This window comes from Strix aluco, chromosome 9 (assembly GCF_031877795.1).
Source record: "Strix aluco isolate bStrAlu1 chromosome 9, bStrAlu1.hap1, whole genome shotgun sequence".
Taxonomy (NCBI): Eukaryota; Metazoa; Chordata; class Aves; order Strigiformes; family Strigidae; genus Strix; species Strix aluco.
Genome location: NC_133939.1, coordinates 30,007,576 through 30,584,291, shown reverse-complemented (window position 1 = coordinate 30,584,291; position 576,716 = coordinate 30,007,576). Strand labels below are relative to the sequence as shown.

General features: G+C 43.9%; 11 protein-coding genes and 2 long non-coding RNA genes across 31 annotated transcripts; 5 read left to right on the top strand and 8 right to left on the bottom strand.

The window, feature by feature from the left end:
- The first annotated feature begins 50,040 nt into the window (after positions 1-50,040).
- On the top strand, positions 50,041-109,772 carry MME (membrane metalloendopeptidase). Of its 4 annotated transcripts, none has more exons than XM_074834405.1 (23): positions 50,041-50,156; positions 62,680-62,849; positions 64,280-64,315; positions 71,671-71,832; positions 73,451-73,531; positions 74,281-74,376; positions 74,482-74,600; positions 75,600-75,665; positions 78,970-79,104; positions 81,477-81,578; positions 84,567-84,703; positions 84,803-84,896; positions 87,801-87,929; positions 88,849-88,947; positions 90,819-90,899; positions 91,829-91,932; positions 94,399-94,457; positions 99,032-99,151; positions 99,749-99,882; positions 101,665-101,730; positions 104,866-104,961; positions 105,374-105,450; positions 108,334-109,772. In XM_074834405.1, the coding sequence occupies exons 2-23, from the start codon at positions 62,690-62,692 to the stop codon at positions 108,431-108,433; spliced, it is 2,253 nt and encodes a 750-aa protein (XP_074690506.1). In that variant the 5' UTR covers positions 50,041-50,156; positions 62,680-62,689; the 3' UTR covers positions 108,434-109,772. The 4 variants fall into 4 exon arrangements, with proteins under 4 accessions (XP_074690506.1, XP_074690508.1, XP_074690509.1 ...); XM_074834407.1 differs by lacking the exon at positions 50,041-50,156 and adding an exon at positions 59,746-59,873; XM_074834408.1 differs by lacking the exon at positions 50,041-50,156 and adding an exon at positions 60,319-60,345.
- Positions 109,773-124,201: 14,429 nt separating this feature from the next.
- On the bottom strand, positions 124,202-129,344 carry STRIT1 (small transmembrane regulator of ion transport 1). Its single transcript, XM_074834620.1, has 3 exons — positions 129,292-129,344; positions 124,836-124,935; positions 124,202-124,745 (listed from the first exon to the last, which is right to left on the bottom strand). The coding sequence occupies exons 1-2, from the start codon at positions 129,302-129,304 to the stop codon at positions 124,841-124,843; spliced, it is 108 nt and encodes a 35-aa protein (XP_074690721.1). The 5' UTR covers positions 129,305-129,344; the 3' UTR covers positions 124,202-124,745; positions 124,836-124,840.
- A 34,459-nt stretch (positions 129,345-163,803) lies between these two features.
- PLCH1 (phospholipase C eta 1) lies at positions 163,804-222,018 on the bottom strand. 4 transcript variants are annotated; one of them, XM_074834402.1, is made up of 24 exons: positions 212,153-212,283; positions 208,478-208,624; positions 207,188-207,431; positions 204,733-204,862; positions 201,757-201,927; positions 195,068-195,161; positions 192,170-192,373; positions 190,526-190,646; positions 188,816-188,987; positions 185,830-185,937; positions 183,603-183,764; positions 180,799-180,870; positions 177,915-178,009; positions 177,113-177,210; positions 176,210-176,389; positions 176,011-176,118; positions 174,930-175,054; positions 174,433-174,517; positions 173,526-173,672; positions 173,051-173,130; positions 170,972-171,031; positions 170,127-170,487; positions 167,374-167,402; positions 166,906-167,071 (listed from the first exon to the last, which is right to left on the bottom strand). In XM_074834402.1, exons 1-23 carry the CDS (start codon positions 212,232-212,234, stop codon positions 167,392-167,394), a joined length of 3,057 nt encoding a protein of 1,018 aa, XP_074690503.1. In that variant the 5' UTR covers positions 212,235-212,283; the 3' UTR covers positions 166,906-167,071; positions 167,374-167,391. The 4 variants fall into 4 exon arrangements, with proteins under 4 accessions (XP_074690501.1, XP_074690500.1, XP_074690502.1 ...); XM_074834400.1 differs by lacking the exons at positions 167,374-167,402; positions 212,153-212,283 and adding an exon at positions 221,610-222,018 and having other exon boundaries at positions 163,804-167,071; XM_074834399.1 differs by lacking the exon at positions 167,374-167,402 and having other exon boundaries at positions 163,804-167,071.
- Positions 222,019-250,253: 28,235 nt separating this feature from the next.
- On the bottom strand, positions 250,254-255,017 carry C9H3orf33 (chromosome 9 C3orf33 homolog). 2 transcript variants are annotated; one of them, XM_074834397.1, is made up of 5 exons: positions 254,920-255,017; positions 254,739-254,798; positions 252,899-253,052; positions 251,938-252,098; positions 250,254-251,501 (listed from the first exon to the last, which is right to left on the bottom strand). In XM_074834397.1, exons 1-5 carry the CDS (start codon positions 254,998-255,000, stop codon positions 251,229-251,231), a joined length of 729 nt encoding a protein of 242 aa, XP_074690498.1. In that variant the 5' UTR covers positions 255,001-255,017; the 3' UTR covers positions 250,254-251,228. The 2 variants fall into 2 exon arrangements, with proteins under 2 accessions (XP_074690498.1, XP_074690499.1); XM_074834398.1 differs by lacking the exon at positions 254,739-254,798 and having other exon boundaries at positions 254,920-255,008.
- A 2,835-nt stretch (positions 255,018-257,852) lies between these two features.
- SLC33A1 (solute carrier family 33 member 1) lies at positions 257,853-269,024 on the bottom strand. 2 transcript variants are annotated; one of them, XM_074834395.1, is made up of 6 exons: positions 268,157-269,024; positions 263,958-264,148; positions 263,123-263,307; positions 262,043-262,160; positions 260,972-261,187; positions 257,853-259,276 (listed from the first exon to the last, which is right to left on the bottom strand). In XM_074834395.1, the coding sequence occupies exons 1-6, from the start codon at positions 268,905-268,907 to the stop codon at positions 259,109-259,111; spliced, it is 1,629 nt and encodes a 542-aa protein (XP_074690496.1). In that variant the 5' UTR covers positions 268,908-269,024; the 3' UTR covers positions 257,853-259,108. The 2 variants fall into 2 exon arrangements, with proteins under 2 accessions (XP_074690496.1, XP_074690497.1); XM_074834396.1 differs by lacking the exons at positions 262,043-262,160; positions 263,958-264,148.
- A 1,191-nt stretch (positions 269,025-270,215) lies between these two features.
- On the top strand, positions 270,216-301,538 carry GMPS (guanine monophosphate synthase). The gene is made up of 16 exons (XM_074834393.1): positions 270,216-270,370; positions 276,058-276,239; positions 279,823-279,937; positions 281,502-281,599; positions 282,631-282,734; positions 284,848-285,041; positions 285,338-285,503; positions 287,050-287,201; positions 287,856-288,029; positions 289,627-289,732; positions 290,761-290,876; positions 291,819-291,944; positions 293,055-293,170; positions 294,862-294,992; positions 296,570-296,742; positions 298,275-301,538. The coding sequence occupies exons 1-16, from the start codon at positions 270,344-270,346 to the stop codon at positions 298,374-298,376; spliced, it is 2,082 nt and encodes a 693-aa protein (XP_074690494.1). The 5' UTR covers positions 270,216-270,343; the 3' UTR covers positions 298,377-301,538.
- Positions 301,539-302,733: 1,195 nt separating this feature from the next.
- KCNAB1 (potassium voltage-gated channel subfamily A regulatory beta subunit 1) lies at positions 302,734-383,681 on the top strand. 4 transcript variants are annotated; one of them, XM_074834389.1, is made up of 15 exons: positions 302,734-302,760; positions 311,614-312,533; positions 357,901-357,944; positions 363,995-364,032; positions 365,483-365,562; positions 366,416-366,460; positions 367,648-367,692; positions 368,503-368,546; positions 371,939-372,025; positions 376,937-377,022; positions 377,480-377,600; positions 378,236-378,330; positions 379,781-379,901; positions 381,438-381,526; positions 382,181-383,681. In XM_074834389.1, exons 2-15 carry the CDS (start codon positions 312,262-312,264, stop codon positions 382,268-382,270), a joined length of 1,257 nt encoding a protein of 418 aa, XP_074690490.1. In that variant the 5' UTR covers positions 302,734-302,760; positions 311,614-312,261; the 3' UTR covers positions 382,271-383,681. The 4 variants fall into 4 exon arrangements, with proteins under 4 accessions (XP_074690490.1, XP_074690489.1, XP_074690491.1 ...); XM_074834388.1 differs by lacking the exon at positions 302,734-302,760 and having other exon boundaries at positions 311,466-312,533; XM_074834390.1 differs by lacking the exons at positions 302,734-302,760; positions 311,614-312,533 and adding an exon at positions 315,579-315,975.
- A 2,991-nt stretch (positions 383,682-386,672) lies between these two features.
- SSR3 (signal sequence receptor subunit 3) lies at positions 386,673-390,336 on the bottom strand. Its single transcript, XM_074834392.1, has 5 exons — positions 390,120-390,336; positions 389,386-389,512; positions 388,875-388,973; positions 387,901-388,032; positions 386,673-387,201 (listed from the first exon to the last, which is right to left on the bottom strand). The coding sequence occupies exons 1-5, from the start codon at positions 390,256-390,258 to the stop codon at positions 387,135-387,137; spliced, it is 564 nt and encodes a 187-aa protein (XP_074690493.1). The 5' UTR covers positions 390,259-390,336; the 3' UTR covers positions 386,673-387,134.
- A 12,440-nt stretch (positions 390,337-402,776) lies between these two features.
- LOC141927271 (uncharacterized) lies at positions 402,777-408,419 on the bottom strand. The gene is made up of 2 exons (XR_012624348.1): positions 407,695-408,419; positions 402,777-407,146 (listed from the first exon to the last, which is right to left on the bottom strand). It is a non-coding gene; the product is annotated as an uncharacterized LOC141927271 (long non-coding RNA).
- Positions 408,420-408,721: 302 nt separating this feature from the next.
- Positions 408,722-433,513, top strand: TIPARP (TCDD inducible poly(ADP-ribose) polymerase). Its single transcript, XM_074834387.1, has 6 exons — positions 408,722-409,121; positions 411,228-412,228; positions 425,554-425,722; positions 427,216-427,397; positions 431,310-431,585; positions 432,779-433,513. The coding sequence occupies exons 2-6, from the start codon at positions 411,291-411,293 to the stop codon at positions 433,224-433,226; spliced, it is 2,013 nt and encodes a 670-aa protein (XP_074690488.1). The 5' UTR covers positions 408,722-409,121; positions 411,228-411,290; the 3' UTR covers positions 433,227-433,513.
- Positions 433,274-530,278, top strand: LEKR1 (leucine, glutamate and lysine rich 1). 5 transcript variants are annotated; one of them, XM_074834384.1, is made up of 13 exons: positions 433,274-433,408; positions 434,177-434,242; positions 481,184-481,398; positions 492,934-493,053; positions 493,701-493,876; positions 497,543-497,728; positions 515,275-515,356; positions 517,255-517,332; positions 517,600-517,803; positions 519,644-519,737; positions 525,441-525,593; positions 526,583-526,882; positions 529,573-530,278. In XM_074834384.1, the coding sequence occupies exons 3-13, from the start codon at positions 481,184-481,186 to the stop codon at positions 529,978-529,980; spliced, it is 2,016 nt and encodes a 671-aa protein (XP_074690485.1). In that variant the 5' UTR covers positions 433,274-433,408; positions 434,177-434,242; the 3' UTR covers positions 529,981-530,278. The 5 variants fall into 5 exon arrangements, with proteins under 5 accessions (XP_074690485.1, XP_074690483.1, XP_074690482.1 ...); XM_074834382.1 differs by lacking the exons at positions 433,274-433,408; positions 434,177-434,242 and adding an exon at positions 470,103-470,349 and having other exon boundaries at positions 519,674-519,737; XM_074834381.1 differs by lacking the exons at positions 433,274-433,408; positions 434,177-434,242 and adding an exon at positions 470,103-470,349.
- LOC141927272 (uncharacterized) lies at positions 457,572-465,566 on the bottom strand. Its single transcript, XR_012624349.1, has 3 exons — positions 464,807-465,566; positions 460,784-460,950; positions 457,572-458,315 (listed from the first exon to the last, which is right to left on the bottom strand). It is a non-coding gene; the product is annotated as an uncharacterized LOC141927272 (long non-coding RNA).
- Positions 530,279-555,002: 24,724 nt separating the features above from the next.
- On the bottom strand, positions 555,003-568,160 carry CCNL1 (cyclin L1). 4 transcript variants are annotated; one of them, XM_074834378.1, is made up of 11 exons: positions 567,754-568,128; positions 567,456-567,530; positions 567,117-567,226; positions 560,699-560,819; positions 560,234-560,298; positions 558,797-558,896; positions 558,554-558,658; positions 558,134-558,275; positions 556,392-556,503; positions 556,135-556,233; positions 555,003-555,808 (listed from the first exon to the last, which is right to left on the bottom strand). In XM_074834378.1, the coding sequence occupies exons 1-11, from the start codon at positions 568,018-568,020 to the stop codon at positions 555,460-555,462; spliced, it is 1,545 nt and encodes a 514-aa protein (XP_074690479.1). In that variant the 5' UTR covers positions 568,021-568,128; the 3' UTR covers positions 555,003-555,459. The 4 variants fall into 4 exon arrangements, 2 of the variants coding, with proteins under 2 accessions (XP_074690479.1, XP_074690481.1); XR_012624346.1 differs by lacking the exons at positions 555,003-555,808; positions 556,135-556,233; positions 556,392-556,503; positions 558,134-558,275 and adding an exon at positions 559,997-560,010 and having other exon boundaries at positions 558,641-558,658; positions 567,754-568,160; XR_012624347.1 differs by lacking the exons at positions 555,003-555,808; positions 556,135-556,233; positions 556,392-556,503; positions 558,134-558,275; positions 558,554-558,658 and having other exon boundaries at positions 560,146-560,298; positions 567,754-568,159.
- Positions 568,161-576,716: the final 8,556 nt, after the last annotated feature.

Genomic DNA, 576,716 nt, shown 5'->3' with positions numbered 1-576,716 from the left:
TTCTTGTATCTAAGAGAAAAGCAGATGTAAGGCCTCCTAAACACCTTCATTGTTTTGGCGTTGTCCTGAGCACGAATACTCCCATTTACTAACACAGAAATTCCATTCAGAAAAGTACAGCTAGAAGGATGTCTCTGGGGTTTTGCAGTACCTGGCTTTGCATAGTGCTGGTTGCTGGCTGACATTAACAATTATTTACACTAATAAATATTTATTTTAAATAAATTCCTTAATTTGCAGTTTATGGTAAGTTGTTTTTGGCAAAAAAACAAACCAAACCAAACCAAAAGAATAGCACTGTTCTGACTTTGTATTGCTAGGAAAAAAAAATTACTCAGGTGCTTTGTGGTTCTACTGTAAGAAAGCGACTCACACTGGCACCTTTCTGCCAAAGGGAGTCAGTCCTGGAAACTTTCTGCCAATAGCCTGATGTGTGAGAGGAGAGGGAGCTGCAGGGCAGACCAAACTGGCCACCTCTAACAACTGCTAAATGGGATGGATGTTCCAGCTCGTCTGACAGGGAGATGCCAAGAGAGCCCTTCATGCCCTGCCCTGCATCTGCACGCAGTGCTGAGATGCTAGTCTACGTGCTGTGAGGCATCTTCACTGCTTCCAGTGTCGGAGGCACTTAGAATATCACATCTTCAGTCAGAAATGTACCTCCCAGCACGGGATTTACTGCACTGTTCAGTAGCTGGTGCTTCGAACTATTCTGAGATGTTTTTCTTCAAAGAATGATAGTGCTTTTTTTCGAGAAGCATGTTCTTCAGATCTTCTGCAACCAAAACTAGGCTCAGCAGTCTCCATCTATTAACAAACACTCAGTTTTCAGCCGGTAGAGTTTGATAAAATTATGTGAAGCTCATCAGCTTGTTCTGAACATAATCTTTAAAAGCATTAAGGAAAAATTCAGCTGTTCATTCCCAAAAGCCATCTTTTGAAAGCAGGCGTTATCCTCACTTGGGAAAACATAGCTGCAAAGGCTTATACTGGATTTACACTTAAGGCTGCAGGAATATGACCTCCCACTAGAAAACACAAGTGATGCCAGTCTGCGTTAGCATCACGGTGCTCTTTTTCTGCGGGGTGAGCAAAACACAGTTGCAGAGTTGGTATTAATTTTGTGATAAGGAGACAAAAGGTATCATTTCCTACATCAGCTGAGTGTTAACAGCTGCTCCTCTACAGAGTTCTTATTTGTCAATTTTATGCCTCAGTTTCTTCATTCTGGAATGGCACGTAACAATTCGAGAAGCTTCCAAAAAGAGTGGTTACAAAATCCACGAATCTACTGCTTGCTTTATTCAGTGGGTAGGGATTGTCATGCAAACTGCAGGAAGGGTAGCAACTGAGAAGAAAGGGAGATGTCTTATTTTTTATGCTGAATAATCAGTAGCATCCCCCCATGGTTTCCTATTTATGCCTTTGTCCAATTTGATTTTTTATCCACCATAATGTTTGAACAATAGAAGTCAATGTGGACCTATATATACCACAGAGATAAAAGTTTCCACGGATTAATTTTTGACATTTCTCACACAATCCGCCATTTACTCCAGAGAAGAAATCTAAGAAATATAATTTACATTATGTGCAGTTAGCTGATGAAATGAGAGGCCATTCCACTTTTTAGTACTGAATAGAACACATATCAGTAAAAGCCACACTATTACCCACTTCCTTGCTTCCCTCAAATGCCATGGGCAATGAATCACTGTTGATCTAAAAATAGCATTTATCTTGAATAAAACATAGGAATCCAGCTGCTTATTTACATGCAAACTCCATATTTTTCAGTTTCTGTTTGAATAAAAATGATATGCTGGCAGGAGCGATCTAATAAACAACTGTGTAGGACCTGAAACAAAGGAACCTTCCCAAACCCTCAAATCTTGGCCCTTCAGTAACCATAGGGACACCCGGGTCTCCAGCCTTGGTAACATGACAGTACCAGCTGCAGTCCTAGGTGCATTTCCCAGTTTAACTCACAGTTTCTTGAGCATCTTTTGTCTTCTAGTTGGGTCTTACAAGGGAGAGACTCTCTGTTCACTACCCACTTCTTGCAGGGTGAAATCCTTGCTGTTCCTGACAGTCATGCATTGCTTTTATGCAGACTATGTAAGGGTAAGCAGAAATGTCCTTTCTTTTTCTTCTAAAATCAAGCCATAATCTGTTGCAAATTAGGTAGGTTCATCAGCTCGTGACACTTAATGCTATTTTATATACACATATGCACTTCCCTGCAACTTTGGTTTTGGCTATTTGTATATTGTGGATACACAGTTCAACCATAGTAAAAAGTTTGTAGTGGCATGAATGATTTAGGTGAGCTGAGGGGAAAAGAGCCAAACCTACACATAAAAGATCTGAGGTTTTGGACACAATTGGTTTCAATGCATCACTGCAACGTTATTTAATTCTATCTTTGACCCATTAATTTTATTAAAAAGAATAAACTAAAATCATATTGTGCAGAATTCTGCCTGTTTTGAATCCAATTTTAGAAGTTGTGGACCATCTGGAGGAATAAAACATGAATTTAGGTCCTTGAGTTTAAGAGAAACAATATGCCTTCTGTGTTCAGCAGCACAGCTAGAAAGAGTCAAGCAAGCAGTGTCCCCCAGTGTTCAGGAACGCAAAAACAAGGTGCAGAACAGTCACAGCAGCTCAAGCAGCAGTCTCAGACTGAAGGTACACCATTCTTACCGTCCAGAATCAGACGGCGTTGGCTTCAACAGGAAAACAAGGCTTGGGACAGCAAGGGCAGCAAATGGGATGTGCTAGTGCCACTCAGAATGAAGACAACAAATGGCAGAGCTGTCATGAGAATGCCTGTACTGCTACCAAGGAAAACACAGACAATATGGCCACAGCCACAGTTTCTGTAAAGAAACATTTCAGGCTCAGTTTACTAAATGATAAGCATTAAACACTTTCTCTCACCTCTGTCAAGTCACACCTTTCTGCTGCACTCACAAGAGACCTCACAGCACCTTAACAAGCATGAACTTTCTGCCCTGTTAACGACAAGGACATAGCACATGACAAGGGTATTTGTGGTCCTCTCCTCCATCATAACTCATTTAGAAAGCCTCAGAACTGACTAAAGCTCAAAATCAGTACCCAGAATAAGCTGACTGTTCTACAATACGACAACATGAATGAATTTTCATTATGCATTCTCATTCTCAAATCTGTCCTAACATCTGTATTTTGTTCGGGTTTCAAATGTGATTGTTCAAACAGAATTAGAGAGGAATGTACTGTGTATGAAAGGAGGTTCTGGTATGATAAAAGAAAGAAAATCAAAGCTTTACAGTGTCTCTTATGACACTATTTAAGAATTTTAACTTTCATTCTACTCATATGCACCTTATTTGTTGCTTTTTATAACTGGTTCAGGGATGCATAGCTAACTTATAGCTCTCTTCTCATTTTCATTTGTGTAAAATTTCACTGACTTCAGACAGCAGGGTTGATTTCATACTCTGAAAAGAAAGCCCCGTCTATTTCCAAGTAAAGTTTAAAACAGAGAAATTAAAGAAACATTAATCTTCATCACTTAGTTACCTCTCTGCCAAAAAGCTGGAGATCATGTGAGGGTTAGTGAGATAGAAGCATATTTTACTTCTGCTTTGTTCAGTCATGATATATCGAGTTTCATTTTTCTTGACAATACTGAGCAGTTTTGTTCTATTTTTATCTTCTCAAACATAGGATAATGTCCCTAAAAGCAGAGTGAGAACATCAAAACAACTTTTGTAGCCAGAGTTCAGTCATTGGAATCAAGGAACCCAACCTTTGTAAAAAGCTCCTCAGTACAGGCAGTAATGCCAGAAAATGGCTTTTAGACTTGCTATCTTGCAACAGTAACGCACAAAGCAATCAATTAGAAACCTGTATCCTGTCAAGAGATATAATGCTGTTAAAAGACTTCAGGGAAGTGGAGCCAAGATGCCTGAAACCAAAGAAAGGTTTCCTCTCAGGAAACACTTTGAGATAGTCTTGAATCAATTATAACAGAATGTGAAAGAGGCAATGAGATTTTTCAAAATGGGGAAATCCTTATTCCTTAGATCAACTGAATTTACTTAGGAAATAGAAAAAAGAGGCAAAAATTAAGGATGGAAGGAAGCATTTGGCAAGTTGCCACTAGGAATACTGAAGAATTTTCCTTTATGAAGTGTAACCTTAAACTACTCTGGATTTGCTCTGAAGCTATTACTCGTCTACAGGTTTTGGCACTAGAGAGCTATCTTTTCCAGCACAGCGAGAAGGGACACGGGTGAATGGTGTACATTCAGGAGAGTGGCTGAGGTGGGAGAAGATGAACAACTGGCCATTTTTCAATTTATTTCAATTTCTTTCTTAGTTTAGTAGCTGGTGAACATCAGGTTATTGCAACATATGTCCTTTTCTTTACACATTGCCAGGACTACTGGCAGAGAATATGGGCTCATTTTCCAACTTGCTTTTGTTTTTTTCACCTCTCTTAATTACTGGTAAATTTATACTGCTGATACAACTTTTCCACTCTAAATGTCTCCGAGTTTTGACTTAGCTGCTTTCAGCAGAAAGCCTGGCACCAGAAGTATGTTAGATAACTGCATGTACATAAGAAAATAAATAGATATGACTCACAAAACAAAACAGATCTTGCTCACATGCCCTGCACTAAAAAAGCCAAGTACTGCTCATAGTCACCCCTTCACAGGGGTGACAAAAACCCCAATTAAGGTCTTATACCACCACTGGGTACAATGGTGGTACATTCATTTTCATAATTAAATGGCAAAATTGGGCTGAACAGATCCAGCTAAGTAAGAGAAGAGTGAGAGTTAGGTGCATTTCTTTGCTAGAAACAGCTTTTTCTTAAGTAAAATCCTCCAGCCACCACTGAGGTCTGAAGCTGGTAACTACCCTGGAAAACAAACACTGCTAATAGTCATGTTAACAAAATGTTCCTAATTGAGGCATGTTAATTTTCCAAGTGCAGACTTCCAGTTGACAATGGTCATCTGACATCCTGAATGCAGTTTAATCTCTCCAGTTAAAAAATCCTTTCACGTGATACAGCTGAAACAAATGGAACAACTGTCTGTGAAATCATGTGAATGCCACAAAGCCTAGATGTATGTTCAATAAAGAAGCTTTTCTTCAAAGGGCTGGAGGGTAGGAATGACTTTGAAAAATGACAAGTAGCAATTGGGCTAAAAAAGCTGCTCAGCTCAACTGATTGGCCTAAACACACTGCTATTTCCACACAAACAAATAAAGGGCTATGGATAAAAGCGACTTTCATATTGCACGTGTAAGTTGTTGACAGGAAAGTATAGAAACCCCTTCTCTCAGCAGCAGTGTAAAAGCAGCACGTGATGGATTAGCTGGAGAAATGGTGAAAGTGATGTTCATAGAGCTATAGGCATGCCCCCTCTCCAGCTTAGTTCAGTAACTAATTAACTAACACATTCATTAGACTGACATAGCAACTAGATTTTTTCTCCTGTTGCTTAACAAATCATATTACTGCAGTGAATCAGGTACACTCATTTTCAGACTAAACCACTCACTGTTAATTTTCATCCTTTTAAATTCAATGGAATTACTTAAGTGCTTCCTCTGGAATTAGTACTAGTCATCAGTATGGCTAATGTCAGGTGGTTTGACTGATATTACCACATACTTCTTGTCTTATGTTTGGCTTCATATAATGAAATAAAAATGACATTTTGACACACTATGAGGTAAAATGCCTTCTTTCTCAGTGTCTGCTCACTTTAAGTATTTCCTCTGTGTATTTTCCAGAGTGGATGTTTGATCGTGTTTTTCCTGCAGATTTTCCTGCTGTTTAACAGTGAATACTCAACTGGCACACCACAAAAGTAGAGCAGCAATCACAGCAAAGACTAACAATGCTTTAAAGGACTGCTAATAAATACACCTAGCATGAAAAAACTGCTTTGAATTGGAAGAAATTCACCCAAGTACTGGTCAGTTCCTGTGGGTTTCTGACAGCCATTTTTTTCAGATATAATGCCACCAGTATTCATGACAGGACACAGAGAAAAGGCCTGGCAGCAGAATATTTTTTCTCATATACTGCCAGCAGTCATAATCCTTGTTATGTCAGTGATAAGACAAAAAGTATAATCTTTGTCACAGAGGAAGAGTATACAAGTATTTGTCACAAAATCATATCATCATTTAAATCTATGCATGTGAAAGAGAGGAAATTTAAAATCTATAGTGAATATAATTTCTGTAAAAAATTAAGTTCATACTATGACTTAGAGCAGAAAAACACAAGCAAACAGAAAAAAAAAAAAGCTACAATAAACCCAAAAAGTTTCATTAATAAATGTATATATTCCTTATAATTGGTACTGACTTGAGCTTAAAATGTTCAAGGGTGAAACTTATTGTGCAAGTTATTTTTGAGGGCTCAGAGATGTTTAAATAAATGCCCCTAACTATCAACGTTAAGGGCCATTTTAAGAATAACTAGGATTTTCTGCATAAGGGGAAAATGTTCCTGGAAACAAGATCCCCACTCTGTCCACGATTACTATTATTAATCACATCCAGATTCTTTATGTGCTTAACGTCAAGCACATGACAAAATCAAGCAGCACCTAGCTTCTTTGTCAGGCCAAGCAGAATGCCCAGTACCTTTCAGCATGAAGTCCTCAAAGGTTTTACAGTTCTCCTGAGAGTACAGATTAGGCTCTGTGCTCCGTGGAAAAGGAAGAATGGTAATTATAGGCAATTTTAACCTTAGCCACACACTGAGTGAGCAAATGAGCAAAACTTCACTGGTTACTTCTGCAGTACGAGGGAGTAAAACTAGGGAAGTGCGTTCATGAAAATGTAAGAAAACAGAAAGTACAAAAAGCATTCAAGATTTTTGTCCTGATGTTAATACAATTAAAATTCCATTTTAAGTTATTTTTAAAATTCCAAAGCACTGTAGTACTGTACTAATTAACAATGAAGAGTGTGAACTCTTAGGTTCTGGTTCAGCAAGTCACATAAGCAAGCTCCTGAAAGCAACCTGTGTAAGTCCATGTGTCTGCGAATGAGCTCTATGTACATTTGTGGAATCAATGTCACAACTTCCAAACTTTTTGTTATTCAACTGCATTTGGATTGGATAGATGGAAATTATGGATGCTTCTTATCACTAGAGGGAGCTACTTTACCATATTAATACACTAATAGCCAAATGCAAACACTTGATAGAAAAAATGGGATGATCTTTGCACAAATTGCAAGTCACACTGTCTGGTTCACACGGTCCACCAGAGCTGGGGTTAACTCGCAGGTCCAAGGATAAAGTTTATGTTCACTGACTTTGAAAAGAGGCTTTAGGAAGGTAAATGCTGTGGTTGGGTTTTTTTTACATCTCATGTCTTTCCTGTTCAGCAGTGAGCAATGTACCATGGCTGGCTGTCCTTATGTGCTACAGATCAGTCTTATGTGTGCTGTGCGCAGATATCGCAGGGGACAGCATATAATGACAAAACATAAAGAAATTGGCCAGTTATTTATTGCTAAACATATAAAACTACATCTTCCTAATTATTCTCATTTTCTGTAGCTCACACTTTTGGGTCAGCTTTCTCCATTCCCTCTTGTACACAAACCCCATACCTAAATTCAGATCCCTCTGCATCTCTACTGCGGCAAAGTCAAAGCAGCTAAGGGTGAATCATTGTTTTTCTACAGGCAATAATGAAATGCTTTGGTGGTTTCCATCACAGCACACAGGACGAGAAGCAAAACAAATACACAAGTTACATTCAGCAAGACTGTCAGCTGCTGCTTTATTAAAGATTCTTTAACAGGGTGTAGTTTCTTTGCCCAATAAGATGCTTCTGTGACCTCCAAACACATAACTGAGTGGCAAAAGAATAGAACTTTTATACTTATTTCTCAACCTGTAGCCTAAGGCCTGGTCCCAGCTGTTCTGATGTGGGTTTCCCCGGAGGTCAGCGTGAGTTTGTCATCACCATATGGGGTTTACTCGTCTTCCCTGAGACACTGGTGACATTCAGACAGTCACTGAACTTTACCCCCAACTCTCACTCCTGTACTTGAATTTTCAAAGCAACAAAAATCAAGCTTATACAAGGTTGGTGTAGGGTGAACAATGGATCGAATTCCTCTGAGTCTTGTTATACAAAGTCAGGTAGCAGGGAAAACCAGTCAGCATGCAATGGGAAGATTAGGGACCACACATACTGCTTTTCTGGATGCTGAGGAGCCTAACCCTAGCCATTTTTTATCTCGTTATAACAAGGATGAGTAACTGGAAGATGCAATGCCTATATGCTCCCTTTCAGTTACTTTTATCAGTAAAAATGTGACACTCAACATGTTCTCTGCATCCACAGATAAGCAGATCATTTATTCAAGATCCAGCTCACCCAAGAAAATCAAGGGGAAAGGCTGAGTTACTTCCTATCCCCTACATCTTAGAGGTATCACATCTTAGAATTGATACACTTTTTGTGACCTATTTACACACTGAAGGTTATCTTGAGTTTTACCTTATTTATGAAACAGACTGGCAGACTAGCTCTGCCTATGGCTGCATGACCTGGTGGCAAAGGGCTGGGGAACCTACGAAATCCGGTTTTGTTTGTATCGCAACACGTAACTTCTAGAAGTGTAGCAAGCCTCTGTCTGGTGCTTGGCCCTTCTATGTTTAGATCAGTGAACCACTCTCCCTAATCCTGCCAACAGTACATACATATACTTCAGGGATCTGTGGAGTTAAAACATTTTTTCTCAGTTCTGCTGCTGCTACCGAATTGGCTTGAGTGGGTTTGCAGGGCTGTCAGAGGAGAATTTAGCTGAAGGCATGTTTTCTTTTGTTTCATTGTGGCATTCGTACTGCTCACCCCATAGCAAGAGCAAAACAAAACCAACTTGTGAAGTAAATTCTTTAAAAATCATCTCTGCCAAATCAGAGATGTCTGCATTGTGCAAGTTCTGAAGGCAGTTGGGGGAGTTTAGCAATATAAAAAAGTATTTGTTTTAAATGCACTCCCCTTTGTTTCAAGAGAACAATGTCAGTAAGGATCTCTCTTCCCTCCCCCTCCCCAAAGGCTCTGACAAGGGAAAGCAGCTTCTCATCCCTTTGGGGCTCTGCAGGAGAGCAGAGATGCCCAGGGGATGTATGTCTCAAATAAAGGTGTCCCAGAGATGTCCCTGAGCCCTCTTACGTCTTTCAGTTCCTAAAGCAAAGTACAACTGCCACAACTTCTAGATGGACCCCCCTCTCTTGGGAACCCAGAACAGAGGGTGGTTTGTGGCAAAATCCAGTATAAACAAGAACTGAAATAAGCCTGGATAGTAAAAGAATTTTGTTTTGAATCAGCATTTTCTGTGTATTTTTTGTTTGTTTCTCTTGGTGTGTTTTCATTCTTCTGGAATACTAGAAGGGAAAGGTAATTTTCTGGGCCTTTCTCAGCAACACACCGATCTTTGTCTGATGGAGTCACTTCTACCTTTTGGCATGATATCCACTCTTTACTAGCATGTGTTTTCCTCATCTTTTTAGAGAAGCTTCATGCTACAGGCATAAACCTTAAGCCTGAGCTGAACCTCTTGTGAGAATGGGAAGAACAGAGAATGATAGCTTTTAAACCTGGATTTGCATATTTCCTGACCTTAAGGCTCTCCAGCATCTCACTGAGCTTCCTCTAGCTGTCTTTGTGCTCTTCTGAGTCCTGAGGAGGAATAAACACAACACTCTGGACATCCCTGCTCCCCCCTTCTGTCATGGTGCAATAAGGAAACCTCTCGGTGAGGTGGGATTAACACATGGGACACATAAAATACTTGGATCCAGGTTGGATCTGGGGTCACAATTATTGCTCTTCGAAACTTACATTTTTTTAGGTTGGCAAATTGTTGATGGCAGCAGATAATAAATGTTAAGCATAAAATCATAACAGCATGGAAATGGTGCCTAAAAGCAAAAGGTTTTTGGCTTGGATGCCCCCAAACTTTTATTCAGAGATTCAGTCTTGTCTGACAGGTTAATCTACTGACATGATCTCTATCAAAATATTTTTAACAGGTGTTTGCCCCATGTCACCTTTTCCTCACCAGAAGAGGACACGCCATCACCTTAACATTCTTCCTAACTAAAACATCAGTTGCAAATTGTGAAAGTTAAAGCATGCAACTGCAACACAGAAGGCTAAAGGCAGATCAAATATCTCACCTCTCCACACCACCTTCAATAGAGCAGAGCTTCTCCTGCCTCTTCTGTGATTACACAGGTAATTACTGATAATCCTGTTTGTGCCTCCATGTTCCCTACTGAACATCAGCTGCAGTTAATCCTATACATCACACATAAGTCTGCTGAACAGGCTGCTGTCTTTGTACCTGAGGAGATTTCCACGCAACCACCAACATTGAGAGAATTTTTTGACATGGGTAAATATGAATTAAATACTTTTTCATACGGGAAGAAATCTGGATATTCTTACACTTTGTTAGTCATGCAGGTAACACCTGACAACCTCTATGAGGCCTTACATTCCATAACATACAGTAGTTTCTTATTGCATGGAAGGAACTGAATGCTGTCAGGAAGGACTCAGCATAAGCAGCAGCACAGAAACAATGGTCTTAATAAGGAGGAAGAAACACTCTTCTTTTAAAATATCCCCTGACCTCTGGAGAGATGAAGTACTTGCCACTGTGATTCCATCAGCATTTTTCTTGTCTAATCTCAACTTCATGAGCTTACATAGGCTTTCTAAATGATGCAGTGTTTATTATTTTTAACAAGGAAAGGAATCTTATGGTCTCTCATCTACCATGTTACTTTTTTTACACTTCGTTATGGAAACAAGCAATTGTTTATAATAAAATCTTGGAAATTTCTGCATGTGCTTTAACCTAGCCATAAAAGAATGCTAAAGCACTGACAAGGACTTGAAGAGATTTAAACGGATGATAGAAGATTCAAAGACTCTGAATCTTTGATCTCAAATTATATTCTAAGCCATGTTATTAAATTAAGTCTAACATAAATGCCAAATATATGAAATGCTTTAATTGGATCAACGTGAATATATATGAAAAACATCTCCTAGAACTTTTTTTAAACTGTGTGTTCTATCGGAAACAAATAAAAGTCACCCAGATTGTAACTCAATAATTCTTCCTCATCTGCAGTAATCAATAAATACTCAGTAAAGTTATCTAAATTCTCTGTAGACCATCAGTGGTTCATAGGAACTTCCAGGTGGTCTGTGGAGTTGTTCTTGTCAGGTATTTGTCAGTCTTCAGCCCGTGTTTGCTGTAAAAATCACAATCTCTAAGAGCTTTCAGGATTTTTTTGGAACACTTAAGATCTCCCTGCTTGACTGCTCCTAGTCCTTCTCTCTTGTGTATTTCTCACCTGGGAATTTAATTACAGTAAAATTTGCTGTTGCAGGAGAACAGCTACGTTGCACAGAATAGTATCACTATGTACAGATGGGAGCAGCTGGGGCTGAGAACAACAACAGGAGGACTCAGTGCTAATAAGCATAAATCCTGGAAGAAGAAATAAATAGCACAGACAGAATGTGTGGGAGAGAATGCTGCACGCCCATCATTTCAGGCAGGAGCCAGCCTATTTTACTCCTTCTCTTTAAGGTCATGATCCATTGGAACTTAATCCTATATTGCCACCAGAAAGAGAAAAAGACAAAAAGCAGGAAAGTGCCACTTAAGGAGAGAAATATGTATCCAAACCCCCTTCCCATTCTTGCCAGAACAGGAGGGACTGTAGCATAGAGGTTGCAGATAGCTTATGATCAGCACAGTCATAGCATTGTAGTGAATTTTCCCTAGAGGGAAAATCTTGCAAAAAAGAACTCTCAGGTGAATTTCCATGTGGAAATCAATTCAGATGTAAGGTGGCCATGTCCAGAGGAGTGGCTGCTTCCCACCTCCTTCTTCACCACACAGCGTACAATAAATATATCCCTGCTCTTTCCTCGGCACACACTTGGGGGCTCCTCAGGTATACATACACTCACCCCTGCTGAATATAGCAGAAAGCAAAAGTGTAAGCAATTTTCAAAGCTGCTAAACTGAATTACATTATCGTGAAATTTAAACAAAGCAAGTCTGCTAAGAATGGCTTTCAACTATAACGCTAGTTCAAACTTAGACATTTTCCAGCACTTCACCCATACAAACATCACTGCTGCCAACTGCCTCAAAAAAAAGATGAAAAAAACTCTTAGCCTGTCAGAGGGATAAGGACAAACCTCTCATGCTCTCCAACAGCCCCAGTTACTCCTGGACTGCACAAACATATTCTCCAAATTGTCCACAACTTTCCAAAGGTGAAAGGAGATAACGCAAGCAGAAAGAAAGAGCAAACAGGGTTACACACTACTGAAAGTGTGTTTACCTCTGTATTTATCCAGAGATCTATAATGGCATGTAAAGGCAGAATGTAAATGGAAAGGAGAATGCAGTAAGAAGGACGGAGCACGTGGGAGTCAGGAGGCGGGAGAAAGATGAACACAGATGAGTGACACTGCTGGAGAGACCGTTATGGGAAACGGAGGAGAAGAAAAACAGTTAACAGACGGACGGTGAGAGAGGTGGGAAGAGGTGGCTGCAGCATGTAACTAGTGAAGGGACAAATGGAACATCCCATTGCCAAACGTCACGAGTTATAACAGACACCTTACGCTATGATCTGTGGTACCCTCCAGGATGAAACCCCACCCCTGCAGAGCGAGGAGCTAGCAAGCAGAGATGGCTGCTGATCTGTGCATCTCTGCTAGTGGATGGTGACGAGCTCACTGCTGCTGCTGGGGGCTCTTTGATGCTCTAGCTGGACAGTTTCCTTGCATTCATTCACACAGCCCTTATAGGTACCTGCAGGAGGTCCTAATGACTAGGTGATCATTATAAGCCCTCTCTTCCACAGACATTTTCTGTATCAGCCAGAAAGTAAGATTGAACTCTCTTTTTGACTTCTCCAAAATCCAGAGTCTACCTGTCTTTCATCTGAGTTTCAAGCGCTAGTATGTGAGGAATAACAGTAATGTAAGATGAGTGGTCAGTATTCCCTGAAATACCTTCATACTTTTTCATAGTGTCTTAAGAGTTACATGGACTTGTGTAGTTCGTTTTAAACATAACACATCTTCAGCTGTGGTGCATGCACACATTATATCCTGAGTAATTTTTATGACGGATTATCACTCGTTTTTTCTCACCAAATTCTGTGGGAGACTGACTGAATCAGACATGAATAAGAACTGAATCAAAACCTCAGGACCTGGTTCACTGGAGACTTAAAATGCAGAAGTAGCATCCCTGAGTTCACTTCTGGAGTTAAAAAAAAATATCTAAAATTAAACATTAATGTTTTCAGTGGAAGTTCACACGACTGACTCACTTGAGTAAGTCTTCTCATCCTCCGGTATCCAAACTGGAGAAACTGTGGTGACTGCAGCCTACATGGAGACAGTTCCCCTGAATCTGAAACAGCACTATTAGCCCTGTAAGCACAGCATCTTCAAATTCAGTGTGAATTGCAAAATCACCGGAGTCCCCAGACAGCCTGCCCAGTTCACTGCAGTCATCCCTACTAGCCATAGCAAGGTCTACACTGTATCCATATATGTTTACATTAGTTGGAATCACAGGAATATTCTCAATTACCTATCTTTTAATCTCATATTTGATAGCTCTGGAAAATCTATTTGAAAACAACAGCCCCCATAGCACGCTACAAAGAATCTCTGGATTTCCAGAACTCTGGCTTTCAAGACTGCATGTAACCCCAGCTCACCTGAGAAAATGTCCTCAGGTTTTGGCCATCTTTCATCAAAGAGAATTTACTCTGATTGCCACTTCCCTGTAACTCTACAGGAATACCAATTAGTATGTTACAAGTTCAAATACACAACTTCCATTTGCAGCAACATTAATGAAGATCTATGGTTCTGTATCTTTCCCATCACTGGATATCAAAACTTCTGTAAGCAAGAGAAAGTTTTATAATCCTCATCAATAGATCAGGAAACTGCTTCTCAGAATGATGATGAGGTCAGCACAGCAGATGCAAACAGAAACTGTAAGCTTGCAAGCAAGGACTGGATGCAAAACTTCTGAAGTGCCATAGCTATTCAGTAATGCTCACTGCCGTTACCATCCAAAATTTCTAAGGGGTAGTAGTTCCATTTGGGACAGCTGGATGTGCATTTCTATACAGGTGATAGGGAGGACAAGAAAGGATTGTTAGAAACTTCTTTTATCTTCACCCACCCGTGAACATTTTGACTACAGGAGGTTATTTTCCAATAGGGAGTAATAGCAGTGCCAGTCAGCGTTGCTGCATTTTGAGTCGCCACTTTACAAAGACAGGAAAAATGCTGATGACAATTGTGTGTTATTTTCTGTTCTCTCATATTCTGATCAGCTTCAAACGGGGACAGGCAGGAGCCTAGATGACCTTAGCTGCCCCCTAGACTACACTGCAGAGAGATCATATCTCACAGCTATTTTTCTGGTGGGATTCCAGCTAAGTACATCAAGGTCTACCCCACCTACAAACATATGCAAACTTACACTCTAACATGCCCTTCTGATTCCCTTTCTGTGCAGACAGTGACTTAAAAGGAAACCCTCTGGCTCAGTGTTACACAGACAAGGTCAGAATTACACCGTGTACTTCTTTCTGCACCTGGCAGCTTTGCAGGAATGAGAGCCAAGGAACTCGTGCAGACAGCTCTAGCAGCAGCTATCCATACCGTGAATGTCTCCGCACAAGGGTCCGACTTAGAAGGCACCTCAAACTGTAATTTGACCCATTCATATGTGTGGCCTAAGTGAGTACTGACTGTGATTAAATATTCCATGCTGCTGCAAACTAATTCTACTTCAAACAGAGATTTCTTCAAGAATGTGTACATATGTGGGAGTTGCAGTGTAGGAGAATGTACGCGGATTTGAAAACAGGATGACTTGACTTTACTTTTAATTCCAGCTCATCACAACTTGCCAGAAATCACTGCCCCTTAACAGCTGTTTCAGAGCCCTGATAAAAAAGAGCTGGCAATTTCAAGGCAGCCAATGTTGACAGTGCTAACTGCCAATGTTATGGGCACGACCCCCGCTGGCAGTTGCAGAGGATGCTCAAAAATCTTGTCTGTGGAAGTAGAGGCTACTGAATTTTTCACTCAAATACTAAACAAAATAATTTCAGCTCATTTTGATCTTAGCCTGTTTGAGGAAGTTTTGAGTAAAAGCTAAATAAAGCCTTAAGGGCTATGAACAGAAAGTCCACACAGACTCACAATTCAGAGACATGTTGACTGAATTGTGAGAGAAATACTCACCAAAGCTCCTCACCGTGTAAATTCTAGTCTCCAGTGCTGAGAAATCGGCCTTTATTAGCATCAAATTCTCTCCACCGTTTTCTAGAAGGGAAAAAAAAACGTAAAAGTTTGGGAATAATAAAGTTGCAGTGAGCTCTGATAGTGCAAGTGCTTCTCCATCAAGCCTTCTTTTAAATGCTTCTAATAATGGGATGCATAAACTCACATCTCTTAAGTTACGGAGGTAATTTGCACCCACTTAGAGCTCCATTTGAAGAGGTATAAAAATAGCCTGGTAACAGGAATCTGGCCCATTCCTTTTAATGATTATTAGAAATTTAACTAGAACAATTATTTTAGTTTCACTAATAACATGAAAGTCAGGCAGAAATGTGCCTTTGAACGTTCTGTGACAATCTCTTTTGCTGTTAAGAGATATGAACATGGTTCCTGCAGAAGTTCTTTCTGTTCACTCGTCAATACCACGCCTGTCCTCTTCAGCTGACCCTTTCAAAAGAATGGAATGATTTTGGAAGAAAGCAAAATCTCCCAAGATTGTTCCAGGACATCTCAAGACTCAAGTTCACTGAACTGTCCATTTCAATTACATGCTTGATGATAGAATCTGCGTCTCTGCTATCAGTATTTCACAACGATGTCAGCACACATTCTCTATGTTTGCTGCTATAGTAAATCTGGCTGTACACTGGCCCATAAACACAGAATATTATGGAAGCAGTAATACAGCATTCAGAAGAAAGGGAACTGAGTAACAGTCTTCAGCACAAATAGGTCATTTGTATACATCAATACTAATTAGGTTACTGGATCACAGAAGTAGTACTGATGCCTTTCACTTCTGTATTGCTTCCAACTAATGTCCCAGAATTTTGATTTCTGGAATAATCAAGTTTCTATTTAGGGAAAATTTCCTTTACCTATGGTACAGCTATTTTGTCAAGTTTCTGCCAGACACATTTATTTTCATTACAGACTGGTGGATATTTTGCCTCTAATTGTACACATATTACATTTGATGATATATACGTCATTTAAAAGAGAAGCTACAGTCTGTTCCGTGATTTGTAGTATCTTCTGGAGGAAACGGTTATCATCAACTTAGAGCATTTCAGCTCTTTGTAAACTTTCAGCTGAACTGATTTTTTCATGCAACGTTCCAACTCCTGTGCAACATCGCAGCCTATTATGTTTTCCATATTTAATAGTAAGACTTCTTCCCTGTTTAATACTTTTTGTGAGAATATATGCAAGGAATTTTTCCTAAATATTGAACATTTAATCACAGAATTAGAGAGATTGTAAACCTTTGTTGTGCTATACAGTAGCTTTTCAATATTTGCATCAATTTACTTAAAGATTTTTCTGGAGAAAGCTAGGAAGAATTTGTATTATGTTAAAACCCAAATGAAGCATTAATTTTTCATTTCAAAGATTTTGCAGAATGCAACGCAGACAGATAAATATCGTTGCAAAATTGAATGAGCAGTGTCTGTTATGGCCACCGATGAGGCCATCATGACATTTTGCTTGTAAATACTTGTTTTATTTATGATACAAATGCTGCAAAAATATACATGTTCATTAAAATCTTGTATATGAACAAGTTCAAACCTTTCATAAAGAAATGCCTCGGGGACAACAGATCTTTTCTCTAGGAATTCCTTCACATCCCTTTTGCAATACGCTGGAACACCACTAGAATATTCTGGCAGGGGGAATGTTGCTCCCTCTGTGAAATTCACTCCAAAATTTCTGTGACAGCTAATTGTGGAAAGTAAGCAGAGAAGATGAGCTGAGATTGTTTGAATAGATTCAAGTGAGTAGGAAAATGAAAGGGTTTGAAGCCAAACCATTTGGATCATCCCTCTCTGCAGTTACTGCTGTCATAGTCCACATGGCAGCTACAACTTAATTTCTTTCAGCTTGATTTTTATCCTTCTGTCTATCAAATTCAACAGTCAGTACCATAATTGCATCCTAACTTCCCCTACAATCCATGGAAATCACACGGTCTCAAATTCTTTTAAAAGAAACGGCATGAAATTAAAACCTTCCACAATCTTTGATTATTATTTTCAGTAAGAGTGCAACACCTCCCTAAGCAAATGTGCATACTGGGGAAATTACATTCATACAAGCTGAGTTATAGCACTGTAGTTTTACTCACACCTTTTACCATGCCCTGAAATTTCCTTTTTTCCTCTCCTCATGCCTGTATTTTTTGATGTCCCTCTGAAAGATGTCTTCTCTTCGGGGTACATCTGTAAAAAAGTTAACAAATAATTGTGAAAATAATAAGAGTGAATACTGTACTTCAGTGATAGATAATTTACTTCTCTCTGCCAAACTATCTGTACTTCAAGAGCACCATCAACGTATCCTACAATAGGAAGTCAGCAAAGAAAACCCATCAGGAGAAAGGAACGTCAGAATTAAGTGTTTGCATGTAGGTTGCTGTTTGTCTAGAAAGCAGAAATGCAGGACTGTCCTCTGCATAAAGCAGCACTTAAAAACATGATAATGCAACTGCAAGGACTCACAGGAATCCAACACTAAATAAGTTAAGACCTCAAATAAAAAATTTAAGCAACATCTGCGCTACAGAAGAATGCAGATGGTGGTTAATCACAATTCTGGGCTAACTGGCAGGGCAGTTATGTCACAGCCAAGACCCTTGAGCCCGCTGTGCTGTTTGCTGAATCTGCTGTGTGTGGCAGGACCGGTAATACTTTGATTAAGGAGCATTCACAAGTGTTACTTTCAACCATAAGACTATTGCTGGTGGGCATCCACAAGGAACACAGTTCACCTTCACAGTTTTGTGAACACATCTCTGATTTTAAAATGTACTGTCGTGGAGACGATTGGTTTAGTGGTTCTATCACAATCTCACTTCAGAAAAGTGGGTACACATTGCAGAGAGGCCACACGACTTCCAGTGCGATCTTGCTGTCACCAGTACCTAAGCTAGCTCAGTTACACTCATATTTCATGAAGTCACAGTACAGGTACCCCTTGGATCATATGCAGACATACAGGACAAGGGAAAAGAAGAAAACTTCTCCCTTGGCACTCCTCGTCAAAAGCCTCCACCCCAAGGATCCATGGACTTAGTCTGGGGCAGCTTATGGATCCTGGCAGATGACTGAATGTCCTCCTGGGAAGAGCTACTGGCTCAGCTGGCTCCTTGTGGGAAGCATCTGAACCTCCCCACACCTAACTATTCAAGGCATGCTGAGTAATTTCCTTTGTTTACAATGAACAGATCTTTATTACTTCTAAGCAAAGGGCTGCTGGTGTTTGCCCAGGAGGTTGCCCTTACAGAGTACTTCATCCCGGGCAGCTCTGGCTGGCGTCACAGGGCCAACTGTGGCCACTGCACCTCCGCCAGTCACCCCACCATGACTGGCAGTGCGGCGGGGTGCTGCACATCTTAAAGGAACATGATGTTACCCGAAGTCAAATTCATGGGAGAAGGCACAGGTTTCTCCTTAATCTTATGCATATTTTCGTGAATAAATCATTCCTATGTACTTTCTTCAGGTTCAGGCTGTCAGTCATGATACAATGGCAGTGCGTCAAATTAATCACAACCTTTCTTATCAACTGCTTCTTTGGGGGCTTCCACAGTCAGCATCCCTGTTCCTGTTGTTCCATTCTCAGCTCTCCTAGGACTTCTGCCTTCACTTGTTTACATCTGACATTACATTCTGAAATTTCAGTCAGTTAATCAAGAACCAAGCCTTCATGGAAAAAGAAATAAATAAAAAAGCTTTGCTTCAACTCCAAAATTACCCAATACACAGTGGATGTGCACACCTGTTTCCCCGACCTAAAACTAGAAGCAAATCCTTTCATGTTAGTGGACCCTTCTAAGTGTAAAATAAAGGTAGTAAGGGAATCAAACTTCATTTTAGCCCAGTGAAAACAAATCTAAATCAAGAATTTCAGTTATTGAAAAGTATATGGGACAGTGTTGCATTACATGATCACTGCTGCAATGCTTGTTTTATAAAAATGAAAAATAATTTCATCAAAATCCATTCTTCATAAATATGAGATAACTAAGGCCCATCAAACCAATTTATTATCTTAAAATACCTCATTGTGTGATATAAACTAGTGGAAATATGGGGGTTTTATTGCAGGATACAAAAACCATTCCTAAATTTTTTTACTTTTATTTTTTCTTTGTTCAGGGGTACATCAAATGCATCAGCTTCACCAGCCACAATTCAATAAAATGGAAGTTGGAAGCATTATGCAAATCAAGATTCATTTTCTTGGCAATGGCATAGGAGCAAATGTCCTGTCTGGACTTCTATAAGTATGTGATAATAATTTATATACCATTTATTGTCATATGATTGCCATGAGATCTTATTCTAGAACCTAGTTCTGTGTTGTATGCTGTGCATCGCTCTAATATACATAAACCATCTGGTTTAATAAATGCACTTCTGCAGTAGATCATATCTGTGCCTTTCAGAGAAAGATCCCTTTTCTGATGTGGAGGGGGAACCCCCCAAAGCAGACTGCCAGGCAGCAATTAATCCAAAAGAATTCCATCATATATTTAGCAAACAATCCAGAAAGAAAACCTGCCCAGATTTAACTTTAATTTCTGCTTATGTAGGTATAGATATAAAACGGGAGATGGCATTGGAGGAAAATCTAAACTGCTATCAAAGCAAAAAATCCCATTTCTTATTGTCATGCAACATCTATTAGGTTTTGATAGAGATTTAATGCTTTTTAACATGAATGATTCTCATTCAGCAAATCTAAAACTCCCAGTATTTTACAACCAAATGTTCCTAACTGGGCTGCTGTATTACAGGAGCAAGAAGAGTTGCTCTGTCATTAGGCTGTAACGCACTTTAGAGGCTTTTTTTGGTGGAGGGATGCAAAGATGCATCTCATTTCATTCACCCTGAGCTTTAGATCCAAATTCAGCTAAAAGCTTACAGCTACAGTCAGTCAATTACTCAATCTAAAAATCACATCACTTCTGCAAAAAATCTGGTTGGTTGCACAGTATATATATAAATTTTATATATTTTATATATACATAAAATCTTTCATTGGAGCCCACTTAAGGTTGAGCTCAAGAACAGAAAAAGATTTATGAAGCTTCACAAAACTTTTATCAAGTGTGAGCTAAACACTGAGTTTTTGATAAAGTCTGAAAATAAGTCAGTGGAATATGACTTCAAGTCCTACTGTGTGCACTCTGGAAAGTCTGAGATATTATTCCACAAGATTTAGAAAGTTGGACACTACCCACATCTCTGGGATTTAAATGCATTAACAGAATTTTCTGAGAAAGCTTTTACAGAGCTCTCCATATTGCAATCAGCTATTTCCATTAGTCTTTCATTTCTATAGGAGCCAAGCACATCCAGTTAAAAGAAAAACAAAAAAGAGTGAAAGCCATTACTAAATTATTCTCATTTTTAGTAATGTTGTAACAAGAATCCTTCAATATGCAGTTCATATTGGATTTGTGGAGAAAATGTAACACTAAGCAGGGCCCAGCTTTAGGCCCTGAACTCCCAACGCAAGCGCAGTTTGGATGTGAACTGACTGGCCAAACCAAGCTGTGCAAATGCACAGAGTAATTAAGGACAGTTTCTATTAGTCTCTCTCTAAGGGAAAATTTCCCTTCCACACTTGTCACTCACCTTGACATTCTGTACAGGGAATTCACGTCACCTGTAACTTTTTGAGATCTAAAAGGTAAATCTTATAAAAATAATCTCAATTCAAAATAAATATTATGATGCAGTTTATATTTGGAAGGATCAAATGCCAGTTTTATACCTACAGATAAAAGATGTAAGAAAACATTACGATGGAAGCGAGGGACAGAACAGAGGATGTTCCTCCCACTGATCCTAACCTCAAATGCAGTGGTGAAGTTGGTGGCGCTGTGCTGAAGAATCAAACAGAAAACTACTGCCTCTCCCGTTCTACTTAAGCAGTCAAATGGAGTAAAATATCAAGAATGACTGAAAGTGTCTTCTCAGGTCACTGTGTCTGGGTAGTATGAGACACAGAAATGTTTTGCAGGACACTAGAGGTGGGACTGTCAATATATTCTGTTTTCTATGGCAAATTTATTTGGGGATTTTTTTCCTCAAGAAAATTCAGGCCTTGATGTTTCACCTCTTCCAGGTACAAAACTACTACTGATTTCAATAGAAGAGAGCTAGTGAGAGCCCAAAGTTAGAATTTTGTAAAAAAAGGTAAAAAAGGAAAAAGAAAACATTAGATTTAATACCTGCTGAGCAATCTCTTTTAGCTTTTGGTCAAAGGCCTGCAATAGGTACAGACATCCATGAGGACAAACACATCACTTGATAGACATGTGAGGTGGAGGGAAGCTGCAAACCTGTTATTTAATGGTAGTGGAGTATTTCACTCATAAGGGCTCAAGTTCTCTATTTATAGTTCAAAAAAAATAGAAGCAAGCATAATGTGATGCCTCCTGAACTGCCTGCCAATGACATCAACAATTACCCAGAACAGCTGGGTAGATCGTCCATCAGTCCGCACTTTGATTTTTCCCCTTCAGACCCCAAACACACTCAGGACAGTGTTTCTTTGTACCTGAAGGAATGAACTAAAGCAGAAGTGCTGCAAACTGTTGGTCAAAATAAAACAGCCCACAGCACTCTTATAAAGTCAAACTTTTCGAAGTAGGTCTTACGTTGTAGCAGAGAGAAATGGCAAACACACTGTTAATTACCCAGAAAACCTTCCATTCTTTCTCAAGCTGAACACCTCATACCTTCTTCCTGTACAGTGTGCAGCTCTGTACAGAAAAATATCCAAATGAAGAAACTAAGGAAAATAATAGTCTAAGATAATTGTGCTCACCTCTACGATGGTTTTTTAAGTGTAGTATGATGCAGCTAACCACTCCTGCCCTTTAAAATGGTCAAGAACTATAAGCTGTGAAAACTGCCTGACAAATTTCCTTCTTTCCTTTCTAGGTTTTTTTAGTAAAATGATCCTTAAAACCCACAGTGAAACATTGCTGTTTGCCAAATTTCAAATATGTATGAAGAAAATTCTTAAATGTCCAGTTCATGCAAGTGCATATATTCCCTTTAAGTCCTTGGGTATAAAAATAATTTTGCTTTACCAGTATATGAAACGTTTATTTAAGCATTTTAAAATAGACTCCGGTGGTAACAAAATTACGGTCTTTGCCTTACTTTATTTTCAGGAGTGCATAAGAGCTTTCCCTCTGCAACACAAAAGAGCTGAAGTCCAGCTCCTTCATAAGCTGAGAAGTCCATAGTATGTGTAACTACCAGAGGATTAGGAACAAGATTTGATGCTTCATCCAGACTGCCCTTATCAAAGGGCTGATTCAAAGATGTCTGAAACTCTGTTTCGAGTCTTTAATGGAGTTCAGATCAGATGCCAAAAATCCCCACAAACAAACAAACCAACCAACAAACAACAGAAGAATGAGGCATGCACAGATGCTATAAATACTTCCTGCACTGAGCAGTCCCTGTGCAGGTAGTAGCATTTGCAGGACTCGGTCCAAACCTGTATGCCCACAAGGAAAATGACACAAGCTCACAAACCCCTCTCCATTTCAACCACCAGCGTGCTACTGCTTGGTAAGATGTCTTCTGAGACAACACGTGTGTCACATAGTGCATTATGCAACAGAGAAATTAAACATTCAGAGGCTCCTTTTCTAGACTGGCTGTGTCTCTTATTTGTGTAGCGGCAACAATCCCCTGGGATTCTCTCAGAAAAGTAAATGGGTTAAACCGATGAGGTATTTTTAATGTGTGTTGACAAAGGTCCAGAATGAATGTACAGTTACATCAGTTAAATTGGGGACTACTCTGCTCATCCCCAGTACAAATGTCTTCCTCTTTTATTATTTAAAGCTTCTATTTTTTTAACATTTTATTATGTAGAAAGAAGTAGTACATCAAGTGCTAATTCACTGGGAAAACATTTCTGCATTTTCTGCAAAATCACACCGGAGAAGCCATGGAAAATGTATTTGTTTCATTTTCACACTTCCTTTACACTTAATTTGTACACAGTCTTTTTCCTTTTCTTTCCCTACTTTCATTGTAGGGTGCAAGGAAAGAGGAAAGGAAAAATGACTTTTTATCCCCTTGATTACTGAAACCATTAGAGGAAGACCCTGTCTGAGGATCCAGACTAAGATATCAAACTCACTACCTGTTTATGCCTCTTTCTACCCAGCTATGAACTTGAAATAAAAGACACCTCACAGGTAACCATGGGCTGCACAGGAGATGAGCATTACTAGGAACTAGCACTGCTGACACCATCTGCCTTGTTAGACACTAACACAAGATTTCTGGATTCGTGTTGCATATATGGCCCTCAAAGATGAGGCTACCCTACCCAGATCTATGAGCAGGAAAGGAAAAGTTTCCAATGATTCACAGGAGTGACTGAAAACCAGCTTCCTCCTTGTGTTTCTCTGAGCTATAGACAGAAAGCAACACTGGCTTTGCTGCCTTCTGCTAATAAAAATGACAACACCCTTCCACCTTTTTACTTGTATTTGCCATATGTCAGAGTTTATGATGTTTTGACATTTCTTGCCAGGACGTGTCCTCTTGATCTCACCAAGGGCAATGCAACTCCACAGACAGATAGGAGCGAGGTACATGGGGCACTCTGGCTACAGCAGCATGACAAGTTGCTCCAAGGCAAGCTGGGCTGTCGTCTTCTTAGTTTATGTTAAACTTTTTATTTTGCTAAACTAGAGTGGACTAATTTAGCTATGTTGCAGTAACCTTTCATTTAAATCTTAGCCAGTTCTGAGTTTATTTTTAACTACGGATCACTGAGGCAGTAAATTATGAATCCTACCCAGAGTGTCAGAATATGTGTAAGACTATTCACAGAGCCTTTCGTTTCAATATGTAATTGTCAATATATGCAAGCAGATATTGTTAGAAATGGCTTTGCTCTTGAAACACCACCTTCTAATGACTGAAGTCATGGAAGTGCAGATAACAGCGTCTCCAGTAAAGCAGCAAGGTCTTGTTAAAGAAATCAATAGCAACTTGAAAAGCCATTTGGACAGAGTATTCATTTATGTCAGTGATAAAAATCAGTGGCACCCTTTTCAATCCCTGTGTTTTTAGTCCCCACAGTGACAAGCAGAGAAGTACAACCTAGAAGAAAAACTCCAATTGTGATCCTCCTCAGTGATAAGCTGCCTATCGGCACCCAAGAGTACAAGGTCACATGGATTTTGTATCTGGTACAGGAAGATAACAAAGTCATGCCTTACCAGTCTCACTGAGGAACTCAAGTGTTTTCTTAAGGTCAAAAGATGCTTAAAGGATCTGTAATGTTTTCAGACATCTAACAAACCCCCTTTTCAAAAACTTCTCAAAATGACATTTCACATCCCACTGTCACGTAGCACTTCAACTATGTTACTCTTTCACTACAGATCTGTCTACCTATTTTCCTTCACTCCAAACTGCAACTGCATTTCAAATTAATTGGGAGGCAACTGTTGTAACTTAGTCTGCCAACAGCATTACGCGTGTGGTGCAAAGGGATTTTGAGTTTGACCACAGAACCTGGGCGTAAGGAGGAATTCCATTTCAGTGACCTCAGTGGTTTTAAATTGTGACACCCAACACTGCCCAAAAACTCTGTCAGGAATACACAGACACAGTGTAATGATCATGGAAAATGAAATGTAGGAAAAAGAGTCATATGTTCTAGAAGCATTGCCAAAATACAATGGAGCCCAACGTAACTTCCAGCATCTTTCTGTAATCATGACAATTTCTTGAGGAGTGGGAAGAGGCAGAGAAAAAGAACCCAAATAGGCCTGATATCCCCTCTTCATACAGCACAAACAGTAACATTTTTATTTTTCTCAGTGATAGTACCATTTATAACAACAGCTTCGCAGATGTAACTTAGAGTCTCCTTCCTCTACAGCACAAAAGGGCCCTGACTGGTTCATTAGAACAATGACACAGGCAAGCCTCTCTGGCTTCCCCAACTCATCGATATTCATCTGGTTTGGTGCATTGCCTCCTTCTGCCCTAGCCCACCTTCTAGTCTTTGCTCAAGCCTGGCATGTCTCACACATCTTGCTCTAATAAAGTGATCTCAGCTGACTTGTCTAAAGACAACACTGATCAGACTCAGTTTGTCTCCTGGCAAGCTGCTCTGAAGTCATTTCTCATGCTAAACTGACACTAATACGGTCTAACAACTCTTTTGCCCAGGAAGGTATGACGTTATTCCAGTTCTGCTCCCTCTCGAAGAGAAAGGTGAGGAATGGCGTGGGCTTAAGGCATTAGACTGTGATTAAAAAGTTCAGAAGTGTTTGACTTCCCACATGATAAGACTTTGTCCAAACAATCTTCTTTGAACTTCAGATTCCTTTACTGTGTAATGGGATTTATTATTTGGGGTCATGATTAAGATAAAATTATAAATAAATTAGAACCAAAAGATATTGTTGTCCATCTCTACTTATGAACCTAAATAGTAAAAAAGAAAATTTTTCTGTCAGTGTTCCTTCTTGTAGCCTCCACAACTCCAAATTTCCAAGCAGAAACACCCTAAAATAAAGTCCCTCTCATCAACCACTTTCACCCTACTTGTTGTGCCAGTTTGGCTTGGTTTTGTTTCCATTACTAATCAGAACTCTTTGAATTCCCACTCAAACTAACCTACCCTACCAGATCCTCACTAAGCTACAAAAAAGAAGAGAGAGATTAAAAGAAAAAAGGCAGAACCTCTATTTGCATACTTCACCAGGGATTGAGTGTTCAGGTAAATGATGGAACATTTTTGCCCATACAAAGATGACGCATTGGCCGTTATGTTAGAACGATAAACAGGCACTGCTCCTGCCTGTGTGTCTGTGTAGACACTCATTGGAGCAGCAACTGGGGCAGGTCCCAAGTAACTCTGTGTGTGTATGTGTAAATACGTACGTAGGTGAGAGAGTGTGAAAGGGTGAGTGCAAAGCTCTTCCCAACACAGCCCAGCCCTTCCTTGATCCACTTAAGCTTCACAGCATCACAATGTTTGGTGCTCCTTTTCCCCACCAACTTCTCCAGATAATCTGTGAATTTATTTTCCTTTTTGTACCCAATCTCACCTGGAACACTGTCAGCATCCCTTCTCCAGCCAGACACTAGTCGTATTTTCTTCTTCCCCAAGTTCTTGAATTCCTGTCACTCCCTCTATCTCGTAAGGACAGAGGCTGCAGTGCCTAACTTTTCAACCTCTTCAGAGGATTTCCAAGTCCTGCCTTCCTTCACACACACACTCAGAACACACACACACACTTCTATCAGGGGAAAAAAAAAAAAAACAAACAACAACAAACCAACAAAAAACAGAAAAAGGAAAAAAGTCAGTACAAGTACACAGCTAAAACTCATACTCAGAACTGAATGATGCAGTATAATAAAACTGATAGTTCTCCTGAAATACGAAATCAATGCAAACTACAGCTCTAATATTACCAGAAGATGTGGCATCACGATTCAAATACTAGCTGTTACATTCAGCTTTGAAGAAAACTTTTCAGTTTCTGAATTTGAACAGTCATTCTGTTGGTGCTTCAGAGTTGTGGAGCCTGTAAGGGCTCTTCTTCTTGAGAACGTGTCTCTTACAGTACCTAAATTACTTTGGATTTCAACAGGATGCTTCACTAGGCAAGGGAAGACTACACAAACCCAAACTGTCCTTTACATCAAATCTTCCTGTACTGTCCACTCCTGAACTCTCTCTACAGGGAATTTCCTTCAACTAATTGAGGGCAGAATTCAGCACTGACTATTTTTGATCAGATAGTGACTGCGACACCAGGCTTTTCTATCAAGCCTGTGAGCAATCTGCACACATGTACGCAGGATTCACAAACACCCAGGCCTGCTGGGTATGCTAGCTAAACTGCATGTGACCTCCCTCTTTCAAGTCAATTCTAAAATAATCAGGTATAACTTCTAATGAAGAACAGCACTTTGGGGGCTTTTTAGGGAGACACAAATCCTTATAGCAACTGGGCTCAAAGATGGTTGCTGGAAGCTGGCCCTGACCTCTGAAATTAACTTCCCAAGATTCTCCTGGTACTCCCAGCAACCAAAGGATCTTGGGATGTTTCCAGTATCTTTAACCAAACAGGCAAACAGCTTAAGAAGCAAACTGACACTCGCAAGTAGAGTAGGTAGATGGCTGATCCCGAGGGAAATTTTTCTGCCTTTCATCATACATTGTATTGTTTCCTTATTCTCCACCACCATTGATGATAATTAAGACTTGACTGTGCCAAGAACTGGGTTTTTATTGCCTTTGCTTAGTTGATTCTTTTTAGAAGAAGAAATGGCAGGTTAGAAAATAACAGCACATAAGAAAGCAGAAAACCCCACCGTGTGAGTGTTGTGCTCCAGAGTAGAGCACAGCCCTCATTCCTAACATGGGAATGTGAACAGCGAAAGCACAACTAAACCAGTTACATTTGTGTAAGATGTCTGTCCAGCAATACTCCCTCCACTCTTCTTGGGGAATCAGCAGAAATTGCTCAACCAGCTGGGAAGAAGAATCAAACAGTAAAAAGATTTGTTGACACTTTGTCTGAAGCATCATTCGTGCTACTGATTGTTTTCCATTTAAACAACAAATGGGAAAGTAGAAGAGATTTCTCGTTTTCCAAAGTTACAAAAAAAAGAATAGACCTTTATGACCTTTGCAAAAGACTTTCCCCTTTCATGGTAACATAAAAGCTAAACATAAAAGCTAAAATTGCTACTACTGGTTTAGGCAGTGACGTCTCAGACAAGACTACTGAAGGCTGACCTGCCTCAAATTCTGGAATGATGCTAAAAGCTGTCAAAAAGATGCAGTGAAGATATATCTTTATTATAAAGAAACATATTGCACGCTTGCAATGACTGACAGCAAATAGAAGAGTTGGATGGCTGCTGAAGTTGCTAAAAGACATGAGGAGGTGGAATAGTTTTACTTTATCATCAATCTTATTTAGAATTTATTGTTCCTGTTCATTTCAAGCTGATGTTACAATCTCTGGTTCCTCAGTATATTCTTTGCTTGTTTCAGTACAGACTTATGTTTGTGAAGCCAGAAGTGTTTCCTTTTAAGAGCACCCATTTCCATTTCCTGTACTGCTGAACTGGAGCTCAGGTTAGTATGTATTTTTATGTTTAAAAAAAGCATTCCTAGACATCAAGCTAGGCGCTGACTGCTGCTGAAAACACCTGAAAGTGCTAGGTTCCCACTAAAAATAATAAATTGGGAATTAGTTCTGTATCACTTTTCCCTGTGTCCTTCACTGGGAAGTTTGCTGTTCTTCCCAGATGAAATTTGGCAGAGAGGGAAGAAGCAGCGTGACATTGCAAAGCTTGTTTTACTGCAAAATACAGCCCACCTAGGTATTAAAACACAAAATTATAGATTTAATTCTGATCAGAAGGTCAATTCTTCCAGGTAAAAATTTCCTGGTGAAAGAATGCATCACAGTCTTGTAGTACAAATAGCCTGAACATAAACAGGTTTTACTGTTATTGCTTTAGATAAAATCTTTTTCCCCTTCCAAAGGTTTATATCATTTCACACTTACAGGAAAAAATCCCAAAAGTTTTTCAAATGAGATTCAGCCACAGCTGCTCTATCATAAATCTAGAAAATTAAAATGTGCAGTGAGACAGTTTGGCTAAACAACATCTTAATTTCCTTCACATGAACCAGCTTGTATAAACATTAACAACAGCAGGGTTGGGGAACTTTTTCAGAATATGTAAATGGATAGAAAGAGACAGCAAAGGCAAGAGGAAATGTAGCAATAAAGGAGGCTGAAAGAGAAAGGCTACAGGAGTACACAGGGGAGCTAATAATGAGAATTAACAGACAAACAAATTCTCTGTAGCCAGAGCGCACTGGAGAGAGGGAGGGAGTATATTCCGCTCAGCCAGATAAAGTAAGATCACTGGTTGACGATACTGAGAAAAACCCACAAGATAACAATGGAATTGGAAGAAAGATAGGTGCATAAGCTGGCATCATCTGTGTAACAGAGAGAAATTTAAATTTTAAAATCCAAGAAAAAAAAGTTACAGTGATTGCCTTGCAGTCTTTCAAAAATCAATGACTACACTGTTGAAAGACTATTCTCTCTCTCAAAGGGCCACTCCTGAATTCTGATTGAATTCTTCCATTTCTGACTATATATTTTTTCCTGTAAGACACATATAGGCATCATGCCCGCCAACTGTGGATACCAGGTGTAAGTGACTTTTCAATGCAGATTTTAGCAGGCACATCAGTGAACTTTCTATGAACAGCAGAGTCAGGATTAATACTAAAACCAAATGTAACATATAAGCACACAGCATGCAAACTATTTCCTACTCTTGTACAACTAGCTAAACTGGCAACTAGCCATTCCTAATAAAATTATCTAATACAGGAAAAAAAAAAGAACCAAGAATCCTACAGGTCTTACCTCTCACTCAATTAATCAGAGGCACATAATTAAGATACTGTGGTTTGTTACAGCAAAAAAAAAAAAACACGTCACTCCTGATGGAAAACATGTTTTCTCCTGACACCAGCAACGAGATGGCAACTAAAGAGGAATCGTCAAAGGAAACGTCAAAGGAAACTGGCAAGAGTTTTCCTTCCTCCAGCTAATGTGGATATTTATTAGGTCTGCATTGGCAATACTATCCAGTAATCAAGGTAACCACATTCAGGCAAGGAAGAAACATAAAAATGAAGCAATCCCAAGTCTTAGGAAACTAACTCGATGACCTTACCCATGTATCAGTGACATGGAGTCCCAGGCAGAAGGTGTTAGGTGCTGCTCCAAGCAATACCAGTGAGGCAGGTACCCCCCCCTCCACCTATGTGAGGTGCAAAGACAATCAGGGAGGAAAATCCTTTAGCTTTATACCCAGGTAACTAAGCGCAATTTCCAGTGGCATCAGTCACACACAACTAATCCTAATGGATGAGTGCACCTTGAAAAATCAGGTCCAAATTCCATATTCAGAGCTGTTCAATAATCAGCACAAACTGCATCTTTTCTCTCTGCAGTTTTGTCACACAGAAGATTGTTTCCTACAGAACAGCATTAGCCAGACACACAGCTAGCACGTGTCTTCACGCAGCAGGTGTCACAGTGCAACCACAGGTATGCCAGTCTTTCAGGTTGCTTAGTGGTAGCGTTGTCCCACAAAGCACAGCCCTACAGAGCTGGAAGGGGAGAGCCCTCTTCTCTGTAGAGCCCTGTTTAGAACAGCCACAGTTCTCTTGGTAATCTCCTGACCAAATAGCAAAATTGAGACTATTTCACAGCTACCCAAACTGGAAGGCTCTGGGACTCATTGCTTTCCAGCTGCAGTGACAATTTGAAGGGACAGTTTCTTGGAGCCTTGGAAGAGTCAGTTTTATTTTAGCAATCTGCACAAAATTCTGTCTTGTCAGATCAAATACATTGATTATATCAGCTTGTGCAAGTATAATTTCAGGATTGTTCCTGTCCTTGATTTTAGATCTGGCACTTATATTCAAGTACAGCCATAATTGGTGCCTGTAGCTGGAAGCTTAAAAGTCAGATGTGTGTGCTTTCCTTCTCCACAACGTCTCAAAAGCTTGGGAACTGAATGTCTCTCTCCAAGGGTGCCTGCTGAAACACAATCCACATGACAGCATCATTTTATAGGCCTCTACCTTTCTCTAGTTATTTCATAAAATTGCCTGCCAAGTTCAACTTTCAGGATATAACTAGGAACACAACACATACTGATGATACGCTCTGCTTTCCATATTGCAGTACTCAGACCACACTCACCTACTGGCAAGGCACAACAGTGGGGCGTCTGCATTAAATTATGAATTCCATGGCCTACATATGAGCCACCTTTGTCTGCCAACACTGAAAAACACTGCTCCACTGTGAACAACAAGGGTGATTAAATACTAACATACTCTATGGTCAGTTTGGCCACGTTATTATTTCTCAGTGGCATATGCTATCAGGAAAAATAGGATGTGTGGGTTTACACTAAGTACTTTCTTCTCCAAACTCTTGCTACTCAGCAGCCAAGTCCCACCAGAGTCATTTCCATGCTGGTCAAGGGCAGCAGGAAAAGGCCAAAGTGCAGATACCTTGAGTACGAGCTATGATTCATCTGATGGGCGAGTAGAAAGAAGTCTAAACATGCCGAATTCTGTTACTAAGAAAGCTGCAGTTTAGCTTGGCAAACTGCACTGGATGACAGTAACTATAATAGTAATAACAATAATAAACAAAGTTGAGAGCAGAGAGAAATGGCTTAGCTTCAATCATGTAATTACAGTGCAGGACACCCCCAGAGATAATGTGACCCCAGCCGAGACAGATCTATGTCTCCGGCTTTGCTTTTCTCCCAGGTAAGCCTCACTGAGACACGTCTGCAGTTCATGTTCTTTTTTTCCTCACATAGCTCTTTCAGGTTCCTCTTATACACCTGATACATCACCATTCAATTTGCAATACCAACTGAAAAACACCAGGAACTGTCCTTCCGCTCATAGCTATATTCTGTGCTGAACCCAGTTCCAAACAGCGTATTAATTCTTATGCTCCCATTTCTACATTTGCAAAATTAACTAAAATCAGCCTTGAACACTCTATTATATTAGCTTTTCTGGCCATACTTTGAGATATGAGTTAGGACAGACTATGCCTGTATTTTAAGAAAAGCCAAGAAACCACAAACACCTATGCTAGTTTGGAGATTGACTGCCCTCCAGACTGAAAATCCCTGGGACCGCTCTGTCTGTTAGAAATGTTTGGTTACATTCTCAGACCAAACGTGCTTGATTCAGGAACAGCATCATTGGTTCAATGCATTTCATCTGCCCTTGCTGCAGTTTTCTCTCCCTATTTTTTCTTAGAAGTAGTCCAAGATGATCCAGCGAGATCTGGTGGTAGCTTGAGTTCAGTCTGGCCATAAAGGCACTATTGCACCTTTGGGCTTTTTTTACAGTCCCAAAGCATAAATACAGTCTAATTCCTGACTTTCCCACTGTCTCTACTACTACCCCACAGCAAACATGAGCTGCAGAGAGTCAAACTGATCTATAGGCATTCCTAAGGAAAGCTGGTTTAAGATAAAACAAAACAAAAGACTCCCTCCTTTTAAAACAGAAGCACAAGGCCCCAAGCTAAAACATGCACACAATTAATTTGATTTATGCATGGAAATGTGGTGAGCACATGAAAATTCAGCACATTTCTGCGCAGCCTTGGGCTTCTGACTTTATGGAAACCCACCCAATATATTAAGTCTATTTTTCCTTTGAAAAACAAAAAACCTCCACCATCAACTAAATTGCACAAATTGAATGAATATGACTGTCCCATACTAGCTGAAAAAATGAATTACTTATCTTTTAAAAAAAACCCCTAGCACTGCAGCGTTCATACCCATTTTATTAATATAAATGTCTTTTCATCACAAAAAAGGAAAAAGACAATGGAAGAATCTCTTCTGTTGAGGTACAAATTAAACACCAAGTCACCAAGCAAAAGTTAATAATCCAAACAGGGTTCTACTTTTCAGACTAAAATGAGTATGAATAGCAATCTATATTCAGTGAGAAAATATCACTCCCAGGCTGAATTCAATCCAAAAGACCTATTAGTAGGGTGGTTCTTTAAATGAACAACATAAACTTTCTGATCGAACGAGATTTCTAATCATGAGAATCTAGGAAAGCCTTTTTCCTTAGGGGTCAGTCACCGTAACTTCCCACAGTTGTGCCTCAGGGCCTTCTTTGTGGGAATACTGGTTCTGTCAAACAAACAATTGCTCTTTTAAAAAGCAGAGATAAAACTTTCTGAACTGAAAGAGTGGGAAGATTAAGACAAACTCCTGCAACCAGTAGGATTTTTGAAGCATTCAAGTTCATTCTGTTACCTCTTCTGATTCAAAAAGTTTTATCACCAGCTTTGGCGGGAGCCAGGTTATGCCAGTGCCAACTACTTTCAGAACTATAAACCCCAAGAAGGTTCACTCACAGAACCCATCAGTCCACTGTTCATTTTATTGATGAATCATTTATCAAAACAAACAGTTCTGTAAAAACGTTTCATCTACATAACTGTTGTTGATTTTATTTTATACCTCATTCACCAATTTTCAATTTTCATATATAATAAGGTTTAAGAAAATATCTGTTTTACAAATTCAGACAGTGGCATTACAGAATGCAGCCCGCACCACATATTTGTTGAAATGACTGTTAACGCTGATGTGTATTATTGTATAAGTGTATTGCAGCGATCAAACCTTTATCCCTGCTATGATGGTCTTCACTGAGACCAAACCACAAAGAATAGATGAATCTGAAGATCATCGGAATTAGTTCCCCACAAACAAGAACATCAGTAAGATTCAAATCAAACACTAATGTTAAAGAAAATATATAAATTAGAGCAGGATGAAATAGTAATATTGAATTAGCAGCAAGCTTCTTGGGGTTATTTAATATATTCAGTGAAATGCATAAATTATGATATAATATCATTTTACTGAAATATAATTCTGTCAGCTGGACACAATAAAAAGTTCTCGATGCTTTGTTAGAAGGGTATAAAACCTGTCTTTGGTGACAGTTCAGGGCAGGGAAACATATACTGGCATGTTACAGTTGTGAACACATTCACTAAAGATGAAACTTTTGATAAAAACATCCATCGTACATTCATTAGGACAGCTGTAAGGCGGTGTTGCCTCATCAGTGCTTTGCTGGCCACTGCAGCTCAGACCGTGACCTTCAGCCATTGGTCTCATTCCACGTCGAACTGTTTCCCAAGTCCCTCACAGGTCACGACAGGGCACGTACCGTTGTGTGGTCCACAGGCCGATGCCAGTTACATCCCCGTGTGTTCATGCTGAGGTGAGAAAAGTAAGTCCAGGCCCATGAGAGGGGCCGGGCCTGATGCCCCCCCTGCTGTGCATTCCTAGGACACTTTGCCCGCCCCAGAACCAAGGCTGGGCACCACCGCTCCACACAACAACCTGGCCACTGCGCTTGTTCGGTACCGACACATGAACAAAGAGGACATGCTATGCCTTCTTCAGTGTTTTAACAGAGAAGCAACAGAAGACCTGATAAAGACTTAGGTTTCAAATACTAAAAGCACAAAAATACCACGGTGAACCTATACTTCAATGCAAACTTGATTAAAATGCTGCCACTGGGAAATGCTACAAGAAATCTTTCAGAATTGCAATATTCCGGGTGCCTGAAGCACTATTCCAGCTAGATTAGGGCAAACAAACATAAAGTATGTGCGCTGTATAAACTCAACATTTCCTCTCTCATTTATGGAGCATCGAGCCCTCTGACTGTTCCGACATCTGCATTAAGCATGAGTGTGCAGAGCTACCCGTTCATGGCTATGCACATTTTGAAGCACCTAGAAAAAGGGCAAAGTGTTTGCTTCCCCCTTCTGAAGGATCGCCCTGGTGAGCAACGCTTTGACACAAGCTGCAGCTGTTCTATCTGGTGCAAACGGAAGGAATAAGGTTTCATTTATTGCTCAACAAAAGATGTTCTGTTGTGACTGTACGTTTGGGGTCTATGATACTCCTGCTGCCAAACACCTGCATCTATTCAGACACATGTGCAAAAGAATCATATTCTGTGATTCATATGTTGTCAGATACCAACCACAACTAGGTAACTAGTGAAAACTGACTGAGAACTCTGCTTCAACATCACGTTCTAGCATTCTTCACACATTGTACAGCAAGGCAGAATGAGTAACAAAAAGCAATCCATTCAGCTTAATATTAAGGCAATTCTGCATTAGCAAATACATTGCAGAATGTATTGGGGGCAATTCAGGCACTTTATTCAGTTTTGCTTTTTCTTTCATATTTTTTCACATCAGTTCTGACTTGATTGCTTTTATCTGACTAGAGAGATTTGCCCCTTGGTTCTACTTGGTCTATTTTATTTATTTTATGATCATAGATTATATAATCTATGTATGTATTTTAAGACGTAAGATTTCATCTGACCTGTTCTGTTTAGATTGAAGTTATCTTATCAGCTAAAAAAGTAATCAAAGAATTTCCAAAGAGCAGTGCTGTCCCCTACACCTGGCAGAGTAGCCAGGTATAATTACCAGTTTACTTACGATGCCAGAAGAGCTAACGAAAAAATTTCAGCATTGCCTTCTCAAGGTCTTATATACAAAGACATTTTCTTCCATTACAGCAATAGAGATTAAGCACGGAAGTGAACCTGTATCTTAAACTATGCTTTCCTGTAAAACTGTTGGAATAGCAGTTACGCTGCAGGTGATCATGTCCTTCAGCTTTTTAAATCCCAGTTGAGCTCTTCCATGGCAGTGACACCAAACACGGCTGTCCTTAAAACACCTAAGAAGTAGAACTGAGGTAGAACAGTTGACGCAACGAACAATTCTTCCAATACATTTTAGTGCAACCTTGGAGCAGCGGTCATTAGCTGCAGCATGGTGGCCTACATAGGCCCATGAGGGCTAGCCAGCTGTAACAAAACTGAGAGGCTGAGATTTTCTTCACAGCAAGAAGCCACAGCCAGTGAAACTGATACCACTGAGATTTGTTAAGAGCTACCCCAACTCCATCATTCTTTTTCTATGGCATGTCAAATTAGAAAATAATGTGAACAAGAAACGTAACTAGTTTAGGTTAGCCCTAAAAGAACTCTCTTCCAAAGGCATTGGCAGAGCCATTTCATCACTGCCATAAAGCAAATTTGTACAAGCAATCCCAGGGCTCTTAATCTAGATTTATGACTTACTGTTACCAATTCCTTAAAACATCTACAATTATCTGAGTATCTGGATTAAAGTCAATTGTGTGGGAATGAATGCAAGTCCGTCAACTTCAGCAAATCCATGTCCACCTTGCACTAATCCTGAATTTGATTCAAAATGAGTAATTAGCACTTGTATCAGGCTACATAGCATATGGTACAGTTTCAGCTATATTTTGGAAAACTGAATGACTCAGTTATATTCTCTGCTGATTTCTTTCAACTCTTGAAAGTTTTCTTGGTTCTCCTCACAGAAGCTGAATTTATACATCTTTTCCACAGAACACGCGGGCTGATGGCCGTCTTGACTTTGCACTAACATTTTATTTAGAAGGCACAGTCCACTACCAAGTAACTCTCAAACAAGCTTGCTCTTAGCAGTCCAGACACATGGCACCTGCTGCCCAAGGTGTGTTGCTGAGCTTTTAATCTCTGTACATCTATCTCTATTCTGTTACAATAGCTGTTCATGCTGAGATTGTCTTCTCAAAATGGTTTTATTCTCCATGAAAATCTAAATCTGTGGACCAACTAGAAAATGAAAGTGGCACACAATAAAATATGCTGGTTTTAAGCTGAAGACATATGAACCAGAACATTCCTTGCAAACAGCAGCAATTGACAGGATGCAATTTAAGACACTAACTTTTTTTAACACTAGCTAATTATACTTAACACTGATCATGACAAGTACAGGAGAACTGTATCTTGGAAAGGTGAGTTCCATGAACGATTACAACCATGTTAGATTTGAATTTTTAGAGTTCTAAGGATCACTGAGAAATATAAAAAGGAATTAAAGACCTTAAATTAACATCACTAGAGATAGCATTTTCCCTGACTCAAAGCCCAGACAATATATGACCAAAACATACAAGTGGTCCAGCATTTAATGTTGATGCTGTGAGGCTTCAAATAAATACATAACATGGAGGGGAAATCTACATACATTGGGGGGGAAAAAGGAACATAGTATCTTTAAAAAGTATTACCAGCTGCCTGAATGGTTTATTATTAATTTTGCATGCACACTGATCCAAAGTGCATGACAAATTTAATTCATTACCTCATATGACCTGCCACCAAAGTATTGCTACCTATTATGTACACATAGAAACCACTAATACTATTGATGATGTGTAACTCTAGGTAGAAGTTTATTCACAGGGTTTTGTGCAACATGCAAATGCCTTCCTTGTGTAAGCATTAACAAAACAGCTAATACATTAATACTGTACAGTAAATGGGGCAGGTGGGCCATTTATGAAGACTCAAGCATGAAAAACAAGACTTACCAGAAAAAGAAGTGACAAAGGTATGTGAAGAATAGGTCTTTTGGGAAGACTGTTGAGGTGAGATAACAACCAATCATCAAGAAAAGGTAAGAAGAGAAGAACTTTATTTCTGAAGATGACAACAGTACCCAGTGCCACCAGACAAAAGCACACAAATGAAACCAGCTCAAAGCCAGCCCTTTCTGAACACTACAGTGAACTGGGCAACCAGACTGAACCACTTACTAACAGACTGGGTGGTGGTGGTTTTTTAAAAAAAACTAAATAAATAACAAAAATCACACTTCAAGTAACCGTACACATGCCAACTGGGTTTTAGCTTTCATAACAGATCCTCCAGTTGAACTGCTGAAATGTCTTGTTGAATCTAGGTGTCAATTCACATCCCAGGGCCAGCATCTCACAGACAGAGCGCCTAACTAAAACCACAGTGTCTTGCACATAGATGAAATCGGACTATCTGAACAGATTATGGCTTATAAAACTGACACATAACACTTGGGCAAACCAAGACTCTAAACATAGTCTGGTACTAAACCACACGAGCCTGATGCATGGTAATTTAGTACTGGTTAGAGAAAATAAAACCGACCCCAAGCTGTGGAAATGAGGTCTGTAATTGTCTGGCTCAGACTTTATAATCTCACCAAGATAAAGCCTCAGTTAGTAAGAGTCAGACACTCACGCAACTGGAATTCTGGTCCATGATAATATGTCATCCATTGTATTAATAACGGGACACGGGTTGAAGTGCTGAACCTCCAGCAATGAAAGCCTGAGGAATTACAGTGCAAGTCAAATGGCTGAGAACCACTAACCAGAGCTGTCAGAACTACAGGAGGAACAGTGCAGTTAGGAAGACACAGCTGGAGTATACGCATAGTCTCCCAGCTTGGGGGGGGGGGGGTGGTGGTGGAGGGGTGAGAAAAAATACATTCATTTTTAAATACAAGTACTTCTTCAGCTCATTTAGCAGTCACCTAGTATACAAACAACATATATGGGTATTTCATGCTTATAATTGACTAAAAAAATGAAAGCTACTTCTGACAAGCTATCAGATGACCTTGTCAGCACTTAAAACATGCTAAATATGATACAGACTAGTAAAGAAATAGAAAAGCAACATCCTCCCTATTACAAAGACACAACAGCAATCAAGTTAGATCTTCTCTCTGAGCTCTGTTTCAGACACTCTCATTTCAGTTTTGCTCAAGATCACCCTTGTACTGCACCTCAAGCACTGACAAATTCAAACTATTCTGAACAAAACTGAGAGCTGAACATTAAAAGTCTGCAGACATTTGTGTTTTAGATTTCAGAGTGTTCAATCTTAACAGCTTCCACTGCAGCATATATGGGAGAGCTGGAGCAGAAAAAGACAGCCTCTAAGAAAAGGCTTTATGCGACAAGTGCATTCATTTCCATTCAGAAACCAGTAGGGAGTTAAATCTTCACTTTGCCAATAAACTCTGAACTCCTCATTATCTGAGCAAGGAAGGGTGATAACACAGCCTGCCTTACTGCAGTCCAGGTGAGAGGCGAGAAAGCCGTGATCACGACAGGAAGGACTCATCTCTGGCACAACCTCTGTTGTGCATCCAAAAGCTCTATCAGTCACAATCTGACTCAAAAACTTTTGTGAACTTTTCAACTATGATAAAGATTTTACAGCTGTCTACATTATCAGTAGCCACTGACTTAAAATCAACAGTCCTTCAAAGCAGTCAACAGTCCAATCTCTGCAAAAGAGCTGGCAATTTCTGCCAAGAAGGCACTCGGTTCCTTCCTGCACTATGAACTACAGTTCTCTAAAGGGACCAGAAAGAAAAGAGCTTTCATTTGCTCTGCGTACTGCCCAGCTTCCTTAGTCACGCGGTTTGTCTGAAACCAATGTACTATTTGCAGAATAATCTTTAGAATATGAACTCCTCTCAACAACTGAGCAGGGCAGTTAAGATTGCTAACTGGGGCACCTACTTCTAATGACACAAATCAACCAATCCAAATATCACTGATACAGGACTAGGAGAAGCAGAGGATTAATAACTGCAACTACATCTTGTCCTCTGTGGTAGGGAAAACATAGGGTATATGGCAGCCAAAAATTGTAGCCTGGGTCCTTCTCCCAGGAACCACAAAATGCCACACAAATATCCATCTCAAAATTCAAGTTGCTGTGTCTTTTTGTCTGGCTTTCATGTGATGCAGTCGTAGTGGTAATATCAGGTTTGACCACCAGATATTGAGAAAAGGGGGTTTACCATTTACGCGAACTATGTACAATATGCAGGACAGTTATAAACAAGCTGCTGTGGTATCTTCAGTATAAACGCCAAACAAACAAAATAATAAACACCACAAACTGTAGCAGCTGGGAGTGGAAGAGTTATTCTGCAACACCCCAAAGAACATGAGGTACTGAAGGGGCAATGAGGTCATACTCCTTACACTAGAATGTGCTCTGGGAAAAAAAAGAAAAAAAAAGTCAGAAAAGCAGCTAGATAAAAATCTCAGAAAGCCTGAACAAATTAGAAATGATCTTGTATGGCTGAATAAACACTTAGACAAAAGCCATCCCAGTAGAGATGCTCCACAGAAACTTCAGCACTGGCTCCTCTCTCAGCCTTGTGATGTTAGGAGATCACACAGCCACAAGAATCATTCCAGAACTTCAGTGCTGCCTCAGCACTATCTTTTGGTTTTTTTTTTTTTTAAAGAGTTATTCCTTGTACTGGAAGAGTTTTAAATTGCTTGGCCGCTCCCCCTGGTTTGACAGAATTCAAGTATCTGCAAAACAACTTCCTGCAATCCTAGACCCAATGTCATCAGCTTTATGTAGTGGAATTTGTCAGATGGAAACAGAATACTGCAGAAACACAAAATAGAGCTCTGTATCACAACGAATAAAGCTCCTGATGAAGTTCTCTGAAGGAGAATTCTATATTTGGTCTGTCTGGAGCCATAGTGACCTGTACTTGTCATCTCAAGGGTAAGCTGTCTGCCATGCTCCAGGTAGAGAGGTAATCTGAAAAATGATGGAAGGGTATCAGAAGAAATTTTTATTTTCTGGAACAGCACAAAGTATATCTCATTTGGTTTAAGACTTCAAATTGTTTCTTAAGCCTGACATTGATTTTTCTGAAAGCTTTGCATTCCACACTAGTAGTCAAGAGTATCTGCACAACCGTGGTTTTTACTCTGTGACTTCCTCAGGCCTCTGATGCTCAATAGTTTATTCAGATTTTCATACGCTCACCATATTATGCCATTGTGACAATGAAAAAGATCAATGCTCTGATCTTTCGTTAAGATTGACATGAAAAAGTTTTAAATCCACTTTGAGGAGTTACTAAAAATCAGTTCAGGTTAATAATGGCCAAAAGATCTCATTATTTGGGGCTTACTTGTTATTATTTACCCTCCTGTCAACATGGTTTATATTTAATCCTTGGAGACAGTTTGGAACTCCTACATTTTTAAACACATTCTACCCCTTGATGTGAATTTGCGATTGCTCATTTGTATTCCTACAGATACTGGAGCCAACACATACACTGTAACAAAGGTGACTGAGAATGTACCCCAGGAAGACAGAAGCATTTTGTTTTCTTCAGGAGATGTTTGCCTGAGTGCTGCGGATGCCTGACAGCTTTTTATTTTCTGTGTGGCTTGAAGCCTGTTATCAGAGCAAACACAGTCCTACACGCTTTGGATTTGTTTTCTGTGTGCACTGTAATGCACTAGTATTTTGTTTAACTTCTGTATAATTCAATATTTCTTTCCTTCCTGCACCGTGTCCTAAAATAACACTTTTTATTCCCAATCCCCAACTGTCATTCTGGGGGAAAATGGGTATGGAAAATTATTATGTTGAGAAGATATATTTAAATGGTTGCCAAAAGTGCACAATTTTAAAATAGTAAGGGCAAAAGCAAAGTACTGTGGCTTTTGGCCAGAAGAAATTTTCACTCCAAAAATCTTATTTCATCTACACAATAACTTCCCCAAAGAAATAATGCTGTTCTTGTTTAGGGGATGGGATGGATCTCTTCTGAACACTGGCACAAAATTTAAAATTAACTGACATGAAGCATAATTTAGCTTGAGTTCTCTTCTCCTGAACTATGAGGAATAACAATTAACTTCAGATGGAAACATGAAATCTAAATTACAGTTGCTAAACCTAAGAACAGCAAAGAGAAGATTCTATTATAATAAGATATATTCAAATTACATACACAGCGTCTTTAATTTAGGAGAGTGGGCTTGTTAGGAATGGCAGAGATGTGGATAGATTATGAAGTTTAGTATTTCTTTCTATTCCTCAAACTTTATCATGAGCAACACAAGATTGTACTCTGTTTTCTCTCAAAGTTTATATACAGAAAATCTTAAACAGCTTCTCAACTGTATATGCATCTGTCCTATAGATATAACTTATCCCACGTTCCACTGGGCCTATTTTCCATCCTAAATCTTTCAAAAATTACTCACGGATCTCCTGGAGAGGAGATCAGGAACTGTGCTTGAAACTTCAACAGAGTAACACCTGATAATACAAGTATCTTGGCAAATGGGCCTATAGCTATGAGAAAATATGACTGGCTTTTTATTTGCAATCTGGAGAGTACTACTCACTTACAGAGTGTGGATCAGTGAGAGCCAGATGCCAATACATCAATGCACTGACACAAAACACTTGAGACAAAGCAGTCAGTCTGTTAAGTGAAACTACTTGCAAAACGTCTTTTCATTAGAAAACTCTTATACATTCTTATCCTGAGTGTAATTACTACCTGACATATGGTTTCCCTAAAGTTCAGTTTACTTTCCCACCCACCTGCCCTAATGTGGTCAAGTTAGAACTGAAAGTGCTAAAAAAAACAGGTTGAAACACAGCCTTTTGGCTAGGTTTTCCTGATTTAAAGGTTTTACTCAACTGACAGAAACTAACGGGAAAATTTCCTAGACATATTCCCCCCACGCAGTCTCTGTAAATTCCCCCAAAACCTCAGATCAAAGCAAATTACATTTAACTGGCTAGATGTTATCTTCCAGCATACCCTGAGATCTAGCTCCAACAACCCAACCCTCCCCCTTGAGAGCACACCATCCTTCTCTCTTTTATGAAGACTGAAGTTTAAGTACATTCAGATGTACCTGTTTCATCTCAGGAGGCACAGCTGACATTCTAAACTCTCCCAAACCTCCTGCTGCTCTGCTGCACAGCAGGATTAACTTCTACAGTCATCACCAGGACAGCACAGCTGAGAAAACTTCCCAAACTATAATGAACTGGCCTATACCCCATCACATTTCTTCTTTGTAGGAGACATTAAGCAGTGAATTACCTTGAAAAGTTATTAGTGTAGCTATATCAGGACATCATCATTCTACATTTGCTGGTTTAGCTGCATGGCAGTGTCCAGCTGCAGCCTTCATTTCTACAAAAGGAGTTCCAAAAGTACACCATTTTCTTTGTTAAGTACATCAGAAGTACCAAATAGTTAAGTGAGTAGTGCTGAGAATGAGATTTGAAGTCATTTTATCTATTAAAAAAAATCTCAGTTTACTGATACTGTTAAAGGGGTCCGTATTATGCACATAGCCAAAAGGGAAGAAAAAGTGTTACTTATTGCCTATGTGAGATAGTACTGAAACACTGGATGGCATTCAAACATGTGTAAGCATAACCTTAGAAGGAGAAAGAATGGAAACACTCAAGTTAGATTTCCAAATCAGCCACTGTTTTGCTTTCTTCAGTTTCTTGAAGTTCCACCTTTATGATGAGCAATTTCACTCTATTTAACAACAATAAAGGGTTTTGAAAAGTATTCTCTTCATCTGGTGGAAGCTGCAATACAGAAATCACAGTTTACATATTTATCTTAAAATATGTGAAACAGAAAAGCAGTTCCCAGTATTCCCTTCACCTTACTGGGGAAGACTGTAACCTGCGAGACCGGAGTCACACTTTCTCACCCCTTTTCTCCATGTAAACCTTGGCTTTTTGTTTTTAAACCACAGGAGAGCTTGTTTCCTAAACAAAAGGAAATGCGCATAGGGAAATGTGGTAAACGAACATCAAGAAGTGATTAAGCAGATCCAAAGCCCAGACTCAAGAGAGACAGGTGGGAGCCACCCTGTGCATGCAGGATCTCTGATGAACGACCAAGCACAACCAGGACAGAGAACCAGTCCAGCTTTCAGAAGTGGAAGGACCCTGCCTTCTGCCCAGCTCCCTGAGAGCTGCAGACACCAGCATCTCTTTAATGCTGAGCAGAACAATAGTGAAGGGCACTGGAGAGAAGGAAAACTGTAATATTTGTGTGCTGGTACTGCACTGTGAGGGGTCTCAAACTGTGCTTTTTTGCAGGTAACAGATCTACTTCACCATCATAGTGCAAGGACAGACTCAAGACAGTATTTTAACAGTCATGTTTAGAGCATGCAGAAAAAAAAAAAATCACTAAAATGCCATCTCATTAATTCATCAATGGACTTCATATAAATAAGAGCTAATTCCTCAGTTTGTAGTAGTTGACTTAAGACTCAGCTTTTAAGTCTTGGACTTTTGGTTGGGGAGCTGCATGGCACACCTCCTGTCCCAAACCACGCTTCCTGCTTAAAAATCTATTAGAATTTTATTCTGAGATCAAGTTCTCACATTTTTGAACACAACTATGCCAGACATGCTTTGAAGATACGCCTTTAATGGGCTTTATTCCAGACATGCTTTGAAGATGCGCCATTAATGGGCTTGGGGCTGCTTCCCAGTCTTCATTCTTCCAATACTAAGTGACTTAGAATTTTACCACACAAGGATGTCCTTTAACAGACAGTCATATTATTGTGGCAGTGCTCCATGTTTTAGAGCATCCCTTTAATCACAGGCATTGCTCTTGGACCATTTCAAATAGCTTCCATTTATATTCAGACAATGATATTTCACTACTCCCACATATATGGCCAACTCACATTCAGTTATAATATATCATTTCAGCAGGTCACATGGGAAATGGAGTAAACTAAATCAAAATCCCTAGTAAGAATGGTAGCTGATTGATAAAGAACCAGTATGTTCATAGGGCCCTAATTAAACCCATTTAATGGTGCATTAAGGGGGAGGAAAGAATTTATAAGATAGACTAGATTATTTTCCAAAAGCATGTAAATAATTTATGAATTCAAGTTCTAATGGAAAGCAGGTGGCTCCAGCTCTAGAAAATAGAAATGTTCATTGAACATACCCTGTCAGGTAACCACAGAAAATTCTTCTTTAGAAAATACAAAATCCAGAAATGTTGATTTTTTTTAGCAGAGGATAATTCTAGCATGTTAAATTGGATCATCCTAAATGGCACCCAGAAACAAATGGTAGAAATACATGCTATGTTAGAAACTTCTACAAGATTTCAAACATTCTTGCACTGCTGCTTTCTACTGTAAAAGAGCAAACAGCCCAAGTGAGAATAACTTGGAAAAATGCAGTAGTATTGCAAAAATGCTCACATGCAGAGATAGACTCAGGCAGGTTTTCAGGCCTGTGTCATGTTGACTATGAAAGAAACCTATTGAAATCCACTGTGAACAATATTTTCAAACTTAGAAATTTTGTTTTCAGTACTTCTAGGCACTCAATTTCCAGTGACTTTGAGGACACCTCTGCCCACACGCCACTTAGATGTCTGGCAACTTAGCTTGTCTTTCTGTGTCCTGCGTTTACTATACAGTGCCCTTGCAGAATTTCACAAAAGCTAGAATGGAGACAAGCTTTTTCTGGCAAGAGTAAAATATTAGCATTTCAAAACAAAGGATAACAATGACTGTATTTCCAAAAATGAACAAGCTTCCATTTGCTTCCATCTTATATCTTACCTTGGCTGTCACTCAGGAAGGCTATTAGTATTTAAAAGGGAAAAGTGCCAGGAGCTCCTTTTAACATGGTATTTTTAAGTTATTTCTGAGAGATCATCTGATCAGCCCTAGGGAAGTCATGATTTCACAGCAGGGTATTAATGCAGTTTTCCATTAAAGCAGATACATACAAACAAAGCAGGTCACAGCTTACCAAAATGAATAGGACAATTACATTTGTAACTAAAGCATACATTATGACTGACATGCTCCGTGTGATTTTTTTCAGCCGCAATAAATGCAATAAACATATTCCTTAACTTTCTTTTAGCAAAACCTATTCACGGAAAGCCAGTGGTGTCATCTCCTCAGGTGTTTCTTAATTTAATCAAGCTGTTGTTCTTACACCAGCAACTGAACTCTTTAAATTTAGCAAGTGATCCAGCAAGGTAAGCTTTTACAACTTCACAACTTCAGAATGAACTTCTTCAGAACTTCTGACACTTCAGAACTTCTAAATCTTTTGATTTTCAGCTGCAATCGTGTGTGGGACAAGCACAGCTCAAAGAAGAGGAATGACAACACTGAACTACACCTGTTCCTGAGCCTTACCAACATTAGAGAAAAATTACATATCCACATATCTCTATTCCCCTGTTTGTGGTCTTCTAAGCTTTCTGTGTATCTCAGCTCAAACAAATGAACTTCAGGTGCATCCTTATTTTAATAGAGCCTGATACAGAAGACTAATTATGCTGGGAAACCTTACTGTGCTTCTCCACCACAAGATGAGAAGAAAATTAAAAACAAAGTATCACTTGTCAATATCTTTAAAATAACTAATGTTTTAAACTCAGAATTCATCTTAAAAAAGCTATGAAAATCTTAACTGGATAGCAACTGATTCAAGTTTCTAATCTCCTAAAATTCTGCAAGCAGAAATGGTTAATTTTTAAATCCCAAACAAATTTGGATTACTCCCTCTAATCCCCATTAAATCATATGAAAGATAATGAAAAACTATTTTGTTTTAATCATTATTAGCAAAAATATCTGAGAAATCTTAGCCTTTAATCTCCACATAACTGAAATATTAAGATGACTCTATCAGTAATGATTTTGCTACACCTGTCAAAAATCATGAGTCTTCTCAGCTTTAAATATGCTGGCAACAGAGAAGCTGTAGCCAATGTCACCATTATTACAGGGTGTTTCAATGTTTATCTGAATGCTAGCAAGTGAGTACAAACTCATCAGAAAAAAAAAAAAAAACACAACAAAACCAAACCCCAAACCAGATCACATTAACACACATATAAGTATTGTCTCACACATTTTATATATTAATCTCATTCTACCTGGTTGATCCTATAAAAGATACAGTATATTTTCATTTATCATCCCAGCAGAATCAAATACCTTTAACAGTCAGCTTTGTGAGAAACCAATATCCACATCAGACAAAGTCTAAAAAAAAAAAAAACCCAAACCCCACTAGTAAGATAAAAGGAAAAATACCTTTACTTTATCACTACCATCCCACATTAACTAAGACAGTTATCCAAGATAACTAACATTAAGCTACCCAAGATACAGCAGGGTGTTTCACAGCATATGGTAGAGAAAACCTGGGAAAAGGTGGGAATAAATGTTTACCAACATTCTTGTGATTTTTATTTTAGCTCAGTCATCTCCATCAGAGCAGAATATTATTTACATAGTAAAAGCAAATTCCTACCTGTAAACAAAAACTAATGATCAGGGCAATAATGTAGGCTGAGGACAAGTAATTTTTGTCTCAGGTGGAAACAAATGTAACTTATAAACATTAGAGCATCCAGTCAGTGAAAAACCATGAATAATGTCACATGGCATATCACATAGTTTGAACTGTTCTTCCCAAACATAAAGTAACAGCTGTAAATGATGCATAAGCAAATAAAATATTTACCTAAAACTGTCAAGAAAAGGTTGAATAAAATATAAGGTAAAAGAAACCTCTCTATGAAGAAATTATAAACTGTAAATGGAAGCAGCTAAAATCTCACAATGTAAAAAGTTTATTTATGCTACATTTGAAGTTTAAAAATGCATAGGGCAAGGCTAACTCAGTGTAAATACACACCAGGCAACCCCACTGTACTAGGTTCTGAGGATGGTCAAGATCAGATGAATACAGAAATGCTGTAAATTCATTTTCTCTCTCTAAGCTAAATACACCTTACTACAACACACAGTCTGACAAGCTGAGACAGAAACAGGAGAGTCACAACTCAGAGGTACTGCTCTGTAAAACAAGAAGTCTGAACTATGCCATTCAAGTGAAAGATGCATTTTTTCACTAATGGGTACTAAAAAAAACCAAGTAAGCACCAAACAAATACACTGCCTATGTTGAAAGATTAACACAGCTCTTGCCCTCCATGGTCTTCCCCCTGGTTTTACTATCGCTAGCAATGCTTCAAGTTCCATTGGGAACAAATTCACAGTTAAGCTCCCGTTCCTTTGCTGCCTGGGAGAGGTTGCAGAGGACGTTCCCAAAGGGCAAATGTGGATTTCTACTTAGAGAGCTTTTCAAAGTTTGTGCTTGGTTGGGATCATCCACAGAAAGAATGGACTGCTGGACAGACACACCATCCCTCTACCAAATAGGAGGAAGACTAGCTAGAGGAAAATAGTTCTGAAACTGCAGAAGGATTCAGAATGCTATAAAACCATATACGCAGAATAAGGAGAAACAAAGCGAAACAAGCTAGCTACGCACTTAGTGAGGACTTGCATTAGTTTGTAACCATTACTTTGCACCATTTGCTCATATAAATCAAGAACAGCTTTGACAGAAAGACTTCTTTAAAGTATGAAAATAAGGAAAAGAATTATATTAGTCCTGAGCATTTCTGAATATTTTTCGGAGGAAGTATTGCTGGAGTGAAGTTCAAATTGTAATTATAACAATATCCTAAACCAAGAAAAATTTAAAGGCTTATGAAAACATGTGGAAATTACATCAACACACTATTGTATTTCATAAGAATTTTTCACAAAATAGATACTACAATTTCCAGCCCTCAGAAATGAAGAATGGATGTCACAATTTTCACACAAAGAAATTTAAACAAATGTATTTTCTAGATCTTCACACATGGTGAGGAGGCGGCAAGAATTGCCATGCACCCAAAGTAAGTAAGAACTGTTATCCCCTGTAAAAATAACTGTCAGAATGTGCTCTTATTAATGTTTGGTTTTCTCTGACCACAGGACCTCTGCTTGGCAAATGCCATCATCACCACCACCAGTGAAGAAACAAGAGACCTAAACCAGCTATTTCTCCATATCCACACCGTAAGCCTGTGATGGCCCCCAAAATAACGCAAAAGCATCTGCACAACTTTCTCTGTGTGTTCCTGTCTCCCAGCCTGGCGTGATTCCAGTTACCAAGCTTGCGCTGCAAAGCGGGGGCTGTGGCAGAACTGGACTCAAGACTTTCCTGAACTCCTTCAACACGGTTACAAGCCTCACTGGGGTTCCTAGGGCCTTGCCATGGCGCAGCACTGAGAGCCACACTGCCATTACCAACTCACTAGTTTCGCTCATGCTACGCCGGGTATCTTTCATCATCATATATAGCACTTCAGATTTGCTGTTCGCTGTTTCTTCTTGGATAGGAAGGGAATACATTTAACTGGTCAACAAACAAACCAGAAGTCTTTTTTCATTTTAACATGGCATTCCCTGGGGTTATCTCCCTGAGAGGGAGAGAATAACAACACACTTCTGGAACGGGCTTGGTGCTTCAGCCAGATTCTCTCTTCTCGCTTCCGCCTGAGTCACTCTCTGATCCCCCAGGCTCCTCCACAGCTGGGTGTCAGATTATTTTGGCTGGGAGTTGTACTTGCACAGTTGGTACCACCTGCTGTAAATTCTTCAGTCCTTGTTATCTCTGCAGCAGCTCTTGGCCTTTCAAAAGCTAATTCAGTGAAGAAAGAGGAAGGGACAGTTTGTGCTTGATGTTTAAACTGCAAATTTGTTTTCCAGATATTCTTCAGATTGATAGTTTTGATTATATTTTAAGAACTCACAGCGTGACACAATGAACTATCCACTCCTCCTGCTGTTGCTATCATTTAAAGGAGGCCAAACTCTGCACTGTTAAGTGGGATGATCAGTGGTATAAATCCAATGTAATGCCACAGACTGCAATGGAATGACTTTACCCGCAGGTGACAGAGCTACTCTGAGGTTGTGTCAATAAGAGAATAAAAGTTCACTGTGCCTCTTTACACAGATAAAACCCAAGCTATTAGGCACAAGGCAAACCTCTTGTATTTTTCTGTTTATCCCACTACTCACAGCAGTCAACAGTTTTAGAAACACGTGTTTTCAGTACTGAGGATGCCATCAGTCAAGCAATGGGGGAGGTAATAGAGACAGTAGTTACAGAAACAGCTGAATTTCTATTCTTATATTTAAACAAGACTTAAACTCACTGTAGCTGCAAGACCTGCACATTCCAAAGGAATGAACCCATTTACACATCAACAAGTGCATTCGGATTGCTGCAGTCAGGAGATACAGGTATGAACCCCAACTGGTCTGAGAGATGCTGATATACATTACAGCTAAAAGAAATTCTGAATTTGAGCCAAGAGCCACATTTCCCAAGTCAAACCCACTGCTAATCCAAAAGCAGATCTGAACAAGTCAAATTTAAAGAAAGTTCTACACTCATTTTGCTGTACAGGTAAGATGACTCATTTTTATTGCTGTGGGGTCTTCTTACAGGGTAGTCATTGAACAAAAAGAAGGCGGCTAATTATGTTTTGGGTATCTTTAACCTGGAATAAAAAATAGCAGGTTTGTGCTACTATGAGAAAACTGACCATTTGTTTTCTGCCTTTCCTTTCCCTTACCCTCCACCCTGTCCAAGATAAAAAGCTTAATCCAAAGCACTGAGATGTGGAGTAGGGAGAATAAAGTATTTTTAGGTTATACGTATTTTGCCCTTCCTCTCTGGAAAGTAAACAACAGCAGGTCATACTTGTTCCCAATTATGAGTAAGAATAAACTAGGACTTTGTAACAAAATAACCTGGCATTTAACAGACACTATCTGATCTCCCAAAAAGATACAGAAAGAACCTTATAAAAGGCAAACAGGTAGGATGGAGGAAAGCAAATACTTCATGACTTTTTAAAAATACAATTATGTATTCAAAGATCAGAAAGTAGCAGTAGCCATATATACCTACAGTATGATGTGTATGTAGTGCCTGGTTAATGTGTATTTTAATATTCATGTCTTATCAAACATGCAAATATAAACTCTCAGAGAAAACACACATCATATGGTTTAAGCCAGCCATGTGTTAGCAAGATAATTTTGAAAACCTATTTCTGCACTTTAAATTATAAAATCTTTGAAACTTTCCTTTTCTCTGCAAAATAAGCATTTTTCTACTTTTCATCTCTCAGTTTTATGTGTAGGGACGCCCCAGTTCAAAATCTTTTCCTGACTAAATAGGTGGTGTCTTTAAAACTTCTTAAGGAATTTAATAGGTCTGGAAACTCTTAGTAGGCTACTAAATCCCCCTATAAATCCTGGCAAGTTCCCAGACTGCCCATTCTCACAGGGATACATGGCCTAATTACAAATCCATTAAACACTGTGAGTTCAAGGGTCTGCTTTAACCATGAAATTATTTGATCCGCCTTACACTAATAGCTTCAGTGAAACAGAGGAGAGTAAAAAAGGACAAAGCCAATAGGAAAATAAAGTGAAAATAGGGTCAGAGAGTAGACAAACTAAAAACATGAGAAAAGTAACAAGCAATCGAAAAAGACTGAGCAGTAAGGGAAATAACCCTCTGAGATAAAGGGGAAAAGCAAATACTGCTTGCATTGTATAGGCTATCCCTTAGCCAAGTGTAAGCAGAGTAAGAAAAGCTGTTATGATGTCGATGTCATGCCACCTCTCAAGGTAAGAGAGGTGTGGGACCAGCCCTGCCTGCTGTACAGCAGGGGCTGCAGCCAGTCGCTGCAGGCAAGCGGGTGTCACTGCAGAACTCCACGTGGCACAGGCCCGATGAAGCCTTTTAAGCCGAATGTAGAGCAGGTATTTGCTCTTATTACACATGCTTAATTTTATGTATGCTCAGACACCTGCAACTGTGCTTATGCGACCAAACACCACACACAAGCACCGAACTAAACAGCCCGATTCCTCAGGGCAGAAAGATGTCCTAGGTCTTGAACTCATCGTCAAAGTTACTACAAGCTTTGCCATAGGCTCAAGTGAAGGATGGGCAAGTCCTCACTGAGACAATCAATAGGGATTTATTTCCCCATTTTCAAATTCACACATACAGAAGCTTCGCCCTTGCATACATTAAGGTAAACTATTATAAACCATTAGGAAAAACTATTCTTTTTCTCTCCCAGGTCTACTATTTGGTGAGACCTAAGAAGGATGGTTTGGAATAGGACAACTCTCACTATGTTCTGACATTTCAGAGTCAGGGCTCTTTTTCCTCTACATTTTCTATACAGTACTCACATTATGCAAGTCTTGTACTTTGCCATTCGGGATTAAGAAAAGACCAAAAAGAGACATTTAAGTCATGGACTTTGTTCAAATTATCTCATTGTCCAGGGACATGGAGCTAGCTAATCTGTGACATTGAAACAGAACTTATTTTTCTTGCAGACTATTTGCTTATGTCATTTGTATGGCGAAAAGAAACTCCAATCTAGGGTGCAAGCAGCAAGAAAAAACAGAAAAATGTGATTACTGATTTGCCACTATGCCAGGCAAGGTGGTATTACTGTTTTATTAAGATGTGGCTGATTGTTTTCCAGTGACCTAGACATTACTTATGAATATTTTTAATCTGTCATCCTAGACATTTCTTTCCTCTCATTTTGAATACCTTCCAGCCTTAATAATCTTCTTGATTGTAACTGTACTCAACACTCACAGCAAACACGGCCTTTAGTGTTTAGCATGTTTATTAGGCTTGCAGTACGTCAATGGCTTCTTGTTTTAACAGAATATGACAATGAAAAGAATCACACCCTTCGGCATGGTATAACCTGATTAGCGGCTGTACCAGCCTTGACATTTTTCCAACCTACTGAGAAAACACATACTTTAAGGATCTGTTCTTCAAAGAGTTTGTATCTCCCGATGATAAAGGCCTCCTCATCTATCAACAATCTAATGTGGTCAACACACGACACAGTTGTGCAGTATTGCAGCAGAATGCTATCTTATACAGAACTCCCCCACAGCACTGCAATGCCTTACTAGTTATATTGAGTTAATAAATAACAATAATTCAAAGTATTGTTGGACAGGATGCTTAGATTTGTGCATGTGAGATAAAGACATAGAAGGCAGGCACAGAAATACAAAAAGAGTCATCACTTTCATCCACTGAAATAATTAATCTTTTTTTCTCTTGCTTCTTTGCTGTACTTTTAATTTTCACACTAAGATACCTAGGAGGAGATATGCACCGTATTTTTCATTAAGTATCGATGACATTCATTACAAGCCTCTAGAGAAAGCAATGAGGTCCATGTTTTTTCCCAGGTGCTGTGGCTCTATGAACTCAGCACCATCTGGTCTCCAAACACATCCAGATAACTATCACACTAGAAGAAAAGGGGACCTTGAAGAGGCAACTCATGAGAGCTCTTCTGAGCGCAAGTTGGCACGTTCAGTTCTGAAAGAGCATTTACACTGTACACTGTTCTCAGACACGCTATACTCAAGCGCCCACATAAAACTTTACGCAGCATCACTCAAAATTTCTAATACCAAGTGCAAGGCAAGTTATTGCCCGGTAACTTCAGACCACTCTCAGAACCTGTTCTGTTACGATGAAAAAAAATAGTCCATCTTTCTCAAGTACCACGGGTAAGTTTTCTTCACCATCAGCGCATTTAGCTACAGCTTTATAACTTGGCTCTGAAACACAAGTTTCAGCCAGCGCCAAGCCAGTATCTGGGTAAGTTATTCTGTGACAACAGAGGCATTTTGGCAGGCACATACCTTTGTGAAGTAGTATCAGGGCTTGGAGAGAGGACTTTGGATGGACAGCAATAATTACAGATCTTTCACACAAGTCCTGAAAGTGCCACCTTCCTGGCACCATGGCTGAAGCCTGTCTCACTGTCCAGGGAAAGCGAGGCATATTTTTCCTAGAGCAAGTTGCCTGTGCTGTCTGGAGGCTGCTCCAGATCTGGGGCTAGGTAGCAAGGCATATGACAAGTCAGTTGATAGTACATAGCTGCTTGTCTTTTGCCATCTCTTTCTCCATTCCATTCCATTCCTCAGCCACTGGGTGCTCTTTAATGGAATGGATCATCTCAGAGACACTCTTTTTTCCACAGAAGTTCTGCAAAGCATGACTTTTAATCTACACTTAATTAATGCTGCCATGACCTCCAGAAAACACCTACCTTCTATCTTAAGTTTCTGAACTATTAATACAAAGAACTGAAATTTGCAATGACTGGTTAATGCATTACCACACCATACTTATTGTACCCTCGCTCACATGACAGAGAAGTCAGAAACACAAACTAAAAGAGAGACAGGACAAGCACGCTGATGGACACAGAGAGCCAGTTTTACTCCTTGCATTAGTGTTTGCACCAACACCAATGCCTCTGGGGACTACGCAACACACTCAGTTTGAACCTTGGAGGAATCCAAAATAGCCCTGTTTTGTATTTCAGTAGAAGTAATTATTTCCCCAAATCTGCTCAAATTCATGTACCCTCCATCAACAACAGGACAGGCCCTTTCATAAACTCACCGCGTGGCTTCTACTCTGAAGGCCTCTGCAGAGCTGAGGAAGGCGGGTCAAATAACAATTCCTGGTCAGCTGAGTCATCTGTGAACTATCAAATGGATCCAAAAACCTGTGCTCCTTTATTTATTGGTAACTTTAATTATCTTGTACAGACACACCTGGCATTGCAATTCAGCTTCAAACGGTGCTGCAGTCCAATGTATTATTAACCTTAATCTCATTATTTAGTTGAATCTAGCTGCTATCATTGAGCCAGGAGAAACATGCGTAATTTATTTTTATTTTAAAACACGTAATTCAAAATATTCTCCACATTCATGGTCCCCATGGATCTCCCTGCCCATGGTTCTCTCTTTGGTCAGTGCTGTTACTGACTCTCCGGCATTTCCTGTAAAAAAGCAACCCCAAAACACATCCCACGTTATCATCTGACTGCCACCACCCAGGCCCCTTTCCTGGCATATTGCTCCACTTCCCAACCACAAGGCTCACTGGCAACCCCAAGCTCTGCAATAAAGGCAAATAGGAAATGACTAGCCCCAGGGCCTAAGAATAATAAAGGTGATGACAATGCTAACAAAACACAAGCAAAGTTAAGGCTTTTGTGATGACATAAGCAACTTCTCCAAAAGAGAAATACATACATTTAAATGTGAACTGCGTTGTCAGCAAAAAGCACAAATGGAGATGTATGGCTGATGGTCTTCCTAATGGCACTAACGATGCCTGCTGAGGCACCACCCGCCACAGCCCCACAGAAGCTCGCACGAAGGGCTCCCTGAGGCGCACAAGGCCTGGGCTGCACCGGGCCGGGCCGCCCTTCTGCTGAGGGATGAACTGCGGCCTCCCGCCCCCTCACCGGAACAACAGGTCCCAGCGGAGCTTGGGCACTCCTCCGAAGGAACGGAATACACGACTGGCGCAACAATTATCGTGTCCGCTGCGGGGGCCCGGCCCCTCCCCGGCGGCGCCAAGCCCGCCCTCAGCCTCCGCCTCAGCCGCCGCTTCCCGCCTCAGCCGCCGCCCCACAGGCGCCCCCTGGCGGCTCCGCCCCACCCGCCGCACGCTTTCCAGAAGGTTCCTGCTCAGCGCGGGCTCCCCGCTTCACGGGCTGAGGTGGGCCGCGGCCTCTCCTCACAGCTGCCGAGCAACCCTCCTCTTAATCTCACCAAATATGTGACGTGGGCAGCAGAATGACACAGTTCCCCTCCGATGAGCCTCACCTGCTAGTTCTAGGGCAAGAACCGTGCCTTGTGGTGGCACACAACCGGGTGAGGGGGGTCTGAGGGCTGCCCGAGGCGAGGCTGTGGGGAGCGCAGCCGCGCTTTGGCGCCCAAGTGCAAACAGCTACTTGGAAACATGGTGTGGTGCTGACTCCTCATGTTTTGCATAGCTGTAGTAGTTTCTGCTGCAGTTATTGGTGGAGTAAAGGCCTTTCTGTGCTTGTGCTCATTTTTTTGCAACGCTGTGGTTTTAAAGTTAACTGTAAAAGTGTAACTAAGCTTTGCACAGTCATATTTGCACGGTGCAGAAAACCTTGTGGTTAATTCATCCAAATTCTGCCTCTTCCCTTTTGCTTCAGTGTTCACATTATTACCAACTTTTCTTCTGTTTGCATGTGTCTCATGCAGTTTTACCTCACTTCAATTTTAACCTGTTTCTTCGACAAAACCCACCATTTTCCCAGTAATGCTCACAACTATGATTGCCAGCATAGCTGCAGAGAAATTCAGGACCCCAAAAAGCCTGTTAGCCTGTGTTAACCAAAGCATTGTGTGTGGCTTTTAGGCATGCTCAAAAACAGCCAAAAAAAAAAAAAAAAAAGCAGCTTTTCAGCCAAGCATTTTATCAGGCTTGCAAACACCTGCAAATCAGTTACACTAGCCTGTCGACTAACAAAGACAAAGCTTTGTAATAGAATACAATTAGACCTGAATAATTTAGGCACTGAAGCAAATTATTTTGAGACCTAGGCTGTTTACTTTCCTGAATGAGAAATTACCCAGACTTGGATTCATCATAAACCTACTGAGAAAAAGTACCCAAATGAGTAAACACTCGGTGTGTTAGACTTTACCATCTAAATTCTCTCACAGCCCAACTGCACTGAACACACATGGGGCCAGGGAGGGAAGGCAGGAGATTTTCCATTTTCTTCTTCTGCCTATGACATAGGACCTGACAGGGAGAAGAGATCAGGATTAAGATGAGCGGTCAAAATCACACAGGCAGCGTTAATGTTGGCAGCTGTTTGTTTCTTGAACGTTGACTTTGTTACTTTGGGAAAGTGAGCTTTCCCAAAAGGAAATACAACAAGTACCATCAACGTTGTTTCATAGCAATGTAAATGAGTCTGGATTTCCTAAATGTCATCCAGAGGTCATATGGAGAATAAGGTCTTACTGTTGTCAGTTTGGCCCAACTGGAGAAAACAATATTGAATGGGTTATTGGCTTTTCTTCACTTGATGAAGAATTCAAGTTGAGCTATTGTGACGCAGTTTGTTTTTCTGAAGGCTGGACAGTGTATCCATTTTTGTATGTTGTTCTCAACTACCTGCGGGCACAGTATTTGGAGCAGCATGCTTTCCTAGCCACTGATTTTTAAGAGATAGTATTCCTATCCCCTCTCAGATTAGTATTGAGCAGAAACCTTTATTTCTCAAGGATACTGATTTAATGACAGTGTGCTCTTTCATTAACTCTTTTTTTTCATTCTCTGACTCTCTAAATCTTATGCTGAGTTTTATTTGGTTCTATAAATCTACCATGTATTTGTTTCAACCTGGTGGTTGTCCATCAGAAGTCCAGAGAACTGTCAGCAGTAGTGCCAGATCCCATTAAATTTACCCCTAAAGGATGAACCTGCAGACTCTTAATCCTGCTGTCTTTCTCACTGACAGCCGTAAGATTACTTGAGCGTAAGACCACTCAGGAAGGTTATAAGGACAAACTATTTATTGTAATCTCTAAATGTGAGGGTTTCATTCTTTTTTTTTTTTTTTTTTCAAATCTGGGGTGAACTTTCTGCTGTCAGTTTGCTTTTTTGTTTCTTATCTCAGCTTTGTGCTATTACAGGACCGGAAGGATGAAGGTAAGAGGAAAGCAAATACTTAGCGTTTGACAGGAATCAGTACAAGCTGTAATCTGCTGTTTGGTTCATCTTGGCATTGGGTGTACACCCTTGCAATCTGTAGGGCATTTCCAGTACTAGAATGAAGCTATAGTTCTCTTATTATCCCTAAAATGATAAGGCATAAAAATGGCCAAATTACACTACTGATCTCATCTAGGAATTTCTAGAAGTTGTTCAAAGGTCAGTGAAAGAAGGAACTTCATGTGTGTGCCACCTACCGAGACACTGTGTTAGCTGAGGCGCTGGGGTGGGTGGCGGGAGGGCAGCGGCGTGTCCCCGTCACGCCGTGCGCGGGGACTGTGGAAGCGGAGCGCGGGGGGCGGTGGGCAGCAGGACAGCCGTCCTGCAGCACTGGCGGGGCTGTGCTGGCCGAAGGCTGTTTCGGCTACAGCGTAGGCCTAGTACGGGGTGTTGTCTCCTACAAACCTGGCTTCTCCGCCTGTCCACGGGAGCAGCGATAATAGGACTTTGCTTATTCTTAGGTAGGATGTTACACTACTGACTTGACAGGAGTTTTCCCTAAGGAATCAGCATTTGACTCACAGATCCTGTAGCTTGCATAGCTACAAAAGTCTAATCCTGCTTCCCAAGCACAAGGTTCTGCAAGAGTGGAAGCCCTCACGCTGCCTGTCAGGCGTGTTAGTCCTCTTTGGACTATTTACAGATTTCCAGTGGAGTTTCTCCCTTTTCTCTCTCTTTGGGGTGAACTAGGCAGTTACAATTTTTTGGTTCACCTAAAATTTTTGAAAGAAATCCTTCTTTGCCATTTTAGTTCAGTCTGTTCACACACATCACTCTACTTTTCAAGCTTTGTTGTAGCTGAGGCTGTACAATGGGCATCTGGTTACATCACATGTATTTTTAATGACTCCTCTATTCTTAAGTTGCTTGATGAGATTCTCTGTTGTTTGTGTCGGGGTGTCTTTAGGCACCGGGTAATGTCAGGACTGACCTGCAGGAGGAGATGGCTTGTTCTAGTAACTGGAACAGAACTCTGCAAGAATTAATGCAGGAAAGGTTGAAAGTGAGATCTTGATATTAACTTGAACGCTGATTCTGGAAAGGATATCATCAGCATTTCCCCCACTCCTGCCTGTAAGAAAATTCAGTATTTTTGTTCTCTAGACTTTCTGAAATGTTTTTCTTGCCTATTTTTGGTACTTCTGTTGCCTTTTCCCTTCAGTGAATAAAATCTCATTTGTTCTTGTTCCTTCTTCAGATGTGCATTTTGCAGAAGTGCTTCATTTTTACAGCGACTGCTCAGTTAACACCTTATCAGCCTCCCCTCTTCATTGCATCTGCTCTGCAGATCATTTGCTGTGCAGTTCTGTAAAGAAGTCAGCATTCAGTTCCCACCTTTCTTAGGGAGGAGGAAGGTTGCCCCCCTCAAGCTGCAGATATTTTAGTGTGTGTAGCTGGTAATAAAAGGTTTCAGAAATTGCAGCTGCCATTTCTGCCTCAGAGGTGATAAAGGTGGTTTTAGGAAGGCAGCAAAAGTGAGTGCGATGTCTGGTTTGAGCGAGAGGAGTGGCAGCAACTCATAGTGCTGCTTCTGATGTTTGCTGATTTATTCGTAAAAATGAAACTTAATGAAAATTAAACTTAGTAAGAACGAAACAAATATCTTTTGATATTTGGTTGGCTGGGAAATCTTACGACAGAGCTCGGAGCTGCCTCTCCCTGCAAGAAGTCACAGCTGTCTCCCTCCCGAGAAGGAATCACTCGGTGCCTGAGGATGTAAGACCTTGCAGAGCTTTATGCGACTGCAGGAATTCCACAAAGGCGAGGAGCCCGCACGGGAGCTCCCAGCCTCGCAGACAGGCAGCCGCTAACCTTCCCCGTGCCACATTGCCCTTCTCTGGAACCGGCTGGGGACAAGTGGGGAGCCGGGGTGTGGAGGGTGGGGTGGGGGGGAGGCAGGTGCAGGCTGCCCTCGCCCCCCAGCTCGGCTGGCGCTTCGCTACGGCCTCGGCGCCTTCCGACCCGGGAGGGAAGGGGGCAGCCCCGGCCCGGGAGGGAAGGGAAGGGGGCAGCCCCTTCGGACACAGCGCTCCCCCGCACCGCCGCTCCTTCTCCCCCCTCTACCTCCGCGGAGGCTCGGCGAGGTGCGGAGCGCGGGTGGCCGCTCTCGGGGCGGAGGGGGGGGCTTGTTTGTTTGTTTCCTGCCCCATCCCATTTTTATGATCGCGAAGAGGAAGAAGCCTTCAGGTCACCCGCAGAACTGCTCGGCCGGCAGCCCGCGGACGAGGGCTCCTCTGACTGCCGGCGAGCGGGGAGCGCCCCGGGCGTTGATGTCCCGGCGATGCCGGCGCCCCGCGTCCCCGCCGCTGCCCGCGGGCGGGCCGGGCGCTGAGCCCCGCCGGCGGCCGCCCGGCGCCCCGCCAGCCTAGAGCCTGCGCGCCGCCTTCCCTCGGGCCCCGCGGGGCACCCCGCGCCGCCTCCGCCCGGCGCCGCTCGGGGATGTACGTGGCGGCCCCGCGGCCGGACCCCTCCGAGCGCCAGCCGGTGAGTACAGGGAGCGGGGGGCGAGCGGGACGCACGGACGGGTCCGCGCGGGGATTTCTGCCCCGTCCCTAAGTGAGGAGCCGCCCCAGCCTGCGCGCTCCGGGCACCGGGGAAGTTGGGTCTCGGGGGGCGGCGTGCCCCGGGGCTCGGCCGTGGCTCCCCGCACCGGCACGGCGGGGGCTGCACTGCCCGGCGCTCACCCCGCGGCGGCCCCGGCCCCGGCCCCGGCCCCGGTCCCGGCGGCCCCTCCCCGCCCAGGGGGGCCCCGGCGCCACCCAGTGTTCTTGGGACGTGCTGCATCTTCTGTGGGGACCACGCTGAGAAGCGAGTCAGCCGCGAGCCGGTCTTTAACATACCCCTCCCAAAAAGCTAATGCCACCTCCACCAGGATGGGTCAAGCAGTGTCAGCCGTCTCTTGTGTCTGAGCTTTAGTAGGCAGAGTCGAGGGGCTCACAGAAGCACTAAGAGAAACGTAAGAAAACCATAAAACCCAGGCTTATAGCTGCTTAAATGACACTTTTGCTGTGCTTGCACGTCAAGAAGCTTTTACCTGGCGTTCGTTAAGGCAGATGGGATGAGTTCTCTAAATAACTAGAAGTAAAAATTAGCCAGTGGGATGCCTTGAAACATGAGGAACGCTCCTGCAGGAACAGAAAGATTGTCTCACTTGGAAAAACTTAGCCGACTCTAAGGAACAGATTTGCACATGAAAGGTATAGTGTTTCTTGCTGCTCTAATGAACGGTGCTTTCAGTGCGCTAAAGACCCCATCGGAAGATAAGCATCATTGCTTAAACAGGGCTCCAGGTATTCAGAGGACTCTGGGGACTGGTCGGTATTTAGTCAATATAAATAACATTTTTTTCTGCTGAATATGACTGGAAGTGAGAAGGGTAGAAGGGTTAATTTCCTTTTCTATTATCTATGAATTTATAGCTCACAGTTAATGCAGGGCGAATTTCTCCACATAGCTTTCTTTAACGTGGTTCAGTGGGATTTCAGTCCTCTGTCTCAGAAGTCGCTTGCTGATTTGACCAAAAACCTACTTTTCAAAGAAAAAGAGCAGCTCATGGTTGTAATAGTCCCTATGGATTTGGAAAGACAGAGGCTGGGCAGACCTTGCAGGATTGCAGCCTCCTGAGCAATAAGCAACCTGTGATTCTGGCACTGCCAGCCACTTCAGGCACCTTGATGTCCAGGGAGTAGTGACAGAAGGGGAGATGAGACACACTGAAATAAAACATTCTCTCCTTCACTTAGAGAAACAGTGTGATGGTGTCCAAGGGTCCACTGAGACAGGTATTGTGTAAACACGTGGAACACAAAATCTCTGTTTACTCAGGTCCATAATACTGAGTTATTTGACATCTTTATTAATAAACATACACACTTTAGTGGCAAGTTTTTGCAGTGGAGGAGTTGGCATTCTGGGTGAGGTGGACATCAAACAGAGGAGGAGATTGCTGGAAACTAAGGAACAGGAATCAGGAAGAAACAGAAGGTCCAGAGGAAAAGCAAAGACTGGATTCTGAAAGATTGTAGCAGCTTGAAGAGACAAAGATGAATACAAGCCAGCAATACAGTTAAACCAGTTTAAAATAATTAAGTTTAAGTCTTAGACTTGAATGGATGCAGAAACTGGGAAGGGTTCCTCTACTGCTGTTACACCCACTTCCAGAGTGTGGGGAAAAAAGGGTGTGATGAGTACAAGAGGACTCGAATGCCCTGACCTGCACCACTGGTTGACCTTGTGAGGGGTCTGGTGAATGCAGGAGTTTCCATTATTTATCCCAGTGGAACTCTCATATTCTTCCCCACTGAATGGAAAGGGCGTGTACTCTATCTGTGGAGGTAAAGATCCCCAGGAAATGCTGTGAAGAGAAACTGTTGAGTTTTCATTGTGAAATGCTGAGAAATACATTGCTGTAGGTAGAGGAATTTGAATCTCTGTCAGCAGAGGAAAGTCTGGCCCGAAATACATGGCAGCAGATGAAGAGAGCAAAGACCTGTAGGACAGCAGTACTGCAAAAGGTGGCCAGGTGATCTCTGAAAAGCCACAGAAATACAATTGTAAAATCTCCTATTGCATACACATTCCACGAGTGAACGTGAGTCCATTCGCGCTCCCACCAGTTTTGCATGGATGTGTTGTAGTTACTTCTAATTTATAGTGTTCTAACCTCAAAAGAGAGGACTCGGTCACACTTCTTTAAAAATTACTGTGAAGACTCACTGTTTTCAGTGTGAATTTAACAGGCTCCCAGCAGAGCCTGATTTTTTTTTCTTTTTTTCTATTTTTAGAGACAGCTGTAAAGCTGTAGTCAAGAATTGCTTACATAATATTTTAAGAAATGACAGCGAAGCACAATGGCATATTTTGACCTTTGGCATCAGATAAGTAATTGGCAGATTAGGTTAATTTTTATTCAAGCAGAGAGACTTGCTTTTTGCTTGCTTGTGAACTCCTGTACCATCATACAAGATTAAACCACGCGGGTACATTTTAAAAACAGGTTTTGGTTTACTGGCCTCCCTTTTGTATTTGGTGGCTTCTTCCTGTGAAAGAAGCCCACTCTTCTGTTCTCTGTAAATGACAAGTAGTGCATGGTACGTACTTGTGTGTGTGTGTGTATACGTGCACGTGCATGAGAAAAGGAGAATTTTTAATTTCATGACAGACATTCTAGTAGTGTTACAAATAATTTGAAAACTCACCCAAAGAAAACATCTTTGTACTGTGCAGCTGAGGAGCCACTTTCAAGACCTCAGTGTAAGTCCTCCAGTGAATCTTCCCTTTTCCTTTTCAGACGCTGGGTTATGGGCAAGTCAGAAAGCCAGATGGATATAACTGAAATGAATACTCCAAAACCAAAGAAGAAACTGCGATGGAGTGGCCTGGAAATAGGGCTCGCTGTTGTAGTGATTCTGCTAGCTATTGTGGCCATCACAATGATAGTTCTGTATGCAACATATGACGGTGAGTGCACTTAAACTGTCTCTGAATGTACAAATACTTATGAATATAAAAGTATTTTAAGGAATTCTGAAAAAATATTTTAATAAGTAGAATCCAGTTGTTTGTATATAGTAAAAAAGAAAAAATTGAAATTGTACTATATTAAAATGTTGCACTAGAAAAAACTGTGTTGCATGGTATATATAGCTGCACTACATAAAACATTAAGAAAATAAAATAATGAGGTCAGCTCAGAATTATTTGCCTGATAATAGAAAATTTTACCTCACCCAATGTATAAAATTAGATGACTAATAGCTGCTACATCATAACCATATTTCATATGTATGTCACTAGACGATATGACACAATTATCTGAAATGTAAAGCTGCATCCACACTTCTTATTGCTGGGCACCAACACAAAACTGCTTTTTTCCAACAGGGACTCTATAAATTAATTTGTTCATGCAAAGTTGTGGTAAACACAAAACATCTGCTTGTTCTGCCTTAGCAGTACTTCTGTTTGTAATTAATGCTTCAGTAAGCAAAAAACTACAAAGTACAACACTGCTGAAGAAAACCAAGCTACAGTGCTTCCTCCATATTCCTGTATATCTATGAAAATCCTAGTTTTTCATTTTACAGGCTGTTGCAGCAAGGACTCTTAGTGAGTGTACTCATATTAAGATTCAGCAGCCATACCAAAATATTTGAAAATAATTCCATTCATGGTAAATAGCCTGATAATTTTTGGAAAATATAATATAGAGAAGCTAAAATTTCCATTTGGGGTCAGACTAGAATGTTTCCTTACGCTGGAAATGAAATGCTTTGTTTCATTTTAAAGTACTTAATAATTTTGTTTAAACTTTTAATTATAGTCTAGTTCAATTATGGAATGGAAAAATGCCATTCTGAAATGAAAAATAAAAAAATGTTTTACTTCTGAAGTTTCAGAAGGAAACAATTTCATGTTCCTGAGACTTGTATTTTGTTTAGAAGACTTCAGAGTGAATGTCTCAGAATTTCCAATTAATTCCTCCAAGATCTTTTAGTCATTGAAGGGTATTGCTAAATTCAAACTGACTTTGCAACTGCCTTCAGTCCATGTGCTATTTTTTTCTCAATTTCTTCCTTGTTATGAAAATTATATTTTGCCCACCTCTAATTGACTGACAGGACATTTTCCTCTGATGACTACAAAAATTCCACATGATGAGTGACTAGCACTGAATGACCCTAAAGGGATGAACGTGATGGTAACTTCTTAGAGCCTCATCCTATAAATATGAATTTACTGAGTGTGAAGTGTCCATTCATCTTTATCCCACTGTATGCTGCAATTAAATGCAATTCTAAAGTGACTGTCAATGAAAATAATATTTACAGTAGCTGTTATTATATTGACATTCAGTAAAGAATTAAGAATATGATTGTATCCTCTTTTAGATGGGGTTTGCAAGACATCAGACTGTATAAAATCAGGTAAGAATGAAAATGTATACCTTTTAAATGAATTTATATGTTTTTAAACAAAATTACCACCATGTAATGTTGCCATCTAACTGCAGACAAGTATGGCACATTGAGGCATGGGATCTGCTAACCCAAATGATCTTCTTAGCATATTTCTTCTACAAATGTAAAATCTTGTGATGTGATATTGTCAGATCTTACAAAGTCATCAGGGTCTGGCTAGTTTAAGACTTAGAAACAGACTCTCCAAAGAATGCCTCCAACTTCAGAAAATGCTTTAAGTGAGTCAGAAGATTGCTCTTCCCCACATGTCAGAATTCAATTCTCCCAAGTCAGAATTCAAGCAGAGGCTATGTCTCTGGGGGTGCATAAAAAGAAAGGCTTGATCACTGATAGCCATTAAAGGTGCCATTCTGCTGTTGAGGAGATGCAATATTAATCTTCACGTCCAGAAACAATTCCAAATTTTATAGGGTGACAAGCTAACTTTATCCTTCATAAAAACTGCATAAAAACCTTTTCATTTACAACCTTGTCTGAACTCTGCTAGAAGGCTACTAAAATGCATCAGAGAACTGCTGAGTTCCAGACTATATATCCTCTCGTAGTAGGTGAAGTGGTAGTTATCCATGCTCTCCCTTTCCCCTCACTTCTGGTTCTCTTACCCTCTCTGCTTTCTTCTCCAGATCAATTAATGCTGGTTTCCCTTTTTTTGCCTAATTTACTTCTAAATGTCCTCATTCTCTTTATAACACTTGCTCCACCTCATTAATACAGACTGATCCTAGGCTCGGTAGCAGCCTCTCTCTCTCATTTCTCAAAAGAAAGGTGTACTTAGCTGGCTGTGCCAACATACATTTCAAAGGGGCTCCATGCCAGATCTGCCCTGCTTTCCCCTTTCACACCATTTTCCGTGGTCAAACAGTTGACAGTTGCAGCAGTCTTTTCCAGGCCAGGAGGAGAGCCTTACATTGCCAGTCTATAATCACCTTGGTATACCTGTACACCCCTATAGCAGCTCTCTTTTGATTATGTGTTTTTTTGGGAAGCTTCTGAAGATGGGACCCCTGAAATCACTCTCTTTCTGGCAGGCATTCCTCTTTTGCTTTCTCCACCCCTGTAGAATAACTTGGCCACACAGTTCACAAAGGCTGTGGCCCAGTCACAAAGGGTGGCAAGAAATCTGAAATGGAAGCTCAGGACATGGATCGTTTCCCAGAACCCACACCGTGACCTTGCAGCTTACCAAGCAAACATCTTGCATTTTGTTCAACCTTGGTAACCTCCCATTGAAAAGCACCATAAACATTCTAATATCTGTGTGTTATCTTCATGTCAAGTGGAACTCGTAACTTCTACGTAGATTCTGAACATCATGACTGGCCCCTCTGGAAGTTAAGAGAAAAGACAGCCCTAGGAGAAGCCAGAGAGCCAGTACGTCAGTAGGAGACATAGGAAAGGTGGTGAGGAGTCATAAAGGATTTGACAGTCAACATGCAAGAAAAATATATGTGCTTGCAAGCAAAAGTGTATGTAATTTAAGTACAGTTGTTAAGGAATCTGAGGTACATAGCACCCCATGGGAGGCTTCCAAAAGGTTTTGATTCATAGGCCCCATTTAGATTTGCAGACATGCCACAAGCAGCATAGAAAGGTCATTATATTGGTTTCCTTACTTCCATGGGAATGCTCTTTTTAGGTGTCATTTTAGTAGCCAAAGTAGCAAGGGTAGTTGCCCCCATACCTCAGTCCTGCTGGAGTCATCCACTGGTGAAGCCCCAGTGCAGTCCACTGTCCCAGTAACTGCAGATTGTCATCAGCACAGTCCAAGTACCTTACAAGATTTATTTCAGGTGGTCATCACTGTCTTGTAGTTACACTTCCGAGGGGTTTTTCTGCCACCAGGAAAGCTCATGCTGTGGTTTGAAAAATGATCAAACTAGTTATGTAACTAACTATGTAGTTATTTTTTTTAATCTCTGAAGATGCTTATTTTCAGCTAAATATTTATGCGTATCTGTTAAAAAGAAGTTCAGATAGGCTACGTAATGATGAATGGACTCAGAAAGGAAAAGCAGTAGAAGGTTTGGAGAAATAAGGCATAATGTAAACTGAAGATCTAGCAAGAAGAGGCTAAATGAATTAAGCAGAGTAGTTTTACTTTTATGCTTCCGTTAAGAGATTTAACAGCATGCAAATATTTAAGGGAATAAATAAACATTCTTACTGAATGTTAAAGTCTCAATGCAGAAATAAAGTTGTAAAAGGATTACAGTAAGGACATTGATGGGGAAGAATGTCAGGCTTACAAAATAACATAACAGGGTGAAGAAGGTGCATTTTTTAAAAATATAAATTGCCTCAATTCAACAGAGATAATCATGAAATATAAAATGAGAAAAAAGGGTAGATAGACTAAAATGTCCCCAAAAAAGAAATGTACAGTGTGATTCTAATGTCATAATCTCTTTTCATTTTTCACTAAATATGGCTTTATTTTATTCACACATTTATCTCATTTACTCACAATCATTTGCCCCGTATTCTACAAATTGTCTAGTTCAAACATGGAAAGAATAAGCCCTAAAGCAATGGTGAGAAGTCAGTCTCAAAACATGTAAAATGCCAGGGCAGTGCTATAATTGTATTCTGTGGAAGTGTTTTCTACTGACAGAAAAATGAGCTACGGCACATCACAGAGCTTTTCTGTAATCCACATTCTGCTGTCCCTATATAGGACACGAAAATGGATCCACTGCAGACAGGGGAACTACTCTTGTGAGTAACTACTACTGTGCGTGCAAGAACTGCACACTCCAGCCTGGAACACATAAAATTTACAACTGGGCAAAAGATAGCTTTTGTATTTTACCAGGTAAAATACATATCGTACTGTAAGAGTCCTGGGAGGCAACCAGGGTATCTGATTAAATTATAATCTTTATAATTAAGTTTTAGCTGTGGGGGTATACCTCAAATAAGATCTACACAGATGCAAAAGCAATGGTGTCAAACTGAACACTTACTTCTGACCATATTACAATCTATAGCATTAGCAGGTGTTTCTACCTGGCAATGGGCAATTCCCAGAGCAGCTACAAATCTGGTTGGTCTCTTAGACTGTTGTAGCAAGGAAATCTTGCAATGCAGGAGGCAGTTAGGATCAGGGAGCCCCACACGCACTTTGGATGCGCTAGCCGCTACAGAACTGTCAGCTCCAAATGCCACATCTGTCTGTAAATGCTGTCGAATGGAGAGCTCTAAGCAAAGTTGGGAATGACCAGTTTGAATTTTAACTGGGTGTTTATTAACTGAGCCAGGATTTCCATGTCCCACCATTTAAGGTAGAAATTGCTATAGAAGTGTTGGGCTTTCTCCACACTTACATGGCCATTAAATGAAATATAGTCAGATTATGCAAAGGGGAGGCAAGTGTTGGTAAGGACATAATTACCTAGAAGACTTGCTCGATGAGGTGGTCACTACTGTGAGTGGGCTCTTGGCTCCAGAAGCAGAATGCTGTGAGTCAGGAGCCCAGAATGGTTAGCTGGCATCTGCTCAGGCCTTCGGTGCTCCAAGAGCTTCAAAATTAGTTCAAAGAGTTTGTCGGAATTATATAATTTAATAACAAAATACATTAATAATAAAAAGATGCAATGTAAAGTGCTTAAACCACAGAAATAAACTGTATTATTGCTGTCTAATAATAATCTTACTGGGATGAACCTACAAGTTTAATATTACTTCAAATCAGGATTTCATAACAGTTCATCTTTAGTTTGGCTGCTTCTTTCAGACCATGTAGGATAACATACAGGAGAAGTTAGATAGATACAGATAGAAAGCAAGAAGTATTAACTTTGGAAAATTTATTGTGGTCTTTCAAGAAATGTAATTAGGAATAGACATTAAGTGAAATGGTAATGCCTTACACCAGAACTGACCAATACTGTGGCAGGTTTTTGCAATGAATTTCAATATTTTGCAATAGTTACAAGCCACTAACAAAGAATAAAGTGAAGATACAGACAGAATTTATAGCACATTTAATAGAGGACCTTCAAATAAATGACCAGAAGAAAAAAATGTAATGACAATTCAATTGGTTATACACAGGGTAAAATATCAGTAACTGCATAATAATGTTATCAAGGTTTGTGAAATCCACTGCAGTGTAGCAGGTGAAGATACCATGTATTTTGGTCATTTGAGCATTTTTCGAATAAGCTGACATACTCTCTGCTAACGTTCCTGAGCTCAGACAGTACAGGCTGATGAGAATAGGGAATTTTGATCTCTCTCATATCAATTTCGCCTAGGTAAGCATATTGTGTTTCTCCTATATCCTCCCCAGGTCACTGGTTGTTCTGTCAGCTTATATTACTTTATTTGTAAGCTATTAAAGCAACAACTGGCAATCAGGAACACAACAATAAAATTAATCATTAAAAGTAATTGAGATAAGACTCTACATTCTTCAGTGACAGAAAATTGAATAAACAAGTGAGAATATGAACAAACCCAAACTGATTCATCAAAACAATACTGAGGACTAGTGAAAAGTGTATCATGGAATATCTGTATTTGTAGATATATGAATTAACCTGTATTAGAATTAAAATAGCAAAATATTCATCAGTCTCACACTTCTTATTTCCAGAGCAAAAATGTCTCAGTGTGTACAGCCATGAACTTACCATAAAGCTTCTTTGGGCACAAGTATCAACTTATAAATAACTTAGAGCATGGTTAGGATTCTGTCCAGCCTGATTGGTGTCACTGACTTGGAAGGGGCAATTCATGTGTCATTATTCTTCTCAGTTTGGTTGCTAAAAAAAAAAAATCACATTTCATTGATTTTCATATATCCATGGTATCAGCCAAATAACAAATGGTCATCTTGGGGTTCAGATGTGCAAGTTACACTCTTGAGGAGAGTATTCTTCAGGATAATACTTAATACATGTATTTTGCATCAAGCCCTAAGTGAAAGGTTACAGTTCCCATGACTGAGCTCTGTTATGTTTGCAGGATTTAAACCTCAAGTTTTGATAAAAGTTGATTAGCTAATATTGGCTAGCCTGGAGTTTACACCAGAAAAGTTATGATAGATGATTATTTTTGTGTGACAGCAGTAGGCAAGGAAGATTAAAGAGATGCTAATTACAAATACAGCAACCTGATTCCACAGTTAAAGCAAGGTTTGATATTACATAGACTGTTAATAATTTCTCAGATTTACACAAGATGTGGGTTTCTCCTGGGTTTTGGTTGTTTTGTTGGTTTTTTTTTCAAAAGTGACAAGACAGTGGCTAAGAGCCATCTTTTCTTAGTGTCAGAGGATTTCTCTATCCTACCGTTACTTTTTGGCAGGGCTGGCACACTGCTCTGAATGAGCCGGCTGTGGTATCCGGTCCTGGCTACTAAAGTCTTTGTGGCTGGACTAACACATGCCAAGATAATCCACGGGACAGTGTTACCCTTCAGGTGCTGCTCCAGCCTAGCAGAGAGATTCACAAGGATACCCTTAAAACAGGAGATGTTAGTAATAATTAGCAATCTTCCTCTTTCACAGCAAGTTGATGGAGCTAGGACAGGAATAAAGTGCACCATTCAAAACATTCCTCTTCCACTAAATGAAATAGGACAAACCAGATGGAAACAAGTACCAGAGTTGACACAATCACAGAATAGTTGGGGTTGGAAGTGAGCTCTGAAGATCACAGAGTCCCAACAGCCCTGCTTAAAGCAGGGTCAGCTAGAGAAAGTTGCTCAAGATCTTTCCAGTCAGGTTTTGATTATCTCCCAGATGGAGACTTCACAACTTCCTTGGCAACCCATTCCACTGTTTGACCACCCTTACAGTAAGAAGTTTTTTCTTAAGGTCAAAAGGATATTTTTTTTTCCTATTTCTGTATGTGCCCATTGCCTCTTGTCCAAGTTTACGGGCAGAGGGGAAATCTCTTGCCCTAACAGACTTGACAGTAGGACTAGATGCTTGGCTTTGTCAAGAATGGGTAAAAAGCAAGTGTCAAACTTAGTAAAAACATGACTGAATTTCACAATCTCTGGCTGTTGGCATGATCCTGTATCCTTTCAAATTGAAGACAGCCTGCCACTGACTTTAGAAGGAAAAGAATCAGGTGCTAGGCATTGTACCTATTTCCGCAGTGGATTTTATGCTACTGAAGCAGTCTAAAATTGAAAATGTGTGTGTTCGTGGATTTTTCCATCTTACAAGCACTAGAACATTGTAAAACCATCAGATGTTGACCTCAAATATAACACTGTTAAGCCAACTGAAGGTCCCAAGGAAAACGAGGAGAGGGGAGGAGGCAAGTCAACAATAAATACTGTAGCCTGTCTATCCATCTCTCATTTCCACCAGCATAACAGACATGGAAAATATTGAAAGTACTGGAGAAATAACTATAAATATTTGACTCACCCATTGGGAGGAATGAACAGTTGAAATCACAAGCCTCATCATTTACTAAAAATAATGTCTGAAAAATGGGAAGGATATTCAGTATCCTGGGAAATTCAGAGGTATCGCTAGCTCTTGTTTGACTCCTAGCATCTCTCCTTCCTGTGAGACTTTGTGCTAGAACACTAGTGGTGAAAGCAGTCTAGGTGGAAGAGGAATACAAAAAAAGAAAAAGCACAGAAGGTTTATGAACAGTAGCTGGGAAACGGTTATCAAGGCATCAGATTTTACTAGAGAATCCCATGTCACGATCAGTCAGTGACCAGATAGTCTTTGACAAGCCACTACAGGAGGGTCAATAGGGATAGCAAGAGGCAGTATCAGTTCTAGAATTAAACGTGGAATAGGTCTAAAAAAAATCAGTGTAGATTCAGGAAAGCATTAATAGGAAAGCTTTCTTGACAAGAACTTAAACAGTACAACAAAGTCATTATTTTATTGAAAGACTGGATTCAGCTGAGCCTCTATCATACTTAATTACTTAAATTACATTACAGTGGACACTTAACCTCTGATATGTCTTGTGCTTTTAATTTCTCTTTTCACCACATTTCAATACAAAGAAGTGTAAGTCAGGAAATGAAACACCTTACATTTTATTTAAATCCAAGCAAGCACTCACAGGGAGTAGGAACATTAGTGAGTTTACCTATCAGTAAACACAGGCAACAGAAAAGTGTATAAGTTATGGGCAGTAAAGAAACAGTAATTCATTGTTCACTGACTAGTACTTTGTTTGTTCTAGAACATTCAACTAGGCTTGAGCCTATTCTAAACTAAAGGAAATATATTTATGACTTCCCTCTTCAGAGCAAACAAATACATTCATTTATTTTCTCTAAAGATTCTGTATGCCTTGATTTGTCCCATATTACAGCAGCCCGAATCCTTGAGAACATGGACACCACTGCAGAGCCTTGTAATGATTTTTACCAATATGCCTGTGGAGGATGGCTTAAGAGGAACGTCATTCCAGAAACCAGCTCCCGTTATAGTAACTTTGACATTTTAAGAGACGAACTAGAAGTTGTTTTAAAAGGTCAGTGGCGTTTATGTTTGTGGACTATATAAAGTTTCTTCTCTGGCTGACATGTTATCCTAATAAGATGCGGTTGTCTAGCAAAGCTTAAAATACTACCAGATATTTCAGTTTCTTTGTGTTCGGTTCAGGAGAAATCTACCACAAACTGTTTGCTTGGAGAGTGCTGTGGAAGGTATGCTGTTGTGTCTGACACTGGAGTGGAGCTGACCAGACCTGACCTTTCTGGTATCTGGACTCTGTGTGCTCATCTGCATATTATAACTGAAATCCATATCATTACCCTCATGCACTAACAATAGCAGCCAAGCTAGGTGAAGAAGGGAGGTCTGCCCGTGGGCCACTCAGCTGAAATGCTGGAAGTTGGTTGCTCTCTGGCAGCCCTATGTCCTGCATATCTGTATTTCATCAGCTAAATCCCAGAGCAGGCAAGCAATTTTCTAACTAGTCACATCATAAAACTTAAAAATATTCCTTTTTCCACAAAATGTAATGGTGTCAAATTGTCCTTTTTCAGGCGAAAATAACAGAGTCAAAGAAGTCAGTTTATACTCATGAAACATTCTCCAAACCACTCTCTCCAGACTCAATATGCTCTTTTTGCTTTGCATATCTCCTGGTTTTGCCAGGTTTGCAGTTTATGGATGCCACGGGCTCCTTAGGCTTCAGTTTCTGTGGAGCAAAGCAATTGTAAAGTAGTAACTGGAGCAACTGTAAAGTAGTGGCAAGAGTGGGCTGCCCCACAAGCAAAGGCAAGCCAGGAGCTGACTGTGACTCGGAGCAGGCAGGGACAGGGACCTCACAGACAAGGGGCTCAGCCCCCAGGACCCACACCAGAAGAGCAGAGCAGGTCCAGCAACAGCAACCAGGTTGAGCCAACAGCCTCATGGTCACCAGACAAGTCCATAATCATGTGGCAGGGCTGCAGGCAAGGCAGGCAGGCAAGGCCAGGCTCAGCAAGGTACAAGGCCAGGTTCAGCATCCCTACAAGAGTGTGGGCAAGGACCATGGGCAAGAGGCTGGCCTGGGCTGCTGCTCCTGAGCCAACAGGCATAGGCTGCACAAGTGGAGGCACCAGATGAGCCTTCTCATGGCTCTTTCTTACCATTTAGCTGTTTTCACAGCAGTATGATCCATGGTCACACAGCTGTGCTGTACCAAAGCAGACCTTGAGCACAAACAGCTGAACTGGCTGCAGAGAAGAGATTGCCGGTTAGAATTACAGGAAAAGATGGTTACAGGCTGGTCAGTGCAGTTAGAGCCTGCTGGTACACTCAAGGCCCTGACAGCAATTCTCTTCACGCAGTAGCTTGGTCACCTAAAAACTGTCCCTGAAAAATCAGAGCATTTGTATTTTGTCAAGAGTGATCCACAGAGGATCTACGTGACTCCTTTACACTCAACATGCCAACACAGACAGATGTAATTGCAAGCCATATAATCTCCAGAGCTTTTTCCCCTCAGCTTTTGAAAAGCAAAGCTTCCCTGGAATTTAAGATGGACATGGAGTACTTAGTGTCCACCCTCTGGTCCTCAGAATGGTATCCACTATAGTTCCTTCAGTATCTTTCAAAAAAAGATCAGGTATTAAGAACTATTTGCTGTCTGTGTGTTTCAGATGTCCTCGACACACCAAGCAGTAATGATATAACAGCAGTGCAGAAGGCAAAAACTCTGTACAGATCGTGCATAAATGAAAGTAAGTGTCTCCTGAATTTATTGCATATAGGATATATAAATATCCAAAGAATCCCATCTTCACAGTCAGATATACCTATATCCTCCTACTTTCTGTGCATAATTTTTCAGAAATTCTTTGTGAAAACTAAAATGTATCCATTCTATAGAGACAAATAAGAATGTCAATAGTAAAATTAGCATTGTATCTCCTCTTTTACTAGCTTTGATATTTTAGGTGAGATTGCACTAATCTTCAATTACTAGTTTGCTGCAGATATTTAAACTCAAATCATTTCAGTTAAATGTGAGTTAACTTATTTTCTGGAAATTATGAGGGATGAGGTGAAAAATAACTGGCATACCAGGCTTCTAGAAAGATGGGGAGATCACTTATTTCAAGAATTTGAGCTAGATGCTGCCACTAGAATGAGGAGCAGTAAGACAGTTAGCAGTGCCTCCTGAATCACGTTTTTATAGTTTCTATAATGTTATTAGTACTTCTCAAAACTATTATTTCAAGCTATCTGCAGAGTGAAAATACAATAATTCTTCAATGTCATGATCACAAGGATTTGCATATGATGTTTGCAGTCATGACTGAAATGTTTTCAAATTAAATGTTAAAGCACAGTCATACATCAGAGCATACTCCTATTGTGGAGATGCTGAAAACTTACTTCTCAGCTTCATTATTCTGAACTCATTATAATAGTATAACATTTGTGTGTTTTAAAATGTCACGGTAACTCATTTTATTTTTTCCAAAAGCTACCATTGATAGCAGAGGTGGAAGGCCTTTAATCAGCTTATTGCCAAATGTATCTGACTGGCCTGTAGCAACAACTAACTGGGATTCTTCCTATGGTAAGATAATCTGTGTTTATTTCCTTTACAGTTAAAATTTCTAAATTATTGTACTTTTCATTGCTTACTAAACATAGAGACTGAGTATACCTTTCATTTGCTTAGGTACTGCTTGGACAGCTGAGACAGCTATTGCACAGCTGAACTCCAGATATGGAAAAAAAGTCCTTATTAACTTTTTTGTTGGCACAGATGATAAAAATTCCACAGCACATATCATTCATGTAAGTCCTCCTTGTTGATCATAAAAGCACAACAAAATAACTAGAAGCATAGACATAAATGTTAACCAGGAGAAACATTAGTGATTTGAATTCTACCAGAGTAAGTTGTAGATGAATTTGTGAATCTATGTAGTTTTCAAACTTAAATTATCAGTTTCACTATGCACTGTTGGTTCTCAAAGTTAACATCTTTGTTCTCTGCACTCATACGCTGTTACTCTCAGTGAGATGAGAATAACAGAGACATACAGACACAATTTATGTGTACACCGGACAGAAGACAGACATGACCTACTTATATATGTATGCAAGCAAATAAGTAAACATGATTCCTTACCATGTACTCAGGCAGAAAGCTCTGTCACCGAAAACCTGGGCTGCGCTCCCAATGGCAGGAAGCCCACAAAGGGGGTTGTGTTTTCACAAGGTGCCGAAGTGCTAACGGGACCTGCAGGCACTGGCACAGATACGGAAGGGGCCAAGGACATTTGAATAAGGAGTTATGTCCAGAGTGCCCTGCCTGCAAACATAAGATGATCTCTGAAAATGGAAAATCCAGAGGAAGACAGTATTACATAGGGTGAATCTGCACCAGTGACTCCTGAGACACAGCAGTTGGGAGAGCAAAGGTCTAATCTCTCTTGTCAATGGGTAGATAGACCTCTGACTGCTTTGTGTGTATGAATTTCAAAGATGCAGTAACTGCCTTGCTTGTCTGTGGACTGTTTTGTCTTCTGTGCATCCACTGTTTTCACACTGGTTATGCATAGCATGTGTCATTCAGCAACAGAAAAAAAAAAAGACCTAAAAGAAAGGCAAAAAGTATAAGGAGAGTGAAAAGAATTAATGGAGGGCAAGAGGATGAGAGAGAAACTCCCCTTTGGCCAGAAGAGAATTTGGCAAGAGTGAAGCATCAGCGACCTGTAATTGACAAAAGAATAGTACAGTGCTGTGCCATTTTGTCCTTAAGCACTTTTTAATTTTTATTTGAATTTACAGATTGATCAGCCTGGGCTTGGCCTGCCTTCTCGTGACTACTATGAATGCACTGGTGCATACAAAGAGGTAAGGTGAAGCTGACAGATCACTGGCTACATTTTAGAAGTTTTAGCCTGTATTTTCAAGGCAGACGTATCCTCAAGACTGAGGATAGGCAAAGAGCAGGAACAGTCCTTCCCCAAAGAGATTCCAGTACAGCCCCTGGGAAACAGCACTGGGAGAACTGGGGAAACTGGAATAGAAAGGTAATAGTGATGAGCATTTAGACAGGGTTGATCTGCAGGTGAGAATAGTATGTGTGACAGACTGGAGAAAGAATTTCTAACATGGGTGAGTGTGCAAGAAGGCAGGAGAGCCAAAAGGGAAATGAAGAGGATCAGAGAAACAAGATCAAGGGCAAGTAGAAATAAGGGAAGAACGGGAGGGAGTGTAACAAGTGTGCTGAAGATGAGGTGTTACAATATTACGCCATAGATGTTACCGACTCAGTTTGATGCCCCTGGCAGCACTAGGAGCCGAGGGGGTTTTGTCTAGGCTCCCTGCCACTACGTACCAATTGTCTCTGCACTGGCTGGGAAGAAGGCACATTCCTCTGGCATCGCTACACCCCGGGCATCCCAACCTGCCTCCCTTCTAGTCCATTCCTCTTGGAATCACTGAGCATACAGGTAGAAGAAAAGTAGTAGCATTTCCACACAATTTCTGTATGATTATGCAAGTCAGAAGAGGAACAGCTACTTGCCTTTTTAGGACCTCTTGGAAGGAAATAACCATGAAACAATCTAGCTTTGTTACACAGCTTCTGCCAGGCTTCACAGCTGAATCAAGAGGTACCTCACAACTGTCAAAGTTGTATTAAGACAGAATATGAATGCTTATGGATCGCCTGTTCTGTCACTACAAAAAGGATGCCATTTCTGAACTATGATTGACTGGATCAATTGGCAAGTGCTGCAGGTGTCAGCGGAGTCCAGGTGGACTAGTCATATCACCAGTAGGCTTAGAAAGAAAGAAAGAACCATTAAGAACCAAAGACAGTTTTCTGCATGAAAGATCTGAGATCACAGTCTCCTAAGTCAATGGCTGAATGAAACTGCAGCAGCTAAAGTATGTTGATACCACAGAAATTGCTTCATGTATTCTCATGTAGTTTTTAATTCAGGTTTAGTTGTTATTCATACACATGTGCATTAACCTGTTAGCACTGACTCTGTGTATCCCTCATTGCTAATCTTGGGTGTGCTTTAGGTACTTGAGAGCTGAAGTGTACGTATTTGCTGAAGTGATGTAGCTGAAACTGCTACCACAGTAACCTTTAATTAGCCAGTTTTCTTCGGCGTAACTAAATGCAGAAGCGATGAGAAAGCATGCAAAACATCTGGGATTTTTAGGTATTTTGCTGACATGCTAACAGTTAATACTCTAATACTGATTATATTTAATTACAGATCATATGCTAGTAAAGACAATCATTACCATATTAACTGTTCAGTTATGTTATTATCACATGTGTTACGGCCTCTAGAAGCTGGCTGATGTATCACAATTTGCTCCCTTCCTTGTTAGTACACCAACTGCAGCACTGAAAGACAATTCCTGGTCTAGTCTCTGACCTACCTGAAAGTATCATACTACTTTCCACTGCTGGAATGTAGAGAAGAGAGTATTTTTAAGTAAAGAGAGAATTCTCACTGAAAGGCAGACTCATAATATTCTTACAAGCATGAACACTTCAAGTGAGAGGTGTTCCTCCTTTCAGTCCCTGCTCTCTGACAGCAGCCTCTTCTTGGCTCTGTTTCCTGCTGTGTCATTCCACTCTTGGAGCTGTACGTAGCAAACAAGGTACCTGCCTCCTGCACTTTAGCCTCTGCCTTTATCAGGACTTCCCACCACAAAGCTACAAGTGGAATCTGTGAACGAGATATTTTAAAAATCTTTTTGTCTTGTAAAATATATGACTCCTCTGCTCATACAGGAGTTATTCTGACATTTAGGTTCCCACTAAAATATCTGAGAGTATTTATACAGTCCATCTGAAATTAGCTGACAGTTCTTTGCTACCTGACCATACAATGATCTGCACTTTAGGCCAAAAATAAAGTCCATTGATTGGTACCTGAAGATCTCTGTTGACTTCCTGGTGTGGAGTAATATCTGTACTGAATTTTTATAAATTGTATTTGGATATTTTACATATACAGGCTTGGTATGCACTCTCTTTTGTGACTTCTTGTAGCTAGCAGTGGTTTCATGGGCTTTTCTCTTCCTGGTAAAATGATCTATCTTGATTAAAAATAACACTGAGAGCTCAGTGCTTCAAGATGCTGTGAGCCACCTGCCTTTTTGCAGTCGGGTGTGGGTCCTTTTGATGAGGTGCTGGGAGCTTTCCAGCACAGCCAGGCTGTTCCAGTACAGCCCTGCTGTCAGGTGGGGCAGGCTGGCCAGGGAGGGACTTACACAATGGCTGGAGAAAGGGAGCTAAAGGGGTGCGTCCTGATGCCTTAGGAGCTGAACATACCAAAATACTTCTATTGATAACAGGGATGACATGCACGTCTTATTAATCCTAGGTTTTATCACTGTTTTAGTAGATCATGCTATTTTGCATAAAACAGATTTATTATTAGATAGCTAATCTAATATTAATGTATTTTATTTGCATTTAAAAAGCATATTGAAAACAGCATTTCTGTTCACAGAAAAATGAGTGTGGCTTAAAGAGGAATTAGAATAATACTAAGTCCCATAAAATACAATGAGATCTGTAGATATTTGACAGTGTAACATTTAAGAGAATATACTTCCATATTTCCATTCTTATCCTTGGTGAATTCTGATATGGTAAATTTTATACTATGTTGTCTATAGTGTGTCTAGATATACTAAATTTAGGTACAGCACCGTGATTTCTAAATGTTCCAATGTTCTACACTGCTTCTGGGAGTAATTTTCCCACAATGCTAATTCAACACAGTCCATCAGCATTTCTCTCAGTTTTATGTTTCTGGGAACACTGCTCTTTGGAAGCGGTATTTTTGGAAGTTGTAATTAAAGTGAGCTAGAAAAAACATGGGTGATGGTTTAAATATGGACGTACAAATGTCTCATTTTAAATAATGAAAACACAGTGCAGTAGTTGAGACTGTTTAGCTTTGAACAAATTATGCAGCAATTTTCCATGAGGGAATTTTCAAAGTTAATTTCTATTTGTGATCTAACAGTATCTCAGAATAAATGACTATTAAACTATTTAAGAAAGGGATGAAGAACTGTGTAGTTCGTAAAAATGAGGATGAAATCTTAAAGATAATCAAGGTATGCTGTACTTTGAAGAGTTTTGTCTTTAAAATGTTTGTATTTTTTCCTGCAGGCGTGTTCTGCCTATGTTGATTTCATGATTTCTGTAGCTAAACTAATCCTACAAGAAAGAAACATTTCTTTCAATGAGAGCAGTATTTCTGAACAAATGAAAAGAGTTATGGACCTGGAGAAAGAGATTGCCAACGTAAGAAAAACATTTTTAAAGTATCCTTTATATAACTGACTTTTTTGGTAATACCTAAGAAAGCTAACTGTAAGCTGAGTTGTTAAATTACTTGCTAATGTTATTTTACAGGACCAAAAGCTGACCAAAAATGTGTGGGGCCTGGAACACCTAAGAGGAACACATAATAAGACAGACACACCTTCTAACGAGCAAGGGAAAATATTTGAGTTAGCTGTTTTCCAAATAGCAAAATGTTTTATCCTAATCTGTTCACAGAAGCCCTTCAGGAGAAGAAAGGGAGAGCAAGAGAGAAGCAGACTTGGTTTCTGTTTAGTCTGGTTTAGGAAGTGGGTTTTGGGAGATGCTTTCAGGCCTCCTCTCCCTTTGTCCTGTTCCCCATGGGCTGTTAGGTTATCAGAGCAGTAGATTCCCAACCCTCGGCCTGCCACGCTACACAGAGTAATGTTTGTCCTGCACAAGCTGCTCCGCAGTGCTCATTGTTCCAAGTGCATTTTTAATCACTGTTCTTCATTAAGTATGGCTTGGAGAAATAGCTAGAATTTGAACTTGCATGGAGAAAACAAATGGAAATTCAAGCATTCACGAGCCAAAACATGGCTTATGATTATTAAACATTTCAGAAGGACCTGAAGCTGAGGATGACCGTAAAACAAGCTAAATACAAATTTTCTAGCTTCAGCTGTTTCTCAAGTTACACTGATAATAAGGGCATGTGTTTGGCAGAGGAAGACCTTTCCCCCCCGATTTGTATAAACTAAAACCATCTGATTTTGATTTTCTTCACATTTTCCTGAGAAACACACCTCTGGGCTTAGATCAGAGACGGAAAATTATTACAAGAAAAGGAATTCATTGGAGAAAGATTTAAAGGGAGGTACAAAAAGAAACCACAACTGAAACGTCTCTACAGCAGTTGCTGCTGGTAGAGAGCACAGCTGGTGGTGGGTAAGCTGCTATTGCCGTGGGTTTTGACCTCTTGCATCAAAACCAGCACCAGCTTGAATGTTACTGGAAGAGAGCTGGCATTGTGCTCTTGGGAATTTGTTAAAGAAAACACAGAAGAAAATACTGAATGCACAATAGATTAGGAAAGTGGAAGCGGAAATCTTTTTTAAAAAATGATAGAGAGATAAAATCAGACTTGCATGACTGATTTTGCAAAACAGTTTAAATGGGTAAAAACTACTCTTCTCACTCCTGAACGACTCATTTAAGAGTACACTAGGCAGTAGTGATGTAGGTTCTCCCATGAATTACTCTCACGGATCACAAGATCACTCTTTTCCCATAGTCATTTGTGTACCTGCATTTTCTCTCTTTGCCACCAAAAAAAGTGGAAGTTAAAAGGGGGGGGGGAGTATGAGGGGAGCAAGCACTGATCCTGTCACAAGGTACTTCTGCATGAGAACAAAGGTATGAAAGAGGTCACAAGAATGCACTTCAGAAACTTGCAGAAGCATCCTAGCAAGGGACACACTGGTGTTTGAGGAAAAGAGCAGAAAGATATCCAGGACAATATTCAGAGACCAAGGGAGCAGTTCCCATGAGGTGCTGGTTTTGTCTCCTCTCAGTCTGCATTGTCCCCATGCCATTCCAGAGACCTCCCTGCTGACATTTGCTGTCTAGAGACGCCGGTGATTAACTTGCCTCATAAAGCACCACCACAGACACAGGTCTCTGGCAGTCAGGCAGTTTTATTGTCTGTAAGAAATGGCCCTAATACAGTCGTGCCATTCAGGTGTTAATGTATGCACATTTTTAACACCCTGGTGCAAAACCACATTGCCTAGCCTAATACAAAGCTTATTTGAGTTATGAGTTATGACTCCCTTTCTATACAGCAGTTCCAGAAAGAACCGTTTGTTGCCAGACAGACAGCACGTGCATCCTGATCAGGACGCTCACACTGCATTCCCACCATAGCACATCGCCCTATACTCAATAAATACATCTCCTTTATTCCCTTCTCCCAGGATTTTGCTTCTTGCATCATCTCACGAATATCATGAGCACATTCGTGTGTTGAGTGTATCTATTGGTAGCAACATCTGCTTAGTGCTTTGAGTGGTATGGGTCTGTGTTCCAACCAGCGTTCCTGCACAGCCTGAGCTGCGGATGCTCTAACACCAAACAAATCCAAAAAGTAAAGCTCCATTTTACCCTCAGAAATTCAGCTCATTCAATCTGTCCTTTTATATGTTTTTTATCTATAAAATGCTGTCCATATTTACATGTAAGTACTTTACAGTTAATGCAAACTTATATTTTAAGCCAGAATTACTAATTTTCTTTCTTTTTACTTCCACTTGTCAAATTCCTGTGAACTGACTCAATGTAGTTAATAATTTTCTCATTATTAACTTTGGTAGGCAACAACAAAATCTGAAGACAGAAATGATCCACTTTTGCTGTACAATAAAATGACCTTGGCACAACTCCAAAACAACTTCTCACTGGAAATCGATCATAAGGTGAGTGATCAATAATCTGGTATTTTAACCTCTAATTTATGACTGATGAGATTAAACAATGAAGCCTGACTTTTTTCTTTTAAAGACATTTCTTTCTTGAGCTTAGACATATTTGAAATTGAACAGGATACCTGAGGTACACACTATATTACCTAAACATCTGATGACATTAAACTATATGTAGAAGACTGTGCTTTGGTACCCACTGCTTCTCCTAACTTGAAGGCAGATCTCGCCCTCTGTTTCAACATAAAGAGGTGGAAAAGGACAAGGGAAAAAAAATCACGTCTTGGACTTCCCTCATCAGGATGGTAAATCTTGCAAAACTTGCACATACATAACCCTTGCTGCAAACCAGGAGAGTATCCTTTGCAGAGTACAAATAAGTTTCCTTCCTAACTACCTAATTGCTAATTACCACAGCAGCTCCAGAGAGCCCAGGACAAAAGTTAAGACTGTAGCCACCAATTGATTCAAATACATTGTAGCATGACTATTCAGGCCCTCTCCGTTTATCCAGAGCTGCAGATTCAGAAAAAAAAGTCATTTTTCCAGCACGCCCTCAGTAAGATGGGCTCCCAAAGCAAGCAGAAAGGAGCCCAGGCAGTCATGGCTACGAATCAGGAAAATTCTCCCCATTCCTCCCACTGTAGCTCCCCCAGGATGTTTCAGCTCTGCCTTTTCCCTCACCCTGAGCCACGTGCCATTTGTGCAGCATGACCTTTAATTCAGGGCACCACAAAGTCCTGCTACAGAATAGCCAAAGATTTGGTAACATCGGTGTGCCTCCTCAGTAACATCAGCTCTTACTAGACATGGATGGTTTTTATCATAAATGACTCCCACCCCAGTACCTTGCCCCACAGGCAGGCAGGTTAGCACTGCGAGTGCACTCACTGGCAGGAGTGTATTATTGAGTCTTTTGAGGTCAGCAAGGTACTCTGAAATCTTATTATTCTTACCACAGTTTCATAATCACTGCTATTTTTATTGACTTTAAGTTCTTCAACTTTAAATTCTATGACAGTTTACTTCTGCCTAGCTTAATTTGTTTCATAATTTCCCTTCTCCCGCAGGTCTTAGTTGAACAGCTACCATTACAGTCGTAATGTCAGAAACTAGCTTCTCTTGTCACAGAATGGTATTGCCCTGGTTATTTTTAGTTCCTGGGGAGTGCTGCAGATCAGCAATAATCATCTGCTCTAAATTTATCCAAAAATGCTCAAAAGACACATGATGGGAGTTGGTAGCGTTGTAATGGTCTAAGGATAGAACAGCAATTATTCCTCAGATTAGCTTGAAGTTTGCTGCTTCTCTTTCAAACCTGAAGTGATTCTATTCCTGAAAGCTTATCTGCTTTCCTCAGCCACATTAATTTGTCTGATGAAAGACATTACCTCTTCCAGTAAAACTTTCCTCTCAAAAGATACAGACTGGGAAAAATCACCAATACTTTTCAAAGCAATAGATGTAACAAAAATTTTAAAAATCGATGGAAAAAAAAAGTACAAAGATTATTTGCTTTTCTTAAATGTAACGCCTTCATTTTCATTACTAAACTGTACCTACCCAGTGTGGTAAAAGCACTGAATGGCTCTAAGAGATTTAATGATCATTTTCATCTTCTGCTCTGAATCATTTTCTCAGTCAAGCAGTGATCCACAGCAGCCATGGATTAGGAAACTTGGGCCAACGTGGAGAATTTGAAGCAGTGTATGTAGAGTTAGCTGTAACATCAGTGTCATTTACTAAAGAAGTGAATGGAGGAATTGGAGGAATATGTCACACTGTACAGTCTACAGTGTTCCGAGCTGAAGGAGCGCTCTCAGCTAGTATCGTACAGAGGAGGACAAGTAACACACTTCATGCTTGTGAAAATACTTCACCTGACAAGAGCTGCAGGTGTGAACTTGCTGGCTAGGGGAATGCGGGGCTTACAACCTCCCATTAGTACTACTCTGTTGCTCCGGGTTCTGAGATGGCGGAACAGCGACGCAGCTGCACGCGGCCCGGCCGCTTCGCCAGACCCTGCGGCTGAGCGGTGGCCGAGGCTGCGGCTCTGCTTGCAATAGGCCAGAGCAGACTCGGTGTCTCCCGTCAGTCCTTTCCCCATCTGCTGTCTGAGGCACGCGATATTTCTAACCAAAGACTTATCAAAGGGAAACTCTTACCAGCAAACTAGTAAGAGTTTCCAGTTCAGAGTGCCCACTCACTAAAATTAATGCTCTCTTCAGGCTAGACAGACACTACAGAATGAAAACTTAACAGAAAATACGTTCATAGGTACTGGGTCATGCAAGTTATATGGGCCCCTCATGAAAGAAAATGGGAATTTAGGACTAGAGAGACAGAAAACGAACAAGAACTCTAACCTTTGTCTGAGACTTGTCTGTCACAGCACGCTGCAGACTGGCCTGCTGTCAAATCGGCTGCTTCTCCAGTATCTGGTACTGTGGCATGCAGAGGAAAATTCATTATAGATAGTGGATTTAGTGTCTCTGTTTTAAAGCCTATTAAAATAAATCCTTTTATGGACTTCAGTGTACTTCAGAACAAGTCCTTACTTATGCTTCAGCATGGATTGCCAAGTATACCATAAATCTTATCACCCCATAGGTACAGAGACATGCTGTACTGAAAATCAGGTTTTTAGCCAAATACAGCAAAAAGGCAACTGAAATTTTACTTAATATACTGTTTCTGCTTTTCCAGGCTAAAAGGAAGAGGTCATAACACTTTAAATTGTGTTAGTCTGAAATCAAAACAATGTCTCGACCTTTTCTGCTAAATACCACCCTATTCTAATAGGATTTTAGAGCACAGAGGATATAAATTATCTCAGATATGACTCCACTTACGAGTAGTGCAGCTATTAGGAAAACTAAAGGCAGAGCATTTGTGTTATGCAAACATACTTAAACTGGAAAAAACAGCTAAATACTGTTCCTTTATGATTTAACCATATAATAATGCATATTGATTTTCCAGGTATTCAACTGGTCAAAATTCATCAATGATATAATGTCAACTGTACAAATTAATGTTGAGAACACCGAACATGTCATTGTTTATGATCCAGAATACCTTATCAGGCTGAAGTCTATTCTTAATAAATACACTCCCAGGTAGGTATGTTAGGTATTTTTGTAATTTGCATTTTATTTCCAATAAACGTAAAAAGCCTAAAAACGTTACCAGCTTATTATTGTTTTTTTGTTAAACAGAGACCTTCAGAATTACATGACCTGGCGATTTGTAATGGATCTTGTCAACAGCCTAAGCCGTAACTACAAGGACACAAGGAATGCTTTTCGTAAGGTGCAGAAATTAATCCCTTTTTAAGTTGTAAAGATGATTTATATGAATTTTTTAATGTACTCGTAGTATATAAAAATTTAATGTATTTTGAATTTTGCCCAGAAAAGCTAGATGTGTTTGCTGAAGCTTCTGGAGTGTACACGTAATTTATATGATATATGCTTGATAGCTGGAGTGGATTTGACAAGACTGTTCTGATACTTGGTCTCCGTGGTTTTCTGAACCTAAATTAATCCCCATTTTGATAACAGAACAGTCCCATTTATTTGCAAATGATTACTCTACAGTTCTATTTGATTTGGTACAAGCTCTTCAGCATCCACAGTAATACATTCAAAGTCAAACATTATGGGCCCGATCTTGATTTTGAAACATTTGATCCTGTAGATATTTTAGTGCTTTTAAGGAAATGCTGAGCAATTTCACAAACAGCTTGGAGAAGTCCTTTGTATTTCCACAGTAGAACTTCATACTTTTAAAGTTTGCTCAGCTCCATTAAAAAAGGTTAATGCCATTTTGTTATATCTGTTAGTGACTTAAGAAATACTTTAACACACATATGGAGCTTTTTAAGGAGATTGTGTTTGGTCAGTTTTATCTATCTGAACAGGGCAGTGTTATTTGTTGATTATTTGGCTTTTTCTCCTAGTCTTTAAAGTTTGAAATTATTGTAATATAAAGCTTCATATTTGCTTAGTCTGCATCATCAGGGAATACTACGTTTTGCACTCTATAAACTAAAGTCATCCCCCACGACATCTTAGGACTTCACTGAAGAATTTTCATTTAGAAAAATGTCAAAGTTTGAAAGAACAACAGAAAAAGATTTTACCATAGTCTATGTATAAAAACATACAATTGTCTACTAATTAATAACACATGATACAGTATAGCTGGAGCTTCTCACACTAAATGCAGTGGAAATAAATTAGCGTTTGTCTTGTTAAGTTTGCTTTCAGACATAAATGTGAGGACAGTTATGGCATTCCACAAATCTCCCATACCATTTTTTTTTCTGGGTTGTGTGGCTAATTGGTCACTTATTCATTCAAAACTTTGCTTTAAATACAGATTGCTCAAAATGTGCTACAGAAAGTGCCAGAGTCCTAGCAGAAAGATCACTGGATCTGCAACCACTTCCTTAAGGAATCAGCAAACAGATCTCAGCAGATGACTAGACTGCATGTGCAGACAGGCCTATACGTGTTCCTGAGGGGCTGTGCTGCCGCTCTAGATCACTCATGTTTCGTTCTCCATCTCAAGGTCAAATTGTCAGTTTTCCCTGTAACATTTCTTCAAAATTGTGCCCTTCCACCAGATCAACTGTCAGGAAGCCCAGGTGTGGGGGTGCACAGCTACTGCAACTGTATCCTCAGGATACAATTACTCCCACCAAAAAAATGCATCAGTATCTTTCTTCCAAGATTTCTTTAAACAGAAAAAAACTGTGTTCCCTATGACGTTGTAGTTGAGAATTTATGCCCCATGAGATCAGGTGTAATTTCAGATACAACAGCACTGTATGTGTACGAATCCACAGTAATGCATTTTAATTGCATGTTATTTTTACTAATAAGCAGGTAAGTTTCTGTTGCTATAGAAAGCACCTCTTTGGTTTTCTTGTGCACCTCTAGTGACACTAGGCTTACTTAAAAAGAGAAGGGCAATCCTGGCCTGATGCAGGTCCCCCATGGGCTCAAGTAGCCTCTACCCAAGGGGACAATGATTGGCTAGGGTAAGCTTGAACAGCACAAAGGGATCTAACAGAATCTTCATTGCATAGTCATTCTAAGTTAGTTATTATTTTAATTAAGTTCAGTACTGCTAATGTTCATTACTAGTTTTGCTTTAAGTTCTGGGGAAGAGGGGTTGTATTTACTTTTCCTATATAAGCTTTTGCCATGTAAGCAGATGACTACTGATGCCGCCTGTTTGTGTGCAGAGAGGATCTAGGGGAGAAACAGATGAAGGACGGGCAGATTTTCTAGTCTATTCAGTTATTTGTCAGTAATGAGTCACAGAAAGCTCCAGAATCACTCTTCAGGCTCTTCAGGGAGACCTGCAGTAGACCCCTCTGTGCTGTGCTGTACTGGTAACATTTTCAAAACACCATTCCTGTGTCCCTAATGCTTTAGGGTGAAAAGAAACATTTTCCTAGTAATGCAGTTCAAGGTGTAGCAGTTACAGAGCTTTTAACACCAAAAGTCATTGATCTGTACCTCTGAAGAGATGTGTAACTGCTTCATTATGGAATATAAACTTCATTATAGAGTGTGATTTCAGAGAGTTGCCCTGTGGTAACACTGTCTGCTGTATTCCTTGTGTTCAGGCGTCACACCATTATATTATCCACTCAGCTTTATCACATATTTATGCATTACCATGACAAAATCCTTGCATACCTTGTAGCAACATCACACAGAGTAGGTGAGCTTCCAGTTTGCGAGCTCCCAGAGGTGGGAGGCTCTGACAGAAGCTGCTGGTTGGGTAGAAAACACAATCTTACCACTGCAGAAATCAACTTGCTGCATAATCACCATAGCCCTGTCAGAGCTGGAACTGCAATACAGATCCCTGTTAACAGCGAAAGCTTTGTGTCAGGGTAGTCCTCTTTAACCTCTCCCATCCTTAGCTTTTAGAGTAGTTTAGAGTTTCTCTCTACCTTTCATGTTTTGCAAGGATAAAGAATATTGCTAATGATTCTTGTATTTCCTCAGCCTGTGACAGCTGTTCCCATTACAGAGCGAGTCCACCTAACTGCCCTAAACACAGATGTGAATTAAATGCAGGTATTTCAGGGCGACTGGGCTCCTCTGAAACACGCATCTGCCAGGCACTCGCCATTCTCCTTCACTTTACTCGGGCCCTGGTGTCACTGTTTTACCTAATGTTTATGTTTCGCAGGCACTTTACGGCACAACATCAGAAACTGCTGTTTGGCGTCGCTGCGCAAACTATGTCAATGGCAACATGGAGAATGCGGTGGGACGGCTGTATGTAGAGGAAGCGTTTGCTGGAGACAGTAAACACGTGGTAAAGCTTTTAGCAAACTCAGCCCGTGTGCCATCTAAGCGTCACTTAACTGTCACTTACCACGCAGTTCTTTACACAGCTTTGATTACACTTTTTATTAACCTTTTCTATATAGCAGGTCACTGTCTAAAAACCCTGATGTTTTAGGGTACGCTGAGGAGCAACAAGCACGTAGGTGCTAGGAGAGTCATTCCTTTGCACCTAAGTCTGTGGGCATTACTGGCCTTGCTCCGGCCTGCCTTCCAGCAGGTGACCAGTGGGAAATAACGTCTGAAACACAAAGATGACATGTGGGCACCTGGAGGGAGAGAGGCGCCTGCCTGCTCTACCCCTTCCGTGAGCCAGCCTCCAGCCTCTCACCACTGATATGTCGCGACGGACCATGCGAGCCAGCACACACACCCAAGGAGTGGCACTTACCGACAGGAACCGTCGCTGCTGGTTCTTCCAGACTGACACTAGTTCACATCCTGCCAATGTGGGGTGCAGGGACAATCGTCTGTTGCTGTTTGTCTTCAGTCACACACAAAATTGCTGAAAATTAACGCGAAATTAAGCCTTAGTTAACGCCTATCACTCCTACTGTAATCCAGGCTTAAGATACACCATTTTTTTTGTGGTTGACATATACACCATAATTTGATCAGATGCACAACATCCAACGGATGGTCATCTGTCAGATTTTTTGTAACCTGAATAACTTAATTACATTGCCCCATGACTCATGGCCATTCCCTTTCCTCCCACAGACAGGCTAAATGTTCGACTTAACTTGAGCTCCAGGTTTTGAGTGTGGTGCATAAACAGCATACACTCAAGCAGCTGGTGCAGGGGAACCAAGTCTGTAATAAACAAACTATGAGTGTGGAAAAATGGATCATTTTATGTGGATTTTTAACATTCTGATGTTTTTTCCAAGGTTGAGGAAATGATTGCAGATATACGTGATGTTTTTATAAAAACTTTAGATGAACTTACCTGGATGGATGCAGAAACCAAAAAGAAAGCAGAACAAAAAGTAAGTTAAATCTTGTGTTGTGTATTTCTATAAAAATCAGTATGTCAATTGTTTTTCCTGAAAAAAAAAAAAAGCAGTAACATCTATCACTATTTTATATATACAAAACAACATATATCTGTGTTCATATCAGCACAGCAGCTTACAGACTTCCTGTAGGAGATCCAGGTTACATGGGAAGGGGCCTCTGTGGGGATAAGCACACAAAATAGGAAGAATATATGCACAAGGTTAAGACCTTCCAGGCAAATTGGTGATTAAGGGGCTAGATAATGAATATCTACAAGGAAGTAATACTGAAAATGAGAAGGAATGATTTGTGGTGCTTTGACCACCTCTTAGGAGAATAGGACAAGAGCCACAGGCTGGACAGTTCTGGAGTTCTCTTTTCCGGGAAGACGTAGCTTCAGACAGTCCATGTAATTCTGGAGTAACAGAAATCAACTGTAGAGAGCCCTGAACGGGGAGTGAAGCAACTGAAAGAACTATTTATTACATCTCTATTTTGTTAAATGGTAGAGATAATAAAAAATCTTCAATTTTGTATTTTTGATGGCAATTTTAAAATAAAATTTAATATTAGAAAAGCTTGGAAAATATCATGGGTTTATTAATTATAAAGTAGGACCTAGATTTCCCTCCAGAATCTTGGTTAGAAAAAACCATTTAAAATAACTATCCAAATATTACTGGTTTATCAAACAATTCTAGACTATATAGCCTGCAAAAAGCTACAAATGCAACAGATCTCTGAGACAGTCACGGCATCCAGTGGGCTTATACCGATTCTGGTGTGCTCAGACAGCACAGATATGGTTGTATGAACTGGTGCTGATGTACTTTCCTAGTGCTGTTTCTGTAGCTACACATACTGATCAGATCCAACCACACAGGAACTTCACACCAGGAATGGCAGTGTAAGGCAGGTAGTAAACTGAAAATCCCAAAAGATTCTGTACTGTGATGAGACACAGACAGTGTATGTACAAAGTCTATGCGATACTTCCACTGTTATGAACAATTTATCTGCCAAAATGACATGCAAACTGTCTGAAAAGTTAGGATCAGAAACCCACACCCACTTCCATGTGTTGCTTATAATGTTCAGTTGTTTGTGGGAATAGCCTACGTCACAAAATTATTTGTATAAATAATGTGATTTTACTGCTAAATTTATTAAGATGCATATATATGGAAATGGTAAAAAGAATTGCTAATGGTTTGTTCTGTGGGTTTTTTTTAATTACTCCTGACATTGCCATCAAATACAAATCAATATTTGGCTATCAGAAGAAACTGAGTAAGGGTTGGTTTAAAACCTTTGTTCAGGACTTAAATTGTCAAAATTTGGGAACATTTAAAAAAACAGTATTTTACTCCAATGTAGAAGTGGGAGCTAGTTAAGAAATATGGATACAGCCCCAAACTCAAGTCAAAATGTACACACTACTGGAAATTTGTAAATGTGTTTTCCTATAATGTACTGAAGTTAAAAACCAACCAGTTAAGAATTTTATTTCTGTTTCAGATGCTGTAAAATATGTCAAATGTTTCAGGCTTTCTACTATTTGTTTAAACCAGCCTTTCAACTCAAAAGCATAGTTGAAGTATGTTTGGCTGCCTTGTGCACATTTCTGCAAGTTTACTTACAAAGGAAGGAACAGAACATACTTTCTAGAATTTTCCATTTTATAATTAACCATAAATTTTACAGTGCTTTTGATTAATTAGAAAAGTGTAAATAAAAACTATATATAATGAACATCCTGGGGTTTCTGCAGTTGCTTCCATACTGCATTCATTAGATAATTTATGATTGATTTAAAAATATGGCTGGATTTGCTATGCATATCAAATTACCTTGTCCCTAGGCAACAGCAATTAGAGAGAGGATTGGTTATCCAGATGAGATCGTGACTGACGACAATAAGCTGAACAGTGAGTACCAGGAGGTGAGTATCCACAACGGGTGATATAATCAGAAATGGGTCTTAAGAGAAAAAATTGTGAATTTGCCTTCATAGCCAAGACGAACCAGATGCATCTGCAGAGAAGAACTCAGTCCTGTGCTCAGCTGCACAGGTGCAAATAAGGGTGCGTTGAAAGCCAGGGTAGTACAGCTGATCTAGTGCAGATGGTGGTATTTGGTGGTATTTCAAGGGAATGTACAAATTCTAGAGGAATTATGCTGGAATAAAACATGGAGCCAATGGTGTTCAGTATTTCTAAATCTGCTACGGATTGGCGTACCACTGGTTAAGTGGATGCAGGTACCCATAGCTTCCTAACTGTGCCTCTTTATCCATGGGTTGGAATTAGTCCCTGAAGTGTGGCACTGGACAGCCAGTGTAATTTAAACTGCATCTGAGCTTCTTCACTGCACAACGTTACCCCAGTATTCTTTTACCCTGTAGGTTCATTTGTAGGACCAACTCCATTAATGTATTGAGTATGTTCAGGCAGAACATGTCTTAGAAGTCTAAGTTTTAATTTTGAAAAATAGAGACATATAACCAAAGTATGTGTTTTAAAACACCATTTGAGCCTTATTCATGTGTTCTTTCTGGGGTGGAATTGCAGCTTACCAAGCTGGCACCTCGCAGAGGTTAGGGTCAAAACCAACAAATGCTGAACTCCACTCAAAATATATATAAAAAGAGGGAATAAAGACCTCTGGAAAAAATTATACAGCTGCTAACATATATCCAGCTACAATATCAACTCTGTGATGTAGCAGAGCACTGCAAATCAAGTTCTAATTGTAGATCAAAAAATGCATTGCTTAGCTCATCATGCTGAAGACTAGATTTTCCAGATCCATGTGTTTTCTATTGCAAATCAGTAACACCACCACTAAGTACTTTTCCCTCTTTCTTTTTAGCTGAACTACAAAGAAGAAGAATACTTTGAAAACATTATTCAAAATTTAGTATTTACCCAGAAGAAAAGGTTGAAAAAGCTTAGAGAAAAGGTGGACAAAGAGGAGTAAGTATTTAAAAATACTGTGTATAGTCTTTCACCCATTTTCCACTGGAGGAAGTACTTGGAGGGTAGTCAGTGATGATTTAATGACCTTCCTTCTGCACTTCTTCCTCCATGAAGAGGGCAGGTGAGAGGGCATTGCTCGTTTCTCAAAGGCTGGACCTACATTAGCAAGTAGGGCAAAGAAATTGGGAGATGGTGTAGAAGGTTAAGTGTTCTGGAGTAGGTCTAGTCTGGTCTCAGCTCCCAGAGTGGATTCCTGGAGAGCAGCTTTTTAATTAAGTTCATCTGAAAGATAAATTTCATCCCTGAGAATTTCATTTCTCTTGCTCAGAGACTGCATGAGAAAAGAGAAAGCATGATTAAATGAGGATGAGCAGGAATTTACTTCAGAAATGTACTCCTGCTCTAAATTAAAATATTAATGTGGAATGCAGATGTACCAAAAGACTGATGTGGCACATTCCCTAGCAGTACTGGCTACTCCTGTCTCAGCTCTGACCCATTTAGAAGTTAATTTAAACCAAAGCAGAAAAATCACTGTGGTCACCATAGGCCTCGCTAACTTTGCAAGACTGTTCATTTGAATAAGGGCTGCCGAGCTGCATTTACATTGAGGAGAGGATAAGAGAACTAGCTTTGTACAGTCTGAAAAAGAAAGGACTAAGGACAGCTCTTAGTGCTGACTTCAACTACCTAATGGGAGGCAATACAGAGAAGCCTGATTCTTGGAGATGCACAGTGATAGGACAGGTGGGAAGAGACACAAGCTGGAACATGCAAAATTCTGACTAGATGTTAGGAAAAACTTTTCAGCATGTGGGTGGTCAAACAAGATGCAGAGAGGTCGTGAGATCTCCCTATCTCCATCCTTGGAGGTACTCAAATCGTCAACGGACAAGCCTCTAAGCAACTGATCTGGTTAGCTTCACATGGGCCGTGTGACTTCTGGAGGTCCTTTTTACCTACATTATTCCATGATTCTGCGTTTCTATTTTTAATTACTTTATCATTTTCATAATGTTGTTCCAGACTAATCAAAAACTGTTCAGAGTCTTTCTAATCAGTCATCTTGCATCTTCAAACTCTCACGTCTATTCATCAGAAGGTGAATATATACTTCACACCTCTGGTATGACCACCATGAATTTCCCAAATACTATGTCATAGCTTTTCAGAACTATAGTCATTATTGTGGATAAATAGTTCCAACTGTTGCTTTTGCTGTTCTGTATTTACATATCATTAACCAAAAATTTATGCTCTACCTAACAGCCATCTCAACTCCGCTCTATTTTAACTTCAAGCTGTGTTTGGGTTTGGCTGGTTCAGTTCCTTCAGCTTGATTTAACACAACTCCTATTTTGTTCTCACAGGTGTGTATTAGTTAGGAGTGAGTACCATAAGTTTAATTGCATTTAGAGATTACCTAAAGCGAGCCTGGAAGTATCAACCACAATTGATTATCCTCTGACAGTTATGATTTATTCTGCAAATTAATTTTCACTTAATCAAGCAATAGCCACTGTTAGAATACTTTGCTTTGCTTATGATTGGCATATGCAATACAGTTACCAAATCGCTCATTTACCATAGAAATTAATTTCACCTAGAGAGCACGGACCCAGGAAATACAACTTCAGTTGTGTAAGGCCCACCTATTTTATTTTGTAGCACTGTTATCTCATTTTCTCTGACAACTTTTGTGAAATATTATTGAACGTGTACAGTAATGACCCCCATCAAAACACTAGCCCTGGTTGTCATTCTAGGAATTTTATCAGGTGATCTCTGAGGAAAGCTAATAAAATTGTAAACTAGGAAAAAAGAGTTAAAACTCATTATTTCCATGGACCCAAAAGTAACGCTGAGAGCTTTCATCAAGGAAAGTAGGTATTATTTAAATTAAACCACAGGACTGTGAATCAAGCCATGCCTCTGCCACAAGAGCTCATGATGACCTTTGCACGCACCTTCATTCCTCGAGAAATTGTGTTAAGGAAAAAATTGTAATAGTCTCAAATGTGATACTCATAATGTTCTGCTATTCGAGACAGCTGGATATATGATAATGAGAAGTGACCCAGAAATCCTTTTAAGTGAGCAGTCTTAAAAAAAGTTCCATTATCCCCAGATGTTTAAGATACCATCATAACCTCAGGTTCTGTGTTTCAGTTTCTTTATAGGGGAAATTTTCCTTATAATGCTGCAGTATGAGTAGAAATAGAAACAAAAACTAAGTATCATTGTTAATCAGTTTGGATAACAAAGGGAAAGAGCTACCGAAGCGATTAAGGGACTGGAGTGTCTGCCATATGATGAGAGGCTGAGCGCACTGGGGCATTGGACTTTATCTCCAACCTCGATTACTCTGTACTTCTGTTATTCATTTTCTAGGTTTGTTCCAGTAATCATTAACTCTGCCATTAAGAACTGAAATTCTAATATTTATTCTTTTGTTGTTACTAGGTGGATAAGTGGAGCTGCTGTTGTCAATGCTTTTTATTCAGCAAGTAGAAATCAAATAGGTAAGGTTTACCAACTTTCTAACTGATACAGATTTAACAGCCAAATTATTTATATATGTATGTGTATTTTTAAAATCAAGAAGTGAAACAATCTTAATATTACGGGCATTGCAGAAGCGCTACAGTGCAGCAAAATCAGAGGTTTCATTCACAATGTTTTCATCTCCTCATGTTCTGAACTGCCTTTGTGCAGAACCAGGACAGAGGCTTGGGATTCAGCCATGAAAACAACAGCAGTGTGGAGTGGCTAAAAGTTTAATCACCAAGCAAATTTGGTGGCCCCAGCCTTTTGGGTTTTAAGGGGTGAACAGGGAGTACAGGACCAATTTTACCTGAAGGAAACACTGACTAAAAGAAAATCGTGGAGCTTCCTGCCATTCAGTGCATATGGCTTCCATTCCTTATAGCCCCCTCACAAGCCCTTTGCAGAAGCCTCTTCAGTACAGCTTTGGGAAGGATGCTGTTTCATCCTGCTGGCTAATGAATACACCAGTCACTGAGCAAACTGCTCAGAATCCCGTAACATTTCACGTGATAGGCCAGAATCGCAGAGCCCCACCCTTGTTCTCATGAAGCACTACGCTTTGCCTTCCTTAAGGAGAATTACAGAGTGAGACCAGCCTAAAACAAGTGTTGTATTATCAAGGCAACAAATGTTGCATTTGATGATAAAATAATGCTGAAATAATAGTGCAAAACCCAGCTTATTCTCAGCTTCCGTTTCCTCATTTCCACACGTTCCCACACGCAGCTGTAAGATCGATGCTCAGAAGACAGACTGCAGCCATCAGCCTCCCCTAAGCTGTGCTGAGCCAGCGCATGCCCCGTGGCACGGGCCCAGGAGCTCAGGGGGCCGCTGCTCCAGGAGCGTACGGTCACTGGGCCAGGGCTGCCTCAAGTCCCAGGCAGACAGAAACCCTACACGGCTCTGTCACCACCTTCTTCACGTAAAAATAATCATGGCAATTGGAACAAAGCATTAGGGGCTCACTGAAACCAGCACTTCCCAAAAGACAAAGTTTACTCAGAAAATCTCTCACCAGCTATCTTATCTATAGCACTTCAGGACCTAATTATGAACCACAGCACGAGAGCTCCATACTAGTATTACTTTAAGTACTGCCATTTAAATTGCAAGGCTTAAGTGTTAGCTATCTTAAATGCAAAGTCCTAACATACATTCTCTTACACATGACTTAAGAAAAGCTTAAGGAATTTTGAGTCATCCTTAATTGCTGTTCTTAAGATTTAAAGTCTGAAAGATGACTTCCAGCTCCCTGTCTGACATGTCATTTAATTCTGCTTGGTTTGTGTTGGAAGAATGAAAATGGAAACCTGGTAGATTAAACCAAGGACAAAAATACAATTTAAAAAGTAAGAGAAAAGTTCAGTACAATGAAATAGTTTTCATAATGCTTTTGAGTATAAACATTTCTAATGTCAGCCTACCCAAACCCACCGATGGTTAAAAATAACTTAAAAGAGAAAGCATTAAAATGCTTTTAAAGAAATAAAAAAACCCAATCCATTACAGCTAAAGATTAGAACTGCATGGAAGCACTGAGGTTTCTCATCATCTGAACCGTACCAGCTCTCTTCACAGTGGTTCGGCCTTTCAAGGGTCACAAAACATTTTACATTAATTACACCTCTCAATATTCATCATACCTGTTCTGCAAATATTGCTATTATCCACATTTCATAAATTGCCATGTCCTTTCTAAGCCATTAGTGAGGTGCTATGATCCACATGTAACTTCTGAAAACAAGTCTCTGTTCATGTAAGTCTTGTTCTGCGAGTGCAGGTTTAAAGGAATAGCATCAGGTCTGTAATGGGAGAAATGAACAAACTAAGCCAAGCTTTCCAAAAGGATTTTTTCTTTTTAATTATCTGTCCCCACTGAAGAATTGAAGAAGATAAAAAAAGTCCCACAGTCCTAGATTTTCAGATTTTACTGAGTCAGGTGATCTGTTAAGCAGACTTCTGCAAATATGATCCTGACTTCTACTAGTCGCCAGTGCCGTTGCAATAACTTGCACTTCTGGAATCCCAGAGCGTACTGGTTTGGGCACAGTGGGCCCACAGCAGTGTCAGCCCCCACATTGTGCAGGCAAGAATGAGGCAGCCATGGAGAAAACTCCTGGTATTGGTGCAGTCAAACAGGACAAGAGAAAACAGCTCACTGCAAACGGTGCTGTTTGTGTAGGAATTCAGCAGATACAATACTCACCTATATTTAGGTTTCATGTCCCAGTCAAAACTTTGGTGGTGTTTGCCAAGGTTCATGAACTTTTCTGGTTAACCCAAACTGTTCTGGCTTTGCAGTGGGCTCTAAAGGTAAAACATGAAATAGCATTGTGAGATCCACGACAGACTTCACAGAGACAAAACTCTGCTGACTTAACTGGCCTGTGCTGCTTGGGTAGGGATGGCAAGACAGTTTGGCAGGTGGTAAAGCTAAAGGAGCACTGAGCTCATTACTGAACATTTAGCACAAAAATCTGCCCAGGCGGCTTTGTTTAAAATAGCTTTGCTCAGTAATTCACAGAAAAGGAATCATGATTTTGAAGACTGAAACTAGTGACTGGCAGTTAATATGAGCTACAAATTCTTACCTCATCCTTTAGCTATGGCATGCCACAGGATAATTAAAGCAGTCTGATCTTTAGAGTGATGTCTGAATTATGCTTTTACAAAAAAAAAAAAAAAATCCCTCTAAAGAGGAGTTCTGTGCCTGATGTGTAGGAAATTTAGAGCTCTATTATTACAGTTTAATACGGTCTGGTCTTCACTGTTCCAGCAGCAACACTGATCATAAGAAAGCCACTCAACCTCAAAAAAATCAGCTGAGCTGCTGCTAGAAATGTCTCCCACCACGTGTACTTTAGGTACCAGCTTCCTCCGAGCCCTGGGCACCTACACAGCATTGCCCTTGGGGAGACTCTGCAGCACAGCCTGTCCTGGTAAAGGCAGTGCTGTTCTCAGCCACGTCCCAGGAGAAAAGCAGCGTGTTTTCTTTCGTCCAGGGCTGCCCAGACCGGAGGGAAATACTTTCAGCCTTTACCTGCCTTGGCTGTTCACAAAGCTGAGAAGTGCACTCTGCCCTCTAGACCCCAAAGCATCTGCGCTTCTCTTCTTTAGATCTTTACTTGAAATGTCTCCCACTGAGGGAGGAGCACCTGTCCACTTCAGACCTGTATGATGTAACAAAAGTCATGGAATAAGGTGTTTTCAGAAAGGTGGAGTTAAAAATAAATAAAATCTATGAATTGTGGCATTTTACTCTAAAAATGGATGAGGTGACAGGGTGTTAAACTGAACTGAAAGTCCTGGGGAACTGTCTGCCTCCAGGGAGGGAAGATGGTCCTGTGGTGTCAAGCAGTAAGGCTGAGCTCCAGGCGAGTTCCAGCTGTAAGGTCACAGGCCACGGGCACCGGGCGCATCATTCCTGCTGGCAGCGATGGCCAGAGCAGCGCCCCGGTGCTCTGCGCTCCAGGGATCGCTCTGTGCTGCCAGCCAGAAAACAGCCCGTCACCCAGTAAGGCATTTCCACTGTCTACTATCAACACTTCCTGATAACAGCATCAAAGCATTTGGATATTTAATTCCATATCAAGCTAACAGTGTAACAGAATTACTGTGACAGTAGGCAGCACTTCGCACACAACAGCAGGAAGAGGTTTTTCCCTAACCCGTTTAAGTATTTTTCAATTTTCCCATGGTTCTTTCTCCTCTTGAAAGAAACTGCTCGAACTGTGCTGGATTTATGCTGAAATGCAAGAAGTGTCTGTTTTCTTTCTTCTGTTGTGTGAAAAATGTCATCCAATTCCTCATTTCTGTTCAAGTTTTGTAGCTACATCTCATTTACAGTGAGAATTAATACTTTATATTGCTGCAACAGGGCAAAGCATAGGGAAAAGGCCTACATGAGATATAAAGTGTAACTGAGTATTTTATAGAACTTTTTTTAATTCTTCATTTATAAAAAGATCACAATTGCAACACAATTTCTTTTTTACTAATTTGTTTCTTAAAAGCCTAGAAAAACAAGCACAGAAGTGGGTGAAAAGAACTGCTTTGTTCCAGTTCATTCATCACCAGCTTGGCCTATTTTTATTGATTTCAGTGGAAGTTACTGATATTTTCAGTGGAAGAATAAATTCCTCTCTCTGAGATTGAGTTGTGGTGGGGACAATGATCAAATAAGTTATAGTTCTAGGGGAACACCCTCCCCACTTCCCATGATGTTGCGAGGTTTATTTAACAACAATACAGGGCTCTGAGAATGCGAAGCACTGTAATTTGGAAAAGTAAACTGCTTTTTTGCAAAGTAAAATAGAAAGACAAAGTAAAAGCTGATTGTGATTTTGCAAGTGTCTGAAGAGGGGCGTGGTCCTGCTGATCTGCTCCTACTGTCCTACAGCCATGACCTTGTGTCCATTCACTTACTGTGGAAGGTAAATCTGAAGGAACAGCAGGACACTGGTTGAAGCCCATAAAAATGGCCTGTTCACACTGCTCACACTGGATAATGAGGCAGGGCCTTAATTATCTTATGGGGTTTTTTTTGCAGTCTTCCCTGCTGGCATTTTGCAGCCCCCGTTCTTCAGCGCATCCCAGCCCAAATCTCTGAATTACGGCGGCATAGGCATGGTCATCGGTCACGAAATCACACACGGATTTGATGACAATGGTAAGACACTGAGCTTCTAGGTACAAAACTTACAATGCACAGAATGTTTTACATGCTTTAGTGCTTAATCATTCCAGAGAGCCAATAAAAGTAAGTTTCCATATGTAAGACTAAATCTGGATGTCTGAGGCTTTACAGCATTTTTCCCCCTGATGATTCCCAAAAGCATGATGCAAAAAATCTTGCAGACACTCCTGTAGCTGCTAGGCTGCAGCAACAGCCCCTGGACGGGGGTCTGCGGCACACAAGGGCTTTTAATAGGCTATCAGACCTGCTGCCCAGCCACACCGTTCCCTTCTAGACCCACCCTATGATTAATCCAGCACAGAATCACTGGTCAGAACCACACTAGGCTTCCTAAAAGAGCCTTAATCCTGTTTTCTGATTCAGCCTGAATTAATTTGTTTTTCTCCTCTGCTGAAATACAGCCCTCTTAGCCAAAAAAACAAAGACAAGAAAAAAAGAAGAGCATCATCTGTATGACTGCCTCATTACAGTGATTTTTTTGCATGAGTGACTATACTCATTTGCTACTTTTCTTACTGTATCAAAACCCTCCCTTCCTGTATATGTAATTCAGTTAACATATTGTTACAGGCAGAAATTTTAATGAGAATGGAGACCTTGTAGACTGGTGGACTGAAGAATCAGCACGCAATTTTAAGGAGCTATCCCAGTGTATGGTGTACCAGTACGGAAACTTTTCATGGGACCTAGCAGGTGGACAGCATGTATGTCGTATTTATTTGTAACTACCAATGTTATTTTTAATGAGGAAGCACAAAATCTTACATCCTAAACATGCAAACTCTTAGTTACATGAACACTGTCTTGGCTTATGGCAAACACTGTCACCTCTACCCACAGAAAAAAAAAAGGTCTTAAAATTAGAGATAGTGGTAAAAACTCCCCACATACACTGACTGTTCCGAAAGAGGCAGGATTTCTGTTCTGAATGAGTGGCAGTCCTAGAAGCCTTTGTGGGCCCTAAAAAGCTCATTTTTAATTCCATGAAGGAACGGGAAAAAAAATTTGGACGTTTGAACCTTATTTCCCCAAAGCTTGATGTGCAAATAATATACATCCCCATCAAAACAAATCGTGCCCACTGCTTTTCTTCACTCAAAAGTTTCCTGCTCTTTCCCCCAGAGAGACATCTGGACTACAGAGCTAAAAGGTCTGAGAAGAATCAGGGTGCAGCAGGAGAGGAAAAGAAGACAGGCAGATTTAGGAGAGGCAGGCAGCGTAAATGTGACTGCATTTGGAGCATTGGGCACAGTTAAAATGACAGGACATTCAGTGTAGGGTCTGTGTCTGGAAGCTCTGATTTCATGAGAACAGTTAGTGGGGTCAGAGCTGTTGTGTGTCCTAAGAACAACAGTCCATTAACTCGCAGAAGCAGGTGACTGATACTATAATCACTCACACTGAGCAGGAGGCCAGTCCTTTCCCTGTTCAATGGAAGCTGCAAAACTGCCGCTGGCCAGAGACAGCCCCGTGTGCGGGGCACAGCACTTCACTGCGTGTCGCTGCAGGGGCGCACGAAGGCTCCGCTTACGCACCTGCCCCGTCTCCAGCACACAGCCCAGCTCGAATCACCCACAGAGAGTTTAGTCACCTTCACGGTGCTCCCACACGGTGATTTTACTGCCCGGGCTGACTCTGACTACTACTGTCTGGTTTTCGAGACGCTAACAATGTATTCTGTCATATGGAATAGGGCAAAGAGAAAACTTCCAGCCCTGAGGTTTTCCTAATCTGGGTGTTAAACAGTTGGGGCTCATGGAAAGGCCATTAAAAATAGAGAAGAATATTCAACATATTTTTCCACCATATTTTTAACACATTAAATTCGATCTGATGATGATTCTAAGTTTTGCAGCTTTGAATAGCACAGCCTAATATCTTGGGCTAAAGTCGAAAATGCATGTTTTTTAAAATAAAATTACAGATTCTCCATTACCAAAGCTTCAGCATCTTTACTGATACTTCACTGACTTAATGAATACTATACCAGCTACACAGATATGTATCTTACTACCCAAGAGCCACCTAACTTGTCTAATATACAGGAAAATACTTTTTAGCAGATTTGCTGATGTCTGTTAACTAACAATTCCAACAATTTGGAGTTTGGACCGTAACCTGTTTTGTAGACCATACAGACAGATTCCACCCACTTCCTCTAACTGGAACTGTAGTAAGAAGCTGTGGGTTAAAGACGTGGAGCAAACAGGAAGCATGAATGAAAATACGCATCAGAAAATCTGGCTAAAAGAGATCCAAGAGCCTAGAAAGCTGTAAGGGAAGGAAGAGGATCAGGGAAAACAACAGTATCCACATGGATTTTGAGACAAGGGAGGCAGACTTTTCAGAGGCATTAACATAATCTGCTAAAACTTCAGATTTTAAGGGAATTCTCACCTTTAAAAAGCAAAAAACGCACAGAGTTTGACATTACAGGTCCTGGATAAGCTCTTCTTTTCAGAAAACTCTGCCTTTCTGTTTTACAGCTGAGTGGAATCAACACACTAGGAGAAAACATTGCTGATAATGGGGGTGTGAGACAAGCATATAAGGTAAGAAGTATCCATTTTTCTATTTTAGTTGAAACCATCATAGATTAAGAAAATTAATTTCAGAGCCTTTGAAGAAAAAGCATCATTTTTGTGTTAGGGACAGGACCATACCTACTGTGTCACCAAGGTGTGGGTTAGAACTATTGACCAGCTGTTGTATTTCTTTCATTCTATTAATTATTTCCTGATACATATTATCTGTTCCTAGTGCGCTCTTTTTCAGCTGACTTCTTTTTTTTTTTTTTTTTTAATTTTTTTCTGTTGTGAATAGGGAATTTGTAGAATGAAAACATTTAATGAATCACACTTGGACCATCACCTAACTAAACTGATGACAGTGAGCAGCTGCCTGCCTCTTTCATCACCAGCTTTTTTACGACAGGAAGGAGGGACAGAATGACTTTTCTCTAAGCTCTACCCCTAAACAGTCTCTGCCTACATGGAACACTATTCATTGTTCAAAAAACCACTCAAAAATATCGTCTTGTACAAGCAACTTGGGTCCCCTGTACAGGTATCCAAAGACGCCCGTGACACCTGGACTCCCTGCGCTAAGCCCTCCAAGGGAGCTGGTTTGCTTTTTGCCTTTCCTTTCATGCTTTTCCTGAAACAGGTACTTAACCCCTTAGATTGGCCAACAATGAAAGTTAAAGCAGCATTTTTTTGCTGCTTTGCGAATGGGGGGTGAGGAGCAAGTCAGCTTCTCTATGAGCTTCTCTTGCTCCTTGCAATCCTGATGGCTGCAAGCCTTAGTAACGGGAACCTCCCTCTCCTTCCCTCGACACCTTGTTCTGCGGCAAAACCTTCAACGCTGACAACTGGAGTGCTGTCACTGCGCAGCGAGTCCCAGCCCGCAGGGGCCAACTCGCGCTGCTCCAAGCTCTCATCACAGCTTCTGCAAAGCAAGCCATCAGCAACACTTACCGCCCCACAAATACACGTTTGAGGGCAAATACAATTATTAATGAGAGCGCGAAGAATTATTTGGAAGCCTAAAAGGCATCAGTATGGCACATGAGATTAGTCTGATCAATTACTGGAACGTTTATGCATTTAAAAAAAACCCAGTACAAACCCACGAAAGGGGATACTCTTTCTGTAAGGAATGGGAGTAGCCAGAGAAAAATTAAAAGGTCAGAAGTCTTACAAAAAAGGAATTAGATATTTATAATTATTATGACATCATTTAAATAGTAAAAAAAGGTCCAAAAGGAATCCTGAGAGGTCATCTAGGCCACCCCCCACCGCCTCCTGGCAGGTAGAATCAACCAGTTCTGCATCATTCCAACATACCGTAAGAGAAGTTCTGCCACCTCCTTGCTGCAGTTCGAGTGCCATCACGTCTTTGCTTTCCCCAGTGGAAACAGAGAGCAATCTGCTCCTTTCTTTTCTGTGACCTTTTACGTATTTGAAGACCGTTACATACTTGAAGGCCCAGACTTCTCTTCTTTAGACTAAACAAACCCAATTCTTTCAATCTTTCCTCATAGGTCATGTTTGCTAGACCTCTGCTCATTCTTGCTGCTTTCTTCTGGACTCTCTCCAGTTGGTCCACATCTTTCTTGAAGCACAGTGCCCAAAACTGGACAGAGTGCTCCAGCTGAGACCTGGCCGGTGCCAAGTAGAGTGGAAGGATTACTTCATGGCTCTTACATAAGACGCTCCTGTTTATACATCCCAGCATGACACTCGCCTTTTTCTGCAGTCCTGGGGCACTGCTGGCTCTTGTTCAGCCTGTTCTCCACTGAAACTCCCGGAGCCTCTTCGGGAACCCTGTTAACCACTCACCCTGCAGCTCGCCCTTGTGCGGCTGATCAGCTTCACTCTGCGGTCGCTTGGCACTGACTTCAGTTACAACATTTCTCCAATCCACCAGCTTCGTTCTATCAGTAACGATGTACTGACAGCACACTGGTTGACACGTGGTCTTCATAAGAAACGTGAAAGCAGCTGTTCTTACTACAGAAGGGTTTTTAAGTCTTCTGCAATTTGCTTAAAAATAAGAAAAAAAACAGAATGAAAAAAAAATCTAGTTTTCATAACGCAACGTTAATTTTATCAGTTATTCAATGTCTTCTCCCCGCAGAATCAGTTTTGTGCGAGTAAAACTGGGTCCTGGAACCCTGTGTTGCGTACAGGGAAAGCATATCTTACCCTAAGTGTGGTATTTTAGACTCTGACCCAATAGTTGGCCAAAAAATATGAAATAAATTTATGTAATAAACATTCAAGAGAAAAGCAAACTGTAAACAGGACAGCAGATACACCTGTTCTGTCGAATCAGAGTGAAGAATGATTTTTTGCCACAGCTGAAGCTTTTTACACCAGATCTCTCAAGTCTAAGGGAATGAAGAAGGGGAAGAGGGAAAGGTAGACAAATGGGGGAGGACTGAATCTTCTGATCACATCTTGATCGTCTTGGGGAGCATTTGTGTGAGCAGAGGCGGGCCCGAGTGTGCTGGTGCCTCACTGCACTCACCCCTCAGCTGATGTCAGAGAATCAATCTCACAGGCGTTTCCATTACAGAATGCATTCTACCTTTTTAACACACAACCACCTTGGTTTGTGCAGTCATTAATTAACTTGTGAAAGGATTTGCTAGGTAACAGTCCAGTGGAATTTAATATATTAATTATAAAGCTTGCTGAAGAATAGTACTAACTCTCTGTAGCTACTGTATTTCAGAACGCAGTGGTCCTCCTTTGCATTCTTAGTTTCTTCCCCTGTAAAAAGATGCATAGCTATGCAAAAGTCTTGTTATCTGCGTGTATCCATCTCACTGAAATTATTCCACTAGCCTCGACTTCTTTTCACTACGAAAAAATGCCTTGTTTAAGCCTTTTTCTCTCACCATTTATTCCAATATAATTCAGACAGCTTCACTAAACCTGGTGTAAAACAGTACTGCAAGGCCCGTTCAATGCAAAAACTCTCTTGTTTCAGTCAGGCCCCTGGTACCACAGTACTAAGAAACAGCCCTGTCGTCTTCTGCTTAAAGGTGGCACGTGGTAAGATGGATGGCCAAGGCAGTCCATGATTAATTAGGTCAAAGAATCCATGTTCCTCCTTGCCATCATTTCATTCTGACTGTCTGGGCTGGAATTTGTAACATTTCTGCTCAATTCATTCTACAGGCCTATGAAAACTTTGTGAAAAAGCATGGAAAAGAAAAACTTCTTCCAGGTCTTGAAATGAACCATAAACAGCTGTTTTTTCTGAACTTCGCACAGGTATTCTATACTTCTTGACTCAAGGCTTTGAAAACCACTTGAAGTTACAGTTTAACAGTAAATCAGAAAGAGCAGGCTGACTCGCACAGTTTTACTCAGAGCTGGCAGAGTTGCTAAGCTGAGCAGCGTTCACTACAAAGTAGTGAAAAGAAAGTCTTGTTAGGTAATTTTTATCTTCCCTAAATAAATGAATTCAGCCACGAGTAAGTCTGGTAGACAGTTTCCTGTGCCCAAGTGCCTTTGTCTGAAGACGACAGTATACTTCTTTTTTTAACAAAACATATATTCTTTTCTCGATGTTCTAATGTGAAATTTATTCTCATGACATTAAGTATTTTGTAGTGAAATGATGGCAGGTCTCTTCCTGGACAACCTTATGGCTAACAAAGGCTTTTCTTCATTACATGTGTAGGTATGGTGCGGAACATACAGACCAGAATACGCTGTGAACTCCATCAAAACTGACGTGCACAGCCCCGGCAGATTCAGGTCAGCATGTATAATAACCTTCAGTGCAGTAATTCCTGAGCAAGCCATAGCTTTTAGCTATAGAATTTAAACAACTCTACACAAAAGGTGAAGTTGCACTTCCCAGGGTAGATTTAGGCACGTACGCATGCACAGGCAGAGCCCACCGAAGACGGGTAAGAGAGAGGAAGCAGGACTGTCCCTCTAGACTGGGGGCTGCCAGCAGCAGGCACAGCCCTTCCCAGGAGGCTCCCCAGGCAGAACAGGGCCGCGGGGCCGTTGTCCTCGCCCTTGAGAGCACGCAGCTCAGTGCTGTCTCTACTCTGGAGAAGCTTTGCGCTGTCGTCATCACAGGACCCCCCATCACCTGGCCGTTACCACGCTGCGGGATTTTCACTAGTCCCCTGGCTCCTACAAAGCTCCTGACAGGGCTCCCATAAAGACGGAAGGCAAAGGATGGAATTCCATCCTCTGCTAAAGTCACAGGTAAAACCTCCAGCTAATCTGTAGAGCGCAAGGCTTCTACTCATCCAAGCATGGAGAACTCATCTTTTAAACAGCAATACTGAGGAGAGAGGAATGACCTTCTGTGGAGAGCCTCTGCCCTCTAGCACTAGCAAGATGCTCCCAAGGCCTGTGGCCCAGCACTGGGGCTCCGCTCTGCCCCAGGCCTTACACAAGCTCACTGCCTGCTCCCTCTTGCAAGAGTCACAGAAGGGAAGTTCAGGTGGAGGAGCACTGCCCCGCAGGCAGCGACGAGCCCATATGCTGCAGTGCAATAAATGTGTATTTTCTGCCTTGTGTACTCAGTCAGCCTGCCCAAGAAAAGGTGGGCTTGAATGGAGCAGAGTCATGCAGGAAACCTGGCTGTTCTGGAGGAAGGCTTTGGGCCAGACCTTCTTTTCTTTTTAACTGAAGGCAGACCAACTTCCTCATCAGTAGCGTAACAAGAGTTTTGCTCTAATAAGTCTGTTTGGTCAAATGCCTTGAGACCAAGTAGTAATGTAGACACCACGTCACCGTTAGCTTTGAAGGGCCATGCCACCTCCGGGATTCATGGGCACAATAGCCCATTTCTCTCCTGATCCAATCCCCTACATGAATTCCAGTGTCTTTCAATGGCTTTTCACCAAAGACTTATTTTGTTTATCCCACATACTCAAGTATTTAGTGAAAGCAGTGGCTGTTCCCTCAGCTGCTCCCTGGTGGTGTGTGTACTGTCCACAGCACTCTGCCGGGGGCGGTTTGTGCAGTGACTCCAGGCAGCAGCCGGGTGTGGTGACAGTGCTGGTGAGGCTCTGCACCAGTTCGGAACCATGACACCTCTTTGCACATCAAATTTGTGCGAGTCACGAGTCCTCTGAATTCACTAGTTCAAGCACCTTCATGTAATGGTATTTGTGTATATCTTGGGTATACGACATCCCATATTGTGCTGGTTTTACATTGGTATGAAAGGCTATAAACTTTATATGGAATTACACAAGTATTCATGAGAAACCAGGCTAATGTTTTTAGAATGTGAAGTAATTTTCAGGATTAGGCCCCCCTAAGAGCTCTAAAATCAAAAGCATTTCAGTCCACAAGACATACCCACAAAATTACCACCTAATGGCAGACTATTAAAACGTCACAAAGGCTCCCAATGTGCCTTTTTTTTTTTTTTTTTAATTATTTCAGGGGGTGGAGTGGGTTTTTTTGTTGTTTGTTTGTTTTATCACCTGCTATACTGACTGCAGGCCGTTCCTCCTTACAGGTAGGACAGGCAACTCTTCATAACAATTGTTAATTGCGTAGTACAATTTAAGTTTATGGAAATGAAGTAAATGAAGCAGGATTCTGATCCCTCCGCTGGTTTATCTGTTTGTTAATAACAAATCTAAGTAGGGTTTTATTACACCCAAAATGCTTTTTGCTCTGTTTCTGGCAAAATCCCATGTTAGCAGTTCTGGTCGTCCAGAGCAGCGAAGCAGTGCTGGATCCCTGAAACGCATGACTCTGTCATCCCTTGTCTGTGCTCCCTTGCCTGCTCCCCCCACCAGTTTGCAAGTAACTGGTCTCACTCTGGTCTCAAAGAGCCAGTCAAATCGTTGCCCATGTCAGCTGCTGGCCTTCCCCTCAACCCCTGTGGAGACTTCCTGCTTCTGTTGAATTTAATGATTCAGTGATTATTCTGTGAATAACCACAAATTACTGAAAGAAACAGTTCTTAAAAAATTCCCTGTCCACAATCAACGTGCCTCAGTGTCTGTATTTGACACCTGTAGGTGTTTGCGTCCTGTATTTCCATTCCCAAAGGAGCGAGCAACTCCTGAGAGATCCAGTCACACATGTTCACAGTTACACATTTAAAAACTGCTCTGGCTGAAATGGCCTCACATCCCCTGGAAAGCTGCTCTTTGTACGAGTCTTTTTTTCCAGGAAGCTCATTCAGTGGAGAGTGCCCGGAGAAGCAGTATGATCTCAGCTAAAATTGGATCGGTGTAAAAATCTAAATGAGCATTCACTGAGAAGTTATACCACAGCCCTCTACCTCAGGGTCTTGTTTTCCCTTTACCAAGAAACCTTCAGCAAAACAGAGTGAAACGATTCTCAGTGAAAACTAACAACAAGCAATAAGCCTGTTCCTAGTGAAATAAATGGAAATTTTGCAGGAGCCGGTAACAAAGGAGGGATGGGTCCTGTATTTCAAGGGGTTGCAGTGGGGACTGTGCAAACAGAAAAGGGAAAATACAGCCACTACTGGAGGCGAAAGGGAAGCAACAGTCCGAGTTCAGAAATACAGGCGTTTCCCACAGTATTTTGAGGTGACGCAAAAAAAAGAAGTTACAAAATGCGGGTCATCTTGTTTGTTTTAAGCAAAGGCAAACACCAATGACAAGATGCTGTTGTTTTGTTTTAAAGGGTCATCGGATCATTGCAAAACTCCCCGGAGTTTTCCGAAGCCTTTTCATGCACTAAGACAAACTACATGGATCCTGCGAAAAAGTGCCGCGTTTGGTGACAGAACTGTAAACCTTGTGTCTTGAGAAGCTTTCCAGAAAAGGAGAAATTTTGAACTAATTTTGAGATGGGGAGGAGGGAAGAAAACTGAGAGGAATATGCTAGAGTAGTCACTGTAATTCTTAGTAAACAAGCAAAAACCAAAAAAAAAAAAAAAAAAAAAATCACTCATCAGAATATCAAATGAAGACTAATGCCACTGCAGCAATCGGCTGCTCCAGCTGCTCGGCTGCTTCTCCTGTCACTGCACCCGGTAGAATCTAAATCACTTGAGAATGTACAGTAACATTTCACTTGTAGTTAACCCTGTTCCCCGCGGGCCAGTGGCTTTTTGGATTTATTTTAAAATGTCAAAGTATAACACGTTATCTCCCACTGGTCGGTGAGTGCGTATTTCTGATCAAGCAGTGGAAGGAAATATTAAGTAACACGGAGTTTCAGACACCGTAACATGATAATGAGACAACAGTTTGTATCCTAAGTGTCAGACTTTGTACCCTCTGCTGTTACGATCAATCTGTTCTACCAAATGTTTTCATTTTTACTTGAAACCGTTTATACGAGAGGAGTCCAAAGACCTGCTGTAATTAAGTTAAGTAACTTCTCACTAATAATTCCAGTGTGTATTATCTGAAGTCACTATTTACAACAGTTTATTTACTGCTTTCCAGCCAAACTGAAATTGTAGGTAATTTATTAATGTTTGAACATATAATCTGTAAGATTGCAATCGAAGACCCTTTCACAGTTTTCTAAGCTTTTTCTTGCTTTCTCTAAAGTTGGTCTTTTTTAAAGTTTCTAGTAATGTATAAATCATAGTTTTTATATTTAAATCTGAGCTACACTTTTGACTTGAAGTATTGTAATATATTTTATCAGTGGCTGCATAGAACTGGGAATTTTGACTAAAGCATGGTATCAGGCAATAAGACAAAAATCTACAAAACCGAGCTCTCCAACGGAGTAATGCCAATATCCAAGTTTTCAGGCTGACTTTCTCCATGTTTCGGGTCTGATCCTGCACGTAATTTGTACATGTTCTGATCGATGTCAGTCCTCACATCACTAAAGCTGCACAGCTGATGGCAAGAATCGGGAGGAGCTTTAAGTAAGAAGGTAAAAGGCTTTAAATCTGCAGTGATATGTCTGAAACATCCTCATGCAGATTGCAAAGGAACTTACTGCTTTGTATATCAAAGCAAACAGATTTCCAAAAATAAGTACCAGATACCTCAGATGACTGCTACAATAGGTATATTTAAAAACCTATGTTCCTTTTAGCTTTCTGGTTTGTCATCTGATAAAAACCTTTTGATAATAAACTGAAATTATGAGCCAAATGCAATGTGTGTTCTTGATAGGAAATGTAAAAGTACAGAAAAAAAAAATATTCTCTGCAAATAAATTTCTGTAGTCGCCCCTGAGCGCCACAGCCCAACATCTGTAACAACAGACAAAACGACAATTCGAAGCGTTTTGTTCTAGTTCAAAGGCAGATGTCAACAGGTTAGTCAGTATCTAAGGAAATCACACCAGAATTGCCTGCAGAAAACTTCCTCTTCCAGGACTTTTCCCCCAGAATATGATCAAGAGCAGGAAGGAAATTCCTTCTCATAACTTCCAGCTGGAAGAGCAATGCTTAAAGCAAGAGCAGGCGCGGGAGGAGGAGGTGGGCTCGTGGGAGGAGGAGGAGGTGGGCTCGCGGGAGGCTGGGGGTGTGGGGGGCAGTGAGAAGCTGCAGGGCCCTGGCACCCAACACGGCGCCTTGGCCAGTCCCTGCCTCTGCATCAGCCCAAGGGGGAGCAAAGAGCGAAAAAACAGTAGAAGATAGAGAAAAGCGCTAGAAAAAGCCAAAAAGTTGTGTTAACGGGGTTTTTCTCTTTCTGCTGGGCCCCTTTCTTCACTCCTCTCCATCTATTTGTCAGAGATCTTTTTATACTCTTTATCATTAACCTCGTCTCCAAATGAAACTCCATCTTTTATGAATTCAGGCCCATAAGTCTATGAAACAGGAAGTATCGTTATCCCCATTTTACAGCTAAACATGGTAACACTCGTCAAGGATAGGACAGAAATTCAGAAGGTAACTAAATAAATCAGTGGATCATTAAATACAGAATAAGTAGCATTAAATGTAACAGCCAGTAAATACACAATCACTAATAATTGGTGAATAAAATAACAAAAAACCCAAACCATGAGTAAGTCAGTGCAGGTAGATCAGCTGTGATGTCTGTTCGGGCGTGTATCAGGAGGCTTTTCTGACACACCTCGTGTGTCATCTGCCTGCTGGACAGACAGACAACCCAAAGAGTGTTTCTACTGCTGGCGATACAGATCCCTCCTGGCGATTTCCCACAGCAGGCATCCTACACAGTGAAGGGGTTTTTTTCACTCCTGAGCAACCCCCACACACAAAAATAGCTGCATCTTGAGTCACGCCAGCTCCTGGTGGCGCAGGGACGGGGAATGCTTGTATTCCACCGAGGGTACGGTCATTTCTGTCACCGTCACAGTAAGAAAGAAAGCTACCCCTGGGGAAAGTACCCCGCAATGCTCTGGCAGAGCAGCAGCAGGTACTCTAAGGAAACAAAACCCAGACACACTTGACAGCTGGCTTTAGACATGTCATCGAACGCAGCTTTTACATTCATGAACAATAAGACTCTTCCCAAAACCCCCATTTCAACACTGCTCTCCCTCCCATCCATTTTCTTACAGACGATCCAGCTGTAACAACGAGACTGGAAAGAAGCATGTGAAATACAAACTAAATAACACATATGAGCAGAAGAAAGGAAAAGTTCCACTGGTCACTGCTGACTGCACAAAGGGCAGAAAGAGCCTCCTTTCCTTCAGTGGAAGCAAGGGAAGGGACATCTAGAAAACAACCTACAAACACTCCGTGATTTGATATGAGAAAGGTTTAAAGATAAAGGACCTGGGCAACGTTGAAACCGAAACAGTCAAACTGTTTGCAAAAGTCACGTTTATGTGTGTGCATCCAGCTGTATCGCTTCCAAAAACACCCCGAGAGAAAACAAAGAAATCATCTGCAGTACAGATCTGAATGTCAGTGCCTCCCAATGCCAACCCGGGGTGGGGGAGGTACATCACCCACGTCCTCCCACGGATCTAGTCTCCTCCCAAAGCCACTTGGCACATCAGCCAGGGGCGGGGAAGCCTCGTATTAGCATTTCACAGAAAACTCGAGTGTAAAATACAGGTCTTGGAAACCAAACTCTAACCAGTGGCAACTAGGATTTCCTCACTCATGCAAAGGTGAAATTCAGGTGTTCATAACAGAAACACAGCACTAATTATTCAGATGGGAGATATCGGACATTAAACAGTGACAAGCAGAATATACCTTCCATCACAGCGTGCAAACTAATTAGGACCAGCAAGGATTTTCCTTCTAAGAGTGTTAATGTCAGGGAGTATTTATAGACACGCCATGGGAAGGATGTACCAAAGGCCTCAAACTCAACAAACGAGTGAAGGACGCATCACTCAGTGCAGCGTTCTTGTTACTGCTGCTTCAGTTCCGCATTTAAACACTCCAACAGATTTCACAGGAGGAGTTCAAGTTGTGTGCAAATACTTTCTAGCATTCCTGTGAGGTTGGCAGGAGGCACCTGTAAATTCAGTAAATCGCCACATTTACTGCTGAAAGTTATAAAAAACAGTCAACATGGTCTCACTAACAGAACCGCTGTGCTGCTAAAGTGTTTGCATTGTCTGTAAATTTTACCTGCCTTGGCTACACTGCCTAAGAAAATGTGTTTCTGTTTTACTGAAAAGATGTTTAGAATCAAGTTGGCATGAACATCAGAGTTATGAAGAATTTATGACAATATGTAGAAAAAATATTAACTAGTGCTCTATGATGTGTGCATCTGTGTGTGTTTCTTAATGTTCAAAACCAGAGAGTCAAATAAAGTGAAAAAGAGAAAAAAACATCAGTATTACCTCAAGGAATTTCTGGAAGGCAAGGAATTTCCGGAAGAAGAGAGTATTCCATACCTAAAAGCAAGAAAAATACGTTAATACCTGATGAGTATTTAAATTGATCTTGATTTATGGATGAATAGCCATCAGAGAAAAAAAGGGGTGAAACAAAAATATCTTGAGTTAATTATATAAAATCACTGCTGTTCACTCTCATGCTGGCTTTGCAGAGCCATTTCCAGCGTTTGCCTGCCCGCAGGCTGCTGCACGTCCAGCAGGATTTACAGCTGCTGGGCGCGGGGCTGGCGGCGGTCGCCTAAGGAGCGTTAGTCCCTTGCCCCAAAAGCTTGGCCAGGCTGCCGTTGCCAACTCCTGCCCACCCTTCTAAAAACTCTGAAGTGCTGTGGAGAGCATCAGAACGTGGAGGGAAAAGCTGGAGGGAGCATGATCTCTTTCTCCTGACACATTTCACATTTTTTCATTTTGGCTGAAATGCCAGTTCAGTTTTTTGCTTTATCACAGTATTCTTGTTAATGCCAGTGAAATGTACAGAAAAAAAAAAAAAAAACATTTACAAGTATGAAAAAATATTGTTATTTAACAGGTTTCTCTGATCTACTTCAGTGCAAGAAAGACCAGAGTTAAACTCAAAAATAAGTGTAATAAAAAGTGAGACTGGGATACAGCAGGATCCAGTGGGCAAACAGCTGCATTTGTTCATACTTCTGGGAAAGAAAACCCACTTAGTTTTACCTAAAAAAAATATTATTATTATAGTTGTTTATAATACTTATAGTTCCATAAAATCTAAGAGTCAGTTACTAGAGTTCTACAGATGCCTTTTGATTGCTTCAGTTGACTTGACCTTCCATAGCAGCATTGTGACAAAACGTTAGGGACTACATAAAATACTTAAATATCGACATCGGCCAATTAATTGACAGTGCATTAACACAACAGCTACTACCCACACAACCCTCACTAAATAATTCATCCAAGTAATGCTGAGATGCTGTGATTCACAAAGAGCTTTGCTTCTGTTGCTGAGGGGATGGGCCCATGCGCTCGCCACTGCCAGAGGCAGGTCCCCAGGAGCCCGGCCAGGCTGCACCACCCCGAGAGGTGCCGGGCGACCCCCGAGCCACTGGCCAACGCCTGGACTTGGGAGCCCATCGAAAAGCTCCAATGGTGAAGATGCTACCAATAACAACTCTTAGGGACTTTTTCTTCTGGACAAGTGACACCTTAAGTGCTACTTCTTCTTAATCAGGTGCTACTTATTTTCCTACGTATGCTGCATTTACTTCTTTTTTCTTTTTGAACATACCCCTTTTAGATATTGAATTGTAGGCCTTTAAATTAACTCCAAAATATAAAAGACCTGAATTCTCTCAATCTTTTGTAACATCCAGTGGAAAATCACAATACAGCAAGAAATAAAAAAGATGTGGCACATACTGTATCTGGGGGAGCCCTAATGGATTCACATCTTCTGCAACTTTTTACCCAAATGGCTAATGAGTAATAATTGCTCAAGAAAGGATATTCCCCAATATTGTGCTTAATGACAAAGAAAATGGCAGCAGGCTTAAGAGGAAACCTGAAGGGATTCAAGGCCACGTCCTACAGGCTGTGTTGGAACCGAAGCGGAGATACTGTGGCACTCAGCCCGTCCCTCAGTCGCTCGGAGAGGCTGTGAGCTGCACTCCAGCCCCTGCCTGCACCCCAACCAGGGGCAGAACGGGCATGAAGGCAGTACCGCGCAGCTGAAGCCCACCCCGGTACCTGAGTTCCTTTCCTCAAAGAGCACAGCTGCTTAATCGTGGTCAGTAAAGTATTTTGTTCCTTCCAGACTCTAGCACCGCCACATCCTAAACTAGTTCACAGTTTAAGTGAGGATCCGTTCTGATTCAAAGCCTACCACACCCTGGTTAATTCTCACAGGTGTCCTGGTTTAACCAGGATAGGGTTAAGTTTCCCCAGCAGTGGGGGGGGAGCTCTAGCCGGGTTATTCAGATACCAAGTGGATGTCACATCCTGGCAGGTCACATTCTTCCTGGCACAGGAGCGCGGTGCACTCGTGGTTTTGTACATTGTGCTTCTCACTGCTGTATTTGGTAGCTATTTTGCTCTGTTCATTGCTATCGCTATTGCTGTTATTGTTATTGTTGTTGTTGGTTGTGTTGCTATTGCACTGTTGTATTAAACCTTTCCTTATTTCAGTCTTGGGGCTTTGTATTTCACTCCCTTTGTGGGGGAGGGGCAGCGGCCGCGTGGTCTCAGACCCCGTCAGGGGCTAAACCACCACAACTGGGATGGAGCATCTTAACGTTAGTCCTTCACCTTAAAAATCATCCTTCACTCATGGTGAATTCAGATGAAAGCAAGCAGATAACCAAAAAAACCCACAGGACATAGGATGAAAGGTTTGTCAGACACAAATGTCCAGAAATGAAACTACGGCTCCACTGTCATGGAACTGAGATGAACTTTTACCCCACTGCACAGTTCAGCTGCTGACCCAGAGGATGCTCCTGTCTTCCCAGCACAACAGCAACCTCTGCACTGCCCTCCAGGAGAAGCCCAGCACCTCGGAGCTCTTTCCCCCGGATTTATTCAGAGTCCAAATGCCTTGTTCTTCTTTCCCCCTCCTCCAGGACTTCTTACTTTTTAACTCAACACGGGGAAAGTTTTGATGTTCCTGTAACATATCACAGCATTTGTTAATTTTCCTGTGGATATGCCCCAGTGCTTTTCTTACTCAACCAGCTGCTGACAGACTAAGTACAGCATTCATTTTCCTGGCTAAACCATTGAGGAATTCCTAGTCCATAACAAGGCAAAAATCCTTCCAGCTGCTTTGGGATGTGTTCTCACCAAGCAAAGCCCCTCCATACACTAAACATTATTACTTTATATCCACACAGAGATGGACAATTGCATTTCACAGAGACATGCACAGGAGCGCATGTGGGCAACCACTGGTGTTCCACTGAAATCAGTGGGTCGTTTTATTGCTCTGTCACACTTATGGGTCTCACCGACTTTCTAAGAAAGGCAATGAAGAAGACTGCTACAGGAATACAGCCCACTTACAGTGCTACAGTACAAAAGAAGTACAGAAAAAAAAAATTAATAAATTCTGAAGCTGCAATATTCATAGAAGGAGATTAAACTAATTATCTCAAAAGTTATCTGAGAATTAAATCCTCCCACTAACCTCAAAAAAAGTCAAAAAATTTATTTTTTCAGGAGGCACTGGAATAAATTCTCCTCCAGAAGAATCAGTCACACTGCGAGTGAGCATAGCAGAATCTGGAATTACTTTATGTAATACAACCAGCTTTACACTACTGGAGCAACGCTCCACAGAACAGAAAGCCGTCAGTTTAGCAATCAAATGGAAGTAACAACAATGATCATAAAAAAAAAATATACTGGGTTTTGACAGCAGGCAGATTTTTCCCCAATTATTCAGATTCCACATCTTGATGCCTCCTTTGGTCTGCATTAACTCAAGCTCATCTCAGCACATCACACACCGAGATACCAGGACCAAATATGGGAGGAAGTGATTGTAGTGACTCAAGACAGAAAAATAAAGATTTCCTCATAAAATCAGTGTTTAATAGAAGTGAGTCCTGCTGAGCTCAGCCCAGCCTCTCGGAGTCAGCAATGAGCAGAAGGCTGGGTCTGTGCCCTGGAGTCCTACTCACCTCCTCTTTTATGAGATGAGGGCCATTCCCTCGCTCAGCCCCGCCAGCCCCTGCATTGCCTGGGACTTCGCTGTGTGGTGACAAACGTTTCACACCCTTCACACCAAACACAATTACCTCTGGTAAGGGAAATGCTTCCTGTACCCAGGAAAGGAATACTCACACTGACTGCCAAACAACGCAACCCCCTCAGAGCCTTTACAGGTACCATCCAAAACACAGCAGATCTATCATACATTTGGGACAAAATTTCTCCTGCTGAGTTCAGACTTCCCATTCACAGTTTCTGTTTTATGCTGCTCTCCTGGAGACAACAGCACCATTTAGTACGTTCTCCACCATCCACGCAGACCCTCACCTAGCAACTGGATATTACACTAATAGGAACAACAGAAAACAAGAAAATAGTTTGGAATAATCCTTTGTGAGATTACATGCTTAAGGCTACTAGGTAGACCACATTTTCTAAGGCTTCCTTCCTTATATGGGGATTTCACTGATTAAGTTTTAAAATTATCTGAGAAGACTTTGATCTATTTTCACTTGATTGCTACCAAACGGCCCGTATCTATTCCAAGTCTTGTATCTCAACCATGATACACCAGCAGAACACTAAATAAGTATAATTTTGCTATTGTTCTCCTCACTACAACAGCAGACATGCAATAGAGCATCTGCTTTCATTTATTTATAGACAAGCATTGCTATATATATTCACGTTGGAGAAGACACGGTCAAAGATGCAGGTATGGTGCACACAGGAAATCGTGTGATATGGTTTCTGTTGGACCTTAGAAGTCAGAATTTGATCCAGAGTTGAACCAGGTCCCGAGGAAGATGCTCCTCCTGCACAGATCACCTTCTGGTAGTTACACACTGCATCAAAAACAGGTTTGTCAATTATATCCTTCATCCAGAATTGTTTAGATATTCTGGTACTGTGTAAGTTAGAGCCTTGACTGACATTGGCAACTTGATTTAGTATTTTACAAGAAGCTAATGTAGAAGCAAAGACAGTTGTCCTGCTGTCTTGAGACCTCCTACACTAGACTGGACTTTCTTACGGACTGGGCTTCATGCCCACATGAATTACGTGCCTGTAGCCCAGCTACGAGGTGATGAAGTGAGGCAAAGTCATTAATCACCATGATGAGGTACGGTAACCTAGACAAAATGGATGGCAGAAATCATAACTCACAACTGCTGTTAGGGAAGAGCTTGTGTCAGTGAGGAAGCCAGCAGCAACTCCCAGGCTCTTCCCTAAACAAACCAGTTGTCTGATGCATCTTCAACCAGATGCAACTACAGAAGGCTACAGATGCACCAAAATGTTTTCACCTGTTTACAAGAAACACTTCCTGCCTTTGTTGAGGACAGCTTTCAGGACTGGATGCAGTAGAACGGTCTTTGTCAGCCCCACGTTCCTAATTGTAGTTAACTGTTGTTCTGCAGGAGGGATCTCATCCAAGTACTGGGCTTCTCTGGTGACCTTCTCCCTTCATCACCCAGAATAAGATTCTTATACAGAGCCCTAGTAGGTACCATCATTAAATCAATAAGCTATTAAATCAGTTTTAGATAGTTCAGCTTGAGGAACATAGTATTGGTAACTGTTCATCCGGTTAAGGCTATCTCCAATGACCACAGATATCTTGATATACAAGGGGTTACAATCATTAATTAAATCATCCAACTTTATAAGTAAAAGAGAAAAGGCTATCACAGGTGTGAACCCTCTTTGCCCTCCAGCCTGTCATTACACCTCAACTCCCAGCACTGGCACTGAAACAGCCGCTGGCTGCACGCCCTTGCCTAGCACCAGGCTCTGGAGGCTGCGATCTGGGGGGCCTCGTGGCACTGCTGCAGTAAAAATATTAAATGCTGATGCATTTTAATCAACATGCTGTCACTGCAAAGAGGCACAAGCTGATCTCTCTGCGAATGACTGAGGAGCCATAACCCTCTTTCTAGACAAAGGGAACAGAGCGAGTACCTTGGAGAGATGGTTGGAGATGCAGAGTGGGTTGGCCCCACCCTGGCCCTCATAGGGGCCCTTCATCCTGCTTGCTCACTGCACCCAGCTCCTGCATGAACGTCAAGAGCAAGAGACCGCTGTGAAGTCTGACCTACTGATGACTACCCGCAGTATGAAGCACCCAGTTTGGGCTCTGCCCACTAAACACCCAGTCTGGGCTCTGTCCTCTAAACACCCAGTTTGAGCTATCCCCACTCAACACCAGTCTGGGCTATGCCCATGCAGCTGCACACAGAGGCCAGCCCCTCTGCCCAGGATCAGAGCCAGGATGGATGGATTCCTCTCCAGCTCCTACAGCTGGTGAAGCACAATAACATCCTGCACATCAATTGACCTAAACAGGCCACTGATTCCCCAGGGGCAGTTTAAATGTCAGTAAACAAAAACTGCCACAAACAAAATGCAATCTTGCTTCATTAGTTGGAGTATTTGCTTTGAACAGAAACAAGCCTCGCACGACAAGGGAAAAACTTAAGAGTATTCTCACACAGGAACCAATAATCTCTGCAGCTTTATACAAGAAAAGTAGTTTTAAAAGCAAATGTAATTAATCATGTGCTACTAAGCCTGGTAAAGGAACACGGCTGCAAAGCCTCTGCTGCACTGTCAAATGGGAGCCAGGAATGGGCCTGCAGACTTCGGCAGGATCGGAGTTAGGCCTGGATTTCTACACACAGGAAGAAATACCATTACTGTTGTACTTGGAGGTATTTCAGTTTCGTGCCCCACTCCTGCTGCAGACAGGGTTAAGGACCCAGCTGCATTCAGCTTTTACACAAAACAGTGTCGCTCTTACCTGTGGCAGGCCCGTCTCTGCTGCAGTTAAAGGCAAAACCAGGCCTTGGGTGGCCTGAGCCAGCACACCAGGGGCCCGTGGTGGGTTCAGGGCTGAGGCCTACGCCAGGCCTTGCTGAAACGCATCCCAGAGGCAGCTTTAAGGCAAAGATGGGTGGGTGCCTGCCCCAGAGCAAGGTGCTGCAGCTGCATCCCAGGCTGCTCCTGCAGCACTGACCCCCACCTCGGCCCTGCCACCGGCCCTTCCCCAGCCAGCCCTGCTTGCACCTGGGGCCACAGGACTACCCCACCAGGCTCCAGCCCCTTCCAGAAGGTTCTGCCTCATCTCCAGGCTGTCTCCCTGGGGGGCAGGGAGGGCAGGCAGCCGTCCCCTCATTCAGCAGTGCAGAGGGACGCTGGTCCCAGTGTGCGCACACCCAGGAAGCCCCCCCAGATCCTGGAGGGGGACAGCCATATTGGACAGGAGCAGGCAGGGCTGCCTCTGCCTTTTCCACTTTCACCAAGAGAAGATGAAGAGCAAGGAGCATCCTCCATTAACACTGCTGGGGAAAGGGGTCCTGTCTTTACTCAGGGGGTTAGGCCAGGGCCCACAGTTACTGACACACTTCAACCCAGCTAAGCTGGGCCTAGAGCAAGCAGTTGTAGAAGCAAGTTGCTGATATGGAGCAGGTTGGTGGGCTGGTGTTAGCCCCCAGGGCAGAAGGGACACAAGAGATGGCCAAACTGCCCTGGAGCCACTGTCTTTGGTTTAGCGAGCAGGAAGGTAGTCTTAAGTTAAATTCTGGTCTACAGGCAGGCTGTCTCACAACGGCTCCACTCTGTACACAGTGGAGAAGAACACAGTTACGCTCTTGTGTATATTAATATCCTTAAACTGGATTACAAACATTAAAAGAATATAAACAAGAGACTGGAACAGTTACCAGGAAGCCACATGCAGCATCCCGGGACAGATGGACAGAGACTCATCCCTAATCGACTCATTCAGTGGGTAAGAGGGAAAGCCAAGCAGAGGCCATGGTGCAAACTTGGCAACCATTCTCTGGAGCAACAGGAACCCAAATGTTCCCACTTAGCTTTTGTAAATAAAAAGATGAATAATAAATTAATGAGTAAAAATCATCTTAGATCACAGAAAACATCATCCTATTTGGAAGGAAACGATAGAAATGAAAAAGGGGACCACCCTAAATGTGGGCAAGCCACCTTTGCTCATGGTGAACTGGCTCTCAGGTGATGCACTACAGCTCCTTAGACCTCAGTGGCATTATACTGTAAGGAAGCAGAGTCCTCTCCAGCACCACAACAAGGCAAATGTTCTATGTACTGGCACAGAGACAAAAAAACGGAAGCTATCACCACACTGTAATAGCAATGCACCCCAATTTTGGAAGAAATCTGAATGTGTATGTTTTCTTCTCCTCCTAAATCACTAGCATCTCTCCATTTGAGAGAAAAAACTTAGCACCCAGACACGCATTTTATTTTTCAAGAAGAAAAAACACCAAACCTTTTGTTACCCAATACACCGCTGCAAGCTTCAGCAGTGAGTGCATTGTAGTGTCATTGTGAAGACACCTGAGTGGTTGTCCTGAAGGTGGTTGCAAAAGGCCACTTTGCAGAGTGGTCAGTGGACTTTAAACAGTATGTGGGATGCCTTTTTCTTGGAATAATCCTCTTTTCATTACTCTACAGAACTGGCAGGAACTTCTTTTCCTCAGTATATAGCAAGTCAGCTTAACAATATTGAAGCCAAGGTAGAAAGTTATTTTGTTTTGCTCTGCCAAATCAGATTTTTTCTGCTCTCAAAAATCAGGTGAAGCCAAAACACATTGCCATGTTTATATTTTAGCTCTGTAACATTTTCATTTGAAACATTTGATTTCAAATGTTGTTCACACCTGAAAAAGCCACTTGGGTCAGCTGGACCTTTCAGAACTCTCTTCCTGAGAGGTGGCTGTGGGAGAGCTGCTGCTGGCTCAATGCAAACCAGACACCGCTGACAGGCTGTGCGGGGGAAGAAACTCCTCATTTGCTTTGTCCGCTCGCAAAAGGAAGAACGAGCTCGCAAGGCAAGACAGGCTGGGACTTCGTATAATGGCAAACAATTTCTCAGCACAGGGTTTTCTGGGAGATTTTAAAAAAAACACTAGAGAACTGAACTAACATGTGCACCTACCTCTGTCTTCAGGGAGCCTCCCTGGTGTCTAGAGTTCGGACAGTCAGAGCTAGTATCAGTCTGGATGGTCTCACTCTTGGAAAATGAGGCATTGGTCCTTGAAATGAGATAATGAGGGAACTGCTTGAAGCATGTGCTTAAACTGGCCTCTTCGCTTACATAGTCTACGTGTACAGGTGAGTTAGAGTGGATGTTCTCATCTGGAAGTGACTAGAAAGCAGTGGGTGATGCTGGAGGTCCTCGCATGGAAGCAGCAGCTGCTGCAGAGATCGGGAATCTCCAGCTCTCCAAGAGACTGCATGGTTTATCCCCTCTCTTTCAGGACATTTGATGAAACAGGATTGCCCCTTTGCCTTCTGCTCATCCACAGGCAAAGTAACTTGGTGTTAAGACAATTCCCAAAACTGAACATCACGCTTCAGTGCTTCTGCTAATAGCTGCTGGAATTGCAAAGGAATTTTCATGGTTGCACTACAGTCAAATATATTTCTTTTTTGTTTGCATTCCTAAAGGAACAGATACTGACCACAGATGGAGACAGGATGTCTGATGGATGTGCCTTCCTCATGTTCTCACAATTATACAAATTGCATGAGCAGGAGTGAAAAAAATAGTTTCTTTCTCTAACCCCATCAAGGGTCATAAAGATTTTTTTCACATTCCCTTAAACATACATCTTGCTAGGATCTTCAAGGCACTCCTACCACAATCAGTTCTCTATTTTAATTGGGGATTGAATTATTAATGATTTAGTCTTCTGAGAACCAAAATTTTTTAGTATAAAAATCTTCAAGCTCCAAAGCTCAAAGCTGTCTGTGAAATTGCAGTGGCTCAGATTACTTCATGATTGTTTCTGATTTAAATGACCAGGTTCACTGGAAGGTCTCAATGCACATTTATCTAGCAGATGAATATAATTATCTCCAATTATAATTAAAAAAGGCAAAACTCTTAGTACAAGATAATCAGGAGGCCACAGTGAGTCTGAGCCACAATTGTAGACACGCTATGCTGTACAACAGGCCTCCCAACAGTAAATAAGTCTGATGTTTTCTTTTTGAAGGACATAAATGTTTCTGTTTCATAACAATAGATTCCAAGAAATTTTACCCATAATAAGGCTAAAAATACTTCCCTGGGTCTCATAAGAAATTAACTCTTGCCCATTTCTAAAAAGTTTGAAGTTCCTTAGCTGGTAGCAGCTATTTGAAAGGTTTGATATTCAGTGATGTGTCATGTAAGGCCACGTTTCTAAAGGAAGGTGTAAAGAGTTCCACACCAAGGCTGACTCTGGCAACTCTACAGTACCTTCAGCTGGTGGCAAGGCAAACAGTTCACTAGATGTTTTGGGATGTCACGCAACACCTACCAGCACCTGTGTGGTACAGCCTCTCTCACCTAAAGGCCTCTGCTCCTCCCAGCCTCTGCCCTCGTTGGATCAGTCAGTCTGAACCGCCTCGGTAGCTGCACGTGAGCAGGCTGACAGTAAAGCATGAAACCCAGGAAATTCAGAGGATCTGTCCCTTCGATCAAACTAAAGAAATGGTTCTCTCATGCCTCTTCCTCCTTTTAATGACTCAGGAAACACCCAGGAGGTTTTAAGGAGGTATGAAGGTAAAGCATTAAGTATGTGATGGAAGGCTCAGCCCTTTCTGCTACACAGCCCACAGCTGGACGGTGATGACCGACACGTGATGGATTCATTTGAGCCGCAGCCTCCGCGCTCAGTCCCGCTGCTCTAGTAGCACGGCTGCCTCTCCTCCCACAGCTTTACCCACACACCTTGCGCGTGATCTGCAGCTCACTTCCTATTCTACATCATACAGACCCTTCCTGATGCCGCAACCAGTATTAAAATGTTCTCCTTGTACGCCAAAAAGCCGAACGTTGGAAGCAGTACTTGCCATCAGTCGTTTCTGGCTCTTCTCTGCAAACAGTCCCAGAGAATTTCAGAGTCATGGAGGCTCGTGGATGAAGAGATGTCAGATAGTTGCCCTCAGGCACCAAGGCAGGATCACCTGTACTCCTGCAGCATGCCTGAGGGATGTTTGTCCATCTGTTCACAAAGGCCTCCAGTAATCAACAATATTGATTCTTATGCCTAAAAATTTCTTCCAGTATTTCTGTGCCTTTACCACAAGGACAGTCTGAATCTTTCTTGCTAGCTCTTCATCACTTCTCGCCCCGTGTATCACCGAGACTATTCCCTTCCTCTTTCAAAAAGTTGATATATTTAAGACTGACATTTTCTTCAGTCTGCTCTTTTCTAGGCTGAACCACTCCGGTGTGCTCATCTTCTCGCTGGTTAGATGTTAGAAACCTCAGTTCCCTCTTGCTGCTCTCCCCTGAGCTCCTTCCCATCAGCCCACAGCTGGTTCCTCTGGTGCCAGGCTGGGGGCCCTGCCTGGTGCTGGGAGAGCAGGGGGTCATTTCATGCATCTCGGGCCATTTTTCTGGTGTCTGTCCCAGGACAACATCTTGCTTTTCACACCAACATTATGACACTACCGACCTGAATGCACGTTGTGATACAAGGCAGTTCCCAAGCTCTTTTCTGAAAATTGCTATCCAGCCAGCAGTTCCCTGTCCCGTATCTGGGCTTTTTAACAGTTCCTGTGAGGTGTAGAAATTGAATTTTCACCTATTGCATTGTGGTTTTTTTCATTTTGAATTCTAGCTTTGTTCTCCTGTCTCCCGGGATGGCGCTTTGTGCGGCGCCAGCAGCGGGGGGCTGCCGGCGTGCCAGAAAACAGGGCTGGAACTCCACACGGTCTCGATCCAGTTCAGTGCCCACCGGGTCCAGCAGCATTTCATTTGACAAGAACTGGATTGGTTGCCAACGGAAAAATACAAAATTGGGCCACAAACATCATGTAAACAGAAGAGACCAGCAGTTAATTTGGTATTTATCTACATACTATTAAATAAAAACCAAATGTTTTAGAATTTAGAAAGTCTAAGACATACATTTTAAGATGCATTGCTTCCAGGTCACTTTCCCTGCCTACCTTTAATTTTCTAAAGAATTTTTTTGATTTATGTATTAGTATGTTTGTATGACTGTTTGCTTTTTTGAAAGATGAAGTTAATGTAGGTTCAGAAAATTTATTTAGACACTAACGCTTCAGATCTTGGGGCAGGGAGAGTGTACCACCACAATATTTTACATTTAATAATTTATTTTTTACTAAAAAAAAACTTTAAAAAAAGTCTTAACTCAAAACTTTCCAAGATATATTGAGATACTTCTTCCCCATCTCCCCACATCTCACAACCGAGCTTAACTCACTTTTTTGTCCACCACTGCATCACTAACTCTGGGAATACTGTTTCCAAAACTGCTTAAATTCAAGCTGGCGACAACAAAGTAGGCTGCAGAACAGGCAGGTATCTGACCTGCCACTGGACTCCAGGAACTACTCGCTCAATTACAAACCATTTAAAAACTGGGAAATTGGTTTGATGATTCTTCTTAATGCTCTAATCAGCATTTCAAACCTTTGTTGTGGATAAAAAGCATACACCATGTTTGCAGTGTTGATATTAAAATAACTCATTTTATACATATTGTATTCATTAGAAATTTCAATTTAACTTCCAGGTTCTTCTACTCAACATAACTGTAAATTCTTCTGTCCTGTAAAATGAAGAAAATTACATTTTAAGAGGCGTGCAGTGCAAACCAAGGAAAGCACAGATAGTGTATGACACTGTACAAGTCACTTACTTCTATCAAGAGAAGACAATGTAAACCATTAGTGCACAACCCACGATCCAGCCAACTGCGAGGAGGATAGGTACAACGAGACGTGAAAGTGGGACTTGGGCTGAAAGAGAAAAGATGGGCTTTTTCACAAAGGCCACGTTGCTTTGATGCTGAGTTGACTAAAATGAAACACACCAAACCCACCATTATCACAGAGCAAAGAGATACCTGTGAGCTTGGGCCACATTATCTACGATTGCTATTTTTAACACGGAGTCACCATACCTTGGCAGGGCTTCTAATGAGAATACGTAGCCAAAGCCCAAAGCAATTTCCACGCTACGGTCTCTGCAATCAGATAGGTACAAGGCTTAGCACTTCCAAAAGCAGCAGGGAACAGGGAGGAGACAAGCACGGTTCTGTCCTCAGGCTCCAGAGGTCAGCAGGGGAACATCTGCACTGGACTTTACAGATATCTGACCCGGCAAATTCCAGGTTCGATCCCTGACATGACAGCACCTTCTACAAGTCTCACGAGGTTGGCAACAGCAGATCAAAACCGCAGTGATTATTTAAGATGGCACCCATTTAAGATCAGTGTGCCGGGGGCCGCAATGCAGGGATGCTGTACGAGTTCCCACAGCCCAGAGGGATCTTTGCCAGCGGCGAGTGTCAGGGATTCAGAGCTCATCTCTGTGCTTTCCGTGCACGGGGCACGACTCTGCCCTCTCCTACCCTGCCGCTACAGCGATAGGGGATAGCTAAGGTTGCTGTCATTATCCACTGCAAGGGTGTCCCCCACTTTCAAGTAAGAAAATAACATAAGAGTTTCCAGTGTGAATGTACCACCTGCCTGGCTGAGTCGGGGCAGGCACAAACGCGCGATGTCTTGCCTGTATTGCCCACTGGTACCAGAACAAGCTAAAAATGACTTGGAGACGTGTCGTCCAATGCAGGAGCATGCAGAAAGCAGGACTAGCACTCTATATAAATATGTGTCTGTACAGCATAAGAATTTCAAAGACCCTCCTATCAGTTTCCTGCAAATAGCAGAAGCTCACCAGAAAGCAGCGTATCAACCTTTGAGATCATATTACTTACCAATATATTACAACATTTTAAAGTACATCTTTATGCAGTTAAAAGATTTCCAGGTTTTTGAAGGGATTAATAAATAATGAAAACTATTCACAACACCTTGCACAGTTTAGATCAAGCAGACAGACTTTGGGGGGATGCTCAATAATTTAAGGTTTTTCACATTCCTCTTTAAAGCTATGCACAACACAAACATGTCTCACTGTGATACTGCATGGTGTTTCTACCAGAGGGAAAAAGAGGATGTAGAGATAGAAAATATGCATGTGCTGCCATAAAAATATAAAACAGATAAGCAATCATGCAGCAAAAAGACAAAATCCTGCTCTGAAACTGGTGTCCTTTTGCCACAGGGGAGTTCCTTACCTGTTTCATTTAAAGACTCTTATTCCTTTGACACTTTGTAAGGCAAAGCTACTGCTGTTGGGAATCATTTCTCTTTACTTGCCATTTTTACTAAAGGTCCTATTACAAATAAAGGGCTGGATCCTGCTGGGGCACGTGGAAGAGTTCTGACAGAGCTGAGTGGCCGTTGTGCCTGCTGAATCTGATGTTTTGGTGTCTGAGATCTAGTTTAAATGCAGTCAGAGTGGAGAGGCAGGCACGGCCCAGGGGGTCAGCAGGAACGCTCTGCCCAGCATTTGTCATGAGGCAGCAAGCAGCTGGCTCCGAGGGATAGAGTTTCTTGGGAGCACTTGTGTTTCATAGTTTAAGAACAGAAATGACCGTGAGATCATTTGCTCTGATCTCCTCTATGTCACAGTATAGATACTCCAAACCTTGAGTTAGAGCAAAGAAACTGCTTGGAAGACACTATTTTATGCCCTGAGCAGGAGAGGCTGAGGTGTGAGATACAAGGCTCAGCCGGGTGAGATGTCTGAGCAGGTAAGCCCTTCCTAAGGCCTCAGAAGAAGGTGTCCCAATATTTGGTCCGAGGGAAAAACTATCCCAAGTCTACACCTGAGAATCGGTGTCACCCTTGCCAAGGAGCAACTGCATCGTCCGCTTCCCAGCGTGAGGGGGAGATGGGCTGGGGAGGGACTAGCAGGGAGGAACAGAATACTTGTAAGCAACTCTGCTTTGGAAAGAAAGAAAATCTTTACTGACACCTGCAGGTAACCAGATAAAACCCTAAAACATGAGGTTTCATTGTAACCACCACTTAAATGACTGCACATGAAAGCAGAATACTGAGGGAAATGGGGGTTATTGTAGTCACAAGTATTGCTTTCAAACAGAGCAAGGAAACAAACCCTGGCTTCTGGGGTTTGAGCCAGAGCCTGCTGGAATAAAAAGGCCAATTCTGGATGGCAGCAAGAATAAATAAAGGAATCTTACTGTGACCTGTGTATGTAAGCTGGCGTTCTAGCTACAAATTACTTTCTTCTTCCCCTATTATAGTAATTTTTCTCTACTTCAAACATAACTTTATCTCAAAATAAACAGAGAGAGGCTGCTCAGAGCAGCAAATGCCCAGCACTTTTGCTGTGCTACAGCAGGGTTCCTCTGTGCATGATAAACAGTGATAAAAGGAAGCTTTGCACTTCTGCAGGTCAGAAGCCCTGGGAATTGCCCACCACAGGATGCCCAAGTACCACAGCGAAGCCACGAATCCCTCAACTACAGGATACAGCAGCACAGGCTTCCAAGCTAAATACAGCCCAAATACACTGATAAGCTTCATCTGATCACTATAGTCTTTTTTTCTGGGGTTTACCTCTTATATCCAGAACCATAAAAGCTGGCTTGGTTTTGCTGTCTACAGTTGGTCAAAACTCCTACCAGTCACCATGAGAAAAATGATGCCTGTGGTCTCACTGAGCTGCCTACACCCCTGAAATGTCTGGGCCCAACTGCACTGACAAGGGCACCCCAAGATACCAGGTGGAAAAACGCCCACTTATTTTAAGCAGGCAGAGGCTTGGCAGGGAAAGAAGGGAATGTTTCCCTGCCCCAGCCTGTCAAGCTCAAACTTGCAGTCTTACGTTCCCTACTCTAAAACACCTTGGAATTTCACAGAAGCTTTCTTTGAATTTTATCTCATATATGCTACACATGCACACACACAACTAAATTGCTAACCTGTCACTGGGATGCCAGTTTGACCACCACACTGGTCAGTCAGACTAGGAGGGCACGTGTGGGCTTGCCCAGAGAATGCGGCTCCCAGCTGCCAGCCCCAACAGGCAAGTTATTCCGAGTTCCTGACATGCTGCCAGTAGAGGCTGTGTCACTCCAAAATCTAACTGAACCCCAGAACCGATGCGGACAGGCTGTTGTGTGGATGGCATTTGCCAGCTTCATCTTTAAAAACCATGTGAACTCTGCAGTTATTCGTTTCAGTGAGGCTGCCCCACCATTTCTCATGGGGGGGCCGGGCTGGAGGCAGGGGTGGGCAGCAGGCAGGGCAGGCTGCCTGACACTGCGCTCCCGCTGCCACCCCCGGGCTGGGGCTGGGGCCAGCTGTGTCAGTATGGCCACATTGTCTTTTTTTTTAAAAAAACCCTAACAAAACACAAATAACAATACATATCCTACCAATGCAAAATATGGTTAAGTACTAATTCCTGGGGGAATACCAGTATCAGTATCATTTCTGTGGATATCAATGAAAACTGTAAGAAACAGCACTCAGTATCCTGTTGTATCTGAGCTTAGCAGAATTCTACTATCTTAGATATCAGTGCTAATGGTGCAAAAAAAGGGAAATAGAAGTCTTTAAGAAACTTTTACTATAGCTATGAAGATGTATAAAAAAGTTCCTTTTACAAGGAAAAGTACTCCCTGAGTAACTGTGTACACAGCTAACACCATATTTAAACTTATAGTCGCTTCACCATCCCAACCTATTGCAGTGAAGTAAATAGAAAATGACAATGAATATAAAATGCTTTTTATAAAATGCCTTTTCTCCTTGGAGAAAGTAGAAATGTACTCATAATGAAAAGGTCGTTATTAAAATTTTATTTTGCTCTGCCACTTGGGTATTGTGGTGTTAAAATCTAAATTATTGTATGTTCACCTAGTATTACACTCAGATTTCAGCTGTGCAGACAGTGTATTTAAAACACTGTCAAACACAACTCATTTTACACAGTTCCATTTAATTATGTTAGTCAACTTAGCATTACAACTACAAAAAAACCTAAAGAAAACAAAACTGGTAGTATTCAGAAATCTGGGAGGAACCCCAAGCTACTTTAAACTCATTGCTGTTACTAGAATTAACTTTTAAACTGATCACACTTTCTTACTGAAAAGTAAAATACATAGCGTATCATACAAGAACAAAAATAGCTGAGTATTTTCACATTACGCTGCTCAGATTTATGAATTTTAAGAATACACTGCTACATTCACATTTAACTGTGCGTCTTACCTGGTTCTGCCATCCCCCCCTCTGCTAGTTTTATTGGCAAGTTTTAAGGTTTGCCTCTGCGCTTGTTCTTGTGCGCCTTTAAATAGAGCAATATTTGGAACATGCTGCAGCTGCCTGGCGGACTGATGCCAGTTTTTGGCTATATGCATTCAATTGTCTAAAAAGGCAGGAGTTCAAGGGATTCAAGGTTACCTCTTCCTATTCCTGCAACTGCACATGTTTCAGAGAAAACTGAATACAGAGGGATCATTTTTCAATGAGGGAGAGAAACAAGGGTGAAAACAGCTTTATGGTCTGTTTACAGCCATGAAACCTGCATGGTAAGCTCCTGTAATATTTATGTGCATCCACATATTTAGAGCATACAGGGATGCAGTTCATTCTCATCTCCCATGTCTTCTCTCAGCCCTCTCCTACCAAAAAACCAAGCCAAGTCCTGTTCAGTAATACTTGTAGATGTATTTCTGTAGTTATTACTTACTCGCCAAGCACCACCAGGTACCTTGCACTCCACAAAGCACAGAGGTACGTTTAGCATCTTCCCACTCAAAGGTTACAGTGTGCAGTCACAGGTTTTCACTACTCAAGTGGGTAGCAGGTAACAAAATTCAAAGGAGGAACATTCCTAAAATAATCTGAGAATTATTTTGTCCTGAATAGGATAAATCATTCCAAACTGCACTCTCTAATTCAGAAGAGAGAAAACATGAAGACGGGTGCCAGATCTGAGCCAAAAGGACAAACTGCACACTAGTTTGTATCGCATAAAAGGAGAGCTCCGTATAAAGATCCCCTGGCCACAGTTTTTGACCAATAAGCATCAGAAACCCAGTCAAAGTTCATTAGGGAAATGAAGTCCTGTACAGAAGATTCAGAGGGACACACCAGTGCACCACACATTAGCAAAGAGCCCCTAACCAAACGCGTCTTTTCTGGGACAGGAGGACATTTTCTCTAACGTTCAGCAAGCTCAGACATAATCCCATTTTAGAGCTGTGCCTAGACGCTAAATGAAACAGGGATTCTTCCTGTGTGTTTCTGAAATGGAAAAGGACACAAATTGCTGTTCAAAAGCCATTCCATATAACAGGTGCACAGGATGTTTGGGAGAGATCTAATCTGGATGTTTGTGTAGTTAGGAGGAATGGGTTGTGGGCTCCTAGAAGACAAAACAGTGCTCAGAAACACGTTATGCAGACCTTCTAAAAGAGATTATCCCTTTCTTATGTGCTTGTTGATTAAAGATTAAATATTTCACATAAAAAAATAAATCACCTTTCTTCAGAGCTGCTTCTTTTCTTACAATGGCTGTGGAGATCACGTCTTCCTTGGAACTATTATATCAGACAGCCTGAAGAAAAGGAATTAAGCCAAAGTTAGATTCTAGAGCACCAGGTGGAAAAAATACTGGCTTTTCATACCAATACGATCTAACTTGTTCTAAAGCAGGTTCATAACTCAAATATTTAATTTTTAAAGGTCTAGAACTGGATATAACGGAAATGCAATCACCGTCCCTACCAAGGAAGGGCCTGTTCCCAAACCCAGGCGCTGCTTTCCAGGGATCCCTTCTCAGGCCCTGCCCTCCCTGTGACCGCAGAGGCAGAGCAGGAAGATGCAGACACATCTCCAGTGCTACACCTACAAAACAGCTGGGAGACACAGCCTTCAAAATACCCACAGGAAATGCAATTAAATGTCTGGTTATTTTTACAGAAATATTATTTTTTTGTCCTAGATGCAAGAATGGAAACTGTGGGCCCCAGGCTACACATGACTTGTGTCCATCTGCAGAGTACTTTCATCTGGAATGAACAAAAAAAAAAAAAAAAGAATGGCAGCGGAATATTTTAAATACAATTATTTGTATGGCTGTGATCAGTATCTTAGAAACCACGCTAACATACACAACGTGATTGAGCAGCATTCAACCCTGGCAAAACTTTACTGAAGACAGTTGTTTTACATCAGCGATGAGTTTAGCTTTGTATAGATTGGTTTCACTGCATACTATAAACAGTCCCCGTTTTTTGGTCTTTTGAGTTTGGCATGAATTCTAAGATGACGATTACAGAAAAATAACCGAATCCAAGTCATGTCACCTAAGGAAGTTTACATCAACTTCTGCACTCAATATCTTGACCAACCTGTTCCTCCATCAGTTTGTGCTCAGCCTCTTCGGTTCTGTTTCTGTTTGTACGATGAGGTACTTCGAAACAGGTACTTTGTGGCATCATTTCCAGTTCTGCAGATGCAACAGAAACATCGAGCTTTACTGTCTGCCCACTAACATCGCTGAAGGATCAGACTCCCACTTCCTCTAGTAGGAGCACAGGGCATAAAGGACTTTTGGGGGGACCTGAAACTCCAATTAACAGCAATCATGTGATAACATCTTTTCCATAAATTTTATCATAATCATAAAACCAGCAGAATTTCTGAGACCTGCTACACTTTGCAGAATTTCCCAGTGATTGTGACAGCTCTGGCAGCATCTTCAGACCTGCACTTACTTCCCAGTAAAGGCTCAGTGAGTCCCCTCAAAGGATCACGTTCATCTGCCCAGGGAAACCAGTCAAAGGACTTGCACTGGTTTCTAGAGATCACTTTGATCAAATGGGCATGCTAATATAATAACTGAAACAGCAAGTTCTCTGAGTACTGAGGTTTTCTGGCACTGGATATGCTAGTATGTCCCCACTGCTGGCTTTTGCCAATCCTCTGCATTCTCAGGCAAGACAGTTCTTAAAAAATGCTTGCCTTTCCCCAAGCACCACGTAAGGAAAGTGATTTCATTACTGCTTATCCAAAATGGGTATACTCTTAAAATAAACCCTGGAGCTATATAACAGTTTATTATGTCGTGCACAGTTCAGCGTATCACATCATTTTGAGACACAAGAATAAAATGCAAGCTTTACATTCTTTGCCTAGCTTTGCTATAAAGCAGACTTTTTTAGGACAAGATCCAATTTATTGTAAAAAGAAATCTGATTCAGTTCTCTGTGTAATATTGGGAAAAAGCACTGAATTATTGAAAAACATACCTCTCTGATACAGTAACTTCATTGGCTGCATAGCTGTTCCCGTAAGAATCCTATCAGGTTTGGTTCTGCTAATTATATATATACATCTGATCTAATGGAAATAATTTCTACCAGGAACCACGGACTCCTAACAGGACAATCTGACCTTCACAGATTGGGACCTTTCCAGGCCTAGTTGCCTTAAGCAAGGACAGAAGAGTCACTGCTGTTCACAACAGTTTTGCTAACTACTGCCCTGATTTAGCTGCAAGCACAGTAAGTATTGTTCTGCAAGTCTAAAGCATGAGGTTGAGGATATAAAAGTTGTAACTGCAGCAAATAATAGTGTAACAATATAGACATTATTTTAAACAACACATCTTCTGTTTGGAACGAAGGAATGAACTGCAGACATAAATCCTACAATAGATCTCAGTCCAACAGCCAAAAAAAAGCAGGGGGACAGTTTCAAAATATAAAAAACAAGGAGAGTACACAATGCTTAAGAAAAAACTCAAGGGAATGATTCATGGCAAAAAGCATCTACTTCTTTGCCTGTGGAAGAACAATACACAAGAAAAACAATTCCCTCATTTTTATTTGTGTTTCAAATTACATTATAATTTTTGTATGTTTTTTTCCCCTCTGTGCTTGTGCTGGGATGATGAAATACTCAATATTCAGAGTTAGACTTGCATGGTTAGTTGTTGTCAGAAATGAGATCTCTTTTTTAGCCTTCAGTTCACTGAGGTACTCAAACAGATTTGTCTCACTTAGAACAGCCCTTTGAGCAGGCTTGAAGTCCCTTGACTTCAAGTCCCATTAACTGCTCAAAGCTAGGAATGCACTTTAAATGCTTCAAATGCCTTCAGTACATTAAGTGAATTAGGGCCAAAATTAGGAGGAGGAACTGAGTAAGCCAGCAGGGCTGCAAGTCCTTCCGGAAGAGAAAGCAATTTTAAGGGGAAAAACAGTACTGATGTTTTAGAAAATCTTAAATTCTCTTCAGATCCATGTGGACTTCACCAAAAGAAAAAAAAAAATAAATAAACAACCACCCAGCAGAGGCTGCTGTTGGATTCATTGGCTGGCAGTTATGAATGCTGTCGTTTAGGAGCTCCTGCTTGACTGTTTCTGGGCCAACGCTTTGGCAAAGGGTTGGAAGAAAGCATCCCTAGCTGCGCTCAAAAGGATCCCACCTCATGTTTCAGAGTGCATTATTCCACTGATGGCTATCTTTTGCCTATTCCTTCAGTCACACAGAGGAGTTGTATGAGCCTGCCAGCCCCTGAGAGACCCTGGTCTGAGGGGTTTAACTGCTGCTGCACCAGGACTGACCCGGGGGGCTGTTGGTGCTGCCGTGTCAGCACCTTTGCCACACCAAACGTAGGACCCGCAGCATCGGCCCTCGAGCACGGAGGGCACCCACGGCTGAGTGCTCATGCAAAGGTAACGGGCAAGGGGGCTATTAAAGCCAGAGTCCAATCCTAAAGAAAACTAGAAAAATCAAACTCTAGCAGAAATGTGTTTGTATGGCTCTTTAACAGCTAGACTGGTTACACAGGAGCTTTCCAGCGGGCTAACCTAACGCTGCCAGATACTTTGCCACGACACGTTGTTGGCAATTTGTTCTCCTGTAACAATAACGTGCACAGATCTAACATCAGAAACTAGAGCATCTCCGCAGCCCTCAACCCACCCGCTGTCCTGTGCCTGCACACAGAGGGTATCAGGGTAAGCAGAAATACAGGCTGTGCTTGTTCGGAGATCACAGAGCCGCAGACAAACGTCTCAGCTTTGTGAGCTTCGGGTTTCCCCTCCCCGAGTCGGTGCTGCTTTCTTAGACAATGTGTTAGGGAAAGATTTAGCTATAAACAACTGCGTGTCACCTTGCTAAGAGGCAAACTCTTCCCCTTTAGTACCAGAGAGAGGATTTTTCCGCAGCACAGTCCCCTCTGAGGAATGATGGGAACACAACAGAGAAAGCAAATATCAACGGCTTGGTAACTCCACCACAGATGCATTTGCCGTGCTCCTGCTGCTGGGTTTGAGTGAGTTCGTGTCTGACATTTGGGAAGCAACCATCAGAACACCTCATCAAAATACCACACATTTTGCAAAGAAAGTTGGCGATATTTATTGTTTAAATAGCTAATATGTTTAGAGTACATTCTGATCTTCATAATTTCACCAGTACCCAGATACCAACTATTAGAATGCCAAATTAATATTTTTGTTAGCCATACTTCTAACATCTGAAAGTCTACATGCAGCCTTCCGTAGATTGGCAAAGAATTTGTAAGACTGAAAGCTTTTCTATATGAATCATATAAATAACTGTAGGCTACGCAGCTTTATATTAAAGGGACATATCAACTCTTCACAAAAGGAATGTTCCAAGTAATAAAATCCTTACGGCTTTGTAATATTGGTACTAATTCTTTAAAAATCACATTTCTTCCTTTCAATTGAGCTTCTTCCTTTAAAAAAAAAAAAAACAACTGATTTACTAGCAAATAAAAGCCATGTTTATATGCCTTGAATTGTTTTATTGCTTTCCCATACTCTCTTGTGACCTGCAGACTAACATGTGGGAAAGTATCAGATTATTGCATTCACAAAATAGATATATGTGTGGAAAATTTGTCTAATGAGATTAATTTTATTAGTCACACCAATCTTAGCATTTGAAAGCTCCCTTAAAAATTGCTAGACATTGCTTCCGCTCATATTTACATCACAAAAATAAAGACTGATTGTTGATTTATTTGATAACTATGCAACTGAAGACCTGAAATTTACATTTATTACGCTACTAAATATTTAATTCCACACACTACTTCCTAGGGCGAGGGGTATATGCGTCACTTCTCTTGGCAGAGCACTTCAGCTGAATGCTGAGATACCTAATAAAAAACCCACTGTAAATATAATGGAGAAGCGGCACTATCAGGGTACACATCTACATGCAAAATGTCATTTCTGGATTAGTTCCCCACTGGTGTCTAAAAATAATGTCGATAACGATGGGGGGTTTGTCTTTGTATAGTTTCATTTCAATGGCTGCTGAGTGACTGGTAAATACCTTTCTAGCTGGCACAGGGATAATTGCTGTGAATAAATCTGCCTTGACAAATAATTTATGAGAAACAGTCTCAGCTGGATTTTAGTTCTGAGCTTTGGAGGACTGGAAGGCTGCACTACGAAATGACAGCATGCGAGGCAACGCCACATCTCAGACTTTAGTGGCCGAAGCCTCAACGTGCACCGTAGCCTGACCAGGATTTCCAGCCTGTTCCGCGCAGCCTGTCGAGCCCACGGACCACTGCTGGTCCCACGGACCGCTGCCGGCCCCACAGGGATGGCAGCACGTGAACAAAGAGCCAGCGACACTTAACCGCAGGTATCTGGAGACAGAAAGCAGCTCTGGAGCCCCGACTGACCAGGCGCTGCGTATCTCTGCCTACCACTGAACTGAAGGGCGTGCAGGATACTAAACACCTCCCAGGAACAGCTCAGCAACCAAAGCTGCCCAGCTCAGGGTCAGCAATAGGACAAGTTTCACATTTTCTTATAAAAACTTCACTGAAGTTCTTCCTCTCCAGTGATTATTATTCAGGAAGGAAACCCAACCCATCACACACCATAAATCACCACGGGATTTATGACTTGGGAAATGTCAGCTTTCTGGAGGATGCATTTTATGATTTATACATTAGTGTAACCTGTTGGTGTGGCTTTTACTCTGACAGCTGAAGAAAAATTGGCATTTTCCTCATAATTTAAAGGTGTTTAATGTGTTGCTCAGATGTGCACCGAATCTTAACTTCTTGATGAAGCTGCTAAGCCCAAGTTAAAATTCCAGATTTATCATGCTACCTTTTACAATGTGATTTTTCTGCTGTCACAAAACCATCAAGTTAACTATTCCACACTATTTCTTTGGGTAACAAACTGTAACCTGTATTACACCCTGTTAACAGCAAAAAGTTTAAGGACAAGGCCTTGGTGGAGGTGTGGGGAGGAGTGTTCAGCAGTGGCCAGGCAGCAAAGCCATAACCTTTTGCCACTGCTCCATTCTGCTGGCAAAAAGCTGAGAGGAGTCGCCAGCCGCCCCCAATGCAAGGGCAGCCCCCGTAGTGTTCTACAGCAGTTGTGGCCATGACCTAGCTTCAAGCAGCCAACTTGTGTTCCAGCCCCTACGTTCTCTAGCCTCCCACTGACACTGGCCTGCAAAGCTTCCTCTGGCTCCAGATCTGCTGGAGGTAGGCTACCAGGCAAAAAGAAGAGAATGCCATTTTCAATATTTTTTGGATAATTTTTTTGAATTCCCATCCTAAAGACCAGTAATTAATGGATAGTTGCAAGGACAGAGCAGTAATGAAGAACCCTATGTCTGACCTGCTTGGAGAAAGTGCTGTCCAGGCCAGCCCGGCTCCAGCCACCTCCCCTGCGCCCAGGGGTGAAACCAGGCACACACAACAGTTTTGGGGGGCCTCCCCCCCCCCCTCAACACTGCCTGCAGCACAAGGGCAGAGAAGGAGGGAAGTGAACGGAATGAGCCACTGCCTGAGCTGCTCCCAGCTGATTTCTCCTCCTTTTGCCCAGTAGCTATGCTCCCCTCTTTCCCTGGCTTGTAAAGGGACTGTTCTTGCAGGTAAAGTTTCAAGTTTAGTGCTCAGGGTACATTTTTACCATTTCAGACTCAAATGGGCAGGAAAAGCTTCTTTTGGAGGGTAGATGAGGTGGGAAAGCAGCAGTGCCAGGAGCACACAGGATGCTCCAATGAGGGGTACCTATAGCAGCCCCGTAACTGGGGATCATCATTGTCAAGTGCTTGGGTTTTACCACGATGCCCCAGCTGCACCCAGAGATAGAAACAGATGAATATTAAATTACTCTTTGCGTTGTTCCCTTGTTCTAACTCCTGAAAAACAAATAACTGAACTGCTCAGCTGTGATGTCTGTTCCAGTTCTTGGTTTAGCCCTGAATTTCCTGGTTGAAAACAACTTCCTAGACTGAAGATACTGCATTCAAAAACAAATGCTGGCTTGTATGATTTCAGCTCATGTGCTGAGAAAAGTCATACACAGGCTGAAAACAGTTTTATTTGATCTTGCTGTGTCCTCTGAAAGAACATTGGATGATGCCAGCAAGGAATACAATGGCAAAGCACAAACCAGCTAAAGAAAAAAGGATATATTCATTAACATAAACTGTGACTTTCTAAAATGCTGTGTTTATCTAAGATTTAAATAATTTATTTCTTGATTCGATCATTCCAATTAAACACTGGTTAAAGATGGAGCAAGATGATTTCAAAGTCCTCTTTAAAACAAAATGAAGGATTTCTTCATAATCTTTTATTTTACATTCCCCTTGAATTAGAAAACTACAACACAAGTATAAGCCAGTCCTGGAATTTGAGCCTTAAAGCTACCCACCCTAAACTGCACTTTCCCAGCAGAGATACCCACAGATATCTTGCTCTTATCCATAGAGATGAGGATTCCCTTTCCCTAAAAACTGGAAAAAGCCACCCTGAATAAGGTTGGCAGTTAGTGAAAAGGGACAAAATTCAGGACCAGAACAACTTCTGATAAAGCAAAAACCCAATAAGGTCAGCAGAGATACACTGAGCTGAACCAGCTGAGGCTGAGCTGTAAGGAAACAGCACACAGAGTGTGGAGAGCTCTGCACACTGCAAACTTACCCCTCTGAACGTCAGCTGAATCCACGTGATCTCGGCACAGGGGCGACTGGTGCAGCGTCCCACGGCGCTTTGGGGACAACTAGTCAAGTCACTGGCTCCCTCCTTTCCCAGGTGACTCTGGTGTAAGTCTGCCTGGATTCTGCACCTTGCTATGACCCCTCCTTTTGCAGTCCATCTGCTTGTGGGAGAACGTAAGATGGATCTTTGTTCCTTTCCTTTTCTATAACTTCTATTTTCCTTTTTAAACAAATCCTCTGTGCTGGGAAAATAATGCATTTTAAAAATTACCAGAACAAACCAATTCAAAAAAGCTTTTCAAGCCTTGAAAAGCCATTAAAACCTTACCAAGTTTTATCCAACCAGAAACAGAAGTTCTCAGAAACATTCAAAAATTAACACTTCCCTACACAGATTAGAAAAAAAGTAACTTATTTGTAAGAACCCAGCCAACTTTACTAGATATACATATATTGTAAGCATCAAATGCTTAAAGAACAGGTAGTGTGAAGAACAGCAGCTCCTACCCTTGTGTTGCAGTACCCTCTTGCGACAGACGGTGCAACTTCAGATTTACAGGGAACCCGGAGGATGCTCCACTGCATCAGCCAACCGAGGCACTGGAGCTCTAGCCACAGAAAAAGGTGTGGGGTTTTTTTAAGAAACTAAATATACTGTACTTAAAACTTTTCTCAGGAAGGATGTATTTAGTGTTTTGGGGCTTTGAAACAGCCGTTTCCTCACTCTGGGGTGTCTTTGCCCCTGTTCAAATGAATTCTGCTACAGTTACAGGACACGAAGCAGAGCACCCGAACCTCCCTGTCCTCAGCCTGGGGCACCTGAGTGCACAAGCCAAGGATGCTCAAAAATGCCTGACCACTGGCTTTCTGGCTACTGCTCAGATCACCTGAGTAATTGGGAGCATTATCTACAGGTAGAAACACAGATTTTGGTGTTTGTTTGACTTTAATCCTCCCATGTCGTTCTCATTTCTGTAGGTTCTTTACTGAGAAGATATTTTGCCCCAGACTGAGCTCCCAGAATCTGCTGGTTTTTACTTTCTGCACCCCAGGAGCCAGTTCTGTTACTGAATCGCAAAAGCAGGGGGCAGCGCTGGCTAATTAGCCTCCTCCTCTTTTCCAGAGCAGCCACAGATCGCACACACTGACTAAATCTGGCCACTGCAACAGGCTCAGGCTGTTTCCTAAGCAGAAGCCACACACCCGCCTACATCATCTCACCTCACGTTGTCCATGCTACACAAATTCGTGTTATTTGTTACTGAACCAACTGACTGAATTGTTGGGATCCCAGTAAGTCATCCAACTTCTCCAGGACTTCAGGAGTCAGGTGCCACTACCCCAAATCTCTCCTGCAATCAGCCTGGGCACTCCCACTCGGGGCTGGGGTGGGTGGTTGCCAGCAGATGGCAACCCCTTCCTGCAGTCCCAGCCAGCCAGGCCAGCCCTTTGGGAAAAATAAACCTGAATGATTAAAAAAACCCACCATATTTCTATAGTGAACTATATTACACATTATTTACATAGGAGAAATATTATTTCATCCTGAATTTTCAGACACAAACCTCTCTTCTTCAGATACAGAGGGAGAATAAAGAACCAATTCTCCCTTCCTCTCTCACCCACCTATACACACACATGTACAGTTTTAACAAAGTTTTGTTTCTTAAACACTTGAGGAATGGTTCCTTTTCCATTCCCTCAATGATAAGTCAATCACAGATATCAGAAAACTATTTAAAATAATCACCACATGAGGAAAGATCCCACTTTAATCAACATTTGGAAGACAGCTCTTCCTGCAACAGCCCTGCCCTGGGAAATGTTTCTATGACCTATATTTTCTGCTAACCACTTCTCTTAACCCCTCCTTGTTTTTATGGAACAAATAACAAAGGACAGAACTCACCTGTCTTTCCTCAAAGAATCAGTGTGTTTTGCAACACACCCCAGATGACAAAGGATATCACAAGTAAAATTTCGCCAGAATTGGTGTTATTATTTTGCTATTTTTACTTTGTTCCACCCATTGATATACAATCAAGTAAATATTCATGATGCTAACAAAAATGGCAGCAGTGGCACAGACTAGGGAAGCGGAGTAATTTGGCTTTACCTTGCCAGTGAAGGCAGATGGGCTGATAAAATCCTTATCCAAAATATAAAAAGGTCAATGGTCCTTTTTGTGAGGCCTGCCTTACAGAAGCTCACCACTTTAATTACTTGTTAAAAGTTAACTGCTGCAAAACACAGCAATTCTTAGTTCAGTAAAAGGCTTTCCTCAGATTCAGTTTATTTTTGTTTATAGTAACCTGCAATAGGCTGTCTTTAAACCTCATAAAGACCATGTTATCTTTTGTAATGGCTTTAATGCTTTAAAATCATACTGTATGTAAAAGGGCACACAGATAAGCCCAAAGGCTAGGACAAAAAGGAAAAGAAGATTTTTATAGGGAGATAATCTCTAAAAATAGCCTTTTAACAAGTTATCGTGACATTTAAATTTAAAGCAAAATCCACGCTGTATTCATCACGCATAAGAAAACAACCCTTCTGAGGGTATAGATAGATGATATATATATATATAGAGAGAGAGCCCATACTAGATTATGATATTGACAGATAACAAGAAGTTCATGTTTGGCGAGCATACCTCAGAATTACTAGTTTACTTTTATCTGAATACCAATGCCTTTGCTAGTTCAGCAGGTGCTCTGAACCAGTTAATTTTTCTAATTAAAAGATTACAAAATCACCAAACATGTTAAAGTCAAAATATTTCCTGTGTTACATCAACAGTTAGAAGCATCACCAACTGCCAGCAATAGTTTAGAACACACTAAAGCCCCAAATGAAGCACTAATTCATTTACTTTTCCTCTTCAGAGGAACTGATGCCGTTGATAATTTATTCAAGCAGCTCTGTGAATACTAGTATTATCATCTATCCTGCAAATAAATTATTCATGCAAAACAAGAACTGTGAAGTTCCAATGCTTGTTTTCATATGAGCATATGCATGGGAACAAAATAGAGGAAATAGTTTAATTTCAAAATATTTTGAATTTTTCAGACATGAAAGTCCCTAATTGGACTTGATTTTTTTTCTTCTGGTAGCTCTTTCTGAACAAGCAATGCAAAGTTAAATGCTGTCAAATGCCAAAGGGTGTTTTCTTTGGCATGAATGCTAATTAAATTAGCAGCACAGGTAATTACATTGACTTTAAATTCCGTATGTATTATGTGAGATTCAAACGGAGGCAATTAATGTCTCATTTTTTCAGTGTCATGTGGTTTTTATCTTTCTGGATTGATATGTTAACATATATTTCTTAATTGTATGAAGTTATTAAATTAATGATCTCTAATGCACCGATCATCCCCTCGGTCACGCTTCCTGTGGCTCCTTTGCCCTGAGCCGCTGACTGCAAAGGCCATGGTGCCAGGTTCTCCTGCACCTCCTGACGACCGCTGGCCACATCCCCCCCAGAACCGTGCGCCGGACAGCCCGCGGTGGGGTGGGGAGAGCAGGCATGTCAGTGCAGGAGTGGTGTGTGCACTTTTAAAATAAGCTCCGGTGAATTAAACACAATCCCAGAGAATTCCCATTAAAACAGTGTCCTTCACACACAGCTTGAACCTATCTTTGGATCATTGCTTCTGTGGCTCCTTCCAGGTGCTAAGAACTGCCACAAACCATGTCACCCTCTTGTCCTCGCCAGCACAACTCCACAGCAGCAGCACTTAGGAAAGAACAATTTTTGCCAAAAACCCCATATGCTGCAGATGGAATCGTCTCCTTGGGGAAAGAGCAAGGGCAGCACAAACCATAACAGCATATCATGACCTCAAATGTGGCAATGAAAAAAACCTACTTAAAATAGAATCAAATAGTCTTAAAAGCCCATTCTTTGGCCTTTGTCCTGTGCCTGACAACTGTCTGCATGCCAACTGTAGAGAGAGGGGGGCTTTTGTGACACCAGCTCATCTCAAACCAGCCACATGTCATCATGTGGAAACAATTTCCAGTCACCCTTTGCCCAGACTGTGTTTGTGGCTGCAACAGGTGAGAAGCACTATTCTTTTACTCATTGCCAGGGCCACTGTGGCACAAGGCCTCCTGACCATTCTGGGGGGCTAATGACTGACAATGTGGCATGCTTCAGGGTTGTACACAATACTTGGTGACATACAGGGTATTTTTAGTTGATCTATTTTTAATTTAACTTCTGTAGCGCACTTATTGCTGCAAAATCCCTGAATTTCATTCCCTATTGCAGTGCTGCCACCTCTCACTCCCGTCACTTCAGGGATACTACTCCAAAAGCGTGAAGTTATGTATATATAATATATATGTATATACAAGTCACTAAGAGTTTTGGCCTCTTTATGCTATGCCCTAGACTGAAATTGGAGCGATGACATAAAAAAACCTTCACAACTGAGACACCCAAAAATATTATCCTATAAAATGTCACGCCGGCTGCGCTGGCCCCAGGGCTCGGTGGCTGGAGCAGTTGCAAGGCAAGCTGCGGCAGGGCGGCACGGCTCATCCGTGTTCCGCTCCATCCCGTGACACCACCACAGGGCACCAGTAACACCCAGTTCCCCTTCTTGAAGCGCTGTTGAAATGTCAGCGTCAGGGATGATTTATGTACCTGTACACTTGTAAGCCAGCCCAGCCTCATTCCCCAGAGGGTGAACAACGCTTCGGGAGGCAGCAGCCGAGGCTTATGTCACACTGAGGTTGCGGCATGAAGTGTGAGACCACCTCCGAGCTGAATGGCAACTTTCTGGAGAGCACCCAAGAAACTGAGCCCTGGAACTGCACGTGGTTCCCTCCCCAGAGTAGTCGATAGACTTTAAAATGTCAGTAAGTGAACTTTCTCCTATTCAAATAAAAAAGCTGGGACAATTCTCTCCAGGCTAGTGAAGAATACAGATAGAAGGAGCTATTTTTGGAGTTCTTGATTAACTTTCATGAACAGTATAGGCTTTAAACCACAACTATTTCTATTCACACTGGCAAATCATTTACTTGTTTCCTTTTCTGGCCAGGAGGAAGAGCTCTCCCCCTGATCATCCAGGTATCTCCCCCAAGCTCATCACAACAGCATCTGACAGCAGGAATATCCAACCACCGGATAACAGTCTTTTGGCATCCCTACCAATTACAACTCCCAGACACGTGAAAGCAAATGACCCCATCAAATAAACAGCCTCATCTTTAAATACTGCACCTGGAAATGCATTTTTAAATTCAGCATGAGAAAGTATTAACAAATTCCCAGCATTGCACTTATCCCTTATTTAAAAGGCTTAAGATATTATATCCCATTCTCCTTGTATAAACCAATTCAAGTTATATAATGTACGTGGATTTGCTTTGACCCAGTTCCAGATGGCAATGTATTATTAAGCCAAGGCTGTACAATTGCAATTTAGTAGAAAACAGGTCAGGATTTTATTACATGTCAAAACTCTCAAACTGTTCTGAGTATTTCAAATTAAAAAGGCAAGTAGGAAATAACCCTTGTGTTGGCATGATCCTATTGCGTTACTTTGCTCATGAATTTATATTGGGTGAATATTTTACCGGTTCTTTTGCTACTTCTCAACAGCCATACCTGCAGTTTGTTATGACAAATCGTGGGACAAACCAGGGCTGGGACTGCACAGACACAGGAGGAGGGGGGCACCGGCAGCCCCTGCTCTCCCCACCAAGTAGAAGAGTTTCAGCCCGGATCACGTGATGAGAAGACAGTTGCAGGTGAGGAGGAGCAGAAATGCAAAGAAGAGACACAGAGCAAGACCCTACAGGCAATGGGCTCAAAGGCTTGCTGGTACTGACCTCATCTCTGGGCAGGATACTGAAGTCTGACTGTCAGGCGGATGTACGGTTCTCAAAGTTCATTAAAAAAAAAAGAGAGATCTCTGGAACAAACCAGGCTTCCTTCCAGCAATCGGAGGAACACCTGAAAAGTTGCCTTTTCACTCTCTATCAACATCTCCTTTGAACCAAAAAGCATGCAGAAAGTCAGACTGCTAATTTCTCCTGCCAACTCAGGGCCAGGCCTCAAGAAACCCATTATATCCATTGATTTCCAGTCTCATCCTTCTCAGCATCAGTGCCGCCTGTGAACTGTGTTAGTGGGCTGCTTGTTTGGACAGATTTCGTTTGCCTTATGCTATTACACTGCTCAGCCTCTTCCTGGACTATATTAGTCCTCTCTATACTATTTTTCTAGCTTAGTTAGTGCTGTTAACTAATTTGCTGTTAACAGTTGGTTCCAAGTTCATTGAAGGAGACACCAGAACTACAGAGTCCTTTTGACACTCCACTGCTAATTTTAACATACATCAAACAATGTCTACTAAGCCATGTTAGTCACTGAAATCAATCAGCATATTGGTGCTTCTCCGATTTTGTCTTTTGGGGAAAACATCATCATAATGACATAGATCTTAAACTACATACAGATGGTAAATTATGGGACTGTCTTTCATCAAACAATATATCCCAAAACTATATCTGGTAGCTGATATTTATGTTCTCATATGCATATCCATTAGTTTCACTGCTTTGGGAGCCACCTAAGAGCTATTAATGCTGTTAACAGCAAGATGTAGGATCATTCCCTGGGATGGTTCTTCGTACTCCACCACGTTATGCTGTGGGGCATAATACACACGGCACAAGCTGGCTCTCGCGTGCCAGGCTCCTTGGACCAAATGCTCATCGCACACAGATAAAATCAGTAAGGTCATGTTCAGAGATCAGACTGCAATGGGAAGAGAAGTCCAGCTAGACCACTTACAAAATGAAAAGTCTTTTATGTGTCTGATTCATACTCCCTCACACAAAGAGTATCTTAAATACATAGGAGTATGTAACAGCATAAGGAGTTAAATAGAATATAAGCACCTACTGTTTCTGAACTATCCCTTATCATCCTATTTTATTTATGTGTATTGATTTCATAAACAGTAGCTGCTCCAGAAAAAAAAAAAAGAAAAAAAAAAACAACAAACAAAACCAGATCATTTCCTTTCTTATTAATTTTCTTTCCCAACTTGACTTCTGAATTCTTTTTAATAGCCTGGTTTTGAGTGATCCCTCTACAATTTTTGATACATCCTGCACCTGTGAATGCTCCCCTACAACATTTGCAGTATTGCTTTTTTTAAGGAGAAAAACAAGACTTTTTTTTTTTTTTTCTCAACACACTGCAAGGCTGATCACCTAAGCTTAAAAAAAATAACAAAAGCATACAAAACCTGGAATGCTGTCATTCCTGGTTCCAGTAGGCAGTGGAATGCATTACAGAAAGTACCACATTATCTCACACTATCTAACAAGGTAAGATGCCGAAGACCGTATACCTGTTTCAAGCAAGCTGACAGCATCACTGCAGCTAATTCTCATATCTTCCCCCAAAAGCTCCACGACGAGCCCAGGGCTCTGTGTCAGGGGCGGGTAAGGGAAATTACTGCTGTGTCACATTTTAGGGGAATGCAGACATTGAGCTGCTCTGATACAGAAACCACCTGCAGGCACATTTCTGTCCAAAACAGGAGGAAAGACAAGGCTGTTCAGAATCAAAAGGGGTCCTGAGTACATACTGTTTTGGGCTGAGTTCTGTGGGAAGGAAGGAAAACAAAGCTCAGCAGGGGACAGAGGCAGATGCAGAGAAAAGCAGCAGCCAGAGGAGCAGGCATGCTTGGCCCTGCAGGACAGGACCCTGCAGGAGATGGGCTGGATGGAAGGGTGATGAGTAGGAACTGTTTGCCACTTTGTGCATTCTGGTTAACAGAGAAATGGCGCTGCACCGAAGAGGCATCAGTACACCCCCTAAGATCACTGATTTTTATTTGTCAGCTGAATAGCCTGCTAGACCTGCTGACCCCAGTTTTGTCTAGCTGCCCAGCTGAAAAAGGAGGCGTGACTGTCCTAAGCAGGAGTGAAAGAGCGTCAGCCCACACCCAGCCACTTCTCAGGACAGGGTGAGAAGAGCTTTTCCACATGGTTTGTGTCCTCTCAGCAATGAGATGCGACCCTGGATCCCTGCACTGAGTTTATGTCAGGCAGGAAAAAGTACAAAATACCTCAAGGCAGCAAAAGAAGGGGTTTAGTAGCTCTGTCAACATTATCTTAAAGAGTAGAGTTGACCTGGGACAAGGCTGCTGCAGTGAAGCAGACAGCTCCCCACAGAGAAGACGAGGTGGTAGCGCTGCATGTCTTTGTTCAGCAGCAATGAACCACACCAGAAGCTGTACAATCAGGCTACTTCCAGTGCAATATCCCACCTTATTTTCAAGTACTGCCAGTGGTTCCTTGGCTTTATAAAAAAGTATTCACAGAACTTTCCCCTCTGCAATTAAAATGCTTGTAGACTAAGTGTGGCTCAAGCCTATCTAAACAGTTGTCATTTATTAACTTTGGTTTTGTGGCAGTAGCACTACTGCTACAATGAATTAGTCATTTATTTATTCCTGACATTTATTATGCTGTCATAAAATTCAGTATTCTGTATAATACAGAGAAAATAAAACGATTCTCCCATAGCTACTGAAACTTCACATGCAACAATCCTCATGAGTTGATTATTGTGTAGGCTGAAACCTTTCAGAACTGCAGCACTACTGTTGATCATTTCCAGATAACTTAAAAAATCCTATTAAAATTCATCCATATTCATCATATTCGCTATTTGTGTCTCCCGTTATATGAAAACTCATTGCATCACAAATTAATGGACTTTCATTGCCACAAGTGCCTTTCTGGAGCATCTCTGCAGACATTGCTACAGCAGCGAACTGATCCCTCAGCCCTCCCAAGCTAGTTAAGGATTGTTGCCACAAACAGGGCGTTGTAAACAATCTTTCTACACACAAGTCAGACTTGCACATTCCTGCATTTTTTTACGCATCATCAAATCACCTTCTTAAGGAAAAATACTGCATGAACTCAGTAAAACGTGCTTTGCTACGTAGCCACTCATTTCCTGGCTAGCACAGGGGAAGGTGCTGCCGCATTTCCAGTGAAGCACAGTCTGAGGAGTGAGCCAGTTGCTGGACGAATTAAGCCAAGGACTAGGGGCAGCAATTCTCCCACGGGCTCTCCTTACGGGACAGATTCTAATGCTGTTTCACAGGGACTGTTGGCTCCATATCCAGGAAACATTTCTTCTTCAGTTGGTTTTCCCTCAGCATCCCACCTGGCTCCTGCCCCAACTTTCCTCCAGAGAGGGAAGCATGGGACTGCCGGAGGTGAGTGTTCCTGCTGGGCCCTCCATCCAGAGCAGCTCAGCTCCCTCAAGGACTAACCCTGGGGACTAAAGTTACTGACTGCACAGATCCCCTGTTGTTGGGAGGACTCATCAGCAACTCCCTTCACTGTTTCACAAGGGCAAGATTGAAACTGTGCTTTCAGTTTGAATTTAAAAAAAAAAATTTTTTTCTCTGCTGTCATATCCCAAGATTAAACATGCTACAACCCCCTAATGCAAATACTGAGGCAATAAAATTACCCTCCCTGATTCAGTAATACTTGAACAGGTATGGAGGGAATCAAGGACTACGACAAAGTTGCTGGTCATCCAGCAAAACTAAAGCAGAACCGTACATAGTACATTTGGCAAAATTCTTAACTTGAGATGCATTGATCCTCAACAAAGTCAGGCTTCGCTGCATTAATCCAAAGCTCTTGCCTTCAAACGGGGCTTGGCATGCTGCACTCCTATCACAAGAGTAGCATTTAATCACAGGAAGTTAGATGATACAGACTTTTCTACCTCTATCCAACAGTTCACAGTTTCAAATACACATGACAAGACATTTTCCACCTCTTCCCACCTCCTCAGTTACTGTCACTTCCAGGTGCAGGTGCTCCTGCCTTTGTTTTAGAAAGAAGTGGGTGCCTGTCTGGCAAGAGCGTTGCCATACCTGCTGATTTTATTGGCACACACCTTCCACACCCAGAGCAGTGGCTGTGGGAGAGGGGCTTTTGAGAGTTAGCCTTTGTTTTCAAATGCAGATTCATTCGTGTTTATTCCACTGAATTTTAATCTGAAGTATAATATTCCACATATGCCACTCTGATTCTTTTTTCCAGTTTCCAGAAAGTTAAAAGATTTGACAAGGGGCCAAGAGAGACAGAAATGTCTGAGCTAGTTCCAACTGCACCTAGAGAGCTTCTGCTTTGCTTTATGAAGCTCCTGGTTGCCATAGTTATAAAAAAGTTGAAAAATAATGATCAAGTGTTACCTTAAATGCTCCCATCCAGAATGAAAAAAAAAAAAAAAATGCTCAGAAACTGCAAGTGTGACAGCCCACTGGAGCGTGACTCTGCTTCTGTCGGCTCCTGTGGGCTGACTCCATCCCTGTCTGGCTTCGGTGATGCTGGGCACTGCCACCTCACTCTGGGCAGAGCTGGGATGTGGCACATCTCTGCTGCAGATTACCCACATGCATGCATGCCCTGATCTTACTAGGGTTTAACAGACACCGTTCGCTTCCTTTGGCTGCCTCACAGCACACAGCTGGCAGCTTCGACTTCACACCTCCCCCAGCGCCGTCAGCATGGCCCATGGGAATCCTGCCCAGGCAGCGCTGCCACCCCTGCAGCCCCTGCTGTCCTTCCTCAAACCACCAACCTGGCAGCTGGGCCCTCCCTGCAGGCAGCCACCAACACTGCCCCTGGCACCCCCAGAGCCAGGCAGCCCCCACACTTGTTTTCTGCTTTGGGTGCAGGAAAGAGGGGGGGGGAAAGTGACATAAGCTAAGGGACCAGTTTCAAAGCTCCCATAAAGCCCTCCGTCAAATCCAGAACCGGAGGCTCTGATCTGCTAATTAGGCTGATCAAACAGAAGGTAAAATATATGCCATGGAAAGCTAAAGCCACCCTGCAGCTTTCTCCAAGAGATAAAATTTTGGTTTCACTTGTAAAAGGGCAAAGAACAAAGTCTCTAACTCAGACCTAAAAAAACCCCACCAAAAAACCAAACAGCAAACCACCTGAACATTTCAGAGACACCCCCATTGTGCCCCACAAGTGTTTGCTCTCTCAGCTGTCCTGGAGCAGCGGGAGCTGCGAAGAAGCACGGACGGGGTGAGCCTCCCATGGCTGACCATAACTCCCAAGGACACGGGCACACCTGGTCTGACACAAGGCTCATCTGTACTATTGTCCATTCAACCCCTTTTTGGCTCTTTCTGTCTGCACCCCAGGGTGTGAAGACAGGAGAGAGATGTGCTTCACCCCACGTGGAAGGGGAACTGCCACCACAAATCTCCTACCAGAAGCCAGTAGCTTCACAGGTACCGCCAAGGAGAGTACACTTGGTCTCTGGCTCTTCAGGATGAGAGCTGAATGCTTTGGCAGATCATTTTTGTTCTCCTACTAGCAACACTAATTGCTGATGAACAGGTGTATTAAGTCTTGACAACATAATAAATTCACCAGCGCAAAGGGACATACGCCAGGGCTGCCACATGAGAGGCCATATGGATTGGCCAGCGTCAAAAAAAAAAAAAAAAAAAAAAAAAGAAAAAGCCCTCAGATGTGGTCTTTTCCAGCAGGATGTTTGCTGGCTGAAGGGGAAATTTGACTGGAAAACAGCTTGCTGTATTATTTTTCTAAAATCAAATAGAAGTTGTTCAGTAACTGTTGGGTTTGTTTTGTTTTTTAGCTCAGTAGCCTGTTTCACAACAAAAGTATTACAAAACAGTTTCTACAACTTTTCCTCTATAGTGTGGAAGGAGAGGAACCACGACATAGATGATGGAGGAGAAACTCTGAACCAATTTCGACACCAGAGAATAGGTGACTTCACTAAATCTTCCAAACTTGCCACCCCTAAGTATCTCCAAATAGATCTATTAAACACACGACGGTTTGAACAAGTCCCATGGACAAAAAAGGATCCATTTCAGTTTAGAGTACCTAAGAGTATTATTCAGACTTGCACTGACAGGCAAGTAAAAATCCCAAACTGCAAAAGGCACCAGAATGACAATATAGTTGCTGACAGAAGTCTGTTCTGCAAATACATGACAGTCCCTGCCAGCGTCTGCAGCAAAGACATTAGACAGCTGACATAAATTTGCTGTGCAGAAGTCACAAAGCTGGATCTATCCCTAATGTCTGAGCAAGCAACTTATTAAACTTTAATGAGTGTATGGTTGGCAGCTATTCAGTTATTCTGCCCAGTTCCATAAAGGCGTTGGTGCTGCTCAGGAGCAGGTTAAAACCCCGAACAGTTTCTGTCCACATCCTACCACGCTTCTGCTGTCGCTTCATCCCATTCCACGGCCGGTCCTTTCAGCACGGCCTCTGAGTTCCTGAGCAGCTCAGCTGTACCCCAGAAGCAAGCAGGCAGGTTTGACAGCGATGGGAGATGACTTCACCACTGTGGAAGAGAGCAGCAACAGGATTCATTGTTTACTGAACAGTTTTAGAATTAGTCAAACCATCAATTATTTATTGATTGATGACGACTGAAGTACGATAACCAGTTTAAACTTCCCAATTTTTTTCCCAGAGGACTCTCCTCCACAGAAGGATCAGGAACACAACCCCTTACCAGCTCACAATTTTCACACCCCCCAGCAGAATCCAATGGCAATCTTTTGGTTTTGTTGAAGAGACCATTCAATAAACTGTTCTCTTGCCCAATAACTTTTCTTCAACCTCTTAAGTGGAATAGGATAAACAATGATAGAATATTATTTGGGACATACATTTATCCTTTGAAGTTTTTCTAGCATTTGTTGATTTTTCCATACCACTGCTTCCAAGAAAGGTATTCCAACTACACCAGCAGTGATTTTTATGGTAAATGATCAGGTTAATTTATCTATTTTTGAAAAAAAAGTTTAAATTGATACCTTCTTAAATACTTGTCTTCCACAGCTTTTCCCAGCAATGTTCTCTCTTCTGCGTCCTCTCCACATCATTCTGTGATGAACCAAGCTGTGGATAACATTTGATCTATGCAGACTACAAGAAATCATGTTTGCGTTGGGCCAGATAGCCAGATTTTTCTCAACTACACACAACATAACAAAACCTGGCTGCTCTCAGCCAGACAGTCAATTATCTAAATTGAGTTCTAACTATTTATTAACAGATCTTCTATTCATCTTTCATTCTCAGTTTCAGATTTCTCCAAAATCTTTCCCCATGTGTGAGACGAGGTGATTTGTATGTACAGGCTGTGCAACTGAACAGATGGATCTGACAGCAATGGCATATTCTTCCACAAAAAATGACAGGATAATAAGTGGAGAGCTTGTTAAACTTGGCTACCGTTAATGTAACTGCTTGTTTACTAATATTTCACAGCAAGTCAGACTTACTGACAGTGCTTTAACTTGCCAGCTGCTGAATGTATTGGCAGCTGCTTTTTCTTAGGCTTAAAGAAATAAAGAAGAAAAAGGAAACAACTTGACTTTCTGAAAGTAGTCCTGCTTTTTTTTTTTTTTAAATATTTCAACTGTCATTGATCAAAATTTGCAATCAAATATATACAGAGAAGCAATTCACAGCAAAATCTCAAGACCAAACAATCTTTAAGTTAAAAACCAGGTTAACTTTTTTCTCAGGAAGAAAATCATCAACTGTTTCAGTATGTATTTCTTTTCAACAGGAGACTAGACCACTATTTAGAAAAGAGTAGCACTACCACATCCAAAAATAGAGGGATTTGAGAGGGCCTGGAATCTGATAAACACCACAGTTGAAGGTGTTACTCCCAACTTGTGCCTTCTCTGTTTTTCAGAGGAACTGTGTTCAAGGTAGTCCAGAAGGAGTTTTAAAACATCTTGGAATATTCTCCCTGGTTTTTTATTGGAACGGCATAAGTGAACACAAATCCTTTTGCATTCTTTGGTGATTCTATGCCTAGGCTGAACCTTGCTATCATTTCTCCATTATCACCCATTTGTTGTTATCACCCATTTTCCATTAACAACAGCCCTTTGCTGTTATTATCTGTGCAAGAATATTCCAGCCTTTCCCCTGCTCTAGACCCCCCCCCACTCACACCATCATCAACACACACACACACACAACGCAGGTGTAAGAACAGTCGCTGATCTGAATGCAGTAGAGCTGTGGCTGCAAAACAGGATTTTTTGTCTGCAATTTAACGAGATAGTGGGGGTCTTAGAAGTGTATTGAGACAATATATTGCCACAGAAGAATGAAGAGGAGGATGTAACCTGTTCTTTTGCACTCTTTGCGCAAGTGTTGCAGCACGTAACTCCTGCCCTCAAAGATCCAATTCCAGCCTTAAAAGTTCAGTTCACATTCAGAGGAAGCCATAAAGGCTTTAATGGACTTACACACTGAGTAATCCTGCTTAGTTCAGTGTAATGTGATAAAAAATATCAAGCATGCTTTCTGTTAGGATTTTTTTTTTTATGTCTAAGTATCAGTCTGTTGTACTCTTGTCATGATACAAACCTATTGCTCTTTCAGCATAACCTGCTTTGGTAAGAATCAGCCTTAAACTCACGGGAGTTTAGCAGCGAGCACACATCATCCTCCCTTTCCTCCTCCAGCAATACCTGGAGCAGAATTATATGAATCTAGCTGGTATTACCAACATCCTGACCACATGCCACCACACTGGTTTTGGTGCCTTGGCTCTGGAAGACAAAAAGATAGGATTTGTCTGGTCTTATTCCTGCTGCATAGGTGATGGGATGCACGCCTTTTACTAAATGAAAGGTTGGTCTCATTTTATTCACCTGACAAGAACAAACACCTCCTGCTGCCCCCTTCTACAGTCATAAGGGAGGAGGAGATTGTTGGAGATCTCGCCAACACCTATCCAGAATATGACAAGGAACCTCGGAAGCCGATGGAGCCTGGGGCTGTCAGTCTGATATGAAACTGGCCTCCTCGACAGCATTTTCCACACATGCAGCTCCTGAGTTACTGAACTACTCAGAATTACACAGCAAAGTCTTGTTTGGCAGAAACTATAAATCTTTCTAGAACATATATCCATTCAGCAACTGCAGCCCTGGACTGAGTGTTGAGCCTGGCAAGGATTTAATAGATCAGAAATCCAGAACTGCCATGCTTACAGCATTGTTTTCTACAAGTCATACCAGCACTTTCTCCACATTTCTTTCACTTTAAAACAAATGACAATGTACTTGATGTGTATGACCAGTGACTAAGAATTTTCATCTAATTTATACTGTTATATAGCTCAAACAAAATACATGAAGTTATTTCTTGTTTAAAGCTTCGCATTCAGAAGCAGAAGTCAGCCACTGCTTGTATTTATTCATCCTGCTAAGCATTTAGCATCTCTATTAAGTGCAACAGAAGGTGCTGCCAAAACTGTCGAAGAGATAGAAACCATTTCATCTGGCACTGGACTGAATCCCTCTGCATGACTCCTAGCAAAGACCTACAGCAGAGAAGGGCTTGCATCCTACTGGCCTGATAATGTATGAACTTGAATTACTGGCAAAAGAAACACACACTTTCACATCTTTTGAGTGAAAAAAGAAGTGCTTTCCAGCAAGGAAATAAAAGGGACAATTTACTGGACATGTGTGCATCAGGCCTTTTCCCTTCACTCCTGCTGTCAAGTCTAGCAGCATTCCTGCTGCAAAGCTGGCTCAGTGCTGTGCTTGGCACGGAGAGACTGAGCGTGGAGACCAAAGGCAAAGGCTGAGGATTTCTCTTTCAAATTAAAAACTATATTAATGAGTAAATCTTGGTTGATTTCATGACAGTGCATATTGGCTCTAGGGAAATCCAGAAAGACGAATTCCTCCACAACTTTCTCTCACACTGCTGTGGATGGAGAAGGATCCCATCCAACAAAGGTCTCATGGCTCCAGTGTTCCCACAACCTGAATGTGGGAGAATTCAGTGCAGCAGTTTTAACTCTCAATTGCCTGGCTTTGCTTACGTGGCCCTGAGACATTTTTGTGTTTGTCCCCTTTACCCTCTGAAGGATGCTAGCAGCTTTATCCCCCAGCCCTCAGACTGGGGTTTTTATTCCATCAGCAGATTCCCTGCATTCGCTTCCACCTTTCTAGTCGAGGACAAGACCTCTGGAGACCAGCAGACGCTTTCTGGTGGCATCACATTTCTTCATCTGGTGAGGTAACATGACAACAGGTTCTCTCTGCTCATGCTTCAAATACCCTCAAACACTGTGCGCTTTGTGTGTGTGTGCAGGACTCGGAGAGCCAGCACTGCGACTACCAGCTTTAGAAAACTAATGAGTACCCAATTAAAAACAGTCACCCCCTGCCCCCTGCACATACCGCCAGAGATGGAGAGTCTCCTCCAGGGGGCAATACGCATCCAAGTGTGCTGAACCTTTACCCGCTGATTACACAGATCACACCAGAAAATCGTAATGATTATCTTCCAGGATTAGGAATGCAGCTGATTAACGCGAAACTCTCATTTTACCCAAATGCTATGCATGACTAGGTTCTCACTCAAGCTATAGGAAAAAGTTGAAGTGCAGGTCAGTATCGCTATTTATTTAAATTCAAAACAGCACATGCATATATTTTAAATATTTAACATATTAGTCCCAAGACAAAATAAATACAAGGGTATAACTACCATCTTCCTTACTCAGCATCACCTCTATTTTTAAATAAGATATGGAAAAGTACAAGAAATCTGAAATATGTTTTACATAACGCTTCCATCTCTAGCATTGGCCTTTTTTGAACAGCTTTAAACGGACTGACTCTGCGTAAAGTAGTTGAGAAACAGACTCCCATCCTAGCATACACCTGGGGAAACTCCATCAGCTTCAGTAGATACACCCTGGGTCCACACTGACTTAAAGAACCCAAATTTAGCACCTGATTGTATTCCCTCGTTCTGCTGAACTCTGCCCTGCAAGAGGATCCACTTGGATGCAACTAAACTTTCATTTTATTGAAAAAAGTACTAGTAGTGCTGAAAATAAAAAAGTCAAATTAACATGACTTGCAGACACTCTCCAACTCTCTATATTGTTTTCTCAGCAGTGTTAATTTTCAGCACTTCTCCACTGAATTTAAAAGTATCACTTTAGACTAATACATCTTCAATTGAAATAAGATTTTGACTATAAATATTTAAGATGTGAAGCACTAAATTAAAAGGAAGAATCCACTTTTAAAAGCCTGTAAGTCAAATGACTGCTTGAAAACTAAGCATGAATTAATCATCTGCTTCAAGACATCTGTTTCCCTTAAAAATGTGCCTCCTTAAGGCTATTATTCCTTAAAACGGGATCACATATATATACTGTCTGACTTTACTGACAAATTTAAGTCTATATCCAGATGTACTTAAATTATCCATCCAACTAATGCCATTACAGAAATTGCATGAATCAGGAACAACAGAGCTTCAGGGAAATAACTGTCACACAAAGGCAACAGAGCAGATCTAATTCTGTGGTTTATCTCTAGCACTGATCATAACAGGGAAACAACACAAAGTCCTTGGCAATGCTGCACGAATGTTCTGAGGTGGGGGTTTTCCTCCTGAAACCTTCCGCTCTCCTGTACCGCCGCACAGTGCAAGTAGGAATCCACAAGCTGCCCTTGACCGTCCACAGCCTCCAGGAAGCATGTCATGGAGCACCGAGATGTTCCAGGCCCCCACACTGACCTAGACCCAAAGTTCTGGGCTGTTACAACACCAGAATTCCCACTTGTAATGTCATTTTGTACACAGCCACGTTCCCTGCCTGCCAGGATTAATCTTACCGTTTTGAATATGAAATAACTATTTCCATGTCATTCTGAAGTCTGAAACGGAAGCTCACATTGCTTTCAAATGCGCCCACCAGGAAAAACAGGATTTATCTTTAATTGCAAGTGCTCAGCAAAGCAACTTGTAAAAATTTAGTCAGTTCAGAATCTCAGAGTCCCTTAGACCACTTTCATCATTCCTTACCCGTGTCCTCGCTGTACACACACACACACACATGTAAACCAAAGCAGCAAAGGCAGGCATTAAATCAAAGTAACCCCACCTGCAGAAGAGGCTGACCGTACCCTTCAGGCTGGATCTGGACCCTGGAAATACTGTTGGGACTCCAGCAGTGATTGAGTCAAGTCATACACAAAGACAAGTCTCTGCTGCAAAAGGTTTACATATTAAAAACCCAACTGTTCCTTAAGCAAAGGATTTAATAAAGCCACCGCAATAGCTGCAGCTGCCCTCCCTCCCACGACCCCTTCTTATAAGTATAAATACATACTGTACATCTGACCTGAAAGTATCTGCGAAGGGACAGCAAGCGAAGGTGAGGTAATTCAGCTGGAAGCTGTACCTGGACTGCAAATTCTCCCATTTGGTCCACAGCTACAGCAGATACTAAATTCACATGCTAAAAACCATATTTCAACTTCCATGGCTTTTTACACACACACAAAAAAAAAAAAATCCGTGCTCAACTAGGCCCGTGTAGGCACTGCCCATTTTCATTTATTTCTGTCTCAATCAACACGGGACTTTAAAAGATAATCTCTGATAGAAACTCAATTTATTTGTCCTTCTGCATGCCTAAGCAGATCTGTAATCAGTGTAATCACTTTGCCACACTGTCTCATACGTGTGGACCAAGGGCCCTGAACATTGTCTTCCCTGTTGCAAATAGGGACAGCATTAAAATCTTGTCAAAATAAATCCAAATGAGCATCAGTCCGAGAATAAAACCAATCCAGCATGCTTCTGGGGGGAATTCTGGCTGTTCTTCCTACAGCTTTCACTTTTTTTAGAAAAATGAAATGTTTTATTCTTTTACAACTTAATCTTACTTAAAATGAGAATGGAAAACCAGTGAAGAAAGCTCTCTGACCAAAACATTTTAGCATACAAAATCTATTTGTTACTAGGAGGATTTATGATCCCGTAAGCAGTACAATTTGCACAGACGTCCCTTCAGAGAGAGATCAGGAAGAGCAACGTGAAGTGCTTTTTGGGAAAGGGTGAAGTAGGTACCATAGCCCAGGGAGCTGACCTGCCATTTGAGCCCCAGGGCCACCTTGAGCTGGACTCTGGCACATGTAAGGACACCTCCTCGGCTTCCGGTGTGCCCGCCGCACGCCCCGCTTCCCCCCCAGCCGCAGGGCACGCTCAGGGAAGCGGGTGCCCAGAAGCACAGCAGCAAGCCTCAGCACCCCGCGGGACCAGCTCGGGGCGATCACAGCGATGAGCGTGCGTGGACACCAACAACCCCTCACCCTTCTGCCAGGGGACGGCAACAAAACCAGCCTTGGGCTCGTTGGCATCCACAAGTCACCTCACACCTGCCCCTCACAGCAGGAAACTCCACAGCAGCTGATACAAAAACTGCAGTGCAGAAAAACTAAGGGTTTGTTGGGTTTGTGGATTTTTTTGAACTACTTTGGAAACGCTGAGGCTCCTCTGGACAGCAGGAACCCCACCTCAAGCACTGGGGACTTATCATCCTCTCAGAGCTGTACAGGAGGACTTCACAAAGCATGATCTTGAAAACACAGAATTAAAACATTACTCCAGAACAATAAGCATGATTTACCACCTCATCCAACCAACCACATCCATCACATCACACTCCCTTATACTGCTGAAATGCAGCATTACTGGCCAAAACAAAGCAAATGCTTTTAAAAGTACTGTTCAAGATATTTACTTCTGTTTCCCACGTGTTCCAGCACCTAAAGCGAACGCCTCCCCCGTCCCATTGCCCACACATAAATCACTCCTCGGGCTACTGCTTCACTTCTTGTTTGAGCCATCAGTGGTGAATCCGACTGGGCAAAATACAAACACCTCCTCAGCCTATTAGGATGAATAGAAGAAACAGAAAAAACTTCCCAGCAGATCTTTTCACCTCTTTGCAGCCTGTTTCTGTCAGAACATGGGCTCCTCTGCCAAGAGCGAAGAATGTGAAACTGGATCCCTAACACCAGGAGTACTTTGTCCTGCTGTTAAAAAGCAGGGGCAGTAGATATTCCAGTAAACAATCACATAAAGGTAGCTAGAGACTCTTTCAGCTTCTGAATTAAAAAAAAAAAATAATTTCTTAAAAGTAATATTCCAGTCTCATTTTTGCTGCTATTAGGTGCTCTCTGCAGATTCTTGAACAGATTAATTTATGCGTTCTTTCACAAATTAGAAAAGTAATTTAGGCCTGCTAAGCGAGGATGTGAACCATGAGCCTTTACTAGGCAAAAATAATTGCTTATTCCCCTCTTCTGATTTCTCCTGCTAGGCAATAAATGCATGCATTAGATGAGAAAGGGTAAAAACACCTTCAGCATTCACAACATATTTTGGCTTTTAAAAATGCTTGGCAAGACATACTGGAATAGTACAGATCCTTAGTGAAGAAAAATTGTTTCTTCCAGCTAATTTACATGCAGTTAGGATGGAAGACAGCTTGAAAAGGAAGTTTGAGGGGCAAATAATCCATTTTCAACTGCTATTGAAGGTATAGGAAACCAAATACTACAGAAGTTAGGAATCTGCTAAAAAGCTTTTTTTTTTCTTTCAAGAGGAAGAATTGGAATTAATACCTTTGTTTGGTTTTGTGTTCTGTTACTTCACAAACAAGCTTCTGAAATAACAGTATGAAATAATCAAAGAGTTGTCATTTGCATCACTCTGAGTGCACTGCCTTTTCGTTTTCATAAAGGTCATTCACTCTTTTGCAGAAGAGATAAGCATCACCCCTTTAGCAAATGCACAATCCTAACATGGTCAAAGTTTCCAACAGCACTTGGTCACTCATGCAACTTATTTACAGCCCCTCCTTCACTGTGCAAAAGAGATCTTGGCCCTGGCCATTGGATTATTTAGGAACAGACATACACAAAAGCTTGCTGTTATTTGTAAAAGTTCCCAGCAATCAATTATTCTGTTTGGAATTAGGGAAAATGACAGGAAAAATAGCAAACAAAAACCTATTCAAATCAACAGGCACTTGTATCCAAGAGTTTAAAAATAACTGAGGAAGATGCCCCAATATTTAATTTCTGAATTTTCAACTGTTCAGAAAGTTGCACAAGGCTGAAATAAAACTAGTATGTACCAATATTTAAAAGAGTAAATGCAACAAGAGAGATAACTCTTGTCTAAAGACCGATATAAAAATTGGCCAAAGTAACGAAAGTAATTTTAAAAGCAAAAATTAAGGAGATATTTATTTAGAAGAGGAGGTTAACGTAATTAATACCAAACAAAATTGGATTAAAGAAACTAGGATTTACTGGACATCTTGGTTTTTATGAATTAGAACAGTTCAGTCCATGCAGGCAAGAGTGATGATGATGATGTGTGTTTAGTCTTTCATAAAGCATTTAATCAGGTGCTTCATGATATTTTCATCAAGAGTCTTGAATGATACCTGACCATTACACTTGCCAGAACTAACTGGCCCTCCCAGTGGAGCTACAGACAGGGAAGCAGTGGGGAGCAAGAGCATTTGTACTGGGGTTCTGTGAGACTCAGACAGTGGCCCTGTGCTGTACCAACGACCTGAAAAAAATGTGTTCAACTGGTAATGATTAATGTATGCAGAAGACACAAAAAGTTGAAGAATGGGAAATGATAAATAGTACATCTCTGAGCTGGACAGCAAGGTAAGATGGTAGCAAGGAAAAATATATCTCAATGAATCTCAGAAGGAGAAAAATACAAATTGTATTTACAAAAGTAGAATTCCACCCTCTAAAGAATTAAAAAAATAGTTGCGAGACACGATAGATAACCACCAAACAGATTCTTCACTGCAATATTGCAGCCAAAAAGATGAAATGCCATCACATTAGAAATAAAACCACAATCTGGTACAAATCATGTTATCTCCATGCTTTCCACTGACATAACTGCTCCTGACATGCTGCAACTGGTGCCTACAGTTCTTGAACAGTGCTGGAAACTTGATAACCTTCACAGGAGACCTCCAGGAATGAATAACACATTTTAAAAAGAGAGACTTTGGAGGTTTGATCCATGTAGGATGCCAAAGAGAAGGCTGTCACTTCATGTTTGTGAGACAGAAACTTGCATGGTAAGAGCCCTTTCAACTGAGGAGTCAGATAAAACATAATTTCATGCTGGAAAATGAAGCTAGACAAACATCAACCAGAAATACTTGTTTTTAAGCACTGAAAGTAATCAGCATTGGAATAAGTTGAAGATTGCATCAGATTCTGCACCAAAAAAGCCTTCACTAGATGGATTTTCAAAAAGCTGCAACCTTGTTCATACATGGTTTAATTAATTTTGGGGAAGGACTGAAAAATGAATGGCCTTATGAATGTCTGAACTGCAGATTGCTCGTCTGTTCTATCCATATATCTAAAAATCCTGGCTCTATATAACGTTTCTTGTAATCTATGTACCAGATGCTCACAGAGGTTTAAAGACCGCAATGAGCTCAGAAAGTGCTTAATTTCTTGATACAGTGTCCCTTCACTTTATTATCAGTACACGAGGCTATCGAAGCAAGCGTTCTCAGTTTTCCAAAGCTGCCCCATTCCCACAGCTATCCAGCACCACGTTCTAGCGTTGCTGCATAAAGCACATTACCTCCAGGTTAGACCTCCTCCGACACCACAATCATTTCTGCGGCACCTATTCAGAACGAGACAAACTGCTTTCTATAACTCTGCGAGCATTGCCACCTGAGACCACGACTATGTGGCATCCCCCCAGTCCTGGGCTCGCATTGCTAATACCCCCCAGTGGTGCCGCATCCTCCTCCAGACACGGGAGGACCAGCAGTGTGTTTTCAGACAGGCCAGGCCACTTTTACAATAGGAACATCACCGCTGGAGTGGCTGGATTGGCAGCATATAAAGTAAGACATGGCAGCAGGCTCGTAAAAGCATCCCAGCGAGGCTGCTCGCTTCCTTCTGGAAGTTGGCAGCTAGAGAATGAGGGTGATCCCCAGGCTGCTGCCCAGCCTCAGCACTTAGCCCATCCACCCTCACACCACTGGTGCACACCCGGCAGTGTCAGCGATTCCCAGAGCCACGCATGGACCAATGTGCCATTATTTTCAAGTTTACGTCAAGGGTCAGAACTTCACAGAAAAAGTGGGTGGTATTTAACCAAAACACGCTGCTTTACATGACAAAAAGTTTATGTCTAATAAGGCAAATTTATCCCTAGTATAGCTCCACTGATCAGACCTTTTAGTCGTACCAGAGATGTGTTTGGAAATTAGAAATGAGATGCCACCTGCAACAGACCGGTATTAAACACTAATTACAGTTCTCATCATCATAGGAATGTACTTTCGTTTATATCCCTGCTACCCCATGAAAGAAAATGAAGCTCACTCGGTTAAACTAAAACATGAAGATAAAACAGAAATCTTGAATGGATATAAAATCCATTGGAAGTGAGACTATAATCTGGTACAGAATGCAGTACATCTCCTTTAAAATAATGGGTTTGCTCCAAGTGACTTCACTGGGGAGTGATGTCTGACCATGTTCAATTTGTCTTAACCTCCCAATTCGCACACAAAAAAGTACCAGTTTCAGATAAACCATGTCTTTAACTTTCTGTTCCATCTTTTGTCCTTACCCTACGTTTCTACTATTTGTAAATTCCAGCTTCAGAAGCAATATGGATAGTTTTAAGCAAACATTAAATTGTTGTTTATACACACTCTCATCCGAAAAAGAAACAGAAATTTAACTCAAGGTTTCAAACATCTTCGACATCTGCTTATAGAACGGTTCCTAATTCCGTGAAGGCCTTAAGCAGGTACTTAACAGTAAGCACAGGAACAGCCTCAGTGGCTTTGGGGGTGAGACATACTGGCTGACCTGGTAGACAAGGGGATACAGGACTGCACCTGGCCTGGACCCTACGCCAGCTGGCCGGAACACAGAAGACAGGGCAGTCCTAGGGAGCATTCTTCACCTGCCTATCCTGCAAGGGTAGCATGGACTCTGCTCCTCTGGGTCTCAAATTCTTTCTTCCAAAGTCTGAACACTCTCCATTTCTAGTAAATTAAGAGAGAGATGGTCAAATAGTTATGCTGTAAAGATACCTGGTGCACCTGCTTTAACACAAAATACTAAATTATTCCCAACATATTATATGTACAAAATAATATCACTGACTTCTTAGCACTTTGTTTACTACTAATCTTTTTTTCTTTTATAATTATGAACATAAAAGCAAGAGACAACATCTCTGACTTTGGCTTAGACCACTCTCCAATTCAAACATTTTACACAGAACATTTGCTTCCAATATTCAAAATACTTCATCACATCATCAAGCTTCTCTGTGTGGATGTAGGTGGTAAGTCAGGGATCTTCGTGCTCTCATAGTCACCACTTGGGATTTCATGCATTCTCCATGCACTGAAGACATACATTTAAGGACCAAATCCATTTCTGAATACAACCTATTAAAATTAAAGTTCTGCAGAATGGAAACTCTCTTATAATATCACCTTTGCAAACAGACATAAAAATAGTCTTTCTTATTAGTTTTCCATGCCCAGGCCCACAGACTGCCCTGCAGATTACTCAAGAACAGAAATTAATGGCAATTGGTATACGTACTGTCTGCCTTCTCACCTGTGCTAGATCCCAACAAGGCCTTTTGTTAAAAGGCCTCTTGAATACTCTGACTCAAGTTCTTCCAGGCTCAGAGTATTCCGCACTGAGAAGTCAGAAGGCTTTGGCACACCCTAATACTACACCACCAAAAAGAAACTTGTGCAAACCAAATATAATTTGAATCTCGGTGAGACAGAAAAACAACCCTAAGCCCAGTGAGGCAGGAGAAGCTACCGAGCCAGATCTTCCTGTGGCTTGAGTCTACACTAGAGAAATCCTGCCCTGTTTCACTATTCCAATTTCACTTTCATGCAAAGAACTGTCCCCATCTGACTTGACTTCTGAAATTAAGAGGAAAGTACAAGAGATTAAGTCATGACAGACCACTGTAATAATCTATTCTGACCTCCTGCACACACCATACAATTTTTCTAAATTAATTCCAATTAAAGCTAGAAATGACCTTCAAGTCAAGATTAGTTTTTTTGGCTGCTGCGATGGAGATCATATCATTTGCTGAATTACAAGGCACTTTCAATAGCAGTTATTTCTAAAGAACGTACAGGTTCTACTAATACAAATAAATGTATCTGGATACAGCCTGCACACATTCACTCCTTCACGTGGAAACCATCTCTAAACTGCCCCAGCAGACAAGCTACAGGCAAGTCACAAGTTGAAGCCACCTCTCTCCCCGACAGTACTGGCCCAAGTTCTGACACTCCAAGGCACAGAGCTTCTGAACTTCTCTGAAGTTAGAGATGGCTTCTACGGCACCTTCCAAACTACACCACAAGTACCGAGAGAGAAATTCAAAGCTTAAGGGATTAATCCAGTATCTGGTTCTGTTCCTCCATGGAAAAATGCATTTTATTCAGAAAATACATTGTTCTCTCCCAGGTGATCGAAACAACAGCCAGTTGCATCTGTTAGACCCTTAATGGAACAAAACGGGAATATGCAGGCAGTTAGACATACTCAATAAACACATCTTCCTATCCAGAAAAGAGAAGAGGCTCAGCTGCAGATTCCTAGCTAAGAACCATTACCATCACATCAAATGACATAATTTTTTCCCTTTCTGAAACCTTATTGCAAGCTCATGGCAATCCAGATGTCTGCAATCGCTAACTACTGTTAGCTGAAGCATAACTGTATTTGCTACAGTTTCAGTAAACATGTAACCAAGTGCTTAAAAATCTATTTTAATGATGTTTTCAAGAATAATAATACTCTGCATTACAAAAGAAAGAGGTCTTTTACATATAAGAAAAAACTTACAGCGAAGGCAAAGAATATCTTAAAACCAAAATAAAGCTATGTTGTTCCCTACAGGGAAGCTTCAGGTATTTGAGATTACTCACTCAATTCACTTTTAGCATTCATAGAAAAAGATAAAGATGGACAAACAAAATCGTTACTCTACCATGTCAGCTTTAAATATTCCACTGACTGTCAACAATTTAGCAATAAAATTACAAATATACAGAAAACAGATCTGCTACTGTACTGAAGCTACACACGCAACCAAGAGCAAAAATACATAACAAAATATGCAGAAATTAAGTGTTTTCCATTCATAAATGCAGAATTACTCCCACACTCTGTCCTGAAATGAACATTCAACACAGCGACCAAAAAGGAAGACAACTGTCATTATACTTCATAGAGCAGGCAGAAGACAAACCTAGACATTACTCACAGATTTGGACTAACCCTAATTCTACAAATTGTTTGCTGTAGAATCATAATTCATAGATGGAAGCATGTAAAATTAACAATTACGTACAAGTCAGAGCGAAAACAGTGATGCTAATGAAGGGTCCCATTCCAAGACTGCTGCTCGTCGGGCAGCATGAGTCCCAGTTCAGCAGCCTAATCCCAAGGACATGACCAATAACAGAAAGCACTATGCTTAGTTGAATTTGCATGAAAGACCAAAAGCCATCACTAAAAATCTTCTTCCGAACAGCAGGATAGGCCATCAGGAAAAGAGAATACTATTGCATTCATTGCAATGTTAGGCTTTTGAGCACAGATGTGCTCGACTTAAAAACGACATACATTACAAATACAAAATGCTACAATGCTTACTGCATGCAAACAGTCCCCAGACGACTTCACTTCATAATTTCTAAATCAAAGTAATACATACGTAAGGGTGGAGCATGGTTTCTATGTACATGAGCTGACAGGAAAGGGCACATTAAATCATGACTGAATCACTAGCATGAAATTGCATTTCTAAATAATTTAAACCCTCAAAACAGTATTTCTTGCTAAAAATCCTTCATTTCAATGAAATAGCTTGTAAACATTGAAGATGTACATTTATACAATCTACAGTCTCAGCAGAAAATAAATTTCAGGCTTATCATCACTACTGGGTTCCAGCTGCAGAACAGAATCGTGTGCGTACAGCTGGTCACCACAGCCGTAGTGCAAAGCCGCGCACGCGCCCTCTGGTATTCCTCGACCCTCGGCGTCCTCCCCAGGGAAGCCGTTCAGGTACCTGGCTATGTACGAGCCCGTTGAGTGCCTGTTGATAACATGAGGAGATGCTGAAGGCTTGTTCCGAAGGACAACCCCTGCTATGCTACTCGTGTTAGAGGATTTCTGCTTGCTGGCAGCCTCCTGCCTCTCCTTGGCCCGGCTGGCTATATTTCGTACTCTGCTCTGGCTTCTGGATGAGAGTTTCCTGACCAGTGCTCTTGGGCAGTCTTCATCAATCTGCCTGGAGTAGAGCGTTTGGCAGCTGTCCTCCTGGTCCAGGGACACCAGCTTCCGCAGCTGTTCCGTCAGAGCATCTGTAGAATGGGGTCTCATATTCTTCATAGCAGCAAGTTTCTTGTCTCTCATGCCTGATGAGATAAAGCTCCTACTTATGTATTGATACTTACTTTCAAAATTGCAGGAAATATCCTCTGATGTCAAGTCACCAAGACTCTTGGATTTGCAAGGGCTAGTCTGCTTGATGGCTGACCGAGGTGGGAAAGCCAAAGCGTTTTTGAGCACCGGTGAGTGTATGTTGAGCTGGGATCTCTCAGAGGTACACATTACATTTTTCTGCTTATCTGAATGATGATGATGATACAAAAAGCCAACGTTTTCACACATTGGAAAAGGGAGCTGACTCCCTGCAGTCCTGAAATTATCCGGGCAGTTCAGGGCAGCAGCACAGAGCTCAACAGTTGTACTGTTCCCAGAGGTCCTCTCACCACCAGGCCCAGTGTCCTGTTTTTGCCTCAGTTTCAAAGGGGAAGCCAACTGGCTCATGTCTTCCCTTTTGTACTCACATGTAGTTACCAAGAGATCTTGAGAATCCCCATCTACTTCTACAAGACTGCTGCTTTCTGAATTTTCACCAGCGAGAGGGTCAACTAGTGTCTCCTCAAAGATGAGGCTATTGGAAGCAAAAGAACTGGCCCACTCGGGGGTTTCCCAGCTTGTTCCAGATTTTGTTCCACATTTTCTTTTGGGATTTGCATTTAGCAAAGAGAGAGATGAAGGACAAGGAGAGCTGGGCAAGTTATTTTCTATACTGTTTAACTTTTTCTTGCAAACTAATTCACTGTGGGTCTTACACTCAGAAGCTGGTGTAAGAGTTGCCTCATGGATAATTGTGTACACAGAGTACTCTGCAGTCTCCGGGCTGGAGAACACGGTAATATCTGGAGTTGAGAATAAAGGGGACTTGATGGATTTTGTGGTAGCAAAATTGTGCTTACAGGGACTGTTAAGATCCGCAGTAAGCATGTGTGGGCGCGTAGCCAGCACACTGAAGGTCTGGCTGCTAGCGCCATGAAGGCTCGAGACTGTGGTAAGATCAGTTGGGTCATCTGTGACATCAAGCTGTCCGATCAGAGCTGAGACAGCGCTATCCATTTCGCTCTCATTTGCTAAAGAAACTTCATCTATAAGGCGAGAAATGTCACTGTCTTCTATGGTTAAAGTGGAGTGCAGATCAGGAACATCAGAGCAAAGGGTAGGAGAAGTATCTGTCAAAGAAAGAGGTGCTGCAGTGCTTTTCATGATGATGTCATATTTGTGATTTTCCATCTCTACTTTTTCAGAAAGAGAAGCCCCCACAAGAGTTATTTTCTCCTCCTTAGACTCTCCTGTGTCATCTTCCTTTTTACTGTCTGCATAGTTTTTGTCATTTGTTTTTTCTGTGGAAATTTCAAAATCAGAGCCCTGCATTAGAGGGACCGTTTCAACAGGAAGATTATTTTCCTGATAGCCTATGAGGTGATTTGGTTCAGCTACACCACTTGCAAAAACTAAACTGTCAGGTTGCTCCTGTGGAGATGGTACTAAAGAGTCAACTGTAGTCTCCTTCTGGTCATTCTTCTTAAATTGAGATGCCAAATTTGAAGTATTTGTTGTTTTCTCAGAACATGTAAAACCAGATTCTTTCAAGTTTGTTTCCTTCTCATTTGCATTGTCATCACTGTTGGCTAAATTAAATAAGAAACATATTAGTTGCATACAATATTGTGTTCTGTTTATTAACAACTATTTTGTCCTTAGACAAGACAAATGGAGAACGCAAAATTAGGTACAGTTGTGACAGAACTTAATTATGGGGTTGTGCAGGTTTAGTACAAATTATCTGTGTGATATGAATAAATGGAAAAATACAACTGCAGGCACTTCATTGAAACTTCCTTTGAATGTCTATTACATCAAACACGTGATGTAATACTGGTTGCAAATAATGTTAATGAGGTACCATATCAGAGCTTGCACGTGGTATTACCTTTAGCTGTGTTCCTAGTCAGATTTGTACTATAAAGAAGCATGGCAATAAAGACAGAACAAAACAGCTCTGTTAAAAAACATAATACTTTGCAACAAGAGGCATGCTTAAAAGAGCTGAGTAAAAAGCATCAAGTAGATGGACTCCAGACTGTATTTCACATGTAGTTATTGTAAAATGTTACAATTTAAGGATTTCATTTTTGATCTTCTACAAGCATACTGCATTCATGAGAGCAAGATTTTGAATTCCATGAAAAATATGCATTAGATACTGCCTCCACCAGGTCTTCTTACTTGTCTTTATATGCCAAATCTGAGCTCCATGGCGCTCTCTTTCAGAGCTTTTAATTAAGCAGGGACTCTAACAGTAAGCCTAGCATGATACATACTGTTTCTAACATTTGCTAGAAATCAGGTACCCGAGGAAGAAACAAGAGAAGCCCTGATCATTCATTAACAGTGACTGACACCCGTACAGTAAGAGCTATTTTTAATGCACATGGCATTAAAGGCTGATCTCCAAAATGTGAAAAATTCCCCAAGCTTTCCAGTGTTCCTACATAAGGATGGAAGAGATGTACATTTCTTTGATTTGTAGGTATTTTTTTTTCCTATAAAGAACAGCAGAGAAAATGGCCTTGGCATAATTCCAATTGAGGCAGCAAAGATATGCTCAGCTGTAGTATTTTAGCAAGAAAGATCTCTGCTGGACAGCCAGGCCTTTCCATTCTTGATGGCATCCTGTAATAACGAACGCTTCAGCTGACCAGGACCTCTGGGATGGTGAAGTCACTTCTCAGTCTAAAACATTCAGGCCGAACGTACTTTCTGGGAATACCCCAGCCTGTTCCTGTACGTGCACAAGGCTGCATTGTACCTCTTCTTACCATGATTCAAAGTAAGTGCTTCCACAAAAAAAAAAAAAGGGCGCAGGTTGCTTTTCTTTATGTCCACCACTAAGCTACAGATGGCCCTGCAGCAGAGAAGGGAGAAGGTTCCTCGGGGGCAGAAGAGGACTCCACCTGGAATTCCACCTTCTTCATGTCTCATTTCTTTCTATCTAAGGCAGAGTCCTCCTCCATGGGGGTTAGGAGCAAGCCTCAGAGGGACGGACAGGATCTAGTCCTCTCAGAGTTAGGAGGGGCAGGATTCATTCCCTGTCACAGCTTTTTAGGTCCTCTCACCAGAGCCTGTGTTTTCTGCAAAGGTTATTTTGCTGTAAAAGCAACTGTGACCTCCAAAAAGTGTGGAAGTTTCTTCTGAAAGAATTTTGTGGCTTTGTCTGTAGCATCTTTAGGAAGAAATATCTAAGAAATTATTACATCTGTTGCAAAGAATGGCTGAGCTGTATCATCTTCACAGGCTTATCTAGAGCATCTTTCAATTTAAAATACAGCATTTCAGAGTTAACTTCCTTTACGAGGAATATTCTTTTTCCTGTCTACAGTTTCTTCTCAGGGTGGTAGAAAATGAATTGGCTTGATTTTGCTTGCTGTTTCTCCTAAGTAAGTTCTTTTTCAAGGTGATGTGCAGATTATTTGTTCCTTCAAAGCCACTGTTATGGGCAAGGAGAACAAAGGTGGCTTAACACCATGTTCTTATCTGTGCCTGGCAGTTCTCCTATTTTAGGGTGGTTGCTGGCAACTGCTGCTCCATAGCTGACGATACTCAGAGCAGAGCAGCATTTCTGTCACCCCCCGGCCAAGAGAGGGTCTCGGTGTGCTCTCTGATTCTCACCAAGGGAGACCGAGGGTGCTTCCGGCTGCGCGGCGCCAGCCGAGGCAGAGCCCTGCGCGACTTGACTTGCCGTGGGAACGCTGCGCTGTCACAACTGACCAGCAGCTGAGGGTCTGGCTTGCCCTGCAGCCCCGTGGGGACGGCCTAGGGGAGTGTGAACGCTCACCCCAAACAAACCAGAAACAGCCCCAAAAAGCAGTATAGACACCCTAGACTAGGGACGAGCTCAGGGTGGAGACAGCAGGTGTAATGAATGACAGCCATTGTGTTCAAAGCTTCCTAGACTTATAGAAATATTCCAGTAAATCAGATATGATGCAGGTCAAACACACTAACTTTGCTGTAGTCGTGGGAATAACTGGATTTCAAAACCAGGACTATTATTGCCTAATACACTTAGAAAAAAGCTATTTTAAGAATTGTATTGTGTACCAGTAACATAAGACTACGATTTTATCCTAACATATGCTTTCCATGTAAATTAATGAAATTAAGTAACCTAGGTAATGGGAGAACAACAAGGCTGTTGGATACAGTTTGACCTACTTTTACCCCTTTTACATCTATTTGAAAATCTGCATTAGTCTTTACCCACACTATTTCTAAAAACATATGCTGCATGCTGTTCTTCCCCTTTGAAAATGGGGAGAGAAAAGCTACCACGCCAGCAGCACTCTTTCCGTAAGTAAAAGGACAGCAGCAAAACAGAAATTGATGAAGCATAATCAAAGGTTGGTTCTTAAACTATGAAATTTGGCAAGTGTCCTTTTAAGAGCACTTCCAGAAATTATTGTAATTCATTTTCTTACTTTGGAGAGTAGACAGCTTTCCAGGGTCTCACTTACCAAGCAGTTTAAGGAGCTGTTAAAATATTTCAATCTTAATCATATGTAATTTTGCCCAGTAACTCTTGTTTGAGTGGAATAAAACTACTTGCATGAGGCCCGCATATCCAAGCCTTTTAATAGACTATTTCAACTTACTACATCAAAACTAATTTTGGAAGCATCTTACCAGATGCATTTTCTTTTCCTTTGGCATCTTGGGCAGTTTCATCTTCTGGGCACGTCGGTCCTACAAGAAGGTATTTGTCCACGGGCATAGAAGCAGGACGGGCTTGCAAACTCCGGCTTGTTCGCCTTACAACTCCTTCTTTGTCCTTCAAGTCTACTGGTTCAGATGCACTGTCTTTAATTTCAGTAGCTTCTGGAAAACCCATTTTACTTTTCTTTCTACCTTTTGCTGGGGCACTGGCTGTGCGCCGGAGAATTCGATCACCAATAGATCGCTTCCGAACATAGGGCCCACTGGTTTCAGCAGAGTTGTGCTTCGGGTTCTTGTTAAACAACCCTCTGAGTCCTATCAGCTGCTTATTCTGAAAGGAAAAATAACCACCACAGTTTTGAGTGAGTTCAGACTATTATATCATGAGTACAATGAAAAGGGCTGCTTTCAGACTATTTATGAATGATGAAGACAAAGTTAAAAATGCAGCAAAGCAAAAAATTCACACCAAGCAATTCACATCTACTCTGACCAAGGAACTATCAACATAGGTCTCCATGAATTCATGCATGTCTGTATTTCTCCTCATTAGGATGGCAGCCTGACACAATTACAAGAGAAGTTTTCTCAAAGTCTCCTAATCAGAGATGACAAGACTGCAAGGAGTGTACTGCAGTGACAGGCTACACATTAACTTGGAGTTTTATGCATGGGCTTCATCAAAGCAATATTCAAATGTTTCAGAGTCTGAATGAAGAATGATGTAAGTTTGGTAGTTGCAGATCATGCGATTAGGAACCATTTGAAAAAAATCTGTGCCCAGTAAGTGCAAATTGCATGCTAATGAGGTCTACCTTTGTGGCTCCTAGAAAGTGCAATATTGTGTAACTGGGATTGAGGATTAAAGGGCTCCACTGAAAGGCAAAAAAATGCAAATACATTTGGCTAATGTTTTCAAGACTGTGACACAAGCAAATACGGTAATAGTACATCAGCTGTAAATATAACACCCTCTACAGCAAATAATTTAAAACTGTTTATTAGTCTAACGTCAGTCTCTCTCAAACTTGTCCAGATAGCCTCACTTGTAAGGATGCAAATGTGCATTCTGCCTTTGTTTATACATTAGAAACAATAATATAGCCCATCATTAAGGCAAGCATTAGATGAATAGACTAAGCAATACAGACATCAAGTCTCAATGGGTCTTCCCCCCACCCCCTTCTTTTGTCTTCCTACAAAGCTACTCTTTACTGGTTTTCTTGGGCATATTTCTTCTTTGATGAGCACATGAGCCAAGAGCAATAGCCAAACACTGCAGACTATCACCAAAACTGTGTGTGATTTCACACACGTACTCAGATGTGTACAGATCCAGGAATATATTGCACGGGCATTCCAAGCTGTTCACTACTGCTTTTCTTTTTACGCTGATTTAGGAGTAATCAAGTCCACCTTGAATACTAAAAGCTTCTCTTTGTGCAGAGAATGTGCACAGGTCTGGCACGGCCAGTGCCGTTCCCTCCACCGCCTTGCCGCTGTCCTCCCTGGCGGGAGGAACACTGGGGAGGCAAGAGCAGACGAGCACACAGAAACACCGGGCCCTGAGCCCAGACAGGGACGCCAAGAGTCAGACAGACATCTGAGCGATTTACAGAGCCGTCACTAGATCAGGCGGTGATCTAACGGGATCAGTAAGGATAAAGGCCGCGGAGTTAAGCGAGGATCTGGACTACACCAAATCTCAGCCCCTAGGCCCTGTCTATGTTATTTTCTATCTCTGTTCCACGGAGCTTTCTTTCGGTGCTCGCACAACTGTGGTTTTATGTATCTGACACGACATTCTCTGCATCCACTCTCTGAAGGGAGAAGGACTGAGGGCTGACTATTCTTTTCAACCTATACCCTTCATAAAGGTGGGGGGTTTTGTTTGTGGGGTTTTTTGTGTATATGTTTTTTCTTTTTTTTTTTAAATCATTACAAATGGCTATTTTATTTTAGCGTCCTGTTGAATATGGCCTTAATTTCTTTGTGCTAGTTATCTCCAGTGACCTCTTGTGAACTGCTCGTGAAGGCAGTTGAAGCAGAAACACAGAGAAAAAGTACTGTGCTTTTACTTCCGTTTTAAAAACATTTTAAAATTAGTAATCTTGCAGAAAAGCAAGATGTATGCACTAAAACTCAAAAGATTTAAAGCTTAGATTAGCTGCTAAAAATAGCTTGTCAAATACCATGTTCTGGTGCAGTTACAGTTCTCAAGATTTACTTCTAAAGTAAAGTTAATTTAACACACTGAAGAGATATACTTACTGTATCTAGAGGTGATAATTATTAGGTGCTAACAGTAAGAACATTCCTAAGTACATGCATGCTAAGACTAGAGTGACAGTAGGTTATCCTTCCCCTGCTGATCACCTGCAAGGAACCCCCCCACACTTTGAGCTGCACCCTTCTGCTTCCCGAGCGCAGCACGTCTGCGCTGCTACTGGGGTTCCTCCGCTGGAGAGAGCCAAGGGTTTGACTGGACAGGGGTGTGCTGTGAACGGGTGCCCTGGCTCAGTGCTCCTCAGAGAAAATTCTACGAATAAGGAATTGCATTTTGCTTCCTCGAGCGTGCTGATGCATAGCAGTGTACGAGGATACCTACGCAGATACCAGTATAAATGAAGACATCAAGTTGAGGGCAACAGAGAATCAGACATTGTGCTTTTTCACTGCTGTATGATCTGAATAATTTGTTTAAACTTTATTACTGATCAGTGCCAGAGAGAGCTAGGCACTGCTAATCCATTGTACAAAATGCCACGAACCTACACTGTAAGAATCATTTAGAAACCACATAAATCCTAAGGTTCTGCAGCATATTTAAATACATTTCTATCAGAAGAATTAAAATAAAGTCATAAGAGATGTAAATTTCCAGATATACCTACCTTTCCATAGATCTCATTAATAGTTATATGAACAAATATGGATGCCTCTGTCATTCCTTCTAAATACACATGACGATAACCTAATAAAACAAAAATATTGCACCACAAATAATCAACAGTTTGCAGTTTATGCACAACTGGCAACGACTGTCTATAAAAGGGAAATATATGCAGTAAACCACCTTATGGCTCTAGTAAAACTTATCTTATGTTCTCACAGGTTTTCCAAGCCCCCCCAGTACAAATTATTATAAAGAAGGAAGTAGTAGTAATTTCCAAAAGCAGACAGCCAAACTCCTTCGGGTAATGGTGAATACACCACCCTAAGATACCAGGAGAATTGTCCAAGCTCATACATGAACTCTCAGAGATATAAGCATATATCTTATGCTGATAACCTCATCTTAAACTTTAAGTTCAAAGGTGTTTGTTCTTCAGCTAGATTTCTAAGTCAAGGAAAACAAGTGGGACTAACCAGGCACAAGACTGCTAAAGGCCAGAGTTCTTTGTCCAACGAAGTCTCGCCCGATAGGATCGTGGTCCCAAACAAGAAATCGCACCAAAGCTATTTCAGGCATGTGGATGGTAAAAGTGAGAGTTTCCTCCCAAACAGGATTAAACCCTGTAAAACAAACAGCACAGAAATTTTGGAAAACCAGAACACAGCAAGCACTAGCCTCAATTTTCATGATGCATAGCAAGAGGCATAAGAAACAAGCAGACCAAATGCACAAATGAAAACTCATTAATTATTGCTCATCTAGACCTAGGCGCTCCCAGGCTCCATCATGTAAGTAATTAAAAGTGAAAGATCTGTCTCAGACTGCTTTTACAAACAAAATTGTTCTGGCTGGGTAGCTGGCAGGGATACCAAGTCAAGTTGTTGTTTTGGAGAACTATGGCAGGCTAAAGATAGACCAAAACAAACTGGAACTACCTTTTTTCCCCACGGTTTTGCAACTGCCTGTGAGAACTGATGGGCACTTCTCCTGCTGCAGCAGGCTACCCCACTGTTACTCATCTCCTTCCCATGAAGGCTGAAGTGGCAGTGAAACTGCCTAGGACATGGTTTGTTTTCATTGCATTTGAAGTTATATGTGTATTTTATATACACTAATATATACATATATATTTGGAACTCTGCATAAAGCAGATTTAAGAACAATCCAAGAGAAAGACATTGTGGTGAACAGCTCTTGTCCTTCACCTCAGACATGTCTCTCTCCCCACACCAGAAATTCTGTCTAGAAAGCACAATTCATTTGATAAAATACAATTGTTTGATTTCATCAGATAAGCAGCTCTGCAATTTAGGAAGTAATAACAGATACTGAAACATTTATAATTACTCTAAGAAGAGGAAATCAGCTAGATTTTCTTACCATTGTCGTCAACCACCCTGGTCTGATCTTTACAGCAGTCAACAGGTAACCCAATCATTTCCACCTCAACAAAGGGATCTATTATCTATTTTTTAAAAACAAAGTATTTTAAATGCAAGCTAATATTACAAGTGAAGGTCAATTTTTAAGAAAATTCATGAAGTGTTAATTAAAATTCATATGAGAATGCAAAAACCTTTGATTCACGTGATTTTTCAAGCAGCACAATCATGGCTTCATGAAGTGTAAGTTGATGTACAGTTTGTAGCCTCAAGAGCTATGACCAGCTATGACTAATTTTCAAAAAAGTGACGTTACCCTCAACATATGAAACAAATCAGTTCTTAAACATCATGTGTAGGACACAGACACTGTAGGAAAATGTAGTACTGACCAAAAGTTTGACAATATCTGAAATTTATTGGTGTATTTAATTATGCTGCCATGTCACTCCAGGACCTCTTGTGGAAGCATTTGTTGGTATCAGAGTATCTTACCTCTCCTCTGTCTCCCAACATCGAGTCAGGAGGCTTAGGTAGCTGCTGTCCACTGATGATTTTCAGAATAAGCTGTTTTTTAGGACTGGCAGGAAGTGGATCAGCAGAGTAGGGGTTGAATGTGCCTAAAAGATGGCAAGGAATGAGAAATGTGAGGAAAAAGCTACACAGAATAAATATTGTCCCCCCAAGATGCATCCATACAGCTGAAATGCAGTCATAAGCAAGTAACAGAGAGTATGGAACAGCTGTTCATTAATTTTAAAATTCCATTCCACTTTCTTACAACATTTTCTGAGCTGAGCAGCGCTTGTTTATATGATTACAAGATAGAAAGGACCCCTCTAATAATAGAGTTTTGCGAGACACCTGTGAAAAAAAAAAACCAAACAACCTTCTTCTGTAGCTTCAAAAAGCCTCATAGTTATAACCCAGATCAGCACTCTGACCTTGTGCCTTGCACAGCTGCCCAGATGTTCAGGAGAACAAGCAGCTACGGTGGCATGAGCTGCTTCCTGCAGCAGCAAGGCCGGCTTCAAGTACCCAAACTTCCACTACCATTTCTCAAGTACCTGTCAACAATGCCACTGCTTCTTTTGGCCACATTAAGAAAATTAGAGATACAGGGGCACAATCAGATCCCAAATTCCAAAATATGGAAGGATTGTCATTGCATAACACTGAAAAACCACAGCTCCTGTTCTAACAGCGCTTTGAGGACTGAACCAAATCCTTTTAAAGGGAACAAAATAATTCCACTGACTTGCTCGAGAGCTGGACCAAGTCCTGGATACTGGGCCACTGCTTATTTTTTTCTACTTTCTTGCAGTTGGCTATCCTAGGCACACTTTCTCTTTTTTTAAACACATATTAATAAGATGGAGCCCTCAAAATACATCTATAACAGCAGCAAGAGATTGCATACTAGTACTTACACAGTCTAAGAGTTATGAATGTATGGAAATATGAAAGGTTCTATACATGTTCTTACTTCCCTTTCTTGTGTCTTCACAACTCCCCCATGGAGACACTTTCTGAAAGGCTTGGTGCTTACAGTAATAAATGTATAGTGGGACATTACCTTTGCACATCTGCTGAGGTTTGAGGACATAACCACAGTTGCCGTTTACCCTAAATTTTGCTTCATTTAATTGCATCACACGTCCCTCAGACTGGTAGTTTAGTGCCACTGTTAAAAAGAGAAAGCTCAGGTGTCATTGATGAAGATAATATTTACTTAGCACACACAAGAACTGGGAAGTTTTTCACGCAACACCTACCTAACTGGCAGCCAACATTCCAGTAAGGTAAAGGATTGAAATTGCTGGAGTCGATCCGATAGGCTGATGGATAAACCCTTGTAAGCTGTTTCTGGTTGTAAAGCATAAACTGTTCAGCCTTCTGCTGCACTGCTTGGTGGGCTCTTGTTTCACTGAATGACAGCACGTTCCCTGTTGACCCTGTGTGTATTGATAAATCAACAAAGTTAAAAAGCAAACTCGGGAGACAGGGACCTCAGTTACACTGGTATTAATCAAGTGGAACATGAGATTTAGTCCAAAGTTACAACGATAGATTGTCTTGTCATACACAAGTCACGTACATTGTATAACTGAAGGGCACCAGTTTCCCCCCTTCCAGGAGGGTCTTTTGTTCTACCCTCAAGTTCCCAGACTCAAAAGGAAAGCCGAGCAAGAGCTCAAGCTAACTGCTAGGCCTTTTCTCCCACAGAACCCCAGACATGACGGCTATGAAGAATCTGTGGAGAATCTGCTAACAGCAGCATGATCAAAACTATCTTACTGAAGAGCTTACAGCCAGGGGAAATTTCTCTCTCATACAAATTTCTGAAAACTCATCCTTTCTCTAAAGAATCCACATAATCTTTTCCAATTCCTAAACCTTCCCTCTGAGCAATTTATCCCCTCAGGCAGACCTCCTCTGATCAGCTAAATAACTTTGATCAGTTAAATAAAAGCAAGAGGTACCTAGGTTAGGTTAGGTTAATGGTTGGACTAGATGATCTTCAAGGTCTTTTCCAACCTAGATGATTCTGTGATTCTGTGTACTCTGCTTTTAAAACATCTTTGAAAAACAAGGGAAACCTTGAGAACGCAGACATGTTTCCTATCCAAACAGAAAAGTGAAAAAGGCAAGCGTAAGTCTTGTGCTGGCAGCCTTACCGTCATCTACGATATCCTGGGCTGCCACAGAGTTCGTGTACACCACTAGGTCAGACAGAGCTCGGCACAGCTTCACCGTTTTCCTTCGACGAGCCAGTCTGCTGAGTTATATTTAATATATAAAACAGATAAGGAATTTTTCAATATTTAAAGCATATTTCAATCCCCCTGTCTGTTCTTGTCATCAATAAGGAAATAAACAGCTGTGAACAGCGAACCGCGTGTCGCAAACCTCCTTACAGAGGGCTCCAAGATGACTGTTCCCCTTGTACCTCTATAGTCACACTACACAAACAAAATTTTTCACTTAAAACATAATGAAATAGCTACACCGTGGCTCTTCTCAGCAAAAACAAGGCAGACAGCTTCGAGATATATCTGAAAATGGAGCATTTCAGTGACAACAAATGCATTCTCAATGGCACTTTTTTGATTGCTTTTTCTTTACATTCTCGCATGTAATAAAGTTGGCTGGGCTGTGATGTACCCTTATTTAGCCTAAAGAGTTTTCTTTGAGCACTATTTACAGCATGTAAAATGCAGATTGGCATTTTTCCATTAGAAGAGTATTACTATCACACTTCTCAGTTTAAGGGTAATTGCTATTTGCAACCTATGAAAACCTACATTATTAAAATACCGGGCTACAGCAGCCACAGCAAAATACACCCCAACAGCAGTGTCATAAATGACCTGCTCTTAAGAGCAGGCTTCCCTGAGGCAATGACACAGAAATATTGATAGTACTAAACATGCCTCGAGGTTTAACTGCGCTGTAAAACAACGGTGATTCATAGCTCACCTGTGGAGCTGCCCCATTTCCTTCCCAGAAGAGTTCTGCTGGCTTTCTTCATCATCTGATGCACTATGGTATTTGGATGCTGCCTTCACCGCTTTCTGTTGGGGAAGAACCAAGTACAGCTGTGTCAGTTTATGGGGTGGTTCTGCAAACTCACGTTACTGTCATTAATGGCAAGTGGTGGGTGAGCTGCAGCGGGTTTACAGCTCAAGACCAGTGTCCTACAAGGACACAGAATGGCCCCTGGGGGGGGTGGCAGCAGAAAACCCTGGGTGCCACGTCAAGTTTTTCCATGCATGTGGAGAAGGAAAGGCGACACAAAGCATCTGTGCCCTGATCTCACTCAAAGCAAGGATCCAAGCCTGCAGCCACCAAGCAGGTTTATCTGCTGGCAAGCAGATAAAGCCAAGCCTGAAGAAAATGGTTTCTGCAAACTGACCGGTCCATTGCAGGCCACTGCGCATTCTGCAGTTTCTCTCCCTCCTCCCTCCTGACGTGAGAGGACAACACTGCTGCACTGTCTCCAGTACACTGGGCACTGGTCCTGCTGGAATTCTAACGGATCATAGCGTATTTAACAAACAGTAAGGCACAGTAGGATCGAAACATACAATGCATTGCTTCCACCTACCTCTGCTGCCCTCCGGTTTAGAAAATTTAACAAATTCATTTGTGAAGTTGAGAACAGAGTCTGGGCAAAATTTTCAAACATCATCTTTCTGCTGCCTTTGAGCCACACATACAAGCATTCAAGTTCTCCTAAATTATTACAGTATACAGCTATGATAAAAAGATTAAAATCTAAAATGCACCTTTTTTTCATAAACACCTATTATTTAATACAGTTTCCAATTTCAACATTACATCTTTTGTAACACTATGGCTTCAAGTGAGACTTTTCTTCAGTCCCTTCTCATCAAGAGTAATTAACAATATAACTGAGAGCTCCTTATCCTTTTGCTCACATGGCTAATTGAACACAGCTTTCTTTTTTCCTGCTGTGATACACCACTAATGTACATAATTTAGTCTGCTGTGTTTAGTGCTGAAATAAATTTGACTATATTGGAAATAATTTCCATGGTTCAGTTTTGGAACCTGAAGGTCTGCGCTGTGGATGTTTCCCACATTAACTTGCAGGAATCGCCGGCCTTAGTGTCTTTGTCTCTCCACTGGAAGTTTTTAGAGTTTATACACGAATACATTTCGCACAAGAGCTAGCTGAAAACATCACAAGTCAATAACCCTGGGTGGATAATTCTGTACCTGAAAAAATATCAACAGTAACCATCCTTCCCAGGCATTCCTTTAGCTGGAAAGGCATAAGGGGGAAGTTACTGGACTGTTGCCTCAGTCTACAATATAATCATTGTTTTAAAAAAGAGGCAAAAAATCTAGATATACTCTTTTCAGCAGAGATGAAACAAATGGGCTTTCCAACCTGCTATGTCCATTAGGATAACTAGTTGAAGGAAGTAAATTATCAGCATACTTTCCAGCCCTCAGTGTAACCAGCAGTTTTTAGTGGCAGACTTTTGTCTGTGCCATCTCATTCCACAGCACTTGTTTTCCCATCAGCAAGCACAGGTCACAACACAAAGTGTCCACTGTCGTACACAACAGCTACTTGCAGATCTCAACACATACTGAGCGAATAACGTGCACTTAGCTAGAGCAGCTGCAGGAAATATGATCACTTTAAACTGATGTAAGCTTATAAGCAAAGTGTAAATAGGAGTCCTGATATTGTCCGCCTAGAGAATTTCTGATGGCTCCTAGCTGGATTCAGCTGGTGGCTGATTAAGTTCTATGAAGTATTTCATAATTGCTGTTTTTCCTAAATTGCTGCTCAGATTATCAATTAGAGCGTGCGCCCTGCTTGGCTGCAGCTTTGACCACGGAGAGCACTGAAGAGGAATGCGGGTGTCTAGCGGGCTGGGGCAGAGGAAGCCGCTGGTGGCCCAGTGACTCGGCTGCAGGCCTGCTGCCTGCCCCTCTCACAACGAACCTATCTGCTGATTTACTTACTTGGTATCTGCTAATTGACTCTGGGAGGAACGAAGCTTTCAGCTGATTCAGCTTATGCTGAGGCTACATGTTCAATAAACCCAAGCCTCGAGGCACCGTGGGAGTGTGGGAATCGGGGAGGTGGGTGACAGGAACACACTTGTCAGGATACAGGAGTGGCAGGAGACACGGGCACACTGTCCCTTCTGGTGGCTGCTATCTGTCCAGCTGTAAAATGAAACCTCACGCTCATTTGAATTATATCAGCTCTTGCTTGGTTCAATAGAGCCGCCACAGTGAAGACCCAGTGAAGCAGACAATTTGACCTAGCAGCTACACAAACGTATAAAAACTATATGCAAAACCATGAAGAGATCAGAAAAGAACACATTTTTACAAAGCAGGAGCCCAGAGCCAGTACTCAGTCATGGCAGTCCCTTAAAGCAAGTGGAAAGACAGTAACAGCACACTCTGCACGGCACTGCTCAGGGTGCGAAACCGTAACACTGGACCCCGAATCAAACAAACGTTGTCAGCTATGGGGACAGAGGTCTGGAAAACAAGAATATGCCAAGGCATTTGTCTACACTGCTCTTCTGCTGCAAGTTTGGTCAGAAAAATCAGCAATTCCACATCACTAGTAAAGTGATCTTTTTGGTCAGGCAAGAGGTTTTTTTGAGTTTGTGTGACCATCTTTAAAGGGTTCTCCATACTGCTGGCTGCTAATATTCTTCTGAACAGCAATATATGGAGTGTAATCACACAGTCTTTCCTCGCTGCCCACACACACACCATGCTTGCACAGGCAGTAAAACATACCCAGTGCTTCCAGAATGCTGCCAGACCTGGAACAATAAACTGAGTCTCTTGTTTTACTTACTTTGTGTTTACCGAAGTTGCCCATTAATGATCGACTATGAGACTTTTTCCCACTTTCTTTTGTGTCCAGGTTCTGTGTAGAGAAAGTGCAATAAGAAGTGTAACTAGATACGCTCAGAAGTATCTTTAAAGAGCCTGTTACAGACTCTGAAAGATACAGTTTCAACCTATCTTAAGTTCTTGTACATCACCCTGATTCACTATTAGAAAAGTACAGTGATTGCAAGTGAGAAGAAAAGTGAGTTAAAGTCTAAACACAACATATTGATCTGTGAACACAAACTGAAATCCAAAAAATCTCATTACAGGACTCTTCCAATTTCTTTATATACTTGATAGCTTAGCAATCCTCTAACTGTAAGGAAAAACAGTAACATTAACACTCAAGACAACAACCAACCACGTAGAAAGAACGGTCTAGCAAAACCAGGCAAGCAACAAAACACAACGTTTGAAAGTGTACTTGAAAACAGCCACAAACGAAAAGGGGGGTGGGTACAAAAAAGTAAAAATCTCCTAACAGATAAATGTGGACTCTTCACAGGCAGCCTGAAGTCGAAGTTTCACATTTACAGCCATGTCCCTAGTCATCAGTTTAAAAATTCCTGGCAGCATCTAGCTGCTTCTGTCAGAAAAGCACATCCCTTCATCTTCTAAAGAGCAAAACAAAGACCTAAAGGTGCTGAAGAAAATTCCCCCAGCATTTCAGCATGTCCTATGAACTCCAGTTCAATGCTGAGCTGGAATTCAGTTCTGGCTATCATAACAATAAGGGCACTAGATGGTTTCTTCAGGTCCAGGAAAGTCAGTAAGTTCCGTATCTACATTCAAAGACTTGTTTCTAGCTCAAGCCAAAAGTCTCTGTAAAACACAGAAGGAAATCTCGGCATATAAAATACCTTTCTCCTGCAGATAAGAGTCAGAGTTGATAGTTTCAACAGCAAATCCAAACTAGTATCAGGCCTAACAGTACCAGATATATTGCCTTCCTTCCTCATGCCCCCAAAACCCACTTGATAATTACTGGAGATTAGTACATAAACTTGCATTGTGAATGTTTTTTTTTTTTTTAAATATCAAATCTTTGGGAAAACGAAAGGCACAGTTACATCAGTAACAAAGTAAAGCTAAATGAGATTTGACCAGCAAAGAGGTAGAAAAATTTCTCAACAGATCCTTTTCTGGTACATGGATTACACAGTAGCTACTAAAAAAGAGCTTAACACCACCACCAAAGCTAGCTAATGAGTTACAGAATTACCAAACCATTACAACGTTTAACCACTTAGTTTTCTCCCATCTAGGTCAACAGTTGCTATAAATTAATCTTCCAGCTGTTTTAACTTGATATTACTAATTGTTCAGCTCAGTATTGCTTTAAGACCCTTGAAAACAACAGTCACACACAATCAACCTTCACACAGGACTGTCGCAGCAAGGGAAGAGATCTCTAAATGTCCCTTAATAATTTAAAATAAGTCAATTAGAAAATTCTGTTCCTTAATATTATTACCTGAAAGATGTTTGAATAACGCACTTGCATTACTGAAGTATTTGCAGTATCCTGGTCACATCAATGATGTGTAATGGGTAATCTCAGGCATCATATCCAGCACAAACACCTTAGGGAAATCTGCATTCTTTAAAGAAAACTCCTTACCCCCTCAAATGCTGTCTAGGGGCCAATCATTTTCCAGATACCAGGAGACGTACCAAATGGAACTATTCTAACACAAAACAATACTGAAATGGCTCGTATCTGATCATCTGCACTAACAAGGGGAGTTTGCTCTCTGAAATCCCGCCTTTCTGACCTCTCGAAGGCCAAAAGGAGCAGGCAAGCTGACTGTTCTCACACTGCAAAGCCACCGTCTGAAAATAACCCTCCTCTGTCAGGTCAGGTGGCTTTGTCCTCTGCATTTGTACAGCCTCTGCCCACCACAGCACAGCTCTCACCAGAGGTCTCAAGCACCAGCACAAGCCGAGTATGTTTTCTGTAGGCAGGTCTGGCCTCAGGCAAAGGTCTCATGGGTCCAGCCTCAGAGAAAGAGATCGACAAGAACTACATAAACACTACAGAGTGGGAAGACACGCAGAAAGCAAAGCTACATGTACTTGACCTTTAAGGCTATACCAGTCGCAGAGGAAGCAGAGCCCCCACAGAACAATGTACTGTATTTAACATACTGGGGTTTGCATCCAGTTGAGGTGAAAGCATGGTAACCGTGGATTCAAGCTCTTAACTGTTTACTGATGTACTCAAAACTCCCATTCATTTTATTGCTTTACAAAAATAGTTTGATATCAAAAGGGAACAGAAACATACCACTCTTGATCTAAAGAAGTCTGAAAAAACAGTCATGAAAAAACAGAACCTTGCTTAGGGCAGTAAAAGCAGAGCCCTGTGTTTTGGGGCTGTACAAAACAGCCATCAGCGTTACAGGCAGACAACGCTTTCAGGTATCACAGCCAGTCTCGACAGGACTACGGCCATAGAAAAAGGATCTTTCCCCAGTAACCTAGACACAAACCAAATTGTTTGACACGCTCTTGCAATATTGGTACTTCCAAGTTTTACAAGGTACAAACCAGACTAGAACACATTGAAACAACATACTCTTCACATTTGACCATTCAAATTCTCCCTTGGATATTTTCCTGAAACAGTTCCAAGTTTTCGTTTTGGATAAAACAAACTCTCAGAAGTTGTTCATAAGTTATCAACTTTCTCATCTGAAAAGTGTGCAATACGCATTGCACTGTCTAATATTCAACAGAGCATGCAAAGGGGGAAAACCCACATACCTGCTTCAGGTTAACATTTAAACCCTCGTGAGTCGCCTTTAGCAGGGCTCTCACAGTGAAGCTGTCGGTATCTTCTTTGTCCCTGATTTGGGATTCTTTTATCAGAGATTCCAGTTTTGTTCTTATAAAAGATTCCACCTGGTGCTCAGTTGCACCATTACTCTGAAAGACATTTAAGAAATCCAGTTAAAGCAGATTATTACATCCATCACTTCTGGGACAGCCTGAGGGAGCATTACACACGCTTCAGGCCACACAGCACTCCCAACATTTCCCTTCTCTGTGCAAGAAAAAGCTTCCTGCATAACCCTGCCTGATTTTGCCTTTTCTATTGGTGGCTGAGGAGAAAAAGGAAAATGGAAATGGCAGTAAGAATTCTCAGCTAATGCACTTCCACACTTCCTCCAAAATACCAGACAGCCTAAGCATCATCAGATTCCTGCTCCAAACAGTAAGAAAGAGGAAGCAATTACTGTTAACAAGAGCCACACAGACTATACAGACACAAACCAGTCTCCTACATAATGTGCTTAAAATAGCGAACCCCACAGAACAGTGTGCACCGAGCATTCCTCTGTCCATGCGGTGCGAGACCTCTCCTGAGGCAGGAGATGAAGCAACTGTTCCATCCTAACATGTTCCATTTCTAGCCCCAAAAGACACACTGTGTTTTGCATTGGCTTTAAGGTCTTTCTGCTAAAGAAAACATCATCTCATCAGAAGTGCTCAAGCCATGTCAGTAAAGCACAAGCGGACTACAGACTGTTCCTGTTGAACAGCATAACAATGAATCAGGCACTACATCGGTTTCAGAACTGGTTGAGCAATCTTACCTCACCTTACTATACCCATAATTAGTTATGTCCATTCAATACATACTTTTTCCCTGAACTTAAACCTGCAGAAGTTTGTACCTGTAATTAAACCCAATCACATTCCTAAAGATTTATGGGATTGGGAGTTTTCAAGCTTCCCCATAAATTAATTAATACCAAATATTCCCAATTCTGTAGTAAACACTAACGGCAATACAGCATTCTGAGTCACTGAGCAAGTTGAGTTTATCCTATGCTTCAAGAGCTCCCTGCAAGGCTGTGCTTCTGTATTGGACTGTCTCATGGAACATATGGGTTGAATGACATCCAAGTGCAATCTAACCTTTAAATAATTAAGAAATGAGTTAATCATGATTTTGTCCAGTAGCATAGAGGGGGTTTGTTTATCTAAGGGGGGGATCAAATCAGCCCTTCTGTGTGGGGTACACGAACCCCTCAAGAGATGTTGCTGACACCAGCATTTCAGGAGCATCAGGGGAGGGGAGGAACCAGCATGAACATCTACTTCCTCTGAACCTGTTCAGATGGGGACTTCTGTTACCTGTAAAGCAAATCCCAAAGTATCCTGAAAAACCTTCAATTGCCAACAGCAAGCAGAAATGATACAGACAAATTATGTAAACCAAAACCAGTTAATGAGAACTACAGATAGGTGTTTCTGTGTGGCATCAAGGCAAACTCACCAGGCTACATTCAAAAGTAGAGATAAGCATTAGACTTGCTAAACATTAAACTGAATTTGATCTATTCTTTCTGCATCTCCCTAGATAGTATTTTCTTTGTTCCAAAGTTTTAACTGGTGAAGCAAGGCTGCCTCCTGACTAGAAAAAAAACCACCCACTGCATAATGTGTATTAGCACTGCACACCGGTTTCAGTTTCTATTTAAAAAAAGTGTTAATAAAATTAACAGCAGAAAAATAAATGAGAAATTAAGAAATAAAGGGAACAAAGCAATCTTCAGTATCAAAAAATAAGAGACAGAAGGATTAAAAATAATGTTTCACACCTCAAATTTTTTTCATTTGTACTTCTCCTTTCCTAATTTTCATCTAACAACTGTGTAGGAATTCCATCATGCCACTGTTTTGAGTGCTACATATTTGTAGCTGAAAAAAGCCTAGTGTGCTTATAGTGCTGGCATCAGTATTTTCAGTCTAGTGCACCTCAAGTACTTAAAAGCTGTTATTTATATGATTTAGAAGACAAAGCGTGTGTTTCCAAACAATGTCATTCCGTATCTAAATGTGGAATTATTTAACTTCTGTATCTTAAGGACCTGACTTAGAAATCAAAGCTCAAAACCCTAATCTGCTAACAACTGCAAGGAGGGTTACACATGTGAGACATGGAGAGATGTACCAGTTTTGGGAAGTGTCTATATGCACATACATAGCAGGGCTTTAATTTGCAGTCGTCTTCAATTTCATCAGCGCTATCCTCTTCTGAAACTTCTCCTTCCTCAGCATCTGCTCCAAGACTGCATGGCAACTTTTTACCCTAAAACAAGGGAAAAAATATTCACAATAAATGCACACATGGTCAGTGTTATTTAGTGCAAAGATCAAAATAGTCCATTCCTCAACTATTCCTTATATAAATTGTGACCAGAGTTTAGAATTCGTTTTCAGAGAGTCTCATGCAAACTGGTTCAAGGACCCAGATTATCACAGGTGATAATTTAAGTATTTCTGGAAGAGTTTGTTACCAAAAGGTCTTTGCAAGCTCTTTCAAAAAAAAGCATACCACCTCCCATCTCTGGAGCAAGCCAGCAAGTGTCCAAAAGATTTTTTTTTTTTTTTTCTTTTTTTGAGTTGACTCTCAGATATCTCAGGCTTACCCCTAGCAAGCAGACTGTTGTATATTTAAAAAAAAACCCTCTAAAAATCAGAAGCTGAGATTGTGTTATAGGCTATTCATCAGAATGGAAAATGCAGACACAAAAGAACTCACTGCAAGCAGCCATCAGCATGAAGGAAGCAGCAAAGCCTATTTAAATATTGCATGCTCATGCAAGAGTGTAGTCAGCAATCCAAAATTGCTAATCCAGTACTGTGAATGTCATATACCTACATTAGAAAGGAACTATTTAATTCCATGTCTAGTTTCCAACATCTGATTAGAGTGATGAGCATCAAACAGAGGTTATTGGCTACTTCTGGTAAAAAAAAAAAAAATAACAAAAAAGAGGCTCTGACAGATTAATTATCCTTTTTAGAGCATTCATCTTTAATCCTGCTGTATGACCACTTCCAGTGAAGACCAATCACAGAACCTTAGAAATGTTGCTTGTGGGACCTCTGAAGGTCTCTGGGCCAATCCCCCACCAACGGGGGATCACCACCAGCTCGAGGTGAGCTCGCAAGCCGAGTCTTGCGAACTTCCAAGAGACTCCCCCAGCCTCACGGGCAGCCTCTTTCCACTCTGCGCTGCCCTCAGCTCAGAAAGCTTTTCCTGCCATCCAATCTGCACCTCCCAAGCTGTATCTCGTGGCCAGTGCCTCTTGCGTTACCATCTGCTACTTAATAAGTCACCTATTAAACTTCTGTATTATTCCTTCTGTGTCTTCCTCACTGACTGCAGAAATGTTTGCAGTCTACCTGCTTCATCAGTGACAGAGGTAGACAAGAATTACAGCCAGATTTCTGCAGAAATGGATTGATTTATAGACTGCATTTTGAAATTAATAATGCTGCCCTGCTAATGAGTGGATCAAATTCACTTCATGCTGGTACCTTTATACTGGCTTAAATCCCTGAGTATTATTAGAATTACTCTTTATAATACACTAGCAAGATGAAAATTATGCCATTACTTGAAATTGTTTGGCTAATGAATCAATACTGCCTTTCAAAGGAAAATGTATAAAACAGAGCAAAAATAATAGCAAAAAGACGAGAATTGCTTCTCAACAAGATGCTGATTTCTAAATATGATTTTATCTTTTCCAACAGGGCTGCTTAAATTGAGCGGGAGATGGGAGACAGGGCTTTGTGAAAAGATACTGTGATGCTTAAAATACTATTCCTCACTCTGAAAACATTAGCTCAGCTCCACACCATTCTGTAATGGCTCACAGGGTCTCAGCACTGTGAGCTGAAGAATCAAACTGCAGTTACGAACTCAAATGTGCTAGGAAGGCCAGCTCAAAAGCTGATGTTAGAACAGCACAGTACCAAACCTCTCTTCCTTTTGTGCATTGAGATAGTATTTCAAGTCAGGTTTGCTGGGTTTTGTCGCATGACTGATATTACATATAATTTTGTTTGACTCCCTAGAACACCGACACTACATGCTTGCACAGTTCATTAACTACCAGTTACACAAGAAAACTGATTCAGTGAAACTTAAAATCCAGTTGAACACTCAATAGGTTTTTCTAATTGAGTCAGCTCTGTACTATATATTGAAATACATTCAAACTAACATCAAACCAAAATTGTGAATCCTTGTAGCCAGCTTGATACAGAGGATAGGGGGGAAAAAATAGTATCTCAAGAGCTCACAGCGAAGTAATTGCCCCCATGTGTCAAAGTAAATTAGACAATCTAATAAGCCCCAACGCTATTAATCATCCCCTCAAAGGTCTGCCTTGCATTTCTTTATTATATCCATCTTAGTCTTCAAAATTCCTTTCAGACCAAATCCGTTTATACTGAGAGGCTCAAACAATTAATCTTGCATACAACACTAACTTCAGTGCTCCAGGGCCTCCTCCCTCGCCGCTCCTTATAGCCACCTTCTGAAGGGCTCTTCTTTCATAAACACAGCTGATGAACCATGAAAAGAGTTTCATTTCATGAACTACTGCTCATAGCAGGGTGAGGGGGAAATGCAAGAAATTTTCAGATGCTTTTGTATTACTCCAAAATACTTTGTCCAAGGAGGGACTGTAGGATACCATTTAGATCCTACAGGGATATGAATCATACAGAACAATATCCACTAATAGCAAATTAGACAAATTTCAAAAAAAAGAAAATATCAGGTTCAGAGAACAGTGACACAGTTCCTTCTATTCATAATGATGCATTTCATGTAATTTTTCTGCTCTCCTGTGTTGGTGCTAAGGTTTAAAAATAAGCACCTGACTTTAAAACTCTCTGAGAAGATGCTTAAGAAATAGAAAGAATTTTCTTTCACTGCTATTGACATCACCTCCCTGTTGAAACACTCACAGAAGTACTCTGGGACACTCGCCAAGTCCAAGGTAAACTGTGTTTCCATGTCTCAGAAAAGCTCTGAATTTTAACTCGCTGCATCAGTACTATTCCACATGGTACTGCCGAACTGGTTCTCCAAAGCCAAAGAAAATCTACAATAAATATCATATGCTGACTTTTGTTACATTTTGAACATGCCGCCAGTAGCAAGTTACCTTCACTAGGATTTTCCCTTTCAAATTTTGAGGGCTAGGAAGCTGCCTGGAATCTCCAGTGATTACAGATGACAAGTCCAGTTTGTCACCAAATATTTCCTTCAAGTACTGAGCGATCTTCTTTTGCTGTTGAATACTGCAGTGGTTTTCAATAGACAGTATCACTGGAAACCTAGAAACAAAACGCCGACATTGTCATAACGGTTTTAAGAGAGGGGACCTGCACCGCTGACCACAAACTGGTTTAAACAGTTTGTGTGGTATTTGTTTAAGCCTCTGCATTGTCAGTAATCCTCACTCACTTTGGGAAAAAGGACTTTCCACGTGAACTCCCAAACCCTCGCTCTGTCAGAATCCCTCAGATAGTCCCCGCAGGCGATTCTGCCCTCTCCCTCCAACCCTGCCCACCAGCACACAGGGTGACAAAGCTTGGAACCAATGATCACCAAGTGCGAGGCATGGAGAAACCTGCAGTAAAGCTCATCCGCAACACAACGCCTTTCTGCTCTACCTAACTGAGCAGAAGGTACATGAAGTTTTTGCAAGCCACATATGAAGTCTTCACAGGCTGTAAGTGACCTGCAAGCTGCTCCTGGAGAAAAGTGTTTAGAAATCAACAGATTGAAAGGAATTGCTAACTCCTCGCTGGTCATCTTCCAAGGACTGATAGCTGCATGAATGACTTGCCTTTGTCTTAATAACTGCAGCTACAGTGAGTCACACCAAACCTCTGAAGATGCCCAGACTCTGGAGAAGGAGAAACATTTGGCAATACTTTCCAGAATACTCTCCCAAGCTCCAGGAATTTGCAGCTTCAGTTTCCTGAACTAAAGACATTGTTTCTGCATATAACAGCCTATTTCTTCCATACATTTGCCCCATTGTTTTCTAAACTCTTGGCAGCCCCAGAATCCTATGGCAAGGAACCCCACATGCCAACTAACTACACACCAAGTGAAGAACCACCTCCTGCAGTTTTGAAATCACCACCTCCATATCTAATCAATAACACCAAACTTCTGGGCTCATGTTTTTTGTTTGGTTTTAGTGTTTTGGTTTTTTTCATATGGCCATTATTGGGTCACTTTTTTTTTTTAAAGAGAAGTAAGCATTTTCCCTTTATTCTTTTTAAACTACTCAAAATTCTACACACCTGCTCATGATTTGAGACTGATATATATATATGGTTAAACTCCACGATTTTCATAATAAACTGTTATATAGTACCATGGCAAACAAAATAGAATCCGAACATTACCCTACATCTCAGTATTTCCTCATACTACATAATGAGACAGCTTTTCAATTTTCCTACTGAAATAAAGTATTTCCCTTAGGTAGAGAATGTTATAGTACTGATTTTTAAGGATAATTTCCCTGTGGATATGAGCAGGGAGTTCTGTTCAGACAAAGAACCAAAATAATCTGTAGATATCCAACAGTCTGAGACCGTTCAAAACATCACTGAATTCATAATGCCTGAAAAGTCTTTCTACCTCAGGTTGAACTTCCTAACCTGATTGATGGAAAGAGCTCATGCAGTTGAACAATAAACATCACAGGCAATAAAGAGGGGAATAGAATCAACTTTATAATTTCTCAACATGTTTAAAGGAATATACAAACTTCCTGATGTTGAATGTCGATTTTGGCATGGGATTAACTACACAACACAGACAGGTATAGCTTCAAAACTGACCCTACACTTACTCATTTTTGATGAAGGCGTATTTATTGATAGTTTCTGCCACATCACGGAAGAGTATTTTAGAAGTAAGAGTATAGCCATGGTGCACTACTGGCTCTCCATCTGGACCATCCCAGCAATCCACTATAAAGACAAAAAAGCTATACATTAAGAGATGCCCATGATCTTCTGCATTTCTGCTGATCTTGCTTGCCAGCAGAACTCATGTACACTACTCAACCACACAGGTGTCAACAAGTTTCATTTAATCTGTTATGACCTACCAATTTAGTTAAGACTAACAAAACAGTCTCTTCCTATATCAAATGTGAAATCTGCAACCTAAAACTGTTTTTTCCCCCCTTATATTAAACTGTGTTTTTTCTCCTCATATATAAAACTACAATGGCGTAATAGGTCAAATAATGTTTACAGCTGTCTCTTGGGAAAGCAGCTTCTGCTTCTGAAGACAAACAATTTAAAAACAACTTAGTCCTTTTCCACTCCCAGTTAAACTTGAAGTTTTATAACTGACCATAGTAAGAGTAGCATCAAATCCATCACATTCAGGACGGACTAGGACAGTAATACTTTTCCTACTATATTACTGTACCCTGGATTTACACCAAACTTGTCACTACTGTTGCCTCTACAGGAAGTTAAAAATTCCACAAAGAGAAAGCTACAGAGCTATTACCAGGCTGTACAGGATCTATAATGGATTTGAGGTCAAGTGAAATAACATACTATTGTGCGTTCTAGGGAACTTTCCCACAGAAGGGAAAGTACAGTGATAGACCACCCAATTTTCCCAGATTCACTTTAATTAATTTTTAAATTCAAATTAATAATTTTTTTTCCAGAGATGAGTTTTGCAATACTAGTCATAAAAAATTGAATTTAAATTTGTCAAAAGACTTTATTCCACCCAGAATCTTGAGAAATACTAATGTTTTGTTATTATTTTAATCAGGCAGAACTTAAACAAGAAGCCAACAGGACCTCCAGGCTATCAAACAGCATCTTGTTTTCTTCCACCAGCATCCAGCCAATGAAACAGCACATCACCTCTACTGCAGCAGACCAAACCCAAGTTGTCAGCTCTAAGGTGGTGACAGAAATAGATACACAGCTGTGCTGACAGAAGGCACTATTTGCTCACCTGTCCTCCTCCTACAGGCACTTTTCATCTTCCCTTTGCATCCGCAGGAGGAACTGCATACGCAAACACCCGCTTTCCCATTCAGCTTATGAAAGAAAAAGGTCTCTGTGGGCTCAGTTCACTCTGAACAACGTGGCTTAGGCAGTGCTCCTGCAAAGTGGTAACCTCCAGCATGGGAAACCACAGAGTGGAACAACGAGATGCCTGCCCACTGCCTTACTGGGGCTTGGGCAACAAAAAATGCTTCACACAAGTGTGGGGCAAGGGAAAACTTGCACTGTCTGCAAAAAGCATAACACCACAGCAGCAGGCAGGAGAAAACAGGGGTGTCTGTGATGTCTGAGAAGGCCATTCTCAACAGAAAAATTTAGACTGCTAGAAAACAGGGGTTTGCTGCCAAAGTTAATCAGACAGTGAAGCATTAATGCTTTGAGTTCACCACTGACTTTGTGGTTAAAAGAAATATCACACTTGTCACAACCAGCAAGTTGCACTAAAAATATACCTTCAATACATCGACAACCATCTTGCAGCACTCGTGCATACATCTCCACTCTGGACTGGGACAGCAGTTGGTCTCCTGTCAGGTACGTATTGTGGGATGAAGCAATGAAGTAGTTACAAAGGGGTTGATCCATATCCTGATGCACTTCGCAATGCAGTGGATTAAATATATCGCAAGCAGGACTGCGCATGAAGTTGGTGAAACCTTTGAACAAAGAGAAACAGTTTTGCCATGGGTGCAGTCCGTATTATCAAGCAAATGATTTGCGCTCTAACATTTGTTTTTTGTTTATGCTTGTCAGTGCTAACTCATGTCTCAGGCAACTAAATCACATAGCAGGGATTAATCTTCCTGTACCCCATGTTTTCAGCATATTAACTGCTGTCTGCAACTTGCCTGATTCTTTGCAAACTGAAGAGGCTGCACACACTCAGTCCACTGCTGGCACACACACAGGTATTTCTTTTTGAAGCCTATGGAAGTTCTGACACCTTTGAGAAGAATACATTCCCAAGATCCAACCCTTATCCTCAGACAATTTTCAAGCAGCTCTGAACCCGAAAAGCAAATATAATCTAGAAAGACACATTTATGACTGCCAAAAAAAAAATAATCAACAAGCATTTGCAAAACATGGCATTGAGCTAAGCCTCTTCAGAAATTAACAACCAACAGTAAAAAAAGAAAGCAGGATTCTAAGAGAAGCATAAAAGTAACAAATACTAGCTATATAAGACGGCTGAAAAACCCCTCAGATCAATACAGCCACTGTCCAACCTCTTTTCAGATCAGATATTTCATTCAGACCCTCGAAAGGGGCAGGTGACAAAAATGCACATGTAAAAATTCTCTCAAGCCCTGAAGAACCTCCCCACACCAAATCCAGCACACGGACAAGTGTACTCAACCTGCCTTCTGCAGTTCAGACAAAACCACTCTGCTAATAAGCAGAACAGAAGAAGGTGCTATTGGTTCTGTTAGCATTGGTGGAAGAAAATATCCTTCCTCACAATTATTCAGTGAGAGAAAAATGATCTCTTCATCTAGATGCTACTGCAAACAGACAGTATGGAGCTAAACCATGAGCCATTACTGTTACAAAAACTGTTTTTTCCTCCTTCTCAAACTGGTATCCCCTACCCCTCTCTGATTTTTGTTAAAGCATCAGTTTAACTGAGAAATGGGGTCAGATGCTTCAGCAGCAGCAGTCCACATTTCCTGGGATGATGAACTGGTCCTTGGAGGGCAAGTGACCTGCTTAGAGGAACAAAGCTGGCCGGGTGGGAGGCAGCGAACCTCAGCCTCGTGTTCAGCAGGATGCAAAGGATTTGACACGTGCACCATGTTTCCCTCAGTGGAGCCTTGTGATGGTAACAGGTAAGAGCTGGCCTGTTCTGCTCCATCACAAGTCTTGTGAAGAAGAGGAAGCAGAGGAAATCCCTCAAATAATGGGCAGAAGAGATGTAGGATATGAAGCCTGCAAGAGTACAGGTTTGGGATTCTGCGGATCTGCCAGGACTTTGTGCTGCTGTTGATGCCCCACAGGGCACAAGCTGAGAAGTAATCTTCAGAAGGCAGCAACAGTGTCAAGAACAAAAGAACACCACACTCCTACCAAAGCTGAGAAAGATCTGTCAATTTGTACAGATCACAGGACAGAAATGGGAGCCAGACTGACATCCTGACTTGGAAGCAAATGCTTTTTTCTCCCAAGTTTATTGCTGACACTTCAGCTTTGCCCCAGTGCCACTCCTTTCCCATAAAGAAGCACCACCCTGACAGCAGATACCGTGTAGACAGGGTAGCAGCCACCTGAAGGGCCGTACTGCAGCCTGGAGAGCCTGGGGCCCATACTAGCCAATTCACCAAGCCAGCCAATGCCACTCTGCTTTTCAGTTTTCACTGTGCTGCAAGTTTCTCCGAGGAGATGGTACTTGGCTTATATCCCCGTAAACCAGATCAGCATTGAACAGAGAAAGTTTTAAAAATACCTCCTCTGAGAATGAGAAATATAAAATATTTCAAAAGCATAGTGCAAACAATACCAACCCTGAAAGCAACTCGAACCTAAAAGAAGCAGCACTAAGGTTAAGGAGAACAGAAATGCTTTCGGAAGTATTTTTTTTTTAAGTGTCTTAGCTTGTTCATTTTGCTTTCCTTATTTCAGTTTAAGTGTAGTGCTCTGAGTCACACCAGAAGCTTGCTGAAGATCTGGGAGGCCCTACCCAGGATTTAAGTACCATGTAGAAGAAGATTTCCCCTTCCCCCCTCCACCCCACATCACCATGTAACTTATGCTGCTTCACAAAAGCTATCTTCTGGGCAAATTAACACGCCATGGCATTTAATTTATTTTGTTCCAATTCAGATTTTGATTTGATACTAAGACAGGTTCTGAATAAATATATCATTCAGTATTGCTTCAGCAAACAAGATGTATTAAAACCCAAAGAAAATGCAACTATCCATATTTTATTTAACATAAGCATAAATCTGTGGATTGTACAGGAGCAATTCTAGATCTACAGAGACAACAGAACAAAAACTTTGCTTTTATTACTCCAGTTAGAATAGGCTACAGTATAACATGCACAGTATAGAATGCTTTATGTTTGTGTTTTATAAATACACAATTAGCAGTAAATTCATGCAAGCCTAAGGCATTCCCATTACTGTATGGTGGCTATGATGGATCGCTGTACAACACCAGCTAATTCACCCCACCTACTCTCACCTCTCCCATGTCTCAAAAACGCACCTACACTACTGCCTGCTGAACTTCTATGCAACTTCCTATCGCAGTCAAATGGTATAAGCTACACCAATACACTGTGAAAGCTTTTTTTAGTCCACTACAGTATATCAGGACAAAACTAACTGCAAAATCAGAAACGTTACCTTCAATCCCAAGAACATTTTGCTTCTTGTTTTCTTCTGATACCTCAAACTTCTGTATGATGTCAAGACAATATTCTGGCGTCACATTATTCACCTGCACAAAAACAACAGTATTGGTGCACTTATTTTTAATACCATATCACCAGCATGTCAAAAGCTACTTTAGGCTTCTGGGTCCAGTTGAAAAACCTTATGATCCAGCCCTAAGTTCAGTCAAATGCAACTAGGACAGTCAGTAACACCACTGTAAAAGGTTTGGTTTGATTTTTGTCAGTGCTGCACAAGCCTCACAGCTCTTACCTTTCAGGAGAAAAATAGGAGTGAGAGGTAGCGATCACTTAAAAGCTGTGTCATTTTAGTTTAAAGATGAAAATCAGCTGTTAAGCACACTTAATAATAGTTGTACTGGGCAATACTGCTGAAATGAGAACTACGAAGTTATATTCTTTAATATAATCTACTTAAACATGCAAAAACATTTGGCAGGATTTGATTTCATTTTCATGCATTTTCCACTCCTGTGATTTCATTACTTCCAAGAGAGTTCACTATAATATACAGGCTATGAGATAAATAATTACATTCTTAAATGAAAAACAACAGTTCTTCTGAAACAAATAAGTTTTGTCATTAGCTTCAACTAGCCCACAAGTGAAGTCCTATCTGACTAGTGGGGCCAGAGTATCACCATACACTTACATTTCTTTTAAAATTAAACAGAAGAAGTATCTTCCATCACTTTTCTCACTCCCGCCCCCCTTAAGCTGTAGAGAAGCAAAGTGAGAACTACCATTAGGTGCATTTAATTTCCTCCACTAATATCATCACAGGACAACGATGACACTAAAACCTCTGCAGCTTATTTGTACCCTTATTCTGTTTACTGTTCATACTCCGCATCCTTTGCCAAAGTCAGCTCAAATGCCCTGACATGTGGAGCAGTCTGGAAGCAAAGGAACACGCAGTCCCCTCTCTTTGATAGCGTGTCATCTCTGTTAGCATGCCTGCTTCAGGCAAAGGCAGGAGTGAGGGCTCATCATGCAGATTACACAATATTTATTGTTTAAATCCAGAAATGGTTCCTCTGTGAACTGTTCTCTTGTTAATGGACTTCTCTTTCAGACGGCAAACCCAATTCCATTTACTCTGCTCTCTCTGTACCCTTCAATGAATTTGAGCTTTCCGTTATTTCCTGCAGCTCAGTATTCCCTACATCAGGATTCAGCTATATGGAAATCTAGAAGTAGGTTGCCTCTCTTGATCTGGTCTTCTCTAAGGGCCTGATCCTGCCAAAAGTGCCAGGCTCCTCCTAAGAAATGTGGGTCCCATGACTGACCATATCTCATAACACCTAAAAGGCTACAGCCTAAGTATGAAAAATTACCAGAGAAGGGGAAAAACTAGTCATGGCAGCATTAGAAGTTACAGTAACAGAAGGCAAGTGAGCAGTTCAACTCATACGGTGACTCGAGCTGAAAAACTTGGGAGATATTTTCCAGCCTTCCTCCCCTTCAACCTTCCCTCTGTTTTTCCTCTTGCACAGGAAAAGTGTGGCTCAGCTCACTGCTTCTCCAAACATTTTATTTATATCTCCTAGCTAAGCCAACAATCATGAGACGCCTGGAGGAATTACACAGGATAATAGGAAAGAGAACAATTCAGTAGTAAAAATAACCGATTATCCTAGCTCAAGTAGATGTTGCTGTTTGATTGAAAACACTATTCAGAGCAGGCCTTTCTTCAGCACAAGCTGGCTAGAATTTACTTTTTCATTATCCCACATGGCTCCTTGATGGCTGAGTGGCAGGGTACTTGTGTGCTCTAGGAAGGAAAACGTCTTATCTAGTCCAAAGCCACACCTGCTTGGGAAAAGTTCGCTGATTTGTGCTTTTGAACTGTAGCTTGAGAGATGACGACTTAGGTTTCAAGTATTCCACTAAAAATTATTATCAAATAGTAATGATCATTATTGATGACTGAATATTTAGATGCATGGGTTATCAAAGGTGGTCAATAGTGGAGCTTCCAAAAATCTCTTGGATACATGGCCACCTTCTATATTCCTGGTTAAAAGCTTTAATTTTGATGCAGGTATGTTCTTTAAGAGTATCAGCCTTTGAATAACCAATAAGACCTTGGTTTTTAAGTAAATGAATTTTCCTAAAATAAGATCCTACAAAAAAAGCAACATTACCCCTAATCTTCAGTATAGAAGTATGAGAAAGAGGGAAATCCCTTTTGATTTCATCAATCTCATTGGAAGCAGGTCAGACAGACCTACTGCCACAACTCTAATGCCACCTGAAGCTGCAGAGCACTGCAATGCCAGGTAATGGGAGAGCCCTCTTCTCTCAAAGGCCCACAAGCTAAAAATGCCAATTGTTCTCATTTCCCATTCTCATGGGAAAGGAAATAAGAGAAAGGAATGTAAAGTAGAAGAGAAGTTAGGAAAAAAAAAGAAGTTAGAAAAGAAGTGCAATGTTAATGACAGGTGTTCCTAGACAGGATGCCAACCCACCAGCCTGTCAAGTGATCTGATGGTTTAGGCTTTAGTTGATCACAGTTAAACATTCTATAAGAAAAATCAAAATGTAAGTAATCAAAGCAAAGACAGTCTTCCAATTTCAGAGCAAGATGCTGATACAAGGTGTCATGACCTATCGAGTCACCACATTAATCAGTTAGACTGATGATCCTTTTGGGTAGGCATGAGAGAGGGAGGAAGGCATGAGCTTGCTTTGCAGTGGAGAGCCTGCGTTGCCGCAATAGCGGTTTTTGTGGGAAGCAGCAAGGGCTAATCAGGCACGGTGGTCTGGTATTGTCTTCCTTCCCAGATATCAACAAGCTCCACAGTCTCTTCTCTTTTCAAAGTCCATGTACCAACACTGATATTCTTATAATTTCCTACTCCTTTTAGGATACTGGTTCCTGATGTCCTTCAGTACTGTTTCAGATCACAGCCTAACACGTACCGACATGCTCTGGCATATACTGTCTCATTATATCCCTTTAAAACTTCTTCCAAAAGAGCAGGTATAATTGCTTCAAAACATTCATTTTCTAAAAGTGAACTTAATCCTCTCTTCTTAACACTTTTTGTCACGTTTTCACTATTCACCACATCCCTAGTTGTTCCTCTGATACTGTGTAATTAGTGTAGACAAGTAATAAGAGTAAACTCATTCTCTCAGGTGGGCTTAACTCAAAATGCACTGGCCCACACTGAATAATTAGGGAAAAGCTTTACATAATTATATGTGCATGTTCTGAGGGTGTAATTGTTATAAAATTACTTCCTCTTCAGTTCAATTAAAATGAGGGGGGGCAGCAATTTTTGCCACCAGTTTCATTTAAGGCTGCACATGGCAGCAGTCTTTTTAACCACAGAAGATACTAGTTTGGTACCAATACGGTGGCGTGGCATTAACATTTCCATCTGGTTCCTGTCACTCGGGAGCACGACAGGGAGCATTATACAATATGCAGCACTTCCCCAGAGCGTGCAGAGAAGGCTGCTGCAGGCGAGATCGCAGCGGGCTGTCCTTCTTCTCAGGACGGATGAAAACTGTATTGCAAAGTAACTGATCCATGGTAAGGCAGCAGGTGGCAAGCAGGCACACGGGAAACCTCACCCTCAGAAAAGCAAAACTCAACATCCCAGGTTTGTAAGAGCAAAGCAGCCTTGTAACTGCATAAAACCATCAGCACAAGAGTCAAAAAGGTCTCTGCTATGACTGAAATAAAAGCACTTGATGTGATACAGATCCACCAGAGAGGAGGAGGGAAGGACAGACAGCAATCGGACAACAGCCCCAGGCTGGCTGACCTCCCCCAGACACAGGGCAGCGTCGCTGTGGGGCTCCACGACCAGGGCAGAATGAGGCCAATTCACTCGAAAATGCAGGTCCAGGATGGCTAGCAACAGCAAAGCTGCTCTTTAAGAGGGAAGGCAATGTTTGTAGACCCTATTTCACCCAAGCCCCACTACTCCAAGGCAAGTATGATACAAGCTCTCAGCCCAAAGAGCCAGGAGATCCTGCCGTGGAAACAGTCTGTCACAGAGCAGGAGATCAGTTTCTGGGGAGAACCAACTCAGACAATGGTTATGGTTTATTAAGAAAGGACACTCCCAAAGGGACAACACTCAGGCATGCAGATGTGGGTGGACATCCGGGGATGTCCCCCCTCACCACCACTTGGTCTAAGAGAACTGCAGGACCAGGAGTCATTCCAGGAAACCAGCCTACTTTCTGTTCTTCTGACATCTGAAGCCATATAATTGCAATTTCAATAGCAACGAGCTGAGTTTAACTGCACCTAAGTGGAAATAATCTGTTTCTGAAGCTCTGGGCTGAAGGCAACAGGGAGCTCCTAAAAAAAGAAGCCAGCTTAGCAAGTTAACAAAAAAAAAAAAAAAATCAAACCCCTTTTGTTCTATCCTCAGGCTGCAGAATATGTGAAAGTCTTGCCAAAAGAGTAGCAGATGGAGTTGGACAGACTGCCCACAGATTTCCAAGCAGCCAGACAAGAGCAAAAAACAAAATGCTGTTTAGTTGAAGGCACTTCAGAACTCCATTATGATTTGAACCATTATCAGCTTTTGAAGATAATCTTGCCTTACCCGAGGCCATTGTTATCACGTCTGTGTTCTGAAAACATTAAAGGGTAAATCTGTTAACACTGGGAAGTGGGAAGACCAGAGGGAAGAGGCAAAGAAAGTGCAAGGTGCTTTTAAACTACACTGCCGAGAGGTTTATCTCCAGGAGATCATGCTTTCACTCTTCTTATTGTTTGTTTTGGGAATAATGTTGAGCAGGGCATTTATAGCAGATAGCCCTGTTCACATTCAGCATTTTCAGTAGGGTGCAGACAGAGAAGAGGATGCAGTATGCCAGCCTTGACAGTCAACTTTTTTTTCCTGCTGCATCAGTAGTTTCATAATGTCCTTGTGCACCCACAAAGACAGCTTTTCTGCCTCTTTCACATGTTTTTTTCCTGCTCCAGGTCCCCGAGCGCCCTCTCATACCACTGCTCTTCAGCTCTTCCTGGGCACTTCAGCATCTCCATGAACACGTCCTCCCCGGAGCATTTCTTTGCTTTCTCATCAGTGTCAACCTTGCTGCTGCTGCTGTCAAGGGTGCTCCACTGAAGGGCACCCAAGAGGAAGGCAATGATTAAAAAGGAAACAAAGGAAAAAGCAGTGAGCTCAAAAAAATTTGGGCAATAGCAAAAGGGAAAAAAATAAAAACATTTTGTGCTTTAAAGTTGTAATTAGCAGAATTGCCAAAACCAGATTGTTTGCAGAAGTCTGTGTGTTGAGGCTATCACAGCAAGATCAGCGACGTGACAGTGCTCCATGTTTCAAGGAGGGGGAAGGAAGAACTGGGGAGTCACACGTGCCAGGGAATTGCCATGGGGGCCAACAGGGAGAAATTCAGCAACAAAATAGCACAGATTGTTGACATTTTACGCTAGGGATAACTCAGAAAGCAGTCATCACAGGCAGGACCCCAGAATGGCACAGGAGATTATCCAGTGATTGCAGGCGAAACAGCATCCACACCCAGGCAGCTGAAGTAGGTTGGGATGTTAGTATTAATTTTCACGAGGTTGTTTCAGACCAACACTCTGCAAGGACCCACGGGGTGAGCAAAGAACCCAGGACCAATTGCCAGAAGCAAACAAAGAGTCCTAGAGATCACAAGGTTCCTTCTGTGCTCCTCACTGTCCAGTGTATAGGTTCCCTCCATGGGTTCCACAGACAGTTTTTGTAGTAATCCAGTCTCTTTCAAGACAGGCATGAAAATCTCCACTGGAGCAACATATATAGGAACGGTAGATATTATTTGTTCCACAAGTTTGTTCACAAGCACACTGGGGGAAAAAAATCTCTGATCTTGGCCCAACTTTGCTTCTTGAGTTACTAATGCTTCTTTTTGCTTTTAAATTCCTCATCAGTGTGTCTGTTCCTGTGAAGCTCATCTCTCTCAATTGCTTCTCTCTGAGGAGCTTCAGATAGAAGTGCGACCTCCAGACATGAAATTTTCTTGGTGCAAGTCCCACACATCTGTGAGGAATGCCTGGAAAACAGACCTTCCTGAAGAAAAACTGGGAAAGGCAGCAGAAGGGGGGAAAAAAAAGGATAGAATCCTGGACATCTTGCCGTCGGCCAGGTTGGTGCAATATCTGTCTTTGTATTGTATCACAAAAGTGTAATCTTCCCTTAAAATTTAACAGAGATTTAGGCCACATTTATGAGGTGGTTCTTTGTCAATATTTAAAATGCTGTGTTAATAATGAAAGCAGCAGTGCTCATTATTACTGCTACAACTGATACTGGGGAACTCCTGGGATATGTAACAGTACTGTAGGATTCAACTCTGCTTACAGGAAAGGATATGCGAACACAAAGATTCATCTTAACGTGTTACTGCTTTAAGCCATGCACAGACAAACCATTCGCAGATAATCAGAAATAAGTTTGCTCTTCTTATTTTGTCACGTTTCTAGCTTTAAAACATACCACGTATCATTCTGATTATATCTGCCAAGATCTTCACCTTTAGATTTCATTTTTGTTACATCTGTGCTTTACCCCCTGCCCCAAGCTAAACTTTTCCATAAAATTCTTTCCCTCTGCTTGAATGTACTTACATGTAAATATATATGGATGCACAGTATTCCCATACCTTTTGTTCCACCTTTAGAAACTGAGCAAGTTCTTCAACAGTGAGGTGATCCTTCTTGTCACTGTAGCTTAAGAGCAGTAAATAGAGATCTCGACGTAGGGACATCATCTTGTAAAACACTGAAAATTCTTCAAAATTTAGAGTTCCTTGGTTCTCATCTGTGTCTGCTTCCTAAGAGGTAAAGACACTCAGGTAAGCATGCTAAACAGGTGAATTCAGGGAACAAAGCAGAACAGGATTTATGTACACAAACAGAAATTCAATAAATTCTAGTCTACAAGATTCTGTTCAGACTCAAATCCTAGTAGACTAAAGTAACTGCAAAATGATAATACCATCTATTGGATTTTTTGGTGAAAAGTTACTACATTAAAGGCCCAGGTTCCCTATGAAAGTCTCAATTCTGTCTTTAGTTTTGAATTTGTCTCCCATGTAAAGAGACTCAACCTGGGCTTTATTCTGATCTGTTACTCTCCTGTATGCCCTGCAGTTACCCCGGATTAAACATCGCAAGGTACATAACAATTTCACCCCGTGGCTTCCCCTAATAACAGGGTCTGACATTCTAAAACATCCAGAACAATATCACAGTCTTAAATGTATGTTAATTCAAACCGCAACGCTCTCAGCCCCCTGTCAGCACTCTGTAGAGGGGACAAGTCTGCAGCAGCAATAAGACTCCACACCAAAATATATGCCCAATAGCCCCAGTCTTGATGGCAGTTTTTGTTTATCCTCAGAGGTAAGAAGAGAAGAAAACAGTACTTAACGCATGTTAATACAAGCTTTTCACTGTGAACATCTGCCTAAGAGGATTGTTTTGAAAATCCAAAGCAAAGAATATATTCTGGAGAACTGCTGTCAAACATTATGTAGGTCTCCACGAAAAATGAACTTCAGGGAAGCTACAACTCTTGCCAAGTTAGATGGGGGAGGCAGCTAATGGAGACAAAGTGAAATAAATGTTTAGAAATGTGTTATTGTTCCCATGAATAATGTCCTTTGTTCATAGCTGTATATAATGTTTTTTCTCTGTAGTTACAGGCCCCTTTGCCATTCCCAAGTCATTCTGTTAAAAATGGTGCTTCTTTCTGTTCAGGTCAGAACACCGGCTGTGCAGAGTCCTTTTAACACAGACTTGGCTTCGAACCTGCTGGCTTGTCTCTACAGTGGTACATCAAATACCTTCCCCGGATGGAGGACGTCCCCACCCTGCTATCACTTCCTCCTTCTCAAGAAAGCTCTTCCAGTTGGCGCCCAACCTCACTTGTGTAGGGAGGAGCTAGTCTAATAGGAGATGCAATGAACACATCTCTGGCCTGCTTTGCTTTCCAAGGACCCACTTTTACCTTCCCTTCACAGAAAACACTCCACTTAACTCTGAAGCATGTCTTAGATCAGGAACCCATCTTTCCACCAGTGATGCCTTGTACACAGACAAAACCGGAGCAGCAGCCCCATACTCTATTCCCAGATGCAGGCCTTGGAGTGCTTCCTGAGCCTGGCCTCCCCCGTGGAGCCAGAGGGGCTCCTCCAGGCCAGGGGCTGCTCGTGCCCCGTCTGACACCAATGCCAGGTCACGCAGACAGCACCACCCGAGCAGATCAGGTGCAAGAACAGCATAGAGCAGCTATATAGGGGTGAGGATTTGTCTCAGAGTTACTCTGCTACTCCCTTGATCCTGCATTAAGTCCTGGAAGTCCACTGGACTCCTGGCACAAAGCCCTGCTAGTGGGGTAAGGCCTTTCGGATTGAGCCCTGAATGCCTGACAGCATACAAAACTTCAACTTTCCTTTGTATTCAACCTTAATAACTTTAACCATGCCTGTGGGGTCTAGGGTATTAGCTCAGGTACAGGCTGGCAGCAACTGCAGCAACATAAAAATTAGTAAAACAGCTTATTTTTAACCAAAAGTTGCCTCTGATTATACAAAGACCGATGGTTGCTAGAGCACCCTACTTCATTCCTAGACAGTTTCAAAGTGCAGACAGAACTACATTTTTTTTTTTCCTCAGTACATGGCTCCACAACTCTCTGACCCTCCTTCAGCAGTCAATACCACCAGCAACACCCAAGGATCTCAGGGAGCTGCATTTCATTACACCTTGTTAGTGCTACTGTCATCTGAGCAATAAAATCAGATCACAGGAAGCAAGCTGAGAAGAAAATAACGCCCAGATATCTGGTGGCAAATGGGATTTTAAATCATTTTATATCTAACTACATACTTGTGGGAACAAGTACAACCTGAATTAGTCTCCACAACACAACCCCACCAGTTTCCACACTTCTCAAATCGTTGGGGAGTAACTCAATACTCCATAGATGCATCTCTAATACGGATTTTATGCCAGACAAACAAAGCACTTTTGACCACAGAAGATTCTTCAACTTTCCCATGTTTTATAGCAAACCAGCTTTTGGCTGGTACTGTTTCTGAAGAGTTAAGAAAATGTTATTTTGGTCTCTATTATGTCCTTGGCTTATCTTTCCTTTCCTACAGTAAACACCAGGGCTGGTGGAAAATGGTAACTGTTTTCAGACAACAGAAGTGAAAAATTGATTCTAGCTAAGTAAGAGGAAGTTGTTTAAAAAGAAATGAATTACTTTCATAAAGCTAGTTTCTATTAAATAATTTTCCGTAAAGGAAATGAAAGAAGATTTCAATAGAAACAGGGTAACTTCATCGTCCATCAATGCCAGCATAGAACAATTCAGTTCAGAGAGATGAAAACAATAACACATATGAAAAAGCGGTATTAATAAACTGTCTTCTATGTAGTTCACATCATTAAAACAATGTTCTGATGCATCTCTGTCTACAGAAAGTTAAGACTTGGAAAAAGTCTGTGAGGTGCTGGAAAGCACGGAGTTTTAAGTCCCAGCTTGCAGATCCTATTCTGGATCTGTCCAGAAATAGACCACAACTGGCACTCTCCTATCACAACAACGCTGTGTGTTAGAGGCCACCAACCTGAAACATCTGCCGGACCTTCCTGCGGGGCAGGTTCACGTTTAGTTTGTGCATCAGCTGGTGGATCTCTTCAATATTCAGTAGGCCATCCCCATTCTTGTCAGCCTCCTCAAAGGTCTGTTTGACCCAGCTACAAACGTGTCAAGGAAAGGTACAAGATGGTGATTTCCTCACAGAAAAGGGATGCAGAGCCACCAGGCAGGTGAAGGGACAAGACTTGAACTCAGGAGAACAAGACCCTGCCCCAGGTCTTCTGGGCAGGAGGATAATCCTCCCTAGCAGAGGACCTTAACATCTTCCAAGGAGAATAACTGAGTGTTATTCAATCCAGCCTTCACAAACGTGTCTTCTTCAAGTCAGCCTCTGGGCAAAACATCTCAATTAAGTCTCCTCGCAGCCTGCATTAGAGTTACTGGGATACACTGAAATAAAATCATTGCTGGCAAAGGTCTGGTGCTGTCTACATGGTTCTCCCCACGCTGATGCAGAATCAAAGCATTTCTACTACTGTACACTTTCTGGTACAATTTGCTCTTGCACCTCCTACCTGGTGCAACTAAGACTGTTATATCTGAGGGCTACTAATTTCACGCCTCAACTCAAAGGAATCAAGCTCAATGATATCAGGGATGATGTTAACTTAGTGCAAGAGGAGGAATAAGGAAGACTCTGTGAAATCAGCTCAAGTACATTATCATCAGCCTGTTGTTTTCATAAGAACCTCATTAAAAATTAACCACTCTTGTTCTTCCATGCTCTCTCCTCCAAGACTGTCACACAGTTCTTTCATCGTATATCTGTAACTCTTCCATTTCTGGACAGCTTCTTTGCCCACTACTTTCTCTCCGATATCTCTGCCCTCAGCTCATGCCACACCTTCCACAGGGCAACAACAACTCCACAGAATCTTAAGTTGCACAGAGAAAACAGATAGAGCAAATATCTGAGCACTTTCTCCTCTCACAGGGACAAAATGACATCAAATAAAGCTAGCAGCTGTCAAATTCAAAAAACAAGAGGCAATTCTTCACACAGCACATGGCTCATGTCTAACATAACCTTTTCTGGGATGTTCTGCAGGTTTACACGGGTTTGAGGTGACACTGAACCAGTTTTTTCTCCCCTGCCCTTGCTAGAGTTTCATTCAAATGCTTAAAGGCAGTGCTGGTTTATGACAATTATTTACAGCTAGGTTAACAATACCAGCCCCTCTGTGCTCACATTTCTGCTACAAGCTTCTCCTCTGAGAACGTACTCTGAGTTTTCAAGTATTGCTGGGCTTGCTGTGGTATCTTCTTCCACATCTCCCTTCATTCTGGATGAAATTCTCCACTTTCTAACCAGTACCTTTTACCCCCTCTCTGCAGATATACCCCTTTGCAGCTTTTGCTAAGTTCTTTAGCTGGAACTGGTACACAGTCATTTTGTCTGCAGCCTCCCAGCTGCCACATTTGATAACACAAACAAGACCTGAAGTGATGTTTCACCAGTAGAGAACATACAGCAGATATGTGCAGCTCAGAAAAGTCGTGGATAAATATAGCAAGCTGAGTATGTGTGCAACAGAGCATGCAATATATCCCCAAATGGATCTGTGCCTATCTTGTATCAGAATTGAACACTGAAAATATAAATTAAAAATACCTAAAGTATGTATATCCTCCAGAAGTATTTAAAAGTGATCACTGCAGATTTCCGTGTGAGAGAAAAGACAGGTTACAATTTTTAATCAAGATGGGCTTGTTTTGGTTTAGGGGCAAGAGCATTCTTTGTATTTAACATACTAGTGAGCACTGTTGTGAAAGAAAGCACAGCAAGAAAATATTGAATGGACATGATCTTTACAAGAAGTTAATTCTGGTTATTAGGCTACAAAAAACGCTTTCAGGAGCTTTAAAAATCTGTGCTCCTGACAATCAGAGGAGGCTGAGAAGTACACACAGGTATCTGACATACACCAACCAAGAGACACTGAGAGGGCCAGGAGTAACTGGTCAGTTTACTGAAAGACTCCCCAAAATGTCAGGGTTTCACCTGTGCAGAGGCTAACAAATTCAAGTTTTCAACCAGTAGTATCTTGAAAACAGTGTCTTCTGAAGGACCTTGCGATTTGCATCAGCAGAATAAAAGCAGAGTTGGGCAAACAGAAGATGACAGAAATTCTGAAATCATGCTGGGGTTCGTATTTATTGAGATAACTAGGAATGACTGGTTTGACCCTTCAATAAGAATTTCACTAACAAAATGCAAGCCTCATCCCTGACTTCAATGCAGTTTAGTCCAGTCCCTAAGGCTGATGTTTTACTGCACAGAGAAGTGTCCGTGTCAAACCCATTCCTCAAGTTTCCAGTGCAAGAGTTTTGGTGACTCAAGGGGAGGTGAAAGGACACCCTCTGCTGAAGTCAAACCAGAAATGCTGAATCAGAAGCTGGAGCTCAGGCTCACAAAAGGATACTGATCGTGTGTTCTCTGTCGCTTAGCAAGTGAGTCCTCATCACTTATTCCAGCCATCAAATATTTCAGCCCTGTGATCCAGGTACGAGCTTCCTCTGGGTTGGACGTAATCAAATCCAGTGACTCCAGGTGGCTGCCGTGGTAAATAGTAAAGCAACAGCTCGGGTCAAAGTTCCCCTCAGCATGGCGGTGGAAGATTTCAGACTGCCGGCCTTCGGTGACTTTGTAAATGGAATCAATGACAACTGTGGGGAAAAGGGAAACCAAAGTTGACACGCTTGGATATCCACCCGACCTCTTTCTGCTTTTAGCAATTCTGAATTATTCAAGCTAAGCATCATTCCATGTTTTTTAATATTACAGCTTCGCATCCAAAAGCGCTTTTTGGTGTCTAGGTTTATCCTTGCTCTGGCCAGTGTGTTGGTTTTGCAGCACACAGCACAGCTGCCAGGAAGGCAGGGCAGCGCGGCTACAGCCAGCTTACAGCAAAGTTCCGCACGCTCCCCGCTACCTCAGAGGGGTACACAGCTACCCAAAAGGGAACCAAGGAGACAGATACCAAGCATCTTCCAGCAATCAGGGGAATGCTGTGTAGCTCCAAAGGGACTGCTCCCACCACAGCCGTGCTTTCTACAGCAGGAGGAGAGGGGTACCCATTGCTGCATGAGGGTGACACAGCACCAAACAGCTACGCTGTTCAGCACCGCAGCTCTCAGCCACCCCACACTGCCCCTAAACCATCCGCTGTCACTATCTGTAGCTTTCCCAACTGCTTGGTTTTAATCTTATGCCTCTGTGACAGTTCTTTGAATGTCTACTTATTTTATTCAGTAAACCACTAATTTGAATTTCCAATTTAAAACAGTGCAGCAGGAACAGTTTCACTGAGAAATAATGCTACACAGTAACTTCAAAATGTAATAACGCCCAAGGAAAATTATCACAGTTAAGATTAAGAAACCTCAGTCAAAACTCTTCTAGGTTCTGTATATAAATTTGTGATGTATACATTGAAAAGAGTTCAGCATAGTTTGTTATCAAGTCCCTTTTCAGTCTGCTCGTAATTCATATAAACTTATGGAATATGCTGACATCTGACTGACCGACACTCCCCTTCCTTTCATAATCCTGAATTTTTAGTAGGTGGTTAAACTCTACTCACACTCTTGAAAACCTTCATGTATCACATCACATTTAAAATAAGCATCAAAAAGCATTTATTTAACTGATCCCACTAAATCACATTCTAATACTGAACTGCCCCAGAAATTAAAAGAAATACCAAGTTTACTTTTTGCTTTTTCACTTTTTCTGGACGGTCTCCATCGGATGCAGGTCCTGTGCTCATCCAGGTAGAAGAGACGAACTAACCCTTTGGTTCCACTCTTCAGCTTAACCATCTGAGTCCCAGACTGCATAACACTCATGCATCTTTCAACTGTGAAGCAGAACAGAATCAATTAATAATGGAATTAGCAGGCCATTTTTTTGAAAGTTACTTACTGGCTTTCCAACATCTGCCAAGCATATAAAATCTTTGACTTGCACCTTTAATGACAGAAACTAGTTATTGCTGTGAGAGACATACTATTATTTCTTCTTCACTACTAGCTTCTCCACATAGAAAAATTAAAAAAAAAAAAATCATCTGTCAAAACACCTTTACAACAAAGGAGGCAAAGAAAACTTTACCATATGTTGAAGAAAAATATTTTATAGCTGTTCTGTGCTTATCTCATTTAAATATTTTTATGTTATTATACACAGTACTATAATTTTAAATCCCAGCACTCTGCAAATTTTGAATGGTGAGGTTATCATTCAAACTCCACATTCCTTTGGGCTTGGTAATCCTTTAGCTTTATCTTGTGCTTTCAACACTGTTAGAACTGCTAACAGAATTATAAATACACAATCCCTCCTCCCTGCCACACACATTTACACCTTCTCCATCCTGCTACCAAATTTCAAGCACATACTGTGATGACTTCCTTTTATCCACCCATCACCATCCGGGAGGATAAGGCTTTGTTTCTCTGTTTTGACTAAAATACACCCATCTCTTCCATTTCATCTCACATCTTCCCTCCTACAGTTTTCCAAACACTAGGATCAAGATAACATTTCCTCTTGATCTCAGTATATATCCATGCTCTTAAATTACCTTCTCTTTTTATCCATTCACAGCCTCTCCTCACTTGATATCACTCCAAATTCACCTCCCAGATGATTTGTTTACACTCTGGCTGGCTCCCAAATACTATCTGGGTCTGTCTTTATTTCTTCTTATCACCCTTCTCTTCACCACTTGTCTCTTCAGTGCTCCTCTTGGTATCACAACAAAGACTAATACACCCTCCCACTCCTCTCTGCCCGAGCTAGGATTTATTTTCTCAGCTCCTGCACAAGCAGCAGTGGACTCAGTGCCAGCTGAAGCACCACAGTGCTCCCACACGCCAAAGCAAGTCAGTGGTGGCCCTGCTCAGTTCGTCTCAGCAGCAGAAGCATGGCCAGAACACATCTTCCAGCCAAGCCATGCGACCCCGAGGCCAGCAGTGAATGAGAACAGCCTGCTGCTCCTTCCAAAGTGCCTCTGGGTCAGACGCAGTCAGAGCAGCCTCCTAAACATCAAACAGGGGACGAACGGTGATCCTAGCTGGACCAACTTCCCCCGGCTCCCTCACAAAAAGGCCTTTTTGTTGGCAAACCAAACTCCACATCAAATCACTGCATCAGAAGCGGTGTGTTTGCTGAGTTCTCTTCTTTCTCAGAAGAATGAGAGGACTCAGATTGAGCTGAACAGAGCCAAACTCTTCCAAAAGCACCACAGATGCGCATGAGTGCAACAAATCTGTCCTTTATTATGTCCACAAATATATGGCCCTCCCTGAATCATCACACACACACCAAATGAACAGGTGGGTTTGGAAGTGCTTTAAGATGAGCCAGAAAAGCGACATAAATCAGGCTAGAAATAGCTGTTATACAGTATCCACAGGTTGACTATGGCAGTTTTAACTTGTATCTATCCGAAGATGCACAAGGTACCAGGAAGACAAGTCCTTACACCATGAGGGGTGGAAAACTCAGAACCTTAAAGAAGGAAGATTAACTGAAGCAAAAATAAGTCTCTAAAACTTAAATATACATACACGCACACCTTCTCTTGGCAGACTGAGCCTTTCGCTTTGGCACTGCGTTTAGATGAAGTTTGCCTTGCATTCATACCTAACAAACAAACAAGAATTGTCCTCCAGCACAGAAGTAAGGCTCTCCATTGGAAAAGGCTGTACCACTGCGTGTGGATACGCAAATTTGAACCACTACCCTAAACTGGCATACAAATCACATGCACGTTTTTATTTCACTATTTGATTGCAACAGGGTTTTAGCTCGAGAAGATGTTTAGCAACAAACTACTCAGCACAGAAAATCTGTTTCTTTGCACCTAAGGCTATCAGTTATTAATAGAAGTCTTACCAAAATTCTCACATAAGTCTTTCTATTATCATCAGCTCAGTTGTCACAGAAAACAAACTGTTTCCACTAAGATGTTGTTGAGGACAGCTAGCAAAAGGCAGAAGAAAGAGGACTACTATTTTTTTTTTAATGTAAGAAAAGCAGAAAATGGGCCACACTGATAATTACAGCCAAAAGAATCACAGGGAAAAAAACCCAACCAAAACCAAACATAAAAGGCAATCCAGTTTCTTCACCATTCCAATTGCCCAAACATTTCTACATCACATTTGTAATTGTTATAGATGCATTTAACATACACATTTTCAGATAGAATTCAGAATCAAAGTTATACAGAATAGGTTTTAAAACACTTTTTTCACAAATAGAGAAAAGTGGAAGAAATCCAGTTCCTGGCAAATATCTCAACAATCTCCATTTCTCAAATGCCATCTGCAGTAAGTCTAGTGCCCAAGCAAGCACGATCTTTTCCACTTGCACTTTTCCAGTTCCAAGAAAATACCATCAGAACACAAACATTTAAAGAAGAATAGTAAATGTCTAAGAGTTCATTGCATCATCCCTACAGCGTAGGTGTTAATAACAAAAAGAATCCACTCTAAAGAACAGACTACGGTAATAGAAATGCCACACCATTCATAGGCCCATTGGATTTCAATTCTGCAAACCATTTACAAAACACACTATCCTCCCCTTGAAGCTAATTCTAAAAATATAAGCACACAAAGAAAAAAAGTCTTTTTCAAATCTATTCCAAATATGCTAATTCCAGTCTCTAGCCAGACATTCACAAGAGACACTCCACATTAGCATCTGAATAAGGTGAAGTTATTGAACAGAGGCAGTTCAGAATAAAGCTCCAGAAGAGCAGTTCAAGAATGCTTTCACTAAGGAATAGGAAAACTGGTTCCAGAAAACATCTAATCCTCCAGATAAACCACGAATACTGAGTAAACGAATCGGCTCCTCGATGCAAATGTCTATTAAAATTTGAGGAAGCAAAACATTACATGGTATTTTTCTAACGCTAGGACTAGCTGTGTATTTTTTGTCCAAAGTCTGAAAATGAACTACGTTAAACTAGAATACAAGGTAGTTTGTGTGTTACAAGAATAAAGAAAGTTAAATCAATCCGGAAATTCAAATAACATACAGTGCTTAGGCATTGTATATTTAAAGCTTTACTTCCAGATGAAAAAAGAAAAATCTACCAACTACAGTCAATTCTGTTTCCAGAGTTATGCAAACTTATTCTTGACAGCCTAAAATCATCCTCACAGACATGCTATAGTTTAATTGGTTTTAATAATACTGAAATACCAGCCTATTTCTTCCTCCCAAGACAAAGATTTAAAGCAAACCAGACCTGAACTCAGAGAGCATTTTTTAATTTTTAGTTCAAGCGATGGTAATCATCCTTAGCAGTACACACAGCTCCTTTTCAGGAGGAGCTGCTTCTCTATCGAACGGTAAACCAGATACAAACCCATCTGTGCCAGCTGGACTTTCTCTGAAGTGGCCACACTCCCCAGCACATGGTAGACCTCTGAAGCCAGGAGGAAAGCCATCCGAGCCCCCGGTAAATCCAGATGTTACTTGAAATCTTGCACATTAGGCAGATGCTATTTATTCTACCTGACAACACTGCTCCTCGCTGCTGAATAAATCAAGCTGCTGCCTGGGAACACTAAGCTGGAACTCTGACCGCTAACCATACGCGGCCTTACGTTCAAAAAGCACTCTAATCCGCCCCAAATCAGCCAACCCTACCTTCCTTCCAGCTCTGCTCTAATCTATCCCCATGTGCAATCAGGTCTTTAATAACCAGGGAATGGCTTAGCACAGCACTCTGCAAGAATCTCTCGCAAAAAGTTAGAGCTCCGTTCACATGTTTAACAGCCGTTCCCTGGACGAGCTCCGTTTTTCAATAGTTTGCAATTAATTTGGTTTAATTCTCAACAGTCGTAGTTATGATATGCACATCTGCTTGCTGTTGTGCTTTACCACAAAGCCTTTAAGGCTTGAAGGACCCTTCAGTTGATACTAGAAGGGAAATATTTAAGGAATTAAAACATTATACCTGGCAGCACTTTCACACTTCGACATCCAGGGCACATGACAGCAGTAAAACAAACATCCACTCCCCGTAAAACGTGTTCATCCAAGATTAAATAAATACACTGGTGGCTCTGCAGCGGGAGCCAGCCAGCAGGAGCAGCCCCGGCACCCAAAGGACACCGGCGGGGAGGCTCACCAGGCACCAGCTACCCCATCGCCCACACCCTGCACTGAGGTTTTGTGAGTGACCCCAATTCCTGAGCACTTGGTCTTGCTGTGCCCTTAGCCCTGGTTAGCTTCCCCAAGCCTTCATCTGTCATGTAAGCCTAAAAGTCAGCAACAGCAGTACGGGTTTGAGATTTTTTTGCTGCTGTATTTTGGGGTTTAGTTATTTAAGAAAACACTAGTACCTAGCCGTGAGTAGCAAAACTCTATTGTTGAGAGCCTACAGAAAAAAATCTGATGGAATACAGGTTTTTGGGTGAACAGAGGTTTACTTCACTTTTTTAGCCAGTTTCAGTGGGATTTCATTTTAGAAACATTCTTTTTTCCACCATTGTCTTCATAGAACCATTACTTGCAAAGAGATGATGTTAACTATTTGAATAAAAAATTTTGGTAACTACTTGGAAAAAAAAAAGGTCCCCCACGTTTTACTCTGGGGGTGCTGTGCAAAGTTTCAACTAAATAACTTCCATGCTTGTCCAATGTTTACTGACAGCAGCCTGGTGCCACCGTGGCCCCCAGCTCACCCTGAGCATAACCTCACCAGCATTTCTGTCAACTCCCATGAGACAGCACAAGCCATCAGACAATGTACACAGGTCTTTAAACAATGACTTATTAATTCAATTTCAGGACAGCCAGTAAAACCTATTTTTGCAAGGGGCAGCGTGTGCAACTGCTACATGCAAACAGCTCAAGTGCTCACAGCAAACCCTTACTAAATTAATACAGTTGGCCCTTAACAAAACAAATACAGTAGAACGTGAATATATTTAACAGCTTTAGGAACAGTGTCCTACAACTGAGTATTACACCACTGATGTTGTGAGACAGATTTTTTTTTTTTTTTTAAATCAAAGATCAAAACTAATTTTTTTACTGTTGCCCACAAAACCAGTTCTTATTTTTTCCTCTGCTATACTACCATATGTTAATAAATCAGTATTTCAAAGTGCAACCAAAAGAAAAAAAGGTTTGGTCTCATGTCTTGTTTTGATGGACTTAATGTTACAGCCATCTGACAAAACAAAAAGATTAAGTAAGGTATAAAGAGCATTACCAAACAATGAGAAGCATAATTATGAAAGAGGATATAAACTGTGTTTCTAAATTATATGCAGCAAACTGCATTAAGCCAACATTAAGCTTGAGGAGATAAAAGAAACCCATAAAACGCAGAAGTTGCTTTTTCAACTGCAACATCAGCTCTTCCCCCCTACATTCAGTATTTTTGGTTTTACTATATAGCCTGCAAGTATATTGTTTGTGCTATCTTCAGAGAGAGAAGAGCCAAAAGACACCCCCCCCCCACCATCACCACCAGGTGCTGCTCCCACCCACACGAGCTCCAGGACTCCTGTGACTGATCATACTGCAGCACCCCAAGAACCAGAGCAGGATCCTACGCTTCACTGAGGGCAACTGCTCTTACACTACAGAAAGCATGGTTTATCTTACTTTATTTAAACCCCCAAATGCCACTAGAGTAATTCTCTCAAGCGTTCAGATTTCAAAAACCCAAAATTCCAGAAACTGAACTCTAAGTGAGGCTGTTATGCAAAAAAGCAGATGGTTGGTAGTTGACAAAGGAGTCACAGCATGCTCCCATCCCTGGAATCACATACCTGGATCCAGCTTGGAGTCCATTTCTTACTGATATAGAAGCACATTCCCAGAAAGAGGCACTGAATGTGTCAAGAAGAAAGCACACACACCCCTGAACTAGAGAACGGTATGCACTTAAACTATCATGATCCAAGTACTGAAGATACTCAGGACGTAACCACAAAAACAAAAACCACCACCAAAAAACCTGCAACATTCTCAGTTGTCCAAACTCTTCTCATTACCCTATTTTGTGTCATTTATTTGTTATGAGTATGCTCTAAATTTGCCTTTACATTAATGCCATTAAGAGCCATTTACTCCCTAACTCCATCCCCCAGAGAGCACATTTTCTCTAAATCCTATGGAACAGCACCAATGTCCAGCACACCTCACAGCTTATCACTGATGTCATCAAATTGCTGAGTGCCGTTTTGTTATGCAACAGTCAAAAAGCCCAGGAGAGCAGAGACCACAGATGCAGGTCTGGGGGAATCCACGGCCCCAGTCAGGACCATTTTTAACACCCACATCTCATATTGTATGCCAGGTTTTAATTTGCTTTGCAGCAACTCTTCCAAACTTTCTCAGTTTTACATTCGGCTTCATGGATTTCATCATAATCTCTGTGAAGTCCACAGACATGATATGGACAATCTCTCACACTTTTGCAAATCTCCAGAAATCCTCAAGGAAGTCACACACACCAGCAGAGACACCAAAGGCTGGTGCTAGTCCTTGCAAGGCCCAGCTGAAAAGCACACAGGTATTTCATTTCAGCCTTCCAGAAGGTAGAGAATCAAAATGAGTAACCAGCCAAACACAACCTGTGACCACTCAAAACAATTGCAGATGGCTTACAATCAATGGAAATCGTAAAATCTGAAAAATATCTCATGCTTATAAATTCACTAAATAATATCCAAACAAAAAGAGGGGTGAAGCTTAAAAACAAAACACATACTACCCAGAAGGAATAAAAAATAAAACCCACACCAAAATCTATCAGTATAAACTCTTTATAGGTCTGGGAGCTGTCTGGTGTTGTCTCTTTTCCTTTAAAAAAAAAAAAAAAAAAAACAAACCAAATGAAAAGCAAAAACAAAAATTTGGGAGTAGTAGCTCCCAGAAGTTACGTTTGAGTGTCACATATTTCATAGTAACTGCTGTTTCAGCCTGCCATATTGAGATTGCTGGTTTAATGCTTCTAGGGTGATCAGTTTAACTCATCTTATTTTCACATGACAAGTGAAAGGGTTTTGCTGATCCCTGACAATAATTAGTTATTATTGCCTTGGAAGCACCCAGAGTCCTTTTCCAGAGTGAGGCCCCCTCCCTCTTTTGCACTTAAAGAGACCAGAAAGGAACCAGAAGCATCAAAACAAAGACCTGGCACTACAATATAATCCCAGAAGAGTTTTAATGATCCTTAATCATACGCTTTGTTCCTTCAGCGAGACCATCTTTTACAGAGTAGTGTGCAATGCAGAAAATTACTTGCTAGGGCAGTGCCTCATTTACAGGGCCTATGATCCCCTTTTTGAGATCAGCACTTCAGTACAGCAGCTGAAGTCCCAGACACAATGAATAATGCATGTTTTCCACCTCTGCTGAAGGATACCTTCCTTCTGCTAGCTCAACAGACTTCTAATTATTGTCTTTAAGAAATCAGCCCAGGTTTCAATCAAACAGCACTCTGGGAAGCACTGATGATTGTTCAGCAGGTGCAGCTTCTTTGCAGTCCCCCTGGACACGTACAGTGCTGAAGCATCCTGAGGTCCTGAGCAGTCACAAGGCTTCAGGACCTCAGCAAAAAGTCTTGTCCACAAAGAAGCACCTTCAACAGGCCCCTGCCTGCCAGCACAGAGCCAAGAGACCAATGGTGTGACAGCTTACGGGGGAATGTTACTGCTACTGCTTCCTGAAACACAATAAATATCTCTGAGATCTCTTCTTTTTTCTTCAGAAACAGACTGCAAAGCTGTTCATTTTGAGAGCTCTGGTGCCACTGCAACCCAGCATGACTGAGGACTATGAGACATTAAGACTATGGAATTGGTCCTTGATCAACACTGAAAAGCACAATCATTTAAACACAGACATGGCCAACTGCCAAGACACATTGTCACATCAACAGAGTGAACAAAGGACATAGGTTTATTAAGAAACACAGTTAACAAGTTTGCATATCCTAATCCTCATTATTGCGCAAGGATCCCTCAGCGGGAAGGGCACAGCAATTGATGACAACGCTACAGAGCGACTGGCAGCAGCAGCAGACAGGAAGAAACAGAGGAGGATCATTTCCACACCACCTGCCCATAGGATGAGCGGACAGGCCTGTACATGCCACTGCGACAGCCTCACCAGGAGGTTTCAGGACAAGCAAAGACCAGCAACGCATTTGGGCTCTTGGGCAGCATTCTCATGCTGCCATAACCATTCACAAGAAGTACGAGACATCATTGGGTGGGTCTGTGGCCATGTCTCTGAAGGGGACCCTAGGGTCTCCCCTCGGCTAGGCAAGCTTTTGCTCAGGTACCAGAAAGGATGGTGATAACTCACTCGAGGGATCTTAGCAGAGTCACCTGTGCACGCTCCTCTGCAGCAGCGAGGAGGGCAGGGGCTCCTCCGAGGCCTCACAGATAAAGAACAGTCTGAAAGGCAGCCCAGGAGCTGCACCTCTGCAGGCAGAGGTCACAGGGGAACACTGTAAGCCACAAGCTCTTTCTGTTCCAAAATCCCATGTCTGCTCTCTAAAAACCAGTAAGTACATCAAGAAGGACCATATGCCCAAGAATCAAGCATGTTTTTTTCTAAGCCTGCCTTTGTTGTATAGCTTTAAATGTCATCCCTGTTCCTTGATCCTTTATGTACTACCCAGGACTTCAATGAAATACAATTCCCACCACAACATATTGAGCCGGGTCAGATCCCCTCATCCCACCCCCAAAAAAATATACCATTCCTTTATATCTTACCCTCCACCTTAAGTTCTCCAACAAAACAAATAGAGAAAAACCCCACCAGAACACTCTTCAGAAAGCTTCCTCCCATCCCCACACGGGAGACGTGCAGAGGATAAACTGCCCCAGTTTCAGTTTGAGCAGTGAATTCTGAAATCTGCAAATTTACCAGCAAATAGCAACATGTCAGAGCCATCTTGGCACCCGTGCAGCACCACAGCCTGGTGAGGGGAATAAATCACAGGGCACAAGAGCAGCTGTAGCTGCAAGACGAAGTGGGTGGAAGAGGGATCCAGTCCCCAGGACCTGGAGGACGCTCGTCACACTGGGCTGTGACAGCGGCGTTGTTTCCCCTTCAGGCTGCCAAATAAATCCACATCTGCAGCTCCATTAGAGAGTAGGAGGGGAAAAAGCAGAGTAGAACGGAAGGCAGAGTTAATTAACCTTTGAAAGTATTGAATGAAGACTACAGTGCAACTGATTATATGAACTAATTTATTCACACTCCTCGGAAACAGTCATTTTGCTAAAGAAACACATCTATCTATACTATTCTCAAATTACCTCAGTGCAAGTCACCAACAGTGAGTCATCTGTGGACAAACAATGAATTGGCAGTCTCAAACACCAAAGTAATTTTATTACCAAAAATAATGATGTTTTGTGCATCTGAGTTTCATGCTAATCAATGTTTCCACTGGTAACATGTGAAAATGCCTCTGAACTAGTTATCTGTTGTACTGCTGAGGAGAACAGGCACAAACTTCCTCACCTACAGCTGGTTTCCTGTCAGTTGGACAAAAAAAAAGTCACCTTATGGTTTCCCATAACTTTAATTTCAGTCATCCAAGAAGCACACACCAGCGCAAAATGCTGCCTGCATACTAACAGGCTGTCCTCTAAGACACGAGCTTCTTAAGGGACCACTTCAAAATGTACGGGAAAGAGGAAAAATAAGCACATACATCTCCTCGTGCAGGTAAACTCAGTGCTGGAAAAAGCTGTGAACTTTTCTTTCAGCAAACTCTGTTCACCAACCCCTGGTTTCACCAAGCTACTGCATATCACAACACTGACACCATCAACGTTGATCCCAGTATAATATTTGACCATTTCAGTCTTCATCCGAGCAGTGAAAGAGTTACTTTAACAATTTTAAGTTTATGCCACCTAGTTTCAGAAAGGCATAGTTCCTCAGCAAACTCTAAGAACCTTTTCAATTTCACACAATGATGGTGTTCTGTGCATTTATTGAAACAAGAGTATATTTGATTCATAAGCACAAAAAAAAAAAAAGAATACAAAGTAGTTAACAAGCATATAACCTGGTTACTAGTTGGTCTCCTGCACCCTTGGCTCTGCAGAAGCAGGAGAGATACGTCTCATGGAGCTGTCAGCATTCAGCATCCAGCTCCAGAGTCCCCCAAAACCCCAGTGGTGCCACAGAAGGGACCTGGCACTCCAGTGCCACACCGCAGTGACGCTCCTTCCAGGCTGGCAGGTGAGGCATTGCACTTCACGCAGGGTAACATCCTCAGAACAGACCGAACAACCCAGAGGCTTTACACCTTTCAAAGCTGCCATGTGTATATGCTAATTTACTGTGAGTGCACATAATGCTGTGATAAATTTAAGCTATTATTGGAATTAAACCTGTGGAAGACCAGGTTCTTCACAGGAGGTTGATGCCTTCAATATCCACTCAGAACAGTATGTCCTTCTGAGCGAATTCCTTTATATATCCCTTACCATGCTAGAGTCTATACTTAATATTGATTTTACAGGTGGTTGGATAGATGTAAAGATACAAGAGTCCCAAAGAAGCACTAATAATGACCTTAAAAGCTGCTGCAACAGTCCCTGTAAATGAAGCATGATGTAGTTCATGGCTGCTTCTCTGCTAAGCTCTGCCCACTGCAGCCCCACCATTCTCCTAGAGCAGTGACAACAAAGTAACCACAAAGTACCACAACCCGGCAGCCAAGGACCCAGACCCACAACCGAGGGAAGCCTGTACCACTCCTCCGTGCCAGCGCCCTGCTGCCAACACCCCTCTGAGCGCGAGTGCGTGTCCCGCTCGCAGCGCTTAGCAGTCGCGTAGGAACTTACGGCCAAACCGCTGGCATGCATGGAGCCGCTGCTTCCCGCAAGCGCTCATTGGGGAGCCAAGTCGGGGGGTCGGCTGCGGCAGCACGCGCGGCACCCACTTGCTCAGTCACCCCTTTATCCAGGCGCTATCATACGAGCATTCGTAGGTGCATAAATTGTGCGAGGGGTGTGATCCTGCTGTTATCAGTATCGGTGCCGGCGGGCTAAAGAGATCACCAGCCTGAATAAGGGGGAGATCAGGTACTCTGCCTTCTTCCACCACCCGAGCCCGTGAATATATTCATGCCTATGAAATGCAACATCCAAAGGCTGTGTTTGTGCCATGTCACCCCTCATGCGTGCGGTGGGCACCCCCGAGCCCAGCCGTGACCCCACACGCACTCCTGCAACACCACTGAAGCAGCCAAACCTGCACGCAAAGCACACCAAGGTCTACGTGTTGCTTCTCCATCCTTCAACCGCCTCCACCAGACAGAGAAATGGCTGTGCTAACTGAAAAAGATTAACAGAAATTTGGCAGTTGCTGCTGTATCGGGCTAAGGAAAAGGGACTGCAAAATGACCTCAAACAGAATTTCACCATCAGCTGAGTACTTCGGTATGAAACGTGTATATCTACATGTACACGCACATTTACATGAGCTTCAGAAATTCAACCTGATGCTTTTCTTCTAGGACCGTTCCAAAAGCCCCCTTCAAATAAGCTAGCTCTCATAAATTATTAAATGGGAATGTATCCATTACCTTCTGCATCTCAGAGAGCAGATGGAGTAACACCTGGTCTCCTTTACCTAACCATATGCATCAAACCTTAATGCAGAGTTTTGTGTAACCGAAACCTCCAAAATAAAAATACAGTGCTTGGAACTGTAGCATGCTAACTCCAACATAGGAGAGCCTTCCCTGAGAGGATATACAAAAAACCGACTTTTAAAATAGTCTCTATTTCTTATACAATAGCTATGTCTATTTCCAGTAACTTTCCCTAGTTAAAAAATATTTATAAAATAAATTCATCCATGCTAAATACAGAGAAAAAAAAAAAAAAATCAGTACATATCAACCCCCAATGCTGGCCTTCAATTTTTTTAACATGCTTTATAGTGGGCAACATGATATTTCAAAGAATGATCCATGACTTTTGGTGGCTTTATTTTAGATTGGTTTTAAATTATAGATAATCTTGTTAGAAAACGACTGCTGAACTACCTGATTTTGACAAGCTTTTGCTAAATGTATTTTGTAAGTTTTTTCTTTAAAAGCACATAACCCAACATCATGAAGGATGAGCAAAATACAAAAATAAACTTTATCTACCATGATTTCTCCTTCTCTGTACAGCATTTGCTCTATATCCACTTAGAGGCTTAATTACCACTTTCCGTCCAGCACTGACTTAAATTGAACAAAGCCAGACATTGTAAACTACAAGTTACTGAAGAAAGTTATTCAAGATGTCTTCCTTTTTTGTATCATCCTCCTACAAACCTTGAGAAGACACCTCTTTCTCATCCAATGCTGTTTGATCAGAATTTTACACATCATTTGTCTATGTGTTATACTATTCATAAGTGCTACTAGGAAAAAAAAAACCCAAACACAACAGAAACTCTTTTCAACAGAAAGCTATGCCACAGCAAAATGACAAATAGATGAAAAGGTCAAGAATGCTTTTTTTTATTACAAATGTATTTGCCTTTAATTTAACACACAAGTGCAGTTTATCTGTATCATAGCAGCAGTATCTCTCATACAATCCACATGTTTTTATGGAGAGCTGTACTTTCAAGTCAATGCAAAAATACCAAGATTTCCTCTTAAATATTCAGAAATATATATATACACATATTTTTCATACTAATAATGTCCACATAAATATTGTATGTAACTTACCAATCATAACAATAAAGTTACCTGATTTTTCTCTAAGCACTTCCAGAAATGTTATGAGCTCTTCCTACAGTAATTCCAAACTCCTTACCTTTTTCTGGACTTAAATTTTTATATACTTCAAGGTCTGCCATTAAATTTGTAACTCATGCATTATTGGCAAGTAGAATGGGAAGCCTCAATTTAATCTTCAAGTCTCCAGAGCTAAAACATTTGGAAAGCAATCCTTGGAAGTACAGGAGAGCATTGCCAGCACTGCTCTTGACGAGGAACGACATCATCTTCGCGAGCCATAACACAAAGACAGGAAAGCACAAATCCAGAGACAATACTAGGCAACTTTCTTCAAAATCGAGCAGCACAGCCTGAAAGGGAAGCTGGAAGCATCTGCTCTGTGCTGCTGCTGCTGCAGGGATGCAGGAGCAGCGACTACTTTTGGTGTGAGACATGCATGCACAGCACAGCACAGCACAGCACAGCGATTAAGATGCTCCAGGCATTAAGCGTGTGTAACGCCCGGGAAGAAAAGCTCTACAGGCAAGCGCAAGGAAATCCTGCTGGCACCTCGGGAGGCTGGTCAGGAATGGATTACCACTCTTTAGTTCAAGAACGGGAGAGTGACGCAGGCTGAATGCAGAAGAGAAAAACCAGCCTCACTCCAAACTAACTCCCAGAGTCTGCAGCCACAGGATTCTGCGAGGCGGAAGGAGCGAACCTCCATGGACCGTGTTCCTTTTCCCCAGGTTTTGTGCCCCCTCCTCCTGCCTCTGTCACTAACTTGAAGGGGAACAACCATTCTGCAGGATCAGGTCAGTTAGAGCACAAAGCACGCAAATGCTTTAGTCTGTGCATCACTGAGCATTTGATTTTGTAAGAAAAAGTAGCCTCCTGTGAGATGCTGAGCACTAACTCTCCCAGTAGCTATAAAAAAAAAAATCACCATGCTACTGGCTAAATACTGTGCTTAAGTCAACTCAGTGCTACTGAAATCAGTAGGGTTATAGTCAGTGTGGAACAATAGGCAGAAACATTCAGACTTGCATAAATCGCACTTACTTATGATGGAGCCCAAGGGGACACAGTGCTGGAAAGCGTAGCAAGAACAAAGTAGGCTCCATGTATTATGCTTTGCATCTTTGATTTACTGCGTTTCCTAATTGTTTCACTATTCAACTGGCTTTTACACAGTCACATTTACATCTGTACACCAAAGGAATCCCCAACTGTACTCTCAAAGATTGTGACAGCAATCAAAGAGGACAGAATTTGTCTAGCGCATGCTAGGAAAAAGTTACACGATCGTGTGACTGACAGAAGGGAAAACACAAGAAAAACAAACCCAAAAAACCCCATAGTCCTACATGCCTGTAGAACTTGAGTGAGATGGGAGACAAGATGTAAGTGGAGTTGACACTTCCATTTACTAAAAAATCATTACTTTTAGCTGTTGCTAACACAAACAGTAAGACTGCGCAGTTGCCACATCACAATAGATCGCAGCACACCGAGATTTATGTTGACTATATCTAACAGCCTATAAAATGCAACAACTCCCCAAACCCACTGTAGGATCTCAAAGTTTCTGCTTCTAATCACCCTTTCAGCTGAGGATGGCAGGACAGGGCAGAAGCCATGCTCTGTGGAGAGAAGCGTCACTCCTTCACAGCTCTAACGAGGACATGGAACAGCCACGCCACTACCCCACCACTGCTTCACACCTCAGTCCACAAGATTAATGGATGAAGGCATCCCTCTGAAGCCTCCAGTTATCAATACATTTACATTCAAATGAATTGGGGTGTTACAGTTGCAATTCAACAACAAAAAATAAATTGTCACCACACTATAGTTTAATTATTGATATATCAGATTGCATCTGATAATGTGTTAAGCGCAAATACTCCACACCCCTATCATTCTATTAATTATGAGTGGAGCTGTACACAAGCATCTTTAACACCAAAGCTGCTCTGTAAGAAACTTTGCCCAATCTTAGTACATTTTGTCTTCAAAATAAAGTTCATTTAAAAAACAGAAGTGTTTTTTTAAATAACAGAAATGTTATATGGCTTTAGAAATAAGAGCATGCTATATAGCTTAGCAAGAACATTACAGCAAACAAATGAAGACTTCTATGTAGTTCAGGACACATATGCCAAATGGTATGAAACTACTTGTGGGTTTATTCAACTACCAAAAAAAAAAAAATAAAAATCACCATGACAACTCTTCACTGACAAGCCAGGTTTTGTATTCAATCCCTAGCCCTGTCAGTCAGAGCCAAATCTGAAACTGGTGTGTCCTTGAAGACATACTACATTAGAATTTGACTGTCTGCAAAGGGAAAAGTCAAAAGGCAACTAGTTCACTTTATACTCCTGACACTGCACCTACATCTTATTTAAGTGGTGGCCGAGTAACCCTCACATCTCCCAGTTTGCTTCACTTTCCCATACATCCCCTGTTCTCAGGGGGATCACAAGGCCGCTGCTGGGAGTGCTCTGTGGAGTCACAGCACCTGAAGTTCCACCCAAGTCTCTACATTGATGGTGACAAGCAAGCTTTCCAAATATAAAATCACTATTCTGCCACCTATATTTGATTAACATCAATGATCACCATAAGACAACAGCACGTATTTTCAACGGCCACTGTTTCATAGGTATCGCACAATCCCAGGATAAGGTTTGGCAGGAAAGGTAACAGACTCACTTGTATGCCTGTTTTTTCCTACTGACATTTTCTGCCCCATAAGCCCTTCCTTGGCAGATCTCTGCCAATGCCCTCCAAGAATCACATGAACCATCATCCTCCATGTCTCATCTCACCAATAGCTTTTGACAATCTCAGCCACAAAAGCACTAAAATTTATTAAAAATACGTTCATTCACTCAAAAATCCATCTCCCTCAGGCTCATACTGTTTTCCAGTCATCTCAATTCACTGTTCAAAAAAAACCATTCTGTCATTAAACCACTGGAATTATTTTCAGGTAAGAGAGCAAGTACCTCCAGGTACAAAGCCAACAGTAATCAAAGCAATATCCCTGTAATTTCATTAAAAAGAGGGATTTAAAGCTTTCCTGTAATATCTGCAAACTGTAATTCTTCTATGCACATAGCTAAACATACGTTTTAATTTAAAATACACTGTAGTTCAGCTCACAGCTTCTGGCCGAGATGAGGGACAAAACGGTGCTGGCTTGTCTTGGGTTGCCAAATCAACAAATATTTTTAACTCCCTGGAAGAAGAGATACATTAAACCGACCACTGAGGCACTCCCAGCTCATCCGTGCGAGGGAACAGCCCACGGGATAACCAGCAGGTATTCCCACAGCAAAATGGATGACCAACAGGACAGACAGACAGCTGTGGGAGTTGCTATGCTCAGGCTTCTCCTCCCCAGGCACCTCCAGTCTGTTGGGCCACAAAACCAGCTAAAAACTCCCTCAAAAAGCACAGAAGATGCATGTACACCATGTAAACCTCAACCAGTAGTAACTCTAGGGTGAAACTCCTGCCTTGTGCTCGCTGCTATGGGTTGGGTGGGATGTGGAGAGGCCATGCGGGGCTGTACCCACCAGAGCGCCCACAGAGGCCCCTGTCAAGAGCCAACAGCCCCGCACTCAGCAGGGCGAGTGGCCGCGGTCAAGGGGTCTGCTGGGTCTGCTGCCCGTGCCCCGAGCGAGACACGGGAGATCCCCTTCCCTCCCCGCAGCCCGGCAGCGCCTGAACCTGCCCGTGGTACTGGGCAGCTGCCGCATGCCCATCCACAACTAAAGAAAATTTATTACCAAAAGCATCAGGTTTTGACAAATCACCAAAAATGGAAGCCCAGTTTTTTAACACTAAAAACCATACCTCATGAGGCTTAGATTACTGGACAGAAGAGACAAAACAGTGCAAGTTCTACTGCAAAATATTCATTTTCCAGTAAATGAGAATATGGTTTAACTAATAGTTTTGCAATTACAGCATCAGAAGAATATTAATTTTCTGGCTCATTGGTTTTTCCTTTTTCACTGTCAAAATAGCTGGAAACTGGTACAAAGACTAATTCTCCTAAAGAGCAAGAAAAGCTGATTAGGGAACTTCTACCTCTCACAGTAAATAGATAATGAAATAAAGAAGGTAACAACATCTTCAGATTCATCATCCAAATTTAATCTTAGACCTAAACTGCAATACAACCTCCCCGAGAAAAGTCAGCTAGCAATGAATAAAACTTTATATTAGTTGCACAAAACACCTTTTTATCAGATTAAAGCTTTTAGCAACTCTACTCGTTTGTCATTAATGAAGACACGGTTCTTTGGGAAGCTGACAAACATACAAAGACAGAAGAGGAAAACCACTTGGCATTAGAACTCAACCACCAGCTTGAGACAGATCCCACATGTCAAACTCCTCCTTTCACCAAAGGATGCACCTAGTGACAGACAGAGGGTTCTTAAAGGTAGTTACACATTCAATGCAGCACCGAGACACCGTGTCTTCAGGCATTTTAAGCAATTTTTTAATCTATGTGAACTTTAATAAATTCTTTGATGCCCTTCTTGCATATACATTTTCAGTTACGTCTGGCTGTCTCAAGGAAAGACTTGTGGGTATTTCACTACATAAATCAGAACATAAACCAAAATATAAAGTACTGCACTATTAACTTGTCCTGCTTTCCCAGGCATGATTATAAAACTTAAATTGAAGCTATTAAGATATGAGCCTGAATTCTGCAGTCTACATCTGGCATCTTTAGCACTGTAGCCTCAAGCAGAGGGCTTGCATGAGGCTTCAGCACAGTTAATTATAAAGCACTGCCCATCAGCAAACATCAAGCCTAATGTATACGTGCAATTTAGCAAAGATTTAATATTGTTCCCCCAAAACTCTTGTGCTCTAATAACCAACACAGACCATTTTACTGTATAAAAAGTAAGATGTAATGCATTTTATGCTCCCATTCATTGGGCACAAAAGTTCAAGATCACTGAAGCAAAGAAATCCTACAAGAACTTGCACAAAAGCTCAGCTTCTTGGACCGAAATGAATGGAAAAACACTGCAATAACACCTGCCGTAAGCAAGCTCTTGTGAAGCTGTCCAAAACTGGTTGTGTAACAGCAGTAAGTGTTCATCTAATAAAGGTGGTGCATAGTGGCATCCATTACATTTGGGAAATCTTTTGAGATGATCTCTCAAAATAAGCAATCGCCTTGGACTCTCTCCCCCCCTCAACTTGGGATGTATATAAGTAGGCAATTTGGAAGAACCTTTTGAAGGATGAGCTGGATATTCCTGAAACAAGGGGCTAAGAGCACAGGCAGGAACCCCACTCAGCAGTCAGCAATTGCCCCTGCAAGCTCGCTGGTGGCTGGGACAGACAGCTCACCACACACAGTCAGGTGGCAAAATAATTACTGAAAAATATTGCTTGCTTACTGCCAGCAGAAGACAAATGTTTGATCTGTCTGTCTCAAAGTGCCACCTGAAGTAAGTGGAAGCACTGATACCCACAGCAGCGCTGCACCAAAGCTGCACTGCACTGGCTCAGGACCTCAATATTGAAGCCTAGAACAAAGTTCCCATTCCTGCTGCTTCCCCTTTCCCAGGGGCAGAAGAAAGTGCTACCAGCACCAGGTTCTCCACCCACTTCCTCAGTAAGACGTTAGAAGGCAGACACTCAAAGCTACCAAAATGCCCAACACGACTTAAGTGCCTGTATCTACCTTATTGGCTTGGCGCTCAGTTCAGTACAGCCAGTCAACAGTCTTTTAGAGAGGTGAAGTAACCGAGCAACCCAGCCTGCTCCATCCGCTACAGCCTGAACGCCGCCAGGTTGCATGAAATCACTGCTGCCCTTCAAGCAGAAGGTTTACACCAACCAACAGAAATGTTGGAGTTAATTCCCACAGATGGTCACAAGCGTGCATGCATTCCAAAAAACTTCAGGAAAAAAAAACCCTTATCAGATGTAAATAAGTGTCATTATCTAGATACAGCTTCTGGTTGGGGAAGTTTGTACGTTGCAGGCAGTGGGAGCATGTGCCACAGGAAGGGTTGTTACGTACACGCTGGGGTTGTTTCGCCTTTACACCCTTAGCCCCAAACATCTGCTAGCAAAGTAGATGGATGTTTGGTCTGACAACACAGCCCTCCCTACATTGTTATTGCCAGCAAACAAACAAAATATGATTCACGTTTACAGCTTAAAAACCCCGAGAAAATTTTAAAAATCTTTTTCCAGTCCTAGAGGCATGATGTACTTTCTATTTTGGCACTGTTTGCAACAGGAAGGAAAAGAAAGTGGGTTCATTGAGTCCTCAAGGCTATTCCGAACATTATAATTCCTTATCTGCTCTATTCTACAGAAACTGCTAAAATAGCTTAAACCCAGATCTGTCTTCAGTTTGTTATTCTCTGTGTGCACACACAGTGCTATATCTCGCTGTTACTGAAGAAAACTGACATTTTTGCTTCTAGGCAGATAAGACTCCCTAGAGTACAAGACACAGCAGAAACCTCCACTTCTGTAACCAAATATTTCAGACATAAACAGATAAGAATTTTAATATCCTCCAAATGCAACTATTAGCAGCTTCTCCTAATAAAATCATAAAATTATGAGAAATTTATAGGCAATTAGGCAATTTCGATGCCTACAGTGCTTCTGCATTACACATATGAATGTTCAGTCATTACTCAAAGACAACCCATTAAAGCCCTGTGGAAAGGCACGCAGTTGTATATCAATAGTTTTTCTTGCCTAGCCACATGCAAGTGTCTCGAAGCAGCATTAGAATGTGGCAGAGAGCAGCCTGATCTGCGCACAGCAGCATTTTCCAGACAGGAATGGGAACACTGCTGTTTGTGTTTGCTATTTGCTGTACACATGAACTGAATCAGGACCACTTAAATAGTTCTCCAGCCTTATAGTCTCATTAGTCAATATATTGCTTGCTACTAATTATAGCTTCAGAGCAAGAGCACACATAGAATGCTTTAACAATTTTCCCAAAACTTACCCATCTCCACCTCAAAGTACATTTTCTCCTGTGTCTATTTATATACTTGTGGACAATTTTCAATTTGCTCTTGTGCCAACTTTCCCCATCAGTTCAAATAAGCCTTTTCTTCCCTGAGCCTTCCCTTCACAGTGCATTTATAGTCAGCAGTCACATCCCCTCTCAGTCTTTGATTTTCCAAGCTAAACAAACCAGATTCATCTTGTCTCCGCTTCTCTCGCCCCTTTCTCTGCCTGTTCCCAAGCTCCCCCTGCTCCAATACTGCTGACCAGAACTGCATGAGGCTGGGCGTCCCAGACTAACCCCTTCATTTTACTCCACAACACTCAGAATTGCATCTGCCTTCACCTAATGCATCACACGAGGGAGATGCTGTCCTCGGGTTGCCATATCTTGTATGCTTTGTCCTCCACCACTGCCTCGCCTGCAGCTGGAACAAGAGCCTTCACTGCTTCTCTTCCAAGTGAGGCTCTTTGACATGCCCGCAGAGGCACTATGCACTCCAGCAGGTCACACCTGCAGTGCTGCAGTCTCATTTGGGTGTTTCTGCTCAAAGTTGGGGTTTTTTTTCCCCCTTAGGTTGGGTTTTTTTGGTTGGTTGGTGTTGGGGTGGTTTTTTTGGTTCTTTTTTTTTTTTTTCTTTTTTAGGCAAAACAAGATGTTTAAACTACTCCAAATAAACACAGAGCTTCAGCATTCTTATTCATGCAGTCCACAAGAGTTTCTTGCATTTAAACACCTCAGCTGGAGGTGAACAAACAGAAAACCATCTATTTAGGTTCTTAAAGCAATGCAGGTCCCAGAAGGGTGGGAAGGAAGTGCCAAAAATGAACGCAGTCAAGCAGCAAAGTTCATACTGCGTGCCTCTGTAGATGCTTCCAGTTTGGAAGTCTCTATGGAGAAAGATGTTTCTATGCTTTTTAAGAACACCAACTGATGCAATAGGAGATTTTTATCTGTCTGGCTTGCACCTGAGGTGCAACAGTTCTTCCAGATTACAGGTTCAATTACAGATAATAACCGTGCCACTGTAACGTGACCTTCCAGACAAGCCTGATACAACTGACTTAGTCCATCGCTCTGAATGAAAGGATACAGTTTAGATAATATGAGCAAGACTGAATTAACACGACATCCTAACAACAGTGGTCAAGTCCCTACTGACACAGGTCTGGAAAGAGGTGGAGAGGCCAGAAGATAAAATTAGAAACCAAGAGAGAGAATTAATTACAGTTATGGAGATGCATTTAAACAAAAGGTTTGTATTTCTGAGAGAATTTGATAACTGGCATAAGTACCGACTCTAAGTATGAACAGGTACTTTCAGAACTGCTGAGACAAAATCAGCTATTTGCTAAACATGTCTCAGCTTCTTTCTGTTTAATGATTGCAGAATATTAGCATTCATAAATGTAGAAAAATAAGCTAATCAACAGCTCTGCATGCCTACTCCCTGAAGAGCCATGCTCTCAATGTCAGAATATGAAACTATAATAGCAATAACTACCAAAAAAAAAAAATCATTAAAACAGTGTAAATTAGAATTAAGGTAAGAGACACAAGAGCTGGACGCATACAACCCAAACACTGAAATGTCAGCAAATCACGAGGGGTTGGATCACAGTACCTTCCCTGCTAACAGACTGTACCCTTCCCACCTAGAGTTCACATTAGATTTTCTTTCCTAATTTCCCAGTGGTGTAAAAAAGTTTTAAACAAGTACATTTCCTTACATCTGCTGGAGAAAATACAGTCTCGGACCCAGGTAAGTCCCCATGTAGTTGTTTGGCATTCACTTAGTCATGCAAAGCCCAAAGTTCATGGTTCAGACCTGCCCGGTCTCTCAGAGAGGCAAGAAGGATGGGTCACTCTGAACCGCAGGGCTGATGTCAGGAACGGGGGCGAGCACCCAGCCCGCTCAGCCCGCCCACCCCATGGCCCTTTGGCAGGACCTGCAGGATCAGAAGGCTCACTGCCAAAAATCCTTAACAAGCTCCATCAACCCTTGTATCTCTATCAGCACATCCCATAGGAAACCAACTTCTCTCAGGAGTCGGGAGCAACATGCTAATTCCTGGGGACATGCACAGGTCTCCTTACATCACGCAGTTGAGGGCTACCACCTCTGTCACTGTCTGGCAGGGACTTCAGCTCCCTCCATATATTCAGAGTGAAAGTAATTGCCACTGCAGTGCCTTGCTTAGGTAGAGACAAATGGGAAGCCCTGAAGGCTTCTGTCAGGAAAAAATAATTAACCCTGTCTGGTCATGAATGAAAGACGAATAAATTAAGCCATAGAATCTTTCTGGTCTAGGATTTCAGCTAATTTCATCTTCTACTTTAGATGATTATCACTTTGCAGACTCATCCCTCAATAGTTGTTCATGGATTACTGGACTTCGTGCTAAGGGATCATTATCCAGCCTTCACACCATTAGCAGGATAAAGACATCATGCTGCTCCATGATAAAATACCACCTCAAGTTACAGAGCATTGACCAGACTTTTCTTTCACTTGATCTGGAATAGCAAAACTGCAACTAGACATCCAAAACGTAGCTGCTCCAGTTATAGACTCATGGTAGAGAGCAGGCTGTCGCCTGAGGGAAGTGTGATTAACGGGCATTTAGCAAAACACTCCAAGGTGCTCAACTCAGTGAAGAGGGACCTGGGCAAAGACATCTGGGAGACAACTCTCTCCTTTCACAATGTCAGAGAGAACTCAGAAGGAACATGATCCCACCAAAATCAGTGGGACCACATGAGTGGCCTGATAAATCCCAGGAATGGAGCTCAGTTTGAGAAGCAGAACAGTTGTGCCTGGAGATGACAGGTTCACCAATGACAGATCTGTGAATCACCTTCCCTGTACCACATGTCCCAAATGTAGCACACAGATGAATTAGTATGACAATGCCACTGTCAGACTGACTTACAGAGATGTTATTAACACTCTTCTGGTGTCCCACCTAGAACAGCAGTGCCTATGGGCAAGGAAAAAAGCAGTATAGGGGAAAATGGTATTATCTCTGAATAGGCTTTTGTTAAGATGCTCAAATTGACAAATGATTAATTCTCTCACTAAACCATTAGCTTCATCGATGGTGACATAACCATGGTGTCAAAAATGCAGATACAGTTTGGTTTACAGTGGGTTGCATCGTAGTTCTGTGAGCTTCAAACTTCCCCAGCTTCCTGACAAACACAGTGAAAATGGAGATGTAGGTTCTCTAGGGGGGAAAAAAGTTACCTTTGCTTTTGAAAAAGATGAGTATTTCTATCTTTAATTTATAGCCATTCCATGCTGCTGTTATTAATACTGCCATAAATCTGTCCTGAAGTGACAGTTTCTAATGACTGACCTCAAAGGGAATAAGGAATACAGAATCTGGGCCTCTCAGAAACAGCATTAGGAAGTCACTCCCCCAGCAGGACAGGCTGGGGTCCAGCTCTCTTACTGGACTAGACCTGGAGGAGTCTGTTCCAGGCAGGGACAGCTCCTGAATCCTGGTGCTCCCTCACCCACCGCCAGAGCACGGGCTGGGCTACACACTGCTCCTTACCCTGGGCCCAGGGGTGAAGCTACCCAGCAAAGGGAGGGAAACCTGCGTGGGGAATGCACACGCTCTCTTGTTCAGTTGCTTTATCAGGTTTTAATCATACAGAAGAAGTCTTGAAGAGGAAGAAATATCTTCAGAGTGTTTCCTGACTTTGCTGTTGGAAGGATACTTCAACAGCTCAATGATCACAGCACATAATCTATAACGGCAAAAGACTAAGATATGAGGGGTCACTAGGGCACTAATTAGGGATCACTATTAGGCATCTATTTTGCACAAACGTCTGATCAATACTTGGAAGTCAAGCTCTTCCTGACACTTTGAGTTTCTCCTCCCTAGGAGCACGAAAGATGCACACCTGCAGACTGTGCTGGAGCAGTTCTAGAAACGCCTCAGGAGGAATTTTTTAAGTGCAAGGCAGTGCCAGGCCATGTGCACACAATCCATTTCACTCCAAACTACAATCGCCATCTACACCCGGATCAACGCCGCCCACCGCCGCTCTGCCCTTCTCCGAGCTTTCAGGGTTTAGGCCGAGCCTGAGCTCAGCTTCCCGCCCGAGCCTCCCGCAGAGGGGTCGGGTGGAGACGCGTTCCCTGTCCCAGCGGCGGGACGGAGGGGGAAGGCTCCCTGCGGGACCCCGCGCTGTGCGCGGAGCAGGGACCCCGCGGCCGCTCCGGCGGGGCCGAGCGCCGGCAGCACGGGGGAGATGGGGGGGGGCGGCGGCGGTCCCGGAGCGCCCCCGCGCGGCACCGCCGGCAGCCAACCCGTGTCCGTGTGTCCCCCCGCCGCTGCCACCACCCGTGCCCGTGTGTCCCCCGCGCCGCCGCCAGCCAGCCCGTGTCCGTGTGTCCCTCCCGTCACCACCGCCACCCATGTCTCTGTGTCCCGCCCTGCGAAGCCAGGCTTGCACAGGCCCGATGGCTAATTGCCCCCAGAGCAGCACTGCCAACCCGTGTGCCGCTCCGAAATGTTGGTGGTGCCTGATAGTAGGAGGAAGCAGAAGAAGCCAAAAATATAAAATAACTTGTAACTCACCATGAAATACACCGTTGTCCACTAAGAAGTGCCTGCAGTACTGCAGACAGCTTTTCTTATCCAGGCTCCAGTAACTCATTGTAAGAGGACTCACTGCTCACCATCAAAGGCAGCGACCCTGCAAGGTAGAACAGAGGATAATTAGGAGTTAATTTACAGGAGACACATAACTACAGCAAGCACTCTAAGGGTATTTGTGTCCTTCATGCAAAATAGTTCAGTAGCTCCACACAGGGTACTACAAGCAGCGCAGCCCTTCTCTCTCCCAAGAGGCCCACCCCCAAGGTCACTCGGCCTGAGCTGGACCGGCACCATCAGTGACGCTCACGACCGCCAAGACCGAGGCTGCTGGAGCAAGCCCACCCTACCCAGCTGCCGCCGCACCCACGATGGACGCCTGTTGCTACAGCCAACGCCCCCACAGCCCCTGCAGGCTACTGCAGGGCTGTGGTGGTGATCAATTTAATCCATTTAATGATGCTGCCCCATATTTAACAAGCTACAGACACATCAGACAACACTACAAAACTCTAAATTCTCCCCAAGTGAAGGTTATTTTTAAAAAAAAAAAAAATTGACTCAAAGGTAATTACCTCCTGATTTTGAGACCCCAGAGTAGCGTTTTGTGGACACAGAGCCCCTTGAGCAGCCCTGCCCTTGGCAGATGTTCACCCATGGGAGCTCAGGCTGAACTCTCCTGGGGACAGGCAGGTTGAACAGCACCTCTGAGGAGGCGAAGTTATATCAGCCATGCAAAATTTGTGGCCTCCAGCCCTAAGGGATCCCAACTTTGCTTGGGGAAGAGCTGCTCTCAACTCAGAGCACCAGTGCTACCCTGCGCTGAAGCACAGCATAGATTGTCCAGCTGCTTTAGCACCTTTCGTGCTTCCCTTGCCTCTGTTCCACCCCCATGACACAGCTTATCACCAATGGGACCAAACTCAACGAGTGGGAGCAAATGCCACCAGCCAAGGACACCCCCGAGCACCCAGGGGCTGGAACACTCGCCCGTGATGGCTGCCTGAACCAAGTCTCTTCACAGCCATGCTGGCCCCCGCAAGGCTGAGGCTCCCAGTGCTGCCACAGGATGAGTTTTGCCTCCAAGGCCAGCAGCATCAGAGACAAGCCCATCAAAACATTCACAGGTAATTTGCCGCAGATGCTATCACCAATAAGTGCTGGGAGTGGAGAGCAGGCTTTTTGGACACAGGCCCCAGAGCTCCGCTAGGCCAAGCCCCCGACCGCCAATTTTTCTTGGATCCAGCCAACAGTATTTATAAACCAGTTAAAATGGAAATGCATGGCAAGCTAGCGCAACACAAAGGCCAGCCAAGTGAGGGGAATGTGAGTGGCTGAAGCCAATCACTGACAGTGAGGTGAGAAACAACCCCCCTTCAACCCCAGGAGGGTTTCCATCACAGCCACTCGCTGTTCCACTGCCGCAATCAGGGACAATGGGAACAATTATTTTCAGAGACCTAAACAGTAGAAGTTAACTCATTAATAAGCTGGTGGTTATAACTCAAGACAAGGCTGTATTTGTTTGAGTCATTTCATTGAACCTCCATTCAATGAATTTCAGCCTATTGTTTTGCAAGTTGGACCTTGCAAAAACCCATCCCACCCAGCAGGACTTATTATGCACAGTTATGGTTACAGCTGAACAAACCAGCATTTCATATTTCTTTGATATTTGTTGCTGGAAAAGAAAAAAACCACAAAAACAAAAAACCCATGGACTCCTTGATCTCCTGCTCTGACACCAAATCCTTTCACTGGATCCTCCCTCTCCCTTTGCTGTTTCACCAAGTTCAAGACTCCCGTTTCAGCAATCCAGATACCCCTTCCTGTTACAAGCCCGCTTTGGTCTCCCATTTTATCTCCCTCCCACCTTCACTCCGGTCAACCCAGCTGCCTTCTCGCCCACACTTGGCACAAACAGCTCCAACTGTCTTGATCCAAGCAAGCCACTAGGCAGGATATAAGGACACTGCTGTTCGTGCCTCCTCATAAAACTACTGCCAGGGGGGCTTAGTAATAAATCCCCCACAAATGAAATACCACAGCACACTGTAAATGCTCGGACTGCAGCTCTGATGCAGAAGACAGATCCATTTTGCTCAAGTGATTTCAAAACAAAAAGGAAAACAAGTAATCTTAAAGTCATAGCCAACAGGACTCGTATTATCCTTAGTGACCAATTTAGCTACAATCACTTCCTGGGACCCAACCACTATGCTCAGCTATAGGGGAACAGAAGAACCTGGAGAACATTTCCCCTCCCCACACATGGGTGGGATGAAAGCTGCCTCCTGCAGTTGTGAAGGTGAAGCAGCTGCTCCTGAAGAGCCCAGAAATATTTGCCATTTCTGGTCCACCTGGAAACCACCCCAGCTCCACCTCTACTGCAGTCCCCTGCAGTGGCTGAGCAGACCTCCTCTCCCCCACCACTGCTGTGGGTCCCCAGGCACCCCTCAAGCTGGTTCACCTCACAAACCCAGAAGAAAAGCAGGCTGTTCCTGGAGGGCTAGCAAGCTGAACGAGCTCAGAGAGGGTTCAACAGCACCGGCACTGTGAAGGGGTAGGGGTATCCTGCGACTTGGAGGCAGGGTAGAGGGGAGCCAGCCTCCCCCTCTCCCACCAGCGAGCTGTGGAATCAGATGGGCTCTCACAGACACCCAGCATGCGGTGCTCCCCTCTGCAAGGCACCAAGGTTTTTCGTGCAGGAGAAGCAGCTAGCATGGGCTGAAGTCAAAAACTTGGTGAAAAAGTTTATTGGAGACTGATAGGCAAATACTAACCTGATCTCTACAATGTTTCTGTTGCAGGTTTGTAAGGAGGCAGCTGTTGTTGCAGATGTGGGATTTGCCTCTCTGCTGCTGCCTCTGTGGGAAGGAGAGATGGGCTGAATGATCCGCTGCAGGTGTGAGCCAAAACTGCCTGTTTCTGTTTTGCTCTATCTAAACACCATCACAGTCTCCATTACAGTATGTGTTTTGGGTATGGCCCATGTATTGTTTACACTAAAGGCATATTTTACTAAAATTTGGAACGCTAAGCAGTAATAACCACTACCTCTGCCAGACTTCATCTTCTACATTTCTTGGACTTTTGCCCTTGCCAGCCATGAGCTTTCATTAGAGCTTGCCATAACTAGGGCCACTCTTCTAGCATTAATTAGTAAGGCACAAGCTGTTAGTCACTTTTAAAGCGTAGGAATAATTCTACCATCATAGTCCAGCCTACTGCCAGGCTTTTTGCTTTAGGCTATAAAAATACAAGTGGCACGATGTTTTAATTAAGAAAACTATATCAAATATTCAGCAGTAAGAATTTACAGAAAATAAAAAGATCTTCTCTCCTGCTCAGCTCCCACACAGAACTCCTATCAGGGGGAGGTTTACAGGGACAAATGTTGCTATCAATATATGTATGCAGTGCCTCTGAAAGAAACCCTTTGGCCCCCTCCCCTCCCTTTCATGGCTCATGCCAATACAATACCCTGTTGTCCTTGCACAAAGGGTTCTCCCACACCATGGTGGCCCCTTCAAACAAAGTTTCTCCCTGGCACGTCAGGGATGAAGGCAGAATCCCAAAGTGGCTGCGTCAGCTGACACAAACATCCTGTAAGAAAACCCTCCTAAGAAACCCCAGCGGTTATTTGGATGGCCCTCAAAGTTATTTGCTTTCTCCATTACAGAGCTCTGGGAGAGACCTGCCAAGATCATGCCTTACTGTATTGTACAACAAAAAGGCAAACAAAAAACCAACCAATCACACACTTTGGGCCAAATACCATCATTTCAAATGAACACACACTTAGGAACTTAACTGTACACAAATGTGCACCATTTCAACAACAATAACATAGTAGAAAAAGAAAATCCTATTTATGTCATAAATCAGAATGTTATACAGGCTATACCTCTGTAACATATTTTATAACCTATATGAGTAAGAAGTGTCAGTAAGCATATAATTATGTTTAAATAGGAAAGGACTGTACCACCAGAACTATTTTGGCAAAGATATAAATCTGCGCTCAAAGTTAGTTTGTGTAGTTGCTTGATCATGCAAATAATTCAGAAAGAGAGTTGAAAACACTCTAACTTTGCTGCTCTGCAGGTTTCTCGACTTAGGGGTATCACCCTTTCACAACAAGCAAATTCCTGCAGGTTCAGCCCCGAGCCTGGCACATTCATGCCAAGAGGTAAAGCAATCGGTGCTTCACTACCTGAGCAAGATGTTACTCCAGTGAGTCAAGAATCCATCTCCTTCTATGTGGATAAAGTTATTAACATGTAAGTTGAGCAAGGGAGTCCGTTATGCGGTCTGCAGAAACGCAGGAACTTGAAGGAACTGTATCTTCTATTTTAGCTGATTAATTTCCATTAACTATGTCAACTGCGTTAGTTTAGTACTTTGAGTACTGTGTTCTGCAAGAGACGTCCTTCCAAACAGAAGAGCTATGATTAGTTCTACTGAACTTACTTTACAAAAGAGTTATTAACAGCAGCAAACTGATTCTGCTCAAAGAAGTCTGATACAAAAAATAAGTTAAACTTACATATTCATGTGTGTATGCATGCACATACATGTATCTGCGTAGATATAGATGGATAAGATGAACAAATATGATTTTTTTTGTTATCAAGATAGTGGGTAAACTCACACTGAAAGTTTTGTTATATGCATGCTTTATGACACTATTTGATTATGAAAGTTGTAGAGATGAACATACAAGATACCTCCAAATTTAGGAGAGGATGCATACGCTCTTCCTAGGTCACAATAGATGCTGGTTATTACAAGAAGCTTAACAGCAAGACCCTAACACCTGACACCTCCTGCTCTCGCTGCACTCTGTGCTTTCCCTCTCGCACAGACAAGCCCCATGTTTCAGCAAGTTGGGCAGGGGAGCAGGACGCTCGTTTCAGGGAATCACGATGCATTACACCAGCAGCTGGAGGGTAAGCACCACTTGGGCAAAACATGTTCTCAGGCTGATGGTTATGGTTAGCACTAAACTAGAAAGTAGCAGCATAATCTAAATATTATTCTGCAATATTTAACCTGGAAACTGTGCAGGTCCCAAATGTGAAGAGGGTATTAAGCACACACGTCCATTTAGCACCAGACAAGAACTCCTGTGAGTCCTGCGCACAGCTCTCTTGAGAGCGCTCAGACAGATTAAATGGTAGTTAAGTAAGCCCTATGCAGGGTGAAGAGATTGCTAACCTCACCTTTTGTCAGCTGAAAGTTGAAGTATTAAGTCAATCAGATGCTATGAATCGGTCCTAGCAACAGGACAGATACTGCTGCTCACCAGCACTTCCCTCTGACAAAACCACAGCTCCAGATTCAGAGCTCCCTGTTCCAGTATCTACCCAGGGAACACATTTTGAAAGTATGATTTATAAAAAATTTATTCCTTTCCTTAGCACAAAATGGTGTATGGTAAAAACAAAAATTTTGTAAGAAGTTCTACTAAAGTTAAAAAAAAAAAAGCACGTGCCTGGCAATTCTGCCTTCAACAGACAAGAAAGTCTAGAAAACACTGAATATTCAGAGGGCTCTAGATTTTGAAAGCTTGCACCTATTTCAGATAGCTGTTAATTATAAGTTTTACAGTGAAAAATACTTCAGATATACTGGACGCTACAATTGACATAAGGAAAAAGTATAATAAAGAAAAAAAAATGTTAGAAATGAGAAGAGCAATAGAGAGTCAAGCAAAGGACACACTAAGTGTGTGATTGGAAATAATACTGTATTAGCTCCAGATACAGCCAGCGAGCACTCTTACAAGCGTTAGACACATATGTATGGGAGGGCGGAAAGACCATCTGGCCAGAACTAAGTAGCAGGAATATACTATCCAGAGAGAAACATTGGTCTTTAATCTGGCAGCTGTGATTGCGGTGGGGGCACTCGGAGCTCTGCGGACTGCCATCACGTGCATCCAGTGAGCTTCCAGTTATTGCAAACAGCAAAACCAAACACCAAACCACAGTACAAATACTACTTTGAACCTTCCTTGAAGAATACTGAGATAGTATTCAAAAGCCAAGCAATTTAGCTTCACTACAGATCCGTGTATGTTATTAGAACAGAGGTAGGTTAACTGATTTACCTTAAGTTTTAGAGTAAGCAAAAGATTCACTTGCACACCTCAGGAACAGGATGAGCGCTGTCCAGATGGGACCGTTGATCTTTTTGTACAACCTCTTTGTTCAATAAAGAAACATTCCAGATAGAGCTCTACATCATTTCTAAAGGTGCCATCAGCACTCAGCAGCTTGGCAGTGGAAATCAGAGAAAACGAGACACCCTAGACCATGCTCTCAACAGTCCAAGGGCTCAGCCCTTTGTTACACTAATATTATGAAGTAAGACACTGAAGTCCTTTCAGTTCTGTTCAAACCACAACATACAGCCAGGAAAATGTATGCTCTCACCAACTTTCTTTCCCTGAAGCACATTAAAGCATGCTGAAGGATTTCTCCTAGGTTAGTTTATCAGTAGCCATCAATGGAAACTTCTTTCCAGGTTTTATACATTAGAAAAAGAGCTACTGTTTCCAGTCCATGTTTTCACTTTCTAAAGAAAGTCTCAGCAAATCTTCTAATGGAACAACCTTCAAGCTTTCAGACACCAGCTGCTGCACAACATGGGCTGTATTTTTTTTTTAAAAACAGTATCCACAAAACAAAATAGCCATCGGATGAAAAGCTTAGCCATAGTTAGACCTGAAAACCGAATCTGAAGGGATTATAAAATCCTAATATGACAATATTTCATGGGGCATCCACCCATCTGCAGTCTTGGACTTCTTATTTCACTAAGCCACTAACAGTCGCCCAAATATTGCTAAGCATTTAAGCTGGTCTGAATTCATGCAGATTTAGATTTAACTGTCATACAAACCCAGGCTCTAATGGTTCCACACATCATCTGTGCAAATCTCCATTTTAATCAGCATCAAATATCAACATTCATTTAAAATAACCTGCATAAACGTTGCTAAAGTTACACGTACAGGAGCCATGCAGGATAAGGAAGGCACATTAGCTGCATCAGATGGAAGATCCATACTGCTGACACAAAAACACATTTTTGCCCACAAATTGATGTCGCTCTCAAGTTAAAAACCAAAATTTCACCTACCTATGGTGTGAACTATTTCATAAATGTACAGATACTTTCTGGAAGTTAAACTATCTTTTATAAACAAAAAAAAAGCTTAAAAAATCCCCCCAAAGTTACACTCCCTTTTCAACAGCAAGTACTTATCCACAAATATCACCAGCATGAAAAAAAAATATTGGTAATACTTGGCAATAGAAAGGAAAAACATCCAGTATCAGATCCTCTTCTTATTTCTCTAGGAACTAGTCTGGAGGAATAAAATAAGAGATTTTGGTTTGATTTCTTTTTCTGCCAGATCAGTTCCCTAACCTAATGTGCCATGAGGCCACCAGAACAGCTGTGCTGGCACAGCGCTGGCAGTAAAGGCATCAGAGGGTGCAAGCCAGCATGGTAGCAAAGAAAAATTTCCCCTGGATTTCACCGGGAGCAATCGGAAACTCTTAGAAGTCAGAGTTGTCTATTCAAAGGGAAAAGGTCCCAAGAGTTTGGATTTGGGATACAGATGTTGCCCTTACATGCTCTTTATAGATGAGGTTTCCTGAAAAATGCAGGTCATTTTATTTTTTTAACCTGGTGTTTCGGCTATTCCCCCATTAGAGCATTAAACACTAACCTTAGTCATGCATCGTTCACCAGATGAAGACAGACTCTGATGTCAGTTTGCTTGTTTAAGTGTCTGAAAAAGCTGCTTCTAAGTCTCTGTTCATTTTACAGCAGCTAACCATCTACATCAGCAAGCCAGAAACAGCATTATCATCACCAACATCACTACTGCCATGCCAGACCACAGCTCTCTTCCTTGTCCCCTGCACCAGTTCGGTCCCTTTCCCCAGTACCAATGGTCTGCTGGAGAGCCTCAGGAAACCATAGTCAGCTTCACCTGGCCAGCGCCAAGGAGCAAAGGGCAGGCAGCGGCGGCTGCGCATTTCCCTCCGAACGGCACTGGTGGGAAGGGAGGTTCAGCCTGACCCTAACCGCAGCTAACTGGGACCACGCTACAGGACTGATGCCCCCAATCCGCTCCACAAACTGCCCTCCCACTTTCCAGGAGCAGAGCGGGCAGGCTTTGCTGCACAGCACCGTACGCGGTGTCTGGCCGACAAGTTCCCCGGTGCCCATTCCTGCCCCGCGCAGCCCAGCCAGCACAGGCAGGAGGCCAGCCGAGCTGTGTTAGCCTGGAGAGTGGACAACTTCCCTCTCCGTCCTATCCCCAGCTAACAAACAGCAAACCTGCATCTTCCCGTGGCTGTTCATTCTGATGGAGCTTTTGTTTCAAGTCATTTCTCGGCGCTTTCTGGGAAGTCATGAAAAGCATGTGTCAGCACAACTTGCTGCTGAGGAAGGCATTAGAAAGGATTTGAACTGACTCCCCATGGCAACAGACCCTGAAAGGGAATTAGCATTTGCCCCCCATTCCTCAAGAAGCCTAAATGGAATTTGTTTTTCTCCTGTTTAAGGAATTATTTCCAGGAGGACAGCATGCTGCTGCCTCTATCGCTCAGCAGGCACAGCCTCAGAAGACACCCACCTTGCACACCGTGTGTTCAGTGTAACAGTTACCCCACCAGACACAGAACTGATAAACATGAATAAGTGTACATGAATGTTTTCCTTACACAGCTTTCTGGTACTCCGCACACCTTTCCGCTGCTTTTGCCAGCTCTCTGCACACCAAGTCACTAATCCAAATCATTTTTTTGGTTTTGCCGCACAAAAATTTTCAAACTCTGCATGTTGAATGCAAATATCTTTCTACACTGGAGACTTTAATCTACAGAGAGAACTCACTTCACATTGGCAATGCTGGTTTTTTTATGCATCATCAACAACACATCTTCAGATCCTATTATACTCTTTGAGATTTTTACATCTTCTCCAATTTCTTCTATGAACATCACAACTCACTTCAAAGTAAGCAGAGCAACACACAGCGAGCCCACAACTGTCAGTTCCAAGAGCCATCCACCCCAGTATGAATGGTCCCAAAATCAGGGGAACTGATTAATCTCAAAGGCGGTTTGTGAACTCCCAGAGATTCCTAGCTCATGCCTCAATTCTCCAGGTAAAAACTGGAATAAGGGGGAAAAAAATAAACCAACTTTACCTCCCATATTCTGGAGATGATAAATTTCCCCAGACTCCAATGAATTACACTACTGCATGCAGTCAAGAAAATCAACTCCCATTCACACCACTCAGTCCGGCAGTGCCGATGCTGACTGGGGTGAACTCTTGAGTGTCAGCAAAAGCTGAGCGCTGGTCTCCCAAGAACACATCCAGCACAGCTTTTAGCTGAAGCTCTGCCTAAGCACCACCTCACCTCATGCACCTCCGCCTGGAGTGTGAAACATGAAAGGTGAGTGAAGGGAGTAGATTCGCAGAGAGATTCAACACACTGAGAAATTCACTGAACAGCTGCTAATAACACATCTTTTAGACTTCTGAAAATACCTGGCACAGACTTTAAGACTTCTTCCCAACAGCAAAACAATGCTTTAAAGACATGAAGTCATGATAATGAACATGAAGTGTAAACTTACTTTGTTCTTACCTATGATAATTTTAGATAATCATAATTCTCTTTCTAGAAATTAAAATTAACATTTCTCTCCTGTAGGTCATTTCACAGCTTTAAGAAGGTCTTTTTCTTCCTCAACAGAAACACACCCTGTAAAAGGCAGGCAGTACGCAGCGCACCAGATCACACCTGAGAGCAGCCATCTCTCACTAGGAGTAAATATTCAGTAATTTGGACAAGTCATTTTCAGACACAATATATGAGACCCTATTAATATATGAGACTCTATTCCGCACAATGGGCAACACTGCCATTTCAGTAGCTGAAACAGCTGAACTTACAGCTATTGCTCTAACCTATGAAATCCTGGATATTGCTCAGCTGTAGCAAAGAATAATTCAAACAATGTGATAAAATGCAAAGATAAAAATGAGAAGCCTGGAAAGGACTCGTGCCAACGCAGCCAGCCATGCGCAGGGGTGATCTGCATCTTGTATGGTATTTGGCTGCTTGCTGACTGCTAGGCAGTGCCCCAAAGAGCAGGCATTTCATCCACCACCCCCCTTTGTGTGTGTCATCAGTTGACACAGTTGGTAATCACCAATATTCTTCCATTTTTTCTTGTGGGGACACTGCCAAGTTTGCTGCCAACCAATGTGTCAGTCACTCGCAGCTGGAACTACAACCAGGCAAAGAATATGGGAAGCACACTGCGACGAGGCTCAGCAACGCCCGTTTCAGCCCCGTGCAGTTACAGTCGACACGTCATCCCGCACTCCATCTCAGTGACACGCTTGGTCATGCTCGGTGTGCACGGGTACGTGAGCTTTGTGTCAGCTCCAGTAAGTGAAGTCTGTAATGGGGCATGGACTGCTTTACACAGCAGCTTGTCTCCACTTGAAATTTCTTGCAAGCAACTTTGAGTTATTTCAAGTTGAAGAGACTCACATGGACATCTCTTGCCGAGAACGATACACTGCTTTAACGCACGTGGCCAAACGCCCTTGAAGCAGTTTTGCACTGGTCAGTGGTGGACCTGGGCCGCCGCAGGGGTACGCTGCACCCCCAGCATCATGTCCCCCACTGCTTCTAGCACTGCAACGGGCGTCTGCTCCCAAATCCCTGTCAGCAGCTCTGCTCACCTCTCCCCTCCGCTCCTCTGCAGTCTCCCTGTCCTTGCGGGAACCTTCCTACATGCCTATCTGCAGCAGCAGATACTTCCTCACCTTCTGCATCTCCCAGCCTGCCTTTCCATCTCTCAAACACGTGCTCCACCTCACTCCCAGCTACGGGTACAACTAAATAATCCTTCTGTAATGCCAGATGACCAGTAAAAGGCTCTGTAAATCAGGAAAGCAGAAGGCAAGCTCAGATCTCTGGAGTAATGATAATGCCCTCAGTGTCCATGGAGACTGGAACAAGAAAGCCACCTTTGTTACAGAAAACAATTCCAGTTGCCTAAAATAAACAAGAAAGGAAAGATAAAACCCAAAACAAAGAGCACACACACCTTAGATAGGTCTGCACTAACATTGGCCAACCCCCAGCAGTACTCCAGTGGAAGCACCTTCTGCTTACAGCCGTGGAAGCAAAGACAGATTTATCCCTGGAGTCCGGACCCCGTGGTCCAAACCAACAAGTCCCTGGCGCGTTGCTCAGCCCCGCTCCACCACCCCGGGAACCGCACTTTGCTGCTTAGTGGCTTTAACACCCCTCCTGTACCACAGCCACGACGACTGCCCAGAACATGCTCTGCATCCTACTATTCCAAGGGAAAAATGCCAAAATAACTGTGTTTCTAAAGTCCCTTCACTTCAACACATTCAAGTAAATTTGAGGCACTAATTAAAAAAGTTTCTGTAAGACCCTACGAGGCAATTAGGCATGGCAATCTTACCTCCTCCCAAGACACAGGCAGAAAAAACTATCCTATTGAAGATAATACAGGAGGTATCGAACAGACCTCTGCTTTCACGATCTGGAGTGTTTGTGGTATTTTTTTAACATTCAGACTTCTTTAAACTTGTTAAAAAAAAACCTAAGCAAACAAACAAAAAAATCCACCACATCACCCTGTGTAGCTGTGGCCCTAATTTTGCCATCTAGGTTATCAATTTAAATTGAATTGGATCTTGGGTGACACCTTACAGAAGGAAAATCCTTATTCAGATTTCATTAAAGGAAGACCATTCTATTTGTAGAAAGATTATTTTGTAGAGCCAACAGAAATACACAGTTTCAGCGTTAGAGTGTTTCCCAGAAGTAAGGGGAAGCGAAATACTGAATAGAGGACTAATTTTCTGCATTTTGATGCTTATCATAGAACTGTTTTACTGCCACGGATATTTCTTGACAGTGTTTTAAATTACAGATCGACTCAGGCAAAACTGGGATCTGTTAATAGCGGGTGGCCTCTCCCTTGCTTTTACGGAGTGAAAATTTTATTCTCCTTTACAAATACTGGTCATTTTGATCAAAATCATCATGGGACACCCGCCTCAAAGGGTGAAAGGACAGAAGCATTAAATCAATTCCCTAGGCAACCTCCCAAGCTGAGCCAGTATTGTTAAAATAATGAGTTGTGCACCACTCGATCCAAAACCACCAGCTGATCCCCATTTTTATAGACAATAGGTAGCATGAAAGCAGAAAGCGTTTGCAACCAGTCAGATCATTTTTCATAAGTCACACATCTTCAACTGATAACACATAACATTTTTTCTGTAACAGCCTACTGGCATTTTTAAACCTAGAAAAAGCATCCTTCAGAGTTTTTAAAAAAAAAAAAAATAGAAAGAAAAGTAGTGTTCTCAAACTTATTCCAAGGAGTTAACATTTAAAGAAACAGGATGACTTTTTAACAGTGCACATGCACTTTGCTGTCTCTCACCTCCCAAAAAGTCTGCATTTTCTTTCCATATACCACACTACCTTTAACTTAGGTGTCTCGTTACAGGGTTGAACCCTGTCTATCTTTTCAATAATGTTATGTGCAGGTATTCCTTCAAATTTCAGAACAACAGACACTCAAATTTTGTTTCGCTTCCTCTAAGTTTTGTAACATACAGGCCAGAAGACTCAAGGACAAGTAAATCAGGGGAGTCCACTGAAAACAGGCAAACATTGTGCTTTATAACTTGGGAGTTAAAGCACACTTTAAACAAAGAGCCTATGACTAGTTCATCAGATAAGGCTTATACCTTTCTCCCTGGAATTTAATAACACTTCTTCTAAAAACACTTTTCGGTCAGCCAGAGTTGAAGTTCCCAGAATTACACAGCTGCTTAATTCCAACAAAACATGCATAGAGTATAATTCCCAGCTCACTGTACTTTTTCCTTGAAAAAATGGCTTATGGAGTAGATTATCAATCCTCAAACGAGGTATTTTTAGGAAGGAGTCAAACCAGCAAGAGGCTTGACTCTTCTCAACTCGACCAAGCATGTTCCGTAAGCGCTGCACCCTGCAACACCCTTCGGGTGATGCCCTCCCCTCCTCTCCGCGGGGTCAGGATTTTACGTCAAGCCTCATTTAACACGGTCTGGCCTAAGCCATACCAAGCGACTCTGGTTTTACCTCATCGCCAAACCGGGTGCTGCAATCGTTCCGACACAACCCCTAAAGCAGAGCTTCCCGCGCCACACGGCAGCAGTAGTTTTACCCCCAAGAGAGGGGGCAAAGAGCCCAAAAGACGACTGAAAGTTTATCCGGCGTGATTCATTATTTAACCAACAGAACAAACACGGCCAGCGCAACGGCAGGAGCAGCCCCTTGGGACTCCGGCCCACACCAGCTACACCCGGAGCACCGAGGAAGAGCCCCCGGTGCCGGCAGTTCTGCGGGCGCCGGCCTTGCCCTCGGGGACCCCCTCCAAGGATGCCCTGGGTCGGGCCCGCCTCTGTGGCTCCAGGGAAAGGACAGGTGGTGGTTTTTTTTATAAAGTGAGTGTAACAGGTACACAGCGTCTCACCGACCAGAACAACATTTTGTCGGGGGGGGGGGAAGTTACATCTTGTAAGCCCTCATCTTAACTTTCGGCTGCAAACACCGGGAAAACCCAGCACTAACTCCCCAACCAAAGCGCAGCGGAGGTTCCCAAAGGGGCGGGCAGTCCGTGCCCTCCCGGGGACACCCCAGCCCCGCCGCAGGGAACCTCCGCACCCACCCGCACCTCAGGGGCCAGGGGCTCGGGGCGCCCCGGCAGAGGAGCGTCCCCGCCCGGGGCCATCCCGCCCGCACTCACCGTACAGCACCGGGTTCAGCTCGCTCCCGTCCCGCACCGCCGCCGCCGCCGCCACAACCTGCTCTCCCGTTCAAACGCACGGCGCTGCCGCCCGGCCCGCCCCGGCCCGGCCCGCCCTCCGGCGCGGAGCGCAGGGGAAACCCGGTGCGGCGCCGTGCCCGGAGCGGAGCGCGCTGCCGCCCGCCCGCCCGCCGAGCGGCGGCTGAGGCCGGCGATCCAGCCCCGGTGTTGCGGCGGCCCCGCGCCCGCTCCCATTCAACCTGCTCCATTGTGTGTCCGCTCCGAGCCGGCGGGGCGCCGCGCCACCCCTCGCCGCTGCCCGGGCCGCCCTCAGCGCCGCCCGCCCCGCCTCACGCCTGCGGCGGGGCGAGGGGCCCTCAGCCCCCCGCTGCCCCGTCAGAGTCTCCTCACGGAGGGCTCACAGCGCTCCCCGAGCCGGGGCTGGGGGCAGCGGTCCGGCGGGGACTGAGGGCGCGGGGCGGCCCCTCAGGGCTCAGCTTCGCCCCGCCGGCGGCGGGCGCCATGGAGACGCGCGGGACGGCGGCAACCGCCGCACCTGCCGCGGGGCGGCACCGCCCGCGCTCCCTCACAGCCTTTCCTCATCGTCCTCCCTCACAGCCCCCCCTCACTGTCCTCCCTCATGGCCCTTCCTAACTGCACTCCCTTACCATCCTCCCTCACAGCCCTTCTTCACTGTGCTCCCTGTCCTCCCTCACAGCCTTTCTTCACAGCCCTTCCTCACCTTGTGCCCTCACGGTGTTCCCTCACAGCCCGCCCTTCCCGCCCTTCCTCACCGCGCTTCCTCCCAGGCTCTGCTGGCGGGATGCCAGAGCAGCCCTGGAGCCGCAGAGAATGCTGAGGGACCTCCCCCCCCCCCCGGCCTGTTTTTATCCCCTTTAAAAATCTGCAGTGAACTTCAAGGGCTGTTCACCTGCAAACCTAATGGCAGGGAAGCGATAACCGGTACTTACTCAGCTCTGATGTCCCTGACATAGGGTGTACTGGCAGCCACCAAAAGCTCTGGGCTTCCTCCTGGCAGCAGAGAACGCGGCCCTGGTGCAGGAGGTGAACTCTCAAAATCTGCTTTCAGAATTGTAACTTTTTATACCTGATGGTCCCGTGGGTGACTGAGGAGAGTTTTATAGGGTGTGAGCTCCCTCAGACCAGGAAAAGAGCGGGAATATTGCAATGAACAGGAGAGGTCACCTGAGGAAGGTGACTGCTGTCTCCCGCCCCACCCTGGGAAGCCGCCCCAGGCGCTTAACGGGGCCTCGCTGCTGCCTTTGTCAGGGAAGGAGGCGAGAGCGCCGTGCCCACCGCTGTCGGGTTTACGACAACCATTTGCTTTACATGCCGCACCAGCAATAAAAAGCCTGTGCAATGCCGAAGACATTTTTCTTAGTGAGCCGTTTGGAGGCCTCTCCTCTTACTCCCTATGATCTTTTTAAGATGTCGTATTGCTCACAGCATATTCACAGTTGCAGGGGCAAAGGCACACGAGCTAAACAGTTTAATTATTGTCCTTATTCCTAATCACACAAGAACCGCATCCTCTGCTTGGGAATACTCTGACGTGCATTGCTGCTGTGGCTAAAAGGATGGGATAGTGCTCCTCAGAGGCAGCATAGGGTGTTTTTATACAATGGAGAAAAGTGCAGCTTCTCCCCCAGCCTCCCACCCCGTTCCTCGACTTGGTCCTGCAGAGCTATTTGTTTCTACTCCTGTTACGGCTTTTTCAATAGACAGGCCTCCCACGGAGACAAGATCTGCAACCTCTCAAGCCTTGCACAGATGGAAAGCACAGCTTTGAACTGAGCCCTGCTTTTTTTGAGGGGGCAGGGTGTGTTGTTGGTTTTTTTTAGACAGATAAGCCCTGGATGATAAGGAAAAGAGCATTAACAAACAATTACAGGAGTTGACTCTCGTGAAATCATTTATCACTGCAATCCCAAATCCCACACCACTAGGTTACTCTCTGTGAGACCAGCCTTGTCCGTTACAGCACTGATCCCGTACACAAAGCTGCTTCCTTGGGTTTGTATTCTAACCAAGAACTGCTTGTCTTGTGCAACAAACACAAAAAGAGATCAGAGGTCTGAACTCAAAGATTTAGACACACTTCTCCGTAGTTCCTTCCAAAATTATTTGTTAGACTGCCTCACTGCCACCAATACAGGGAACTTTAAAAATTTAGTTCAGATCAAGGGGATATAAATGACATAAATGATAAAGCAGCTGTATTGCCACCTTTTACAAATCCTTCATAAGCCACAACCTAACAGAAAGGATACAGCAATTTGCTGTAATTTAGAAAAATCTCTAGGGCTTTTCTGAACTCCAGCAAGGGTAAAAAGGGCTAAGAGGCAAGCTGTGAGGGAACAAACTTGGTTCACATTTGCCCACACCTCACCTCTCCTTGCTAGAAAAGTAGCATGCAGTTTCCTGATATCTTTGAGCTTTACAGTGAATTTTAATGATAAATCCTATGAATCATTTACAAAACAGAAGCGCAAAGTCCAGGTAGAATTGTATTTAACTATTACAGAAAAAAAACCTGTCATAACTGTACAATTATGCCCAGTTTGGAACAGCTCTTTCTACTTACCAGACATAGGAACAGGAACACCTCTAATTCCCCCTGAGAAGTGGATTATTGCTGAGACTGAATTTGTAGTTTGGGGTTAAAAGTCAACTTTGAGTTTTGCTTTGGAGGATGCTACAGCCGCTCCCGAATCCCTGACCACCTGTATGACTTTCATGTCCAGGTACCACGGCAGTGCTTGGCCCAGCCCTTCCGTGTATAATGCACAAAACCAGATGCTTCGCTTCTTTTTAAACTTCGTTTTTTTTAAACAGGCAGACACCTGGTTCCCAGCTCACATGAAGATCTGCCTCTGCCCACAGAGCTGCTTCCCACCCCCCACATTGGTTTCCAACACTGAGCTGCATGGCTAGCTGCTCACCATGCTTTGCAAAAACCAGCCTCACCCCTGAAAGTAAAGAAGCACTAACATTTATTCTTACCCAAGGAAAAGCTGCTTTTTTTTAGGATCTCAGGATTCACAATTTTGCTCTGAAGCCAGCAGAGAAAATGATGACATTGCAACTAATTGTCAGACAAGAAATGCTCAGCAATTAAGATTTTTTTGTACCACACTCTTCCCCCTGGTATTTCATTGTCAAGGAATCACACAAAAAGAAAGAAAAACTGTAAAATACTTCACTTTAAATATTGGCACTGTGGGAGATTAAACAAAGCTCAAGTGCTTGGTATATAAAACATGTAGTAACAATGAACATAAATTCAATCTTTATTCTGAGAATATTTACAAAATAAATAATAATACCCTCTCATATTTAACACGTTTCAAAACTGAAACAAGAATTTAAGTTCTTAGTACAGTATGATCCACCTTTTCAAATATCATGTTAATTTTCATCTAATTTTAGATATTATAGAACCATCAAACAGCATTAAGTTTTCCCTCTTCAAGTGAATGTTGTCTTTTAGAAATTTGGATTACTGACATAGTGATTTATATTCTTTGATATACCAAGTGATTTTTTTTTTCCCCTGAGAAACTTTAGTTGTTTTGACTTACCAGCTTTTTAAGATCAGCTGTAACAAATTACCTTTTATATCGGTAACAATGCAACTCATTATTCAAGAAGAAAGATTTTTAAAACACAAATTGTACAGAAAAGTAGTATAAGAACAAAATTCAAACAGAACACTCGTGTAAACACACCACAAGCTTTGTAAAGGTCTGAGAGGGAGTTTTCTAACCCACATGGGCTACGCAGTCATGACACGTAATAGAGACACATTTAAGGCCCTACCCTGTAACTAACACTCTGCACCTCTTAAAAACTGGACTCGACTGCTTTCACTGGTTGGTTAACACAGCTGTGTAGGTAATAAGCAGGTGACAAACTTGACAACTAATTTAGGATATTATTGTGGAAAAGTTCAGCTTCAGAACATTTTAATTTGTGGTTTGCATACTACTACTAAAGTTCAATCCCACATGGATTATAATATGGCATTAGGAAACTTCACAGGTTTTCTGTTCAATACAGGGATCCTCAGAAATCATGGCATTGTTTTTTATCATGAACTTCTACTTTATATCAAGCACATCACTTGGGGAGCTGGCATTCCTCCAAGCAAGTCTCCCTTTCTACCTTGAAATAGAGCTTCTTAACCAGCTCGCAAACTGTTTCAGTGTCCGTACAAATTTATTGTTGCTTATACGATCTCTAATTCTTTCAGAGTAGCTTTCTCCTTTCCATATTCCTTTATTTTTCTTCAAGGCCCTTAACTCTGCTCGAAGCAGCCTTTTATGAAGCTTCCAGTACAGGCGGGAATCATGATGCAGTCCTTCAATACGCGCTGTTCTGCCAAGTCCTTGTCTCAAGATCTCTTCATTTAAGCATACGCTGAGAAATCGACCCTATAAGAAGGCACAATAAATATGATACTCACTTCACCTTTAAAACACATTTTTATTTATTTTTTTGTGTGAACTCCCTCTGAGATACAAGCTTTACTTATGGCTAAATCGACGCTCTGGCAGAAAGAGTTAAAAGTTAAGAGGAATCCAGCTGACAATACTAATGCAACACATTTGTGAGAGAACATTTGCTGGACTAAATATTAGGCTAATCAGGACTACACAATACAGCCTAGTACTATCTGACAGAGAAATATGCTCGTGTCACGAATCAGTCTGCAAAAATACCGGTCTTGAACTCAGATTTACAAACATAACATTTAAAATTTGTATCAGGATGGATAAATTATAACATTTCTTAAATGTAGTGAGATGATTGTGGTCATGCAATTCAGTTAAACTGCAGATAAAAGTAATTTTTTGTCATGATATTTACCTTATTTACTAAAACAAGGCACTCAAGTGCCAAGTCGTCCCTCCCAAGCAGCTGGAACCACACCATTTGCCTGGGTTTCAACTCCTGCTGTAACCAGGCCATGCCGCTGGGAGCCAGCTCCACCCCAGCAAGCCTTACCAGCAGAAGACCTTTTGATTGCCCTGGTTGCAGACAGAGAAAACTTTGTTACTGAATGCAGCAAAGGAAATTCATGCTTTGCACAGCCTCTCCGCTGTTGGTAATGAATTCACTCACATGGTCTTAAAAAAAAAAGGAAAAGAATCCATGTTAGTTCCCCAAAGCACTACTCATTTGCAAGTAAGAATTTGGTTGCACCTCTCCTTCAATAAAAAAAAATAATTCAAGATAGTGTAAGTGGTTTAAGCTAGTTTATTTTGCATACAAATAGAACTGCTTGTGTTATCAGCCACTCTCATTTTATCCGAAGGGGCAGAAACAATAGGCAAGAAGCACCAGCCCCTGCAGGTATTTGTGAACAGAGCACCAGCACCTGCAGGTATTCGCAAAGTCGGAGTGTGACTGCAGGGTTGATGGACAACTGCAAAGCCACAGAAAAACTGTCCGAAACCAGTAAGGATGGGTTTGTGTATGTGGCTGCCAGATCCTCATCCCTAAATAAACGCGTAATCCCCATAGAGGCTTTTTGCCAGGAAGGAGCTGAGCTATGCAAGCGAATGAACTGCCTGCATGCTAGCTTTCGCTGCCAGAAAAAATCAGGATAATGATGCTAATTAATACAAATAGTGTATTGGCAAGCTCTCTCCCCAGGTCTTCTCGCAGTCCTTTTTTCCCTAGTTCCCTACCTGTAAAGTATGAAAAGACCAAAAGACTTGTACCCTAAACTTTCCTCTCAAGCTTGCCACTGCCAATTCTCTGTGCAGACACACCAAGAACAGCACCGTTTCATTCCTACCCTTGTTCTTCACCTACTCGTACTTACATTTTCTCTGTATCGATGTAATGAAAGGGATGCTAATGGGAATGTGTTCAACTTCCAGGCCTTTCTCCGTGATGTGATGTAATGTCCCCCGCAATTTCACATTCTTTTCTACAAACTCCACAGGTATATCCAAAGCACTTGTAAACTTTGTTGTCTGTTGATGGAAAGAAGAGTAAGACAGTTAAAAAAAAAAAAAAAAAAACAAAACAAAGAAATCCAAAGTTGAGCAGTTACAATCACATTAAAGTGACAACTTCTTAAAACAGTTTGGCAAATTACAGATCTACTTTTAGACAGCATGGGCAAGTGTATATATATATATTTAACAGTACTCAGCTGCAGAAGCCATTATGTGCCAGCCTTTGCAGACACTTGGGGATGTTCCCTGTTTTACAGGGCTTGCAGTCTGAAGGGTGGGTGTGAAAGCAAGGTTTAAAAAAAGAACAAAGTGACATTTTTTGAGCAGTGCAGATTGAAGTTCACTTGATTCACGGCAAAAAGAGTGTTTTAGAAGTGGCCTGGATGGTGCTAGAATAGGGGTGAGAGGAAGCCACAGGAGCAAAGAACAGACACACTGAAAACAAAGGTGGAGCAGAGAGGGCAGAAACAACACGGGCTTTGATAAGGGAGTAAAAATGGAGAGGGACAAAAGCAGGTGTACACCTTGGAACAGATCACAAGAAGATTAAATGTGATACCACAGCCCTTGATTAACGGGAGGATTCAAAGGGGCAGTTACATGATCACACAGGAAAACAAAGCTTAGCAAAGACTTGGCCAGCAGCACGCACCTGGTTTAGGGGGTGGAGGGAGAAGGAGTGGCACTGGGGATTTAAGACATTAATGGGGATTTAAGACACGCAGAATTTAAGACACTGGGGTTGTGAGGTCTCACTGGAAGAAGCCTGTTGTAGAACACTGACTAACACCGCGGTGAAAAGGGTTCATCTGCTGATGTACAGCTGCTGGGATGCACCAGCCCTTGGGGGAAATAAAAAAAGCAAAACACTACGACTAAACTCAAAGACTTTTCTCCTGTATGTTATTTATTCAGTAAACCTCCCCATTTGTGGTCCGCATGGTCTCCCGCTAGGAATACAGAAATTCAGGACCTCGCAGACTGAGGGCCTGAAGGTTTTTACAAGCAGAAGTTGTTCATGTCTGATCGCATCTGCACTGGGAGTTCCAACAGCCTGGTTAACACACGCACAAACCCTTGGTTTAAAAGAAAAATAATAAAAAAACAGAAATAAAAAAGTAATTTTGGCACATTTGTAGTTCAGGCTTTCCGGTAAGATTCTGAAGTAAAAACTGTACACAAATGTTCTCTCATAGCAAACTGCATTTAGAACTGTACAGACTGAAGATCAGAGTAATTATTATTTTTTAAACATCTGGAAGAAACAGGGAGGGGTCTCTCCCCACCCACCGCTTTGCCGGGGACTGGCAGCGAAGCGCTGGCACATGCCCTGACCGGATCATTTCAGGAAGTGCAGGAAGATTTCAGTCCAAAATATTCAAAAAGCGGCTTCTGTTCTGTATGGAGAAAAGATGCGAGGAAACCGCCTCGATTTCTGCTCGTTTGGCCTCGGGGGACGAGTCCGCGCAGCCCGCCCACAGAGCTGAAGGGCCGGGAAGCTGCAGCCGAGATGAACAACCAGCTCAAGCGTCAGAAAACACCGAAAAAAAAAAAAAAAGGGGGCGAGGAAGGTGCCTCAGTTCTGGCCGCCGAGATACCGCTTGCGAAGGGAAACCGGCGTCTCCCACCGCGCCGTGGGCCCGTCACCTCCCCGCCGGCCCGGGAGGGAGCCCCGGAACCCCCCAGGTCCCCCGCACTCACCATCCGGACGCTGCGGGCCAGCACCAGCGCCCCGGCCACCGCCATGCCGGCGCTCAGGCTCTGCGGGCAGAGGAGAGCGGGGCTCAGCCGGGCCGGGCCGGGCCGGGCCGGGCCGAGCCGGGGCTCCCTCAGCCCCGCTCCCCCCCGCCCCTCGTGTGTGTGTCCCCCCCGTCCCCGTTACCCGCAGGAGGCTGAGATGCGCGTCCGCCCACTCGGAGAGGCGGGCCAGGCCCTCGGCCGCCCCGCTCCGCCGCTCCGCCATGGCCGCCCGCCGCGCCCGCCGCGCCCGCAGCGCCGCCCGCCGGCCGGGAGCGCGGGGAGCCGGGGCGGGGGGGACAACCGGGGGAAGCGGCTTTTAGGCTGCAATAATAAACTTTCCCAGGCTCCCACGCTCGGGCGGTTTCACCGTAAGGCCCTGGCAGCCCCCGCGCCGAGCTCGGTCCGGTTTGTGTTTAAACCGAGCGGGGGAGGCCCCGAACCCCTCACACACCCGCTCCCATCCCCTGAACCGCGCCCCGGGACTGGGCCCTGCCGCACCTGGGGGCGCTGAATTAAGAGAAAAAACGACTTCGGAGCAGTCCGGTGTTCAGCGTTGTTGTTTATTCTTCTCCCTTAATTCAAAACTAACAAATATTCGTCATTCATTACCAAAGGGCTCAACCCAACCCCTGCCCTCAGCCGAATTGCAAGCGATGCACCTGAATGGTCTGTCAGAAAACATGTGCTGTAAGAACATAATCAGACAACCATATAAAACTGGATTTATGTTTACACAAGTCTTCCACTTCAACCCAGTTCTGGGTTCCTACATGAACAGGCTGAGATGACAGTGATAACGGTCACAACTCAAGATTTCAGGGAAAGGACAGATTTAGTTGGGAATTTATAATCCAAGGCAACAAAACCCATACTTGAATCAAAACTTTTAATCTAAGGTTCAAACTAAACCAATTTGTAAATTACTGGCTCTGAGGTAAGTCGGAGAAGTAAATATTACCCCTGTAATTTTTTTCATACAAGCCGTAGAGTTGTTAGTTTTAATCTTAAAATGTTCTCAGTAAATAAAGTAAGTAATGAATATAGAAATAGTGCAAAATCTTGTTTTCAGCAAAATTGTAACCTGCAGCCAAATAATTTGGATGCAAACTGCCAACTTTGCTACAGTTTGTATGTTGGGTAAAACGTTAAATAAATAGCATCATCTCACTGGGGGGTCAAGGCAGACAATATCGCTGCCTCCAAAACCTCAGTGGCTCCATTCCCCGCTGCGGGGAGGTGCTCTGCCTTGCTGCCGTGGACTCCCCTGGTTCAGTGACAGAACTCTCCTCTCTCCCTTATTTTATCAGATCAAAAGTCACCTGAACACCAGCTCGTCCTGGTGTCTCATCCTGTGAAACCACCCTGAGAACACCCGGAAGACAAGGAAACAACAGCTTTACAGAAGGTGGAGAACTGTTGACAACCGGCACTGGCAGACTCCTGGGGTGGGTAACCAAGCCGAACGGAGGAGCGGGTGGTGTGGAGCGAGACCCACAGGTCAGCGCAGGCAGGGCTGGCACACTCGCTCGCGGGGGCACGTGGGAGGCCAGGCACAGTGGCAGCCCCCGTGCAATCCCACTTCGCACACCGGCCAGACCTTACATACCCTCTTTTTTCCTGGGTGCTGGGATTACAGGATTGAGGTTTGGAGTACAGGTAGGTGCCTTGTAAGGAAGTCTTGGGAAACTGCAAGTTACGCCACCCCACCGGCGGGTGCGGGTGCCAATGACCTTCAGGGGAGAGCTGTCCACCTCTCCTCTGTGTCCAACCCTTCCCTTCCCCCGGGACCCCACTCACTTCACAATGATCCTGCTCAGGAATTTAAACCAGAACAAACCCTTTACCTACCAAAATCCAATTTCTGCCGTTTCCCTTCCACTAGAGATAACACACACCTGATGCGCTGGGCCCACGCAGGGATCTACAGTGGTACCTGGTACCACCCACCTCCTCCAGTTCCCATTTCAGTAACAGACTCCCAAGGAATCTCTTTAAACATTTTTATGTTAAAGATGTTTAAATACAATAATTTTAATCTTTAAAAAAAATAAATTATTTCACTTTAAGATAGGCTTGGGAGAAAAAAAAGTAGCAAGACCAAAAGTTTACTGGGTCATTTCAGCAATTTGCTAATCAGTGGGTATGACCACAACATTTCTGACTTGTGTTACAAAATAGCAACACAGATTAAAAACACCTAATCCAGCAGTTGTTTCTCTAGTGTGAAAGAGGAGATAGTTAATACAGGTCACATTTCATATATATTCCTACCGATTTGCAGTTTATGTCTAATTTGGATGTTCTCAGGATCATCTGTCATACTGATAAGCAATCCTCCAGCCATCTTTATTAATACCAAGATTTCACTGGCACCTTCAGAAATAATGAAACAACACTGAAAGGTAAAAAGCCAACTCTGAAACATCTATGGATTTCATTTCCCATTTCCTGAAAGCCAGAAAAAATAAAAAAAAATCTCTAGGTCAGGACAAGATGCAATTAAAGGAAGTGGCTCGTTGTTCCAGTAAAGACCGGAAACTCAAGTGGCTCCTGCAGAGCTAATCCAGGGGGGTTGATCTGAGATGTATCCACCTCTGACTACAAACCAGTGAGACATCCTTTTTGTGCTTACGCAGAGGTGAAATTGGAAGATTTTTAGTTTGGGCAGTAAAACCAACGTGGTTTCATTTAGCCTGACTGATTCTGCTGCACTTGAAACAAATGGAGAGAAGGTGCTGTGGGGGGAGCGCAGCCCCCAGCCGGGGAGAGCCGCAGCTCGGGAGTCGGTTGTGGAGGAGGGAGAGGGGAAGGGACAGAGGAGCAGGTGTCAGCACTCAGGGAAGCACCTGGTCATGCTGTCCTCATCTGCACACCTTCGGACTCCTCATGCCACGCATGTGGCATTTGTGCACACCCCCCATGTCCCCTCCAAAACTCAGCATTGATTTGCTTTTTTCCTGAAACAGACAGCAATAAAAGATCCACAAGCCCCTCCAGAGTTTGGAACCCCAAGCTCCAGGTGCAAAACTTAAATATTGACAAGGCAAGAACCACAGAATGGAAAAGAAAATCATGTACCTTTCAAAGGTATTTTTAATAGTTGTCTTTTTTGATAATGATGTACCATATACATCCAACAACGTCCAAGTGCCCTCTCTCGGCATACGGTGTGTTTGCTGGACACCACTAAGGCACTCAGGAAGGGAAGTAATTTTTGATAAATGCAACGGGAATGTTTCCACTACACAGCATCAGTAATAAATTTCTGTAGCAGCTCTACCACAGGATGTAGCTTGTTTGATTTCTGTGATAGCAAGTCGTACAGCAACTCGCTGGGAATTTGGCAAGTTTGTCATCACTGAATCACTCCCAAAGGCACTGATCACCTTTTCTTACCCCTAGCTGGGAAAAGTCACATTTTTCTCACTGAGTTTGAAACTGAATGTTTGAATTTTAGTGACTGAGAGGAACCAACACTATCAATTCATTCCCTCAGAGCACCAACCCCTTCCGAAGGCCTGCGTGCCCGCCCACTGGAAGCCCACCTGCTGTGTGCTAGCTGCTACACTAGCCAGGTTGCCTCTTCAGGACTTGGGGTGTAGAGTATTGTGCGTTACTCAAGTCCTACCTTACAGCATTTTTCGTCAAGAAAGTACCTTGAATGTAAATCAAAATGCTTTGAAACAGCAGAAATAAATTAAACAAAGGTAATTTGTTTATAAAAATATTTTCTTATAAATCTTTAAAGCTTATAAAAGCCAGAAAATACACTTAAAAGAATCTCTGAAACATTTCATCCTTTGAAGTGTGGTTACAGTTCAGAAAGCAAGACGGAACAAAGCCCACAGACATCTTACGTTTCTCTTCCCATAAGGAATTCCACAGTACAACATGCTTAACCTACAAGTCAAAAGGCCTTTGACACCCTTCCCCAGGTCACCTCCCTGCATCAGATCATTTCTGTTTGAAAAGAAAGAGCTGGAGCTTGGCTGGCCATGCTGCTGTTTTGACAGACACGGCACCAGCAGCTTTCCATAGCTCCTGTATGGAAATTCAGATGTGGGTTACACCAGCAGCCATAACTCTGAAGCTAGAGCTGGGGATATGTATGGAGTACGTAGGTGCTATTTTTTAACAATTACTTTCTGAACTTACGTTTTCATCTTGGGAGAGCAAGTGGTATCACATACAAACATACCACCGTCTCAGCCACCCTTGTTTTCAGTGATGTGGCATTTAAAAATACATATTTTCCTGTTTATTAATTATGGGATAAGTCTCTGTAATAAAACTAAAACGACCTTGCTAGTCCATCCGGTGTTTAAACTGCATCAATTGGTCCTCTTGCACTTCCAGGAAGACTGTCCTTCGTCCTGCAGCTTTTTAAGTTGTGGCCCAAGTCGGAACCACCAGCCAAATCCCAGAATGACACAGATGACAGATTCCACATAGTAACCATCCAGGGTAGTCACACAGGAACCGCCAGCTTTTGTGCAGAGCTGAAATCGAGAAGCAGAAGCTGATGCATTAAGTATTCTCTGGGAGATGCAGAAACACAAACCTTTAGAAATTAGGCATTAGATATCCACTGTTTTTTACTTGCTCTTGGTTATGACTAAATATAGTTGTTTACTCTCCCTTGTTTCTTATGGGGTTAGTAAGAGAGGCTTTCGAGTTTACTGTCCATACAAAAAGTAACAAAACCGTTATAAAACATTTGGGAAATGGAGCATATCGGCCCGAGGGGCTAACTCTAGAAAACAGAAACTGTCCAGCTGTCTCACACTGGCCTGGAGGTGCAATCACTGTTCTTAACCCCATGAAGAAAGGCTTTTTTTTTTTTCTTAGCCATCCAAACTGCTTCTTTAGGAATTATAATTTAATCTTTAGGAATTAGGAATTGCATCTCACCACACTGAATCTGCAAATGGACAGTACAAAATGCTGCATATTTCTGGGAAGAACACGCCCAGGATGTTTTTTAATTGCAGAACTGGAAGTCAAAACCTCCAGCATTTAAAGGGTAAGTGTAAAGGCCGCGATGGTTTCTGCTGTGGTTCAGCTTCCAATACTGCTATAATCCCAAAATAGATCAATACTTTGAGTTGAGGTTCTGCCAGCATTTTCATTATTCTGAGACACATCAAGATCAGATTAGGAATAAGAAGGGACTGGTGATGGAATGTTACCAATGGGGAGGATGTGAAAAAAGATCAGAGGAGTGAGGTTAAAGGAGGAAGGGCTTAAGTTCAGTAGAGGCCCAGGCACAGGGAACCTAATTAGTGGCAAACCAAGGAGAGACAGGCTGAAAAGCACACGCTGCAGAAGCAGTTTCCCCTCTGCAACCAGGAAAAACTGCAACTCCAGTTCAGACAAGTCATGTTTGACTCCCGGAATACTTTGTTTATTTAGAGAACCTCCACATCCCAAAGAGTCCTGGCATTCAGAAGTGAAATAAATCTCAGTCATGAGTAAGGAAAAAAGAAAAACCCAACAAAACCCCCCAAACATTTCCAGCCTTCCAAGCAGTCGCGTTAAAACTTCTCATTTGCTCATGAGGAGGCGAATTTGAAACTCTGCTTCACAGGCAGTTTCGCATCCTGCTGTCTGATCTGTGCACAGCACGTTCTTTGTTCTCCTCCCCAGGACTGGGAAGGCAGCCAGTCCCACCACGCGGCTTCATGCAGAAAATGAAGATCAAAGGCAGAGAGCACAGTAACGTCACAGGAGAAGGTATCAAGGTATCTGGATAGGAAGCCTCCAGAAAAACAAAAGGAACAAAAAACCTACCACAAAACTTCAGGGACTTGGGGGACAGCCAGCCTGCCAAGAACAGAGTGCCTAATCCCACAACTGAATTTAGCAAGGTTTACCCTCAAAAATATAACTACAGCCTCCTTGTACCACAGAGAATGGGGCACCAACCTAGTGCTTCTACCACCAGCTTTTCATCCCAGCCCAGAAAGAAATGGACAACTACTCTGCAACCACAAATCTTTGGCAAGATGTTAGTTATTACGAGTGTACAGATAAAAACAGACTCAATTTTATCACAGGAAAATTAGCTCAATCAGTGGGAGTTTTTAAGCATAAACTATGCACTACAAAGGTTTTCAAAGGCAAAAAAAATACTAAGAGAAGCAATTTCATTGAGAAATAATTGAACAGAGGCCTTGACAGCCTCCAAAACTTACTTCTGCAGCGACTGTAGTTGCACAGGTCTGTTCCTGGGCCCCCGCGCACTCTTTCACCGTGAGCGGGTCCACAAGCCAGAGTGCCACGGTGGAAGGCCAGTTCCCTCCCAGATTTGACACGGTATTTAGGAGCGTCATGTAGGTCCCTCCAATCAGCGGATCGCTGACTTTGGCATTGAAAGCCATTATTGCAACATACATGCTATACAGCGTGATCTATAGAAGAGGCGAGAAAGCCCACAGGACAGTAAGGTCTCCCCACTTACAGACAACAGCAACTAAAAACATTGACATAAAACTGTTCTAAGAGACTGCTTGAAGGCAGCAACATTGAAAAATAATCTCAACAGCTTAAAACTGCACAAGAGAGAAAAGTACTTCTGCAGTCTGATTCTCTACAAACACCAAGAAGTAGCCTTGCCACTTGGCTCACATCATGCTGAGATGGGCCCAGCCTCACATGCACAGGAATGATGTGGGTTATCAGACTGAAGTATAATAAGGGCAGCTAAAATAGCACATAAAAAGAACACTTTTGCATATAAAATCAATTCTCAAGGCATTGCATACATTTTAGTTCTGATCCAAAGCCTTGTAGCAGGCATTTGGTTTCCAGGCCTTTGGATCAGATCCATTGTGACGTTCCTCCAAAATCAATAGTCTTTTTTCTAGGACCAGGATCACCTAACTTTATAGATCTGCACAATAAGCACAATCATCATCATGCCTATGAAACTCAGGCAGAATGCTGGGATTTCTCCAACTCCACCATGTTTCTGAGACACTGGGTTTGGGGAACAAAACAAAAAATAATCTGGGAAACAAAAGCAGATCTGTCAACTAAAAGTAACTCCACAGAAGATGTCCAGTGGAGCACGTGGAAGAGGGGAGAAATAATACTGGCAAGAGTATCAGAAGTAAATACAGCCATAGAGAACACAGGTCAGGCTTAGAGGAATTCTAGTGTAACTGTGGAGAAAAGTAGATAGTGGCATTTATAGTCCTCTTGCTGGTTGATAGGAACCCCCCCATCTCCGTGCCCCTCCCCTTCCCACACACAGTGTATGTTACCTGGTGTAAAGCATAACTCAACAATACTACAACATAGTAGTAAACAGGAAATCCTCCTTCATGTTTCACTTGAGGAGTCCACCACACCAAAAAAGCAAATTCCAGACCGAGCAGTAGTCTGGAAGAGTAAGAAAGAGAATTTGTAATTCAAGTAATTCTTCCCAAGTGTTTTCTTCATACAAAGCAACTATCGACTGTTTATACATATAGAATACATTAAAATAGTTTATATCTAAATAGTTACAACTATTTCTATCTTAGAATTAGATATTAAATATTTGATGAGCACTGAAATCATAAACATTTTATACCTAAACAATTCTGTCTTCCATATAAACACAGTTCACTGCCAGATCTCCTATACTAGCTTTCTCCCTTGCCCCTTCACACAGAAATTTATTTTTACAGAAAGCAACACACCAGATATCCAACCAAATTCAGATGGAGCAAGATTTACTTTTTTTTTCCCCTGAAAACATACATAGTTTTATGAGAACATGTTAAAGTAGCAGCTACATGTAACAGATATGTTGCTTGATTTACTGCGTAACAGCATGAGGTACTTTGCTGGATTCATCGGCTTTACAATTCCATAAGCAAACTCCTGTATGAAGCACTAAACACAGAAATGAGATGTCTCCCAGTCTGCACCAGCCTGACTCTGCTTCTTTCACTCTCCATTCCCTCAGCAAAGCACTCGTGCAGCAGATGCACCCAATGACCCATCAGGGCGTTCCTCCACGCTCGCACTGGGAAGCGCACGTAACGTCACACATGCAGTCCCAGGCCTACTCAGAGCGACTTGTCAATAAGGAACCGTTGACACGGCATAAGAGCAGGAGAGCACTGCCCTAATGCTGCTGTACATGCTGCTTAAAACCACCTCACGTTCTGCTTTCTTACATGTGATACCACATGAACCACATTCAAGCATCGAGACACAGAGAATTCAACTCAACTGTGAGAATTCTAACCTACTTTCTTGTATCTGGAGGTCAGAGAGTTACACAAGAAATCCTACACTTGATCTGAGTATGCAAATTGCTACGCTTCTATAAAATGAGATTTGTTTGTTTTTACCTGAAGGGCATAGCTTTGTAAAACGTGTTCAGTGGCTTGGGGCCTGCTGTGTATTTGCTGATAATCAGCGGCAATATTATCTGTAAAGGAACCATTGGAACTGCCAGAAGAGCTAAGTGCTCTTTCGGGACTCCCTCTTCCACCAACTTGAGTCCTGTCACAGCATCTGCTGCTGAAAATCCAACCTGCAACAGGAGTTCAACAAAATAAACTGAGGAAAGCAGCGAGTTTACTGGAGAAATCCAGTTCACTCAGTATTAAGTACATTGAGAAATGTGATCGAGTACGAGTCACTTCTGTCTCCGATTTGATTTCCAAGTAAGTTCTGCAACACATTCACACACCCTTATCGCCATCAGCGCCAAGGCTATACCAAGAACATGAAATGTAGCAATGACATTCATGCCCCTGCCTTAATTGCTGTTGGTGTCCACAGTGGCCTACAACAAGCCACAGAAACCTAGTTTGTACAGAGTTGCAGATTCTGGGAATAGTATTTAGGTTAAAAGAAACATTTTCTGTCCTTTTAACCGCAGACTACACAAACAGCCCAACTGTTTAAAAATGTTTAAAACCAAATTGCTACAATACTAGATTGCAATCAAACTTCTCTTTAATGCTTGTGTGAACACTCACAAAAGCTCAAGCAAATGATTTTTGTACAACCCTGTTTAGTGTGATGATACAAGCAATTGTTTCAAATTTCATGTGAAAATTCAGAACTCTGATGACAACCACTAGCAAAACTAAGAATTAAGTTACATCACCAGGACTCAGCAGCCTTCCAGACACTGATATCACCAGCATCTAACAATTGATATGTTTATTTACTTACTTTTGCTGTGAGAATCAAGAGACAGAAAGTAAGAACTGCCGGCATCTTGATTATTGAGAATAGCAGCCTGTATGTATCAGTGATGCCTTTAGTTTCCTCTTTTGTTGGAGTTAGTTCCTTGTTTTCCTTCTTCAAAAGGGCAACCAGTGTAGTGGTAATTAAAAAGACAGCTCCCCAGAAAAACAGGAAATCTGGAGGGGAAAAAATAAAATAAAATAAAAAAATCCTTCTAGCAGCCATCATCAACACTTCATTAACAATTCACCGAGTAGCTAAAATGTAGTTATTTTGCAAAAATATAAACCTAATAATAAAAAAATTGAATAAAAACATTACTTATTGACCCTCCTAAAAACAAGCAACAAAAGGAAACCAAACACATAGCTACCTACAGGCACTGACACTGCTCCTCCTCGCCCCTCACTCTATTACCACATGTTTGCTCGAGGTCTGAGACAGAAGAGCAGCAGCAAACTGGGCCCCTTCCCTTGTGTTCTGTGTGTTATTATCACAGTGAGCATGTTGGAGGAGAAACAGAAATGAAAGTTTTGAAGGATTACACATACAACCACTAAAAGCTGATAGAGGAAAAGCCACATTTAATATCACAAAATGAGGAAAAAACTTCAGAGGGAGAAGTTATTGGCAACTCTGCAGTTGATTTACTGGATGTAACCACTCTGTGCCTCAATTCTATACTCCCTATACAACATCTATCTACCACCTGAAGGAAACAGAGATTTATGAGTGTAAAGACGGCCTGATGAAAGTTCTTATGGTTGTAAAGAGCCACTCAAATATGTCTGTTTTAAGCGGATATTATACTTGCTAACTTAAGTGCTCTAATTTAAGCAGATATAATATTTGCTAAATCGTGGATTTGAAGGCAGCAATAGTAAAAACACACCAGTATTTTACGACAAGTACTTTTTGAGTCAGTGAATGGATTAATCTAAGATAATCCTATCCTCTACCTTTATGAAAGAGGCAAGAAAGAACCCAGTAGCATGCAGAGGGTAAGGCAGAAGTAGCCTTTTATCTTCCTGGTCACGAGCAACTCCAGAAGCCTCACGGCGACTTGAAAGTAAGCAGAAAGGGCTGGTGAAAGGGCAAAGACAGTGCAAAGGTTTAGTCAATTATTAGCTGCTTCTTAGGCACAGGAAGAGAACAAGCACAACAAGCATGGAAGAAAATGTGGAAAGACTCCTTTAGACATATCCTACCATCCTCAGTGTAAAGAAAAAAAGGCATTTCAAACCATTTTCTGCTGCTTCCATAGCAGCTACTTTCCCCTTTTCTAAAGTAAAGAAGATCTTGTAACCAACACTGTCAGATTGCTCTCCCCTCTGTTAAAAAAAGGTACCCTGAACATATATTTTCTAAGTAAAAGATGAATTTTCAGAGAGCCAAGCTATCACAGCTACTATCTACAAAAGACATTCAGGAGTGGTACTCTAATAATAGCACTGAGCGTTATCACCGCAGCGAGAGACCTACAGCGCGAGGATGGGAACAGAAATAGCTCTGAGCATCATTGCATGAATACTCTTGATCGAGTCGCCCCTGAGCAGCTCCAGTGCAGTGGCGCAATGGCTGGATTAGCAACAAAACAACACAAAAAGCCATATTATATAATAGTGCAGATTAAAAAAATGGGTTTGGAGTGGTAGGCAGTTTACTCAAAAATACTGTATTTGAAAGGAAGTGTATCTTGAAGTCCACTAACAGGCTGCAAGCAAAAGAACTTTAAAATTGTAGTTCACACAAGGAATTTCTAACACAAAGTTTCCAGTGCCAGCACTGCTGGCTCCCCCCATCCCTATTTTATCTCTGCCTCTACACTGTTCCTAACAAAATAAACCACTGTGCTGGGGCAAAGCAAACTTTTGAACTAGATCAGGGCCTGACCAGGCTGGAAAATAACCCCCACCAAGGTGTGCAGAGGGTACAGGTGTTCCGTCGTAACAGCTTTTAGTAATTGCACAGCTATACATCTCCTCCCAGCAACAAGGGTGCTCCAGTCACTGGCCCAGGTAAGTCTGGGCCGCCTCACAGGGGCAACTTCTTCCTGCACTTGTGCTTCACCTCTCTTCCTTCATGCTGGAACAGGCATGGCAGAGGGGACAGGAATCAACAAACACAGCCAGTAAGCTTCCCCACCCTCCCTCCCTTAAAAAAAAAAAAAAAAAAATGATTTGAACAGCAGCATGCTAAACTCATATAGATGCTAGCACAACCAATAAGCCCAGTGAAATGCATTTCTCATTTTCTTCTCTAGAGCTTTCGCCTGAAAAACATAACACATCATTTGTTTTGATGAATGGTTTTACATTTGTTCCTGTTATTTCCCGAAGTTAATGAGAACGACAAATGCTGCTGTTCCTCAACAACTTGAAGCTGACCTGGGATCATGAAGCGTTGACTTGGTCTTTCCCTCGCATTGGCACACAGCTGACGATGAAAGCGTTCAGAGATCTGAACTGGCACAAAACTATTCACCTTTTCAAACTGTAAAGTTTTCTGCTGCTTTAACTGCCCGAACCGGCTCATCACGAGCCCCGTTACAACCAGTGCTAGGTCCAGAGAGCCACCCTCCTTGTTTCAGTGAGTGGGATTACAGTGCTGCTGCTCTGCAGCTGCTGTGGGAGAAACGTGGACACAGCAAATTGTGGCACACAGTCACATGAAGAAGGGAAAAAGAAATTTCTTGCAGCCAGTTTTACCACCCAAAAAAACCATATCCTGCAACTATAGTGTCAGAGTTACTTGTTTTTCTTACTCCACCCAGATTAGTACTCCAGGACAAGTTAAACCGGTTGCATTGGTGTGTTTTGGTTTGGGGATATTTTGTTTTATTCCAAAGACAGGACTCATGTAATAGTAACAAATCCATTTACACAAACAGCACTGAGAAAAAACCAAAACAACAGAAAACCTGGACAGTGGAGGTAAGTATAGACAAACCAACTCTAAACTACACTAGTGATTTGCCAGTTGCATCAGCAGTAAAAGACGTCAGTGTGTGGCTGCAGCAAGAGGGAATGGATGAACTGCAGGGCAAGGGAAAACAAAGGACAGCAGTAAACCAGTGGGGTTACTCTGAGGCTATGCTTGTTGACATATAAACCAGACACAGGGTTATCTACAGGAAGGAAAGAGGAAGACTAGTTAGCAATCGCGACAGCTGCACAGACAAAATTAAGTACAGCAGTCTTGGAAACTGAGAGCTGGATTTATCAATAAGATAGGCGCAGGGCAGAAAGCGAAAACTTGCCTTTATACAACAGCTGAACTCAGTTTTGCCATACCTTTTCTCTTACATAATACAGGCAGAGCAATCAATGTAAGAGAGGGAAAAGAAATTAAAACTGTGAGGATTTACCCTTCGTTGCTAGCCATGGTCACCTGGAGACTGCAACCAGAAGTGGTGCCAGTTTTTCCTGTCCTCCCATAAGCTGAGCTGGCTAAAAAACCTTGCAACCAAAACATGTGCGTTTCAAGCAACTCCGAGGTAATACGCCTAACATCAACCACCACATGTAACCTTTCCAAAAAAAAAAACCCCAACCAAACAACCCAAAAACCACCAAATAGAAGACATCCCTACACTAACAGCTAGTTATGGTTGGATTAGCAGACTCCATTTAATTCAATAAAGCAAAAAGAAAACACCCCTTAATTTACTAAAATAAGACCTTCCTTCGGAAATTGGCTACGTGGTCAACCCTAAACACTCGTCTTTTGTACTTCTGCGAACAATACCATCTTGGAAGAGCCAATTTTTTTTTTAATTTCCTCTCTCCTTCCTCCCAAGAGATGTTCTTAAAAGGCCTCATTAAGAAGAGGCAAAGCTTTTGATTTGTTTGGGTTTTTTTAAACAATAATTTATCCCACAGTCATTAAACTAGGGAGGGGGAGAAAAATGCTCTCTAAAGTGCTTAGGTCAGCCAAGATAATGACAAGGCAGGTTTCCCACGCCCTCAGGCCCAGAGAAGCCTGGAAGTCCAGTGCACGTAGGAGTGGACTCCACCAGCCTTCAGCCAGGCTGTGCTTTCTCATGGGCTGGGGACAAAGCAAAGCTGCTTGATTCACCGCACCAAACCACCACTTGCTCTGAACGGAGCTTTGGTCCAGGCTCCTAGAAGAAGCATCCCCATCACAGCATCAGTACACACAGGCCGGCCACAGCCAGGCAGTACCTGAGAGGGTAACAATCCCTCGGGGCTGGGGCTGGAACCGCAGGTACTTGTTGCAGAAGGAGGCTGACTCGAGGGCCAGGAAGAGAACGTTGCCCAGAAAGTAGCCGGCTGTCTGGCCCACGGAGTTGCAAGTGGAGGCATAGCCCACGTTCTCCCTGGACAACATGGTGAGGGCCCAGCCGTCCACCGCAATGTCCTGCGTTGCCGCCAGGAACTCGAAGAGGAAGAAAGTCACAGTGAGGGCCACCACGTCGGGGCCCCGGCCCTCCCCGTCGCCCAGCAGCATGTCCACCTGGGTGGACATGTAGATCATGAAGAGCCCCAGGACGTACTGCGTGGGCACCAGCCAGGACTTGCGGCGGCCGAAACCCCGCAGGTAGACGGCGTCCACCAAGGGGGCCCAGAGCAGCTTGAGGCTGAAGGGCCAGAAAACGAAGCTGAAGAAGGCCTGGTCAGTGTAGCTGGCGCTCTTGCTCTGCAGAATGAGGGGGACGCTGCCCGCCAGCCCCAGCGGGATGCCCTGCAGCACGTACAGCACCAGCAGCAGCAGGATACTGCCCAGCTCCGCCCGGCACCCCCGCGCCCCCCGCGCCCCCGCCTCCGGCAGCAGCGCCTCGGCCTCACCGCCCGGCAGCCCGTCCCCGCAGAGCGCCAGGGCGGGCGGCGCCTCACTCCTCACGTCCAGGCAGTGCTGCTGGCTGCCGGCCCGGCGCTGCCGGCCGCCCTCCTTAGCCGCGATCGCGGGCGACATATCTGTCGGCGGCGGCCCGGGGACTCGCGCTCCTCCCCACAGGCTGAGGCGGGAGCGGGCGCTGCCGCTGAGGAGACGCCGCGAGCCGAGCCGGCCCGGCCGCCGCCGCCACCCGCCTCCGCCCCGCCCCTTCCGGTCACGTGAGCGCCCGTGGCAGGCGTGGCTGCATCTCATTGGTCCGCCGCGGAGTGACGTCAGGTAGCCGCCCCGCCCCGCCCCATCCCTGAGGGACCGACCCCGCCGGGCGGGTCATGGCGGCGGCGGCGGGAGTCCCGCGGCGCTGCGGGAGGCGGCTCCAGGGCCCTCCGGTGCTCGCCAGCGCTGGGACAGCGAAGCAGCTACCTCTGGGCGGGGAGAGGGGAGCTGCCCGGCCTCCCCGAGCCGCTCCCGGCCCCACGGCGGCTGGGGGTGCCCGGGCGGGCTGATCCCGGGGCTTCCAAACCTTAATCAAAGTGTGAAGTTCCTTCATAAAAATTAAGTTTCCTTAACAAAAATTAAGTTCCTTTTTTTCCCCCTCTTTGGGTCTCCTGTACTAACAGAAATACAAATCAGTAAGGACCAAGGTAAGCGAATATTACTTTTTTTTTCCCCCTGTTCTTTTACCCATTCATTTTACAGTTACACGATAATTAAAGCAACAAGCACACTTTGTGCGTCTCGCTTTTCTTCCATTTTTAATACTTGAAGTATTCTATTTTTTTTAATTCCTGAAAGACCCATCACAGCCATAACACAGTTAAAACATTTAGAGCAAAATGAACACACCGATATTACCCTCAGCACAAAATTGCTTGGAATGTGACGGTGGAACCAGATACCGGTTTGTAATTCCACGTGTAACTCGAATTCTTACGCTTATTTTCCTCTATGCAAGAAGAGTAATAAAGCTCGGAGAAGGGTGTCAAAAATACTTCGGGAACGTTACAGGCAGCCTTTCATTGAGGGAGCTGTTTTCCTTAGTGTCTTTTAAGAAATTCCACCCGAGCAGAAATAGGAGATGCACTTTATACCGTACCATTCTGACGCACAGAAAAACTTATTGTAAAGCCTTAGTTTCTGCCTTCAAAACGGGCAGAAATGAGCCCCGGGAGCTCCCCGTCGCGCTCCGGGGGCATCCCTGGTGTTAAACCCGCTCGGGGCCAGGCGCGGTAGCCCCGGGGGAGGCCGGGCCGCGGCCGCTGTCTTCACCCCCATCCTCGCCGTTATTCCACCCAGCACAACACACGCACACAGAGTCCCTAAATCCCGATTTCTGACCCCAAGGCACCCGGCTCCGCCCCTTCCGCCGGAGCGCGGGGCCGGGCCGGGCCGGCTCCTCCTCCCCGCGGCGGAGGCGCAGCCGGGCGGCATTAGCTCATCGCGGCGGCGGCTCCTCACGGCCCTTTCTTCCCGCTCCCCGCCTCGGGGCCGCTCCCCGCCGGTCGGAGGCAGCTCCCATGGCCCTCTGCAACGGAGACGCTAAGGTTAGTGCTACTGCGGCCCGGCCCGGGACGCTGCCCGCTGCCTGCCCGGGCCTGGTGGGGGCTTTGTGCTGCCGGGCCCGGCCCGGCCCGGCTCGGCTCGGCCCGGCCTGGCCGGCGGGCACATGGCGGGGCCTGGCCTTCCCCCACCGCCGCCTCCCGGGGGCTGCGGGCGGCCCTGCGGCGCGGAGCAGGCCTGGGGGGCCGCGGCGGCGGCTGTGGGGAGCGCGGGGGGCCGGTGCCAGTGGCGGCAGCCCCCGGCTCTCCGCGCCGCTCTGCCCGCTCAGTCGCCACAGCGGTTGCTCTGAGGGAACGAATTCATCGCCCCGTCGGGATTTTGATCGGATTTGGGTTAAACGTTGGCTTACGGCGTGGCCGGGTCCGTTCAGCGCCTTGCGCGGCCTGCACTGCCTCTGGGGCCAAACCCAAACGGGGGGCTCCGCGGGGGTACGGCTAGCACCTTTCCCAGCAGCTAGCCACACCGATCGGGTTCGTGTCCCAACGAGAACGGTCGCTCCTTAAGCCAGCTGGAGTGAAAAGGGGGTTTGCTGAATCGCAGCTGTCCCTGGCCTGGTGACCCCGGGGTCACGCGGCTCCCTTAGCGTTGCCCCGTGGCCAGTTTGCAGCAATAGTGGTAAAAAAGACGCGTGTCGATGTAGTTCTTGTGTGCCAGAGCGACTCGCGTGCCTTTGTGAAGTTGGAACTTTTTTCTTAATGCAGCTTCTGGACCAGAACCTGCAAGTTGTCTCAAGCTGCTTTTGTAGTAGGATAAAAGCCTTGTCCTACTCCTTTTTATCTAGCTCAGAAGCAAGCGTGGTTTTGAGGGGGTTTTTTAAGTGCTCGGTTGGTCCCTACTTAAGTTTTATGACGTGCTTTTCCCTGGCCGTCGACACAATCCCCTTTCCTGGCCGGGGCTGATCTCGAGGGCTCCTCTTCCCTGGGGTGGTGGCACCCAGAGCTAGCCGTGCCGTGCGAAGCTCCTCTTCCTCGCGCTGTGCTCTCGCAGGAAGCGGGTGACGAGAGCGGTTTCCGCAGGGGCCCGGGTCCCAGCAGCCATTGGAAATCCGCATGCAACTTATGTAAATTTAAGTTTGAGATAACGGGTTGGGGGCTCCTGTATCAGTCTCGGGGACTGCCTGAGTTTGAAGGAGTTACTTTCTTCTTACACTTTGAAAAAATATGAGTAACTGCTTAATTTTAATACCACAGGGAAACAATTAAACTCTTGTAAAACCTGTGCTGGCTTGAAAGCGCCAGATCAAGGCTCCTGGTTTAGGCTTGTCCTAAGTTATTAGTGTGGGTGAAAGCTCAGGGCTGAGGGCTCGGACAGAGGGGCCGCTGCTGCAGACCGGGCTCTGCCAGGTGCTTTGTGGAGCTCCAGAAGATGACTGTTCTCTATGTTAATGTGTTTTATAAATTGCGCTAATGAAAATCCTGCGAGCGTGTGGGTGTGTGAAATGCTGAAAAATTCCCTGATTCTGCAGAAAGTGGGCTGTTAGGAACCTGCAAACTTAGTTTCAAGCACTACGTAGGTACACTGAGGAATAAGATATGCAGTGTCCTTAGCTGGTAAGGCAAGCCTGATGGCAGGTTTTGTACCACAGCTCATTATAGAACTCATAATCTTTTTCTTTTTTTTTTTTTTTTTTTTTTTTTTGACACAAAAAAACCCCCAGTAGCGATGGAAGATTTTTTCTTCCGGTGTTACCAAGTGGTGGAGCTGAAATGGTGGCTCGAAGCTGACCCTTGCCAGTGCAGTTGGAGGTGGCAATACAGTTGAGGTGGCGCTTGGGACTGTGGTTCCAGGTCTCGGGTCCGGGAAGCAGCGGGCAAACAACAGTTTGGAGATACAGCGTTTTGACAGTGTGATCGCTTTAGTTGTTTCATCAGTCGTAGAGAACAGTAGGAATCTTTCACATGTGATGTGGTTTTCAGGGTGACTTGTGATCTAAATTAGCTAGGGATAGGCTTTTTCCTCTCCATTTTTCTCTTGGCATACACAAGTTCCATTCTGTTTTTAGTCCCATTCTCGGGACGGAGCTCTGTCTGCTCTGCCCTAGCCCCTGAACCGCCTTGGACAGCTGTCAAACCAGCTTCCACAGAAGTTCTCAAAAATAGCAAGTTCTCCAGATTTTTGTGAAAACGGACCAGGAGAAGACAAGGAACTCTAGCTATACCCCTACTGAGAGGAAAAAGAGCTTTTATTAGAAACTGGAGGAACCCCACTAGGAAGAGGTGCTGGCTCCATAAACCCTGTCCCTGCAGCAGCCGGGCTGCCTGGTATCCTCTTCATCTTTCTCCTGGCAAGCTTATGGTATACAACCACATGAGCTGAACTGCCATGTTGGCTGCACATAAACAGCATCTGTTCCTTTTTTGATTTTATTAAATGAAGTTTCCCATGTTAAATTTGGGTTCAAAATCTCTAGCCTTGGAACTGTGCCTTTAAATAAATAAAGTCAGATCCTGTACCGACTTACCGCCTTTCTCCTTCCTCTTTTTCCATGCGATTTATGGTAGCATTCCTGTTGGGCTCTCTTTAGAGCTGAACCTCCCTACAGGTCTACTTTAGCTCAAAAATGAAGTACAAAAACTCCTCTGACACCGTCCATGTGGTGATAGTCGCCTGCGTTAACTCCCGGGATGGGGCTTGTTTGGGTGTATGCTGGGGATGTGCTGCAAGGTTGTCTATGGGAGAGGAGGACAGTGGCAGTGCCCAGTGTAGTGTTGGGATAATTATTTCCGCCTGTAGTTTAGCCTAAACCTGTGTCTAAGGGAGCAGCCAGTTATTAGGCCACCAGTTGAATGATTTTTTTTTTTCTTTCTTTTTTTTTTTTCTGGTGAGGTGCATGTTGCCTTGCTCATTTTACATGTTCCTCGTAAGGAGATCTGTGTTGCTCGATGACTGCAGTGCTTTTACTGGATTTTAGCCCAAATGCCCTTAGCATCATCTGAGGAAAAACCTTCTGAGCTGTGATTAGATGCTGGCTTTTGAGATTTTGGGAGGGTATTAATGGACTCCCAGCAAAACTCTGCTTGAAGCCTTAAACAGCCATTTTTCAGGGCCACATAAACGACTAAGAAGTAATTCTAACGCTGATCAGCCACCTCTGAAAGCGTTCCTCCGGTCGTTGCGTAAGATGGTGCTATGCTTCCCGAGAGTAGAGAAGCAGGGATGGTTCAGTGAAGGGGTTTGCCAGCTGGGGCCGAGTGCTCACGTCTGGGCGACTGCACCGCAGAGGCTCGTCCGGTTCGTTCCTGTGACGAAGGGGTGTGTATCTCTGTCCTGCTTTTGCTGAGGAGAACGGAGGAAGGTGCGGGTTCGTTTGAGACACAGACCTACTTATGCTGCCTTATGCAACGTTTCTCAAGCTACTCTCCATGCAACTTTGAGCTCTTTTTGTTTTCACACGCGTGTCTCCCCCAGAGCTGTTGCTTGGGCCCAGCTGACTACACCTGGCTGCTCCAAGCAGCTTGGTGCCTTCAGGGTCGGGCGCTGAGAACAAGATTTATTTTCTAGCTGGAGATGTAAACGCTCGGCCCTCGGCCCAGCTGAGCTGATGCCAACAATAACTTGGATTTAGTCCTTTTTTATTGTAAAATGTAAAAGCTGCCTTCGCAGAGTTGTACTACTTCCTTCTCACTCATTCTGCAGGTTCTGAGGAGTGGTCTGCAGGTTGGGAGACACGAGGGTACGTGTGGGTGGCACTGCTGGCAGGTGGGACCCATCTGTGTGAGGGCTGGCTGTGCACCAGGGGCTCTGAAGGGCACTCTTACATCCCACCCTGTCTTTTGTGGGGGGAAGTGGACAATTTCAGACACCAAGCCAAGAGGGCTGCAGAGCTCTGTCCCTTCATGGTACAAGCTACAGCACGTGCTCTGAAACGGACTTTTAGTAAGAAATACTGCAAGGAATAGTGTTTGCCACAAGATGGGATCAGGAGAGAGACTAAGGATGTCAGTCTTTCTCGTAAGAACTGCTAATTTAGAAATTTCTAGGTGAAAATGCCCAGAATTATTCTAAAAGTGATTCCCTCCTTTCCACGAGAAGGGAAGGCGATTCTGGTGACCTCTCTCCATCTGACCCCAAGAGGTTTGGAGGGGTGTTTGCTGCTGAAGTCTGCTGTCCTCCAACACGTGCCCTTTTCGTTGTGTAACCCAAGACAAAAAAGTCATTAAGAGCTTCCCATCAGGCACACTCAGCTACCAGCTGAAGGAAGGAAATTAAGTAACTAGCTCTAACCTAAATATAGGCTTTTGAGGGATTTAGCAGTATTTTTTTGGTTTATGTCCTTTAATTTAGATAAAACCTTTTCCAGCTAGTGTAAACTTTAGAAGTTCCCAGTGTGCTTGTCTTCCTTGACTAATTTAAAGACAGTTATCTGAGGTGTCTCTTGGTAGCTGAGGAAGAAAGCTCAAATGCAGCCGTTGCTGTGTGTTTCTTGGTGAGAACGTGTCCCAGCAGGACGATGCTCTCCTCCAGAATGACCTGTGGTTGATGTGGGGGTGATTATCTGACCCGCACGGAAATACCATGGCATGCTGCAGGCTGCCCCAGCTTCCTTCAGAGCCTGAGCAGTGCTGGTGGAGCCTCCTGTGAGCCCTGGGTTGAAGGATGTGTTGCCTGGTACAAACACGCAGAACAACTCCAACATGCCATAATTAAAACTTGAAACGGTCGTATAAGCTTCGGGATGTGTTTTGAGGCAGTGTTTGCTGAAGGGAAAACCTTCCCAGTTTTTCCTTCATCAAACTACATTGGCAAGGAAACAGTGTAAGCTTTAAGTTAAGGGAAAAACACCCCCAAAGTAAGCAATTTTTTTAAGCAGCAGAATTTTTTCTGCATGAATTTCTTGGTGTCTTACAGTGTGTTCACATTCTTCCTTGAAGATCCTCTGATAAGGACACTTCCATGGAATAGCTGCTTCTTTTCACAGTTTCTTTTTAAAAAAGCAGAAACTTGTCCTCGTGTTTTCTAGTCCTCTTTCAGATTTAGCTGAAGTTGGCCAACCAATTCAAATGTGACGGGGTCAAAGAGAACCATTGCTTTGTTCTGATGTGCAATCTGCTTGAATGCTGCATTCAAAAGTTGTTTTTTTGTTTTTTGTTTTTTTAAAATCATTTAGCAGAGACATTTGTTCTCAATTTCTCCTTTTTATTCTCTCCAGGAGGTGATGTCAAGTGAAAGTTCAGCATATGAGGCAGTGTGATGGGGAAAAACATTTTTCTTCTGATTTTGCACTGTCCTGTTTTGCTTGAGAAAAAGGCACATGATCTTAATTATGGGGTGTGCTGGGTTTTATATGGAGCTGTAAAATGGAAACAGCTGGAGTGGAGAACAGGACATATGGTTTCTTATTTATGGAAAGCTCCGCCTTCATTAGCTTATTAGCATATTTTTTTTCCCCCTAATTTGTACCACATTTGGTTTTGGGGATGGGGATGTCATGTTTGTGTAGCTTGGGAGGGATGTGCTGTGTTAATGCATAGACCCTTTATCTTGCTGGTCCTTGTAAACTTGAGAATGTTTTTTAGAAGTTTCTTGGCTAGTCTTTATCGTTTTAATCATAAATTAACATATAGGCAACCTTAGCAAGCTTTGCAGATGTTACTTGTTTAAGAGATCTGGCTTTAAAGCCTGCAGTCTGCAGTGTGTCACCATGAAGCGCTGATGTGTGTGCCGTTCGCAGCCGGAGAACGCCGGAGGAGAGCTCAAGGATGGGCAGCACCACTACGAGGGAGCCGTTGTCATACTCGATGCCGGGGCGCAGTACGGGAAGGTCATCGATCGCCGGGTGCGCGAGCTCTTTGTCCAGTCCGAGATCTTCCCCTTGGAGACACCAGCCTTTGCCATCAGAGAACAAGGCTTTCGGTAGGTCGTTCCCTGCGATCCCTCTGCCTGTACGTTCTGCTTGTTCTCTCGGTGTAACAGTCTCGGTGGGTGTTGGCAGCGGTGGTTATTGCCTCGTTTTTATGTGCAATCGCTTTCATTGTAATGATGTTCATGATTGCATCTTTAGCTTCTCTGCAGCAACACCTGAGTTTTGCTGGGGACGCTCACGCAGCAGTGTTAATTTTGTGTATTTGTTTCTCAGTGCCTTAATGTCATTTTAATCATTTCCATTTGTAAGTATACTTTAAGAGGTTCCATTTTAAATATGTATCTGCAAAAAATTTAGATGATCTTGCTGTTTTACCTGTTAAACTAGGGTAGCTGTTAATCAAGAAGACAAGTCTTGTGACTTTCTTAGTTTGATTTTAAAAAAAAATAAAATTTAAATAACTAACTTGGATACTGAAGCTATTGTGGTAAATCATGCCAAACTGTTTCTGGGAAGCAACTAAAAAAACTCACTGAAACTACCACTCTATTGTTTGTAGCAAGAAAAGGTCTCTCAATTATTTAGTACTTTGTACATTTCCTTTCCTTGTTTTATTAGGCTTACCAGGGTATGCTTTTCTTTTGTGGGGGGAAAATAAACACCCTGAAGTCTACAAATTGTCAAAGATCTTACTTGTCAGTTGAGTACAGATCCAGAAATACGCTGCATGTGAGCTGCTTGGTTGTGCCTGACAACAGATAAGACAGCTCTTTGCTGTGAAATTGCATTTCTCTAATCAATGTTAATTAGTGAACCAGTAAACGGTATATTTTAGTAAGTCAAATAGGAACTTATTGATCTCTTCCAAAAACACAGAGAACAGAAAACCCAGGAACTGCTGGATCTGTCAGGTGGCTGTTGCATGAAGAATTTCTCTTTCAGAAATGTTCTGAAAAATACCTTCTCTTGTCAGATCTTGTTTATAATTCTCTAACAGTCAAGCCTTTAAAAGATGGACATATCTAACTACTGGTTTAAAAAGAATTCCTGCATCTCCTGTGTGTTGGATTTGAGGTGTGGGTCATAGTACTAATGATGTTTTGTCTCAGACCTGGGCTGTATTGATGCAGGTTTGTAGTGGGAAGACCTTTTCTCCCTTTCTTTTGACAACTGAACATTTTTCAGTCTCGTGATTAGATCTGTTGGACTTGTCATTCCAAATAATTGCTGTCTAAAATGTGGCAACACCTCTTCATTCACAAGGTCACTTCTCAAGGTTAAGGGAGTGGTTTCAGGTTATTGGTTACCCAGACGGATCAATAAGGTTTGTGTCCACAGCCTCGGTCAATCATTTGCATCCAGGAAAGCTCAACAAATACTGACGTCAGCTGTTGGGTGCTTTTAATCAGTGACCAGGGGTTCGTGGCTTTACTGCAAGATTTTCATATATATTCCACATCATGGGAATAGTCAGGTTTTCATGTTGCAGCTCGTGTATGGATGGGCTGAGGCGCTGCGCTTTGGTCTGTGCTAAGGCTTGAGACAGGCAGCAAGATTGAACACTTTGCTAAACTTTATTTAGATGTTGAGTTTAAAGAGCCAGCTCCTCGATTTTCATCATTTCAGAACAATCTCTAGAGACAAATTCCATCTAAATATGACAGACATTAGCAGTTTCCACAAGATCCTGGGCCTGGGCCGAGGAGGTGCCACAGTCGGGGTCTGCGCTGGTCTTAGGCTGAATTCTGGCACTGTCTGAGCTTGGGTGCGAGTCCTGAGGTTGGGGTATCAATATGTGCATTTTACTCTTGGTATTTTTATGTGGTTCCCGATGTGCCTTTAATCAATTGCAAATAGGCTTTCCAAAGCTGGGTCAGGTTGGTTTGGAAGTGGTTTAAGGTAAACCAGAAAAATGTATATTCATACCAACGCAAGAAGGTATGTAAGAAATTACAAGCTATTGCAGTAAAACTTTCAAAATCTACATCCCATGCTGGTTTTAATGTCTCCTGGACAGTTGAGAAGATGCAGGTTCCTCTTTCACCCTTGGCTCATAATTTTTATCTTTAATACTTGGACACATTTGGTTAACCTTTCTGTATTCTGCGGAATCTTAATTAGTATGGGAAAAAAAAGCTTTTTAAGACTCTACTGTTTGAATAGGACAGTGTATAACTGTATTGACTTCTTGTAAGAAGTTTCAATTTGTAGGTGTGGCTATACGTCATTTAATTAATATTAAATAGTGTTCTGTACGTATGGCACCTACACAAATGTTGCTGTACGTGGGGTTATAGAAGCAGTATTACCACCAGGCGTTAAGGGTTTTCGGGCTCTTTCTATCAGTAGCTCTAGTCTGAGTTTGGGAAATTCATCAGGTCTCTGACTTGAACACAAGTGCCTGTACATGTACAGCGGGTACTAGTTGGCAAGATTGTTTGGTGTAAACTACACCCGCATCAGCCGTATGCTTATTCCAAAGCTCACTTGTCCATCCTGACTGCAAAGAAATAAATGCTGTCTCTTCCAGCTCGCAAGGTGCGGCACTTTGGCTCCGAGGGGAGCCCCCACCCAGCCCTCTGCCTCGTCCCCTGCGTTGGAATGAGGAGCCGGGGCTGGGGGAGGTGGAGGTGGGCTGCAGGGAGGGCTAGCTGTGCCCCAGGAGGGGCAAGCACCCTGCCTGACTGCACTTGAGAGGTGATCTTTGGTATGTGGGCTTGTGACCCCACGATTATTTCTGCTGGTGATCAAGGTGGTATAAGCACACTGCTCGTTTCTGCTGCTTAAAAATAGACAAATTCTATTTTGTCAGTACTTGCATGACAACCGTTCTAAATAATGCTAGAAGAAAGCTTTATTAAACGCATTTAATCTGTGTGTGCAACTTCTCTCTCGTCCCATTTTGCATTTCTCGCTTTGAGTAACAGAGTTGATGCTCTTTGTGGAATAAACAGGACGCGAGTCCAAGGTCTGGTACACCTGTGTTCGATCCTGGGTCGAGGCCAAAAAGCATTGCTCAACTGGCTGGTACTTCCGTAGTTCACGATTTTGCAAATCATCATGGTTTGCAAAGGTCTCTCTTCCCTTTTGAAAAGATGTAATTTTCTGTTATAATGTCAAGTATTAGTTTCAAACCGTAAATGTTCACATGTATTGGACTTGTAATTCGCAACCTGTGGCTAATACCATCGCACTTTGTAATCAGGGGGGATTAAGGGACATTTTCTCAGCAGCTCCAGATATTTTGGAGTCTTTTTTTCTGAATGCAACTCCCCTCCAGATGGCACCGACATCATGAAGTGTATATATATATATATCTTAATGCTAATACTCTGCATTTGATCCTAGCCATCTTGCTTCTCTTGTAGTTGACACTTGGCTATGAGGAATTTAAAGTACAGTTACTGTTTAACATGGTTTATATTTGACTTTGTTTAAACTGATGAAATACCTCTCTGGTTTTGACAGCCGTAGCATAGCAAAATTAAGCTATATGTTAGGGTATCTGTTAAAATTTATATTAGGATATATAGAGTTTAAGAGTATTATGAGACAATGTCTATGTTTAAAGCAAATAGATTTAAGAGTAAGCAATACATTTGAGTTAATGTTTTCTTTATCTTTTGTCTGCAGAGCTATCATTATATCTGGAGGACCAAACTCTGTGTATGCAGAAGATGCACCATGGTTCGACCCAGCAATATTTACAATAGGAAAACCAGTTCTTGGAATCTGCTACGGCATGCAGGTGCAGTTGAGAGAGATGTTTATCTGCAGCTGTCTCCTAGGCCTTATTTCTGATACTAACTGAAGATGAACTACTAAAGGACCTGCTTTTCAAATATAAGCAGTATGCCATGTATGCAAAAAATATTTTAAAAGTGCTAATTGGTACACTGAGCAATACTGTGTATTCTTCTCTTGGCTCTGCCATACCAGTAGCATAAATGGTTTCTCTTTGCTTAACTGCTGTGAATTGAGTTCCACGCTGCCTTTTTTTGTCACCATAAATGTAACCTGGCAGTCATTAACTAATCCTCTCTAGTTGGTATTGGAAAATGTGCCCCTCATGTAAACAAGTGAAATAGTTTTTCCCTTTGGTTTTCAAGTGTGGAATGTTTCTAGTGTAGTTCTTAAGAGTGCTTAAACCCTCTTGCCAACAAAACGCTCATTTGCCTTAGGACTGAGTGGTGATCCTGCAGTGATCTAGTAGATCTGAGCTGAGTGAAGAAACAAACTTCCAAGGAGACAAGGAATGGATTAGATACATGACTTCTGCTTGTGCATCGTATTTTTTTCCAGGGTTAGTTAGTTATTAGGCCTCCAAAGGTGCTGAATAATGGCTGGGAAAACTTCAGAAAGGCAGGTGATTAACAGAAACAATATTGGCACTCCCCATTCTAAAGGGAAATGTGTGTTATATTAAAATATGCCTTAAAATGCCGAGCAAATTGAAAACCACGCTAGTTAGCCTCAAGCAGGGGAGTTCCTTAAGGCTGACTTTACGGAAATGAATCAAGTGTGTGTATTAATGCACTACTACTTCATTAAGAAAGATTGAAATCAGTCAAGCACAGTAAGTATAATGTCAAACTAGGTCTAATATGAAGCCTTAAATCTCTGCAAATTAAAGTAGCTGGAAGGTGAAACTCTAAAAATATTTGTAAAGTTGCCAGTTATATTTGCAAGGAAGTCTTTATTTTGAGACTTTTGAAATCTAAGATGCAGATATAGAACTCTGAACACCAAGGTGAGATTTTAGAAAGAAAAGACCTGGCTGAGAATTGTACTACTCTGATACAGCAAGGGTTATTAAGAGTCACAAAAATAACACTAAGGGAATAGACTCAAGTTTTTAACTGGTTCTCCAGAGCAGAGGAGCCAGATTTTGGGAAGTTTAGGCCTATTGGAGGGCCCTTAACTAAAGAATAGATAAATCAGATTTTTGTTCAGCACCTTAACTGTTTTTATCATAACTGGCCTCAGATACTCAGCTGATTTGCAGAGGCAGCCATTTATAAGTGCAAGTAGATGTACACTATTGAATATGCATTATTTTGCATATTATTTTGTTGTGTGCAGCAGCAGTCCCCAGCTATGCTGGCAGAAGGGAGCAAACCCAATACAGAGCAATGATTTCTGAAGAGACTTCTTACAATTTTGTAAAATGACGTATTAAATGAGTATAATCATGAAAAACTATGTTGGTATGTGTTGGAGGGCTAGAGCTATTGTCAGTCATAGGCAGACTGAGGTATAAAGTGGTACAAGATTGTGTGGTGCTTTTTCATGTAGTGTTTTTGTTTTGACAGATGATGAATAAGGTATTTGGAGGTACGGTGCACAAGAAGAGTGTTCGAGAGGATGGAGTGTTCAACATTACTCTGGATAACACATGTTCACTGTTCAGGTGCATAGACATTTTAAGTTATCAAAACAATGTTGGAAATACCAGCCTGGAAATTGGTGTCTGCATGAGGGGAAGCTTATTTTAAAGAAAATAGTGAAATTGCACCCATGCTTATCTGATAATTTCTCATAGAACTTCTACAGCTGTGTTCCTGAGTAAGCAAGTCACTCATTTAAGCAAATACTTAGGCATAACTTCTCAACTTGAGTCTAGAAATGCAGATGTATTTGCTTGGAATACCATGTAAACCACTTATTTCAAAGTAGAACATCTTCACTGAGACACCATAAAGTGTGCCACAACATGAGAACCTTTGTGTTAAGCTCTTCTGTCTTCTGCTGTGCAGTGCATTACTCTTGTATTGGTTGGCACCCATCCAGTTTTTGAAAGGTAATAGAAAGTATGAAACCATTCATCTTCTACCTTCCTTTAAAATTGCTTTGTGATTTTTTTTTTTTTTTTTTTTTTTTTTTTATAAAACCAGAAGTAGATTTCTTGGTAGTTTGTCAATGTCTCTCAAGTTCCTTTTAACAGTTCTAACAGTTTGCTCATACCTGGCATTACAGTTTTATTAACTTTCCACTGTAGGGCTACTGCAGAACTTTATACCCTGCCTAAAGTCTGAGGTTCCCAAATTGCCTTGAGAACACTTAATTTTGACCAAGAAAACTCCACTTCATTGAAATAAAAGGCAGGACTCCAAGTATCCCAATTGACTCTAGATGGCTCTACATGTCAAAGAGGGGATTATTTAATATTGGCATGGTTATTAAAAAACCCGCCACCCTTCTAAATTAAGATAAATTACCTCTTGCACGAAGGGTGTGTTGTACAAGAACTTACACAGCTTCCAATGGAGACATCTCCGAGTTGGAGAGCTCTGTTTCTGGGAAGGAAATCCTGCATATATTTCAAACAGGCCTGGTCAACTGAGATGTGCTTTTATGGGGATCCTTACAGGCTCTTGGAAATGCAGGTAGTTAGGTCTTTGTTCTTTTTTTAATTGATTCTAGTTTTTAATCTTTGTTTAGGGGCCTTCAGAAGGAAGAGCTTGTGCTCCTCACTCACGGAGATAGCGTGGATAAAGTAGCTGATGGATTCAAAGTGGTTGCACAGTCTGGGAACATTATAGCAGGTATTTATTTTATACTGAAATTGTCTTATGATAGTATTCATTAGAGGAAAAAATATGGCAGACAGAACCAAATGGGAACAGACTATCCTGTTCTTTAATTGCCAAGTGAGTGAATTGTTTTTAACAATTTCTGGTATGTGTTTGCTTGCATGTTGTGCTGTCTTGATAATAGAGAGACAAATAGACATGAAAGTGAATGGTCTTGGTTTTAAATTGGTGGTTTAAGGAAAATTTAACTTTATTTTTATGGTTTATGTTATTTCAAAGTATGTATGTGTTGTTTCTCTTTGAAATAAACTACTGTGTGCCCTTAAGCCAGGGGAGTGGAAGATGTGTGCAGTATAAGTGGTGTTTGTTTGGTTTTTCCACAGTACAAGTCAAAGAATCACAGAATCCCAGGTTGGAAGGGACCTCAAGGATCATCTGGTCCAACCTTTCTTGGCAACAGCCTGGTCTAGACAAGCTGGCCCAGCCCCTTGTCCAGCTGAATCTTAAAAGTGTCTGATGTTGGGGAACCCACCACTGCCCTGGGGAGATTATTCCAGTGGCTGATTGTTTTCAGCGTGAAAAATTTTCCTCTTGTGTCCCATCGGAATCTCCCCAGGAGACTTGTACCCATCACCCCATATCTTTCCCTGTGATTCCTTGTACAAAGGGACTCTCCATCTTCTCTGTAGCCACCCTTCAAACACTGGCACATGGCGATAAGGTCTCCCCTCAGCCTTCTCTTCTCGAGGCTGAACAAACCCCCTTCTCTCAGCCTTTCCTCACATGGTGCCCAGGCCTTTGATCATCTTTGTGGCCCTTCTCTGGGCCCTCTCCAGCCTGGCCACATTTTTGTGTAGCAGGGACCAAAACTGAACACAGTCAAACACTGTTTAATTATTAAAGCTTGATTAACTTGCTATTGTATTTAGTATTATTGCATGAATGTTCAACTGAGCAAAAATAATGTTGGTACTGAAAGCAGTGTTTCAAATACTACGCACAGACAGTCACAGAAAAATGTAGGAGCTTAGAATTTGGTTTTTGAAAGCTACTCAAATTATTGAATGTCAAACAGCTTCTTGGAGTCTCTTTCCTAGGAGATGTGAGACCTGGAGAGGTCTTAAGTTGGCCGAGCCACTTAGTAAGATCTCAGATCATTCACCTGGTTTATTTTAAATATTTCGTTTAAAAAAAAGAACAAAAGCTTAAGATACTGCTTTTAAATCAGACAGATAACTAATTTGAGAAAAACTGACCTTTTAACAGACTTAAAGATGTTTTGTTACAGAAAGATTCTTTGCAAACTACTGTTAAGATTAGACGGAGCATTTGTTATATTCTGGCTTGCCTTTGAAGCCACCGACAACTCATGCCTACAAAAAAAATAAATTTTTTTGCTGTGTAAAGTTTGCTGCATCCATTGTGCAAGCTCCACCAGAGCTCTGATATCTTTAATCCCACTTTATGGAGGGATTAGAAACAGAGTTGTACCTTTCCTGTCTGGAACACTTTCCTGTGCCGTTTCCCGTGGGCTCTTACAAAAGCCTGAGGCTCCTTGTGCGTAAGCAAGCGAAGAAATGCTGGTAAGGCGGTAGCCAGGCTTCCAGCAGCGGAAAAAATACAGTGATACAGCGTAGCTGGGGGTCTGGCGCAGGTCAGTGGAATTAGGCAGTTTCCCTGCTGTTTTGTTAATCCCAGCCTGACCAACGCTTACTTGGTGCAAGTGCAGTGCTGGATCTACTCAGAGGAACCCTCCTGAGACCGCTGAGGAGGAGAGCAGTGGTGCTACACGTGCACAGCTTACCCAGCACAGCCCTTCCAATGGGGGTTGTAGGAGGTATCCTGTGGGGAGAAAAAAATTCATGTCATTGACTTCCTCTTTTCACAAGGGTTTTCCTAGGATGTCTGAGTGTTTTCCCTGGTTTCTGAAGGATTACGTGTTCTGGATATGTAGCAGTACCCTCGTTCCTAATCTTAACCAGAATCTTTAGTTTTGATTGGTTATTTGTGCCAAAATGTGGCAGAATAAATCACTCAAGCAGTGTATACGTGACTTTCTTGGGTATGTGTTTCACTTCCAATTTTTATTTTTTTTTGCCATGCTCATTTCTTTGCACCAATGAAGGCATAGCAAATGAATCTAAAAAACTGTATGGAGCACAGTTCCACCCTGAAGTTAGCCTCACAGTGAATGGAAAAATGATCCTGAAGAATTTTCTCTATGATATTGCGGGATGCAGTGGTACCTTTACAGTGGAAAACAGAGAACTTCAGTGCATTCAAGATATCAAAGAGAAAGTGGGCTCATCAAAAGTCCTGGTAAGTAGATTGAATTGAAGCTGAAAGATTATTTGCAAAAGCTTGACAAAAGCACTGACACTTAGAGTTACTCAAGTTAATTTGAAAAATGCAGAATTGCCATGATTTGTGTAATACATTAAACAGGTTTTAGAAATTCTGCACAATTGGGTCAATACGTTCTTTGACTTCTTGTTTTCTTCCAAATCATTGAGTATAAGTCTGTTCTGGTCCTCATAGTTGAACTATTTGTTAACACTTTCCCTGTAGACAGCTGACCAGATTTTGTTTTTTTCCTTTTTTTTTCTCATCCTTAGGTTTTACTCAGTGGTGGTGTGGACTCAACAGTGTGTACTGCTCTCCTGAACCGAGCTTTAAATCGAGATCAGGTCATAGCTGTACACATAGATAATGGTTTTATGCGCAAAAGAGAGAGTCAGTCTGTGGAGGAGGCACTCAAAAAACTTGGGATTCAAGTTAAAGGTACCATAATTTTGTTCAATATGCCCGATACTGCTAATGTGTCCAGCCTCTCCTAAAATGGACGTTCAGTGTTTTGTTTCATTGATTTGAATGATCTTCGCAGTTCTCAGACTTTACATACCCAAGCATGGTTGCTAATTTGGAACCACCCAGGCCTTTTCACAAAAATTCAAACCTAAAATATTAAGCCTTACTTACTTGATTGGAGCATACACTGAACTGACCCATCTCATCAGTTGTTGAGATCTGCTATCTGCTGTTGGGGCGCAGCGAAGCAGTGGAGAAGTGCCTGTCACCTTTCTGCTGATGGCTGAGCAATCCTTTTCAGCTGCTGCAAAACTCATCTGATTGCAGTTTTCTTCAGTAGCTTGGTTAACAGTCCTCCATCGGGGCTTTATTTCTTGTCCTGGATCTCTTTCTTTTTAAACTGTGAGCTCGTTTGGGTGATTGAATGCTATTACAGTGAAAATTACTTGTTCAAGGCATTTTTTTCACTCTTCTGGCTTCTAAATAGATGTGTTTTAGTTGTTTTTGGAGTAACTTGTTGAGAAGCAGTACATGATGAGAGAGCAGAAGGTACCTTGTCATGGCTGATGAGAAGGTTTAGAGTTTTTCTGTACCTGAAGTGCGAGTTGCTCAGAGAAGACAAATTATGTATGTTTGAGTTATGCAAACAGTGAGAGCTGCTTTGTACTGCCCGGCTGATTTCTTTCATGAGCAATAGCTGCCTGTTCCTGGGGCTGTGCGTAAGTACTGCTGCCAAGTGTCTCTCTCTCGTGTTTTGGTCAGGAGGCATGGCACTAGGTGAGCAATCCCTCCCACCAGCCCGGCAGCAGGACACAGCGCAGGGAGCTCGCACACTCGCGTCTTGCACGTTGGGCTGCAACATTCTGATGCAGCAAAGTCTAACTTCTGTTCCTCACACGTGTTTTGTTTTTTTTTTTTTTAATTTTGTTTTTACTTTTTTCAGAGGAAAATCTAGGTCTTATTTTTGCACTCTGTAGACCAATAAACTTGGGCTCTGGCTGGCTGCCAGAGTACAAATTGAGGGAATCCCTTTGCTGGAAATGCTCCTTCTGTAGGTCATGGCATTCAGTGCTGGTAAAAAATGCCAGAGTCTCCTAGCTGATCTCTGCCTTGAGAGCCTCTCTAAATTAAGAGGCATAATGCACCATGAGTAAGTAGTGCATCATTTAATTTTGGTTGCAGAAAGGCCTTGGGGAAATACCATCCTGTAAACTATTTAAATAAAGCAAGTAAATTATAGTCTAAGAGGGGAAGCAAGAACTCAACTTTCACATGGTTGCCTGGCCTCATAATATGAAAAAAATTGGCCTCTAGAGTAGGTTAATAAGAGAAATAAAATGCTTTTGTTACAGTTAATTCTTGAGGTATTGAACAGCCCTGTTTAATGCAGTTCATAGTCAAAGCACTGGAGTGATCTTTATTTTCTTTTTTTAAAGCAGTAGAGTGAAACTTATATTTTTGCAACCTTGCATAAAAATCTTTACCAGCTTTGCCAAAGAATTCCTGTAATTTCATGCAGTGGTGAATGCAGCTCATTCATTCTATAATGGGACAACAACTCTGCCCATCTCGGATGAGGACAGAACTCCACGCAAAAGAATTAGCAAGACCCTAAATATGACTACAAGTCCTGAAGAAAAAAGAAAAATTATTGGTGACACCTTTGTTAAGGTAATGTTTATAATTATTTGTTGGCTAGTGTTTTGTTTTTTTGCTGTTTTTGGGGTTACTTTTTTTAATGATACAATTTCTAGGTAAATCTTCTACGTCAGGCTGTTACGTTCTAACGTGCTGTGCACTCAGTGGCATCAGTGGTCTTCAGTTGTGGATGACATAAGAAGCCATTGGCACATTATCCTACACCTAAAACTTTTGGCACTCACTCAGTGGTCACAGCATGGTTCACAAGCGTTGTACAAGGTCCACCAGCATGTTTAGATGTACTGATTGGCTGTTCATAAACTTCCACGTAATCTTTTTTCACCAAATCCGTGGGTAACATGAATTGGGGCATGCTTCTGGTGCTTTGCTGAAGATGACCCATTTTCCATCTGTCAGCAGTCAGTGTTGGTGATGAAGGGAGAATGTAACATTTAACAGGCAGCAGTGTTCCTGTAGTCTGAAGATGTCTTTTTCCATTTTCTGTTCAACGAAATATGGGGTTATAGGACTATTTCAGCAGTGGGCCAGTGTCATAATTAGTCTTCCTATTTGTTTGTGCTTTTGTAGCTCAGTAGCATTCGTTGGGCAATCCATTATCTTCCTTTAGACCTTTGACAACCAAAAAGTAAATCGGAACACTTCTTTTTTCTCTCCATCTTATAGATTGCCAATGAAGTTATTGGAGAAATGAATCTGAAACCTGAAGAGGTTTTTCTTGCTCAGGGTACCCTCAGACCTGATCTCATTGAAAGTGCTTCCCTTGTTGCAAGTGGTAAAGCTGAAGTCATCAAAACTCATCATAATGACACGGAGCTGATTCGAAAGTTAAGAGAAGAGGTAAATGAAAATGAGGATACTGGTGTATCCTTCTGGTTCTCACAGGTGTGAAGCCGAGTATCAAAAATGCACAACTTCTGTGTTTTGCTGGTATAACTGTCCCATGTTGATGGGACCCTATTCTGATGAGGCCCTTCAGGTTCTATTGTAATATGTTGCAATTATTACATTTCTTTCTAGTTGCTGCATTCCCAAAGTAGTCAAAATTGTTTGAGTATTGTCCAGCAGTGGATACTGAGGAAGATGTCAACCCATTGAGCGTGGATTCATTCAGTGTGAACAGTGATGGTCTCAGCTGCACATTGAAAGCTGTTTCCTCACTCTCTTCCTTTTTAATCCTCAAAACAAACCTGCATCCTAGTAAGGAAGCAGAGCAATGCCACGTGCCTTTAGTGGGAGAGGAGTTTAAGACTTCTCAGACAACTTTATTCTGGTTCAGCTGGAGTTTGTGGTGAAATGGGTCATTTATTCCTTCTGTCGTATCTTGTTCTGAACACTAGTCAGTGGGTAACCTTTAGGTACTGATAGTCCATTTCTGGCACATTATGGTTTCAGGCAAGAGCGGTGGCAGTGCTTTAGTGAAAAAATAATCAGCTCCTGTTGAGAGAGGGCCAGAATTCTTCTCTTGAACCTCTAGTAATGTTCAGCACTGCAAGCATAATATTCTCCTCTCTGTTGAGAGAGTGTGAGAATAATACATTTAAATGGATTGAAATCTAGGGTTAATTCTTTCAGGTGCCTACAGGGATGAGTTCTTTCTGTTCTTACACAGCTTCTGCATCACATTACTAGTAACCTGATCAGCTGTCTGCCAGCAGTACGCTGGTGGCACACAATCTGTTTGCCAGTTGTCAATTTAAGAACCCACAAATCTATCTGAAATGGCCCGACATGGACATCTGTGGATGACGGCCAGGAGGTTGAAGATGATACGAACACAGGAAGTTGAACTGTCTAAAGATAAGGAGCCCAAGTCCTGTCCCTTTGATTACGCTCCCAATCACTCTGTTCAGTCCAAAGTCCAGAAAAGCTTTTTGAATACCTTTCTCCTGCAGAGCTCTTAACTATTAGCATATGAAGTAAATGTAGCAGACTGCCCTGTTCTGCCTTTTCTGATACTAGAATGGTTAAGTTCTCCAACTGTATTATAAGAAGGAATCAGCACGAGACATCACATAACTCTGTTGGAAGGTGCTCAGTTATTAGTAAGTGCCCAACTGTAGGAGAGAAAATAAGTTACTGACCCACACCTCTAATACTGTAGAAAGTATTTTCAAGGCTTCTGGATGGGTTTGAACATCTAGGGAAGAGAAGAAAGATCTGAATTACTGAAGACAAAGCAGGCATGACCTACAGCTATATCTACACTGATTGTGCCATTGATATTTCTGGCACAAACTTAAACTTCCTTGTCCTGCAAGGACAAACCTCTGTCCTGCAACTGTTTTTACAAAGCCCACAATCACATGTACTTTCTTTCCAGCATTTATGCAAGTGTTGGCAGGCGATGCTGTGAAAAGCAGGCCAGTTTGACTGCCATAACCCGAACATTTGAGGCTTTTTGTTTGAGTGTGTAAGTTGCTTTTTCTTCTTTAAGGGTAAAGTAATAGAACCACTGAAAGACTTTCACAAAGATGAAGTGCGAGTGCTAGGGAGAGAACTTGGTCTTCCTGAAGAGCTGGTTTCAAGGCATCCCTTCCCAGGTATGAGAGTCGGTCTGTGCTACTTAGTGAGGGGCCATGGATCACATCAGTATTAATTAGAATATACCTAACCTGTAGAGTAAATTAATGCTGGAGCATAAAACTTACCTCTAAACAGGAAAAAAAAGATGGATTTATTAGTTTTTACTTAAGCAGGGTCTTCTTTCAGGAAAAGAGCATTTAAGAGCAGCTTTATTATGTATTGTGATTAAAGAAAAGTTTTATAATTGAGTTTGCTTTTAGCTGCAGTTGTTTCTTTTTAGTTGCATAAGAATTATCAGTGAAGTACAGCTGAATGCTGCCTGAGCTGTCAAATATATCTTACTTGAAATAATGGTCTATATCCGCCTGCCTTTCTAAGGGGCATTTGCTGTTCTGAAAATGATTGTGTGGGGAATAACAACAATTCTCCACCAGAAAACATCGAAGTTACATATCGGACAGCAAAGTCCACGTCCTTTTAAGAGGGGAATGTTTTTCTGTCCCTGTGTTGTAGAAGTTGTCCTGCAGGGTGTGTAGTAGTCCCTAGCAGAGTGTGGAGGCTGTTGTGCTGATGCGCCAGCATCACATGAAAAGCAAGAAGCTGTCTTCAGACATTTCCAGGAAATTACATGTGTTTTTGTATCGAGTAGCTAAAAGGTCAGAGAGCTGGCAGGGGTCTTTAGAAACAGTGGAGACTCAACTCTCTGATCCCTGTTGCCTAGTGAAGGGAAGGAGGAGGTTCCCGTTTGCTCTGGCTTTGCCATCTACCACACTTCATCACCACTAATTGCTGGTTTAAACAGCCAGCCCATTTAAGGTGTAGGTAAAAAAAACGCTTAAATGTACCAAACAGAAATACTGTTCTGGAAAAAACAACTTGTGTATTTTTTATCTTGTAGGGTGTTAAGACAATTGAAGTATAGGTACAATGGCAAAGCATACTGTCCTCAGTGATTGACCTGCTGTTCCAGATGCTGTCATGTTTTCAGATGAAAGTCAGCTTTCCTGTTCTTTAGTATAATTTTTTTTTCAACTCTGCATTGCAGGTCCTGGTCTAGCAATCAGAGTGATATGTGCTGAAGAGCCTTATGTGTGCAAAGACTTTCCTGAAACAAACAACATTTTGAAAATAGTTGCGGATTTTTCTGCAAGTGTTAAGAAGGTAACAAAATTGTGAAATTCTAACATGCATAAAAGTAGTGTGATTGTTCTGTAGTGGCCTGCCATGGGGTTTAAGCTGACAAAATTTTAAAACCACTTTTTTGTGCTCTTCAAAGAGTAATGCATTTCAGTACAATTCACTTGAAGCCATTCAGTATAGTACAGTAGAATTTTTCACACTATGACTGGTGCAAATGTTAGTTTTTGAAAAATGGGAGTTTATCTACTTTTCAACCAGTACATAGATTTTGTCTTAATTAAACTTTGTGCAGCTGAGGATTTCTGGAGATTTTTTCCTCCCTGAAATAATTGTAACTTTCTAGAGTTGCATGCCCTAACAATGACTAAATGTCTAAATTAAAGTGCCGGAGCAAGGAATTAGTGCTTGCCAGGTATCCTGAAGAGAAACATGAAGGTTTTAATCAATGATGTTTAAGTTCTCAATCTCTTAACTGTTATGACCTTCATGATTACTGTAAACTCACTTGAACTAAACTGCAGGGGGCTAGAAAGTTGTTAGCAGAGGCCTGTTCTAAATCCCAAGTTCAAAATGACTTCTAAAACATGGAAGGGGAGTACTTCCTTGAAAACTTGTTGAATTGTGGTGTGGAGTAATAGGATATTGCTTTGTTCTGTATCTGAAATAAACAACAAAAAAAAGAAAAGTATAGCTTTGTGAGAGAGAGAATGAGCATAGGAAAAGAGCTTCACCTATGGCCTTTGAGAGCTTCACCTTGAACTACATGCAGTCCAATCAAAACTGCTGTTGCTAAAATTTAGTTGTTAAATGGAAAATATTTTTAAATAGTTCCAAGGGGTTAATGTGGACTAAATTTAAGCGAACAGCTACTTATACAATGCTAATCAAATTATTATTTAAGCTCTGTTTGAGTGCTTGGGGCCTTTATTTAATTAAAATTTATTTTTCTGCGTCATTGCACAGCCACATACTTTGCTGCAGAGGGTCAAAGCGTGTACAAGTGAAGAAGACCAGGAGAAGCTGATGCAGATTACAAGCCTACATTCACTGAATGCCTTCTTGTTACCAATCAAAACTGTGGGAGTGCAGGTACGTGGATTCATTCCAGGGATGTTCTGAAAGCTGCTTCCTACCAGTGTGGCAGGCTGCAGCGAAGCATAATAATTGCTGCTTTAAGATTGAAAATAAAGGGCTTGACTCAAGAACATAATCTTCAAATGACTGATATCTGATGTTGTTGTCATTTGTCAGTGCTGGTGTAGTGCAAAGGTGTCAAGACATCTGAATAGACATTTGAGCAAGTGCCAGGTATTGTATTTGAGGATATCGTTAAGGTTGGATAATGCTGGTCACTTATAAAGACAGTTTCTTCGTGACTTCATAGTCTTGTAGACCTCTGCTGTAATCCTGTTGCCTGCTTTAAGGCTCAGGAGTCCTACACCGTTGGTCAAAAAGCCCCCCTGCTTCCTACATTTGCACATGCTTGCTGCTCTTTCCTGTGCTGTATCCTCATCCTTGTCAGGAAAGGCAGCAGAGCAGTGCAGGCTGTTCAGGATACGGGAGCATTTGAATCCGTGCAGGGGGATAGTGTTTTCTTTCCTTTCACTCCTTTGCTAATGTCACTGGAATTTTTGTGGGCTGTCCTTTGTATTTGGTTTGTATTTCTGTCACCAAAGCTGAGCTGGCATTCTCATGGACTTGTGAGCAGTAACTTGGAAGATTTCTTTACTGAGTAGTCATAGCTGTAAAGTACCTTTCTTTGCTTTATCAGTATTGAGTTACATCTTTTGTTATCCACTGCTTAATCCTGTGTGTCTCTTCTGTAACTCCCTGCAGTCAGCTTTTCTTACTATTTTAAATAGCAATAATCATGAGCAGATTTCTACGCTCCATCACAGGCTTTCTTCAGATGGTGCTGTCAGAATAACAATACACAGCCAATCCCTATGCTCAGGTCACCTTACATGAATCTTTCCATCCTGAACATTTTGTACACTCTTGTTAGCTCACAACACAAATACAATTCTGTATTTTCTCATTCACTTGGTATCTCTCAGCGTATTGATTTCACCAGCTGAGTGTCTGCTAACTGTTGACACAAAGTATGGTCCTGTAATCTAGAGGATGAACGGGAAAGTATTGTGAACTATTTTGGCAGCAAACTTCATGTCCATTTATTTACCTTTTTTTAATTTATAGGGTGACTGCCGTTCATATAGCTATGTTTGTGGGATCTCTAGTAAAGATGCTCCTCACTGGGAGTCTCTTATGTTTCTTGCCAGGCTCATACCACGCATGTGCCACAACATAAACAGGTAAGTATTTTGGACTATCTTTATTTCTAATGATCCTCTTAATATATATGGAATTTTAGCTTGCACAAGCATTCTCCTGTTTAATCTATGGTAGAATTTTTTTATATGTTGGACGAGTGTATCATACAGAGGTTACAAATGCACAATAAATCAAAACATAGGTTTATTTCTGGAATTACTAGCTTGAAAAAGAAATTGATAGCCTATCTACTAATTTTTTTAAGCACTTGGTTAGACAACATTCAGTGTACTTTATGCAAAATCTTTTTTGAAAGATTCCAAGCCTGCTGATGAGTTCTGGTGTACTTCTGATGAGTTCTGCAGTACTTCTTTGCTTTGTGTCAAAAACGGAATTTACATGGGACTGTCAGTTCTAGTGGCGCATAGGAAAGCTCCAAAGCTGGGCAGTTTAATCTTAATTGAGCTCTCTTGTGAGTATGCATTTTCTAGCTACTCGATTCCGTAACTCTTCTAGAAGCTGAAGTTGCTTAGATATTAAATCAGTTCTGCATAATGCATATCCTCCTTGCCTGGCTGCAGACTTCCTGATGAAACTGCTTCTAATTGCTTATAGCAAAACTTAATTTTGTCACATAAGTGACACCTACTTAAAGATCTTGAATTGCAAGGTACTTCTTTAAACTAAACGCAGAGGGAACAAAAGAAGGCAGAAAACCAGGACTGCATGTGCAATTTCAAAGTATGTGCTGGATTTACAGCATTGGTGTCGTCTTTAAGCTCTTTTGGATTTAATACTACTCTCCTGAATATACCACATCTCTGGGGGTTCTGCTGTACCAGGGTGTGTTTTCAGAATCTTTCATTGCTGTTTCTAGGGACACTGAAGTTGGCAGTTTGAGGAGTGGTGCACTGAAATAGTTGGTCTTCTGCCCAGTTATGCTTGCAGGCTTTATATTGCAAACAAAAATACAGAGTGTAAAGATTGCCTCTTTTTCTGCTTTGGGTTTTAGACAAGTATTCTTGGTTTGTATCTACAAACTCAGATAACTTGTGTGAATATGTTGTAGTAAATCCTTGTATGAGGCCAGTCAGAAAATATTACGCTTTGCTTTTTGTTCTGCAACATATAAAACGTGAGTGAAATTAAAAAGATAAAGCTGGGGTGACTGTTTTGAATTCAGAAGACATTTTATTACAAATGTAGTTATGTAGATTTTTAAATAGCGGTGTCAGTGCCCTGTGCTGAAAACACAGCTATTCCTTTAACAATAAGGTTTACTATTTAATGCTATCTTTGGTGGTTTCCTATTAGGAGAGAAGATAGAAATTGTAAGCACTTATTAAGTAGCTTTCTTAGAATAATCTTAACTTTTACTGACATCAAAGTAAAATTGAAAAAAACACCCTTTGTGATACTGCTGAGTTAGTATTTCTGGGTTTTTTTCTAAGGATTATTCTCTTAAGTAATACTGGGGCTATTGCTAGTCTCTAGCAAACCAAAGTAAATTCGTATGTCTGATTTCCAAAGCTAGTGTGCATGCCGTGTTTATAGAATATTCGCACAAACTTCTGTTAAGCTCTAGTTAGCAGCTAAGGAGCAAAATCAAATCTTATGCTTTTTTCCCCTGTTCTGTTTTCTCACAGCAATGTTAAAGATGCAGTCTTTAGGGAATCCGTTTTATTCTATGTTAGCAAGATGTTTTGGCTTACATTTCCATCCTGTTTTCCAGAGTTGTGTACGTGTTCGGTCCACCGGTCAAAGAACCTCCTACAGACGTCACCCCCACTTTCCTGACAACAGGAGTCCTCAGCACTTTACGTCAAGCTGATTTTGAGGCTCACAATATTCTCAGGGAGTCTGGTAGGTATTTTGCCTCGGCCCAGGGATTAGACTTTTGTGTCAAGATTCCTGCAAACCTGACTGGGGATAGTTAGAGTGGTACTGTCAAAATCTACAAGCTTCTCAAATATCTGCAAAAAAAGTGATAAATTAATGGGATGAAAGGCAAGAGCCGTTTCTGCAAGTTGTAGAAGCTGGTAGCTAAAGGATGGCAATTGCTGGCCTTTCTGATAGCAGAATTCATTTTAGGGGATTTTTTGGGATTGTGGCTTGCCTCTGACACATCACAAAGCTTGGAGGTGTGGTGCTTCACTGCAGTGCAAACTTCTGCAAAAAGTACTGTTAGCCAGCTGAAAGTCAACCGAATTACTTCTCTTTGCTGATGATCTCAGTCATCAGTATTTACCTGAAGTAAATAAACTGTGTAAAGAAACTTGGCATAGTTTCTAAATCATGGTTTTTTTGTGGAAAGAAGGGAGCCTAAATGCTAAGTTTCATGACCATTAGGTCATGGTGCTCACTACCTGGGATGGCTTCATAGTTCTTAAAGTAAAAACTGTATTTGAAAACCCAATGACTTCAGGCTAGCAGATGGTAATACTTCAAACCCTCAACATCCAGGGAGCTTTTGGTACCCTGTGATATGGCACATATCTAGGAATATAGTAGTTCTGAGGTTCAGTTATTTTTATTTTTTTACTTAATTACATTTGAAGATGCGATACATGTGGGAAGCAGTTCATCAGGCTTGTCTGTATTTTGTATAGATCAAATTACAAAGGATATCTCTTTTTGAAAATACATGCTCTGTTTGCAAAGCTGTCTTACCATAATTTATATAAAAATAGCCTCAAAAGGCTGAGGATAACACTTACAATTGTGTTTGTAAAACTGTAGATGTGTCTCGCTAACTTTTGGTGACACTCGGCTTTGTGTGAATGAATCACTCCCAAAAATAAGACTTGAGTTACTTAGTGAAAAAGACTCTTTGTACCAGTAGCTCAAGCGGGTGCAAGCAGAGAGTGAGAGCCTGCATCGGTGTTAGACTGGCTCTGCAGGCTGCCACACACCTGAACCTCAAACCTTTAGATCATTTAAACACTGAAATGAGGGGATCTGTGTATTGGCTTTCAGAAGGTCATATTAAAAAAAAAAAAAGTGAGATGATTGTCTGGAGTTACCTATCAACCACCAGCAACAGGGATAGTTAAGAGCTTTCTCTTAAATATGTCAGAGATACTTGTGAATGGCTCTTTATTGGGCTTGATACGGGAACAGATAAAACCCCACGGTTACGTTATGTGGGAAGGAAAGTAGATCTTAAATTGCATTCACAGTGAATTACAGGGATAACAGAGCCCAGCTGGTTGTGTTCTGCATGCCTGCAAATGCTGAAGATCATCTCAGGTGGCAGTTTGCATAGTTTTAGTGTATGCACTGCTGAGATCTTCTGGGGTGTGGTAGCAGTAGTGGAGATCCCAGACGATGTAAATGTGGCTCCTAATATGTAGTTTGAAGTACATGTGGGAGATGCTGTAAAATTTCTATCACCTGTCTTTAAACCAAATTAATGCCTTTTGTACTACTGTTTTCTGAAGGTTATGCCGGAAAAATTAGCCAGATGCCAATAATACTGACACCGTTGCATTTTGATCGGGACCCCCTACAGAAACAACCTTCCTGTCAAAGATCTGTGGTTATTCGAACTTTTATTACAAGTGATTTTATGACTGGTATTGCAGCGACTCCTGGTAATGAGGTGCCGGAAGAGGTAATATGGGTTTTCAAGTTCCTTTTCAACATGAGCTAGTATTGTAGATGACTCATTTTGACTTTCTTCCCTTGATCACTTGCCTTGACTTTGATTTTGTTGCGACTTTCTTGTCTCTTTCATTATATTCATTAGGAAGAATATGATGGTGTTTTGGGAAAAATCTGTAAGAAAATGAGAAGCTGGCCAATGGGTATGGCAAACTTAAAGGCTTTCCAGTAGAGCTGAGCCAAAACACCATCAATTAAAAAAGAAAGAATACCCCAACCATTCCTGAGATTTTGAAATTAATTTTTTGTATTAGTAATTGGGAATGTCCTGACTTATAGATTTGCTCTTGATTGCCACTTCTGATTGTACTGGAACCTGTTGTTTAACTTCTCAAAGTGTGCTGTACTAAAAGCATTTAGGAGTTGAGTTCAGGCATATTCTTCTGGGAAACTTTATCTGTGTCCAGTTTCAAGTACTTGTCTCCCTGGGAATGCAGTGTAAATGAAGAACAGGATTGACTTTTTTTTAAACATACTTTAAAAGCATATAGACATTGTTTAGTAATTGTGTGTAACTGAAATCTTCTACTTTAAGGCAGCCTCTAGCCATTTAAAAAGAAAGGATTCAGTGTTAAGTTACCATGTAAACTATTCCGTTATATAAAATGACGATTCATTTGACTGTGAAGTTTGTGTTTAAAAACAAACTTAAAAACAACCATAAAACCCACACCCAAACAAAAACCCCCCACATTATTCAAAATGTAAAATGGTCGCTTAAAGCTAGGTGGTAATGTGGTAACAAAATAGTAGAGTGTGGAAAAGACCTGTATTTATGGGGAAAATAGCTGATGAAAAGTTTTCTGTGTTTTTCCATGGAGAGCAATGCATTGTTTAATTTATGCTGGCACTATAAAACAGAATGTCATCTAAGTGGCAGTGTTGCTAACTGTGGGATTTTTAAGGAACCTGAACTTCTAAGGATCAGCAAATTCTCATTTGGAATACTTTTGCTAGCGTGAACTGATTGTGAACTCTGGAAAATAACTCTCAATGGAAACTCTTTTCTTCGGGTGCCTCTTTCTGTTTTTTGTTTGTTTTTTTTTTCTCTTACCTTTAGAGCTCCTTTTTTTGTTTTGAAAGGGGTTTTGCTCAGACTGTTGCTTTGGGTTTGATGGTTCAGCTGGAGATGATGGTCTGAGAAAAGTCTGAAAATGATCGATAGTAACACATAACCACGTGTGCTCCTGCTGAACTTTCAAGAAATAGTTTTGAAGCTGAAGAGCTGCTGCCTTGAGGGAAGTGTGCTGTGATCGACACCCTGGTTTATTATCAGTGCCAAAAATCAGCAAGTTCCATGAAGCTAGAGGTTTTGAGTTGATTTTATTTCTTAATTGGTGGTAATACGCTATAGGCTCTTTCTCTCTTGTGTAATTAGTGTTAACAAAGTTTTCCTTTTTTAAGGTTTTCTTGGGTAGTTTTCATCAGGTCTGTTATACATGCTTTCTTCTGATGTGTTCTATTTTTTTCTCTCTACAATAGGTTGTGTTAAAAATGGTGGCGGAGATTAAGAAGATTCCTGGCATTTCTCGGGTGATGTATGACTTGACATCAAAGCCACCAGGAACTACGGAGTGGGAGTAATTAACTTTTTTTCTATTAAAGTACTGTGTGCAGTCTAAATCATATCAGAAACCATTCCCAGTGTTGACATGCAGTACTGTGAAAGAGTGACTGGAGCTGCTACATCGCATCAGATTCCTCTCCTGGAGCATAAACCTGCAGTTAAGAGCTGTGCTGGGGATGACTAAGTGGGGCTGAGGATTTGTACGGGTAAATAATCATGGCAGTGTTGCCGGTGCGCAGACAGATTCCTATTGCTTTTGCCTTTGTCTTACCGATTCTTCCTGTTTCCATGTGTTTTATTGTTAACTGTAAATGTCTCTTTGTTTTTGTACACTGTGTGAGAAGAGACAGTTTATTTACTTCTACCAAAAGCATTGTTACAGCCTAAAAATGTAAAATGAATTCTTTGTGACCAACTGCTTTTGAACGGATTTATTATAAATAAATATTTTGCCAAATGGAGTAGTGGGTACTGTTGAGCTGTGGAATTACCGTGTATCTGTTGTAGACTGTTTAGCCTGTTCTATATTGTTTGACGTGTCAGCCCATGGCAATAACGTTGAGCTCCAAAAGAGCAATGCTAAAATATTGCGAAATTACCTCTGTCTGTCTCTTCTGTACTCGCTCCCTCTTGCATCGCTCGGTAGCTGTGCGTGTTGGTAACAGGTGTGTATCCACCAGCTCATCTTTAGTATACACTTACTGCATGTCTGCATATGTCAAATTCCAGGCAGTGAGGTGTCTCTGTGTGCTTCTGGGGACTCTGACAGAAGCGTAAAAATGGGAGAGCAGTGTGGAAAGCTGTGGCACCGGGGCTACTGGGTCTGTAAACCCTGTTTCTGTCCTCCGACGCTTGCGCAACAGTCCACAGCCTGCTGCTGATGTGCTTTCCTGATACTTGATGACAGTTTATTTTCTATGCGTTTGCTTTTACAGGAATATTTTTTTTTGTATGTATTGTACTTAGCTTGATCTTTACGATCATTATAGTTGTTAGTGTGGAGTCATGGTATTGGAGGTGACTTACCCAATCCATGTAGATCCCTTCGTCATTCATATTCTGCTGTTTATGTAGTTACGTAAGCAATAATTTGAGAGATGGTTACTTTGGACACCTGTACTTTTCCTGATGTATTGAGGCAAAGCTATTTCCATCCACCTGAGAATTTTGAGCATGTCCTGTGATTGCTGTCTGTGGAAGTAACAGTTAAATTCTGACCTGAGCAGCGTGCTGGGTGCCTGCTGGGTACCTCCATCGGTGGAACCCCAATGTGTATTCAGGCTCATCCCTCTTATCCCTTTGTTTTAATTTAAGCAGCTGCATTTCATTCAGCTGCCAGATTACCATAGTATTATGGGGTAAAATACTTGGTTTAAACTGTTCAATAACGAGTATTTCATGGCTGTAGCTACTTATATTTCCATTTGCATAGATTTGTGAACTGGAATAACTGTTGAAAGTGTTTGTTCTATGTTCTCTTGATTGCACACATTTTCCTGTTGTTCTTACATTTCCTGCCTACACATTATGGTAATTTAGTTTAATTTCTGCTTATAGGAAATGGCTAACTTGTGTAAATTTATTCTTTTGCCTGTGTCATTGAGTGGTGGTTTTTCACTCGGGGGAGGAGATGGTGTGTTACAGCTCACTGACCCCTCTGAGGGCAGGGGCGTGGGGGAACACTGCCTCCCCCTCGCAGCCCCGCTCCCGGCAGCTTTTTTAGTGATCTTAATCGATATCTCGGTTGCACCCTTTATAGAATGGGGGGAGTAATTCTCACCCACATCTGCCATACCCTCTTTGAGCCCTTTGGATGAGCTTTTTGTGATGTAAGTGAAGTATTAGCAATACAAATGTTCTTTTGTTACTGGACTGTGATCTGTAAGAGCTGTTGGTCAGAAACACTGTAAATCGGTGTTTGCTGTGGCAGAATCTGTTATAGCATGGGTTCTGTTGAAAACAAATTTTCTTTGTAGCTTATCTCAAAAGAAAGCTCCCTAATGAATTGATGGCCTTAGAGTACATTTTAACTTTTTGTTAGAAGAAGCTGAGGATAGTTGTTTTCATTACTGTCTTGGTGTCTCAGCTGTAAAGGGTGCAATGACAAGAAATGAATCTTTTTGGTGTGACGCAGAAATCCTTCAGCCTTTTAAAGCTACGGCAGTTGTTGCTTATTGTAAGTAGGCTCGCTCTTGCTGCTGCTGCTGCCACCACTTTGTGTTGCCTTGACAGCAAACAGGCAAAAGAGGAGGAATTAGTAAAATGTAATGCAAAGACTATAGAGCACCTCTTAAACCCAAACCTTTCTCAGTTTTGACTGAGACACTTAGTTGGTCTCCGTGTAAATAAATCTGCAGTGTATAGTCCCATAGTTATGGTGTAACTCACAAGAAGACTTGGGTGGCGCCAGTGGTGCCCGTTGGCTGGGGGTTACAGTAACTGTTGTACCTCTGGACCACAAACTTGCCACCTACCTGGACAGAAATCTTTTCTTCACTGCATGCTGCACACTTTGGAAGTCCTTCTTGGAGTTGTATCTTAACTACAGGCGTGATGTATACCTGTGTGCTGCGTGTGTACTACAGTTTGACATCCACTTTTACCATCTTTTAATCACCTGGGTTGCTATCATGTCTAATGAAATGGAGCTCGATAGCAATTCCTGTGCTCTTTAGGAACATACTTTGGTTTGGGATTTTTTTTTTTAAAGCCAGAAGATTGAGTATTGAAAATTTTAGGCATAAACTATTGCACTATAAGCAAAATGTCTTATTGAAATGAAATTTGTATCCTTAGCTCTCTTTCCCCTGTTTGACACCTGTGCCATGCATTGTAGACGTGGTGGGTTGTTCTTAGGAAGGTTGGTGTTATCATCCCAGCGGTTCTTGAGCGTTTTTATGGAATCCATGTGTATCAGACAGCCAGAAGTGGAGAGAAACATAATACTCTGTTCACATTTCTTAAAAAATTATATTTAGCACCTAGTTTACAAACTAATAACTGTAGCTGCCCTGTACAATTGTTCACCTCGAGTCTTCAGTAAAACATGTCAGCAGTTAGAGGAATTTGTATTGGGGGCATTCCCCATCATTCTCAATTTTTAACATTTTTCTGCTTGTGAAATGATAAAGTACTGTGAGCCTTAATTTTTATCCACAAATAAAAATATTATGTTTGAACATCGGTGTGGCTTATTTTTTAGGGCTTACACATAGAAACTACATTATAAAGGGACTGTCTGGTTTGGGTTGAAAAAGCTGTTTTGTGGCAGTCGTGCTTTCTGGCTGCAGATCTTCCTGGGGTGGGGATATGTCCCTGCTGGGGCAGGGCTGTCCCTCGCCATGTCACAGCACGGGACACCCCGCTGCAGAGTCACGGGCTACTCTGATATTTACCCCATGTGTGCTTTTGTACCGTGATACGCTATGGCAAATGTAACTTCTTCCTAAAAGGGTGTATAGAGCCTTTTCTAGGTTGATTTAATTAAAACCGAGCCTCTTCTCGTTTAATTACCCTAACCTGGTGATGGCCACACAGACTAGGACGGGCTGCTCTGTCCCTTGGGGTGCCGGTGGTGGGTCTGCAGCATCCTCACGGGAAACTCCTCCAGCACCTCATTGCGTTGGGGTTGCAGTTGGGTGGTGGCAGAGCTCTGCTGCTGGCATTTAATTGTTTTTACCGGTAGGTCACAATTTCCAGTCCAAATGCAAATTTTCTCTTTAAAAAGGCAGCTGAGATTGTACTTCAGAACAAAACTTCGCGTGCGGTCGTAAGCTGCCATCGTCTGCAGGAGAGAATGTGAGTGGGCACTGGTCATTTATCTTGCTTAAAGGTTCTTTCTTGCAGTGCACAAGCTACACTCTGTAATCAAAGGGAAACTGCTGTGATTTTGGTATAAATGATTTGGCCTCCAGTGCTGCTGTGATTTCAGTGTAAATGATTTGACTTCGAGCGTGGAGGTTCAGGCTCCGTGGGCAGAGCCTGTGCTTGGGCTGTGCTGGGGGTTTGATCGAGCCCCTGCTTATGATCTGCTCCCTGATCTGTGATGTAAATATAAACCCTTATCCCCCAGAGAGTGTGGTAGCAAGTTGTTCTCACCCAGATGCCCCGGCAGTATTTCTGAGTGGTGGCAGCCCTCTGCTCCCTCTCCTGCTGTGCCTGGGCAGCTGGAGCTGCAGCAGTCGCCCCACGCTTGGGACCCACATACCTCACAGAGACTGCAGGGTTTGCTTTTTTTGGAGGGAATGTCTTCCTGTAGGGAGTCTGCAAAACAAATGTCTCATTTTGCATGTTTTTCCTCCATAGCTCAGGAGTGATGGAGACTGGGCCAAAACCTTCTGTGCATTTTCCAGCCTTCCAGGAGAATGTTAAAGGATTTCACAGAGTGGCAGCGGGTCCAAGGTAAGGGGGGGGGTGTGTGCAAGCCTTGACTGAGCATCTCCCCAAAGTGGGATCTGGGGGTGCAGCTGGGGTGGTTTTGAGTGAGGCAAGGGCCATGCAGTTGGGCTTGCTGGGCAGCCCGGGGCTCTGGCTGGCAGGGAGCAGGGATGCTCCTCGGGTCTCTGCCCCCAGAACATCCCCCCAGCTCTGAGTGCAGCCCCACATCCACCCAGAGAGTGTGAGGTGCTTGGGGTCCGCGTTGCAGGAACAAACAAGTTGGTGGGAGCAACCCTGCACAGTGTGAAACCAGCAGGGGAAAGAACAGGTGCAAAAATGAAGCCAGAATGTTTTTCACAAGATGGTAATTTTCTGCTAAAGCTTTTTCAGAAAATTCACAATTTGAAAAGGAATTTGTATTACTGGATTTCTTTCTGTTGCAGATTTGGAGCAAGTTTGTTTACCTTTTCAGCACATTGTTCCTGTAATCCTGCACACTGCAGCATGGAACCCTCTATGTCATGTTGGAGTTTCCCCTGGTTTCATTTCCTTGGTTAAAAATACTTAAATCAGTTTTCTATTGATGTTGATTCAGTTAAGGTACTTTAAATAGCAGAGCACCTATTTCGGGGGCTGCTGCTCTTGCCCTGTGCTGGCTTTATCCAAAGGCATCCTTATTCTATCTCTTTTGCTTCACCTTAGTCCAGTGACAATCTTTCTAATAGAATAAAAAAACTTCTAGCTTAAGACGTTTCTACTGCATTTTACAGTGAACACAGCTCCAAAGCAAGGTTTATAACTCTGAATTTGGGGCTGGCTCAGTGGCTGTGCGGTGCCGGCTGCGCTCGCTGTGGGGCTGCTCTTGCTCTGGCGTATTTCCTCGCCCAATTAGAAGCAGATTGCGAAGAGGCTGTTGTGCAATGATGTAATAGCTCTTTGCAGCTGACTTTAATGAGATTTGGGCCATTAACTCATTTGGCTGACTTGTAAATCATAGAATGGTTTGGGTTGGAAGGGACCTTAAAGCTCATCTAGTTCCAACCCCCCTGCCCCGGGCAGGGACACCTTCCTCTAGCCCAGGTTGACCAAAGCCCCGTCCAACCTGGCCTTGAACCCTTCCAGGGAGGTGGAAAAAAAATGTGAAGAAAGCCATGAGTAAAGTGGGATCGTGAAGCTCAGTGTCACAGCTAGACCATTTCCATGTCTCTACCTAAAGATCAGACCAAGTCTCTTGCGACTCTTCCTTCTCAGATTTAATTTCCCGTTGAATTACTTGCATCTTATCACAGAGGAGAACTTGAGGCAAAATGCTGTAGCTGTCCCAAGGATAACTGCTTCTGTGGAAGTGCAGTGCCAGGAGGTGAACTGCATCTCATCAAGGGGAGTGGATTATTTCTGTTTCTTTAATTGCCTGAACATGAGCTGCAGAAAACTGAACCAGTGCCGTAACTTAATTACTTTACAAAATGGAATAGCTTTAACGTTTTTTTGAATGAATTGGCTGGCTTTTGCACTATTGATTCCTTCACCGTTTTGCTCGTGCTGGTTGTGAAGATCGCAAAGGCAGTCAAAGGTGACATCCTGAACTCAGAAAGGTCAGGCAAGTGAAAAAACACCCAGACAAACCCACCCCAAAGTGGGGTGCATAACCGCACGCAGAAATGTCGATTTTGTTCCTGTAAGCATCACAGAGGAACCAGGTGTCCAGTGGGAATTCTGTTAGTGAGGGAATTAATGGTAGTGAGGGGATAAAAACCCCAGCAACAACCCCCTCGGTGCCACAGGGCTCACTGGGACTGTCGTCCCCGCCCCGGCTCTGGGTGTGGGGGCAATCTGCCCGCTCCTTTGGAGAGCTGCAGTGCCGGCAGAGCCGCCGAGGCTCCGCTGGGGAGCCCAGACATGGAGCAGCTGGGATGGGATATTTCTCTTGCCCTAATCCTATCGCTGCTTGTCTCTAGAGAAGCAAATCCCAGCAGCGGTGGGCGACGGGGCTGGAACGGGAGGTCCTTACCAGGGTCCGCACTTCCCACGTCCCCAGCCTCGCTGCCAGCAGCTTCAGAGGAAGGGTTGTAGGTTTTTAGCACGAGGGAGCGGGGAATGATACAAATAATTCCATTTCCAGCGGTTGGTTTAGCTGTGGGGAGGCAGGGCACGATTTTGGTGCTTCCCACATCACCATCGCAAGCCGTGACTACGTGGGGCTCTGCCAGCGCCCTCGCTTCGGGCTTGTTAGCGGCACGTTGTGCCCCGTCACTCCCACTGATTCCTTTTTTATGGATGTAAGTGATTTAAATGTGTGCTCCAGAGCACCCTTAGAGCTGGGATATTTTTCTTGTTGATCATTCCCCAGAGTGGTTTGGGATACAAAGGCCAATATAAAGCTGCTTGCAGGATTTCTTCCTTTTTTAATGTTTATTTTTAGGGTGAAAAAAACATGGAAAAATGTTCTGGGGTAAGTGTAAGCTTCGTGGACAGCCTGAGTTTGGATCGTGTGTTAATTACAGAGAAATGTTAATTAAAGGGAAACAGTTTCTGCTCCTTGCAGGGTCTGGTAGCAGGTGACAGAGCTGTTGGGGCTGTGCCTGGTGTGGGATTGGGGACTGTCCCTCACATCCACGTCCCATGGGCTGCCCCGGGCCGAGCCCCTGGCCCTGCGGCTCCCTGGGGGGTTCAGACTCACCCTCTTTGCAGAAAAGGCTGTTTGCCCAACAGATTTCTGCACACACTTTCCTTAATGAAGAAGAAATAATTCAATGCTGCCATGCATAATTTAGTGCTCTCTGACGTGGGCTTGCGGGGACCGTGACCCAGCCATGGTCACCAGAGTCCTGGCACCGTTATTTCCCCAGTGGAAACCTGTGATGCTGCAGGGGAAAGGGAGGCTCAATGTGTTTCTGTGCCGTGACCTCCTGGTCCTGCAGCTCTGCCCCAGGTGGTGCTTGGCTCTTCTTCATGGCAGGTTTTACGCCCAGGACTTACGTTCTTGTGCAGCTTTTATCCTTTAAGGTGTACCCAAGTGATTCAGTGCTGCAGTTTGCTCCATGGGTTAATTTTGTTATTGTTTGTGATGTCACTTCTAAGTGCTCAGCTTATCTTTTCATGTCTACTCTGGCTGGGGCTTGCCCAGCTGTCCCAGTTTCTTGGCTTGGAGGTGGGATGCTACTCAGGACATTGGGAATGCAGCGGGAATCAGTGGATTTTTAGAGGGAAAAAAAATGAGGTTTCCTTGATGATTGCTGCCCCGTGAGGGCTGTGAAGAGATGTCCTGTGGAGCTCCAGCCAGTCTCGGCAGCAGAGCTCAGCGGTGGAGCAGGACTGAAGCAAACGCTGTACCTGTGCACGAAGGAGCTCCGCTCTGCGCTGGATCTTGCAGGGGAGCGGGGGGAATGTCCCTGCTGTGCAGAGCGGGGTGGCTGCCGAGCGGGGACCCAGTGCCACACGCAGCCGGGTTTGAAGGTGGCTGAGTCAGGGTTTGGATTCAGGACGATCTTTTGTGCTTTGCGGAGCCGGCGGTTTATTTTTAGTCGCTTCTGTAGCGCCGATTGCCATGGTAACGCAACGGCATCGCACAGGTTCTCCGATGGGTGTGCGGGTTGTGCTGCTCCGGCAGCACCGCACCAGGAGGAGCAGGCGTGGGGACAGGGCTCCTGGCCACGGTTTTTGGGGGGCAGGTGACAGCTCGATGTCTCACATCTGGTCCATCCCATGGATTAGGCTTACAGGCCGAGCTGGGGCTCGCTGCCACCCCCAGCTAGGGCTCTGCACCTCTGGAAACCAAACAACAATCCTGCAAGCACACAAACCCATCCGGGAAGAATTTTAAATGCATCCTTGGAGCATTAAAGCTGCTCAGCAGGGAATGAACCGCTCAAAACCTCGTTGACTAAAGCGGATCAGCCTTTTTGTCTGAAATTTATGCAGAAAAGTAAAGAACAAGGTGGGTGGTTCTGCACCTTTTCATACTGTTTGAAAGCAGATGCTGAACAATCGGGGGATCGTCAGGCTGCAAAGGCTGGTGCACGTGTCCAAGAGCAGAGCCAGGCACGACCTCCCTCGCCTGCCTGCCCTGGGCAGCTGCTCGCCTCCAGAAAGGTCTGAACACCCAAATTCCCCTTGACCTTGGAAAATCTTCCCTTTCCTAATCATGGATTGTTTGATCACTAGTTGCTCTCGGTGCAATTCAGGGCAAACCCAGAAAAGCTGCTTGTCAGTGATCTCACTGAAAACTCAGCAAGGAGAAAAAAACATGTTCATGAACATACTCAGGAGTTTTTCTTTTTGCTTGGGTGTGATAGGAGTGGTATTTGGCTCCAAGATTACAGCTAAAAATTATTTGAGAAGATAAAAGGCTGAAGAAAGCCCACTTCCACTTCAGTTTTTCACTTTCAGCAGATTAACTCACTTGAAGCTGAATGCGATCCTGTGCTCCGAGCTCCCTTACACCCTTCAAGGAGGCAGCTGGGAGCTTTCCAAGGGGCTGCCTTTGGGATTTATGGAGCGTGCTGGAACATGCAAGTGTTCCACCTCCATTTCATGAAGAAATACAGCACTTTTTACCCTCTGCCACTTTTAATCGCAGTGGGCTTTCAATCAGATGTAATAAATCTGGAAGGAACAGCACACTGGCAATACAGCAGCAAATTGCAAGTGGCTGTAGTTGCCCACGGGCTGGCTGAGACACCGTCCCCGGGTGAGAGGGGGCACAGTGACAGCCAGGGCGGGCTTTTGTGCTCCCTGCCGGGGGAGGGCTGGATATGTGGAAATAAAACACTGATTTCTGGTGTATTGGATGTTGAGATTTCTCTTTAAAAGCTGAAATATATCGATATATCTCACTCTTGGTTATCCAACGCTCCTCGTGGGCAAAAGGCTGGAGGGGGAGTGTGTGCTGCAACGCTGCTGGCTTATAAATGTATTTCACACTACTGTTGGGCGCTCCTGTGCTGATTATTTAGTTGTGGGATTTTTTTGGGGGGGGGCGGTGTTGACCAGCAGAGGAGGATAAGCTGCAGAGCTAGCATAGGTGAGGAACCAGAGTGCTGAGGGGGGAGCCAAGGAACAGTTTTAAAAACTAAATGAAGCCTGCTGCAGATATATAGCAGTTCTTAAACATCATTTTGGACCCGTTCTTTGTTTCCCAGGTCATGCTTGCTTGCTGTGAAGAGAAGAATGAATGGAGGGAGGGCTGCTCCTCCATCCCACGAGAGCCGACGGGACGCCAGATCCCTTTCCAGCTTATTCCAAGAAAATGAAAACAGCAGGGAACACCCGACCTGCCGCAGTGAATTTTTTGGAGAGCTTGCCTGTATTTGGAAGCACGCTGAAGGGGCCGATTTGGGATCCTTCCCCTCGTGTTGAGGGCTGCTGGTACTGAGCACGGCGTGGGGGCTGCTGCCATGCGCTCCCAGAAGCGGAGAAACGTGAAGGTGGATCAGGAGGGGAGCTCAGAGGTGCCCCTCGGGCTCCCGTGGCAGGGAGTTGAGGCTCTCCCGGCACCCTCCTGTGCATAAGTCACTACATTTAAATGCTGTCAGAGCAGGGTGAACCACTTAAAACCAATTAAGTACCTTAATGGATCTTTCCCTGATGGGGTTTCAATTACCTTAAGTAGAAGACAGTACGGAGCAGGAGTGCCGTTAGCCTAAAGGCAATCGTTTAGACTCTTGCTAATTGGATCATGCATTTGAAAATTACTGTGCTCCTACGGGATGAAATCTATATGGTTACTTAGATATCACTTACAGATATTTTCCGACTCAATCTGTACCTGTGGAAGATTTGCATTTTTCTGCTTGAAAACTTCTAAATGGGACGTTCCTGCTGCTAATTTATCCTCCTTGAGATGAGCAATATCTGTGTATGCAAATAGATTTCAGACGTGTGTATACATAGCTGAAAAAATTTGGGCAACACTTATTAAGAGGCTCATATGGAATCTGAAAAGCTGGGATGGATTTTAAGATAACTTTAAAAGAGGGTGAACTTTAAAGGAGTTTTAGTGGATCAGAATTTGCATCCTGTGTTCCTTTAGTTTGGAATCGGGCAAAATAAATTTGTTGTGAAGAAGATCAGGACAGAATTTCCTTGCGTAATGTTGTGAGGCACTTGTTGACCAGCGCACAGATTTAACTGAAGTGCACATCCTGATAGAAAACTGCTTAGGAGATTTTAAAAAAACTTAAAAAAAAACCTTTAAAAATGCACACTGTGTGAGGTGTACTAATTCATCATGGGATCCCGATGATTTTCTGAGCAGAAAACACCTACTGGAGGCTTTAGAAACGCTTCTCTTATTTACATCTGAAAAATAGGAGGTTTGATAATAAAACGGTGTTTGAGCCAGAGGAAAATGTATTAAACCCATTTAATGGGTGGCGAGGTGGGGTATTACGGGAATATTCTGGTGACATGAGCAATATTGTTTGTTTTTTTTAATGGCTGTTCTGTACCTCTGCACTGCTTGTTACTGCTGTAACCTCCCTCCGTTCCACACAGCTCGGGATTGTGCGTTTAATACAGATAAGTGCAGGGGCACGTCGCTGGGCGGCGGAGAGATTAACCCACCCGTGTGGGCTGGGGGGCTGCTGGGGCAAAGAGGGGCTCGGCAGGAACCCAGCTGAGCCCCGGGGCCACTGGCCAGGACCTGCCGGGCTGGGGGGGAGCAGGAGAATGGCACGGAGGGGGTTTCTGTATCATGTGTCCAACTCCAGGGACAGCAGCTGGAATAAGAATCAAATTTTATAAAGTGGTTTAAGAAATTTTTCAAAGCCTGGAGTATTAATAATAAGTTTTAAGTTTTAATAAGTTGCAAGCGCGGAGCTCATAAGCATGTTTTTATACATTTATACAGTGTATAAATAAGTTAGAAGTAATTATAATCAGAACAGCTTATTACTTTAACCAACGATTGTCTAGAAAAAGCAATCTAAAAGGACGGCGGTGCCCCCAGCCCTAAGCAGGGATCAGTTTGAAGCTTCACTCGCTCGAGCACTGCACCCCGGTCCTGCACCCCCAGCCCCCACAGTGGGTGTGGGGTGAGGCATCCCCCCGGGTGCTGCCTTCTCCCCTCTTTCCCTGCTCCAGAGAGGGGGAGCTCACAGAAAACGGGTTAGTGAGGAATCACCAGCCCTGATCCGGAAAATGACTCGTCTTGGCCTGGCAGTGTTCATGAGTGGGCTGTTGGGTGTTAGTACCGAAGCGGATGAGGGTTTCTGAGCGAGATGCTGCAGGGCCAGGGGCTCGTCCTCCCCCAGGAGAAGCCCCCCTGAGCAAGGCTGGCTGGCCGTGCTCTGGTCACCCTCACCCGGCGAGCTGGCCAGGAAGACGAGTATTTCAATACAGCCGCAGAAATGCTGTATCAATATTTAAAGCCAGCTAGCTAGCTTTGCTTTCAGGAAAGCAATCTTTCTGCATTTTTTATAAGGTGAGCCAGGGTCTCCTTACCTGCCAGAAGATATAATCCTCCAAGAGACAATATCTGATAGCTTACCTACCTAAATGAGACATTACGGGAACATCTCCCCTCACAATAGCCTGCTGTATGACCAACAATGCTCCATTTAGAGAGGAACTAATTGTCAGCATCTGCTTTTAATTTAGTTTACTTTTAAGGTGACTGATACCTTGTAAGGTCTTTGGGAACAACAGGGTGTTTCTGTGGTTAAGGAAATGTTAAACATGGAAGGCTGAGTAAGCACAATGGGCCTTTTATACAACTGTTTAAGAACTTTATTTTGCTTTTGTTAGCCAACTTCCAAGTGAAAGAACTTGCAGAGTCTTATAAGGCTTGAGACTACGTATCTGTAAAATAAGTGTGTGTTACTTCAGCTGCTCAGGGTTGATTTAAAGGCTTCTGGAGTTGCTGGAAACCTTTTCCTTTTTGGGAAGTGCTAGAAAGCTTAATGACAAATGAGGTAACATTTTAGGAAAGGCACAGAACTAGAATTTGGTAACAAGTCAAATTTGGATAATTTTTCTAGAGTTTTGCAAAATTTCCAAAGAACATTTTAGTGCCATCTCTGCTAAATAGGTCAGATAACACTAGTTTCTGTGGAAGGTACATTTTACAGGGCTTCTTTCCAAAGGGAATGGAACTGCTTTCTTAAAAAGCACCTAAAAAGGGCTAAACTGGCAGAGGCTGCCTGGGTGGCCAGAGGGACCCTGGTCCCAAAGGGGCGACGGGAGCTGGGCTGGTCCCAAAGGGGCGACGGGAGCTGGGCTGGTCCCAACTGGCTGAGAGGGACCCAGCAGCAGCCTGGGAGTGCCTGGATGGGAGAGGGGAAGGTGGTGGATCCAAACCCCCCTGGGAAGGGGCAGGTGGTAATAAGGCCACAGCTTTGGAGCTTTGAGCTGGACCTTGGGAAAAGGTTTTCCAGCTTCCCAGAGGGCTGGGGAGTCTCCAGCCTTGGAGGTCCGTAAGACTTGGGTGAGAAAACTCATCTAGGGCTGGTGACAGACCCGCTGTGAGAGGGAGATGGGGCCAAAGACCTCCAGAACTCCCTTTTCCCTGATCCCATGAAGCTCTTTGTCCAGCCCTGATCCCTCTGCAACTGCTTGCAGGTTGCCTTTCCCAGTGAGACGGACGTGTCCTCTGTGCAGGGCACAGGGGGGTGGTTACTCTTCTTTTTGATGCAATGGTTTTAAAATCCTGCTTTCCTCTTTGCCTGCCTCTCTCTCCAAACAAGGACATGTTTGTGCTTCTAAAGTGGCTGCTGTGATTAGTGCTGTAATCTCCATATCAGCTTTTACATTTCAAACCAGAGAGGGAAATTAATTCAGTTCCTGGATCCGTTCCTTTCATACATTTTTCCCCAAAACACCATTTGCTCAGCAAACAAATGAACGGGGAAAAGCCATAACTTTGTTCTCTTCTTAAAGGTGATCAAATCCCCCAATTTTTACAAATTCCTCGGAGAATGGAAGTTCTGCTGGATGGGGAGACCTGAAGAGCTGGAGCACTGCATGTGGGAGGAGGAGGAGGGTGAGGAGGAGGGATGGACTGGCCGGCTCAGCTCTAACACAGCTGGGTTGGTGAAGACACCGATGCTCCAGGGCCGCATCCGTCAGGAATCGCGCTGCAATTTGCTGGGCTGAGCCCATGTGGCTGTGGGTTTGCCATCAAGGGGAGCACACGCGTGACTTAGCTGGCTGGAGCCCTCCAATGTTTACACCTTTAGTGAGCTGGACCCTTTTTTCCACTACTATCCATCTAAATACCTTGTTTTGTACAAGTCCAGTTTAGGTGCGCAGCTTCGCAGGTGTTTATATGTTGTTTTTTAAGAACTGTCCTCCTAATTCGTTGCAAACCGAAGCCTGCTGGCAAGCGGAAGCTGCTACGGATGTTTCCATGAGAAGGTTGCAGCTCTTCTTTCTGGTTAAGCTCCGCAGACACATATCTAATTACAGCTTTGTGGCCGGGATAGGGTTATAGAGGGAGGGAAGCGCGTGCTGAAAATCAGTTTAAATGATTTGAGGGCAGCGAGTTAGTGCTGGGGGTGCTGCCTTCACACCGAGACCGGACACAAAATGCTGGCGGCACGCACAGGGACCGTGGGGAGTAAAAATGCCGAGGAAACGCTGAAGCTGAGGAAGCAGTCGGTGCTTTCCCTGGGGACCAGGGAGAGAACCCTGAAGAGCTCCTCGGAAAGCGGGAAGGAGGGCCGGGTGCGGGCCGGCCAGCCGCAGCAGCGTGCCCGACGGCTGGCTCTGCTGCGGGAGCTGGAGATGAACTGGTACCTGCGGGTCTGCGAGCTCTCCCACGAGTACACCATCGCCTACACCACCGGCATGCCCCACAGGTACGTACCCCACTCTCACAGTAGCAATCTGTACTCCAGGAAATGCTGGCGGTGGTGGTGATAATAGAGAGCTTTTAGGCTTTACAAGTCTGACTTTTCTGATGATTCGGTTTTTTGGTTTTTTTTTTTTTTTTCCTGCACCACAATGGATGTACATTAGAGCTGAAAATTCTACAAACTTGTTTCTTAGTTTCCGTACCTTCTTCGGTATAAACTACCTGTGGTTATCCAGCCTTATTTCTCATGAGTTGTTTTGTCCAAATGGCTGTAGTTTTGTTTGAATTCAGTTGAAAAGTTGCTGCTGTTGTGCAGGGGCTGTGTGCGTGACAGGAGAAAAGGGCAGGAAAGCCTTTGCTGGGTGCTGCTGGCCACGGGTGCCCCTTCCCTCCCCGGACCCAGGCAGTGGTGAACAAGCCACTTGTGAGGGGAAACCTGCAGCTGCTGAATTTCTAATTCCAGTGATCTTAAGTGTTGCAGCCTCCAGAATCTGATCTTACTCCTTAAAAAAAAAAAAAAATAAAGGGATCTCAGTATTAGTGGAAATTAGACGTGCGACTCTCTAATCTCCTGCACCCACTAAGACCCTTAATGAAATAGAAACCTAAATATGAATTGCCTGGCGTTGCTGTCTCTGTCCCGCTGTCCCCAAACAGCAGCAGCGTGGGGACAGGGCGGCCACAGTTGCTCAGGGTGGTTTCGGGGGCTGGTGGAGGGAGGACGTGGGTTTTGTTCGCCTCAAGGGACAGGGCTGCTTGCTGAAGGGGGCTTCAGCATTCTGCCCAGCTCTACACAAATGCATCAGTAACAGAGGGGATTTCAGCTGGGAAGTTGGGCAAAATCTTCCCTAATCCTAGACAGAAGGGGGATGCCTGAAGTGCCTGGCAATAACTGAGATCTTACAGGCATGCAGGGATTAGAAATTAATAAAAATGTCATTAGAATAAAAATTAGAAACAGGATAACTGAAAGAAAAACAAGATAAAACTATGAGAGGAGGAGCAAGTAGTTATTAAGTGCAGAAATGTCTAATGAGCCCAGTGAAGGAAATATGAGGGGGTCTGTAGACTAAGACTGAGCAATTTCTTGGGCACAGTGCTCATGGGCCACAGCAGCCCCTGCTCAGGCACCCATGGTCTCAAACAATGCTATAAGAGCGAAATGCTGGGGAATAACTTCTGAGAAAACTAAGTTTCTAATGGTGCTGCTGCATACAAGCCCCTAAAACTCCAAACCAGTGAAACTCTTACGTCTAAAAAATTCAGAAGAGCTCGTGGAGATATTTATTTGCTGTTAGTTCACCTTGCGTTAGAGATGAGGAGAGAGCTGGATCTGACAGGAGGTAAAACAGAAGGGGGATTTATTTTAGGAGACATGAAGAGTGAACATAAGAAGTCAGGAGTCCCAGCTGTAGACCGTGCTCAGCTAAAGCGTGTTGCTGCAGACTTGTCCGTGGCATCTGCCGCAGAGATCACAGCTACAGCCTTCGGTGTGATGCTGCTGCAAGGAAAAAACATGGTTCCTACGAGGCAGGCATGGCTGCAGCCACTGGCACATTTCCCTCCATATTGCAGAGAGCAGAGTTTGAAGGCATCGCCTGCACCCCACCGTTGGTGCTGCGGTTTGGTCACCACTGTGAGAACAGGGTCCCCGTCTTCAGGCAGCTCTATGGTGGGGACCACGGGGCTGAGGGGGCCGGGGCGGGGGAGGACAGGACCCCTTCCACTGCCCCAGCCTGGGACGTCGGGGACATGAAAGTCCATTAGTGCTGTCATGGCCTCAGTACAACAGTTACAGAGAAAGAATAACTGGGTAATCCAAATGTCCATGCCAAACGCCCCTCGGTGACATTGAATTATAATCTTTTAAAATATGTTCTAGGTTTGGGATCAGTCTTTGTTTATCTGCTTTGAAAGATTTAAGGATTAGTTGGGTTCATGATACATCCATCACTTGATTATTTAACTTATTTTTCCAATGTATTTGAGATTGAAATGACAGTCAGAAAATGGCTTGAGTTTTTAGAATAGAAGAGCCTCAGAAATCTACCTCCATGGTGTGTGTCATACATTGTCATGATTTCTTTGCTGTGGGCTGGTGCTGGATGCTGGAAGGTTGTTGTGGTCCTCCTGGATGTTAGCTTGACTGGAGGGTGCTGGATGCCCTCGGGTGCTGACTTTGGTGACGCAGTGAAACCTGTGCTGTTTCTCCCATCACCCCTCAGGGATGAAGATCCTGAGAACCAGAAACTTTTTGCTTGCTATTTAGTGGTGAAATAACTGTTGGTTTGGTACGTTTATTTTTAGGCATAGTGCTCAGACACATACCTGTGTCCTTGCCTGCTGCCCCGTGCCAAGAGGCAGCCAGTCCTGTGGAGCAGGAGGTTTTGTAGTGGCTGGTGGCATCTCAGGGGCTTTGCCCATCCACGCACGGGCTCCTGCAGGAGCACACAGCCTCCTGAAAACTGGTGCTTATTCCCTGTCCCGGCTCCGATGCCCGTAGCTCATTCCTTTCTCAAGTATTTCCCTTGTCTGTTTGGTTTTATGTTATTTTTTAATTCTTGGTGTTTGCCTGCTCCATAGCCTGTGTTTTCTTATTAATTGCCAAAGCCCCAGGAGGCTGCAGGTACTGGGCAAGTTCACAGACCAGGTAACCTGAGCTGTGAGACTTCACAAAGAACTATGAGAAAACAAAATGTTTTAATGACTTGCATAAGAGATGCTTACAGTATTCATCTGCCCAACCCTAGGCCTGAAATAAACCCTGTGAGAATATTTGTTTTACATTTATTGGCCTTGGATTGCATCCCAAACAAATATTTCTCATTATCTAAATATAAGACCTGGGAAACAGGGTCGGTTCTCTATTCCCACTGGCAGTCCTTACCCCTTGGAGTACTTGACCATTATAGGTTTCATCAGATGAACAAGATTGCTGATCTTGGCCAGAACCCATCCTGGGCATCAATTAAAATGAGCCAGTTACGATAATATAAAGAATGGCTGGGAGCAAAATACTGCTCCACAGTCCTGTGGTCCTCATGGGCAACACAACCCAGCTTAAACCGTCTTATACTGGTGGGCGTGTGATGGCACTGGGCTCTGCTCTCGACAGACTGTTGGGTGGAAGCTCCTGAAGACCCCACACTCCGTCATCTGCTGGGCATCGAGGGGGGTCTCTTTGCAGCTCCGCCGTGGACCATGCATTTGTACAAGCCCTCCTGCGCAGATATCCCACCCCACAAGCCCAGCCTGCAGAAGCCGAGCGAAGGGCTCCTCCTGAAAGGCAAAAAGCAAAGCGCAGCCCCCAGAGCCCGCCCGCTGGCCGAGGGCTGGCCGGGGAAGCCCAGCCGAGCCGCCGAGCTGAAGCAGCTGGAGAAGTTCCTGCACCTCCATGGGCTGTCGCTGCAAGAGACCGTCCGAGCCAAGACGGGGATGAAGTACAGGTACCACTGCGCGTCGCTTGCTGGGGTACTCGGTGGCTGGCTGTTTGGTGGCAAACAGCTAAAACTATGCGAAACTTGACTGAGCGACCTGTGCGCACCTTCAGGCAGGCTTACAAAATCTGAACGCCTTCTCTGGTTTAGTAGATTTTCTTCTCTAACTTTCTGAGCAGGGTAAGAATCAGCACAACTTTGAGCAATGGTAACTGCGTGTGACCTAGTCTCTTAAAACTTTGATTTTTCGCTTAAATTTTTAGCTTTTTAAGCTAAACTAAGTTTAGCTTAGTTGTTTGTTTCCATCTACTGAACTGCCTCTTTCAAATTTGGGTAGAAGTATTTACTCTTTCTGGTGTTTTAATGAAAACTCATTTATTTATATGCATTAAAGGGATAATTGCTGGACAGCGAAATGAAAACATGGAGGACAGAGGTGTTCTGACTGTGGCTGGTGCTTTGATGCAATGTCTGTCCTCACTCTGCCCTAAAACTGGAGCAAACGGACTGAAAGCCTGAGAACCAGCATCTGGCTGGGTTCAGGCTGGAAAATAGATGTTTTGTGCATTAGAAAGAGTGTGCAAAGGAGAGGGACCTCCTCCATGCAGGGAGCTGGGACAGCCTGGGGACAGAGGGTGTAGGCTGTGGGACCACGGGTGAGGAAGACATACGTGTGCTCAGTCTGTCAGTTGTCATTTTGTTTTGTTTCAAAAGAGGTCCATTTTAAAAGGATGACAACCCATATGGCAAGTAGATACATTCTCTGTGCTTCTAATAAAAGAAAATTTTCTTCAAAACATTTGCTTTCCCTAGAGATTGACTTTTGCCCATGGCCAGTCTGAGCTTAAAATTGAAATAAGACAACATGTTTACTATTTTTATGGAAACAGCACAGTTGTGTCACAGCTTTAGCTGCTGACTGGGGAAATTTGTCGTTGTTTGGAGACACTGTCCAGGGGGGAGTGAGAGTGTGAAAGAAGTGTTTTGGAGCCAGCAGCAGGAGAAACAGCGAAGGGCTTTGTACCTCTGCTCTGCTGGCGCCGAGGGAATCCTTGGGGCAAGTTGGGGTTACACAGCCTTGAAAGCTGATGTAAATAAGTAGAGAACTGAGCCCTCAGTGTTCAACTGATGAAAAGGGAAAATGTCCAAAGGCAGTGGAACGGCATCCTGGGGAAGCTGTGCTCCGAGCGGAGCTCTGATAGAAGTAATCCCTGGTGTCCCTCTGTGTTAGCAGGAGCGACGCGGTCCCTGAGTGAGATATTCTAACTGGACTTTTTGGATCTGGAAGCTTGCCTCCCTTCTAAGGAGAAATTCTTTTGCTCCACTTCTGCTGAGTCAAAAACACGTTGGCCAAAACTCAACAGCAATGTTCATCTCTATTTGCTGCTGCACAGAAAACGTGCCCAGGCTGGAGGAGAAAACCTGCAAAGAGGTTGGGGACAAAACTTCTCTAGGGATGGATACCCAATCCCTAAACTTGCTGGAAACAGTTTTTAAGTCACAGAAAAATTTAATTAATGAGATATCCTGGGACTGTCCAGGGGGAGTTGGTGTTGGCCTTGAGGCTTTACCCAGTGCCACGGACTGTGGATGCACGCTCAACTCTAGCACGGGCTCCATGTCAGTCGCTTCATGCACCTCTCTGTTTCTTGGCTTATAAAATGGAGTGGTCTTCATTCATCGGAGCCTTTAGTCATGATTAAAATAAAGCACATGCTTAATTTCTATTGAAGCTGATGGATTCAAGCATATGATTAATTTTAAGGATGTGCATTTTTCACAGTTGACAGAAACAGCTGTAAAATATTGCATTTCCCATCTATCGTACCCCGGAGAAGGGAGACTTCTGCAGGAGAGGGCTGTGCAGAGGGCTCTGCTGATTTTCTCTGGTTTTCCAGCAGTCATCACTTGCTGCGTTCTGTAGATTTTTGCTCTTCTAGCTTTAGAAGTACAGAGGCTCTTCTAGTTTTATTGTGAGCTTGAACATTTTCTTTCCCAGCTTGGTTTGTTTCACCTTCCAGACATGTCTTCAGATATCTATAGGTCTAGTCTAAAGACAGCCCAATAAAAGCCTCTTTTTTTTTAAGACTATTTAATTACGTGTGGAAAGTAATGAACTGTTAACAAGAAACACTTACTAAATACGCATAAGCTGGTTTATTTGTAGGATGATTAGTTCTTTTTCCTTTCATTGCTTTAGCAATAACAGCTTAGTTCAGCCTATTACTGAATAACTGGAAGTGCAGCAGCACATGAGCTTTGTTTCTGATGACAATAGTATTTCTGTCAGACGAAACGCCATTTGCAAAGCCAATTTGGTGTCTCATTATCCAACGGGGTGTTTGTTGCACGGCTTCCTTCCATACACGCTTTGCTGGGGTTTGAGATCTTAAAGACTGGATTATGGGGCTGGGTTTGTCTTCACGGCTGGGAAGCTGTGACTGTAAAACTTCTCAACATTCTGCTCATGGGTGGCTGAAATAGCGTCTCTGCGCTCGGGCAGCTGCAGTTTGAGAGCCCGAAGGGGAAATGTTATATGTATACGTTTGCAAAAGCACCCAGGCAACTTTTGCAAAACATGCTGCTGGCAAATGTTACAGGTGGAAAGTATTTATGGAGGTCATGGACTTCAGAGGCGCTGCTGGATTAACCCACGCAGCAGCCTTCGGAGCTGGGGGTGTGGTTTTCTTTTTGTATTTGATCTACTTTATATTTAGTTGAGGTTTGGTTCAGGGAGGGCGAGTTCTTCCTGCAGCACACAAGCAAACTCACTTCGTTTGGAGCAAGCCCTCCCCAGGCTGTCCCGCAGGAAACCTTCGGGAGCTCCTGCATCCTGAGAAAGCACTGGGATGCTCTGCCCCATTTCTGTTGCTTTTGTAGGTTAAGCTAATTAAAAACTTGAAATTTAGGGGTGCCATGCTGAAGCTCTTGTACAAAGACTGGCCAGCAGATAGCCCTTTGCAGGATGTTTTCTCTTCTGATTGCAATGGGAAATGTCACCAGTGCAGAGCGAGCGCTCGGCCGGTGCAGCAAGGAGTTGGGCACGGCGACCCCGGGGAGGAGAGGGCACCTGCACGTCATCAGAGACAAACTGATGGTAAAACTCATCCTCACTCATTTTTTTCTTTTGCCTCAAATCACTTATGGTCTTGTCTGATATGCGAGGAGGAGGACGAGGTGGTGGCTTGTGCTGGTGCAAGGCAGGTGAAGGTGCTGGTGATAAAAATAGTGCTGTGACCAGATAGCCGATATCTCTTAATTCTGAAAAATAAAAGTACTTACTGTGGCTAAATACAGCAAGAGGAAATACCAGAGAGCTCTAGGGACAAACTGATGGCCAAAGGGCTGTGATTTGTATGTCTAATTTGGTGTGTGTCTTGTGTTGGTACAAGTCTGTGTCAGGAAAAGCAATAAGGGAGTGAAATATGCAGTCTGCAGTGCCAGAATGAATGTCATTCTTCACCTACATCGTTACTTACTGTCTAAGTATTACTAAAGATCAAACATGTTACATTTACTGGAAAGGTTCTCCAGTTTGGTAACCTTGCCAGACAACTATGGCACTTGGGTAACAGGATCCGATCCTGAAATAGCACAAGGCTTTTGGTGACTACTAGGATTTTGTGGTGGTCACTGAAGGCACTGACCAACACAGGCAAAAAGATAAAATACTCCTGCAGAAAAACTATTGCTGAAAAGTCCCCCGCATCCCTCTTTACATAGACAAAAAAGCAAACACCATTTTAGAAAATGTAACATGCATAACAGTAAAATACTGTTTTTTATATAAATTTCTGGGAGCTGACGTTTCAAATCCTGCAGTCTGTACGGGCCATCCCATTTCAAAGGCATACAGTAAGCTGGGCTAGAGAAAGCAGAGAGCTCCGAGTGATGTGATTGTCCCTGCACCGGGTGATTAAACAGGCTTTCAGCTTAGGAAAAAAGATGATTGACAGGGATTACAGCAGATGTGTGTAAAATCAGGATCCGCCTGTAGCAAGTTACTTGCTGTCTCCCACAACAGAGGGGGGGAATGCAAATGAAATTTCTGGACAACAGGTTTAAAACACAGGAAATGCTTTCTCTGCAGCTTGTAATGAAATTGGGAAACTTGCTGCCATGGAATAGTTTGGATGCTGAAAGTAGGAACATGTTCAAAACGTTGTTAGGTATCAGGCAAGGCCATCAAAGGCTTTTAAACGCAAAGGGGTGGATTTAGCCTCTGTCACAGCAAATTTTTAAATGGCAGATGGCAGAAAGCTGAAACGCTATGCCAGGAAAGGTATTACTGCGGTTTTGTTCGGTTCCTTTATAATCTTTTCCCAGGGCATCGTCTGGGCTGCGTGGCTGCTCTGCAGGGCTGCTTGGCTCTGCGCCGGTATGGTCGTGCGTGCGCTGTGCAACAGGGTGCGGGGGTGAGCAGGCAGATCGCACTCCTCAGCCCTTACCCCTTCTTCAGGGGTCGTGTTTATACCCCTGCAGGGCTACCACAGGGGAAGGGAATTTGGGAACCATCACTCGGCCATAGCTGCTTTTCCAGGCTCCCTTGGTGAGGCTCATTTCATGCACTGAAGCTTTAAAATATCTAATCTTTAGATGCCAAAATATATGAAAGCGCTTGATGGGGTCCTATAATCCTGCGCTGTAATCCCGTCCTAATCTGCTCAGTTCAGAGCAGAGTTGCATTATATTTATTGGGATATAGCTTACAGCATTAATGTGTTCCCTATTTCTTGTGCAGATTGATCTATAGAGCCGCATCCAGCTGTGTCCTTTTTTTAATAGCCCGCATAATTTTTTCATAAGTGCGCTGGTTTTTTTCTTTTTTCAGTCTGGTCAAACTATACTGCCTGCTATCTAGTGCAATGGTGATGGCAGATATTCCCATGTCTATCCTTTTCCCAAATGATACCAGTTTCCACTTGCTCCTTGGTTTTTGTGTTATTTTTGTAGGGTTCCTGCCCACACCATGCATGAATGGGGGAGGACAGGATGAAAACAGGGGATGTGTGTGGGTTGGGATGTGGCCAGGGTATCCGTATGCGTGTATGGTGTTTGTAGCGTGGCATTTCCTCCCTGAAGTAAGAAATTCCATCTTTCTGCTTGGGAAGAACGGTACCTACAGCCCATGAGCCCCATTTCCCTGTCTGGGTTTCAGCAGGAGGAGCTCTTTAGCTGCTCCTTTGATGCTGGCTCCCAGCTCCTGCTGCTTTCTGCTCGCTCTCATCGTGCCCGTCCACACGTGAGCACACACACGCGTGCACACACGCTTCCTTTTGCCATGTAAGGTCCTCAACAGCCATGAGAAAGTCGTGTAAAAGCTCAGATCCCCCCTGCCAGTACTCCCAGGGTTACTCACACCTTTCGGTAGGAAGCTCCCCATGCCGTAGGTGGAAGACAAAGCAAATTTTTGTCCTCCCAGTTCACCACCCCAGCAATAAATCCCCACTAACCCTTCGCTGCGTGCAGCGTAGCAGCTCCTGCCGGGGTCGAGCAGGGATTTGCTTGCTTGCTCCTGCTTTTCACGCACCTTCTGCTCCTGTCAAACTCCAGCTTGAGAGGCTGCCCTGCCAGATGCTGAATAAATCGCCAGCTCTGTGGGCAAGGTGCTGCCTGCTGAGCCCGCTCTCCGCTCCCCGCCGCGGCATCAGCAGCGCAGAACTGATCCAGTATCTCTCCAGGGAGCTGACTTGGAAGTTTGGTATATTTATGGGTATATTTATATACAGGTTTGAAGTCTGCAGTCTGTCTGCGTGCCCTGGGATAAAACTCAGTCCATTCTGTCTTGGTTAAAACAGGTTTTATCCAGGAGTCTTTGGGCTGACTTTGGGATCTGCTGAGATTGGGACCTCGCCGTATGTTGCCCTGACACAAACTGCTGAATAGTGGATCTGGGGGGGGCTGAGTTTAGGAAAATACCAGCTAAACCTCCACAGTTGTCAGGGTCACTGGTTTGTTTCAAAGCTCCATCCTTCAGGAAATGATCATAAAACCAGGCTCTGGCAAGGCTTCGAAGAGGTTAGCTTCAGTGCCAGGCTGAGAGCAGGTCTCTGTATCGCTGACCGTGGTGTGTGCCCCGGCAACGCTGACTCAGCGCTTGGCATCGCGGATGGCCACGGCTCAGGTGGAATAAAAATGAATTTTGGTCTTCGATACAAATCCAACCACTGATGCAATCGCAACTCTTTTGCTTTGCTTAATTGAAGTAAATCACCAAACGCAATGGCAGCTGCTCTCCCTCCCTGTAGTTACTCCTCCTGCCCCATGTCCATCCCTCCCAGCACAGGTCTCCCAGTATGAACAGAAAATGCTCTTTTTCAGCCCCGGCAGTGCAGGGCTATGGCCCAGTCTGTGCTTAGAGAGCTCCCTTGATTTTCTTTCTCGGGTATTAATCCTAGTTTGTACACCAACAATTATTAATAGTGAGTTTTCATTGCATTCTGAATTTGCAGCACTTGAAAGCTTGGGGTAATGTAGAGGAAACTTTCCTGGAAATGCAGTACTTTGTCCAGTCTAACAGATTCCAAAGGCAAAACATTTAGAATAAAAAGTGCCCTTTTGAGACCTGGGGATATCAGGAAGAATTTAGCAGAATCAGAGTAAGTGTCTGAGAGGAGGCAAAGCTGCAACATGATTCCAATCAAGCCCAATTTTAACAGAGACCTGTCAAGCGCAGGGACCCCTCATCGTCGGATTGCAGTTTTCTCCTCTTGCTCAGAATTATTCCAGCGTCAGGAGACAGTTGCCAGGTCAAGGAAGTGGATGAAGATTTTGGGTATTGTTGATGCCAGCCCTGAAGGAGAGGGTGCTGGCTCTGGGAGTGCCTCTGTGGGGCTGCCCCACAGCACAGCCCCAACCTGTGGCCGCTTCCCAGAACCGACTGCAGAAAATAACATGGGAATAATAAATCTAACACGGGGCAGAGCTGGAGCATGTACCCCACTGCGGCGCTAGGGTGGGGGATCTCCTGGGATTCTGCTCTTAGTGTTTCTCAATGTACTTTCATAAGGGATCTTACCCCTGTGCTCGGCACTGGTGAGGCCACCCCTCAATGACTGGGTTCAGTTTTGGGCCCCTCACTCCAAAAAGGCCATTGAATGACTCGAGCGTGTCCAGAGAAGGGCAACGGAGCTGGTGCAGGGTCTGGAGCACAGGTCTGATGGGGAGCGGCTGAGGGAACTGGGGGGGTTTAGTCTGGAGAAGAGGAGGCTGAGGGGAGACCTCATGGCCCTCTACAACTCCCTGAAAGGAGGGTGCAGAGAGGGGGGATGAGTCTCTTGAACCAAGGAACAAGCGCCAGGACAAGAGGGAATGGCCTCAAGCTGTGCCAGGGCAGGGTCAGACTGGCTCTTAGGAAGTATTTCTTTGCAGAAGGGGTTGTTGGGCGTTGGAATGGGCTGCCCAGGGCAGGGGGGGAGTCCCCATCCCTGGAGGGGTTGAAGAGTCGGGTTGACCCAGCGCTGAGGGATCTGGTGGAGTTGAGAACGGTCAGTGTGAGGTTCATGGTTGGACTGGAGGATCTTCAAGGGCTTTTCCAACCTGGATGATTCTGTGATTCTGTGAAATTCCAGGTGTAACTGCAGTATTTCAGGCTGCTGCTTCCATCACTGACCCTCCTCTCCTCTGGGCAGCCTGTCATGCTGGTGCGAGTATGAAAGGGTTAGGGGTGCTCTGGGAGCACCAGCATCACCCCTGTGTACTCAGCAAGCGGGGGAGTGCAGCAGGGCGATTCTTTGCACCGGTCTTTGAATCCAAAAGTGCTTTTTTTTTTTTTTTTTTTACAGTTTAAGCAAACCAAAATGATCAGTTGAAACGTATTTTTATTATGCTGTGTTTTTCCCCATACTGAGGTGATCACCTTTCTACTTCTGCATCTCTCCATCAGGTAGAGGCCCTCAAGGTGGCCGGATTCCCCCCAGCTCTGCTGTGTGCTTCTGCCCGGGGAGCCTGCCTTGAAAGGCAGCTTTTTCCACAGCTAAACTGCCTGCTGCAGACCTGCTACTGCCTGATAAGCCTTTTTTTCTTGTTTTCAGTGTGCATTTTCATAGTCGCTCGGCTTCAGCCCCGTGCCAGAAAGACTCCAGAAGACAACACAGCATTTCCGTAATTCCAGTAGCACGGTTGCTATTTTTTCCTGGGGTGTTTGTGAGATACACGAGGGTGTTTAGTGTGTCCAAATAGGCATGATGAGGTTGTCAGAGGGGAGCTGCTCACAGCTGTCCAGCCGCAGGCGGGGTAAGCATCTCCCCCTGCCAGCCCTCGGTTGCCCATCCCAGCTGGGGTGATGAAATGCACATTTTTCTCTGCAGAAAAAGACACCCCGTAGATTGCAAGAGTAATTATTCTTTTCCCCTGAGGACCTGATGAGTGGGTTATGCATTTGGCAGTAAGTAACGATCCTCTTGCAAATCCTTTTGTTAATTAAATGGGCACCGTTCCAATATGAAAGTGGCTGTTCGATACCATTTGGGATGCACTCTTGGAGATCAGGGACTACTTGCCTGGCCAGCACTGGCCCTGGGAAGTACAGCGGATCCTTGGCTTGGCAGTGCTTGGAGGTCACCTGAAGACTTGACAACACCTTGCATTTAATTTACTAAAATGACATTATGCTGCTTTGAGGTATGTCACGCTCCTGCCTTGGGTGCAAAAAAACCAAAGCTAAGAAGCCTTTGCAGAGGGCTCTGGAAGTGAAAAGAACAATATTTTTCCCCTTTGTCCCAAGGGATTGGAGGGAAAATTAGGGAGCTAAAGCATTCCCCTAGTCCCTGGCTTTTCCTGGCAGCAGTGTGCTCTGCCTGCACCCCTGAGCAAGCACAAAAGGGGCACAAAGTCTGCTCCGGCAAGACCTCCTGGTGGGAGAAGTCACCCTGTTCAGGTAAAAAACAAATTCCAGGAGTCCTGAAATGCTGATTTTTTAGCTAGTGATGTAGGCTAGTAACTAAGTCGGGGAGGAAGTGCTGACGCAACGGTTTTTGCTGTATCGCATTCCCCAAAGAGGAGTCTGGCAGTGTGAAAAGGCAATGATGAAATTAATTGGACTGAAGATAATTTCTTAGTAATCTGCTACATTTCAGCAAATGACATTGTTCTGGGTGATGTGATAATTCTCTTCAATGACTAATTCCAGCAGATGCCTCTCATTATTTTGAGACTGCTGGTCAGTGTGAAGAGTTTTCTCTCCAAGGCGGGGAGTGAGGTCTTGTGCCAGTTTTGCTGGATGGAGCTGATGGGATTCTTACCCCATGCCACTCACTTCAATAATTAGAAATGTTGTTGCAGCTGAGAGAATCTCAGGAGAAGAATTAAAATTACTTTTTATAAAATACTATTTGGGAAGGTGATATTTTAATAGTGCTTGTTGTTCAATATTGGTTTATATAAGATAATCACTGATGGAGACACTCAGCTTTCATTTAGTTTGCTCACAAAAGAGCGCAGATCCCCACGCCAACCGGAGAAGGACGCAGCTTGAGTGAAAGCTGAGGACTCCTGGGTGAGTGGGACGTTGGACAAAGGAGCATCCATTGGAAGAAAGTTTTGCAAACAATGCAGTCTGCCATAGCTCATCTTTATCCTGACCCTCTGCCAGCTCATCTCAAAGAATCAGAAGTTATTTTATGATAATTAGTCATCCATCTGCTATAGTGTGTCCCAGAAAAGGGCAGAATGGAGCTGTGTGTTATTCAGCATCCAAGACCGAGACCTTAGCAACATATTTCTTCATACAAGTTAATTTAGAGTTTTAAGCTGTTACAAGAAATGCTTGGGTGATATTTGCCGTGTCTGGATAACAAAGCAATATACATAATTGCCTAAGATCTACTATTCAACAAGCACAGCCAGGTTGGAAGAACATAGCTTGGGCTGAGCTTTATTTGGAGCTCTATTTGGAATACATTCATCAATCAGGTTATGCAAGGCACCTGGGAAAAATCTGCATTTTCTGCATGCAAGTCTAGAATATGAGTATGGCAAAATGGAAAACCACTTGTTTGCTGTAAGCTGCCAGCCTCAGTGCGTTCCTCTAACTCTTAACCTTCTTTAACTATTTTATAGTTTTACAGTAGAAAAACGTGGTTGTAGTTGAAAACACGTAGGTGTTATTTAACGGCTCCTGCAGGGAGGTTGGCCTGTGGCCGGCCCACAGGCTGTGCTCGAGGCAGGTGTCCCAACGTTGCTTCCCTCAGTGCCCCCAGCCCGGGTTCTGCCCCACCACACAGGGAGAGGGTGTGTGGGGCCCCTCGAAACCCCCTGAAATACCACAGAAGTGAGAAAAGCATTGAGCAACCGGCGATCACGTGCTGTCTGGTGTCCCTGAGCCTGGCACAGCAACCCTGAATGCTGCGGGGTGGATGGCTCAGTAACCAGGATACCTGTGTCAGGGGCTCCAGCCCCACCGGGGCAGGGGAAAAAAAAAAGAAAATCTCTTGTACTGTGCAGTGGAGCTTTGTGCAGCTCTAAGTGTTTTAATCATGTTTAATCCTGTTCAGTGTATTACAATACATTAAAATAATGGTCATTGGAGCCCATCTTGTAAGCCACAGGCTTTCAGTCATGTGAGAAATGAAATAGATAACATGGGAAAATTAAATTACCTGGTTTGGAGCGGGGGGTAGCGCAGATAATAGAGTGATAGGGAATGTGCTGGTGGATGTTTCCATCTGCAGGGATGAGTGACTGGGTAACTGAATTGGGTGCCTAGTTGGTTACATCCTCTTTGTAAGACACAGAAAGCTCTGGGTCTCGGTTTTAGTATTGATTCTTTCACATTATATAAAGCGACAATTTATTTAATATTGCACAGAGCTGGCTAACTGTTGCAAAGCTCTTTGGTAGCAGGCAGCTCCCTCGGTGCCCGGGGTGCTGTTGGCTTTCAGTGGGGATCCTGGTGCGGCTGATGAGCATCCGTGGGGCTGGCGAGGGGGCACCTCGGGCACCCAGGGGTGATTGAAAATTAGATGGGAGTTTGTTCACAAGTTCCCCGTGAGTGGATCTCAATATGATGTACAGATTGCATACATTATATAGAAATGCATGCAAAATAAAAAAAAAAAAAAAAGAGGAGGGCTCCAAAACACTGTGGGTTTATGAAGTTGTAAAAGGAGAATTTTGCTGCTTATTTTTAAAACCCCTTTTCTACAGGGTGACCTGGTGCAGCCATAGCTGAGGGTCTCTGCTCCAGGGGCTCAGCTCCCGCTCAGGCAGAGCAGAAACCCTCGGCAGCGCTGCCCGCAGGGAAGCCATCTCACACATTTATCACCCTGCTGGCATCTGGCTCAATTCTAATTAGAATTAAGCAAAGCTAGTGTATTTTTCATGCCAGTTTTGATTCGTTTATCGTTTTATCATATCCTGAACGTTTAGCATTTTATCATACCCTGTAATGCAAACATGAGGACTCCAGAAGAACAGGGCAGCCTCCCCGGGGGCTGGGACGATGCTGCCTCATTAATACCCCAGTCTTAACACATTGGCCCTGTCAGCAGAGCCAGCAGCCCGGCTCCGTTTGCCCACGCTGCCCCATTCCCAGTTTCAGTCCCTTCTGGGAGGATGGAGCCCTCGGAGCCTGGCGGGCGTGTGCAGGGCTGGAGCTGATAACAGATCTCGAGGGCTATCAGAGGCAGCCTGGGCTGGGTGCTGCAACCAGCCTGGCTGAAAACCTGCCAGAAAGACGCTTTCTAACTAAAAAACATTTAATGGCAATTTTGATCAGTCTTCCTCAAGTGCAATTACAAATGCAAATTAAGTTTTTCATGTGAAACCAGTGAAAATACGACTGTTTGCTAGATAAGCGCAGTGCTTTTGTTCTGCAGCTCATTTCCTTGCCAAGCTTCCAGGGTTGTTATCAAAAAGAAATGTTCCTCGTGGGTTTAGATATACCCAAAAGAGCTACAAATAGCTGCGGGGTTTGTTGCTGCTGCTTCAGACAGGACCCACTCCTCAGCTGAGCTTGTGAGCATCCTGCTGCAGCAAGGCCTGGGCTGTTAATTGAAATTAATACCACGGAAGCCCTTTTGGGAGCTGCAGCCTAACGCCAGCTTGCTCCTGGGCTCTTCTCCCTGCTCTCCTGGGCGGCAGCGCTCGGTATCTCGCCAGTGTCCGTATCAGCCCAATTTGTGGAGATGTAACGGAACTGCTGCAATCATAAGTAATTAGCCCAGCAGGAAACCTGTTTTCAAACAGCTATTGAGATGGAGTGAAATGGCTGAGAGATGCGCATGGGCTGTATTTATAATCAGAGCTTTTATGGCCCAATGAAACTTTTATTGGGACATAACGCAGAATTTCCCTGAGTGCGTCCTGCTGGGCTGCGGAAGAATTATCACATGGAAGTCTGAAAATCAAGGATTTGTGGCAGTATATTAAGATAATTCTCGTGAAGGCCAGTCTTGGAGACTACTGCCTAAAACGTCTGTGCTGGATTTTGGAAAGGCAGCTGTGGACAGACTGCAGTGGCTGTAACGAGGTCTGATCTGTTAGATAAAATAAAGAAGGGCATTTTTCAGGTGAAAAAGCTCCAAGGGCAGAACTCTGCATTCCCCAGGCCCTTCTTCTGGAGCACGATCCTGCCGTCACGGCACTGCCAGCTGTATTTTTAATGTTTCCGTGCAGCTTTCTGAAGTTTGGTTGATCCAATTACATGGCATGCAAAGTCTTGCTGAGCACCTGTCGAAATGTCCAACATGGTTAAAAGTCTATCATGAACGCTGTAATCATGTTTTTAATGTGTCTCTAGCCTGGAAGAGGTGACTTCTTCTGTCCTGCTGCATCTCGCCAGTCCCTGGCATTGCTCTGGCCGCGGGTGCAGATGGCAGGTCCCTTCCCCCTAGGCAAGGTGTCTGTGGCATCGGGAAAATGGTTCATTTAATATTGCATGTAATTATGTGGTGGTGATGCAGTGGCAATTGTTTGCATAATGAGCAACGATAACCATAAACTTCTTAGGTGTAGCATTGCGCTGGTACGGGGAACAAAAGCCATTTGAGCTGCGTCCCCCTCTGAGAGCTCTGCGTGCCTCCCCACTGTGCCTTGAGGAGCAGCCGCGAGGCTGGTGGGGACGTCAAAATATGCTGGCCCAAGGGGTGCCCTGGAAGGGATGGGACCAGCAAACAGCTGCTCTGTGCCACGGAGAAAATACCTTTTACCTGCCAGGAGCTGCCGCGGAGTGTGGGCGCACAGCCCCTGGCAGGCAGGTGTGTGGGTGCTCGGGCCCCCAGGGCTCCTCCAGATTCACATCTTGGGTGCCTTGCTTAGTGGCACCCAGTGTCCCCAGCTCACAGGAGGTCCCCAGAACCCAGTGGGGACAGCAGCCTGCCCACAGGACTTGGCAAAGTCCCTCCATGAGCACTGAGAGAAGTTTGTGGCTGCACAAGTGTAACCTGGTGTGAGCAGCCGGTGCTCTCGGTGAGGCCCTCAGGTGTGCTGGAAAGCATTGTTATCCATCCCCCCCTGCTATGTGATATATATATCATATATATCCACCCCCACTATATCATATATATTTACTGTGAGGGTGGTGAGGCCCTGGCACAGGTTGCCCAGAGAAGCTGTGGCTGCCCCCTCCCTGGAAGGGTTCAAGGCCAGGTTGGACGGGGCTTTGGGCAACCTGGGCTAGTAGAAGGTGTCCCTGCCCATGGTGGGGGGTGGGACTGGATGGGCTTTGAGGCCTCTTCCAACCCAAATCATTCTATGGTTCTATGATTCTGTGATATATGCAGGCACAACCTAAACAAAAAATAGCTAAACTGAAAATAATTTTATGCATTGCTGAAAAGGAAGGCTTCTAGCAAAGCCACTTTGCAGAGGGGCTCATCTGACATTAGTGCTGACAGGGGCTGCGTTCGCTGCTCTATTAAGTTGCTGTCTTCTCTCAGCATTGAAGAATTTCAGTTAAAGACCTTAAACCAGCTGAGATGGCATCATTATTGGTGACCTGGATTGCTGGGTAGCATGCAGGGGTGCGCGTTTATGTAACTGGCTGCATGTGGTTGGTGTCCAGGTCTCCTCCATACCATAACCTGCAGCCACACACCATGGTGGGTCTTCCCTGGTGCATAAACCTCTGACTGAAATAAGGTGAAAACGTCCCCTAATTACATTGTGATTCAAAGTAACTGGCTTGGTTGATGTGGGGCAGGTGGTGGACATTGTCTACCTGGATTTCCCCACAGCCTTCTCCTAGAGAAACTGGTTGTTATGGTCTAGACAAGTGTCTATTGCAAGCACAGCCGGCTGCTGAGGTCTGGGCAAGAAGGGCATGAAATTAAGACCTGCCATCATAAAAGATTGACAGAGCCTGCCACAATTCATATGCAGCTTATTGGTATTACTGAAAATACAGGTTTAGCTGGCAATCAGATTAAATTTAATGAAATTAATAAGATGCTAGTTGATATTTGTCCTGTGAAATGCTCTGCTTTGGTAGAATGGCATGGCAGAGTATTTAGTGTAAATAGCCTATGACTGCAGCCATTGAGAAGCAAAGTCTCAAGCCAGACTTGACATAATATTTCAAAGTTGCTTCTCTATAAGGTGAAATTTGAAAAAAAAAAAAAAAAAAGGAAAGAAGAAAGCAGTGTGTTTAGCTTGAGCCGTGCCAGAGGGTCGGGTCTGCATCAGCTTGAAATGTTTCATCCAACCCAGACTGAAGGACCTCGTTATATTTTTATATTTTGGGCTGCAGAAGCATCTTTTTCCTGCTCGTTACAGCAAGAGCCCTGCCTGCGGGGAGCTCCAGAGAAGGGCTTGTCCATCATCCGCTCAGCTGCACAGCCCCAGCTCCCCTCTGTGCCTCCGCAGGGACCAGAGTGGGTCTGAATAAAGTATTTTTTCCTTTTTGGAGATTTCCATTGTGCTCGCTGCAGCGACGCTCATCATCCTGCCCCTGCAAGGTCCTGGGCAAAGAAACAGCCTGTCCAGAGCATTGAAACGTGTATTTGTGTAGGAGCTGTAGAACATCTCCTGGCTTCTGCGCTTGCCTAGAGCATCCTGCTTCTCTGTGTTTGGCTCTTGCCTTTATTTTGAACCCTGGGATAGATGCAGTGGCTCCTGGGGCTGGGGCTAACGGGGATCACGGGAAAGGCAAAGCCAGTGCGGTTGTGAGCATCTGTGTTAAAACAGATTTGCCTGATGAAGCATTTTGAGCAAGTTATTTAATGAGGGATTGTCATCTTCCTCAGGGGGGATATGCATATGTGTGTTTTGGCAAAGAGCTGCTTCGGTAGCAGTTTGGTGGCACTGAAGCGGCAGGGGGAGCCTGGCCAGAGGCTCAGGGCTGAGCCTCAGCTGCCACCGCGCCCCAGCACCGTCCTCCACCTAGGCTTTCACGTACCTCTTGTTTGATAAGCTCGGGATTTTCACTATACAAAATGATGTTATTCTAACGTTTTAGTCTAGAAGTGATTATCTTGTTCAGGGAAATGAAATAAATCCCATATTTAAATACATATTTCTTTGGCAGGGGCTGTAACCCCTCCAAAGCTAAGCGGCTTGAGTTAATATGCTCTGCAGGATGTGCCAGCGCAGAACGTGACTGTCCCTTTCTGTCCCCTCCCTGGCCCTCCCCTGCATGGGCAGCCGTGACCAGGACCTGGGTGACAGTGACCGGGGCACATCCCCAGGACCAAGTCACACCATTTGTCAGTGCCAGCAGAGCCAGCTGCTGGCTGCAGCCGGAAAGCTCCAGACACGTATGGAACAAGATGTAAAAATACATCTTCTTGAAAGATCTGTGCCCAGCATGAGGATGCTGCATGTCCATCAGAATGGGAAATAGTAATATATAATAAATAGTAATATAATTGATATAAATAATATTAATATTAATATCAATATAATTAATATAAATAAAATATTAATATAATAGGTGTCTGGAAACTCTCAAAGCTAAATCTTGTGCCAAGGGGTCCGACTGCCCCAACCCCGCGCCCGAAGGCGAGTCCAGGGGAGCCGCTCGCGGCTGGCAGTTTATGGGTCCGCTGTGTGATTAACTGTTAATCATCTTTTGGAAAATATCATAAAGTAACGTTGACAGAATGCTTTCGGCCCTCAAAGAAATGCGCTGTATAAGCATTAATGAGCCATTAGATAAACGAACTGCAAAGAGATCGTCAAGCTATTCACCCTGTCACCCTTGGCCTTGGCTGGCTGTTGGCTGCCCACCCAGCTGCTCTCACAGCCCCTCCTCAGCAAGATGGGGTAGGGGGGGGTTTAGAAAACCATGGTGTGCCCCCGCTGCAGGGGAGGAAATCAAAGGTTTGTCATCCCGAGTTCAAAACGGGTCGTCATCGCCACACCGGCACCTCCAGATCCTCTCATCTTGCCACCACGTGCCTCAGGTGGGAGGGAGCCTGGCAGGTCCCCGGCGAGGCGGGGGGGTCTCCAGCCTCAGAGTAATTCCCACCCCATGGGGACAGGGTCCTGGGCAGCCTGGGCAAGAGGTGGGCAAGAGGACCCCCAGAGGTACCCCCCTGCTCCCCCCAACCCTCCTGGGAGCAGGTTTATGAGGGGGGGGATGTGGGGAACCCCCGTGGACTGTTTCCCCACTGGGGAAGGGATGGCAAGTGACCTGCAGCCCCAACCCTCACCAGCCCTCCTGCTCTGCGCTGTCACCCGTGCACACCCCACGGGCACCCTCTCCCGTGGGTCCGCAACCACTGCTCACCACCCCCCACCCCCCATGTCCCCCCTCCAAGGGCCACTCTGCCGAGTGGCAGTGATGAGCAGGGGTCCTGGGGGTGACCCCAAATTGTCCCCATCCCCACCTCGTCCTCCCACTGCTGCGGTGAGTAGCTCAGCAGCCCAGGGGTCCCCGGGCTGCCCCTGCCCCCCCAAAGCCAGCACCCTGGCACAGGGCAGTGGGGCTCCCTGCTTCGACTGCAGCCCCGGCTGCAGCAAGGGACATGGGGATGGTTTGCTTCAAAGATTTTTTGCGCTGCGGCTTATTCAGTTGGCGATGCTGGGGGGCAGAAGGGATTAACCCTGGCACTGCTGCAAGTGTGGGTCTGCAGGCTGCGGCTCTGGGTGCCAGAAACCAGGATTAATGTGTTAACTCACTGACACACTGTAACAGCGGGATTTTTCTCCCCCTCCCCCTTCTTTTCTTAATTTTTTTTTCATAATTAGCCCATTTTAACACCAAATTGTTCCCCGCTATAAGAGGTCCTCTGCTTGCTGAGCGATGCCGGCAGCTATTTTTACGGGAGGCATCTGCCCGAAGCGCCTGCCTTCCCTCTGAGCACAAAGGAGGCCCGTTCCCACGCTTCCCGCAAGCTCCTGACGGGGGGATCCCGGCAGCCGCTGCAGAGCACCCCCCCGCCGCCAACCTCTCCCCACCCTGGGTGGGCTGCGATGGGTGGGATGTAGCGGGCTGCTGCGTCTGGGCAACGGAGAAGCGATGGAGATCGCTGGTCCTTAGAGAGTGGCTGGTGAGTCGATGGTTCCTCAGGCGGCAAGGCTGCCTGTTCAGCAGTTCGTGGTCCAGCGGGCGCGGGAGCCAGCGCTTGCAGCATGCCTGCATTGATTTAAAACCAGCAAGCAAGCCCGCATCAAGGCAGAGCGGCGGCTGCTGCTGCCGGATCATCATGAAGGAACAGCTTTATGTCTCTGAAAGCACCTGACTGGATGGATGCTTTTGTCTGAGCGGCAGCAAATATTGCAAGGGGAGAGCTGAGAGCGAGCTGAAACCTGCTCTTGCGATTGCTTTGTCAAGTTCGGGGCTTCTCTCCTGCCGGCATCGCAGGGACGCAGCCCGGCTCTCTCGGAGACCCCCGCTGCCTCGGCTACTTCTGTGAGTTCAAGGTCGGCGGGTTTCCTGGGCGGCGTTGGGGACCGAGCCCCGCGCTGCTGGGCAGCCCGCAGCCGGCGTCGGGGCGGCCGGGGGCTCTGGACGGTGACTAAAGGGGTACTGAGGGCGCGATGCAAGTGTCCATCGCCTGCACAGAGCACAACTTGAAGAGTCGAAATGGTGAAGACAGACTCATCAGCAAGCAGAACACCACTACCCCGAACGTAGTGAATGCAGCCCGGGCAAAATTTCGGACAGTGGCTATTATTGCTCGCAGTTTGGGGACATTTACCCCTCAGCACCACATTTCATTAAAAGAATCCACCGCAAAGCAAACGGGCATGAAATATAGGTATGGTCACAGTATCGTTCTTTGTTACGTTGCAGTGTAATAGCTCTTTACTTTGCCTCTAAAGAATTGCCTGCCTGGATGCATCTGATTTTGCAGAGGAGCTCCCTGCTAAGGTTATTAATAGATTTTTAAACTTGTGCATAACTGAATAGCCTTGGGGTGTTAACGTTTTTGCAGGCATATGTATTTGTGATTTTATACAAAAACACTTGCCTGGGTAGATTATATACAACATGGTGAATGTATGACAGTGGTGTTAAGATGGTTTCTATTAAGTGCTCAATATAACTTATATTTGTACTAACGAGAAGAAAAATCAATTAGCAAAGCATGTTTGAGGCCGGACAGGGAAAGTTCCTTTGCAGTATGTTGTATGGAGTGAAAAGAAGTGTCTGCTGTGGGTACCATTTCATCCTGGTCATCTCTCCCTGACTTTTCACCTGGTTCACTGAGTAAAGATGAGATCAAAGACAGTTTGAGGTGAAATGCAGAAAAAAAATCGTGGGCATTCTTATAATATGCCTCATGCATCTTATAGATATTAATTCCTCCTAACCTAGGCAGGAAAAATAATGAACAGCTGTGACTTCAGTTTGAAGTGCTCAGTGTGGGCAGCTGATAAGCTCCTCTGTCATGCCTTCAGCTGAAAATGAGGATTTCTCTGACTTTGGCAGTTGGTTTTTACCTGTCCAGGATGTCCCTTGTGGCAGCTTGTGGGTGACATTATTGGGACTGGGAGAAGGGACTGGCCTGGGGATGCTCTGCCCCCCTTGCTCGAGGCAGAGTGGCCGCCTCCACCAGCAGCCCTGTGCAGAGCAGCCCGGTGGCCGGCATGAGGGGTTCTCCTTGGCCAAGGCGTGGGGAGGGTGGCCAGGGGCACAGAGAGCTGGGCAACTTTAGCCGTGCTTGTTCCCAGCCCACCGAATGACGGCGGATGCTCCTGCGTAGCCAGCCGTGCCCGCGAGGACGCAGTTTGGCAGCTCCCCTGGTTTTACGGTCCGTGGGACTGATGCAAAGCCAAGCTGGCTTTAGCGCCGTTCCACAAAATTCAAGCGTGCGTGCAGCCCAGGGCTTGGTTTAGGCAAGCCTGGTGTGAAAATTTCAATATTAACTCTCCAGGAACTGCATAGACGGGGCATATGGAAGCAGAGTGAATGGGATGCTCAGCTGTGATTTGCTGTGAGTTGCTTCAGTGGTTGATAAATACCACGGAGGCTTTGCCCAAGTGGAAGCCCGGCCTTTCCAACTGCTCGTTCCCATCGTTCAGCTGTGACCAACTTTTAGCAGGAGGTTGGGCGCTCCTGCCACTTGCTCCCCAGCACGGTGTTGGCAGCTCCCATCGCAAGCCTGTGGTGGGAGATGAAATGTTGATTTAATATCTCCTGGAACCAGGTCCCAGCTGGACGGAGTGCTGGGGGACAGCATGGGGGGCAGGATCAGTGCTCTGGGGTGGGTCCTGGGTGCTGCAGATGGGGCAGGGTTTGGGCGATGGTGGCGGGTCCTGCCCAAAGAGAGGCAGCTCTCAAAATCAGTAGAAATTGTCCTTCAATCAGATGCCCGGTGGGGTAGGGACTGGTGGAGTGTTTCCAACCACGAGCTCCCTGTGACCCCTCGCCCCTCCTGCAGCCCTGCCCAAGCCATTGCACCTCCCTGCCTCAGTTTCCCCCGTAAGCACATCTGTGGGAGTCGGGTCTTTGATCATGTCATTCAGAGACATGATCTGTTACCAAGCTGGGGCTTCTGCTCGTTAGGCTTACGGACACTGTGTACTAATTGTCAGCAGTTATCTCTGCTGATTTCCCACGGGCTCCCAGCGCTATCAGTGCACCGACATGCCAGGTAATTGCAATTCTTTGCTGCCCACATGACACAAACGCTTCTGCAGCCTCTAAAGTTGGGCCTTTGTAAATCTTTTCTGGCTTACCTCTAGATGAGGTTTTGGTTCCAAGGGCTGAATTCTCCCACTGGTGCTCAGCACAGCCCTGTTGGCTCCCCTGGCTTTGGCTGCCCGAGACCTGGGGAATTGCATCAGGAATAGCATCTCGTTGGTGACAAGGCTGATGTTGTATCTTTATGACTAATCCCTGTTTCTGCTCCCAGATCTCACTATATCTAGAGCTGATTTCTCCCCCAGGAGAAGAAGTGGAGGGGAATTTGGAGGAAGAGCTGACTAAACCTCCAGGCTCAGCTGCGATGCTGCTGAATTGAGATAACCTATAGTTAGGGAAGATGCCTACCAACGGTGATGGAGCTGGTATTTTGTGTTCATCTCTGGGGCTGGTTCCTTAGTCCGAGGGAAATCCAGCACCTGGAGAAGCCAAAGGCTTCTCCCAACGGCTGCAACAATAACCCTGTAAAGTACTCAGCTCCCTTACATTTGAACCTGAAGTCCTTCCCAGTTCATTTTCTGCTTGAATTATGTCCCTGATGATAAGCTGTACAGCGTGTGCTGCTTAAAATTAGGTGCTAGCTAAGATGCCCCTTGTTTTACACCAAAAATACTGATACCTGCTCCCCCCTGAGACCCTGTGGCTCCCGCCCTGCTCCCAGGATGCTTCCCCACCCTGGCACTGCCTCCCCCAGCTGCCAGGCGCTCCTGATGCCAGTGGGATTATGTGAAAGGGAGAGACAGTGACTACGCCTGTGACAGGGGTGGGGGCGGGAGAGGAGCCAGCTCGGGGGCTTTTCATCAAACGACATGTTTCTGGACCCGTTCCAGCTCAGAGACCGAATTGGAATATGAGAGACAAAGTTTACAGGAATAAATATGTTCATTGGGGAACATCTGCAAATATTAGGACTCAGGTGTGTTCCCGCGGCGTTTGCGTGAGCAAACCTCTGCTTTGCATTTGCTAAATCTCATTTTGCATCTTCCCTGTCAGACTGTGGCATCAGCCGGACGGGACCTCCCCAGACATCCCCTCCTGCGTGCAGAGGGCAAATGGGGAGAGGGGCTGTTCCCTTTTATCCCTTCTAATACTCCAGTTTGGTCCCATTGGTGAGCCTGCCCAGAGGCTTGAGGAGAATATTTGGGATCACTTCAAGTCTTTCCTTAAAACCGACGTGGTTGCAGTGCTTGCCTTGGAAAATTGCAATCTGCCGCACCGCTGCTGGAAACAAAGGATGTATTTTTGCATCCCTCCCATGCGCAGCACGGGAGGAGGGCTGGCAGGTGGGTCTTCACCTGCTTTGGACCATCAGAAGGTCATGGCCTAGGTTCTTCTCCCTCCTAATTTGCTGTATTTTTTAAAAATTTATTGTCAGCCCAGTTCAAGCTGTCAGTAAGGTGGATCCAGCCCTGGTCCTGGTGCACGGGGCTCTTTGGCATGTGCAACATCCCAAACAGCTTCTCAAACAGATTTGTACCAGACTCCCCATGCCCATCCTGGCAGACTTGCCACCACGTCTGCGACAGGACAGAGCCTCTCCCTGGAGCATCCCGACTCCCCGCGAGCCTGGTCCATGCCCAGGACGTGGCAGGGAGCTCAGCCCTGCGGGGCTCGGGGCTCAGCTCCGGCTGCGGCTGCTGCGCTGCCGATTTGGGGCCGTCAGCAGTTCAAAAATAGCCCTTTATGAGAGCTCTGCCCACACAGGGGCACGAGGGACCCAATTTACAAGGCTCAATTATCTATTTGCGTTCATAAATAATAGATGGTGGCAGCTTTGACCATTAACTCCAGTGTGAGCCTAAACAAAAAATTTTTAACTGCAAAGGCAAACTGATGGACTTAAAGGTGCGTGGTCACCCTTCAGCCAGTGCGGAGCCTGGGACAGGGTGCGGAGAGGCCGGGCACCATCCCCCAGAGGGGAAACCCATCCCTCCCCCCTGATGCGGGATGCCCAGCCCTGTTTCACGAGCCACTCATGGCCACCCTGCCCATGCCACCACAACGCTGGGGCTCCTGCCCATGCTGCGGAGGTCTCTGAGGATGGGCGTGAGTGATGGTGCCATCAGGGAAATGGTGTTTGCTGCAGTCATTGAACACTGGGTGCGCAAGGGTTGCGTGTCACATTTTGCAAGGTCTAGAGCAGCTTTAGCAACCAAAGACCTTTCCCAGCCACATGGGAGGTGCTGAGCTCTCCCCAGTGCCAGTGCCGCAGTGTTCAGCTGCCCGCTCAGCACCGGCCGCTGCTTGGGAGTGCAAAGCACCGTTGTGAACCCTGGCATGAGGGGTCTGGAGGAGACCAAGGTGGCTGGACACACGGGGCAGCTGCCTGTCTGCTCCCTTCTCCCAGAGCAATGGGTACATCTCAAAATTGTGGGTGCCTCACAGCAAGTCTGGAGCAGGGTGGTCTGGTCAATTCTCAAATGGGATTTTTTCTGGCTCGCTGCCTGGGTGCTGCTGCTTGCCAGGCTGCGGGCTGTGGGACCTTCCAGCGTCCCCAGTGGCACCGAGGCCACATTCCAGCGGAGGTCATCACATCCCGCTGGCTAAAAATTCATCAGCGCTTCGCCGAAGGCGTTTTTCTTCACTCTGTGCCTGAAATTGTGGGTTATTGTCGAAGCGCATTAATAAAGAGCTGCTAATGCATCGCATGGCAGCGGTGGCTGTGCTTCGGCGGTGGGATGGCTCTCCCCCCTCCTGGAAAGGCGGCCGTGGCCTTGACTTAACCAGGGTCAGAGCAGCGCTCCGTTGGCTCTGCACACCAATTACAGACATCAAAAGGCACAATAAAAATCCTACGGCACAAAGAATTCCTCATCCCACTTTTCTGCCTAAATAAATATCTGCTGGCAAACGTAATTAAAGTATGTAAGAAGTATAAAAAAATCCTGTGGTTAACTCAAACCTTCCCAGTGCCGTGAGCTGGCGGGTCCCAGCCTGAAGGGGAGCAATGTTCTGGAGCACCTTCCCGCCCCAGGTCGTTGGGGTGGGGAGAAGAGCAAACCTGCTCCTGGGAAACATCCTGCAGCCGTTCCCCTGCCCGGTGAGGTTCCCAGAGGAGGAGGAACTGCTGCCTGGGGGGGATGGAGCCCCTCAAACACCCGGAGCCATGTCTGAGATGTGCAATTACCATCAGGAAAATGACTTTTGCCTCTGATCGCCAGCGGTTTCTTCCACTCTTTTGAACATACCCGGGGTGACCTGTGGGCTAGAGGCAAAGATGGCAATTCTTTTTAAAGTGCAAATTTCTTATGTAGAAGCATGGTATTATTAGCGCTGGAACTGCGTTGTAAAGCACGCTCTGTACGCAGATCCTGTGCAACACGCCTGGCTCTGCAGCCCGTGTAAGTGTGGGCTTACAGGAGTCAAAAGGTCCAGGTTGGCAAAAATACACGGGGCAGTCTGGGCTGCAAGATTAGTTTGGAAACAGAAGATAAACCTCTTCTTCTTTTCGAAGTGAAAACAGGTATTTCTTTGCAGTATTTCAGGACTTGTGTCTTCTTTTTCCTTGCATCATACTACAAGCATTAACCATAATAACTGCCTCATATATTTAGGAATCCATGGTTTATTTAAGTGTTGCTGCAATTACGAGTAGTTTTAAGCACTCACATGCAAATGGCACTATTATTTTGATATAAAATGACATATTATTTCAGTAGCTCTCCACATCAGTTTGATTTTTATGGCTCATCATCTGATCTTCAATTTATTGCTGTAAATTAAGAGCAATCCAGTGAACAGAATGGATTTACACTGAATTCACAATGCATTTTCCCCCAGGACTGTGGCTTATAATGGCTACAAAGAAGGGAGGAATAACTCGGAGAAGGGGGGGAAGGAACCGGTTGAGTAAACAAAATCTGTGCTGATTTGTGCTGCTCTCAAATTCCTAATGGCTCTCCAGGAGTTTGTAACTGCTAAGTAAGGCTGTGGGTTCGGTGTGGTCTGGATTTTTCTCATCTCATTACAGTGATGCAAAAGCCGTGTTTAACATTGTGATGTTAAACCCAGCTTAGACAAAGTCAGATTTAGGTTTGATTGCACATTTACTTACCATGTAAACTCGAAAAACATGGTAGTGCCCAAGGTATACTTGCTCCCTGGCTTTCGCGGCTTCAGTAAATGGAGACTTTGCAGATGTCTGGGCTGAGTGTAAGCACTGAAAATGTACCTCCTCTTCCAGGTTTCAGACAGACCAAAGTCTGTTTTTTTTGAGGTAGACTACAAGGGTGTTGCCAGCGTGGCTGAGGAGAGGCCAGTGTGTCTAATTCCCATCTCCCCATGCGTGGCTTTGCCTCTGGAGGAGTGATGCCCACCGCCGCAGTGTCTGTGGGCTCTGCCCCGCTCCCCCCGCATGCGGCGAAGGGATTTCTTCTGCTCAGGGTTTCTCCTTCTCCCCTCTCTCCCCTGGAGACCCAACCAGGCCTAGAACCATCTACACCAACTTTAGTTAATTGAAAAATGGATTTTTAGTGTTATTTCCAAGTGTTCTAATATTCTTCCTAAAACCATTTCTAATTCATTAGGGCCTTTGAAAACATCTGTCCACCAGCTTAATTATATATGTTCCAGTGAGGTCTCGCTCAGGGAGAAACACACAACCGGTGGGAGCGGCGCTGGCTGGTGTGTTAGCGTGGAGTGGAGACTGTTATACAGGGGACGGGTGTCAGCGTTGGGCATCGTCTCTGCCCAGTTATGTTGCGATAGTTCCCACCTCCCCGGTGAGTGTGGCACACAAGCTGCTTCTCATCCCCCAGCACGGTGTCCTGGACCCCGTGGAGCAAGGTTTGGGGATGCCAGATTGCCTGTCCCGCCGTCTGCGTCCTGCTGGGGACAGGGACACTGGGGGGCACTGGAGGGGTACAGCCACAAGCCAGCACTTAGTCTGCCATTGATTCCCGCCTCCCCATTTTAATCCTGAGAGCGAGCGATGAGCTAAGGAGAACCAGACTGAACTCAAGGACAAATGGTGTTTTAAAGAGCACGTTTTCCATGTCAGCTTTGTTAAGCAGAAGCAAAATGATGGTATTTTAAGGAAGCTCTTAAATAATGCAGTCGCATTCCGGTGATGAGCTGCGCAGCCTCTCCAAGCTCGGCAGAGGCACAGGGCAGTGGTGCAAGGGCATGGGAGCAGCCTGGGTGGCTGTTCCTGTCACTGGTGGGCGGCTGTCATGGCACCGCTGCTCCCTGTGCCACCTGGGCCCGGGGTCCCCTCTCCCAGGGCAGTGGGAGTTGGTGGCTGTGCCCCCCGGCTGAGGCAGCGTGGGGCAGCTCCCTGGCTTGTGGCAGTGGCTGAGGCAGGGTCCTGCTAGAAGTCACCCCACTCTGCTCTGCTCATCCCGAACCGTTCCCCGCAGTGAGACATTTTCCTTTTAAAATCTGCATGACAACGTTAATCTAATGCTTAAATGGATGGAAGAAAAGATGTAATGCAGAAACACTGCTAATTTAATTACTTGTGAAGCGCACAGTTTAAGTATTTAAAATGTATTATTTTAGCGTGGCTGCTTTGGCAAAATCCAATTTGAATTTTGAGCACGCTTATTTTTATTTTAGCTTAACATTATAAACCGCCATCTGTAGCACATGTTTGTTAAGAAATTAATTGTCAGTAAGAAAAAGAAAATGCTCTGCATGAGACGCGGTGTGAGCCCAGAGGTTAAAGCTGGGGTGACGTTTTCCCTGCTACAATTCAGCAGACAGCTTCCCTTTGCCTGGGGTGCAGCGTGTGCTGGGCACTGTGGCAGGAGAGGGACAGCTCCATGGAGATGTTCCTACAGCTCCTGCTCCAGCAAAACTTCCATTCATCTTGGTATTTGGAAAAGACCCAACAAACAGAGGTCTGGTGGCACGTGGTGGTGGGTAGATGTAACGTTGGTGGACGGATCTTGCTAATGCAAAGAGGGGTTTGGCTACCATGTCCCTTACTCTGTTGTTCAGGTGGCCCAGGAGATGCTTCCCACCACGGGAGCGAGAGCAGTGTTTGGTGGGAGCCTCTGGAGTGGTTCGGAGCTGTTTTCTCCTCCACAAACCCATTTTAAAAGTTGATCACTCTGCGGGGGATACAACATCGTCCCTTTGGCAAACCGAGACTTGCTCCTCATGGTACCTGGATGTGTTAGAAACGTTTCTGAAACCGGTTTTGAAGCAGTGTAAAACCTCCCGGCAGGCAGGTGGGAGTGGGGAGCGGTGCCTGGTGTCCGAGATGCCTTACCTGGGCTGGCTGGGTGCTCGACCAGGGCTCTGCAGGCACCATGCTGAAGAGTTTTGGGAGCTGTTTTCTGGCAAAACTGCATGGAGAGCAAACAGAAATAATCAGTGGGATACAGGGCTCGAGAAGCAGTAAGCTTATTAAAAAATAAGGCCCTGAAGCTCCTGGAGGCCCTTTGTATGTGGCATCCCAACAAGGTCCTCATGACTTGCCTCTAGCAGCTCCCAGAGAGGAGCTGGCACATGGCTGATGGCTGGTTTTTGCTTACAGCATGTAAGAGTGGTGTGAGAGTCCATTGCAGGGCCTTAACTGCAGCTGAAACGCAGATGGACGCAGTGCATCTGGAGAACCTCAGGTTCAGTAAATGAGACGCCCTTCTCGCACAAGAAGGGCGTGAGAGGGCGGATAGCTGGGCTGAGGCTGTTAGGATGGCCCGCACCTACACCCGGCTCGCACGCTGCCTGCGAAGGGGTTGTGTAAGTCATCATAAAAAAATGTGCCCTGTATGTAAACAAGCTGCTTCAGAAATATTTTGGGTACAAAGTTATAAAACTTTTATGGCATACCTATATTTTCCTGTTGGCATTACATTTGCCAAAAAACCTGAGCACTGCCTGGTCACAGCTTCAGCCGCGCTGGCTGCGAAACTGCTGCAACTGATTTCAGAAGCACTTAAAAATCTGTCGAAAATGTCCTTTCTTTCTAAAAGGGTAAAAGTTCCACAGAGTAATTAAAACAAAAATTCAGTTATTTTTCACAGTGGTCTCCCTGCCTCAGCCTGATTATTTTTAGAATAGTTCATGCAAACGGCTTTTACCTAAATATTTATGCAAGAATAAATTGCCCCTCCAAAATGAAAGGGGCTGCCCTTCCCGGGCCGACCCTGCTGCGGACACTCCTGGGTATGGCTGCGTCAAGCGCCCAGTGTTTGTCCAGGGCTGCTCAGAGTCCTTCCCCTTCGTTAATCTTGTGATTTTGTCAGAAATAGCCTCTCCCACCTGTGGAGAAAATATGTATTTTCCAGTTCCAGCTTATTCAACCACTTTAGCTTAATGACTAATGCTTTCCAAGGTGGGGTAACGGATGGGGAAGGAGAATCCAGTGACGGGGTTTTAAATTTTTTATTGTGCCTCTTTCAGTCTGAAGTAGTACCAGAATGAGAGAAAATGGCATCTATTATTTAGAACCCTATGGGACGTGTTGACTAGTGACAGCCTAGTCAGCGCCCTACGCACAGGTATGATTTCATTCCTGATTCCCTATGTGGACAAAGTGGCATTGCCGTGGTCAGTGTAACAGGGTTAGGAACTCCTTCCAGGTTTGCTGGGACACTGAGGTCTGTAGCGCCGCGGGGCTGGGCACCACTCAAGGGTGATGGGGAAGTGGTGGGTTACCCGTGCACGGGTGTGATGGAGAGCTGCCCGATCTCTCTTATTTCTGGAAATAACTTGATTCATTCAAATCCTTTAGGGATTGCAAGATTCATTTGGATGAGCTGTTGGGGGATGTGGTGTAGGGGAGAACTTGTAGAGTAGGGCTGATGGTTGGACTCGATGATCCCAAGGGTCTTTTCCAACCTGAATGACTGAATGATTCTGTGATTCTGTGATTATTTTTTTTTTACAAGGATAACATAATTCCCTTAGACATTGGAAATTCTGTACTTTAAAAGCATTGACTGCAGAACGACAAATATTTTTCCTTTTGCTCTCTTTTACCCTCGGATCCCATGGCTGATGAGACACGGCGGGGGCAGGAGAGCCGTGGGCTGCGCATCGTTCCGGGATGCGGTTGCTGGAATCGGGGCCCTCACAGGTGGAGTTATTCCCTTGGGAACGCCAGGGCCAAAGCTTCCCCCCCCACCCCCCGCTTCATCGTCTCCCACCCCGCGCTCTCTGCCAGGACACCTCTGGGAATAGAGATGCACAGCTGATGCCGTCTCAACCGTTTCTGTGCCGGCTGTGTGTGTCCCTGGGGGACCGGCTGCAGCCCGGTGTGGCTCCAGTGCCAGCACCCAGCCCCCCCGGCAGATTCCTGGCTCGCCGGGAGCATGGCCGGGAGGGAGGGAGCAGGGCAGGAGCGTCGCCTGCGGGAGCCTCGTTCATGGCACGGATCCCACGCGGGGAGGCTGAGCACGCCGGCACGTCTGCCAGAGCCACGCGCGGCAGCCCCTGCGCTTGGCCGCGGCCCATCTATTTTGCCTTATCTACATTTTAATGCGTCATCTGCAACTTTTTGGAGGATGCAGCCAAAAAAAAACATTTCTGGGGAATTTCAGCTGAAGCGACCACCTACGCACCCGTTGGCCCTACGAGTACGGGAGATGAGTTGGAAGGTGTGAAGAGAGCCAAGAAAGGGGGGGCCAGATGTCATTTAGGCACCTGCTTGTCCCCTCACACCGTCCATGCCTGGGCTGGCTGTGCCTCCTGCCACCGAGCTGGGGTTTCCATCGCCCAGGACCCACCTCCTGGCTTCGCTGCTGTTGTTTTTCAGCCGATCAATACTGTCCTGTTTTGCCTCTGCAGTTATTCTGCTAGCAGCAGAATTTTTTTTTTCCTATTTTATATCATTGACCTAATATTTAACATCACTGCTGCAGTGATGAGGACAGTCATCAGCTCCCCCAAAACCCGTTTTACTGCGGTGGGGAGCACAGGGCAGCTGCGTTGCTGCAGAAACATGGATGGGAAGGAAGATGCTCAGGGGAGCACCTGGGACTGTGTCATCCATCCACTTCCACTCTGAAATAGCTTAGAGAAGCAGTGTTCCTCCTAGTGCACCTTCACCATGCTATTGTGGACACGCATGATTAAAATAAAATTCTATTTTATTTCTATAACATCTTAGGCAGAAGAGATTACAAAGCAGTTTTCAAAGAAGCAAACATAAGCACAGTCAAACACTGCAAGTGTAAGATCAAATATTAAGAATGCACGTGGTCAACCAAGGGAATAAATCTGTGTTTTCAGCTCACTCAAGTATCTGTTGGGCCAGCTACACTGGTTCAGCTTCTGCTACAGCTTTGCATGTTCATCTACGCTTCTTGTCATTTGAAAAGAATGTTAAAAATTTCCTGAGATTTGATGCTTTGCATGGAAGTCAGTACTTCAACAGAACCAGGAGTATCTCCGTCTTTGCTCCAGTTTTACGGCTCGGAGCTGTCCTCGCCTCCTGCCCATGCACGGAGCCTTTGCTTGGACACGGTGCCTTGGTCTGAGCATCCAAAGGTCCCATGGCCACGGGCTGTTGGGCATGGGGACAGCCAGGCACAGCCGAGCACTGTGTGTCTGCCTCAGCCGGGGTGTCTCTGCTGGATGGTGGGTGAACCCCAAAACCACCCTGTCCCCCTTGGCTGCTGCCGGGATGCACAAGTGCTGCCAGGAGCTTCCGTGCTGCTCCGACATGCCTGTACGGAGCAGCTTAAGTGGTCTTTGAACTCGTATTAAGGTAAAACAATTTCCATTTAGAAACAGGGAATATTTATGAGAGACAAACAGGAAGGTAGCTTGTATTAGAGTAAGGAAAGGTACTCGGTAGGACTTTGGTTAAAAGTCACCATTCTTGCTTTCCAAGGACTAAGGTTTTAAACCCCATCCTGCAATAAACCATCTTTGAGGTAGAACACGACGATGCAGACTTGACAGGCGGTTGAAAGCATCAGCAGAAAGCAGCCACCGTGGCTGTTGAGGCATCGCGCTGATTTTTGTAGCATTACCCTAAATGAAGTGGGGTGCAGTGATCTGTACCTGCCCCTAACCGAAGCTTGCCCCAGCTGTGCAGGTGTCCCAGAGGCACACAGACTTCCCTCACTTCCTTATCTCTGCGCGTGCAAATGGGTCTGAAATACATAAAAGAGCGGAAAGCTGTGATTCTGCATCACTGCAATTACTGCTAATACGGGTGGTAATTTAGTGGAAACTGCTGTGCATGTTGTGAAGTGTTTTGTTCACAAAATGGGAGACAGAAACCATTATTTTTCTCTCTTCCCACCCACACCACTTAGAGACAACCTCCTGCCATTGGAGCTTGCTGAGGGGCAGCTACTCATTGTCTAAAATCTGTAGGTCTTTTTGAGCTGATGAAGCAAAATGAAATCCAGCCTTCAAAACAGGAAACCACCCAAGTTAATTAAAGAAGAGAATTAACACCTCCATGTTGCCTCACCCTTGGTTCACAGCGAGGCTAAGCTGCACTGGGGGCTGTTGCAGCCCAGTGAATCGTGAGAAATAAATAGCATTTACATGGCTCTGAGATGTTAGGAAGAGCCGAGCATCTTCCCCTGGGGAGGCAGGGAGATTGGGAGCCCAAGCAGATGTTGACAGGTCCCCCTAGAAACCTGTGAGGAGATGTGGAGATGTTGTATTTCCCGAGTGCTCAGAAATATGGAGTGTCTTTGCTCTCCATGAGTATCCATCTGCTCTCCAGTTCGGCATCGCTGGGCTAAGGAGATGTCTGTGTTTGAGTCTTGGGGGAAGTTCAGAGGAGCAAAAGCCCTGCAGATGTGGTCGGTGCTGGAGGGGTAGGTCTTGCTGATATCACAGCTCTGGGAGCACCCGAGAGAAATATCACCCCAAACGTGGACTGTTTTGCACCAGGAAGGCTCAGGAAAGGCTCGGTGATGGTGGAGGGGAGAGCTCGGCCGGGTGGGAGAGGCATGACCCCTCTTCTGCCTGTCCCTGACCCATCGTGCTCATTTGCACAGGTCCTGGGGACCTCGCAGACCAGGCCCTTCCCCCCAGGACGGGGATGGAGGGTCCCATCCCACCTTGCTGGGGACAAGCGGGGAAATTCAGGGAGCCACAGCTGCCCCTTGTCGCCCATTTTAAGGCAGGGAATGGGGTCGGAGTCTGCAATTACCACCAGCTCACTTTGCTCCGGGGATGCAGGGTGGGTCTCTCTGGCGTTTGAACGGGGAGAGAAGCAGCAGGGTGTGATCAGGAGGATTCATCATCACAGGAAGCAGCCGAAGCGGTGAGGGCTTCGTACGGTACGAAGCAAGCAGAGGCGCCAAGGCCAAGCACGGCTCCGAAGCCCAGTATTACACTTTGTTGTTCCCCACTCTGCAGGTCACAGGCGAAGGACGTCGGATGTGCTGCAGCGGCAGAGGGCAATTGGAAAGGGTCTCCACTTTCATCGGGTTTTTGTTGTTACTTGAAAAGGCCTCTTTTTTTCACAGAACAAATTACATATTTTATTCATTTTCTGTGCAGAAAGGAACAGTTCTGGAGCACTAATGGGGATGTTTCTAAGCAACGTTGTTTTCCCACCGCCAGCTTCAGGAACAGTGACTTCTTTTTTTTACATTTTTGTAGCAATAAGCCAAACTATCTGCAGTTTATATGCAAGAAAACAGTGTCATGATTCCCCCAGTTTTGCCTAATCAAGTGGGTGCGGGGCTGTATCACCACCTTGGGGCTCTCCCCACACCCATGAGGGTGTGTGCAGGCATGCGATGGGGGCTGCGCCATGCTCGGGGTGCCCCAACCCTCCTTTCTGCAGCAGAGGTGGAGGACGTACGTCCATGAGGACACCCGAAGATGGCAATGCTTCTCCCAGGGGCTGGCTTTGTGCTCTTCCCGATTCCCCCTGCTCTGTTCAGAGCCCCCCTCTCCCCTCCCACCTCCTTCCCCCCACCTTTAGCTCTCGGCATGTTTTTCACAGGCTGGAATACTAGAAATGCCTGGGGAGCACTGGGTTTTGCCTCCCACACACACCTCCTTCATGCCGAGGCCGTCGGCGTGACGGTGTGGGCACAGGGTGCGAGCAATGCCCCCATGGACCCGGGACCCCCACCCACCATCCCTCCCTGGTAGCCCCCAGGGACTTGTGAAACGGGCTCCTGGGGGGGTCACCTGCCACCAGCGCTGCTTCGATAGGACCGACCCGCGCAGGACCTGTACCCTCGGTTTCATATTTCTGGTAGAGGTTGGTTTCTGTGGGCAAAACCACTAACACAAGGCAATTAAACTGGGGCTGGAACAAGCAAAAACCAGCATTATCTGGTTTCTGTAGAGCTCTTCTAAGCCTGATGATTCTTCTGTGGGTGTGGAGTCGAAAATGTTTTAGTCATTGTATGTGTTGCAGAGATTTTATTTAAAACTTATGTTTTTCCTTAGAAAAAACTCTCACTCTTTCTCACTCTCATTCCTGATAGATAGATAGGTAGGTACGTAGGTAGATGGATAGATAGAAGTATGGGTAGAAGGATGGATAGACAGACACATGGCTAGATAGAAGGATGGATAGAAGGATGGATAGACAGGCAGATGGATAGACAGGCAGATAGGGTGGTTATCCTGTTCCCATTGTACAGATGGGAATACTGGAAGTAGATAAACTTAAAGCAGGTTTGCTCAGCGCACCTCAGACTGAAGCAAAGCCACTCGGCAGCTTTGTCTTCCAAGCAGCCCGACCATCACTTACTGCTTTAAACCTTAAACTCTTTGGTTTTAGCCTCCACCAAACATGAGGTTGTTTTGGAGATATTTCCAGGCTGCCTGGATGCAGGTGGTGGGGACTGTCAGCACCCAGAACTGGTTCTGGCTGGGATCAGCTGGGATCACAATGCAGCAGGTAAACTCAGCCTGGTGTCAGACACTGGGTGAGGTTTATCCTGCACGTGGAGCCACCTCCTCTTCTGCAAACCAGAGGAGACCCGGTGGGGTTAAGAAGGCAGAGGCACTCTGAACAGTGAAGGACAGCAGCAAAACAGACCTCCCACCTCTATAACCAGGATGTATTTCCTTATAATTGCTTTGTTCCTTAATGATAGGAGGGACCACTTGTGGGTTAATGGGTTGATTAAGCAGCACAGGTGGCTCAGAACATAAATCCCTGCCGGGAGGGTGCTGGGAGCTGGCTCTGCCCCATGCAAAAGGCTTGTGATAGGCCTCAAGTTGCTGCTCTTCCAGCCCTGCGTGCAATGGGATGCGTCTGGTACCTCGGTGATGGTGTGGTGGAGCTGGGGGATTCATGGTGTGGGTTGTCTTCAAGATGGGAATTATTTTTCCTCACTGTTTGTTAAAGTGCAAGAGGAAACAGGTTTGTTCTGCACCAGGGCTGGGTACTGAGGTAGTCCTCTCTCCTGTTGGGGGAGCTGGGCCTGTGTGTGTTTTTGGGGACCCCCCCTTGCTAGATGTGGCTCTGGAGGGATGGTGAAGGTACCTTCTAGTGATGACCAAGGGGTGTTCAGCACTGCCTGAGCATGAGCAGTGAGCTCAGCAGCTACTCATGGTTCCTTCCAGCCTGGTGTTACAGCTGCCTCTGGTGCTGCAGTGTTTGCTGCCCTTGATGGGCTGTCTTACCAATCCCCCTCCACTAGAATTAATTAAAAGTGAGTCATTATAATTGCTTTATGCCCTATGCCACAGGAGACAAACACTATTCCTGCCATATGGCATGGGCTGCTTTGAAGGCACATTTTCTCCCCTGTCTTCTCCCCCTTTTCTTTTAATTAAAGAAACTGCCAGGTCTGAAAGTCCCCCAGACCTGGCTGGGTGCCTCTGTGCCATGCCACTGCCTGCACGGTGCTGGTGGCACAGCCAGCTGTGGCCTGTGGTGATGCTTTGCTGCTGGGGATGAGAGGATGTGGGTGTCTGTGTGTGGTTTTGGGGGGACCCTCTATCCCAAAGCCTGTGGGAGGTACCTGGCACTGATGCAAATGCAGAGGCTGAGTTAGGCACTTAATTAAAGCCCCCTCCTGCAGCTGCCTGGGTGCATGCAGCCTGGTTTGGGGTGGGTTCAGCTGCTGTCCATCCTGGGGGAGGCCGAGGTTCTTGGCCACAAAATGGGGACCTTCTCCTCTGCTGACACTCGGGTGCCTGGCTCAGGGGGTGTGAGGTCTGGGGGTGTTGTGAGGGGTGCAGGATGTGTTGCCTCATCAGCGGCTAGTCATAAAAATGTCATGGTGGTGGGTTTTTACCAAATCCTCTCTCTGGATACCTTCTGCTAGAGCCAAGTCTTGACCCCTCCTTGGGCCCTGCTGCTCCCCAGCCTGGCAGCGAGACTTTGCTGCCAGGGCAGTCATCTCAGCCTCACGATCCTGTCCGTACCCTGGCTTAGAAAAGCAGGCAGGAGGGCACAGGGCAGGTCTGTGAGAGCTCAGCAAGCCCACACAGCCCTGCTGCATGCCCTCCTCGCTGCCAGGCTGGGGGAAGAGCCAAGTTTTAGGAGAGATGTGACCAGGGCAGGGTAGGATGAGCCTGGAGCAGGGATCTCCCAGGAGGCTGGGCAGGGGGATCCCAGGGAGCCGTGAGAAACGAGGGGAAAGATGGAGAACAGCGAGGCTGTGGGGTCTCTGGAGAGGATGAGGCTTGGCTCTGGCAGAAGGGATCTAGTGGGGGCTCTTCTGGGCACCGCTGGTGTAAGGCAAGGGCTGTGTGCTCTTCACTTACGTGCAATTTCACTTGAAAAGGTTTTTCTCAGCTCGGGTGAGGCAAGCTCTTAAGGACCATGGGATTATAATTGGCCACCCCCCATGTACCCTGTGAGTTAATTGGGGCAGCAGCATCACAGGGGAAGACTGATCTTTTCAGTAAGAAATGGGTTTAGTGTTACTTAAAAAGCTGGCTTAAGCAGAGATCTGGAAGAGGCTTGCAAATAGCTCTTCCAGCAAAAAGGCTTTGTTAATGGTGTAATGGAGTGGAATTGAGGAAATAAAAAGCTTTGATTAAATACTGCAGAAACTTCTGCATAGGAAGATACAGTGGAGCATGTCTGAAAGGAGGAGCTGGTGGCTCTGGTGAGCGGGACAGTCACTGCAAACGCCCAGGAAGGGCTGTCCCTGAGGCTGAGGAATGGCACTGTCCAGCCTGGCCTGCACCCAATCTGCCAGGTTGGGTTTTGCAAGATGACCCTAGCTGTTATGGGTTAGAAAATGGGAAAAACCCTGCCATCAGGCTGTTGTGGCTTTGTCCTTTGTGTCCCTCTTCACTCTCAGCCTGAGGCACTGTGTGCCTGTCTCTACAAGCTCAGGAAGAGCCTGTGGAACCCCAACCTGTAGCCAGTTCCAAGTTTATTTTTATAGATATTTCATATTATTAACAGTTACTTGTATTATGCTGTTATATGCAGATTTATGTTGATGAAGTGATGCCCATGCATGCCCTGGGACAGTTAGGAAGATTGCAGGGTAGCTTGAGTAAGGCTTTTAAAAGCAAAACCAGCAATGAGGGGAAGAGTTTCCAGCTGACTCGTAAATCTTTCTGCATCATTACAGGAATGATTTCAGACTTGCAGGTAACCAGCAATGCTCTAAGATGTTATCCCCATCAAATATCCTTCCTGGGAAGGAGTTAAATGGGTTTAGGATTGCTGCGCAATCAAATTATCCTCGTTTTTCATTGCCAAATATTAATCTTAATTTTAAGCCTTGGGTTCTTGTTTTTAGATTATGTCTGAAATACTAATTTTAATCTTCCTACATGGCCACATCACAAGGAAAAATCCCCTGTGAATGGATTTTGCCCTCCTTTGCTCCTGAGATTCTTGAAATACTCTAATTTTTTCCCTGCCTTTTTACTGTCAGGCTTTATCCCAGGTGCCTCTCGTTACTCTCATCACCCCTCTGTGTTTCTGCAGGACACATTAATCCCCTCTTTTTCCCTTTCTGCTGCTTTCTGACTTCCTGATGCTGAACCAAAGAGCTCTCGAAAGTCAAAAGTTGCCACCTTGGCCTTTCTTATGCATGTTAAACCCTGGGTCCTCAGACATGTAACAAGCTCTTCTTACCCATCATTCAAATCTGATATATCTCTAGCAAGTATTTTCCTTGGTTGTGCCCATAACTTTGCTCACAGCCAAGTGGCTAACAAGCAAAATGCTCCCCCTGCCCCAGATTTGGGGACCTAAAGGGTTTTGCAGGACTGGAACTGGGCTGTGTTCATGGTGGCTGGTCTCCATGTCCCTGCACTGGCTGGTGTCAGTCCGTGAGCACCCATCTCATTTAGCCTCTTGTTCTAGCAAAATAATTAACTCGGGTTTATTCAGCAACGCAGCAGGTCCAGAACCAATCTTTTCTGAGTATTATTTCTTCTGTGTTTAAAAACTAACCTGTGTGATGGGGTTTTGGTTGTGTTTTTTCTCTCCACTTATAAATGAGCATCTGAGGTGGGACACAGGGAGCCATGTTTGGTCCCCAGCCTGGGCTGGAGCCACCAGTAGGGAGAGGTGCTGGAAACAAGGGAGATGGGAATGAGTCACAGAAGCGAATCTGAGTGCGCTTTTGTGCCTTTGAGCCACAGGGACCTGAGAAGTGCTGCCTAGGCAGAGGCTCTGCTGTTTGCTGCAGCCTGGGAAAAGGCGTGAGCAGTTCTGCGAAGATTTTCCTGTTCTCTGTGCAGCTGAAATAACCCTTCACCTCTGGAGCTGATGTCTGCTCAGCTGGGGTGCTGCTTGCCAGACCACCAGGCAAAAAACCCGAGCTCATCCTGGTCAAAAACCCTACAACACTGGGGACTGCGGCTCTGAGGATGAGGAAGGAGCAGGCATGGATGTGGTGCATGTGAAACTCCCCTCACTAGCAAGAGGAAGTGAGACCTTCATTTTTCTGGGTGAAGGCCTGTCAAGAGGAAGAGGGGTTGGTAACCAGCCCTGTGGCTGTGCTGTCTGTTTGGGTCCTGCTGCTTGAGTTGCTCCTTTCCAGCAGGAATGTGCTGTTCCCTGCCAGCCACGGGCTCCCAGCCCCGGCAGGCGCTGGGATAATGTCCCTTTCCCAGCCTTTTCCCCACTGGGGATGTTAGCACATGCTGCTGGTTCTTCGCACAGTGTTGGCTGGTGTTCAATGGATGCTGGCGTCTCGGGGCGGTGCTGCCCGTCAAACACCGCCGAGAATTGGCGCTTCCTCGGGAAATGGATGAGCCCTCCGCTTGGAAAAGCCTAGTCAAGGGAAATGTCGTCCCTCCCCACACGCTGTTTTGGTACCTCGGTGTATTTTTAACAACATCCCCGAGTTACAAGCTGTGTTTTCAGTGAATCAGGCATTAATCTCCTGTGCTCGTTAACCCAGCGCAATCTGGCGAAGCTGCCGGTGTTGCGGGGATGGTTGTGTTCGCCCAAACTCCCGGCTGTGCAGGCAGGAGAAGTGTCACCTTTGGTTTATGACAGGAAAAAAGAGCTTTGTTAAACCAGTGTGCCAGGCTGGGCTCATGGACTTCACATCCCCTCATCTTTTGCTGTCCCCTGCCCTGTTTGGTCCCAGGGACAGGGCAGTTCTGCCATGGTATGCTTGCCTGCCCCAATCCTGCTCCCTGGAGAAGGGAACTGGAAAGATTTAAAGTTAAACTTAAAATACACGTCTTAGAGCTACAGACAACAGAAACAGTGTGGCATGTCCCTTCCCTTCACAAAATGTACTGCCCTATGGCCTTTAATGTGATGAGCATGGCTATAAATGTCCTTTATAAAAGGTTTTGGTGACCCAGGTGCTTTCAGTGAGGTTTGCACAGCTCCTGCCATGGGCACCGAGTGGGGCTGCCAGCAAAACCCCTCATCTTTTGTGTAGTGGGGGCTACCTGTGAGCCCATCTCATCCTGTCCCCTCAGGTCAGGCACAGGAGCATTCGGCTTCAGGCTTTGCTTTTAAAACAGTTCAGGGGTGAGGTGTTGAATGCCTTTGGGTCTTGCTTGTGGTGTAAGTCTGGGGTAAGGAAAAGAAGCTGGTTTTAGATCAGCAACTAGAAGCAGTTAGGAAGGTGCCATGGCAGGCTGCAGCCGGAGAGTCGGGTCCTGGATTGGATAAGCTGGTTACAACAGCAGATAAAACCCTTGGTGCTTCTCTGTGCATGGTGGGGTTGGGCAGTGATTTATGGGGAGCGGTGCAATTGCTCCAGTTCTGCAAAGTGCAAGGGAAGCTGAATATCAGCGAGGGGAGAAGTAAGATAGCTGTGCTAATGAAAAAAAAAAAGTATGTATGTGTAAGAGCTGATTTTTAATCAGCTGCTTCTAGGTTACGCAAAGTGATACTGAGAGATTGGAGGCTCCTGCAATGTCCCTTTTAATGGCTACTTCATCACTCAGCAGTGCTGACTTCCAATTTGAAAAGGGTTTTTTATTTTTTCTCCTCCTGAAAGAGTGATTAAATAGTGCCAGCAGAACCCCCAGGAGCAGTGGTGGTGACAGCTGCCTGGGCAGGTGAGCTCAGGGCTCGGAGATGGAGTGGCACACTCGGGACTCTAACAGCCTCGAGCGGCACTGCTGGGGTCAGGTACCACCACTTGTGGGTGCTGACTGATGATTGCTAACAAAAAAATGCACAAAAACACCATCTTCTCCTTTCCTTGGGAAGTCAAGTGCTGCCGGTGGGATGTGGCTTTGCCCAGCCACTGTGTCCCATGCGGAGAGCCTCGCTGAGTCAGGCCTGAGAGAGGCAGTGGGCGAGATGGCCCTTGGGTTGTGGGGTGATGGCCTCCAGACAGCGCTGGCCAGATGCTTCAGCATCCCACAGGGAGAGCACCTGAGTGTCAGCTCAGCAATTCATCCAATTATTTTGTATAAAAAGATCATTTCTGGCCTTGAAAATATTGCTGAGAGCTTCCACCACCGGCCCAGAAAACACCGAGCTGTCCATGACCGCTCAGGAGCGCAATGGCAGAACCCCCCCCACTTTCTCAGCTGATCCCCCCGCCATCCTGTGCTGTCCCTCCAGAGCCCCTGCACCCAGCGCACGGGGGGGGGGGGTTGTTCCCTGTGGAAGGGAGCTGCAGCCATTCAGCTGTGCTTTGCCCAGGGGGGATGCTCAGCCCGTGCGTGGCGGGAGCAGCTGATGCCAACCAGGCACCTTGGGCACAATCAGAGCCGGGGTTTGCTCGCTGTGTTGTCCCGATCGCTCCAGCACGGCCCTCCTCGGCGGTTTGTGTGGGCTGCTGCCGGATCAGCTCTGGTTAATTGTCTCAGACTGGGGAATTAGTGCAACAGAAGCACAAAGGGCTTTTACTGGCCAGTTACTTAGAAACCAACCATTGATTTTACTTGGCAATTTTGCAGCTTCTGGGCATGTCTCTGTGTGTGTGTGTATATATATGTGTGTGTGTGTAATATATCTACACATACACCTGCAAGCTGCAGAACAGATATATATAGATATATATAATTTTTTTTTTGGCTTGGTGGTTTTTTGTTCTGTTGTTTTGCTTTTTAGGGGGGTAGAAGAGAACCAAGTCTTGAGAAGTGTTACTCTTTCAGACAAATGACTGCTCTGCCGTAGGACCAGCAATCAAACTGGTGGCTGTGGCCTTTTAAGCAGCCCAGGGAAGTAAGTCACCCCGAGCGGGCCGAGTTTTCAACTGGTTTTGTGGCTTCAAGTGTTGGTGTGGCCGCTTTGCTTTCATGCTGCCCACCCGTTAATTAGAGCGTGCAGTTGAGTCCCGCAGGCAAGTGGAGGGCTGGAAATGATGGAGTAGCTGGGGGCTGCGACCCGGTGCTGCTTTCCAGGCTGGACCATGGGCTCAGGTAACCTCATCCCGAGCAGCTTCTGAGCTTATTTTGCAAGAGGGACCTTGTGCTGCGAAGACTCGGTATTTTCAGTGCTCTTGACTTATAGACATAAATTTTTTTCGAGTACCCAGGTCACATGTATGCTAAGTAAATGGCAGAGACAGCTTTGGAAATTCAAACACATGATTTCTGTCCAGTTTTGTCAGTGGGCCAGGCTCTGCAAAGAGCTGGTTATGGCTCTTCCAGAGCAAAACCTGGCGTGTGTGTGTGCTTTACTCTCTGTGTCCCCAGTGTGCAGAGGGATGAGCCCTGATGTAGCTTTGTGGCACAGGGGGACAGGGGACCTGTGGGGAGGGAGGGCAGGACAGCCAGCTGGTACCTGGTCTGAGACCCCAAGACAGATGCCACTGCTGGGGGAAGCAACGTCCCCTAGAAATGCATCCAAATACCAGAGGGTTTCACTCCGACTATATGTATATCTGTATGCATTTATATATGCATATGTATAAAGGGTATGTATATGGATTTATATATATAAACAGATATATGTGTGTGTATATATATTTATATCTCTGTAGAGAGCAGGGTACATCTCTGTGGCCAAGCTGTGCCCTTGAAGACATGTCCCTGACCAGAGCCAGACTTTGAAAGGCAAAGAACAGCTCAGCAAGAAGAAATAGGACTTAAAAAACCCCCTCTTCTACAAAATAAGCATAAACTGTTTGGAAAGGCACGGTAGTACTTGACTTCTCCAAAGAGCTTTATGCAGTGGGTGGGCTGTCTCCAGAAGTAACGTGGAAATCCCAGTCCCGTGAGCTGGAGCTCCTCTTGCCTGCCTGTGGCTCTGTCTGGAGCACGCAGGCAGCTGCTGGGTATTTGCCTTTGAACTTTTTAAGGGTTATGCTTTGTGCTGGTGAGCAGGGGAGGATTGGCATCATTTGTGCTATTCTGTGCAGTGTTGGGTTTTGGTATGTAGGGGTCCAGCTATGCTTTTGCTCAAAAAAAAAAAAGGGGGGAAAAAAAAGAGAGGAAAAAAAAAAATCAGGTCAGTGCCTGTCCAAACTGTGCCGTGAGCCCGGGGGCTTGTGGTGTTGGAAATACAGCTCCAGCTTCTCAAATAGCTACTCAAGGGCAAATTCTTTTCAGCTATGTTAAATTTGGGGTACAGCAGTGGTGTTGGGGGGCCCTGGGGAGGGCTGGGAGGGGAGGCACCCCTGCACCCCAGGCTGCCTGCTGCAGTAGGGCTGGCTCTCCTGACCTCCCTGGCGATGCCTTCAGTTGCTCTCTGATGTGGGAAATTGGGCTGTATGAGTGACTACCTGAAATGGCTACAAAATCAAGCGTGTAAAAAGAGAAAGAGCTGAACGAGCAAGGCATGACCTGCGCTAATGTCGGCGGTTCTGTCCTACCCCTTTCACTATCCCCTGCCTGTGGATGAGCAGAGCTTTTTATTTATTTTATTTGGCTTTAAATAATTCATCAGGAGCAGCAAAAAGTGCAGTGACTGTTTGCGGCGCTCTGCAGTGGGAGGTAGATAGATGGTCCCTAAATTATACCTTGATCTGGCAAAAAAATTGCACAGATCCAGCTGGAACGTAAAGGTTAAAGCAGGAGGGTATAATTAAAAGGGTATTTTGTACTGCAGTGATAGGTTTAAGTTCGGGTAGGGGTTTAATGTATGGCACATTTCAAGGCCTCATGGCTAATTATCTTGTCTTCAGCCTGGCTCTGGGAGGTGGGGAGAAGGGTAATAAATTTATCTTGTGGATGCTGAAAAGCAGTTGGTGTTGGGGATGAAGGTGCTGCCTCCCTTTGGGCTGGGAAGTCATGAGCTTCTGCATTCAGGGGGGGAATCCATAAGCTCGGGAGCCTCAGTGATGGATGTGAATGTTTTTATGAGTGTGAGAGTGAATAAAACCAAAAAAGTGAAGCTGAATAAGGTGAATATTTAATCGATGAATAGTAACTGATGGTGAAAGCGAGGGAAATGCAGGTGCCTTATTCATGGGCTACCAAATGACATCAGGTGTGTGTTACATCTGAATGTATTTGGGTTTGTTCCCAGCCCTGCAGCGCATCCACCCTTCTTCAAACCAGTCAGCCAGTGTCTCAGCTGAGGGGGGGTCTACCCCTTTTGGAGGAAAACCGATGATTTGGACAAAAGCAGGGACTCATCTTCTTTGGCTGTTGGTTTCCCAAGGGCTGAAGTTGTGTGTCCCTTGAGGGCTTAACAGTATTCTCTAATTGTTTTCTTTTCCTTCTAGAAACCTTGGAAAATCCGGACTGAGAGTCTCGTGCCTCGGGCTGGGTGAGTAACCTCTGTGGCCACCGCACGTGGCTCTGGAGTAGTGGTAGTGGCTCTTGTATTTGAGTAAAAAAAGTGTGCTTTCTTGGAGCCCCAGCCGGCGCTCGCTCGTGCAGATGGCTCACGACAGAAGCCCTTACGTGTATTAATAACAGCTCTGTGCATCAGTCGTGGCGCTTGCCTGCAGCAGGAGGCGATGCTTTCCACCCATAGCGCCTGACTGGAACGGTACAAGTGTTTATGGCATAAAATGCTTCTAATATGACCCGATCCCCGCGAGGGACAGCCTGCAGAGACCACATCCGAGATGTCTGTGAATGCCCCCAAGAGCTTTTAGTGTCAGAGCTCCAGTGCTGGGGGATGGCACTCTGCCTGGGCTGCGGGCAGATTTTTATTTTGTTTTATCCAGTGTGTGTACCTTGTTATTTCTGCTCCATGCTGATTTGAAAACTGAAGACTACCTTATCAATATTTTATCTTATCAATATTTTATCCAAAAGGGCATCTATAAGCACTGCGGCACATACGTGCTGGCCCCGCAGCGATGCTGCGGTTCAATACGCTGCTGCTGGCCTTCAGCTGCCGGTAAGAGCGTGTGCGATGGGCTGGACAACTCCTGACGGCTTTACTCAGGCGAGTAATTTCTTTGACAGTGGTTGAACCGCTTGTGTGAAGAATGCTTAAAAGTACATATATATCTATATATATTAAAAAAAACCCCAAACAAACACCAAGTGCTGTGGAAAGGAGGAGGCTGTTTTTCTCGCTGCAAGCACTTTCCCGTGGTGCAAGGCTGGAGCATCAGGAGCGTGGAGCTGCCAGGGGTGGATGCTCTGCTCTGCTGGGGCCTCTCCAACCCCGTGTTAAAGGGGGTTCTGTGTTTCCCTGGGGGTCAGAGGTGCTGGCACGGGGAAGTGGAGGCACCGATATGTCTTTAGGGAAGTAGTTGGGTGTGCGGGGCTCCCATGCTGCTGCCTCAGGAGCAAATGGGTGAAGGCAGGAGCAGGCAAGGACCTGGACTCTGCCTGCATTTGGTGCCTGCTGTGGCTACGGACATCCCCGTCCAGCTCCCGGCTCCATCCCCAGCTGGCACCTGCGCTTGCAGGGCAGGTGACCGGGGGGTTAGCTCGTTTTTTCCAGCCCACTTTGAGATTTGATTTTAAAATAGAGTGAAATGTGAAAGTCACCCTGTATCACAAGTCATATAAATAAGGCCCATTCCACCAAGAAGAGCTCTTGTGGTTAAAATAGATCTAGGCTTTGAAAAGAGTTGTCTTCTTATCTGTGCAAAGCTTTTATTTATCATCCTTGGAGTTCACCAAGCGCTAATGTTGTGGTGGGGAAGGGAAGGAAGCAGCAGCAGGAAAAAGCATTTTGCAGCGCTTTTCTTTAATTTCAAGCATGTGGAACTGCAGCAGCATCTAAATATATTGAGCCTTTGTGAGTGCAGCTGCACGGAGTAAGTGGGGGCTGAGGAGGGAGCAAGTGGCTGCTCTGCACAAGGGCAGGGCTGGGGAAGAGCGACTGGGCATCATGGCTTTGGGGCCAGGCACCTCAGCCTGCACCAGCAGCTGTGAGCCCTACGGCCCTTGCCCTGTGTGCCGGGAGAGGGGGACTGGCAAGTCTGCAATTCACTTGCCACCTTCTCTTGAATGTCCAGGTATTTCTTCTGCAGCACAGCATGTCCTCCCCTCCCACTGCAGATCCTTTGGGGTAGCTTATATGACTTTCCTAAATAGCTTCTCTTTTAGTTCCCTCAAAGATAAATGTGTTTCCCTAAACTGTCCATAGCATGAAAATCTAATTTAAGGTTTACTAAAGTTTCTGAAGGCTCAGCAATCTTCCTTAAAAGCCTTCCAAAATCTCAGCAAGGTGGGAGTGTGCTTCATCCTGTAGTATGAAAAATTAAGTGGAGAAAAATGTGAAGCGGGGCAGAAATCAAAGGCAGGCAGTGCTAAGGCAATGCGTACCCTTTAATTACGTCCTGCTTCTCCCAGCTCACACTCTCTAATTAATTCATTTGCTGGGTGCTGCTTGCAGTGTGAGCAGCGCTGAGCGAGCACACGAGGTCAGATGTGTTAGCAGAGTATTTGGTGAGCAAAAGGCTGCTGTGATGGGGGCTGAGCATTGCTCCCGGGTTGCTGAACCTCCTACCGGAGCTGAGACCCAGGCTGGGCTTTCACCACCTCCTCTGAGCAAAGCTAACACCAGGTGAGGCTTTAATTGAGGAATTTTAATAGTCCAGTCCTGGGTAGATGCATGGGTTGGTGCGAGGCCCTTTCTGTGGTGCTGGCTTTGAAATGCGATTGCCATGCAGGGGGAAAAATAAGGTCACGTTTTTCTTGTAGTTAATTCGGAGCGAATTCTGCCTGTGGAGGCTGCCTGTTGATTTTTTAGAAAATGTTGAGACAGACTCCAACAAGGTGATTAGCCCTGACTCCGAGGAAACGAGCAGCAGGATGAAACCAGCCATCCCAACCCCCCAAAATCCAATTCAATGTTCCTAAACAAGTAGTTCCTGCAGCCACCGGCGGGATACCCTGTGCTCACATCGGGTACGAAAATAGCTGTTTTGTGAGCAGAAAGGGGTCGGCTGCTGCCGTTGCCCCTTGGTGCTTTGCTCTGAGGGAAAGCTTTTACAAACCCACCCCCAAACATCCACTGGCCCGGGATCCCTGGCGAAGGGTCCGATTTGCACCCGGGTACTCAGTGTGTAGGGCTGAGAGTTTGCTGGTTGCTCGAGCGCCAGACCAGAGCCATGTGCCAGATCTCCCTGTGGCATCATCCTTGCCAGGAGCAAACCAGGGATAAAATTGTACAGGCAGGAGGCGAAGCTTTGGCTTCCAGACAGGAACTCCTTCTCTTTTTTCCTGCAGAGGTGACACATCTGCTGGCAATGACATTATTGAGTGGTGAATTTTGCATCAGCAAATAACCCACTAATAGTCACACCTTGCTAGGCTCTGGGATGTGATGGAAATGGAGCCAAATCCAGTTTTAATACAGAAATTCCTCTGTTGGAGGCGAGGACATCCAGCTGGGAGGTTGCTTTCCAATGCAAGGGAGCAATGTGCTGGGCAAGGGGCAGGAGTGGGAGGTCTATCTGCCACTGCCATGCTGAGTCGTGTGGGGGATGCGTTTATAAACAGTGGATTGGGATAGACAAGAGAAACACTTTGTAAGGGGAAAAGTGGTGATTTTAAAAAAACATCTTTCTCTAGTATATTTTTCTTCCAAAATACTCCTGTTGGCTGAGGTTGTGAATCATCCTCAGCCGTTGTTTGAAATGCCAAGTGCGCCTTGCACTTTCTGGAGTGAATTTTTGTTTAATCAGAGTGGAGCAGCGGGCGCCCTGGAAGCTACCCCGGCAGCTTTAATGGGTGCCCACCACCCCCCACACCGACTGCCTGGGGGTGGTTGTGGGAGGGGGATTCATGCACTGCCTTCCCAGCTCTGGAGGGGACCCTAACAGAGCATCTTGCTTTCCCAACCACATCTCATGCTTTAGATATCACCTTGCTGAGCAAAAACTCCCCTCCCTGGCTGGTTTTTGCAATGATCAAGGTGAAAAAAGCACCCCAAGGATTCCCCACCCACATGGTCCCAACCCTGCTCGCTGTTGAGGGGTCCCAGGCCTTTTGCATCCCCCCAGCTGGGGTCTGGGAGCGTGGCAGGGAGACAGGCAGACCCAGAGCAGGTGTACCCAGTATTGTGTATATTTACTACTTATATTTAAAGAGATGAAGTGCTCGTTACTCTTACATGAGCTGTTGCCAGTGCTGGGGCTCCTCTCCAGACACCCAAGCACTGGAGCATTTTCCGTCTGCGTTACGCTCTGCTGCTCAGTGGGGCACGGTTTGTGTTGTAAGGTTGACATCACGTAAATTGGAGACAGGATGTGCAGTGCACAAGGTGTATAAATAATTCCTTTTCTTCTCACCTGAGCTGGGGACCTGTATGCATACTTGAGCAAAAAATACCACTTTGGGATAAACAGTCTCAACCCATTTTTCAGGGGAAATGCTTTTTAATGTATTCCTATAAAAATAACGCTTCTGAAGCTTTAACATGGAAATCGGGCTTCGTTTGGATTTTTTTCATCTGCATAAGGAAGCTTAATGATAAACTGAAACCTATTTTTATCTTTATTGTGTGGGACCAGACCATTTTACTCCGAAGATAAGAGAAAGTACCTTTCCTGAGGTCTGTAACCAGGAAGGCGTAGCAAGGGCTCAGCGAGTGCTGCCATTGCCTGATTATTGCCCTTACAGAGAGCAGAAGTAAATGCAAAACCAGTTAAGTCTGTGCTCTTTGCTCATTCTTTTTATTTCGCTATCATTGGTTGTGTTCTGCATTTCTCATCTGTGAAAACTTGGCTTTTCCAGAGCTTGGGTTATTCTGCCAGAAATGAAGAGTTTCAGTTACGCAGTAAACGTGCACAGAATCATAGAATCGTTTAGGCTGGAAAAGACCTTTCAGATCATCAAGTCCAACTGTTAACCCAGCACTGCCAAGTCCAGCATCTTTAAAAATAACTTTATTTGTACTCAAAGAAACCTGATGCATAAAAAAAATTCAGATGGACCTTTTTTGAGGGAAATAGAGCAAGATTCTCCTCATGGAGCCAACTCTACTTGTTTTGTTTCTAACCAGGGACTGATCAAAGCGGCAGGCATGCTCTTTGCTTTCTGACTCCTGCTCAAGGTTCATCTTCCACGCTCACTGTGAGCAATGAGCTAACCAATATATTTTTAATGAAGGCGTGAGAGCATTTATGTATCTGTTGCACCAGGCCCTTTGCAAGTGCAAGCAGGCAGGGCGCATTTAATTTTTTTCCCCCCCTAGCAGCAAGAGAGCTTGACTCCTCCCCAGCAGAGCGGTCTCTCCTCTGTCTTGCCCAAATCACACTGAATTTTCCAGCTCAGGGCCTGAGCCCCTCTGCCCTCCTTCTGGAGGGATGATATAAGGCAGATTTTTAAATTCTGGCGAGTTTTGTGTGAGCCACGTGAGCTTTGACCCATTCATTAAATGAGTAACATGTAGTTTTATATGCAGCTGGCGTGTAGGTCTTGAAAACCGTGGGGAAAAGTTGTGCTGTAGATCCAAGGGATGTTGTGACAAGCTGGCAGAAGGCACAGGTAACGTCGTGGGCTCCTCTCTTGTCTCAACATCGTTTTCCATGGGGTGTTTTGAAAGGTCAGATAAGTAGGGCAGGAATGATGTCTGCCAGGGTGAGTACGTGCTGTCTGCTCGGTGTCCCATATGGGATCTGGTGCTTCTGCTGCCTCTTGTTTCCAGGGGCTTAGGAAATATGTATTCCTAATATATATATATACACACACAAAATATATATAGGAAATGTTCCTATAGCTTAGGAATATCCAGTTAAATCCACATGCTCTTTCCACCACAGGAATCTTTTTCTTTTAAGCAGTGGTCATAAAGGAATAATGCTTCAAGTTTTTCCCAGTAATAGAATGGATTCTGCAACTGAGCCTAAACTGCAGCTACTTTTTAGGCCAGCGAGCGAAAGCGCTGCTCATCAGCTGTGCTGGTGTCAGACACTGGCTTTATGGAAAAGTTCCTGGGGAAAAGTCACTTTGGGTTTTAAATACTTCATGTCAATAGAAATACTTCCCCCCCGCCCCGATTTTGACTTGTATGATGCTAAATAGCGAAGCACAAATTTAGGAAGAGTTTCATTCCTCAAATGACATGTTTCAGCAGCATCATCAATTTTTTCCAATTTGTCAAATTGAAGCTTTGGAAAATGAACTCAGTTTTGCGAAGAGCTTTGGATTTCAATAAAACTGTGTGTTTTGGCAGCACGGGATCTTACTGGCACTTCCCTGAGCAGGTTCATGTGCCAGTCCCAGGTCTGCACGCCTGGCCCTGCTGTCCCCCCCACGGAGAGGGTGCTCTGCTGCCTGTCCCTGTCCTACCCATTAACCCCATTTTAAACCCATTTAATCCAAAGGAGACTGAATTTTGGGAGAGCAAATTTTTTGTCAGCAAAAACCTCTCATAGTAACAGATTATTTTATTCCTTCTAGGGACATGGGTCACTTTTGGAGGTCAGATCTCAGACGAGGTAAGTGATGCTTGATGTAAGTATGATGCATGAATTAAAAACCAGTATGAGATATTTTTAAATGAAACCATGGCTACCGAAACCAGAGGAGCCTGTTTCTGTACGAGGAAATGGCAGAGAGTTACTATGCAAAGAAATACAAAGCTTGTGCTTCTGCTACAAAAAAAACCTTAATGAATCTGACATTTCCAGAGATCAACTTTAATAAAAACCCCCATCTATCCCTTAAAGTGATCTTCTTTTCTGTGCTGTTTGGAGCAATATTTCCTCCTTACCAGTGGAAGTGGCACCCCTCCTGGAGCAGAAATTGGAAACTATTTTTGCAACATGTATGTAATCGGCAACAGTCATAAATACAGGCAGGGGCTCAGCTTACAAGGAGCTGCCTGATGATTTATTTTTTACATAATAAGATGAAACAAATGAAAATGAGCCTGGGCTTCCTACGCACTCTTGCCTGTACCAGATGGCTCTTAATCTCAGTTAATAATCCTTCCGAGTGCTGGGCAGCACGTGGGCTTCCCTCCGTCTCAGGTACGCTGCAGATGCTAGTCATCAAAAGAAGAGCAGCCTCCCGGCCGCCTTCCCTCTGGTACGTGACAAAAACCCCAAAATAACTTTGGCAGAAGGAAAACAGCCCAGGAGTATGAACTCAAAGGCTTTTTGCTTTTTAATTCACTTGATCTTTGGTGGTATTTCTTCTGCTGATGGCGGATCACAGAGTTCACTCCCGTTTCTTGACGTCGCAGGCTGAAGCGAGACGACTTGTTTCAATTATAAATTTGCTCCCTGGCTCTCCTGCAATTCTCACTTAGAATGAGTCAATGCAAAGTGTTCATGCATTGAAAAAAAGGCCTGAAACACTGCCCTGTCCTTGAGGGACACCCACCCATAAGATGTTGGCCATGCATGGGTGCCCTGGCCAGGCACCCACCTCTCCGGGAGTAGAATCCCCCCCAGGGAGCAGCGGGGCTCCTGGGGCTCTGATGGGGATCACATAAATGACCTTCAGCAGTTTAAATACCCCATGAAGCTGTCTGGAGAACTGCAGGACAGCCTGTCAGGTAGCCAAAAAAGAATTAAACTTTTGCCATGGAAATATCCTTTCTGTATTAAACTCCACAGATTTGCAGAGTATCTTCTATAACCCTATTAAATTCTTGGCCACTTTCCTATTAGAAAGTTCCTGTGGGAGGAGATTAATTCCTCCCAGGATGAGTCAAAGGGAAGTTGATGTAAATCCGTGTTTTGGTGCTATTAGAACCAGCCCACGAACCCCGACGTGCCCAGAAAGGGTCTCACCCCCTGGGCAGGGGCTGTTACTACCCTTCCCAGCCCCGCTGAAGCCCCTTTGCTGCACCTTCAGGGGTTTGTCCCCATGCGGGACAAGCCACTGGCCGCTCAGGATGAGGTCTGCCACCCCTCACCTCTCTGTTTCTGCTTCCCTGAGGTGGCTGAGCAGCTGATGACCATCGCCTACGAGAGCGGCGTCAACCTGTTCGACACGGCCGAGGTGTACGCAGCCGGCAAGTGAGTGCCCAGCGTCCCACTCTGCTTCCCTGGGCTCCCTCCACCTGGCTCTGCTCCTCCCCGTGTCATGGTCACTTGTGATGGATGGGGCTCTGGCTCTGGTGGTGCTTGGGAAGCCCCTTTCTCTCCTAGAGGGGACAGAAAAACCTTTATATTTGGAGCACTCTTAAAAAAAACCCAAAAAACCCAAAAAAACCCCCCAAACCAACCAAACAAAAAACACACAAAAAAAACCACCCCAAAAAATCAAAACCTTGTTGTACCCAGCTGAAGATTGAAATGTATAGCTCTGCTGTTAGCACAGGGAGAAAAATGTCTTGAATAAATGAAGTCAGTGAGCATTTTAATGGTGATGAATGGCCTGTGCCAGTGACAGCTCCCAGGCGCCAGTCCCGGCACGGGGAGCTGCTCTGGCTGCAGGAGAGCTAATGCTCTTAGTGTCACTGCAGAATTGGGGGAGAAAAAATATCCAGCCGTGATATATTTGACTTTGGCTGATTTATATGGCTTTGTATTCAGTATGAAAGCTGGACTGGGACATCACGTCCCTGGCATGGGGACAAAGCAGCTCTGCCTTCTCAGAGGAGGTTCAAGCAGACGTAAGGCACCGGGGTGATGGTCTATCCCCACGGGACAAGGTGCTTTGTACTGATGGAGAGGACTGTCCCCTGTGACAGGGCTGTCTGCCCACCCCGTCCCAGCTGGTGCTGGGTCACTGTCACCTGGGGAAGGGAGGGGAGAGCTGCAGAGCCGAGAGGGGTGCTGGAGGCTGGTGTTTGGGGAGCTGCGGTGGCGTACCTGGTGCCGAGCATCCTCCTGTCTCCCCTCACGTGGGGCTCTCTCTCTTGCACAGGGCTGAGGTGATCCTGGGGAACATCCTGAAGAAGAAGGGCTGGAGGTACTGTACCACTGGACAACAATCCCTGTCACCCACAAATCACTGGGATCCCTGAGCAGATGAGAATCCTGACTTTTTTTTAAAAAACGATGCATGTTAGGTGATTCTGGCCCGGGGGCGAAGGCTGCAGTTTCCAGGCAGTCATGCATGGAGCAGCCAGACCTTTCAAGCACGAAATAAAAACGCTCCCCTGGTTTTTTGGGAATGCATGGCAGTTTCATGAGGCTGTGGTGCTGCCTCGACCATTGCATGAGACCGTTGTCCCTGTGCACAGCACGGTCAGCACAACTTCTGAGCACATCCGTTGTCGTTGCCACGCACGGTGTAACGAGACGGATGGTTTCTGCGCCGGCGTCCTTAACTGTGTACATAAAACTGTGTATTAAGAATGCAAAGCTGTGATGGGCCTTCATCTTGGGTAGCCTGGTAGGAGATGATACCTAATTTAAATGATGCACATTAGCATATGTTGTGTAGTTTTAAGGGCATTTACATAATCTTTAAAGACCTCCCATGTGTGTCATATTCAGCCCTCAACTAAAGGATGGGTTCTAGCAGTGCTGTCTGCAAAATCAGTATTCCCTGTGTTAGGGGGATGATTATCCAGTAAGAAATATTCTGGATACTGTAGAAGAAAACGAGTTAAGTCTAGCAAAAGCTGGAGAAATTGTGTGTTGTACAGTTATGTAGCAAGGTAGTTTGTGGATGATAAATCTTTGATTTAGTATCATGTGGGAATGTATAGGTTAATTCAGTGAATGTATCCCTCCTGGAGTTTTAATAACTCTGGGAATACTGCATGATAATGAGCAGCACTGGACTTGGGTACTGGGAGGGAACAGCGCTGTGGTTCTTGGTTAAGGGCTCTGGAGGTTGCTTACTCCATAACTAAAAATGTATCTTTTTTTTTTTTTTTGTCACTTCACTTGAATTAGCTTTGTTTTCTGGACACCAGCCTATGGTCACTCTCTGCCTGCAGCTGACCTGAGCTGGGGGGGAGACGTGGCTGCTTGTAAAAAGGATTATAGTGATGTATAAACACTTGCTGGAGTCCAGGGCTGTGAAACCAGGCAGTGCTGCCACTGCAGGAAGCCAGAGTCCTGCCGCTTGTCGATGGGCAGCACCCTGCTTGGTTACTTATAATATAATTTTTTTTAACAATAGTAATTTTTTTGTTCTGTTTGCAGGAGGTCCAGTCTGGTCATAACAACAAAACTGTACTGGGGTGGAAAGTAAGTCTCACAGTTACTCATAACAGTGTTTGCTGCTACATGCTTTCCCTTTCACAGCCGTACAACCAGGTGGAGATTAATGACAACTTGGAGGGGGGGGGGGTTGTTGCTGTTGTTTTCTTTTCCTCGTTTTGCCAAGTCTTTGAAGGAGTCGGAGCTTGGCAGAGGTGGCAGCCCCCCGCAGAGGCTGGGGTGCTGTGCTGGGTGTGCTCCCACCCCAAGCATCACTGCGGCTCTGAGGGGTGGGACCCACAGGGCAAAGGCTGCCTTGCTCCGAAATGGCCCTGCTGCCCTGGCAGTATCCTTACCCCTCTGCGTGGGAACACCGGACAGGAGCCTTATGGTCAGGCAATAGCTGTAGCAGGGCTGTTACCACGTTAAATTGTTAAAACCAGTGGTACCACTCATCCCAGATGCTGTTGTCTTTGAGACTGGGAGTCCAGATGAGGTTCACAGTGTCTCTGTCACAGAATCACAGAATCATTCAGGTTGGAAAAGCCCTTGAAGCTCCTCCAGTCCAACCATGAACCTCACACTGACCGTTCCCAACTCCACCAGATCCCTCAGCGCTGGGTCAACCCGACTCTTCAACCCCTCCAGGGATGGGGACTCCCCCCCTGCCCTGGGCAGCCCATTCCAACGCCCAACAACCCCTTCTGGAAAGAAATCCTTCCTAAGAGCCAGTCTGACCCTGCCCTGGCATAATGTAGCTTCAGTTTTGGGATGTTTAAGCTAGAATACAAAATCAGCTCTCCCCAGTTGTTTGCACCTCAGATCTCTAACAGCCATGTACCTGTTTTCCCTTTGCAGAGCTGAAACGGAAAGAGGGCTCTCGAGAAAACACATCATTGAAGGTACGTGTTGCACGGGGCGGGGGTCTGACCGTGCCCGAATGCCCTGACCTGGGCATGGTGGGGTGCAACCAGCTGGACCCCTGGGGTGATTTCTCCCCCATGACTCAGGTCTGCTTGACCCCCAACCAAAGGATTTTTCTGTTTTTTCTCAAAAAGTCTGCGCAAAGGTGTTGCACACACAAAGCCTTCTCCACTACACCTCTATGCAGCCGTAACCTTTGGGTTTTTTGCTATAATAAGCAAGCATGTTGTCCATGGCCAGCCACGTGTGCGTTGCTTGCAGATTTATCACTTCTCTGCAGCGATCAGGGTTTGCCATGCTGGGGTTTCATCCCTCGCTGCTCCCGGCAGCTTTGAACCGTTGCCCTTGATCCCGACTGCTGTGAGATAGGAAGGTTTGGGGGGTCTGGAGCTGCTCTGCTGTCACCCCAGCTCTTTCCCGGAGGCCGTGGCTGCATGGGCTCCCTCAGAGCAGGGAGGGATGAGGATGTGGGGCATGATGTCAGCTGGCAGAAATAGCCTCTGGAGGGGTGCCAGGTCCCATCCCCCTGGCTGGGGAGGGCTGTGGGTTGCTTGCAGTGTTATTTCTTCTCAGGTGCTCAATTTTGTCATATGTTCCCTTGCCCGGCTCCTTACATCCAGTCCTGCATCCTGCTGAGTGATGCCGTCCACTGCCTTGCCCATCCCCAGGGATTTATTCACCCAGGTCTCTGCTGGGTCCAACACGAGCTCCTCATTTTCCTTCCGATTGCTTTTTTTGTTCTCTTGGATACGTTATTGTTGGAGAGGGAGTGAGAGTACATACGTTTTCCTATACGGATAAGCATGTTTCACCCAATCTGGCTCTTTTCAGAGGGCTGTTGGGTGTCAGGTCAGGCACCTTGGTCATAATAATATGCATATATATATGCAACATGGGCATAATTATAAATTGCACAGGATTTTACATGCAGGACACAAATAGAGCAATGCCCATAAAAAGACACATTTCTGTCATATTAAGGAGCAGTATCAGCCAGGACCTTGTCCCAGTGAGAGGTGCCAGCCTGGGCTGGCTCCTGACAGGGGCTGGGGCAGACCCCAAGACCCCCTCCCCCGGGAGGACCATGGGGCTGACAGCCCCCCAGCCTGTGCAGATCCAGAAAAGCAGCCAGCAGCACGGGGGCCTGGGTCTTTTTTTTTACATAAATCCTGAGTAAAAATAGCATGCCTTTGGAGAAAAGCTGCGTAAAGCCATGGAAGGGAGGTAGTGAGGTGTCTGGCTCCTCAGGGGCTGGGAAGACTTTGGGCAGAGGGGGAGCATCAGGCTTGGTACCTGTGCTTCAGCTCTCTGCAGAGGGATTCGCACTGCCTGCCTCTTGTTGCTGTTTGACCCAGTTCTGCCTGCTGCCATGGAGGGATGTGCAAAATGTGCTCTTTGGGTTACTGGGGAATGATATGATCTCTGCCAAGGGCTTTGGGGGAGCCCAGGGCAGGGGCTGCGCTCCCTGTGAGCGATGCCAGCCTGGCTAATCCGGGGCTGAGCCCCTGGGGGAGTAGCCCCCTCCATAAAGCAACATGCCACCATGGCTACAGCCATGGAAAGCGGTTCTTGTTATTGCACTGCGTGTGCTGGTGTAATTAGCCTCCTTTTTTTGATCTACGAGATAAGCCCTAATTGTTTACAGTGGTGGCTGGTTAAACTGTTTGCTGCCAAGACAAATTAGAAAAGAAAAATTCAGGCTTGTCTACATTACTAGTGTGCCATGGTGTCGGTGGTTTGATGGCACAGGAGAGGACCAGTCTGTTACCATTCACAGCACAGGATAGGGGGGAGGTATGCTCTGGTCTTTGCTTATCAGAAAGTCACATCCGTCTGCAGAAAACCAGGTTTTTCCACCCCAAATGGCAGCTTTAACTCGTGTTTGGCTATTTGCACGTTTTACCACTGGAATCTGCAATGGCCCATTTGTCACAACTTTCAACCACTGGGATTTGTTTTGTGTACATTAAAAAGTAGATTATATGGAAAGTATTATTATTATATTTATATTATCCACCCCTCACCTGGGATGTCACCACCACCCACACCACACCGGGGCTAATACAGCCGCCACACTCCAGCACAGTTGGTTTTGCCTCATAGTAACCAGCTTCTATATCTGGGATTGTCCTGGAAAGTTTTCATTATTTAGAATTTGCAGAGTGCTGCTACGTTAGGATATGACTTCCATATTAAGGTGATGCTGGAGAAAGTTTTTTAGCAACATTTTATTGAACTTTCATTTGAATAACCCCCCCATGAGAAGGTGTCCTGACTGCTGGTGGCACTAGACCCAGAGGTGCCTGGGGAAGCTGCAGCCATGTCGCAGGTGGTTCAAACCCGCCCGTTTTCCATTTCTTGCTTCATGAAATGATAGAAAAATACTGGCAGCAGTTGAAATAACTTCACAGAACACATAGCGAATAATGTTAAGGTCAATGTTAGCTATTTTCTATAAATACATTTGGCAAAAATGGCCATGTTTTTTCATCTCAAAATTCAGCGAGCATTTTCAGACTGCTCTATTTTGGCTCATTCTTCATGAACATTCATAAAAACATTTTGTTCCTGGGAAGATTCATAGAAAATAAGTGTTAGAAATCCTCTTCTCTCTCTCATGCACACACGCACACATATATATATATCTATATGTTTGTAGGCTTTTGATGCCCTCTCCCATCAGATCCTCAGAGAGAAGCTCTTGAAGCCTGGGCAGTCCTGGACTTGTGGCTGCAAAACCATGCCTAGTCTTGCTCTACAAAACTCTCTGCCCTGTGCAGAGGTTGGCACAGGGAGGGCACAGACTGCTTACCCTGCTGGGAGGGAAAAGCCCTCTGTGGTGCTTTATCTGCTCATCAGAGCATATCAAACCGAGTGCCACCACCCTCACATTTCTGGGGCAGGGCTTCATTAGGTGGGACAGGACCAAGGAGATGTGCCCTGGGCTTGCACGGGAAGGCTCTGTGATATAATTTAGATTAAATTAACTCTGAACAGAAGTGGAGTGCTGAATTCGGTCTCTAGCAGCTGCCTCTTGACAGGCTGGTCATGGACGTGCTTGGTAGCTGGTGTCTGTTCCAATCCAAATCTCAGCGTAATTAAATAAAACAAATTCTCATGGACGGGGGGGACTCTGCACATGGCCAGACTGGTGTTTTCTTCTTAATATGGCTGCACAGATACAGGACAACATTATGCAGGATCCTTCTCATATGCTATATGGTTGGGTGGGTATATACATAAAATATATATATGCATATAAACACAACAAGCACTATTTTAGTCCTAATGCGGCGCTGATTTTGTACCTGTCAGCTCTCCCGCCTCGCTCTGACCATGCAGGTTCTTGTCTCTGCTTTGCTGTTTCCAGGGCTCAAGGCTTCTCTCCAGAGGCTGCAGCTGGAGTACGTGGACGTCGTCTTCGCCAACCGGCCAGACAATAATACCCCTATGGAAGGTTAGTGGAAGCTTGAATTAAAGGTTTTAACGTGACTGATCCTGGCTTACAGGCTTAGGCTGATGATGGTAGGAAATGAAAAACAATTTTTTATTAAATATTCAGGTGGGGCAGCTTAAATATGAAATACCCAATTCGTGAAGTCCTGGAGCCCTATATATTTACAGTTCACTGAAATGAATTTGTATCTCTTGGAAGGAAATTGAAGTTTCCTTTATGTCCCAGTGGTGGCTTTAACATTTTTTAGTTTTTTATTTCCTTTTCCTGATTCCTTCAGAGAAAGTGAATTTGCGTTTGCATTTAAGGCAGGTCTTCTTTGGGTCAAATGAAACCTGTATATCCCTACCCCTGGTGTAGTCAGCTCTAGAGAGGGGGGTGTCCCATCTTGTCCCCATCCTTGTCCACATCCGCTGGGCTGCCCAGAGAGCGTGTGCTGCTGCCAGCACTAAAACCAGGGGTGCGATCCAATGCATGGTCAGAAACAAGGACCGGTTGTTAAGCTTTTGGGTTCTCTGCCCCAAGTGCATGAGCAGCACAAGATGAGTCTCTGGTGGGCTCAGCTGAGGGGTCATGCGAGGATGCTGACCCCCCGGGGCATGGTGGGGTCCTCCCTGGGGCACAGCGCGGTCCCCCCAGGCACGCAGAGCAACGATGCTCTGCCAGGGCTGGGCTCGGCCTCGGTGCCACAGCCACCCGCCCCTCTGTCCTGGCAGGTCCTCGTTAAATTCCGAGTGTTAAATTCAGGGAATGAATTTCAGAACTTGCAAGATCTGTGACTGTTTCTGCACTCTAATTATGTTTATAATTGCTGATAAGCATATATATGTATTTGGTACGTGGCTGTGTAACTCAGTTATCCAGGAACCTCCATCAGTATGTTTTGGGGTTAGTGCCCTATTTAATGGGCGCCAGTTCCCATTCCTTCATTCTTTCTCTTTTCCCATCGGAGTTAACACAACCATTCACACTGTGGCAGAAGATTAGCTTCACAGCTAAATAAAAAATAGCAAGAAGAAAGACTTGCAGGCTGCAGAAACTGTCATAGATGAGTACATGTATATCAAACAAACCTGGAGCTCGACAGGCCCCTTCAAAGCTCCTGGCTTGACTTTCAGCACTCGTGACACCTATTTTCTTAACGAACGTAGGGCTGTATGACCTGGCCCAAACCTTGGATGGATGGTGGTGCTGCTGCCCTGGCCAACCAATGCCAACAGCTATGGGTTCAGGGAACTGGCCTGGGATTTTAGGACCAGTGCAGATTTTGCAGTAGCTGATGAGGTCAAGGAAGATGAGATGTTGTATCTCGGAGGGAGAAGTGACCTCCCTACTCAGTCAGTTGTCATCTAATGAGGCAGTGCTGAATATATTTCCCACAGCGGATCTCAGGCGTTTGCAGCTTTTAAGATGCTGCAGATACTGTTAGCAGCACTGGGGCTTGGCAGTAAGGTATCAACCGTGGTGCTTGGTGAGATTTTGAGCAGGGTGAAAAAAGGGACATTTTTTATTATGAATGGTGCGGTGTTGATTCTTTCTATGTACTTCATGCTTTTTTTATGGTTCACCTACTAAGCCACTTCTATCCCAGAGCATCTGTCGAACCATCTGTCAGTTCTGCACTATCTGGCATGCACAATAAGCACTGAGCTACCTCCACAAGACATACAATCCCTGCTCCATCTCCTTATGGGCCTGTGCTCTTCCCATGAGCAAATAGCCACTTCCAACGGAGAGCCATTTGTAGGTAACCTTAAAATGTTCCCTGCTCCAGCTACTCCTGCCAACGTGCGAGGGTCCTGCTTGAGCAAATGGTGTCGTTGTATGTGATAAGGTGCAACCAAATAGAGGATAAACTTGGGATGTTCGTTTTGTTTTCTTCACTCACTGTGTGCAGGCAGGTGAGGTTTCTCTGCTGTCACTCGGGGTCTCCTGTGACGTCTGTGTCTGGGCATCAGCAGGTGATGGATCAGCCATTAGAAATACTCATCTGGTCCAGCCCAGCCAGAGCAGAACCATGTCCCGCTCCCCCCGGCCTGGTCCGGGCTGCCTTGGGAGGCGTGGGTAACGGAGAGCTAATAAGAGAGGATGAGTACTTAATGCAGATTTCTTTATTGTAGGTTACTCTGGTCCCCAAAGTAGCAGGCAAAGCTTGCTTAATCTAAAATCAGAAATGTATTTACCTTTCTTAAAAGTCTCAGAGCAAATTAAAAAAGCTTTTCATCACGAAAGCAATGCAATATTGGCTTCAAGGAACATCTGGAGATGAGTATCCTGCATGAAGCTCTTTGCATCACCCTGTGGCCAGGTCCCTGGCCAGGACAGCTGTGTCCCTCCTTGCCCCAGGGCTGGTCTCAGCTCTGCTGTCACGGGGTGTCCCCGCACGGAGACCTCGGGAGACGGGTGGTGGGAAGGATCCGTGCTTCTCTCCTCAATTTGTGTGTTTCATACCTCGTTACTCAGGCTGCAGATCTGATCCCCCAGCTGTGCTAGCAGATGCTTTTTTTCATCCCGAGTGGCTTTTCCAGCAGAGGAGCAGGGCGGCCCTGGTGGGTGCCCCCTGTTGTCGCAGTGTTGGGGGACCAGGCACCTGCTCTATGGCCAGCCCCCAGCCCTGGGAAGCAGGGAGGGAAGGTGACATGGTTCCCGTCAGGGAACTTTAAGCTACTTCAAAATTATTATTAGGCTCCTAGAGGCTGTTTTCTGGGTTTTGAAGCATTAAAAAAAAATCTCCCCTTCTTAAGTGATGCCATTTGTGCCATCCAGCTGGCAGACTGAGTGATGCAGGCATGTGCTCTTCACAAACCATCCCATCACCATACCCATGGGAGCAGTCGCTGGTAAACAAGAAGAGATATATGTATATATATATTCGGAGTTGACTTCAGTTTTTCTTGAAAGGAGTAGAGGTGGAAGAAATGAAAACAACCATGGACTGAAATGTGTAAGAGGCGTATGATGAAACGCTTATCAAAATTCCTAAACGGTAGTGTGGCAAAAATAGAAAACTAAACCCAGTGAGAAGCTGGCGCTGCCGAGGAGGGAGGGATTGCTGTGCAGCTGCCCGTCGCACACAGCACGCCTGCGGGTAGCAGGGTAGCTGCTTGATAACAGGGCATTTTGTTTTGCTCGAGGAAAAAAAAATGCTTAGAAATAAAGAAAAGTGTGGCTTTGGCCAAAGCAAAGAAGGAAAAAAAAGAATACAGTTGAACTCTACTCTTCATCGGGGTAAAAACTCCTCAAGCCAACGTTTCCCTCAAGAGGAAATCTCCCTTTTCAGTGGGAGGGCAGAAGCCTGGTACAAGAGGCACCGTGTCTCTTGTACAGCCCTCCAAGGTTATAAATGGAGCCTTCATCATCTTTAGCTGCTTGTCACTGCCTGCAGAAGAAATCTCACAATAACGTTAAGATTGGCAGTGTAATCTCCCCTCTGCCAAGCTCCTTTCTTTTTTTTCTTTCCATAAATAGGATGAGAATCCTCATGATATAAAAGGCACCTCATCTTGATCTTGAGACAGCGATGCCCGGAGTCATTGTCCGAGTAACAGCGGGCACTCCAAGGGTGGACGCAGCCCCGCGTCTGACCAGAGTCCTTTCACCATAGTTTGATGGGGCAGAAATTCATGGGGTCAGTGTAGAATAGCGGTTCCTGGCCGCTTTCTCAAGGGAAGAGCGCACCGAGATGTGGCAGTGCCCGGTGATTGCAAGGTGCCTTGTGCGACACTGGGAGTGGTGACTAACTACTGTTTTCTTTTGCCTCTCTGAGCAAGTTTAGCCCGTTTTTGTCCATTTAAATGATTAGTGTTAATTAACTGTTAGTGGCCAGTGTAGTGCCAGTGCCCTGGCAGTCGCTGCTCGGCTCCAAAGGACAGGGAGTCACAGAAATCAGTAAGAAATATGAGTTTATTGCTGCAGCCAGGGCAGTTATTTATGCTCTCATGGTTGCTCTGTCCCTGGGGCTGCAGACCCTGCCAGTCCCCAGACCCTCCTGCCCTGGGGACCCTGCTCAGTCCTGGGGACCCGGCTCCATCCCTGGCTCCTCTGCAGCAACGATGCAATGGGCACTGCTTGGGTGCCCCGAGATGCCACCACATACCCAGCAGGCTGCTCCCAGAGAGAAATCAGGCTTAAAAATGAGTTACAAACAGTAAACAGGGCCTATTTTCTTTACAGTATTAGCGAGGCATCCTGCCAGGCTCTGTAACCTCCTGGGAAACCATCAGGGATAGACAATTTTTTCTCCTTTTCTTGCAAACTAAAGTTTACGCTGGCTTTTTTTCCCTCCCACAAGAAGGCAGGGCTGCTCAGCAGAGGTTTGATGGATGGAAATTAAAGATTGTGTCCTGACACGTGTAGCTGCGCAGGCTTTCTTCTTCCCAAAGAATAATGAGGGCCATGGGACAGCTGCACTAAAGAGCTGTGCAGGGTTTTGCAGAGGTGTTGCCTGCTCCTTGCGCAGGCGGTGAGGCCCTTGGCGGAGTGGGTTCAATCATCCAGTTTTGTAACTTTATCCCTAGCATCCTCATATTCCTAGTAAAAAGAAACAGGGCCAGATATATGCTTTTAGTAAACAAATTTTAAAAAACCCTTAATTTATCTTTTAGTTTATTTTTCGACTGTGCTGCCCTCTTGTGTCAAAATTCAAATGAAATATTATCATAAGGCGGTGGTAGGCAATAGCCAGTTTGTAAAAGCAGTTTTTAAACAACTGCAGGATAAATGTCTTTACGTTTGCACTGATAATGCTTTTTCATGTGTGCTTGAGCAAGAGAACACAGCAGAGGTAGTGTTTAATGCAACGCTGCTCAGACTTGTCGGCACACTCGGCATTCCTAAGTGGCTTTGGGAGGATTTGGTGCTGAAAAATTGGCCTCTGTGCACTTCTCATACTTCTTTTTTTTTCCTCTCCTTTAGAAATTGTCCGAGCAATGACACATGTAATAAATCAAGGCATGGCGATGTACTGGGGAACATCGCGCTGGAGCGCTATGGAGATCATGGTAAAGTCAATTTTTAGGAAAGTGTTGACACTTGGTAATTCTCCATCCCGGCTGCAGATGAAAGCCGTGCTGCGAGCTGAGCCACCAGTGTCTCTCTGGGCTGGGGATCTGTGTATTTTACTCCATCCAGCCTCTTTTCCCCTAAAATAATTTTAAAACCTGTTCCAGAATGAGCCCGATGTTAATTAGGAGAAGATGGGCTGATCTGGTGGTTTGGGTGTCTTGGCTCGTTTAACTGGGTTTTGTTTCAATTTGGTTTTATTTGGCTGACTTCTGGCAAAGCGCTGAAGCCGCTTGGGGCTGGGGGAGGCAGAAGGTGGGCACGTGGCCTTGCAAAGGGACAGTGAAACTTGAGGTTGTCAGCTCCTGTGCACTCAAGGAGTGTTGGCTGGTGGGTTATGTCCTGCAAGATGCTTTTACTTAATGAATTATTTTATCTACTGATTTCTCTTCTCAGGAGGCCTACTCCGTAGCCAGGCAGTTTAACATGATACCGCCTGTGTGTGAGCAAGCTGAATACCATCTTTTCCAAAGAGAGAAAGTGGAGGTTCAGCTGCCAGAATTATATCACAAAATCGGTGAGTCTGAGACTGCTGTGCCTTTTGGCTATTTCATTTGCAGGAAGAAATACAGAGCAGGCTGACCTGGGGCTCTCGACGGAAACAGCATGCTCCTTCCCTGGATCAGAAGGGGACAGATAAGTCTCTAACGACCTAAAAGAAAAAACATTTTACCGTGACTCTGATAGAAATAAATGTTAATTGCCACGGCTGCTTCTTACTCTCTGAGACTCATGTGGCCCGTGCAGGTGCCACCTCTCCCCCACATCAGAAGATGCTGATGTCTCCTTGCGCATCTCCTGCCACCATGTCCGGAGCGACCAGGCTGAGAGGGGCCAGGTGGGAGCTGGTGCCCCTGCCAAGCTGGGCCAATGCAGGGAAGATGCGGTGGTGTAAGGCAGGGCGGGTGCTGGAGGTACCTGGCAGGAGTTCAGGCACTTTGCTGCAGTGGGAGCAAGAAGGTTTTAGTTGAGTAAGTTGGTCTTAGGGGCATCAGCAGCATTTTCTTGGAAAACACTGACTGAATGTCACTGCTAGCAGCAATAGAAACAAGCAGCAACTGTTTCCTTTTTGTTTTAAACTAAAAATCCTATTTTTGATACAACTCTGATTTCTCCCAGTCCCCTAAATCTCTTTCTCTGTTTTCTCTGCAGGGGTCGGAGCAATGACGTGGTCTCCTCTAGCCTGTGGGATCATCTCAGGGAAATATGGCAACGGGGTCCCTGAAAGCTCAAGGGCTGCACTAAAGGTATTATTTTGTTGCCTGTTTTGAGAGAAGTGCTTTTGTGAGGGCAGGAAAATAACAAAAGGAAAACAGATCCCTCATGAGAAGGCTGGCCTGTGTGCTGCTGTATTGATAGATCAGCTCGGTTTCTCTGGCAACCAGACTCCAAAGTGCGGGAGAATCTGGGTTATAAAGACACTCGGGTTGCCCACCACAGAGAGGTGATGGCTGCGAGCTGGCTCTGGGGTCTGCAGAAGGGGGCTGCCACCACCCTTACGTTGACCAGACACCGTCAACGAGAAGGCACAAGCCCAGGGTTTCTTGATGCTCCCAGCTGACGTTTATCAACACAGCTACTGTGACTTCAAACCCTCTTAACCACATGAAGTGGGTAAAACAGACTCAAAGATTATTTTTCTGCCCACCCCTCCCTGGGACCAGCTTAGCAGGCAGTGAGTGAGTAGAGGTGAGCCGTGGTGGGACCTCAGCCCCTCAACATCCCTCTGGGGAGCCTACGGACAGGGCAGGTCCCCAGCACCCCATGAAACTCTTTAACGTGTTTTAGCATTATGGTGTCACCACAACACTCGGTTTCTTCCATGATTATCCTGATTTTATTCTTAGCGGGGGTTATGGGGTCTCCTCTCATATTGTGCCTGTGGCAGGCATGTTATTTAATGGTTTGAAAAATGGCAGAGCACTAAAATGTCACAGATTTGGGAAAAACTCCAACCAAAATGGTATTTGAGCCTCTGTATCAGCTGATGGGCAAAAGCCAATGCCGCCTGACGAGTGCCAGCAGACTGACGTACGTTCCTGTGTTGGTTTTTGCTCAGCTTGGTGCTTTTTAAAGGAAAGACGCAGTCTACACTGACTTGCTTACAAAGGGCAGCACTTTCAAATATGGTGTTTCATTGCATTTCTGATTTTTTTGCCAAAATAAAACATATTAGTGGTATTTGGTAAAAGCTAGCTAAGCAGGTAGCATTGCAGAGAGGGATCCAAATTAAATTGATGTGAAGCAAAATCAAGTTTCAAATCTGGAGCTGGGCAAACTGAAATCTCAGCTTCATTTAATTAATTTTCTAACCTTGCATGGTAATAGTAAATCTTGAACAAGATTAGATGTTCTCTATTTTTTTTTTTGGGGGGGGGGGGGGGGGGCGCTGTGTCAAAATCTTCTCAAGTTGACTAATATTTCACTTTTTTTCCACTCTGTGATGGGATCCAGTGGTCCAAAAATGAAATTGAGGAGGTTCCAGGTTCTGAACTGAGTTCATCAGTTGTATAAAGCCAGAGGGATACAGGCACAGGCTCCCACAGGAGATGTCCTGGTCGGGTAGCAAAGTGTTTTGTTAGCCTCCGTTACCTCCTGGGTTGGATATGGCTATTTAAGAGCTGTTTATAATTGCCTTAAACTTTCCATTTAGAAAGATTAAACCTAACAGTCGATTGAAATGTAATTTATCTTCAGTGCTACCAGTGGCTGAAAGAGAAAATCATAAGCGAGGAGGGAAGAAAGCAGCAGGTGAAGCTGAAAGACCTGTCGCCCATCGCCGAGCGCCTGGGCTGCACGCTGCCGCAGCTGGCCGTCGGTAGGTGATGGGACGGGGACCAATGCCACTGTGCCTCCCTCCTCGCTGCTGTTGCAAACACAGGACCCAGCTGGCCACCTCCTAGCGCCGTGGGCAGTGCCCTGAGGTGCTGAGAGAAAGTTTGTGCCTTAGGGGTTGTTGAGAGATGGGTGCAGGTGAAATCTTGCACCAACCCCTAAAGCTACAGGTACTGCTGTGACTTGCTGAAGTGTCGGTGATGGTTAGGTGAACGGTAACAGAAAAGATATGTCAACTTTCAGATAGGGCAAAGGATGGCTTTGTCTTTGCGGTATCTATTTATTATTTAAAACATTTAAATGATTATTCACTACCAGGAGTTATGAAACAAAATGCCAGAAACAGAGAAAGGCTGAAGATGGGCAACACAATACCTTGTTAGGAGGCAGCTGATGCATTTCCAGGGACATAGTAAAAGAACAAAAACACCCACACTGTAAGATAATAAATCCTGTGAGGAGCGATTGGAGGACCTGGGACTGTTTAGTTTGGGGAGGAGAAGGCTGAGGGGAGACCTCATCCGTCTCTACAGCTCCCTGAAAGGACATTGTAGAGAGGTTGGTGCTGGTCTCTTCTCACAGGTAATTAGTGACAGAACAAGAGGGACCGGCTTTAAACTGCAACAGGGGAGGTTTAGACTGGACACTAGGAAAAAGATTTTCACAGAAAGAGTGGTCAGAGTGGAATAGGCTGCCCAGGGAGGTAGTGGAGTCACCATCCCTGGATGTGTTTAAGGGTCATTTGGATGAGCTGTTGGGGGATGTGGTGTAGGGGAGAACTTTGTAGAGTAGGGCTGAGGGTTGGACTCGATGATCCCAAGGGTCTTTTCCAACCTGAATGATTTTGTGATATTAAAATGCCATGTACTGCTTTTGAGGTTAACCCCAGCCTGTTAGCCTCCCACAAAAATAACCATTTTTTTGGGCACCAAAATTAAAAATTACTTAAAATAAGATTGTTTCCAGCATCATCCTCAAGCTTTGATTGACAAAAGGGCTAGTGCATCTTGGGCTGTCCTTGGGGGTTCAACCCTGACTGGCCTGTTTCTCTGAACAGTCTCTCCCCAGGTGGAAGCCATCAGTTGTTCAGTGAGCTGGGCTGACAGACACAAGAGAATCCACTTTTTAAAAAGAAAGGGGGGGTTGGTTGTTTGTTTGAAATAATTATCCTTGTGCTGCTGAGACCCAAGGCTGAAAAATACCACACGTATCTGTTAGTAAAAGGATCCCTGGTTTAAACAGACAAGAGGGGAATCCTTGTGATTCATGATAGGGAAAAACCAAACCCCACAATTAAGACAACTGCTGGGCCAGGGACCAGGGTCAGGTGGGATGGTGGAAGGATCTGCTGTGTGGTTTGTTATCTGATCCACACGTTGTCTTCCTGGTAGTGCCAGAGGAGTAAAGTGAGGGTTCAGACAAATAATTTTTCGAATAGATCTCTGACAAACATTAGGATCTGGAGTAATGCCATGTCGTGAAATCCATGTTCCTGACGATCTTGTGACTTTATTCCCAGCATGGTGCCTGAGAAACGAGGGGGTGAGCTCTGTCCTTCTAGGATCTTCCAACCCCGAGCAGCTGATAGAGAACCTCGGAGCCATCCAGGCAAGTGCAGGTGGTGGTGGCACCTCAACAGAGGTGGGGGTCAGCTACTGCTCAGCTCCCTGCAGGGGTAACACCAGCATACCTTGAGACTAGCACCCTCCTTCTCTTAACACAGTTTTAATACTTTGTATTTTGTTTCAGGCATCTTCCAGTTCTAGTTAGGCACATTAATTAGGCAAAGCTATGGTGCATCACTGTGACTTACCACTGTGTGAGGTAGTTACAGCCATATCCAGCAACAAGAGGGTAGTATCAGCAGGTTTAATGGATCTGAAAAAACAAGTGACCTGATTCCAGGACATGCTGTGATAAATTCTGTGCTAAGTCTTCTGCAGGGCACATGGCACTTGCACCCACCTTAATTATTCTCTGTTGCTTTTCACAAGAAAAGCCTCCTCTGATGTTCTTGCCACCAGCTCTCTTTCCACCACAGCTGAGCAATATTGTGTGTATAAAGTTTAGAAGCACCTCTGTGATTCTCTCACAGGATAAAGACACTACAGCAGTTTTTCCTTTAAGGGAGAAAGGTATTAGATGAATGTTTAAATGTCACACAGAAACCCAGAGGAAACATCATTTGATGAAGTCTAGATTTAAATTTGTAAAAACCTTTAACAGAAGCTTGATTAAACATTGGTTTTCTTCTACCCCTAGGTCCTTCCAAAGATGACATCTCATATTGTAAATGAAATAGATAACATTCTGGGAAACAAGCCCTACAGCAAGAAGGACTACAGATCATAATGCAATGCATGAATTCCCTGGACTGCATGGTTTAAAAAGTGCTCTGTACAGAAGTACAGCCCCAAATTAATATCCGGTCATGAGAATCATTCAGCAGCTTGCTGCTCGGTGTCTACTGTCACTGGATCCTTCGAGATGTGTGCTGTTGCTACTAATCTGCAGTGAAATTTAAAAGCACAGTTGATCTCTCTTCTAACCAAGAATAATCTTGTATTTTCTTACCTTCGACTGAATTCATTAATTTTTACTTTACTCTTAGCACCTCATGCTTGTGCTGTGAAAAACAATTGTAAAGCAAAAAATAATTTATAACCTTCAGGTACTTGGTAATTAAAGAAGGATGTACAGATCTATTTTTTCAATGCAGAAAAGCCAGATACAACTTAAGGTTTTAATAAAACCACATTTGGGAAATCTCAACTATAAAGTTTCTTCAGGTTAACAGATAGAAGGGGCAAGCTCAAATTTTCTGTTTTCTTTTTTATGCTGAATTATATGCTTTAGACTTCATTTGTAGTTGAATAAAGGATGTAAGACAGAGAATTAGTTAGAAATTAGATAGCTCAACTCCTAACTATACAACTATTTCAGCTGTGGAGTGCTCCTGGGAAGTATTTCTCAGTACAAGCCAGAAGAGCACAGTTTGAAAACGCGAACACGCATGTCAGGTTAACAAAAACAATGGCTGTTTGCAAAATTCTAATTCTATTTAAACCTTAAACCAAGAAATCCATGATAAAATATTGGGGTTTGCATCTATAGAAACCTGCCTCTACTTCTGCCTGCTTGTAGACAGAGCTATTGCAAATTTCAATATTCATGAGCTTTTAAGGATATAGATACTTATAAATATATATAATATATAGCTGCTGAAAAATATCAGAAAAAAATCAGGTACGTACTTTGGTGGAAGGCTACATTTGCTTTAACTTGTTCTGGAATCGGGCATAAGTAAATGCATAGTACTTTTCAGACATGTTTTAAACAGGTAGTTTTCTGTGAGTATTTCATCCCTCTACAGGAGTTGATTGTAAGCATTTGTCTCTTAATTTGCCCATCTTAAGAACCACATCAAGTTTTACCAGTTTGCTTTGTAAAACGCACCTCTGATTTCGGTATTTCTCACTCGTATCGAATGGTGTATTTTGGGCACATACTTCCTGGGGGGTACAGCTACGTACAGTGTTTGTAGGACCCTCGTACCCTAGTCCCCTGAACTCCAGGGTATCTGCAGAGCGTGTGCAGCGTCCACGTGGGCCACGTGAACGGATACTAACACTTGAGTTGTCTTCTCCTGTATTTAATCCAATGAGCTATGGTATGTGTAAATGAACTTAGCTGCTGTATATCCAGAAATGCAGTCTGACTTTGACTTCTGCTTGGACACAATAAAAGCATTTTGTGCATCTAATTTTATACTTTGAGACCTGTTACTAACAGCAAGACTGATTTTGAAACAGCAGTGGTTTATGTTGAGAATGGATATGTATTGTTCCACAGGGAAACACTAATCTGCAGGTGTAACCAGGGACAATGACCACGGGCTGGAGGAGCGGGTACAGCTGGGGAGTGAAGGGCTGGGCTGCACGTCTGAGAGAAGGTACTTTTAGAAGTTAAAACATGTCCTGTCCCTCAGTCCTACACAACGTTTTGGCCCGAAATAAACACACTGTGAATGTTCTCTTGGCAGTTCACTGAAATCACAGAGTTGTGGAATGGTTTGGGCTGGAAAGGACCTTAAAGTCCATCCAGTCCCACCCCTCCACCACAGGCAGGGGGACACCTTCTACTAGCCCAGGTTGCCCAAAGCCCCGTCCAACCTGGCCTTGAACCCTTCCACGGAGGGGGCAGCCACAGCTTCTCTGGGCAACCTGTGCCAGGGCCTCACCACCCTCACAGGGGAGAATTTCTTCCTTAGATCTCATCTAAATCTCCCCTCTGTCAGTTTAAACCCATTACCCCTTGTCCTGTCCCTCCCCCCTTTCAGTCCTGGGAGGCTGCTCTAAGGTCTCCCCAGAGCCTTCTCTTCTCCAGCTGAACCCCCCCAACTCTCTCAGCCTGTCCTCACAGCGGGGGTGCTCCAGCCCCCCGAGCATCTTCGTGGCCTCCTCTGGCCCCGCTCGAGCAGGTCCGTGTCCTTCTGCTGTTGGTGCCCCCAGAGCCGGACCCAGCACTGCAGGGGGGGGTCTCCTGAGAGTGGAGTAGAGGGGGAGAATCCCCCCCCTCGACCTGCTGGCCACTGCAGCTCAGTTGCCAGCCTCTCCAAAATGACCCTGGGCTGGCCAGTCCCAGGTAGCTGATGTGGAGACGGCCCACTATTATATCCTTTCACTGCCCTGGGCCACATCCCTTAATGTTGCACTATTAGCTGTGAAAATTAACTATTTAAGTATTTTAAAATCTGCTTCACAGGCAGCATAAAGGCTTTGACCATTATACAGTTAACAGCTTTATTATTTTAATAGTGTAATTATTTTCCCAGTAGCTGACTAGTTCCTTTTCTTACCTCTGGAGGTACAATTTAATGTTTTCTTTCCCCCCTCTCAGATACATGGGAATCCAACAACATATAAAAATATATTAATTCCCAACATTTTTAAATTGAAAATGAGATGGCATTGTCCCTTACTTGGTGCAAAAGCTTAAAAGTCAGTTTGCCTAATGTTTGGGTGGAAATGGGACGCCAAGCAGTAACCTAGCTTTCAGCATTATACTGAAACAAGCAGGTGTAGCTTGTAGTGGGGATTGCAAGGGGAAAGACCAACCAACCCTAAAAGCAAACAAACAAACAAAAAAAATCAAAAAAACCCCAACAACCACCTCCCCCCCAGTGCTTTTCTGTGCAGGAGTCCACAAAAAAGACTAGGCTTCCTGTAGAAACACAACCAACCCACCCACCTGCTTTTTTTTCAGGCTGTCAGCGCTGCAAAGTTCTATCTCCAGAAAAATTCTGACACACACTATGCTCCAGGCCTCAGCAACTGTCAATACCAAAAAAACTAAGGTAAGATGAAAAGCTGTTAATAAAAGACTCAGCAAACTGACAGTAATAGCGAAGCGCTGCTTCAAATGCCTTTTCTCTAGACTGCAGCTTTCCTGGAAAATACACCTGGCACCTTGTAAACCGCCGGATAGGGCAGTCTCACCCCGGCCAACGCTGACAAGTGAAACAAGAGTTAGTACTGTCTGATCCCGTGGCTGAACTGCACTACGGTGGCATTTTGGTAGGAGCTGAGCAAATCCCCAGCGACCAGCAAAACAGCAGCGTGAGTCCTGTCACCGAGCGGTCAGCTTGGCCTCGGGTTTGATTCTGACCACTTATAGAAGTTTGTTAGAAATTTGGTTTACATGGGCTAAATACTTAAGACTAATATATGTACAAATGATATAATTTATTATAAGTGATAGGCCAAGGAAAGTAAAGTTATAGAAGCAATATGGAAAGGCTCCTTTCGGTAGTGAATAAGCAGGCAGAAGCGATAAAGAAAAATCCCCATATTCTGAGGGAAAATAAGTTAATTTGAAGAGTGTGAAATGACTGCCCAGAAAAGTAATTTCAATGGCAGCTCTAAAGTGCACCCAAACCACTGGAATTTTCATGATATAAGCACAGGAATAGTACTATCTTTACTGGCAAGCAAAGTGAATTACGCAGTGGAGAGTTGAGGCTGAAGACCCTCACCCAACCCCAGTCCCAAAGGACACTGAAGAGAAAAATATTTAACAGTCAGCAGGCACTGTGTAATCAGGTGTCCTGGCTGCATTTCTCAGAAATAGAGATGTTACAAACTCCACATACTCTAAGGCAAGCCAGACACACTGTCTCCTGCACTTCAAAATCATTTTACTGTATCGTAAATACAAATCTTACTGAAGTAGAGATTAGCAAAGTAATTGTTACATTAAATCTAATTATAAGCTTGCCCTTCCTTCCCTGTTTAGGTTCCAAGTCTGCAATGACAAAATCTGTAACTTCTACAATACAATTCCATTAACTGCAGGAGAGCTTAGCATTTAACATAACAGCTGCTTCACTGATAGCATGAAAAAAGCAAAAGGATTGTCTGAACCCATCAGGAAAAGCCAGCTAAAGCAGTTTTGTTAAGCTGTGCCAGGAAAACTGGCAGGTTTTTAATATTTTTGTATTTACAACTTTAGAGATGAATGAAAAAAAAAAAAAGACATTCAGACCACTTCAGAAGTATTTTTCTAGGAGACACTGGTTAGGTTTTGTCCTGACTTCAAGTTACTTAAAAACGAGGAGTATTTGGAATGAAAACAATACATACGCTGACTTGTAGAAGGTTCCTCTCTTCTGGAAGCAGAAAGAGTTACCTACACACATTGCTTGCCCATGAAAATCCTCATTTTTTTAAAAAATTAAGAATAGAAATACAAGGAATTAAATGTCAGAAAAAGCCTCCTTTTTATTAAAACTTTTCAAGTTACAGTGATAAACGGTGGATTGTCACTTTTTATGATCAGTGAGTTTGGCTCAGTCACCAAACTGAGGGGAATTCTGTTACAGGTGTTCAGCAGAGCTGTTTGTGCTGCTGTGTAGCAGCCCCTCAGAGTGTACTCGTCTAACAGACCCTAGCACCGTCACACCTAAGAAGTGCTTCAGAAAGGTTACGTTTGCTAACTGCTCACACACCATTTCCTTTCATTGCTAAGTAAAAAAAAAGGATTCAGTTATCGAATAATACCATGTAAAGATACCAAAAGTAAATATAATTCAACCATTTTGGATTCAAACCCTCCCCCCCATACCCTCAAGCAGTCACACTATTTAAAAAAAAAGTATTTCTGTTCCACCCTTAAACTTTTGTACGGCAGTTGAACACGCTCACAGAAATCAAACTGTCTACTTGGATCCTGTAGATAGCAGAGCAATCAGTCCAGATGAAGCACTGATAGAAAGAATATAGTTTCTGTAGGGAAAAGGTTAAGGACATACGCTGGTAAAGATACCACTTCTTTTGTACAGAACATTTAGTACAAGTTTGATGAAAAACAGGGGATTGAAACCGTCAGTAGGAGTTTTCAAATTGCAACATTATAACCCAAAATACAGTTTACAATGGAGGCGTTAGCAGGACGCTGCAATGTACTCCACTTCAAAATTAAAGACACAAGTAAAGTTTAACCTGTTCTCTTAAAAGTAGTTATAAATACTGTTAAATACCACAGATCTTTAATTAATATTTGCGGCCCTGATTGGCAGTACTTACTTAAAATAACAAAAAATTTTACTTGTGAAGTTACTGAAGCTAAACAACCCTTTAACGTTAAAGCACTGGCAACTAACACTGAGGCCCTGCCTTGGTAAGAACACGAGCTGCCTCCTCATTCCACACTCACAACTGAAATGGCAAAGCCGTAAGAATTTCTGTATATTGTCCAAGTGATGTCCTTAAAACACCTCGTCTCAGACATTAAACATTTACGTGATTGGGAGATAGGGGTTTTTTGTAATCTCTGCTTTTGTTACTGTGTTTCTAAGCTGAGGTACTACACTGAACTGCAGGCATCAACAGAGCAACCTCACAACCCACAGGACAAATACAGCTACTAATAACAACAAACTGGAGCAGGACTCCAGTTCTTTCAAGTGTGGTAATAAAGGATACACAGTGGGGTTGAAGTTCTTCAGCACAAAAAATGAAGCAATGATAACCAAGACCAGAAACAGAGTATTGTTATAGAAGATGGAAAAGGTCGTTGCTTCATAATCTGCAACTTCATTTTTCTTCCACAGAATTCTAGGAACAAGCAGAAACATTTCAGGCATATTTAAATCAATGTATATCCAGGCACACCCACCGTTATGAAGAGATTGACACCCAGGGGTGTAGTAAACCACATACTGTGGCTTGTTACAGCCAGCTTCTAAAAGACAGAGCACAGCAAGAACTACCAGTTAACTCATTAAAGGCAAAACCCTGCATATACTGTGTGCTCGTACGCTGAAGTGACTTACGCTTGATTCCTGCACCTCAAACCCAGCCCTTTACAAACAACACTTTTCCGTGAGTTTGTATCTGCTCGATGCTACTGGCGTGCCTGGCAACCGAAGGGAAGACGTGGCTTTTTGCTCCAAAGAGCTGACAGTTGATGTCCTCGTGTCTTGTACATAATGGGCATCTACTCTACCAGTAAGTGTTTCCTGACAGATTCATCATATCCGTCGTACTGTTCATCTGCCTGCTGACACGTGTCCCCTATAACTGTGAGGGGTAACAAGTACAACCAGGGATTAGCAGCGCAGTCCAGCACTGGAGAAAAGGAGCTTTTTCTTACTTTTGAAGACAGCTGTGATGCTTACTCTTCAGAGTTGTTAGGAGGCTGTACAATAAGTTGCTTTGCACCTCGAGGACTGAGAGGTTGCCTTATAGGACCTTATTGGTAAAGGTTTTAATGTTTAAGACGTTTCATTGATAACTCGTCTCGAAAAGGCTTTACATATGAACAAAGAGCTGACAGCACAGCTTCTACTTACCAGAATAAGAAAAAAAATAATGGCCAAGCAACAGTCCCCAATATCCTACCTAGAGCCTTAACGATACCAGGCAGTATTACAACAGGGGAGAACAAAGAGGATTACCTTTCATCCTTCTCCTTACGAGACATCTTCCTATTGTCTGCCTCAGACAGCTTGCGAGTAACTTCTTTGGAAACAGCATCTTCTCTTTTCTGTGCTACTCTGTAAGAAACACCATTTAAGTTGAAAAATGAAAATAAAAAACCCTGGGGTTACAGGAAGTTCTATTTACAGTGCAGAATAATACTTTGCTGAGACACTGAACAGCTTTACCAAGTTGAAGGGACAACAAGTAATCATCAAATTACTAAAAGTATTAGTCAAATATGATCTGTGACAATACCCACTGAGAATGAAGGTAGTTTTCCTATTTCGCTGTACACTTAGCTGACAAGGCTAATCTATTCCATAATTACAAAAGAGGACAGAACCCAATTAGCAGACGCTTCTGCCTGAAATAATAGTTTTTAGAGTAACATTTCAGCCATTCTTATTCATTAAAAAAAACTTGTAAATACTGGTTTTGTTAAATTATTTAACAATAAATCCTACTTCAAATAGCCACCAAACTTACTTATGTTTGAGAACAAACTTGACGTTCTTGTACGCAAAAGCTACTAAATAGGTACTGATGAGGGTCATTACGCTATACAGGACTGCAGACTGAACAAGATCCATATGCCATATCCTCCAATAAAGCCCTTAAAACAAAGAAAAAAAGACATGTAAAGTGGTTTCTCTCTCTGAAAAAAATGCCCCCATGTGTCCTGTGCAGCTTACTAGCTCAGTAATTCGGCCTTAGCTCTGACAGACCAAAGCCAGTTCCTGCAAAATCACCTGGGTGGGACTTCAAACTGCATTAAAAAATACTGTGAACACAGAAATGTGCTTTGCTTTTGGCTGAGTGGAGCCTTATGAGACCTCATCAACCTCTCGGCCCAAGCGCAGCCAGCCTTAGGCAGTGCTGATGCTGACACGTCAGTGTTAGACCAGCAGCTCCCCCATCTTTACAGCCCACAGAACAACCGCCCTGGCCGCTACTCCCAGCAAGACCGGCTTGGAAACTGGATCTAACACAGCACGGGGATCGCCCAAATAATCCCACCGGGGGTCGGTTTAAAGCCGGCCAGGCCCAGGGCAAGGCGAGCCCGGGGATCCGCACCCGGCAGCAGACCAGGAGCCTGAGGAGGGCTGCGGGAAGCCCCTGTTCCCCCTCAGGGCCCACCGCTCCCCCTCAGGGCCCGTCGACCCCCCGTCAGAGCCTGTCAACCCTCTGTCAGGGCCCCCCGGGGCCTCCCCGCCGCTCACAGATGGGGATAGCGGAGACGATGAAGGCGTTGCCGAAGAAGAGCGCGGAGGACTTGGCGGAGAGGTTGCGGCTGAAATCCTGCAGGAGCAGATCCTCCTCCGACTGCTGCCGCCCGCCGGGGCCGCCCTTAGGAGCCATGGCGGGACGGGCCCGGGGACACTCAGCACACAGCGATCGCTTCCGGGCCAGGCCGCCAGCGGGGCGGGGGCGGGGCTGCCCCACAGCACTTCCGGGGCGGGGCCATCCCAGAGCGCTTCCGGGTAGCGGCGGCGGGGTCGTTTCACGGCACTTCCGGGTGGCGGCGGCGGGAAGGTGCCCGTCCCCCCCCCGTCCCTCCTTTCTTGGCCCTGAGGCCGTTGTGGCCGTTACTCCCCTACCCGCCGCAGGTCCCGGCCCCTCGCCCGCCCTCCCCGATGCGGGGCCTGCCCGCTCCCCGCGGCGGAGCTGCCCCGGGAGGCCGGTGCCGCGGCCCAGCGCAGGGGAGGCCGCCGGGCTGCGGGAGCGCGGGTCCCGGTGGCTGAGGCAAGTGAGTACGGGCGGGGGCCGCGCTCCCTCCGGGGCTGCCGGCGGCGGTTTGACTCGGGGAAGGAGTGCAGCACCCGGCCACCCGGCGTGTTTCCCCGCATGGTTTTCCTCTTTGGAAAAACAAAATCCAGCTCCCACAGAATTGGTGCAGTTGTTGGCGTGCTGTTCTTTTTTAACGCATTCAAGCCGAGTTATACTTTTTTAAAAGCATTTCTGTGTTGGTTTAACTTCTAGAAGTGTTCCCTAATCTCTTACCCCCTCACCCCAGTTTTGGAAGCGGTTCTGCACAGCTCGGTGTGACTGGCCGGCTGCAGTTTGTGCCAATAACGGGTGTTAATTGTGGGGGTTACCGGTAGTGACTTGGAAGTGTGGGGGGCTCGCCGATGCGATACAGCTTTGGGGACGTTGTCCTGACGGCCTGGGGTGACTGTAGCACTCCTTGTCTCCCGTGACAGCACTTTTTCCTTAATATTTATCACGGTTTTTAAGGAAACTTCATTTAACAAAGTGTGTATCTTTTTAAAATTTAATTAAAGACATTCTTATGCCACCCTGGTTACTAATATTCTTTGGTTGCAAGAAAAGATAGGAGGTGCGTGTGATGAGGAAATGCTAGCTGCAAGTGAAGTTAAAATTTATATCTAAACTTATATAGAATGTATTATTATTTATATTGTATTCGTAAACTATATTCTTTATATATAATATATATATAAAATGTCTTAGAGGAGACCTTAGAGTGGCCTCCGAGGACTTAAAGGGTCTACAGAAAAGCTGGGGAGGGACTCTTCATCAGAGGGTTTAGGGATAGGACAAGGGGTAACGGTTTTAAACTGACAGAGGGGAGATTTAGATGAGATCGAAGGAAGAAATTCTCCCCTGTGAGGGTGGTGAGGCCCTGGCACAGGTTGCCCAGAGAAGCTGTGGCTGCCCCCTCCCTGGAAGGGTTCAAGGCCAGGTTGGATGGGGCTTTGGGCAACCTGGGCTAGTGGAAGGTGGCCCTGCCCAGGGCAGGGGGTGGCACTGGATGTGCTTTGAGGTCCCTTCCAACCCAAACCATTATATGATCAAAAATGATAATTCATTATGATAGAGATTTACAAAACATTTATGTGCAGCAGGACTCAGCCTTTTGACCTTGTGATAAATTTCCAAGACCAAACCGAGTGGATTTTCATGATTCAAAGCGTACTGAATGCAGCGTCCTAGCAGAATGATGTTGCTAATGTGGTGTTACCCCCCAGGCAGCAATGGGAGTTACGCTTCTGCTAGCCAGACCTTCCCTCTTGGCTTGGAAACACCTCTGCCGCAGGCTGAGCCCACACGTCTGCCGGTCGGAGGAAGTGCCGGAGCTCTACGTACCAGCAGAAACACCCGTGAGTACCGAGCGCAGCCCCTGCACAGAAGGCAGGCCCGCGGCTCCCCTGTGCCGCAGCCGGGCACCCGGCCTTCCTCCCTCACCTGCCCCTTCCTCCTCATCCCATGGGCAGTGGTAATGGCACCGGTCACATACCGGCGATGGGTATGTCATTGCTGGGAAGGAAACGTGTGGCCTCTGGGGTTTGTCAGCAGCAGGTTGGTGCCTGTCTCCCTGTCGCTGCAGTTAACTGGCACATATGGCTTTCCTCTGCCTGGATATTAATTTAGGCATTGTCTTCATAGATGCTTTTAATGCTGCTGAGAGGTTGGTGATGGCTTCCACGCCTAATTGGGTTATTGTGCTATATATTCTCAATTTCGAAATATTTCTGTGGTTGTTTTAAAATAGAAAAAAATATAATTGTTTTCCTTAATAAGGAGTTCTGACTTCTTTAATTGAAAAAGCATTTTCTCTGCAGAAATAATTGAAATCATCAGTGATGTTTTAGTGGATTGTTACTGCAAAGTCTTCAAGCACCTAAAGATGCGTGGTGCATATATTTCACTGGACTTACAAAATTGCCTGACTTTCACAGATTCATTTCTTTTTTATGAGTACCTGTTTCCTGAAACACGTGGATACCTCTTCCTTCTCTCTGTTCCTTATGCCCTGCATCTCGGGGTTACATTAACTTGTTCTGAAATGGCTTCAACCATTTCTGGCATCCACTGGCAAGAAATGCTGTTTGCCTGTTGGATGGCACTCTGAAATCTGTCCTGAGGATGGTGCTCCAACAGGAGAGCAGAGCAGTCTTGGTTTCTTTGTAAAACACATTAAAACTAAATGCGTAGTAAGTAACATCACTGTTTGGTCAATATTACCAATCATAAGAATTTTCTTAATAAAGAACATTGTTAGAGTTGTAGAAAGTAGTTGGAAACCACGGGAAAGAGTAAGTTTTAAGATTGTTTCAAGATTCAGATGTAATCACTGGCTGTTCTTGCAAAGATTTCTTCCTTCCGCTCATTTGGGTAAATTTGTGTTGTGGTGGAATGTAATTAAGTCTAACTTTTTGTTCTTGGTTTGGGCTTACATGGGAAGGATGCTGTCGTTTTGGAACAAAATCTGTCTGGTGACCATCTGTCTCTCCGTTAAGATGAAGTATGACATTGTTTTAGGCAGTGAAATAATGAAAGATTTTCTTGAAAAAACAAATGAGCGCTTTGCTTTTTTAAAAATCCTGGCACTGGCAAACTGTAGCTTTAAGCAGAACACAGCATACAAGGAATCTGTCTCTGAAGCTTCGTATTCACTTTAAGTATGTCGTAGTTGCTTCCCCAAAAGTAAATTGGGCCACCAATTCCTGTCAAAACAATTCACATTTTTGTTTAAGTGCCTAAATCTGCATTGTGCTGACTGCATCTTGTCTGAATGCTCATTCAGAAGCCCTTGGGAACATAAGGCAGCAAAATCAGAGGAACAATGGCTCCATGACCCAAAAGCAGAAGTTCTCCTGATAACAGGAATATTAATGCTCTTATCTTTGTACAAAGTATGTTTCTTACCAGATTTCCTTCTGAAACTCAGAAGCGGTGATAAATATTCTGGAAATACACGGATTATCTTTATTGCACTCGCTTTCTCTAAATCTCTAAGCTGGAGCAAGCTGCAAATTTTGAATGAGGGCAGTTGTATTTCCCAGCAGGATTTGTTTTGTCTATTTTATTGTTGTCACTTATTTGTGTGTAGTATAGACTTCAAAACACATTTGTGTTGGATTGAAAAGCAGAATCTCCAAAGCAGGTGATTAAGAGTAAATAAGTCTGCTCTTTAGCAAAGTTTTATTTGTCATCTTCTAATATGAATTTTAATGTCCCAGGGTCTAAGAATGGTTTTCATGAATATGACTATCTTATAAAAAACAAAAACAACCAAAACAAAAACAAACAACCCCTGATGAATCCATAACTTATTACTAGGGTTTTTTCAGTTGGTTAATTTGTGCCATCTCTTCCTTTAGGTGTTGAAATCCTAAAAAAATCCCTAATGTGCAGAAGGGGAAATTCCTGTAAGACAGGAGAGCCAGGGAGCAACCTCAGGTGAGTGAAGAACAAAACCAGAAAGCTGTTGGGGTGGCTCCTTTGTCAGCGTAACAGCACCAGGAAGAGGTGCCCTAGGACTGAGGAGCTGTGAGTCTCTGTAGCTCCAGCAGCAAAGGGCCATGCAGTGACACGGGGTTGTTCTGGCCAGGTGAAGGTTCCTTTCCTCCGGCGGGGCTGTGCAGGAGGCTGGGCTGCGCGTGGGGTGGGAGGGGTTGGGTGTTCCCAAGGGGGATGCTGGAGGTTACATACCTGTATTTATGTAGCCAAGAGTCTTGAGCATCTTCATTATTATTATTGGTCATCGGTTAGTAACTTTCTGAAGGTCTGTTTTTCTTTCTCCCTCTTTTTTTTTTTTTCTGCATTCCATTGAATGGATACATAGAGAATCTTGTGTAGCAGTTCTTTCAAATGACATTTGCTGTGTTTCTTCACGTTGTGTAAAATGACCTTTCTGTCAGACTCTGCTTACACTTGCCCAGCTATGCCTGCCTAAACCCTTGGGAACACACAGAGATTGTTTTTGCGAGTAAGACTTCTCAGCTGTATTGAAAATTCCGTGTCGTGTTGAGCTGTGGCTCTTTCTTGGCATAGCTCTGCTGAAAAGATTACAAGCTCTTACAGCTTGATGGTTTATACAGTCCTAATCTAATTCAAATGCTCTTGATAACTGTTTTATAGCTTGCAAAACCTGTGGAAAAAAATGCCTCCGCGATTAATACATTATGTATGAACAGACCAAATAGGATCATTTTTGCTGTCTAGTGTTAATATTAGGACATCCCAGTATTTCTTATGGCTAAATGAACGTTGTTAGTTACCATGGTAGCTGGCATCTTGTTTAACAGAGGAATTCTTAAAAACCTTCAGACAGAAATGTGGCCTTTTCAGGATAGCGATTGCTCTCGCATTCCAACAGTAAGAATCCTGTCGGAGTCCCACAGAAAATAATATTTGTGATTAAAATACATGTCACCCCAGTGGTGATTATACCTGATCTCTGTGTTGTTGTACAATTTGTGTTCATAAAAGTAATGGAGAACATTGTGTGCTGTGTGGAATTACAGTGCACACCCTTAATATCCCTGTAACAAAACAAATGTTCTCAACATGGACTTTGATACACCCTCTCTGTTCTTTGCTTTTATAACATTAGTTTGTCAGGGTAAATCTTCAGAGATGCATTAAGGAGATACCTGATATTTTAAAATTGTTTGTTTCAGCCGGTTATAGAACGTAAGACAGCAACAAGTCCAGCTGTCTTTCAGAAAAGGAGAATCATTTCTTTGATGTTGTCTCCAGATGCCTGCACATGTTTTTTTCAATAGTACCAGTGGTGTATATTCTGTTATGCTTGGGGGTGTGTATGTTTTCCTCTTTTTAAGTTAGTCTAAAAAGGATATTGTGCCTTCGGCCTTGTGTCAGTGTTTATTCTGGATTTGATGTTTTACTGTGGAGTCACAGCATCTGTGCAGTCTCTTGCATCTTTCTCGACTCATTATCTACATTCTAGTACTGTGTGGATTTTAGTTTAAGTCATACCACAGCCAGAGGAATGATCCCACTCCTATGAAAATACTTTTTTATTTTCCATATGCAGCTATGTTGTGAACCTACATCCAAACTAAAGCATACACTTGGCTGACCTTGCAGCCATTAATTTTGCTGTCTACTACCAGCCATTCTGGTTTTGTTTGCTTCTCTAGAAGGGGTTTTGTTAAGCACAGAAACAACATCTATTCTTTGCTTGCAGTAACCGTTTCACTACCGAGTTCTCCAGGGGTGATCACTTCCTTTTGCACTTGTTTAATTGTTCTAGCCAAACCATTTCACTTCACATATCTGGAAGACCTGTCTATTCTGTTGTTTTAACTTAAGTAATTCACTGAAGTTGAGACCTTTTCCTACAGCGTAGGTACAGCCTAAAAAGTTTGTGACTAAGGCTTAATGTTGCAGTGGTCTATTGCAGTTCTAAGGGGAAATTGTGTATTCTCCTCATCCTGGCTAGAAGGAATCTGGACAGGTTTCTTCCCATGTTTCCTCTTACATCTCCTCGCTCCTTCCCAGTACTTGTTAGTTGGGAAATAAATTCCGTAGTTTTCAAAACTGCTAGGTTTTCACATTCACATCTAAATCTGAATTCAAGCTAACTTTCTGAATGGCACTTCTTCCAGAGTCGGCGGACTAAACTATGTCCAAGAATTAAATTAGAGCAGAGCAAAAGCTTCACTGTAGTTAAGATTGAAAAACCTCTCCTTTTTCAAAATTGCACTCTTCTAATATTCTAAAATCCACATGTTTACTTGGCTGTGTTGAAATTTATCATGCAGTAAGGGATTAGTGTTTCAAGTTTGGGATCAGCTGACTGGGGTTTGTTGAAGTACAAAAGAAAAACCTTCTTTGAATAAACATGCATGACACTCAGAAACTGAGCAGTTTCTGCTATCTTCGTGTGAGCGAGGTGGATGAGAAGCTTTCCAGTTCTTCTGTGTGCTGTGCTTTTTTTGAAACATTCTGTGGTGTCTGAGGTTTTAACATTGGAGACGTAATTTGACTGTATTAATTTTCAGCCAAATCAGTTCCTCGATGTGGTTAGAATGTTGCCCCAAAAAGAGTACAGCTGGAGGGGCAGGCTGGGGGCTGGTGAGGAACGGCACTGACTTGAACCACTGTTGGGTCCAGATATGGGTTTGAGAGGGTAGCTTTCTTATCTGGATATGAATTTGGGAAGAATCTATGACTCTGTAAGGGCAGGAGAATGTCTGAGTTGTCATCCTCTGTGTTGGGAAGAGGGAAGATAGTTGCAATAATCATTGAGGTGAACAAAGTAGAGGATGTTATCCGGTGGCGTTGTGTCATGAGCTGTTCTCTTTTACCTTCTGAGAACATTGCATTGAAATAATGGATTGCTATACTCACCCTTAATTTCTAAAAGCTGAAACTTGCTGGATTTCTGTGACACTGTATCTGTAACAAGCTCAGTGTAGCATATGTGACCCATTTTTGTTGTCTTGAAATGGTCTCATCTGCGCCAGTTTCCTCCTTCAGCATTTTTAAAGTTTTGGTTGATAGCTGGTTCTGCGTGTAGACCAAATAAATGAAATAATGTCTGTGAATAGATTCTGAGGGGGAATGGCTTGCTCAGCATTTATCCCAGATAGAGCATGGAACTGACCACGCTTTTGAAAAGCAGTAGCAGATGCAATATTTGGAAAATAACTAAACTCTACAGGTAAGAATGAACATAATATATTCAAGACTGGGGCATCTGTTTCTCAAACATCAAGGTCTGGTTCCCATGTTGCTTTGAGATCTGCAGGCGTATCCTGCAGATAATCCAAATAAAAGCTTCTGAAAGCAGGAAACACAAAAATTACAGTGTTTTATTTCATCCTTTTGCATGTATTTCACTTTGTATTCTGGTCAGCCACAAAATTCCCTGGTTTGGGTCCTGTGGAGGCTTGTGCAGACTGATGCTGCACATGTGTGTGATTTACATACTTTCCAGCCAGATGTGATCTGAGGGTGGCAGTCAAGCCATTTGTGGCGTGGAGGCCACTGAGGAACTGTAACTCTCCTGCTCAGGAGAACCCTTGGTGGGTGTGCCAGCTATCGTGGAGGTGCTGAAAGCTTTCTTACAGGTCACACTGGCCTTTCATGGTGTGGTGGAGAAATACAGGGTGAAAGTAAGCCTGGAAACTGTGTCACTAATGCTGCAGCACAAGGGCTGCACTAGGAGAGGCTGAGGAGGTTGAATGAATGAACCTTTAATGTAAGCAGACCTAACAAATTGTGTTTTGCGGGTAGAAGACAACTGGTAGGCAGTAAAATGAGTGAAGGGTGTGACTGCGGCGGCGAAGCACTGGTGTAGGGGCCAGGTTTGTTACTGCCTGTTGGGTCCATCCGTTTGGTTGCTGCCTGTGATTATATATTTAAGCACAAAGGATGCCAGGCAATCAGAAACAATCATTTAAATGTGGGGTAGTCAGCTCGGTCTCTGTATCAGCACACAGATTATAAGCAGTTCACGTGTAGACACACACACACACCCCCCCCCCCCCCCCCCGCCCCGGGATATATCAGGTGATCCACAGTGGGATTATGCCGGTCCGGTTCAGCAGTCTGAATCCCTGTTAGTGGGAGGAAATCAGCCAGATGGGATTTCTGAGTCTGAAATGTGTCATCCTGGCACCCACCCACCCACTACTGCACCATCCTTGAGCAGCGTAGGAGGATCTCGTGGTGCTTGGTGTCACTTCTCACTTGTGAGTTATGTCTGGGGTTTCCCATTCCTGCAGCCCTGAGTTTGGCAAAAGCCTTCTGGATCTTAGACACAGGAGGATTTTAGCCTATAATGTGTAGTCGGAAGAGTTGGCCATCTGTGTGCTGATGGCTCCTAAAATGCTAGTATTGAAGCAAGAAGGATGAACTAGAAACTGAAGTATCACGTGAAGAATGTCTGGATGTGTGAATAAAAGGGGCTATTCCTGACTGCTTCATCTTGGGGATGGTTATTTGGTTACATGTAACACAGACTAGCCTGCGCATCGCAAACACTTGAACTCATTGTGGCAGTACCTGTGTCACTGTAATGGTCTGTACAGAATGCAGTACGTAGGGATCGTATCCAGCCAGCTTTAGAACTTTAGGTAATGGCTGAGTTCAGGTATAGTTAATAAAAACTCTGCAGATAAGAGGAAATCTGATTAATACTGAGGATTCAGAGAGGGACCTGGGGGGGTTGATTGCCAGCCGGCTGAACAGGAGCCAGCAGCGTGCCCAGGTGGCCAAGAAGGCCAATGGTATCCTGGCTTGTATCAGCAATAGCGTGGCCAGCAGGGACAGGGAAGGGATCTTACCCCTGTGCTTGGCACTGGTGAGGCCACCCCTCAATGACTGGGTTCAGTTTTGGGCCCCTCACTCCAAACAGGACATTGAATGACTCGAGCGTGTCCAGAGAAGGGCAACGGAGCTGGTGCAGGGTCTGGAGCACAGGTCTGATGGGGAGCGGCTGAGGGAACTGGGGGGGTTTAGTCTGGAGAAGAGGAGGCTGAGGGGAGACCTCATGGCCCTCTACAACTCCCTGAAAGGAGGGTGCAGAGAGGGGGGATGAGTCTCTTGAACCAAGGAACAAGCGCCAGGACAAGAGGGAATGGCCTCAAGCTGCGCCAGGGCAGGGTCAGACTGGCTCTTAGGAAGGATTTCTTTGCAGAAGGGGTTGTTGGGCGTTGGAATGGGCTGCCCAGGGCAGGGGGGGAGTCCCCATCCCTGGAGGGGTTGAAGAGTCGGGTTGACCCAGCGCTGAGGGATCTGGTGGAGTTGAGAAGGGTCAGTGTGAGGTTCATGGTTGGACTGGAGGATCTTCAAGGGCTTTTCCAACCGAGATGATTCTGTGATTCTGTAAGAGTCAGGCTGGGTGTAGCAGTGCCAGCAGTGAGAAGGGCATCACTTCCTAGGTGGGTCAGAAAGCTCTCACAGGAGAGCTGTGCAGGGGATGTCCAGGTATGTGGAGGTGTGGCTAGATATGTGCTCTGCAGCAGCAGTGTTGGATCCAGGGACTCTGGTGTGGAGCTAGACCTAATGAGTAGGACAGGAGCCAGGCTCACTATAGACAGCCCCTCAGGTGTCTGCGGTGGTCTGGTTCTTCTTCAGGTTGGCTTTACTGAGCTTGATGTAAAGCCTATGTTACGGAAAAGCAGTTCAAAACTTCTGTGACGCTGCTGAACGGAGCTGCTCTTAGCGGCAGTGTGGCTTCATGCCTGTGGTGACCTTGAGCGTGGTGCAGGTTTGAACTACCTCTGGATCGAATTGATCCAGATTCATTTACTTCATGCCGTATTGGTATAGATTAGAGATTAATCCATCCACAGAAAACAGAATTAGTTTGTATTTTCTAGCTAGCCAGTCATGGCTAGACTCAGCCTGGACCCATATATCAGAGAAAATTCTTCCAAGTTACAGATTTTTTTCTAATTTAAAAACCTGTACGACATGCAAAAAAAAAAAAAAATCTTCATGGACAAAATAAATATAACCAGGCAATATCCTGTACCCTTCCGGAATGCTGAATTTAGCAACACACAGATTGCTGAATTCTAGAAATAAAGCATTTATAGTGTACTCCCACACAATAATTATTCTGTAAAGAAATAATCTTTCAAATGCATGTTCTCATTCTAAAACGTAGAGCAGAGCATCTCTCCTACTCATAGTCACTTAAGGCTATTTCAGACAAAGAACATCTGCTGAATATAGCAATCGTTTTGCTGTTTTCTGCATGGTATTATCTAATGCTGTGGTTTTATTTATGTGTTCTGCAGACTACCCATCCAGCTGCTCACAATATCCGCAGCAGGGAGGCTCTGGGAGTCAACACTGAGACAAACTGTGTGCCATGCAGTTCTGAAGGAAACCACGCAGCATTTCTAAAGCAATGTGTGCGTCTCCTAGTTGGTTCCTTACATATGTATTAGGCAAAATGAAGGACTCACCCCATTTTCTTCCAGATGGTTTTGTATCATTGCTCAGGCTTAGACTTGACTGTGTTGCTACAGCTGATCTGGAACCATGCCTAGCCTGTTGGATGCACGTGATACGTTTGTGAATAATTTCCATTATTATTGCCATTTTCAGGAGGCACAATTAAGTTTGAGGATTGGAACGTTAACAATATTTCCTGAGCTTCAGATTTTTGTTCTTCATCTCCTGTATCTTAGAAGAAGAATGTTCTGTTGAATTTAGTGTTAATTTCTTCCATTCATTTATTTTATTTCTAATTTAAGATGTTATTGCTGCTATCTTCCTCCTTGCTGTTTGAATCATGCAGAGCTTGGTAGAACGGGCAGTCAAATGTATAATATCTCTCCCTTTTATATTGTAAGGATTTACCTTTTCAAGGGATAGCTACAGAGATCTTCATTCACACCTTCAACTTTGCAAGGGTGTTGCAGGTCTTTAGAATCAGTGTTTTACTGGGTAACTAAAGCTTTCCTGAAGGTGTGCTGTGGTGAGCAGCTCTTGGCTGTTTTTTCAGATGTAAAATACTGTGGTAATGTTACCTTCCAGGTGTCCCTTTATAATTAGTTGAATTTTTGGTTAAAGAATGGTCATTATTTGCATGTAGATAGTAAACCACCTGTCTGTTAGAGCTAGCTGTTAATTTTAGAACTGTTTAAATTTTAGTTGTCACCACTGCCTTATACAGGAACATTCCCATTCTTGTTTAGTTTAAATAGCCTAAAGGAGAAGGAACAAAGCACCACCATCCATACGTTACTGCTTGCCTTGTGGCAGGATCTAAGTGTTCCAGAATCATCAGCGCTTTAGAATTAACCTTCAAAAAAATCTCAAAAGTTACATGGTATTACAGGAATCAGTTTGTGTTGCTTGTATTAGTTAAGGATGCGTGGTGTTGGCTGGGCCTTTGCTAAATCTACGTGGCTTATACTGATCGAAGAGACTTCCACCAGAGGGTGCACCCGTTCAACAAAATCCTAGGTAAACCAAACGAGCACGTCCCCATTGTGGGTGTATTTTCTATCATTTTATGTATTAACTCGGGGATCTAATATTCAAAATTGGATGGGTGCTTTAATCTCGGATGTCCTGGTGTCTCTCGGGTCTGTATCCGAGACATGAGTGGATACATGATGCTTTGTGGGTGAGCAAGTCAAGAAGTTTAACGTTGAGCAAGAGGCACTGTTTCCAGCAGTCCCGTTCACACTGGTGAAAGGCTGCCTTCAGACTCCCGTCACAAAATGCTATTCAGATGTTTGGGGCTTTTTTTTAGGGTACTGAAATGTGTTAACCTGTTCCTAATTCATGCCTGATCCCCTGCAAATGCTCACTGCATGAACTTTAAGAATAAGGGGTTTGGATTTTTTTTAGTTTTCGTTTTGAAGCATCATTAATTTTTCTCTCAGACTGGTGCAACACTGGTTAGTACAGCTGTAGAAGAAAATGCCTAGAAAGATGACTTCTTGAGAGACTGCTGACTTCAGTATGACTGATACAATTTTTTTTTTCTATTTTGTGATAAAATTATTTCTTGTCTCATAAGATAAACAGGAACTCTTAGTAACGCTTCAGCTTAAGTTGTATAATGTTACCGTACTGATACACTGAAGGCATTAAAGTGTTCTGCATGTGTAGGCCAAAGTTCTAGGTCCATTCCTCTCTGACTGCACTCCTAGGGTAGTAAGATACCTCTGCAGAAATGATTAACTCCAACAAATTTTCCAAGAAAAGGGCCCGCTTTTGAATCATGCATTCCCTGTCCAAATACATGAATCATAAATCACTTGGAGATAAGATTATCTGATAGTCAGCAAAATAACTAGAAGTGCGGTGATATTCATATATGTAATACAATTTTTTTTTCTGAGAAATGTTTTTGCCAAACTTTCAGGTTTTATTAAATAAGAGAAACAGAATGGTGTCCTTTTAAAACTTTTAATTAGTAGCACAAGATATTAAAAGAAGGTGAATTTGAGACCAATCTGATTACTGATTTTTGTTACTGCTAGCTGCAAATGTAAAAGTTGGGTCTGGATTCAAAAGGTTTCATTTACTAATATTGATAAATTGGAACTGCTCTAGTTTTGATACTTCTCGTTTGAGCAATGTGAAAGAATATGAGGTTTTACTAAGAAAAAAAAACAGCACACAGTGAATGTCATTTAACTAGCAAAGAAGATTTTTATTTTAAGGATTATAAACTGGCCACCTTCTTCTACTTATACCAGTTCTGGTTTATCACGTGTAAGCGGATGAGGGGTTTTTTTTACTTGTTTGTGGACAGTACCAGAAGAATAATATGTGTTTATTTTTCTTAAAAACACTGTGGTTTTAGGTTATTGCTGTCCTCCACAGAGCCAATTGCATCTACCAGTCAGATATGCAATACTGCTTAGTTATCGGAGATTTCTGGCTCTATCTGACAGCAATAGGGCACAAGGGGGAATAGTAATTACTCTAGTTATTTACTTACTGATCATCTTGCTCTGAATTTAATGGCATTTTCAGAAGCAATTCTTCATTCTGACAGTGTCTGGAGGTCAGCCATTGTTAAAAACATAGATACACAACACAGGTGCCCCCCTCTGCACTCCAAAGCAAAGTAGAGTCCCAGCTTCTTTCCTAGGTTCTGGCATGAAGCATTTACCACTTTCCAGAGGTCCTCCTTCTGACCTGAAGTTAGATGTACCAGCCTGGCCAGGGGAGGGAGACTTTAATTAATAGAAAATTTCATCTCAGCATGTTTGGACCTTGAAATTTCTGCCCTCCTGATCTTCAGGACGGACCAAAGCAAGATGTATCCCACTGGGTGTCACTCTGGCAAAGGCTACCCGGGTGCTGGTGTTGAGAAAACCTTTGCTGCCTTCCTCTCTCTTCATTAGTGAAAGCTGGCCTGCATTATTTCACCTTCATAGAAACACAGCAAGGGCTTTTTTCACTTAAAAAAAATTTAAATTAGCAGTCTTAGTATTAAGAAGGAGGATAGAAATGCACACAGAAAATAAAAATTATAAATATTTAATTATGCAACGGGAGAAAAAAGAAATCTAGGTATAATAAGTTGACATATTATGAAAAATGGACTACTGCAAAAGTCTAATAGGTATGGAAGGGTTAGCACATCTTGATAACAGGGTGAACGTATCAGATTCTCTTTTCCCACCTGTTAACTTTTACAAAAATATCTCCATCATTGATGTTTCTTTTCCCTTGGTACTTACCTAACCTGACTTGCTGGCACGTGTCCACGTCAGAACAAGGGTAGGGCTTGAAATTTTATTTGAAGGCGATTAGCACTTTGCATCAAGCATTGGTATGAAAAAGAACCATCTACTTGGTTAATTTTAAAGCATTACCATAAAAATTAACTACATAAATGAATTCCTGAGTTTCATATTGCTTTCTGTAATAAATGTACATCTTTTGTTCAGTACTGTAAAACATTAATAGATGGATTGTTTTTCCACTGGTAAATTAAAGTCAGAAGTTTAGTATTTTTACTAAAATAAAGGTGGTATGACTGTTTCCTACTGCAAATAATGATTCAGTAGCTTAAGAATAACAACTTTCATTCCTTATTTTCAGCATTCTTACCTGCTGCTACGCAGCAAAGAAAGAGGCATGTACATTTGTATGTTCTCTTTGACTTTGAAGTGCTAAATGGTTGATCCAGTGTGTCAGGTGCTGTTGTGTGCGTCAAGGGACCTGTGTCTTCCAGTTGCCACTGACTTGTTGCTTAACCTTGGATATGTCTCATTTTGTACTTTTGCTTAATTGTTAGAGCAGACAATTAAGAAAATATTGATATAGTTACATTACAGAATAATAATAGTAAGAAAAAAAGCGCCTGGAACTGTAGATTTCAGTATTTTATGTAGTAATATGTACTGATTTCTTTACCTTGTATGTAGTGGAAATTGCACTAAAAAGCAATTTTAAAAAAAAAATGTAAAATGTTATGTAGTGATTGATTAAATTGGACAAATGATAGAGAAGTTCTTGGAGGAAACTCTGGTACTACTGAAGTCAACTTCATTCTGTCCTTGATGTGCAGTGTAAAGCGAGGTAGATTATTTTAGACATACAGGGTATAGGCACCTTGGGAACAGTAGCACTGAGATTCCTCACAAGAGGAATTTTTTTGATGCCTTGAAATCGATGAAGACCACCTAAGAACAGTGTTACGTGTAATCTCAAAATAAGTTGCCTTCCCATCAATATAACTTTTTGCAAGCATGAGTTTCAGTCGTGCAACTTTTGTGTTGATTAGCAAGATCTTGAAATGATAGCAGTGGTTTTGTGATTATCAGACTACAAATTAAACGAATTATCGTACTATCAATGAAAAGTAGTTTCACAGCACTGATGGGTTTGCATGATGGCCTTGAATCACTTTTTCTGGAAGGCTGCCTTATTTTCTGGAAAGGCAGCCTTAGATACTATGGAAAGATGTGTGTCATGTATCACCACGTAACATCCTGCCTTTTCAGTGGTTTCAATGTTCACCTGCTCTATAATTGAGAAAACGAAATGTTAAAAGTTTTGGACAGTTGACTGAACTAGATAGTGCAGTTTAGAAAGATATTCTGAAGTCAGGGAAGTATTTTAACTTCATTAACTTCTTTTCCTGGTTACAAAGAATCAGGAGAAGAAGGGTTTAAACACGTTGGTCCATATACTGCATTGGTATTGCTCCCCAAAATATCAAGCCGCAACATCCCCCAAACTGCATCTGCAGGGATTGTTAATCTTTACTGAGAGGGCTTCCCCACACTTGCTGCCAGCCACCGCCAACAGTTTTTCCCTCTGGTTCGATGGCAGAGGATCTTTTACTCAAGCTCAGTTTTACTTTTACAAGAACCATAGCTTTTCCCCCATGTGTTACTGCAAGTGGGCACATCTAGCATCACCGTGGCCCTCTTTTTCAACCTTCCTTCAGGAACCTTTACTTTCCCTTGAAAAATAAGTCGACAGTAGTTTCTCACTGTTTCTTCCACAATGTGTGGAGTGCTCCGTTAGAGCAGCCTAACAAAGGTCCTCAAGAGGCAGTTTGCAGGGTAAAGGCGTCCTGAGAACATGTGAAATACAACTGTGGAAAAAGTTAAGACTTTGATTTCTGGGTGTCTATATTAATTGGGTTATAGTGGAACCTTTGTACTGTTGCCTGATTTTAAAATGGTGATATATACCACTCTTGTTGGGAGGGAAATGTGGTGGAAGATGGAGAACGTGGAGTCTAACAGCTTTCTGCTGGATTGTCTGGCAGAAATACTTGGAGCTAAAATAAGAGCTTGTGGCAGTGACTGTTCCTCTCCCTTTTCCTTCTGGCTGAAAATGCAGAGCAAGAATCTGTGCAACAGTCTCGGGATGGAAGGGCTTCGGAGGAAGATGCAGCACACCTTTTGTGTGTCGCCTTGTTCCCCAGCATCCTTCCAGTTCCCACCAGTTGTTGACTTCACTTCATATAAAACGTCAGGAAAGGACAGTTAACCTTCCTGTAATGGGCTGTGTGTTAAGAAGTTAAGAATGTTCATTGTGCAAGTATTAAGGTAGAAAAGGAGGTCTTGTCACTAGAAAAAAATGTGTTGGAGCCTGAGAACTTTGTTTTCAGGGTGAACGTTTAAGTCAAAGACATTTCCCTTCTTTCATCAGCAAATAAGTGAAGTGTGCATACTGATTATTCCATTATTTGCAAGTCAGAATTGTAAATGGCTGCATTCACTCCGATGCAGTTTACCATCTGAAAGAAATAATTAAAGCTTTCTTTCTCTTGCTTAAGATTTAAACGTGTGTTTAAAAATGAGATCATATGTTCATGGTGGTCATAGTTTCTTTATATATTGGTGTGGGGTAGCCTCAGAAATGGGTGTATGATCTGCTGGGGTGATGTATTTCCTTTAATTATACATTTGTTTTGAGAAAGATGGTTATTCCAGGCCTCCGTCTTCTCTCGGTTGCATCCTTACTCCCACTGCAGTGGGAGTTGTGCGTACCTTAGTGTGTAGTTCAGCCATATGTGCTACTTATTTATATCTCATGCATGAAAGAAGCTGTTCCAAACAGATAATTTCTGTTCTGGTAATAGAAGATAAATGCAAGCGTGTATACGGTTCTTTCTCACTAAATGAGGATATGACACATTACCAGTCACCGTGCTTGGTAAAGCTCTTGCTTTGTCGAGTCCAGACAGAGCGTAAGGCTGTGCCTGTCTGATGTTTCAGACACTCAAGGGTTCAATTAATTTACAGATGATAATTTGTTTTCAGCTCCTGTAGATATGGATGCCTTCTTTACTCAGCCTCTATTGTGTCATTCTATATGAAGTCAGCTCCAACTGCACGAAGCTCAATGTTTGTAATTTGTTTGTGGAAATGGCATATTCTCCCTGCATTGTAAACGCAGCTGTGCAGCGTCTCCAAACCGCGCCGTAAACCTTGTGCCATCTTAAAACGGCAGTTTCTTCCCAGATGCGTGTATTTTCTGTATATGTAATTTCATAAAATCACCGAGCACAAGGAATGAAAGACTGGATTTAAAAAGAAAACGGTAACACAAATAATATAGTAAGTGTTCCAGCAACATAAATTTTACCTTTTTAGAAGTTATTTACCTTTTTAGAAGTTATTTACCTTTTTAGAAGTTATTTACCTTTTTAGAAGTTATTTACCTTTTTAGAAGTTATTTACCTTTTTAGAAGTTATTTACCTTTTTAGAAGTTATTTACCTTTTTAGAAGTTATTTACCTGTTACTGCAAGACGTTTTGGCTTACATACCTCTTTAGAAGTTATTTACCTCTTCAGTTATTAGAAGTTATTATAACTGGCCAAGTTAGGGATGCAGATGCACTTAATTCCAGCGGTGTGGAGCCCGTGTGAACGGATGGACACGGCCTGTTGAAATTCAGGCATGTGCTCCACTGGGGCAGCGTCCCGGCCGTTGCACCAGCAGCAGAGGTACCGCCGTGCTCTCGCACACGCACACACGACGGCGTGCTTTTGGACAAAAAGTTCTTAACTATGCTCTTAACGAATTCCGCCTCTAAACTACGCCATGTTAAATAAATAGTCACTTACGGTCATCTGTTCTATTTGGTGCACTTGATGCTTTCTTTTTCGGAGTGTGTCAGAGGCAGTAACCAGCCGGAGCCCAAACCCTGGCAGCCCCGAGCGAGAAGGGGGCTGAGCTCACGCCGTGTAGCTACAGAAAATGAGTCACGGTGACTTCGTTCCAGGATGGGCTTCTGCTTTGCTTCTTAGTCATTAATTAGCGTTCTCTGAGAGACTTCCACCGTGAAATTCAGTAACGTTTGGAGGTTGAGAGTGCTGTCTCTGGCCTGAGTGAGGACTGTTTATTCCAGCGTGCTGCGTGACTTTTGAGCTGCGAGGGCTGACGTGGTGTTAAACTTGCATGTTCTCGGAAGCAGCTCCCTCCTCGCGTGCAAGCTCACACGCACGCACGCCTGTGTGCTGTCTGTGGCCTATGACTAGTTATTTTTTGCCCGAGGAAATCCTCCTTGGGAAGGCGCTGGGGCTCGCGAGGTTGACAGGAGGTGAAACTCAAGGCCTGGTAAATCAAACGCAAAGGAATCTCTTACCCGTTTACCGTTGGCAACGACCTAGTCGCTTCGCTTTCTGTTTTCTGTGGGTTCAATACAGGCGCTTTGTGAATCGCTGTCATGAGTGGGGGAACAGGGTGTGCCTGTCTCGGTGGGATGGGACCCTTCGGCAGCCGGGGCAAAGGCGGGGGGGCTTCAGGAGCAAATGGTGTGTGTGTGGGGAGGCTGCAGGGGCAAAGAGGTAGGGGGCTGCAGGAGCAAAAGGGGGGGAAGCTGCCGGGGCAAAGACGGGGGGGGGGGGGGCTGCCGGGGCAAAGGAAGGGAGGCTGCAGGAGCAAAAGCGGGAGGAGGGTGCCGGGGCGGTGGGGAAGCTGCCGGAGCGGGTGCCGGAGCAGGGGGGAGGCTGGCGGGGCGGAGCGGAGGGGGCGGGCCGGTTTCCCGGCAGGGCCGGCGGGGAGCAGCCGCGCCGCCGCGTCCGAGCTCCTCCCCGGGCCGGGCCGCTGCCTGCGGGCTCTGGGCGGGGGGGGGGGGAGGGAAGCGCTATTTAAACCGGCGGGGAGAAGATGTGAGGAGCAGAAGGAGTTTTTGCGGGGCGGGATGGGCGGCCTGGCCCCTACCGCTGGGCGGGCAGGGCGGTCCTGAGCCCGGCTGCCGCTCCCCGTAACGCCGGGCCCCTGCCCCCCTGCCTGCCCCCCTGCCTGCCCCCCTGCCCGCACCGCCGTCTCTTGGTAACCCCGACGGCAACTCCAGAAACACCCTGGGACCTGCGACCGGACAGACCGGCGATTCTGCGTTTTTAAGGTGGAAATACTGGCGTGCGAGCGGCCGGCTGCAGCGATCAATTTATTTTTTATTTCCCCCGCCACCAGAAGACTAATCTTGTTTTGAAGGTATCCTGAAACTGGGGCCAGAGGCAGGACTCGCACTCCAGGGGAGCACAAGGCGGTAGGTTTTGGGGGGACCGCGGAAAGTTGCCGGGCGGTCTGTCCGTCAGGCTGGGCTTTGGTCGGTGTTAGGTTTGGTCTTTGAGCCGCTGCTTTTCTTCTTTATTTTTTAAAAATTTATTTAAGACCAGCAGACTTGCTTTCTTTAGCGAAGGAGGTGTGGTTCGCGTGAGATGGCGAGTACTTGGGGACTGAAATCTCCCACCGAGGGATCTGCCTCTGGTGAAAGACATTGTGCGAATATAGCATTGCTCTTGGTGCTTGGGAATGTTGTTTCTAAATAATAGCGACTGATTTGGGATGTTAAAACGCTGAAATAGAGATGCCACCAAACTCTGATAGTCTTCATTCTTGCCGCTTGCTATTTTTAGAGTTGGGGGATTCAGCTCTATGCAGTAAGGCAGTTCTTTAAAACTAGTAGCAAAACTTAAATGATAGTCAAGAGATCGTTAATAATATTGCAAATAGCATTAAAGATGTGGCTGAAAAAACACCAGAAGTCACTTATTTAGCTCCTCAGCACAGCAGGGCTCCTTGCACCCTGGGAGATCCTCTTGCGTATGGCAGGGGCTGTTAAACCTGGGCACGGTGAACTGAAGCATCTGATCCCTTTCGGAGTTGAGGATTTTTAAGCCTCTGAAGTTACTTGAGGATTTAAGGTACCCTTGGTGGTTTCAAAAGAGAATTGCCTGGTATGTCTGTGGAAGAATAACAGAGATACCAATCATTTCGGAGTTTAACTGGCAAACAAATATACCAGTTTCTTTAAATGTAATTTAAAAATGGAAAACTGGAGAGGTACAACTTTTTTTTTTTCCTTTTTCCTGGCAATCCTGACGTGCTGTTTCCCAGGGTAATGCAAAAGCCTTATAAATGAATGTTCCAAAATAAGGAAGACAGGGTGAGAAATTTTCCAGAGAAAATCATCAGTAGTAGGAAATCCTTGCCAAATTTTCTCTGTTTTCTGGGATTTTGTTTTGAAATGAGAAGTTACTTTGCTTGGAATGCATTTATCCAGGAAGTAATCCTTAATGTGCCCCACTCTGAGCTTTGAGGTTACGTGCGAGGAGATTGCAGAGGATTTAATTAAATGTAATCAAATATTACAAGATTCCTGATTAAAAGGTATAGAGCTAGCTTTCTGGTGACGTACGAGACATGCTATTTATTTGTACTGTAGGAAAAAAAAAATTTTCCTCTTGCAAATAATTTTTTTCCTCTGTTCCTGAGTAACTAGCTGCCTTTTTGTTTTCTTCGCTGTCCGGTTTTAATTCTTGTTGACTAGCCTCGGAGGAGGCAGCTGAGCTCGGTGTGTCACAGCAGGGTGACGGAGTGCAGGCTGCGCATCTGAGTCAGTGTGAGAGTGTGTGTGGGCATGTGAGAACGGCTGTGGGTGAAGTGGGAGTGTCTGGACACGGATGAGGCTGTAGCAGGAGGAACAGGGTGTAAGCCCTTGAATTCCTGTGTCTAAAAAGACCAAAGATTAAATCCTGGCCCCTGCTGAAGTCAGTATGAAGTTTGCTCTTCGTTTAAGTCGAAACCAGGAGTTCTCCTACGATGCTGCTGGGAGGATGTGTGAGATTGTATGAGGGAAGATCCGTGTGGATGGACTGGGAATGCGTGCGTCTGCCCGGTTATCTGGTGGGAGAAGAAATGCTGCATGAATGTTTAATTGCAGTGGGAACATTCAGGGCGGCGTGCCTGCTAATGCTGCTGCTCTGTGTGCGAGGGAGGCATAAAAATGAACAATGCAGTGTTCACTTTTGTGGAATATAATGAACTAAAGCGCTGTTTATTATTAAACATCATCACAAGGAGGAGGGCATCAGACCATCCCCCTTTCCTGCTCCCCCCCCCCCGGGGACTGTGTGTGCGTGCCTGAGTGTCTCTGAGATTTCATGTGTGAGAAGACGACGAGTGTGTGTTTGGGATTAATTAGCCGGAGTTTAGCTGGTTTCATGCTTTACGTGCCTAGGGGCTACCCACAGTCACAGAGAAGGGAGGAGTTTGCTGTTGCTGGCTCGAAATCCTCTCCAGGGGTGATCTTGTTCGTGTCAACCATGAGCAATTAGAGAGATTAACTGTCTTGTTTTCCTTTCTGCCCTAGATTGATTCTTGTGAGGCTCTGGGACATTTGAAAGTGATTTGGAGAGAGCAAAGTCTGTGTCTGATGGACACCGAACCAAAGCCAGCGTGTGTTGTGCCGCAGGCTCACTGCCCAGGAATGAAGTGCCCTCCTTCAGAGGACTTTCCTCCTCAGATAAGACTGTCTGAAAAGATACCACCAGTGAAGCCATGCTTCAAGAAGAAGCAGCAAGTGCAGAAGAGACTGGACACAGAAACTCTTCGGGCTTTGCGGCCAATCTTTACCAGTTTGCTGGGAGCTGGGACCTTGGATAGGGTCTTTGTGCCCCGAGGCCAAAGTGGCAGTCATAGTGATTTATGTGAACCTGCTGTGAAAAAGACTCTGGACCTCAGTACTTCTTGCCCCCAACCAGAAAATAATGTGACTGTGCTGGTGCCAACAGCTCCAGATGTGCAGAGTCAATTGCCAGTAGCTCGTCCTTCTTCTGGGCATCCTGGGCAGGACGTCCAGTCGGGAGAGCAAGGCTTCTCACCAGAAACTACTCCTGGAACTGCTGCTGATAATAATAATGAATCATTCCGGGATCATCCTTTGCACCCAACTGCTAGTGATGGTGCAGCTTGTCCTTTGTTCCCAGACAAGATTCTGGAAAGTTACACATCTGGCTTATTCCAAGAGAATAGCTGTCCCATGCAATACAATTTGAACCCAAGCAATAAATTCAGTGCTGGGATATTCCAGGATAAAAGTGAAGAAGCTTCTCTTGATCTGGTGTTTGAACTCTTGAACCAGCTGCAATATCACACCCATCAGGAAGACGGAATAGAAATCTGTGTGGATTTTCTCCAGGGCACTTGTGTTTATGGCAGCGATTGTCCCAAACATCACACAGTCTTGCCTTATCATTGGCAAGTGAGAAGGACAGCAACCCAGAGTTGGCAAAGTGTGACCAACGATTCCCAGGAGCATCTGGAAAGACTCTACTGCAACCCTGACAATGATCGGATCAAAGTGAAGTATCGGTAGGTAACTGAATTTACTGGCAAGGGTGCTTAACTGAGCAGCGGTGCAGAAATATAACAATGTGCGTTCTTTTTTCCCGATGTTTCGTGTACAAGTGTTTTACAAACCCTGTGATGATGTTACTTGAATAAATATCTAACACGTTTGCCACAACAGAAAATTCTTGCACACCTGTTAAAACTCCTCTTTAGCATCAGGAAAATATTCTTTGAAGCTGAAGGACTTTGGAGCGCGTGAAATAAAACAACTTCAGCTCTGTAGAAATTGAGAGAGTTGAGGGAGACTGTTGTGTAACATTGTACTTGTTCTCGACGTTCCTAATTAGTCTTTTCTCTGTATTAGAAAAAGTGACAGCATGAATGAGCCTTTGCAGCAATTGAAAGAGGAATAATAGAGCAGTTGCTTTTTGTGCCTGTGAGTCCAGCTTGACTGTATGCGCTCCAAGCACAGTTTTCATAATTACATTCTAAGCAACTAAAATCAGATAGGTGCTCTGTTAAGTCCTTTGACTGGAAATTTCATATAGTTGATAATATATGGTGCTGTTTCAGCTCATTCACTATGAACAACCTGAGCAATACATTCAGAAATGATGATCATCTATTTAAGTTGCCATCTAAAAATGTTGTCATTCATTAGAAGTTGTTTCCTCTCTATACAGTAGTGTTTATCTACTCATTTTCTAAAATGAGAAAGCAGATTTATGTTACCAATTTAGGCTTGATTCTGCACCCTGAGGTCTAAACCAAAACTTCTTCAACTTTTATAATGCAGGTTCCATTTTGAATAGTAGTGGGGAGTGCTGATGTTTACAAGTTCATCACACCTATGTAGTCCATGTTCTTGTGAGTGCAGGGTGTAGACTGCTCTTTTTTTTTTTTTCCCCTGGAGGAAGCATACAATGCAGATTTCTCATATCTTATCTGCCCTGCCATAATCTATAAGCTTGGTGCAACTCATTCCAGTCACAGTCAGTTGAAAGCGACACTTCTGGAGTTGGGTAGTAAAAGCTTCAGATTGCCTTTGCTGTCTGAGTCCTTGTGAATTTGTTCTCACTGCCTCTTCTTCCTTCCACTTCCTGAAGAAAGTATATCCCTTCCTCCCTAATGTTTTAATTTTCATTTACTATGGTGAGATTTCTCATTGGGCACCAGAGACCCCATCTAATGCTTAAAGTCAATGTGAGTCTTTACTTTCACCTAAGTGGACACTGGGTTAGGCACTAAAACTCAGGCTCCATTAGGCTATGGATTCATCCTTTTTACTGAAGGCAATAACAGAATATAGATACCCCACACTGAAAATGAGAGTGAAGAAATAAGTTCTGTGTAATAGGGGATAATCATACTTTATAGAATTGTCTTGGAAAAATATGCCAGCCTGTTTAAAAAAAAAATTAGAAATATTGTAACTGCATAGCAGATAAGGTTTGCTGTATTTTACAACAGAGAAACTTCCATTTTTTCCAAGTATTTTAAGTGGTTTCAAACAAAAACAGCAAATGTAGAAATAAGACAAGCCCATGCAAGTAATTTAAATTTGAGCTCTGTACGAATGAGCAAAAAGTTTTCCCTTTGAAGACTGTATCACAGAATCCATCGCTACGCACATGATCTACGGGTTCTAAATGATGGAGTTAAGAATGATTAATTTTAAAAGAAACAATGCTTCATAATTGCTTAGTCATCTCCAGCCTGTAAAATTGGCTGAATAGCCTCGTCGCCTTTACACTTACTTTGCAGGTTTCCAGTCTGGTGGGTATTTTGGTCTCTTGGTACACAGAGTTTCTGTCTGTCTGAGCCAGTCGGGAAGAAACTTCGTGGATGTGTTGGCAGACACATGACATTTTGTTACCGTGAGTGAAGTCAGAGAAACAGCGTGATCTCTGAAAACCCAGGTGTGCTGGGTCAGAGCTCTGCTGCTGGCTCTGCAGTCGGCCTGAAACTCTGCTGTGGAAGGGGAGGCAGGTTCTGGCAATACAAACTAGGCTTCATCTTGTTGAGTGGAACTGGCTACCCAGGGAGTGTCTGCCGACCTGGTTTCTTTGGGTAAAAGTAGTCTACTGTGGCTGAAATTATTTTAAACACCAGTATTTTCTAACTAAATTCTGTTTTGAGCTGCTAATTCTGTAGCCTGTACTCTTCCTCCTTCTCTTAAAAGATGTTGTAAAGATCTTTGCTTCAGCCAGTGCTGCAAAATCATGCCCCAGTGCAAGGTTGGATGACTGTTGTGAATTTATAATATCTGCTTACCATAGAATGACAAACTGACAGTTTCTGTAACTCTTGTATGTATTGCACCCCTTGGAAAAGCTTCATGTTTGTGGATAAGTATCAGTGAGAACCTAGGAGTGAAACTTCTGTTAAGACTAGAGCTTCTGATTTCAAACGTTGAATCTGATACGCCCTAAATTTAGACTTAACACGGTTTTAAGTTAGGTTTTGAAGTGGGGGGTAAACATTTTACTATGTATCGTCACCAGTTTCTTCTTACACAACATCATCTTGTATCAGAAGAACCTGCTAAACCTTTCCATGTGGACCGCTCGGACTTGGTGTGACTCCTCGTGGAGTTCACTGGTGGTCACTGCAACCTGGCTTCCCTTGTGTTCCTGGACGATGTTGTGTCTCCTGGCAACAAGATGCAGATAGCAGCGTGTTGAACCTTGCTGAGAGGCTCGCAAACATGCTAGAACAGCTCATCGTTCACATGGTTACCGCATTATTTGGCTAAAGCTATTAATCTCTTGTGGTCAGACTAGCTTTACAGGCCTATCTATACAGATTGCATACAAGGAAATGTCTGTTCAGCAGTTTGCATGTCCAAGAAAGGCCGTGCAGAAGCCAGCCTGACAACCAGTGGGTGGTAGTTGTTTATTCTCCTTTGTTTTAAACACATTTTACAGGGCATAGTAAGTGATGATTACAGTCTGCATACATAATATTGCCATTGTGTGCTGCTCCAAGAAAGTTGGGCCGTTCAAGAAAGTGTTGAGCTGTTGGCTCAATTAGAGAATAAGCTCTAAATTCAAATATGATGTTCTTCAAGTAGCTATTTATATAAAGCTTTCTTCATCTTAATGTTAGTGAGATGAGTAATGAACAATATACATCAAGTTGTTGCCTTTCACCTAAGGGAACGTGATCTTAAAGAAGGAAAAGTGGTAAACCTTGTTTAGTTACTTCTTTGTAATACAACTTTGTAATACGACTGCCTCAGATACTTACTGCAGTTTGGCCTTCATCTGAATATAAAACTTTATTGTAAATTGTTTATATTTTTGCTTTCTTAAGGCTATCAAGTATTTAGAGCCAAATGCCAAGCTATCGAAACAAATGGGGGAATATGAACTTAAGCAGGTTAAAATACTTAAAGCACTCAGATTTCTTCGTGCATGTGAGGAGAGGCCCTGGAGAAGTTCCAGCTTGTGGCGAACTTTTAGAGAGAACAATGCCAAGTACTGCTTTCCAGCATGAGAGTACCCAAGCTGGGATATTTTAAGATGCTCTTTAGTAAGGGGAAATACTTGGCTGCAGAACTGAGCAGGTTTTCCCCCCACACACACACCTGTCCAATCATGCATATGTTGCTTTTCAAAATAAGCAACATCATTACTGATTAAATGAGGATTTGTTTAAAACAACTCTGCAGTTCCTGACCCATCAGTTCCCCCTCTTTGGCTGAAAATTCCACCCCTTCTGTTGGCAGAGACATCCCTGTGTGCCATGGGAACTGCAGCGGCTGTTCAACTACGTGTACCCCAGCATATCCCAACTCATGTGAAACAGCAGCTTCTCATAGTTGCTTTGATTTTTTTTTTTTTTTCCTGTAATTTCTCTTCAGTTTTATGAAATGGCTCCTTCTATCTAGAAGAGAAAGGCTAAAATGAAATGGCTCCAGTCAGGGAAAAGCAGGTGGACCTCCAGTGGTACATATTCTGCCTGGGAGCCATTGACTAATTACTCAGTATACAGGCATGGTTCTTGGATGAAGTCAGAGTAAATATTGTGTGTTCCCCCTGGGGTTGTCAGTGGGCATACGGAGGGACCTGAGAAGGAGCAGGAAGGACAAAAGGAAACTAGTTTTCCTTTGTTCTTGTGTTCATGGGATGACTTGTTTCTCTGATGCTGTTAGAATACGCTTATATGATTTTTAAAATTTTATAGAGCACAGTGGAAGCATTTCAGTCGTTCAGGGACACCTGCACATGGTCTGACCAATTGATAGTTAAATTTAGGAAGTTATCTTTCTGATTTGCACAGCTGCCACAGTGTATGAGATAACTCATGTTATTGATAACACCGGAGATGAGAAACCAGCTGAAATTCACTGTGCCTGGCGATTTTGTGTGTGGTGTTTCTTGAATATACACAGCTGAATGGTTTTGAACTTCTTTTAATTCCTTGCTAGAAGGAATGCAAGACAGAGACTCTAAATAAAAAGCATGTGAAGAGATTTTAGAAGTGTTCGCCTTGTGCTTTATAATAGTATGCTCCAATGAATTCCCATGTGCTCCACTTTATAGTATCATTTACATATGAAATAAAACTAATTGGGTTCTAGTTATACAAATCTAGGGAAGTTACAAGTGTTATGCTGAGCTGCCATAGGAATCGGCAATCACTCATATATCCCTTTTCTTGTTTCACGTCAATAAACAGATTACAGTTTTGGAAACAGCTGTCACCTGGCTTCAGGTTGAGGTCAGTCTGTTCCCTGTGTACTTAGGGTAATAAAACAGTCCTTTCTGAAACAAAGATTTATAATTGGTGAAACAGATTGCTCAGAAGAGCTGCTTACAGGTAATCCAGCAGGCGCAGCATTGCAGCATTGTCTGCCTGCCCGTTTCGGTAAGGATGAGGAACAGAAAGAGGCTGTTACAATTATTTGCTTAGCAGGAGCAGTGATCGTGAAGTTCCTTTCTAGTTGGTACACGTATTTGTTGAAATCAGTAGGGATTTGAGCTGAGTAATAATTCTAAAATATGATACTTTTAGTCAAATGTATAAATGAGTCTTTTTTGGGGGGGGAAGCTGGATGTGGAGGGTGTGATGTGAAACATTGCACGGAACATTCCAAAACCAAAACATCCAGAAATGGTGGTCACTAGTCAATGTTAGACTTGTGTATGATGAAATTGATGTAGTTCCGTTATTTATCATAAATCTCAGAGGTATTTTAAGTCCTGAGGTTGGATAGAATTTGTAAAAAAAAAAAAAGCAGGCCTGTCTGCAGAACATTTTTGAAAAATGGGGCTCCATCTGAGCGCTTTAGAAAGTGTTCATATTGCAGCTTTGTGAAAGCAAATGCCTCTCGTGGCGTGAAAACTTTGTCCTGTATCAGCTCTGTTGCCACTCAGAGCTGTGCTTGTGCTGTCTCTAAAACATCTACCGATATAAAAATTGGAGCTAACAAACAAAACTCTCTGCAAAACATATCCTCATCCGGTGTGGGTAGGAGACCTTTGAAACCAGAATGTGCCTCAGACAAGGACATCCATGTTTATCCTCTACTGCAAATAGAAGATGCAACTTGGATTTGAATTATGAAATATGGTACATGCAGGAATCCCTGGAAGATTGGAGTGTGTTTGACATCCTCATTGCTACAGATTTTTAGAACTTAACAGTACTTCACACCAAAGGACCACGCTTTTAACCCTGTGTCTCATGATCAAAAGTGGCCAACAGTGGGTTTCTTGGGAAGAGTGCAACACCAGAACAAACATACTTCTCAGGACAGTCTCTCATCTTCCAGCAGTCATGCCTCAATGACTTCCTGATCCAGAGATAGTATCTGTGTGTGTGAGAGAGCTTGATGGAATTTTTAAATTTTTTTTTTTTCTGCCAGAAAAGATCTGGGGCCAGGCTTTCTGGCTGGTTTCTCATCTGGCTGGTTTCACCTAAGCTGTATATATATACGGACACCAATACCCCACTAGTTGTTTCAGATTTACAAATGTGCAAGTCAGGCTAGACCCTCTCACTCTGAAAATTAGAGAAGATTGCTTTTTCAAGGACCCTCAGTCACCAGTTGTAAAGGCAGGAGAACCTGCCTTTCCAACTTTTTTGCAAGTAAGTACCGGAAAAGCAGTAAAGCTACTACTATAGTGATAGATTATTTTTTTCTCTGATGATGGAGACTCTTAAGTGTAGAGGTAAATCTTTCTGTAGCACCTTTCTCTTTTCCGAGTCTGTCTGACTGCACCCCTCCTGCATGGCTTACAGTCATGGCAGAGAGAAGCAGTGTGAAACGGCTAGGGAACAAATTAAGTAAAACATGAAACTAATTTCCTGCTCTCTCACCCGCTGCCCCTCTCTTCAGTTTAAGGATGATGAGATGCTGATAACATCAAGACTGCAGGATCATGTTTACCAGCTTGTTTTTGTTCTTGCCCTGATGCAAAATACTGCTGCTGTGAGGGAAGGTTCCTGTTTTCCTTTCATACTCCTTACAGCAATAAATAGGATTTGGCTGCGTTTCTATTGTTGTGTTGTGAAGAGCAGTTTGATGAATGTCCCTTCGTGAGTGTTACCTGGGCCCTTGCTTACTGCAGCTCCCCATGGAATCAACATTGGTTTTGATGGGAGCAAATTTTGGCTGCTGTTGTCTAAGATCTGATTTTCCTATTTCAGTACCTTTGCTTTAAAAGAAAGATCTTATTAAGACAATATACTTTAAGTGAAGTTTGGTTTCATACAGTGGCATTTAAACACTTGGTCCCTCACCTACAGCTGGACTAGAGCCTGCAACTTCAAACAACAAATGACATGAAATACTGCTGATTTTGCAGAATGGAAATGCCTGACTTATATCTCCTACAGGAACTGAGTTCAATTTGACTAATCTTTCAAACTTAAGTACAAAAGGTTTTCATACCTGTTTGGATCTTTTCAGTTCATTTGTTCCCCTTACAGGTTGTTGCTATTGCAGAGAGGAACTGGTTTAGTCATAGAGAGAAAATCAACAGTTTCATCATCTAAGTGGTGTTTTAACTCTCAGTCTTGCTTTGTATCACAGCTGTTCTGATGGGAACCGAGTTTCATTTCCTGTACAGACCTTTGTTGATCGCTAGGTTTCTTTTTTTTCTGAACCCTGGTTGTGGTAAGGCTCATGACATATAACTGAACTTAGGGGAAGAGTTCGAAACCACATGTGTTTTCATAGCACTTACAAAAATATTTCTTCTAGTCACCTATTTGTACATAACATCTAGCAAACGTTTGCCTTACTGAATGGAAAAAACACAGATGATTCACACAGTAGACTGAAGTTCTTCAGAAGGGTGCAAGGAAGAGTGGGCCCAAATAGCCTTATTTTAGCAGGCTACATTCATCTGAAAAAAGACTTTAATGGTGTAACTTGCTAGTCAGGGTACCTACTCAGTTCAGTGTCCTGAAGAGATTATGTCTTTGTGTTACTTCTTATAGTCAGGGTATAGAGAAAATGTAACTTATCTGAGGAACCAGGTTCTGCTATTGAAAGCACTTGTGAAATTTTATTTTGAACTGCGCTGGGGTTGTGTGCTGTGTTTTTGAGAGAGTTCAATATGCTTATTCTTTCACTGCAAATAATTCTGTTGAAGTGCTTTATTTATATAAATAGAGACCTTTATTTGGTTAGTCAGTGAAGAGAAGTTCTTAAGAAATCTCTGTTCCCACCTCTGTCACAGATTCTCTGTGGGACTTTGGAGAAGCTGTTTTAGTTCTGTGTATCTGTCTTTCCCAGGGAAAAATGGGGATAGTGATTTTCTACCTCAGAAGTGAGCTGAGGCAAAGTTTTGTGGTGTTTTTAGAGGGGTTTTAATACATTTTTCTGTAGGAAAAGACAGCATTGTTTTTATTATTTGTTTCAAGCTGTACTGAAGGCTGTTCCTGCCGCATGATGCAAAGAGGTAGTGGGAGTAACGCTTTGCCCCACCAAGGTATTTGAACACATCTCCTGTTTCCCCAAACATCTGACAAACTATAGACTTCATCATCTCCTTCCTGCTCTTCTCTAGACTGATATTTCCAGACAGAGACTTCAAAGTCCATGAGTAACAACACTAGATTATTTTTTTTTTATCGTGTCAGCTACAAAACTTTCCCTTTCCTGAACCCAAACTGCCCAAGAAAAGTATAAAGAGCGACGACCCCACTTACGGAGCTCGTCTTTTGGAGACGGTGCAGAGGAAGTGTTGGGAGGGGCCTGTTTCACCCCTGCGCCCCAGAAAGGATTTTAATTGCTGGTTTTGTGTGTGTGTTCTGCCGCTGTCATCGTCACAGCACCTGAGTGTTTCATCGCCATGGCACGTGGCGTCTCCCGGAGGTGCAGTTAGCTGTGCAGTCACAGGCCCGCGCTGTCTTGCGTCTTCTCTCGTGCTCCCTTCAGGGCACAAAACAAGGTGATGTGTGTGCCTTGCTGGGTAGTTTTTCCCTCTCCCAATCTATACGTTATCCATAATCTATACATACTTTAGATAGTGTATGCTGTACCTTGGAAGTAGTAAATCATTATACTGTACTGAAGAAAAAGTGATGTTATGCTAAAGAACACACCAGACGTAACCTTGAGCATCTCGCATTCTTACTGTTCTTGAACCCTAAATTTGGGGTCTTTCGCCTGTATTTAGGCCTCGGGCAGCTGAGAGGTGCAGTTGTCACATTTGCTTTCATCACTGGTGTCTTAAAGCTGAAGGCAGGAATGTAATCACGCAATCACTTGCTGTAATCACAGTTCATTTTTTTTCATGGCTTTGCATTATGTAAGCTGGTAATAGGCTTTTTAGTATACAGAGGAAGTGCTTTAACTGAAGAGCTATTATTAAACAACTTTGCTAAATATATTTTAGGATTTCAGAGCTTAAAAGCCAGTAAATGTTATAATTTGAGAAAGTTAATGCTTCTGAATAGAGGAATACACTGTTAAAGAATGTAAATGAGGATTGGAGTAATAGATCTTTTATGTGAATCAAGGTTTTTTGTGAAAGAGTATCTTATTCCCAATGTTATAATTAGGGAAAAACATCAGGTAGGCTTTTGGGCACACAGTGTGTTTTTCAGATGCAGTCAAATAAATGCACTTGTCTAGAATTTTCAGCTGTATAAAATAATACAGTGTTATTCTGAATAATTTATTGTTAGGTAGAAAACGTGTGGAGTTTAAAAGTTTTTAGTTAAAGTATTGAGGGAAAAAATAAAATGCTTGTATAGATTTCAGAGTGTTTAGATATTTGGTTACTTAATTTTCTGATAAAATTAATGGGTAGTAGCATTCTAAACACTTAAACAACTTGAAAAATAAAAATACCATTTTTAAAGCATTCCTAATTTAACAGAAGTTTGAGTTTGAGGAAGATTATGCTGTTACATCCTGAAACTGCTCAGCCTTTCCCTATTCACAGCTAAGGGAAATGCATAGAGAGTACCATGCCAAGAAGTATCTCAACCACATTTTTTTCTTCAAGAGATAATTAGAGCTTTTTTGGGTTCTGAGCTGCAGCTCTTCCTCTGAGAGAAACTTTTAAGTAAACCCAGGTAGCAACTGCCCAGAGCCGGTGTCCCCATCTTTAAGTGAAGAGTGATGGATTTGTATTAAACAAGCTGAAAGCCAGTGGTAAGTGCGTGGGAGGTGCTGTAGCACTTAGTGTTGTATTGTACATGGGCTTTCAAGAAGAATGTTTGCAGGGGTGGTAATCAGCTGGTTGGGTGCTTGATGCCAGAATTGTCAGAATAAGTCACTGGGCGATGACCATCCTGTCCTCAGTTTGCTTACAGGGGAGGGGAGTCTGATAAAGGAGAGGCAGAAACAGTGAGCTACAAAAATGTAAAAAATTCCAAACAGCAGACAATCATTACATTTTTCAGTACTGAGAAATAATTTGGCACATTCTGTACAGGTTTCGCAGAAAAATTTCAGAGAAGCTGTTTTCACTGTAAGCTGTCATTTAGCTGCCAGACTTATAAATCTTAAAACAGACTGTTATGAGATAGGTAAATGCACCCTTAGCTGTGCACGGATTTGGTTTGTTGTAGGAAAAAACTTACTGCAATTTGTTTTACTGGAATTGTATGTGAAGTTTTCATGTTGTTACAGCACCACAAGAAGCAAGCCACGCAAAAACCTGCCGTTCCCCACCTGTTTTGCAGTTAGAACAAATACCTTTTTTTTCATATTCACTGTCAACCTGGAGTTTTAGGAGTTCATCCTGAAGATCTGCTTCCTTTGCATTAAAAGCATGAGGAAAACATAGGGAGAACCATATTTTGGTATTTGACCTGAAAAGAGATCAAAAGTGAGAATGAATGCTCAAATTGTGAGGTTTTGTATGAGAAATAGCTTTTTGGGTATTTGTTTTCTACAGTATGCAGCACAGTATCTGGGGGTCTTGATTCAGGACTTGGATTGTAGGTGCAACATAACCCCAAAAGAGTGAGTCCAACTCCTCTCTCCAAAAGGATAATGCAAACAGTATCAATTGCTAAATTTTCTCAAAAGCAATGGCTTTATTAGGCACTGAAATTCAGAATTGTAAGACTACATTTTGATGAGAAAAAGCCAGTGTCCCTAAAGTAGCATTAAAAATGTATTCATGAAGAAATTCACTCCAAAAATCATGTTTATGGTGCTGCCTGCAAATACTATAAATAATAACACAGCTTGGTATTTCAGAGAGATGATTTCCTCATGATTTCACACATTGTTTTGAAATAAAGTAGATTGTAGCTTGTTGTTATGGAACAAAATGACTACATACCAGGAAGGTGGGGTGATCTCTTACTAGTTTTTTCATTCCCGAATGTGTGTGTATTTTTTTTAAGTCCTACATTTAATTTCAGTCCCTTCGTACTGGTCATTTATTTTGCTTAGAGCTGGTTTTCTTCTGACTAGATCTGTCTTGTATCTCTTGTATCCGATGTTTTTCTGGCCGGGCAATTGTTATATGCATTTTCTTGAGTTGCGTGGGTGCCCAAGCAGTAGCCACTGATGCAGCGGGCTGTGGAATGTCAGCTTTAATTAGTATATCTTTAATTAGTCTATCACACTTGTTGCGGAGGGATGCGGCTCGGATGGGAAGACGCGGGTTATCAGAACACACCTCCGACACAGAATAGCTGGTTTCCTCCCGTACTCCCATTCTAACCATAATGATTTGGTGTGCTGTTGACGCAAGGAGGGAACACGCTGTTAAACCTTCACAGATTTGGTGTGATAGCATCGTCCTGACAAAATTTTCATCTTAATTAGTGGGGCTCTAGGGCAATTTTAGAGAACCACGTGCAGGGAACTGGCGAGATGTTCCCTTTCGGTGGGAAGTGCTTGGCAGAAAGGGGAAGAAAGCTGGCCAGAGCTGTTCCTGCCACAGGCAGGTCTGCGGTGACAGGGACAGCCACCCTCGGGGTGAATTATCCCCAAAATGGGTCGGACAAAGCTCGTGCCGGTTGGGGCGTGGTCTGGGGGCGCTGGGGGAGTTGCAAAAAGAATGATTTTTATGTCCAAAGAATTTTAAAAGTAGCTTGTGGAGTTGCATTTTTAAGACATTTTGATTTGACTTTTGGGACTATCCTATCTTTTCTTTAAGCCTATATGAGCGCTTCTTGAAAACAAAGAGAGCAATCTAGATTGACCCAAACAGCGGTGGATCAGGTCCCCTGATTGTGAGTCTGTAGGAACAGACATGTCGTCCTTTTGTCTATGTCAGGAAAGCACGTAATACTTCAAACTGTGCTTAGCACTTCACAGACCCCAATGCAATTAATTGATGATGATAAACACTAAGAACAGCTACGCACCTGTACCTCCTGTTGAGGAATGAAGGATCATTCCAGCTGATCATCATTTTTGAAAGTGGGAACTCTTCAGTAGTTTTCTGTGAAAGTAGTATAATAAAACTCTTCAGCAACTGTACCAGTAAGAGTGTGAAATAGCTAGCAAAATTGCAGCCATTCTCAAGCAAATCTGTATTCATAAAATCGTATAGACGTTTAGAATAGCTGTCACTTGATGTGGCAAATTTCATACACAGCACTTTGATCTCTATGGTATTAATGTGCCAAAGTTTTAGAAATAAACTGTAGATTTCAAGTATCAGCTTGATTTATGTTTACTCTTAAGAATTCAAAGAAAATATTTTATATAGTCTCAAAAGCTGCATTTCCAGTTGCCAAAGATTAGTAACTGTTAATGAATACCAGTAAGCTGACAAGTTGTAAAGAGATTGTAAAAGTAGAAAGCTAATTATGTAAACAGCATTATTTTGGAAATATGTTAATCCCAGTTCTAAAAAAATGGCTTTTAGGGAGTGAATATTACTGTCATTTCTTCCAATTTCTATGAATTTCTTAAGTTCTTGATTGCTAATAAACCAGTGCTTGTCTAATGATTGGCAGAGCTGTAGAACTGCGTGCTGTACTTGGGAACGTTCTTTAATTTGATGTCTCTCTCTTAACACCGACTAATGAAACAGCGTTAGAAACTGTTTGCTGAGGCTTTCCACAGTCACTGTTAAACATGACTTTGTAAAGTGTAGAGGAAATGCACTTCTATTTTCTCCTTTAGATGAAGGGTACACTCTGGTTCTTAATTTGCAGCACCCTGTTGTTGTTAGGTCCTTTGGAAGGTGCCAGTCACTTTATGTGAAGTTGCCTACTGGCGTTGATTTCTGTAGCAGCAATATAGCTACTCATAAAAAAAAAAAAAAGGCACGCCAGTATTCCTCAGTGTAGGCTCCAAAATTGTAAAATCATGTTTCCTTTTCATATTATGCTAGTTCTCCTCTGCTGCACGTGATGAAAGATACTCGAACTCTCTGGTGGATTGGCAGCAGATGCTCCTCATCTGGAGCCATTTACATTTTCTTTTCTTCCCTGAAGCACTAACTTTCACAAGAATAACCTTTTGAATAGTATGTGGCTGCTTCATCAAATATGGTTGTGTGATGTATTGACTTAGTGTACTCAAAATGTCAAGGATATGTATATTGATTTTTGTACCCTTCACGCATACTGGATAAATACCACTGGACTGGGAAGACTGCTGCGTTTGGGTTTTTTTTGTCTTTCTGTGCTGAAGACCATGTTTTTTCCACCATTGTCCAACTCTTTTGAAGAGTTACTTTGCCCTCACAGCTCTTCAGTGCCCTGCTCTACTCACTTGTCTCTGTGTTTTGCCCGCTTCAAGCTCGTGGGACGTCCTCGTGGTCACGGGGGTTGTGTGACATGGGCACAGCCAGACCGAGGGTATCTCCGAAGTGCTCTTTGCCAAGTGGAGTTCTGTCTGTTTTATTATCTCTGAATAATGGATTACAAAGGTGAGAATTTGTTGTTTTTCTTGTTCTTTCCAGGGGACATGAGTTTTGGGTGGATTTGAACGTTATGAAATTATATGAAACTGTTGAGTTTGACCAAATGCGGCGGCTGTCCACACCTTCCTGCCCCAGCTCCAGCTCCAACTACTACACGGTCTGGAAATACTTCTGCAGGGACCACTTTGGCTGGAGAGAATACTCTGAGGTATTTAACTCGTTCCAGAATCCTGCTCTGGGGTTGTAATCCCAAACTCTATGTACAGTATATACTATAAACTATATATACGTTTTTAGTCTGTTTCCTCTTTGAACGTTCAGGAAGGTTACTTAAAGTTACTGTTGAGGAAGATAATCAAGAAGGTCAGCGTTGAACTGAAAAAGCAATAAAAGGAGAACTCTGCTCTGCTGGACTGTGCCTTGAATTATCCCTGAAAACGTCAGAGATGCAGAGGCTGACCAGATAGTCAAATCTGAGAGCAGACTGGCCCATGTCTTTACCAAGAAAGTCCTTTCTAATCCCTAGAAATCTGGTTTTAAGATGGGGAGACAGCTTTCTGCAGCCATTTAGCTTTGCAGTTTTTCATTAATTTACCTGTCCCCAAAGATACTTCAGCGCAGGACGTGAGCCTCCAGAGTCACTGGATCCAGCCCTTCACTGTCTCGTAGCTGTACGCTGCTGCAGCCAGATGGTCCCACAGCTGCCAGCCCCTCCTCCTTAGGGACCTTTTTCCAAATGTCTAGTTTAAATCTATTCACCGATGGTTTACGCACACTCGTTCCAGTGTCACTGTTGCCTGTTGGTCTTTAACAGTCCCAGTTTTCCCTATCAGGTTTTAAATAGGCCTTCTCTCTTCCAACTCTTTAACCCCAATTATGGACACAGAAGTCACATCTGCTGTCAGAGAGTATTGTGCTAGACCAAACCAAACCAAACCCAAAATACTTCCATTCACTTCTTTCAAGTAAGCTCTCCAGTAAGCTTTGTAAATACCTGTGGGAGTTAAGAGCTCATCTTTGGCTGGCCAGAGCTGTACAAAACCTCATCGGACTCTTTACAGTTTTGGCAGTACCAGAAACACCTCCTCCAGTGTCAACTGGATCATGTTCATCTTTTTCATGCAACACGCTGACTTTGTAAGCGTGGTAGGAAGCTTAAGGCAGAGTGCTGTATACAGTTTGAGCCTTTGCAATTGAAAAAAAACCTGCAAGAACTGGAGAGAGTCAGTGAGAAAGCACCACAAAGAAGACGAAGTTTAGGATGTTTCACCTGTGAGGAGAAGTTAAAAGAATTGGGTTTCTCTAGCGTAGAAAAGGGGAAAAAAAAAAAAGATAATATATTAATATATGAAAGATCGTTCTACAGCAGACTTCTGCTTTTCACATTCAGCAGGCAGAGATAAAAAGTAATTTGTGGCAAGGGAGTTTCAGGTTAGATATTGGAAATAACATTTGACATGTAAAAACGAGATGGCACCAAGATGGTAGGGAAGTTGTGAAACTTGCCTTGTTGACAGATCTTATAAACAGGTAATGGAACGTTGTCAGGGCTCTAAATGTACTTGTGCCTCAGAGCAGGGGAAAGAGAGGAGAGGGGAAGGGAGTAGAGAGGGATTCTTTGAGGTCTCTGGCAAAAATATTAATTTTGAACATGAAATTTATCATGTGTATGTTTTTGTTTTCTTAATTTTCTTGAAACAGCCTGTTGTAAGATTGATAGAAGAAGCCAGCTGCCGGGGTCTGAAAGAGGTTCGGTTTGTTACCTGGCATAATCAGTATATCTTAAACATCAAGGATGGATTCCAGCAAAATGCGTGTTTCAGAAGAGAGATCAAGAGGAGACCCCTTCTTCGCTCATGCATTGTGCTGATGCCGTTTTTACAGTACGTATCCCAGCAAAATGGAAACTTTGCATTTGTCCGTCCCTGAGAGTTGTGTTCCTTAAGATGTGGCAAGGAAATGGGCATCACTGGGTAGAAACATCAGAAGCAATAAGAAAAAATCTCAGTCATACCGGCAGCTTTTGCTTGTCATTTTTCAAGATAAATATTACCTGAGGAACTCCTTCCCGCTAGGCTCTGTTTGTTATTTAAAGATTACAGTGTACCTTGTGGATTGCAAAACCTCAAGTTTGCCAAAGTGTTGTCCAGCTTTCAGCATCTCACTGGCTGTAGTGGTTGCCAGGCTATCCATTCTAGGTCCCATAAAAACGAGCGTTCAGAAACATTTTATAATTTTTCAAGCGCAATTAAAACAGGCCTTGTTTTTATTGTCATCTCGACTGGGGGGGAACACACTCGCCCATCAAAGGCAGAGTGAAGAAAGTGTTGCACTGTAGTCATTTTTGATTACAAGTCATAAAAATGCCATTTTTGTGATCTCACCAGCACAGCTGGAAACATTATTGTCAGAGTTCAGTAGTTAGGAACATATTGTCCTGTTAGCAAGGGGGTGGAAGTCATTAGGCTGACGGGCAGCTTGGCATGCTGGGCCAATCAAAGGAGCTTTAACTGCTGCAGTAGGGCTCGAGTGCTCATTAGCTTGCAGAGCTGTTACCGCATCTAATTGCCAGGCGAAGGTGAATTTGGTCAGAGCCTCAAAACACGTGGTTCGAAGAAACATTTTTAGATACGGTTTTACAGGAGAGGAACCCAAAATTACTAGAGATACTGAGAGGATGCAGGTAAAAAGACCAAGGATGGACTTTCTGGTTATAGCAATCCTGATTATCACCTTAATGAAAAATAAGGATTTCAGGTATTCTCTTGGTGTTTTGCTACCAGTGACTGTTTTACTACAGTGTAAGTCTATAATTTTGAGATATGCTAAAATTATGCAATTCCCACTAATTTTAGTGGACCCTTGAGGGTTCCGTACTCATTAGGGCTTGACCATAACTATGCATGCCAGCTACCAAATCTATAAACTAAGCTCTGAAATTTCTGTTGTTCTTAGTAAACCTCATTCTTCTTTTCTTTATCTAAAGACCTTGTAATGCTTATTTAAAAATCTACCAGTTCTTAGCAAGGAAAAAAAGAGTATTTTAAATATTTATAGGAGCTCTCTTTAAGAAGCCAGCATTTGCCTCCACTTACCTCATAATGCTACCTGAGATTTTTTATTTCCCTCCCCTCCCACCTGCTTGAATCTGTTGTAAAATTGGAAAAGAATTCTTGAAGAGAAACTGTGGGAAGTGGATGATAGTGGTTGACAAATGTTGACTTTTTAATGGCTTCCCTTGTATAATAAATGCTTACAAATAATTTACACTAGTCAGAAGAAATGAACAAAGTACACCAAAGGATTGCAGAATTTTTATGGTGTTTGATGTCTTACTCATTAAACCATAACTTATTGTTAATCCATGCTTGGTCTTCCAGTCCAAGTGTGAGTGAATGTGGTTCTACAGTAATATTTTTTACCCGTTGACTTGAGGAGGGGAAAAAAAAATAAATCAAATGCACACTGCAATATTGCAGACTGCTGTTTTCATATTCATTCTTAGAAAAATCCAGCTTCTGGGTTTCTGTTAAACTATTAATAAACAGTGAGAAGAATTTTGAGTTGAATCAAATGCATGCAAATAAAGTGAGGTCTCTTTTTAGCCTTGAAGAGCAGGTGAAAGCCACGTGAACGCTCTCTTGAAGAGTACGTCTGCTCTGAAAAGTGTGAATGCTATTACAGTTTACTGTCTCTCTGATCCAAATCAAAAGTATGAATTTAAAAATAGACTTTTGTTTTTCCCCCAACGTTTTTTCTAGACCTGAAAAGCTCAACCTGCAATCAGAAAATCACATTCAGTTTTTTCTGGGTCACACAAAAATTCACACACAGTTCTTTCAGGCTCGTATATCACCAGCATTAAGTATTCTGAAAGGCAACCTTAATTGACATTTGTGTAGGTAAGATGTGAATAGCAGTACAATTCTTATTTATCTAGATAATTATGTTGGCTCTGCAGAGAAGAGCAGGCTAACGAGCAGGGACAATCAGCAGTTGCTCTGCGATTGTGTTTCGGTGCACCTTGAGAACAGATTGCCTGGGTGCAGAAGTCACGGTTCCGCGGGTTTTCAGGCAGCAGCGTGCCTGAACAAAAGCAGATTGAGTCCCCAAGAGTCACTGTGGAGAAAATGGCTTTGCCTTTAGCAGGTTGGTTGGTTTGTTCTCCAGTAAACTTCCTTTTCACAAAGACAGCGTAGGGAATGGAGTTTGCCTGGAGTGTGCGAAATCCCCTTGCGTGTTTGCGGGAGGCAGGATTTGGCCTCGGGTTTTGTCAGAGCTCCGCCCGCCCAAGATGAATACGCAGAGGATTCACTTTCCCCATTTTCCCCTTGCCAGGACAGGTTTTCTCCTCATGCTTTGGCAGTGACATGTTAGCAGAACACAAGTGACTTGAAGAAATTTTATGAATTCATTAAACTTTAATGAAATTTAATTTAAGGTCATCTGTGGGGTGCGGAGACAAGATTCACCTTGTGTCTTTCCAGCCAGACAGGGGGTGGGTACCTGTGACTTTGTAGCCTTTCCTACCAAGAGCTGCCTAATTCTGGGTGCACCTCACCCCTTTGCATTCATTGTGGGTTGGTCCTGGAGTCAGTAACAGCTTTGCCTATAAAAATACTGTGGTAAAATACTCATCTGGTGAAATTTGGAGACAGTTCCAGGTGTTCTTTGGAACCAAAAGGCAACCTCAGCAGCTTGCAGGAGCTGAAGAGCTGTGGGCTTACAGTGTGAAACCAAGAGCCTGAAGCTGCAAGCTGTGCTTGCTCAAAGTATGTTCATTGACGTAAGAGGGAGAACTCCAGGAAGTAAGGATTATTCCGCGAAGTAAGGCTTGCTTGTTCACGTTATAATCAGGTGAACATAAGCCACAAATGCCACACTCTTTATCTAAATTTAGCAGCTTCAAGAGTGAAAAATTCCACAGAGGTGCAGGTATTTAAGTACAAAGTCTCGCCACACCACAGTTGTGGTCCTTAACTGGACTTTACTGGTGTCCATTCTTGTTCTGGTATCCGTGCTGCTTTTCTGTCACGGCCGTTGCAAGCGGCAGCTCCCCTCCCTCACCCCTTCCTGACTTCTTACCTGGCAGCAGTCCCAGGAGGAGGGGCTGGGCTGGCGCATGAAAATAAGCAACTGCAAATGCAAATCTACATCTGGCCTGTGCAAATGAAAATAAGAGAGCCTTCCTCGGCACGATGCTGGGTAGCGCTGAAAACAGCATCTCCTCTTCTACATAATGCAGTGAAACATCAGTGAGTTTTGCCTATAAAATGTTATTAGTTGAGGTTATTCATTATTCATACTGTACAAGAAAGTGTATGTTTCTACTCCCTATATTGTATTCTAAGGAAGTTAGGTCAAATGTTGCCATATTATTAATCTTTTCTTATTCTGTATGCCCTATCAGCTGTGTTAAAATCGCTGATACTTCATAGCTAACACACCAGATAGTTGTACTTGGTAGCGTGCTGCCTTTCTGTACTTTATAACCCCATCCCAGAATGTGAAAAATGACCACAGTAGGCTTTTAAACACCATCAAGCAGTAAGATTTCCCTGCGTGGATCAGCATCCCTGAAAGTCAAAATGTTGTTGTTAGTGTGGATGGAGGAGTTATTAAAATGGCAGAAATAGCTGGCCCGTTTGTTTTAAACAAGCATTAAAGATATGTAAATTGTTGCAGAACTGAAGAGCAGCAATTGCTTAAGACGTGTTGGTGATGAAATAAATGTGATGAGAAGCTGTTCTGTTTGTGAATGTTTAAGGACAAACCTTTTCTCCTTCCCCAACTAGGACTTTAGGTGGCAACTCTCCAGTACCCTCTCTGTCAGCTGAACCCGCTGCCTCGCATGTCTTATCTCCAACTGCTGTTACCTCTCCAAACTTCTATCCTGAAACCTGGATTAGTATGGATCCATCTCAGGACTTCATCCAAGTGCCTGTTCTGAAGGAAGATAAAAGCTATAGAACCATTTATAACCTGTTTCACAAGACTGTGCCAGAGACCAAATATAAAATTTTGAAAATTCTGAGAGTGCAGAATCAGTTTCTTTGGGAGAAATATAAAAGGTAAGATAATGCAAATACCGTTCTTTTACAATAGCGGAAAAATACCTTAAATTATGTAATTTGGCTGCAAATAGAAATTGATCATTAAATAGAATACATAAACTCCAGATTTCTGAAGGAGCATCTTCAGTTGAACAACGTCATCTGAAAAATATCCTGAAATTTCCTGTGTAAGGGGTTTTAACGTACTGTCTGCTGGTAACTGCTGTAAAATGTATCTTCACAGAAACTTCAAAACAGATCTAGGGTATCTGGTTGAAAAATCTTCCCATTCACTTTCAAGCTGAACTAGGAGGAATTTTCATCAGATAATCTCTGGATTGAGGACAGCCATTAGTGCCCTGGTTCCCCAGAACACGACGACCCCCCAGGGCCTTACAGTGGCCTCACAGAGACGAAATCCTGTCTCAGTCAGTCCCATTCCAACCAGAGATGCTGTGTCTGAAAGTTACTGTCTGCTGACCGGTTCGTAACTGAGCTGCAGTTAGATTGAGGATTCTCTCTCCCTTCTCGAGAAACGCAGGAGCTCAGGAGAGGGCGAGGGATGGGCTGTGTGAGCAGAGACTTTCCTACAGCATTTGTGCTGGTCTAGAGCATCTTCACCCCCATCCCGTCTCTTAATAACTCCTCTCTGAGGTCTCTTCAGAAGCTGTAGAGGCATTTAATTTTCGCAGGGCTGTTGTTTTCACTCTGAGGAAGATTTCCTTCTGCATCCAAGGTGAAATACAGGCAAAGATAAGCAGGCGCTTCTCAAGCTGCTTTGCCTTTGCTGCTGAAATCTTGAAATCTTAAGGATGGGCCATTTCTAGATAATCAGAACCAGATAATTTTCATCCCAAGTATATTAAGAGATTCTCCCAAGCACTACTTTTAATTACTGTATTTCAGAAAGATTGGGAGAGATTACAAAATTAACATCCTGCTCCTATTTTGGATTATTAAACAGGTGAGAGTGGTCGATGCTTCCAGCAGTGTCAGCTCAGGACCTTTCAAAAATACTTATTTCAGACAAAAGCTTTCTGTGAAGGTGCAAGACCCACTCTGCTATCCCTACAGAAATGTTTTCCTCTCTCCTCTTACAGCTTTACTATTCCAGAGGATAATACTGATACTTTAAGAGCTGTAGTGAAAACTGCTTTTCCCTTGCAAATCTGCAGTGAATACTCATCTTCACTTTCCGTTTTCTATTCCAGGAAAAAGGAATATATGTCAAAAAAAATGACTGGGCTTGACAGGATAATGAATGAAAGGCATTTGTTCCATGGCACCTCCCAGGACGTGGTGGATGGGATCTGCAAGCACAACTTCGACCCGCGTGTCTGCGGGAAGCATGCCACCATGTTTGGGCAGGGCAGTTACTTTGCCAGAAAAGCGAGTTATTCCCATAACTTCTCCAAAAGGTCCCCCAGAGGAGTTCATTACATGTTCCTGGCAAAAGTACTGACTGGAAGGTACACGGTGGGAAACCACACCATGAGGAGACCTCCGCCGGTCAACCCCGGCAGCATCACCAGCGACCTCTACGACTCTTGTGTGGACAATTACTTTGAGCCTCAGATTTTTGTCATTTTTAACGATGATCAGAGCTACCCTTATTTTATTATCCAATATGAAGAAGTTAGCAACACTGTCTCCATTTGAAAACTTGCGCTGCTGAATTATTCATTTTAATAAACTCTCTTATCTGGCATTGGTAGCAGTTTTTGTGGAAAAAAAATTGGACATTGCAGAACTGGTTAAATTACTTGCTTGGAAGGAACTAAATCTCAAAATATAGAAAAGAAGATCTGAAGTGACCAATTGTGCACTTGCTGTTTGATTATGTATGTGCAAATTGTAAATATTTTTCCATTGTTTATAGTTGAAAATCTGTGCCTTTTGTTATAAAACACTGTTTATTTATGTTAGTAAATATTCATGTTTGAAAACGTGTGTGTGTGTAATTTCAGTTGCGTTCTGTGCATATTAGAGTGGCTGGAAAATTGCTTGTGCCCTGATCTTGAAATCTTAAGGATGGGCCGTTTTTAGATAATCAGAACCAGAAAATTTTCATCCCAAGTATATTAAATAAGAGAATTCTCCTAAGCACTATTTTTTATTATTGTATTTCAGAAAGATTGGGAGAGATTACAATATTAACATCCTGCTCCTATTTTAGATTATTAAACAGGACAACACAACTAAAGACATCATTTTCTAAAATCAGCCCAAAGTAAAATCAGGAAGAGGTTAGTATGGCGTGCAGCCCAGCAGGGTTTGGACCTGGGTGGCTTCCCAGCACCTCCTGGGACATCCAGTTTATCCCTTTTTGCCGCTGTGGCCACCCAGGCACTGCCAGAAGCCAGTGGGTCTGTGCCATCGAGCCCCTGGGCACGTGCCACCAGTCCCCGTAGCTTTGGGGAACAGATTTCTTGGAAAAGAAACGCCGAACAAAGCCTCTTTTTGATGAGGTTTTAAAATTTGATCAAAGGATGACAATTTGTGTTAATGTCACTTAACGATATGAAATTAATTTTAAAATGATTGATACATTAAAATAATTGCCAACACATAATCCCTCATTTAATCAGGGTATTTTTTGTGTTTTCCAGGCAGCTGTGCTCGGCTCAGTGCTCTTCAGTAGCTGTAGCAGTGGTGTGGGACAGAAACAGAAATAAGTGAGTGGTGTTTGCAGCTGGGGATGGGCAGGTGGGTCATTCCCAGCCCCTTCCCAACACCAGCTCAGTCTGGTTTTCTCTGGGTAATCTCTGAAGCACCGTGGGGCTCGTGCCACGCACTCACTAGCCACCAGGCCACCCCGGCAGCCAGCTCACCTGGCTATCACCTGGGCTCGTTCCACCAGAGTTATTAGAAGCTTGTCACAGGCACGCTCAGGTCCCTGCTGCCTTACCAAAGCGTTACGACATTTTAGTTATGTGGCAAGCGACAAAGTTATAGCCCAGCAAGATTAACTTTAATGCTTTATAATTGTTCAGCCTGAGTTCGACGTACCCGAGATGCCCTGTCCTCGTTAGGACCTTTACAGGATGTTCCGTACCTCGTTACGAAAGCTTCACCCGCTTTATTAGCGCAGGTGTGGCCGAGGCAGCTCAGGTGGCTGCGGCACCTCTGCCAGCCCAAGGAGCGGGGCTGGTGGGTCTCTGGGGTGGGAAGGCAGCTCCGGACTCGGGGCCTTTTGCCTTGCGGCTCAGCAGCAAAGCTTAAACTGAGCCTGGAGCTGTGGTTTTGTGATAATCTGCTCCGTATCCACTTTCCGAGCAGGGCCTAATAAAAATGTGTTTTGCCATGGGAGAGAATCATTTACTCCCACCAGCACTCCTGCTTGTTTCTGCCCCACTGGCTCACTCCTCGTCTCCTGCAGGAGATCAAACCAGCTGGTAGGTGAGAGGAGCGGGAAGATCCAAGCAGCTGGTTCCAGTTAACTCCCAATCTCTTCTGAGGCTCTTGGCAGTGCAGGGGAGAGCTCAAATTTGAGGGGGTTTAGCTTGGAGGAGGAGATATGGTGGGATGGGAGTTGCCAGCTGGGATGTGCAACACGGAGGAGCTGCTCCTGGCCGTAGCTTTGCCTCCTGAGGAGATAACTCTGGAAAGGTAAGGTTGGTTGTGGAGGAAGGGGTTGTGCCTGATGATGAGATAAAGCAAGGTTGTCTCCTTTCCAAAGCTGCTAGATCTGCCTTCCCTTCTTTGTTGTGATAATCAGGTTTTCCTGCAGTAGCCAAAGCAATCACTCGGCAGTCCCGCCGCTGTGGGGTGGCGGTGGGCTCGCCTGCGCGTTTGGTCTGGCCGTAGTGGAATTGGGGTAGAAAAGTGCAACTCCAATTGTTCGTACGTGCTGCAGACCCTTGCTGGTGCCTGTCCTCACCGTCCCTGGCAGTGGGGGCCAGCATCCTGGGGGGGCGACTGGGGCCGGGAGCTGCTCTGGCAGCACGAGCCGATTGTCCGAGGTGGTTACGTTACGTTTACAGCTCTGTGTGCGTGTTTTAGAAGTGCCTTTACGCTGGATCCTGGAGTTACTTCAGAACTGAGATTTAGGATTTACTTAAGAGACAAAGGTTTGGAATAAGGGTTGCTGTTCTCGTGGTGTTTGTGCTCGGTAGTTCCCCCAGTTTGAGACTGGGATGAATGGGACCAGCGTGGGAGGTGGGATCACTGCCAAGAGCGGGGAAACGCCTCTGTCGGGGCGGGCGCGTTGGGGGCTGCAGAGCCTCACGCTGGGGATTGGCGGTTTCCCTCCCAGGGAAATCGGTTCTATTTTTCCCTTGGATGTCACAACGGGGTTTTGGTGTTCTGGGACCGTCTCCTCCACCCTGCTGGTTGCTCCAGCTGCTGGGTGCTCCTGCGCTCGCTGCCCACCGTTGCTCCCGGGATGGTTTTTCCTGAACCTTCTCACCTTTTTAGACTTTCCTTGTGAGTGCGTTGAAACAAGCTGCGGGGATGGGTGATAATGAGCTCCGGCAACACTCTGCTGACAACGTATTGAAAATATTTATGTTGTTTCCATGCCAACCTGTTCCAAGCCTACAAGGAAAGGCTTATCAAATTAGCAGCTCCTCAGCACGCGGTGCGTGGTGACGTGGTCCTGTGCACAGGACCCGATTTCCCCTTTTGTGCCCATGTAACTCTGGCCCCGTAGCTCATGTTGTTGCTGCTGTTGGGAGCCCGGCTGGTCACGGGGATGTGCTGGCCAAAATTTGGCACGGCTGGTCCGCAGCAGCAGAGGACGGGCAGAGGCTGTCACCGCGTGCTGCTGATACACGGCAAACATCAATAACTCTCTTGTTGTCCATCCACAGCTCTCCCGGAGCTAGTGGAGCATCACTTCTGGCTTCCAACCTGCCCTGGGGCTGCCTGCGGAGCCACATGGGCATCGGGGCAGAGCGTGGTGGGAACAGAGCGTGCCCCTAATCACCGAGCTGGCTGTTAATTGCCTCCTACGTGCCTCATGGCAGCTCCTTCTGTAGCACCAGTTGCTCATGGGGCGTCTCAGCAGAGTCCTCTGAGCAACTGGTTATTATTAAATCCTGCTCTGGAGCTGCCCCAAAAGAGGAACATCAGGAGGGAGTGGGCCTGATCCTAACCCATGGGAGTGCTCCTGCTCGCTTAGGGGACTGCTGCGATTCTCCCTCTGTGGGTGTTTGTGTATATTAAAACTATACATAAATATAACTGAAGTGAAACCCTCACAGGGCCATCACAGCTGGTCTATTTAAATGTCTGTTACCAGATTTCCCCCCGCTTCCTGGTTGTTATTGAACTTGGCCTTTGCCTGAATCTGTGCACGAGGTTTCTGGGGCTGGATCTGGCCCTGTCCATGGATGTGCAGCACCCTGCGCAGGGCCGTGCCACGGCTGCCCAGTGGGGCCTGGGGGTTTGCCGTGGTAGGAATAAATAATAGTGTTTTCTTGCCCCGCTTTTGGTGGTGTCACTTGTCAAGAATTCGAGGACGAAACTAGGTGAAAAATGAGTATTTGTGATAAGGATCTCGCTGTGTCATTATTGAAATTGCAGGTGATGACACATGCTTTGGGCAGAGCCGTGTCATTATGAAAAGCCGATCAGCGCAACTCGCGGCTGGCGTGGGGGTGGCAGTGACGATGACATGTGTTGAGAGGGACCTTCTGGGCTGTGCTTGGTGTTTTCAGACCTGTGGGAAACCAGAATGGGCTGCAAGATGCGGTGTGTGTGCCCTGGGCATCCCGGGGGGGCTCCACTAATTTCCACGGGTATTTGGGGACCCTGCCAGGTCTGGAGGCAGCGGTTCAGGCGCTGACGTGGGTGACGCTGAAAGATGGGGCCATATCTGAAGAGCAACCACTCTCCTGACTCTCAGCCTGGTTGGGCTGTAAAACACCCTGATAGGGACCCCAGCTCTGCATCTGTTTTGGCCTGAATCTTGTACCAGTGATGTTTGGGGCTGGTGAGCTTCTAGATTTCTTCAAAGAATAATAATCTTGGGAGTGGGGGATGCTCCCCATCCCCTCCTTACAGGTGCTCGAGGATTGCTGTGTTGGGGCAGCTCTGCGGGAGGCGTTCGGGGAAGTGGCTTGAAGAAATGTGGTAGCAGTGGGTGATTGTAGTGGGAAGGTTCCTCAGGAGGTGCTCTTCAAGGGGGAAGGAACCTCGGGAGGTGTCTAGACCAACCTCCTGCTCAAAGTAGGGTCAGCTCCGAGGTCAGGCGAGGTAGCTCAGGGCTTCACCAAGCCTGTTCTTGAAAACCTACAAGGGTGGAGGCAGCACAGCTTCCTGGGCAACCTGCTCCACCACCCGCAATGTCCTCGCTGGGGGGTAAAAAAAACCCCTTATATCCAGGATTACGCTGACCCATGATTACGTGCCCTGGCTTCTGGTGCCCATATGTTGCAATCGGTTTATATAACTTCCAAACTTGGTGCAGGAGGGTTTAGAAGTGGCAGCAGTGATGACTGAAACCATAAATTGATGCAGTGAGACACGTCTTGGCAGCAGACTGCGAGAGCTTGTGCTGGATGCCTCTCCAAGGGACTTCCACAGGATTTCTGCAGCTCTCAGTTTTCTTTTCTCACCGCTGGAAAAAAAAACCTTCCCTCTCAACTTTGCTGGGAAAACCAGAGCGGGACAAGGCCAAGGAGACTATTTTGCCGTCGGTGTCGTGGCAGGGTGGTCACGAGCTGGCCCAAAGTTTCCTTCTGCTGGAGGGGGGAAGTCAACGCCGCAGCTCTGAGGGCTGAGGCCTCATGCGGTGGCCCAGGCGTTGAATCATGAGGCTTCGACAAAGCATAATGCATGAAGAGTCTTTTTGCTTCCGGGTATCAAAACCCTTAGTAGCAGACACACAACTTGGGGTTTCAAATTTTTCTTTTCTCATGTGGAAATCTGAGGTTCTCGCACAGTAGTGAGAATTGGGAACTGGGTTACAGAAGTAGGGAGCATCTCTGGCTGCTGCTGGGGTTTCTCCATCGCTGGCAGTCCACAGTGCCATCGTCACGCTAACATCACGGCAACTGAAAACATCCTCTCCATTAACTTTTTCTCTTCTTATGGCTACAAAGTCTGTTTTTATGAGAATATTTTCCCATAGGCTGGACAACAAATGTCAGGTTGACCTAAGGGTTGTTCTTTCCTCAATCTCTTTTGGGCTCCCTTTTATCCAACTAGCTGGGTACAAGTTGTTTTAAGAGTAATTAGGCTGTTATAAATCATCTTCTGCTTTTTTTTTTTTTCCTTTCACAAGGAACACATTCTCATGCATTGATACACGCTCAGGTTTTTGTCTGTCAGACTTTGTGCAATCCTAATACCTCTGCAGCTGACCAGCACAGAATTGTTTACCAAACCTCACGAAGAACGAATCTGCCATCTCTGTCCCAGCAGTGTTTTGAAGAGGAATCAATCACACAACCATGGATCAGCGGTGCCTGGACCTGCAGCCGCTCTGGGAGGGGCTCAGGGCAGGACACGAGTTCAGTTAGTGGAGTTGACCTACTGCTGTCCATGCAGACACGGGGTGGACATGTTGGCCTGCTTGGAAACCAGGTCATGGACAAACTTGGAGAGTGAACTTCTCTTTTTTTTTTTCTTTCTTTTCCTTTTTTTTTTTTTTTTGTGTGTTTGTCCATCCCAGTCAATGTGGATGTTCCTAACCATTTTCACTTCCATTATCCGTGGTGCAGCATCCCAGGGCGGTGCCTGGCTGTATCTCTGCACTGCGGTGGCTTCTCGAGGGACCCTCTGCTGGGTTCCCCCGCTGCTGCTCGGGCACGTGGATGGGAAAGGAGTTTTCCTCTGCCCAAGCAGACACGGGGTACCAAAGCCGCAGTGCAGACGTGTCCTTCGGGCTCCTGCCAGCACGTCATTAAATATGGGGCCTCTTTTGCAACTGCACCCTGATCCCAGATGAGGGGAAGGGTTACGAGAGAGAGAGAGGACAGGTCGGAAGGGAAAACATGCCCAGGGCCTTCTGGATAGCAGCAGGGAAGGTGCTGTCTCTGATTATTTGCACACAAATAGCCTCTTGGCATTGACTGGCTGAATATATCTTAGTGTATGAATGCAAAAAGCCACAGCCAACAGAGCTCAGTGCAGAGCCGGCGCTGGTGGGGAGCAAAGCAGAGGAGGAGACGAACGAGAAGGAAAGGAGGAAGTGATTTAAGAAAAGTGAGAACTGGTTTCTTGTGAGGAGGAGGAAGAGAGGGTGAAAAGAGCAGGAACAGAAACAGAGGAAGGGGTCACAAGAAGCACTCAAGGAGATGTCCAGTAGGAAAAAACACAAATAGAAAGCGAGAGAGGAAACGTAAGGAAATTGAAACGAAGGTGCCAATTGCAAGAAATCATCAACAGGCAGAAAAACAAAGGTATGCAAAACCCGCAGAAATCCAGCCCCCAGGTGTGGTTATGGTGCTTTATCACGAGTGGGTGCCTCTGTGAAACCAGGTGCTGCTTTACATGTGCTCCCATGCTCTGGGCTCTCTCCCCTCCACCACTGGCCAGCGGGCCAGCGCCGGGTGGGGGATGGCTACCAGCACCGTGGCGTGCAGTGGTCCAGGCTGCCCTTAACACTCTTGCCAGACCGTCAGCTCTTTTCTCATCCTCTAGCAAGTGTTTCATTGCTCTGTTGGGTGTTTTGCAGCCAGAACCTACTCCGTGTCCCCCCCGGGGAGGTCTGGCTGCTGGTGGCACCTCCTGCCCTGCAGCTTTTTGGTGGCAAGGGAGCGCTGGGCAGAACCATGGGTGTAAGCACCCGCCGCTGTGTGATAGAGGGCAGGGCTCTCAAAAGGGCAGGTAATTTTTTTTTTTTTAAATTTCCACTTAACTTTCGGTGTCATATTGGAGGATGCAAATATGCCCTCAGCCCCCGAATGCGGATGCAGCTGCTGGAACCGTTCATGCACATGGTTTCTGATGTGGCCGCTGGCTTTCATGGCCTTCTGACGAAGGGAGGGCTGCATGCTGCGGGGGACTGGGCAGGACTTGGTGGGCACATTGTAAAGCATTTGTGGGTTTTGATTAGTTTGGGGGAGGGGACTTTCTGAAAAATCTTGCATTTTAGCCTGGATTTAAAAGTTAATGAATTAAGTTAAATGACAGCTGCTCTACGTGGATAAAGCCACCCTCTCATTGCCAAAGACTGCAGTGCCAGGAACCACGCTGCCCTTCCGCGCGCTGTGGTGAACTTTCAGTGGAGCTGATGGGAGTTGCAGGCAGGGCCGGGGCTGTGTTTCATGCACCCAGCCAATTTCTGAGCACTCTCAGGTCAGCAACGTCTTGAAACGGTGACTAAGCCCATAGGAGAGCGGTGGGTGACAGCTTAACACTTTATGGGTTTATTACTGCCATGAACTCCGGGTGGAAGTTTTGCACGTACCCACCTTCTGCTTTTTGCTTCAAACACTGAGCGGTTCCTGGGGCTTTTCAGTGCTTTTCCCACATCAGTCTCGCCCGCCGCATCCCTGTCCTCAGCAGCCAAGTGATCTTAAAGTGGTGATGAGGGAGTAGCTGCCCACACGAGCCTACTGACTGCTGAGATCTGCCCAGCCCTGGCAGCGGTGGCCGGGGGCTCCTGCCTGCGCACACCGTGGGCAGGGGACAGGCAGCTCTGCTGGGGCTGCACCGGGGGCAGGCGGACAGAAGCATCCTCCGGAGACAGGACCACAGCTCACAGGCTTTGCTTGGGGTTGGGTGGCAACAAGGTGTGACCAGGGTGAGGCTTGGACCCGATTTCTCATTATTTCTCTTAACGCTGCTTATGCTGATGTCGTCTTGTCCAGCACCCGAGCCACGGTGTGTCGCTTCGTGTTCTCAGAACCAATTGCTCCTGTTGTTTCCTCTTGAGGCTTCTCCTGAAACAAAAATGTAAATTATGGTTTCAAAGAAGTTCTATATTTCCTGTTACTTGGAAAACAAGCCTGAAAAACTCACTAGTGATGAGTATGTGATCTGAGCGCAAGGCCTCGCCAGCTGAGCCTCGAATGAAGCCTTTGCCTGCGGGCTGGCTGTGATCGATTCCTAACAAATACAATATTAGCAGGCTTGTAACAGAAATAAAACCAGGCTGGGGTGATGCTTTCTCCGTACCACAGCTGTTCAGGGTGCTCAGGGCTCCCCCTTCCTTAGTGTTCATCCTAAGTGAAGGCCTTTGCGGGGCACACTTGCCTTGGGGCTGGTTTTGGAGGGCCAGCTCTCACTCTCTTTGGCCAGCAGCGTGGCTCCATGTGGGATGCCACAGGATGCTCTGAGCCGGTGCTGGGCTGCTGTGCTCCCAATGGGCTTTCCATTGCCCCCCGAGCCAAGGGGAGGCAGGCCAGGTATCATTTTGGTTTATTATCTTCATTTCTCTCTTGCTGATCCTATGAAATAACACAGAAGTATAAAAGTTGAGGCCGTAACTTTTCCAAAAGAAGACACTAATTTCCTCTGCTGCTTTTACAACGCCCACTCGGTGCAGAGCATCAGCCCTCCTCCACGTGTTGAGCAGGATGTGCTGAGATGCATCAAAAACCACACGAAAACATACACCAGGTTGGTACAAGCAGCGGAATGAAGGAGTTGCTCAGTTCCCTGGGTCCCGCCGGGGGCTGCAGCGGGGAGGTGGCTCCGGCTGAGCCGCGGTGCCTGGGCAAAGCTGAGCCCGTAGCCGTGACTGTGCAGGTGGCTCCCACTCGGGCAGGAGCTATGGGCCTGTTGTACTGCCAGGGAGCAGGGGGAGGACATGGGGCTGAAAGGAGCGATCTTGTCTGGCTAGTGCGGGCTCTGCTGAGTGGCTGAGGTCTTTCTCGTTGCTTAGGCAAAGCCGCTGGGCCAGGCTGGGGCAGAACCACAACCCAGCGAGTGGCAAATCTGCATATGGGATACGTAGAGATCTCTGTTCTTGCTCTTTGTTTTCTTTTTTTTTTTTTTTTTTTTGTGGAAGGTCAGGCCTTCTGCAAGAGGAAATGGAAATGGTGAAGCCACGGCCTGGAGTGGTTCCTGCTAATATTTTTCCACAGAGTGAAACTGGAAATGACTTTTTAGAAAGATATAGGGTGATTTGTCAGTATTTTTGTTCTGCAAAAACACCTCATTGTAATCAACCGTACCCTTGCTAAGGAATGAAAATAAGTGCATTGCTAAGAATGAGCTGATATTTATTCCTCCTTGCATAGCAGTAGAACGCTGACTGGGTTCCTGTTGCTGACATTGCACAAATCCAGATAATTTTGTTGGTGTTACTACAGGTGTCTTTTGCTTAGCAGAACACTACAGGTAAGATGAGTAAAGGAAAGGGCTGGGCACTGTTTCACTGTGAACATTTGCAGTAGTGTTGAGGGTTGGCCATGATGCTGGTTTGGGCTGATACCCAGAGCCTGTCAAGCGCAGCCTTGAGCAGTCTTGCTAAATTAAGGTTATTCTCTCTCCTTCCTTACCTGGAAGATGGCTTCAGGCTGGTACCAAGCCTTCACCTCAATCACTTGGCAGCGTGCTGTCTGGGTCACAACTCTTCCCTGCTCAGAAATAAGAGTACGCTTTGTGTACCATAAACAGACCTCAGGGCGTGTCCCGACACAAGGTTTGCTTCTGAATTCACCCTGATTAAAGTCAATCCAGCACATTTCTGAAATCCTTCCGAGCTGGGAAATGCAGAAGCCTCCTGAATGCCCGAGCCTGATGATGAGCTGAACTTTTGTTTGCCGAAAGGTAAACCTGTTAGTACACGTCCCTCCTGCAGCAGTCACAGGCAGTTTGTACCCTCCCCTCTGCAGCAGCTTCTTACATACTTAGAGAGTGCCGTCATGCCCTGCCTCCAGCTTATCTGCCGCAGCCTAAACAAACTGGGTGCTCTGGGGGTTCCCCCCAGACCGTGCTCCCCAACCTCCCATCATTCCTCCTGCCTTCCTCTGGCTTCCCCCAAACCCGGCTGTGCCTTTGGTCACGGCTGGTGCCCTGGAGCGGGGTCCAGCAGGGCTGGGAGCAACAGCAGGGTCATTGCACACATCCTTCAACAATGCTTGTACAAAAAAAAGTTAATGTTTGCTTTTTTGGGGTGGTTTGGGTGGGGGTTTTTTGTTTTATTTTTTCAAGAGCTGCCATTATCGACTCGATTGCACAGGAACTGCTTTCCCAGTGAGCCCAGAGTCCCCATATCTCTGCTGGTGCTGGGAGACGAGGCGGGCTCAGGCACAGGGGCCACTGTGCTTCAGGGAGGGCGTGTGCTTACCCAGAGCTGTGCTTCCAATTCATGCTGAATTTAAATTTAATAAGCGTCCTTTATTAATTAAATATCAACAGGTCATTAAAAACAGCTTTACTAGAGATTAGCAGCTGAGGAGTGACATCCCTATTTAGATAAACTGGGGCTGCTTGGGTTGTGGGTTTTTGGTTGTGGGGTTTGTTGGGTTTTTTTTGTTCAAGCTTGCAGAGCATGTGCAAACCACTCGTATGGCCCACGTGGGCTCTGCTAAAGACCTCATGACTTCGCCTTCTTGTTGCTCACCCCTGTGCTGCGGCCCAGGGCGGGCAGAGTGCAGCCGTGGAAGGACAGCTCGTTTCCCTCAGCCCCCTGCGCCGCTCGTGCGTGTGTCCCTGAGCACTGGGCAGCCTTTGCATCCAACCCATCACCCTCCAGTTAAACCTGACATCCAGGAAAGGCCCAAGGTGATGCACTGAGAGTGCTGCCATCACCCTCCCTCCATCCTGACCTCATCCAGGGTCTAGCACAACGCACACAAACGGCACTAAGTGGGACTCTGAGGCTTGCCTCCTCCCACCAATGGCTCTGCAAAAGCCCGACAGTGCTTGGTAGCAAGGGCCCTGCTTTTGGGCCTTTACTCATGCTGCTGAGTGGCTGCTCACCTGAGTGCTCGCTGTTGGAGCCTTTGGTTTGGGATGTGAGGAGGGAACCCTCCCTGAGACAGGGAAGGGATCTTACCCCTGTGCTTGGCACTGGTGAGGCCACCCCTCAATGACTGGGTTCGGTTTTGGGCCCCTCACTCCAAAAAGGTCATTGAATGACTCGAGCGTGTCCAGAGAAGGGCAACGGAGCTGGTGCAGGGTCTGGAGCACAGGTCTGATGGGGAGCAGCTGAGGGAACTGGGGGGGTTTAGTCTGGAGGAGGCTGAGGGGAGACCTCATGGCCCTCTACAACTCCCTGAAAGGAGGGTGCAGAGAGGGGGGATGAGTCTCTTGACCCAAGGAACAAGCGCCAGGACAAGAGGGAATGGCCTCAAGCTGTGCCAGGGCAGGGTCAGACTGGCTCTTAGGAAGTATTTCTTTGCAGAAGGGGTTGTTGGGCGTTGGAATGGGCTGCCCAGGGCAGGGGGGGAGTCCCCATCCCTGGAGGGGTTGAAGAGTTGGGTTGACCCAGCACTGAGGGATCTGGTGGAGTTGAGAACGGTCAGTGTGAGGTTAATGGTTGGACTGGAGGAGCTTCAAGGTCTCTTCCAACTGAGATGATTCTGTGACCCACAGTCACATCTCCCACCTGGGACACAAACGTGCTGCAGCCAGGGAGCCCTTCCCCTCCACCAGCAATCCAGGTCTGCGTTCCAACCCCATCTGCAAATCAGCTTTGTGATAGACCAGCACGGATTTAATCCGCTGCAGGAGGATGGGAGCCCCAGCCAGCTCCAGCCAAGTGCTCTGCGCCATAATTGCTCTCCTGCAGATTGCACCCGGTGCCTTGTTTACTCTTCTATAAATAGCTCCTGTTGAACACTGTTCCCAGAGCAAAACCCAAATGGGGTATTACCAAAGAGCTGTCAAAACAGTTCTCAGATTGAAATATATGTATATGAAGTTGTTCTGCTGCCAGTCACCTTAAATTACAGCTTCCACACCTGCAATTTTTGGTAAATATTCTAATGCATTTCTTCACACAGGGGCGTTGGAGCAGCCAAACCTGCCTCAGCGCTGTGCACAGATGTCTTGTTCTCATTTGGGTTTGCACATCCAAAGGACTCCGTGAAAGCAGGCCCTGCCCTCAGCACCCAATGCCCCGTGCGAGCGGCCGTGCTGGCTCGTGGCCGGGCTCCAGCTGGTGCTGCTTTCTGTCCCTGCTAGCAGATGCTCAGAGGAGGGTAGCAGGGCACAGAAGAGTACAAAACCTTCTTGAGACAGATCATGCCCGGTGAAAGACCTCTGCCTTTGGTGAGGCAGAAAGCAGGGCAGTGCAGGGTCTCACCGGCGTTTGAGCATCTTCTACCCACGCAGGTGGCCAAAGTACAGTGGGCTTTGACACTGAGCACCTCGCTTCTCCCCTGCTGTTCTTTTTTTTTTCTTTTATTTTTTCTTTTGAATGATGCAGTTTTTTCCCGAGTTTCCTCGTGGAAAGCCACGGGAAGCAGCACGCTAGCAGGCAGGCTCCATCGATTTCCTGCAGAATCTTGTCAAATCCTCTCTGCAGGGATTTTCCCTCTCTGCTTCATGGCAGATACGCTGGGCTAGATGACTGTGCATGTTTCCATCTCTCTCCTCCATCTTCAGTTTCCCAACTTTTGCAGTATCTCAACTATGGGAAATAAAAAGCTGACTGTCTTACTTGGGTGAAAAAATTGATTCTGGATTTATTTCAGATGGCTGAATACCCAGAACTTGTGACAGTGCCTCCCCCTCCCACCAGCCACCAATTCAGCCATGCACAAACTTTTTACAGTAAGTTGCCTGTGAATCAGCTTAATCAAAAGAGTTGGAGCGAGTGGCCCAGGGGATCTGCAGTGCCCTCCGCAGCACAACTCTCTGCGTTCAAAGGAACACTTGCAGAAAAAAGGGGAGGTTTTGAACATGGGGCAGTGATGGGGCTGGGTTTTTCTTGCTGTGTTCACGTGAGTAGCTGCAATGAAAACAGAGTGCTGTGATACGTGTGATTTATAGATGATTTTTGGATTAGTTGGGGGGTTGTTGGTAAGCAATATTTAAAGCTAACAGGGCCTAAACTGACTTTGATAAAAATATCACAGTCCGGCTGTGAGGACTGCTCCAAAGCTGCTCTGTGTTTTGAGGCTGGGCTAGGTGCGAGTTTACAGCCTCCCAAACACTGCAGCTGAGCAGCCACACAAAATCTTGAAAAACACACTGGTAGGTTTACAAGATCCCTTGAGGCTACCCCTGAATCGTTAACAGGGCTGTGATTAGGCTTGGCAGCCACTCCAAAGTGCAGAAACAATCTTAAGCACCGATTCTCATGGCTGGAGAAGTAAGAAATGTGAACTCGGGCCAGAGAGCGAGGAGCCGACGTGCACCACGGTGGTGAGGATGAGGAGAACAAGAGGAATGGCTCTGTCTCCGGGAAAGAAAAGCAGGTTTTTTTGCCACCCGTGCAAAGGGTCCGGCTACTTCAGCTGTGTCTGAGCTCTCTGCTGAAACATCCCCGCGGAAGCTGGGCTGGGAGCTTTTATCAGAGAAGTGTGACTCTGCGGGGTGCTGGCTGTTCCTGGCATGACGGGCGTGTTGCTGCCGACGTGCGGTTTTTCTCCTCTGATGTCCAGAGAAGCCCGAGGTCACAGGACTGGGCTGCTTTGGCTGCGCGGCCCGGCACAAGAGGTGTGGCTTTGCTGGGCCTCCTTGTTCCAGCCAAAAATGGCTGGAGAGAGGGAAGAGACAGAGCTGGAAAAGGAGCTGAGAGCAAAGCTGCCTTGATGCAAGCCCAGCATGCAGGGTGGGACATGGGCTGCCCCAGCATGTGCTCTGCAAATGTCTTTATCATCAGCTCTTCTCTTTTTGCCCCAAAGAGCGTTCTTCATGTTGAAAGGCCTTTCCCAGTGCCCAGCTTTTGCGAAGATGTAGCATCCCTGCCAGCTCTCAGTGTTGCAGTCTTCCAATTACACTTGCTTTGGCTCTGAGAGGGAAGTCAGACGGGCCTGGGATGAGGCTTACAGATACCTGTGACCCTTTCCATTTAAAAACAATGCAGCCTTGTCGATGCCACCAACTTTTAGTAGCAACTCCTCTTCTTTAATGGTCCTCCCAGCAGGCACAGCACACCACAGGGTAGCTGTGCTCTCATTTGCAAGATTATTCTTAATGGGAGCTGCTTGCCAGTCCCTGGGCTCTTCTGGTCTGACTTGTGTGCATCATGCATTCATTGTGTGCATCTTTGAAGTTATTTCTGCCCATGGTAAATACAGCACATCTCCAACCTCCAACAAACACCTCAAATCTCACTGTATCCAAGGTGCAGCAGATCTGGTAAGCAAGATGGAAAACAGAGGTCCAGAAAGCATAAATAGCTTCTTGCATGTGTGATTTTTGGCCAGTACAGGAGATAAAACTCAATTTTTAAGCTAGTGTCCTCATCAGTGGACTGTCCTGCTCTCTCTGGGGCTCTGTGGATGCTTAGTACTTAGAAGAATTCAAGCCCAAGTGTTTAGATCTGGAAGAGCAATATGTGAGTGTAGTCCCTTGTTAGAGCTGGCTGTTGTCACACTATTCTAGGCTCGAGTTTTGTGATTTACTCCATATTTTCCTTTCGTTTGTTGAGGCAACTTCTTCATGGACCTGTGCAAAGGGACTCTCCTTCCCCATCCCCTCTATAGGCGATTGCTGTTTGGAAGATGTTAATGTGACCCCAAAAAAGGCTCCAGGACAGGAACTAATGGCTTGTGGGCAGAGCCTGGAGCTCCTGTACTGCCAAGGTCAAAGTCTAGTCGAGCTTTCACTGAACATGCAGAACTTGCCCATGTGGCCAGACCTTGGTGTACAGGCCACCTCTCTTTTCAGCAGCGTCTCTGCTCATTGCCCATCAGTGAAATTCTTGCCTCTTTCCTTTTAGAAAGAGCAGTCTTGCTGTCTGGCTGCACAGATGTCCAAGGAGCACCAGAAATTTACTCCCTGTTGGACAATATTTATTTGTCTTCATCCAAAAACCCCAAACCCTGGTGCTTCAGAGAGAGGGAGCAGTGCCAATACCTCCATAAACAGCCGGTCTGGAGCTGCTGTCCGCTTGCATGAACTTGTATGTGTAGTAAAATTTCCAGGAAAGGAGCCTGGAGGAAGAGTATTTGGGCTTATGGTACCTAGATAGGAGAGCAGAGTATCAGTCTTGTGCCAGAAAATAGGTAATCTGATGTACTGACACTACTGATAGCAAGATGGATTCACACCCGCCAAAAATAACTTCATAAAGCTAAAGTCACTGTAAAATAAGCATGAATAATTGTACGCCTTCCCAGACCTTGTGTGCTCATCCATAGGAATAGCAGGGCCCTGGAAACAAGGCTTTGTGATAAACACGGGGAAGAACTCTTGGCCAGACTGTTGCACAATATTATTTGGTGCTTGTTACCTGCAGCTTCAGTTATGACTGATCCTATCATAGCTGTAAAGAAGCAGTAGCAGCAATTTTATCAGCACTGAGCAAGGGTATCTCTCAGGGAGTGCAGAGAGGAGACACATACCCCTAGAAATCCACATCTAGCCTCAAAACCTAAAGCATTCACCAAATTTGGGATCTTCAGTTCTAGAGCTACTTTGTATGGGGATAGGCTGGACTATTTTCTGTCATTTTGTTTTAGGAGCTAGGATGCAGGGTAAGAATTTAAGCAGCTGTGATAACGTTGTGGATCAGGCCTAGGTTTGTAAGGCATTTTATGTTCTTCCTTTCATGGAATAAGTAAAGCCTGATATTTAAATGCAATGATATTTCAATACTGCAGACTTACAGGATGACTTTTGTTTTGCACGCCAAGACAAACCATGTACAGATGTGTGAGAACCAGGATTTCCTTCAGAAAAATCCTAAACAACTAAGTTTTGTGCAAGAGTTCATACTGTTGCCCACCAGGGCAGGTTTTTATTGAAAATACCATTACAGAACGCCTGTTGTGGCAGTTGCACGAAGGACTGGGTAAGGAAATTCTGCACTAAATACCACTATGGAATCGAATTCCTGTTTATTTCCCATGAACTCGGTATTTGCATAGTCAGACCAAATGGCTTTAATTTTCACTCGGATGTAACACACCAACTGACGCCTTTTCCAGATAATCTCTAGCTGTGATCTGCTGAAGTCAGAAGATTCCCGCTGATGGAGACATTTCAGGTGTTTTCTCTCTTGTTCCTGCACATTTTTCCAGAGCATTAAGCGTGTGAAGCAGATTTTAGAAACGTTCTGTAAAACTGCAGAAGTGTTTATAGGAGTCTACTTTTTTACCACATTCTGGAGGCCATTATAATACACAAAACTGAATAATTATTGCAAGCAGCATACCAGTTAAATGACGAATTTTGTTTTGCATTAAAAGCACACCATGTGTCCTCGCCTGGCTTGCTGGCTGGTTCCAAGCATCAGTTGGCCATGACAAGGCACTCGGCGCTCGCAACAGTCAGAAGAGCAGCACTGCTGGCAATGTGCCTCCATAATGGTGGCCAGCTGTACCTCCGACCATCGCCGCTTGGTTTTCATCACCTCAGATCTTCAGCGTAAGCTTTAAAACGCTGAGACAGCCGAATATGCAGCGAGGCGCGGAGTGAACTCCACGTAACCTTCCTCGGTCGCTCACCGCCCCATCTGACCTCTGCGCTGGAGGTGCTCCAGAGGGAGAAGGCAAATTCTTCCCATTGCCCCGCTCTCTCGTCCAGGACTTCCTTGTGAACGAGCTATTGCGGGGGCAGGTTCAATTTACTGCTTGAGTTGTGAAATCTGCTTTAGAAGGATCGGAGATTTCTTGTTCTATCGCCAAGAGGTATTTATGCAGCTTGCTAAAATTTCTTGAGCGTGCAGGAGGTGCATGCTGGGACAATGAGTGTTGCACAGGGCAGGTGTTAATTAGCAGCGCTGTCAGGTCCTCTATCAGCACCCAAATAGCTGATTGAAAGGAAAAGACGTCTGAAGGCAGGCAGTTGATATTGCTCTTTCATGAGCTGGGGGTAACTTGGTTGTGCTTCTGGGAACCAGTTGTTCCCGTTATCTCCTGCCCGGGCACAGCACAGGCAGGCATGGGATGGTGGCAGCTCCTCCTGGGGGGGACACGGCCCTGTCCCCTCCCCGTGCCCAGCAGAGCCAGGCTTTGCAAGAGGCTGTTGTCCTGCCAGTGCTCAGCTGAGGCTGAGGAGGGGTTGTGAAATGGGCTTCACCGGTGATTTATGTGTCTTTTGTTTTTAAAAAGGGGTGAATCCAGGCCTGAAATACAGGCAGTGGAAACTCTCCTCAGCCATCGCAGTGGTTTTATATAAGTAAAAGTTGTACCAGCGTAGCGCCGCTGTACTAGGGCCTCATTAGGCCCTATGTGTGTGTAAAGGAGGGAATTGACTCCTTTCCCCTTCGCATATGCAGCCTCCCAAACCTCTAACTGCTCTCACTGCCCTTCTTTGAGCATCTTTTGGTTTCGCTTGCCCTCAAAGAGGCTGAATCCACCCGCACACCCCTCTCAGAAGGTGTGCGAGCCAGGGGTGGGATGCGGGTGGTGGGGGCTGCCCCAGCCCAGGGTCTTGGGACATCTTGCATGGAGCTGCTGCCTGCTGAGAGCAGCTGTGGGGAGACGTTTCTGTTTGAGCAGATGCTCACGCCAAGGGAGAATGAAGAACTAGCAACAGTTTTAGCTGAAAACAGAAGCCCCAAAAAGGTTCCTTAATGCTCCTGTCCCCCTATTTGCCCCCCCTTGGTTGTGAGGAACAGATGCTCAAACGTTCCTCTTGAGCTGGTGCTAAAAATCTGTCCTGAAGGAAGACTAAAACTGTTGCTGCCTGCATCCAGGCAAGGGTTTACTATAATCCCAGTGCTGTTATGGACCTGCTGCTAATTCTGCTTTAATATCCAGTGGGCTTGTGTGTGCATTGAATGGAGCTCCCTCGAGGAGGAACGTGCCCCCAAGCCTCTTCACTGTTGGGGCCAGAATGCAAATAAACTTAATTGCTGGCAGCAGCCAGGGTCTGCAAGAGCCAGAGCCACGGCTCTTACTTCAGGCTCACTCGCCATCACGCAGAGTTCATCTGCCCTCCCAGATGTCTCTATTTCTGCTCACGGAGGTTGTTACAACACGACAGCTTGGCGTGTGAGTTGTTCAGATTGTTCCTTCTGATAGGCAGGGTCTTGCCTGTGTCTTCCCTGTGCTTCATGTGCTGGCGTATTGCTCAACGCGCTACGCTGCTCCAGTCCTGCCGAGCTCCTGCCGCATCGCTTGCGGCACAGACAGAATTTGCTGCCTTGCTTTTCACTTCATCTTCTAGGTTGAGTGTTAACAGAAGCGCGAGGAAATGCTGTCATTAGGCTGGCTGCTCTTTCCAGGGTGCTACATGGCTGCTTCTCTTTTTCTTTCCCTGTTTCTCTCATGCACATAGCATTTACTCGGCAGCCAGGCTTTATCTCTCCCCTCCAGCCTGCGTGCTTTGCTAAGAGCTTCTCACGAGGGGCTGTATCAAAAGCTGTAAGAGCTCTCAATAAATGATAACACTTCAGAAGTGTGGTAACAGCTGAAGCAAGCATGACTAGATGTACAAATGCCGCAATAGGTTGTTTTTACCCGTTAACTCCTCCTCACAGGAAAGGTTGCCTGCTGGCCAGAGCATAAGCTGGGCGACAGACTCGGGCAGGATTACAACTAGCGCTGAATGCAAACCCTGGGGAGAACAGTAATAAGGTACAAGTGAGGGCCAGCAAAGCTGAGCTCCCCCGCAGAGCCAGTCAGTCCCACAGCCCAGCAGTGCAAAGTTCAGCAAGAGGTTGCTCCGGGCATCTCAGCTGAGGGGCAGGGAGTGGGGAGTGCAGCGAGGCGCAGAGGAGCACGGCAGCTGCTTCTAACCTTGATGCCTCTAACGACTGAAATCCTCATCACCTCCAATCTCTCCCTGCAGTGGGCAACTTTAGGATGCAAATATGGAAAACACAGTAGTACGGCTACCTGACTCGAATGGATGCAGCATCAAAATGCCACACTCCCGCTTCAGCTATAAGATGCAGCACCAAAATACCAAGCTCCTGCTTCAGCTACAAGATGCAGCATCAAAATGCCACACTCCTGCTTCAGCTACAAGCTTGGCAGTTTCTCCAGCCTGGCTTGGAAATGCAACACAAGCATCAGCTTCTCCCGTGAGCTCTGTGTTCCTTAGGTTTGTGTTGCAAACATCTGGCAAGCTTTTGTTTGTTTGTTTTTCCCCGCTCACACACGTTTTAGTCATTTCTGCCACGGTCTGAACGTGGTGCTGTGGATGATGCTGGGGGAAGCCACGGTGCTGCGCAGGAAGTGAGTCTAGCCAGTGCAAATCTGTGCTGACTTTGGGAGGGAAGTCAGGAAGAATGAATATTTGCCCTGTGGCATCAATTTCCTGTCTAGCATTCTCCCAAAAGCAGCTGGAAAACACCCAGGAACGCAGATGTATACATGTGGGCCTGGCATCCTCCTGCCAGCCTTTGGTCTTTCCCTCTGCTTCTCATAGACCTTCTTCCCTAGACCCGGCCACTGTCCCCCTCCAAAATTCCCAGAATCATCACTTTGCTGGAGAGCTCCTCTCCTCAGGAAATACAAATTCATTATTCAGTTTAATGTACCATATGGGCCCATGTGGAAAAATGCAGATCCTGCCTCAGGAGACTGAGTGATGCAATTGACTGGGTCAGCAAGATGTGTGTGAGGGAGGCTGGCTGCACGACAGCTCCTGGGCCAGCTGCACAGCCAGCAGCTCCTCTGCCAGTGCTTGAAAACCCTCACTCAGCTTGTCAGGACACCTCCAAACCACTTGACCTTTTTAACGATAGTGAATTTTAATGATTTCCTTTACGAGTCTGACACACGGTAATTCAGCGCCGTGTCCACTGCTGACATCCTTCAGTAGGAGTTGGTGGGATTAGAGGACAGAGGATTCATTGGTCGTAGGGAATTGCCTCTCATTGCTGTGTAGTTTCAATAACAAAAAAACCCACCCGAACAAAACTGATTTTAAATGTGCCTTACCTAAGAATTAAATTTTGTTGTGGATTTCATGTAAGTGGCTTTTAATGGCTCAAGTTTTGCATATGTGTTGCGAGGACAGGTTTGCTTGAGCACACATGGCTTCAGCAGGCAGCTGCGGCGTGGGGGACAGACCTGGTGCCTCCCGCACGGCTCGGGAAGGTGCGTCCGAGTGCTCTGCTCACGGGGAGAGTTCACAGTGCGGGCCGAGTCCACCTTCACAACAGGGTGTGGGATTACAGCCGCTCCATTTACTGTTCAATAGGTAACATCTGAATCTCGTGCTATTAAACATCGCTGCTTGCACACGAGGTTTCTAAAGAAATGCTGTGCTGCCTCGGCCCTTGCAGACCAGAGTAGCGGCCCCTCTTCCCGGGCATTTCTCATGCCACTCTGATGGGGCCAAGCAGAAGGACATTGCCTCTTCCAGCTCCATCCCACGCGGCAAATGTCAGCTAATGAAAGCTGGCTTCTTAACGTGACCCGAAACAAAATTTCTCAGTCTGTGTTTTCGCTTTCCTTCTCATGACACTTATTCAAGAAAGACTTTCTTTGTCATTTCGCAAACTGTTTGCAGTTATTGATTCTGGTTATGAAAATGCTTTATTTGAATAGTTATGGGAACAAATTTCAGCCTATGGCTTAGTTGAGCTCCAGTTGCCTCTGAGCAGCACTGAAGCTGCTCTGGCTGGGTCTGGAGGCACTGGTTACATCTCCTCCATGCTGAAGTAAGAGGAAAATCAGTAACTTCCTGGGCTCTGGCCTTTTTGAGAAAGGGAAAGGGAGGCTGCAGGGGTGTGTGAGGGCTCCGTGTTCACCCAGCAGTAAGGTCTCAGCTGCAGTTCGTTCCTACAGCCATGCATACATCATCACTGCGGTCGTGTTTGCGGTTCAGGGACTATCGTAAAGCAAGGCAGCAGTTCTTCTTGAGGAGGAAGGGCAGGGAAGAGTACCAAGGTTGTCTCGGGAAGGAGTAACAATGAGGCTGAGGGGAGACCTCATCGCCCTCTACAACTCCCTGAAAGGAGGGTGCAGAGAGGGGGGATGAGTCTCTTGACCCAAGGAACAAGCGCCAGGACAAGAGGGAATGGCCTCAAGCTGCGCCAGGGCAGGGTCAGACTGGCTCTTAGGAAGTATTTCTTTCCAGAAGGGGTTGTTGGGCGTTGGAATGGGCTGCCCAGGGCAGGGGGGGAGTCCCCATCCCTGGAGGGGTTGAAGAGTCGGGTTGACCCAGCACTGAGGGATCTGGTGGAGTTGAGAACGGTCAGTGTGAGGTTAATGGTTGGACTGGAGGATCTTCAAGGTCTTTTCCAACCGAAATGATTCTGTGATTCTGTGAAAAGAGTTGTATTATGGTAACAGCCAGAGGACAGCGAGCTCACAGTGGAAGGGGGTGTGCAAGCCAGTAAGATGATCTTCGCCCTAAGATGCCCCAAGCCCAGCTGAGGGCAGCCGGAGCGGAGGGACAAGCGCTCGATGGACGCGTGAGCATCGCAGGGGGATGAGCTGGGTAGTGGCAACGGATGGCACAGATTAGCTACACGGATGGCACACGGCTATGGGGGCAGCGGGGGGGGACGCCACATCTGCGATGAGCCCTTCTGATAGCTCTTGACATCGCTCGCTCTCCGCTCTTGCCCCGGAGCAGCCTGGCTGTAGCTGGCCGTCTTGGCCTGCACGCAAACCGATGGGTGCCAAGCCTGCAAGATTCCCAACACCCTCCAGTGTCCTGTGACATCGGCTCAGACTTTTTTTTTATTTCATCAGTCGTGTAGGTCCAAGTCCGAAATGTATTTAAGACTTCTTTACAGTTCAAATACATGCTGAAAGTTAAGCAGACGCTAAGTGCTCCCCTGATACAAGCTGCTTGTAGTGGGTTTGGGGTTTATTTTTCTTTTTGTATTAAATTGTGCGCTGTTGTAGCATAAATAACGTGACTGAATATAATTGGCGATCTTTCTATTTGCAATGTATCTTATGGCTTTTGAGGGGGAGGTAAAGCAAAAATAGCTATAGCTATTGTACTAAATCAGGCTGTCACCAACCCCAACTGTGGAACAGGGGATCATTACCTGTCTGGACAAATAAGTAGATTTTTCTGTCTTCTAGGGTACATTTTTCTTTTGCAGTGCCTCTGTCAGGCCAATTAACATTAATGGGAGTTGTATATACACACCCAGCGGAGAACAGACCCTTACACGAGGACCTCATTAGCTCTTTCTTACTGTGGCTTTCATTCTGAGTTGCTAAATTTTATGGATTAGCAAGAATGCTAAAAAATATGGAAAAGCGATCCTGGGTCTTGCCATACCAAAGTGCTTACTTAATGAATTTTAACGAGTCAGGTTTGAGAATGAATTGGTAGGTCCATGTATAACTAGACCTCTGGAAAAACTATACAAAGGCAATCTGATCAGCCAGCTGTATAAATATCCCACTGCATGCTCCTGACCTCTTCCACTCAGGCAGCGTAATTCCCTGAGAAACTCTGTTTCCAAGGGAAAAACACTAGAAATTCTCATAAACTTTGCCTTCTCAACCTGTCAGAGAGAACGCGTTTGCAAAGGGAGTCACGCATAGGAGAACACCCAGAAGATATCCTTGGGACAACAGTGCTACAGGGATTGCTCATCTCCTGGGACAACACTGAGTCCCAACCCTCCTCCATCCTCAAGCAAACTGAGATGGTATTTTTAAAGACACTGTGTGTTTAAGACAACTATGAGAAACCTGCACCCCCGACATAATTTCTCTGGCCTAGGGATGCCTGATTTTTCCCACGTTGTGGTGGGATAACATTAGATGTGTTTTCATGTGTGGTCTCCCAGTGGTATTTGAAGGGCTCTCAGCAAGGAAGGATTCTTCCCTGTTTCTTCTTCTTCTCCCTGTGGGTTTGAGGGAATGTAATTGCAAGAGGAAGGCAGGTTCAGCAGTGAAGCTGTTTCTCATCCCTGTCTTACCATACACACCCTGCACCCTGGGAGTGAGGGGACTGGGTTATACTGGAACAATCACTACGTATTTGCCAGCCAAACAGCAAAATATGTGAATTCAATGCCTATCAGTGTGGATTAATTATCAGGATCATGGGAAAAATGAAGACAGTTGGAAAAGAATGATGATACCATTATAAAGCACACGGAGGTTGGGAAATCACCCTCCTTTTTAAAGGAGCAAATTTTGAAAATCTTAAATAAATGTAAGATTTAAATAGAAAAATGTCCCTGTGCGGTAGCAATCGTTTCATCCAGCCGGAATCCCACCACAAACTCTGCCTCCTGTTGCTGTTCTCCAGCACACGACGTGGTATCTTCTGCTACGTGACGCCCTTCTGCCGTCCCCTCGCAGAACACCCGCTTACAGAAGGCAATCGCTGGGGTACCTGAGGCAGTACTCAGCCCTGCTAAATTCAACTCATTATTTTTAAAATGAAAGAAAGGTGGCATTTGTGGGGAATTCTCTAAGGTCTGGAAAGCCTCAGGACTATCCAGATCCTCTCTTTCCTTCCCTGTAGTCATCTTAATCAATTTAAGAATGAAAAAATATTCCACGGAGGAGCAGAAGAGAAATACTTTAGATTTGTCCTTTATGATGTTTCTGTGGGAGGATCTACATGTCCTCCAATGAGGCACATAAATAACAAGCTGAATCCTGAAAGCCACGCAGCCTGGATGACGTGTCTCTGGTTTGCCATGATTTTACTCCTGACTGCTCACCCTGAGCATTCACTTATCTCCCCCTGCATCTCTGCTCTGCACCAGGCAGGTCTCTCTGGCTTAGGCTCATCACCAGACAAGACCCAGTTCATTATGCTTCCTCCAAACAACACGCAGACTAAACACTGGCTCTGGGGGAACTGCATCAATTTCACTAATTTGCTTTTGAAACCCAGTTACCTTGAATTGCGCCATGCCCTGGTTGGGCCTTACTTGCATCCTCATCTGTAGTTGCTAATTAGCTCGGTAGAAGCTCTAATTAGTATGTCAGCTGGCACAGGCAAAGGGTAAGGGCTGAGCACAGGGATGCCCAAAATGGTGGGAGACAGTGAAGCCTCTGAATACATTGGGGTATTGTCACGCCCCGGACTGGAAGCCCAGAGAATTGCAGTGCTTCTGTGATCCCCTCGGGTTAAATTAAGGTGAAACGACACCAAACGACTGGGTAAAATGTTTTACTCGTGGTAGAGAACAATTTAAACTTGGAAAAGGATAATAAGCAATGTGGTCTCTTATAAATCTGTAAGAAAGGAAAAAAGGAAAGGAAAGAAAAAGAAAGGAGGGAAAGAGAGTCAAAGCAATCCAGATCACCACCCCTGGATCCAGTGTTGTCTCAGGTCTGGTAATCCTGGGTGGTGGGTGCACACACAGCAAAGTTTCTGTTGCCTTTTAAGATCATCTTATCAGCTGATTAGCATATTAGATGAGGAGGGGCAGGGATTCCACAAACTCATTTCCATGAGAGATGAGGAAAAAGGTGGAGCAGCGGTTCCAGTTGAGTCGGTGGTCCTTTCCCAGCTTTGGTTTTTCCTCTATTCCCAGAGATTTTATCAGTCATCCCAGACATGCTCACCTCTTATCAGTCCTTGTTACCACTTCAGTGGGGAAGGTGTGAAGTCATTAGCAAGGCAAGTGTGGTGCCTGGCTTACACAATAGAGCCACAAGTATCGGGTTTAGCGGTACTTGTGCTTGAGGGGAAACACCTGGTTTCACTCAGTCCAGTTTCCCCCCTTTGAGGTTTATCTAAGGAGTTTTTCAATGCAACTGCAAGGGGGTGGGGGGTGCATCCTTCCATACACTCCTGCTTCCTTGGGGGACATTCCTTAGACTAATCCAAAGGCCACAGCTTGTTCTTGAGGTTTTCTGTGTGGATGAATGTTTGAGGCATTCCTTCCTTCAGTTCCTTACAGGTAGAGAGAAAGGGGAGAGTTAGAGCTTTGGGAGAAACTCCGAGTGGGAAGATAGGGAGATCCATGAGAAAACCCAGTGAAGAGACCTGGGGGTGTCATCTTCATTCTCAGACTGCCGTGGCCTGTCAGTCCTCTCCCTGCCTGCCCTCACTTCCCGAGTCAGCGCAGAGCAGCCTCATCTACCTCGCCGTTTACCCAGGACGGGATTGCAGCAGAAACCACGCCAAGCAGGGAGCGGGGGCTCGTGCAGCCGTCCCACATGAGCCACCTGGCTGTTTGGATATTCTCATCTCACCTTTCAGGCCCTGTCATTTTGAAATTAGCTCTTTGGGTTGAATTTAGCATTCTTACTTTCAAAAAAGCAAGCAAACAAAAAGACAAAGTTTTTGTTGTTTTTTTTTTTTTTTTATTGTTGTTTCCAGTCCGGCTCTTTAATGCTATTTTTAGAATCCTGTGTTTTAATGCTGTGGCATGAATTGCTGGGATTTCCCTTTGCGAACATAAAATAGATGATGTGCACTTTCATATTAGCAGTCAGCCAGGAAATCCTTGCCTGGTGCCAAAAATGGGCCTTCTTTCATAAATCTGTATTTGTTTTAATTTCCTTTTGCAGCAATGACACACCAGATCAGCTGCATTGGTTTCTTGACATATTATGTAGTGCCATGTAACATGACAGGCTTAACTGGAAATGAGAGACTAGATTTGTCTTTATTTGATTCACTGATGATACACACAGCTGGGAAACGCTGGTTTGCAAGAAATCAGGAAAGGGACTATTTTCTCATCCCTATAAAGAAGAACTGGCAGAAGGTAGTTGTTCTACAGGGAGCTTTAAATGTTTGAAAACATAAGTGATGAATCCTGTATGTCTAATTGCCTTTAATACCGTGACAGAACTATCTTTTACTGATCACACATTTATTACAAGGCAAGGAAGCTGTAATGAAGCTGGCTGAGGACTGAAGGATCCAGATCCTCTTCCAGCTCTGCCACTGTCTGAGCAACCCGCCTCTGTTTTGCTGTGAAATGGGAATCACTCTTTTGATCCACTTTTTGTGCAGTCTGTGAAGGAAAAAGCCTCTGTATAAATAACTTGTAATTATGCTTCTCTCTGGATCGGAGTTGATTTCCAAAACACTTATGTCCTGTTGTACTGTGGCTGTTCTCTTCCTCTCAGCCAGGAAGGTATTACGTGGTAAGGATTACGTGAAGCAATTTTTTAACTTCTATTTTTAAAGAGTTCTGAAAGGCGATACCTAAGTGTTAGTCATTGCTATCCTTAAAATAAACAAAATGGCAGCTCCAGGCACTTTGACATTCATGGTTAGCAGGGAACAGACACCGCGTGGGGAACACAGAGCAGCAGCATCGCTCTGCGCAGCTTGCCTTCAGCCCGGGAAAGGTTCCCGCTGTGTCCTGCCAGCTCTCTGGCACAGTTCCCTCCGACTGCCTCATGAAAATACAGCTCGTGCAGATGTGGACCAGCAAGGACTGGGACAGCCCGTTCCTGGAACGGGGGTCAAAAGGGCTGCAGTTTATCTCGGCGAGATGAACTCCCTGCTCAGGGGGACAAAGTTCGGAGCAGCCCTCTGCTCTGTGCTGGGGGGGAAGAGCTCACAGGTCACCCAGCAAGTGCTGCTCTGGGGGTGCTGGGATCTCGGGGTAACCTGTCAGAACACACTGGCAAATCAAGCCAGGCGATTTGTGTACCACTGGCAACGCACAGAGTGTGAGCCAGCAGCCTGTAAACAGATGATGAGAGACCTAAATTCATCTCCCAGGCAGATCCCTGGAGGCTAATGAAGTCCCAGCGAGGACGCTGGCAGAAATGCCCCAGCGCTCCTCACTGCGCTGTGCTGCAGCACGGCAATGCACAGGAATGTGCATGGGAGTAGGTCGTGGGAAGCAGCAGTAGAAAGGAAGGCACCAGCGCAGCCGTCGCAGCAGGTACTGTGCTTGGTTTACTCCTCCGCAGTTTGGCCAGCAGCGATGTGCCGCATCTGGCACTGGACCTTTGAGCTGTGGCCGGTGAGGGGTCCCAACCCCACCCCTGCATTTCCCTTCAAGGCCACCCGCTTCCAGGATTTCCCCTGCAGGCAATACCAGGCTGCCCTGACCAGAACCTGCTACTCTCAGCCCAACCCCAGGTCTGGGCTTAGTCACTTCCCAGCCACTGGCTCTGCTTCCTGCCCCGCTGCTGCTGAGGCCTCTTCTAATTTTGAAACCAGTGGTTAACATGGTGGCCGGCAGTGAGCAAGCACGCCCATCCCACGGCCACGCGCAGGCTGCCTGCCCCAGGCAGTCCTGCCTCTTTGGCTCTGCAACATGCCCGGGCGAAGCAGAATATTTGATAGTGAAGGAGTGGCACAAGAAAGAAGCAGAGTCACTTGCCCAAGACAGCTGAGGAATAGAAATTGAATGTAGACCTCCCACAGTCAAGGACCGTGCTTCGACCTACCAGAAATCCTCTTCTTGTGATGGGGAAAAGGTTGTTCCATGAGGAGAGGTACTTCTCAATGCAGAAAGCATCCCCTGCGCTGGCTGCTTTGGTTTTCTTCCCATCCTGCCCACTTCAGGAACATTGCATCTTACAGAAGTCAGGCATTTTTAGCGGAGGGTCCTCATCTGTAAAACAAACGGGAGCCAGAATGCAGCATTAAAACAAAGGCTCCACCCTTCAGTACCACTGATAAATAACTCAGCTGGTCTTTCTGCAAGCAGAAGGTTTATGAAATAGGCACGGCAGGGCCAGCAAACAACCACCCCAGTACCTCAGGGTAAGCCTGAGCTGGGGCTGCATTCTTTTGGGGCAGGGACTGGCTCTTATCGTAAATTTTTAAAGCACCAAGTACTGTGGACCTTAATCCTGCTGGGGCCTCTAGGCGTGACAGCTATATAAATATTTAATGTGCCTTTAATCTTGGGGTGGGGAATGTGACTTGTATCCCCAGTAGGAAGTGACCATCGTTTGTGTTGTTGCTGTACTTCAAGATACTACGCTGAGTATCTACTACAGTATCAACTAAGATACTGTAAAGTGTATTCAGAGGGACATTGCACAAAGAGTAAACAGCAGCATGGGAGCGCTTTTATTCTGCAGGCGCTAATCCCAGCCCAGCAAGTAAAACACTGCAGAACTCCCAAAATGGCAGAGTCTTTGGCTCCGATCTGACTTGGATCCTAGAAAGATCTGCTGTTGAGCATGGTACCCTCCCGCAGAGGAATGGCAAGAAGGAAGAGGGCAAGGATGGTGGGGGATGTTCTGTCCTGGCGAGCTGATCCCAGCCCGCTGGGCTGCCGGGCTCCTCGAACCCTGCCGAGGGAAGTGGGAAGCGGCCCATTCGCCAGATTCAGTTGGTTTGGCTCGAGAGGGCTTTCTGCACACCTTGGGGAAAAAAACCACAGCCTTTTCTCTCACATGGGGAAAGAAAGGCTGTCAGGTAAAGGTCAGGAAGCTTACATTTTTGTGTAATTTTGTATTCTGTAGGGAAGAAAAACATTGTGAAAGGAGCCTGTAAACTGCAGGATGCAAGGTTTGTTCTTCTCCACGGCTTTCCTGTGGCTAAGGACATGACTAATCCCCTGTGACAGTCCCATGCTTGGAGCCTGCTGCTCTTACTGGTACAGCTGGGGACTCTGCCACTTTTCACCATCGCAACATGAAATGAAAACTCTTTTGCAATTAAATTGTTTCTGCACTGAAATGGAGGATCACTAAAGCACTTGCCACAACCGCTGGGAATAAATTCACTTTTTTATTCACAGTATTGTGACTAAATGGTGAATTATGTATTGCAGATGTCCCCTGTGTGGTATGATGTGGGCATGTATAGTCCTGAATGAAATGGGAATACCTGTCGTTTTCAGCCAGAAGCTACCACGCTTTAGGACGGACCCAGAAAGTGTGGCAGCCCCCTCTTAGTCGCTCTGGTGGAACTCCAGTTCAAGCCTGACTTCCCAGCCAGGCTCAGTCTCACATGTGTACTGATGAAATGTAGGTTGTACCTTGCTGTTCCAGATTCCCCAGGGAGCAATTTCACCCTGTGACATATCTGGGCAACCTTCCAGCCTGCCCTCGCTTGTAGCTCGACAGCCACAGCCTCATCAGGCTTTCAGCAAAGAGGAGGCCATGGCTCTGGCTCCTCTCAGCCCCCCACGACGCAGCAGCCAGCCCCGTGCCTGCTGGGGAGCCTCTTTACTTCAGACCAAAAAAAGCTCTGGCAGGTTTTATCGCCATGGCACATCAACGTGGCTTCAAAATTGTGGCTGCAGCTCACCAGAGGTGGGTGCAAAGCTACTGGTGAAATGTTATGTCAACAGGAAGAAAACATGCCTGTTCCCGTAGTGACAGGGAAACGCTGTCCAATTTCACAATCATCCCTTTCCTCTCATGGGTCAAGTTCGCCGGCTCTCCTGACTAGGCCACTGCTGCTGGTGAGTAAGACAAGCCAGATTCAGCCCTCAGCAGCCCTTTGCTCTGCACATCATGACACATCTCTGCCTCTGGACCGCTGACCTCCCGTTTCTCCTGAGACAAGCTGCTAGGCGGCTAAACCTTACACCGAGCTCTGGTAAACAGCAGGACGTTAACCTGTCACGAACTTCACCTCGGGGGGAAGCAGCGTGGAGATCAGACAGCAGAACTAAGGTCACACCACGTGCTGAACCGCTGCTGGAGCCCAGCAAAGGGCACGTGGCTGCTGAAGGGCTGCAGCCCCAGCCCGGCTGGCACCAGGAACTGTGAGCACCTTGTGTGTACCTCTGATAATGTGCTGCAGCTTCCGCTCGCACTCCCAAACACCTCAACAGTTCTGGGCCTTCTGCTGACAACCGTGCCACATTCTACAATAGCTTTTTTCAGGATAAATGGCAAAGAAACCTAGAGCTTTTAAAGCAAGTATTTTGTCTAAAATTCCTTTTCTTAAACCATTTAGGGTAATTACAAGTAGCAAAGAGATTATGTAACTCATGACTCGCTGACAGATAATTCCCAGGAATGAGTGCTAGATTAATGCAATCCATTGTGGTGCTGGGCAGGTCATCACGCTCTTCTCCTGTGCTACAGGAGACCTGAAGCAACCACCTTGTAACCTCTACTGATTTCTATTCCAGGCTTCTCATAAACCAGCCTGCATGATGACGGTGATGCCTGCCACAATTCATTTAACTACATGAGCTCTCGGAGCTGCCAGCTTAGCTAACATCAGAGCAGCAACGCGAGGCGGGTTACCTCAGGTGGCCACAGGCCCTGACTGCTGAGCTCTCCTGCTCAGTGCCTTCACTGATGGCAGCGCAGTTGGTCCTAACAGTAAGGGAGCGGAATCATGTCAAACTCACTTGGCATCATCTACACCAGTATCTATCTTTAGATCCCAGAAATAACCGTTTTTGCACTTCCGTAAATGTTACCTGTATTTTAGGTAGCAAAAATTACAGGCCCCCATTTTGGATGGGGCCTTGACCTTGCCCCGTTTGAAGTCAATGGGTTTAACTGATGAGCATAAGGGGAAACAGGTTCTAAAGCAGAGCGAGAAAAAACGTATTCTATCTTATTTTCATCTGACTTCCACACACCAAGTGTATGGCTGTATTTTAACAACAAGGTTGTAGCAACAGCATGCAACCAACACACCCGTGGTGTTATCTCTTTGTGGGAGATAAATTTAAATTGTCAGGCCATGGCATGGAAATACAACATTTGCGTTTTCCTATCGGGATGTGCCAGGACATTGCACTGCAATTGCAAGTCATGAGGTAATAACGTGGAGAAGGAGTAGCCTGATCTACTGCAGAGTACTATATGCTGTTATTTAGCATTTTGAAAGGGTGCCCACGGCATCAGGAGGTGCAGTGGAGCCCAAGAAAAGCTCCACAAGTGTTTCAACAATAGGTATCACAATACAATTTCAGGGCTTGCAAACCTCAATATTCCTTATTGCTACGGATAATCCCATTCCCTTCACTGTAGGCTGGGAGACCGATGCATCATTTTCGCACGCTGGATCTCAGACTGGTGTATCCCGACTGATCCTGCCTCCTAGGTTCAAGTCAGCCTCACCACCCTCCTTGGTGTGCTCTGTCCTCCAAACATCCAGGCTTCCTTCACTTGTTTTTCCTCTTTATTTTTTCCTGTTTCATAGTGACTCCATAGTTCCTTCATCATCGCCTGATATTCCTTCCAGTAGCTCACTAAGACTGTAACATCTGTCTTGTTTCATCTATTCTCACTCTCTTTCAACAGGGAGGGCTCTGTGCACAGTTTCTGTTTTGGCAGGATTTTCAGGTTTGTTTTTTTTCAAAGCCAGCAGTATAAACGTTTTCCTCCCTGCAGATTGTGTGTTTAAATTAGGAAAAAGCAGATTGCTCTGCTCGTGGATGGGGGGAAGGGGAAAGATTTATGGCGTTTCTGAGTTCCCGTGGGAGTTTCCTAGCAGGCCCCTGGGAAACTGCTGAGTCCTGCACAGCTGAACCTCACCCTTACCGTAAAAGTTCTGTCTTGCCCAGGGAGCCATCAGAAGTGCCACCATCATCATTGTCCTGGAGCGTTAGGTGATCTTTCAGATATGCAAAGGCCAGGTCCTTGAATGCCTTAAAGAACAAAACCTTGAACACTTCTGCACCCATCTCCCAGGGATTTGGGCTTTTGCTTGGTCATTTCCTCCCCAAATCACATCCTGATAGCAGCCTGTCCATGCCCTCTTGCTCTTTGTGCCTGTTCCTGACCGCTCGACTGCTGAAGCTGCCCCTGTGCTCTCTAGTCCTTTCTCACTTCAGCCTTGTATCTGTGACGCTTTTCCTGGCACCCTTCCCAAGTTCTCTTGCTGCCAACTCAGACTCAGTATGAGCTTCTTGTATTCCCTTTCAAATCCTTTTCTGTCGCGGCAAATAAACCCACTGTCCTCTACACACACACACTCCTGATACTATCCTTGACAGCTCTTCACTTCTGGCACTCAGCTGCCGCTTAATCACACAGATTCCTTCTCTGATTCACCTCATGTGCTCCTGCGGCCAAGAGCTTGACTTTGATTTGGCAATGTCACAACAGGAGTACTGGAATTTCCTCCCTAGTGATCCAATTCCTGCCTCGCATGCCCCACTGTCATTAGCACGCTCGTTTCACTCTGCTCTTTGGGCCGTCAGTGTCCAGTACCATCACCTCACCTCTGCCCTTCTGCACAAACCACCAGTACCCTTCTCCTTTACGCTTTTCCTGATTTTATCATTTCCATGCTGCTTTGGAGCATTTCTATCCTACTGCTGTCCCAGAATGACCCACCTGACCTTGACTCCCAGGTAGCCCTCATGTTCAGGTCCCTTCTCCAAACATCCTTCCACAGAGGCTGCTCCCCCCCCCCACGGCCTCGTCCCTGTGACATTTGCAAAGGGGACGTGGGGGGAGCAGAGCAAACCAAACACATCTAGCAAGTGATATAGCTTGAAAACAGGAACTAACACGATGTGCACGCAGCACCAGAAATAACCTCGCTGCCATACGCCGTGAGAGCCCTGTCCTTCCCTTGACCCCTCCCTCTGCACGTCTCCTGCCATCTTTCCTCCTCGTGTCAGCCTCTGCCGTGGGTCCCAGCACAGGGACCCCTCCTGCTCCTCCGCAAAGCCCCCGCGTACCTACGGCACCGCAGGGCTGAGCGATAAGCGCTTGAGCTCTGCTCTGCCTGAGCAAAACAACTGGAACTGCCAGCAGCTTCCCAGAGGAGTTGTTTACAGACAACGCTGCAAAACCGCTTCCCTGCGCTGGTCTTTGTATCGAACAAATGAAAGGACAGCCTAAAACAAGAGGGCCTGTATAAAAGTAGGATTTCTTTTTTACCCAGGAAACGCTGCAGGCGCCGGCACACCTATTCACCCTCACCCCAGCCGGTCCTGCTTTGTGCGAAGAGGGTGTTCGCGTTTATTAGCCTTTTTCCCTAGCTGCCCACTGGCACGGACTTTGCTCCTCCGGGTTGGGATTTCTGAGCAGCGGGAGGCTTTTCCACGTGTGTTTGAGAAGGTACAAAGCCTGCCGGAAAACAATGGAAATAGCTGGCTTATGACTGCTGCGTGTCACGCACTCATTTCTTGCCTGTTCGTTTGTCCTTGGAGCTGCTCACGCCGCCTGGAACCTGATCTCGAAGCGGTGTTGGTCTCGCAGGCTGGCACGCACACCCGCCTGCCGCCATGCCACGGGGGCGAGACGCGGCCGGACTCCAGCCTGGCCTCCCTGCCCTGGGGGAGCTGGGGGCACACAGACCCCTCTCAGCCCCCTGGAGCCTTGAGCCACCCCTCAAGTGCAGACCAGGGGGCGGGGTGTCTTCCTGAAGGGGGGAAATAGTCACTTCAGAGCAGAGTGGGGTGGGAGCAGCATCTCCTGTCTGGGCTTCCCTCAGGGCCCCCAGCCCAGGAGCGCCCGGGCTGGCAGCAGCATGGCCCCTGCCAGGTTGTCCTCACCTCCAGCACAGGCTCTTCTCACCCACAGGACTGGCACCCCTCAACCCCCCAAGGGTAGGATCCCCTCAGCCACAAAATCATAGAATGGTTTGGGTTGGAAGGGACCTTAAGGATCATCTAATTCCAACCCCCGTAGTTTTTTGGGTTTATGCAAACATGTGAAATGAGTCCCCCCAAGACAGGCTCCCCTCAGCCCTCCCAAGGACAGGATCTCCTCAGCATCCCCAGGACAGGCTGCTCCTCAGTCATAAAATCACAGAATGGTTTGGGTTGGAAGGGACCTTAAAGATCATCTAGTTCCAACCCTCATGTTTTTTACATGCTTGCATTAAAAAAAAGTCCCCTCAAGCACTGGCTCCTCTCAGCCCCACAAGGGCAGGATCTCCTCAGTCACAGAATCACAGAGTGGTTTGGGTTGGAAGGGACCTTAAAGATCATCCAGTTCCAACCCCCATGTTCTTTACATGTTTGCATAAAACAAGTCTCCCAAGACAGGCTCCCCTCAGTCACAGAATCGCAGAATGGTTTGGGTTGGGACCTTAAAGGTTTAGTTCCAACCCCCACGTTTTTTACATGCTTGGATTAAAATAAAGTCCCCTCAAGGACAGGCTCCCCTCAGTCACAGAATGGTTTGGGTTGGAAAGGACCTTAAAGATTTAGTTCCAACCCCCTCGTTTTTCACATACTTGCATAAAACAACAAAAAAAAGTCCCCTCAAAGACAGGCTCCCCTCGGCCCAGTCTCCCTGCAACACTCCAAGGACAGGCTCCCCTCAGTCACAGAATGGTTTGGGTTGGAAGGGACCTTAAAGATTTATTTCCAACCTCCATGTTTTTTACATACTTGCATAAAAGCAAAAAAACCACCGCCTCAAAGACAGGCTCCCGCAGCCCAGGGTCTCCTCAGCCCCTCAATCCCGTCTCCCCCCCCACCCCGCCCTGTCTCCCCTCAGCGGGCGCAGCCGAGGGCGGGAAGGGCGCAGCCCCCGCTCCCCCGCCCTGCTGCACCCCCCCGGCCGCTGCTTGCTGGCCGCCTTTCCCCCGCCTCCCCCGGCAGGCCGCGGTGCTCCGCGCTGATCTCATCGCCGCGCCGCACGCCACCCTTCCCCGGCACGTTAGTGCCGCCATCGCGTGAGAGGCGCCGGGCGCCCGGCCCGCCGCCCCCCCGCCGCCATCACGCAGGGGGAACATATGCCGGCAAGGCGCGGCCAGGCGCCCGCCCGCCCCGCTCTCCGCGCCGATCAAAGGCGCTGCCTTCCCCCTCTCGCTGCTAATACCGCTCTTAATTAAATACCTCCGCGGGGGGCGAGCGGCCCTTCACACGCAATCCACCCCCCCCACCACCCCCCCCGCCGGGGCGAGCCCCGCTGCCAGCCCGCGGGCGCGGCGTCGGGGTGCGTGCAGCGCGCTGGGAACCCCGGTACTTCAGATCTTATTTATTTTTAAATCCCAAGCTCTTCATTCTGACCTTTAAGCGCATGCGATGGGCGAGTTAATGTTTGCTTTGCGCTGCGGGGCGATGCCTTGGGTGACATTCCCACGCCACCCCCCCCCCCGCCCCTCTCGCTTTCCACGCGAGACACCCCACCTGCACCCCCTTCCCCTTTATCCACAACTTCGCGTTGGATCACGATCACGAAGAGGTTAAAGGAGGTGGCGGGGAGGGGGGGGAAGCTGGGGCATGCGGCTCCGGTTGCTGCCAAACCGGGGATTAACGCTGCAGCGCAACACGGAGGTCGGCACGCAACGTGGAGCGGGTCACGCCGGCAACACACGCGAGGGCTGGGGCGGGGAGGGGGGGGGCAGCCACCCGTGGGACCGCGCTGCAAAGCCGGGGGGGGGAGGGTGAGGGAGGGCAGCGGGCTTTGCAACCCTGTATCATTGCAACAGCTCCTACTTATGCAATTTTCCTTTTTTTATTCCAATAAAATTAGCTATCTTCTTCAATTGCAAGCCTCCCCCCCCCCCCCCTTGCCCACACGCAGCTTACCCCACCAAAAAAACCCTATTCCCTATTCAGCTGCTCGGCACTGCTCCGAAAAAACATTACTGATGCTTTGCCCTACACAGAGCTGCCCCAGAGACTGAACCTTTGCAGCTACCAGCAAGTTGTGCATAAATTAAATCAGGTTAACAAGGCCGGTGGAAGGTCGCCTTGTTTTTCACCATGGCCTCTTTCCAGGTTTTAGTGGCTGTCCCTAAATTAATTTTTTGAGGGGTGACTCTTTTTGTGTAAGGCTTGTAGGGAATGCTTTGGGCATGCAGGAATTGTTTTGGGTATACAGAAAATTCTTTGGGCGTGTAGAAGTTGCTTTGGGCAGGCTGGAATTGCTTTGGGCATGTAGGAATTGCTTTGGGCATGTAGAAGTTGCTTTGGGCAGGCTGGAATTGCTTTGGGCATGTAGGAGTTGCTTTGGGCATGTCGGAATTGCTTTGGGCAAGCTGGAAATCGGCTTTGGGAGCCGAGCAGCCCTGCTGCACCCATGGCCCCTCATTCGCCGGTTCAGGTGGGGAGAGACCTTGGCTGTCGGCTCCCTCACTGGGCACCGAGGGGACAAAGCAGATGGCCACTGCGGCACGGCTGATGGGAAGCGATAAAGCAGAGTCTCAACTGCAACTCGGTTTTTTGGCCTGCATTGAAGGGGCTGCACGTAAAATAACCAGCGATGAAAAGGAGCGAAGGATAGAATGTGAAATTAATCCTGTTGAAATGGGGCTGCACAGAAAACTCCTGATTCTCACATCTTTTCCCGATTTATTTATTTTTATTGCTTCGCTGTGAACTCAAGTGGGTTTCATTGGGAGCTGGCAGCGCAAGGCCGGTTCATGCGGAGGTTGAGCACATGCCTTGGGTTTGACATGGAACTCCCCGGGGTGCGAGGGTCGCTTTTGGGGCGACACTGCAAACGAAACCAGTGCGAAACCGGGCCGGCGCTCCCGCCGTCTCCCTCCCGCTCCCCAGCCAGCTCCAGCCCGGGCAGCGCAGCTCCTCCCTTACCGAATTATTAATTTTAAACCGGGCCGGTTCGTGAGGCACCTCAGTCCCTCAGCCTCGCCTGCCCCCGCCCCGCGGCCACGTGACGCGCATGCGCGGGACCGCGCGCCGTTGCCGTGGTTACGGAGGAAGCCACGGTAAGAAAATGGCCGCCCCGGTTGCCTTCCCTCACTCCGCTTCCTTCCGGCTGTCCTGGGCTCCGGCGCCTCCCGGGGTGGGTGGGGGGTGTGTGGCCCCGGTTCGGGGGGGGGGGGGGCTCCGCACCGCCGCGTCCCGTCGCTCCCCCCTCCCCCGCTTTCCCTCGCTCTCCGCCGCGGCCTGCGCGCCGTCACCGCTCCCCGCCGCTGCCGGCAGCCGCGGCCTGTCCCCGAGCAGGCGACGCGGGCGTGGGGAGGCCTCTCGGGGCTGGCCTGGGCCGCGCGTGGCGTGCGTAGGCCAGAGGAGACGCGTGGCCCGGTTGCCGAGGGCAGGTTCTGACCCTCCCTGTCACCTCTGGCAGCTTCCCTGACCCCACCGCAGCGTTTTCAGGAGGCCATGGAGCGGCACATCCCCGTTCACCCGCTGCCCGAGGAGATTCGAAAGGTATGAAGCGGTGGAAGTGCAAAAACCAAACCATTTAGAGACCAGAAGCTGCAGTAATTTAGGAATATTTCACTGACCTTTAAACACTGGTAGATTATCTGGTACACATTGGTCTTGGTGTTAGATTGGGTGTGTTCTAAGTTTTGTCATTATATATGAAGCATAATTACACACTAATGCTGTAGGAACACTGTAGAGGAACATATTCAGTAATGGTGTTGTCACTGCTAGGTGACTTTCAGGTTTTCCCCCATGTAGCATGTTTTGTTGCTGTAAATTTGGAATCACTGCAGAGCATAATGTGTAATTGTTCCTAAGCAGTGTCGATACAAATAGGAACGGAACATTCCCCTTCATCTGTTCTTGTATCTTTTCTTGGTGTATGAGGCTGTTGTTTTGTTTGGGAGACAAATCATTACCAAAGTAACAATGGTGCTGTTTATATGGGTTAACTTTTGGGGAGGCTCTTCATAAGCGGTGATGCACACAAGTGGAACACGAGTCACTTTTGTATCACTATGAAGTTTTTACTTTGGCAGTAAAACATCCTGCTGTCCTCAGTTTTTGGTATGCGTCTAATAATCAACAAGTAATTTAAAAGTTTTATGTGCTTAGGCTAGCACAGCCTGAAGAAATTCTCCCAGGAATAGTCCAGGAAATTGTTGAGACAATTTCTGAGCCATCAGTGATGATTTCTGAGAATTCAAGGATGGGTAAGATAGCCAAAGGAAGGGAAAAGGAATACTTGCCCTTAAAGAAGGGGAGGGGAAGGGCCTGGGAAATGTACAGACTCATTAGCAGCTGTTTTGGTAGCAGGAAAGATACCAGATACCTTTGTTTATTTAGAAATTAGTTCTCAAGCATCAACAGGATAAGGTGGTTAGCAAAAATGCATGCAAGTTTCTCAGCAAAACAGTTGTGCCAGATTGTTGGATGAAATACATGAGGGAATTGTTCTGGATCTAGTACTGCTCAGTATTTCCATTAATGACTTAAGGCTGTAGTTTGGTGGCACTTCAGCTGTCTTTCATTTGGATCAGTTCCCGATGTTGTTCCTGATCCGTGTGCTACGCATATGCTAGCACAAGGAGGGAGCAGGTGTGAGTGCAGGCACAAACTGGGAACAGAAAGGGGGTGACGTTATTTCTTTCAGTAGGAGTGTTGGTGGTTGCTGTTTTTCATTGAGCTAGGATTTTAGGTTACAAGAAGGAATAGACTGATGCCAGTCTGGGAGGGGTTGTGAGCACTCTGGGAACAGCATTAAGCTTTATATTCTTACTAAGAATAAGGCATATTTAAAAAGAGAAAGTCCAATGCATCAATATAAAATACACAGTAACTGATTAAGCTTCCTTGGCAAACCTAACACTGAGGTCTATAATCAGGTCATAAGCAAAATAATATTAACAAAGTGACGTTGCAAAGAAAGCAAGTATTAAATGTGTTAGTATAGGAATTGCGCATGAAAAGGGCCTTTATTCCTCTGCTCAGATCTGTTAAGGCATCAGTTCTGAGCTGCAGGCCTTAAGAAAAATAACATGGTTGATGGGAATCTGGAAAAATGCAAAAATAGTGAAGAGCTTAAAAACCTTGTTCTTCTAGGAAAGGATAATAGAACTGGGTTTGCTTATTCTGGAAAATACTTGAGGGCACAGTACCGATATTCACACATGTAGGAAGATGGTGGTTGTCCTTCATCTCCAGCTGAAAATTAATCTTATCCTCCCCTTTCTGGACTTGCTTTGGATGACATGATGAAACTCTAGATGCAGGGGTGGCTGAGCTCTGGAGCAGCTCACCCAAGGGAGTTATGGAATTCCTCCAGTGGCACCGTGGGGGACAAGCAAGGCAAACCGTTGCTTTGGAGTAAATGAGTGGGCAGGCAACCTCCTGAGATCTTTCGGTTTGGCAGTGCGCCTTTAACAAAAAGATCTATATGCAGAAGGCACATCAGTACTTTTAGATACATACATGAGCAGGCTTACGTTCCTGTCCCATCCTACCCTGTCACCTCAGTGTGAGATGCATGAGCTCTACGGCAACGACAGCCCAAGATTTTGGGATCAGTTAAGTGTCAGGGTTTGACATATCCTTTGCTGCTGCTCGTCTCAGCTGACTTGCATTGTAGGCGCTGTATGGTTACAAGATACAGAGCTTGATTACAAGTCATTCTCACAATTTCCTGCCCTTGTATTTTCTACCTTTGATGTACACAAGTTGTTATTCCCTTCACATTCCCTGCTTCTTGGATTTTATAGCATCTCTTTTGGAGTCTTTTCTTTTAGACTGCTCCCAACATATGCAGAACTTGTGCCAGCTGTAGATCGCTCTGCCAAACTGAGCACATGCTCCCAACATGTGGTTTGCTGGCCAAAGGAGCATGTGTGTCTGGAGGGAGTGTGTTAAGCATTGTGATTTTAGCTGCAGATATTCCCTGCTAGGTGCCGTTCTGCGTTGGCTTGCTGGAGGTTGGGTTGTAGTGCTGACAAGGGATCAAGCAGCTGTCTCAAGAGAAAGGACACAGACCAGAGCTCTCAGCGTTCCTCTCCTTCATGCTCTTAGCAGATGGAGGAGCTTCACAAGGTGTTTATCAATACTTGGAGCAGTGACATAGCTGCCTCCAAAATGGCACTCTTCTAGAGGGTAGTACCGAGAGGGAGAAAGGAAGGGAGCATCTTGGGTCCACCTGGAAGAGCCTACTCTGCAGACTGTTCTACTGCCAAAGCCTGCCACAGAGAAAGACCTGTTAGAGTAAAGCCATGGATGTCACAGCAGAAGTTGACATAAATTGAGCGTTTGCAGACTGGGTCCAGTAGATGTTGCCCATTATGTTTATTAAATTTTAAAGGAAGCTTTAATCTAGAGGGGAGGAGATTTCTTGGTGTTTTGTTAATGAAATGATAGATGTTGAAGGGACTTTAGTCCATCATGTTCTGATCAGTTTTGCCTTAGAGAGTCAGGTAAGAATTTTACATGACCCTCTTTTCTCTCCCTCTCCTGCTCACTTTCCTTCTACTGCTGTCATACCTCTTTCACACAATATGCATTGCAAGATGGGTGCTAAATGAAAAGAAAATAAATCAACAGGTAAATAAACATCCACGTGTCCGTTATGAAAGCTTATAGTATTTTTTTTTTTTGTATTTACAGTCACATAGGAACTAATTATTAGTAAGATCTAAATCATGGTTTGTTTCTAAAGAAATTTTTAAAAGCCCAGAATTGTGACTTTGCCTTTTAGCACTTTGGTTCCCTCACTGAGCACGTCTGTCAGTGTTGCAAGTCAGGAAGAGTTGGTTTTCCCTGGAAGTTTCCAAGGAAGCTATGCCACATGGAGCGGTGGTGATGGCGAACGTGGAGAACAGCTGCTGCTGTTTTGGCAGCAGACACTGGAGAATTGGTAACTTCCAGGGAGGGAAATAACCAAATCAGTCCATGACAAGTCCAAGCCATCTGTGACCGTTTTTAGGGAGGGTGTTCTCTGGTTCTCAGCCTTATGTTAGGGACGCTTGTACGCTTCTGGGACATGATGTTTGCAGATTTGGTGTGCCAGATAGCTGGTGTTTTAGCTCAGTAAGTTGGTTGGTTTGCCTCAGTAGAACCCTACATTTTCTTGTAAGTGTACTGTCACAGGGCTGTAGAAGGAACTTTGCAGAGATCGCTGGCTGCTAATCCCTACTTTTTCATGTATGTACATGTCTTAAGGTTTATGCCATCAAGCTCAGTCTGAAGGTATAGACCACCGAATGGTAAAAAAGAAGTTAGTGTTTCCTTTACTCCAATGTTATGGATGTGTATTTTGGGGGAGTTCTCTTTTTCCTCTTTGAGGTCTTTATGGGTTGGTTTTGTTTATTTTTTTTTTTCCTTGAGAGAAAAGAAGGTTATCATATTGCGCCTTGTTAGTTGTCTGTTGCTAGTAGTAGACTCATCTTTCATATACTTGTGAACTTTATTAAAGTTCTGTTTGTTTCAGCATTGTTGTTGTCCATTTAATGTAAACAGGTGGGAAGATGCACTTTTGCCCTGAAGATCTTACTGAGGTGGGAAACAAAACAGCAGCCACCTGCATAAGACAGTAAAATGACACCCTGACTCCTCAAAGTACCAAACAAACAGTTCTACTTAATTTTATTTGGCAAACAAATAACCTTTGCTTAACATAAATCATGAAATTAATTGAACACAAGATAGCCTTACAGATTGGTAGTTCGCTCACCCTAGGAGTTTAAGAAAGCAAGCAGAGCAGGAACTTTGAAGCTGTGTTATACATCAGTACAGAACGTTCCGTGGTATCTAACTATCCACAAAACATCACGTACGTTACTAGTAACGAATGGTTACTCATTAGATTTGCCATGTGTGCTATAGATTGAGCACATTATGGTATCTTTATGAGCACATTATGTTATCCTTAATTTTTCTTGCTTTTTTGAACCTGGGGTTATTTTTTTTTAATAGGTACTTACAAAGTTCCAGTTGCATTAATTAGCTAAAGAATCTGTCCTGTCCACCAAGTTTAGCTTTGTAGAAGTGAACGAAATAGCTATGTATTTGGTACTTAGAGTTTCAATATGGATTTAGAAGCAGGAGCATTTCCATTCGTGCCATCCAGATGAGCATGGTAGTAGCAGAATGGCAGGAGGTTTTTTCAAAGTCCTGTTGTCATGTACCTCATGAATGCTTCTTAAGATGATGTTCACGATTTGCCCACTGAGATTTTCAGTATTTGGCTACAGAATTTTTAACTTCTAAATTTTGTTGGCATAACTCCAGCTATGTGAATGTTCTGAGTGGCTGTAATATGCTTGGGAAATGTTAGGAAATACCTACTTACTTTTGGTATAAGCCCACGTGTTATAGCCTAAAGCGATGGAAAGCTCTCAACAGTGAACCAGGTAGCCATGGACCCGTAGTTGGTTTAGGAAAACCAGTTCCCAGATAGCAAAGGCAGCCTGCTTTGTTACCACTGTGTACTGTGGTACCAGAGCATTTTTGACAGCAGATCTTCTGAACTTGGATAATGACCTTCCATTCCTAGTGGGAGAATTCTGGAGTCACTGGTGGTCACCTCAGGCAGCAGAGGATTTTGATCTCTTGCTATACTCGTAAGACTAGGGCTGCATTCACTGTATTCTAGCTTTTCTCATAAGGTTGGGGCTGTATTCACCATATTCAGGCTTTTCTGTACCCTTTCTCAACTGGCAGCCAAGCACGCTGCTAGGAGTTGGAGGGATTGCAGCATCCCTTGCATCACAGGCAGTTGGGTTGCAGCTACGAGGGGCTTCCCAACTGTTGCAACTACGGATGCAAGAAGTCAGTATCGTCAGGCAGAGATATGGTTAACAATGGGCTAAATGATCTTTTGTCTGGCAGGCATGGCATTTTTGTTGCAGTGTCCTGCAGTTCAGTTCTCAGCTCTGCGTTGCGCTGAGTTGGAGTGTGCCCTAACACATCCCAGAAGAGGTTACGAGTACCAGTAAGGTCTGCACGGCCTGTTGGACATGTGTTAGATATTTGCAGGGCTTGTGTGAGTGTGTGTGGTTACTAGCAGTGCAACACAGTCTTTTATGATTCATTAGTCTGCTTTATTCACAGGCAGGAAAAAATTAAAGCTACCTGAAATCCGAGTATTATTTCCTGTCGTGACAAACTGATTATTTCAGGGCATGTTTTGAATGAAGCTTTTGAGAGCAGGACATTCTGTTTTTACTACAAGCATATTTCTACACTATTCATATGTATTCAAAGCAAGTACTGTGATTTTTATGTTGCAACTGCTATTTTATGGAAGTGGAGCAAATAATTATGTATGCAGCATGGCTTAGCATTACAATCTGTATTACTTTCTGAGTAGATGCTGACTGAAAACTTGACTCAATAAACTTTTTTTTAAAAGAAGTGATGTTTCTCCTGAGGATCTTAAAAATCTTTCTTTGAATAAAAAAAAGATCAATTTCAATCAAATAACTCTTCGGTTTTGCATATACAGCAGAAGGCTCTGCTTTCTTCCTAGAAAATCAGTTGTGTGGTTTGAGTAATGATTTATTTTTCTGTAATAGAGATTGGCTAGTTTGTCAGGAGAGGGACAAACAACATGAGAGAAATGAAAATAGTATGGGAGAGGAGGAGTAAACCAAAAAGAAAGTAGATTCAAATAATAAGGTAGAATCAAGTAACAGTAGAATAAAACAATCAATATACAGAAATAATTTAAGAGCACCCAGCTGCAGCATAATGTTGTTGTTTTTTTTTTTTTTTTTCTTGAGTTGTATGTATTGTTCGGCTACAAGTGTCATTCGGACAAATACAGGGTTTTTTGTTATTTGGCCAGTCCTTGCTAAAGCGGTCTCAGTCCTGACAGATCAACTGGGGAGGGAGGAAGAGCTGCTACTCCTGCGTTATGTGCCTGAGCAGCACCGGGTGATGCAAGGAGGATGGTGAGTGCCGCAGTTCCCTTAGGCTCTCCCTCCCCTGCGCTGTAAAATTAATGTACAAGGAATACATCTGTGCTCATGGCTCTATGTTTTTATTTCAGCGATGCACAGAAACATATTCAAAGCTTTTTTTTTTAAAAAAAATCATTAATTGAGGACTTAAGTTCTGGCTTTTAAGAGTCATGGCTATTTATTAGCTGCTTGTAACAGACTATTTCTAGCATAAGCGATCCATATGCTGGATGTTGTAATACCAAGGCACTGCTAAGTGAGAAAGTAGATCGTTTTTCTTTTAACAAGAATTTATCTCTTTATCGTGGTAGTTTTTGTGGGTGGAATCTGAAATACCACAGGAGAAGAATAGCAGTGCACAAGCTGATGCTCCCTGTAGTTATTTGGTGAAGTTGAAATGATACAAATTCCTGTCTTGTCATTCAAAAGGCTAAAAATGGTCCAGACCACCAAAGCAATTTTTTTCTTTTTTCTTTTTTTTTTCCTTATAACTTATGCTCTACAGATGCTTACGGTACTGAGTCAGACAGATGTAATTTGAGTGACTATCCATCTTGGCTCAGTTCTCCACTTGCCCTTGGTAGCTAAAGAAATCTGTGTAACCATGGAATAATATTATTTCTTCCAAAACCGAATGCAGCTCTGAGTTAAAACTACTCCCACAGATGCTGTAGTGGAACAGCTGCTGGAATATCACAGCTACCTTGCGATACGGTTTGTTCTGGACATGGCTCTCATCCCTTATAGCATCTGGTGTAATGTGTATCTGAACTGTAGCTCAAAATCTTAAGGAGCAAATATCTTCCTAGTTCAAGCACTCTGTCCTCAGTTTATTTTTCTTTTTGTGTTATTGTGCATGCAGTACAGTTGTGCTAACTCATACAGCAGAGTTTTTTTAGTATCCTTCTGCTGCAAGTCCTGTTTGCCTTGAGTTTCCCTGTCCAGGCTGACCAAAACCACAATATTAAAATTACCTTCTGTTTGTTTTTTTAATTCCTAATTGATTTTTTTCTATTCACTGCTTATTCTCACTACTAAGGACGTACACAGTCCCCTTTCTAGTTAGAGCTCTGATAGTTTCCTTTTCTATTCCTTCCAAACTCTGCTTTTCCCCTGATTTTTTTTTTTCTTTTTCTGCTTTTCATTTGAGAAGATGACAACAGTCTTTTGATCAAATGTAAATAGTGAAATACAGAATCTGAAAACATAAATCATTGTGTATGGAATACTCAGTGATCATATTATTCCAGGAAAGGTAGCTTTATAAGCATAAGAACTAAAGAAGATTTGTTTTCTACAGACTTTTGTGTAATGGTTGATCAACTTTGGTGTCTAAGATACAAGGTCTACTGGAATCTTTTCTCCTGGACAGACCATTTATAAAATGCTCTCCTGTGTGGATTATCTGATAGGGACTGCTCACACTGCAGAGTTTTCTTCAGGAGGGAACTTAGGAAGTCTTTCTTGCCTGCCTGGTTGTCTAAAACCTTTAGACACTTAAATGTTTCTGCCCTCTGTGTCAGAATTGGTTATAAATGACCAAACATTCTGGTTCACAAATTGTTGAAGGGTGGCAGCAGAGAAATACACACGTAGGTGAAGTAATGTATCTCTTGAAAACTGCAAAACCCCAAACCATTCCATTTGTAAGTAGTCTGCAAAGCTATAAAATGCTTTCTGGTTCTGACCTTTAAATTGGTGTAGCCCTAAGATTTGTCTTTATTTTGGCTGAATGAAATCAGCGTCTACAGCTTGGCAGCATTTCTCTGTACCTGTCTGTGTGAAGCTCCACTAACTTCTGAAAAATGTCCAACCAGCTCAGGAATTTCAGGAGATATTTTAAGTATCAATGAGGAGAACTCAAGTTGTGATGTTGCAATGCAGAAGAAAGGGGAGAAAAAAAGAAAAAAAAAAAAAAAAAAAAGAAGAAAAAGTCCTGCTTGTGATTTGACCTTTATGGGCAAGAGAGAGGAATCTTGGCTTTAGAATGAGAATTGAGATTAATGCGCCCCTTGCTCTGCCCAGTTCAGGCTTTGCTCTTTGGAGCTATTCACTTTCAACTGGGTCCTCTTAATTTTCTAGGTATATTGGGCATATACGTGTGCTGGATTTAAATCAGTTAGCTTGCTTATTGGTGTTAATCTACTGCAGCGTGAAATTTAGTTTGGGCTGGCTTGCCTGTTGAGCATCACTCAACCCATGCCAAACTCATTACTGGTGTTAGGAAGCTGCTACTTATACTACAGGTAGATATTTTAAAACTAGTTCAGTCTATATATGGCGTATTGCAGGATAATTGTGCGTGTACAGAAGCAAGGTTCTGATTAAAAGACAGAACTTTCTTTCCGTAGTGCAGTAATATAAAGCCTTAGGACTTTCCTGTGCTTTTTTGCCTACACAGCAAATACTTTAAAAATCCAACCTGCTCTGAAGTCCTTACAAGTTTTTACTTCACCTGAGGAATGGATGTGAAGAACGGGACCTGTTTCCTGCTAAGTCCAGATGGATAATATTTATTGTTCTATGACTTCATTTATTTTTAAGTTCGGTAATAAAATTGAATTTGAAAACGAAAAAGTTTTAGTACTTGCATAAAACATTTTCAGTTCAGGACCCCAATTGTTTATTTTGTTTTTAATCCTTGTACCCAGCGAAATTTCTGTTTATTTGAAAGACGGCAGTGGTGGTGCTGCAAGAGAGCACAATGTTCTTTTGGGGATAAGAGCCCCCCTCCTGTGCTCCTTATAACAGCTCATTTTGTCCTTTTTCAATATAGTAATTTTAGTGCTTTGGAACTTTATGGTAGTTATCCTGAATAACAGTTTCATATTTCCAAGCACAGTTTGCAGCTGCCAGGAAAAATAAACTTGCATTTTCAGCTCATTCAGAGCAACTGTAACTAGGGGCATTTTAAACTGGGGCAAAACTAAGAGATTGGAAAATAAAGCTTGGCCTGGTAATCCCAGGGCATCCTGAAATACCGTTTTTATCAAGCTATATTTAAAGTGCTGAAGTTTGTTGAATCATGGGATGAGTCTTTAGTTTATGATTTTTGAAAGCTGTTTTTCTTTCATCTAAGTATGATTTCTTTCAATTTATCCCAGTCTCAAAATGTCTTCCTTTTTCTTTTCTGTAAGTCAAGGGATTCTTATATTCTTTGACTTAAACCATTTGCAGTTTTCCAGCTTTCTGATTTTCATATGTCATTGTGTTAAAATCCTTGTAACAGTTGATAATTGCAAGAGGGGTTGAAGCCTGTTTTAAGCTCTCAATACACAAACACACACTCTTCCAGCTGCTACCCATTATTTATCTTTCATGTCTGCAAGCTTACCGATACCTTTTATATTTGTTACTTTGAGGTTGTCTCTTTAGCTGTACTATGAGTGTCCTCTGACCTAGTCTTAGTTCTAACCATCTCCTCTCAAATGCATTTATGCTGTGACTCAAGCACGGAGTAAGACCTGTCATGTTCAGGGGGCTGTGTTGGCAAGCAAATGCTTACATATCCCCTGCTGAAGTGTCAGACCTCCTCGAGTTGGTCTGGCTGATTTACTTACTCCATATCCATTTCTTGTGCAGGTTCAGTTCGGCATCGCTTGTAAACTGAGCATTTTTTTTCTGGAAGTGACAATTATTAAAAGACACAGTAATAACTGATATACTGAGTAAGGAGTACGTATCAAAGTCAGAGCACATCTACCTGTTCATATTTATGAAGCCTTGCTTACTGCAAAGCTTAATAATTTGATCACTTACAAAAGTACGTTTCTCAATTTAAGAAATGGTCTTTGAATTAGATATGTATTACGTACTCTGTATTTTTTTTAATCAGTGATTAATACTTATACATAGTAAATGGGTTACATTTTCCACCACACTCAAGTGCCATGGATGCTACATCATAATAATTAGTCCCTTAGTCATTTGAATTATTTTTGTAAAGATTGCTGGATTACGTAATTCTATTCGCTTTCCACTTTTCATCTTGCCTACTTCAGTTGGATATGAGTTGTCAAAAAATCACAGTAAATAACATTTTTCTGGCTCAGGTGATCCCAAATTCATTAAGGAGGTAACTTTGTAAAACACAGCATTTTATTTTAAATTAATACATCAAACATAATTCAGATGTACTTCAGTTTAGAATTCCAGTGGGAGTTCCCACATAGTAAATTGCGTAGTTGATATATCTCGTGAAGTTTCCAGTAAGCGAAAGTACTGCTATAGCTTGATTTGTTAAAGCAATAACATGATCTGATCATAAATGCTCCAGAGCAGTAAATGGTATCAAATACTCAGATTTATTATTATTATTTAGTGTCATTCAGGTGGGTTTTTTTGACTCCTTTCTTACAAATAATTTTACAATTTTTATTTTTTTCTAGATGTCCCGGGACGAGACAGTGTGTAAATACTGTGGAATCAGCTATTTGATACTTCATGAATTTAAGGTGATGGAAGAAAAAGTGAAAGCAATGGAAAAAGAGATTAAATTTTATGAAGGAAGTATAGAACGTGAAAAAGGACTTCAAGCAGAATTGCAGTCTCTTTACCAAGACCTTGAACACTATCGAGCTGACAGTGAGTCAAAAACAGAAAGGTCAGAGCACATTATCTAGTCTGATGTTATTCTTGTGTATGTGTATTAGGTAATTTAATTCCAAAGAAGTTTAAAATACAAGTAAGATTTGTCTCTTGTTAGATGTAACATATATACTGTAATACTTGATTTAAATCATCTTTTGTCATATTCTCTGGAAGCAAGTTTTAAATTCCTTAATAGTTTAGAAACAGTCAATATATTTAAAGTGAAAAAAGCCAGAAGATACACACTCCCGAAGGGAAATGATCAAATATTTCATCTTATTTTGTAATAAAATTTTAGTAATTTTAATTAAATTCCACAGTATCGGGAGTTTCACAGTTCTGAAATTTTTACTTATCATCTCATAGTAACATGGTAAAGAATTCTCAGGGTAAGAATGCTGGTAAGCTTACAGTTCACTCTCTGAAGGGATGGTATGGAATATTAAAGCAATTATGAAAATCTTGGATACTGCTTGTGGCATTGATCCTCAGAAACAGGAGCTTGCAAATGCTTGTTGGCAGGTATGTGAAGGTCCCAGTTAAAGGGGGAGTTCTGGACTCTTAAGAACTCTAGTAGTTAAGAGTAGACCTCAGAGCCACATTTATATTTTTAGGGCACAGTGATTAGAGCCTTTAAGTTGTTCTCTTTCAGCTCATACTTACAGGCTTTTCTGTGTTCTACTTTATCCCATCATGATAACTTTAAACTTAGAACAGGAAGTCATACTTCGAAAATATTTGTCCTTTTGATGGGCCTACAGCACAGCTTCCGTTCCTAAGCCTTCGGATTGGGGCACCAAATATACATTTTGGGGTAGACATGAGAAAACAGAGCATAAAAGGAAAGTTTGAAAGACTTTTTCCCCTCTGCCCACCCTTCATTCATAATTTCTAGTATTTTTCCTGTTCTTTGGGTTTGCAGTAAAGGGTGCAAACATAGCAACACCCAAACTAGGTTTAAAATACGCGGCCACTTCGCGTGCTCCAAGTGGTGTTATGAGGCAGCCCAGGCAGCAGCAGGGCCTGCGGAGCCTGGTGTCCTCCTCTGGTAGGTCTTGTGCCACCATAATTACAGAGTGTCATCAGGTTCTCAACCATGAACTTCAGGCTAGCTTGTTAGCTTTGATTGGTCCATCCTCAGCGGTTATTTATAATGTGTAAAGAACTTGGACTGAGGGGGAAATTGTTGTAGTCAATATGAATGGTTTATGATATAATTAGCAGTATGAGTGATTTTTTTTTTTAGTCTTATTTTACTGGAGGATTTCTGGTTCCTAATTAACCTTCTGTTGCTTTTAGGCTGTTTTACAACACCATGACAGTATAACAAATTTCATAGTAAGAAACTGTATATTTTCTGCACTGTTCTGTGAAAGAAATACAAGTGTTTTGGCCTCCCAAAGTTGAACAAAACGCATGTATCTTGTAGATCGCTCATTGTTTCTTGCAATATTTTTTCTATTTGAATTGAACAACCTTTACCCCCCCAATATTCAATGTTTTCTTTGGTTTAACATTGTGTTTTTGAAGAGGGCATTTGCTCCTTGTTCCTTTAATGGCTCTGGGTGGCAGTGACAGTGGCAGTATTTAGTGTGTTACCAAGTGCAGTGACAGCACATTCTTCTTGTGGAGGATCATTTGCCAGAGGTGAATTTAAAATTTTCGTTTAGCTTTTTTGAAGTAAAGCTGGAACAGTTAATAAAAATTTTATCGCTGCATTTTTTTCCCCTAAGGCTCAACTTGATTTAAAACCTGCTGAAATCCACTGGAATACTTTCAGTAGGCTTTCATTCAGGCCATAAATCAACTATTGTGCCTTGTTAAGTAACTTGTCTAAATAGTCCTTATCTCCTCTTTACTATCCTGGGCCTCTCTTGTTACCTTGTGCTGTTGGCATAAACTAACTATTCGACATACTATCTGCTGGTCCTTGCAAGGCTGACAAATCCTTCCTCCCAAACTGCAAATGTTTATCAGAAGTCAAATATGCTTTTTTTTTTTTTTTTTAATCTGATAGACCAAGAGATTTAATCTTTCTTGTTAGTTGCAGACTGTTTCATTTTTATATTCCTTTTGGGTTAAAGTATTGCTGTTGTTTGTATCTGTGGTTAACCTTGAAAGCTACCTGGGAACCTGAACTTTTGCAGAAATTAGTTACCTACCCTTTAGGATTTTGTCAGAAGAAGGGGAACTAACCGTCGTGCAGTTAACTACACTGATTCGATTTACCTATCAAGTCTTATTCCGTGTCAAAACCACTTTAATTCCAGAGTACGTGCGTGAGAGCTATTCCTGAAGGGCCGTGGCTAACTTGAAATAGCTATGCCAGTTGACACACGTGCCCAACGGAGTCAGGCTCTGCAGCTGGTACTGCGTCGTGCTCTGGCTACTGTCTGCCAGAGCAGTGATTCATGCTTAGTTAAGCTAAAGCGCTGGTGTGGCGTTCCACTAACCATTTTTGGTCTGTTACCTATTGAAACATGTTAGTAACAGGCACTTTCACTGGGGGCTTCCTTCTCTAATTCACTGGAGATACAGGTATGGCTGGATTTAGCCATGTCTCTGTGTGGTGCCTCCCCAGACTCCCTGAGTCCCTATAGCTGAGTTTATGAACAGGTTTTCTCTAGCATTTATTAAGAGGTTTTCTTTTGACACTTGTGACACTGCATGAGGGGTACACCGTGTTTGTGGTGTGAATTTTGATAATTCTTGCAGCAACATCCAATCTAAGAAATGTAAAATAGATTTAAATACTAAAAATGCTTTTTAAAGGTATAGTAGTGCAGAATATCATGAGCATGACAAGGAGCAAAACATTTTTTACGATGTTCAGACATGTGAAGAGGTGTTTAAGTACCACTTAGCAAGTCCTGTGTTAAGATCCCTTGTAAATAGATTTCTGAAAACCTTTTTACAAGTTTAGCAGGAGTTACTTGTTGGTTACTACCATAAGACTTATGCTCCTGAGTCATGCATGTAGATATTGATAATTTAATCCATAAATAATAAAATCTTAAAGATAATGTAGACCTAACATGTTAACTTGTGGAAACTTTATTTTTCCATATTTGTGCTTTTGTGTGTGTGTTTTCTTGAGTTTTTTAGTTCCCACCACAATGGCAAAATTTAATACCGTGGAAAATACTTGGTTGTTGAATTTGCCTAAAATAAATCTTCCTTTTTGCAACATGATTGCTTAGGAAAGCAACAGCAACTGCCTGGCTTGGTAAAGTCTAAACTTGTAATAAAACACCGAAGTGACTGGGCAGTGATAACAGGACACTGCTCTACACTTTGCTACCAACCTACACAGCAGTTTGGTAGAAATGACGTGTGGTTTCTTGTCCTAGGAGACTGAAAATGCTGGAAATGGGGAGTGGAGCGTGCTTTAAGAACTGTGTCACCATTTTAAAAATAGGTTTTGAAGGGAAAGAACACAAGGCAAAAAGGTCACTTCAATAGAGTGGGGTTTTTTTATATGTCTGTTTCTGTTGAAGTGGAGTTGAGTTGGTGTAAAAAATTGCTGAGATCCAGATCTGGATGAAATAAAGAGGTAAAGAGCTAACCTCTCCTTTTCCAAATGTGGTTCAGGGCACACAGCTGGTTATTCTATACCATCATATGTGGGTAACTTGGGAGTTTGCACATTTTTTTGACCTTTTTAGAAAGCATGACTAATGAACAGAACATTATAACCACTGCAGCACCGTAATGTATTTTCAGAGTGACACTGGTGTAGCATCTAACACAGAAGAAACAACGTGAAGTAGTAAATGAGTGTTCCTCATCCCGCTGCAGATGTTCTGTGTGAGCCTCAGGTGTATGCTCTGTCTGCGGGTGCTTGGAAGAGACAAGTAACTACAGCAGGCTGCCAGGAGGTATCAGCTGCACAGGGCGCTCGGGGAGCCCCTGCGTTTTGCACGCATCGTGTCCCAGCAAAAGGAAATAACCTAGTGGTTTCCCATTGTAGGGAAAATATAGAGCACATAAGTGCTGGGATTTTTCTGGCTTTTTCTGTGTTTAATCCCGCTTTTAGGTAACTCAAGTTGCAGTGTTTAGAAGTGCACGAGAGCTGGTTTGTACTTGGAAATGCCACGTGTGGGGGAGTTTTCTGAAGAGAGGATATGAAGTTTACCAAGAAAGAGCGCCTTCAACTTTTTTTATTTAATCTGTTTTGTAAATAACATAACAGTACATACTTCTCTAATTAGTTACATGATAATTTTAGGGTGTACTTACTAATCGGGAAGAAGCAGAATTTTGTAGAATGCCGAAGTGATTTAACATGTTCTTTTTAATAGTTGCAAACTGATCTGTATATTTTGCCCTGATGGTATCATCATGATGCCTCGGGTATGGCTCAGGCTTGTGCAGAGAGCCAGCAAAAGGCCTAACAGGGTTTGTGGGACCCAGGTCCTGTGTTCACCTTCTATGCAGCAATGAACTTCACTTTTATACTTAAAAAAAATCACTGACAAATCTTGCACAGTCTTAGAAAGCCAATCAGCACAGTGCTTTGGGGAAATAATCTCTCGCTGTTAGATTCTTAGGTAAACTTTGTTGAAGCTGGTGTCTTCCCAGCAGGATACGTGCTTCTTGCCACTGGCAAGTGACAGCTCAGTCCTAGTCTTGATGTGTTAAAATTGGGGTGGTTCTAGTTTTGACAAGGTTTTTTTCTATTAACATGATAAAGTGCCAATTAATAAAGTAAAACAAATTTGTTCATGGAGATATTTCAGAAGAGTGATTCGAGAGGTGTAAAACTGGAGTAATGCTCAACCTTCTCCCAAGTTCCTGATAAAGTGAACTTTCTTCTGGTGAAACAAAATTCCTTATCTGGAAGAGGCTGAAACAGCAGTCAGTGGAAAATGCAAAAGGCAACGCGAAATCTGCATTTTTGCTTCCGTGCATACTTTTCATGTATATTTCATTAAAAATATTTTCATATTTAATAGGTAAAATTAAAATTTGAAGTTCCATTTTAAAAGTTACCGCAGTTTTTGGCATCTGAGAACGGTGCCACATACTGCAAAAATGGCTTTGAGAGGTGTTTACCAACAAGAAAGCTCCAGCAAAGATTCCAATCAGTCTAGGTGTGCCTCTGGGAATGGCTAACTTTTCCCAGGAAAGTAAAGAGTCGTTCATCTCCCTCAGTGCAGGTTTTTGCATTAGGCATGTGTTTTCAGCTCTTTCCCTGCTTATTTTATGAACTTTATATGCCACAGATCTTGAGGTTTTCCAGTTTCAGTGCTCACAACCGTCTGCAATTGCAGGGATTAGTTCCTCTTACACCCTCGCGTGGTTCCAAGCCCGAGTCCCTGCACAGCCTCACGTACAATGGCAAAGGCCATATTTACCCATTTCCTCGGGAAGCAATTGGCAGGTCGGTGTATAACTTAACTCGTTGTGGACAGCACAGTTGCATGTGAGAGATGAAAGTAATGCTTAGATCCTATTTTACTGTAACCTGGTTATGGTATTCATAAATTGTCAGAGAATTGAATTTGTGTTTAATACCCTGTATTGCACATCGCATATAAGAAAACGATGTGATGCATGTTTGTTTAGGTTTTTTTCCTTTCCTCTAATTTGTCCACACTCTAAGCTCAAGTTAAAACTTTGAATTGCTTGGGTATGGTGAGTTACTATCCGTTTTACGACTGCTGGTAAAAGCAAGAAAGGCCCATCAAGAAGTTTTTAATAAAATAATTTTTTGTGCCTCTGTTTACCTCCACTTTATAATTTAATGTGAGGTTTGTAAGCTTCATCCATAATTGTAAAATTATTCTGGGCATAACTGCAAAGCCTTAAGCAGTTTCATAATTCACAGGGGTTCTGCTTTATTATCTTTCGAAGTGAAATTTGAAAGCTTTGTGGTTATTTTCTGCAGAAGGTTAATACATTGTGTGCATGTGTATACAGGACAAGGTGTCACGTTCTGGAGTTTTCTGTGGCCATGTAGCAATGAAACTTGGACAGGACCAGAGGGTAAACTCAGGCTGATCCTTAAATACAGTGACACCTATTTTCTTTTCTGGTTTTGGCTACCTCTTGCACTCTGCTTTTAAGACACCCAAAATGGGAAGGTGGCTACCCAGAGAAAAATCTGGGGTAAGCTCTTTTGACCATGGCTGGGTTCTGAAGGATTCTCTAGTAAAGGGAAGAGGTGAGTATAGGATGGATGAAGGTCACTTGCTTCTCTAGATCACTGGGCTCTGTGGATTTGGAGGTCAGGGAGCCTCTCCTCAGAGGGAGGATATGGAAAAAGATTTCATGTTTAGCAAGAAAGAAGTAATGAAAAAATGGGTTTACTTGTGACTGTTTTAGAATTCAGAGGAAAAATTTAGTTTCCATTTGCATTCAAAGATGTAATAATGTATGTAACAGAGTTGGCTTCATCAGCAAGACACTTGTCTAGTTTGAAAAAACTCCAAACACATACAATGAAATATATTTGTATTATGTTAGGAAAACACAGTGTATTGTCTTCATATAAATCTGTGGTCTCTACTGTACCTGCAAAGTCTAGAAACTAAGAAAATTTCTACTCGGGAAGTATATTTTGAACATACACTTTGAGGAAACTTCTAGTTGAATTTGCTGGCGCAAATTTGTAGTATAAGTGAAAAGTCACCTATAAGTTTGCATTGACACCATTTCTTTTTTTATGCAATTATCAAATTACTCATAACTGTAATCTCTTTTTTTTTAAACCAAATCCGTGTAATTCCACTGACTTCTAAGAAGCTATTCCTGAGTTACACTGCTCTGACAGTACTGAGTGTGATTGCTGTGACTGAGATTGTGTAAACTGTAATTACTGTAGATGAAATTGGTAGCTGGATTGGTAGCTCTGGGAAATTAAATCTTGGGTTTCTTCAGAGAGAAATTTTGAAGTGCGTGTGACAAGGCAGTCATCTTTCTATCATTGTCTTTCAGACCTATTCCAGAGATTTACCTTTGCTGGAGCAAAAATTATCCAGGCTGACTTCATAATACATCTTATTTCTGCTGAGATAGTAAAGATGGATAACAATTAATGCAAGATTTGAAATGACTGTCAGCCTACATGAGACTTGATAGAGACCTTCACAAAGAGCCTCATGATTGGTTGTCAGAGATAATTTTCATTTGCTGTCAAATTGGGCCGTATGCTAACCTGCAATCAGGAGGTGAATGATTCTGTAGTGGCACGTGAAAACTATTAAATAGTTTTGTCTTGGATAGTCTGTGTTGAACAGAACATAAAAAAAGACAATTATGAAGAGTTTGTGGATGATGTGATGTGCAGTGAGTTTTACTGTGCGATTTTAGACGTATTCTATGCCACATTTATGAATGAATACTCAGGTGCTTCGCAGGGATGCACACTGACTTGTCTACTGGAAGGAATGCAACATGTTGAAATGAAAACGAGCCACTACTGGCTCTGAGCAGGTCTGAGGGTTTCATGGGGCTGAAAACACTGCAGTGAGACTTTTTTTTCACTGACAGTACATTCCAGCCTCCTCTCTGCATACTGTCCCTGCTGACTCCAGGCAACTAGGGGTGCAATTGCTTGTTGAGGCTTAAGCGGGTCCTCCTGGGACTCGTGGAGAGGCTGCGCACCGCGTTGTCTGCGAGGGTGGTTTCTTCTGAGCTTAACTTCTGTGAAACGCGACGTCTTAAATTCGAACAAACATGGTAATTGCTCTTGTCATTACTTTTAGGACAATGAGTGTATTTGTTTGCTGGCAAGAATCCCTTGCAACTACTTCTTTATTTTCTCATGCTATTCTTTTTGTTGTCAGCACTGGTGGTTGACATGTTATAATTCAACTCCCACTCTGGGCAGGCTTCCTCCTGTATTCACTGAGAAAGTATGCTGGCTGCAAAGATTGGATGTTAATTTTCACAGTTCATGTGAACCATAGGACAGAGGATGAGATCAGTATGTTCTCACGACTCTCTCGTAATGCCAGCATTTAATGATCCATTGAACTTTTTCCTTTGTGCTAAATAACATGTTTATTTTTTTTCCTCCTTATGGTGATGATGGTAGACAGAGAACAACTGTCTTGCCTTCTCCACCTGCTCTTTTGTTTGCCAATGACCAGAACATACTGATAATGTCCCTTTGCACTCTGAGGCCGCAGTCCTGTGCTAACCTCATTATATCAGATCTCTGGAATGGAAAGAGGAAGAAAAATGTGTCTGTACTTATTTGCAAGTTTCTTTTTTAAACCAAAAGGTCTCCAAATACTGCCCTTTCTGGAATGAGTAAGAATAGAAAATGAGCATCCAGTTTTCCATGGATCCCAAAGTTTTGATTTGTTGTTGTTCAGTGATAAATCACCACTTTGTTTTCCTCAAGGTATAGTTAACAGAATATATCATCTGCAAAAATAGATTTGAATTGATGTAACTGTTAAGGGGATGGCTATTTCCTCATTAGTCAGTGGCACCAATCTGATTCTGCTCCCAAATGCAGTCAAACAGATTTTATTCTCTCTCCTCCTGCCCTCCACCTCCAAGAAATTTATGGGTAGGTATGGGTAAATTTTCCTAGCAAGGCAATGCCAGAAATTTCTTCCACTTTTTTATTCTTTTTTTCCCCAGTGGTCATAGTTGATCCCAAACAACTTGTTTTTTAACTACCTGATGTTCAGTTTGGGTTTTGGCAGAGCTCTACAGATCCAAGTTGCTTTATCAGGACTAATATTTTTTTAAATCTGCATTTTGTTGCAAATATAGATAATCTATTTGATAACAGTAACGAATGCACATTAATATTATGGCTTAATTTTTATATACTTTTTTTTTTACTATAAATCATTCTCCTTTTCTTTTAATTTTTAAAATTGAAGCAAGGGCTGATGCAATGCTTCTGCCATCCTTTGATTTTGTAAAATATTTGTTGATTCAAATATTATTTATTTACTCGTGACAATGAGTCACCAGTAGACAAACAGATCGTTTACTCTGCTTGCAGTAGGTGAACAGTAAGTGTTGAAAGCTTACAAAGGGACTGGTTTTTAACAGTTGCATATTGTGGTAGCTGTGCTTTTGGAGATGGAAGAATATATTAGAATGGTTATCTACAGCTAATAGAAAAGAAAGAAGTTATACTGAAAACTGGTAGTGATGTGCTGTGTGGTATTCTTTCTGTGCATGTAACAAGGAAGGGAGTTGGAATCCACTGTTATTCCCGTACAGTTCCATTAATTTCATTACAATTGTGGGAATAAGTCCCAAGTTGTTGAAAGAACAGTGTTTAAAATGTATTTATTTACACTATGATAGCTGTGCTTGAAAAATAAATGCGTTGGAACCGCTGCTATAATCAAAAAGTTCAAAAGGTAAATTTTAGAAGCAAAGAAGAACTTGCAGGTCAGCTGTCTGCCCCTTTGAGCTGGGCAGCTGCCTGTGCTGTGGCTTTGAGTCCAGCATGAAGGTGGGTCATGGAGGGAGACCAGCGTGTGCAGCTGTGCACATCTGGGCTGTGACGGAAAGCTCCCAGTGCTTCCTGGGGGCCACCCTCCTCCTCCTCACCTGGGAGCAGGTGATGGGAGTAAAAGAAATACTGGTCGGTTGTCCTGTGTCTTATCACGGGGCTGGTATTTTTTGTCAAAATACACGTACAAAACTTGAAGCAATTAAAATGGGGAAAGCCCCTGTTGGATCAGTCTCATCTGATGAGGTTTTGTTCCCCCTTTTTCTGGTGGGACGCACTGGGGGGACAGAGCGAAACCCCTTCTCCTGGCTGGGTGGCTGATGCAGGGGCTGGTTAAGGCTGTGAAACAAGCTGTGAGTCTGCAGCGGTGAAAGAAATTTTTTTTCCCCCCCCACTTTATACTTATTACACATCTCAAGTTGAAAATTCTTGTACATAACCATGAGCATGTATCATCTGTTTCTGATCACTTTTCCCCCAGCACAGATACTCTACTTCTGCCATGTCATAATCTCATTTAAATAAGTATAATTGAAGCACAGATGTGGCAAATGTTAATTTGCACTCTTAAGAGGAGGGCGGGTACACAATGTATTTGTGAGTCCTGATAACAGTAAGATTTTCTTTCCCAATCCCAGATTTAGGATCTTTTTTTTGGTGTTGGATTTGAAATAAAATGCTGAAAGTTGTCACCCGCACTGTAATTTAAAAACCCATTACGTGCTGTTGTGATGAAGCACCCTGGAAGATGGAGGAAGCATGAAAAAACTTTTCAATTTCTTAAAGGCAAATACTTTTAGTGGGTGTTGTGCCAGTGTTTCCTTTGCTCCTCTTCTGTAAGATGATTGGTGCAGACGTCCGGAGGGGCGTTGGGAGAGGGAGGGGAACCCAAGGAGAGCTGGGGCTTGGACAGGAGCCCGACACCCCGCCAGGATTTGTCAGGTAGAGCCACCAAATCACACCCTTCTCACTCTGTCTTGTGGTCAACAGTGTTCGGGGCCCAAAATCTACTGGGTGGGTTTTTTGCTGAAAAGAAGGGGAGAAGTACAGAAAATGTGTGTTTTCTCTGGCATGTTGTGGGTCCAGCTGGAAACATGGAAACCTAGCTCTAGTCCCGAACCTTCTGCTCTCTCCTTAAGTCTTTCTTAAGAAAAAAGTAGGAAAATAATCTTACTAACTTGACATTTTTGTTCATTTTGATGCTAATATCATTGCCTGAGTACATAGCAGTAACATCTGGTGGAAACATTTTTTTGTGAAAAGTTTCTCTTGAGCTCTTTAAAATGCCATTGTCAAGCATCAGTGGCCTAAATTCCAGTTGGTGTAAAAATAATAAACAGGAATATATTTTACATGTGTATTTTATTATTATTATTTGCTGAGCACCATTAATTAATTCAGCAATGCAGAAGTACAGTTTCATGATCCTGAGTGAAACTGAGGGTGAAGGGAAACAAGTGACTAATTGGGGTTTGTCTTTTGCAAATGTCTGAAATTAAGAAATAGATAAACAGTCTAAATGGAAAAAAAATTCTGGTAACAGTAAGCAAATATTTAGTATTTGCTGTTGGTTGATGTTAGGGAATTTCCTCTTCAGCTTAGATGAGCTCTCTGTTACCCTTCCCTGCACATCCTTGCAGTTGTGTGTAGAACTACGGCCGCTCATCGTGGTACCTTGTGTCACTCTGCTGGGACAAGCTACCTACCTTTTAAGTATTGTAGCCCCTAAGCTGGGTACTCAAGTTGAACTTTAAACTGAGATTTTCATAGTGGCATATATTTTTTGGAGGAGAATGGGTTCTGTGTTGCATCTGTGAATTCTTAAGATATTTATATATAGCATTGCATATGAGCTGATAGCGGACATACATTTGTAAAATAATGTGGAAATGTGTATTATGAGTATTATTTTGAAAGCATTGCTCAAGTGGCTCGTATAGTGGCCAGAAGGATTAAATTCTCTCCATTTGGAGATCTAATACCTCAGTCTGAAGTTCGTGATTATCACCTTTTGAAACGACTTTCAGCATGTTTTTAATTTAAAGCTGAAACAAAAGTTAGACGTTGGTTAGTAGTGCAAATAATACTTTCTGATTATTTTATTTGCACCTATAGAATAAAAAACCTAACAATGGAACTCAAAACCAGTCAAGATGAATTAAAAAATGTGAAAGAAGATTTGCAGTATTTCCAAGAGGAAAAGGAAGCTGCCTATAAGCAATCACAAGTGCTCAGGTAAGAACCCAAAAAGCAATGCTGCAGTGCCTCCTGTGAACACGTACAGTCGGTCGAGAGGATTTGGTGGAGATGCAGGCACAGGCACGGAGAATACTGTGAGTGAGAAGAGTGGTTATAACCATCCTAGTGCTTCTTGCTTTTCCAGAATATAGTGAGATGCTGTAGTGTTAGCAAATGTAACCACAAAATATCACTGCTGATTGCTGATGTTATTAGCAACAGGATGAGTTCTCCACAAATTTAAAAGCATTAATTAAACCTTAAAAGCAAGTGTATATCACTTGCTTGTAATGCATTGGAAATACAGTATTTCTTACACATGTTATTTATAAAGAGTCAACATAAGCTTGGACATTTAGTTCTTTAAACTTGATTACTCTGATTTCTCATTAAAAAGTGATTGTACAATTGCCCATATGGTTTTCTTCATTTATATGTATAATTTCTAAATTAACATTTAGAAGGGAGAAACTTACAAATATATTCAGCATACAGCATATTTCATACACTAAATTATTGTAACCTATACAGTGTATTATCATATAACTGAAAAGTATTGTCAAGTTTACTTTAGTTCCCAAGTTTACTAATAGTATTTTGTCATTTTAAAAATGTACATCTGGTGGTGTTTTTCTGTCTTGCAGAAATACATTGGAACACCATTGCTCAACTCTGAACAAGGCTGTCTCGCTGTTTCCTTTTATTAGAAGTGAACTAGACAGTATTAAAGAAGTCATCTCCAGTAACCTGGAGAACTGGGCTGCCATGAAAGAAGAAATTTTTCTACAAATAAAAACCGTTAGCAAAGAAGCTTTGACAGGTAAATCATCTTGCAATAACTTTGGGCGAGATAAAATATTTTTTGGCATTGAGTGTACACAGTAAATTAGAAGCTAAAATTAATTAGATGATTTTCAATTCTGGCATTAACTTGTCCAGATCCAAAGATCAGAAGAGTCTGTCCACTGCTGTGGCACCATGTGAACGGGGTTAAAGTCAGAGCAGTTCCTGTCGGATTAGTGTGCTGGACCAAGTGTTCAGTTAGCCAAGTCAGACTGAGGTGGAAGTAATATAAATACTTACCGTGATTTGAGACACAAATAACATACTTACTGTGAGTACAGGGATATGATTGCAACACCAAGACTTGGAGATATTTTAATTTGCCTTGTGTCTCCTATTGCCAGTTTTTTGCATGTGCCCAGGTACACCCACAACATGGTATGGCAGTTGTGTACTGTCCTTCTGAGGAGCTGCTTGGGGGTCCCATGATGCTGCCTCCCCATTGCTGGGGCAGGCTGCACCTCCTCCCTTGCCCAGCCTACTGGTCTCCACGTCGGGGTGCCTTATATACATGAGCCATAACAAGTGATAGGACAAGAGGGAACGGCCTCAACCTGCACCAGGGAAGGGTTAGACTGGCTCTTAGGAAGTATTTCTTTCCAGAAGGGGTTGTTGGGCGTTGGAATGGGCTGCCCAGGGCAGGGGGGGAGTCCCCATCCCTGGAGGGGTTGAAGAGTTGGGTTGACCCAGCGCTGAGGGATCTGGTGGAGTTGGGAACGGTCAGGGTGAGGTTCATGGTTGGACTGGAGGATCTTCAAGGGCTTTTCCAACCGAGATGATTCTGTGAGGGGTTGCCTTGAATACATGAGCAAACCTGCACCCAACGTGTACCATCTACTCCCTCCTTCCATTTCAGAATAAGAACAAGTAATACCCAAATACAGCTGTCTTTATCTGAGGGGTCTTTGGGATTGAAAGGGGCATGGAGCAGCCCGTGGGCTGAAAATAATTCACTTGGCCCGCAGCCTGCTTCCTGCTCAAACAAGGGCAGCCTTCAGGAAGAGAGAAGCTGGGAGCCAGTCACAACCAACGGCTTGTTCGAGAAGGTCGTGCCCAGCCCTCGGGCTGGCGGTCAGACTGGGAAGCTCACATTTATCCTTGAATACCATTTTTGCTCTGCCTCAGTTGAAAGATTAGTTTTGCTGAAAAAAGTGTGCAGTCGTGTAATTACAGACTGTAACATCCAGAGCATCCAAGCAGGCCCTGTGCTGACTTTTGCAACTTTAATGTCCTTTGGACATAATTTTCACATACATATTCCTTTCGTGTTGTTCAGTGTGCTCTGTGTGTATGAGTTGATGAGCTGCTATTTGTTCTGGAGGTTAGTTTGATCAGGGTTATGAGGTAGCAAAGAAGTAGGTGAGCTGACATCATGCTTTCTGTCCTGTGAGAAGGAATATAAAGGCGTGGTGGGCGATGTGCATCTCTCAAATCATTCAGCTGGTGAAACCCTGTGAACTCCAGTGCAAATTCAGAGCTTGAGTGAAACCTGCGTGTGTGGAGTATCTCAGAAAATACGTAGCTTTATTTTAAATAATAGCTCCCCAGTAGCCTATGCTTCCTGTGAAATCAGAAGTAATTTTTAATGTTTTCAATGATTGCTTTGTTCAGACTGGGAGGGAATAAGTGGGGCAGCTGTGCCGCAGGAGCGAGTAGGCACGCATCCTGCTGAGACAGCGCCTGGGTCCGCACGGAGAGTTGGGGGTGTCCTGAGCCCGGGCAGCGGAGAGCCCAGAAGGGAGGGCTCCTGCCTGCTGAAGATGAGCGTGACCGGAAAAATCACTCTTTAGTATTCAGTTTTTGTAAGAACAATTAATTTAAATGTCAGTGTCAATATCGCGCATTTTGATTCATGACTTCATCTCCTAATTAGACTGAGCACAGAAAGTATTGTCTGTCCCTAAGGTTTCCTCTCTTCCTGTGCTCATTTTCTGCCTACTTCTAGCTAATAAAGGGAATATGAACAGGCGTTTCTGCAGACATCTTCAGGTTCAAAGAAATTCATAAAATTTTGAGGCCTCTTTTCTGGAGTATTCCTTGTTTTATTTGTTGTAATACCGCACATATATAGAATATCTGTATGGAAGCAGAAGTGCAGCCTGTCAGGTTCTTTTAATGATTATACATACCATTATATGTGCTATGTATCCCCAGCTGCATTCAACGTATCCCGCTGAGAATAGTGCCACACTGTGAATATTATATACATCCTTAAATCTAGCTTTCAAAATCAAAACAATTTAGCCACACATGTTTTTTTTTTTTTCCTTTGGCCCGTGAGTGCCATTTAAAAGCTTTTATGTTCTGTTTTATGAGTTGTTCATTATTAACATATGGCAACATATTAACATATAGTATTTTTTTTGTTTATTTTACCTTACTGTTTTTGCAACAACCTTCTCAGAACTCGTTTTCCATTCAGATTCTGAGAAGAAAAATGTTAAATGAGGTGCTATTCTTTATGCCTAGACCAGTTTGCTTGGTTAGATTGAAAACAGCTTATAAAAGCCCTTGTTATATGTACATTATTTAGCCATGGTTAATTACTGGCAAGTAAAAAGAAGTCTACAACTTAATATCTTTTGGTATTTACATCATTTAGTCTAACAATAAATTGATTTAAGTGTGGAGTACTTGGGAAAGATTGTAGATAATGAAAATAATTGCACCACGGAAGGAATGTAAAATTTTCATGTAAGCAGCATATAAAACATATGTGATAGCTGACTTGACAATAGAATTAAGCTTCATCTAGCTTGAACATTGTCATTATTAATGTAAATAAAAGTGATATAAGTTCTTTGGACAACTGAACATTTAGGTTGGAGGAGGCATAGAAACTGAAATTTGAGTTGGAGAAGGCATAGAAAAGAACTGCAACTACTTTTGGAAACGTTCAAATGCACTTGTCAAGGATAACTGAACTTGGGAAAATGTAGGAGACCCCTATACCCCAGCCATGATTTACTTATTTACCTTGCAGTAAAAACTATCTGGGAAAATTCCTTGCATCTGCTGCTCTTCCATGTTAAAAGGGCTGATGAAAGATAGTGATAGCCTGTCTTTTATATAATGAAGATGAACTTTGTGATTACTTTAACAGCAGTAATTGTCTAAGGAGTGAGAAAATAAAATGTAATACACATGCCAAACATCTTCCGAACCAAAAGTTTCAAATTGAGCTTTAGCAGAGACTAACCCCCTTGATATATTCTCAAATTAATTTCAAAATGAGTCTGCAGTTGGGTTTGTGTGTCAACAATGGTTTGTGTATCTTTGTAAGATAAAAGGGTTGGATTGAACTCTCTCTGTCACCTATTATTTCATTTGGAATATATACATGTATTTTAATATGATTTTGAGATCCTAGAGGAAATATGTATCATTGTTTAGAATAATATTTGTGTTATTTGTCAATAATAGGTGTTTAGCTAAGTACAAATTAACCATATAAAGAGATAAAGCACTTCTGGCTCTCTACATTCGCAGCAGAAGTGCTGCTATTGTACGTGGCTTACACTGATCCATACCCAAACTAGGGATGCAGAATGTCCTGAGGTCATAAATCAGGTGTAGTACTTTTTAGTGAAGAAGGTAAATTTAACAACAGTCTGTATGATTTTTTTTTTTTTTTCCTCCTCAGAAATACCCAAGTTGAATCAAAGATTAGCAAAATCCCAGAGAGAGAATGAATGCCTCCAAGAGAAGCTAAAACATCTGACGTTGGTGGCCGACACGGTTGAGCTGAAAACTCAACAGCTTCAAACTTCACTTCAGCAAGGGAATGAGCTACAAAGTAGGTGCCGTGAACTACAAAAGGAAACATTAGGTAAGAGCATTTTGGCATTTCAAGCAAACTTCTAAGTAAAATGAAATACAGAAAATTTTTTTTAAAAGTACTGAAGTTGTGGCTGTCACTGTGAAAGCACTCAACGGCCTGACTCAGGCCCTAATAAAATGTGGATGTTGTGCAGTCAGGAAGAGAGTATGTCAGTCTGAGGAGTCTCTTACCCTGCTGGGAACATGAGCCAGCTGAGTAGGGCGGAAAATGAAGGAAGGGAGGAAAACAATGAAGATAGCGGTAATACAATTATGCTGTTACTTGTCAATCTTACGTAAAACCTCAGGGAGGCCAGGAAGGATTTTTGGCTATCAGCAACAGAACTGAAAAGTAAGTCAGGGTAAGCCAGTCTCTTTTCTCATAGATTCATTAAACTTGAGACTGTCTAATGATTTGCTTTTGGTAGTGTGTCTCAAGAATCTAGAGAGTCCTCTTGAAAACTGTAAGAGCAGTGATAGCACTTGAAATTATAATATCTTGTGAGCTCTGTTGAGACAATAACTCATTACAAAAAGATTATTTAGATTAGTATCTCTTGAATCTCTTTTCTCTTTAAGCAGTATTGCATTCATAGTGCTGGCTCAGAGACATTTTAAGACCTTGAAAACATATAGAGGTTGTGCTGTTTTGGGCACAGCTTTGAGTCATCAAAATTGGCACAGCGACTGCCACGCTGCCTTATGCACAGTGTGTAACGTCGAACTGAAAGCAGTAGGTCTCAGTGCTAGTCATGATGAAGGAATTTCACTGATCCTTCAATACCAGTGATAATATCAAATGTGAAACTGCAAACTGGAAGGCTGCGGATACCATCCAATGAGTTATCATCAACCCATATTGCTGAGAACACTTTATTTTTGTCACTGTGTAACAGTACTGGTAGGAAAGCTCCAGCAGGGATGTGTTTGAACGGTGGAAATGAGCAGATAAGTCTACATCATTTTCCAGACAGTGTCCATATAAGAAATAGACTTAATATGTCTTCCTTTTTGTGGTATTTATTAAAAATACTAACTGTAAATGAATGCAAAATCAGTTAAGTTTTGCTATGGCACAGTTCTGTGGATTATTCACAGCATCCACTCCGTCTTTTTTCTTCTTGGGGGGCTGCTAAATGTTCCAGTATCTCAAAAACTTGCCCATGACATTTTTCGGTAGCTACCTCTTGTTACTTAGTCCTTTGTTCAGAGTAGACTCTGGCAGGCAAGATTTGGGGAGAGGGTTGCCATAAAAGTGTTAAGCTGTCAGTCATTAGCCACTGTACCTCATTCTGAAGACCTGAGTAAATGGAAAGAAATGCACCAGTTCTATTTAAATTTCCTTTTCCAAGACAATTTTGAACACACTGTTGAGCAGTGTGAAAATTTGTACCTTTTTGTTTGGCTTGTATATAATCGCTAGGAGGGATTTTTTAGGAGACATGAAATAAATGCTGGTAGTACATAAATGGTATTTTCTGTGTTGATTTTTTTCCAGAAAAATAAACAATCTCAGTATTATATGTACATTACATATATATAATATGTATTAGATATGAGAAAGTGTCTGGGTAAAAAAATAATAATAAAAAAGCCAAAATCCCAAATAAGCACAAGATAATGTTTCTAGAAAAGACAAAACTGAAGGAATTAGCTTTGCACTGATTAAATCATGTTGCTTGTCCCGAGAGCATAGGGTTGCCCATGACTCCTCATGTTTTACTTGAAACTTATTTGGAAAAGATGCTAAAAATGCATTCGTTTCTTTTGAAAAGGCAAGGGTGTTTCTCCTCCCTTTATGATTCACGTTTTATCCGTATAATCTGTGTACACGTCTAACTGCCAGGTTTGGCTGTTCAAATGCCACAGTCCCAAATCTGGAAATTATATCCTCTAGAATATTCTGTGTGTTTTGTTTCTTTAATGTTTACTTTGTTTTTACTTATGCTGAAGTAACCTTAGAGATTGAGCTGGGAGGCTCTTCCTGTGCTAGAAATTGCACAAGTGGATAGTATCGCTCAAGAGAAGATAGCCAAGGTGACTGGCTCAAAACCAGCCTGAGCACCGCAGATCCTGCGATAAAACCCACAACAATGATTTATTGAGGTTGATTAAGCTTTCCCTTCTCTGCCAGTAGAGTAGCACTTATGGAAAGAAAGTTTGTTTGGTCTTTAGTGTGGTCTTGTGCCATGCAAAGGAACTGTCTGAGAGTTCCTTTGTACAGAAATGTGGATATTCTGCTGCAAGTGCTGATAATTGCAATGATTTACATGTCCCTGATGGTTGCCACAGATCACTCTGTTCAGAATCCATGCACCAACGTTTTGGTATGTGTTTCTTATGTGCTTATGTGCTGTGATGTTTTGGGCACATTATTGTATTTTTTTTAAGCAGCAATGGGCATAAAATGCTCGTTTTGCCCTAATAATTGTCTGTCTTCTGTATGCAATATAACCAGAAAACTTATTTCCGCTTTCTTTTTAGGATTATTTATCTTCTATCTTTGTATAAATAGACACAAGTAGTGATAAGTCATAAGCAGTTAGATCATTTATTATTTACCTTTCTCTAGAAATCTGAGCTGATGCAGTTTTCAGAATGGGTCTACCACCTGCCTGCCTTGAGGAAAATATAATTAAATTTGACGTGCATTTTTCTTTTAGGTGGAAAAATTAGTCAAAATAAAATAATCTCAGTGCAAAATTAGCTCCTTCTCAAGTATACTTTGACATTTCATTTGTGTTGAAAAGTGTTTTAATTTTTTTTAATATGAAATAAAAAATTCACGGGTGACACAAGTTAAGTTGTCAGTGCTGGTGTGCAGCTGTTCCTTAGGAACAGTCCTTCGTAGAGTTTCCAGAACTGTGGATTTTACCTTTTTATAAGGTGCCATGGTCAATATAGCTCAGATAATTTTGCACATTATTGAGTTAAATTTTTCTGGTGAGGTGGCTGGATGTGGGCATGTGAAGCTGTCTGTGGATTCAGCGGAAGTTCACAGGCATTCTTGGGAGCTGGAATGTTGGCACTCGCTGCTGTTGTAGAAAGTCTAAAGTCCATTTAATTCAGTATCCTGTTCTCACCGCTGAAAAACACGGCGTGGTTCAAAGGAAGGAGCAGGAACTCTAGAAGAGCAATTAGAGGATGATCTGTCTTCCTTACATGTCTTGTCTTGATCTAAGAGGGCCTTGAGCCTAGTAAGACAATCTTTTAAGCTTAGAAATATGTGGTTTAGTATCATTGCATAAGATATTTGTATTGGTGCACTTGTACTGATACGAAAACTACCCTTAGAGTTCCTTTCTTGGTTTTGTAAAGCTCTTTACTTCAGAGGTTCCTGTGAACAACGAGTTCATAGTTTGTTCACGAGCATTGTGAAAGTACACTTTCTTTTTCAGTTTTGCCCACCTTTAACTCCACGGAGAATTGCCTTTTTCTTATGTTAGACGACCAGAGAAAGATGCCCACAGTATGTAATTTTATCTTATTTTGTTCTGGAATAGTGTTTACAGAAGGGAACTGGAGCGATGTGCTAAAAGAAGTAACTTGATTTGGGTAAGATAATTGTGCTGTGTGGTGGCTGGGAAGAGGGTGCTCTCAGCAGTGCATGTTGAGAGAAAGCTAACAAAGGCGTGGCTGGAGTCCGAGTCCTTCATCTCCCCTGCAGCCAGGGAAGTGCAGCTTTCTCCAGGCTTCATGCTGTGCAGGGAGAAAATGTCTGCGAAATGCTGTGTGGTTAAACCCAGCAGGTACAGGAGGAAAAACAAAAGAGCTTTTTCTTTTTCCCCTCTGGCCTGGTTCCAGATGACTTTTAAGATTAACAATGGTTTGTTGCGTTGGGTGTCCTCAGCTGAGCAACAGCTCCCCTGCGCTCCTCAGGCGCTTCAGTTTTAGTTTCTATTTTTCAGTTGCTGGTGAATCAAGGGAGGGGAGCGTACAGAGTGTGCTTTTGATGGTGTTTAGCATTTCACTGGAACAGATCAAAGGTGACAGTAGCAGTGAGATGCAAACTGTCCCCTCCCCGTGCTGTCCTGGCATCTCAGTCTCGCACGCACTGCAGCTCACTTTCACCTCTGTGCCATCACCAGGAGCTCATGTTTGTACCAAAAGTTGATGAAAGTCTCCCCTTTACCTGCTTCTGATGAAAATTTTACTCTGTCCCCATAAATCCTGTGGTGGATTTTATTTCTACGTTTTTGTGTTTTCTGTTCCATATTTAGGGGTTAAGAAGTTGTACATTGTAGTTTCTGTGGTGATGGGATCGAATCCCCCTCTGGCTGGGTGTTTGAGGCTGTAACTGGTACCTGGTGCTGGAGTTTATGGGCATGCCTCCTTCGCCTTTATTTCTTCTATCCTGCCTCTGGGCACCTCCAGGAGTGACGAGCGCTCACTGACTTTTCTTCCAGAGAGTATTAACAAGTCTTGCATATCATCCCGTAAGCTTGTTGACCTCTATAGGAAATTGCAAAGTAAAGACATATTAATCAGCAGCCCAGGTGGTGAGTATCATGTCTTAAGGACGGAATGTAAACTTACCATTAACTGTCCCTGAGCTCTCTCCAAAATTACTCCTTTCATCCAGAATCCTTCTCTGAGTTAATCTGGGGAGGACATTTGTGATTCGGCTCTTGCCAGTTATGCTGCTCTTGGAATTCAGTGTTAATAGGAGCAACTGTAGAGTTCTGGTTTCGACAAGAGAAAAAACTTGGGATTTATTGAACTCAATCATAATTTTTCACTTTGTGATGTAACTGAAAGTGAAGGTATGACTCTTGAAAGAAGCCTAAACCGTTAGAATATTCTGAAAAAGTTTTATCCGTGCTTACATCTTTATTAATTTTTTGATAGGAGACCTAGCCAAGAGCTACCATCTATGTTTTTGTCTTCTTTTTTTTCCTGTCCACTTCAAAGGAATATTTTGGAAGCTGCTTGTTCATGTTTATGAAGAGATTTGAATATTTACAGTGCTCTACAGAGCTACTCCTTCCCTCAAGAAGTCTGTGAAGCGCACTGCCGCATTATCTCTCCTGCTCACTTGCCCTTTTTAAATATGTTTCCAGAGAAGAGGAATTAAAAAAAAAAAAAAAAAAAAAAAGCGTATGTAATGGGTTCACTGAAAGTTATCTCAGTGCTTAGTGTAACTGTGTGGATTCTCAGGCATCTCAGCAGTGTAATAGGGTCACTGTGACCGCTGCTCATCACGCTGTGCTGTTTGACTCACTATTTACTTATTTTGCAGGTCAGTTGTTTGGTTTTTTTTAAACTGCATAGAATAAAAACTTGAAATAGCAGACATTTTGTGGAGAAAACACAAATAAAACATCGTATATGGAATTCATACAGAATATTAGGACTCTGAAATCATTTAACAGCTAAAATATCAGCTAAGCAGGATGATGTTTTATGTGAGGCATTTTAAAATTGAGTTTTATGAATGAAAAAATGTAGCAGTTACTTCATAATAAATCAGTTATTAAGAAGCAGTAAAACATTTGATGTGGATGTCCAGGAGATTTCAAGGCAGAAAGGCTGCGAGCTCAGGCATTTTTATTCTACCCTTCGTCAATGGATCAGTAGAACATGGATCCATCCGCATTTGAAGGTCTGTCCATATGGAACTCCTTGCTGGATTGAGGCAATAAAGCTGGCTAATGCACTGATGGTAAGAATGTTCTCCTTGAAATACAAAACATGATTTTTTTAAAATGAAACAAACATCAAATATTATGAGTTTGCCATTGTATTAAAATAAATTAGTGGGAACAAACAACACTTTTTTTTTTTTTATCGCCTCACCATATAAAGTTATTGTGTAAGAAATCACCCAGATCTAGTGTTTCCATGGTTTGGGGGGGGTTTGGTTTTTTGTTTGTTTGCCTTTTTTTTTCCTTCCCACAAACTACTTTGAAGCTAATATCCCTCTTTGGTACTGAAATAATTCAGTGCTCCAGAAAAAAAAGCCTATCAGGATTTGTGACTTACATGTTTTGAAAGGATTTTCCTTTCTGCAACCAAGATTTTGAAGATTCTTGTTTTGTGTATTTATCATAGAACTGTAAATTATTGAATATTTCATATGATAGCAGTCATTTGCAAGAGCTGAAACTAAGCTTTAGTTTCTACTGTTGTTTCTTCGTTCTTGTGCTTCTCATGACTTTCCAAAAATTATCTCTGTGAGTTACATTTTGCCAAGAAGTGAATTCGATTGCTGGTTTCATACCACTTTTCAGACTTGCGATGCATCATCCAGTTAGCTAGAGATGACAGGTCTTGAAAAATGCTCATCGCAGGGTAAGGTCTGGTGAATAATTGTCTAATGAAATAGACTCGCAAAAAGAAAAAAATCAATATTGCCTTGTGATAGTGTCTTTGTCTTGTATTCTTAGGGTCAGGAGCAGCAGAAGAGCTGCAATAGCACGTGCTCCTAAAAGGAGCTGATAGCTGTGCTTTCATTTTTATTACCAGCCAAATCCTTTCCTCCACTTAATCACGGATATAGAATAATTTTTCCTCACCAAGCCATTGCAGTTTTTCTTTAGCCCATTTATAGTTACAGGTTTACCTCTGTATGGGTTTAAATTGCTGGCTGTGCACACGAAATCTGTCTTTTAAATCTTTTGATGCTACTGCTTCATAGGCTACTTAAGTTACTAAATATAAACTTAGCAGTGGTCTGCTGACATAATAAGACTAATGAGAGATGATTGAAAAATGCAGGCAGCTGTAGGAGTAGCTGGGTAGTTGGAGTGGGGAATGTTAGCACTTAATGGAAAGAAGGAGCAGTATTTTCATCTCCATGAAGTGTCTTTAATGACACTTTAAAGACCGCTTTGAAGCGCTTTGAAAATCCAAAGAGAGAATAGTTTCCTGTAGTTTTAGGTAGGCTGCAGTTCAAATACCCACTATTCATACTACAAGTACCGTTGAAATATTTTTTTTTTTTTATTAATTCCAGCTGCGGTACTAAGAATTTGAAGGGTGAGAGCTGGGGAGTGCAGTGTTGGTGTTTGAACAGAATGTGACAAATGGGTTAGACGAAGCAATGGCTCATTAGCGCTTTTCAGCAGTCTCTTAAAGTGGAAAAGGAAACAGATGAATACGATGGAGAGAACAGCGTCCTCATTCCCCTTCAACTAGGTGTTCGGGTAATGCTGTGTTTGAGTGTGGTTTAGTTACAGAAGGGCCTCACTTTGCTTCTTGAGGAAAAGCAGGAATCCATGTTAAAGGAAATATATTTATTATATTTTGTTTCATCTGCTTGGCCTAAACTCTGAGGGGGGGGGGGGAAAAAATTTGTTTCCAAGAAAAATTAAGGTCAGAAGCTCCATTTTTCTCACCTTCGGTTTTCCCAGCCAGTAGGTAAGTGACAGGATTTCAAATTAATTTTAATATGTAAGAGAAGGAGGTCTGTAGGAAGAATTCTGACATATCCCAATTAGCTTGGAGTCAAAAAGGCAAGAATGTATGTAGAAGATTCAGGCTTAAGGACTGACTCCTTTGATGCCAGAGCGTGAACCCTGGCCATGGCCGAGCGAATACTGTGTGGACAATCCCTCGCACTGCAGAAGTACTTGTAGCATGTCAGGGAGCAGTGGGAGAGAGGGGAGCCGGCTTTGCTGAGGTAGTGGTGTTTAATTAAGCACTTCATAAGGTCTTGGATCATGTTTGCATGGTGTATGCAGTTGCTGGTTGTTCTTTTGAGGGCACTGAGGGTGTTCTAGATTTGTACCGCTCAAAAGAATTTAGAATCTGGTCCCTTCCCTTGCTTTCTCTATGCTTGTTTTATATACAAGCATATGAAAGAACTAACATACAAGTTCAGACTAGAGGTCCAGAAAGCCCAGTCCTGGCAGCGGTCAGCAACATATGCTGGGGTAGATAAGAAACAGGCACTCCTTTTTCTGGCATATGCTCCCAGTTCCTGGCAGCTTTTCGTGATTTGGAGACTTCCTGGTGGCACTGGTCAGGTCTCCAGAAAGGATGTAAATCTCTAGGGCTGGAGTCCATCCCTGGGCTCCTTCCAGACTGCGTTGTGCTTGTGAGTCAAAAATAAAAAGTAGTACTTTCTTGTGTACACAAAAAATAATTTATCTTAGAGAACATAGTGCATGAAATATTATAAATAAAAATAAATAGTTCTGTTCAGTGCATGCAAGGACTTTGAGTATTTACTTCACTTCTTTGGTCTCCTTAGAAACGTACAGTGAGGCAAATTATTCCTACTCTGACACAGTAATTTTTCATGTATGTATTTCATATTTCTCACAGCTTTTCTACTATGCTTTTAAAATAAATGTACTTAAAAATATCTCTGTTAAGTGTACATCTGAATTTGGTCTGATGTTCTAAGAAAAATTAAATATTTTTACCCCTTTTGACACAGTTCATCAGCCAATATTCAGGACCTTGTAGGTTGCTCCCTACAAGGAGTAATTATTTAACAGGTTTTAAATAATACCTACAGCCTCCAGTTTCTCAGAATACCAGAGAAATTTAGCAACAGGAGCTGGGTTCCAGTTTGTCTTGGATCTGTGGGATCTGTGTGCTCTCTTGATTTCAGTCTTCTGACTGTCTTCCACGTTTAGGCTACGAGTATTTTCCTGACCCCTTGGTTTCTCTGCTTCTTTCTACCTGTCCCTGTAATGTTACTGGGCTACATTTCCCCTGCTCCCCCTCTCCCTTGGTTTCTTTACGGCAATATCGTAGCCTCTGTGTTTGAGTTTCTGTCCCAGGCAGTCCCTTCCGTGCCCCAAAGAGCCTAACTGCTACCCACTATTTCCTGAACGAAGGGTGCTTCTCACACCCACCAGCCTCAGGGAGGTTTCCTTCAGTCCGCCAGCCTGACAAATAATATCTTGATCTGAGGTAATACAGGGAGTGTCCCACAGGGTTCATGTACATATGGACCAAGTTTCTAAAAAACATTGTTCCTAAAATGAGATTAATTGGACAAAGGAAACCATATCCTGGTGAGAGCTGGACTGGTCCTGGCTGGCTGAGAGGGACCCAGCAGCAGCCTGGGAATGCCTGGAGGGGAGAGGGGAAGGTGGTGGATCCAAACCCCCCTGGAAAGGGGCAGGTGGTAATAAGGCCACAGCTTCAGAGCTTCGAGCTGGACCCTGGGAAAAGGTTTTTCAGCAGAGGGTGATGGAGTGTGGGAAGAGGCTGCCCAGAGGGGTGGGGAGTCTCCAGCTTTGGGGGTCTGCGAGACTCAGCTGAATAAAGCCACAGCAAACACAGTCTGGTTTTGTGCTGCTCTGGGCAGAGGGTTGAACTGTGCAACCCCCAGAGCGTCCCTTCCAGCCACCCTCTCTGTGAATCTCTACCCAGCTGAATCATGATGAGAATTTCGTACAGCTTGATAAAATAAAAAAAAATTTAACCTGTGATTCTTCTGCAAGTAACTGTCTACCACTGGCACACATGTGCTCAGACTGGGTATTCCTAGTCAGCAGGACTGGGGGGCAGCGCGTGCAGCCTACGCAGCCTTTCTGTTTCTCGGTGAGAGCAGGACTGGGACTGCCCCAACGGCTCTTTCTCATCGGCAACCAGTATAATGAGTCAAAGCTTGTCTTGTTTAAACCAATCTATCTGCCAGTTGTTCCCCAAACCGTGCTTAAATAAAGGGAAAAAGAAACTACTTTCTCCCTGTGCTGTTTTCTGTGTGCTGTAGGGTTGTGATGTGGTTAGAAGTAGCAAATCCACTTGTTCGCAGTCCCCAGCCAGGTAGTGAGAAACTGGAGGCAGATGGGCTGGGTGGGCATGCATTTAGGTAGGAACAGTCATTTTAGACCAGAGACTTAGTGATACAGAACAGATTCATACCATGACTGGCATCAACCTAAACAGAGCTGTGCTGTGGAGTTTGTGTGTGCCAGCAGCTGAGCTGGTGCTGCAGGGGCAAAGGGGTCTCCAGTGATGACTGGGGTCTGCATGTCTTCAGTGGCAATATCTGTTTGAGCTGTGCATATTAAACCTCTCCAGAAAGTCTTAACTACTCGCAGATAGTCTTCCTTTTCTTACATAAACTGCTGAGCTTTTATTTAGATGAGACCAAAATTTTCAGAAAGTATCTTGGATTTTTTTGGTAGGTTTTGCAGGAAAATTAGAAAATTAGAGTTCTATCCTGCGTGCTTCTGAACTGATATCATTGTGAATCTGTTGTGAATTAGCTGCAAAGCTGATGGCTTCCAGAGTGGCTGCTTACCCAATGTGAATATAGTTCACAGTGCCTTTTTTTTTTTCCTCCCCCCCGAAAATTTTACCAGTTATTGCTATTTACAAAGCAGGAACTGGAGCTTTCATTCAGCACCGTGCCGTTGGCTGGGCAGCTGGAGAGGATGCAAACTGGGTGGCTGAATTCCTGAAACCCATTTCTGGGCAGACTCCGTGCTCGACGTTTTGCAGACACTATGGGCTGCATCTCTGGGAATTCACGCAAATGAGAGGAAACAGTCACCAACTTTGATTCCTTTTCTTTGGTTCTTCACATCTTTTCTTTGTGCCTGTTCTGTGCTGTGCCTCCTTGGTCTCTGCCCTTCTCACGCAGTCTCACTGTGTGGAGAATATGATCCTGCTGAAACACAGTGGTGTAAGGGAGGCACTTATCCACGTTTTGGCCCCATTGGAAGGCAGGGCCGATCACATGTGCTGCCTGAAAGGTCACTGTTGGCTGTTTATGACTCTGGTAAGATCCATTGCAAATCACAAAGATAAGTAAAATTAAACATGAGTGATACTGAGATGGATTTGGACTGTAGATGCTTTAGAATGTGGTGGTACTTAAAGCTTTAAAATGAGTATCAGTCTTCCAGCACGTGAATGCTTTTTGTTGGTTTTGTGTATTTTGCAGTAAGCTTTATTTTCATTACTGGAGAACATTTTTACATCACCTTTTGAATATGCTTTTCTTTGTTCTGCAAGTTTTTAGCATAAGTTTCCATCTGTATTACCATTTTCCTTATTTTTACTATGTTTTTTAAACTTGATTGAAATCTGTATTACTTAGTCTCTGGTGGGTGTGGGTCTCGTCCCTCAGACTTTCTGCTAACCAGCTCCCGTTGATGTTGGTGGGAACTCTTTAGAGAAGGCTTGCAGAAAACAGCCGTATAATTGAATCCATCTACCCCCCTCATGAAAAACTCCGGTCCAATGCTCAGTCATTATGAAAACTGCTCAAAACAAATCGAGTAAAAGAAGAAACAGAGCTGAAAGAGACCACCCAAAGTACTAGAACCAAAATAAGCATTATCCCTCTCCTTTTCCTTTATTCCAGAACTTGTGTCCATACTCCCACATCTAGGAAGAGGCAAAAAGACCACAGTTATTAATTGCCAGAGATCTTCTATAATAACTTTTTTTTTTTTGAATGTTGAAAAGGGATGTTTGTGAAAAGCTGCTCTGTAGCAGCCATCCCCACGAGAAGAAAGGCAAAGGGCTCTCCTCTTTGTGTTGTTGATCTGCAGCAATTTGGTATTAATCTGTCTTAACAAAGCAGTCACATTGCAGTAGAACTTGCTGTTGTGGATGTTAGGTTGTTCCCACATGCTCTGTCTACCATCTGCTTGGTGTGTGGAGCCAAAGTTCCTCCTTTTTCTGTAGGCATTCAGAGCCGTTTACTTCATAAGGCGGTGTCAGGATGAATGACAGGAAATTAAAGCTGGATTATTTAGCCTTGGAAAAGTGTACAGAACAATACATTACTGAAGAATGCCCAGTTGAACAAACTAAAGTAAACGAAAGAAACTGCAGGTGGTCTAATCTTTTCTCCATGTACTTGGCCATGACTTCCCGTTCATGGAGAAGGCGAAGATGCCAGCTCTGAGCAGCGATCGTCGCAGCTTGGTCCGGTGTCTGTTGTGCAGTTTTTTGACACAGATAATGGGACTCAGATAACAGAGTGACTGCATGGTTTTGATTACAATGGGCGTTTGTCAGAGATGTCTTTGAAACAGCTGAGAGGAAGTTTTGGCAAGAACGCTGTCACATAAACATGGTTTTTAAATAGTCGTAGGTTGTCAGTGATTTATCTCTGTGGGTTCTGTCCAAAGCATGGAAGCTCAGTGGCTCTTTCCCAGGGAATGGAGGGAGAATGTGGTTGGCTTTCCAGGCACAAAACAGAAACAGTGAGAGGGTACTGAAAGATTCGGAATCGCTGGTTCCCAGTGGTTTTGACACGCAGTTAAGCTACTCTTACCATTTATTGTGGTCACACACTGCCATTAAACTTCAGGCACGGTTCACAATAGCTCTGTGGAAGAGCTTCCTACCACCTTCCATCAGTTTGAGGAGCACCATCAAACCAAAGCACCTGAGGACTTGGTGTCACAGGAGCGGCAGGGACAAATAGGGGTAAATGCAGGCTACCAGTTATTTAGTAAATATTTTTCCAGGTGCAGTCAGCATCTGGTACATCAGAACAGCAGTGCTGCCATGAAGAGTTGGGAATGTCCCCTGATTTCACAGAATCATCCAGGTTGGAAAAGCCCTTGAAGATCCTCCAGTCCAACCATTAACGTCACACTGACCGTTCTCAACTCCACCAGATCCCTCAGCTCTGGGTCAACCCGACTCTTCAACCCCTCCAGGGATGAGGACTCCCCCCCTGCCCTGGGCAGCCCATTCCAACGCCCAACAACCCCTTCTGGACAGAAATACTTCCTAAGAGCCAGTCTGACCCTGCCCTGGCGCAGCTTGAGGCCATTCCTCTTGTCCTGGCGCTTGTTCCTTGATTCAAGAGACTCATCCCCCCCTCTCTGCACCCTCCTTTCAGGGAGTTGTAGAGGGCCATGAGGTTTCCCCTCAGCCTCCTCTTCTCCAGACTAAACCCCCCCAGTTCCCTCAGCCGCTCCCCATCAGACCTGTGCTCCAGACCCTGCACCAGCTCCGTTGCCCTTCTCTGGACACGCTCGAGTCATTCAATGGCCTTTTTGGAGTGAGGGGCCCAAAACTGAACCCAGTCATTGAGGGGTGGCCTCACCAGTGCCGAGCACAGGGGTAAGATCCCTTCCCTGTCCCTGCTGGCCACGCTATTGCTGATACAAGCCAGGATACCATTGGCCTTCTTGGCCACCTGGGCACCCTGCTGGCTCCTGTTCAGCCGGCTGGCAATCAACCCCCCCAGGTGTCTCTCTGACTGGCATTTGAGTAGGAAAAGAGAAGGTACCATTCTCCATCTCTTTTTTTTTTTTTTTTTTTTAATTTTGTTTTTTTTTTTTTTTTCCCCTGTAGGAGTCAAGGTCAACCATCTTCAATCCTTTTTTACTGCTGAATTCTAGTCCTTGGTCATACCCAGCTTAGAAGTGGCACTATGAGGAATACTGAAAAACTGTAGAATCTGAAACAATTTGATTTTTTTCAGGAAAATTCCTTTTTAAAGCCTGTAAAGCCACTCATTGCTTCACTCCTTGCACAAGAAAACAGTCATAGTGGGGTAAGGAGGGATGGGGAGAGCAGGTGAAAAACTTGAACCAAGTTTTAGCTGAATAGTTTGCAACAAAGCTGTGTGTGCTGCTAGCTAGGATTGCTGCTGCGGAGCACAGCGGTCAGGGTGGTGATGGCTGGAGGAATGCCTCCTTAGAGCTGGCCTTCCTCTTCACCTCAAGCCTCTCCTAGCTCAGCTGTGGCTGCGCTGTGGTTTACGGTGGGAATGTATTCTGCGGCGGCTGGTGCCCAGGGGTTTTGAGGGAGTCGGTAGAGAAGTCCGAGAGCCCCCGGCTCTCCCTGGCCGACTGGATACTGTGCAAGTGGAGCTGCACAGGTCCTTGCCCTCCTGTCTCTGTACAGAGCCTATGCTTCACTGCTGGGAAAATGGGGCAGGGACTGGACTGCAGAGGTAATAAATGCCTCTTGGAACAGGGTGCGAAGGAAGTTTAACTTAATTTTTGCCAGACCGCAGCTTGATTTATGCGTGAGGCTTGATTTCGCTGTTGCCAGACCTTTTCACTTTCCATTTCTTTTCAATATTGTCATGGGAAAAACAGCCCTTGCCGCAAAGCTCGAAGTGTCTTCTTCCTGTATGATCAAGAGGGTCAGTCCCTATGGATTTCTGAGACTTCTTTGGTCTAAATGCCAACATACGATGTGTCAGGTAGAACTGTACGTAATTGCTCCCTTTGATTCTTTTAAGTTTCTGAAAGTCTGATGTAAATGGTAAGTACTCTCTACTAACTGAATATAGGTAGTTAATAATTAGTAGTAAATATGAGTGAATTATTACCTATGCTTACAATCTCTTTCTCCTTTAGTATACACAATTTCCAGAAGGTCCAGAATGTCAGCAGTGTGCCCGTGTATTTGTAGTTCATCTTGGTTTGAAGTTTTGTGGACTACTTCCCTCTTGAAAAATTAAAGTGTATCATGATGGTATTCTGTGAAAGACAATTTCTGGAATATACTGGAGCATTAGTTTACAGCGATCTAGCTACATTTGTATAGTTTTTGCATTCATTTATTCATATCTTCAAAGAGAAAAAAATTACCTGTTGAAGTTTTAGTGCAAATAACCTCTCGTTCATGTATTTCATGAAATGAGAAAAAGAAATTCAGAGTTGTATGGAGTTTGACAGAAACCTGGAAGTTACTAATAAATCATAGAAGTGCTGTGTGCTTGGCATGCCTCGCTGAGTGCAGGAGACCTCCCACGTCTGTCGGATTCCAAAAGGTCCTTTTGACAGTTTTATGAGGAATGCCAAGGAGATGGGCAGGCAGTGAGTCACCCGGAAACGCTCATCGTCATTTACCCCTCCAAACCCTCTCAAATAACTCACTTGAACAACACATGCCAGAAATTATTGGAAAGCCAACAACTTAAATAATTTAGATCTTTCTAAGAAGCCTTAATTTCTAGATCAGCTTTTACCTCCTGTATGACACTGTGCAAGGTGTTTTGTGAATATCTGTGATGAATAATGTATCTGTTAAAAGTCAACAAACATTCGCTCCATTCAAACTTCAGAAACTTATTTGACACTAGTTAAATAGACATTGCTACAGAAGTAACCTTAAGCTGTGAATTCTAGGGGCTTTGTAATTATAAGGGGTTTTTTTAGTTGCAATACTGTTGTATTGATTTCTTTAAACAAATTTATCAGTAAGTTTAAAAATGTTTATATTTTATAATTCTCATCTCTTTCTACACCATTTTGTGATGAAAAACTCTGGGGAATGGAAAACACGCATGAATATTCACTTTTTTATATATATTATGCAAATAATGTCAAGTGTAGAAATGCTTGTGAATCTCTTGTGATCACACTCTATGAAAAAATGAGAGTGCTGGTTGCAGATTCCCCAGCTTCATGTAATTCTACAGCTTTGAACTAAATTATTTTTCAGAAAAATGTATTTTATTCAAAGAAGAACATAAGATATTCTGTATTTTTTAAATATTTCAGCGCAGCAGTACGAGGACTGCTCTCTTCTTTCTTCCCATGCTGCACCCTCAGAAGGAGGCCCAAGTGCTTGGGACATGAGCCACGGGTGTGCTAGATACAGAAGGGTTCCTGGGCAACCTCCAGCTTTCCTGGTCCAAGCCCAGGCGTTACTGTGGCTCCCTTTTCCTCCACCCCCACTAGCAGCACTTTATGAAAAAGTACAGTTGCAGAATTGTAAAATTATTTTAGAGATGATACCACTGTACTGCTACTAGAGGAGGTTTTGTTCTCTAAGTGTCTTTTTTTAAGTCTCCCAAGAAATTATCATAGTGTCATTTGTGGGTTCACTTCTTCAGTAGCATCAGTGAGAAGAATCTGGGGGTTTGTGGTGTTCTGCTGGTTAATGCAGAAGTACTGGCGCATCCATAAAATCGGCAAAAATAAAGGTAAGCTCGTGGCTTTGTCTGGCCAGTGATTAAGGACCTATTTTTATTTAAATAGTGGGCTTTCCTGATGCTGAATTATTTTTTGAGGACAATCAGTCACCCAGTGATAGGCAAAGCTCTTAAATAGGGACTAAAAATCCCAGACCCTTTTGGGGAAAAGCAATTGGAGCAAATTTACATCACATTTTCAAGGTAAGGTGAATTTTTGTGTACATTTGGCTGCTCTGTGTGCGCTAACTGCTGTTGCGTTTTGAGGGAAAACCTTGGGGTTTCTTCCACTTCTGTATTTGCTGCAGTGTTCTATCGTACGTTTTTTTCCGTGTAGCTTATGGTGCTGCCTTTTTTGTAGCAGCAGCTTTGATTTTGGGTCATTCTTATGTTTTATTGAAAGCCAGCTCTCCTTGTTCATGAATATACTTAGCTATGTTCGTTAAGATGAGAATCAGATTAAAGTATGTGCTGTTATGTCACTTTATAGGGCTTCAAATCTTGAAGTTATGACTATGCTTAGGATTTTTTTTAAAAAAAGGATAATATTATGCCACACAAAACTAGATGAGATTTCTTGGATATATAACTGTTTAATTCAGACTTCGCAACTTTCTTATTTGTTATTGTGTTCTTGAGCCAAAACCGTCTAAGACATGACACTAAGGGATTTCAAGTCAGCGTTTAAAATGAGCTTTCACCTGCAAGCAAACAAACAGATTTAGTTACAAGCGGTGAGAACGTTTGTTCTGTTCTGACCAGCCTGTGTTTCTGCACAGCACATGCTTGTAACCTGCGTGCAACAAAATGCTTGGGTGCTGTGCTGTGAGGACAGACTGACGGCGTCTGTCCTGCAAAGCCCTGTTGGGAGAGAGCTGCCTCGCTTGGAGGGGTGAAAGCTCATAAATCACAAGTGTTACATTGTCTGCTGGGAGTGAATTTGTCACGTTTTCATTTACGTGAGACTGTGCAGAAGGAGTGATATTTAACACTTCTTTTATCTTTGCTCAGTATTTTCTTTGGAAGTCTTTTTTCCAAGTGGAGGAAAAAAAAAAAAAAAGAAGATAATTAAACTGATTGTACAGATGAAAAGAACTGGGATATATACCGGAAAAAAGGCAGTGGCTGACTGAAACTGATAGGTGATGTGTTCGGAAAGATAACATTTGGCTAAGAGAGTCTAAGACAAAATACATAGTACCCTTACGTCAGCGTCAATGTTTTAAATGAAGTACCATTAGCAGATTATTTTCAAGTCTGCCTTCCTGCATGCTTTTGCTCTCAGCATTATGTACAAACTGTATGATTTAAAGCAGTCCGTATTTACATTTGGTTGAATTTGATGTTTCCTGGTAGGATTAAAAAAACCCAATAACCAGTTTCTTACTGTAAAGCCAATCTCTGCTAGTGTATGAACAGAAATTGGAAGGCTGTTCTGAAGCGGGCAGTGGTGTAACAGCATTCCGACCTTTTCAGTCAAAGTAATTTGTTATTCTTAAGAAAATATAAACAACTGGCTTATATGGTTTGTAAGCAATGAGAAAACAATTCAAATATTACAAATCATAAACCCATACTTTTCAGAGATGGCTGTTTTGCGTTGTTCAGAGGCAGTGCTGTGATGTACTGCTTTGCCTGTTTGAGGTGGGAGTGAGGAGCTACATGTCTGCGATGCAGGTAAACCCCAATATGTATAAAAGTGATTTTTAGTATAAATACAGACATGAAACCCATGTTTTTGTTTCCAGATTTAACAAATCAAGTAGAGACAATTGGACTGAAGCTTCAGAAAGTAACAGCCGAGATGGACCACTACAAAAAGCTGTTAATGTAAGATTTCTGTTGGCTTCATTGTTTTGCCACTGCGCAGAAAGCTGCAACAGGGCACTTTTTTTTCAGGGCGTACTGCTTGTTGTGATGATTTGAGAAGGTTATGACCAACAGAGAAAATCTTCTATCTTCCTATTAAACGGTCTGTGTCTGTGCAAGCCGGGCTTTCTTCCTCCAGCTGTGTTTAATGATACAGCAAAGAGGAGGGTTAAGTCAGCTCAGTCCCGCATTTGATTTAACACACAGTGTACGATACATTTTGTGAAATCCGCATAACTTCTGGACTAAAAATGTATATGGAAAGTAGTATTTCACACTGTAGGTTTAGGATGGAGGGAAGAGTGCAGTAAAACAAATAAGAAACTTTAGTATTTAATCTGCGATTGTGATTTATTTGTTTATTCACCCCCCCAAATGCCAACTTGCTGTGACTTTTCTCCATGCACCAGTATGCTATTGCGGTTTGTAATTTTACTGTGTTGTGCGTATGCTTTCAAGTAAGCGTATGCAAAGCTTCAATTAATAGAGCAAAAATAGAACGTCACCAAACCCTGTCAGAGCTGACTGAAGCACGATGACTGAAAAGCGAGCACTCAGAGTGCTCTGTCTCCAGCCCCCCAGCCCTGGCTGCTTTCAGACGCCGCTGCTGCAGCCCACAGATTGAAGGGAGAGCAGAAACGAGTCCTCTGTCGAAACCTGAGGGAATAAGAAAAAAGATGCACCTCTTCTCAGATGTTGGTGTGCTATTGCACGCTGTTCTCCCGGGTTAATGTTTTAATGGCCACGCAAGGGCCATGCAGTGGAGCTGCCACCTTCCCCGCACCCCAAGCCTGCTCCCCATTGGCTTCTGTGGGAGCTGTATCAGGCACCCAAAACGGAGCCAGGTGAGCTCCAGGGTCCCCAGACACAGCGGGACCTGTGTTGTCACCTCTAAAAGCTGCAGGGTTTGGGATCTGAATGCTTCCCTGTATTTAAAATCCTCATTGCTTGCATGTAGCAATCATTCAGAAACAGCAGCACTTTATAACTCACTTTATAACACTTTATAATTCACTACTGAAAATAAAAATTACTGTTTCAAATATTAAGCTCACGAGTAATGAACTAGTACTGCCGTTATAACACTTTATAATTCACTACTGAAAACAAAAATTACTGTTTCAAATATTAAGCTCACGAGTAATGAACTGTAACTGCCAATCTGGAGACTAGCTATCATCAGTCTTTTTGTGTGCTTTCCTGAAATTTAGACAAGGATATGTTCTTTTATGATGTGTACTTTCGGTGCCAGTTCCTATATTCAGAGGGTCTGATCATAATGAAGTTGCAAATATTTGGAATGCTTAGCAACAAAGTATTTTAATGATAATAACAAGTATTGAGTATGAAAAACAGATTTCATGAACGCAGTTAAATAAACAGTAAAGGGTTTCCAATGTAATATTAAAATTTCAATGTAATATGGGTACAATTTAATAAAATAACATACTCTATATCTGTTTAAATGTAAATATGACGCTTAACCATGGTTATTAATTGGTGAAGTGATGACATAATGACAAGAAACCTGCAAAGTTTCCAGCCCTCTTACCTCCTAAATTGTTATTTGTTCATTTTTATTCACATCTTGAAACTTTCATCAGTGTTGTAAGATCTCACTTTCTTGTTTGCAACGTTAATCTTGTGACCCTAGGTTAGGCTGAGATTACATTGGAAGTGTAACTTCCAACTACTTAAAAATGTTAGCTAGAACTGGAAGAACTTTTTGTTCTCTGCCTTTTAACTGAAATAGAAAACGCAAGTTAGAGAATACATCAATAAATGATGTTTGGGTTACTGCATGAGTAAAGGCTATTGTTTCTTTGGACAATACACGGGTTTTTTTAATGTTTTCTTAGGGTGAAATCAACGGAACTTGATGTCTGTCAAAATGAACTGAAAAAAATGAAATATGAAAATGGAATTTCTGAGTCAAGGTAAATGCTGAAATTACGTTTCATAACATAATGTATGAATTTCTGAGCAGTGAGAGCAAAAATTGTATGAGTTTAATGCAGCTTTTATACAACCATTTTTTCTCCTATTTTTGTGCTCAAGTCACTAGGTTTAACTTCATAAGGAATATATGGGGTTTTGTCTAATATTTTATTTTCCAGGTACAAATTATTTCTGTCTATTTAGTTTCTGTCCATAAATGAGAATATAGTAACTATGATGCTGATACTTTTTTATTTCATCTGTAGACTGACAAAAGAGCTCAAGGAAAAGGAGGAATCTCTTCTGATTTGCCAACAAGTATGCAAACATTTACAGGAAGAAGTGGCTGAGAAAGAAAGGAAAGAAGAAGATCTAAAAAGAAGAACTGGTCGATCAGAAAGTGAGCTGGAAGCACTTAAAGCTCTTCTTAGACAAACAGAGGAAGAGGTGGTGATGTTGAAACAAGAAAGGTAATGGGAGCTGAGTCACCATGGGTGATCTCCTGTGACTGTACGTTCAGCCTAGGTTGTTGTTCTGAAAATTTGAAAATAAAACATTCCTCTTCTGCCAGATCCTCACTGTTACTGAAAGGGCAGATAGATTCTGCAGAGCACCAGAGGTGGTTTGTGCCGGCTGGGATGCGGGAGGAGAGGCGCCAGAACAAGGAGAGTGGCTGTGGCACTGGGCAGACTGGGAGAGACCTGCTGGTCCCAGCTCAGTGTTCTGAAGTGGCTGCCTTGCCTGGGTGCTCAGGACAGCCCTGCCCTGCCACTGCCTGCTCTCATCTCCTGCTTGTAGGACAAAGCTCTGAAAGCCTTGGCAGCCCTGAGAAAACGTCCTGAAATTTTGGAATTCATCAGATGGATTTTTTTAAAATTATTACAGTATAGACAAAACCTGAATGAAAAAGAATAAAAGAAAAAAGCCTATTAAAAAAAAACAAAAAAACAAAAACCAACAAAAAAGCCAAAAAGCCCTCCTTTGCAGTGCAGGACTTCAGCTCAAGCATAATGAAAACACCCATTTATTGCAGGTGTTCTAGCTGCTATTTGTTATGTGAGGCTTGTAGAGCTTAAATTCCTGTAATTTATGTTATTAGCAACTTGTAAACCATAACAATGCTATAAATATTGCAATATGCCAGCTTATTGGATATACTCTAGGATTCGGTGAAGGGTGTGGACAACTTCCCGCCAGTCTAATCTTTATTTTGAAAGTTCTCAGGTATCAATGAAGCTGCCATTTTCCCTGTAATTACTTTTCACATGTGGAAAATAAAGCACTGAGCTTCTGGGGATTGCCCTTCCTGGAATGGTGTCTAGTTTGAGTGCCTTTGTTTCAGACTTCTGTACTTACCAACCTAAATCCATATTTTTTTTAATTGATTTGAGTGTAATACTACATATCCAGTTTTATTCCTAACAACCACAGGCTTGTTTTTACCATTTAAACGTGTCCTACTAGTAAATTTTCAGTTACTGATAAATTAGCTTGTCTTTTATTGGCAAATAGGAAGTGCTGTCCCCTAATTAAGATATGGTGGTACGTGATTTGTTTGAATTGTGGACAATAGAAAATGTATTCAGAGAAGTGCCTTTTGGAGAAGATAAGCATTTTCTCAGCGATGTGCACCAAGAGACATTAAGCTGTTTTCATATTTAAAAGCTTTGAATATTCCCTGTGCTTTAGTACCTGCATGAAAAGATATTACATGTTAATTTAAGAATATTTCCCTTCTACTTAAACCCCAGATACACAGGTTGTTCCAGTTGGTACATTGCTAATAGTCTAAGTTACAAGAATTTAAACTCTTTAGGGCTTTTGCTCTATAAGCCTTACATAACAAACAGTAACTCTTAACAATAGAAAGCACTCAGTGGTTTTAATTCAAAACCTATTACGATTTTTAAATTAATGATAGTAATATTCAGAGTTCATCAAATGCAATTTCTGTGTTGTATTTAATGTTTTCAGCATTCTTCAGTTTTTCAGTGTTCTTCAAAATTTGACCTGAGAAATATTAAAAATATTTGAGGTTTAAGTACGTGTGTGTGTGTGGAAGAAAGATCAACTATAGTATTTTCTTTAAAACATAAAATTTGTAAAGCATGTGATAGCATTATGCAAATGTTAGGTAGTGATTACTGCTGTGCCTCCGGGCCTCAGGCAGGATTGCTGGGCTTACTGCACAGAATACTAAACTAAGAGGAAGAGACGAGCCTTTGCCACAAAGGACTTAATTGCAAGAAAATGGCATACCACCAATCTGGGCAGAGCACATATTTACATACGAGTTTTTGTGGTTTCTAGGGAGTTAATGCTGATTTCTCATCAGAACAGAACAGAGCAGCTGCAGGAAACATTAAGACAGAAGATGCGGAATGAAGATAACTGGAGGGAGAAGGTAATACTGGATGTGCAGTTGGCACCCTTTCGATTTCTTCTCTTTTTTTTTTTTTTTTGTTTTTTTCAGTTGGAGTCAGCTGTCACGAATGAGTACAGTAAGCCAGATAATTATCTCCTCAAGTGTAAACATGTCAGTAGTAGTCTTTGTGAAAGAGGTTCTAATGGGCGATCTCTCTACATAGGTTGGAACTGACCACAAAAGGTGTACTTAAATGTATATAAATGAGTGTTTACAGACTTGGCAGATGTTCAGGTCTGATCCAGACTTCCCAGGTTTCAGGATATTTATGAAGTGCCTGTGTTAGGAGTGCAGTCCCCTGGAAGCCAGGGTGTGAGGAGCAGGTCTGAACCCACTGAACCTCTGATGTTCCAAGCTCCTTGCTTTCCCCGTGTGCTCTGCAGGAGGGGGTGCAGCAGCAGGAAAAGCCCAGTCTAACGGGCTGTTGTCCTACACGAGCTCCAATGAGGTGAACATACAGAGCCCACCCTGTTCTCTGGGCAACAGTCTGGGTTATGAACCCTGATCCACAATTCTGCATGGGGAAGCACATCAGTGCCTGGATTTGTTTCCTGATGCATCTGTTGGCAGAGCATAGGAAAGCATATATTTAATATTGAGGTAGTTTCCCAGTAAAAACAAGGTTGGGCGTTGTTGGCAGGATGGAGAGAACACAGAGCCTTCCTGCTCGCAGGTTAGGTGAACTGAAACAGAAGATTGCGATTTGTAAAACAAATCTATAAAACATATAATAAGCAGATGAGCAAAACTGTCCTTTTCCTTAGAAGACAGGAGTTTGCAAACCAAAGCAGAGCTAAACAAGCAAGCTGTTGTGGCATGGTGATTCTGGAGCTCCCAGGAGTTGTGGAATAGCGAAAGGCAGCGGAGTCGTTAGCATGCAGCTGATGAGGAAGGTGGGGAGGTGGGTACCCTGGTACTGACGGCGGCTGTGAATGCCGGGGCTGTGTTCGTGCCATCCCTGGGACAGTTCTGCACTCGTGGCAGTAGGCTAGTGAAGAGGTAACGTGACAGTTCCACCCTTTCCAAGTCCTCTGTGAACGTGACGTTTGTTGTTTTGATACGAACCCATAGTTCCCACTGGTGTCAGGACAAGCCCCCCCATGTACAGAGAGGAGAATGACACCCCCAAATGAGCCAATGGGGGGCGCTAAGGAGCACCATGGGTGGGTGGAAGATTAAGGTTAGACTGAGGAATTGGGAAGGGAGACGTGGCAGCAGAAAGCAGGCATGGGGCTCCTCCATTCGCTTGAGCTGGGGGGACCTTACAGTAAAAAAGAGCTAAGGGAGTTGCATGGTGACAGTCCCAGAGCTAGAACGGGCCTCTCGGGTGTGAAAGGCTTCTGCTCTTTCTGCTGACCTCTTGCATCAACCATTCCTTTCAGGCAGTCACATCTCTGCCAAATAGGCTCCTGCTAATGACTCTGCTGTTTTGTTTTTTTTTTTTACTTGCCTTCCGTTCAAATCAGAGCAGTATGAAAATAAAGACTTCAGTGAAATTTACTGTGAAAATACCTCTGTATTTCATTAGAAAAGACGCTCCTACGACTTGGCTTCTCCATGAAATGGCCCATCCTTTTTTACTTTATTCATTGACTCTTACAAAAGCCTGCAAAACCACTTTCATACGCCTTCCCACCTAGGCTCTTTTGGTAATTGGATGATGGTTCCTTTCACAGTGAGGAGGAAGGGGAAGGTGGGAGGGAGAATGATACATGCATGCTCCTTTGTACATGCCCATTTCTCCTTTATTTAATGGAGTGAAGAAAAAAGAAATTAAGTAAAGGCTACAGATGAGAAGGATGGTTAAAACACAGCCAAGAGAACACCCCGAATTCAGGGGCTAACTGGCTTGTTTGGGGAACAGAGAGTGGGAAAGAGAGAGGAGGTCTAGTCCTGGTCCATGGATGTAGGATGCAATAGAATGAAAAGAGCTCAGACGCAGGGCAGCACACCCAGCTGTGCCCCCACCCTCAAAGCACCTTGCCGTGGCCGTGCCGGTGCTGGACATGTTGCACAGGTCTGTTCCACAAACGTAAACTCCCGTTAATGAGTGCTTTCTTGTTAGAAGGGTTTCCCACAACTACTCGCATCGTTAATTGGCATTATTACATTCTACAAGGTCGGGTTGTAATTTGTTAGTTGTCTTCTAGTATGCGCTTGGGTTTGGGGTCTTCTGTGGAAAAATATTTTCAGTTGATGTAAAAACTATATTCATGTGCCCAGTGTATGTGCTAATTGGATAGGTTTCTTAGCTAATTGCACAGCTGGTTGGAATGTGGCAATGCTGTTGCTCCTCATTTCTACTGGGCTTTGAGCAGCTTCACTGCGGAACGGCGGTCTCAGGAATCAGGACCTTTGGCTCTGCTCTGCAGGACAGATTGCTTTTTTTTGGAGTTTTGGGTCATAGAATCATTTAGGTTGGAAAAGACCTTTAAGATCATGGTGTCCAACCGTTAACCCAGCACTTCCAAGTCCACCACTAACCCATGTCCCCACGCGCCACGTCTATACGACTTTTAAACAACTCCAGGGATGGGGACTCCACCATTCCCCTGGGCAGCCTGTTCCCGTGTGACAACCGTTTTGGTGAAAAAATGTTTCCTAATATCCAGTCCAAACCTCCCCTGGTGCAACCTGAGGCCATTTCCTCTTGTCCTGTCGCTTGTTGCTTGGGAGAAGAGACCGACCCCCCCCTCTCTGCACCCTCCTTTCAGGGAGTTGTAGAGAGCCATGAGGTCTCCCCTCAGCCTCCTCTTCTCCAGACTAAACCCCCCCAGTTCCCTCAGCCGCTCCCCATCAGACCTGTGCTCCAGACCCTGCACCAGCTCCGTTGCCCTTCTCTGGACACACTCGAGTCATTCAATGGCCTTTTTGGAGTGAGGGGCCCAAAACTGAACCCAGTCATAGAGATGCGGCCTCACCAGTGCTGAGCACAGGGGTCAGATCCCTTCCCTGTCCCTGCTGGCCACGCTATTGCTGATACAAGCCAGGATACCATTGGCCTTCTTGGCCACCTGGGCACCCTGCTGGCTCCTGTTCAGCCGGCTGGCAATCAACCCCTCCAGGTCCTTTTCCACCAGGCAGCTTTCCAGCTGCTGTGAAGTTCTGAGCTGGAGACTCTAACTGGGTCTAACTTGGAGAGTCCAGCTGCCAGTGTCTTCCAGTGGGATTTGGAAAGCTGTTTACCATAAACAGCTGTAAGCGTGTAAACTTTGTTTTAATCTGCAACTTTTTCCCATGAGCACCAAAAAAAACCCCAAATGGAATATAAGACATTCTAAAAAAAATTTAAAATCTGTGAAGGAAAAATTGAAAATACTGTTGAACAATAACTCTTGACTTTTCTGACTTAAGCCTTACATAATTGGTGACTAAAATTACTGTCTTTTTCTTTTTTGGCTCACTACCTGATAAATGTCTGAAAGCATTATTTAGTCTCAGGAAAACTTTTGGACTACTAGCAATTAAGATCAGTTACATTTCTTTTAAAACTTCTTAAGCTCTCTGTCGCAGGATATAATTTTAGAATGAGGTCACACTGTCTGCATAATCACAATGTATTGTTCAACCTGACATTAAAACAAAATAAAGACTGCTACTAGGAAGAGAGAGCAATTACAGCTTTGGTATCACAGCCATTAAAATGCAGTGAAAGCAAGTGCTCTAAAAATGTTCTCATCAGACAAAAGAATCAGAAATGTGACAAAGTGACAAAGTTATCTTGGGTCAGTGTGCCATTGCATAAGGATAAAGTGTTCTGGTTTTCTATTTAAAATACAGATAAGCCCTAAATTGTTTTAATGGAACAACAAGAAAAATCTCTTTTACAAAAGATTTTAAGATTGATGTAAACATTTGTTATATGGATTTTTTCAATAGTAGTTAATGAGGGGCATGTAAGTGGTTTTAAAGCAATTAGTTGCCATTATGCTTGCTTTGAAGATCAACTGCCATTTTATTTCCTGTTCTGGTTATCAGCTTTATTAGCTTCAAGTGTTAAATGTGAAAAATGCTTGTACAATCTTCAAAATTAGCTCATTTTTTTATACTGCCTTTATTTTTTTTTTAGTCTTTGTAATCAAGTAGCCTCCAACATATGATCTGCTTTTATAATAATATGCAGAGTTAATAAATTTGTTTTTCTGTGCTTCGAATCCTAACTCCCAGATCTAATAATGTAGAAGATGCATCTATAATAATAATGATAACAACAATAATAATCTGCTTTGAGGATCTTACAAATAGATCAGTTTTAACCTAAACCTTAGTGGGGGATTTGTGCCTATTCCATGCCCAGAATTGGGTATATTTTGGTTGAAAAAATAATGCAAATATTTCCAGTTTATCATTTCCCCAAAACAGTTAGCAGGATTTGTTGTACTTTTGCTCATAATTAGTGTGTGAAATTAGATAATTGTATTTAAACTCATTCTGGGCTTTTCTGCTTTTAATAATTTTAAGTAATTAGGCTAGCATCGTGCATGTTTAATGTGCCTTTCATATTCTTTCAGCGTGCTACAATTAAGTCCATTAGAATTCAGCCTGCAGAAATGTAATATTAGCATACTGGTTTAGGAAAACTATTATTCAAAATACAGCCTTCAGTATTTCCTCCAGAATCCAGGCTTTTATCTTCAGGAAATGATGGCTGAATTTTCCAATTTGAATTTATAGCGTTAATTATGTGAGATATCTTAAGGACCGGGATTTTCTACCCAGCATTTGAAACTCTCCCTTTCGTTTCTCGGCTCTTTTTGCCCAGAGCCTGTCCCACACACATACCATCAGTGCTGGCTTGTCCGGACCCTGAAGCGAGCTGGAGCTGCTGAGCCATGGAGCCTCGCTGCTCCCTGGAACCTCAACTCAGCGATGGGGCCAGCAACAGCCCGGTGTAGCCAAGCTGGCCCAGCCCCTTGTCCAGCTGAATCTTAAAAGTGTCCAGCGTTGGGGAACCCACCACAGCCCTGGGGAGATTATTCCAGTGGCTGATTGTTTTCAGCGTGAAAAATTTTCCTCTTGTGTCCCATCGGAATCTCCCCAGGAGACTTGTACCCATCACCCCATATCTTTCCCTGTGACTCCTTGTACAAAGGGACTCTCCATCTTCTCTGTAGCCACCCTTCAAACACTGGCACATGGCGATAAGGTCTCCCCTCAGCCTTCTCTTCTCGAGGCTGAACAAACCCCCTTCTCTCAGCCTTTCCTCACATGGTGCCCAGGCCTTTGATCATCTTTGTGGCCCTTCTCTGGGCCCTCTCCAGCCAAAGCCTGTCATTTTGCTGCATTTGAAAATAATAATGAGCTGAGTTTTACCTCCAGAGCAAATGCTTCCAGCAAAACAATCTATTTTAAGAACCAGCTAAGGATTTTGTAATTTTGTGTTTTCGCAGTGATTTAGCGTGAAGTTCAACTCCCTGAATTAGGCATCTTAGCACCGTTTGAGACACCACAGGGCTTGTGAGACACTTTCCCAGGGCTGGCGGCTGCGGAGCAGGAGCCGTCCGTGCCAGCGGGAGCTTTCCCTCGCCGGGCTCCAACGGTTGCAATCGTTTGGATGTGTTTGTTCAGCGCCCAGAATCTCAGTCTGCCAAATTTCACATCATTTCATTTACGGCGGTGTGGAATGTGAAAAATATTTTAAGATGAGTTGCTACATATTGTTAAAACACACTTGTTCCCTAGATGGAAATTGATCTGGCTAAAGGGGAAGCACGACACAAAGAAGCAATTCTTAAAGTCAAGGAAGAAGCGAGAGTGGAACTAGACATTGAGAGACAAAAGCAGCAAGAACTAATCACAAAATATCAGAGAGATCACGAAGAGCTCCAGAAGAAGGTGTGTAACACTCCAGAGAAAAGTTTTGTGGGAGTAGGCACTGTAAACTATTGAAAAATGGTACATGAAGGAATAAAACCTTTATGTGTAGTCCTGTATCTAGATGATACAATATTTTTTCCCAGTCTTAGTATATGACATATTTCTTTTTTTTTTTTTTTGATGGAACAGGCTAAAAAGTAGCTATTCTAGTTAAAGTTAAATGGCATGGAAGTTTTTTCTTTTCTCACATTTTCTCTACTAAGTGTTCTTCTATGTCCATAGACTGTAGTTGTTAATTATTTTTAAACTGACATAATAATTTTTAAAAGCTTTGGACTGTTTCAGACTGTGACAGATTGTCACAAAACCATCCATGTTGTTTTCTCCCTTCCCAAATTAATTCAGCACCAATGGGATAAGGGCCAGTGGCCAGTTAATGGTGTTCGTGGCTGTACTGGTGGCTGCATCACATGCAGTTGGCTACTCCCAGCTACCCAGACCTACCGTTTTTGACGTTTTACATAGAAATTGAAAATTGTACCTATAACCTTAGTTTTGAAAAGATTTGACACATTTCTTGAGAATTCAGGAAAAATAAAAAAAATCTGATGAAATTATTTTGTTATTTAAAATTTGTTACATTACACAGTGTTGTAAAGAGCTGAAAATAATAGTTTGGCTTAGTTTACTTTACAAATATTTGACTATGATTTTAAAACCCTGAAGAAATACTGGGTTGAAGTATTTTTTATGTTTATTTCTCTGTTTGGTCTTGGACATACTAATTAATCTCTCTGTTCTGAATGAGTTTTGATTAATTTACAGCTCTCTAATATCCTTTGAGGGCATTATGTAAATTCAAAGCATTTTTTTTTTTGTCTCTGAGGACATGCATGTTTACTTTTCTTTTTTTTCCTGAAGTCAACATTTATCTGATACTTAATTCTACGTATCTAACGATATCCACTGAATGTAGATTAATGCAATTTTTGTCTAATCTATTGCAGATACCAGGATTAATATCCAGTGCCACCAACAGCTTAAGGATGGAGACAGAAATTCTTGAAAAGAAGCTACAAGATGCCCAGATCAAACTTGCAGAGAAAGATGAAGATAAGGAAAAAGAAATTCAAAGCCTTAAAAGACTAATTACTGAACTTGAATTTCAGCTGACGATGGAAAAGAGCAATAATGAATCATTTCTGGATAATATGAGGAAAGAAATTAAGCACAAGTCAGATGAACTGGAAAAATTAACCCAGGAGAGGACACAGCTGATTCACAATTTGAGTCAAGTACAAGAGGAGGTAGGAGCATGACAGAGGAAATGCCTTGCTATTTTTACTTAGAGACATGTGATTTCTAAAATCATTCAAAGCATCTATATTTCAAACCCTGATATGTACTGGTTTAAAACCCACTGAAATGAAAAGATTTATAAAACAAGTCCATCATAATTTCATAACTACAATGTGTCACAAAATATGTGATATTTTTAATTGAACAAGCACTTAAACTAGTATTTTATTTTTAAAAAAATATATATTTTTCAAGTCCTGCAAGACATTTGTTTCCTAGTCTCTACCCTCACATAACGCTATGTAAATGTGAGTAAACAATAAAACACTCTTCATGTTTTTAAAGTAGAAGACATGGGCATTTCTCATTCTTAGAACCAGATAGCAGCAATTCTCCCAGTAATCTTACTTATTTTGGAAATAATTTGTAAGAAACCCCTTTGTACTGTCGATAGGAATGAGAGTGGGCACAGTCCTGGTCTGCATGGCTTCTGGGGCAGAGGTTGCATCTTTTACTCGTGGGAGTATGCGTGTGCATGCTGCCATGCTAACGGGGACGTGTCCCACCTCCCACCAGTAAATCCACTCTCTGTAACACAGGAATGCATAATAATTAATCAAATGTGAAGAGAAATTTGACTGATGCATATTCTTACGACAAGCATTTGCTGAATGTTTGGAATATAATGGGAAGGGAGGAGAGAGCTGTACTGCTTTAGGTGTGAAAACAGTGAAGTCAGGGACTGTAGATAAGATTAGACTGGAATGTCCAAAGCAATTAAGTGGCAGAAAAAAAAGGGTAAACAGTGAAAATAAAACTCTTCAGAATTAATTAGGGCTTGGGTTGGTATTTATTTCTTGCTTGAAGAAGGTTCACAAACACTGTGTTAGCGAAATTAAAACGATGTTGGCAGTCCTTCTGTCCCGTACCTTTGGAAAAGGCTCTTGGAAAGACACACCACACCCTCTTTGAGTATTGGTGCAGCTCTTCAGCAGGGGAAGGAACACACTGTTATCCTCAAGCATGAGGTTCCACCTGCTCTGCTTATGTTCTGAGTTTTCCCCACTCTGAAACAGAGTTCCTCCTCTAATGTAATTATATTAGGAAATGGGGAGATAAGAGTGGTTGAAAATTGAAACTGCTTTTAAGATAAACTTCCTCAGATTTGCAGGTAACACTTCCCAAATCATTTCATGGACTCTCAGTGACCATCTGAGTGGCAGGAAAAGTAACCTCTAACTTTCTTTCCTTAAGCTGTCTGCAGAGTTAGATATTCAGAGAATAAGTTATTTTGGATGTTTACATCTCTCCCACTTCTGCTTCTGCACGTGGTTATGTTTCTTCTCCAACAGCTCCTTCGCTTGCACTTGGCACAGAGCTTAGACAGCCTGAGCAGAACTTCTGTGTTTCCACTCTACATCTGCTACAGATGCTTTGACTAAAGTAGAAGCTTAAAATCTAAAAAAATTGGTCAGCAAAGGACTTTTCATTTCTCCATCATTTTTCCAGTTTTGACAGGAACACACTTGCAAAAATGTGATAGTTTGAGTAACCTCTTGGCTAAACAGAGCTTACCACCTTCCACTTTAGTGGGAACACACTTCTGTGCTCTGACTTTACCGACACCAGTATTTGCTCTTCAAAATGTCAAAAAAGTGCTATTGAGATCATCTTTCCTACATGCTTTCTTCCCTGTATACACCCACTGTCATACTTACATAGAGAATTTCAAGTACAAATGTCTATCCTCACTTCAAGTGCATGACCTGACCCGGCATACAGCTCATACTCTTAGCACCGACAGCTCATACTCTTCACCAACAGAGAAAAGTTTATGTCCGGGCAATGAGGTTGTGCATGACTGAGGGTGTTCTCCCTTTGACTTGGTCATCGCTCTCTGTGTTGGAGACCGCCTTGGCGGTTGCTTCCCTTCCCTTCTCACAGACCTCCTGGTGTCAGCAACAATCACTTGCTTAGAAGAACAAAAAAGTGGATATTTTCTGCTTGTGTTAGTACTTCCAGTAGTTCTGACTTCTGTGAATCGATGTAGTGTTGTCCCCCCTTGTGTTTTATTTACTTTTTGTTTCAGCTGGAAATCAGGAAAATTAGCATCACAAATAAGTTCTACTTTGGGACTTCTGTAATACTAAACAGGTTCAGTTGTCTACTCCAGGCCCAGTACCAGTCACCATTTAGGTATCGGGAATCACAGTGCAAAGTCTGTGAAAACCGCTAGACTGGAAATTGTTTATCCCAATTATATGGGAAATAACAATCACCAATGAATGCCATCACAAGAAATCAGTGCACAATTATTTGAACGACAGAGGAGGAGAACTTCTTGAACATCTTGTCATAACGAAGTGGCGCAGTAATGCTCAGCCTCTGCCTGTTGCTTTTTCCTTTCCGAGAGCAGCATTCCCAGCTTCCCCCTAGTTGGAGGATGGATGGGCAGGAGATCAGAAGTAACTTCTGATGACTGACCTCATATTTTTCCACTGGCTCCTGAGGGAATGAAGGGTGTGTAAATGCTGATGTGTGTCCTTTGAGCGACTCTCAGAGAAACCAAAAGATGGGGAAGTACTGAAGGGTTTGTGTACATCAGTACCCTCCAGGCACCTTAAGCCCAGGGAGCTGAGCAGGCGCAGATTTTGACTAATGGCATTTTGTAAAGCCAGTGTTTGTTTTCTGTTTGCAGAACACTCTTCTCCAGGAAACGGTGCGCAGAGAGTGTGAGGAACGCTATGAGCTGACTGCAGCTTTGACTCAAGCCAGGGAACAAGTACTGGAACTAAAAAAGCTCAGTGGAAACTTCCCGTTATCGCCGTGTTCCCTGTCTCAGGGCAGCCTAACCTCCTCCGCTGCCCTGCTCGCTGATTACGGGCAGAAAAGCCGCACAAGCCCTGGCGCTGGGAAGGAAATCAATCTCTCTGGACAGTTTGGTATTGCAAGGGCTGCTAAGGCACCCACCTCCGGTAAGCGTAACGGCAGCGGGGGCTTGCCGGCTCTAACCCCAGCGCATCCCTCACGAGGGAGGGCGGCCTCGCTGAACGAGCCCAGGAGCAGGATCGCTGCCGTTATACGAAGACAACTGAGTCAGCTCTGACAGCTGCACACGCAGCACAGGGGAGGCCATTCCAGTGCATCCAGTGACCATTTACTTGTGGACCCCTCGGGTCAAATCTCAGCCAATGCACTTCATGCATTTCTACAATTTAAGTTATTATGTTTTATATATTTTTGATGCAATAACATTTCTTTGTCCATTGCAGATCAATGTAATTAAACACTATCTACATTTCAAGATGAGAAAAGGGAAAAAGAAAAAATATTGTCTCCAAGAGGAGCACATCTTCAATACATGTAATTAAAATAATTGCCAATCCAAATGCTGTTTTCCCTAACCACTTTGTTGGAATTGTCCTCTTTTGTGTGTTCTCCTGTATAACTTAATTGTTCGTTTCGGGTGTAAAAATGTGATCAGTTAGAATCAGATTTTTGCCAGTATTTAAATGATTAGTGTCATATTTGCAAATAATTATGCTTAGGTCAGTGAGACTCTCTAGTTGTGGAGTATATATCACTCAGCATGAAAATGTGGCAAATCCGTGTGCTCGGTGGAGTAGCCATTGGCAGGGACGTAGCTTCCTCTGTGTGCAAGTCTTCAAGCTGTGCTAATGAACAAGGAGTTGTCCAAAAGATGGTTGCCTCCTGAATTTCATCAGAAAAGTGTCGCTATGTTAAGCATAATTTTTAGCTTCAAAGTAGCTGTGCTGGAGTTCTCCGTAAAATTGTTACATGGGAGGGTCAATATTTTTATTTTACTGCTTGATACGTGGAGCTGTAGTTTGTTTTGGAGCATGAAAAGCCCAGACAAGTCTCGGTTGTCTTTGTTAGTGTGCAGATGATGCAGAAATAGCTGCTCTTCCAACGCAACTCTGCTGTTGGGGCAGTTTCAGGGCAGAGCACCGGGTGAGCTAAGTGAAACAGCGATGGGCAACACGGGCACAGGCCCAGATTTTACAGATTGTGTCACCAGATACTCAAGTTTCTTTGTCAGATAAGCCCAAATATGGCCACTTTGGTGACAGTAACAGGTTCTGTTGTCAGACAAGGAGAGGTGATGAGACAGGCCCAGCTCAGCCTGGCATGTCCCTTGGGCAGAGGTAGACCTGCTGCGTAGACCCAGCTTGGACAAGGGCTGTGCCCGAGCTCCCGGGGCGGTGGCAGTGGTGCAGGCGGACAGCCCCGAGCATGGGTGGGGTCTAGACCTGCTAGTGCCCCCAGTGCCCCTCTCCTGACAGCCTGCTGTTCATCTTCTGAGACCACCAGCGCTGACTCTGATGGAAACTTCATGGGAGATAAGTTAGAGGGGAACATCTTGGAGAGTCTCAGAGCATGCGCATGGGCAGCTGCACGACTGAAGTTACCTGCTTCTCTTTAAGTTTTGGGACTGGGCTTGCGCTTCACTTGGGGGTCATGGAGTTGCTTCTTCACAGGACACTTGTAAACCCAAATACATTTATAATCACACCATGAACCTGGACCTTCTCGTTATTTCTGAGTGATGAGATAGTCCTATATATGACAAAATGGCAGCAGTGGGCCATGTCTTCAATGCTGGAGACAATTAGAAAAGCTTTGTTGAACCCAATAGCGAAAAGCTTTGTTGAATCCAATGGCAAAAGGCTTTGTTGAATCCAAGGGCATGACAGGGAATGCATTTTATTAAATAAAATCAGTGGAAGGAACAATTATTGTAGATTTTAGCCTCGAGCTAGATTTGAAAACACACTTTGTCTTAGTCAGCTTCGGTTCCCACTGAAACTATCAGTAAGCCTTACCTGATTTCAGTGGCAGCAGAGTTTATCCAAAAGCTCAAAAATCCTCTATTCACAAATTCCAAAAGCAACAAAAAACCAGCATTATAAAAGATACTCATGTAGCTGCTGCTGCATAGAGATGGCACAGGTACCCTGCAGTCACCTGGCAGGTGGAACGGGCCTGAACCGACACTTTTATACACTGACCTCAAAGAAACTCTTACCAAAACCAGGCTGATGGGGGGGTGCTAGAATCAAACACAAATTCTGTCCCCAGGAGAGTATAGACTCAACTTGGTGGAAGTCTGAGCCTGACAATTCACCTTTCAGCTTTCCTCAGCTTTAGCTTACCCGGAGGCCTGATGGCTGCTGTGAGCGAGGCCGGCTTGTCCTCCCCGGCGCAGAAGAGCCTGGCTGTAGCTTCCAACTCAAGCACGCGCTGGTGGGCTGCATCCTCCCTACATGCAGTGGAGCTTGTCCAGTTTACTAAAAAGCAGTTAAACTCACTACCAATTGACTAATTAATCGGTAAGTGGCAACAGTGAGTCTTACACAATCAAGATACCTGGGAAATGGTGGGAACTGTCTATGGGACCTGCTAACTGCTTGGATATTTGTATTTTAATCAAAGATGTTGAAAATTGGAAATGTCAAAGGTGTGAAAGCGATTCCACTGAAAAGCCTCAGGAAATTAATTTTTCAGCAATTCCACAAATGCAGAAAGAAGGGATGGGAAGCACTCCCAAAAGCCTGGTTGGAGGATAGCCGGATGGTCAGTGGTGATGCCTATTTTTTTTGTTTAGAAAAGATCCTGACTTCTTCGAGCTTGAAAATTGTTATTCCCCTGTCCTACAGCCTTCCTGTGCCAAAGTAATAAGAGTCTCAGTGAGGCAGTTCTTAAAATTATGGGCTCCGTAGCTTTATGTGGATTTTTCATAAAATTTTTAGATGAACTTCGGTTGCATTTTACAGCCTTAGGAGAATTTTAAAATCATGTAAATCCAGTAAATGCTATTACCTATTTTTATGCTCTTGTATAGCAATGGAACAGGTGTCACGGTGAGCCCTGTGGTAGCTGAGGTAATCTGGAGTTTAATACCAGAATATTTGTATGGAAGGAAAGGTGGGATGTTTACCTGCGGACCGTTCTGCTGGCTGGAGATCCCCATGTGCAGTAATGTCTCTGTGCCTAAAGCAAAGCCAGAGCAGAGCTGTGCAAAGCAACTTCCCCCGCTCTAACTCGTACCTTCTGTCATAGAGTAGCTCTGGCTCTGTGCTTTGTGCTGCTGGGGCTGTGCAAATGGGTCAGATTTAAAATCTGGGCTCTTGTCCGCTGCTTCGGTGTTTATGTCCTGTAGCAGCAGCGGTAGTAAAGAATGACTGTGTGGTCATAAATTGTAAAGAGAGGAACAGCACGTAAAATAATGAGAGCAGTCACAGAAATAACGTTTCTAGCATGAGGGAGTGTATAAATCATGGATCCAAACCAAGACAAGAACAAGTATTTCCCTTATTTCCCCGCCCTCACAGAAACCCAGAACTCCTGCTGCTAAGCAATAAGCAAAATATATAAATGTCAGGAAACCTTTTTTACCAGCTTTTAAAAACAATTCAATTAATTTCACATAGTCAAGGAATGTTTACAGAGTATTTCTTGTAATGGGATGAAATGCACCAGCAGAAACTACCGTGGAGAATGTAGACACCTAATCATATCACCCCATTTTCAAGAAATAAAATTTCCTGGAGGCAATCCGTCTCACAGAAGCAGTGCCATTTATGAATGGGTTTTTCGTATGCTGGTCCTTGCACTCTAGGACTCATGGCACAAGGGAATACTAAAAAAATCTCCAAGCTTGAAACAAATCTGCCTCTGTGGGCTCCCGACCCGCTGGCTGCAGGCAGGAAGCCATCCTTTCACTGCTCAAGGTTACAAGAAAACGTCCCATGGCAACGGGTTGTCTTGTTCTTGCCTAATGCAAAGGCTTCTGTTTCTTCCTTGACAGAGCTGATATTGTTGCGCGATTGAGAATAGTAGCTCGTACAGTCCTAAATCTTTCCATAAAGTATTAATCCCACTAGCAGGCTGCCAGTTTGCATCCGATGCACTAACATACTGTGCTACTACCAAATTTACCCGTGTATTTTTATCCAGTAGCCTTCACTTCCAGAGAAGTTTCAAATATTTAGTGTCTTACTATTAACCGGAGAGAGTCTACACGCAATAGTTGAGCATAGCAATATCAGGAGGAAGCAGAAGCTGCGAGGGGATTGCTCTCACACTTGTGGGTTTGTGGATGGGAAAAGGAGCCCATGGCCAGGTCGGTCCCGGCCGGGCCCTGGTGAGGCTGAGCTGGGCCTTGCGGTCTGTGCTGGCCACCTCCGCCCGGTGCTTGCCCCTTCCAGCCAGCCCACCAGGCCAAGCCTGGTTCCTCTGGGCATGAAAATAAGAGTCAATAATGTTGGTGTGATGCTTTAGAGAAGGCTTCGTGGAAGCATCAAACATCATTTGTGGTTTGGGCAACTGTCTCAATTTTGAGTGCAAAACCATCATTATTGATGGGGAAAGTGCCTGTATCTGTGTGTGATGGGAGGGGAGGTACAGGGCACTATCCAAAGCCAAGGTGGGGCAGGGCATATGGAGCCATCACAGCGTTTCTGGCCTACAAAGCAACAGCAGAATCCCTTTGGGATGCCTCAAACTTCTGCACGTGCTTCCTGAATGCTCCTTTTAAGCTGCTGTCCCGGACGCCATTCCGTGTTCACCGGGGAGGGCTCTGCAGGCTCAGGCCAGGCCTTTGCTCTGCCCACGGCCCTGAAGAACCCCCAAATGAGATAAGCTGAAGATGGAGCTTCTGGCTTGCAGGCCCTACACAAGCCATGTGTATCCACGATGGTGCTTGGCTGCCATTGCAGAACGAGTGAGCAGCTTTTAGACAACTGCAATATAGAGATTGTCCTCTTCCTGCTGTAGACCTGCACCCCAGGAGGTAAAACCAGATGGACACGGTCGATGTAGTCTAGAAGGGGAAGTCTTTGAACAGGGGACATTCTGCAGGACAGCAGGACTTCTGGGGACAGCCCTTGGCACAAGCTGTGCTCAGAGCTGTGTCTCGGCTTCATCTCGGCAGGAACTTGCTGGTTCACTCTGGGAGAGGAGCAGAAAATAGCAGGAAAGACCAATCCAGTATCTACATGTTTCCTGGACTCTTGGGAGATCAGGACCCATGACAGATCAGGGAGGTGAGCTCTTGGGCCGCACTGGAAGCACCCAGCATGTAAACTCCATGGACTGGCTCAGGAAAGCCAAGCCTAACCCACGTGTTGATGAGCATCAGAGCCCATGGTATGTACAACAAGAGCCAGGCATGTTATTTCAAGGGCATGTCACAAATGCAAATCGGTGGCTGTTGGACAAGAAATGGTTGGATCCAGCCCGTGGGAAACTTGGGCAGAGGAGCCTGGGGTTTCCCCAGACACGCTCCCTGTCCCAGGTCACTCCCTGTCCCAGCAATTGAATTTAAAGCAGTCAGTCTATGCCTCATTATGGGGCATCACTTTTCCACTTAAAGTTGCCCCAAATTTCTGTGTTCTCCACAGATAATAGTACAGAAACCACGTCTGGTGACGTGGAGCTGTCTTACTGCTCCTTTGACAGGAGATTAAATTATTGCTTGCCATATGTATCAAAGTGCTTGCCATATGTATCATAGATATAAGTGCTTGCCATATGTATCAAACTTCTATTCCTGATAGGATATTACAAAATAAAGCAGTGATGTGCCTCATGTATTAAAAATGATAAATAGATCTTTAACTGAGTTGGTGTGTATGATCTGGGATCCCAGCCTGTGGCTTGCATATGGAGTTTTTCCACGAAGGAAGAAATCAGACTTCAGAAAAAAAGCGTCTTAATATCTTAGCAGTGTTAAAAGTATATGAAAATAGAAACTGGAGCCAGACCCAATGCCATATATCATTAAAATGTATTAATCAGAAAAAAAGATAGACTTCCTTTTGATTTAAAAAAACAGTTGTGCTGTGAGACATTCTTTGCTTTAAATTCTTGATTTAGCTCCCAGTGTTTTATAACTAGTTTCCTTTAAAGCCTGCAGTATGCTGCAGCAGTACTGTACATTTTTAATACAAAAGAAAGAGCAGAAGAATGAAATCGGGGAAATGTCCTTTCTCAGACAAAACCACACATCTTTATTTTTAGTTATGTAAAGTAGGGACGTATTTACATAATGAAAATTTGATGCTTCATTTCATCTTTAATTGTTATAGGTGGTTAAGTGTATTCTACTGAAGGAAGAATAAACTCCACATGTAAATGTAATGGTGTGAAACAATACGACTGAATATGCTTAGCACTTATGTGGGGTTATTTTTGTCCTCAAAGCAGAGTACAAAATTAATTTTGAAAGGATAATAAAAAGGGTACTGCAAAAGATTAATGTCGAAGAGATTTTAACACCGGAAATATAATTTGTGTGATGGAAAATATGAGCATCTGGCATTGCACTGTGAACTGTTCCCAGATAATGAAAAAAAAATCTTCCGCGCAAGCATGGCCAGTTCCCGCAGATTATTTGTGCTTGTCTCTCCAGAGATACCCTCTGCCTTCTGAAACAACCGCGCAGCAAACGTTCCCTCCTTGCAGTTTTCCATCTGGAGCCTTGAAGGACTGGTAAATTAAGGTCAGTGCCAGGATGTGACTATATTTCTTCCCAGTAAGCCAAAGGACGAGCACTGAGCAGCCTACCAAGGTAATAATAATACCTCCTGTTCTATCGGGGTGGATCCCACGGCATTATAACCATGCAGAGGAAGCATGTGCAGTTCCGCCAGCGCCTCCCTGGCAAAAGCAAGTGTTACCGTGGTGTTAACTGGGTGATGTTGAGCACAACAGCCTCTTACGATTTGTTTTACACTGGTTTACATGGACATTTAAATATTTAAATGGATATTTAAATATTCTTTCCCGTGGAAGAATATTTAGAACTTTTAAAAAATTCTGCCTTTAAAAAAGTATTAAAAGTGTCTACAACACGTATCCCCATACCTTTCGTGAGACTGAGTGCCCTTCTTGTGTGCTCCACGGCTCTGGCCCTCTGCTGAAGTAGGCTTCAGCAATTTGTTTGCTAGAAAAGCAGTTCCATGTCTCTCTGAAGAATGCTTTGAAGAGCTTCTCGAGGTGAATTGCTGTGCCCAAGAAGTGACTCAGGGCTGCTGGGCTCTGTGGCAGGGGAGCCTGTCCTGCCTTTGAGACCTTGTAGCACTTGGCAGGGATGTGAGGGTTTACTCTGGAGCAACAAACTTCTCGGGGCTTGGCCAACGAGGGGTTGAAGAATCAAAGCGGGGAGTGGAGGTTGAGCTGGAGTAAAGGCTCAGGTGTCTGTGAGAAGCAGAGAAGAGCTTGGAGGGAGCATCGTGCTGTGGCGGGACAAGCCCTGCCCACCTTCACGCCCTGGCCATGGGCTGTGGGTGCATCACACCGTACAATCGTGGTAAAACTGAGCATGGCACGGAAACGACTGGCAGACTAGAAAAATTACATCATTACCAGGCTTGGAGGTTATTAGGATGTGGATTGCACTGTGCACATTGCTGTCATGCTTTGCCCTTTTACTGTGGGTTTGTACATAACCCCCCTCTGCATAGGCCATAACTTGTAGGGTTTTTACACTGCTGGCCCATTGCACCACGGAACTGCTGCGGATTCGCCTTGCTCGTTGTGCTGCAGGCCACAGCTAGTGACATTTTGAAATGCAGGGCTGGTCTGTGTGCAGGGCAGCTCTGAAATACGGCACATGGAGAGAAACGAAAGCAGTTCCTTGTCACCCCTACGCAACCATTTGTCTGCTTGTGAAATGTCAGCACATCCCCATGTCCAGAGGTCATGAGTAAACAGGTAGTCTTCTTGGGTTTTTATCTATCCTCTATTCACCGTCACATGCTAAACAAAATTAAGAACAAAATGGATGTGCTAATGCAGAAACCGTTTTCGGTTGTGCAGCTTTTCTAATTGCACCAGAAAATGTCACTGTCTTGGGTCTGAGCGCTGCACCAGACTCTTCAAAAATCCGATTAAACTATTACCTTTTTGTGTGAGTCATAACCTAACATACCAGGGGATAAAAGAGCAGTTCCGAATCACGCTGCGGGTGCCATCTATGTCTTACTCTCCTGTTACCTGCACTTGTTCAGCTAATAGGGTGTGGAGCGATGCTGGCTGCTCTGAAAACCATGTAGATTTTTATATCTCCTCAAAATCAATTGATTTCTAAATGTCAGGAACACACAAGTGATGATACAGAGCTGTTTTAACTATAAAACCTGGTTTTGCTGGTTCCTCAAACTCACAAATTTACAGGAAATGGTTTTGGGGAGCCTCCTATTTCCAAGAAGACATTTAATGTTTTTCAAGTTGATAGATTATCCTGTTTTGATGCTACCAAATGTTAATTTTTTATTTTAAATTTATATTTTATTCCATTTGGAAAAAATACAGAATTCAATTAGTGACTTAATTATGGTAAAAAAACTGAAAGAAGTTGGAATTCAAACCGAAAGTTGACACATACAGGATTTCGCTTCAGCAGCCCTGAGAAGTTTCACTTTTCATTTACTTATCTGTGGAAATCCTAACCACTCCCGGGGCAGGAACATGATAACTTGTGTGACTCGGTGCTAAACCCCCATGTTGGCCACCGCGCCGGATGCCGATCGACGCAGAGGTGGACGGAGCCCGCTTCGGGCTCTGGTGCTGATGCTGTGGCTTACACTGGCTGCTGGCAGGAACGCTTCAAAGCTTCTGAATTCATTGATGTAAGAGTTAAAGAACAATTTGGTATAAATAAGAAGTTGATTGCTGTGCACCCCAAGAAAGCCAGCTGCAGTCAGCAGTGTGTAAAAGGTCTTTAATGATGCAAACAACTTGTGGACAAAGTACAAAAGAAGATAATTAAGCAGCTAGGTCAGAAAGCATGGCAGGCCTACGTTGGTAAGAGGTGCCTTCATGGTCTTTGTGGAGCAGTTTGCTCCAGGCACAAACACAAACATGTAGACAACTTGGGGTCCAGCTCTTTTTCATACCCATTATAAAAACCAAATCAAACCAAAAATGGGGATAAATGAGCTATTAGTACTGGTATTTTTACCCGCTATTGCTTAGCCTCATCCAGGCTGCCATGTGAACATCCCTGGTGAGTTCAAATTTAGCTGTGGTGAAAAGCCCAAGTGGTGTGAGGTGTACTCTGAGGAGTTGTGGGTTTCAAAGGGAACTTTGAATTTAGCCACCAGCTTGGACAGGACGGGTCTTAAATATCATTTAAAGTCACAGGTAGGTCTCCTCGAGTGACACCGCCACACGAAGCTTTGATTTGCAGAATTACAGCTCAAGAGGCCACATCTGCAGGGCGGCCTGACAAGAAGTGGTGTCTCCATTATAATGGTATTTTCTCAACACAGCCCAATGATTTTAGGAGTCTGAAGAGCAGAAGCAGCCAAGAGCTCGGGGTGACCTTGCTCAGCAGGAATGCCCATGGAAGCTGCTTTATTCCAGGTTTCATTTTTGACACCCTGTGCCCATGGGAGGCTGGGCTGGCTGCTGATGGGCTGCCTGGATGAGAATTCACACCAGCCCACCGCACGACATGGGGACGAGCCCACCACGCTCCACCAGCTCAGCAGCAGGTACCTTGAAGGCTTTTCTCTAAGGGGCTCAGCCCTGCTCACTGCAGCCGAGCATCCCCGCGTAGTCATTAGCAGACTGCTCTTGAAATTAATCCTCTGTAAGTCTCAGAAGAGGGAAAACACATCACTTACCAGGACCTTCACTGCCTCTGTGTAAATGCAAGTGTCTGAAAAAAGTGATTTTTTCTACAAGAGGGTGGAAGGGTAACCTGAAGTCTGTGTTCTTCAGTTTACTTTGGTGGTTCACTGTAGTATTTGACCTTGTCCCTGGCAGTCTGGTGACTTTAGGCAGCTTGCTTGGCAGTCATTTCCAGTTGATGCACGTAGCATTAGTTAATTATTGTCTAATTATTGTCTTTAGCAATGGATTTCATGTGCAAAATATTATTTCTCAAAGCCTGTTTTTTAAAAACTGGGTGTCTGTCCTGTACCTGCCACATTTGTTGCGTGCACAGTCACACAGTGTGCACTGAAACTGCAGATTCTCGGTTCTGCATTTTTGCACCCAGAAATGGCTAAATTTGTCCTTCTCCTTCATAAGCCAACCCAGGCCACCTACTCTCTGAAAGCTGCACCTTGGGGGGACAGGAGAAAACAGAGCCATGGGAACATGGTGGCCCCTTCTCCCTCTTCCAGCAGTCCTGGTGTTGTTTGTTCATGGTAAATCTAGGAAGTAATAAGTCCTTTATGGGAAAGATAAGAAGAGTTGGAGCCATTGGGGTAGAGTATTGCTGGAAAAGGTCTGGGAATATAATCAAAGAAATTGCCTCTACCACTTTTGATTCCCACTGCAGAAAGCAGGACCTTGGATAGGCTTTTTATAACTAAACAGAAATGCGCCAAGATCTGCCTCTCTCCATCACCAGTCACTCTAGAAATATTTTGACTGTAAAAGCTGTTAGCTCTTTACAAAATACAGCAAAGTCTTGTTTCAGTGGGAAATGTATGTAACATGGAAGATGCTGGTGCCAGACCTGCCTGGACTCAGATGTCAACAGGGAGACTCTGCTGATTTGGCAACACCAGCTGGGTGGCTGGACTGGCCCTGTTCATACCCAGCTTGGCTCTCCCTACCTAGAGCTTTCTCAGGTTTTCTCCTCAACTGGGGCCCCTCCTGGGTAATTACTGATCGCTACGTGCTGCAGCGTCGCATCAGTGTTCCTGTTCAGTGCAAGTGCCCCGTCCCCAGGCATCCTGGGTTGCTGCTGGTGAAGGGCAGGGCCAGGCATACACGCTCCTGGAGAGAAGGGTCTGAAATCTCCTTTCCTTTTTGTCTTCTGCTAACACCATGTGATATACACAAATTAAAAAAAAAAAAAAAAAAGTAGTGAAACAAACAAAAACCAGCTAGGTTGAGTTTGGTTTGGCAGGTGTGCAGGGGAAGGAAAGCCTGGCTGCATGTGTTGTGCCCCTCTCCAGTCATGGCAGGAGGTGTTCAGTATTTATTCAGGTTTTAAACAGCAGTCGTCGGTATGAAAGCTCAGCAAGGCTCTGTACCAGGAACAGACCCGTGGTGGCCCCAGGCCAGTCCAGGCTGACTTTGTCCAGGCCAAGGCAGCCCAGCCCCTGACACCCTGGCGTCTGCCTTCCCCCCATGGGTGCGAGATAGAGTCTTGATGCGGATTTTGGGGGTTCAGTGTTCTCCCCTGGCCATCACTGAGTCAGGAGGGAAATCCTTGCCAAGTCTGTCACTGGCTGGCGTGACCACAGTCACGGTTTTGTGCTAGGATAGCCTGCAGCAACACAGCTGCCAACTTGTTTTGTTGTTGGTTTTTTTTTTCTAAGAAAAGTAAACTTGCAAATTGGGAACGAAAGACTGAAGAGACCCCGAAACAAAGCTCTGGAAAAGGTGAGCATCACATCACAGAAAGAGGGGCCTTGTCCTGTGTGTTTCGTCCAACATCTTGGTTGGTGCCATGAACTGATGGGCTCTGGATGCCCATCACCACCCCTGCGTGCCCTCGGTGAGGAAGCAGCTAGGCTGGAGAGCACTGCATCTCGCTTTGCTATCCCATGTCAGGCTTTGCTGGGAATTGGGAAGGGCTGAGCACTCCTGTCACCCCGTATGAGCTGCAATTCCCTTGTCCCAGCCCTGGGGCCAGCATGAGGGAGGGTGGAGGCTCCACCAGCTGACACTGAAAAGTCATTGTAGCTGTGTTGCTTACCGCCGCTATGGCTACGGATAAATATTTTGTATGTGGGCATCTCTGGTGTCGGCTGAGGAACACAAATCCCAAGTGGTTCAATGGCCGTGGCAGGTCAGTTGGTCACGGGTTTACCCGGAGTGAGATAAGAAGATCTGTGAGGTGAAATAGTGACATTGGGAAACCCATGTCTTTTGCTCAAATTGTTTCGTTTTTAACTTTTCCTTCCAGCATGGGACGGACAGCGTGGTTGTAGAGGATTAATGCAAACAGGTCACCTCTCCACCCTTCACCGCAGTGACAGGAGTTATTTCCTTCTCTTCCTCTCCCTGCCGTGAGTCACCACCCCCTCCCTCCTGTGATCCATCTTCCCCACAGGTTTGTCAGCTCCCGCGTGGACATGCTCACACACACACACTCACATGGGTCTCTATAGGGTCAGATGTAGGGTCTTGGGGGGTTGGATGCAGCTCAGACCCCCTCTGCAGCCCACAGCTGCCCGCTGGGACGGGCCTGGAGTTACTGAATAACACACATATACACCAAAGTTAGTTGCCATTTCAACATACGGTCAGGAGGACGTGACTTGTGGCCAGAGCATCTGGTAGCCCTCCCCATGCAGCTCCAGGGGGGGGTTTGCAACACTGGAGTCACTGCATTCTGTGGGATTGTTTGATGAGGGATAATGGGAAACAATTGAATTTATAAGGTGTGCGAGGCCGGTGGGTGTTTCCGACTTCTTCAGGCTCCGCAGTCGTCGCTCGGCCCTGCACCGCCTGCCACAACGCAGCTTTTCCCCCGACTGCCACCAAGAAGTCACAGCTTTACAGAAGAATACCACTGGTGTTTCTTGCCAAAAAATCACAGATAATTGTTACTTTTTTTTTTTTTTTTTTAAAGCAGGCTGTGGAAGAATTATTCTCATTAATTTTTAGGAGGTGGTAGGAAGGTGTTCAGAGGGTGTGATGGGGCTTTTGTAGCTGCGTCTTCTGGCCTGTCTGTGCTACAGCAATTGCAGCAGAGAGCTGAAATGCCTCTCACCCCATCACGCAGACGCTAACGAACAGCTGCAGGTTGTTTCTCCAAGGCACAGACTATCAGTTCTGCTCTCAGCACTTTCGCAGACTCACTGGGACCCTGCTCAACCCCGTAACCGCAGTGCGCTTTGGATCAGCCTTCCTGTGGGCACATTTCTGAGTACTCCATTTCGGTGAAAAGAGCATGATGTCATGCCAGAAGAAATAATTTTAAGCCAAGTTTCTGATTTTGTTTTGGTCTAAAAGCTAACTGTTCATTCAGGGCTGTGCATCCAGCTGCTACACGAGCATCCACTGTTTTTCGCAGCATCCGGACCCACACCTTTGTTTTACAAAGACTTTCAAATGAAGCCCACATATCTGAGGTTAATTAGGATGGGTAGCTGGAAGTAGGTTCTATGTGGTGACATTGTCACTTAATTTACATACAACCAGAAAATATGTCCCACGAGTGCCACCAGACTTCTATGTGGGATGAAAACCATTCCCCCGGTTTCCTCGTCACTTATAGCAGTTCAGGCTACTGATTTTCTTTTTGCTAAACTTAGGTGGGTATCAAGTGTTTGAACTCTTCTACAACAGCCATACTAGGCTGGTTGCTTTTTTTCCTTAATTTAGAGGTTGTCTGGGTTTGTCTGCATGTGGCATAGACTGAAGAGGGCTTGTGGCCACCTCTCCGAGCACCAGGCACCACGCTGCCGCCTTCTGCCTACAGCAGGCTGGATCTGCAGATCAGAAGCACTCAGACACTATGGTGAGAGGCACAGAATAAAAACTGACGGTGGTAAACGTCAGTGAAAGGGTGGAACCGAAAGGGTGGAACAATTCAGGGTGGTCCATGATGGGAGCGATGGGATGACATTTAGCAAAGGAAAGTTTCAGTGCAATACAGAGGAAAATGTCCTCATGTGGAGTTGTGTTAGCCATGGAAGATCTCTGGGGGGGCAGTGAGGCCCCTGTGCTTGAGTCATTCAAAGTGGACAGAAAAAAAAAAGATGGAAAATGTACTGTCGGGAGCAGCCCTGCACTGGCAGGAGCTGATAAACCGTATGACCTAAATGGTATTTTCCATCTCCCAATTTATGTGACATGGGAAGTGATTTATTTCAGCCTACCACCACTTTACTACAATGAGTAATGCCCAGCTGGCAAGTACCTGCTTTGAACCTGGGGTAAAGAGTCCGTGAAGAAATCTGGTGGTTGCAGAGGCACTCAGAGAGGAGCCTTAAGAGCCACTGGAAGTGCAGCAGGTTTGCCTTGGCTGATGGGGTTGATTTGAGGGTCATGCTCTTTGCCCTGTCCAAACATCCTTGTCAATGTAAGGTCCTTGAGAAATAAAACAGCCAAAAGCATTAATAACACATGGGTTGCCCTCTCTTGTCTTATGAGGTCACTTTTCTCCCATGTCCAGGTCAGCTGAGAAGCACTTAATTGGCAGCAGAAAATGTAGAAGAAATGTACCCCCAACGCTGTATTTTGTAAATTCCTGCTATTCTGCTAAAATCATACATGATGATGAGGGTGGGCATTAGGGTAACAATATACGGGGTGGTGGAGTCTGTCTCCAGCAGAAGTGACTCCTCAGGAACCCGCAGCTGACCCTGCTTGCTGAACACAGCTTTCATGAATCATTGGCTTTTATGGAAATCTGTTTCAGCATCCATTTACCCAGCTGTTTCCTGTGTAGGGGAAGCTTTGTGCTAGCTGCAACTTTTGTTTTAAGTTACCAGGACTGAGTGGTCATTTTAATCATCGTAAAGTACTGAACAAAGAACCACATGTGTGTTTTGAAAGAAGAACCCAAAAAAAGATCATCAGCAACAGCTGAAAAGAGTCCAGAAAGAGGTCAGATGTGGAGAGTGATTTATGGGTGCTGTGGGTGTAACCAAGTAGCAGTATTGCCTCAGCGCTCTCTTAGATCAGCAGTTGCCAACTTCATTATATTTGCTGATGTCTTTTTTTGGTTTTGGGTTTTTGTAGATTCCTTTTAAAAATAGCAATAGCACCTCCTTTGAGGGTAATGGAAGCAGTTACTGGAGCTAGAATGAGGTGGTAATTCTTCTCGTGAAATTGCACACAGGAAGCATTTGATTTTTAATTCCTGTGCTATAAAATGAAAGGATAAAAAGTTGCTTCTGAAGACCAGGGTTTTCTATGAATTAGTAGTATTCATAGAAATTCAGAGAAATACTTTTCTCTGGCTGTCTTTGGGCAAGGATGTTACAAACCTGCTGTGCATCCACCTTACGGAAGACTTCAGTCACATTGTTAACACAGTGTCACACCATCCTTGTTGCACAGTCCCTACCTTAAACCTTCCAAACCCCATCTTAGGCCAATCTGTGTGACTGAATCACCTACTAATCCGCATAAAAAGGGAGCCTGACATCAGGTCGCTTTGCAAATCAGGATCTTTAGTTAGTGTGACCTTAGATAATTTTCATTTTCACCCCATTCTCCTGAAATAGAAAGTATGTTCAAACATGCCCTCAGATGTACACTCGTGTCCTTATTCAGTGGCCTGAATGATCTTTTATGCCACGTATTTTTTTACTCAGTAAAACTGAGGCTGACTTACCCGCTTGGTCTCCCTCTGCGTGTGCTCTTTATCTCCGGTCACTTCCAGGGGCTGAGCCCGGGAATGACAGAGGGTTTCCCAGGCGAGGGACTCTGCCATTGAAAGGCCATCCTGCTATTTATTCATCTGCCATCGCTTCGGCTAGGCCGCCTCCAGGACATCGTGCAAAGGGAGCTCATTTGCTGCAATTTTCATCAATTGTCTACGAGTTTTTCAGTCCCAGGGCTGGACGAATGTGAGTTTAATAAGATAAGTCAGGCCTAGGAAAGCAGCATCCCCCAGTTAAAACGAGGGAGTTTGTTTTCCTCTTTCCACTTGATTTTATCTGTCTAACAAATCTCTATGGGTGGAAGGAGAGGCTGAAGGTCAGTTGAGTATCTTGGTGTCGTTTGCCAGCCTCCTGGTGCAACGTGGTGAGGAAAGTATGAGAAAAATGTAATGAAGCTGGAGAAGATGCCGTGAAGCTGTTGTGACAGCCCTTGCAGATCACACGGATCGCTGGCTGGTGTAGTGCTGGTGCTTTTCCACCTCCCTGCATTATCCTGACAAACTCATAAACCTTTGAGCTCGGGAGGTGCTCGGAGTCTGCAACCTGGTTTTAGCCTTACAAGATGAAAACATTCCATATAAAGGCTGAAAGTCCACATTACTTCCCCAGAAACATAGGTGAGGCTGAGGCAAGAAGCAACATGAAAGCATTTGCTCTGAGGAAAACTGTGTTTTTCACGTAGCTCCCTTGGGGACTCGAGAAAGGAGAATGCTCCTGGAGACATCATCTCTCCTTAGAAGACTCTCCAAATTTGTTTGCTCTACACCGTTTCATTTCATACAACTTAAGTTGGAGGATGAGAAAATAGAAGTTTCCGGTTGAAAAGCTGGAAACCCACCTTCTCTCCATGCTGGGTTTGATGCCTCCCTGCTGCCCCTCTCCCGTCCCCACCAAGACAAGCATCTCGCTGTTTGCTGAGCCTGGGTTGCCCTTGGATGAGGAAGCCCAGAAGATTCTTTCTCACCATTTACCTTTGCTTTCCATTTCTTGCCATGGAGTTGCTCATATCATTTACTTTTCTTGTATCATATTAACAGCTGTTTCTGTTTCATATTTTTCTACGCTGAGAATTTTATGTACAAGCACCCTGGCCCTACTCACCCCATCGCTGTGTCACCCTGTCTTCTTCTGGGCCAATCTCCTTATCAAGAAGGACATCCCAATCCCTTATGTCCATCTCTGCTTGCAGCAGAGCCAGGGTGGGGGTTCAGGTGAGAAATTGTTCTCTTAGTGTCAGAGTAGTTATTAATAACCCTCCCTTCATTTGCAACGCATGAACCAAACCTGTTGGAGTCTCACTCCCCAAGCCAGGGTCCCAGATTCTTGTTTAGGTGTCTACATGGAGGTTAACTGGTTTTCAGCAACATCTTCTCTACAGAGCTCAGTGAAATCTCTAGAAGCTACAGCTGCTTGGCTTCTCTGAAAACCAGGCGGCTTTATTTCAGTATCTAAATGTGGATTAAGAAGCCCTGACTGCGGCCAGCCAAGCCCAAAGGTCTGCCCAGGTCGTCGTGGCTCCCACTTTCTCTTCAGATACTGAACTGCTTCAGGCATGTCTCCAAATATGACTAATTTAATTAGTTCTCCAACCTCTGCTCTGGGACGTAATTGTGCTCATTTTAAGGCTACAGCTGATCACTACTTAGAGACCACGAAGATGCTCAGAGGGCTGGAGCACCTCCCCTGTGAGGACAGGCTGAGAGACTTGGCGGGGTTCAGCTGGAGAAGAGAAGGCTCCGGGGAGACCTTAGAGCGGCCTCCCAGGACTGAAAGGGGCTACAGGAAAGGGGGGAGGGACTCTTGATCAGGGGAGTAGGGATAGGATGAGGGGTAACGGTTTTAAACTGACAGAGGGGAGATTTAGATGAGATCTAAGGAAGAAATTCTCCCCTGTGAGGGTGGTGAGGCCCTGGCACAGGTTGCCCAGAGAAGCTGTGGCTGCCCCCTCCCTGGAAGGGTTCAAGGCCGGGTTGGACGGGGCTTTGGGCAACCTGGGCTAGTGGAAGGTGGCCCTGCCGAGGGCAGGGGGTGGGACTGGATGGGCTTTGAGGTCCCTTCCAGCCCAACCCATTCTGTGATTGCATGATGTGCAGCATCCTATAGGCAGGGGTTAAAAGAGGCAGTCGTCTGGATGTGAGGGGCTGTTATCCCAGGAATCCCCCAGCACAGCTTCTGAAAAGCTCTCACATACGGAGGGTTTGAAGGGGGTGGATGGGGAGACATTTCCCGACAGGGCTCACTGGCCTAAGGAATGCCACAAAATGCAGTTGCAAGGTCAAAGCCTGCCCATGTCTGTGGCCAGTGCTTGTGCTTGGCTATTGAGGACGTGTATGGGGCGGAGGGGAAGGGTGTTGGGTCCTGCCTTTGTGTTTCCAGCTCTGGTATCCGTGTCGGTGGCTTTGCTGTTGCTACGGGAACCCATGAGTAGTTATAAAACAAAAAACAGCCCTGAGCCATATTGTGTCAATTAATGTAACCAGACATATTCCCGCAAATAAGAACCATATGTTAGAGATAACATCTTTGTTTGTTGCTTGCGGTTTCCTTGATGGCAAACTACTGTGCTATAATCCTTTAGTGTCCGACTCGTTTATAAAATCATTGAGGGTGAAAACTTGAAATACCGAGAGTGCTTGCTCGGGGCTGGGCTCACCCAGGGCTCAGAGCCCCTGGTGAGGCGCCTGCGGGGAAGCAGAGGGAGGCAGGAGGATGCTCTTCACCCAGAGAACATGTATTTTATTCTCTTGAAGGGGACACCTGTGATAAATCTGGTCATTTCCCCTCCAGTTTGTTCTCCTTTAGTTATCTATCATCAGCCTGGCGAGTGCTGTCAGGCCACGAAGGGGGTAAATTTGGAAACATCACCAATTGGTGTAAGAGGCTTAAGGTTTGGTGTTTTGTTTTGTTTTTATTTTTTTTTTTCCAGAGGTATTGCGGCATACAAAAGTCTATAGGCTTTGAACAAAACTTCAGCTTCCCAGCCTCTAAATCACTTAAAGTGGGACCTAAGACTGGCTGCAGAAGGCATTTGAGTACCTGACTCCTGGTTAAATCAATACAAACCTGAGGAGCCTCAGTCACGTAGGTATTTCAGAAAGCTGCACCGCTTCACTGAAGGGCTGGATTTGAATCTGTGCAAGCCCTTAAGTAAATTCACTTGGCTTAAGATCGTTTTGCTGTTGATTTCCTCTCTTGATCCCTTATCAGCACAGGGCACGTGCCACTGGGCTGCCCAGGATCTGCACCACCTCAACTGGATCAACTCTCTGGTTTGGCAAACAAACCCTCTGTTCCGCTCACGTGGATGTTTGCTGCAGCACAGAAACCCTTTAACCGCAGGATTTGTAAGACCACAGAAATGCGCAGGAGACAGGAGAACTTAATTATTCTTCACATGATTGTTTTTCACTTGGCTATCACTGCTCTCAGAAGGGAACAGCAGTATCAGTCTAATAATTCCGCCTTGGTCAATCCCTTATGATATTTACACAGCGGCTGTGCAGTAGTTGGTGGGTAAATATAATTTCTTTGATCGATGCTCACTGACGGCGCTTCAGAGCCGTTTCACGCTGCTGTTTGAGGAAGGATGAGCAGGTCGGCACCCCCACAACGCTGCTGTGCCCGTACCCTCACCTCCCTCTCTGCACATGCACTTGGGTTATTTGGGTCCCTCCAAGCCACAGCACTTAGTTGGCGAAATGAACACTTCTGACCTCGGGGAAAAAGGCTCAGATTGCCGTTGTATATGATTTTTTTCCTACCAAATTAAAAGAAGGTAGGCTTAGAGCCAGGCACAGCTGAAGTGGCAGAGCCCTCGCAGGCTGCACACAGTTAAAACGGGTATGAATTTAGGCTTCCAATTAGCTGACAAGTTCAGCCCACTTGCCTCACTCACCAATTATCCACGCTCCTGCAGATGTATTTTGCTTTCACAAGTACTCAGCAAAGAGCATACGTACCTTTTTTTTTTTTTTTTTTTTTAACATCAAGGCGATGTTGTGCGCCTTGTGCTCTGCCGTCACTCTCCACGCTCTGCTGCCATCAGTGCACGTCCTTGTCCCCCCGCCCCAGACCCTCAGTCTCACCTGGGCATCCCAGGGGGGGCAAAATTTTGGCTGGGGTGAGCAGGAGTTGTGTGCACAAACCCTTGAGCCCCATGGCACGGCATGGGCCAGCTGAGCGCAGCGATGGGACGTGTCTTGGCTTCAACAGTCAGTGTTTTCCTCCGATATTCGGTACTAATACATTAATGAGATCTCGTACACAGCCGCTCATTGTATCGCTCGCTCTGTGTTTGTACAGTAATTAATTCTGACTGCAGCGACTCCATCAGCCTCGGGGATCGCTGCGTATGTGCCTGCACTCATGATGTGATTTTGGAGGATGCCTGAGCGCTGTTTGTGGTGTGATTTCAAATTGAAACTTGATGACATATTGATTAGCGTGAAACAGAAGGAGCGTGGCGAGCTCAGCCACACACAGCCCCCCTCGCGCAGCCCCGTCTAGGGGCGAGGGGCTCTGGGGGGGCTCCGAGTGGCCGTGCAGTGGGAGCTAGGTGATTAGTCTCAGCCCCCTTCTTGCCAGAAGCAGAAAAAAATAAAGGTGAGATTTGGTAAAGCCAACCTGAGATCCTTTCCCTTGGGGAATGCCTGCCCCGATCACGGCACACCTGCAATTCCCATCAGATTTCATCCGTGGCATCCGAGTTGACCTGTGCTCTGCAGCGTGCAGCAAATGAAAGGCAGGTACTTTCTGAATACACACAGGTTGCTGTTGCATAGTGGCAAACATAAATTAAACCCTGCTCTCATCTAGCACTCAGAGGGCAGCGTGGCTCACACCCACATCCAGCCTGCTCCCCTGTCAGGAAGGTCACACAGGTATCAGCATCAGGGGGGTGCCTGCATTGCCCACCCCTTGCTCCCCCCCTTTACCACTCGGCTTAGGCTGTCGGCATTTCCAGCACAAACCCTCACTGGGTTCCCACCCTCTGAGCAACACAAGGTCGGAGCTCGGGTTTGGGGTGTCCTGGGCAGCGTGAGGAGCAGCACACACCTGGCTGCGCTCCGGCCTACGTGGTTTTTTAAGCGAAGCGTTGGAGGTGATTAAAAGCGTCCTGGAGAAATCCCTGCTTCCTCTGGACAGCGGCGGGCAGGGCAGAGTGCAGGCAGCGGGAAGTCGGGTGCTCGTCTGGGCATTTGACCCCGACCGATGGGGCTGCTCTGCCCCCATCGCCCGCCGGGCTCAGCCACCCCGGTGTCACGTCCTGCCCAGAAGAGGGAGGGAAGTGGCTTAGATTTGTAAATCCCCAACAGGGTGGACAATGGTGAGACAAGTCTCAGAGTCCACGCACAGACCATTATTGATTTCCCACGATGTATTAACTAGATACATGATAATTGGCTGAGTATATAACGAGTTATGGCAAGCGATATGCCTTGCATTACTTAATGGTAGTGAGGGAAAAGGGGGAAAAGAAAAGAGAGAGAATAGAAAAATAGAGATCACCAGTCTGGATTCCTGCATTGATCCTGCCTGAGTTCATCAGGGATGCATCCGTCTTCTTCACATCTTCTTTTTTCTTTCTCTATTTCACTCCTTACCCCCCTCTCAGCTTACACCCACTTTCCTTGGGTCCATCCCCTGGATCGACCCACATACAGACATATCCCACAGGTGGGGAGGGGTAACATGCTTAGGATGATCTTGTTAATCTTCATTTGCATGTTCAGGGGTGTCAACTTTAATATGCATTTTGCAGATAAAGAAGCAGAGGTTGTTCACCAGACAGACGGCCCTGGAATCTTTACACCATGCCCAGAGCAGAGCTGTCCTGTCTCCACAGGGCCCCCTCCAACCCATCCTGTGCCATCCAGGTGACTTTATCAGCTCCAAACTCCCCTTTATTCACCTCAGGACTATAATTTCACTATTTGCAAGTGTATGAGACATTCCTCAGCTCCAAGGGCCTCTGCTCCCCCCATGCCTTCTCTCTCTCAGGCTGTTTAATTCTCACAGGCCTGTTTCAGGCCCTGTTTTGGGGAGTTACAAGCCATCTCTCACACACAGCCCCCAGCCCCCGTTGTCCCCCGCTTTGCTTCTGGTCCGTGTTGGAGCGTTGGGGCACGTGTGCGTGTCCGTGGGTGCAGGCGTGTGCGCGGGGGATGCTCGGGTCCGCTTTGCAATACTTCCACCTACAGAAGAAAACCCAGAACGGCAGCGGGAGCAGCCGGCAGCGGCCCTGGGAGCCGATGGGTGCGCAGCACCCTGGGGGGGCCCAGCTGGGTGGGGGGCTGCTTTGGGGAACTGGGGCAAGCTGGAGTACGTCTGTGGGGTGTGTGCGTGAGCCACGGGGCCTCACCAGCAAACCTGTGAAGAGGGATTCTCTGTCCTGGGACAAAACTGGTAATTTTAGCCATTTTTTTTCCTTCCACTGGAATATAAAGACTTTTTTTTTCAGGTCAGCTGTACTAATTTTAACTTTTTTTTTTTTTTTTCAAAATGCCCCGCTGGGCTGTGGCCAGGCAGGAGATGGGAATGGAAAGCTGTTTCCTTTACAGAAGTGTTGTTTTCCTAAGTGGGGTGTAATCACCAGCGCTGCGACAACACCCGAGTGCTGCGGGGGTGCCTGTCGGCCCCGCAGCAGAGAGGGGAGCACAGGGCGGGGGGTGGCTGCAGCAGATCTGTTTCCCACCCCAAATTGCTTGCAAGCAACGAGCTTGTGCTTTGGAAGAAGGAGGAGAGCGACAAGGAGCACACACAGACAGGAGAGCCATGGACTCAGTGGCTCGTGGATGGGGCTGATGTGAAATGATGGATTCCATGAACATTTTCTGGTGGGAGCAGCGACTGGGGAAAGATTTCCCAGAAAAAGGAACTGTCATTCACAGCAGGGCGCAAGGCATGCTCTGCTGCGCCCACTGCCACTAACCTGCAGGTTTTGGGGTGGCTAAAGCCCTCAGGAGTATTTGTTGGGCCAAGTTCCATCAAGAATATTCTTAGATTGTTCACTATTTTTTTCCTTCCCACACCATCCAAGGCTTTCAGTCCACGTGCATCCTTCCAAAGTCTGTAACAAAGCTGAAAGTGAAGGACAGTCACAGCAGTTTGAATTTACTCACTTGATTTTGTTGAAAACTGAAGTCAAAACTTTTTAACAAATTCCTTTTTCTGAGGAAAAGCAATTCTGAGGGTGAGACCAACCCATCCAGAGCCCTGTGCCTGAGGAGAACCGGTCAGCTGGACCATTTCCCACCAGCTCCTGTGGGTCTCTCAAGGGGCCTCAGGTCTCAAGGGACAGTGGCAGCACCTTATTTCCATACCAGTGTTTCTAACAGGGGCTGCAGCATCAGGCAATGCTGGATTTCTCCGTATTTCCCAAGAAACCGTCCCTGCTGCAGTGGGGCAGGCACCACGGGGCCCACGCTTGGTCCCAGATGCTGGCAGGTGTCACCACCACTCCCCAGCTCCTACCTGCCACGCTCTGAACACCCCCATTTATTTACCAACACACCTCCCAGGGTCTCCTTTCCCTTTGGGTTGCAGATGAGATTGGGCAGCTTGAGGCTTCCACTGCCAATTGCTGTTAGAATGATTTTTTTTTTTTTTTTTGTGCCCTGGGGACAACCCTCGCTGAAAATATTGGGAAGATGGAGAAGAAGCATCAAAATATCTTTGTGCTCCATCTGCACACTCCACCATGGGTTGCTTTGGCATCTTGGTACTTCCCTCAGTGCTGCAGAGCAAACCAGCACCGTAAATCAAGCGTGAAGGGATGGGGCCCAGGGAAACAGGTGCTGCACAGCCCGAGCTGGGAAAGCCACTGCAGGCACAACCAGCACAGGGGGTTTCAGTTAGAAATAGCGTTGCCATGGAGCATTGCAGTCTTACTATAAGAGTGTTTCCACTCTGGAGGGTAAATGTTTAAACAGCGTCACACGGTGATCTCAAATGATTTTTGTGATTTAGAGTTTAATGAACACATAAGGACACTTCAAAGTCTTGGGAGAAACATGAGATCAAGTTGTAAAAACAACCCAGCACCAAAGTAAGCTTTGGCTGATGTTCCCTGGGGTGGTTGGTGGTCACCGCGCTGAGGGTGACGCAGCAGAGCCGGGCCCTGACGCTGAACCTGCTCCTGGTTTCAAAATCTCCTGCTTTCTCCCCACCAAGCCCAAGAGCCCAAGGAATTCACAGAGTGGGCAAAGGAGGGGGAGCTCTTGCGCGGCCCCGGGGTGCTCCCGGCCGTCACCCACTGAAGTATTGAAGCCGTTGCTTGCGCAGCAGCTTTCCTCGACAAATCCCCGGGGTCACGGGGCACTGAGGGGGCTACAGGTATTCAGGACCATCACCCCACGCTCAGGTGGCTCCACCTGTTCCCCCGAGGACCAGACACAGCAGCCCGAGGTGCGAAGCCACCAACTCCCCACGTGTCCTCCTCAGCACATCTCTTCTTTACAGCGCTGGCCCAGCCCCCTCGGGCAACTAGAAAGAGCTGCTGCTTCTATTTCAGTAGCCAAACCCATTTATTTCACAGCCTGCCACTGCGCAAAGGCCACCAGCCTTAAAGTTGGCTCAAGACAACTTTTTTTGCCCCCTGAAGAATAAACTCCGAGGTTCTCGCTGGCGGGAGCTGCAGCAGATGGTGGCTATCGCCGCTCAGCAGCGGCAGATGGTCCAGCTCGCCGCGGGGGTGAACTTCTGCTCCTCAGCCCCGCCGGGTGAGCAGCGCTTGCGCGGCAACACGGAGGCTCATACACAAACTCTGATGTTTGAGGGAGATTGAGGCAAATGTGCCGCTTCTCCAGTTTTTAATCACTGCCCTGGACTATCTAAATAACTCGTATCTAGGGAAAAAAAAGCCACTTTAAATTCCATAGCTACTAGTTTTTCCTGACAGCAAACCCATGAAATAGTTACTGCGGATCAGAAATACACACAGAGGTAACCAAGAAACAGAGAAAGATATTTATCTTTTCCCTCTTTTAAAAAAAACTATATTCACTTTTTGTATTTCTAGAGAACAGAGGCAGGCCAGGCCTGGCAAGATGCCAGGTGGCTGCTTACAAGAAAGTACCAGTTCCAGTGAAGTTTTTACTCAACCACAACCCTTTTCTTTCCCTTTTGAGCTCTGCAGGTGTGGCCAGAGCCCAGCCCTCACCACTGCAGTAGCACAGGGCACTAGAAGCCCCTGGGCCAGGGAGGTTAAAATCACAAGCAGCTTTCTGGGCAAGAAAAGGCCTTCGTACCCAAGGGACTGGGGTGAACCTCTCAAGCTTGGGTGGACAGCACACACCTTGAGGTTTATGGCTTTGTTACTACCTGCGTAGCAAAAGAATTAAATCCGATTCCTCCTGGCCCCTTTCATCTCCCCTTTACCCCCAGTTCTTGCCGGGCCAGGCTCCAGCAGCCAACCACCAAGAAATCACCCCTAAACAGGGGGGAGCTTCCAGCAAACTGCTGTTTTGTGCTGCAGAACAGCCGATGACAGTGACTCACCAGCTCCTGCAGGAAACAGGAGAGAAATCCCCACCGTACTGGGAAAGCCGGGACAGGAACAGCCAAGTCCAGGGCCGACAATGCTCTTTCACAGCCGCCTCCTCCTCCTCCCCCCAAACTCCAGAGAGGTCCCTGTGCCTTTAGCCCGGGTCAGAAGCAGGACACCAACTTCCAAAGCTTTCCAGACCTTTCCTCTGCAACAGACACACGTTGATATCCCAAATCCACGTGCAACAGTCAAAGGGAGGCAATCAAGAAAATTAAATTTAGTTTCAATATATATATGACATCCAACAGGCAGTAAAAAAAAAGCTTTATATTTTATTTCTTGTAAAAATCTTTCAACACATGCAGACTAAAACCAGTGTAAGAAAGTATCCACCATCGTTTAAACAAATAACTATACTTAAATATAAGTGTCTGCAATTGACTTGTATAAAAATAAGGTACATTTTGCCTTTTTACAGAAATCCATTCTCCAGTTTTCATATCGATAAACAATACACAACTCTAATACATACAATTTCACCTGATCGCTGTTTTCCGCCCATGTGATACTGCTAAGGTATTATGTGCAAAAGTTGGTAACAGTTTCTTCCCCCAAAAGAAAAAAAAAAAAAGTCCTCTACACCTTTTAGAAAATTAGATATTGGGTTTAAATTAATCAAAATCCTAAACCGGTTTCTTTGTTCTCAAATAAAGAGTCCATTTACTGGGTTATGTACAGGCTTAACTCGAGTCTGGCGCGGGTGCAAGCCTCAGCGTCGGTGCCTGCCGTGCCCCGAGCGGCCGCTGCCGTGGTGTTTGCCTTTGTGGGACCTCTCGAAGGAGCGGGATCTCTCTCTCCTGTCCCTGTGGTGTCCCCGCTCGTGCCTGTGCTTCTTGGCGGCATCAGAATGCTCCCTGGATTTGCTCTGCGAACGCGAACGGGATTTTTTCCGTTTGTGCCCGTGTCTGTTGGCGCTCTTCAGCTCCTCCCTGCCATGCTTGGCCTTCAGGTGCGGCGAGCCGTGGTTGTGGTGTCGCCGCGGGCTGCCGCTGTGGCTGCGGGACCGGCTCCTCGAGCGGGAGCTGTATGTCCCAGACAGGCTCCGCCTATTGTTGTAGCTTACAGAGAAGTGGTAAATTAACACCCGTTTTCCACACGAAAGAAAAAAAATAAATCAATGCTTAGGCACTTGCAAGTTACTGGAAGAAATCAAGAGACTGTTTCTGCTCGATGAATGAGAGTGAGCGCCCCAGAACATGCCTTTGAGTTCAGCTCCTCTGGAAACAAGAAGCCACACCCACAACCCAGCACCTTTCAGAATTGTTCAGTCCTACTACTTCGAAGCAAAGCGAAAAAGCCCAGAAGGCCAATTTTGACCAGAAAAGCCAACCCGTCCCAAAAGCCCTGCCCCCTTCCTCACCCCCAACAAAAATCCACCACTTACTGCCGCCGGGGCGTGTGAGATCGAGACCGCGACTTTGTTCGTGACCTAGATCGACTCGCACTTCTGCTGCTTCTACTTCTCTTGCTTTCTTTTCTCATGCTGGGGGGGTGGGGGGGGGAGAAAAAAAAAAATTAGGGTTATATTTCCAAGGTACTGGCTGCTACTTCCACAAAGTAGCTCAGTAGTAGTTCACTACTTCAGCTGAAGAAACTGTTTTTACAGAAGTCTTCTCTTATCAGGAAGAGATTTTTACCCACCCATTGTAAGGGCTCTTTGAAGCTTGCTGCCTCTCTTCTGGCTCTTTTTTAATGGTTTTGGTATTCAGAGACACTGGAGTCTTCTCTTCAGTTTTTACTTCTCTGGGGGAAGCTAAGAATTAAATTGAAATTCAAAATTAGGTATTTTATTCCTAGAACTTTGTAATAAACACACCGAATCCTTCACACATCTCTCCCAGCATTTGCCCAAAATGTAAATATGAACCCAATAGCTACTATTTCCTGCCACCTTTCCCTTGAGGGTTCACTCCAAGAAGAGAACACTGGAGTGAGATGCCCGCCAGGAGACACATTGTAGTTTAAAGGCAAATGCCAGCATGGGGAGAGAATGCTGTGCCCCTCAAGCCAAGCAGCCAGGCTCCTCTGAGCTTTTATTTTACAAAATAAAAGGTGCCCTTATGGCCCACAAATACATAAACTGTTACCGTGACAGTTAATTTTCAATACTATAAGAATTAAGACTGAACAGCAAAATTATAGATTTCATTTTTATATTAGTGGTACAAATGTAACGCAAAACAAAAAAATTATTTAATTTAGAAGTCAATCTGTCAGCTGATTCAGCCTGGAGACGGATTCCCCTTTTCTCCAAGGGCTGCTCTGCAAGAGCAACCCATTTCTAGCTGCCCTGCTGAGAGGAAGGCACTGCATTAGGACTTCACCTTCCTCGCTCCGCAGGGTTCAGAGGTTTCATGTAAAACTACAGAAAGGCAGAATTCTGCCAGAAGCTTTCCCTGTTTGTCAGCTAGTAAGAATTCTTCCAAAATCCCACCAGAGGCCCTGCTTTCACTCAAACTCTTCTAACCGAGGCTCCCACTTCACAGAATTAAGAAAAAACTGTCATTGTTTAGTGAGAAATTTACACCTGCCAGCTCAAAGACCTCTGGAAACTCAGCTGTATTGTTCTTAACGAGAAGTAACTGCTCCAAATATTGCTTTTGCAGAGTATGTTCTTAAGTTCCTGAGGAGGTCATGTAAAACAAGGGCCTGTGCTGCCTTCTTCACCCACCATCCCCGGACCAACACTCAAACAGCTTTTAAATTTTGTTGGTAGTTTACAGATCAATAGCAACATTAAGAGGTAAAAGCACCGAGACAAAACTGTTCTTTGTATCACTAGAATTCAGACAGATTTCTTGGCAGGTTCGAGATACACATTATAATTTAGTCACCAATGCCAAGACAGCACTGCGACCTTCCCATCTCCATTTCCTGACCACAAGCTGTCTTCCTTCACAGCACTTCAACAGTGGACAAGTACATTTAAAAAAAAAAAAAAAGGCAGAGAAAGCAACTGTCAGTGATAGCTGCCCCAAAAGGAACCATGAAGGCTGCTGGGACACCCCCCAACAGTTTAAACCCAGAGAGTCTCTCCACAACCCAGTAATGCACAGCAAACTCCCAGGTCTAGACATTTTCATAACATAGTTACATAATTTACATATTAATAGTATTAAAATACTCTTCCATCTGTGGGAGTATAAACTACCCCCTTTCCCTCTAATCTGCTATTTCAAAGTATTGAAACTGGTTTTAAAATTTGTGGGTTTTTTTAAAAAAAGAAAGATTTATCTTGCTTCTTAGTTCTGTAAGAAAGCCTAAATGGTCTTAATAGCTCGAGAAGCAAACCTACTTTTTTTTTTTAACACCCTGGGGCACAGATTTAGAAGACTTACCAAATAGTATTATGCAACTTTCTGTTCAGAAAACAAAAAACTTACATGGTTTGGAGGCAGGAGAAAAGCCACCCAGTGTTGAGAGTGCTGGAGTTCCATCTGGATTTAAACCTTTTGCCTTCAGTTTAGCTTCCTGTAGTGCCATTTTCCTCTTTTCTACTTCTTTATCCAGGAATTCGTAATTGGGCTGTTAAAAGTAACAACGCGGTAAGAAGTCAAACTAACGCAGTTCATACCTTCATCTCATTTCTGAAAAATACTCAATTATCTTTTAATCATCTGTCCTGCAACATGACTAACTTCCATAATTGGTTCCCACACTCCCCTCAGAGGAGCAGCCATGCAAGCAGAGCCTCTCCAGTTTGCAGATTTGTACACAGGGGTTCCCAAACACGCTTAGACAACCCTGAGACAGCTCAAGCCGTGCTGAGCGTTGATGGGGAAGAACAAACATCTCAAAGTTACCTTCTTTCTGGTATAGAGCTTCAGAGTTGTTAAGCATATCTCCTGAATCTCCTCTTCCGTGGTGCCAAAGAGCAAGAACCAGTGAGGACGGGTAGGTAGTGGAATCTGAAAATAAAACCACCAAAAGCTTAATGATAAGAGATTACACACCAGGCTTTTGTTTTAAATATTTTCATTAATTTTCTTGAAACTGGATTACTAGCAATAAAAGGCAACGCTAGCCGAAGACGGGTGAGTACTCACCTGCAGAGCTCTAGCAGCGAGATAAATGCAAGCACATGCTATAGTCTCTGGCTGAAAGCGAACAAACACATTTGTTCGAAGGCTGTCATTCATGTAATTCCTAAAAAAAAAGTTTAGGAAAGGTTGGATCTCCCATTTACATCTTTTTATTTAGAGGATAACAATACTGGAGACTCAATTGACTTTATTATTTTTTCTGTTATTATATTAAACACTTGTTTTCTTTCGAATTATCGTATTTGATGTTTACATTTGTTACTTCTGTAACAAAGTTTGCACCATTGCCATTGTTTTGAAACCCCAATGCAAGTAATAGTACGTAACGGCTACCTCCTAGGTAGGTACGTTAAGTTTATCCTGTGAAGTGTCCATTGAGTTAATCTAACAAGCACTTTTCATCTGTCCAGCTCTTTGCTTTAAACACCAACGTTCTCACAGTTAAAAAATCAATATGCTTAAAACTCAAATGCAAGCATGAAAGCACGGTATATTTTTAACCTACCATTTTCCAGAGGCTAGACGCAACCTCTACCGTTCATAAAACATTGCATTTAAATCCTATGTGTGCCTTGAGTCATTAACTTCATCCAGAGAGAAAAGCATCCGATTTGCACACAGAGTGTTGGAAAAAGACCTGCAAGTTAGTAATGGGTCTCCCACTTGACTAAGCTACTATTCTTCCACCAGAGTGGCACTGCCAAGCAACACATGCCAAGAGAGACATTTAATCAGCAGAGACCTCCATCGATTTCTAAGTTACTGAGCTACAGTGAGGAAAGAAACGAACAGCAGTCAGTAAGTATTGACTCTACAGAAAACCATGCCCGATATGGCTTCTAAGTGAGCATGCTGCATGCATGGTAATTGTCTTTTTTTTTTTTTAAGTTCAGCCAAATGCTAAATCAACTAAAGAAATGTTGGCAGAAAGTCTACCCCATGTCTCCTTTAAATACACTACAGTATACAGTAGCTAGGCAACAAATACATTTAGAAACATTTTAACAGTTACTTCTAAAAGCAAATATACAAATCCTTTTTGACACCCAGACAGAACTAGAAGATGCTGCCCGATGGATATGGACCACTTCAGTGAATCTCGGATGAGAGCTTGCACTGGGTTGGCTGGAGAGAAGGGCAGCCAAACAGGCCATCCCCAGGTCATGGGCTGAGAGGTGCAGAGGGCAGAGCTCTATGACTTACCATCATGGACTACCCTTTAATTAAAGAGTAGAAAAAAGAACAAAGTTAAATTGAGTTCTCCATTACTACACTGGAATCAAGCCATGAAAATAGTAAGCAGAAACAAGCACTAAAGTATTTTAGAAGTATATGTTTGTGTAATAACTTACATCTCATTGCTTTGCATATGGATCATCAGGCTTGTTATTTCTGCTACTATTTTCCTGGCTAGGAAAAGAATGGAAAATTACAACTTACCAGGCTGTCTGTACCAGGGTTTGATTACGTTCACATTCTAAGACTTGTAAATACATAACAATGATCTGAGGAAGAAGGAGAAAAAAAAGGGGGCTCAGTTCTAACATATAAAGCAAAGTAAGGAAGTAACTATGTATAGCCACACAGTTCCAAAACAACACGCTCTCCTCCTTTTCTAAGCACACACTGCAAGCTCACGTCATTCAGTCACATCCAGACAATTCTTTATTTTACTACTTTTCTATGATTTTCAAAAACAGTCACCTTTAACATTTCCCAAGGAAGCAATTTCTACCAAAGTCAATGTGACTATTTGACCAAGCACTCTGGCAAAAGCATTCGCGGTAACTACTAAGGAATAAAGAAATCAGGTCATTTTAACACCTGCGTTTCTCGTTCCACAGCTCACAATGACGATATCAAGGTAGATTAATATTTACAGTTACATTATTTTTGATAACTCACCTTATGCGGATGCTTGACATGAACACAAAATCCCAACTCCTTCAGTACCCTTCTTTCTGCTTTGATTACTTGATTTTTGGTGTTTATGTAGTTCTGATCAAGTATCAGGGGGCTTGGAGTCCTATAGTTTGCAAGAAATAAAATCAAAACTGTTTTGCATATCCAAAAATAGCTGCATCTCTGTTTTCCCTTCCAACCAACTAATGGCAACAGAAACCGGTTTTCAACTCCTGCAAGCAAGTTTAAGCATTAATCTTGTGCTGTCCAAGTTTAGATAAACTAGTTTAGTTTCTGCTTTCGACTAGCTACAGATTAGATGGCTAAGGAAAAAAAAAAAAAAAAAAATCACCCTTTTGCTACTGTGTATGTAAACTACGCTGGTCCAGCTGCTGGAATGCAAGTCAACTTCAGAGCGAAGATCTCAAAGAACCTTTACATCTCAGGACAGAGGTGGGGGAAGGAGTGTGATACAACTACCTTTGCTAAGTAGCACTTCAAAGCAGAAGTAAGCTAGAACAGGTTTTTTTACAGGTATTAAAACAGCAAGCTTGTGCTTTACAACTGCAGTTTCCTATGCACTGGAAGACAAGATTATTCAGATCTTCAGAGAACAAGACAGCCCTGCTACTGTGATATATGAGAAGTCTACTAAAGCAAAGAATTTCACCTCTGAAATGATGACAAGATCTGCCTGTGATTCTGAACGCTGCACCCACTAATCAGTGGGTATTATGTCACTTCTATTTGCAAACCAAGAGCTCATTTCACAAAGAGTCCCAAGCCTAGCTCTATGTCCTAATTCCTTCCAAATCCAACACCTGAACTCCAAAGCATTTTAACTAAAATAACTTGCTGTATGCTTTATGCACAAGCGTCACACTCCATTTCGTATTATTTTCTTTCTCCGTGCTTAAACTTGACCTTTCAACATTCCACTGTTTATTTTAATCCACTTCCTCCTAAAGACAGACCAGCTTTTTCCCCTGTTTGTAATATGCCTCACATAATCCATGCTTCCCAACACAGAAGAAAGTTTTTGCAACTAGTTACACTCTAATAAACCACACTGTGTTCACATGATAAACCCAGTATGCCCCAAGCACTGGTGACACATTTATTTTACATTACATTCAAAAGAAGAATAAGTAATGCAAAGTGGATTCAAAACACAGCTTCTGTTTTAGCAGATGAAGTATTTCACTACTAACTTGTCTTTTTTGGTTCCATGTAAGTTCCACAAGTGGATCGCACTTCTCCTTCCCTGATAGGTCACAGAGTGGAAAAAACACTCAAAAAACCCTAGGTTCCCCCCCAGAAAGAATGGCCCCATTTAATTACAAGGCTGGCTGAAGAGCTTCCCAACTCCAATAATCCACAATTTATGCCAAGACTCCTGCAGTCACCTGAAGGATGGTTATTACTGTTGGCCAGAGGCTACAAGCGATTCACTTCCCAAATAAAACCATCATGTTGTACCATGCACCTGAGCTCCCCCTGCTCCTCCCAAGGGGCTGAGAAGCAGCTCCCAGGAGGTCTGGCATGAGCTACTCCACCTTCCTGGTGCCAGGAAAGACCTACAATTCGAGTACAAGCCTTACTACGTCTGTCTCCTAAAAAACCACAATGCTTTCCATGTTACTCAGAAGTAACTTCTCTATTTAAGTGTTACTCTCATCACAGAAAGTTTATAGTTTGTGATTTCAGCTACTCTAATACATTTTGTTTGGTGTGGGGTTTGTTTGTTTTGGGGTTTTTTTTGTTTTGGTTTTGTTTTTTTTTCTTCTTTCTCTTCCTATAAGTTAACTGGAAAATAAAAACTTAAAGAGCTTCTTCAAGGTCACTACTTCAGTAGAAAGGCTACAATTTTATCTGCACACTCCAGCACTGCAAAGGCTGCCTGAACACAATGCTCTGGAGTGGGAGACTGGAAGAACCAAGCTGAAATCCTCCAAATCAGTGAAACTGATTCACTCCCAGTTAATTTCAACTAACTATACTGGGGTTTATAACAACATTTCCCCCAATATTGCTTTACACAATTTTATCTAGAGATCACTGGCATTAACAGGATCTGCAAGGCATCATTCAGAGCGAGTTTAGGTCTCCAGGCTCAGCTCATCTCGTTAGCAGAACACTTTATCAGAGGTGACAAATCTTGGATGAAACAGTTAGGGCATCTATGACTTCCAGTCTAAAAGAATACAATCAACAGTAGGACAACATGACTGCATGGGATCATCCGACAACCTGCTGCAGGATTACCATCTTCTGCATGTCTCTGAACTCTCTGAAAGCTATGTAAGAAAGTCAGTATTATGAAAACACAGTAAGGTAGCTCAAAGTGCAACAGGAAAGACTGAGCCTTGTTGGATTTTAAGTTTTCACTGTCCTTCTACGGGGCCATAGGATCAGCACAAACAGTTCACACTTTGGTTGTACATGTTCAACATCAAAGTGATAGAAAACTCAAAATTAAGGCACTCGAGAGCGTGCTTTACTCTGTTGTCCCACATTACTCTGGTCAATTATGACACACAAGTTCTAGAGATCTACAGATCGAAGGAAGCCATGAAAAATATCAGTCTGTCCAGACAGTATTTCCAGAAACAGAAGGACAAATGTGGCCTTTTGTCCACTTAATGCAAAATAAAAATCCACAGCAGACTTCACTGTGCCTTATAACCGGCAAAAGGCAGGTTCCCCACTGGATTAAGATTTACCTGTTTGGTACTTTTGCCATGAACTCCAAAGTGTTGGTGTGCATAATTATTTAGAAGTTGGAAACTTCAGAGATCTCCCTCTGAATAACTTCTTAGCTTTCCTACTAAGGCCTTTGCTACTGCATTTGCTGCACTTAGTTCTCAGTCCAAGAAGTAATTGTTTTAGATCACAAATACCAAACCAGAGAAAAATAATTTATAAGCTCATATATAAAATATAAGCCTCAAGCCCTATATAGCCAAGTAGCATTACAAATTCTTACTTTGAATCTGTTCTTACAGATCAGCACTAGAGCTCCAGGCAAGACTTAAGAACAGAGAGAGCAGTGCCCATTCTGGTAAAACAATCCCATGCTGAGTTGTAAAACTTCATTGGGATTTAAAGATTGCACAGCCACCCAAAAGATGAACGCACACTGTAATGTGTTTGTAACGATAAATAAGTTACAAATATTCTTTTTTTAAAGTCCCCCTGACAAATGAAACCTAAGTTCTTGACCCTGCTACAGCTTCATTTGATGAAATATTAAAATCTAATGTCTTTGGAACGTCTAATACTTTGGAGGAAAAGCGCTCTGCGTGTAGTTTTGTTCGTAATGCAAAAGTACTTCTGAGAAGTAGAGCGTAACATCAGCATCTCGTTTCAGAGACCAGATCTCTCTCATGCCAGTCAGTAAGAGAGAAGAAAGTGAATTCTCTATTTGTCTCCAATATTGTAAATACAAGCACTGTGGATTTACAGAATGGTCTGAAGAACACTAAGTAGTGTGTGTGGTTAACACAGGCCACTTGCAACACAACTGCAGGGGCCCGTTTGCTGCAGCAGAAGTGAGGGACAGCTGACTGCACAGCGCAAACCGACACTGCCGAGATTACACCATGACAGGAGTCACATTTGGGTTCAGGCTCGTAAGGACTTTTTGCAGCTTTCAGGCACATTTAAGATAAATAAAATCAACTTCAAACTACATTCTGCATGTTAAACAATAGTTGCACTTTGCTCAGAACACAGATGTTTCGGCACACAATTTCTTAAAAAGCAGTATTTTCATAATATGAGCTTTTCTCCATGCACACAAACATTTTTACATGCAGTACCACATGACATATGCTTGTGAAAGATCCGAAAGAAAATACGCTTGTCCAAAATACTTTTTAAGCTTTTTCTTACTTCTCAGTATTAGAAATACCACCTAGCAGTAACTCAGTTGACTACAGGTCTTACAAAAAGAAAATTCCAATGCAATTCCCAATTCTGCAAACAGGTACATAGAAGGGACTGCTTACATAGCAATTCATATAAATAGCTTTACAAATTCAAGACTTCCTTATCCTTGTGAAGGCATGTTGTACTATGAATTCAAACTGCAAATATACAGAGCCAGAAAGTGGAACTAAGAACTCAAAACTGTTTAAGAAAGCAAGCAAGCCTACTCAAACTACTCGAACTTCATGTGCAGGTTAAGAGCTTCAGTTAACAGAAATGCTAGACTAGAGGTGAAAAGAAAAGTACAGCAGCCTAACTGATTGTTTCAGTTCTGGGTTGTGTGTGAGAAACTAACTACAACCTAGGTGTTAGCTTCAGGTAAAAAAAAAAAAAAGATCAAGCTAGTATTCTAAAAACCTGGACAGCAAAGAAAAAAGCTTATAACAAGATACAGGAGTTCTTCCAAATGGTTCACCAGCGGCCAACCTGTTAGTCCCCCGATTCCAGTGACCTATTCTCAGAGCACTGGCTTCTCCTTGGGGATTTTCGATACTTCACTCACTGTTGCCATGACGACAGCTTCATCTTTATGTACCACTCCACATCACCCAGGCTTTGGTAAATGTAGCTGGTCGCTGTATAGTCGGTTGCAAGGGAAAAAAGAGTTGAAGTTAATAACGTGTACAGATTATTTAATTGTAATCTTGTAAAAAGTACAGAAAAACGTTTACATCCTGCTTGCTTAAAAAAAAAAGCAAGTCTGAATGTCAGACTTCAGCATTTTTAAGATTAATTTCATGCAGATTCACTCAGAATCTCAGAGCAACAATGCCCATTTCTCCAGAAAATAATGGGTAGAAGTGCACGATTTCTCTCGACATGATGCATTTTAGACACCATGTAACATGCACAAAGTGACATTCTGATTTGGAACAGGCTAGCTGGAAAGATTTAAGTTCACAGGTTAAGTTCAGTTTCTCTGATCCTTCACACAGCATAAAAAATCAACTAATTTATATTCTCATTGCAAAGAAAAGCATTGCATATGATTAATTAACCTTCACTGCCTGGATCAAGGCCAAAATATTATGAATCACTGAACCAACTTCAATAAATCTAATAACCAGACTCCCTTATCAAAACTGTAGTAAGAAACAATACCACCGAATTCACACTCGGCATAACTTCACAAAACTGTCTCAGGGCCATCTGGGATAACAACTTAAAAAGAACAAAGCTAAGTTCCAAAGTATAACACTGAATCGTTCTTCTTTTGTCTAAAACTAACTAGGAAAACATGAGCACAAGGCAGTAAAAGCAGAAGCTTCAGATTCAACAGAAGCATAAAAGACACCAAGAAACAGCTGGTTTCCCTAAGGGATTTCTATTCTTACTGCTCAGAAAAGGTTATACAACACTAAAGTTTAAATTCCTGTTGTAACCTGGTGATACAGAAAAATTAAAGCGTGAATTTAAGAATCTACCTGGAAACAAAATCCTCCTGTAACTATGGATAACCTTACACTTTAAGCAATCAGCCACTGCAAGTAAAGCTACTTCATCACAGCTGACGTCTCCAGTCTCACAGACTGTAATGCTGCTGCATGACAGATTTAAAGAAATTTTGCATTTAATAGCAACCGAGAAAATTCCTTCCCTTCAACCATTCCTTGTTCCTTCCGATACACTGAGTTACTTTGCTTTACACACAAAAACATACATCGCTTTACACACAAAAAAGCAGTATTAGGCACTCACAACTGAGAGCAGCTCTACAACTCAGCAGACAATGATCCGGATCTGCACACAGATCAGGTAAGCTTACACTCCAGCTTCACCGACACAAGCACACGGTACCATGAAAAACACAAGTCTCACTTTTTCCAATTAAAGATGCCTTCAGCTTCCAAGACTCAATTACACATTCCTTGTTGAAGCGGTGTCATTAAAGCTGCAAACGCTGTAGGCCAAACCGTACTTTTTTCAGATACTTTCTAAAAGGTAATACTATCATCACTGGGAGAAGTTCAGCTTTCATCTTTTGTTAACTGATACTTTATCGGCACTACAACCACATTTGGACAGCTACATACTAACAAGAGGGAAAGCATTAAGACTACCAAACACGGTTAGAAGTCTGGAAAAAATACAGCAACCCCGCTAATTGGCTACTCATGCCTAAAACTACCTTTCAAGAACAAGACATCAAAAATCAATTAGCAATAGACCTAAAACTACAACTGTGGACCTAAAACTAGAGCCAATACTCATGACTTGTAGCTCTATAAGTAACGAAAACGGGTCTACCCAGTAAACAAAAGTACCAGTAGAAGAAGTCAGCATTGAACTGTACTGCCTACACAGCAGCCAATGAGCACTCCCTTCTCAATTTTAGGTCGTTGAACTTAGCCTGGAAAAATACTGTGAATTGAAAACTGCAGTGTACATTAGTGACAACTGATGCTTATGTTCGTAACGAAGCTACTCTTACCTTTTTGCTCTTAACTGACGCAAATGATGAAACACGTTGATCACGTCCCTTATACGACGAGGCGCCTCTTCAATTTTGGATGCGAGATTGATGCAGGCCATAGCAACAATCTGAAAGGAAGCCCCGATTCCATGAGAAAACGAAGACTAGAATTACACAACTTAAAAAAAAAAAAAGAAGAAAAAAACAAAACCCCGTGGCCTAAAGGCTCGAAGAGCACAGCCGGTTTGGCGTGTGACCGGCCAAATTCACCGGTCGCCTAAAACAGCGGCTACAGCCACCTCCTCCCCGTCCCTGTCCTGCCCCCCCAGCTTCCCCGCCAGCCCGCGCCGCGCTCACCTCGAAGCTGTGCTTGACGAAGGACTTCGAATAGAAGAACCGATGAAACAGCACCTGCCCCGTCGCCATCGCCACCTAGGAACGCAAAGAGGGGAGGAGGAGGAAAGAAGGAGCGGGAGTCACTCACCGGGCCCAACCGCCACCGCCGCCATTTTGTGTCAGGCACCAGCTGGCGCCGCCGCCGCCCCCCCCCCCCCCCCCCCCCGGCGCGGCCGCCTCACACGCCCTTCCCGCCGCGCCACAATGGCGGCGCCCGCCCTTCCCTCCCTCCCGGTTAGGCGCCGGGGCTCGCACCCACCTGCGGCAAGCGGAGGAGGATACCGGCCGCCTGGATGAGCTCGCAGCCCAGGATGCGCAAGTCGGTCTCGCACTGCAGGTCCAGGCCGTCCTGCATGGAGGGAGTGGGCGAGAGGCGCTCCTCGGGGATCAGCGAGTGGTCGATGGTCAGCGACACCTCCGAGTACAGCCGGTCACCGATAAGGATGCCCGGAGCGGCGGGAGCCGGCGGGGCGGCAACAGTAGCGGCGGCGGCGGCAGCGGGGGGAGCCGTAGCGGCGGAGGCCATGATGGCGGAGCGCGTCCGCACCCGCAGCCGGCCACGCACTGACTAGCGCGGCCCGGCGCTGTGACGCAGCACACAGCGGCGCCTGCGCGGGGCACGCCGGGAAAAAAAAGTCCGCCGGACCCGTCCCCGTCCCCCCTCCCCCTCCGCCGCCCCCTACCGTTCCCCGCGGCACCGGGAGTCACCGATCTTCGCTGTTGTCCCGGCCCTGGGGAGCGGCACACGGCCCTTCTCCGTTAACACACGGACCGTCGCGATCGCGGGGGGCCTCGGCGGGACGATGAGGCGGCCGCGGCCGCCGTTGTCCCCGTGCGGGGACCCTCCCCCGGGAGCCGCCTCCGGTGAAACGTGCCCCGGCCCGCAGCTCCCGCTTTGGCAAGGGGGGAAGGAAATGAGGACACGCGTGGGCCCACGTTCCTCCGTGGGGAGGAAACGGCGCCGCCGCCGCAGCTGCCCTGGTCCTGGCTGCGCTGTCGCCGGAGGGGGCGGCCGGCGTTATTCGCTTTTTTTTTTTAGAGAATTTTCCACTGCAAAAGGGTTTAAACAGTGGAAGAGCACTGCGCTGTAGGCTTCACAGCGGCAGAGGGAAAGGAAACTGCTTAAACTACTTGAAACTGTGTTTTAAAGACCGTGTAGGTTAACTGGTGCGTGCCCTGGGTGCAAGCTCAGCCAGGAGCTGCCGTAGGGCTTTTGGCCTTTTTTGGGAAAAAAAAAAAAAAATCCATAAAATTGAGTAAGTAAACAAACGGGATGGCTGTGGTGCAATAGTGACAGGAGGTGGGTTGTGTAGTTCCAAACAGGAAGCATAACCCAGCAAAAAGTTACCTTCCACTTCATTTATTAATAAATTGAAAAAAAAAAAGGAATTAAAGCAGCTACTGCCTTTTAAGCCACTGTACATAAATTCACACTGAGTGTTGGGGAAACAGCCCCACACCCAGCAGCCACCCACCACCCTCCCCATCTGTCCCCCACATTTGTCCCATGTCACACGAGGGTATTTGCATCCCACAGAACAAGGTAAAACCTTGCGGAGCCAATTCTGGAGGTTTTTCCCTCATTTAGCTGCTCGCTGTGTGACCAGCTCCTCATGACACACAGGGGCTCCTTGGGGCATGATCTACACTGACTGCAAGTTTTACTCGCTAGAAAGTCGTTATTTTTACAAGCTACTGCTTCTTAGATACATGACATAAGGCTGTGGGGTAGCTCTGCCGGTTTCTGATGGCAGGCATGCCACAAACGAGGAGTTTATTTCCAGTAGGAGAGTGTTTTGAGGGCTGGAAACATCTTTTGGGGAGCTAGGACGCTGCAATGGAAACAGATCTTATATACTGCCTGAAAAAAAGATTAATCTGACAAAACATGGATAGTTTGGTTACAATTCTGCAAATTGCATGAACACAGCACCGGGATTTCCTAGTGCTCCATCACCCCCTCCAACTCCCAATTTCTTATTTGGAAGAAAAGCTGTCCCTCTGCCTGAGGGAAGGGCTGGAAACGGCGGGACGCTCGGGGGAGACAGCACCAGGGTGCCCTAAACCGCCCTCCGCTGAGGAGAGCTGAGGCGGCCCCGGCTCTGGGAAAAGGCGGTGCCTGCCCTGCCACGGCCATTCACCCCCCCCGAGGCAGCCACCATCACCTCAGCGCAGGCCCGGGGGAAGAAGGCCCGGGCGAAGAAGGCCCGGGCCGCAGCACCCGCCGCCGCCTCCGACCGCCGCCGGAGGAGGAGGCCCCGCAGCGATTCCCGCCAGGCACGGCCGCAGCGGCAGCGCCGGAGGCCCCACAGCCCTCCCCGCCAGCCCCGGCCCAGACCGGCTGTCGCAACCACCCCGGGACGCGGCGACCGGTAAATTCCCGCCGCTTTGCATCATTTCTCGGAAGAGCCGCACCACGCCCGCTGGCCATATCCCTCCGCGGCCGCACGCCCTGACCGGGACTAATTCCCCGCGGCCGTAACTGCACGCAAACGGAAAGGCAAATCCCGCCTCGGCGGACAGCTTCGGGATCTGATTGGCTCGCTCGGTTTGAGTGGCAGCGCCCGCTCTCGGCCGCTGTCCGCCATGTTGTGTAGGGGAGCCGGGTGCCGGCCCCTCACCCGCCCGTGTCCCCGCCGTCCCCTCAGCCGCGGGCGCTGTGGGTCGGTATCGCCCCGGCGGGCACGACGCGGCTGGGGCGGATCCTGTGGAGATCCGGCGCTTCTTCCTACCGGCAGCGAGGCGCTGCCGCCGCCTCTACAGAGCCCTGGTTTGGAGAAGGAGATAAGGCTGGGCCGGCCGGCGCAGGCCTTGTCTGGAGCAGGGACCAGCTCTCCTCAGGGATCCCTCTGAGCTCCCCTCCTCTGCCTGGAAGCTCTCAGTGTCCTGCACATTCGCAGCAATGCGTTGTAACCCCTCATGAGCCAGCACGCTGATAGCTGACTGGCCTGATCCGTAATCCGGCAGCAGCTCACTGAACAGCCATGGGACTGCAAATCAAGAAAAGAGACTGTGAATATCTCAAAAGAGGAAAGCCCAGCACCCGCAGGATCTGCTAGAGGGGACATGCTTGCTATTAGCTTAGCCCCAGTAATTCCATGTGTGCATGTGGAACAACTGTCAGTCAGATGGGCTCATCAGTGCTGTTTTGACCTCGTGGGACAGGCCCAGAGCTCTGCAGGGAGGGTGAGGTTGCAGTGCTGCATAAGGCACAGGAAAGATTATTTTTTTCCATTAGTTGATCAGGATGAGCAAACCTGATGGGAGCAGAGGGCTTGTGGGACCTGAGGTTGCCTAACCCCCATGAAACCAGGCCAGGTTGCAGTATAATAATTAATTGAGCAAAGGGTCAGAGTAGTTCACAGCTGCCAGGGTTTATTGTGGTAGGAGAACCTAAGATAAAAGTAGAGAGATACAAATCCAAGATTTTTAATCAGGGGCAAGAAAAATCCGTGCAGAAGCCTCATCTGCCAGGCCTTCACAGGAACGGCCTTGCAGAGGGAGGCTGAGGTGCACGTGGCCAGGCCTGCTCTTCCCTGCAGCAGCCAGCACGGAATGAGGAGTAGCTGGGTGCGGCACCTTATGTTGTGTCACGATTACAGCAATTAGTCAAACTTCCTTGGTTCTACAAGCACGCCCTTGAGAAAGATCACCAAGTCCACAGCACACAATGTTTGCTTTTTAGCCTTCCTTTCCGTTTATAGTTTGGCGTTTGAGAGCCAGTCTGTATCCATCACTGAAATAGTGCTTTTTATACAAATAGAGCATTTAACTGGGAGGTGCTTACTTGCAGGTTCATGACTCAGCAGTGATTCTAGTTGGAAGGGGTAGTGCGCTCACCCTATTTTCCTGGGCCTCTCACAAGCTTCCTCCCTTTAGCCATGTACTGTACACTCAGTGAGATTTAAAAACCAATTTTACATAGATTAAAAAAATCTTACCACCAACCCAGAACATCACTGGCCTTTTAGAAACCTGCAACAGTCTTTTGTGTTGCGTTAACACAGCCAAGAAAAGTCCACAATGCTAGTGCTAAGCATGTCTCCAATGGCAAAAGCAATTTACAGTCCATTGAATATGCTGAAGGTTAAAGAAACAGTAATAAAAAGGGAGCTGGGAAAAAATTGCCATGGTTGGCTCAGATCTCTTAATTCTCAAATTATTCTGAAAGTGAAAATAGCAGGTTCCTTGGTATTTGCAGAAGGCAAACGGTGCTTTCCATTTTCATAGCAATTAGTGTGTGCCAAATGGGCTGGAAAGAAGGAAAAACAAGAGTCATGCAAGCAGCAGGTGTCACTCATTGCAGTGGAATTTGCCCACTTTATTATTTTTTTTTTTTTTTGCCATGCACACACCCATGGTGTATTGGTTTTAATTTGCTCTGGCTTTCCAGATTGTATTTTGATGTTTTAAAAACCTGAAGAGAAGTGTATTTGCTTTCCTTAGGTGGCTCAACCCGCCCATACCATTCTTACTAATTCTTGATGTTTTTCGTGCATATATATTTTTGCCCTCAATAAAGTTGAGCAATGCGTTGTCCCTTCAGCTGTTACGCAATTGAAAGCCTTGGCTATGCCAGAAAGTTTTGCTGTAGCACGTTTAAAAATAAAGAGTGCAAACACCTGCAGTAGCCGGTGAGCTGGGACCTGACGTCTCCAAACTGGTGAACACGGAGTTACATTAATGTTTTATTTTGCAACACAGTCCACAGGAGGTGGTGCCCAGGAATAGTCCCCTTGCTGTAGAAGTGTACCCAGATGGGCACGGCAGACAACTTCAACCTGTTAACGAAGCAGAAGCAGCGTAATAAGTCCATGCTTTGTTGCCAGGACACAGTACACTGCTGGTAAACAACGGCAGTCGATAATTGCCCATTGAGTCATGAATAGGAGTGCATTAACGAGCCTAATTCTCTTGTGCCCTTTGGCCTGCAACTGTACAGTTCATGGAAGCTCTTTCTTTAAATCAGTTGTACGCAGATAGCTCCTGGCACACAAATGGGTACTCAAATACGTGTGTTTGGTGTCATATGTTCACACATGACAGCCTACAAGTATGTCCAGCATTTACAGTGGTGGTGTCCACATAGGTTTGGCATCAATGCTGTGTTGGCTCCAGCCTTTGATGACCATTCTTCTTTGGCATCAGTGCCGTGGTGCCTCCAGCCTTCCATGATCATTCTTTGGCATCAATGCCGTGTTGGCTCCAGCCTTTGATGACCATTCTTCTTTGGCATCAATGCCGTGTTGCCTCCAGCCTTCCATTATCATTCTTCATTGGCATCAATGCTGCATTGCCTCCAGCCTTTGTTGACCATTCTTCCTCACCTTCCCTGCCACGGCTCGCACACTGAGCAGTGCAGGGCTGCGAGGAGGCACAGCCAGAGCATGAGCCCCACATTCCTCAGCTCGCCCCAGCAAGCGAATGCACTTGGGACTGGGATATAGCAGCGTATCACATCTTCCGAACCGACAGTGTCTGTCCTGCGTCCATGCCTTTGCGCATTTCTGTGTCATCTGGCAACGCCATTTTGTTCTCCCAGGCTTCCGATGGCAGTTACAGACTCCAAAGCTGAGCGATAAAGTGCTTTGGCAGAGGGTGGCTGAGCTGAAAAGACGGCAGCACCAGCTTCCGAGTGAGCCTCGTGGGAAGGGAGTTTTAGGATATCCTAAAATCTCGCTCCTAGTGGGTAATTAAACCACCTCAGTGCCTAAAATCCCCTGGGGATTTTGCAGGTTTGTCAGCAAACATTTCACAAAAGATAATACAAGAATGGGTTCTTAGCAAAGAACTGCAAATTGCAATGTGCAATTACCTTAACAGAATAGAAAGGATTTGTTTGGAAAAATAACAAGCTGTGATGACAGAAAAATCTAATATCCTTAAACAATGATAGATGTCAGTATGTAAGAAAACAGTATGATAGGAAGTTAGGCAGTCAAATATTTAGACATGAACTGATAGCTGAAAGTTTCTGCTGTCATATCAACTAGACCAGACTAAGAGAACAGAGACTACTGTTAGATCAATTTACTCATTGTATTCAACTAATTTTTTATTTTAGGAAGTTGATTTTTTTTAATCAAGTCATTTAGGAGATTGACTTCAATTCTTCATGCTGAATCTGATAAATTAACCAAGAATATAGAATTATCTGCCATCTCAATGATAAAAATATGTGTTATCAGCTCTCATAGGACTTCTGATTGCAAGTACACTTCCAGGACGGGTTGAGTACTGGGTTTGCATTGATATAAAAGAGTTTGGCACCAAAAGACTTGGCAGTGACATTTACTCAGGCTGGAGAAACGGTGTTTTACTCTGTCAAATTATGACTTAATGAGGAATTAGTTAGGTACTTCTATAAAAGATTTATAGGGACTTCAATTTTGGACTCTAAATTAACAGCTCAGCTCAGAGGAACAATGAAGATTATTTGAAATCGTTCCCAGAGGGTGATTTCTTTAAACTCTTACTCACTGATTTTGAAAGAGAAAAGAGGAATTCAGTAGCATAAGTTGCGTCCTGTAGTTTTTACCCTGAATAACTTGGTGTGAAACCAGAAGTGTAATTATGAATACAGCCTTTTATATAAGTGTTTCTCTGTTTCCTGGGAACTGATTCTTTACCTTCCACTCCCTCAATCTCTCACTCTGTTGGTTTCAGTGGCATTTCTGCTGATGTTACTCATTTCTTGCTAACTCCAGTGAAGCTACAACTGGTGACTGTCTTAAAGTCTTTATCAAGAAAAGATTAAAACAGTGTTCCTGTGTGAAAATCTTTTTTTTTTCCCAAGGGTGCTGTCATCTAGAATGTAAAAATATGCTGCTGAACTATATTATTTGTGTTCTTCAAACCTCATACTCAAGATACAGTATTTGTTGCCTTTTGCTTTCTCAGTAAAGCTGCGTTTCTGTAGAAGTGTTTTATAGATTTTTCAGAAGACTCCAGTGCAGGCTCTGCCGCATTTGGATACTAATTAAAGCCCGTGTCTCTCTCTCACTTTTTGAGTTTATGGACTCGAGGCTTCAGGTTTCCCATCAGAATACACACTAATTGCTCAGCCTTCCATCAAAGAAGTATAAGGCATTTGGAAAATAAGTAAAGAATGCTCACTGTGTATTAAAATCAGGAAGCTTTTCCTGCGGACTGACATTCACCAGCTCACCTGTATGTTTGCTGCATTTGTGAATTGAACATCATGCTTAAAGTCATTTTAGTTCAAACCTGTTTTCCAGCACGTTTAAGACTTGAGCCTGTTTTTCTCCTCGAGACACATTGGTATTCAAGAAAAAGCGCGTGGAATTTGATTTATCAGCCCTTATCATGGTCAGACGATACAGCAGCAGAAGCCTTACTCATTTGCAGATCAGTGAGAGCCCATTTCATCTGCACACAAGTTGTGCGCCTTAAGTAAACTGGTTTGAGAAATAGAAAATGATAAATGTGTCCAGGGACAACTGACACTTGAAATTAATGCACTGGCCTTTGAACAGCTTCTGCGAAAGGGCAGGGCTGGCAGCGGCAGCGCCGTCACCACAAGGACAGGCCAGTCCTTCCTCCTCTGGGCAACGGTTGCTGTTCCCCTAAGCAGGAAGCAGATGAACCCTGAGCTGTTCGATAGCACCTCGAGGTGGAAGAGGTTATGGCACGTTTGCTCCAGCAACTCCAACTCTGGGAATGCCAAACCCTGTCAGAGGGATGGGGACAGCGGCTGACGGGGCACCAGCTGGCAACTTTATGCCTTATGTCTGTGTCTGTAAACGTCCCAGTGGCCAAAATGTGAAAGTAATGATCTTTAAGGCTAGACCCCTGGGCTTCAGCATCTCATGAGGCTGGATGCAAGAATCCTGGCAGGCTTAGGTCTTCCATGGGTCATGCATGTCTGCAGCATGGCCCTCGTGTGGTCACAAGCAGCTGGAGTTACACGCAGGCAGGCAGATCCGAGAGGGTGTAACGATCACTTTGCGCTAGCGTAGATAATTCCCCAGGATGCGCAGCAGCGAGGTGATGTCTCTGCTGTCAAGCAGTTCTGAGATGCTGGCAGTTTCTGCTATACCTCAGGTTTGACTCATCACTCTTGGGTAACACCCAAAAACGTGGAGGGGTATTGCACAAAAAAACAGGCTGTTTCACGTCCTTGTGGCGCACGGCAGCTAACGCCACGGGAGCAGGCAGCAAGCTCAGCTCTCCCCAGCCCTCGGGGTGAGAGGCCTCCTCTGGGAACATCCCCGAGTTTGTCCTTCGCGGTGCCGACCCTCCTTGTGTGCAGATGTGGTTTTTGCAAATACAGGGCAGCTGAACAGGCTGCTCGCTGTCAGCGTGTGAGCAAGGAAGCACAGGGTCAAGGCGTTAACCTGAGGCACCAACGGGACGGAAAAGAACAGGCTGTATCCTGAAGGGCATGGATCGGAGACGGATTTAGCACTGGTTCATGCAGGAGGATATTTGTCACTGCGGGGTGAGGCCTAAATTATTTTTAGGGGTTGCATCATGAGTCTGCAGCTTTAAAGGACAGAAAAAGAAAGATGAGGTTAGCTTCTCTGGTGAGGGCTGACCCCACTCTCGCAGAGCAGAGCTATGCCCACGCAGCCCTGGGAGGTCATGTGCATGTCAGTACATAGAAGCTACCACATGCTGCTGCAAGTGCAACTGTTACTGTAAATTCACTCTCAAAAGAACCCTCTAAGACTTAGTTTGAAGTTTTTAGAAGGCAGGCATTCTTTATTGCAGTGCTGGATGCACAGGGGATCACTCCAGCTAATGTGCTACACTAAAACAAAAGTTTATCCTTTATATACCTTAAAGACATGAATATTCATACATTTTCCAAGAAGTCCACCTTTCTGCCTATCTCTTACATTTACAGAATGCTGGTGTTGCAGAATTACCCTATGCATGCGCGGGGGTCTCGGGTGGTCGTCAGTGGTCATTTGGGGAGTAGCCCCCCAACTCCTTTTTCGCTTTTGTGGTCACAAGTCTTTTGAGGACAATTTCTTCTCCTTGGATGTTTCCCAACTCTCTTATCCGCCTTGTTTGAGCATTTCTGCCAGGATGTATCTATTCTCAAGGTTAGGATATTTTCTCTGTACATTTTAATCACTCAGGCCTTGTTAAATACAAAGTTAAACATTGTTTGGTAAAAGAATTTCTTAATATTTAAGGTATAACGGATCACTAGTTGTTACAGGCCTCAACTTGCAGGCACCAACTACTCGCAGG

Bases quoted from the DNA above. Each gene is read 5' to 3' on its own strand.
- C9H3orf33 (XM_074834397.1), bottom strand. From the start codon at position 255,000: ATGGCGGAGCGGCGGAGCGGGGCGGCCGAGGGCCTGGCCCGCCTCTCC. The intron at 252,099-252,898 runs GTAAGTACGAGT...GTCTGCAACCAG, and splicing joins TACATCGATACAGAGAAAAT to GGCAATCAAAAGGTCTTCTG. The intron at 251,502-251,937 runs GTAAATATCATG...GCCTTCTTATAG, and splicing joins GCCTTGTTTTAGTAAATAAG to GGTCGATTTCTCAGCGTATG.
- CCNL1 (XM_074834378.1), bottom strand. From the start codon at position 568,020: ATGGCCTCCGCCGCTACGGCTCCCCCCGCTGCCGCCGCCGCCGCTACT. The intron at 567,531-567,753 runs GTGGGTGCGAGC...TTGCGTTCCTAG, and splicing joins TCCTCCTCCGCTTGCCGCAG to GTGGCGATGGCGACGGGGCA. The intron at 556,234-556,391 runs GTGGGTAAAAAT...CCACCCCCCCAG, and splicing joins TCAAAGAGCCCTTACAATGG to CATGAGAAAAGAAAGCAAGA.
- MME (XM_074834405.1), top strand. From the start codon at position 62,690: ATGGGCAAGTCAGAAAGCCAGATGGATATAACTGAAATGAATACTCCA. The intron at 79,105-81,476 runs GTAAGAAAAACA...TAACTTTGGTAG, and splicing joins TGGAGAAAGAGATTGCCAAC to GCAACAACAAAATCTGAAGA. The intron at 99,152-99,748 runs GTAAGACACTGA...ATATTGTTACAG, and splicing joins ACACGGATTTGATGACAATG to GCAGAAATTTTAATGAGAAT.
- PLCH1 (XM_074834399.1), bottom strand. From the start codon at position 212,234: ATGGCTTTCCTCCTGGCTTCAGAGGTCTACCATGTGCTGGGGAGTGTG. The intron at 175,055-176,010 runs GTAATGTCCCAC...GCCATCTTTTAG, and splicing joins ACCTCAGCAGATGTGCAAAG to GCACATTCAACCCCTACTCT. The intron at 173,131-173,525 runs GTTAGTCCCACT...TTGTTTTATTAG, and splicing joins CTTTAGCAGTCTTGTGCCTG to GTTATCGTCATGTGTATTTA.
- TIPARP (XM_074834387.1), top strand. From the start codon at position 411,291: ATGGACACCGAACCAAAGCCAGCGTGTGTTGTGCCGCAGGCTCACTGC. The intron at 412,229-425,553 runs GTAGGTAACTGA...TGTTCTTTCCAG, and splicing joins CGGATCAAAGTGAAGTATCG to GGGACATGAGTTTTGGGTGG. The intron at 427,398-431,309 runs GTACGTATCCCA...TTCCCCAACTAG, and splicing joins GTGCTGATGCCGTTTTTACA to GACTTTAGGTGGCAACTCTC.
- KCNAB1 (XM_074834389.1), top strand. From the start codon at position 312,262: ATGCTGGCGGCACGCACAGGGACCGTGGGGAGTAAAAATGCCGAGGAA. The intron at 367,693-368,502 runs GTAAGTCTCACA...TTCCCTTTGCAG, and splicing joins AAACTGTACTGGGGTGGAAA to AGCTGAAACGGAAAGAGGGC. The intron at 378,331-379,780 runs GTATTATTTTGT...ATTTATCTTCAG, and splicing joins GCTCAAGGGCTGCACTAAAG to TGCTACCAGTGGCTGAAAGA.
- SLC33A1 (XM_074834395.1), bottom strand. From the start codon at position 268,907: ATGTCGCCCGCGATCGCGGCTAAGGAGGGCGGCCGGCAGCGCCGGGCC. The intron at 263,308-263,957 runs GTAAGTAAATAA...CTCCTGTTGCAG, and splicing joins TCTTGATTCTCACAGCAAAA to GTTGGATTTTCAGCAGCAGA. The intron at 261,188-262,042 runs GTAACATACACT...CCTCTTCTATAG, and splicing joins TGAGTTATGCTTTACACCAG to ATCACGCTGTATAGCATGTA.
- SSR3 (XM_074834392.1), bottom strand. From the start codon at position 390,258: ATGGCTCCTAAGGGCGGCCCCGGCGGGCGGCAGCAGTCGGAGGAGGAT. The intron at 388,033-388,874 runs GTAATCCTCTTT...GCTTGTTCCTAG, and splicing joins CGTAAGGAGAAGGATGAAAG to AATTCTGTGGAAGAAAAATG. The intron at 387,202-387,900 runs GTATCCTTTATT...TTTTCCCTACAG, and splicing joins AAGAACTTCAACCCCACTGT to AAACTATATTCTTTCTATCA.
- GMPS (XM_074834393.1), top strand. From the start codon at position 270,344: ATGGCCCTCTGCAACGGAGACGCTAAG. The intron at 279,938-281,501 runs GTGCAGTTGAGA...TTGTTTTGACAG, and splicing joins GAATCTGCTACGGCATGCAG to ATGATGAATAAGGTATTTGG. The intron at 289,733-290,760 runs GTATGAGAGTCG...TCTGCATTGCAG, and splicing joins TTCAAGGCATCCCTTCCCAG to GTCCTGGTCTAGCAATCAGA.
- LEKR1 (XM_074834381.1), top strand. From the start codon at position 470,302: ATGGAGCGGCACATCCCCGTTCACCCGCTGCCCGAGGAGATTCGAAAG. The intron at 517,804-519,643 runs GTAATGGGAGCT...TGTGGTTTCTAG, and splicing joins GTGATGTTGAAACAAGAAAG to GGAGTTAATGCTGATTTCTC. The intron at 525,594-526,582 runs GTGTGTAACACT...AATCTATTGCAG, and splicing joins ACGAAGAGCTCCAGAAGAAG to ATACCAGGATTAATATCCAG.